Source organism: Homo sapiens, chromosome 12, assembly GCF_000001405.40.
Source record: "Homo sapiens chromosome 12, GRCh38.p14 Primary Assembly".
Classification (NCBI taxonomy): Eukaryota; Metazoa; Chordata; class Mammalia; order Primates; family Hominidae; genus Homo; species Homo sapiens.
In genome coordinates, this window is record NC_000012.12 from 54214131 (window position 1) to 54774487 (window position 560357).

General features: G+C 45.0%; 13 protein-coding genes, 2 long non-coding RNA genes, 2 other non-coding genes and 4 pseudogenes across 70 annotated transcripts, besides 52 other annotated features; 8 read left to right on the plus strand and 13 right to left on the minus strand.

Moving 5' to 3' along the window:
- Nucleotides 1870-2055: a silencer, noted in NCBI's record as "fragment chr12:54609784-54609969 (GRCh37/hg19 assembly coordinates)". NCBI's record gives its function as "represses an EF-1alpha promoter that drives an FKBP-Casp9 reporter gene in an ReSE screen in K562 erythroleukemia cells {active_cell/tissue: K562}" and the evidence as "EXISTENCE:reporter gene assay evidence [ECO:0000049][PMID:32094911]".
- Nucleotides 3857-3906: a silencer, noted in NCBI's record as "silent region_4524". NCBI's record gives its function as "represses an Ori minimal core promoter by ATAC-STARR-seq in GM12878 lymphoblastoid cells {active_cell/tissue: GM12878}" and the evidence as "EXISTENCE:reporter gene assay evidence [ECO:0000049][PMID:35858748]".
- On the minus strand, nucleotides 16812-65992 carry CBX5 (chromobox 5). Of its 3 annotated transcripts, none has more exons than NM_012117.3 (5): nucleotides 65878-65992; nucleotides 43384-43562; nucleotides 37911-38097; nucleotides 31985-32085; nucleotides 16812-27775 (listed from the first exon to the last, which is right to left on the minus strand). In NM_012117.3, exons 2-5 carry the CDS (start codon nucleotides 43518-43520, stop codon nucleotides 27625-27627), a joined length of 576 nt encoding a protein of 191 aa, NP_036249.1. In that variant the 5' UTR covers nucleotides 43521-43562; nucleotides 65878-65992; the 3' UTR covers nucleotides 16812-27624. The 3 variants fall into 3 exon arrangements, with proteins under 3 accessions (NP_036249.1, NP_001120793.1, NP_001120794.1); NM_001127321.1 differs by lacking the exon at nucleotides 65878-65992 and adding an exon at nucleotides 45379-45456 and having other exon boundaries at nucleotides 16816-27775; NM_001127322.1 differs by lacking the exon at nucleotides 65878-65992 and adding an exon at nucleotides 45140-45415 and having other exon boundaries at nucleotides 16816-27775.
- MIR3198-2 (microRNA 3198-2) lies at nucleotides 17267-17346 on the minus strand. Its single transcript, NR_039851.1, has one exon. It is a non-coding gene; the product is annotated as a microRNA 3198-2 (primary transcript).
- Nucleotides 34876-35075: a silencer, noted in NCBI's record as "fragment chr12:54642790-54642989 (GRCh37/hg19 assembly coordinates)". NCBI's record gives its function as "represses an EF-1alpha promoter that drives an FKBP-Casp9 reporter gene in an ReSE screen in K562 erythroleukemia cells {active_cell/tissue: K562}" and the evidence as "EXISTENCE:reporter gene assay evidence [ECO:0000049][PMID:32094911]".
- On the minus strand, nucleotides 41497-41780 carry RN7SL390P (RNA, 7SL, cytoplasmic 390, pseudogene; annotated as a pseudogene).
- Nucleotides 42333-42994: an enhancer, noted in NCBI's record as "H3K27ac hESC enhancer chr12:54650247-54650908 (GRCh37/hg19 assembly coordinates)". NCBI's record gives its function as "activates a minimal SCP1, AML or CMV promoter by ChIP-STARR-seq in primed H9 embryonic stem cells {active_cell/tissue: H9 hESC(primed)}" and the evidence as "EXISTENCE:reporter gene assay evidence [ECO:0000049][PMID:30033119]".
- Nucleotides 45188-45357: an enhancer, noted in NCBI's record as "active region_6436". NCBI's record gives its function as "activates an Ori minimal core promoter by ATAC-STARR-seq in GM12878 lymphoblastoid cells {active_cell/tissue: GM12878}" and the evidence as "EXISTENCE:reporter gene assay evidence [ECO:0000049][PMID:35858748]".
- Nucleotides 48485-64933, plus strand: SCAT2 (S-phase cancer associated transcript 2). The gene is made up of 2 exons (NR_157844.1): nucleotides 48485-48807; nucleotides 64522-64933. It is a non-coding gene; the product is annotated as an S-phase cancer associated transcript 2 (long non-coding RNA).
- Nucleotides 65355-65444: an enhancer, noted in NCBI's record as "active region_6437". NCBI's record gives its function as "activates an Ori minimal core promoter by ATAC-STARR-seq in GM12878 lymphoblastoid cells {active_cell/tissue: GM12878}" and the evidence as "EXISTENCE:reporter gene assay evidence [ECO:0000049][PMID:35858748]".
- Nucleotides 65355-67875: a biological region, named in NCBI's record as "CRISPRi-FlowFISH-validated NFE2 regulatory element 2". NCBI's record gives its function as "regulatory_interactions: NFE2".
- Nucleotides 65391-67691: a transcriptional cis regulatory region, noted in NCBI's record as "promoter|chr12:54673305-54675605 region (GRCh37/hg19 assembly coordinates) targeted for CRISPR interference". NCBI's record gives its function as "negatively regulates NFE2 gene expression in K562 cells {active_cell/tissue: K562}" and the evidence as "EXISTENCE:mutant phenotype evidence [ECO:0000015][PMID:31784727]".
- Nucleotides 65597-66356: an enhancer, noted in NCBI's record as "H3K27ac hESC enhancer chr12:54673511-54674270 (GRCh37/hg19 assembly coordinates)". NCBI's record gives its function as "activates a minimal SCP1, AML or CMV promoter by ChIP-STARR-seq in primed H9 embryonic stem cells {active_cell/tissue: H9 hESC(primed)}" and the evidence as "EXISTENCE:reporter gene assay evidence [ECO:0000049][PMID:30033119]".
- Nucleotides 65875-65924: an enhancer, noted in NCBI's record as "active region_6438". NCBI's record gives its function as "activates an Ori minimal core promoter by ATAC-STARR-seq in GM12878 lymphoblastoid cells {active_cell/tissue: GM12878}" and the evidence as "EXISTENCE:reporter gene assay evidence [ECO:0000049][PMID:35858748]".
- Nucleotides 66215-66304: an enhancer, noted in NCBI's record as "active region_6439". NCBI's record gives its function as "activates an Ori minimal core promoter by ATAC-STARR-seq in GM12878 lymphoblastoid cells {active_cell/tissue: GM12878}" and the evidence as "EXISTENCE:reporter gene assay evidence [ECO:0000049][PMID:35858748]".
- Nucleotides 66315-66374: an enhancer, noted in NCBI's record as "active region_6440". NCBI's record gives its function as "activates an Ori minimal core promoter by ATAC-STARR-seq in GM12878 lymphoblastoid cells {active_cell/tissue: GM12878}" and the evidence as "EXISTENCE:reporter gene assay evidence [ECO:0000049][PMID:35858748]".
- Nucleotides 66596-72957, plus strand: HNRNPA1 (heterogeneous nuclear ribonucleoprotein A1). Of its 3 annotated transcripts, none has more exons than NR_135167.2 (11): nucleotides 66596-66692; nucleotides 67256-67372; nucleotides 67665-67811; nucleotides 67960-68170; nucleotides 68264-68356; nucleotides 68443-68535; nucleotides 68670-68744; nucleotides 69682-69837; nucleotides 70128-70187; nucleotides 72532-72602; nucleotides 72823-72957. NR_135167.2 is itself a non-coding variant. In NM_031157.4 (11 exons), the coding sequence occupies exons 1-10, from the start codon at nucleotides 66678-66680 to the stop codon at nucleotides 70181-70183; spliced, it is 1119 nt and encodes a 372-aa protein (NP_112420.1). In that variant the 5' UTR covers nucleotides 66596-66677; the 3' UTR covers nucleotides 70184-70187; nucleotides 70419-72957. The 3 variants fall into 3 exon arrangements, 2 of the variants coding, with proteins under 2 accessions (NP_112420.1, NP_002127.1); NM_031157.4 differs by adding an exon at nucleotides 68949-69104 and having other exon boundaries at nucleotides 70419-72957; NM_002136.4 differs by having other exon boundaries at nucleotides 70419-72957.
- Nucleotides 67117-67875: an enhancer, noted in NCBI's record as "NANOG-H3K27ac-H3K4me1 hESC enhancer chr12:54675031-54675789 (GRCh37/hg19 assembly coordinates)". NCBI's record gives its function as "activates a minimal SCP1, AML or CMV promoter by ChIP-STARR-seq in primed H9 embryonic stem cells {active_cell/tissue: H9 hESC(primed)}" and the evidence as "EXISTENCE:reporter gene assay evidence [ECO:0000049][PMID:30033119]".
- Nucleotides 77981-86885, minus strand: NFE2 (nuclear factor, erythroid 2). Of its 6 annotated transcripts, NM_001261461.2 has the most exons (4): nucleotides 86671-86885; nucleotides 86017-86146; nucleotides 81005-81174; nucleotides 77981-79251 (listed from the first exon to the last, which is right to left on the minus strand). In NM_001261461.2, the coding sequence occupies exons 3-4, from the start codon at nucleotides 81116-81118 to the stop codon at nucleotides 78244-78246; spliced, it is 1122 nt and encodes a 373-aa protein (NP_001248390.1). In that variant the 5' UTR covers nucleotides 81119-81174; nucleotides 86017-86146; nucleotides 86671-86885; the 3' UTR covers nucleotides 77981-78243. The 6 variants fall into 6 exon arrangements, with proteins under 6 accessions (NP_001248390.1, NP_001129495.1, NP_001387294.1 ...); NM_001136023.3 differs by lacking the exon at nucleotides 86017-86146; NM_001400365.1 differs by lacking the exons at nucleotides 86017-86146; nucleotides 86671-86885 and adding an exon at nucleotides 83634-83818.
- Nucleotides 81511-82051: a transcriptional cis regulatory region, noted in NCBI's record as "promoter|chr12:54689425-54689965 region (GRCh37/hg19 assembly coordinates) targeted for CRISPR interference". NCBI's record gives its function as "positively regulates HNRNPA1 gene expression in K562 cells {active_cell/tissue: K562}" and the evidence as "EXISTENCE:mutant phenotype evidence [ECO:0000015][PMID:31784727]".
- Nucleotides 86657-87631: a transcriptional cis regulatory region, noted in NCBI's record as "promoter|chr12:54694571-54695545 region (GRCh37/hg19 assembly coordinates) targeted for CRISPR interference". NCBI's record gives its function as "negatively regulates COPZ1 and HNRNPA1 gene expression in K562 cells {active_cell/tissue: K562}" and the evidence as "EXISTENCE:mutant phenotype evidence [ECO:0000015][PMID:31784727]".
- Nucleotides 86657-87772: a biological region, named in NCBI's record as "CRISPRi-FlowFISH-validated COPZ1 and HNRNPA1 regulatory element". NCBI's record gives its function as "regulatory_interactions: COPZ1 | HNRNPA1".
- Nucleotides 87032-87772: an enhancer, noted in NCBI's record as "NANOG-H3K27ac-H3K4me1 hESC enhancer chr12:54694946-54695686 (GRCh37/hg19 assembly coordinates)". NCBI's record gives its function as "activates a minimal SCP1, AML or CMV promoter by ChIP-STARR-seq in naive H9 embryonic stem cells {active_cell/tissue: H9 hESC(naive)}" and the evidence as "EXISTENCE:reporter gene assay evidence [ECO:0000049][PMID:30033119]".
- Nucleotides 89431-89931: a transcriptional cis regulatory region, noted in NCBI's record as "intergenic|chr12:54697345-54697845 region (GRCh37/hg19 assembly coordinates) targeted for CRISPR interference". NCBI's record gives its function as "positively regulates HNRNPA1 and NFE2 gene expression in K562 cells {active_cell/tissue: K562}" and the evidence as "EXISTENCE:mutant phenotype evidence [ECO:0000015][PMID:31784727]".
- Nucleotides 90111-90631: a transcriptional cis regulatory region, noted in NCBI's record as "intergenic|chr12:54698025-54698545 region (GRCh37/hg19 assembly coordinates) targeted for CRISPR interference". NCBI's record gives its function as "positively regulates expression of HNRNPA1 and NFE2 and negatively regulates expression of COPZ1 in K562 cells {active_cell/tissue: K562}" and the evidence as "EXISTENCE:mutant phenotype evidence [ECO:0000015][PMID:31784727]".
- Nucleotides 92851-93371: a transcriptional cis regulatory region, noted in NCBI's record as "intergenic|chr12:54700765-54701285 region (GRCh37/hg19 assembly coordinates) targeted for CRISPR interference". NCBI's record gives its function as "positively regulates HNRNPA1 and NFE2 gene expression in K562 cells {active_cell/tissue: K562}" and the evidence as "EXISTENCE:mutant phenotype evidence [ECO:0000015][PMID:31784727]".
- Nucleotides 103651-103757, minus strand: RNU6-950P (RNA, U6 small nuclear 950, pseudogene; annotated as a pseudogene).
- On the plus strand, nucleotides 111001-137716 carry COPZ1 (coat protein complex I subunit zeta 1). Of its 5 annotated transcripts, none has more exons than NM_001271736.2 (9): nucleotides 111001-111051; nucleotides 126333-126485; nucleotides 128076-128157; nucleotides 129095-129186; nucleotides 131330-131385; nucleotides 133637-133714; nucleotides 133870-133921; nucleotides 135490-135528; nucleotides 136346-137716. In NM_001271736.2, the coding sequence occupies exons 2-9, from the start codon at nucleotides 126375-126377 to the stop codon at nucleotides 136391-136393; spliced, it is 558 nt and encodes a 185-aa protein (NP_001258665.1). In that variant the 5' UTR covers nucleotides 111001-111051; nucleotides 126333-126374; the 3' UTR covers nucleotides 136394-137716. The 5 variants fall into 5 exon arrangements, 4 of the variants coding, with proteins under 4 accessions (NP_001258665.1, NP_057141.1, NP_001258664.1 ...); NM_016057.3 differs by having other exon boundaries at nucleotides 126417-126485; NR_073424.2 differs by lacking the exon at nucleotides 129095-129186 and having other exon boundaries at nucleotides 126417-126485.
- Nucleotides 115061-115751: an enhancer, noted in NCBI's record as "NANOG-H3K27ac-H3K4me1 hESC enhancer chr12:54722975-54723665 (GRCh37/hg19 assembly coordinates)". NCBI's record gives its function as "activates a minimal SCP1, AML or CMV promoter by ChIP-STARR-seq in primed H9 embryonic stem cells {active_cell/tissue: H9 hESC(primed)}" and the evidence as "EXISTENCE:reporter gene assay evidence [ECO:0000049][PMID:30033119]".
- Nucleotides 115752-116441: an enhancer, noted in NCBI's record as "NANOG-H3K4me1 hESC enhancer chr12:54723666-54724355 (GRCh37/hg19 assembly coordinates)". NCBI's record gives its function as "activates a minimal SCP1, AML or CMV promoter by ChIP-STARR-seq in primed H9 embryonic stem cells {active_cell/tissue: H9 hESC(primed)}" and the evidence as "EXISTENCE:reporter gene assay evidence [ECO:0000049][PMID:30033119]".
- MIR148B (microRNA 148b) lies at nucleotides 123086-123184 on the plus strand. Its single transcript, NR_029894.1, has one exon. It is a non-coding gene; the product is annotated as a microRNA 148b (primary transcript).
- On the plus strand, nucleotides 130480-130746 carry RN7SL744P (RNA, 7SL, cytoplasmic 744, pseudogene; annotated as a pseudogene).
- GPR84 (G protein-coupled receptor 84) lies at nucleotides 136568-150356 on the minus strand. 3 transcript variants are annotated; one of them, XM_047429017.1, is made up of 3 exons: nucleotides 150263-150356; nucleotides 148774-149729; nucleotides 136568-138465 (listed from the first exon to the last, which is right to left on the minus strand). In XM_047429017.1, exons 2-3 carry the CDS (start codon nucleotides 149719-149721, stop codon nucleotides 138436-138438), a joined length of 978 nt encoding a protein of 325 aa, XP_047284973.1. In that variant the 5' UTR covers nucleotides 149722-149729; nucleotides 150263-150356; the 3' UTR covers nucleotides 136568-138435. The 3 variants fall into 3 exon arrangements, with proteins under 3 accessions (XP_047284973.1, XP_011536797.1, NP_065103.1); XM_011538495.3 differs by lacking the exon at nucleotides 136568-138465 and having other exon boundaries at nucleotides 148315-149729; nucleotides 150314-150356; NM_020370.3 differs by lacking the exon at nucleotides 136568-138465 and having other exon boundaries at nucleotides 148315-149729.
- Nucleotides 139561-252900, plus strand: GPR84-AS1 (GPR84, ZNF385A, ITGA5 and GTSF1 antisense RNA 1). 3 transcript variants are annotated; one of them, NR_120486.1, is made up of 4 exons: nucleotides 139561-139766; nucleotides 193267-193376; nucleotides 195420-195605; nucleotides 252711-252900. It is a non-coding gene; the product is annotated as a GPR84, ZNF385A, ITGA5 and GTSF1 antisense RNA 1 (long non-coding RNA). The 3 variants fall into 3 exon arrangements; NR_120487.1 differs by lacking the exon at nucleotides 195420-195605 and adding an exon at nucleotides 213727-213795; NR_120488.1 differs by lacking the exons at nucleotides 139561-139766; nucleotides 193267-193376; nucleotides 195420-195605; nucleotides 252711-252900 and adding exons at nucleotides 205655-205823; nucleotides 213727-213795; nucleotides 222702-222977.
- Nucleotides 142814-143639: an enhancer, noted in NCBI's record as "H3K27ac-H3K4me1 hESC enhancer chr12:54750728-54751553 (GRCh37/hg19 assembly coordinates)". NCBI's record gives its function as "activates a minimal SCP1, AML or CMV promoter by ChIP-STARR-seq in naive H9 embryonic stem cells {active_cell/tissue: H9 hESC(naive)}" and the evidence as "EXISTENCE:reporter gene assay evidence [ECO:0000049][PMID:30033119]".
- Nucleotides 143640-144464: an enhancer, noted in NCBI's record as "H3K27ac-H3K4me1 hESC enhancer chr12:54751554-54752378 (GRCh37/hg19 assembly coordinates)". NCBI's record gives its function as "activates a minimal SCP1, AML or CMV promoter by ChIP-STARR-seq in naive H9 embryonic stem cells {active_cell/tissue: H9 hESC(naive)}" and the evidence as "EXISTENCE:reporter gene assay evidence [ECO:0000049][PMID:30033119]".
- Nucleotides 144465-145289: an enhancer, noted in NCBI's record as "OCT4-NANOG-H3K27ac hESC enhancer chr12:54752379-54753203 (GRCh37/hg19 assembly coordinates)". NCBI's record gives its function as "activates a minimal SCP1, AML or CMV promoter by ChIP-STARR-seq in naive and primed H9 embryonic stem cells {active_cell/tissue: H9 hESC(naive and primed)}" and the evidence as "EXISTENCE:reporter gene assay evidence [ECO:0000049][PMID:30033119]".
- Nucleotides 144847-145086: a silencer, noted in NCBI's record as "silent region_4525". NCBI's record gives its function as "represses an Ori minimal core promoter by ATAC-STARR-seq in GM12878 lymphoblastoid cells {active_cell/tissue: GM12878}" and the evidence as "EXISTENCE:reporter gene assay evidence [ECO:0000049][PMID:35858748]".
- Nucleotides 145097-145166: a silencer, noted in NCBI's record as "silent region_4526". NCBI's record gives its function as "represses an Ori minimal core promoter by ATAC-STARR-seq in GM12878 lymphoblastoid cells {active_cell/tissue: GM12878}" and the evidence as "EXISTENCE:reporter gene assay evidence [ECO:0000049][PMID:35858748]".
- Nucleotides 145317-145496: a silencer, noted in NCBI's record as "silent region_4527". NCBI's record gives its function as "represses an Ori minimal core promoter by ATAC-STARR-seq in GM12878 lymphoblastoid cells {active_cell/tissue: GM12878}" and the evidence as "EXISTENCE:reporter gene assay evidence [ECO:0000049][PMID:35858748]".
- Nucleotides 150285-150374: an enhancer, noted in NCBI's record as "active region_6441". NCBI's record gives its function as "activates an Ori minimal core promoter by ATAC-STARR-seq in GM12878 lymphoblastoid cells {active_cell/tissue: GM12878}" and the evidence as "EXISTENCE:reporter gene assay evidence [ECO:0000049][PMID:35858748]".
- On the minus strand, nucleotides 155006-177168 carry ZNF385A (zinc finger protein 385A). Of its 18 annotated transcripts, none has more exons than NM_001437416.1 (9): nucleotides 177105-177168; nucleotides 170729-170827; nucleotides 170298-170434; nucleotides 161714-161824; nucleotides 159843-160005; nucleotides 157343-157585; nucleotides 156797-156966; nucleotides 156496-156591; nucleotides 155006-156356 (listed from the first exon to the last, which is right to left on the minus strand). In NM_001437416.1, the coding sequence occupies exons 1-9, from the start codon at nucleotides 177112-177114 to the stop codon at nucleotides 156126-156128; spliced, it is 1260 nt and encodes a 419-aa protein (NP_001424345.1). In that variant the 5' UTR covers nucleotides 177115-177168; the 3' UTR covers nucleotides 155006-156125. The 18 variants fall into 18 exon arrangements, with proteins under 18 accessions (NP_001424345.1, XP_047284650.1, NP_001276933.1 ...); XM_047428694.1 differs by having other exon boundaries at nucleotides 170729-170875; NM_001290004.2 differs by lacking the exon at nucleotides 177105-177168 and adding an exon at nucleotides 171543-171649.
- Nucleotides 173160-173794: an enhancer, noted in NCBI's record as "NANOG-H3K27ac hESC enhancer chr12:54781074-54781708 (GRCh37/hg19 assembly coordinates)". NCBI's record gives its function as "activates a minimal SCP1, AML or CMV promoter by ChIP-STARR-seq in primed H9 embryonic stem cells {active_cell/tissue: H9 hESC(primed)}" and the evidence as "EXISTENCE:reporter gene assay evidence [ECO:0000049][PMID:30033119]".
- Nucleotides 173795-174428: an enhancer, noted in NCBI's record as "H3K27ac hESC enhancer chr12:54781709-54782342 (GRCh37/hg19 assembly coordinates)". NCBI's record gives its function as "activates a minimal SCP1, AML or CMV promoter by ChIP-STARR-seq in primed H9 embryonic stem cells {active_cell/tissue: H9 hESC(primed)}" and the evidence as "EXISTENCE:reporter gene assay evidence [ECO:0000049][PMID:30033119]".
- Nucleotides 177068-177127: a silencer, noted in NCBI's record as "silent region_4528". NCBI's record gives its function as "represses an Ori minimal core promoter by ATAC-STARR-seq in GM12878 lymphoblastoid cells {active_cell/tissue: GM12878}" and the evidence as "EXISTENCE:reporter gene assay evidence [ECO:0000049][PMID:35858748]".
- Nucleotides 177168-177377: a silencer, noted in NCBI's record as "silent region_4529". NCBI's record gives its function as "represses an Ori minimal core promoter by ATAC-STARR-seq in GM12878 lymphoblastoid cells {active_cell/tissue: GM12878}" and the evidence as "EXISTENCE:reporter gene assay evidence [ECO:0000049][PMID:35858748]".
- ITGA5 (integrin subunit alpha 5) lies at nucleotides 181131-205136 on the minus strand. Of its 2 annotated transcripts, NM_002205.5 has the most exons (30): nucleotides 204851-205136; nucleotides 197704-197834; nucleotides 195355-195467; nucleotides 195102-195222; nucleotides 194763-194824; nucleotides 194626-194671; nucleotides 193980-194105; nucleotides 193702-193746; nucleotides 193519-193562; nucleotides 191740-191796; nucleotides 191534-191586; nucleotides 191036-191244; nucleotides 190573-190764; nucleotides 190300-190345; nucleotides 190015-190116; nucleotides 189781-189836; nucleotides 189495-189649; nucleotides 189057-189194; nucleotides 188853-188920; nucleotides 188050-188200; nucleotides 187871-187963; nucleotides 187646-187725; nucleotides 187455-187535; nucleotides 187243-187348; nucleotides 186716-186865; nucleotides 185734-185817; nucleotides 185515-185628; nucleotides 184467-184568; nucleotides 183235-183357; nucleotides 181131-182246 (listed from the first exon to the last, which is right to left on the minus strand). In NM_002205.5, exons 1-30 carry the CDS (start codon nucleotides 205066-205068, stop codon nucleotides 182163-182165), a joined length of 3150 nt encoding a protein of 1049 aa, NP_002196.4. In that variant the 5' UTR covers nucleotides 205069-205136; the 3' UTR covers nucleotides 181131-182162. The 2 variants fall into 2 exon arrangements, with proteins under 2 accessions (NP_002196.4, XP_024304738.1); XM_024448970.2 differs by lacking the exons at nucleotides 190300-190345; nucleotides 190573-190764; nucleotides 191036-191244; ... (9 more) ...; nucleotides 197704-197834; nucleotides 204851-205136 and adding an exon at nucleotides 190368-190443.
- Nucleotides 197321-198103: an enhancer, noted in NCBI's record as "H3K4me1 hESC enhancer chr12:54805235-54806017 (GRCh37/hg19 assembly coordinates)". NCBI's record gives its function as "activates a minimal SCP1, AML or CMV promoter by ChIP-STARR-seq in primed H9 embryonic stem cells {active_cell/tissue: H9 hESC(primed)}" and the evidence as "EXISTENCE:reporter gene assay evidence [ECO:0000049][PMID:30033119]".
- Nucleotides 197529-197668: a silencer, noted in NCBI's record as "silent region_4530". NCBI's record gives its function as "represses an Ori minimal core promoter by ATAC-STARR-seq in GM12878 lymphoblastoid cells {active_cell/tissue: GM12878}" and the evidence as "EXISTENCE:reporter gene assay evidence [ECO:0000049][PMID:35858748]".
- Nucleotides 198104-198885: an enhancer, noted in NCBI's record as "H3K4me1 hESC enhancer chr12:54806018-54806799 (GRCh37/hg19 assembly coordinates)". NCBI's record gives its function as "activates a minimal SCP1, AML or CMV promoter by ChIP-STARR-seq in primed H9 embryonic stem cells {active_cell/tissue: H9 hESC(primed)}" and the evidence as "EXISTENCE:reporter gene assay evidence [ECO:0000049][PMID:30033119]".
- Nucleotides 234311-234511: a silencer, noted in NCBI's record as "peak1738 fragment used in MPRA reporter construct". NCBI's record gives its function as "represses an SCP1 promoter by STARR-seq MPRAs in K562 erythroleukemia cells {active_cell/tissue: K562}" and the evidence as "EXISTENCE:reporter gene assay evidence [ECO:0000049][PMID:32103011]".
- Nucleotides 241827-259472, minus strand: GTSF1 (gametocyte specific factor 1). Of its 6 annotated transcripts, none has more exons than XM_017018800.3 (9): nucleotides 259432-259472; nucleotides 257103-257147; nucleotides 250937-251037; nucleotides 249041-249167; nucleotides 248512-248595; nucleotides 247979-248042; nucleotides 246247-246341; nucleotides 244959-244995; nucleotides 241827-242023 (listed from the first exon to the last, which is right to left on the minus strand). In XM_017018800.3, exons 2-8 carry the CDS (start codon nucleotides 257116-257118, stop codon nucleotides 244979-244981), a joined length of 504 nt encoding a protein of 167 aa, XP_016874289.1. In that variant the 5' UTR covers nucleotides 257119-257147; nucleotides 259432-259472; the 3' UTR covers nucleotides 241827-242023; nucleotides 244959-244978. The 6 variants fall into 6 exon arrangements, 3 of the variants coding, with proteins under 3 accessions (XP_016874289.1, NP_653195.2, XP_024304602.1); NM_144594.3 differs by having other exon boundaries at nucleotides 259416-259472; XM_024448834.2 differs by lacking the exon at nucleotides 259432-259472 and adding an exon at nucleotides 258014-258566.
- Nucleotides 259549-260075: an enhancer, noted in NCBI's record as "H3K27ac-H3K4me1 hESC enhancer chr12:54867463-54867989 (GRCh37/hg19 assembly coordinates)". NCBI's record gives its function as "activates a minimal SCP1, AML or CMV promoter by ChIP-STARR-seq in naive H9 embryonic stem cells {active_cell/tissue: H9 hESC(naive)}" and the evidence as "EXISTENCE:reporter gene assay evidence [ECO:0000049][PMID:30033119]".
- Nucleotides 259741-259800: an enhancer, noted in NCBI's record as "active region_6442". NCBI's record gives its function as "activates an Ori minimal core promoter by ATAC-STARR-seq in GM12878 lymphoblastoid cells {active_cell/tissue: GM12878}" and the evidence as "EXISTENCE:reporter gene assay evidence [ECO:0000049][PMID:35858748]".
- Nucleotides 270601-270801: a silencer, noted in NCBI's record as "peak1739 fragment used in MPRA reporter construct". NCBI's record gives its function as "represses an SCP1 promoter by STARR-seq MPRAs in K562 erythroleukemia cells {active_cell/tissue: K562}" and the evidence as "EXISTENCE:reporter gene assay evidence [ECO:0000049][PMID:32103011]".
- Nucleotides 272294-272343: an enhancer, noted in NCBI's record as "active region_6443". NCBI's record gives its function as "activates an Ori minimal core promoter by ATAC-STARR-seq in GM12878 lymphoblastoid cells {active_cell/tissue: GM12878}" and the evidence as "EXISTENCE:reporter gene assay evidence [ECO:0000049][PMID:35858748]".
- Nucleotides 283584-283643: an enhancer, noted in NCBI's record as "active region_6444". NCBI's record gives its function as "activates an Ori minimal core promoter by ATAC-STARR-seq in GM12878 lymphoblastoid cells {active_cell/tissue: GM12878}" and the evidence as "EXISTENCE:reporter gene assay evidence [ECO:0000049][PMID:35858748]".
- NCKAP1L (NCK associated protein 1 like) lies at nucleotides 283622-334113 on the plus strand. Of its 2 annotated transcripts, none has more exons than NM_005337.5 (31): nucleotides 283622-283761; nucleotides 285225-285335; nucleotides 286403-286495; nucleotides 293723-293779; nucleotides 294259-294401; nucleotides 295539-295629; nucleotides 295718-295855; nucleotides 297673-297721; nucleotides 297819-297975; nucleotides 302109-302165; nucleotides 302766-302862; nucleotides 303403-303512; nucleotides 303676-303808; nucleotides 304521-304602; nucleotides 304784-304842; nucleotides 305057-305202; nucleotides 306564-306696; nucleotides 306989-307108; nucleotides 309264-309409; nucleotides 309695-309826; nucleotides 312398-312616; nucleotides 314117-314247; nucleotides 317130-317227; nucleotides 317361-317454; nucleotides 317613-317695; nucleotides 318040-318120; nucleotides 320974-321067; nucleotides 321999-322115; nucleotides 322814-322923; nucleotides 324754-324843; nucleotides 328445-334113. In NM_005337.5, the coding sequence occupies exons 1-31, from the start codon at nucleotides 283660-283662 to the stop codon at nucleotides 328553-328555; spliced, it is 3384 nt and encodes a 1127-aa protein (NP_005328.2). In that variant the 5' UTR covers nucleotides 283622-283659; the 3' UTR covers nucleotides 328556-334113. The 2 variants fall into 2 exon arrangements, with proteins under 2 accessions (NP_005328.2, NP_001171905.1); NM_001184976.2 differs by lacking the exon at nucleotides 283622-283761 and adding an exon at nucleotides 284648-284705.
- Nucleotides 283754-283813: an enhancer, noted in NCBI's record as "active region_6445". NCBI's record gives its function as "activates an Ori minimal core promoter by ATAC-STARR-seq in GM12878 lymphoblastoid cells {active_cell/tissue: GM12878}" and the evidence as "EXISTENCE:reporter gene assay evidence [ECO:0000049][PMID:35858748]".
- Nucleotides 332329-332873: an enhancer, noted in NCBI's record as "NANOG hESC enhancer chr12:54940243-54940787 (GRCh37/hg19 assembly coordinates)". NCBI's record gives its function as "activates a minimal SCP1, AML or CMV promoter by ChIP-STARR-seq in naive H9 embryonic stem cells {active_cell/tissue: H9 hESC(naive)}" and the evidence as "EXISTENCE:reporter gene assay evidence [ECO:0000049][PMID:30033119]".
- Nucleotides 335396-335455: a silencer, noted in NCBI's record as "silent region_4531". NCBI's record gives its function as "represses an Ori minimal core promoter by ATAC-STARR-seq in GM12878 lymphoblastoid cells {active_cell/tissue: GM12878}" and the evidence as "EXISTENCE:reporter gene assay evidence [ECO:0000049][PMID:35858748]".
- PDE1B (phosphodiesterase 1B) lies at nucleotides 335471-365109 on the plus strand. Of its 9 annotated transcripts, none has more exons than NM_001288768.2 (16): nucleotides 335471-335642; nucleotides 335730-335855; nucleotides 352844-352957; nucleotides 354992-355236; nucleotides 355416-355482; nucleotides 356111-356227; nucleotides 358471-358611; nucleotides 359018-359118; nucleotides 359225-359350; nucleotides 359478-359579; nucleotides 360968-361088; nucleotides 361421-361502; nucleotides 361862-361970; nucleotides 362441-362571; nucleotides 363095-363215; nucleotides 363730-365109. In NM_001288768.2, exons 5-15 carry the CDS (start codon nucleotides 355417-355419, stop codon nucleotides 363196-363198), a joined length of 1200 nt encoding a protein of 399 aa, NP_001275697.1. In that variant the 5' UTR covers nucleotides 335471-335642; nucleotides 335730-335855; nucleotides 352844-352957; nucleotides 354992-355236; nucleotide 355416; the 3' UTR covers nucleotides 363199-363215; nucleotides 363730-365109. The 9 variants fall into 9 exon arrangements, with proteins under 9 accessions (NP_001275697.1, NP_000915.1, XP_047284926.1 ...); NM_000924.4 differs by having other exon boundaries at nucleotides 355054-355236; XM_047428970.1 differs by lacking the exon at nucleotides 335471-335642 and adding an exon at nucleotides 340087-340247 and having other exon boundaries at nucleotides 335788-335855; nucleotides 355054-355236.
- Nucleotides 336021-336649: an enhancer, noted in NCBI's record as "H3K4me1 hESC enhancer chr12:54943935-54944563 (GRCh37/hg19 assembly coordinates)". NCBI's record gives its function as "activates a minimal SCP1, AML or CMV promoter by ChIP-STARR-seq in naive H9 embryonic stem cells {active_cell/tissue: H9 hESC(naive)}" and the evidence as "EXISTENCE:reporter gene assay evidence [ECO:0000049][PMID:30033119]".
- Nucleotides 349945-350636: an enhancer, noted in NCBI's record as "OCT4-NANOG-H3K27ac hESC enhancer chr12:54957859-54958550 (GRCh37/hg19 assembly coordinates)". NCBI's record gives its function as "activates a minimal SCP1, AML or CMV promoter by ChIP-STARR-seq in naive and primed H9 embryonic stem cells {active_cell/tissue: H9 hESC(naive and primed)}" and the evidence as "EXISTENCE:reporter gene assay evidence [ECO:0000049][PMID:30033119]".
- Nucleotides 350637-351326: an enhancer, noted in NCBI's record as "OCT4-NANOG-H3K27ac hESC enhancer chr12:54958551-54959240 (GRCh37/hg19 assembly coordinates)". NCBI's record gives its function as "activates a minimal SCP1, AML or CMV promoter by ChIP-STARR-seq in naive and primed H9 embryonic stem cells {active_cell/tissue: H9 hESC(naive and primed)}" and the evidence as "EXISTENCE:reporter gene assay evidence [ECO:0000049][PMID:30033119]".
- Nucleotides 357435-357729: a silencer, noted in NCBI's record as "tiled region #444; HepG2 Repressive non-DNase unmatched - State 22:ReprW". NCBI's record gives its function as "represses a minimal TATA promoter and a strong SV40 promoter by Sharpr-MPRA in HepG2 cells {active_cell/tissue: HepG2}" and the evidence as "EXISTENCE:reporter gene assay evidence [ECO:0000049][PMID:27701403]".
- PPP1R1A (protein phosphatase 1 regulatory inhibitor subunit 1A) lies at nucleotides 365116-374529 on the minus strand. 3 transcript variants are annotated; one of them, NM_006741.4, is made up of 7 exons: nucleotides 374275-374529; nucleotides 370130-370190; nucleotides 369081-369118; nucleotides 368602-368665; nucleotides 367846-368001; nucleotides 366814-366920; nucleotides 365116-366262 (listed from the first exon to the last, which is right to left on the minus strand). In NM_006741.4, exons 1-7 carry the CDS (start codon nucleotides 374356-374358, stop codon nucleotides 366257-366259), a joined length of 516 nt encoding a protein of 171 aa, NP_006732.3. In that variant the 5' UTR covers nucleotides 374359-374529; the 3' UTR covers nucleotides 365116-366256. The 3 variants fall into 3 exon arrangements, with proteins under 3 accessions (NP_006732.3, XP_005269052.1, XP_006719534.1); XM_005268995.5 differs by lacking the exon at nucleotides 367846-368001; XM_006719471.5 differs by lacking the exons at nucleotides 367846-368001; nucleotides 368602-368665.
- A 19527-nt stretch (nucleotides 374530-394056) lies between these two features.
- GLYCAM1 (glycosylation dependent cell adhesion molecule 1 (pseudogene)) lies at nucleotides 394057-396332 on the minus strand (annotated as a pseudogene). The gene is made up of 4 exons (NR_003039.3): nucleotides 396050-396332; nucleotides 395503-395547; nucleotides 394489-394716; nucleotides 394057-394281 (listed from the first exon to the last, which is right to left on the minus strand). The product of NR_003039.3 is annotated as a glycosylation dependent cell adhesion molecule 1 (pseudogene) (transcript).
- Nucleotides 396333-416680: 20348 nt separating this feature from the next.
- LACRT (lacritin) lies at nucleotides 416681-420765 on the minus strand. Its single transcript, NM_033277.2, has 5 exons — nucleotides 420654-420765; nucleotides 419050-419103; nucleotides 418111-418251; nucleotides 417608-417709; nucleotides 416681-416823 (listed from the first exon to the last, which is right to left on the minus strand). Exons 1-5 carry the CDS (start codon nucleotides 420709-420711, stop codon nucleotides 416762-416764), a joined length of 417 nt encoding a protein of 138 aa, NP_150593.1. The 5' UTR covers nucleotides 420712-420765; the 3' UTR covers nucleotides 416681-416761.
- A 9693-nt stretch (nucleotides 420766-430458) lies between these two features.
- DCD (dermcidin) lies at nucleotides 430459-434235 on the minus strand. Of its 2 annotated transcripts, NM_001300854.2 has the most exons (6): nucleotides 434116-434235; nucleotides 432991-433029; nucleotides 431476-431577; nucleotides 431043-431132; nucleotides 430754-430817; nucleotides 430459-430626 (listed from the first exon to the last, which is right to left on the minus strand). In NM_001300854.2, exons 1-6 carry the CDS (start codon nucleotides 434171-434173, stop codon nucleotides 430614-430616), a joined length of 366 nt encoding a protein of 121 aa, NP_001287783.1. In that variant the 5' UTR covers nucleotides 434174-434235; the 3' UTR covers nucleotides 430459-430613. The 2 variants fall into 2 exon arrangements, with proteins under 2 accessions (NP_001287783.1, NP_444513.1); NM_053283.4 differs by lacking the exon at nucleotides 430754-430817.
- Nucleotides 444752-444801: a silencer, noted in NCBI's record as "silent region_4532". NCBI's record gives its function as "represses an Ori minimal core promoter by ATAC-STARR-seq in GM12878 lymphoblastoid cells {active_cell/tissue: GM12878}" and the evidence as "EXISTENCE:reporter gene assay evidence [ECO:0000049][PMID:35858748]".
- Nucleotides 468772-469441: an enhancer, noted in NCBI's record as "OCT4-NANOG-H3K27ac hESC enhancer chr12:55076686-55077355 (GRCh37/hg19 assembly coordinates)". NCBI's record gives its function as "activates a minimal SCP1, AML or CMV promoter by ChIP-STARR-seq in primed H9 embryonic stem cells {active_cell/tissue: H9 hESC(primed)}" and the evidence as "EXISTENCE:reporter gene assay evidence [ECO:0000049][PMID:30033119]".
- Nucleotides 469442-470112: an enhancer, noted in NCBI's record as "OCT4-NANOG-H3K27ac-H3K4me1 hESC enhancer chr12:55077356-55078026 (GRCh37/hg19 assembly coordinates)". NCBI's record gives its function as "activates a minimal SCP1, AML or CMV promoter by ChIP-STARR-seq in naive and primed H9 embryonic stem cells {active_cell/tissue: H9 hESC(naive and primed)}" and the evidence as "EXISTENCE:reporter gene assay evidence [ECO:0000049][PMID:30033119]".

Below are 560357 nucleotides of genomic sequence, written 5' to 3' on the forward strand. Positions count from 1 at the left end.
CCAGGCTGGAGTGCAATGGTGCCATCTCGGCTCACTGCAACCTCTGCCTCTCGGGTTCAAGCGATTCTCCTGCCTCAGCCTCCCGAGTAGCTGGGATTACAGGGGCACGCCACCACACCAGGCTAATTTTTGTATTTTTAATAGAGACGGGGTTTTGCCATGTTGACAGGCTGGTCTCGTACTCCTGACCTCAAGTGATCCACCCACTTCGGCCTCCCAGAGTGCTGGGATTACAGGCGTGAACCACCGCGCCCGGCCAATTTGTGTTTTAGAAAGATAATTTTGGTAAGTGGAGAGGAGAGACAGTAGGCAGGGGGTCCAATGAGAAGGCTGGAACATGCCCAAGCTAAGACATCCTGAAGGACTGACAGGCTGGGACCAGGCAGTGGCCAGGCAGCTGGGAGCAGGCAGGTTGAATTTTAAACCTCCATAATCTGGATATAAAGATACCCTAAGCGTGACGCTGCTGGGGATTCTTCTCATCACCCTCCCCGGTCGAGCGTGAGTGTGGAGCTGGGCAGGCAACCTGGTACTTGGATTCACCTTTTGAAGGATGGAGAGGAGCTCCCTTCTCCACAAGGAGTTGAAGGGTGGAGGAGTTAGAGCCAGGCCTGGCTGGGAGTTCTGGCGTCCAGGATGCAGGAGGCTTCAGCAGAAGAGGCGTGGCCAACAGCCCCTGAATTAGCAGAACCCCGCCCATTTTGTGGGCACTGAAGACAGGCAGCGCGATAGTGTCCTTGTTGGCCAGCAGAGGGCGCAATAGGAGGCGGGCCGCACCCGAAGATGGCTATAGCGCTGTGCCCGAGCCAGCCTGGGCGCCCTCTGCCGGGCAGCCCCGACTCGGGGCTCCCACAGCGGGGTCTTCGGTCCCGTGTTTCTGCGCCAGGGTCCAGGCCCACTGGCCTGTACCCAGAATCCTCCAGGGAACTGGGATCCCGCCCTGGAGAATCGGATCCTGGGTCTAGGATAGCCAGTTCTGGGGACCACCCCTCGCATTCTTGGGTTCCCTCTCTGGCATCTGACAGCTAGCTCTCCCTAGCTGGCCCCCCCGCCTACCATCTCCAGCTTTTGCTTGATTGCCTCCAAAGACGCGGACCTAGCCCCTCCAAGAGATTCAACCTGTGTGAATGTGGGTGTACCCACCCCTGTGCACACGGGTGTCTGCATGGCTTGGACTCCCACAGCCTGCATTTGCATAAAACAAAATGCTTTCCCTTTGGTTATTTCAGGCACATAGTCCTTTAAATAGCGTAAGAAGGCCAGGCACGGTGGCTCACGCCTGTAATCCCACCATTTTGGGAGCCCGGTGCGGGTAGATTACCTGAGGTCAGGAGTTTGAGACCAGCCTGGCCAACATGGTGAAACCCCTGTCTCTACTAAAAATAAAAAAATTGGCTGCGCGTGGTGGCACGCACCTGTAATCCCAGTTACTTGGGAGGCTGAGGCAGGAGGATCGCTTGAACCTGGGAGGCAGAGGTTGCAGTGAGCCGAGACCGTGCCATTGCACTCCAGCCTGGACGACAAGAGCAAAACTCTGTCTCAAAAAAAAAAAAAAAAAAAAAAAGCCTAAGAAGTGAGCAAGACAGAAGTACCCATTTCACGGATCAGGACATGGGGCTTCAAACCGAGGTCACACAGCTAGGACAGTGCATGATTTAAAGCCAGGCCTCCACCCAAAACTTTATTTGGTGTCCCTACTATGTGCTAATCAAGGTGTGGTTCCTGCTCACCCAGGTCACCCAGAGAAACAAAGTAGAAGAGCCATAGGATTTCTGACCAGGCTGGCGAGAACAGGGCAAGCTTCCCAGAGGAGCCTTTTCTAGGGTTGCAGGGAGGACATTTCAGGAGCGGCCCTGAATGCGCCAAAGCTAGGGGATGGGACTGGCGAGTTGCCACGGGAGCCCACGTGAGGGTCTTCGAGGAGGTCTGCGCCACCCGGGTGCAACCCGAGGCTACGGTTCATCCAAACACACCTCGCCCCATCCGGCTGGGGAAGGACTTCCTGCAAGCCCTGAGTGGGGGTGTGTGGCGGGACCACCCAGGTGTCCATCCAGGTGGGCAGTGAGCGTGAGAGCACCTGGTCAGGAACCTCCCACCTCTCGGGCCCTGCAGCCGCTTCCGTGGGGGAAGGGCAGCCGACTTCACCTAAGCTTCCACCTACTGCATCTAACCCTTAACTGTATCTCCCGCCCCCACCACCCCTGACGGGTTCCCATTATAAGAGGGTTTCAGATAACTCACCTCCCACCCCGGGAACGACGTCATCACCCCTTCACCCTCTGCCACCACGTCTGACTCCAACGGGGAAGTCCTTCCTGGTGTCTGACCACCCTTCCTCCTGCTGCAGCTTCAGCTAAACCTAACAACTTCTGACCTCACAGGAGAAAGGGGCTGCCTTAACTTTCCTTCTCTGAGCTAAACAATCCAAATCTCCAGCCCCTTTTCCACGCTCACATCCCATTTTCCCGTTCTAACAAAGCTTTCCTTTAGGGGCCTGGATCTTCCGTTTTTCCCGCCTTCCGACGTCAGATCAATCCATGACAGCTTTCTGATTGGCTAACCCCTCCCTTCTAATTGCCCCTGTCACTTCAGAACCTCCCCTGCTGTATCAATATGTAAGTCCCACAGATGGCCTCAGTTTCCCTGGTAGGGAGTTGAGCCGCCTCTTGGCACCCTCTTGCTTTGGGAGGAGGGGTGTCCTGCTCAACTCACCCGAGTCATCTCTTCCCTGCCCAAGCTTCTGAACAGGACACTGCCACATTGTCATTCATCTGAAAAGCATTTATTGAGCGCCTACTATATGTCTGGCCCGAATTCTTGTCTCAGCTCACAGCCCTCCGGTTGCTCCATAGGCTTAGGGGAAGGAGCAGGAGATCTTGAAATGCCAATCTCCAGTCTGGAGCGTGGGGTAAGAGAACTGAAGTCGTCTGCGACTGAGTGAAGCCACCGAGGAGGGGCGGGGAGGTGGGACGCCTGCAGGTCTCGGCGCTCGGAAACCGCGGAGAGGAAGCATCGCTAGGCGCCCCACCCTCACAGCGCTCAAACCTGACGCCGGATTTCCCATTCTTAGCGCAAGGAAGACCCCTTGTGGCCATTGTGGGAAGAGTCAGCAAGGGAAAAAAAAAAAAGCGGGAAAAAAAACAAGCCAGAGCCGGGAGATGACAGCCTCAGCCCAGACTCCCTTCCAGTTCTTGCCTAGCGTGGGGACTTATTCTTTGGTCGTTGGGTGGGGGAGAGGGGGCGGGAGTTGATGCCCAGGCCCCACTCCCACACCCTCAGAACCCAACATTTGGGACTTTGGGAATAATCTTCTCACTAAACCACCCGGAAAAATAAAACAGAAACAATAGCAAATGTGACTATGGTTAGACTTCTGTAGGGACTTCTCAAGAAGCGGATGGGAGGCAGAAGGACGGGTCACAATAAAGGGATGAAAGAAATCAGGTCTTCCGGACGACCCCCTCCCTGGCTATGGGGAGGGGTAATTCTGGGAGACCCGGGCGGGTGTGGGATCATCTACCCACCCTGCGGCTCCTTCCCGCTCGCAGTGAAGGAAGGACGCTCAGACCAACAGGGGCTCAGGTATTCTGGGTGTCAGGACCCTTCCTCCTGCACGCATCTTACGCAGGGTGGGGCTGAGGGCGTGAGGGCACAAGTCATTGAGGACATGGAGGGAACCCACGCTCGTCCCGATAGATTGTCACGGTCCTGAGGCGGGACGGTCAGGACAGGGAAGATGTATTTCTTCCCCCTGCATCCCCTCCCGCACCGCGTCTGAACTCCTCTGGGAGCGCAAGAACAGTAACAATGCTGCGCCCCTTCCCCCACCCTTTGACTCCGCTCGCAACCTAGCCCGGGCCGGGCAGCGCGAATTTGCATACATTTGCATACCCAGCTGCGCACAGCTGCATTCGGCTTTGGGCCATAAATTCGTGGCTGGCGGCTCTGGGCGAGCAGGCCCCACGCGGGGCAGGCGTTCTCCCTGCGCGCCTCCGCCGCGGCTGTTCACGTCCCGGGTACTGGCGCGTTCTCACGCCTCCCTGAGTAACCGCTGGATCAGTCCTGCCCGGACCCGGCTCCCCTGGCTCGAGCCACCTTCTGGGCATGTCTGTCTCGCACTGGCGCAGGCCAAGCCTGCAATCTCAGATTCTGGTTCCTCCATTTCTCTTGGACTCGACTTGGTCAATGTCTCCTGAATGCGCTCATCTTTACCTGACGCCTTGGACCAGGGGCTTCTGGTGGGATTTTCCTGCTAGGACTGGTGCATAGCCTCTTAGGTGGTAGTCCTGCCTCTGGGGTTACCTTGCTAAAAAATTGGTCTAATGGAGGTCAACAGCTAAAAACTCTGGACTCCCAGGCTTGCAGAATAAAGCTTATATTGTTCACCCTTGCCAAAGAAAGCCCCTGACGTTCTGTCAGCATCCCCCTTCTCTAGCCTTATCTTCTGCATCATGGCCAGACTCAGGCACACAACAGCCAGCGCTTCGGTTACACAAAACTGCTCTGAGGGTCCCTAAGCTCCTCATGAGCTCTCTCACTCTGCCTGGACTTACCTGCACCTTGCTTCCACCTGGACTGCTCTTCTGCCCTCTTGTCTGTTTGACAGACACATTCTTTGAAAATCATTGCACAGACGTTCTTTCCTTTGGAAAGACCTCTGAGATTCCTCTCACCCCTGGCAATTGATAATGACATCTATTAGCACTTACTGCAAAAACATTTGGTCAGTTGCACTTACCAAATTGTGAGCTCTCACTTAAGACAGAGAATATGTCTGTTCTTTGCTGTATCCCACTTCTGGGCACAAAGTCTGAAGACCAGGAGATACTCAAATACTGAATAAATGAGTGAGGCCTTGACTATTTCAGGCACACATAGATACCCAGGGCTCTGGTGGTCCCAAGCAGCCTTTACATGACATCCCATGGAAGAGCCCCTCCTCTTGGTACTTTTTGGGTCCTTACGCATCTTGGCCCAAGATTGTGAGGGGTGAGAAACCAGGGGGATTATGAGTGGAGAGCTGATGCCGTGAAAAAGCACTGGACTCCGAGCCAAGAAGCTGAGGTTCAAACTCTGGCACCGCATGATCTTGGAGAAGTAACTGCCTCCTTCGAAGGCTGTTTCCTCACCTTAAAATGGGAATAATAGTGACTACTTAATAGGGACTTTGTAATGATGGAGCGAGAATAGTACATAAAATGCTTACTACATGTCTTAAGAGTCCAGACAGGTGACATGAGGTTCCATCTCACTCCCTTGCCCCCGAGAAGGAGAGCACCTCCACTAACAATCCAGGCCAAGAGGCTTAAGGAATTTTACCAGTATGCATTCTGCAAGAAAGTATGAGACAGCGGCCGGGTGCGGTGGCTCACGCCTGTAATCCCAGCACTTTGAGAGGCCGAGGCGGCGGATCATGTGGTCAGGAGATCGAGACCATCCTGGCTAACATGGTGAAACCCCGTCTCTACTAAAAATACAAAAAAAAAAAAAAAAAAAAAATTAGCCGGGCATGGTGGTGGGCGCCTGTAGTCCCAGCTACTCGGGAGGCTGAGGCAGGAGAATGGCGTGAACCCGGGAGGCGGAGCTTGCAGTGAGCCAAGATCGTGCCACTGCACTCCAGCCTGGGTGACAGAGCGAGACAAAGAAACGAAACGAAACGAAAAGAAAAGAAAAGAAAAGAGAAGACCGGGCGCGGTGGCTCAAGCCTGGAATCCTAGCACTTTGGGAGGCCGAGGCGGGCGGATCACAAGGTCAGGAGATCGAGACCATCCTGGCCAACATGGTGAAACCCCGTCTTTACTAAAAATACAAATATTAGCCGGGCGCGGTGGCAGGCGCCTGTAGTCTCAGCTACTCGGGAGGCTGAGGCAGGAGAATGGCATGAACCTGGGAGGCGGAGCTTGCAGTGAGCCGAGATCACGCCACTGCACTCCAGCCTGGGTGACAGAGCGAGACTCCGTCTCAAAAAAAAAAAAAAAAAAAAAAAAAAAGAGAGAGAGAGAGAAAGAAAAAGTATGAGACAGCAAGAATTCATCTTGTAGGATGGGGTTCATACCGGTTCTTCTGCTGAGCATAGTTCTCAGTGCTATTCCCACAGTGGCTACCAGGGGGCAGCACAAACCCCCAAATCACCTCAGGCTGCCTAAAGGGGCTAGAAGAAAGGACCCTTCTGGACTTCCCTCTGAGTATTGAGCCCTAGTCTGAACATGCCTCCCCTGTCTCCACCGTCTTCTCCCAGACAGCTCTTGGTGTGCAAACCACGCCTCCCCCAGTGCTTCCTGTCTTCTCTGGTTTTGTGTTCCCTTGGTCAATTTATAACAAATGTCCAGCAGGGCTCGTTGGCTCACGCCTGTAATCCCAGCACTTTGGGAGACCGAGGCGGATGGATCGCTTGAGGTCAGGAGTTTGAGACCAGTCTGGCCAACATGGTGAAACCCCGTCTCTACTAGAAATACAAAAATTAACCCGGCGTGGTTGCCCACGTCTGTAATCCCAGCTATTCAGGAAGCTGAGGCAGGAGACTCTGTTGAACCCGGGAGGTGGAGGTTGCAGTGAGCCAAGACAGCGCCACTCCATCTCAAAAGGAAAGGGAAAAAAATGTCCAGGCCTCCTAACTGTCCAGACTGCCCTTAATTATGGTCAATTATGCCCTAAGTGTGCATCCCAGGATTGGGAGGGGCACAGTCAAAGCTTCTGAGAACAGAACACAGTCGGGGGTGCTCAGGAAGACAGACCTGAGTTCCAGGCCTAGGGACAAATGTGACATTTTGGGCTACTCAGAGCCTTCTCCTGGGCTCAATTTCTCTCAGAATTGTTAGATATACATGCATTCATTGCATGGAAAGCTCCACTTTTCTCTCTGTTTGATCCATTATTGTTCCCTCTCACTCCACCCAGGCTTCATCCTATCCCTGTACAGGCCAGAGCCTCCCTCATACTAGCCCTATTTCTGGTCTTCTTAACTCCTCGAACTAATGACAAAGATCTATCACCCTTAACCCTAACCTCCCCCTTGGCTACATGTACCAAGTCCTACCGCACCAAGAGATACAGTCGGGACCCAGCGTCACATCACTCATGGGTGTGCCCAACACTGAGGGAACTGATATTAATATAAGGTTCCCACTCCCACCATGCCTCTTTTCTGAGTGAAACAACAGAAAACTCAATGACCTTATAGGAGGCTGGTGTGTGTGTGACATCCAAGATGCTGGGCACTTTTGGAATCCCCAGCCTTCTCACTTCCCATCCTACAAACAGGAGGGCTTGGTGAATTTACCTGCTGAGACTCTTATCTCACCTTTCGTTCACGCTGTGGTGCCCAGGAGATGCCTGGACACACTCAGGTGGCTCTCCCTCACATAGCGCCTTTTCTCTCACTGCCTACCATACCTCACATCATTCCTGCCTTTTTACTGCCTTTTATTTTCCTCTCCTTTTATGCACCCACCCTTTCTACTTACATTTCCTCTCCCCTTTTCCCTCTGGGGCTTGGTTTCTTCCCATCCTTCTCACTCTCTAAAATCCTGTCCTCTTTCCATCCCAAATGCTTTCCTCTATAACTACCACCACCAGCAACAGCTCTCCATCACCCGTCTCTGTGCTTCCCCTCCCAGGCCTGAGGCACCACAAGGGCGTAAGTGATTTATGAGCCACCTTTTAAACTCAGAAACCAAAAACTTCTGGTGCTTCAAGGGGGCATACTGTGCAATCTTACTGCTGTGATCAGACTCAGTGATAAGGATATCTAGACCAAGACAGTCTCATGGAGAAAGCAAGAAGGCAGAAGGGAAGACTATGGAGCTGGGGCGGGGACTGGCCAGAAAGTCTGGGCAGTGAAGTCTTACTAACCATTATTAGTGTTTTTGGTGAGTTTCACACTGTGGGTGACGATGGAGACAAGTCCAAGTAGGAGGTGAGAGGGCTGGGGATTCCACCGTGCCTCTCTAAATGTCACATCATGTCTTTTTTGGTGGGGTAGGGGACAGACATTTAGGCTGGAGTGCAGTGGTATGATCTGGGCTCACTGCAGCCTCAACCTCTTCAGCTCAAGTGACCCTCTCACCTCAGCCTCCCAAGTAGCTAGGACTATAGGTGCGCTCCACAACGACCAGCAAATTTTTTAATTTTTTGTAAAGATGTCTTGCTAGTTGCCCAGGCTGGTCTCAAACTCCTGGCCTCAGCAATCTTCCCCAGCCTCGCAAAGTGCTGATACTATAGGGATGAGCCACCATACCTGGCCTCATGTCATTCTTTAAATAATTTTCACTTTCTTGTTCACTGTTCATCCTTCAGAAAGTCTATAATGACCATGTCCCAGCACAAACTATGTTTTAGACTATGAGCTCTGGAAGGCAGGGATGACATGTAACTCCATTAAAAGCTCTTTGCATACTATCCTCTGGGAACAGATGTTTAATGAAGGTTTTTTTTTGTTGCTGTAAATGATGAGATGATGTGGTCAATGGAGTTAATAATAGTGACCATGAAGGAAGTGTGATCATGATCAAGTTAATGATGATAACAGTAAGGGCACTGATCAGTGGTGACAATGACAGCATTGGTGAAAAATGAAGCAAGTGGGAACCATGACTTGACCACTGATTCATCCCACAATTATTTAATAAGCATCTGCTATATGCTACACACTCAGCCAGGAATTGAAGATCCACAGATGAAGTAGAAATGGACTCTGTCCACAGGAATTCGCAGTTTATTTTATAATACAGATGAGGCATAAGAGGTTGTGAAAGCACCAAAGAGAGAATGAGTAATTTTACTTGGAGGAACCCATGAAGGCATCAGGGAGGAAGAGACCAAAATATGCAGAGTGGATTGTGGGAGCAGAGGCATTGAAATCCAAGAGACCAGCTTGTTGGGGCTTGGAGCATAGTTCTGTGAAATTCTGGGAGGGATAAGGAGAATAGAAGTGGAGGAAAATGCAGTAAAGGCAGGTCTGGGGCAGACTTTGAAGGGTCTGCATTTGAGGAGTTTCCAGGATTCTCAGGAGGAGGTAGCAAAGGGCAAGTGGATACAGAGAGAACAGTGATACAGTCAAGGCCCAGAGATATCGGTGTGGGGGGTCATAAGTCCATAAGTAATGGTTGAAATAATGAAAGTATAGAAGCTATTTTAGAAGATGGGAACAAACTGGGGTAAGAACAACAGCTGAGGCCGGGCATGGTGGCTCACACCTGTAATCCCAGCACTTTGGGAGGCCGAGGCGGGGGGGATCACGAGATCATGAGATCGAGACCATCCTGGCTAACACGGTGAAACCCTGTCTCTACTAAAAATACAAAAAATTAGCCAGGCGTGGTGGCGGGTGCCTGTAGTCTCAGCTACTCAGGAGGCTGAGGCAGGAGAATGGCTTGAACCCGGGAGGCGGAGCTTGCAGTGAGCCAAGATCGCGCCACTGCACTCCAGCCTGGGCGACAGAGCGAGACTCCATCTCAAAAAAAAAAAAAAAACAACTGAGAATGGAACACTGGAACCACTACTGTTTCAAAGGTATGAGACTAACACGAAGTGGCCAGGGGGCCCTCCAGACCACGGATACTGGTAGAATCCATACACAGTACATTGATACTTCTTTTTTTTTTTTTTAAGAGACAAGATCTTACTCTGTTGCCCAAGCTGGAGTGCACTGGTATAAACAACGCTTACTGCAGCCCCAACCTCCCCGGTTCAAGCGATCCTCCCACCTCAGCTCTCTGAGTAGCTGGGACTATAGGCATGCACCACTACAATCAGCTAATTTTTGTGTTATTTGTAGAGATGGGGGTACGTACCACCTTGATGCCCAAGGTGGTCTCGAACTCCTGGGCTCAAATGATCCTCATGCCTCGGCCTCCCAAAGTGTTGGGATTATTATAGGCGTGAGCCACCACCCCCAGCCCAGAACTGTTTTTTATGTTAAGTGAAAAAAAGTGCAAAATAGGGACGGGCACAGTGGCTCATGTCTGTAATCCCAACACTGGTCCAGGCAGGAGGATCTCTTGAGCACAGGAGTTCCAGGCCAGCCTGGGCAACATAGGGAGGCCCCATCTCTTTTTTTTTTTTTTTTTTTTTTTTTTTGAGACGGAGTCTCGCTCTGTCCCCCAGGCTGGAGTGCAGTGGCGCGATCTTGGCTCACTGCAAGCTCTGCCTTCCAGGTTCATGCCATTCTCCTGCCTCAGCCTCCCAAGTAGCTGGGACTATAGGCGCCCACCACCACGCCCAACTAGTTTTTTATATTTTTAGTAGAGTGGGGTTTCACCGTGTTAGCCAGGATGGTCTCGATCTCCTGACCTTGTGATCTGCCCGCCTTGGCCTCCCAAAGTGCTGGGATTACAGGCGTCCCAGCCAGGGAGGCCCCATCTCTTAGGAAAAAAAAAAAAAAAAAGCAGGGCATGGTGGCACGCATCTGTAGTCCCAGCTACTTGGGAGGGAGGCTTAGCCCAGGATGTGGAAAGATCGCTTGAGTCTGGGAGGTCGAGGCGGCAGTGAGCTGTGATCATGCCACTGCACTCCAGCCTGAGAGACAGAGTGAGACCCTATCTCAGAAAATAATAATACAAAATGGTACACACACTATGTAAAAACGGGATTTTGTTTCATATGGACAAAAATCTGGTCAAGCACACAAATGTAAAAATATGTCATATTAACATCATAGGATTATAGTTTTCCCAATGTCTACTTTTGTCAATTTTTTGCTATGATTACAATAAAAAGATAAAATACTTTGTGAAAAATGAAATAATTATCCCATATTTGAGCTGAGTCCCCTTAGGAAACTGATACCCAGAGAGGGGAATTAATTTAGCCAATATTACTCAACCTTGTGAATAACAAAGCCAGACTTAAATTCTTACCTAAGGATTTTGCCCAGTGCCTGGGCTGTTCCGAGGTGGTATATTGGTTAATTCGGGAGTGATGCCAGTTGTGAGCTTATTGTTTCCTAGCTTCTCTCAATCCATACATAACTGCGACTCTCTTTGTGCCCTCAGAATTCCAACCTGCTTGTTGCTCTTCCAATAGCATGGGGTCTGTACAGCTATTCTGGTACAGGTCTAAGAGTAGCTTTTCATTTACCTCCATTAATGATTTCTTCCTTTTGGCCCAGAGAAGTCCACAAAGCACCTTCCAAAGCCCCTTCCAAGTGCCTTTCAATCACATTCATAAATGATTTGGGGATTATCTACCGCCTTGAATTATTTAGGCCATTGCTTCCCCTCCATTAAAGTGACTCAACTTGGACTCAGTGAAATTTAATATATTCAAATGAAGACAAAAATGTATTCAGAGAGTTATATTCAAATGAATATAGCCTTCCAACTTATATACACACAGACCTGCCATTTCCTTGTGGAGTAAAGGGGGCTGTCTGTCCCATCTCTTCTTTGAAGATAGCAACAGTTATTCAATTGAGATCTCTAATGAGGATTGGGGAATCCTTACCTGCGGCTACCTGCACTGCCATCCCCTCAACTTCCCTCTTTTATACACACCCCCTTCTCATTCCCTTCCTGGGACCACCTAAAACAGGCTTGGGAATTAAGAAAGCATTGGGATTCCAGGCCCTCCAACTCCCCATACTAGGGTAAAAATTGAAGTCATTCAGGATGCAGAAATAATCCAAGTATTTCTCAGATTTTCAGGAAGGTGATACAGTCCAGAGCAAAGATTATTCTAACTCAGAACACATGAGAGTGGATGCTAAGTTGATTCATTGCCCAGAGCTCTGCAGAAGTGAAGTTCCAGCCATCTGTTTGAGTGAAGAAGATACTGCCTGGAGGCAGAGGATACACAGCCTTAGAGGGCCTCAATTGCCCCTTTCGTGAGCTTCTACATTCCTAGCATCTGTGTTGTGGTGCATACATGTCCCTGCACAACATCTATTTTTCCAACTCCTTCATCTCCACTTTTTTTTTTTTTTTTTTTTTTTTTGGAGACAGGATCTTGCTTTTGTCGCCCAGGCCAAGGGCAGTGGCGCCATCATAGATAAGTGTAACCTCAAACTCCTGGACTCAAGCGATCCTTCTGCCTCAGCTTCCCAAAGTGCTGGGATTACAGGCTTGAGCCCCCATCCCTGGCTGTCCTTCTTCATTTTATTCCACAGTCTCCTAGTTTTTCACAGGGACAACCTTGTGCCTCTCTCTTTTCTACCCCCTCTATCCAAGCTTATAAGTTGGGTCTCCAACCACCCCTCTTCTCTGTTTTGAGTGTAAGAAGTATGGGGAGAAGCAAAGGGTGAGGATGAGAGATCCAATCTCTGAGCCCAGGAACTGTTCCTCACCTCCCTCTACAGGCAGGCTGGGCCTGTCTTTTGCGGGGTTGGGCAGAGGCTGGTGGGGTTGGTGGGGAGAGGAATCAGGGAAATGGTTTCTACCTGCCCCATGATCCTTTAGGCTGATGAATGAGACAAAAGGAGATCCCCAAAGAAAGTTTTCATTCCCATGCTAAATAAGGCAGCAAAAATTTCGGACAGAAATAAGGACCCAACTGGTTTAGTGGGACACTGGAGACCAGTAATTTCCAGTCTTGTTGCAACAACCAGATGGCTCCAATCATGTTAAGGAGGGTTATAAAATTCTCAAAAGTGATCATCTTTAAATTTTTAACAGAAATATACCACACAGATAACTGACTGTGTTCTCTCTCACAAATATGTAATCACACACACACACACACACACAATAAGAATTGGAACTATTTTTCAAGATAATGAATCCGTTTTAGACATCACTGCTGAGAGAATCAGGAGTGCTGGGGATGGAGAGATGCTCCAGTTCCCAGGAAGAGAAAGATGGTAGTCTCCCCGCTTCCCCACATTTCCAAAGGAAATGAGGAAAAACCATCTACACTTTTCTTTCCAACTTAAACCTTTCCCTCACTCCCCCTTATTAGCTCTGTACTCTCTGACACATGAAAATAAAAAACAGGGGCCGGGTGCGGTGGCTCACACCTGTAATCCCAGCACTTTGGGAGTCCGAGGTGGGCGGATCACCGGAGATCAGGAGTTCGAGACCAGTCTGCCCAACATGGCGAAACCCTGTCTCTACTAAAAATACAAAAACTAGTTGGGCATAGTGGTGGGCACCTGTAATCCCAGCTACTCGGGAGGCTGAGGTAGGAAAATCACTTGAACCCAGGAGGCAGAAGGTGTAGTGAGCCGATATCGCACCATTGCACTCCAGCCTGGGCAACAAGAGCAAGACTCCATATCAAAAAAAACAAAAAATGGGAGAGGAAAATGGGAAGAACTGAGAAGACGATAAAAAGGAAAATACAGTAACTAGAAAGGACAATGAACAGTGAAAAGGTTAGGGAGAGGGAAATTAAAAGGGCAGAAAAAAACACGGAGGAAGCATCCTGTGACCTGCTCCAGAAGCAAGACATGTGGCTGCACCACACCCTTGAGCAGCAGGGAGCCCCAGCCCTGCTCTCTCCTGGGAGCATTGTGGCAGCCCCATCCTCTCTATCTCCCAGCTCCATGCGCAGACAGGACTAGAAGGGTAAGGCAGGAACTAGAGCAAGGGGGTATGTGACAGAGGACAGGCCCAGGCGTCTAGGAGCTGGGCTGTCCTGGCTCCTACCAAGAATAGCTGAAATGTACAGAAGCAGAGGATTATAGTGTGGAGTGGAGTGGGGAGAAGCAAAGGGGAAACAGGCTGCATAAGTAAGTGCTGCATGGAAACAGTCTGAAGGAATGGACTCTCCCATTCCTTCCTACACAGCAAAGGCAAGGACCCTAGTTTACCTGCCCTCCTACCTCAACCCCATCTCCACCCCCTATCCCTACCCCTACCCTTGCTGCAGATGTAGAAGCAGAATTTCTTTTTGTTCTTTTTTTTTTGAGACAGAGTTTTGCTCTTGTTGCCCAGGCTGGAGTGCAGTGGCATGATCTCGGCTCACCGCAATCTCTGCCTCCCGGGTTCAAGCAATTCTCCTGCCTCAGCCTCCCTAATAGCTAATTTTGTAAGAATTTCATAAGCTGCAGCAGCTGTGGTCAATACCTCAGCTTCCTACCAGCTTCCTTCTCCAGAAGATAGCAGCAGCAGAAAGAGGAATTAAAAGGAAAGGCTACAATAATAACCCTAAACCTTTTCATCTCAGCAGCCCCCAAATATATCAGCAAGCTCGATTCTCAGCATCTCTTCCTCCCTCCTTGGCTCATAACCAAATGATCAAACAACGCTTTGCTGAGACGAGGCATGAGGCTATTGAGCCAGCATCACCTCTCCCAGTGTGGGAGGGGGCATCACATTATACACATAAACAGAAGCACCTGTTTCCAGAAGCAGCATGGGGGAGAAAGAGCTCATAAAGAGTCCCAGATTGTTATAAGAAATAATTTGATGGGGTTAAAATTAAATGTCCAAATTGAGGTTGCTTATGGAATTTAAAGGGGATGTTGAGAACATGGGGTGGAGAGACTAGAAAAGGAAGAAAAGAAGACAAAGAGAAAAATACACACAATATAGTAGACAAAGGGGAGAAACCATAAAAAATACAGCCTCACAAATAAATGCAGAAGCTAAGAGAGAGGAGGGAGCCAGCAACTGGAAAGCAAGATGTTACAGCTGCGGAGTGGGAGGGGAAAGCAGGAGAGCAACAGGGAAGAGGAAAAAAGGCCAAGTAGCCAAAGAGCTGAGAATCAGACCCTTCCCTTCATCTGTCTTCATCTTCTCTGTGACTTTAAGCAGGTGAATTCTTGGGGTATTCTCACAGTGGCTGCTGCCTCATCTTGGCCTGAACAACAGAATCCCCGCAATGCCTGTGTGGCATGCCCACACACACCAGTTGGCCCCCAGCTTTCACCTTGTCTTCCTGTTCCCCAACACAGATGCACAAGTCACTCTCAAGGCTTGGGGAGCACTTTGGTGTGTCCACAGGATATAATGGGCTCTCCTCTGCACACACTCACATTCAGCAGCCCTCAGTACTGGGGCTTTCACCCCCAGCTCACACTTACTTCCAAAGAGCAGAGGCTGAGGGCTGCTGACTCTTAACAGAGCGATTTAGAACTGTGTGCTCAGGCCAGGCGCTGTGGCTCACACCTGTAATCTCAACACTTTGGGAGGCCGAGGCGGGCAGATCACTTGAGGTCAGGAGTTCGAGACCAGCCTTGTCAACATGGGGAAACCCTGTCTCTACTAAAAAAAAAAAAAAAAAAAAAAAAAAATTAGGCTGGGCACAGTGGCTCACGCCTGTAATCCTAGCTACTCAGGAGGCTGAGAGAGGAGAATCGCTTGCACCCGGGAGGCGGAGGTTGCAGTGAGTTGAGATCATGCCATTGCACTCCAGCCTACGCAACAAGAGCAAGACTCTGTCTCAAACAAAACAAAACAAAAATTAGCCAGGTGTGGTGGTGGGCGCCTGTAGTCCCAGCTACTCGGGAGGTTGAGGCAGGAGAATCGCTTGAACCTGGGAGGCAGAGGTTGCAGTAAGCCAAGATTACGCCACTGCACTCCAGCCTTGGCAAAAGAGCGAGACTCCATTTCAAAAAAAAAAAAAAAGAAAAACATAGAACTGTGTGCTCAGTGATCCAATGAAGGGGATTCCCACACAGTGATCCTCCATTTTCCCCAGGCTGCCAGTGCTGCACTGATTTCACAAGCTCTGAAGCTCTTTAATGAAGACAAAAGGAGAGGCAAAATTGCCCAGTTCCTGACTTCTCCAGCACACTGAGGCAAGATTCCTGGGAGGAGAGCTATGAGCAATGATGAGGTCATCTGAATGAACGCCATGCAGGCACAGCCCCTCACTGAGGGAAACAAAAACCAAGACATAGTTTAGGAATACAAGCGTGGGTGTCAAAACCCTGGAGTTGTGCTTTCCAGTGGGCCTGAGACAGAGACAAAGTGACATGATGTTTAGAGAGCAAGAAAGAGATCGAAAGGGAAGAGGGCAAGCAGTCTCAGGCTTCCATGGTAGGAAATAAATAATGTCCAGAAGGGTCTGGCTCTGAAGTGGACCAAATGGCTCTCCTGTCCCATGTTTATGAGGTCATGGACCATTAAGCCAGCCAACCTACAGATGTCTTCATAAGACTTTACGAGATTAGACTGGGGAGACCCTATAACTCAGCAAGAAAGGAAAACAAGAGGGGAGAATTGCAGGTAAGAGATGGTAGAAACAAGTGCTCCGCTCCAGAGGCCTCACATATCAGTGGGAGGATATCTGGGTTTGGTGACCCCTTCATCTTCCTCACTTCTCTCTTCTGTGAGTTTCTGCCTATCTCCATTAGATTCAGGGCTACATCAGGCTTATATTATTCGATAATTTCTTGATTATCCACATACTTTCCTCCTCCTAACTTCCAACTGACCTCACACCATGTTCCTGACCTGCAAGCCTTCCATCCTCAGAGAAGTTTCTTTGGTATTTGTGAAGCAAATCAGAAAGATAAAATACAAAGTTTACAAATTCACATATTTTCAAACCTGATTTAGACTGCATTTGCTTGATGTGGTATTCCATAAGTTCTAATAGCCATGAGATGACTCTTCCAGGGATCCCTAGGTTGCTGAAGCCTAATATTTATTCTCTGAACCATTAGGAGCAGAGAAGAGCATGGAAACCAGGAAAGGTACACACTGAACCAGTTAAGGAAATAAGAGTAGGAAACAGGATACGCATTATCTTATTTCCTCAGGCTTGCGCCAACCTGTGGTTATTTGCAGAAAGTCAGAGACCAATAATCCTTAGAAAAGAAGCCCATGTTCTCCAAGTCTTGTTGCTCTTTCAGAAATTGAGCTGACACTCCAGGGCCCAAATTAAAGAAGGGGCATAAGACCCAGATCTTTAAACCACCACTCAGAATCCATATTTGAAAAGCAACCATTTATTAGAACCAATACAAGAGTATGAAAAGGGGGAAAAGAGGAGGGTAGAAGAGGGGGAGAGAATGAGGTCTGCATCAGATGTCAGTTATGGAAACACATAAATGCTTACTTTTTAAACATTTACATTTAAAAGGTGAACATATATATAGACCACTTATACTTTAAAAAAAAAATCAAAAGCAGACATGTTTGGCTGAAATAAAACCAAGAAACACAGCTAAAACTCCCCCATAAACCTAAAAGTCCATGGAGAATTCAATTTCTCATTTCCATTCAGAAATCTGGCTACAAAGTGATTTGTTTGCTATTTGGGACAGTACAGAGTGCTGAAAGAAACCCAGCTCTTGAGTCTCTTAGATCCCATCCTGTAGGAAGTGGTGGGAAAGCCAGCGGACCATGGGCAAGTCAACTCCTGGCTACTTGGCAGGGAGTCAGACTGTGCTCTCTCCATTCCCCAGGACTCCACAGAACCATCTGGTACTGCTAGTGCTGGGTGAACAGTGAGAGCAGAGTCCACAAAACACAGAGAACCAGAATGTGACCGCAAGGAGCCAGGACCTTGTGCTTTTTCATGGATTACAAATCTAGGGCCAAGGAGAGGGAAAGCAGAAAGAGCCCTATTGGGAAGAGGAGCTGGCTGCGCCCCTAAACTGAGATGGAAAGAGTAAGGCTCTTGAGCCCACACCTGGCCAAGTAGAAATAGTGTCCAAAGTTTTCTCAAACCAGAGGGAAAAAAGGTCAAGGTTAGGTTCAGACTGCAGACACTAAGAGATGACAGATGTTGAATACGGTGAATGGGATGAAGCTTTAAGGATCAATGCCCAATTCTGAGTGTTATACACATTTCTAGGAAAAATAATTCCAATGTAGCTTTTGGGGGTGGGGGGTGGAAATAAGGTGGTCACATTTATTCAATCAGCTGGTCCCTATGAGGAAGGAGAGGCCCAGGTACAGATACCACAAAGGGGTACAGTGACCCAGCTGTCCTGGGATTGGTTGGGGAGTGGTAAGCAATGACATAAATCAAAACCATTGAGGGTTGCTTTGATCCTGAGACAGTCTGAGTCTGCTTCAAACCCATGGGGAAAGGAACTTTAATCCCCAACCTGCAGAGAGAAATACGCAGTAGCATCCCTGCCTCACGATTCCCTAATCCAATGCTCTTGAATCTGAAATGGCCTCCCTCTGTGAATGCAAGACACAGAAAATCCCAAGTGCCTTCCCCAACAACATCCTAAGTAAGTCTGGACTAGTAAGATTCCAACATTCATGAAAACACTGTCAACATCTGAACTAGCAGCTTTGATGAGGGGTGGGGGGCAGAAAATTTGCCGAGTCACTAAGTAGTTCCAGTCTTGGAGACAGCTCAGTGAGGACCAAAGCCTGTGTGTCAGGCTTAAACTCTGGCTCAAGACATCCTCCACAGAGGACCCTGAAGTATTCTATTAACTTTGATTTACAATGCCTCACAACAACACCCCTGTGAGGTAGGTCAGTATTATTAACCCCATTTGACAGATGGGGAACTGAGGCATTGAAAGAAGTGACTTGCCCAAGGTCAACCATTATCAATCAGTTGAGGAGGTGGGCACACAGAGTCAGCATCCACTCGATTCTTGTTCCATTTCCCAGAGCATTTTACCTCTCAGAGTGTACTTGGGAGCAGAGGGAAGTTGGCAGGATACACCTCATTCCACAAACTAGATTAATTCAATAACTGAAGGGTATTAACTGAGGGCCTATTATTTATCTAGTATAATGTGAGGAATCTTGGAAAAATGAACTGCTTCTGAAAGTCATGTTATAGATGTTTTGAAAATAAAATTACATCTTTAACATTAAGGACATGAATTATTTTGTAAAGAAATATTCACTTTATCTTAGGAGGTGAAGGACTAAGTCACACTGATTTCTCAGAGTTTTATACTGAGTAACCTGAATTCCTAAAATCCAGAAAGCAAGATCACATTCCAACAGAAACAATGAATAAGAACCTTTTCCCCAGTGGTGGTTCTTGGTAGCGCTCTTATAAAGCTGCAAGTTGGTGGCGTGGGAATCCTAGCACCACAAAACACCCTCTTACTACATCACATCCCTCCCCACAATACCCAGAGGGCTGCATTTTTCCAACCTTTCTGCCTCAGCTCAACTTCAAGAGTTACAGCATCTTCAAAAACACCTCAAGGGTAAGGATACAAATGGTGACCCCTGCTTTTCTATTCAGGGAGAGGGGATGAAAATATTCTCTGTAACTAATCATATAGACTCTTGAATTCTTTCCTCCTGTGAGAGATGTAACTCTTTAACAAAAAAAAGGTAGAAGAAAAAACAGTTATGTCTTTTCTCCCCCTTTGGATTTACTTTGGATTCTGGTAGAAATCATTATGTCTCTTATCCTAAACTGAGGAGGTGAGGGGTGAGGGTGACACGAGACAAACACCAAACTCACCACCAGCCCTCGTTTAGAATCCAATCCTAAAGCTACCGGAAACCAGAACACTGACTTGAGCCTTAAGAGTGTTGTGACATGATTAAACTGTCTTTTCAGGTGTTCTCAAAGAATTTCTAGGCAGAAAGCCTCTCCTTTCTTCCATACCTCTTCACAGCAGCCAGTGTAGGAAGTCCCCACATACAACAGAAACTCAAAAGATGATTTATCAACACATACAGTAAAATGTTCACTAGGGGCCGGGTGCGGTGGCTTATGCTTGTAATCCCAGCACTTTGGGAGGCTGAGGCACGTGGATCACTTGAGCTCACGAGTTGGAGACCAGCCTGGGCAACACAGGGAGACTGTCTCTACAAAACATTTTTTAAATAATAAAATTAGCCAGACACCGTGGTGTGCGCCTGTAGTCCCAGCTGCTTGGGAGGCTGAGGCAGGAGGATCATTTGAGCCCAGGAGATTGAGGCTGCAGTGAGCTGTAATAAAGATACTGTGGCCGGGTGCTGGCTCACGCCTGCAATCCCAGCACTTTGAGTGGCCGAGGCAGGCGGATCACAAGGTCAGGAGTTCAAGACCAGCACGGCCAAGATGGTGAACCCTGTCTCTACTAAAAATACAAAAATTAGCCGGGCATGGTGGCAGGCGCCTATAATCCCAGCTGCTCAGGAGGCTGAGGCAGAGAACTGCTTGAACCCGGGAGGCGGAGGTTGCAGTGAGCCAAGATCACGCCACTGCACTCCAGCCTGGGCAAAAGAGCAAGTTTCCATCTCAAAAAAAAAAAAAAAAAAAAAAAAAAAAGGTTCAATATGGATACTCTAGGTACAGGAACCATTCCAAGACCTAAATAGATTTTTTTTTTTTTCCTCACTGATAGCTGATCACATTAAACAGGTACAGGTGCTAAGAAAGTTTAAGACTGATCTTTTGGCAATGACAGTTTAGGTTAACTCTGTTTGGAATTCCTAAAAATAAAAAGAAATCCCTTAAAAAAGGCTGACAAACTGACCACTTGGCCTTGAATCGACTGTTAGGGTCACACCTGCCAATGCCAGGGGACATCACAAAAAAATAGAGAATGCCAAGATAAAAAGTTCACTGCATTCAATTTGGCCTAATTTCTTGATAATAGTTTCCTATTAGATTTTCCGATTAATACTGATGGCTCTTACCTAGGCTGTGATAATTAGGTTTTGATCTATTGTGACATTAATGATCACAATCAGTTGACTTTGAAATTGTCTTAATTAATGGCTCTTTCCTTGTCAGCTTTTGCCTCCAGTGCAGGATTCATTCCCTTCCCCACTGCCTTGTTTTAACTCCTTCTCTTACTGACCTCAGAAACAAATAGCATTGGAGGATCACTTTCTTCCCATAAAACAAGACTTTAAACTATTTTAAAACATTTCTCTTGACAGAGGAGCAATATGAGATGATGTTAGATGAAATGAGGATCAGAATGAAAAGGCAAGAGAACAAGCTGTCAATGAACAGGAAAAATTCCATCTTAGAAAACAACCAAAGTCAAGCACAATGTTAAAGTGACAAGTTGAAGTAACTCTAAAAAGACAAGATGAGGTAGATTAAAATCCAAGAAAGTCAGCACAAGCAAAAAGAAACCAGAATTGTTTTTATGAAACTATCTAAAAAACTTCACACTTTAACTTTCCAGAGCAGTTACTCTAATTCCTGGGAATTCTGACTTCCAAAGTTAGTCAACTCTCAATTATCCAGGCAGAAATAAATATCTTTTTCTTGTGGTCATCCATGGGTCAGAATCGACAACATCCTTACGATCAGACTGTTTCTTAACCCAGCTACGCTTCGATGATTAAATCTGAGACTCAGATTTAATATACAAGGTATATGTATTTCTGGCAAAGGTTTCCACATAACTGATACAATTCTCTGCTTAGAAATCACCCTCTCGGCCCGGCGGTGGCTCACGCCTGTAATCCCAGCACTCTGGGAGGCCGAGGTGGGTGGATCATGAGGTCAGGAGATTGAGACCATCCTGGCTAACAAGGTGAAACCCCGTCTCTACTAAAAATACAAAAAATTAGCCGGGCGTGGTGGCCGGCGCCTGTAGTCCCAGCTCCTCGGGAGGCTGAGGCAGGAGAATGGCGTGAACCCGGGAGGTGGAGCTTGCAGTGAGCCGAGATTGCGCCACTGCACTCCAGCCTGGGAGACAGAGCAAGACTCCGTCTCAAAAAAAAAGAAATCACCCTCTCTCCAGTATTGAATAAAACTGCACTGCTCAGAGTAGATGCTCAGGTATTAACAGATGTGCTCCAAGACTTCTCTTTAGAAAATCTCTTGTCATTGGAAAGCATGTCCGTTTTAGGCTTAAAGGCAGTTAAGTCTCATGTTCATTCCTCCAAAAGGGATGAGAAATTGAAAAAGGTGTGAGCAACTCTGGTAAAGTGTCCATGAGGAATATGTTGTTATAGAACCCACAATAATGTAACACAACTGAATCTGCAACATAGTTAATGCTTTCCACAAGCAAAGATTAACTCTACCACTACTTTGGCCAAGAATCTAAACCAGGGATGAAAATCAGGAGTTCTCAATCCCAACTCACCTGTTTTCTCTCTCAGTAATAACAGCATTTCCAACCCTCCAGCTATATTTATTTCCTGGAATATGTTCTTGTGTTCTATGGCCAGCTGGCTCAGTTCACCCAATGTTATAGGTCTTTTCCACATATAGGCCGAAATTAATGTCAACTTCTTACTCCAGGGCTACAAACTATACAACATCAGCCAGTCTGTCTCTGCCCCCAAGTCAGAAATGTGTATTGGTTTATAGCATTTATTATACCAAACTATTTTTTTTTTGAACAGAAACATAGCTTGTAAGCACTTAAACTATTAATGGTCAGTTCATCATACACCAGTATGAAAGTTATTTGAGGGCAGGGATGGCCTCTTTCTGAACCTTGTATCTTCAGGCCAAAAAAATGTCTGTTGAATGAAACCAATGTTGATGTACAGCAATGTGGCTGGAATTTAGAAAGCTTAATAAAAATTGGGTGAGGGGGCATCTAATTCAGAACATGTTTTTGGGTGTAAGGCTAGTATCATCTACTTTTGAAAACATAATTTTTATGATTAGCAGGTAAAGGTAGCATGAAACTGCAATACACTGGCTCCAGACCTTTCCTCTCTGCCTTGCCACAGGCATGCTTGGTGGTCTGATTACAAAAGTACGGATCTCAACACTATATTTTTTATTCTAAAATCTCAACCAAAATGATGGGATCATGGGTGCAAAGTGGGTTTTTCCTTTAAATTGTGAGAAACCATTTCCACATTTCAGATCTAACGGTGTTCTCATGACATTGCAAAGTAGTATTTTATGCCCTCAAAACTGAACCTTAAGGTAGAGACAATTGCTCCCCGGGCCAAACACAGATCCCTCCAACCCCTCACTGTACCTTAGGAAAGCTGGGGTAAACTACAGATTCAACAAAATCTCAATAAGAAAATCCCAAAAACCTTCCCCAATGCCCTGTGGTTTGGCCTGAACATAGGGAAAATGGACTGCTGGGTGGCTACAGAACAGGAATGAAGAGTTAAGAATAATAAATGCCTAAGTTACAGGGACAGAACCAATCTTTCATTAATGACACAAAGTAGAATGCACAAAGTAGTATGCAGTATGGCTGGGGGACAGTCAAGGACCATCTAGACTTTTAATTGTTAGAAGCACCACAGGTCCAAATGCTCCCCAGAGTGGACCAAAACTGGATTTTGTCCATGGCAACACTGTTCTCCACTATTCTGTCTATAATGAGAATATATCAATAGCAGGAAATCTACTTTCACACATGGCAAACCGCGAAGAAAAACAAGGATAACCTCAGACCACTTTTACTTGCTGTAAGTGGGAAAAACAAACAAACAAACAAAAAACCCCAGCAAATAAAGGATTTTCCATGAACAGAAAAGCAAATATAAATGCAGTTGATAAACTAGAAAGCAATCATCAACTAATTGCAGACTATAAAGATACCCAAAAATCCTTCTCAAAATAGCACCCCAGTGGATGGTAGTCAAGCTTTCCAGCAACCAGTTATTGATGATTCATGGCCTACATCAAATGAATAAGACTTCGATTTTTGATACCAACAATGTCCCCAAACCAAACTTAACAAAGCTAATGACTGCTTCTCAGTAATTCAGGAAAAATTTAGAAATATAGCATTGTGAGCAAAAAACAGAAGCTTGTTTTGGGGACAGGAATTCCAAGAGTCTGAGTGAAGATGTGGTTGGAAGCCTTCTCAAACATGCAAGTCCAGGGCTTTTCTCATCCTGCCTTCCCATCACCTGACCCTCCTCTGAAACCACCCCTCAAGTCTTTAGCAAAGTCAGGTATTACAGAGGACAGAGCAACAAAGAGGGCAACTGGAATTTAAAAAAAATTGTATTACTGAAAGTGCTCCATGAGAGCAAACAAATAATGACAATTTTATTTTTGTCCACAAAAATTTAATAGAGGTGGCCAGGCACGGTGGCTCATGCCTGTAATTCCAGCACTTTGGGAGGCCAAGGTGGGCAGATCACAAGGTCAGGAAATCGAGACCATCCTGGCAAACATGGTAAAACCCCATCTCTACCAAAAATACAAAAATTAGCTGGGCATGGTGGCACACACCTGTAGTCCCAGCTACTCGAGAGGCTGAGGCAGGAGAATCGCTTGAACCCAGGAGGTGGAGGGTACAGTAAGCCAAGATTGTGCCACTGCACTCCAGCCTGGTGACAGAGCGAGACTCTGTCTAAAAAAAATAAATAAATAATAGAGGTGAATGTCTGCATTAGGATCAAGACAAGAAGAAGACAGACAATCACTTTGGAATTCTGAGACTACCTCCAAGAATCATCCACGGAAGGATGTCAGCCATTTAACCAGGGCTACGGATCAAAAAGGAAAAAATACAGTCAGTGGACAAGTAGAAGAGTCTCCTGAAAAATATCCGTATTTGAAAAGGCAGCAGGAGTTGATAGAAAACATAACTAAAAAAGTAGAAGACACTGTTAAATTTGAATCTGGATCCTATATAGCTTCTTCTCTGGGATCTACTGAGGAGTGAAATCTAAATGAAGATTTAGCTTAGAAAGCATGAAGATAGTATGTTCCAATTTTAAATAAAAATTATATTGTCTGAAAGACAATACAATTTTAGTACTGGGGGAAAAAAAACTAGATTGTTATTTGAAGAAGAAAACATCATGGTTCTCTCCAGGTTTAAAATGGGTGCTCCCATGTAGGCTGATTTTCCCGGCATTTGATCTTAACTTGAAGGCCATCTGCCCAGCCCAGCAATCAAAGGGCTGCTAAGCTGTCCTTGGTAGCCTCTACTGGGCAAAGCTGTGCTATAACTCTGAAGAAAGGGAGATCTTTTAATGTTGATTACTGAAAGGCTTAGAAAGATGTCTTGAAAGAGGACTAAACACAAGAAAAATAAATTTTTAGCATTTGAGACTTAGGTGTTTAAGAGTGCTTAGCTCTTAACTATTAACTCTTCTGAGGGGAGAAAGCTCCATGAAACAGGTTTCTGTTTGAGGCTGTAATTCTTCTAGGGCAAGAACATCTACTCAACACTAACAAATGCTGGAAGCAGGCATCTGATTTCCTTTGTGCTAAGGGCTGAAATCAATACTGGCCTCTGGCTCCCTACATTCCTATAGAACCAGCTGCAGGTAGGCAGGAAGAGAACAAAAGTTGTTTTGGCGGCACTCAGTACAATAAACCGAAGACAAAAAAGACAGAGTAAAGTCTATTAACAGATGGTAAGTAGTAGATGATACTGGGGTTATTTCGGTAAAAGAATATCAGATTTTTATGAATGTCTTAAATATTACCTATAACCACAGCAGCCACATGCCCCAGGTTTCTCAGAACCAATCTCAGTACCAAATATTGTCATGTTCTTTGTCCACATACTAGGTTTTTGGTTTTAAAAATAAGGTCGCTGCAGTTTACATGCCCACTGCTACTGGGAGGCATACACTGGGCCACTTGGATAGGCTGTCATTTTCTGCAAATCAAGAGACCCATATCACCTCCTCAGGAGCTCTGGCCTATTTTTGTCCTATTCTTGTCTACCCTAATTGATATCCTTGGCTACATTTATGATAAATGTTTCCTGACCATCCTTTCCTTCTTTTAGATACCGATCAGATTAAGTACAAGCAATTGTCAATTATCCAGCACTTGATCTAGGCCTTTAATTCCTTCAGAGAGAGAAGGAATATAGAGATAAAACTCCCACCCACTTGAGGTATGGTTTATGAGCTCTTGCCCAATCACATTACCATTCAGAAGGATTTTCCTGGCTGACTTAAACCAAAAGCTTCATTGTTCCAGTCTGTCATGTCACTGCAGCAACAGCTGTCACCTCAATTATGCAGTATAATTTTTGACATAATTTATATAAGCACACAGAATTCAATCAGCAGCTGAGCAGGGAAGCAATGTTAACAAATGCTATGAATGGGTATATGATTTGCATATTATGTGGCTCATCTGTGGACTGGAGCAATCCATCCATTCCCCTCATTACTCTGAATAATCTAGAAATGGTAGATGCTCCTGGCCAGACAGCTGTATGTTTTAAAAATCAAAAACAACAAGAAAAGCAGCCTCATGGCTGGTGCGCTCTAGAATTAAGGCTATATTAAGCATTTATTCTTATTTCCTCAGCTTTGGGGCTGGGACAAGGATCCTCAAAACCCTGCTATTTCCTTACTTTTAATTGTGATTCTCTAGCCCTCCTCAACTACAAAAAGAAAAGGATAAAGTAGGGCATTTCTTGGGGGACAAAGGCAGAAGGATATGATCAGACAAATTTCTCAATAGCAACACAAGAAGAAACCAAAACGAAGTATTTTGCTGAGTAAGAAGAAAAGGGTGTGTCAACATGCTAATGCCAGGGCCTGTCACTTTCCAAGGTGACAGTCTTTCAGGAACATGCCTTTATTTTTATTTATATTTTTTAGAGACAGGGGGTCTCACTACATTGCCCAGGCTGGTCTCAAACTTCTGGCTTCAAGCAATTCTCCTGCCTCAGCCTCCCAAAGTGCTGGGATTACAGGCGGTAGCCACTGTGCCTGGCCATGAAAATTCATTTTAAAAAATAAGATACAACTATAAGTTTGAGGGTAGAAAAAGGGAAGAGCATTAATATTTTGGGGACTCTTGGTGGTAAATCCAGGAGCCAAGAATGCAGGAGACATAACTGCTATGAACACTTAAAATTGATATTGTGGCCAACAGCTCACCTCTAAAACTTCCCCACTGAAAATAATGGCATGGAAGGGAAACTCGGGTCCACTGAGAAGTGAGGGTCAGGTTTGAAGCCTCTTTGGTAACAGGAATGCTTTGGGAGGCCACAAAAGTTGGCAGGGTTGGAGGGTGCCTAGCACCTTGGCACAAGCAAGCACCAGGCAATCACTCACACCTACATAAATATACAGTCTAAATATGAGGAATGGAAAGAAATCATACATACATACCATATATGATAATAAAGACAATTGTACCCTACCCCATCATCCTCATGTACTATAGCTACAAATCTGCACAGTTAATAATCTTGTCATTTTATCACAAATTGATATCACTTTACAGAAGCAGAAGTGGGGAGTGCTAAAAGCAATACCGAAAGTCCTGGGGCTAAAAAGAGTGTCTTGACAGATTTCAGTGTAAAATTTCAAATCTTCCAAAGGATGGAGTAATTCTGGGAGGATGAGTGAGGATGAACAACAGAGGGTGGCCCAGAAGACCACACCAGAAACCCTGTATTCTCCTGGGTAGAGCTGAACAAGGTTGGGAAAGCCCCAACAGGTAGGCAGTTGCTATTGGCTTTTTAACAGATGGGCAACATCCTTTCCATCTCAACATGTCAGAACAAAGGCCAGCTAGTCAGCAACATGTTCTAAGAACCAAAGCAAGAAACCAAAATTCAACATCATTGTAACAAAATCCCCCAACCTAAAAAGCGACCAACCCTGAAAAGATCAAGACTCTAAGGTGATTAAAAAGTTGAAACTCATCTTGAGGTCACAGGGAAGCAGAAGGAAGAGATCAGGGCAAAGGAAAAAAAAATTGTGGGTATTACACTCAGTATGTAAATGCCTGGTCTTCACAGAGAGACACTTATCATTAATCAGACCATCAGTTATGTTACAAGAGAACCAATACCAACATTTCTCCTGTGGAGCACAGTGATAAGCACATTTTTTATGGATGTGTTTAGGATAGAAAGGGGTGGGTAGAAAGGAGAGGAGGCAGGGAGGTGAATGTATTATGTACAAAGAGAAATGACAGAGACCATCCCCTCCTTTAGCTCTTTGCTGTTTCTTTCTCTTTGTTTTCCGCATCCTCAGGATATGCATGCCATGTCAGTCTCTCTTCATAAAATGCTATCACAATTTGTGGACATTTCACATTAGCTTCTTTTGCAAGAACCAGGTCAGCTTCATCTGTGTCTTTCCTGGAGAGAAAGAATATGAGACTTAAAAGGAGAGGAAGAGTGAAAGAATCTGTCCAGACATACGTTTATGTCATTATATGGATTTAGTTGACTTGATTTCCTCCTCACCTTGGTTTCAAGGTGAAAAGGACCCTTTCAATATTTTCAAGAAGAAATGTAAGTAAATGGATTAATAGCTAATATATTATACAGAAACAGATGTCTGTAGCTAGAATTTAGATGTAAACCATGGTGGGCTTAGGTTAAAAAGATGAATAATAAATAATATTAATCTGCTTCCAAAATTTTTATTTGTGAATATGAGCATGTGAGTGAACCCAATCAAACCTACATTCAGGGGCCGGGCACGGTGGCTCACACCTGTAATCCCAGCACTTTGGGAGGCCGAGGCGGGTGGATCACGAGGTCAGGAGATCGAGACCATCCTGGCTCACACGGTGAAACCCCGACTCTACTAAAAGTACAAAAAATTAGCCGGGCGTGGTGGCGGGCGCCTGTAGTCCCAGCTACTCGGGAGGCTGAGGCAGGAGAATGGCGTGAACCCGGGAGGCGGAGCTTGCAGTGAGCTGAGATCGCGCCACTGCACTCTAGCCTGAGCAACAGTGCAAGACTCCGTCTCAAAAAAAAAAAAAAAAAAAACCTACATTCAGCTCTATTGATTATGCACAAGTCAATTATACACAGGTTGGTCAATCCAGTTTCCAGATCATCTAAGTGAAGGGGTCTTAACCCTCCTCACCTTGTGTCCGTTTAAATACTCATTACCCCTCTGGCCAGAACTGTGGATTGGAACAACGAGCAAATAAAAATTTAGCTACAAATTTCAATTATCTCAGTAGGGCCTCTAATACCAAGTATAACAAAAAAAAATCTAGCTACATGGTTCCTTAAGCATGATTCCAAATCAATTAAAAAAAAATTAAAATTATCCTGAGAAGCTCAGGTGCAGCAGCTCATGCCTGTAATCCCAGCACTTTGGGAGGCTGAGGCAGGTGGATCGCTTGAGCCTAGGAGTTTGAGACCAGCCTGGGCAACATGGCAAAACCCATCTCTACAAAAAATACAAAAATCAGCTAGGCATGGTGGTGCATGCTTGTGGTCCCAGCTACTTGGGAGGCTGAGGTGGGAGGATCACTTGGGCTTGGGAGGTGGAGGTTGCAGTGAGCTGAGATTGAACCACTGCACTCCAGCCTGGGCAACAGAGTGAGACCCTGTCTCAAAATAAATAAATAATAAAAAACAAAATAGAATTATCCTGAGATGTGGACAAGAAAAATTACCACCTTATTGGAGCAGATACTCAAATTTGGACTATGGTGGAAAAAGCCAATTAATGTTAATGTAAATTGTAAGTAACCACATATGGCTGAGTAGGAAAAAGCAGTCCAGCCCAGGCACAGCGCCTCATACCTATAATCCCAGCACTTTGGGAGGCCGAGGTGAGAAAAGCACTTGAGCCCGGGGCAACATAGGAAGACCTGGTCTCTTCAAAAAACTTTTTAAAAATTAGCAGGCCATGGTGGCATGCACCTGTAGTCCCAGCTACTCAGGAGACTGAGGTAGGAGGATAACTTGAGCTCAGGAGGGCAAGGCTGCAGTGAGCTGTGATTACGCCACTGCACTCCAGCCTGGGTGACAGGGCGAGACACTGTCTAAAATAAAATTTTTAAAAAGCAGTCCAGCCTCAGCGTGGTGGCTCATACCTGTAATCCCAGCACTTTGGGAAGCCAAGGCAGGTGGATTGCTTGAGATCAGGAGTTCGAGACCAGCCTGGCCAACATGATGAAACCCTGTCTCTACTAAAAATATAAAAATTGCCCAGGTGTGGTGGCACATGCCTATAATCCCAGCTACTTAGGTGGCTGAGGGATGAGAACTGCTTGAACCTGGGAGGCGAAGGTTGCAGTGAGCCGAGATGGTACCACTGCACTCCAGCCTGGGTGATAAAGCAAGACGCTGTCTCAAAAAAACAAAACAAAACAAGCAGTCCATATAGCTCCTTACTTCTGACAGAATATGGCAATTCTTCAAATACAGGTTTCTGGGTAATTTACCAGCAGTACTCTCATCAGATAAAATGTTAAGCCTTTTGATTATACAACTTTTTTTTTTTTGAGACAGAGTCTCGCTCTGTTGCCCAGGCTGGAGTGCAGTGACAGGATCTCGGCTCACTGCAAGCTCCGCCTCCCGGGTTCACACCATTCTCCTGCCTCAGCCTCCCAAGTAGCTGGGACTACAGGCGCCTGCCACCAAGCCTGGCTATTTTTTTTTTTTATTTTTAGTAGACACGGGGTTTCACCGTGTTAGCCAGGATGGTCTTGATCTCCTGACCTTGTGATCCGCCCGTCTCGGCGTCTCGGCCTCCCAAAGTGCTGGGATTACAGACGTGAGCCACCACGCCCGGCCTTGATTATACAACTTTTAAGGTAACATGTTTCTTTAGTGGCACTGCAACACAAACCCTCTATGTATCACAAATTCAGAATACTTGGAAACAGAGGTAGTGAGGACCACAACATAAATCACTCTGTCTTTAAGAAATCAAATTAGGGCTGGGCGCAGTGGCTCACACCTGTAATCCCAGCACGTTGGGAGGCCAAGGCAGGCAGATTGCTTGAGGTCAGGAGTTCGAGACCAGCCTGACCAACATGGCAAAACCCCATCTCTACTAAAAACACAAAAATTAGCCAGGCATGGTGGTAGGCGCCTGTAATCCCAGCTACTTGGGAGGCTGAGGCAGGAGAATCACTTGAACCCGGGAGGCAGAGATTGCAGTGAGCCAAGATCGCGCCACTGCACTCTAGGCGAAAGAGACTCTGTCTCAAAAAAAAAGAAATCAAATTGAGAAGAACTACTTCCTTTTCATCTAAGAGCCATCCTCTCTCTACTGGATGAAATAACTTGTGCTTTGGCCAGTATTAGCTTTAATGCTTTTTGTTGAGATTATTTTTCTCTTTTAGACATTATTCAGCAGGTTTGGCCCTCAGTGATGGCAGAAAGCCTCATTTGATTCCTAGCCCAGGATCACAGGCCCATGGTCTTACAGTAAGTAATTCAGAACTGTGTAAACAAGTGGTTAAGTCATGTTTTATATATATATATTTATTATTATTTTTTTTTTTTAGAGACGGAGTCTTGCTCTGTCGTTCAGGCAGGAGTGCAGAGGCTCGATCTCAGCTCATTGCAACCTCTGCCTCCCAGGTTCAAGCAATTATCCTTCCTCAGCCTCTCAAGTAGCTGGACTACAGGCATGCGTCACCACGCCCAGCTAATTTTTGTATTTTTAGTAGAGATAGGAGTTCACCATGTTAACCAGGCTAGCCTCGAACTCCTGACCCCAAGAGATCCGCCTGCCTTGGCCACCCAAAGTGTTGGGATTACAGGTGTGAGCCACTGCATCCGACCTTTATATATTTTCTACCTCAAATTTACCTTTTTTTCTGATATGTAGTACTATAATTTACTTAATAGCAATCCATTCTGAAGCATAATTCCCATTTAACACCAATAATTGGTATCAGTTAAGGATCTCTGACATTCCAGGAGTTCAAGACCAGCCTGGCCAACACAGCAAAACCCCGACTCTACTAAAAATACAAAAATGGGCCAGGCGCAGTGGCTCACGCCTGTAATCCCAGCACTTTGGGAGGCCGAGGCAGGCGGATTACTTGAGGTCGGGAGTTTGAGACCAGCCTGACCAACATAGAGGAACCCTGTCTCTACTAAAAATATAAAAGTAGCCAGGTATGGTGGCACATGCCTGTAATCCCAGCTACTCGGGAGGCTGAGGCAGGAGTATCGCTTGAACCCGGAGGCGGAGGTTGCGGTAAGCCGAGATCGCACCATTGCACTCCAGCCTGGGCAACAAGAGACTTTGTCTCAAAAATAAATAAATAAATAAATAAATAATAAAAATACAAAAATTAGCCAGGCATGGTGGCGGGCACCTGTCATCCCAGGTACTCGGGAGGCTGAGACAGGAGAATCACTTGAACCCAGGAGGCGGAGGCTGCAGTGAGCTGAGTGAGATCGCACCACTGTACTCCAGCATGGGCAACAAAGGGCGAAACACTGTCTCAAAAAAAGAAAGATCTCTGACATTCAAAATTCATGGTTTGGGAATATGCAGTCTTGCCACCCTATCTTCCACACAAATTCAAGTCACTGGCAAAGAAACACAATTGTAAAGCGAAGCCAAATCTCTCTCACCATTTCATTAGGAACATTAAATCACCACAGGAATCTGTTGCCCCAATGATCTTTTCTGGTTCCAGTCCTCTCTCAAAGCCCCGAGCGATATCATTGCTCTGCTATAAATAGAAGATAAAGAAAGGTTACAGCTTGTGGAAAGAGTAAAGAAACTCCCTGCTTCTAGGCTCAACAAAACATAACCTAAGTTAATATCTCCTGATATCATTTCTTTCACCAATTCAGAAAAATTTTTAGAACTTAATACTAAGTACTGACAGTGACAATGAAGTGACAGTGATGTCAAGAGATATTTTTGTAAGATGTGATTATCTTTCCTGGAATTCCTCCAGAAGACTGGTGGTGAACCCTAAAAGTCTCTAATGTCCTATAAGATACTCCGGAGTCAGAGGCATGGTGGCTCACGCCTGTAATCTCAGCACTTTGGGAGGCCAAGGCAGGCGAATCACAAGCTCAGGAGTTCAAGACCAGCCTGGCCAACATGGTGAAACCCCATCTCTACTAAAAATACAAAAAATTAGCCAGGCATGGTGGCAGGTGCCTGTAACCCCAGCTACTCGGGAGGCTGAGGCAGTAGAATTGCTTGAACCCGGGATGCGGAGGTTGCAGTGAGCTGAGACCGCACCACTGCATTCCAGCCTGGGCAACATAGCAAGACTCCGTCTCAAAAAAAAAAAAAAAAAAAAGAAAAGGGGCGAAAAGAAAGATACTCTGGAGTCAACATCTAGGAACTCCTCTAATCCCACTCACTTGGAATCTCCTTAATATTGTAAATAAGCTTCTGAAATGGTAAAGAATACCATGTTTACCCTAACTGTATCTTTTCATTTTACAAACTTCAAATATACTACCTCTCTCTCAATCTTTATTTTTTTAGACTTTTAGTTTACCTTAACACTAAACAATAATTTTGACACATTTCACAGTCACCTGTGTTTATGGAAGAATAGAGGTAAGAATTATGTAAGGCCAATACTATTAAATAGCAAAATTTCAGAGATCATAAACACCAATACCTATATGCTTGGTTAGAGAGAAGGCCCTGGTCAGTGCCTATCCCCTCTGGATGTAGATGACTGTTAGCATTAGAAGGTAGAACCGGACTGTGACTGAAAACAAAAACAAACAAAAAAGAAAACAAAAACAAAAAACTGGCCTGGTGCAGTGACTCATGCCTGTAATCCCAGCACTTTGGGAGGCTGACATAGGAGGATTGCTTGAGACTAGGAATTGGAGACCAACATGGGCAACTGTCTCTGCAAATTAGCTGGGCACAGTGATGCACACTTGAAGTGTGCTACTCCGACTCAGGAGGCTGAGGTGGGAGGATCCCTTGGGCCCAGGAGTTCAAGCCTGCAGTGAGCTATGATCACGCCACTGTGCTCCATGGTGGGCAACATAGTGAGAACCTGTCTCTTAAGAGAGAGAAAAAATTTGATAATTCATGAGATGAGTATTGAAACTTGGTCTAAATGTAGTAATACAATCTAGACAAGGAGCACAGGTTCAAATCCATGTGTAGTAACACTGATGAGAGCCAAAAAGCAAAATTTTATACAAGCCAGGTAATTTTTTTTTTTAGACAGTCTCCCTCTGTTGCCTAGGTTAAAGTGCAGTGGCGCAATCTCAGCTCACTGCAACCTCCACCTTCCAGGTTCAAGTGATTCTCCTGCCTCAGTTTCCTGAGTAGCTGGGATTATAGGTGCCTGCTACCACCCCTGGCTAATTTTTTTTTTTTTTTTTTGAGACAGAGTCTTGCTCTGTTGCCCAGGCTGGAGTGCAGTGCCACAATCTCAGCTCACTGCAACCTCTGCCTCCTAGATTCAAGCGATTCTCCTGCCTTAGCCTCCTGAGTAGTTGGGATTACAGGTGCGTGCCACCGCACCTGGCTAATTTTTCCATTTTTAGTAGAGACAGGGGTCTCACCATTTTGGCCAGGCTGGTCTCAAACTCCTAGCCTCAGGTGATCCACCCTGCCTCGGCCTCCCAAAGTGCTGAGATTACAGATGTGAGCCATCACACCCGGCTACGCCTGGCTAATTTTTTGTATTTTTAGTCGAGACAGGGTTTCACCATGTTGACCACACTGGTCTTGAACTCCTGGCCTCAAGTGATCCACACGCCTCAGCCTCCCAAAGTGCTGGGATTACAGGCGTGAGCCACCGCACCCGGCCCAAACTAGGTAATTTGAAAAAACTTTATTATGGAAGATAATGCTAGCCTCTCTAGTGGCAACACACACACAAAAAAAAGATTTAGAGATGCCCAAATGAACTAAATCTCTACTGCCCGATTTTCATAATAAAATCTCTTTGATCTTATGTTCACCTGCTTTCCTCTGAGACATACAAAGCATTTGGGGTCCGGGTGGTCCCCAAAGATACCAAAATTCACAATTGGAAGGACATTCCACGCGTGGATCAATGAGAGATACTGACTTTTAAAAACATAGCCTCTTTTGGGGGTGCTTAAGGGGAAGAAGTTCCCAGATGTGCACACAGCTGCTCACAGCTGGAATGCTGGTGCATGGACTAAGTTGTAAATCATAACTGGCAACTGAAAACAGTTTGCTACATAGGGAGGGAAGAGGAGGCGAATGGAAGAAAAACGTTCAAGCTGCTGAAAAGGAGCCAGGGCGAAGAAAATGCTAAAATCATCATACAGGCAGTAATCTTAAATCAGGCATAATGCAAACTAACAAATTTCTTCTCCAGTGGTCTTAAGAAATAAACACAATCCCCTCCTATACCTTTAAAACATACAATCACCTATCTTTCCAGCTGTCTACCTGACAGCAGCCAGTACTGCTAAGAATGCTATCAGGGGTCCCAGATGAACATTATGATGTAAGGGACATGTGGGGGTTGTTTTCAAGGTCGGCAGCTTCAGAACCTGGCCTAGGAACAAAACTCTGTGCACTGGCCAGTGGCTCCAAGCCAGATTATTCAGACTGCTCCTTTTTAAAAATGACAGAGGCCAGGTGTGGTGGCTCATGCCTGTAATCACAGCACTTTGAGAGGCCAAGATGGGCGGATAACGAGGTCAGGAGATTGAGACCATTCTGGCTAACACGGTGAAACCCCATCTCTACTAAAAATACAAAAAATTAGCCAGGCATGGTGGCATGTGCCTGTAGTCCCAGCTACTAGGGAGGGTGAAGCAGGAGAATCGCTTGAACCCAGGAGGCAGAGGTTGCAGTGAGATTGTGCCACTGCACTCCAGCCTGGGCAACAGAGTGAGACTATGTCTCAAAAAAAAAAGAAAAAAAAAAAATTCTAATTTTACTGGTCTGGGGTGCATCTTAGGCACTGGAGATTTTTTTTTTTTTTTAACGTACCCCCCAGGTGATTATAATGTGTAGCATTGAGAACTAATGCTCTAGAAAGGTATAAATCTAATTAGAATGAAGATACATAGGGATGATTGTGGCAGCTACTCTGGAAGGCTGGAAGATTCCGAAGTAGACTTACGCTTTTATGAAATGTAAAGTGTATGATACATCCTTCACCACAAAAGGCTTCATAACCTTGAAATAAATAAAAGGAATGGAAGCTGGGGGCGGGAGGAGGTGGTAGAGTGTGTGTATTTATGCGCCCACACACAGATGAAAAGAGAGAGAGGCAATAACAGTGCTTATGCTACTTACTTGAGAGCTAAAGATCAGAAGGATTAAAGCAACTAAATCAAACCAAAATTTCATAAATACACTTCCCAAACTGAAGAAGATTCAAAAGACAAAAATTAATTTTGTACGCCAAGTATGTAGAAATAATAGATCAAGAGAATATAAATGCCACTGAACTGTACATTTTAAAATTGTTAATTGAGCCAGGCATGGTGGCTCACACCTGTAATCCCAACACTTTGGGAGGCCAAGGCAGGTGGATCACCTGAGTTAGGGAGTTCAAGACCACCCTGACCAACATGGAGAAACACCCTCTCTACTAAAAATACAAAATTAGCTGGGCATGGTGGTGCATGTCTGTAATCCCAACTACTCTGGAAGGCTGAGGCAGAAGAATCACTTGAACCCAGGAGATGGAGGGTGCAGTGAGCCAAGATCATGCCATTGAACTCCAGCCTGGGCAACAAGAGTGAAACTCCGTCTCAAAAAAATAAATAAAAAATAAAAATAAAAATACAAAAATTATCTGGCTATGGTGGCACATGCCTGTAATCCCAACTACTCAGAAGGCTGAAACAGGAGAATCACTTGAACCCAGGAGGTGAGGGTGCAGTAAGCCGAGATCACGCCCATGCACTCCAGCCTGAGTGACAGAACAAGACTCTGTCTCAAAATAAATAAATAAATAAAATATTTAATTGTATATTATATGATTTTCACTGCAAAAAAAAGATTATCAAGGATTGAAAACAAATGCTATCACTGGAACAAAAGAAAGGGCCGGGGCCGGGCGCGGTGGCTCACGCCTGTAATCCCAGCACTTTGGGAGGCCGAGGCGGGTGGATCATGAGGTCAGGAGATCGAGACCATCCTGGCTAACAAGGTGAAACCCCGTCTCTACTAAAAATACAAAAAATTAGCCGGGCGCGGTGGCGGGCGCCTGTAGTCCCAGCTACTCGGGAGGCTGAGGCAGGAGAATGGCGTGAACCCGGGAGGCAGAGCTTGCAGTGAGCCGAGATTGCGCCACTGCAGTCCGCAGTCCGGCCTGTGCGACAGAGCGAGACTCCGTCTCAAAAAAAAAAAAAAAAAAAAAAAAAAAAAAAAAGAAAGGGCCGGGCGCGGTGGCTCACGCCTGTAATCCCAACACTTTGGGAGGCCAAGGTGGATGGATCACAAGGTAAGGGGTTTGAGACCAGCCCGGCCAACATGGTGAAACCCCGTCTCTACTAAAGATACAAAAAATTAGCTGGGCATGGTGGCGTGTGCCTGTAATCCCAGCTACTTGGGAGGCTGAGGCAGGAGAACTGCTTGAACACAGGAGGTGGAAGTTCCAGTGAGCCAAGATCGCACTATTGCACTCAAGCCTGGGTGACAGAGCGATATTCTGTCTCCAAAAAAAAAGAAAAAAGGAAGTGAAATGGTAAACATTTCAAAGCCCCGGCTGGGCATGGTGGCTCACGTCTATAATCTCAACACTTTGGGAGGCCAAGGCAGGCGGATCACGAGGTCAGGAGTTCAAGACCAGCCTGACCAACATGGCGAAACCCCGTCTCTATTAAAAATACAAAAATTATCAAGACCATCCTGGCTAACATGGTAAAACCCCGTCTCTACTAAAAATACAAAAAAATTAGCTGGGCGTGGTGGCAGGCGCCTGTAGTCCCAGCTACTCGGGAGGCTGAGGGAGGAGAATGGCGTGAACCCGGGAGGCAGAGCTTGCAGTGAGCCAAGATAGTGCCACTGCACTCCAGCCTGGGTGACAGCAAGACTCTGTCTCAAAAAAAAAAAAAAAAAAAAAAAAATCAGCCAGGTGTGGTGGCATGTGCCTATAATCCCAGCTACTACTGAGGCATGAGAATCGCTTAAAGCCGGGAGTTGGAGATTGCAGTGAGCTGAGATCCAGCCACTGCACTCCAGCCTGGGCAACAGAGCAAGACTCTGTCTCAAAACAAAACAAAACATTTCAAAGCCCCTTTCTATTCTTAAAAAATTCACCAATGATCCTCCTTCTCTAAGATAACTAAGTCTTCTACTTATGGAGAAGGCAGAGGAGTGGTTTAACATTTTACAAAGATTTAATTTTGCCCCCTTAATACAATCCAGTGGCCACAAATTACATTTCTCACTTAGCCAGGAGAGGGAGCTGTAATCAACATACCTCCCTGGAAGCTCTTTTGTTCAACAATTTACCTTATAGGTCCATCCTTACAATAGAAATAACCAAAATATGATACTTTTATTTATTATTATTATTTTGGTGGCAAAAGAATAGTTTTTGGGGAAAAGGGAAAGGAAGCTTACCTCTCTCTTTTTTTTAGATTTGATGTCATCGGCACTGTTTGAGAAATTGGATTTCCTCTTGTTACTTTCTGACTTCTCCCTGGGTTTATTATTTTCACCCTCCTTCATCTTCTTATACTTTTTCATAAATTCAGAAATTAGCTCAGGGCAATCCAAGTTTTTCTCAGGTTCCCAAGTATTGTGCTCCCTGGGTAAGAAAAATGGGAAAATTAAAAAAAAAAGGGGGGGGTAAAGAATGAGGAAAAAAATCCAATGCCTTATTTCAAAGAGGACATTCGGACAAAAAGGACAGAGAAACCCTATGCTTTAAAGAAGATAACAAATTTGATCCTAGATTTCTACCCAGGAAAAATGAAAAAAAAAAAAAAGCCCACACAAAGACTTATTTACAATTGTTTACAGCAGCATTTTAATAGCCAAAAACAGAAAACAAATTCAAATGTTCATCAATGGATGGTGACATGGAAAAACAAAATGTGGTATATCCATACAAAGGAATATTATCCAACAACAATAAGCAAAATATTAAAACATGCTACAACTTGGAAGAACCCCAAAAACATTATACTAAGTGAAAGAAATAAGACACAAGATACTACATACTAATTCCATTTACATGAAATGTCTGGGAAAGACAAATTTATAGAGACAGAAAGCAGATCAGCCGGGCACGGTGGCTCACACCTGTAATCCCAGCACTCTGGGAGGCCGAGGCAGGCAGATCACTTGAGGTCAGGAGTTTGAGACCAGCCTGGCCAACACAGTGAAACCGTGTCTCTACTAAAATTACAAAAATTAGCTTGGTGTGGTGGTACACATCTGTAGTCCCAGCTACTCGGGAGGCTGAGGCAGGAGAATTGCTTGAGCCCGGGAAGGGGAGGTTGCAGTGAGCTGAGATTGTGCCACTCCTGCCTGGGCGAAAAAGCCAGACTCTGTCTCAAAAAAAAAAAAAAAAAAAAAAGCAGATCAGTGAATGCCTGGGGCTGAGGGAGGGAGTTGTAATTAACTACAAATGGGAATCAAGAGAATTTTGGGGGACACAAAAATGTTCTGAAACTGGATCATAGTGGTGGTTGCATAGCTCTATAAATTTATTCCAAATCATTTAATTGGAGCCAGGCACAGTGGCTAACGCCTGTAATCCCAGCACTTTGAGAGGCACTCAGGAGTTCGAGACCAGCCTGGTCAATATTGCAAAACCCTGTCTCCACTAAAAATACAAAAATTAGCTGGGCTTGGTGGTGCACACCTGCAGTCCCAGCTACGCAGGAGGCTAGGGCATGAGAACTGCTTGAATCTGGGAGGCTGCGGTTGTAGTGAGCCAAGACTGCACCACTGCATTCCAGTCTGGGCAACAGACTGAGACTCTATCTCAAAAAAAAACAATAATAATAATTTAATTGGGCTGGGCGCAGTGACTCACGCCTGTAATCTCAGCACTTTGGGAGGCTAAGGTGAGCAGATCACTTGAGCCCAACAGTTCAAAGACCAGCCTAAGCAACATAGCAAGACTCCTGTCTCCACAGAAGATTTAAAAATTACTCAGGCATGGTGGCTTGCACCTGTAGTCCTAGCTACTTGGGAGGCTGAAATGAGAGGATCCCTTGAGCCCAGAAGGTTGAGGCTGCAGTGAACCGTGATTGCACCACTGCACTCCCACCTGGGTAACAGAGTGAGATACCATCTCAAAAAAAAAAAAAAAAAAAAAAATCACTGAATTGTACAATTTTTTTTTTTTTTGAGATGGAGTCTCACTCTGTCTTGCAGGCTGGAGTGCAGTGGTGTGATATCGGCTCGCTGCAACCTGTCTCCTGGGTTCAAGCCATTCTTCGGCCTCAGCCTCCCCGGTAACTAGGATTACAGGCATGCGCCACCAATTTTTGTATTTTTAGTAGAGACGGGGTTTCACCATGTTGGCCAGGCTGGTCTCGAACTCCTGACCTCAAGTGATCCGCCTGCTTCGGCCACTCAAAGTGCTGGAATTATGGATGTGAGCCACCGCATCTAGCCTGAATTGTACAATTTCAATGGGTGAATGTTATGGTGTTTAAATAATACCTCGATAAAGCTATTTAAAAACCCAAAATTCAGCCAGGCACGGTGGCTCATGCGTGTAATCCCAGTACTTTGGGAGGCTGAAGCAGTCGGGCATGGTGGCACCTGCCTGTAATCCTAGCTACTCAGGAGGCTGAGGAGGGAGGATCACTTGAACCCGGGAGGCAGGAGGTTGTGGTGAGCTGAGTTCGAGCTATTGCACTCCAGCCTGGGCAACAAGAGTGAAACTCCATCTCAAAAAAAAAAAAAAAAAAAAAAGGTTTATTTAGATGGGAATGATTTGAACACATGCCATAATAACCTGACTCAAGTAGAAAGCAGAAAGACGGAAAAATCTGAGCTATTTACTCTTGACCTAAACAACTTTCTACAAAAGGAACATAATATTGAGACAAAATTTATTTCTAAATCATTTGAGCTAATATGGGAAAGTTTCTCCTTTATATCCCTTCTCTCAGCAGAAAAAAAATTCCTCGGCCGGGCACGGTGGCTCAAGTCTCTAATCCCAGCACTTTGGGAAGCAGAAGCAGGTGGATCACCTGAGGTCAGGAGGTCGAGACCATCCTGGCCAACACAGTGAAACCCCATCTCTAATAAAAATACAAAATTTAGAAGGGCGTGGTGGCGGGCGCCTGTAATCCCATCTACTCAGGAGGCTGAGGCAGGAGAATCGTTTGAACCCGGGAGAAGGAGGTTGCAGTGAGCCAAGATCACGCCATTGCACACCAGCCTGGGCAATAAGAGCAAAACTCTTGTCTCAAAAAAAGAAAAGAAGTCAAGAAAAAAAATTCCTCACACAGTAACTTTCCCCAAAACCCACAGACCATATAGTTTACCATCCCAGAGGAAATTAACATACCAATATCAAAAGGTGTACCAAGACTATTACACAAGCCGAATACACTTGGGGGTTGGGAAGAATCTGTTGATAGCTAGAAAAGCCAGTCCTATAATGCGATTATCCCTTTTCCTAACACTTTGGTACTGCTGCTTCTACTTCAGTTTCCACCCAAAAGACAACATAGTATGATTTAAAAAGAGCCTGGGTTGGCCAGGAATAGTGATTCACACCTATAATCCCAGCACTTCAAGAGGCCAAGGCAGGCAGATCGCTTGAACCCAAGAGAGCGAGACCAGCCTGGGTAACACAGTGAGACCCTGTCTCTATTTTGAAGATAAAAAAGCAGGGCGTGGTGGCTCACGCCTGTAATCCCAACACTTTGGGAGGCTGAGGTGGGCGAATCACAAGGTCAGGAGTTCGAGACCAGCCTGGCCAACATGGTGAAATGCTGTCTCTACTAAAAATACAAAAAGTTAGCTGGGCGTGGTGGCAGGCACCTGTAATCCCAGCTACTCGGGAGGCTGAGGCAGGAGAATCGCTTGAACCCGGGAGGCGGAGGTTGCAGTGAGCTGAGATCGCGCCACTGAGCTCCAGCGTGGGCGATAGTGAGAGACTCTGTCTCAAAAAAAAAAAAAAAAAAAGATAAAAATATGTAAAAATTTAAATTAAAAAAAGAATTAAAGTTTTGAAAGAGGCAAGGGTCTTGCTATGTTAACCAGACAGGAGTGCAGTGGCTATTCACAGGTACGATCCTACTAATGCTCAAAATGGGAGTTCTGACCTGCTCTGGTTCACTCCTACTTAGGCAACCTGGTGGTCCCTCACTCCTGGGAGGTCACTATATTGATGCCAAACTTAATGCAGACACCTGATCGGTTTAGTGCACTACAGCCCAAAACTCCTGGACTCAAGCAATCCTCCCACTTCAACCTCCCTAGTAGCTGGGACCACGGGTACATACCACCATGCCTGGACTCTAAATGCTTTTGTGAGAATCGAAGAGAGCACAAGAGGTAGAATTTGATCACTGTCTAGCACAAAGTAGGCATTTAGTTATAGACAATGCTGATTTGTTCCAGTCTTTTATGAAATCCAGGGCATTTCTGAAAAAGGACCAATGTTTACTTTGTCTACCCCAAACCTTACCTTTTCCCCTTTCATCTATGGTAAGGTACCAGTAGCTCAATGACAGAGAAAGAGTTTCAAGTATCTTTCAAACACCCAAATATTTCCAGTGGAAATGGGCCCAATAAACATCTTCAAAATCTTCTGGTGTTACTTTAGTTCCTATCTGTTAGTGCTCTAGAGGTCTCTCAAACTTTAACAGTTCTCATCTCTAGTGGAAGCTGTGATACCACTCCTCTCTACAAACAGAGGGCATCTTCTGATTGTTGTGCTACCCATACTTGCACTCTGGGTGCTAGAGATGCTAAGCATCCTGCAATGCATGAATGATCCCACCTACAACGCCAATAATTCTCCAGATGAGAAACCTTGAGTCATGTAATGAAATAACCTCCAGTATGTTTCAAAGGTTCTTGACACATAGCCTTTATCCAAAAGTATTGGTAAACCACTGTATCTTTTAGTGTATTTAGGTCCTAGACTGCAGGAGCTGTGCCATCCAATATGGTAACCACTAGCCACATGTGCCTATTTGAAATGCAGCTAGTTTGAATGGAGATGCACTATAAAGTATAAAATACATCCCAGATTTTCAAGTCTTAGCACACACACACACACAAATTTCATTAATAACTTTTGTACTGATTAACGCTGAAATAGTATTTTTCACGTATTAGGTTAAATAAAATATTATTAAAATTAATTTCACAGCCAGGCACGGTGGCTCACGGCTGTAATCCCAGCACTTTGGGAGGCCAAGGCAGGTGGCTCACTTGAGCCTGGAAGTTCGAGACCAGCCTGAGTAACATGACAAAACCCTGCCTCTACTAAAAACACAGTCACCCAGGCTGGAGTGCAGTGGCGCAATCTTGGCTCACTGCAACCTCCGCCTCCTAGGTTCAAGTGATTCTCCTACCTCAGCCTCTGGAGTAGCTGGGATTACAGGGACCTGCCACCACACTTAATTTTTTTATTTTTAGTAGATGGAGTTTCACCATGTTGGCCAGGCTGGTCTCAAACTCCTGACCTCAGGTGATCCACCCGCCTCAGCCTCCCAAAGTGCTGAGATTAGAGTGCAAGCCACCACGCCTGGCCTTATAAGCACTACTGCTTATCCTTATTTCACTGAGGAGATAAAATGATTAAGGAAATTAGCCAAGGCCATCCAGTTTGTATCATAAGTGGTGGAGTTAGAATCTAGACCCAAGCAATCTGACTCTCGAGTCTGTGCTCCTAACCAATTCATTATACTGCCTTTCAAAAGCAGTATCATTAGAACGTAAGCTCCACAAGCGGAGAGATTTTGTTTTCTTTACTGCTGTGTCTTCTAACTCTTAGGAAGAGTGCAGGAGGGGGAAGAAAAAGACAAAAATGCTTGTGATTCCTAAGGAAGTAAACCAAAGGTATCTATCTCTACAGAGTCCCAACGCCTGGGGGAAAAAAGGAACTTACTCAGAAAAGCCTTTCCACTTCAGTAGATATTCCACTTGTCCCTTAACCACGCGCCTGTCTAGCACCTTCTCCACAACATACTCCTCCTCATCCTCTGAAGAAGAACTGTCAGCTGTCCGCTTGGTTTTCTTTCCCATGTCGCACACCGTTCCACCTGAAAGACTAAGGCCACCAGGTCCCTGCAAAGGCAAAGGACAAAATGGTTAGAATCCATGTGAGGAGTTAAAAACTTTGTCTTTTCTTGATGGGATGAAAAGGGGATAACACTGAGTTGCCATGTGCCCTGCTCTTGAGTCTCAAATCATTCTACAGATGAGTCCTAAGAGTTTAATTTAAAAATGAATCAGTCTTCACTTCCTCAACTACAACCTCCTCTTCGGCTAAAGAGACCAAAATTATTAGAAGGCACAACTGTTTAACTCTTCTATTTCAGATTCCAAAAGACAAGTAGTGTGGTATGTTATTCCTGGCTATGTTTGTAACTGTTTACAAGCCAGGAACTCAAACAGAAATGTGCAAAATCTTTAGTTAAATGAACCAAGATAAAATTAAAACCTTTTTCTCCAAGGTGAATAAGCGTCTTTATAAAAATGAAAAAAGAAAAGCCACTAAAATATGAGTTTTCTGTGCTCTGAGCATCTTGCCCAGTCTCTTAGCAGCACACAAAAAAGGCTTGCTTAGGCACCTTTCACCACATTTTCAGTGACTTGGTACATTTCCCTTAAACAAATTGAGCTTGTCCCTTCAGAGCATCCATCAGCTCACAAAAGCAAGGCTGACATCTCAAACACACTAATCTTCCTTTTTAGAAAGCTAATTTGGGGATGGGAGGGAGGCAGAAAGGAGAAAAAATTTTTCAGTCCTAAAATTCAAAATTAGTCACTAGATTATTCAGTAATTCCCAAGATGCAACTAACCCAAATAGTTAAGAAGGTACCTCTCCCTCTTAACTGAAGTTGACTCAGGGCCAAAGGAAGAGGAGGAGGAAAAAGAAGTCTGGCCCCAGACTCAGCATCAACATGAAGCCTCCTCAAAATACAGAGGAACCATTCATAGGCCCAAGGAAAGCTGAAGCAAGGAAACACAAATGGAAATTGAGTTAAGCTCAGAAATATGCACACCAGGGGGTACTCAACAGAGAATCTAGTTTTAAAAATTCCCATGTTGTTGTTCCATAATCATTTTTAAGAATTCTTCCTTAACCATGCTAAATGGTGCCTACAGTCTGGATTACAGAGTAGCAGAAATTGTTTTCTTAGCTGAACTCCATTATTATTTTCCTGTAATCTTTAAAGATGTTTATCAGCACCCTCTAAATATTTCCACCCTGACCAGAAAACCACTGGGTCAGGGAGGGCCCACTACTAACCTCAGAATGATGTTCAAGTCACATAAAAAGTGGCAATTATCAATTCACTTCAAATTAGCAAAATTTTAAAAATTATTACAAGAATATATAGTTGGAGACCATATCTCCAGAACTTATTAGCTATAGGTCTGCCCACCTAAAAAACTGCCTATACCCATTACTGCCCTATAAGACTAAGTTTTTATTAAAATACTCTATTTGGAAGAGGAAGTAGTAGCAAAATGTAGGTGCGGGGGGGTTAAAATAATTTTTCCATGAATTTAGAAGAGTCCTAAGCTTCAAGAAAATATCTTATGTGCTTTATTTAAAATAAAACAGCCTCCAACCTCACCAGAGACAGGAAATGTCATATTCCAGGGAGAGTACCCCACCCCCACCACCACTCACCTTGGAATTTCCGGGAGCTGAGCAGTTTAGGTCAGAGCGCTGGGGTTAAAACCAGCCCCATGTTAGATGCATGCAGTTAAGCATTGTGGCTATGGCCTCCCCTGCCTCACCAGGAAAAACAAGGATTTACATGTGTTCTTCATTTTGAGGGAGAGACAAGGAAAATCTCCCTTTATACCTTCATGCAGAAGAGGAGCCCCAAAGGTAGAAAATGAATGGGGGTTCCCTCCTTTACCTACCGGATCGCCCCAGTTCTTTCTTTCCCTCTGGGCTAACAGGAGGGGCCTCCCCTCCCAGGTCTGGGTCTTGGCGGGCTGGCAGCTCCCCTGCCCCCACCCAGCTGCCTGGGCGCCACTGCGCAGCTGTCCCAGTCCGTTGCCATAGCAACTGGCAGCAGTACTACACTAAGGGGGAGAAGCAAATGGAAAAGTTAAAAGGCTTAACTTTCCTTTTCAGTGAAGACTGGGTGGAGAAATTGGAAGGTACCTCTCTTGGCCTCAAGGCTAAGGCATTCAGAGCTTAAGGGAATTACTTCTTAGGTTTTAAATCCAGTATTTATGCTTATTCCTCTAACAGCACTGTGAATTAATCAATAACATTTTAAGATCATCTAACAAGATTACAGCTCAACTGAAGGGGGAGGGGAAAGGCTCGATCCTTCTACAACACGATCAGTACAAACCACCCATCACTTAATCCAGCCCACCAGAGCACTTTGGGCAATCCCATTTTACCGTCTGTCACAGAACAGTTAATTAAAATTGCTTGAGGGGAAAAATAACAGGAAACAGGGGAGGGGAAGTATTTTAAAGACACTATATAACTTTCCTTCTTTGGGGGGATTACTAGAGACAAAATCCAAAGACATGAAGCACTACCAAAACAACAACCAAAAAAAAAAAAAAAAAAAACCCCTTTTAACTAAAATTAGAGGTGGAGGGCCAGGTGCAGTGGCTCATGCCTGTAATCCCAGAACTTTGGGAGGCCGGGACGGGGCAATCATTTGAGGTCACGTGCTCAAGACTAGCCTGACCAACGTGGTGAAACCCCGTCTCTACTAAAAATACAAAAAAATTAGCCAGGTGTGGTGGCAGGCGCATATAGTCCCAGCTCCTCAGGGGGCTGAGGGAGGAGAAATCGCTTGAACCCAGGAGGCAGAGGTTGCAGTGAGCCTAGATCGCACCACTGCACTCCAGCCTGGGCGACAAGAGTGAGACTGTCTCGAAAAAATAAAACAAAATGAATTTAGGTGGAAAAAAATTCCTAAGAAGCTTAAAAAAAAAAAAGAGGAGAGCAGTTCTGCCACAACCTAATGGTTGATAAATTTAAACCACTTATAGGTTGCTCTATAATGTTATAAAACAGATTTTTAAATAATTATTCATCACCTGATACATTATTAATATACAACTCTCTGTATCAGTATGTCTCAATACTTGAGAAAAGGAGTACTAGGATAAATAAAAAAGATATATAGAGACTTGAAATACTGTAAGTTTTCCATTCTTCTGGCTCTAAAGAACATTTTAGAGAGCTCCAAAACTCTACTCTGCTTTATAGATGTGGGAACTTTAAAGCCAGAAGTGGCTGCCATAGGAGAGTAAGAAAAAGGGACAATCAAAAGCAAAGAACTCAGTTGAGCCAGGAACAGTGGCTCACACCTGTAATCCCAGCACTTTGGGAAGCCGAGGCAGGTGGATTACCTGAGGTCAGGAGTTCGAGACCAGCCTGACCAACATGGTGACGCCCCATCTCTACTAAAAATGCAAAAATTAGCCAGACATAGTAGCACTTGCCTGTAATCCCAGCTACTTGGGAGGCTAAGGCAGGAGAATCGCTTGAACCTGGGAGGCAGAGGTTGCAGTGAGCCGAGACTGCGCCACTGCACTCCAGCCTGAGCAACAAGAGCGAAACCGTCTCAAAAAAAAAAAAAAAAGAACTCAGTTGAGAAGAAGCACAATGGTGACTATTACGACTGTCAAACAGAAGAAACCATAGGGTGTAAGACCAAAGTAGAAATTTTTTTCTTTTTTCTTTTTTTTTTTTGAGACGGAGTCTCGCTCTGTCACCAGGCTAGAGTGCTGTGGCGCCATCTCGGCTTACTGCAACCTCCAACTCCCTGGTTCAAGGGATTCTCCTGCCTCAGCCTCCCAAGTAGCTGGGATTACAGGCATGTGCCACCACGCCCAGCTAATTTTTGTATTTTTAGCAGAGATGGGGTTTCATCATGTTGGCCAGGATGGTCTCGATTTCCTCATCTTGTGATCCGCCCACCTGGGCCTCCCAAAGTGCTGGGATTACAGGCATGAGACACTGCACCCGGCCAGAAATTTTTTAATTACAAAAGATTTCCTCAGATTTGAATGGACCATCAGCAAACCTCCAATTAAAAACGGCATTTTTCAACTCTTACCTTTTAACTTTTCATAATTAAGGGATATAAAAACAATAACAAACATTTAAATAGGATCCTGACTCTGATTAACTTGCCATGTGTTATCCTGAGTAAATAAATTTTCCATCTAACCCCGGCATCATTTAAACGGGCTAAATAAATCTGTACTACCTGCCCTACGTACCTCCGAGGGAAAAAGTGAGTTTATGTTGAAACCAAAGATCTATTAAGTCCCCCAAAAAGAACCTTCTGTAAAAATATGTCAGGGCTGAATACAACAGCAGAAGAAAATATGTGACCTTCCAAATTCCTAAGCTAGTAAACCATATCACATGCAGTAACTCCTGCAGCTCAACACATTAGTAGATAGCAAGAAAAAGAGGAACAGTGTCTTTGTTAACTAGGCACTGGAAAACGAATAAACCTTCAGAGAACAGGGTAGGTACGTTCTCTCTCAAGGGCAAAATACTTATTCCTTAAAACTCAGACAAACTTTAAAGATGGCAGAATGAAAAGACTAATAGTAACTCTGTGAAGGAATAAGGAACAGGAGAGAATGACAGCAATACTAACATTTTGGTGAAACCTTTCAGAGAAAGAAAAGTGAATTTAATGAGGAAAGAGACAAAAATATTCTGGTGTCCACCCCTCCCCACAAAACATCAGAAAATAAAGATTGAGTTCAATTCCCTCCTTTCCACCCTTAAGAACTGCCTAAAGGGCACATGGGCCGAGGTCCTTTTCTTTTTGGGAAATGGGTTTTGTAACCACTGACAAATCGAATTGGGCCTGATGCCAGGAGTCAGAGTACAACCATAATATTCTTTAAAGGATGGCATGCAATTGTCTTGTAAATCTCCTAGACAGTCACAGATCAGAAGCTGGCAAGGATGACGACATAGTTCTGATGGAATGTGTCTTATCTTAACCTTGAAGTTACAGATCTGCTCAGGAGCAGCAGTAAGAAATGAGAAATGCACTCAGACATCGGAGGGGACATAATTCTCTTTTAGACAGTGTGACCCGGAGTATTAGGGTCAAATGAAACACAAAGCCAGTCAAACAATTTAAGGGCTAGAGCCTAGACCAGATAAAGCATCAAGACTGGTGGTTCACACTGAGCTTAGGAGGAGGGAGCTTTCCAGCATGAGAAATGAGACATGGCTGGCAGGATGATGGAGTGATTAAGATAGAATCCCAATACCATGACAGAGGAAAAGAAGATGAGCCTCTGAACACAACCTTATCCTTGTGGAAATCTCCAAGGGAAAGGGTGAGTAGCTTCTCAAATTTCTGGAGTCTTTCAGGCATAACAGCTCTCAGCCTTCTCTCTTAAATATACATAGGAACTATCTGGTAAAGCTACCAATAACTATAGATTACAGCACCTAAGGCCCATTGAGATGAGAAAAGAGGCTGGGCGCGGTGGCTCACGCCTGTAATCCCAGCACTTTGGTAGGCCGAGGCGGGCAGATCTCCTGAGGTCAGGAGTTCCAGACCAACCTGGCCAACATGGTGAAACCCTGTCTCTACTAAAAATACAAAAATTAGCCAGGTGTGGTGGCAGGCACCTGTTATCTCAGCTACTTGGGAGGCTGAGGCAGGAGAATCACTTGAACCCAGAAGATGGAGGTTGCAGTGAGCCGAGATCAAGCCATTGCACTCCAGCCTGGACAACAAGGGCAAAACTCCGTCTCAAAAAAAAACCAAACAAAAAACTTATCAGTCCTCAGCAATTACAGAGAGGGCATCACAAGCAAGCTAGGGCAACCCAGAAAAACAAGAGGTAGGCCGGCACAGCGGCTCTCGCCTGTAATCCCAGCACTTTGGGAAGCCAAGGCAGGTGGATCATGAGGTCAGGAGTTTGAGACCAGCCTGGCCAACATGGTGAAACCCCGTCTCTACTAAAGACACAAAAAAATTAGTCAGGCGTGGTGTAATCCCAGCTACTCGGGAGGCTGAGGCAGTTACGCACCTGTAATCCCAGCTACTCAGGAGGGTGAGGCAGGAGAATCGCTTAAACGGGAGGCGGAGGTTGCAGTGAGCTGAGATCGCGCCACTGCACTCCAGCCTGGGCAACAGGGTAAGACTCTATCTCAAAAAAAAAAAAAAAAAAAAAGAAAAGAAAAAAGAAAAAAAAAGGCCAGGCGCAGTGGCTCACGAGGTCAGGAGATTGAGACCATCCTGGCTAACATGGTGAAACCCTGTCTCTACTAAAAATACAAAAAATTAGCCAGATGTGGTGGCGGGAGCCTGTAGTCCCAGCTACTGGGGAGGCTGAGGCAAAAGAATGGTGTGAACCCAGGAGGCGGGGCTTGCAGTGAGCCGAGATCGCACCACTGCACTCCAGCCTGGGAGACAGCGTGAGACTCCGTCTCAAATAAAAAAGAGGTAATGGTTAGCCCTCAGCATTGACCGTTTAATGCTGGAAGAACCCACATAGGGTCCCTGGTATCTGTCTGCTTTGTCCAGTTCAGGTTCTACTCTCATCCCTCCAGTCATTTCTTTTTTGAGACAGGGCCTCGTTCTGTTGTTCAGGCTGCAGTGCAGTGGTGCGGACAGTTTATTGCAGTCTCAAACTCCTGGGCTCAAGCAATCCTCTCACCTTGGCCTTCTGAGCAGCTGGGACCACAGGGGCACGCCACCATGCCTGGCTACATTTTTTTATTTTTTGGTGAGATGCAGTCTCACTGTGTTGCCCAAGCTGGTCTCAAACTTCTGGGCTGAAGCAATCCTCCTGCCTTACCCCCACAAAGCAGTCACTACTTCTCAATACCAATTCTGGTGGCTTTTCTTATCTTGTTATAGTCATTTCATTTTCATCACCACTTATGAGCAAAAGTACACATAATTCTAGATCTTTCACTAAGCTTTCTTCTTATTAAGAATGAAAGCCAGCCGGGCGCAGTGGCTCATGCCTGTAATCCCAGCACTTTGGGAGGCCAAGGTGGGTGGATCACCTGAGGTCGGGAGTTTGAGACCAGGCTGGCCAACATGGCGAAACCCCATCTCTACTAAAAATACAAAAATTAGCCAGGTGTGGTGGCAGGTGCCTGTAATCCCAGCTACTGGGGAGGCTGAGGTAGGAGAATCGCTTGAATCTGGGAGGTAGAGGTTGCAGTGAGCCAAGATTGCGCCACTGCACTCTAGCCTGGGAGACAAGAGTGAAACTCCATCTCAAAGAAAAAAAAAAAGAAAAAGAAAGCCAATTGGTAAGCTGCCTCACTGAACTACCCACTGAATTAAAGATGGTAATCAAACCAAATGTCAAGATGCATAATCAATGAGCTCTCCATTGTAGAGTTTCAACATAAATTCTATAAGCCCCCTAACTAAGCAAAATCCTTTAGGAAGTAAGCCAGGGTTAAAGAGCAGAGGAGAGCGCATATGCAAAGCTCCCTATCACATGGATTAATTAGATATGCCATTGATGAGTGGTTGCAGTTGGCCCAGACTTGCACGATTCCCACTTCTCCTTAAGGCCCTTAGGGAGAGAGTGGCTTAGGTGAAGATTAAATTGTCAGCTACAGCACTGTCTTCAAAGCATCCTCTATATAGCCTTATTGCAGCAAATAAAACAGATGAAAATAAACCAAACTTACAGAAACATTTTAATCTGCTCTATGTTCCTTGCTCTTTATGGAGCTTGAAGTACTGATGGTTTTAGGTGTGTAACACAAACAGCATAAAACTAAAATATCCCCTATAAAGATGTTTTCTTGCAGTGGATTTATGATTTCCAAAGTATTAGCCATGTGGCATTTTAACAAAAACACAGCATAGAGATGCACATTACAGCTGTCCTGGCTGTCTCAGGTTTTGTTAAATGGGCTGATAACTATCACTCCACCTCCACCAAAAGCCCATGAGCACACAATTCAAGAGGAGTTAAAAGCTTTTTAAATGTCTGTTTAAGAGACTAGATTAGGAAAGAGTTGAAGAGAAAGATTAACTATGGTCGTTAACACCCCTATCATTAACGAGCCACATATAGACAACACAAACTTTATTAAAAGAAGAGAGCATGGAGGCAAGAAATGTTCTCCCATTGGCTAGCACAGCTCTAGTTCATGATCCTTTAAAAATCAGGCCAAGAGGCTGGGCACAACGGCTCACGGCTGTAATCCCAGCACTTTGGGAGGCTGAGGCAGGCAGATCGATCACTTGACGTCAGGAGTTCAAGACCAGCGTGGCCAACATGGTGAAACCCCATCTTTACTAAAAATACAAAAATTAGCCAGGTAAGGCGGTGCACGTCTATAATCCCAGCTACTCAGGAGGCTTAGGCAGGAGAAGCGCTTGAACCTGGGAGGTGGAGGTTGCAGTGAGCGGAGATGGTGCCACTGCACTCCAGCCTGGGCAACAGAGGCAGACTCTGTCTTAAAAAAAAAAAAAACCAGGCGAAACCTCCTACTACAGTGAGCAAGGGAGTAAAGGGCCTTTTGTTCTTTTAGATAAAAACGGCTGCGTGCGGTGGCTCACCCTGTAATCCCAGCACTTTGAGAGGCAGATCACCTGAGGTTAGGAGTTCAAGACCAGCCTGGCCAACATGGCGAAACCACGTCTCTACTAAAAATACAAAAATTAGCCAGGCATGGTGGTGGGCATCTGAAATCCCAGCTACTCAGGAGGCTGAGGCAGGAGAATTGCTGGAACCTGGGAAGTAGAGGTTGCAGTGAGCTGAGATGGCACCACTGCACTCCAGCCTGGGCGACAGAGCGAGACTTCATCTCAAAAAAAATAAAAAATAAAAAAATAAATATAAAAACATATACTTGGCTGGGTGCCATGGCTTACACCTATAATCCCAACAATTTGGGAGGTTGAGGCAGGAGGACAGCTTAGGCCCAGAGTTCAAGACCAGCATGAACAAACATAGTGAGACCTCCGCAATATTTAAAATAATAATTGTATATATACACATTCTAAATGACGATAAAGGCTGCCCTATAAATTCCATTTGGTTGTATGTCCCCCAGGCTCTGATTACCAATATATTACAAATGAATGTGGGCTACAAGACTCAATTTTCAGAACTGCTTGAAGGTATCAGTCTGGTAAACTGGTGTATTTAGCAATAACACAAAAATTCTTGCTTGATATCTCATCATTTTATATTGGATTTTTTTTCACCCTCTTATTAAAATCCACTCAATTTCTTCTCTCAACTATCAGTTTTCAGAAACACGCATTCTATTTTATAGAATAAGATGTTGCCCTATTAAAAAAAAGTATCAGTTTTCTTTAAATTTAGTTAGGGTACACCTAAACCCACCACTGGGCAAGAGGTTAAATATCCAATTGTTTCAAGATTTATGAGAAAGCAGAATTTGGCACCACCATGGGAAAATGCCTTCCAGATGGTGTTTTCCAACAACTTTATCCTTGGAAATGTACTGAACTCATCTTAAGGCACCACATTCTCAGGTGGGTGTTAATCTCACATCCACTCCTCTTAAGTGTAATGAAACATGAATTTGGAGACCTCGTCACCTTTCACAAAGAACCTGGCAATTTCATCATAAGTAAATCTTGAGAAAAATGGGTAACAGCAACATTTGAGTAGATTGTCATGAATCTTAGATTTATACATACCACTTTGGCAGATCATGTTCACAAAATATGGAAGGATTAAAAGAATACTGAAAACACTTGTCCCCAAATAAAATTATGGTCATAAAGCATTTTCCAAACGTCAGCCATAAAATTAAGACTCAGTCTTTACCATGGCATCATCTAGCTTGCACATTTTAGACATCAGTAGCTTAAGGGTTACAAAGGCTCCTTCAGGTCATTTCAACAAATCATCCATTTTAACGAAGAGCCTGTGTTAAGTCAGGCAATTTTTCTCTTTTTTTTTTTTTTGAGACGGAGTCTAGCTCTGTCGCCCAGGCTGGAGTGCAGTGGCACAATCTCGGCTCACTGCAAGCTCCATGTTCCGGGTTCATGCCATTCTCCTGCCTCAGCCTCCCGAGTAGCTGGAACTACAGGCGCCCGCCACCACGCCCGGCTAATTTTTTTTGTGTATTTTTAGTAGAGACGGGGTTTCACCGTGTTAGCCAGGATGGTCTTGATCTCCTGACCTCGTGTTGTGATCCACTCACCCCGGCCTCCCAAAGTGCTGGGATTACAGGCGTGAGCCACAGCACACAGCTGACAATTTATGTTTTCTTAGCATCAGTTTAAAGAAGACATCTGGCTGGGCATGGTGGTTCACGCCTATAATCCCAGCATTTTGGGAGGTGGAGGCAGGCGGATCACTTGAAGCCAGGAATTCGAGACCAGCCTGGCCAACATGGCGAAACCCCATCTCTACCAAAAATACAAACATTAGTCAGGCGTGGTGGTGGGCGCCTGTAATCCCAGTTACTCAGGAGGCTGAGGCAGGAGAATCGCTTGAACCCGGGAGACGGAGGTTACAGTGAACCAAGATTGCGCCATTGCACTCCAGCCTGGGCGACAGAGCGAGACTTCATCTCAAACAAACAACAACAAAAATACAAGGGTATCCTTGGCAGCTCCTGGGCCATGTATTATGATCCTGACCAATTTCTCTCTGTGGGAATTTAAAAGCTGTAAAAAAAATACATAATGGGTGATGACAGGAGAAACAAACCCACACCAGAAGTTATCGAACCTTGCAGGTCTTTTCAAGTGTCTCTATTGACATTTAAGTTGAGTTACTATGCCACAATATCATAAAAGTGTGCTCTAAACTTCAGCTATATTGACAGTTAAATGCAAAGAAAGGCATCAGATAAATGCTAAAGGGATGGGCAATCTCAGACCACCCAGCTCTTCAAGTGAGTGTTTTGATGTGTTACATGAGATTTTTCTGACTCCCTTTTTGTCCAATTTCCAACTACATTCCCAATTCAAATCCTATGCCAAAGATATGATTAATATAGTAATTCTGATCCTTGCTCTAAAATTGGTTGATTATGAGATATTTATTGAGGGCCTAAAAAGTGTCAAGCATTGCATGAGCACAGTCTATTCCAGTTTCCAATTTTAAGGCGAGGATTTTTGAAGTTTCTCCTTGGTCAAGTTAGCAACTTCTCCAAAGGTTGTTATAGAAAAGGTAAAAGGTAACTTGTCAATAGTGGAAAGATCAGGACAGGAATAAGTACATGTGGGTCCTAACCCAACTAGATCATTAAAAGGTCAAATTGGACAACTTCATTGACTCTCATGGGTGTTAGTTATTAGCCCTACTTAAACATCTGTTGTGGGAAAAACAAGAAAATACTTGAAAAATATAAAGCAAATAGAAGTTAAATGTCTGATAGTAGATGAAGTTAAAAATAACTGTTTTGGGCCAGGCACGGTGGCTCACGCCTATAATCCCAGCACTTTGGGAGGCTGAGGTGGGCGCATCACGAGGTCAGGAGAGAGACCATCCCAGCTAACACGGTGAAAGCCTGTCTCTACTAAAACTACAAAACAGCAGCCAGGCGTGGTGGCACGTGCCTGTAGTCCCAGCTACTCAGGAGGCTGAGGCAGGAGAATCGCTTGAACCCCCCAGGAGGCGGAGGTTGCAGTGAGTCGAGATTGCACAACTACACTCCAGCCAGGGTGACAGAGCGAGGATCCTTCTCAAAATAAATAAATAAATAACTGTTTTAAGCGTTCCTGCTTCTGTTTTCTGGAAGAGTTTGTTGTATAAAATTGGTATTTCTTCCTAAAAGGTTTGGTAAAATTCTTCAGTGAAGCCATCTGGGCTCAGAGTTTTCTTTTTCTTTTGAGACAGAGATTGCTCTGTTGCCCAGGCTGGAGTGCGGTGGTGCAATCTCAGCTCACTGCACCCTCCGCCTCTGAGGTTCAAGCGATTCTCCTGCCTCAGCCTCCCGAGTAGCTGGGACTACAGGAGCACACCACCATGCCTGGCTCATTTTTGTATTTTTAGTAGAGACGGGGCTTCACCATGCTAGCCAGGCTGGTCTTGAACTCCTGACCTCGTGATCCACCCACCTCAGCCTCCCAAAGTGCTGGGATTACAGGCATGAGCCATCATGCTTGGCCTGGGCCTGGCGTTTTCTTTGTGGGATTATTTCTATCTAAAAATCCCTTTTCCTTAATAGAGATAGGGCTAGTAAGGTTCTGACGTTTTCTTCTTTTTGCCTGTAGAGAGGTCTCATTATGTTTCCTGGGCTGGTCTTGAACTCTTGGCCTCCCAAAATGTTGAGATTACATGTGTAAGCCTCCATGCCCACCCAAGGTTCTGTATTTAAGTGAGTTTTGGTAGTTTGTCTTCAAGGAAGTTACTAACTTCAACTAAGACATTGAATGTATTCGTATCGTTTTTCAAAATATTCCCTTATTATCTGTAGGATCAATAGTGATATTCCTTAGTTCCTAATATTGTTAATTAGTATCTTTTTTCCTGATTTATCAATTTTATTGATCTTTTCAAAGAACTTTCCGTTTTTTTCTATTCTCTATTGTTCTATATCCCATTAATTGCTGCTTTTATCATTACTATTTTCTTGTTTATTTTGGATTTAATTTGTTCTTTTTCTAGGTTCACAGGGCCAAACCTGTCAGTGACCTGCTTTTGTTGTTAAAGTACTTAATGCTATAAATTTCCCTTTAAGCACTTCCTTAACTGCATCCCACAATTTTGTTTTGTTTTTGAGATAGGGTCTCTGCCACCCAGGCTCAAGTGCAGTGGCAGGATCATAGCTCACTGCAGCCTTGATCTCCCAGGCTCCAGTAAGCATCCCACCTCAGCCTCCCAACTAGCTGGGACTACTGGCAAACCACCACTCCTGGATACTTTTTAATTTTTTCTAGAGACTAGGTCTCACTATGTTGCCCAGGCTGGTCTTGAACTCCTGAGCTCAAGTGATCCTCTCGCCTCAGCTTCTCAAAGCGTTGAGTTTACAGGAATCAGTCACAGCACCTAGCCTCATTCTAAAAGTTTTGATATATCATCTTTTCATTTTCATTCAGTTCCAAGTATTAGTTTTCTTTGTAATTTCCTCTTTGTAGGTGGGTTACTTAGAAGTGTGTTGTGTAATTTCAAAATATTTAGGGATTTTTCTTGATGTCTTTGTTACTGATTTTTTATTTAATTGCACTATGATCAGGAAATAAACATACCTTGGCCAAGCACAGTGGCTCATGCCTGTAATCCCAGCACTTTGGGAAGCTGAGATGAGAGGATCACTTGAGCCCAGGGGTCTGACACCAATCCGGGCAACATAACGAGACCCTGTCTCTACAAAAAAAGAAAAAAGGGTGGGTGGCTGAGCATGGTGGCACATGCCAGTGGTCCCAGCTTTTCAGAAGGCTGAGGCAGGAGGATCACTTGAGCCCAGGAGTTTCAGGCTGCAGTGAGTTGATTGTGTCACTGCACTCCAGCTTGGGTGACAGAACAAGACCCCGTTTAAATTTTTTTAAAAAACCTTTATGATTGAATCCTTTTGAATTTGAGACTTATTGACCCAGAAGGTAAACTGTCTGTGTAAAAGTTCCATGTGCACCTGAAAAGCACATGTATTCTGCTGTTGCTTGTACTATTCTATAAATGTCAATTATATCAGGTTGTTGGTAGTGTTGTTCAAGTCTTCCGTTTCCTTACTGATTTCATCTACCTGTTTTATCAATTACTGAGAGGCACTGAAATTTCCAAATATAATTGCAGATGTCTGTTATTTCCTTTTTCTTTTCTTTTTTTGAGACGGAGTCTTGCTCTGTCACCCAGGCTGGAGTGCAGTGGCGCGATCTCCGCTCACTGCAACCTCCACCTCCCAGGTTCAAGCGATTCTCCTGCCTCAGCCTCCCAAGTAGCTGGGATTACAGGCGCACGCCACCATGCCCAGATAATTTTTGTATTTTTAGTAGACAGGGTTTCACCATGTTGGCCAGGCTGATCTGGAACTCCTGACCTCAGGTAATCCACCCACCTCAGCCTCCCAAAGTGCTGGGATTACAGGCGTGAGCCACTGCACCTGGCTTGTTACTTCATTTCTGTTTTCCTTTGTGTATGTTGAAGCTTTATTATTAGCTTTTAGGACATTTAGGATTGTTATGTCCGCTTGATGAATTTATTCATTTATTATATAACCTGGTGTTTGTTATTTGCCCTATCTCATAAGTCTATTATGGAAAAACAATAGGAAAATACTTTGGAAAATATATAGGAAACAGAAGGAAAAATGTTTAATAATCAAGGAAGTTAAAAAAATTTTAATGAATTTTCTTTATTATCTGTAAGTCTTATCCATGCTTGTCTCTACTTACATAAATGAGGTTTGCTATGTTTTATCAGATCTTAGGCATAATTTATTGTTGTGAAACACTGAACAAATTAGCAGTATATTACCCTCCACAACTCCCTGTGAGGTGAGTTGCACAGATTTAGGGATGAGAAACGAGGCACAGAGAGTTCAAGGATTTGTCTTAAAAACAAAACTTAAGATTTCCCAGCCTGTTAGTTGACCTCTTTAGTACAGGGCATTTTATTCCGACATAATTATATTTTATTCTGACATAATTATGCCCTCTGGCTCAGATATGAACTTGCTTTATTCTAAGAAACATAGATTACTATCAGAAAAATACTTGAATCCAATTTGGTTTCTCCTCTCCACAGAAGAAATAAATAATGAGTGTGTTATAAAACCTGATCTTGAAACGGTCCTTTCAAGTACACCATCTCAAGCTCATGGCTTTATCTAGTGTCCTTCCTAGCAATGAAACAGGATGGAACAGGCATTCAGTGAGTCTGAAGAGTAAGACTGCAAGTGAAAATTTTTACTCTATGACCTAGTTTCAGGTAGAAAAAAATCTGTCAGTGTTTAATTTTGATGAACTACTACTACTGGAAAGAAAATTCAGGCTACACAGTCTATAGTCTCACTAAAAATGTAGTGAAAATGTTCCAGCTAGTCTATTACATCCCTTGTAGAAAATCTTTTCTTCAGAAAGGTTTAAGCACACAGCTAACAAATACAGGTTAGTTATCCTGTGTTAATACCCCAAGGAGTTGACAGTCAGCCAACAGCTCAGTCTTCCATCCTTCAAGTCCTAGGCAAGAACAGGACTACCCTCACCCAAAATGTTGTAATTTGTAATGTTTTGATTCACATTTTAAATTATTGACTTAAAAAACAAACTCCAAGATGACTTAGGAATCACTTCATAAAGTCTTAGGTCTAGAAGGCTTGTTAACGATCACTTATCCAACTCCTTCCCTATAAGATAAAGAAACTAAGGACTAAAGAGGGCAAATGGCTCACCCATGGTTACACCATTAGATAATGGCAGAGGCAGGACAAGAACCCAGGTTTCTGAGCCTTTTTTCACTTGCCTCTGTTTCTTTAAAAATAACATTTTCTTTTCTGAATTAGCTCAAATCTATTTGGGTAGAGGTTAGGGAACCAATGTGTAGTGGTCTGAATGATGGCCCTCCCCCAAAGAGATTCTTATCTTAATCCCTTGAACCTGTAAATGTTATTTTATATAGCAAAAGATGTGATTAAAAGATGAATCCGGCCGGGCGCGGTGACTTATGCCTGTAATCCCAGCACTTTGGGAGGCTGAGGCAGGCGGATCACCTGATGTCAAGGGTTCTAGACCAGCCTGGCAAACTGGTGAAATCCTGTCTCTATCAAAAATACATAAATTAGCCGGGCACGGTGGCAGGCACCTGTAATCCCAGCTACTCAGGAGGCTGAGGCAGGAGAATAGCTTGAACCTGGGAGGCGGAGGTTGCAGTGAGCCAAAATCACACCAATGCACTCCAGACTGGGTGACAAAGCGAGACTCTGTCTCAAAATAAACATGAATCTACATTTTTTTTTCAGGGACCTGCCACTTTAGGAATAAAATATATTTTAAATCTGCTCTCTCAGGTTGAATTAAAAGATAGGATTGGAGAAATTTATCCTGGTTCATCCAAGTGGTTTCTTAATTGCAATCATATGTATCCTTATAATACACAGGTAGAGGGAGAGTTCTGATGCAAGTACTCAAAAGAGAAGACAATGTGAAAACAGAACAGAGAGATATGCCAAGGAATGCTGACCATAATCAGAAGCTAAAAGAGGCAAAGAACAGTCTCTCTCCTAGAGCCTCCAGAGGGGCCTCAATATCTTGATTGCAGACTTCTGGGCTCCAAAATTTTGAGAAGAATAAATTCCTCTTGTTTTAAACCACCAAGTCTGTGGTAATTTGTTATAGCAGCCACAGGAAACTAATACATAGGGGGAATAAAATTTTAAACATCATAAAGTGGACATATATAAAACATTACTGATCCAAAAAGAATTGTGTTTCAGATAACCCAAAGAATGTCTAAAACCTTTAATCCCTCATTTCAAAGGGTAAATTGAGGCTACTGCAGGATACAATTTGCCCCAAAGAAATTGGCAGATCTGAGAAGAGAAACTCAGAAAGATCTAATATTTACATAGCTGCTAACAAGAACAGTGTAGGTTTTTCTGCAAACATGCTAGTTGGTAGAGCTCCTGGACAGACTAAACATAGGCAGCAGTTGTCACAGTGGGTGTTCTTCCAGCACAAGTGTAAAGCTGTCATCAGAAATGAATATGTGGCTTCGAGTGGCTTACAGAAATCCAACAAATCTGCATCTTGGACTCTGGACAAGCGAACTCTTCTCAGGATGACCTGGACTCCTTCCTATTAGTACAATGATCAGTTAAAATCATTCTCTATAAGCAAGGAAGAAAAATAAAAGTTTATATCAGGAGAAAAAGATGATTGCCCAGAGTCCGAGTTCACGAATAGCAGATATGTAAACAGCCATACTAAGTCAAGTGGTATCTCATGTTGTAATTTATTACTTTTAAAATCAATATCCATAACACAGCTTTAGGCCCAGTTTCATGTAAGATGAATGGAAATAAAAATAATCTAAGTAAAAGGACAAAATAAAGACTAGAAATGCTTTACCAGGACAGTTATTAATTAAATGGGCTATACCAATAAGATATGGAAATCATGCTATGTGGTTAAAGACCTCAATAGAGCCGGGCACAGTGGCTCATGCCTGTAATTCTAACACTTTGGGAGGCCGAGGCGGTTGGATCATGAGGTCAGTAGATTGAGACCATCCTGGCTAACACGGTGAAATCCTGTCTCTACTAAAAATACAAAAAAATTAGCCAGGCATGGTGGCACGTGCCTGTAGTCCCAGCTACTCGGGAGGCTGAGGCAGGAGGATCGCTTGAATCCGGGAGGCAGAGGTTGCAGTGAGCCGAGATCACGCCACTGCACTCTAGCCTGGGTGACAGAGCGCGACTCTGTCTCAAAAACAAACAAATCTCAATAGAAACAAAAAGCGACTTAGTCTTCCTCAAAAATCTTTGTACCCTGATACCAAACCTTTCTCTTTTCTAGAGTATTGTTAAGGGCTCTGAGAATCTCCAGAATTTCCCTAGCCATATACAAATCCAGCCGCTTCAAATGTAGGCTCACTCTTTCTTTCCCCAACTATCATCCTGCTCACCTACTACCCAAATTGAAGCTTTCCACTTACTAGTTTTCAGACAGAATATATTCCCCTTTAGTAAACACCCCTTTTAGATTTGGTTGCAATAGTAGGTATGTCTCTAAGTTTTTTTTTCTTTTTTGAGACAGTCTCGCTCTGTCACCCAGGCTGGAGTACAGTGGTGCAATCTCGGCTCACTGTAACCTCCGCCTCCCAGGCTCAGCAATTCTCCTGCCTCAGCCTCCAGAGTAGCTGGGGCTACAGGCGTGTGCCACCACGCCCGGCTAATTTTTTGTATTTTTAGCGGAGATGGGGTTTCACCGTGTTAGCCAGGATGGTCTCAATCTCCTGAACTCATGATCTGCCCGCCTCGGCCTCCCAAAGTGCTGGGATTACAGGCATAAGCCACTGCGCCCAGGCAGTATGTCTCTAAGTTCTAAGCACAAGCGTTATAACTTCTGTAATTAGAGGCCCAACACGTATCACATTGGAAGTTAGGATTTCTAACTCTGTGATAGTACCAGAATTTCAATGAAAAATTACCCACTAAAATTTCACCACCAGAGAGAAAAGTTCATCATATCTATTAACTACCACATTGGAGGCTGGGCACAGTGGCTCACACCTGTAATCCCAGCACTTTGGGAGGCCAAGGCAGGCAGATCACCTAAGGTCAGGAGTTTGAGGCCAGCCTAACCAACATGGAGAAACCCCGTCTCTACTAAAAATTAGCCGGACGTATGCCTGTAATCCCAGCTACTCAGGAGGCTGGAGCAGGAGAATTGCTTGAACCTGGGAGGCGGAGGTTGAGGTGAGTCAAGATCGTGCCACCGCACTCCAGACTGGGCAACAAGAGCGAGACTCCATTCCAAAAAAAAAAAAAAAAAAAACCTATCACATTGGGAGACATTTTGCAATATTTTTATTGTTTTCCCTCTTTAAGCATTGTGAGACTTCACAATAAAACAAGCAGTTTTCACTTGCACACGACAGTAAACTAGAAAGTCTCGGTTTGGCTCCTATAATCTTTCAAAGTAAAACACATGAGTAAAAACACCAAATAATGGGTCACTGCTTAATCTGTTTACATAGATACTCCTTGATGGGGTTATGTCCTGATAAACCCATCATAGGTTGAAAATATGAAAAATTGAAAATTCATTTCCTACACCTAATCTACTGAACATCATAGCTTAGCCTAGCCTACCTTAAATGTGTTCAGAATACTTACATTAGCCTACTGTTGGACAAAATCACCTAACACAAAGCCTGTTTTATAATAAAGTGTTGAATATCTCATGTAATTGGTTGATTACTGTACCGAAAGTGAAAAACAGAATGGTTATGTGGATACTTGAAATATGGTTTCTACTGAATGCAAATTGCTTTCCACACCGTTGTAAAGGTGAAAAATCTTAAGTCGAAATATCACAAGCAAGGGACCATCTGTACAAGTGGCTGGGGCTGGAGATGGAAGGAACTGACTCAGAAAGCAATCAAAGTTGGCATGATTTGGTGACCTATTCTTCAGATCAGCAGTCTTTTTCCCCCAAAACCCTGGGTCTATAAACAGCTGTGAAATCAGTTCAATGGAAATTGACTGCTTTCTTAAGACAATGAAATAGTATACTGCAGACAAAAGAATATCAGAGTACTCTGCACGTTTAGTGAAATGTTTCAATGTGTGTACAGGATTAGTGTAAAATATATTTCTTATTGCGGTCAAAAAAGTTTTGAGACGTGGATCCAAAAGAATCCCAGGAAAAGAAAGAGGCTAGCTAGAATCAAGTGAAAAAGAAGGATGTGAGGCAAAGTCTACCTTCTTCAAAAACATATTTGCCATTATTTTAGGAAGCCAAACAAGGACAAGATGCAATCAATCGTATGTGTAAGTTTAAGCAGCAAAAAGTGGTAAAAACTTTTTTTTTCTGAGACAAGGTCTCACTCTGTCGCCCAGACTGGGGTGCAGTGGCATCATCTCGGCTCACTGCAAACTCTGCCTCCCAGGTTCAAGCGATTATCCCGTCTCAGCCTCCTGAGTAGCTGGGATTACAGGCGCCCACCACCATGACTGGCTAATTATTGTGGGTTTTTTTGTTTTGAGACGGACTCTTGCTTTGTCGCCCAGGCTGGAGTGCAGTGGCGCAATCTCGGCTCACTGCAACCTCTGCTTCCTGGGTTCAAGCAATTCTCCTGACTCCGCCTCCCGAGTAGCTGGAATTACAGGCACCCGCCACCACACCTGGCTAATTTTTTGTGTTTTTAGTAGAGACGGGGTTTCACGATGTTGGCCAGGCCGGTCTCAAACTCCTGACCTGAAGTGATCCACCCGCCTCGGCCTCCCAAAGTGCTGGGATTACAGACATGAGCCACCACGCTCAGCCCAATTTTTGTTTTTAGTAGAGACGGGTTTCACCTTGTTGGCCAGGCTGGTCTGAAACTCCTGGCCTCAAGTGATCCGCCCACCTTGGCCTCCCAAAGTGCTGGGATTACAGACATGAGCCACCGGCGCCAGACCAAGTGGTAAAAATTTTAATAAAAATTTCCTTTTATTAAATGGAACAATGATCAATTCTGTATCTAAGGAGATAACATCAGGATTTAGTGATCCATTTACCAAAGGCCACTCCCTAAACATTTCAACCATCTTCTCACCTTTACCTATTTTCCAATTGGTAAAATAATGGATTTTGAAAAAATAATAAACTCTAGTGTTCTATTTTTATTTTTTTAGCAATGGGATCTTGTTGTGCTGCCCAGACTGGAGTGCAGTGGCTATGCACAGGCATAATCATCTCACACTGCACCCTTGACCTCCTGAACTCAAGCCTCCTACCTCAGCCTCAGCTTCCAGAGTAGCTGGGACTACAGGAACACGAAACTGTGCCCTGCATACTCCAGTATTTTAAATGAATGGTTTTCAACCAAGGGAGATTTTATCCCCCATCCCTACCTCCCCGGACATTTGGCAATGTCTGGAAACAATCTGTCACAAATGGGGATGTGGCGAGTGATGCGATGTTACTGGCATACAGTGGGTAGAGGCCAGGAATGTTGCTAAATATTTTACTATGCACAGGACACTCCGAGCACCCTCAACAAAGAATTATCTGCCTCAAAATACCAACAGTGCTAATGCTGAGAAACCTTGCTGTAGGTCAAGACTGTATTCCTTCCAAACCTAAATAAATCCAGGACAGATACCCTTAACCAGTATCACTTTAGTTCTCAGAAGCTCAGCAACTCCATTACTAGCATACCTACAAATAGGTTTACAGCCAGGTATAAATTATAGGTTTGTCCTTTTGCTAGTGCCAGAGAACATGGAAATCTCTCCTCTGTTCATAAACTGCTATTAAAATCGTCTGTCTTTGGTATAAAGTCGGAAAGGTCTCTAATTATAAGTGTATTTCATAGGTAGTTGATTTTCAGTATTTAAATATTTTCCCTTGATCCTGAATAAATTATTGAATAAAGCAGTAAGACTCTGATACAGCCAATGTTATCAAAATTTATTTATTTCTCCAAAAGATCCTGGAATAAGCAGAGTGGGCATTACCAAAAGGAGATAGACTGCATGTAAAACACACTTCGAAGGAAATCTAATTAAAAGGCAAGGAATAATCCAGGTGATGGATGAATCTTCTGTCCCCAGAACCCTAAATATTACCCTCTTTGTTTCTTTTTTATTCCAAAGTCAGATATCCTCAAAGGAACAGCAAAAAGAGGGACTTTAGGATATCTTCAATGGTGTAAAGAAAAGAAATATATGAAAGTTCCCGGGAGAAAGAGACTAAAATAAAAGCACTGGGCACATGGATTACATAAAACAGAAAAGGGGTTGTAAGTATGTGATTATGACTAGAAACACAAAACAATCGACTTCATTTTTTATTTAATTTTAATCACAAATTATTAACCTTGCAAAGTTTTAAACATTAAAGATCTAATCTGCCTCGATCCTACTGTGTCCCTAGGATTGACACTTTGGTGTGTAGCTTTCCAAAACTTTTCTGTGGACCTACAAACATATTTGTCAGTAGAAATATGCACTATCAGGAAGGAGATATTTCTTGAACGCCTTTCCATGACAGTACATAGAGATTTCTCCCATTCGTTCTAACATTTTAACAGTCTTCCTAAAGAAGCGACTTCTGAAAGTATTATTTAAAAACAAACAAACAAAAAAAAACAACTCCTGTTCCCCAAACCTCAAGTGGTGAGGGGGCGGGGGAAAAATGCTCAAGTCGAGGAATACAGGAGCAAACTTACGCTTTCAAGGAGGTGTATGGGACTGAGGCCTAAAGGCTTCGTTAGAGAAGTCATCGTGGATAAAACATCCACCCTCACACGCCATTACAGGCACCGACTCCCCTTCCTCACAACCCCAAATCGAAGACCTCCCTCTTTTGGAGAGCCGATTGGACGACTGGTCCCAGCGCTTTCCTTAGGCTGTCCGTCTACTGGTTCCAGATTCGTTCCATCCGTTTAACCGCCCGATCCCGCATTCCCCATTGGAGTCAAACCGCTGCCTCCTGGAGAAGCCCAACCTACCGCGCGCTTCCTGCTCACTGGCTCAGTGAGACGCTGCTCAGAAGGGGAAAACCCGTCTCCCACATTCCGATGGCCCAAGGGCCGATCAGTCGGCAGCTCAAGGCAGACCCAATTGGCCTATACACAAGCCAGTCAAAGTCTTCGGCTGCACAGCTCCAAAGAACCTACGGGGATTAAAACATCCCGCCCCCTGTTCTTCTATTGGTTGGCCCGACCCACCGCTGCCCCTTCACTATCCCCCCACCCCGCCGTCCATTCATTTCACACAATAACGGGCCCAAATGGAGTCAGTTCAAGACCTACTATGGGTAGATAAGACTGTCTGCCACTTACCCGGGATTGAGAGTGATCACTCACGCTAACGTCTGCCCTGTTCCTGTATGGTGAGGCCGCACCACAAGCCACCACCGCCGCCGCCTTCTGCGCAACGCCAACCGCCCGCCAAAACGGATCCTTCCCTGCGCCTGCGCAACCAATCCTGGGACCGGACCTTTTTTCTCCGCCCACTACGCATGCGCAAAGCTAGGACAAACTCCCGCCAACACGCAGGCGCCGTAGGTTCACTGCCTACTCCTGCCCGCCATTTCACGTGTTCTCAGAGGCAGGTGGAACTTCTTAATGCGCCTGCGCAAAACTCGCCATTTTACTACACGTGCGGTCAACAAGAGTTCATTGCAAAAAAATTGTTACCTCCTGGCTGCTTGTCTAATACATAGTGTTAATCATGCTTTGCCAAGCGACTTGACTGTAATATTTGCGCGTGGAAGATTAAAAAGATGTTAAACACCCAAGGTAGATTCAAATGTGAATGATTGGTCGGTTGGCCAATCAGACTGGTTAACAATAACATTACTCGGGAACCAATGGACTCCAAGGGGTGGAGACGGCGTAGAACGACCGAAGGAATGACGTTACACAGCAATGTGGCACCACAGGCCAATAGCAGGGGGAAGCGATTTCAAGTATCCAATCAGAGCTGTTCCAGGGCGGAGTCTACCAATGCCGAAAGCGAGGAGGCGGGGTAAAAAAGAGAGGGCGAAGGTAGGCTGGCAGATACGTTCGTCAGCTTGCTCCTTTCTGCCCGTGGACGCCGCCGAAGAAGCATCGTTAAAGTCTCTCTTCACCCTGCCGTCATGTCTAAGTCAGAGGTGAGTTAGGCGCGCTTTCCCACTTGAATTTTTTCCTCTCCCTTTCCTGAATCGGTAAGATGCTGCTGGGTTTCGTTCCTTGCACCAGCCCATTCTACAGTTCCTTCGGTCGCTGCCACGGCCTACCCCTCCCAAAGTTCAAGTCGCCATTTTGTCCTCTTGATCGCCATGAGGCCGCTCTCCGCCAACCATGAGTTATCATGCGGGACTCGTTACTCGTAGCAAAATTCTTAGGCACACAGGATCTTTGTCTTTTTTTAAACCTTGCCTTGGTGAGCGAGTTTTCTAAAGAGCGATTAGTCCCATTGTGGAGATGCACCCCTACCGCCCAAGCCTTTGTTGCGCGTGCGTCGGAAGGCGACTAGGGACGCATGCGCTTGCGATTTCCTAGCACTCCCAACTCCAGCATACGGCCTCCCTTGATAGGCAGAAGCACGTGTCTTGTTGCGACCTGAACGAACAATAAGTGCTAGGTACACAGTTGGTGTCTAGTTTTTCTTTTCCTCGATGGAAATTGTTTCGTGTTGTAGCCCATTTAACACTTCCCCCTCCCCCCACTCTAGTCTCCTAAAGAGCCCGAACAGCTGAGGAAGCTCTTCATTGGAGGGTTGAGCTTTGAAACAACTGATGAGAGCCTGAGGAGCCATTTTGAGCAATGGGGAACGCTCACGGACTGTGTGGTAAGATTTGGAAGGGACAAAGCAGTAAAACAGCCGATTTCCTTGGCTTATCTTGGTGCAGTCTTCTCCGAATGCTTATGAAAGTAGTTAATAGCATTATAGTTAGAGCTTTGTTGGCAAAGGAACGTCCTGCTTTGATTTTAAAAGCTACCTCTTAAATCTAGGGTAGTGGGAAACTGGACGACTTTTTATAAAAGGCTGGTGTAAAGTTTCCTATTGCCCTATTCAAAGTTAAAATGACAAAAGCTTTTGCGGTCAGACTTTGTGTTACATAAATTAACACTGTTCTCAGGTAATGAGAGATCCAAACACCAAGCGCTCCAGGGGCTTTGGGTTTGTCACATATGCCACTGTGGAGGAGGTGGATGCAGCTATGAATGCAAGGCCACACAAGGTGGATGGAAGAGTTGTGGAACCAAAGAGAGCTGTCTCCAGAGAAGTGAGTGGGTTTTTTTTCTTCTTCTTCTTAAACTTACTTGGATATGTGCTGCTATGGACTTAAGATTCGGGAGTTTTCTAAACTTACCAAAATTTTTTATTCGAGTATAGGCTTTGCTAATCTAAACCTATGGTTTTTCTCCTATTAGGATTCTCAAAGACCAGGTGCCCACTTAACTGTGAAAAAGATATTTGTTGGTGGCATTAAAGAAGACACTGAAGAACATCACCTAAGAGATTATTTTGAACAGTATGGAAAAATTGAAGTGATTGAAATCATGACTGACCGAGGCAGTGGCAAGAAAAGGGGCTTTGCCTTTGTAACCTTTGACGACCATGACTCCGTGGATAAGATTGTCAGTAAGTATCAGATAGTGGCATTTAGTAAGGGTTCCACAATCTGTATGGCATTCTAAACCCTGATACCATGTTGTATCTATGTTTTTTTTTTAGTTCAGAAATACCATACTGTGAATGGCCACAACTGTGAAGTTAGAAAAGCCCTGTCAAAGCAAGAGATGGCTAGTGCTTCATCCAGCCAAAGAGGTATGCTTGTTGCTTAATTAAACCTTAAAGGTAACTTTGAGTTACTCCAGTATGAATGATTTAATGCTTAAACTTCATGTCTTAAGGTCGAAGTGGTTCTGGAAACTTTGGTGGTGGTCGTGGAGGTGGTTTCGGTGGGAATGACAACTTCGGTCGTGGAGGAAACTTCAGTGGTCGTGGTATGTATGGTTTATCTACATGTAGTTCTGACTTCTCACCATCTTTGCTATGAAGATTTTACAGTACGGGAACTGCATTCAGAATGTCACTTTAAGTCCAAGTCATACTTAAAACTTGAAACTTTTTCTTACAGGTGGCTTTGGTGGCAGCCGTGGTGGTGGTGGATATGGTGGCAGTGGGGATGGCTATAATGGATTTGGTAATGATGGTAAGTTTTTTAGGAATAAGTAGAGAAAAATTCCTGGCAACCTGGATCTTTAGAATAGGTTAGTAGAGACTAAAATTCTGGTGCATGTCAAACTCAACTTTGCCCATAACACGCATGCTGTGAGCAGGCCTTCAGCCGTTACACTTGCACAAGTTTTCATTGTCAAATACTTTTGTCTTATTGAGAAGAATTGTATTCTTGTAGGTGGTTATGGAGGAGGCGGCCCTGGTTACTCTGGAGGAAGCAGAGGCTATGGAAGTGGTGGACAGGGTTATGGAAACCAGGGCAGTGGCTATGGCGGGAGTGGCAGCTATGACAGCTATAACAACGGAGGCGGAGGCGGCTTTGGCGGTGGTAGTGGTAGGTATCCAGTGATCCAAGTACTTGGTGTGACAGCTAGATTAGCCTTTTAGAGCTTGGGTTCTGGTGCTGTTGAAGCATTGTGTGGTACACTGCATGGTATATTAAAAACAAATGGGCTTGCTATGCTACCTCCTCCTAGCTTTAAGCTGGGGCCGCCTCACTCCCAAATAGTAGAGATAAGTGGATAGTGTTGTCTTTGAGTTAGATTAGTATCATAGAAGGATTTAGTATTTTAACTCCTTTGGGACCTTAGGCGCTTAGTTGATGTATCCAAGATACTTCTGCTTGCTGTGGCCCTGGATCCGTGAAGGCCTTCAAGGCTGAAGGGTATGCTTGTGCCACTCTGAAAATCTCTTTATTTTATGTCATGGTGAGTTAGGCCAGTTTTCTTTGTATTACTGGATTATTCAACTGAATGCCTTTCCCAGAGAATGAAATGCAAAGATTGGAGTCACCATAGTTTGGGAGAAAGGAAGGCTGATAACTCAACCTTATTTTATTCTGACTGCTAAACAGAATTGGAAACTAACATCATCCTCAGGTAACAGATAAAGGCCCTCTTTCCCATTCATAGGAAGCAATTTTGGAGGTGGTGGAAGCTACAATGATTTTGGGAATTACAACAATCAGTCTTCAAATTTTGGACCCATGAAGGGAGGAAATTTTGGAGGCAGAAGCTCTGGCCCCTATGGCGGTGGAGGCCAATACTTTGCAAAACCACGAAACCAAGGTATGGTATCTATGTAATTTTGGATAATGTCAAAAGAGTGTCTGTAGCTACTGCTGGGAAGAAAGCCCTTTAACTGCTATGTCTGGGCAGCAAAACGTTTATAGTTTAGAACCTTCAGAAAGTGATAATTTGATCACAAATTAGAAAAATCATGGGACCTCTTTACCACCTCCCTTGTAGTAGGGCCATTTTTAAATGGCCAGACACTTGAATTTAACTTTTATTATCCCAAATATGAAAACATTACTGTTGGCACTTTGAAACTTTAAAAGAAAAATTGTACTTTTCAGGTGGCTATGGCGGTTCCAGCAGCAGCAGTAGCTATGGCAGTGGCAGAAGATTTTAATTAGGTAAGTAAGCACCTTTTTGTGTGTTGACATAATTTTTTAAATTGCTGATGAACCCAATAACCCTAATGTAGCTGAGCAGTGCAACATAGTTAACATTATAATTGCAGTAATTGTGGATATAAAGTTAATATTCAGATCAGCAAAATTTGTGGGAAACAAACTTGATATTGGATTGTAGCCTTGAGTCTTAATATGTTTAGATTAACAACTTTATTCCATATTGTTCAACAGGAAACAAAGCTTAGCAGGAGAGGAGAGCCAGAGAAGTGACAGGGAAGCTACAGGTTACAACAGATTTGTGAACTCAGCCAAGCACAGTGGTGGCAGGGCCTAGCTGCTACAAAGAAGACATGTTTTAGACAAATACTCATGTGTATGGGCAAAAAACTCGAGGACTGTATTTGTGACTAATTGTATAACAGGTTATTTTAGTTTCTGTTCTGTGGAAAGTGTAAAGCATTCCAACAAAGGGTTTTAATGTAGATTTTTTTTTTTGCACCCCATGCTGTTGATTGCTAAATGTAACAGTCTGATCGTGACGCTGAATAAATGTCTTTTTTTTAATGTGCTGTGTAAAGTTAGTCTACTCTTAAGCCATCTTGGTAAATTTCCCCAACAGTGTGAAGTTAGAATTCCTTCAGGGTGATGCCAGGTTCTATTTGGAATTTATATACAACCTGCTTGGGTGGAGAAGCCATTGTCTTCGGAAACCTTGGTGTAGTTGAACTGATAGTTACTGTTGTGACCTGAAGTTCACCATTAAAAGGGATTACCCAAGCAAAATCATGGAATGGTTATAAAAGTGATTGTTGGCACATCCTATGCAATATATCTAAATTGAATAATGGTACCAGATAAAATTATAGATGGGAATGAAGCTTGTGTATCCATTATCATGTGTAATCAATAAACGATTTAATTCTCTTGAATGAAATGACAACTGTATGGATTTGGGACTGGCAGAGATTTGGACTTTCCCTACCCACTCCCCCTGATAATAATGTTGAATGCTTCTATCACAATTCAAGTTCAAAGCTCTGCCAGGGAATAGAAACTAGCTGCTGGCTAATGCCGCTCCATAAATCCGCAGATTTGAAGTGTCTGGGAGGCCTTTTAAAAATAACTAATATCAGAAAGCATTTTAATGAACGTAAAGATAGGCTTACATTAAAGGAAAACTGCAGTTTGACTGGGTTCTGGTTGGGTGGGCCTTCAGAGGTTCTATCAGTTAACTATACTAATTAATTTGGAGATTCAAACCATACCAATAGAAACTAAATTTTTCTACATAATTTCATGTTAACTGCAGTTTCCCTTTATGGCACAAGGGGTCACACAACCTACCTAAAATGTTAATTGTATAGAAAATGATTTCTAAACCTTTAACAGTTAATATCCAATAATGTGTTATTTGTACATAGATTCTTTTGAGCCTTACCTTTGGTGCTCTCTCAATTTCAGTGCTATTGTACCTAGTAGCATAGAGATTTGTCTATCAATAGGACTGTATATTCCATCCCATGGGTGTGTTGGAAGTTTGGGGAGGAGGAGGGTGGTGGGAGGTGGGTGGGAGGTGGTGGTGGGTGGGAAAGCATGGGTGATAGTTCCATGATACTGGCTGAGTTTGCAATAGCAGGTGGAACCCTAACTATTGAGGGAGTTTGCAGATACCTCAGGATTCGTGACAATGCCTTTAAAGATCCAGGAGAGATGTTCAGCTACTAGGAACTGCTAGCAAGTATAGCGCGAATGGCTCCGAGCTCAGACACTCTACAGCTGAGAGTAGACACTTGTGGTATGTGGAGTACAGATAAGCCAGGGGCAGGCCACGGCACGCTCCATGAAAGCTAGGAGGGAGTGAAATATCAGTGATCATCGCAAGGAAGGAGGCAGACAAGAGTAAGGCACACCTGACTCTTAGGACTAGCAGTCAGAACCAGGAGGAAAGGTTTTATTGCTATGCGGGTAGGTAAGAACAGATTTTACTTACATCCATATAGTTACTTAAAGTCCAGTTTTCTGTTAAACATTTTTCTTAATATATTGAGCCAAAACTAGTCCAGTTAAGCTGAACTTGGTTTTTCTGGAGATGAATTGTTTTAAATTGACACCCTATTGATGGCTCCCAGTTGAAGGAAGTGAGCACATTATTTGTACTGTGAATATAAATTTTTGCCCTTTTATTTATCTTCCTTTGACCCATTTCCTTAAAATAATGGCTCAAAGTAATAGACTTCCCCAAATGGTGGGGGGATGGGTGGGTTATTAATGGGAGGTATGGGGGGTTTAGCTTGAGATGGGACTTGGTCTTAGAGCTAGTTCTAAAGGTTGTTTACTTTTCTAGGGAGGAGTCTGCTACTAGTCTTATCAGCTCTTAAAAACAGAAACTCATCTGTCCAAGTTCGTGGCAGAAAGGTAAGTTTTTACAAATTAGTGCTCAGCAAAAGAATGCCCTGCGTTCCCAAAGTAAAAGAATGACAAGCTGTACCTTAAACCAAAACACTTCGTAATCTCATCCAATTGCAAAAAGAGTTATTAGCCAACCAGGTATTCCCAGTAGTGACAGTGGATATAACTGTGTAGTCATTCACCTCTGCTTATATGAATACTTTACAACCTCTTTTGCCTTTTGCAGGAACGTCCTTGTGAAGACCTTTATCTGAGCCACTGTACTTCGTTATCACTGCCATGCAGTTTACATGAGCTGTTCTGCAGCTCAAATTCCATTTTGTGAATGGGTTTTTTTTTTTAATAAACTGTATTTAACTTAGTTCTGCTTGTTTTGTCCTCCTTTGTGATATCTATGGTTAATAACATGTTGAAATTCAGGTTAGAGAGGATATGGTTGATTCTAATGTGAATTTCTATATTTAGATTCATCCCATTCAGCTTCATGGTTTAATGAAAATAGAAATGGGTTCTCACTACAGGAGTAATTCTTGGCTCACTATAAGTAAACTTTACTATTGATCCAATTGAGCATGTCCTTTTTCTAGCTCCCCTGGCAAGGGAAAATCAAGTTGTAGCACTGCCATTGAGCTCAGTATGTCTCTATTGGGACTTACGCTCACCATCTGTTGCAGAAGGACATAATGGATTTCATCTTTGGCAAACAAGTTGGGCTTATTGGCCAGCTGTCTCATACTTCAGTAGAATTCTCAAGCCAGGAGTAAGAAAGTGAACTGAATGAGAGGCAAGACTTAGCCTCTCAAAGATAGCCTAAAAATGTAAGGACTATTTTGGAAGCAATAATTGTACCCTCTAGCAAATGCTTAGGTTCTTGCGTGTGTGTGTGTGTGTGACGAAGTGTCCCTCTGTCACCCAGACTGGAGTGCAGTGACACTCTGCTCACTGCAACCTCTGCCTCCCAGGTTCAAGCAATTCTGCCTCAACCTCCCGTGTAGGTGGGACTAGAGGTGCCTGGCTAATTGTATTTTTAGTAGAGACACAGCGTTTCACCGTATTGCCCAGGCTGGTCTTGAACTCCTGGCCTTAGGTAATAAACGCCCACCTTGGCCTTCCAAAGTGCTGGGATTAGAGGTGTGAGCCACCGTGCCTGGCCACTAAACTGTTTCTGTTATTTTCAAGGAAAGTTTATCCAGCCTCAGTTTTGAGCCTAACAAAAGTGGAGGTAGGATTCTTGGGAAATTTTTGCCTTTTAACACCCATGCTGTTTTGAAACAACTGTATATGGGACTAAGTTCCATTAGCCTTTTGATACTTGGGGGAAGTAATGTCAGGGGTCTCAGTTTGTGACTTGGCATTTGCTAGAGGTTTTTATTGTAGACAATCAAATTTCCTTGAAGGGAAAGGAAAACTCCTAAGGATAGTTTCCTAAAAGCATTCCTATTGAAGAGAAACATTGTTTCAGTCCATGTACTTTGCTATATACTTTATTATAATACTGTGAAAAGTAAATTCCATTATTTTCTAAATGAGGAAATAGGCTGAAGATAAAATCCTGTCCCAAGTTCCTGCAACCACTGGATCATATAACTCAGATTGCTCTATTTTCAAACTATGTTCCACCTTGTTTAGGTCAGCACGCTGAACAAGTATGTGTGTGTATAAGACCTCACTAGTGATTTTCATGAGAGCAGGGGGATCTGACGTCTCTTAGGTAAACTAATTAAATTTCTGAACAGCTAGCCCAAGCCCCTGCCTTTGCAGCTTGAAATGTGGAAACAAGATGGCCGGGCGCGATGGCTCATGCTTGTAATCCCAACACTTTGGGAGGGCGAGGCGGGTGGATCACGATGTCAGGAGTGCCAGACCAGCCTGGCCAACATAGTGAAACCCCATCTCTACTAAAAATACAAAAATTGGCCAGGCGCGGTGGCTCATGCCTGTAATCCTACCTGGGAGGCCAAGGTGGGCGGGTTGCCAGCCTGGGCAACACGGTGAAACCCCGTCTCTGCTAAAAAAGTACAAAAAAATAGCCGGGCGTGGCAGCGGGCGCCTGTAGTCCCAGCTACTCAGGAGGGTGGGGCAGAAGAATTGCTTGAACCGGGGAGTCGGAGGTTGCAGTCAGCCGAGATCGCGCTACTGCTCTCCAGCCTGGGTGACAGAGCGAGACTCTGTCCCCCCTGCCCAAAAAAAATACAAACATTAGCGGGACATGGTGGCGCACGCCTATAATCGCAGCTACTCTGGAGGCTGAGTCAGGAGAATTACTTGAACCCAGGAGGCAAAGGTTGCAGTGAGCCGAGATCGTGCCACTACACTCTAGCCTGGGCGACAGAGCAAGACTCCGTCTCAAAAAAAAAAAAGAAAGAAATGTGGAAACATTGCCAGGTACAGTAGCTCAACACCTGTAATCCCAGCACTCTGGGAGGCCTAGGCGGGAGGGTCACTTGAGGTCAGGAGTTTGAAACCAGCCTGGCCAACATGGTGAAAAGCCCGTCTCTACTAAAAATGCCAAAATTAGCTGGGCATGGTGGCAGGTGCCTGTAATCCCAGCTACTTGGGAGGCTGAGGCAGGAGAATTGCTTGAACCTGGGAAGCGGAGGTTGCAGTGAGCCAAGACCCTACTGCTGCACTCCAGCCTGGGCGACAGAGCGAGAGACGCTGTCTCAAAAAAAAACAAAACAAAACAAAAAAAAACAATGTGGAAACATTGGATGCCTCATGCCTGTAATCCTAGCACTTTGGAAGGCCGAGGTGTGCAGATTGCTTGAGCCCAGGAGTTGGAGACCAGCCTGACCAACATGGTGAAACCCATCCCTACTAACAAATATTAGCCAGGCATGGTGGCATGCGCCTTTAGTCCTAGCTACTCAGGAGGCTAAGGTGGGCTGAGATCAGCCCACTGCACTCAAGCCTGGGCGACAGAGACTCCATCTCAAAAAAAAAAGGAAGTGCTTCAAGTTGTTTTTGTTCCCTAAACTTAGGCTAGAGACCACACTCCATATCTCCCTAATCACTGTGCTGCTTTTAGGTCTCAGTATCTGTGGTGTCCATTTTTGTTTGAGACAGTCTCGCTCTGTCGCCCAGGCTGGAGTACAGTAGCATGATCTTGGCTCACTGTAGCCTCGAACTCCCAGGCTCAAGCAATTCTCTCACCTCAGCTTCCAACATAGCTGGGACCACAGGCATATGCCACTGTACCCACCCACTAATTTTTTTTTTGTAGAAACAGGGTCTCCCTATATTGTCCAGGCTCGTCTCAAGCTCCTGGGCTCAAGCAGTCCTCCCACCTCAGCCTGCGGTGTCCAGATCAGAACTTGGATGTAAGGTTTTAATGTTGGAATGGAGCTAGTAAAATTGAATAAAAAGTAAATGTAAAATCTTCTGAAAAGGTAAGCTGTGTAATTCAGTGACTGGGAATACTGGAGACTATACAACTCCAAGCAAGGAGATTGTGTCCTGTCAGGGAGGTTTGACTGGACTTTAACTGATATGGGTAAGGAATCTGAAACTTAGTGAATTATATTCTGTTTCAAGAAGAAGCAAAATAGACTAATAAAAAATATCTAGGCTGCGCACAGTGGCTCACGCCTGTAATCCCAACACTTTGGGAGGCCGAGGCAGGCAGATCATTTGAGGTCAGGAGTTCGAAACTAGCCTGGCCAACATGGTGAAACCCATCTCTACTAAAAATACAAAACAATAGCCAGGCATGGTGGCGGGCGCCTGTAATCCCAGTTACTCAGGAGGCTGAGGCAGAGAAGGTGGAGGTTGAGGTTGCAATGAGCTGAGATCGCGCCACTGCACTCTAGCCTAGGCGACAGAGCGAGACTCTGTCTCAAAAAAAAAAAAAAAGCCAGGCGTGGTGGCTCAAGCCTGTAATCCCAGCACTTTGGGAGGCTGAGGCAGGCAGATCACCTGAGGTCGGGAGTTCAAAACCAGCTTGGCCAACATGGAGAAACCCCATCTCTACTAAAAATGCAAAATTAGCTGGGCATAGTGGTGGATGCCTGTAATCCCAGCTACTTGGGAGACTGAGGCAGGAGAATCACTTGAACCCGGGAGAAAGAGGTTGTGATGAGCTGAGATCACGCCATTGTACTCCAGCATGGGCAACAAGAGCGAAACTCCGTCTCAAAGAAAACAAACAAAAAAATCTTTAAGGATCTAGAAAAGGAGGGCCCCAAAACAAGAATTGGGTAGTGTTGGCCGGGCACGGTGGCTCACTCCTGTAATCCCGGCACTTTAGGAGGCTGAGGCGGATGGATCACCTGAGGTCAGGAGTTCAAGACCAGCCTGACCAACATGGAGAAACCCCTGTCTCTACTAAAAATACAAAATTAGATGGGCATGGTGGTGCATGTCTGTAATCCCAGCTTCTCCGAAGGCTGAGGCAGGAGAATCACTTGAACCCAGGAGGTGGAGGTCGCGGTGAGCCAAGATCGTGTCATTGCACTCCAGCCTGGGCAACAAGAGCAAAACTCTCTTTCAAAAAAAAGAAAAAAGAAAAAAAAAAGATCTGGGTAGTGTTTGTCTAACATAATCAGAGAAAACGTTTCACAGGAATAAATAGTTTACTCCACTGTGGAGCAGGTTTTACCAAAGCTTCGGTGTGAAATCTTCTGAAATTTTGATGTATAAATTCCAGCCAAGAACAGCCCATTCAGTCTTCTGAGAGAACTCTGGCACATTAGGAGGACCCAGGCTGAGAGGTAAGCAGGAGGGGAAGAAAAAAAGAAAGGCCTATGGGCATCCTGGGCTTTTTTGTGCTGGGAGAATTGAGAGAAAAGAGACGTAAACATCAGGAACCTTTGCACAGGGTGTCTAGTCAGTTTGGACAGCTCTCCAAGCTCTACAAATAGGGCACCACCAGGGAGTGTGGGGTTCTTCAGATCATCCATGGCCTCTGACTCTGAAAAGGAGGTGAAGGTGGTAGATCCCCATACTGCTCAAGCCCAGATTTTTTTTTTTTTTTTTGTAGATGGAGTCTCGCTCTGTCACCCAGGCTAGAGTGCAGTGGCGCAATCTCAGCTCACTGCAACCTCTACCTCCCGGATTCCAGTGATTCTCCTGCCTCAGCCTCCTGAGGAACTGGGATTACAGGCGTGCACCACCACACCCAGCTAATTTTTGTACTTTTAGTAGAAATGGGGTTTCACCATTTTGGCCAGGTTGGTCTCGAACTCCTGACCTTGTGATCTGCCCATCTCGGCCTCCCGAAGTGCTGGGATTACAGGTGTGAGCCACCATGCTCAGCCTCAAGCCCAAATTTTATGGTACCTCTCATACAGAGCTCTGGGGAGAATGAAGTGAACTTGGTAAGATTCAAACAGATAATTATCTCAGCTTCCACCCTCCCTCAAGAAGGAAGACACAGTGAAAAGCCATTTCTGTAGCGCACTTTATAGACCAAAGCTTAGACAAGGTGGAGGCTAAAGACCTGAGGAGCCGAGTCAGGGAAGACAGATTCCAGCCCTCCCTCAAGGCAAGCCTCTTTGAACACACCTTGGAACTTCCAAACACTTGTTGCCATTGTCATCCTCTTCTGGTCTAGAGAACTCAGCTCCTTCTGGGACTCAGGGTTGGGGAGTACCTTTATCAGAAGGGAATGAAGGAAATCCCATCAGCAGTTCCACCCCTCTGGGCCAGCTCAGTCTGTGGCCTCCATCTTGGTCCCCCGGGGCACAAGGAAGATGGTCCCATCGGCAGCCTGTTGCAGCGCGTACTCTTCAGGAGAGTAGCTGTTGCCTGATTCATCCCGAAGGTGCTGGAAAATGTCACGGTACAGCTCTGTCAGCTGTTGGCGCATGACCTCCAGGGTCCGGTCTGCCTCCCCGCGGGCCCTGAGAAGCCGCTCCCGTTCATTGGTCAGCCGCTCCAGCTCCCGCTCCAGCTGCACAATGGTTTCCAGCTTCCTCTTGCGGCAGTTCTGGGCTGCCACCTTGTTTTTGCCCCGTCGTCGGATGTCCCGGACTAGCGCTAGCTGGCTCTCTGTCAGCGGGTACCTTGCCAATAGCTCATTAAAGTCATCTACCGGCAAGTTGACAATCTTGTCCGTAGGAAAAGGAATCTTCATGGCCAAGGCCCGACGTTCATCCCGACTCCCTGCCTCCCCCCGTGCAGTGGGCTTAGCCCGCACAGGGCCTGAGGAGGGCTCTAAGGCCAAGGGGGTCTCAGCAGCTGGCAAGGTATAGTTGGAGTGGGCCAAGGAGTTGGGCATGAGTGAGTAGGGGTACTCCACTGGGTACATCTCTACATATTCGCTGCGCCGCCGACCAGCCTCTGTCCCCTCCAGCTCAAGAGATTCAGCATCGCTATAGTTGAGGGATAATCCTGAGTCGGATTCTGGGTCTTCTTGGGGCTTAGGTGGCCCTGCTGGCAGCCCAATGTCCAGGAGGGCTAAGGGGTCTTGGAGCGGCTCACTGAGCAGGCCTGAGAGGCTCAGTGGCTTGGAGACTGGTATGGCCATGTTGCCATAGGAGTATGGGGGATCTGGGACATGGGATGTGGATGCTGGGAGCTCATAAGGTGGTGGAGGAAGTGGGAAGCCAGAATCTGGGTGGATTGAGCAGGGGCAGTAAGTTGTGGGTGGTGGAGGTCCAAGGTATGGAGCTGGGGCTTGGGGCTCAAATGATGGCTCACTTGGAGCATTCAGACCCTGCAAGGAAAGACACAAAGAGATTTGGAGACAGACTAAGGAAGAGAAACCAACACTCTCTCAGGAACAAGCTGGATTCTTCTGAAAGTCGCAGTGAGGTAGTAACAAGGAAACAAAGTTGCCACAAATCACGGGAAGCTTCCTGCAAAGTTATGATACAGTTGTTGCAAGAAAAATGCAGCTTAAAGCCAGGAATGGTGGCTCACACCTATAATCCCAACACTATGGGAGGCCAAGGCGGCAGATCACCTGAGGTCAGGAGTTCGAGACCAGCCTGGACAACATGGTGAAACCCCATCTCTGCTAAAAATACAAAAATTAGCTGGGCATGGTGGTGAATGCCTGTAATCCCAGCTACTTGGGAGGCTGAGGCAGGAGAACTGCTTGAACCCCGGAGGTGGAGGTTGAAGTGAGCCAAGATAGTGCCACTATCCAGCCTGGGCGACAGAGCAAGACTCCCTCTCAAAAAAAGAAAAAATGAAAAATGCAGCTTTAGCAAGAATGGAAGTCACTGAGGTTGGACTGCAGAAAAGACTACCTAACATTGGAACAATTATGAACTCTCCTTGGAGAAGCTCTTACTGGGTTGAAATGGCTCATGTTCGGCCAGGCATGGTGGCTCAGGCCTGTAATCCCAGCACTTTGGGAGGCCAAGGCGGGCGGATCACAGGATCAGATCAAGAACGTCCTGGCTAACACGGTGAAACCCCCTGTCTACTAAAAATACAAAAAATTAGCTGGGGTGGTGGCAGGCGCCTGTAGTCCCAGCTACTTGGGAGGCTGAGGCAGGAGAATGATGTGAACCAAGATTGCACCACTGCACTCCAGCCTGGGCGCCAGAGCGAGACACCGTCTCAAAAAAAAAAAAAAAAGAAATGGCTCATGTTCCTTTATTTCCTTCAGGAAGTCAAAGCCTTTTTATCCAAGATGACCCCTCAGAACCCTTTCCTGCTGCAGTTATCTAGGGTCAAAGGGTCAAGTTCAGATCCTGGCCATGCCCCAGATGCCCAGCAGAGGGAGCCGCTGTGTGGGAAGAGGGCCTAGGGCAGATCCTGAGGGTGCTAAGCATGGTAGCAGGGTAGTAAAAGGGGGGTGGCTGGGGGCTAAGAAGCACCTTGGGGAGCCAGCACAAGCTCTGCCTTCTCCTCTTCAGTCCCTCTGTCCCTGCCCAGGTGCAGCGAGAAGTAGAGAACATGCTAGAAACAAGGCCCCCAACCTACATCAGGGAGCCACCCTGCTCCAGCCCAGCTGGGGACAAAGGCATCATTGTCAAGCCAACAGACACCCCTTTGTCCAAGTAGCAGGAGGAGAGGACCCTGGCATAGTCCGACTCCCCTTCCTGAGGCCCCTGAACTACTGCTCTGTTACCTGGGGTAAACGGGCCCAGTTGCCAAGGGCAGGCGGAGGTAATGAGGGAAGAAGATGGCAGGATCAGAGAGGCAGGTCAGAAGAGAAGAAGGTGAGCACGGGAGGGAGAGCAGGAGGTGGGGTAGAGAGAGATGTGAGTCAAGTGGCTGCTGAGAGAGCCTACACTCCCAATCAGATCATTCCCTCCCCACCACTGCTCCTCCACTCCTCCTCCTCAACGTTCCTCAGTGTCTTCCATCCGGATCTTTCCCTTCCTTTCCCAGTGCCTGGAGCATTACCAGCCCTGAGCCCTGCTTGCTCCTGCCCTCTGCCTCAGTCCTGGCCAACTCCCTGCTTCTCTCTTCTCCGACACACGGCCTCCCCTGCCCTATCCCCCCTTACTCACCTGCAGCTCGGTGATGGACATGATCTCCTGCCAAGTCAGTTCCATCTCTCCTAGCTCTGAAGTGGACAGCTGTATCACCCTGTTCCTGCTCTGCTGGGGAGGACACGGGGACATCCTACTGGGCCAGAGTCTGGTCCAGGTTCCCGGAAAGCCCAGATGGCTCTAGAAACCTGTGTCAAAGGAAAAGAGGTGTTAGAGCTACACCTGCTAGGGTCAGCAAGTTTGCACTACCTCCTTGGAGGGGCTCCCTCCAGCTTCCCCTGAGGGAAGGAGAGACCGCCTCCTCCCCATCCTCACTCATGCTGGATTCATCAATCCCTTAAGATGGAAAGTCTTTTCCTGTGTTGTGATCTCCACCTCGCCAACTATGGCCACAGTCAGTTCCTTTGGTAGCACAGGAGGTCTTTACCTTTTTTCCAGGCAAAATGCCCACTCTTTTCCCTAATACTTTTTACTCCCCCAAACTGTTTTCCTGGCTAAAGGCAGAGTCAGATCTTCTGTTTTTCTGTTTTGCTGTGTTTTGTTTTCCATTTTCTAGGGCAACATCAGGGGTCACCCTGCTTTCCTCCTCTGTCCTCAGTTTTACGTTCTCAGCCTTTTCTTTCCAAGATGATGACAGTATATGCTTGAGGATCCCCAAGAACAAGTTGTGGAAAGAGGCAAGCAGACAGCCCCTCCTCCTCTCCAAGATATGGCCCAGGCCTGGTGGTTGATAGCAGCTCTGCCCTCTCCTCCTATCCTGGCCCTGGGCTCCCCTGCCTGGGCCAGATAAGAGGTTTATCAGTTGCAGGCAGCAGAGGCACAGAAGGAATGGGCTCTGGAGACACTGGACCTCTGTCCTGTGTCCTCACAGGGTCATTTGGGCCATACCTTAACCCATACAATCAGAAGTCTTTCCTCTTCTGAGGTAATATAACCTTAGTAAAGACTTAGTAAGCACTTGTTAAGAACTGTGCTGGTATTGCAAGCTTAGTTTATAAGATTGGTTTTCATCGGGCGCGGTGGCTCAGGCCTGTAATCCCAGCACTTTGGGAGGCCAAGGCAGGTGGATCACCTGAGGTCAGGAGTTCGAGACCAGCCTGGCCAACATGGAAACCCCGTCTCTACTAAAAATACAAAAATTAGCTGGGCGTGGTGGGGTGGCACATGTCTGTAGTCCCAGCTACTCGGGAAGCTGAGGCAGGAGAATCACTTGAACCCAGGAGGTGGAGGCTGCAGAGAGCCGAGATCGCGCCACTGCACTCCAGCCTGGCTGACAGAGTTAGACTATGTCTCAAAAAAAAAAAAAAAAAAAAGACTGGTTTTCACAAAGATTCTAAAGGTACATCAGAAACTGAGACTGAAGCTGATAAATAATAGCAGGATGAGGTCCAGAACCTGACTCTACCTGACTATAATGTCTTCTAGGCACCTTCCCCTCCTGCCCCTGTATCTTCATACTCCAAACCTCTACTGGAAGTCTACATTCATCAGTTCTTTCTGTGGAGTGTCAGTCTCTCTTTCTCCTTCTGGGCAATGTCTCTTTAGAGCCTTGAATATACACTGCCCTCCAGTCCCTTTTCTTTTGACCTGGGTTCTAGTTGCAGCTCTGCCACAAAGCAGCAGTGTGATGTTGGGCAAGCCATCTCACTTCTCTGGGCCTCTGTTTCCTCATTTGTAAAACCAGGGAGTTGGACAAATTGACCTTGGAGGTCCCTTTCTGCTTGGATAGCTTAGAATTCTCAGCAAACCCTCACCCGTGTCTTTATCTTCTTCTGTCAGTCCCTCTCCTCATGCTACCTCCCTATTCCCTGACACCCACCTTCCTTGCATCTGTTTTCCCTGCCGTCAGCAAGAGATTCCAAGTAGATTTGGCAAGGTCTTCCTGATCTCTACGGTCAGACATTGTGTCTATGTGCACGCACACAGACATACCGTGCCATATCAGTATAGGGAAGCAGGCTAGGATGAAGGAAACATGGGAGAGGGGAAGCACTTTGGGAGGCCAAGGTGGAAGGATTGCTTGAGCCCAGGAGTTTGAGATCAGCCTGAGAAACACGGTGAAAACCCATCTCCACTAAAAATGCAGAAATTAGCTAGGCATAATGGCACACATCTGTGGTCCCAGCTACTCAGGAGGCTGAGGTGGGAGGATCACTTGAACCTGAAAGGTCACGGCTGCAGTGAGCCATGATTGTGCCACCGCACTCGAGAGCCTGGGTGACAGAGCAAGACCCTGTCTCAAAAAAAAAAAAAAAAAAAAAAAACGGCCAGGTGCAGTGGCTCACACCTGTAATCCTAGGACTTTGGGAGGCTGAGGCAGGTGGATCACCTGAGGTCAGGAGTTCGAAACCAGCCTGGCCAACATGGTGAAACCCCCATCTCTACTAAAAATACAAGTAATAGCCAGGCTTGGTGGTGGGCGCCTGTAATCCCAGCTACTCAGGAGGCTGAGGCAGGGAGAATTGCTTGAACCCGGGAGGCGGAGGTTGCAGTGAGCTAAGATCGCACCACTGCACTCCAGCCTGGGCGACAGAGTGAGACTCTGTTTCGGAAAAAAAAAAAAAAAAAAAAAAAAAGAAAAGAAAGAAAAAGAAGGACAGAGGATAGGATTGTATGACCTCAAATTGCATGACCTTAGACCACTCACCACAAGGATGGCCCATCACAGCAATTTAATATGGAATCTTCTCTTCGACTTACCACAAAATTAGTAGGAACTACAAATGATCCTTTTGAAAGAGTATCTCCCCTAGCCCTTGCCTCCATCCCCTTGTTTTACTGCCATCCCCAGAGATGGGAGTTGGTGTAGGCAACTCTGCCAGTGGGCAGAGTGGGTGGGGTGTTTATGTCTGTCCAGGATGCCATTTCAACACCGGAACCCCACCCTCCTCCACCCAGGTTCTGGCGGAAATTGCCCAAAGGCAAAGTGAATGGAGAAGGGGTTTAGGAGGCAGAGACAATGACTCTTGCTTCACAGTTCTTTACTCACCCCAATCCCCCCATTTGTCTCTCCTTTTATCTTCTTGGATCTGACTCTAAGGTGCAGTACAAAGATCCTGCCCTAGGAGGCCAGAGACCTAGGTTCTCTGGCACTTAAGATACAAGACCTTGCTACGCACGGTGGCTCACGCCTGTAATCCCAGCACTTTGGGAGGCCAAGATGGGAGGATTACCTGAGGTCGGGAGTTCAAGACCAGCCTGACCAACATGGAGAAACCTTGTCTCTACTATAAATACAAAATTAGCCGGGCATGGTGGCGCATGCCTGTAATCCCAGCTACTTGGGGGGATGAGGTGGGAGAATCGCTTGAACCCAGGAGGCGGAGGTTGTGGTGAGCCAAGATCATGCCATTGCACTCCAGCCTGGGCAACAAGAGTGAAACTCCACATCAAAAAAAAAAAAAAAAAAAAAAAGATACATGACCGTGGGCAAATTGCTTCTCATTCAGTCCCTTCCATTAAATGGAGACAGGACTAGGAACCTAATTGCTATTAAAGGCCATAGGTTGCATCTAGCTCAGGGAGTCACAAACTTCATTGTGTGCCACATTCACCTGGGCTACATGTAAAGACACAGATTCCTAAAAGCCACTTCAAATCTACTGAATTGAATCCATAAACCCAGGAATCAGCATTTTAAAAGTGCCTCAGTGGCCAGGTGTGGTGGCTCACACCTGTAATCCCAGCACTTTGGGAGGCTGAGGTGGGTGGATCACCTGAGGTCAGGAATTTGAGACCAGCCTGGCCAACATGGCAAAACCCCATCTCTACTAAAAATACAAAAATTAGCCAGGTCTGGTGGCGCACACCTGTAATCCCAGCTACTCAGGCGGTTGAGGCATGAGAATTGCTTGAACCTGGGCGGTAGAGGTTACGGTGAGCTGAGATCATGCCACTACACTCCAGCCTGGGCAACAGAGTAAGACTCTGTCTCAAAAAAAAAAAAAAAGAAGGGGAGCAAGGGGAGGCAGGAGTTTGGGGGAGAGAGAGTTGAGGAGAACCTCTGGATCCATTCCAACCAGCTCTTGGGTGCAGTAGCAAGTTTGTACCAGGTGGCAGGTGGAGCAGGATGCTTTTCCCTAGACGCTCAAGGATGGATGGTGTTCTATACACCAGGCATAGGGTCCCTCTGGGTTTCCAGAGCCTACCTTTCAGAGGACAGCAGAGCTGGCAGGCAGTGGGATAGATCAGGGAGATAGATAGAATTGGATCAAATAGAACACCATAGAGGGTATAGAAACTGGGGAGATACTGGGAAAGTGAAGTGGGCTTCCCTGTGTTCCCTTTCTTTTACAATAAGAAGCTCCCACTTTACAGTTTAGCTTTTGCATTTTGGGGTCACACCACCATCTTACTCCCACTGGGTTGTCTGTTCCTTCTCTTACTCCCCAACATTATGGATTAGGTAGAAATGGGGTTGTCACCAGGGACTAAAGTCCATCCTCCTTACTCTTAGCCTGGTGGTCCTACCCAGAAAGATTTTTATCATAATCCCTAAGTACTCACAGAATGATACGGAGCTTCATGATTAGGAATACAGAGTGAGGACTATTCGGAGAGGGATGATGGAGAGAGGAATACATTTGGCCTTAGCTGCTGCCCCAGGGCTCTTAACTTCCTTAACGAGGGGGAACGATGAGAGGGGGCTTGCCTCAGGATCCCTTTTCTGAGGCTTATTTGACCACCTCACCTCTCCAGGTGTCAATAGGTGCAGTGAAAGGATGAGGAGGGATTAGTAAAACTTGGGGTATTGGTTAACCGGTAAGCAACCTATTTAGAAAGATTAGGGAGAACTCCCGAAGAGAGAGAGACACACAGAGATGAGACAGAATGAAGGGGAAAAAAAGGAGGGAGAGAGATTTAAGCATAGTGAGCTCAGTGCCCTAGGGACATGCATGACTCAAACAAATGTGTGAGAACAAAGAAGAGGGGGACGAGTTTCTGCTATTGTGTCACTTCATCCCTGGACCCCAAACTCCAGTCCTTTGGTACCGATGTCTAGGGGATCCCAGCCCCAGCAGTTCTGATACCTCCTCTCTTCTCTTCCACTGCTTCCCAAGCCCCTATTTCCCAAGCAGCCAAGAGTTCCAGTTAGAAGCAACTATGCTGGGGTTGGGATGTCTTCCTTCTCCCTCCAGGTCCAGCTGATCTCTACTGCCCCTGGGCACAGAGAAGAGAAAGGGCAAAGGAGCCAACAACCCAGAGGCAATCTCCCATCCAACCCCCGCACCTTGCAACACTTCTCAGAGGTTCAGATATCCAGTGTTTCCAATTCCTCAGCTTTCCCTAAACCTTCTCAGCTGCCTAGACAGGGCAGAGTAATGGAATGGAGTTGGGGAAAGGGTAGTCTATTGGTTCCCTCAGGGTAGCCCACCAGTTGAAGGATTCCTCCTGGCTACTCCCCAGCCCCTCAGCGGTGCCTTGCCTCTGGAGACCCCTCTCTGATCCCCATTCACAGCCTCCACCCCAAGGATCCCAGAGCACCCAAGAAACCACTTAGGTCTTCTCCTAGAGGAGTTCCCAAATATGTCAGATTCCTAAACCAGGGGCAATCTAGAAAGTCTGAGGTCTCCTAGGATACCGAAAGTTGGTTATTTTCCCCCCTCACCTCCTTCACCCCCCAGCCTGCCCCTCGGATCTCACTGGAATCCGCCCCCCCCACACACACCCTGCCTTTCAGGCACCTGTGGTGGAGTCACAGCAGGGTGAGGAGAGAGATGAGGCTCCCGGTGTTGTCTCTGGGGAGGCTGAGCCTGAGCTGACACTGCTGGACGAGGATCCCGGCTACCTTTGAGAATCTGCGAGGACCGCGCCCCGCCCCCGGGCCATTGCTGAGCGCTGAGTGTGGAAGCTCAGGCTGAGCTGAGCACAGGAGCCCCAAGCAGGCGCACCAGCGTCTGAAGCCCTCGGCCTGAGTTCTCAGTCCTTCCTCCAACCCTCCCCTTTCCCCGTGGCTCTCCTCTCCTCCTGCCCCTTTCGGCCAAGAGAGGAAACTTGAGCCCGATGTGGTTTCTGCCCACACCCCGCCCCCACCTTGCTCCTGGCCAGCGGGGGCACACATGGCTCCAAGCCTCTCCCAGCCCTCCTTTTCAGCCCAGGAGTCCAGCCAGGTCTGCGTTTCTCCCATGCATTTGACGAATTCCAACCTGATGGTCCACTCGAATGTGACCTTTAAACTTTATACAGGTTGTCGTCGCCTTGTGTCCCCACGGCTCTCCTAGGGACAGGGAAACTGAGTCATATCAAGGTGGAAGGCAGCTGAAGGTAAGGACCAGGTGTCTAGCTTCCCAGCTGTCTAGGCAGTTGGACGTTTAGGGTATAGCCTTCATTTACAGAAAACCTGGGCTCTGGGAACAAGGGCAGGGGAACTATTTGGAGGAGGAGGGGCAACTGACTGCTTTGATGTGTCCTTTCACCTGTAGCCTTCTCCCCTCCCCCCTCAGCCTCAGAAGTCCCAGGACAAAGGATTCTTTCTTGGCCAGGTTTTTGTCAGTGTGTGAAGGGAGTTAGGTGGGGGGCCACCCAGCAGGGAGATTATTCACCTCCCGTAAAGGGGACCCCAGGTGTCCTTTGTCCTCCTTTCTCCCAGGCAAAGCACCCCAGCCACATGGCACCCAACTCTGTTAGGCCAGTAAGTACCCTTATTCATCTTTTTTTTTTTTTTTTTCCAGAGAGGGGCTCACTCTGTCTCCCAGGCTGGAGTGCAGTGGTGTGAACATGTTTCACTACAGTCTCAAACTCCCAGGCTTAAGCAATCCTCCCACCTCAGCCTCCCAAGTAGCTGGTTCTATGGGTCAGTGCAACCATGCCCAGCTAATTTTTTTTTTTTTTTTTTTTTTTGGTAGAAGTGGTGTCTCACTATATTGCCTTGGCTGGTATTGAATTCTTGGGCTCAAGCAATCCTCCCCTCTTGGCCTCCCAAAGTGCTGGGATTACAGGCATGAGCCACCTCACCCAGCCCACTTATTCATCTTTTTGCCTGCAAGCTACACCACCAAAGCCCCAGGTCAAACATCTTTCTCCACAGACTGTGAGAAAAGAGCCTTTCTTCCTCCTAATTTGTAATGGCTTTCAGCTCTATATGTCTAGCTTCAATCCTGACATCTGCAGCTTACATTTTTTCTTCTTACAATGTTCAAGTTAAATTAGAAACATCTGAAGACTGGGGAAGCAGATAGGTGCCACTCTGGAGTAGGACTGGCATTCAACCAGCATGCTCTGATGGGATTGTATTTGCTGTTAAAATAATGAAAATGTTCAGTCCTAGTTGATAAAAGGCAGCTGCTGTGAGCCCTCTAAGTGTCCCCCACGACTCCACCAATAGCCTAGTTCTCCTCTAAGATCCCCAACAACCCAGCAACACAACCATGGAAGTAAAGAGGCAATGCTGGTACCATAAGGAGCCTCCTGTGCTGCCTGCTTCTGCTGGAATTGGCCAATGCCCATGCCAAACCTATGGTTAAATGCTTTGAATTCCATCCCTTTTCCAGTAGATCATGACTGCACATGCATGATCAAGGTAAGACAGGAGGCAATCCAATGCCTTCATTACATGTTACATGTGGGTTCAGAATCTCTTCAGACTTGGGCATGAATCTGGGTCACATATGTAGGCTCTCAGATATAATTCTCTCATTTGCATATTTATTTGGGCCACTCAGAGGGGATGAAGAATGGTAACAGTCACACTTGTGGCTGACTATATAATGATATCAGGTTATAGATAGTCAACAAACATTTATTGAATAAGAATTATCAGTTCAGGATACTGGTGTTGCATAGACAATTATGGGTAACACAAGGCTCATCATTCATTCATTCAACAAATATTTATTGAGTGTCTACTATGTTTTACATCCCAGGAACACAAAGATGAGCAAGACAGTCTGTATCTTCAGTCAAGTCTAGTCAGGGAATTACATTAATAAGGTGTATATAATAAAATAAAATAAAATAGGCCAGGCACGGTGGCTCATGCCTGTAATCCCAACACTTTGGGAGGCTGAGGCTGGCAGATCACCTGAGGTCGGGCGTTCGAGACCAGTCTGACCAACATGGTGAAACCCCTTCTCTACTAAAAATACAAAAATTAGCCAGGCGTGGTGGCATGTGCCTGTAATTCCAGCTACTCAGGAGGCTGAGGCAGGAGAATCACTTGAACCCAGGAGGTGGAGGTTGCAGTGAGCTGAGATCGTGCCACTGCACTCCAGCCTGGGCGACAGAGCAAGACTCTATCTAGAAAAAAAAAAAAAATTTGAATTAAAAAAATAAAGGTGTATATACAGTGCTATGGAGAAGAAGAGGAAATAAATTCTGCCCAGTGAAATTCAAGGAAGGCTTTACAGAGGAGGTGACAATTAAGTTAGGCTGTGGAGAAAAACTAGGAATTTCCCAGGCAGAGAAGTGGAAAAGAGTATTCCAAGCAAAGATGTGAAGGCATGGAGGCATAAAATACAGAGCAATACTTTGGGTTTGCTAGGTTGGGGTATGGGATGGGAAGTAGGAGAAGATAAGCCTGGAAAATTTGACAGGGGCTAAATTATACAATGTCTTGAGAGTCAATCTAGGGAGAGTGTACTTTATCCTATAAATAGTAGGGATTCATAGAAGTGTTTGAGGTCATCTACTACTTATTTGAAGGGACAGACATAGTCAAGTAGGGTGTTCTAAGTGAAGAGACAGCCTTCCTTCAATAAGGTGACTGGCTAGGTGGAGATGTCTCTCCCATCTCACCCTCACTCCTCTCCTACAGAAAAAGAGGACTTCACTGTGGTTCTCAGGCTGTGTTCTGGAGGCAGAACACCCTTTACAGCCCTCAAAGGAGGGGATGGTTCCTTTAGCCCCTTCCTCTCAGATTCCTGAAATCCAGACCAAACACCTTTCTACCTTAAGTCTCCTTTGTTTGATTTACAAATTGCAAAACATTAGGAGCCAGCCTGAATGGGTTGGATAGTGCCTAAGACTTGGTAAAGCAGGGATGTCTAAGGTTTTCCTATCCTCAAGATTCTCCCACTTCATCAAAGGTAGCAGAGACAGAATACGATACGGAGAAAACCACGGCCACATATCTTTACTATTTTATCATTCTCCACGTATGCTGCTAACCCACTCCCTAAAAGATTCACTTCTTGTCACACCTGGTCAACCCACCCCTACCCTCACCCTCATAACGTGTGTGTACACCACCAGCAGCAGCAGGTCAAGCCACAAGCAATGTTGCCAAACACCCCACTGAGTTATGCAACCAGCTTCCCGAGAAGGGCGGGGTGGGTAGAGGTGGAACCAGGGGAGGGCCATGGGTCCCAGAGGGAGCTGGCTGCCTTGCCTGCTTGCCTGCTGGTCTGACCGCAGTGGCCCCAGAGGGTGGGGGCAGGGCTGGCCCTTTATCAGTGCCCTGCAGGGTTGCACCCAACACCCCCTGGCTTCCTCTCTCAACAGACGGAAAGGGGAGGCAGCCACAGGGGGCAAGGGGAGGGCTGGGCGTTATCCTAGGCAGCAGAGCCGGGCGGTTACCCCGATGCTTGGGGGAGGTGGTAGAGGGGTCTGGGACCAAGGAATAGCGAGGCCCCTCTTAGCGGGGGGCCCTGGTATACACAGAGGCTCAGATGGTGGACTAGATTTTCTGAAGCATATAACTCATTGTTCCTTGTGTTCCAGTTTGGGTAAGGATAGGATTTAAAAAAGTCTTTGAGGAGGTTTCTTTCCTCAGATAACAATTTTTAGACGATTGACTCAGGAGTTAAGGGGAGACTGAACCCCATTCTCAGGACAAAAGGGTTTGGGGCTTTCAAGGGAGTTAGATACGACTGAGGTTCCCAGACCCTGGCATCTAAGAGTTAATGCCCTTTAGCAGAGCCTAGTACTAACACCAAAATGGATGAAGGCTGATAGATAAACCTAGTATAGTCCCAGAAGAAATAATCCCTGGGGCTTAATTCTACTGTATTTTATTATTATTGTTATTATTATTATTATTATTATTTTGAGATGGAGTCTTGCTCTGTCACCCAGGCCGAAATGCACTGGTGTGATCTCGGCTCACTGCAGCCTCCGCCTCCCGGTTTCAAGCGATTCTCCTGCCTCAGCTTCCCAAGTAGCTGGGATTACAGGCGCCTGCCACCACGCCCAGCTAATTTTTGTATTTTTAGTAGAGATGGGGTTTCACCATGTTGGCCTGGGGCTTAATTCTAAATCTAGAAAGAGAAGTAGTTTCACGGTGCATCATAGATCTTGAGTCTTATTAGTGGGCTTGAGGCTGGGCACAGTGGCTCACACCTCTAATCCCAGCACTTTGGGAGGCTGAGGAAGGAGAATCATTTCAGCCTAGGAGTTTGAGACCAGCCTGGGCAACATAGTGGGACCCTGGTTCTACAAAAAATTAAAAAAAAAATAGCCGGGCATGATGGCATGCACCTGTACTCCTAGCTACTCAGAAGGCTGAGGTGAAAGGATGGCTTGAGCCCAGGAGGTTGAGGCTGCAGTGAGCTGTGATTGTGCCAGTGCACTCCAGCCTGGGTGACAGAGCAAAACCCTGTCTCACAAAAACAAAATAGGCCGGGCGCGGTGGCTCACGCCTGTAACCCCAGCACTTTGGGAGGCTGATGCAAGCGGATCACCTGAGGTCATGAGTTTGAGACCAGCCTGGCCAACGTGGTGAAACCCCGTCTCTACTAAAAATACAAAAATAAGCCGGGTGTAGTGGCACATGCCTGTAATCCCAGCTACTCAGGAGGCTGAGGCAGGAGAATCACTTGAACCTGGGAGACAGAGGTTGCAGTGAGCCGAGATCATGCCACTGCAATCCAGCCTGGGTGACAGAGCGATATTCCATTTCAAAAATAAATAAATAAATAACATATAAAATGAAATAAAAAGACTTGGGGGCTGGGCATGGTGGCTCATGCCTGTAATCTCAGCACTTTGGGAGGCCGAGGCAGGTGGATAACTTGAGGTCAGGAGTTCGAGACCAGCCTGGCCAACATGGCGAAAGCCTGTCTCTACTAAAAATATAAAAATTAGCTGGGTGTGGTGGCGGGCGCCTGTGGTCCCGGCTACTTGGGAGGCTGAGGCAGGAGAATTGCTTGAACCCAAAAGGCGGAGGTTGCAGTGAGCCGAGATCGCACCATTGCACTCTAGCCTGGGCAACAGAGTGAGACTCTGTCTCAAAAAAAAGAAGACTTGGGCTTGGTGTCGAGTGTGGTGGCTTGAACCTGTAGTGCCAGGTACTCAGGAGGCTGAGCTGGGAAGATCACTTGAGCCCAAGAGTTTGAGGTTACAATGAGCTATACTCCAACCACTGTACTCTAGCCTAGGTGACAGAGCAAGACCCTATCTCTAAAAAAACAAACGAAGAAACTTGGGCTTGGGTCCTGGCATTTATTGGCTATGTAGCCTTGGGTAACCCAACTTTTCTGTTTTTTTTGTTTTTTTTTTTTTTGAGAGGGAGTTTTGCTCTTGTTGCCAGGCTGGAGTGCAATGGCATGATCTCAGCTCACTGCAACCTCCACCTCCCAGGTTCAAGCAATTCTCCTGCCTCAGCCTCCTGAGTAGCTGGGATTACAGGCGCATGCCAAGATGCCCAGCTAATTTTCTGTTTTTTTTTCAGTAGAGATGCGGTTTTATCATATTGACCAGGCTGGTCTCTAACGCCCGACCTCAGGTGATCCACCCACCTCAGCCTCCAAAGTGCAGGGATTACAGGTGTGAGCCACCAACCAAGCCCGGCCAACCTAACCTTTCTGAGCTTTATTTCCTTTCTGAGCTTTATTGAAAAATGGAGACAATAATGAGAATGCCCACTTAGCGAAGTTGTTAGGAAGATAAAATGGGATCAATACAAAAATTAGTCTGTTACTTATTAGATGAAAGCTTAGATACCTGGAGGCCAGAGTGACCCAAGGGCTTGAGGAACTTCGAATGCCCTATCTGGAGGTCAGACTCTGGTAGAGAGATGCTTGGGATAAACTGAAGCCAGTAAAGAGCCTGATTCTGGGGGAGAGCAAGAGCTAGGCTGCACTAGTGTTGGCGGGGAGGGGTGGTGGCTAGACTTCCAGGAACTAGCCTGCAGGCCGTGGCTCTCCCATCCCAGCACTACTGGGCGGGGCTAGTTCCAGCCACGCCATGGGCACAGTGCCAGGCTTATGGGCTTCAGTCACCTTCCAGGAACCCCAGAACCTCCGCCCCACCTCACACTGTTGCAACCCTCTAAAGTGGGTGGAGCTGCCTAGGAAGTCCCACCCTCTGCTCCTCCTTAGAGGATGGAAGGCCAGATCCCTGGCCATTTACCAACTTCTTTTCACAGGCATCCTTCTCATTCCAGACCTCCATCTTTGCCCCTGCTGCTCCCCTCTACCTGGAATGCCTTCCTTGGCCCTTTCTACCAATCTGAGGCAGTGTGGAGTAGACGAGAGATCTGGGTTTGAGTCTCAGCTCAGCACCTAGCAGCGTGGACTTGGGCAAATTATCTAACCTCCTTGAACCTCAGTTTCCCCTTGGTAATGAGTGAGAACAGAGGTTCCATCACAGGTTGTGTAAGGGATCAGATGAAGCAATGCACATACAGTGCTTATACAGGAAACACATTAATGTTGGTTCCCTTCTTATAATCTACTCTCCAAGGAGAGTTCATTTCAAGCTCTAGGTCTGCAACACCCTTTCTGGCTACTTTCACACATACACATAGTCCTCTTTTCTTTCTTTCTTTCTCTCTCTCTCTTTTTTTTTTTTTCTTTTTGAGACAGAGTATCACTCTTGTCAGCCAGGCTGGAGTGCAGTGGCGCAATCTCGGCTCACTGCAACCTCCGCCTTCCGGGTTCAAGCAATTCTCTGCCTCAGCCACCTGAGTAGCTGGGATTACAGGCACCTACCACCACACCTGGCTAATTTTTTGTATTTTTAGTAGAGACAGGGTTTCACATCTTGGCCAGGATGGTCTTGAACCCCTGACCTTGTGATCCACCTGCCTCAGCCTCCCAAACTGCTGGGATTACAGGAGTAAGCCACCGTGCCCGGCCAATTTTTGTAGAGACAGGGTTTCACCATGTTGGCCAGGCTGGTCTCAAACTCCTGACCTCAGGTGATCCGCCTGCCTCAGCCTCCCAAAGTGCTGGGATTACAGGTGTGAGCCACCACACCTGGCCATATTCCTCTTTTCTAACTTATTTTGCAATAATATGTACCAGAGAATTAATAACGTCGTTTAAATATTTTTCTATTTGGACCACATGATTTTGTATTTTATTATATCATCCTATAATAGTGATGGTAAAAACGGTATTGAACAAAATTTGTCTAAGGCACCACAGTACAATGGCTAAGAGCATGAGTTTCAGAGTCAGAAATGCCTGCACTCAAATCTTGGGTCTGAAGATGGGAACAATAGACACTGGGGACTACTGATGGCAGGGAAGGCTGAAAAACTACCTATTGGGTACTATGCTCATTACCTGGGTGACAGGATCATTCATACCCCAAACCAGTGTCATGCAATATACCCATATAACAAACCTGCACGTGTACCCTCTGAATTTAAAATAAAAGTTGAGGCCAGGTAGGGTGGCTCATGCCTGTAATCACAGCACTTTGAGAGGTTGAGGCAGGAGGATCTCTTGAGCTCAGGAGTTGAGACCAGCCTGTGAAACATAGTGGGACCCTTCTACAAAAAAAAGAAAAAAATTCTTTTTAATTAGTAGGTGTGCCTGCATGCAACTGTATTCCCAGCTACTCAGAAGGCTGCAGTGGGAGGATTGTTTGAGCCTAGGAGGTCAAGGCTGTAGTAAGCTGTGATCATGCCACTGCACTCCAGACCGGGTAACAGAGAGAGACCCTGTCTAAAAAATAAAATAAAATAAATTGTTATTACTATTATTATTTTCTTTTCTTTTTTTCTTTTTTTTTCTTTTTTTTTTTTTGGGACGGAGTCTCTCTCTGTCCCCTAGGCTGGAGTGCAGCGGTGCGATCTCAGCTCACTGCAAGCTCCATCTCCCGGGTTCACGCCATTCTCCTGCCTCAGCCTCCCGAGTAGCTGGAACTACAGGCATCTGCCACCATGCCCGGCTACACTTTTGTATTTTTAGTTTATTTTTAGTTTATTTTTAGTTTAGACAGGGTTTCACCTTGTTAGCCAGGATGTTCTCGATCTCCTGACCTCATGATCTGCCCGCCTCGGCTTCACAAAGTGCTGGGATTACAGGTGTGAGCCACCACTCCCGGCTTATTATTATTATTTTTTGAGATGGAGTTTTGCTCTTGTTGCCCAGGCTGGAGTGCAATGGCATGATGACGGCTCACCGCAACTTCTGCCTCCTGCGTTCAAGCAATTCTCCTGCCTCAGCCTCCCAAGTAGCTGGGATTACAGGCATGCGCCACCATGCCCAGCTATTTTTATATTTTTAATAGAGACGGGGTTTCTACATGTTAGTCAGGCTGGTCTCGAACTCCTGACCTCAGGTGATCCTCCCGCCTCAGCCTCCCAAAGTGCTGGGATTACAGGTGTGAGCCACCGCGCCCAGCCCTAGTTTTTTTATTTTTTTTAGAGTCAAGGTTTGACTCCTAGGCTGGCATGTAGCAGTGCTATCATAGCTCACTGCAGCCTCAAACTCTTGGGCTCAAGTGATCTTCCCACCCCAGCCTCCCAAAGTAGCTGAGACTACAAGTGTGTGCCACCACACCAGGCTAATTTTTTGTAGAGACAAGTCTTCACTATGATGCCCAGGCTGGCCTCAGACTCCCAGACTCAAGCAATCCCCCAACCCTTGCCTTCCAAAATGTTAGGATTACAGGTGTGAATCACTGTGCCTGGTCTTTTATTTTTTAAATAATCCACTCACTCCCCTTCACATCCAGAACCATAAACTTGCAGACATTGTTAACTTCCTTGTCCCTCTTGCCCTCCATAGAACTTTCCTGGAAAAAAATCAAATTCCAGTTAAATCCAACAATTCAGCTTCTCCATATATATACCTAGGTAGCTGAATATTGAAGGAGAAAATCTCAGAATCTGGCTAACTAGCATCACTTTAAATTTATGCCCCTAAGATGGGTGCGGTGGCTCGTGCCTGTAATCCTAGCACTTTGGGAGGCCGAGGCGGGCAGATCACTTGAGATCAGGAGTTCGAGACCAGCCTGGCCAACATGGTGAAACCCCGTCTCTACTAAAAATACAAAAATTAGCTGGGCGTGGTGGCGCATGCCCGTAATCCCAGCTATTTGGGAGGCTGAGGCAGGAGAATAGCTTGAACCCGGAAGCAGGGGATGCAGTGAGCTGAGACGCGCCACTGCACTCTAGCCTGGGTGACAGCAAGACTCTGTCTCAAAAAAAAAAAAATGCCCCTAAAACGCAACACTCCCAAATAATTCTGTATTTCCCTGGTAAATTCTCTTTTCTACCCTGCATAATGATTGTTTCACACCTTCTCTCTTCTAACATCTCCAATACCACCTCCAGTTCACTCTCAGCAGATGATCTTGCTTCATGTTTCATTGATAAAATAGATGCATTTAGATGAGACTGCCTCATTTTTTCCAATACCAAAATCCACCAGTTTACTTGTATCTATTCCCACATGCTTGGCCTTCTACCTTATCAAGGTGAAAGAAGGCAGCCGGGCACAGTGGCTTACGTCTGTAATCCCAGCACTTTGAGAGGCCTAGGCGGGTGGATCACCTGAGGTCAGGAGTTTGAGACCAGCCTGGCCAACATGGTGAAACCCCATCTCTACTAAAAATACAAAACTTAGCTGGGCGTGGTGGCGTGCGCCTGTAATCCCAGCTACTCAGGAGTCTGAGGCAGGAGAATCACTTGAACTCAGGAGGCAGAGATTGCAGTGAGCTGAGATCTTGCCACTGCACTCCAGCCTAGGCGACAGAATGAGATCTTCTCTCAAAAAAAAAAAAAAAAAGATGAGAAAAATATCCCTCTTCCTAAGGAAAGTCATCCCCTCACAGCTCTGTGAAGGGATGAAAAAAATTGGATTCCTCTGAGTGCATAGCTAACATTCAATTCTGCCCCCTAGCAACGTTGTTCTTTATACAGGTTACTATGTGTGATGTAGTCCTGAGGAAGGTTGATGAAGTAATTAAGAGGTAGGGGTGGATCTTTAGGTGGCAGTCAAAAGAGTTCATCCACGTAGCACCTCAAACTACTGGATGAAAGTTGCAACTACATAACCCCAGGAATCTTCTTTTTTGTGGTCTTAATTTTCATCATAGTCATATGTTAGGGAGACACCTCCTACACCTCAGAGACAAAGCCAGACTGTTGTTAGGTTAGATGCCATCTCTGGGTGTGGTGGCTTATGCCTGTAATCCTAGCACTTTGGGAGGCCAAGGCAAAAGGATTGCTTGAGGCCAAGAGTTTGAGACCAACCTGGGAAACATAGTGAGACCCTGTCTCAACAAAAAATTTAAAAACTAGCCAGCTGTGGTGGCACACACCTGTAGTCCAGCTACTTGGAGGCTGAGGTGCAAGGGTCACTTGAGCCCAGGAGGTTGAGGCTGCACTCCAGCCTGGACAACAGAGGTTTTTTTGTCTTATAAAAAAAAAAAAAAAAAAAAAAGATGCCGGGGCTGTGGCTTATGCCTGTAATCGTAACACTTTGGGAGGCCAAGGCGGGCAATCACCTGAGATTGGGAGTTTGAGACCAGCCTGACTAACATGGAGAAACCCCGTCTCTACTAAAAATACAAAATTAGCCTGGCGTGGTGGCCCATGCCTGTAATCCCAGCTACTCGGGAGGCTGAGGCAGGAGAATCGCTTGAACCCAGGAGGCGGTGGTTGCAGTGAGCCGAGATTGCGCCATTGCACTCGAGCCTGGGCAACAAGAGCAAAACTCAGTCTCAAAAAAAAGATGTCACCCTTCTATTGTCTCCCCAAGGCCTGATTTTGTGGAGGGGATTCGCCCACATCTCCAGATCAACAGCTGTAGTTGCCCCAACTCTGCTGTGATGACCACTGTGCTGTTTCCTATTATGCAGTGGCTGGAGTAGAAGCAATCTATGATTGCCAAAGCAAGAGCCAAAGCAAGCCCTGGGTTGGGAGTTAGTGTCTAGAGCCTTATCTAATTGAATTGTGTGGCCCTAGGCAATTTGAATTGCTTTTCTGAGTCTGCTTCCACTGTAGAATGGAAAAACCAAACAAAAAAATTCCTCTCACTGTCTCTCCTAAGCATATAAAATAAGGCTCCTTCCACACCTGGGTTGATTAGACTATCAAGGATAGAAACATTGCTAACTTTTTTTTCCTAAGAACATTGAGGCTGGGCACGCTGGCTTATGCCTGTAATCCCAGCACTTTGAGAGGCTGAGGCGGGCGGATCACCTGAGATCAGGACTTTGAGACCAGCCTGGCCAACATGGTGAAACCCCATCTCTACCAAACAGTACAAAAATTGGCCAGATGGGGTGGTGTGTGCCTGTAGTCCTAGCTACTAGGGAGGCTGAGGTGGGAGAATCCCTGGAACCAAGGCGGTTGAGGTTGCAGTGAGCCGAGATCGCATCACTGCACTCCAGCCTGGGCGATAAAGACCCTGTCTCAAAAAAGAAAAGAAAAGAAAACATTCAAGCTTTGGCTTGAATGCCCATGTCAATTTTGGTCAATTAATTCATCTTGGAAGAACTCACTTATGCTGACCAAACTTAGAAGAATATAACATATAAACCACATGGTTAATTTACATATTTCTACATAAAACTTCCAGTGGCGTGGCCGGGCACGGTGGCTCAGGCCTGTAATCCCAGCACTTTGGGAGGACGAGGCAGGCGGATCACTTGAGGCCAGGAGTTTGAGACTAGTCCAGGCAACATGGTGAAACTCCGTCTCTACTAAAAATACAAAAATTAGCTGTGCGTAGTGGTGCACACCTGTAGTCCTAGCTACTTAGGAAATATTTATCTATTTTCAAGCAGAAAATCACTTGAACCTGGGAGGCTGAGGTTGCAGTGAGCCGTGATTGCACCACTGAACTTCAGTCTGGGTGACAGACAGCGAGAGACTCTGTCTCAAAAAGAGAGAGAGAGAGAGAAAGAGAGAGAGAAAGAGAGAGAGGAAGGAAGGAAAGAAAGAAAAAGGAAGGGAGGGAGGAAGGAAGGAAGGAAAGAAAGAAAGAAAGAAAAGAAAGAAAGAAAAAAAAGAGAGAGAGAGAAAGAAAGAACGAACAAACAACCTCTCTGTACCACTTTTTTTTTTTTTTTTTTTGAGATAGAGTCTCGCTCTGTTGCCCAGGCTGGAGTGCAGTGGCGCGATCCAGCTCACTGTAACCTCCGTCTCTCAGGTTCAAGCGATTCTCCTGCCTCAGCCTCCCGAGTAGCTGGGACAACAAGCACATGCCACCACACCCGGCTAATTTTTTGTATTTTTAGTAGAGATGGTGTTTCACTGTGTTACCCATGATGGTCTCGATCTCCTGACCTCATGATCTGCACGCCTTGGCCTCCCAAAGTGCTGGGATTACAGGCATGAGCCACCATACCCGACCGTCTGTACCACTTTTAAATTTTGTTATTAAAAAATAGAGAAAAAAAACTTCCAGTGGCCTAGACAATCTTATTGGATAATCAAAATGGTTGACTATTTTGGAAGACAAGTTTGATCATTAGAAGGTTGCTTAGTGAACAAGTGGAATTAGTTGGATAATTTTATTTTATTTTTTTGAGACGGAGTTTCGCTGTCACCCAGGCTGGAGTGCAGTGGTGTGATCTTGGTTCACCGCAACCTCTGCCTCTCAGGTTCAAGCGATTCTCCTGCCTCAGCCTTCAGAGTAGCTGGGATTATAGGCGCCCGCCACCAATCTCGGTTAATTTTTGTATTTTTAGTAGAGACAGGGTTTTGCCATGTTGGCCAGGCTGGTCTCGAACTCCTGACCTCAGGTAATACACCCGCCTCGGCCTCCCAAAGTGCTAGGATTACAGGCGTGAGCCACTGCGCCCACCCTAGTTGGAAAATTTTAGTGACTAATAGAACAGCATACATCTTCTTTATACAGATATAAGATATTCATTTATGTTGGACAAATGGGTAATCTTCTTTCCTAAATGTCGCTGGAGAAATATTGACAATTTTGGGGGTGGGGATTCTTTGCAGACTACTTCCTTACTCCCCCTTCTCTGAAGACAAGGTACAATTCAATTGATTGGGTTTCAGCTCTAGCCAAGTTAATATAATTGATTCTGTTTATATTCCCTTCAGCCATCTTATTCTAATTGATTGGGTTAGAATTTGATTGTGTTAGGCCTCCGGCCATTTTACTTTGAGTGATTAGGTTGCTAGAACTTTAGATATGTTGATAGAATTATGCTTTCCTGAAACTACACCAGGTTATTTGCTACTTCTACAAATGGCTGATCTCATCTATTATACTTTGATTTTTTTGTTTGTTTGTTTTTGTTTTTGAGACAGCGCCTCATTCTCTTGCCCAGGCTGTAGTGCACTGTCGTTATCATGGCTCACTGAAGCCTCTAACTCCCGGGCTCAAGTGATCCTCCTGCTTCAGCCTCCCAAGAAGCTGGGACTGCAGGCACATACCACCACGCTCAGCTGACTTTTCCTAATTTCACCTGTGGTACACAATCGTTTGGGGGACATTTTCTTACTGTTACTGTTTTGTGTCCATTGTAACCTGAAGAACTGCAATGAATTCCTAGTTGGTCTTTCTGCTGTCTCTTCAAATCCTTTATGCACACACAACTGTCAAATTAATCATTTAAAAATTGCTTCCATAAGCCTACAGAATAGAAGAAAATAATTGCAATTTTTGTACCTGATAAGGATCCAGTATCCAGAATATATAAAGAACTTTTACGACTACAACAACAACAACAAAAAACAATAATCCAACTCAAAAATGAATAAATGACTTGAATAGACATTTCTCAAATAAAGATATACAAGGCCGGGCGTGGTGGCTCACGCCTGTAATCCCTGCACTTTGGGAGGCCGAGGCGGGCAAATCACGAGGTCAAGAGATCGAGACCATACTGGCCAACAAGGTAAAACCCCGTCTCTACTAAAATACAAAAATTACCTGGGCGTGGTGGCACATGCCTGTAATCCCAGCTACAGGAGAGTCTGAGGCAGGAGAATTGCTTGAACCAGGGAGTCAGAGGTTGCAGTGAGCTGAGATCGTGCCACTACACTCCAGCCTGGTGACGGGGCGAGACTATGTCTCAAAGAAAAAAAAAAAAAAAGGCCAGGCGCAGTGGCTTATGCCTGTAATCCCAGCACTTTGGGAGACTGAGGCGGGCGGATCACCTGAGGTCGGGTGTTCCAGACCAGCCTGACCAACATGGTGAAACCCCACCTCTACTAAAAATACAAAATTAGCCAGGCATGGTGGTGCATGCCTGTAATCCTAGCTACTCTGGAGGCTGAGGCAGGATAATTGCTTGAACCTGGGAGGCGGAAGTTGCGGTGAGCCGAGATTGCACCATTGCACTCCAGCCTGGGCAACAAGAGCAAAACTCGGTCTCAAAAAAAAAGATATGCAAATAGACAAACATATGAAAAGATGCGCAAATCATTAGTCATTAAGGGGCCGGGCGCGGTGGCTCACACCTGTAATCCCATCACTTTGGGAGGCCGAGGCGGGTGGATCACGAGGTCAGGAGATCGAGACCATCCTGGCTAACACGGTGAAACCCCATCTCTACTAAAAATACAAAAAAATTAGCCGGGCATGGTGGCGGGCGCCTGTAGTCCCAGCTACTTGGGAGGCTGAGGCAGGAGAATGGCGTGAATCCGGGAGGCAGAGCTTGTAGTGGGCTGAGATCACACCACTGCACTCCAGCCTGGGGGACACAGCGAGACTCCGTCTCAAAAAAAAAAAAAATCATTAGTCATTAGGGAAATGCAAATCAAAACCATGAGACACCATGGTTTACAACCACCACTAGGATGGCTGTAAAGAAAATACAAAACCAAAAAACTCTGAAAATACCATGTGTTGGTGAGGATGTGGAGAGGAGAAATCAGAACCCTCAAACGTTGTTGGTAATGTAAAATGGTGCAGCCACTGCGGAAAATAATTTGGTAGTTCCTCAAGAAGTTAAACACAGGGCCTGGTGCAGTGGCTCACGCCTGTGATCCCAGTGCTTAGAAGCCCAAGGCAGGAAGATTGCTTGAGACCAGGATTTCAAGGTCATCCTGGGCAACAAAGCAAGAGTCCATCTCTATAAAGAATTTTTTTTTTTTTTTTGAGACAGAGTCTCACTCTGTTGCCCAGGCTAGAGTGCAATGGCGCAATCTTGGCTCACTGCAATCTCTGCCTCCCAGGTTCAAGTGATTCTCCTACCTCAGCCTCCCAAGTAGCTGGGATTACAGGCACCTGACATCATGACCCGCTAATTTTTGTATTTTTGTGGATACGGAGTTTCTCCATGTTGGCCATGCTGGTCTTGAACCTCAGGTGGTCCGCCTGCTTGGCCTCCAAAAAGTGCTGGGATTACAGGCATGAGCCACTGCGCCAGCCTACAGAAAATACATTTTTAAAAAATTAGCCAATTGTGGGCCGGGCACGGTGGCTCACACCTGTAATCCCAGCACTTTGGGAGGCTGAGGTGGGTGGATCACAAGGTCAGGAGTTCGAGACCAGCCTGACCAACATGGTGAAACCCCGTCTCTACTAAATACAAAAATTAGCCGGGTGTGGTGGCGCACACCTGTAATCCCAGCTACTCAGGAGGCTGAGGCAGGAGAATTGCTTGAACCCGGGAGGCAGAGGTTGCAGTGAGCCAAGATTGTGCCATTGCACTCCAGCCTGGTCGACAGAGTGAGACTCCATCCCAAAAAAAAAAAAAAAAAAATTAGCCAAGTGTGCTAGTGCATGCCTGTGGTCCCAGGTACATGGGAGGCTGAGGCTGAAGGATTACTTGAGACCAGGAGGTTGAGGCTGCAGTAAGCCGTCTCCTCGCCACTGCACTCCAGCCTGGAAAACAAAAACAAAAAAGCAAAAAACAAAACAAAGCAAAAACAAAAAACAAAGTCCCAAAAAGAAGTAAAATAGGTTGGGAGTGGTGGTTCACACCTATAATCCCAGAACTTTGGGAGGGTGAGGTGGGCGGATCACCTGAGGTCAGGAGTTCCAGACCAGCCTGGCCAACATGGTGAAACCCTGTCTCTATTAAAAACACAAAAATTAGCCAGGAGTGGTGGCATGTGCCTATAATCCCAGCTACTCAGGAGGCTAAGGCAGGAGAATCACTTGAACCCTGGAGGAAGAGGTTGCAAAGAACCAAGATCCCACCACTGGACTCCAACCTGGGAGACAGAGTGAGACTCCGTCTCAAAAAACAAAAAGTAAAACATAGTTACCATATGACCCAGCAATTCCTCTCCTAAATACATACCCATAATAATTGAAAATACTTGTGGCTGGGAGGAGTGGCTCATGCCTGTAATCCCAGAATTTTGGGAGGTTGAGGTGGGTGGATCACTTGAGGTCAGGAGTTCCAGACCAGTCTGACCAACATGGTGAAACCCTGTCTCTACTAAAAATTAAAAAAATTAAAAAAAAAAAAGCCTGGTGTGTGGCGCACACCTGTAATCCCAGCTACTGCAGAGGCTGAGGCAGGAGAATCACTTGAACCCAGGAGGCAGAGGTTGCAGCGAGCTGAGATCTCGCCACTGCACTCCAGCCTGGGTGATAGAGCGAGACTCCATCTCAAAAAAAAAAAAAAAAAAGAAAGGATTCGTGAATTTGCATGTCATCCTTGCGCAGGGACCATGCTAATCTTCTCTGCATCATTCCAATTTTAGTGTATGTGCTGCTGAAGCCAGCACTATATATATATATTTTTTGAGGCTCAGTCTTGCTCTGTCACCCAGGCTGGAGTGCAGTGGCATGATCTCGGCTCACTGCAACTTCTGCCTCCTGGGTTCAAGCCATTCTCCTGCCTCAACCTCCTTATAGGCGCGCACCACCACGCCCAGCTAATTTTTGTATTTTTAGTAGAGATGGGGTTTCACCATGTTGGCCAGGCTGATCTCGAACTCCTGACCTTGTGATCTGCTCATCTTGGCCTCCCAAAGTGCTGGGATTACAGGCGTGAGCCATCGCGCCCAGCCTCTTTCTGTTACTTCTTTGGGGTCTCTTAATGAAATGTCCCCTTCTGAATAAGGTCTTCCATGACCACCCTATTTAACTCTTCTTCCTTGTTCCTCTTTTCTCCCTAACATAAATGTACCATTCCAAATTGTGCAACATATAGCCCAGCACCCATGGCATGAGCCTGTAGTCCCAACAACTCAGGAGGCTGAGGTGGGAGGATCCCTTGAGCCCAGTAATTGAAGTCCAGCCTAGACAACAGAGTGAAACTTCATCTCTAAAAAAGAATATATATATATATAATAAATTGTTCAACAAAGTGGAATTGTCCACTACCCTCTTTTTCCATTTTGTTATTCTCCACAACACTTGTCATCTAACTTACTATATAGTTTACTTTTTTTTTTTGAAATGGGGTCTCACTCTGTCACCCAGGCTGGAGTGCAGTGGCAAGATCACGAAGCTCACTGCAGCCTTGATCTCCTGGGCTCAATCGATCCTTCAGCCTCAGCCCCTGGAGTAGCTGGGAATACAGGTGCATGCCACCACGCCCAGCTAATTTTTTATCTTTTTTAGAGATGAAGTCTTGCTATGTTGCCCAGGCTGGTCTCGAACTCCTGGCTTCAAGCAATCCTCCTGCGTCTGCTTTCCAAAATGTTGGGATTACTGGTGTAAGCCACCCCCCACTGGCCCTAGCTTACTTATTTTTTTGGTTTATTGTCTGCTCCTACACATTACCCCACCCCTCCAGCTAGAATGCAAGTTACATGAGGGTAAACATACTTGTCTGTTCTGTTCACTGCTTTATCCCCAGTGCCTGGCCCACAATTGACATTTAATAAATATTAATAGAATAGAATATAAACATTTACAAACATAGTTATTCATAATTATAGTCTTTTTTGTTTGTTTTTGAGACAGAGTTTTTGTTCTTGTCACCCAGGCTGGAGTGCAATGGCGCAATCTTGGCTCATTGCAACCTCCTTCTCCCAGGTTCAAGTGATTCTCCTGCCTCAGCCTCCTGAGTAGCTATGATTACAGGCGTGCACCACCACGCCTGGCTAATTTTTGTATTTTTAGTAAAGATGGGGTTTCACCATGTTGACCAGGCTGGTCTGGAACTCCTCACCTCAGGTGATCCACCTGCCTCAGCCTCCCAAAGTGCTGGAATTACAGGGGTGAGCCACCGCGCCTCATCTATAGTCTTATTTTTTTTAATAAAAAAATAAAATCATGACATATAAATTACTCTGCAACTTACTTTTATCATTTAACATGCCATTGTTATTTCTCCAGGTTAATGTATATAGATCTAACATTCCTTTTTTTTTGAGACGGAGTTTTGGTCTTGTCACCCAGGCTGGAGTACAATGGTGCGATCTTGGCTCATGGCAACCTCCTTCTCCCAGGTTCAAGTGATTGTCCTGCCTCTGCCTCCCAAGTAGCTGGGATTACAGGCGCTCACCACCATGCCCAGCTAATTTTTGTATTTTTAGTAGAGACGGCATTTCACCATGTTGGCCAGGCTGGTCTCGAACTCCTGACCTCAGGTGATCTGCCCACCTCGGCCTCCCAAAGTACTGGGATTACAAGTGTGAGCCACTGTGCCCGGCCTAGTTGCATATTATTCCACAGTCTAGATGTACGATAATTTATTAACTCATTCCCCTGTTGACAGATGTTATTTCTGGCCATTGTAAACAATTCTATAATAAGCATTCTTAAATATGTATCATTAGGTATTGGGCTGTGTTTTTATTTCTCTAGGAGAGGGTATATCCATGTTTAGTTTTACAGGATATTGCCAGAATACTTTCCAAAAGACTGTAACAATTCCAACTTCCACAACATCTGGTCCCTCTATGGCAGCTACCTAGGTTTGTTTTCAAGGTGTTTCACAACCTGGACACAAAGTACCTTTCCAGTTTTATCTCTGTTCTCTTTTCTTTCTTTGAATTCTGTTCCATGAAATCGATCCTTCAAAGATTTCTTATGCAACCTTTAAGACATTCTGCTAAGTGAAATAAGCTAGATGCAAATAGAAAAATATTGTATGATTCCATTTTATGAGGTACTAGAATAGTCAATTCATAGAGACAGAAAGTAGAGTAGTGGTTACCGGCTGCTGGGCAGAGGAAAGAATGAAGGTTACTGGTTTTTTAATTTATTTTAATTTAATTAATTAATTAATTAATTTTTGAGGCAGAGTCTCGCTCTGTCACCCAGGCTGGAGTGCAGTGGCGTGATCTCGGCTCACTGCAACCTCCGCCTCCTGGGATCAAGCAATTCTCTGCCTCAGCCTCCCATAGCTGGGATTACAGGCACCCGCCACAAAGCCCGGCTAATTTTTTGTATTTTTAGTAGAGACAGGGTTTCACCATCTTTGCCAAGCTGTTCTTGAACTCCTGACCTCGTGATCCACCCACCTCGGCCTCCCAAAGTGAGCCACCGTGCCTGGTCTATTTTTATTTTTTTGTAGAGATGGGGGTCTCACTATTTTGTCCAGGCTGGTCTCGAACTTCTGGCCTCAAGCCATCCACCGTCTTGGCCTCCCAAGTCCTGTGATTACAGTCATGAGCCATGGCGCCTGGCCAATCATAGAATTTTAAAGTTAGGGCCTGGCCGGGTGTGGTGGCTCACGCCTGTAATCCCAGCACTTTGGGAGGCCGAGGCAGCCAGATAACCTGAGGTTGGGAGTTCGAGACCAGCCTGACCAACATGGAGAAACCCCGTCTCTACTAAAAAAATACAAAATTAGCTGGGCCTGGTGGCACAAGCCTGTAATCCCAGCTACTCGGGAGGCTGAGGCAGGAGAATCACTTGAACCCTGGGAAGCAGAGGTTGCGGTGAGCCGACAGTGTGCCATTGCACTCCAGCCTGGGCAACAAGAGCGAGACTCCATCTCCAAAAAAAAAAAAGTTAGCTAGGGCCCTAGAAAGCTCTGGTCTGAACCTCTCCCCTTTCCAGAAGTGACAGCTATAGTCCATCCAGAGAGGGTACAGAGACTTGCAGAGTTCTCTCACTGATTAAAGCAAAGTCACAACAATAACTAATGTCTCTAATTCAGTCAATTGTCTTCCTCCCACAGCACAATTACCCCAACAGGCTGGAGAGCTAAGAATCAAGCGATCTTCTGCAACAATATCTGACTTAAAATTTGTCAGTTACTACACAGAAAAAGGAGCCAACCATCCCCATGAACCAACCATACCACACTTTTTCCTCCTTATGGTCCTTGTAGAATATCTGGCACTGAGGTAGAGTCCTTGAGGTAGGACTGGGATGCAAGAGAGGCAGTACAACAAACTAGAGGAGTGGACTGTGGGTAAGAACATGGTTTAGAGTCTCCTGTGCTCAAACGTATGGCTGCTAAAACAGTTCTGTAGCCTTAAGTAAATTATTTAACTGCTCTAAACTCCATGTTGCTCATCTGTAAAATGGGTTTAATAATCATCTACTTCGTAAGGATTTTTTATTTTATTTGTTTTTTTTGAGACGGAGTCTCACTCTGTCACCCAGGCTGGAGTGTAGCATGCAATGTCGGCTACTGCAACCTCTGCCCTCTGAGTTCAAGCGATTCTCCTGCCTCAGCCTACCAAGTAGCTGGGATTTCAGGTGCCTGCCACCGCGCCCGGCTAATTTTTTGTATTTTTAGTAGAGACGGGGTTTCACCATCTTGGCCAGGCTGGTCTTAAACTCCTGACCTCGTGATCCACCCGCCTCGGTCTCCCAAAGTGCTGAGATTGCAGGTGTGAGCCACCGCACCCGGCCAGGAATTTTTTTTTTTTTTTTTTTTGAGACAGAGTTTTGCTCTTGTTGCCCATGCTGGAGTGCAATGGCAGGATCTCGCTCATTGCAACCTCCACCTCCCGGGTTCAAGAGATTCTCCTGCCTTAGCCTCCGGAGTAGTTGGGATTACAGGCACCTGCCACCACACCTAGCTAATCTTTGTATTTTTAGTAGAGACGGGGTTTCACCATGTTGGCTAGTCTGGTCTCGAACTCCCGGCCTCAGGTGATCTGCCTGCCTCAGCCTCCCAAAGTTTTGGGATTACAGGCATGAGCCACCATGCCCAGCTACTTCATAAGGATTTTAAAAAATGTATTCAATAATGTATTTAAAGATTTAGCACCGTGCCTGGCACATAATAAGTGGGCAGTAAATGTTAGTATTACCTTTAAGCTGCAAAGCCAATGACAACCCACTGACTGTGATGCCAGGCACAGTAAATGTGTGAACAACTCTCCTTGAGGAATAAAAGGACAAGCCTTCACTTCTTCCAGATATAAGGCTTAACACCTGGTATTCCACCAGAAATTCACCTTCTGTCAGAGTACACTGTAGGTCTATAATTTGCATTGTATTGTTCAATTTTTTATTTTATCTTATTTTTATATACAGACTGGGTCTCCCTGTGTTGTCGAGGCTGGAATGCAGTGGCTATTCCCAGGCACAATCACTGCGCACTACGGCCTCGAACTCTTGGGCTCAAGCATCCTCCTGCCTCAGCCCCTGGGGTAATTGGTACTACAGGCACATGCCACAGCGCCCTTGTATTGTATTGTTTTATGTTTCCTTGATTCTACTCCGACTATTAGAAAAATTCCTGGGTGGCTGGGCCCGGTGGCTCACGCCTGTAATCCCAGCACTTTGGGAGGCCAAGGCGGGTGGATCATCTGAGGTCCGGAGTTCGAGACCAGCCTGGCCAGTATGGCGAAACCCCGTCTCTACTAAAAGTACAAAAATTAGCCAGGGGTGGCAGGCGCCTGTAATCCCAGCTACAAGGGAGGCTGAGGTGGCAGGGAGAATCGCTTGCAACCGGGAGGCGGAGGTTACAGTGAGCCAAAATCACACCACTGCACTCCAGCCTGGCGACAGAGAGAGACTCCGTCTTAAAAAAAAAAAAAAAAAAAAAAAGGCCGGGTGCAGCAGTGGCTCACGCCTGTAATCCCAGCACTCTGGGAGGCCGAGGCGGGCGGATCACGAGGTCAGGAGATGGAGACCATCCTGGCTAACACGGTGAAACCCCGTCTCTACTAAAAATACAAAAAATCAGCCAGGCGTGGTGGTGGGCGCCTGTGGTCCCAGCTACTCTGGAGGCTGAGGCAGGAGAATGGCGTGAACCCGGGAGGCGGAGCTTGCAGTGAGCCGAGATTGAGCCACTGCACTCCAGCCTGGGGGACAGAGCGAGACTCCGTCTCAAAAAAGAAAAATTCCTGGGTAAGTTTGGAATCTCTTCTTGGAGGGCTCCTAAGGATATAATTTTCAGAGATGAGGGAAAAAATCCCTTTAGGATAATTAAGGTAATAGGTGTCCCTGCCCTAAGAGGAGTCAGGGATCAGGAAACCAAGGGATAGGGGAAAGCCAAGCTTCATCAAAATCATTCCCTATTGTGAAATTCTTGCATTCAGTAAACTTCTCTTTTCTCATTTTGCAACGCCTCATTTCTTTCCTCTCCTTTCTTTCCTTCTCTTTCTTTCTTTCTTTCTTTCTTTCTTTCTTTCTTTCTTTCTTTCCTTCCTTCCTTCCTTCCTTCCTTTCTTTCTTTCTTTTCTTTCTTTCTCCTTTTCTTTTCTCTTCTCTTCTCCTTTTCTTTTCTTTTCTTTTTTTTTTGAGATGGAATTTCGCTCTTGTTGCCCAGGCTGGAGTGCAATGACGAGATCTCGCCTCACCTCAACCTCCGCCTCCCAGGTTCAAGTGAGTCTCCTGGTTCAGCCTCCCGAGTAGCTGGGATTACAGGCATGTTCCACCACGCCCGGCTAATTTTGTATATATGTATATTTTTTGAGACGGAGTCTCGCTCTGTCACCCAGGTTGGAGTGCAGTGGCGCGATCTCAGCTCACTGCAAACTCCGCCTCCTGGGTTCACGCCATTGTCCTGCCTCAGCCTCCAGAGTAGCAGGGACTACAGGCGCCCGCCACCCACGCCCGGCTAATTTTTTGTATTTTTAGTAGAGACGGGGTTTCACTATGTTAGTCAGGATGGTCTTGATCTCCTGATCTCGTGATCCGCCCGCCTCGGCCTCCCAAAGTACTGGGATTACAGGTGTGAGCCATCACGCTCGGCCTGTATTTTTTTTTTTTAGTAGAGACGGGGTTTCTCCATGTTGGTCAGGTTGGTTTCAAACTCCCGACCTCAGATGATCCGCTCGCCTCGGCCTCCCAAAGTGCTGGGATTACAGGCTTGAGCCACCGCGCCCAGGCACAACGGCTTGTTTCTATTGGAAAACCCCAGAATTTACTCCCTATAACCCCTCTCTTATTCTAATCCCATCCCTTTCCCCGTTTGTCCCGCAAACCCCATCTCCAAAGCCGATTTCACGTTGAGCTCAAGTTGGCCTTTACAAACTGACTTCTCATGTTCCTCAGGCCCAGCAAAGCCTGGAACTCCACCTTAGGGAGATTGTTATTGCGACTATCAACTCCTGGCAGCCTTGGTTTATGTAGTTAACATGTTGGGCCTTTCTTGGCTCTACTCTATGGTTGTGCAGACTTTCTGTGAGGATGCTGAAGTGACCTGAGCGAGCATGAGGGAAGGGCTAGCCACAGAGATCATGGACCTAATGCGGGCGCTGAAAATAGGGATTAGGGCAGGATTCCGGTTAGAAAGCGCCAGTGTTAAAGGCTAAGGAGACACAGCGCCCCCTAAAGAGGGTGCGGTTTAAAAATCGCTAAATCAGTCCGACAATATCACGTGTCCTCGGCCCTACCAATTGAAAATTAACAATCGCTTCTTCTGTTCCCCATGGAAACAACCCCGCCCCACTAACCCTCCCGCCCCAATGAGTCGTGAGGTTTTGGCGTTTTATTGAGTATTCAAGCTGACAATCAAACACCTGAGCCTTCTGGTTGGACACTTTGCTTCCGGTAAGCAAGCTAGTACAATAATTGGCCAATAAAGCAAGCCTTACCCAATGATCCTTATCCTAGGCGGGGCCTAATGGGAACGTATGGCCAATCAGCGGCGGCGTTTCTTTTGCGGCTCCACGTCGGCACCAGCTGCGGGGCAAGATGGAGGCGCTGATTTTGGTAGGAGCTGGAGGGGCAGCAGAGATGCTGTGGTGTCCACAGGGGCCGGGAGTCAGGGTTCAGCCCGAGTGGGAGACGGGGAAAGAGAGTTCCGGGTAATTCTTGGGGACTGAGCGTTCTGCTGACCTTTGGAATAAGTGTGTGGCCTAGTGTAGGAGCTAAAGCCTTGGTTTAGAGTAGGAAGCCCTGCCGGGGAGAGGGCATAGAGTCGGTGGAAAGTTGAAGGCAGCACATGGACTCCTTAGGATACACAGACCTGTAGGCGTACTGGATTAGGACCCTTCAGGTTGCCCCTTATTTTTAGCATTGTGGATGATACCCTGATTTTAATTTACCAAACCACCAAACTCGCCCCATATTGTAAGAAAAGAATACAGATGTTTTGTCGTTACAGACTCCTCCTGATGGTTTCCCAAGTTTGACTCTCCATTGCCGATTCCCTGCCACATTCCTTCAGGAAACTGTTTTGTCTTCGGTTTCCTGTTAATCCCTATTATATAGGTTTGTCAAATAATCAGTATTCCATCAAAGTTCTGGGATACCTGATAAAGTTAGCATGGATTGTGGAATATTTTTTCTAGACTCCTTATTCTGTTCTCCTTTTCTCTACCCATTTAGACCTTAGGAATTCTTTTTTTTTTTTTTTTTTTTTGAGACCGAGCCTTGCTCTGTCACCCAGGCTGGAGTGCGCACGTGGCGCGATCTTGGCTCACTGCAATCTCCACCTCCCGGGTTCAAGCTATTCTCTTGCCTCAGCCTCCCGCGTAGTTGGGACTATAGGCGCGTGCCACCACGCCCGGCTATTTTTTTTGTATTTTTAGTAGAGACGTGGTTTCACCATGTTGGCCAGGCTGGTTTCGAACTCCTGACCTCAAGTGATCCGCCCGCCTCGGCCTCCCAAAGTGCTAGGATTACAGGCTTGAACCACCGCGCCTGGCCAGGAATTATTATTATTATTATTATTATTATTATTTTTGAGACGGAGTCTCACTCTGTCGCCCAGGCTGGAGTGCAGTGGTACGATCTCGGCTCACTGCAAGCTCCGCCTCCCGGGTTCACGCCATTCTTCTGCCTCAGCCTCCGGAGTGGCTGGGACTACAGGCGCTCGCCACCACTCCCGGCTAATTTTTTGTATTTTTTAGTAGAGACGGAGTTTCACCGTGTTAGCCAGGATGGTCTCGATCTCCTGACCTCGTAATCCACCCGCCTCGGCCTCCCAAAGTGCTGGGATTACAGGCGTGAGCCACTGCGCCGGGCCAGGAATTCTTATTGTATGATCTAGGATGCTAATTTCTCCCTCTCTGGTTACATGAGAATTGTGGTCGCTAAAGGGCTGTATTAGCCCTCTTGTCCATATGATGCTTTATGCTTGTTCTAACAAATAAAATACCTGTTACCCCTTTTTAGAACTGGACCAGAGAATTTCTCTCAAAAGTGCCCTATTTTGCGATTTGGAGGGGTGTGTGTGTGTGTGTGTGTGTGTGTGTGTGTGTGTGTGTAGGTAGGTAGGTAGTATAGTGTAGGAATTTAACTCCCAGCCTTCTTCCTTAATTGGCTTGAACTCTAGGCCTCTTTCCAAAGAAGCTTGTCTTTTATTTTCCTTCAGATCTCCTAAGCATACACATTCAGATCCTCATCAGATAAAAGAATAACAGGTTTTAATTCCTCTCTTTCAGTTAAAGACAGTTAATTCCTTATGTCGGTTGGTCAAATATAGGTAAAAAGCTTAAAATCTGAGTAGTTTTAAATATTTTCTGTACCAAGCAGTTAACAAGTATTCTTTTTTTTTTTTTTTTTTTTTTTTTTTTTTTTTTTTTGAGATAGAGTCTGGCTGTGTTGCCCAGGCTGGGGTGCAGTGGTGCAATCTTGGCTCACTGCAACCTCCGCCTCCCAGAATCAAGCAATTCTCATGCCTCAGCTTCCTGAGTAGCTGGGGTTACAGGCACGCGCCACCATGCCCAGCTAATTTTTGTATTTTTAGTAGAAACAGGGTTTCTCCATGTTTGCCAGGCTGGTCTAGTCTTGAACTCCTGACCTCAAGTGATCTGCCTGCCTTGGCCTCCCAAAGTGCTGGGATTACAGGTGTGAGTCACTGCACCCCGGCCAGTTAGCAAGTTTTTTTTTTTTTTTTTGGAAACAGAGTCTCGCTGTGTCACCCAGGCTGGAGTGCAGTGGTGTGATCTCACCTCACTGCAACCTCTGCCTCCTGGGTTGAAGCAATTTCTCCTGCCTCAGCCTCACGAGTAGCTGGGACTACAGGCACGTGCTGCCACACCTGGCTAACTTTTTTGTATTTTAGTAGAGACGGTTTCACTGTGTTGCCCAGGCTGGTCTTGAACTCTTGAGCTCAGGCAATCCACCTGCCTCAGCCTCCCAAAGTGCTAGGATTATAGGAGTGAGCCACCGTGCCCGGCAGCAAGTATTCTTAATCAAGAGGTTGAGTGCAGTGGCTCATGCCTGTAATCCCAGCACTGTAAGAGGCTGAGGCAGGAGGATCGCTTGAGCCTGGGAGTTTGAGGCTGCAGTGAGCTATGATTGTGCCACTGCACTCCAGCATGGGTGACAAAGCCAGACCCTGTCTCTAAAAAAATAAGAATAAAAAACCTCCCCCTAAACCCAATTAGCAGACTAGGATAGATTCTAGGGAATTGGTTTTTTTGGAAGTTTTTAGACTTACCTATATATGTTTAGAAGGGAGCCTGCTTAAAGGTAAAGGAATGAGGAAGATAATAATTGGGGAGCCCTTTTAACAATGGGCCTGTGTGTAGTGGGTAAGCTGGGGGAGTTATATGTGAAAGTATCTCTGTCGGGCGCAGTGCAGTGGCTCATGCCTGTAATCCTAGCACTTTGGGAGGCTGAGGTGGGCGGATCACTTGAGGTCAGGAGTTCGAAACCAGCCTGGCCAACATGGTGAAACCATGTCTCTACTAAAAATACAAAAAAAAATAGCTGGGCGTGGTGGCACGAGCCTATAGTCCCAACTACTCAGGAGGCTGAGGCAGGAGAATCACTTGAGCCAGGGAGGCAGAGGTTGCAGTGAGCCGAGATCGCGCCACTGCACTCCAGCCCAGGCGACAGTGTTAGACTCCATCTCAAAAAAAAAAAAAAGGCCGGGCACGGTGGCTCACGCCTGTAAATCCAGCACTTTGGGAGGCCGAGGTGGGCGGATCACGAGGTCAGGAGTTGGAGACCAGCCTGACCAACATGGTGAAACCCGGTCTCTGCTAAAAATACAAAACTTAGCTGGGCGTGGCCACGCCTGTAATCCCAGCTACTCAGGAAGCTGAGGCAAGAGAATCACTTGAACCTGGGAGGCAGAGGTCGCGGTGAGCCGAGATGCGCCACTGCACTCCAGCCTGGGTGACAGAGCAAGGCTCTGTCTCAGAAAAGTTAAAGAAAAAGAAAGTCTCTCTGTCACATTTCTCTTCCCTTAGTTCTCTGTCTCTGCTTCTTCAGTGAAGTCTGTTTCAGCCTGCTTCTTCCTTATTCTTTTGCTTTAATCTATGCCTAATAGGCTGCATTCACAGATCCCTGCTAACTTGATCAGGTAACCCTGGACTTTGCTTTTAAAACCACACTGGTTCTTTGTTATGGGAAACCTATGTAATGCGGTTAGGGACAATCTGATCAAAGCATATTCTTCTGTCCTTAACTCTACAAGGTACATACATAGCTGCAGGATGTCGAGAAAAAGGGACAGGTAAGCTACAGGGGGTCAAGAAGAACTGTTGATCAAAGTTTGCATTGATTGTGGAATTTCTAAATAACAGTAAGTTCCCTTCTTTTAGGTACTTTACAGTGGGTCACATGGTCACATTTCTTTCTTGAATTAAGTAATCCAGCTCTAGCTTTCAAGCAGATTTGTCTAATCTCTCTCAGGTCTCCTTAGGCTCTAAGGAAAGAGACCCTTTCATCTCTTTTAGTTCCCAATGCTTAATAATAGTGATCTCAGCCTGCATCTTTGGACTTGGCTTCTTCTCTCTTGCTGTATCTGCTGGTTCTCGCTTTTTGAGTTGTGAATGAAGAGGATCTCTGCAGATCACCATTCTCCATTAATAACCTGTGGAATCTTAAAGATAAGGATTTCCCCTTCCTCCTTCCTGCTTTACTTTTTTTCTTTAAAGCTGAATTACTCGGGCCGGGCTCGGTGGCTCACACCTGTAATCCTGAGGTGAGTGGATCACCTGAGGTCAGGAGTTCAAGACCAGCCTGACCAACATGGTGAAACCCGTCTCTGCTAAAAATACAAAAATTAGCTGGGCGTGGTGGCATGCGCTTGTAATCCCCAGCTACACGGGAGACTGAGGCAGGAGAATCGCTTGAACCTGGGAGGCGGAGGTTGCAGTGAGCCGAGGGCCATTGCACTCCAGCCTGGGCAAAAAGTGAAACTCTGTCTTAAAAAACAAACAAAACTGAATTCTGTATCGGTTTAGATCTTTAAATCTTTGTTCATAGGTTTTATTTTTCCTAATCCTCTCTGGATTCACTTTCAGAGTGCTTCTCCAGTGCTTTACAGACTAGACTTCTAATTCTGTACTTTGTCTTACCTTAATATTTTAAAACCATAACCAAATCCTAAATTCTAAGCCTCATTAAAAAATCAGGCCATCCAAAGTGCACAAGGATATGAGTATGTATGGAGGAGGAAACTATGCAGAATATGTCAATGACTTTAAAGGTTGATGTTGCTCCTTGGCCTTTGCTTCCTGAATCATCTTAATGGGGCTTTTGTTAAATTCCTTTGGCCCTAACAGTAGAGGTACTTGGCCTAAATGCCCCCCTCCCCCTGCTCTGGGCAAAGGTATCAATTACATTAAGCCCCTAAAGCACTCCCATCTCGTTCCTGGCAGTCCCCTGTGCCCCTCTCCCAGCTGCGTCCTTGCTGGTGCCTGGCCCCCTCCATTTTGTTAGGAGAAGCAATCTCCTCATTCCTGCGCTGTGGAGATATATTTCTCAGCTAGGGCGCGAGCAGTGCCAGCACTGCCCCCGGTGAGGTCCCTGGCAGCAATAAAAATTTTTATTGTGATTATGTTGGTGTCGGGGTGTCCATCTGGGTTATTGCACACCTAGTTTAATTGATTGAAGTTTAATTTATTGACACTTCAAATTAAATGATCAGAATAAACTGTGCTGTTACTCTGGCCAGCTTGTTTTAATGGTTGATTGCTGGAAGCAGACCTCGGCTTGAACTAAAACCCCCAAAGAGCAATTGACGCTGCTTCTAACTCTCCCCATGTCTTGCCCTCCAAGAAGACCTTGTTATAGATTTCCGACGTATTTATATATATTTTTTCCCTCTTCTTCACAGTGGTGGGAAAGAGTTGGTCCCTGGCAAGGTATAAATTATATCAAAGATCTAGGGGAGCTGTCACATGGTCAGAAGAGGAGGAGGGGGCCTCCATGTGAGGAAAACCAGACCCTTGAGAAGCCAGGTCTGCCTTGGGAGGCAGAGGATGAGTGCAATTATCCAGGTATTTGACGGAGCCTAGTGGCAGGTTTAGGGTCTTTTTTATCTAGATACTTGCTGCTGTTTCTTACTTTACTCCATTGACATGGCTTGATTAGAGTCTGGATGTTGACAAGAAAACAGGTTGTGGAAAGGGAAACTAGAGGAGCAAATCAGATGGAGCAGGGATAAAGAATCAGTACCTATGTACCCACTTGTGCTGGAGTAATTAGGAAGAGGAAAGGCAGAGTGCCCAGGGGACAGCTGATGAAGATGGATTCAGAGAATGAGTCCATGCACTTGTAAGATGCTTGTGCTGGCAAGGGCCCTCTCACATTCTGTCCCTCCTGTTTTTGGGCAGAATAGGTTTCCTTACATCAGATTATTAGGGGGATCTCTCCTGGCCTTACATTCCCTAGCCTGTGTCACCTCTTCTGGTGTTTGACCACACCCATCTCTTCAGGAAGTCCTTCCTGTTGTGTAATCTAAGTTATATATGCTGCAGATGAAGCCTGCTTTTTTATTTGGCTTTTTATTTTCACACTCTTTTTTTTTTTTTTTTTTTTTTTTGAGACAGAGTCTTGCTCTTGTTGCCCAGGCTAGAGTGCAATGGCATGATCTTGGCTCACCGCAACCTTTGCCTTCCAGGTTCAAGCGATTCTCCTTCCTCCGCCTCCCGAGTAGTTGGGATTACAGGCCCCCACCACCATGCCTGGCTAATTTTTGTATTTTTAGTAGAGACGGGGTTTCGCCATGTTGGCCAAGCTGGCCTCGAACTCCTGACCTTGTGATCCACATGCCTTGGCCTCCCAAAGTGCTGGGATTACAGGTGTGAGCCACTGCGCCCGGCCTATTTTCTCACTCTCAATGCAGATATCCCATCCATAGCCAATTGCCCTGGATAGCTCGGTCAACTAATTTTCTGCAACTCCTTTTCTGTTGTGTGGTTTTAGAGGGAGACTAAAACCAGAGGAGAATAGAGCAATTCTGCCTCGGGGTTGATTTGGGGGCATAAATAGACTGAAAGATAACACAGAGTCTGTCAATTCAGTCTCTCAGAGACTAGCTTTTTGTTTTCAGGAGCAAAAGCAGGGAGATGTGGGGGGGAGTAAAGGGATAAATCATGATACAAATCGTGACCCAGGACTCATCAGGAATGGATCTAGCCCCTTTTGATTTTTTTCCTTTGCTGAGTGTTATTTAAGTGAGGGCTCCTGGATTACCAAACTGAGAAGGCAGAATGTTCTAATGGTGCTCTCAGGCCTCAGGTCTGGAGTATAGTCTGATTTCTCCTTATTCAGTTCATCTCTCTTCCCAGCAGTACTGCTTTGTCCCTCATTTCTGTGATTCTTTCACTTCCATGATAGTTGAAGAATTAGGGACTATGTGACCCCTGGGTAAAAAATCCTCCAGCAAGGCCGGGCGCGGTGGCTCACGCCTGTAATCCAGCACTTTGGGAGGCCGAGGCGGGCGGATCACGAGGTCAGGAGTTTGAGACCAGCCTGACCAACATGGTGAAACCCGTCTCTACCAAAAATACAAAAATTAGCCGGTCATGGTGTCACGCGCCTGTAATCCCAGCTACTCAGGAGGCTGAGGCAGGAGAATGGCGTGAACCCGGGAGGCGGAGGTTGCAGTGAGCCACTGCACTCCAGCTTGGGCGACAGAGTGAGACTCCGTCTCAAAAAAAAAAAATTTTCCAACAGACAGGCTTTCTGAGTTTTGAGAAAGGTCCTGAGACTTTGCATTCCTAAAAAGCTTAGGGTTTGGTTGTCTTTGTCCTGCCCATTTCACAGTCATCAAATTCAGCCATTGAAAGCTGGAGGTGGCTGGGCATGGTAGCTCACGCGTGTAATCCCAGCACTTTGGGAGGCTGAGGCAGGCGGATCACCTGAGGTCAGGAGTTCGAGACCAGCCTTACCAACATGGCAAAGCCCTGTCTACTAAAAACACAAAATTAGCCAGGTGTGGTGGTGGGTGCCTGTAATGCCAGCTATTTGAGAGGCTGAGGCAGGAGAATCGCTTGAACCTGGGAGGTGGAGGTTGCAGTGAGCTGAGATTGCACCATTGCACTCCAGCCTGGGCAACAAGAATGAAACTCAGTCTTAAAAAAAAAAAGGGAAAAAAAAAAAGAAAGCTGGAGGGAGCGTGGTTGCTGACCTTTATTCCCCCTGCTGGCTGTTAGTTTTCTCAATCATATTTATTAATTTATGAAGGCCACACACACATTTATTGAATTTATCCAGCATTACTGGATGCCAGGTAGAGTAGAGGGGGTGGTTTACAAAAGTATCACTCATTTCCCCTCTTTTTCCTGCCCCCTCCACACCATCTTATTATCTCCAGAGAGAATCTCATTTAATTCTAAACTCGGCTCTGTGAACTCTTTGAAATCATAAAAAAATTATTTTTATTTATATATATATTTTTTGAGACAGAGTCTTGCTCTGTCATCCAGGCTGGAGTGCAGTGGTGCGATGATCTTGGCTCACTGCAATCTCCATCTCCGGGGTTTAAGCAATTCTCATGCCTCAGCCTCCTGAATAGCTGGGATTACAGGCATGCACCACCATGCCCAGCTAATTTTTTTGTATTTTTAGTAGAGACAGGGTTTCGCCATGTTGCCCAGGCTGGCCTCAAACTCCTGAGCTCAAGCTATTTGTCCCCACATTGGCCTCCCAAAGTGCTGGTATTACAGGTAGGAACCAGCATGCCTAGCCATGAAATCATAAAAAAATTTGTGAATGTATTTTGCTGGGAATAAGGTCCATAGATGTAATTGGTTTATCAAAGGGGTCTGCTGTAACTCAAAAAAGGCATTAACCTTAACTGATCTAGGTCAAGCCTCTCATTTCTCTGATGAAGAAGCTGAATCTCAGAGAAAGGGAAAATTTGAGTTAATGGCTGATCCCCATTATAGTACAAGTATTGTAGCCAGGCATGGTGGTGCATGCCTGTAGTCCTAGCTATTTGGAAGGCTGAGGCAGGACTCCTTGAGCCCAGGAGTTCAGGTCCAGCCTGGGCAACATAGCAAGACCCTGTCTCTATTTAAGAGATGGATTGTAGGAGTTTAGAGACATTTTCTCCTGTAATATCAAAACTCTTGTTGACTGTGCTTTACATGTTTTGGGTCTGTGTCAGATAGGAAGATTGTAGGTGTCTCTTCCTGCCGTCAGTTCTTCCCGAGTCATGTGTTGAGTTTTTTCTTTATAACCAATATTTGGTCTCATGTCAGCTGGGTAGTGTTCTGTGGTACCAGTGGCTCCCACTCTTTCCTGAGCTGTGCTTTTTGAATCTAATCTTGTGTGTATACAGAAATAATTAGCAGGGTGTGGTGGCATGTACCTGTAGTCAGCTACTTGGGAGGCTGAACGGGGAGGATCGCTTGAGCCTGGGAGGTTGAGGCTGCAGTGAGCTGTGATGGCACCACTGCACTCCAGCCTGGGTGACAAGAAATAATAATAATATTAATAAATCTGATATAGGCTGGGCGTGGTGGCTCATGCCTGTAATCCTAGCACTTTGGGAGGTCAAGGTGGGCAGATCACCTGAGGTCAGGAGTTCGAGACCAGCTTGGCCAACATGGCGAAACCCCGTCTCTACAAAAAACACAAAAATAAGCCAGGCTACAAAAAACACAAAAATAAGCCGGGCGTGGTGGGAAGCGCCTGTAATCCCAGCTGCCTGAGAGGCTGAGGCAGGAGAATTGCTGGAACCCGAGAGGCAGAGGCTGCAGTGAGCCAAGATCACGCCACTGCACTTCAGCCTGGGCAACAGAGCAACACTGTCTCAAAAAAAAAAATCTGATATGTAAAAACTGCTCTTCCCTGTCAAAGACTTTAGCTAATTCTTCTTTTCTTTTCATCTGAAGTCTATCGGATTGTGGCTGGCAAATTGGAGCCCTTAACCCCAGAGGAGCTTTTAATTTTAAAAAAGTTGGCACAGGCTGGGCACGGTGGCTCATGCCTGTAATCCCAGCACTTTGGGAGGATGAGGCGGGTGGATCATGAGGTCAGGATATCTAGACCATCCTGGCTAACACGGTGAAACCCCGTCTCTACTAAAAAAAATACAAAAGAATTAGCTGGTCGTAGTGGTGGGTGCCTGTAGTCCCAGCCACTCGGGAGGCTGAGGCAGGAGAATGGCGTGAACCCGGGAGGCAGAGCTTGCAGCGAGCCGAGATCAGACCACTGCACTTCAGCCTGGGCGACAGGGTGAGACTCCGTCTCAAAAAAATAAAAAAATAAATAAAAGTTGGCACAGAGGCCAGGTGCAGTGGCTCACACCTGTAATATTAGCATGTTGGGAGGCCGAGACAGGCAGATTGCCTGAGTTCAGGAGTTCAGGACCAGCCTGGGCAAGATGGTGAAACTCCATCTCTACTAAAATAAAAAAAATCAGCTGGGCATGGTGGCAGTCACCTGTAATCCCAGCTACTGAGGAGGCTGAGACACGAGAATTGCTGGAACCCAGGAGGCGGAGGTTGCAGTGAGCCAAGATTGTGCCACTGCACCCCAGCCTGGACAACAAAGTGAAACAAAGTGAAACTCTGTCAAAAAAAAAAAAAAAAAAGTGTTGGCACAGAGTCAGGAAGTATACCTACTTAGCCATTTGGAGCTGGGAGTGGTATCTAGGAATTTCTCCTTCTAGTTTTTACCTTCTTAGTTTTACTTTATAAACAGGATTGAGACAAGAGAATCTTGTTACAGTTTTTAATTCACCAAGACCCATTGCCACATCAGGGTAATGCCACATCAGGCCCTTTTGGTATGGCCTTAGGGAATGTTTTTTTTTTTTTTGATCTGAAGTCTTGCTCTGTCGCCCAGGCTGGAGTGCAGTGGTGCGATCTCAGCTCACCGCAACCTCTGCCTCCCAGGTATAAGCGATTCTCCTGCCTCAGCCTCCTGAGTAGCTGGGATTACAGGCGTCTGCTACCATGCCTGGCTAAGTTTTGTAATTTTGGTAGAGACAGGGTTTCACCATGTTGGCCAGGCTGGAAGGATTTATTTTTAAGTAGACAATGAAGAACTTTTTAGTGATCTCAGTCAGCTTCTTTTTTTTTTTGAGGCGGTCTCACTCTTTTGTGTAGGCTGGAGTGCAGTAGCGCAATTGTAGCTCACTACAGCCTTGAACTCCCAAGCTCAAGCGATCCTCCTGCCTCAGCTTCCTGAGTAGCTGAGACTACAGGTGCATGCCACCATGCCTGGCTAATTTTTGTTTTTTTTAAGTTCTTGCAGAGACAGGGTCTCACTGTGTTGCCCAGGTTGGTCTTGAACTCCTGGCTCTAGTGATCTCCTGCCTCAGCTTCCAAAAGTGCTAGGATTACAGGCATGAGCCACTGCGCCTGGCCTCCATATTCTTATTTGTGCTCTTTCAGCTCTGTAGATGGCATCCTGTAATTCCCTCCATAGAGGCTTCTTGGTTTTTTCCCCTAAATGAATCAAATAATTCATTATAGTTTCCAAGTATCCTCTCTACCTTCCCCAAACATATTCTCCCAGTCTTCTGGTGGCTTACTAAGATCTTACCCCAAAGAGTTCTCTTACTATATACATTGTGAACAGACTTAATTCACTTATTTTTCAGGGCCCATCTCTACTAGTTTGTCCTACAAGACACACAAATAGAGAGCTTTTGCCGGGTGCGGTGGCTCACGCCTGTAATCCCAGCACTTTGGGAGGCCGAGGCGGGCGGATCACGAGGTCAGGAGATTGAGACCATCCTGGCTACAGTGAAACCCCATCCCTACTAAAAATACAAAAAATTAGCCGGGCATGGTGGCAGGTGCGTGTAGTCCCAGCTACTCGGGAGGCTGAAGCAGGAGAGCTTGAACCAGGAGGCGGAGCTTGCAGTGAGCTGAGATCGTGCCACTGCACTCCAGCCTGGGCGACAGAGCGAGACTCCGTCTCAAAAAAAAAAAAGCTCTTATCCAGAGCTGCCTTTGAAAAATATTTTTGCTTATGACTGTAATCCTGTGGAAGCTGCAGGTCACCGAGAAGGCCCACAGGGGGCAGCACTAGGAATGACTCTTTCCCTCTAGTCCTCTATGCGCTAGGGGAGAGAGTTCTTGGAGATGTTGATGCTTTTCACCAGGCTTTAGAAGCCCCTGATTGAGGCCGGGCACGGTGGCTCACGCCTGTAATCCCAGCACTTTGGGAGGCCGAGGCAGGCAGATCATGAGGTCAGGAGTTCGAGACCAGCCTGGCCAATTTGGTGAAACCCCGTCTCTACTAAAAATACAAAAATTAGCTGGGCATGGGGGTGTGTGCCTGTAGTCCCAGCTACCCGGGAGGCTGAGGCACAAGAATCACTTGAATCCGGGAGGTGGAGGTTGTAGTGAGCGGAGTTTGCTCCACTGCACTCCAGCCTGGGTGACAGAGAGAGACTGTCGCAAAAAAAAAAAAAAAAAAAAAAAAAGAAGCCCCTGAGATCAAAGATTCATTTGCAGCAGCCTAGTTGCTTGTTCTGTGGTGTTTCACCTGTCTTGAGGACAGCATTCTTGTTTTCTTGATAATAAAAACATAAATACATGAAAATCTGTCTAAGTCACCCAATCTCCCACAAAACAATCTGCCTATACATCATTTCCAAGCACGATTAGCATTTGAGGTGAAGTTCTGTTATACACTCAGGCTGTGGCTCTCTGAAAGTCAGTGCATCACAGAACTTTGTCTCGAAAGCTTTCTAGCAGCTACCCATTTTGGGAGTGGGAGGGAAGAATAGACCTTTTAAATTCTTTCAGTGTGGCCCTAAGCTGATAAGGTCTTTCTCAACAGTCAGCATTTAATGTGTTACAAGGTCAAGCCTAGTCCATTGTCCTGGAAGCCCATTTCTCAGTAGCTGGGAGTTATTTATAAACTTGCCCTTTGCAAAAACTTAAAATGAAATTACATTATCAGTAATGACTTCTGGGGCCTTTAAACTGGCTAGTTTTATGGCATAGCCCTCCCCACTCCTGAGAGGTAAAAGCCCCAGGCTGAAGTGGAACCAGCTGCAGTCAGGAGGTGGCAGGAGAAGTAAAGAAGCTGCTGGCTCCAGCTGTAGCAGAATGGAGAATTGAAGCGGCATTTAAGCGCCTGCCTAAATTCTCAGCTTTATTTAGTATGCTTCCTCCTTTGGAAGTTTGAAATGACCAGCCTTTTCTGTAATGCCTTCTTTCCCTTTTGAGAGCTCCAGTAAGCTCTATGTCAAATCTAGTCTTTATCCTTGTCCTCCTTAGCCTGTCTTTTATTCTTCCCAGGAAGATCCAATGTTTCTATTTTTGGGGTTTCTTTGATAATGTCTTCTAGGAAGCCAGTGAAAAGAACCAAGAGCAGAACCCAGGGATATGTTCTCTCTTTGCCGGTGTGGCTGTTGTAGGCACTCACACCCTGTTGGCCACAAAGGACATTGTCTGACTCTCCCAGTTGGCTGGGGGCCATTAGGGCTTTGCTTTTCTTTGGGTTCTAGGGATGCCAAACTCTATGGCTGCAAGAACCAGTTTCCTATGCCAGGTTAATGCCCAGCTTAAACTAATGGGCAGCTCTCTAAAGTTGCTGTGAATGTGGATAGAGGAACAGAGCCAAAGATTTCCAGGAAAAGGTTGTGGGAAAAAATGATTTCGTCTAAATTTTGTTCCTTTTGGACTTCTTTTCTTCCATTAAGAAAACTCATTCCCATTGTTGTCTCCCTTTTGGAATTGAGGACCCAAGTTGTTATAGAACTGAGCCTGCTTTACAGGAAGATCTTTCTGTGAGGAATTAGGAGTTAGGAGAGCTGCTTCTACTTGTGACCTTTTAAGACTAGACTCTAGAGGACTTCCCTCCACTAGGCAACAAAGTTCTTTAGTTTGAGAGAGGAGTTACTCATGCCTTGTTTATTCCAGAGTGTTATATATACAGGATGGACATCTCTAAGGAGTGTTTATCAGAGGAGGGATAAAGTTGGTAGTAATATCACCCAAAGTGGCCACATCAGAAAATCCACTTATATGTGGAGGTCTAATTATAAGTAGTCCCTTAGATGCATACTGCGTCAAGGTATTTTAACTTTATTCTCAAACTTCCTTTATTCTCTGAATTATTCACCAAATATTGAGAGTTTAGTATGTGTCAGGCATTGTTCTGGACAAATGGGACAAACCAGCGAACAAAACAAAAATTGCAGTCCTCAAGAATTCAAGTAGGGAAAGCTTATGTTCCTCATCACCTTGTTGTCAAAAGACTGGGTTCCTTTTACTTCCATTCTGAACTGCCCTCCTCTGCCCCCGCAAACAGGGTTGATTCTTTGCATGGAACCATAAACCTCCTGAAGCCTCATGAGGCAATTTATGTTTGTAGAGGCTGCAGTTTCTGGGTTCTTGGCAATGATTTTTTCCTCCTCACTCTTGGATATCTGTCAAACACATACTTTTGTGTTTGGCTCCTGTGAGGACTGTGGGTTTCTTAAATAAGGCCAGGAAAGAGGTAGCAAAGCAACAGCCTTGTCTCAGCACAAGGGATATCAATGGTAAGTAATGTTGATTAGAAAGTCAAGGAATGTAGGTCGGGCGCAGTGGCTCACACTTGCACTTTGGGAGGCCTAGGTGGGAGGATTGTTTGAGCCTAGGAGTTCAAGACCAGCCTGAACAATACAGTGACACCTTTTCTCTTAAAAAAAAAAAAAAAAAAAAGAAAGTCAAGGAATGTGAGGCTGCAAATACCTTTCATGCACACATCACTATCTCTCCACACTTTTGGTTTTTTCTATTCAATCAATTAGAGATGGGGTTTCACTCTGTCACCCAGCCTGGAGTGCAGTGGCGCAGTCCTAGCTCAGCGTGGTCTTAAACTCCTGGGCTCAAGAGATCCTATCACCTCAGCCTCCTGAGTAGCTAGGACTATAGATGCACGCCACCACACCTGGCTAATTTTTTTTATTTTTGTAGAGATGGGGGGTCTCCCTGTGTTTCCCAGGCTGGTCTTGAACTGGCCTTAAGCAATCCTCCTGCCTCAGCCTCCTGCGATTTTCCTTCTCCTAGTTAGCTGGCTCCCTTGAAGTTGCAGTGGTAGAGGAGAGCAACAGACCACCACAGGTTTTGCAAGTGATATACTTACAGTTGAAGAAGAACCATTAAGACTGAGGCCGTGATTCCTTATTTGATTCTTGGTAGTGGAAAAAAAATTACCCTCTTGCTCACTCACTCTAGGCCCCAGAGTGTTTCTCAGATAGATCATCTTCTCACTGCTTCTTAACTCCCCCAAAATTCAGGTTGGCTTTTGTCCTTGGAAGTTAAGTGGTAGTGGTTAAGGTATAGTGGAAGAATTGGAGAACATAGGAGAGTTTTTGAAGATGGCTGTTTTACTAGGCTGCATTGAGAACTGGTGTGCCTGTGCGTGTGTGTGTGTGTGTGTGTGTGTGTGTGTGTGTGTGTGTAAACGCTCTTTTCCCTCTGCTTAGTGTGTGGGTGGTTTAGGGAAGGCTTGCTTTATGCTTCTGCATTGCTACTGCATTCGGACTGCAGAAACTTCCAAGTATACTAGGACATTCAACCCTATTTTCAAATGGCTTTGTTCAGTGCCTTTTAATTAATCTGGTCACATTCTATAGCCACCTGTACATGGGAGAGCAGGAAGGGAGAGGGTAATTTGGAAAATAACTGTACCATAATATTTGGAAATAACAGCATGACCTCTCTTGATTAAGCCCCCTGTGAGTCAGAGAAACTGTTTCTCTGATGGTACTTTGGAATCCTTTGTTTAAATGCTTTCTCTGTCAATTCAGTTTACTTACCCTGGGTCTTTCTCAATGGGAAATATCAAAATCTGACCAAGTTGAGGTAAGGGACTTACAGAGGTACCTCTGTATCCCCTTGCAGCCCCAGTGGGACTAGGGGAAGGTATCTGGTTTACCAGTGGTGATGGGAGGCTTCAGGACTGAAGGTATGTTCGTATCTCTTCAGGAACCTTCCCTGTATACTGTCAAAGCCATCCTGATTCTGGACAATGATGGAGATCGACTTTTTGCCAAGGTGAGATTCCCTTTCGAATTAGTTTAGGAACAGCACAAAGGTTTATTCTGAGATTTGAATCTTGGGACTGATACCTTATTAACTTATGTTCCTCAGTAGTATAATTTTGAGAATACTTCCATCTTTTTTTTTTGAGATGGAGTTTCGCTCTTATCACCCAGGCTGGAGTGCAATGGCGTGACCTTGGCTCACTGCAGCCTCAGCCTCCCAAGTAGCTGGGATTACAGGCACGCGCTACCACCCCCGGCTAATTTTTTGTATCTTTAGTAGAGACAGGGTTTCAGCAGGTTGGCCAGACTGGTCTCAAACTCCTGACCTCATGATTCGCCCGCCTTGGCCTCCCAAAGTGTTGGGATTACAGGTGTGAGCCACCACACCCGGCCTGAATTCTTCCATCTTATCTTGCCTACTCCAGATAAAACCTGTTTTCTTTTGTCCCTTAGTTGTACTGCTGCCCTGCTTGCTGTCCTCAGACTTTGACCTCCTTTGTTGTCAGCATCAGATCAGGGAAAAGCTTTGAAACTTTGGTTCCTAACAAAGCAGTATGTAGATGCTAAGAGGCAGTCCGCCCATGTCCATCATTCCTGTCCCCTTCCCTCATACCATGTCACCCTGCCTGGGTTTTTCCAGAGAATTGTCTTGCAGTTCCAGGTTTCCATTCCTAGGTTTATAGTCACCATCAAGCTTGTTACCTCCTGACTTTCCCAGAGTGATGTTTCCAACTTTAGATCTGTTGGAAGAAAGAAGAAAGGACACCCTCTCTCCCTCCATATTCTCCCCCTCCTGTAGAAATTTCTTCTGTCCCTGGTGTATTAACTCCGGGCGAGCGTAGCATAAATCAATCAGCAGGTAGAGATTAGTTTAGAATTCACCAGCTGTTCCTCCCTGTAATTGGATGTAACTATGCAGGACACCTTTTGAAACAGTTATCCAGTTACTAAATGCCAGACCTGTCATGGGTCTTCAGCTGACTGCGACGGATTAGCCCCTAAAGAGCTAGCGATTTAGCAGCCTGCATCTCCGCCCCCTTTGCCAGGGAGAGCCTGGGAATGGGCTCAGTGGTATGCTGGATGCTTCTTTCAGCTTGCAGAAAAGAAAGCTAAGATAGATCATAGGGCAGGGTTTGCCTTTCTTTGGAGGAGGTTTTTGTAGCCTTTCCCCATTCCTCAGCTTCATACAGTGAGTGAGGGTCTATGGAAGTGTTCTGTGCTTCTAGTGTTTTTTGTGTTCTCTGGCACTGCTTCCTGACATGGGGTAGCTCCTAGGAAACACTTGATGAGAATGGTTTTAGGAGAGGTCTAGATTGCAGACAGCTGCAGAGCCTCACTGTAGGGCTGGTAGGCTTCTGCCTTCAGACAGTCTTGGAAATGTGAGGTGGGGTTGCTTATGGCAGGGTCTTTTATTTATTTTTCTTGGATTACTCACTGCCCATTCTCTGCCTCTACAATCCTTCCTTTTCCATGTCAGTATTTCTCCCTTGCCCCATGCCTTGAAGGAGAGAAATCCAAGATCCCAGGGCAAAACATAGTCACTAATCATTCTGGCTTCCAGCTCTAGTGACCCAACCCTGTCTTCTTTCCCTCTGACCAGTACTATGACGACACCTACCCCAGTGTCAAGGAGCAAAAGGCCTTTGAGAAGAACATTTTCAACAAGACCCATCGGACTGACAGTAGGTCATTTTCCTTTCACTACTACCCGTGCTGGGGGGAACCATGGTGGAAAGGGGGTGGTAACAGGGCTGCAGAGAAAGGATGAAATGACTCTGCCTTTTTCTTTTTTTTTCCTTCTTCCCCTTGTATAATAAACTCTTCAGAATGTAATGGGGAGGTGAGTGTACCTCACGCGGGAATACCATGCTGGAAGGTTGGCTGTTAGCTACCTGTCTAGTCCCTGGATTTATGAGCCTCACTTGACAAATTTAATTGCAGCTCTGCTTATTGTACCGCATCCATTAGGGCAGGTAAATGGAAGTCTGTAAAGGTGACCGCTCTGCATTTTCACCTCCGAAGGATCGACTAGTATCCTGTCTCATATACAAGTAGGGAAATAGGTATAGTGGGCAGGAACAGAGGATGGTGGTTACAGAAGATACATTTAGACTCCCCCAAGTTCATACTTCTCTTCTCCTGCCACCACCCAAAAAGTGCAGATCATCTTCTGGCTTTGGAAGTCATTACAGGCGGCCTCACCTTAGCCCAAAAGAGCTGGATACTAGGAATTCATGGTAACGCCTTCTTTTTTTTTTTTTTTTTTTTTGAGACAGAGTCTCTCTCTGTCACCCAGGCTGGAGTACAGTGGCGAGATCTCGGCTCCCTGCAACCTCCGCCTCCCAGGTTCAAGTGGTTCTCCCATCTCACCCTCCTGAGTAGCAGGGATTACAGGTGCACACCACCACGCCCGGCTAATTTTTGTATTTTTAGTAGAGACGGGGTTTCACTGTGTTGGCCAGGCTGGTCTTGAACTCCTGACCTTAGGTGATCCGCCAGGCTCGGCTTCCCAAGGTGCTGGGATTACAGGCATGAGCCACTGCGCCTGGCTGGTAACTCCTTCTTTCCTACTTCCTTATCTCAAGCCACCCACTATTTTTACTTTTTTTCCCCCACCAGGTGAAATTGCCCTCTTGGAAGGCCTGACAGTGGTATACAAAAGCAGTATAGATCTCTATTTCTATGTGATTGGCAGCTCCTATGAAAATGAGGTGAGAATCCCCACCCCTCTTTGCTATTTCTGATCCTACTTTCTAAACCACAGGCAGTACATAGCCACTGGTTTGGGGCCCTAATAGAGCCGTGTTCCTCTGGCTTCTGACCAAGCTAATGAAGTTGTCAGAGATCCCACCAGCCTCACAAACATGGCCCGGCAAATGAATCGCCTAGAAAGGAAGTTTTCCTAGATTAATCTTTTGCATCCATTAGGAAACATCATATATGTTTTAATACCTTTCCCTGAGTAGTGTTTTTTAAGATGGATTTCTGAGGTATGGTCAAGACTGCAGGGGGATACTTGCTTCTTCTATGAAGGGTCCATACCTGACTGAGTTTGAGCCAATTAGCTAACAACCTGGGTCATGTTGAAACCATACATTCTGAATGGATCACTGGAGAAGACCTTGGGTATAGTCCTAACCTGCTTCCTATATGCAGGAAAAGCTGTTTGCCTCAGATAGCAACTTCTAGGAGAATAGATAAATAAAAATAAGCCCCCAGATAATTTGAGGCAAAAGTGAAAGTTTGAGAAAGTCAACTCTTACTGAGCTCTTATTATTGGTATAAGTGCTTTGTAAAGTATATTGTTATTTAAACCTCATAGCACTTCTATGAGTTGTAGGCATTGGTGCCTTTGTTTTACAAATGAGGAAACCAAACCATGAAGAACTATATGAAATTACTTGTATGTGACCATTGAGAAAAGTACAAAAGTGGCAGTTATCTGATGTGGTTCAACCTAGTAACTTTCTCAGGGTCACACATGTAGAAAATGGCTCAGCTTGGATTCCAACCCATATCTGTCTGACTTAAAGTCCATGCTTTTTAAAAAATTTTGAGACATAGGCCGAACGTGGTGGCTCACACCTGTAATCCCAGCACTTTGGGAGGCCAAGGTGGGCGGATCACTTGAGGTCAGGAGTTCGCGACCAGGCTGGCCAACATGGCGAAATCCCATCTCTACTAAAAATACAGGCCAGGCATGGTGGCTCACACCTGTAATCCCAGCACTTTGGGAGGCCGAGGCAGGCGGATCACGAAGTCAGGAGATTGAGACCATCCTGGCTAACACAGTGAAACCCCATGTCTACTAAAAATGCAAAAAATTAGCTGGGCGTGGTGCGGGCACCTGTAGTCCCAGCTACTCGGGAGGTTGAGGCAGGAGAATGGCATGAACCTGGGAGGCGGAGGTTGCAGTGAGCCGAGATCATACCACTGCATTCCAGCCTGGGCAACAGAGCGAGACTCCGTCTCAAACAAACAAACAACAACAACAACAAAAATTAGCTGGGCGTGGTGGTGGGCGCCTGTAATCCCAGCTACTTGGGAGGCTGAGGCAAGAGAATTGCTTGAACCTGGGAGGTGGAGGTTGCAGTGAGCTGAGATTGCGCCATTGCACTCCAGCCTGGGTGACAGAGCCAGACTCTCAAAAAAAAAAAAAAAATTTGAGACAGGGTCTTGTTCTGTCTCCCAGGCTGGACTGCAGTGGTGCGATCTTGGCTCACTGCAACCTCTGGCTCCCAGGCTCAAGTGATTCTACCACCTTAGCCTCCCAAGTAGCTGGGACTGCAGGTGCCCACCACCATGCCTGGCTAATTTTTTTTTGTATTGTTTGTAGACAGGGTTTTGCCATGTTGCCCAGGCTGGTCTCAACTCCTGAGCTCAAGCAATCGGCCTGCTGCAGCCTCCGAAAGTGCTGGGATAGAGTCAGAGTCTAGACAGGGTCTAGACGTTACAGGTGTGACCCACTGTGCCCAGCCAATTAAAGTCCATGCTTTTTACACTAACTCTGAAGCCTTCCTCTGACCTCAGCTATTGCTTGGTTAGTAATTTCTCTACCTAAGACATCAGGTAACACATATACAGTTGGTGAAGACATTGTAGAGGACTGTGACAGGGAAGTTCTGTTTAAACTTTTGGCTAAAAGATGTTGAATTGTGGAATCATGTAGCAGAATTTATTTCTGTGAGAAATCACAGATCCTTTTCCTGTTGTGCTCTCACTTCCACTTTATGTTTTTGGTCCTTTGTGAAAGCCTGTGTCTTTTGATGTTTAATGAATTAGGAGGTTTTGTTTTTAGGTAGCAGCTTTCAGGGCCTTGAACCTTATCCTTCTGCCTCCTCTGTTTCCCAACAGCTGATGCTTATGGCTGTTCTGAACTGTCTCTTCGACTCATTGAGCCAGATGCTGAGGTGAGCAGGACATTCTTTTTTTTCCCCTCAAGTTATGATGGAAAGAGCAGGGCATTGTTGATTTCTTTTTGGGAGATAAAGTAACCATTCTTCAGGCCCAGGGATTGTAGGGGATTGGCAAAGGCTCCAGGGAGTTGATTTAGTTTTAGAAGTTGGGTTTTGCCGGGCTCAGTGGCTCACGTTCGTAATCCCAGTACTTTGGGAGGCCAAGGCGGGCGGATCATGAGGTCAGGAGATTGAGACCATCCTGGTTAACATGGGGAAACCCTGTCTCCACTAAAAATACAAAAAATTAGCCGGGCATGGTAGCGGGCGCCTGTAGTCCCAGGTGCTTGGGAGGCTGAGGCAGGCGAATGGCATGAACCTGGGAGGCGGAGCTTGCAGTGAGCCGAGATCGCGCCACTGCACTCCAGCCTTGGCGACAGAGTGAGACTCTGTCTCAAAAAAAAAAAAAAAAGTTGGGTTTATTAATTCACAGTAATTCATGCTACTGGGGAGGACTGGATGGAGAGTATGTCCCTCCCATAGAATAATTCTCTTACTAAGTAAGGGGACTGGGAGGGAGCCGAATCTTTACCTCTGTGTTTACTCTTGTAATCCCCTGTGGTCCTGTCAGATCTGAGCATCCTCAAGGTGCTTTCCTGGGCTTCATTCTTGACATTAGAAGTAGGGAAAGGCCAAGCATAAGGAAGTGTCCCAGATGAAATGTCATTCAGTACTTCAGGAATGGAAGCAACACTCCCAATTTTTTTTTCTTTTTTTTTTTTTTTGAGATGGAGTCTCACTCTGTCACCCAGGCTGGAGTGCAGTGGCGTGATCTCGGCTCACTGCAACCTCTGCCTCCCAGGTTCAAGCGATTCTCCTGCCTCAGCCTCCCGAGTAGAGTAGCTGCAATTATAGGCACGTGCCACCACGCCTGGCTAATTTTTGTATTTTTAGTGGAGACAGGGTTTTACCATGTTGGCCAGGCTGGTCTTGAACTCCTGACCTCAAATGATCCACCTACCTTGGCCTCCCAAAGTGCTGGGATTATAGGCATGAGCCACTTAGACCAGTTTTTTTTTGACTTCTAGTCCTTGTTTTTTCCCTTCTGTAGAACAGGAAGCACCCAGGCAGGAGGACTGCATGAGTCGAGTTCAAGACAAGCTTGGGCAACACAGTGAGACCCTGTCTCTGCAAAAAATAAAAAAATTAGCCAGGTGTGGTGGTGCATACCTGTAGTCTCAGCTACTTGGGAGGCTGAGGTAGGAAGATTGCTTGAGCCCAGGAGGTTGAGGCTGCAGTGAGCTGTGATCATGCTACTGCACTCCAGCCTAGGTGACATAGCAAGACCCTGTCTCAAAAAACAAAACAAAACAAAAAACAGGAAGCTTCTGCCATTTACCCTCTCCTCCCTTTCCACCTTCCCACTAGCCCTCTGTTCTCTGTTACCCGTGTAGATGGGTAATAGAAGAGATATAAGTTACTTTTCCTGAAAACATCCAGGGCTCTGAACTTCATTCCCCCAGCAGCTCCCAAGTGAACCCAGTACAGACAGCCATCCAGACCAGAACAGCAGGCACTCTCAGCCCTGCAAAATCAGCAGGGTGAATGGCTCAGATTTCCTCAGGAAGGGGATGATTTATTTCTTATCCAGGTGAATGAATAGTAATTCATTCGGGTAATCTAGTGAAAGACTCAAACTGACAGATGTGACAGGCCACATGCACCAACCAACGGATCTGAGGCTGGTGTATGCAGACCCTGCCCCCTCTTTGGGCTTCTTTTCAGGGCCTGAGCAGAGCTGGTAAGGGATAGGGAGAAGAGGGAACAGAGAATGTCTCAGGAGGTTTGTCAGAGCTTGAGTACAAATAAGGTTTGCATTGAACCCCTCTCACCTCCGGCCACCTCCAGACTGAGTCTTAGCTCTGTTTATATTGTTTTTTTCCACCCACTGATGTCAGTGTTTATGAGCAATGTTATGAGCAGCATCATGGCAGGTAGGAAAGAAATAATAGCGTGGATAATCAACCCCTGAATAGTCAGAAATTGACTGTGTTATTTGAATCTCTTTCCATACATTCCTTATTCAGCAAACGAGTAGAAAGGGGTTTTGAGTGAACTAGCTAAAAAGTTCTTCACCTTATTTACTTCTTTGTGTGGTTGGTGGAGATGTTTATTGGTCTAGTTTAGGTTCCTCAATTGAGACAAGGTCCTAGGATTTCTTTCACATACAAGTTGGTTATTCTCTTCTCTTCTCTTGGGGACTCAGGAAAAATGTAGAAAAGCGAGCACTGCTGGAGAACATGGAGGGGCTGTTCTTGGCTGTGGATGAAATTGTAGATGGAGGGTAAGTTCTCTGACCTGCCTTGATCTTGGGTGAGGTGGCGGGATAACTGCCCCTGTCCTAAGTCAAGCAGGCTCAGTGGCCAGAGGTCCTGTTCCCCGACAGTGAGTTGGGCCTTCGGGACAGAGTGAACAATGATCTCTTCTTTGTTTTTGCAGGGTGATCCTAGAGAGTGATCCCCAGCAGGTGGTACACCGGGTGGCATTAAGGGTAAGCAAGAATGTGTTTCTTTGCATCCCCGCATCTATTCACAAACACCCTCCAGAGCCAGACCTGCTGGATGTGTCCAGTAGTTGGGGCTCATAGGATACATACAACCTTCTCTTTTTCTTTCAAATACATTCAGCCTTTCTCTTCCCTTCTCTTCTTATTGTCCCAAAGAAAGAAGCAGAAATAACTTATTTCTACCCCTAATATGGTGCCTAACATCTCATACAGTCTTTGCACAAAGTGGACATTTAATACATACTTATTTAATAAATGATAAAATAAACTTTAATATTTATGGTTTTGAAATTATAAAGCAACTTGAAGTTGGCTTATTCCCTTCTTGGAGATGGATCCAGTCATCTGAGGCAGAGGAGTGTCTGTTTTGTCTTTTAAAGTGTTACATAGGACTGAGCGTGGTGGCTCACACCTGTAATCCCAGCACTTTGGGAAGCCGAGGCTGGCGGATCACAAGGTCAGGAGTTCGAGACCAGCCTGACCAACATGGTGAAACCCTGTCTCTACTAAAGACACAAAAATTAGCTGGGCATGGTGGTGCGTGCCTGTGATCCCAGCTACTCAGGAGGCTAAGGCAGGAGAATTGCTTGAGCCCGGGAGGTGGAGGTTGCAGTGAGCCGAGATTGCACCACTGCACTCCAGCCTGGGCGACAGAGTGAGACTCTGTCTCAAAAAAAATAAATAAATAAAATAATAATAATAAAGTGTTACATAACTGAGGATGGTACCTCTCCATTAGGAAGTACTTATTTGCCAGAACCTCAGTCCTCTTTGGTGCTGGTGATATCAGAAAGGGGCCTCTGAGTTAACCATAGAAGGCCCCAGGTCAGCTGAGGAGATAATGGTGGATGCAGAGAGAGCCCACCAACAAATTATACGGGTGCAAAGATGTCTGAGCAAAGCAAATCTCCCCATTCACAGAATGTCCTGGCTCTGACCTCCACAGAGTGAAGGCTGACAGTGCTTGGTAATGGGAAATCTCTCTTAACTGCTGTGGGCTCCATTTGCATAGTTTAATCTTCTCCTCTAACATATGTCTCTGTGTGGCAAGAGAGAGGGTCCCCCCCATCAACTCCCCGCTTTGTCTTCTTAGGCTGCTGTTGCAGCAGTTTATTTCTTCAAATTAACATGCTGTCGTTACCCATCAGGCTTTGCGGGATCCATTAAACCACTCCTGGCTCCCCCTCATCCTTTCCCTAGTGATACTGATATTCAGAAAAGGCCTTTTCTGACTAGGGAATCAGGTCCTCCACCCCCACGTTAAGGGAGTTGAGGATCAGATAACCTGCTGGTTACTCTGAATGGAGTTAAATCTTTTAAGAAGTCCTCCTGCCTTAAAATGGAAGCTGGATGAAATGACCCTTTTTTGTTCATAGTCCCTCTGGCCAAGTAAAATTGTAGCTGTACTAGTCCCTAGAAGGGACTGAGAAGTTCAGTGCATCTGCCCTTTGTTTCAGTTTAAAGGATCACTTTTTTCTTCTCTAATACCAGACTCCAATCAGGTCTTACTCCAGCTTTCTCCCACACTAAATGCTTGTATCTCTGTGCCATAGGGTGAAGATGTCCCCCTTACGGAGCAGACCGTGTCTCAGGTATGACTCTCCCTTCTTCCTTTCCAGATGGACTGGGTCACTAAAGAGGCTAGAACAGCATTCCACCCATACCTCTCAAATCTGAGTGAAACTAGAGACTCAAGACACATCTTCCTTGGCTCCCTCTTATTCCAGAGAACTGGGACTCATACAGCCAGCCACTCCCTACCCCTACTTCCAACTCCTTTCTCAGTTACCTGTGAGCAGTGGCTGTCAGCCTTGCTCTGTACCCTTCAAACCCTCCCTGCCTGCCTGATGCCTCATTCAGTGATTTATTCCCCAGCAGAGGCTTGCCTTAAGCAGATGGTCTGTGTGCATTTGTGCACACACACTCTCTTTCTCTTATTATTCAATTGAGGGCTAAGCTGGAAATGCATATTCTAGAATATGCAGGTTTTGCAGATCCATCTTGCTACCTTGACTGCAGATAGATTGTCTACCTGATGTAGGGGGAAGGGAGGGGTTCCGTTTTCTACCCACTTGGAATTCTCACCAAGAAGTCCATCTGGATTTGTTACCCGCCCCCTGCCCGCCGCCCCTTTTAACATATGTCCAGTAACTCCCTTTTTTTTTTTCTTTTATACCAGGTATACCTCTTCTCTCTTCATCCCCTCAGTGGGTTTGAATTTTTTTGGAATTTTCCAAACAATCTGCTAGGGCCTTAGAGAGCTTCTTCCCATCTCTTTACCCTTGGGGATTTTCTATTCTCCATTCTTCTAAGGACAGGGAAGACAAGTGAGGGGAAGGAGATCCCCAGCCCTCATCCTTACCCTGCCCTGTCAGCAAGCTTTCCTCAATGCTGCTCTTATCTCTGCAGGTGCTGCAGTCAGCCAAAGAACAGATCAAGTGGTCACTCCTTCGGTGAAGACCTCACTGTTCCTGGCTCTTCATCCTCTTCAAAAAATTTGCATGTCTGCTGTGAATTTTCATCTAGTTCCCCAATCGATGCTCTCAGGGTCATCTCGGGGATCACAGGGATCCTTAAATCTCCATTCTGTTTGTGGTTGCCCCCTCAACCTCCCCTACACCCTTCCTATTCTTTTTCATTCTTCTTGCAGTTCTGGGAGTAAAGCTCCCAGCATATTTAGATAATAGGGCAGGGGAAGCACCCTCTTTCTTTCTAGACTGGATTATGCTCACATGCTCCCTTGCCCTGACATTTTTGTAAATTCTGTGCCCTTTGCTGTAGCTACACTTCAGATTAAAGTAGGAGAAAGAATGTGCTGAGTGTTTTCCTCCCTTTGCCTCTACCTGGCCCTCATCCCAACAGCCCAGCAAGGGGAGAGAGAAAGAGAATTCTTTTCTATAGAACGAGTGGGGGCGGGGATGGGTAGGGATTTATCCAATCTAAGCCCTAACCCCACTTAGTGACCTCAGTGTTTTCTTCCATTCCTTCTTACTGCCCTGTCCTCTGCCTTGGAAGAGGCTTTGGGAATAGTTCATAGGGAAGGGACAACATGGAAGAAACAGCGATTTAAATTGTATTGAACAGGGCATATAAAATGCATTCTGTACCCTGATCTGGCATATAGCTTCAAAACTGCAGTGGCGAGTGTCCATCTCTTAGTTAGCTACCTTAACTGTCCACCCTTACTACCTGTGGGATCGTTGCCTGGTTTGTCTTCTCTGTGTCCTGGAGCAAAGCCAGTTCCTAAAACTAAAACTCCATTCTAGTCTTGGGAAGAAAAGTTTCTACTCAGAACTGGGGAAGGAGTGGAACTTATGACTTGGGCCTCTAGGCTGTCTCTGTCCCCTCAGCTCCCCGACATGCATTTACTCTCTGCCGTGGGTCTGCAGTCGCTGCAACCTACCCTCTCTCTGCCTCAGCCTTACACCCAAGCAGTAGGTCTGTGCTCTCCCTGTCTCTAGGTCGCTGAGAGAGGTGCTTTTCTTCATAAAACCTTTGGGGTTTGGATTTCCCCAGGAAGATGGAGAATGGAATACTCACTCTTGGGTCTAATCTTTCCCCTTGACCCAGAACTTCCTCCCCACAAAAATGCCTTTAAAAACCTTCCTGAGACTTAAGCATTCTGCCCCACTTACTAACTGCCAGTTCTCCAGCACTGAGGTGGGGCAGATAACGGGGCATATTTAAGGGGGCATCTTTGTGTAAAAGATGCATGGAGTCAGGAGAAAACCACCTTCATAAACTGCTCTGTGCAAAGAGGAATAAAACATTTTTTCCAAACTGCCTTTGTGTGATGTTTCTGTTTCTCTTCCTCTCTTTTTGGCAGCTACTCCTGTTCCTCCAGCCCCCCGTCATTCCCCATCTTATAATATTTCTTCCCTCCTACCTCAGAGACTCCTAGCAGTGCCCCCCCATCCCTAATTTACGGGGCTGTTTGCCTCCTTGGCATCTCTCCGTCCCCTCGCCTGGAAATTGGCGCCAGGGGTGGGGTGGGGATGGTATTTTCTCAGTGGGAGTCCCAGGGAACTGAGTTCTTCCCCCATCACCCCCAAAGCCAGCTGCCTGCTCCCGCCTCAGCCATTAGTAACCCAGAGACGCGCACCTGCGTGGGGGCTCTTCTCCAGCCCTTGCTCACTTCCTGCACCTCCCACTCCTGCTCTGAAACGGCGCTGAGCGGGTTATTTATCGGAGCCAGCGCTGCTCCAGAAGGTCAGGACGGTGGTGTAAATAACCTCTTCTCGCCATTTCCCCGTCCCTCCAGAGCCTGCTCCCCTCCCCCTCCTCCACCTTTATTCGCACAAATGAATGTGGCTGGGCTGGCGCAGCGCCTGGCCCTGCATCTTAATGGGGCGGTGAGCTCACAAGATGGATTTAGCTGGGGGTTTTATGGTTGCCGCGGCGACAGAATGCTTTGGTTTTCTTTCCCCCTTCCTCTGCAGGATTTTTAAGGAGGGGGGAGTGTGGGGAGCCTCTTCTCCACTGCAGTTTGAAGGGTCTCCTCAGTCACCTCTGCCGCTCATAAAATGGACCTGCAATTCCAGGATTAAGCAAGGGAGACCAAATTAGTATCTCAGATGGGAAAGGATGGGGGAAGGAAGGTAGCAGGAATGGGGAGAGTCTCTCCAGCATCAGAACATGAAACCCAGAGTTTTCCAGTCTTGCCTGCTCTTCTGTGAAAACCTGACAATTAAGCTCAACAACTATGGGGCACCTGTGCATGGGATACTCCTCAGCAGGTAGAAAAGAAAAATACCTGGGTGTACCACGTCTGCCAACAGTCCTGCATTGAAAGTTGGAGTGCAAGAGTTTGGATAAAGACTAGGTACTTCTTTTGTCTTTGCCTGTCTGAGCTGGGGAAAAGCAATACTCAGCCTTAACATCCTAATCTTCCTACTCACCACACAGCATTGACCTGGGGGAGGGGCAGTGTCAGTGCCAGAGCTGGGTGGTGGTGATCTGTGATGGTGTGGAGTTCTATCCAGTTCTCAAACTTGGAATTCTCTGAGCTTCAGTTTCCCCAGCCTGGTCTGGGTTAAACTCCTGCCTTCTGTTTTCCAGCATGAATGGAACTTTGGTGCCCTGGCCTACCCAGTCTTTTGGCCAGCAATTTTTTTTCAGGGCTATGAGTAAACACATCCCCAAGCACTGACTGAAGCAGAGCCTGGGAGCAGGGTCTGATTATTTCTTTTCCTTGGTTTCTTTCTGTCTGTAAGCCTCTGTCTTTCTGTTTGTGAGCCTTTCCCTCTTTCCCAGGGAATGCTGGGAGGCCCCTCCTCCCCTCTCCCCCTTCCTCCCCTTTGGCTGGGAAAGTGGCTACAGCCTGAACAGTGCCAGACACCTGCCTGCCAGATGTGGCGATTCCCCATTCTTCCCCCCACCCCCCTATGTCTATTCTTTCCCTACCCCACTGAGCTCAGGCAGAGGGAGCCCCCCAACAGGGTGATTTACTGCTGCTGCCTCTGTTCCTCAAGTGCCCTCCTCCACTCCTCTCCCTCTCCCTCCCCCTGATGCCCATGCCCCCTCTTTTCCCACAATGTTCTGCAGCTACCTTCTTGGTACAGCCTCCTCCCACTCCTACTCCAGAGTGCTAGGCTATGTAAACTCCAGCTCCTGGACTAGAGAGTGAATGCATGGGGCAAAGGTGATTAGCCTTCTGTTTCACCCATGGGAGAGTACATCAGCAACAGGGCTGAGGACAGGGGCAGCCAGAGCTGATGTCATTCTCACTGGGGGAGGAAGAGAGGTGACAGAGTGGAGGAGGTGAATGGGGAAGGAACCAACACTCCAAGACTGTCTGGAGAGGAGAAAAAGGTCTCTGAGAACTTCCTAGGTAGGTGACAGAGAGTCCAGAATTGTGGATGCCTGGTGGACATCACATCTTTCTGGCTGAGCCTCCAGACCTTGTCTTTGAACCTGTATCTCAATATGACTTAAGAGATGCCCCTCAGCTCCTCCCCTTCACACTGACCCAAAACACACAGAGAGAACTTTAAGTCCGCACCCTTCTCTCTTTAGTGTTTGTCATTCTGTGTCTTTTCTTTTCTCTTTTCTTTTTTTTTTTTTTTTGAGACAGGGTCTCACTCTGTCACCCAGGCTGGAGTGCAGTGGCATGATCGTAGGTCACTGCAGTCTCGACCTCCCTGGGCTCAGGTGATCCCGCCACCTCAGCCTCTTGAGTAGCTGGGACTACAGGTGTGTGCCACCATGCCTGACTAACTTTTTGTATTTTTTATAGAGACGATGTTTTGCCATATTGCCCAGGCTGGTCTTGAACTCCTGGGCTCAAGTGATCCACCTGCCTTGGCCTCCCAAAGTGGTGGGATTACAGGCATGAGCCACTGCACCCGGCCTGGTGTCCTTTTTTGTTTGTTTGTTTGTTTGTTTGAGATGGAGTCTTGCTCTGTTGCCCAGGCTGGAGTGCAGTGGTGCAATCTTGTCTCACTGCAACCTCCGCCTCCCGGGTTCAAGCGATTCTCTTGCCTCAGCCTCCCGAGTAGCTGGGATCACAGGCATGTGCCACTATGCCTAGCTTTTTTTTTTTTTTTTTTTGTATTTTTTAGTAGAGACAGGATTTCACCACGTTGGCCAGGCTGGTCTCCAACTTCTGACCTCTGGTGATCCGCCCGCCTCGGCCTCCCAGAGTGCTGGGATTATAGGTGTGAGCCACCATGCCCGGCCTATGCCTTTTCTTTTTCAATCTCTTCCCTCTCATTTCACCCTACCTCCCTTAGTTGTGCTTCTCTTTCTGGTCACCTTCTGCCCACCCTGCCCTTCCGTGCCATATCATAACCCAGTATGATTCCCAGACCTCCCACTAAAGCAGGGACTCATTCAGAGCCTCTTTTCTCCTTTCCATCTATTCTTGGAATCTTAACTCCCAAAGGTATCCTCTGGGTCAGAACAGGGTTCTGAGGTGGGACTGAGGTAGGAGGGATGGCTGGGCTGAAGAGTGGCAGAAACAGGACAGATGGAGCAGCGTCCAAAGAATTTGGGGAGGGGCGAGAGGGAGACAAGAAGATGGAAAGAAACAAAATGAGAGAGAAAAAGTGATTGAGAGACCGAGGCAGAGGCTGAGAGACGGTGAGAATAACAAACTGGGAGAATGAGAGACACAAAGAAGGAAGGCAAGACTGGGAGCAGAGAAAAAGAATAGAGTTGGAAACAGGAAAGTCATAGCAAGAGAAGGCCACTAGGGAGGGGCCAGGCAAAGGGCAGCCTGGCTCTCCGGGGCTCCCTCATGCCATAAGTCCTGTGTGTGTGAGTGTGTGTGTGTGTGTGTGTGTGTGTGCGCATGGCACATTTGCACAGGGGTCTGCGGTATGGATAGGATGATTTCCACAATATTTTTCCACTTCTTTCAGCAGTCTCTTTCCTTGAGGCACCCCATACTAGCCCCCCATCTCCCAGTATTCCAGATGCTCAAGGGACCATTCCAAAGGTATTTCCACAACTCGGCAATCCTGGCTTTCTCACTTGGAATGCAGGCCTGCTGGAATGTCCAGGATCTGTAGAATGAAGAGCCCCATCCCCTCACTGCCCACCCCCCATGCCTGCCCACCAGCTGCTCCTGTCTATCTTCTCCCCATTCTCCTTGTATCTCCCCTTCCTCCACACTGACCCCTCCCCCAGCTCTGACCCCCAGCCTGCCTGGGGCCTGGGTCAGAGGGGAGACAAAGACAGGATTTATCACCAGTATTGAGAAGTAGCCAGAGACCAGGGCTGAGGGCAATGGCTGACCTCCTTCAGATAGGAGGGAGCACTAGGCCGGATGCCGGGAGGCTGGAAGGCTGGGTTCCAGTGGCTGCTGCTCACAACCCCATTTTCCCACTCCAGCTTTCCTCTCTCCCTTGTCTCTGAAGACTTGGAAAACAGAGAAGAGTATGACCCTGAGGTGATTTTAGGCCTCTGAAGGAAAACCTGGGAGAAAGGAAGAGATGAGATTGATATCTTAGGGTTATTCTTTTATGGATATGGAAGAGGATTTGGAAACTAGAGGCAATCAGGCACCAACTGTTTCCAGGGCTGGGAAAGAGTTCAGGCCTAATACTGCAACAGATGAGAGGGACTGTCCTCTAATATAGAGAGGGACTTCTCAAGAACAGGCCCTGGTTGCCAGTAGGAAAGGAAATAGGGGTGATTATGGGTCCTGAAAGGTGGGAGAAACAGTCTCACCTGAAGAAAGAAGAAAGAAATGAAATTTACCAAGGGCTAATTCTAGCTCTAGCCCCTCTGAAAAAGTCTTCTTCCCTAAGATCCCCAACTCCCTCCTGAGAGGTACAAGGAGCAGCTGGTCCTTTACAGTAAATACACTATTGGCCCGAAATTGTCTCTACTCAGCAGACAGGGTGTGTGCTTGAGGAGAGGGAACAGTATGATCCAGGAGTTTCCGAGAAACCAGACTGTATATCTTTCAGTGGACAGCTCCCGCAGCTTCTCTAGCTGCCCTTGGAAGCCCACCACCAGCCCCTCTAGAATCTCAGTGTGTCAGAAGCCTCCACAAACCCAGCTCAGAATCTTTCATGCCCCTTCCAGCCCCTGGCACCCAACTTCCTGCTTCTTGCCTTTACCCTATTGTCCTGGAAGACGGCTGCTAGAGTTACCTCCGAGTGAGAAGACAGTGGAAGGATGAGAAACTGAGGGATCTGGGAGTTACCAATCTACCAGTTTCTCACCACAATCCCACCAAGCATTCCCACCCGGGTCTGGTGAGGGAAAACTTGTGGTCTCTCTTAAACTCCTCTGCAAGCTGAAACCATTCTGTCAATTTCTGATGCAAAGCCCAAAATTGGAAATTTTAGTGGGAAGGGGTTGTGGATTGCAAGAGAATGGGAGAGGACAAAAGAATTGGGTGGAGGGGGGTGGTGTGGGCACACCAAGTAAGGAAGAAACAGGAAAGGGGAGAAGAGAGCATGTCTTTTTTCCTCAGTCCCCCTTCCCCCAGTTGAAGAGGCAGATTTACAGCCTTGGTTTGGAGAGGGGGTGAGCATAAGGAAGACAGATCTGCAGTTCTGCCCTCTGAGTGTCTGGGTACTTAGCTTTAACTCCCCCATTAGCATCAATCCCCATCTTGCTGCCCATCCGTCTTCTGACATCAGCTCCTTCCCCTCTCTGTAGCCCAAGCTTTCTGACCCTAAGTGGCTCTTAAAGGGCCAGTCTAGACCCTTCCCTCCCTCCTGCCACTCCAGGCAGCAGTCTAGTGTATGTACGCATGTGCATTGTGGCCAGCCTTGCTAAGGCCATAGCGGTTGGAGGGCATGGGGGATGGGGGCGATGTGTGACTCTTCCCCAGCTCTGTTTTCCTTAGGTCTCCCTTATATTATGGACCTCCATCTTTGTTCACTACCCACCCAAACCCAGAACAAGCCCTTTCACTGGGTTGGGGGGTCACAGACACATGGCTTCTAGAGCTGAGGGCTGCAGAAGGTATGTGGATCCATAGGCAGATCCACCACCCCTTCTCAATTTCCTGGAGGCCCAGAGCAAGGGATGTCAAGAAGTATTGGCTGTTTTTAATTCTCAGCAGCAGTGAGGGTGGGCAGGTTGGAGGCCAAGACTCCTAGGAGATGCCCTGAGCCCCACATTCCTAGCCTCCTTTCCCAGGGATCCAGGCTGTGGTCTGTGGAGGTGGGGGATTTCAAATCTTCCTTTCCTGTGAGGATGGTGACAGGCCAGAGAAATCTGCCTCTGAATTTTCTGGCTTATCTCCCCTATTCCTCAGCAACTGAGCTTAAGGGGACAGGGGGGAAATGGGCTTCTCCCCACCTTCTGCAAAAATGTTGTAACTGCACACTAGGGGCTATACGAATGCCAGGATGCTTGGAAAGTTCCTCCCCTATCTGCCTTCAATCCTTTCTGCTGCAAAGCTCTGCAGTCCTCTGAGGGGCTCTACAGGATAGTCAACCCCTCTTCCTGATACCTGAAACCCATTCCTCACCTCCGTCTGTGCTTCCTTCTCTGGCTCAGGAGGAGAGGGAATGTGTGGGTGGGGCCTTGGGAAAATGGCCATGTTAAAAATAGGAGCCCCCAGCTGCACCCCCCAGTGGACCCTTATTTATCACCTTCTAAATCTCACTCTCAAAGAAGCATAAATATTCCTAATTCCTGAAGGCCACCCTGGACTCATAAATTTAACTGGGGAGGTGGGCAAGGGGAGGAGTGAGGTGCATGGGATGGGGAGCTTACTGCAGCCTTGAGGAAGCAGAATATCTCCTGGGGGAGGCGCCTGACTCGTCTGTCCCCTTGCAGACGCCAATGGGTCTTCATAGGGGAGGAGGAGGAGCCTTTCTGTCAATATTTCCGTTGGGGAGTAGTCTTCTCTCACGGCACCTTTCCTCCCTCCCCTAAAAACAAACAAAAAACCAAAAACCTACCTTCCTCCTGGTCTTTCCCATTAGTTCTCTGTCGCTCTCCCTCTCTCTTTTCTTTGCTATTACCTTCCAGTTGTCCTTTCCTGCTTCTCCCTCTCTCTCACCTCCCTATTGCGCCTTTCTCTGTCTTTGCTTCTCTAATGCTTTTCCTTTTCAGAGCCATTGTGTGAAAAGGAAATTTCCGTCTCTTATTCAGTCTGGATAGTGAGATTTGAAAAGTCCCTCTCTCGATGCCCGATTTCCCTGCTTCAGCCCGTGTGGCCCCTCAAATGTGTCCTTTCTCTTCATCTCTCCTTCTTTCTTCTCGGATCTTGGACAAATTACCCAACCCCCCATTTAGCTCCTTAACCCTCTCTCTCTTCCCCTGCCTTCCTTCTCTCCTCAACCTTCCTTTCTTTCTGTCATCCTTTTGCCCTCTCAGTTTCCCCTTCGTTCCTCAGCTCGGAATCCTCTCTCCCTGTTCAGTCTCCTCTGCTCTCCCTGTCGGCCCCCATCCACACCCCTCAAACTCGACTCCTCGGCCCATGTGTACCCTCAGACCCCATCATCCCTTCAGTTCCCGTTACCACCACACCCCAGTTTCCCCTCCCAGTGGACGAAAGAGAAGGGAGGAGGGGGCCTGAGGAACAGGTAGAGGGAGCGCCATTCCTTGAGGGGAGGGAAAGAGGGGAAAAAAGCGGGGGAGAGGAGGAGGGACGCGGCGGGAAGGGGAGGGGAGGGGCATCCTCACTCCTCACTCCCTAGCAGCTGCACCCCCCTCCCCGCGGCTGCTGAGCCATAAATCAGGGCCAAGGTGGTTTGGCCAATGGTAGAGTGACTCGTAAATCGGCCTGTCAAGCTCAGCCAATGAGAGGCGGCGTTAAATCAAGTTCTGTCAGCGCTTGGCCAATGAAAGGCCCTGGGCTGACCATAAATCTGCCTGTAAGAGACAGCGAAAGAGAGAGAGCGTGCGAACGAGCAAGAACAGCCCGGGCGGGCGACTGGGGAGGGGGCGGGGGGAGCGCGGCAGCGGGGATTGGAGAGACGAGCTTAGGAGAAAAAAAAAGGCGATAACAGAGGTACAGGAGATGAAGACAGCCTACAGGAGAGACGGACAGATGGAAAGAGACAAAGAGAGGCAGTGAGAGATAGCGTCAGAAAGTCAGGGATAGAGCTCGGACTCGGGCGAGAGACTGACAGAGATAAAGAGACAAAGAGAGACAGACAGTGACTCACACTCGTGAGCATAAAGGGCCTCCAAACACACACACATCCCGAGACACGCATGAGCAACGCACCACGAGGGACCCAGTGCATGGCCTCACTCGCCAAGCACAACCGCAAGAGAGAGAAGGCCTCAAGAAAGCCTGGCTTTTCTTCAGTTTCATTCCCCTCATTCAGCCCTTATTGAAATTAGGGGCTGGGGTGGATGTGTGGGCCGTGGCGGGTGGCTGCTTTTTTGCTAAGATCTGTCCTCTATGGTCTTAGACCCCAGGATTTCCTTCTGTGTCTCCTGAGTTTTTTTTTTTTCCCCCCAGCGACTGATAATTGGGAAGTCCTTTCTGAGGTCTAACCTCAATCCCTATTGCTTCACCTTTCTACTTGACACCGTTGTGATTTGCCTTCTAAGGACATGTAAAGTGAATCCTTTTACAACTCTTCAGAGTTGTCAACTTTCAGAATCTTAGAAGGTCTGAATAGGAAGGACAGTTAGGGATCATCTGGACACTTGATCCTAGTTTTAGAAAGGCGGATTTGAGACTCTGCCCTCAAATCACGGTCTTACAACGTACTAGGCATTCGGCCTTGGACAAATTACTTAACCTATTTGTGCTTCAGTTTTCACATTTGTAAGAAAGAAATTATAATAGATACTTCATGGTAATTTTGTGAGGATTACATGAAATAATATATGTACAGGGAACTGCACTGGGCACGTGTTAAGAGTGTACCCCGCACCCCGCTTTGTACAGATGATAAAATCTGAGCCCCAGAGTGGTCCAGAGATCTGCTCAAGTTCCGAGAGCTAACTATGAGAGAGCCTTGACTGAAACCTTTGTCTCTACACCCATAAACTGTTGTTCTTCATTGGTCCAACAGTTTACCTGGACCCCTGCCTTAGTAGCCCCAGCTTGATTTGGTTTAGGCTCCTGTGACTTTCGTGGAAGGAGGACAACCAAAAGTGCATGTTCCATATTAGGAGTCAGGATTCCTGGACCCTAGAAGTGTGTTGCATGTGAGGGTATCAATCTGTCCACCCCAACTGTGGTTCTTTCTGCCCTTAATATCTTCAGATTTTACTTTGTTCTCTCAAACCATGGACTTGGGGGAGGGAGGGGACAACATGCAGCCAGAGCATTAAGGTCAGCATGACTCACATTCCATCCCCAGTGCCACCCCAGTGCCCACACCGCTACTTCCCCCAGCCCCACCTCAAGTAGACAGGAATATCTCATGAATAATAAATGTCTCATTCTTCACTTTTCTTCCTAAGCTTTGGGGGAAAGGGAGGGTGAAGATCCCTGGGTCTCTACTCCCTGGTCAGGGGTCTCTGGATTCCCAGTCCTGCCTTGTGTCCTCAACTGGGAAGCCAGAAAGGAAACGCAGAGAACCAGCGTCACCTGGTGGCCACAGGTGCTTTAAGGATGTGTGTAAGCACGCACATTGTGACAGGATTTGGTCATTCTGGAGGGAAGGAATGGTATGGTTTCCTAGCCTGGCCCCTGAGCCCTTTTAACTAGAGTCTTTGTTTTCCTGCTTTCTTTTTCTTTTCTTTTTTTTTTGTTTGAGACAGAGTCTCGCTCAGCCACCCAGGCCGGAGTGCAGTGGCGCGATCTCGGTTCACTGCAACCACTGTCTCCTGGGTTCAAGCGATTCTCCCGTCTCAGCCTCCCGAGTAGCTGGGATTACAGGCACCCGCCATCATGCCCGGTTAATTTTTGTATTTTATTTTATTTATTTATTATTATTATTTTGAGACAGAGTTTCACTCTTGTTGCCCAGGCTGGAGTGCAATGGCGTGATCTCGGCTCACTGTACCCTCCACCTCCCGGGTTCAAGCGATTCTCCTGCCTCAGCCTTCTGAGTAGCTGGGATCACAGGCATGCGCCACCATGCCGGGCTAATTTTTCTATTTTTAGTAGAGATGGGGTTTCTCTGTGTTGGTCAGGCTGGTCTCGAACTCCTGACCTCAGGTGATCCACCTGCCTCTGCCTCCCACAGTGCTGGGATTACAGGCATGAGCCACCGTGCCTGGCCCATAATTTTTGTATTTTAGTAGAGACGGGGTTTCACCACGTTGGCCAGGCTGGTCTTGAACTCCTGACCTTAGGTGATCTGCCCACCTCCGCCTCCCAAAGTGCTAGGATTACAAGTGTGAGACACCCCACCAGGCCTGTTCTCTTGCTTTCATAAGTCCAGATGACAAATGCAAGGCAACTGAGGGCCTGGGACTCAGGTGAATTAGCCCCATGGGCAGGACCCTGCCAGGGCAGCTGGAACCTTTTTCTGCCTTTGCCTTAACTAAGCTCAGTTCCATTTCTACAGACCAAGGAGTCCTCCTCCATGACCATTCCCTTCGCACAGAGTGAGGGCTGGGGGACTGGTCCCACTGGAGTAGATATCAAAGCTGGATTATAAAACTTTTTTGAGCTGAATAAACTTGTTTGTAGGGATGGCGGATCCTGGCAGCAGTGGTTAGGGGCAGAGGCCATTTCTGGGAAATTAAACAAAAAGGCAGGCTAATCCTCTTAAATCACCTCACATGTTTTATTACCTAGAAACCCCTCTTCTAAAGGCTATGTCCCAGGCCAGCTGCTTCCTGCTCCTGCTTTGACCTAGGTACCCCTGAATCCTTAGGTATTAGGTTCCAGCTCCTGGTGGCCACAGGTGCTTTAGGGATATGTGTGAGCATGCACATGGTGACAGGATTTCGTCATGCAGGAGGGATGGAATAGTATGGTCTCCTCCTAGCCTGGCCCCTGAGCCTAACCGTGACCTGTTTCCTTCTTCCCCAGAGACCACACCTGAGCATTAAAAGCACAGAATTCATTTATTAATAATTAATAATACTCCTTGGGCAGTCTAGGGCTGAAACATTGATCAAGTGATGGAGAGACTTGATTTGGGAGGCTGGGGAGAGATTGTTGTGAAAATGCCCACATGTGTTATTTCACCTATTCTCCTATTACCTGGCCACTTTGGTCCTGGAGGAGACAGTCCTGAATTCTGGTGACTAGGGTCACAGTTCTAATGGAGCCTATGGAAACTCCGGGGCCCTCTTTTTAAAATGGAGCCATATGCTTGGCGGAATTGGCGGTTCATGGCTGCATAGAGCACAGGGTTGATGCAACCATTGAGCCAGGTGAGGTTGGCAGCAAGCATGTGGACCACCCGGGGAGCCTGGACTCTGGCATCCAGAATGTTGAGCAGCAAGAAGGGGATGTAGCTCAGGGCAAAGCAGAGGAACACAGCAAAACACATTCGAGTCACCTTCCCAAATTCCGATGAAGAATCCGGAGCTCTTCTGGCTCCTTTAATTGGCTGGGCTTTGGCAGATGCTTCTGGAGGGCTTTTCTCTGCCATCTGCTTAGCTCTCTTGCTGTTGATCTGGTCTCCCACTTCTGATGAGTCCCCTTCCAGGGTCTGGGTGGTGGCAGCACTGACTGGCTCAGATGAAATCCCCTCACTGGGTCCTCCTGATGCTAACCTGCTGTCCAGCTCCTGGAAACGACCAGGCATGGCCTCATCAGTCCTGGCCACATGGTTGGAGTGGATGCTTGCCTGTCGCAACTTGTATTGGTCCAGTGCCTGTGCTGCTCGTTTGACCTGGCGGTGGATGAGGCAATAGAAGATGCCAACACTGCTGAGCCCAAGCACAAAGTAGATGCCCATGAGGATGGTGGTGTAAGGCCGGCCTCGGATGCGGTCAAAGCTGCAGGTGCAGACTACAGGTACCAGGATATAAATAGGCCAGAGGGGAGCAAAGCTGGCCACGCCCACAACCCAGGTGCTCACCAGTGCCAGCACTATCCCCTTGGCACTGAAAACTTGGGGAAAAAGCTTAGGGTGGGCAATGAGGAGGTAGCGTCCCAGTGCGATGAGGCAGAGGGTCAGGATGGAGACAGAATTGGAGGCAAAAAGGAGGAGCCCAAATACCCTGCAGAAGGTGGCACCGGTGCGCCAGTGCAGGTGGAGGTAGGTGTCCACAGAGAAGGGCTGAAGGAGCGTGCAGTAGAGGAGATCAGCCAGTGTGAGGTTGGCTATGAGCAGGTTGAATCGGGTACGGAGCTTGGGCTGGATGGCCAAGGCCAGTAGGGTGAGCACATTGCCCACGGTGCCTGTCACAGCCACCACCACCCCCCAGCTAACTGCAACATAACGATAGCCCAGCACAGACTCATGGTAGCAGGAGAAGTTGGCGTCAGAGCTGTTCCACATGATAGAGGCTAAAGAGGCAGAGGGTGGAAGAGGAAGAGGGAATCAGAACCTAGCATTCAACTTAGATCTCTTGAACAGTTCTGGGACCCTGGACATCTAAACTGTTCCTGGACCTCACCTTAATTCAGTATCCTCCTGAACCATTCCCAGGCCTCTTCATCTCAAGATCCCTAACTCTCTCCTTAGGTTCTCTTAGTCCTTTCCCATTCTCAAATATTTCCCCAAGTTTTTATCTAAATATCTCTTGCCTAAATATCTTAGTCTTATTCTGCTCCAAACCTCAGTCCTCTTCTATATCCATCCCGCTGCTCTCAGTAAACCCAGTGCCCTCCAACTTTTTTAATTCCTTCCCCATCCCCAAAGACCCCCAGGAGTCCCCTCTCTCTATTCAGCATCGTGTATTCAGGATCCTCTCTGTATTCAGTTCCCTCTGCTCCTTTCCACTACACACACATATAGGCTTTAGTCATTTCTGTTTGTTACCACCTGGGAGATGAGGAGACCAAGAAGGTAAAAGTATACCCACAACAAAAGTGCTTACCTGAGTTTCTCAGCCTTCAATTCTTTCTATAATGGAAGAAGTTCAACTCACCCAAAGAGCAGTCCTTTCTGGTGGACAGTTAGGCTTCAAGCAGGAGACATCCTGCTCTTATGTATCCTATTATAGTCCACTGAAAGAATAAGAAACTCCCCCATTACCCAATCCCAGCCACTTCCTTCACCACCTCCGGTCCTACTCATTTTGCTTCGGCTAGTGAAATCTAGGCTTCTCTGTTGAAAGTCCCCCGCTACTTACCTCAGAGTGGTTTCACTCTTCCTTTCTCCTTCCTGAAACCCAAACTCTGTTTTCTTCCCCTCTTTGCATGGCAGAACTCATCTGTAAGATCATTGCCAAGAATTGCTAGGGCACGGAGTCAGAGCATCAGAACATTTGGGCCACTCCTCAAAGGGCCAAAAGATAAGACCAAGTTCCAGGAGCAACTTTAGGTACCCCCAGAAGCCTTGGGTTTGTTTCAGAGGAGCACTACCTTTCTTGTCTCCACGGCTTAGACATGGTTCAAGTCAGAGGGACCCATGTGACACCCTAGCACATTTGAGAAACCAAGTCAGATGAAGAAAAGTGGGGAATGAGGCATCCAGAATTCTGGTTTCATTCTCCTCAAGGGATCAGGGTCCTGTTCAATCATTCATTTATCCATTTACCCAACAACTTAGTACTGAGTGCCTACTATACACCAGACTCTGATCTAGACACTGGGGATACAAGAACGTCTGATATATGGCCTTGTGCATAGTCTACTAGGGGAGACAGATACATAAATATGCAAATGCTTAATCGATTCTCCAGAGCAAGGGTGAGTAAACTTCACCCTATGGGCCAAATCTAGTCTGCTGTTTTTGTATAGCCTGTGACCCAATCATGTTTTTTTTCCATTTAAAAATGGTTATATTTTAGGCCAGGTGCAGTGGCTCACGCCCATTATCCCAACATTTTGGGAGGCCAAGGAGGGCAGATCACTTGAGGTCAGGAGTTCGAGACCAGCCTGGCCAACATGGTAAAACCCCGTCTCTACTAAAAATACAAAAATTAGCCAGGCGTGATGGGTGCGCCTGTAATCCCAGCTACTAGGGAGGCTGAGGCAAGAGAATCGCTTGAACCCGGGAGGCGGAGGTTGCTTGCAGTTAGCCAAGATCACATTGCACCACTGCACTCCAGCCTGGATGACAGAGCAAGACTCCGTCTCAAAAAATAAAATAATAAATAAATAAGTAAGTAAAATAAAAATGGTTATATTTTAAATTGTTATATAAGTGCCTATGTAATATCCTCAGTTTTATCTCTTGATTAACACAGTTTAAAATATTTATAATCAGGCCCTTTGAGAAAAAGTTTGCTGAGGCTTGCTTTAAAATACTATATAGGCCTGGCTTGGAGGCTCATGCCTGTAATCCCAATGCTTTGGGAGGCTGAGCTGGGAGGATGACTTCAGGTCAGGAGTTTAAGACCAGCCTGGGCAACATAGTGAGACCCTGTCTTTACAATAAAAAAAAAAATAGCCAGCTGTGGTGATGTGCACCTGTAGTCCCAGCTACTGGGGAGGCTGAGGTGGGAGGATCATTTGAGTCTGGGAGGTCAAGACTACAGTGAGAAAGATTGTGCCACTATACTCCAGCCTGGGTGACACAGCAGGACGTTGTCTCTGAAAAATTAGAAAAACAAACTAACAGGCTGGGCGCAGTGGCTCATGCCTCTAATGCCAGCACTTTGGGAGGCCGAGGCAGGTGGATCATGAGGTCAGGTGTTCGAGACTAGCCTGGCCAACATAGTGAAACCCCGTCTCTACTAAAAATACAAAAAATTAGCTGGGCGTGGTGGCAGGCGCCTGTAATCCCAGGTACTTGGGAGGCTGAGGCAGGAGAATCGCTTGAACCTAGGAGGTAGAGGTTGCAATGAGTCGAGATGGTGCCACTGCACCTCAGCCCGGGCGACAGTGTGAGACTCCGTCTCAAAAACAAACAAACAAAAAACAAACAAAAAATACATCGCTGGGTGCAGTGGCTCACACCTGTAATCCCAGCACTTTGGCAGGCCAAGGCGGGCAGATCACTTGAGGTCAGGAGTTCAAGACCAGCCTGGCCAATATGATGAAACCCCGTCTCTACTAAAAATACAAAAAATTAGCTGGGTGTGGTGGCAGGCACCTGTAATGCCAGCTACTTGGGAGACTGAGGCAGGAGAATCTCTTGAACCTAGGAGGTGGAGGTTGCAGTGAGCCGAGATCGCGCCACTGCACTTCAGCCCAGGTGACAGTGCGAGACTCCGTCTCAAAAACAAACAAAAAACAAACAAAAAATACATGGCTGGGTGCAGTGGCTCACACCTGTAATCCCAGCACTTTGGGAGACCAAGGCGGGCAGATCACTTGAGGTCAAGAGTTCGAGACCAGCCTGGCCAATATGATGAAACCCCGTCTCTACTAAAAATACAAAAATTAGCCAGGCGTGGTGGTGCGCACCTGTAATCCTGGCTACTTGGGAGGCTGAGACAGGAGAATCGCTTGAACCCAGGAGGCGGAGGTTGCAGTGAGCCGAGGTTGCACCACTGCACCCCAGCCTGGGCAACAGAGCAAAAACTCTTTCTCAAAAAACAAAACAAAACAAAACAAAACAACCCAGAATGATATATCAGAGGCTTAGAGAAAAGGAGCATACTATTAAGTAGGAGGTGAGGAAAGGGTTCACAGAGAGGTTACTGAGCTGCATTCTGAATGATGAACAGGAGAGTTTTTTGGGAGATAAGTAGAGGGACATTCTAGACAAAGAGAACAGTATGTGTAGAGGCGCAGAGGTTCAGGTAGAAGCCAACAAAGGGCATGAGGTAGAGAACAACAGAGAAGAGCTTGGAGAGTTGAGCAGGCAGGGTCAAGGGGGACCTTGTGTATCGTGCTAAGGAGCTGGTTTCATGCTGAAGGAGTTGGTGAGATTTGCACTTAGATTGCTGTGAGTAAAGAATGAAGGCGTGCAGCCTGGGAGTGAGCGAAATGGGTAAAGAGGCACTAGTTCAGACGAGAGATAGAATGGCCCTAAGTTAGGGCCAGACCACCTGTACAACTGCATAGGGCCTTGCAGTTTGAAGGGCCTGGTGCTTGGTTAAATGCTCGTCAATCACTGTTTTTAAATTCTTAATACTATACTTTTTGAATAAGGGGCTCTGCTTTTTCATTTTGCACTGGGTCCCACAAATTATGGAGCCAGTCCTGGTTAGGGCAGTGGTTGTGGGAATGGAGGAATGATAAGGATCCATAGGTTGTTAGGAGGTCAAATAGGACTTATTTAGTGATTCATTGGATGAAGAGTTAGGAAGAAGGAGGAACTAGGATAACTTTCTGTTTTCCAGACAGATGGTGGTGCTCTTAATAAGATAGGAAATGTGGGAGGAGGAGCAGGCTTAGGGAAAGGGGTAAATAATGAATTCAGTTTTAAACTAGCAGACTTGAAGTACTTGTGGGGTCTGCTAGGATCCCAGACTCTCTAACCCCAATTTCTTCCAGTCCCTATCTCCTTCCCCACATGTGACCCAGCCCCTGCTTTTCTCTACCCACTCTTCTATAGGGCCTCTCTTGTCCCGCATCCTTCTGAATCCTCCCACCCCTTTTAAAGCTAGATTTACCTGGAAACAAACATGCAAACAAACACCAAAACACTCCTTATTGGGTTCCAATTCTGAACCCACAGTGAACACCCTCCTTTCAGCCTCACAGTTGACAAACCCAGGAGTCCCCCATTCCCCTCTCTTTCCTGTTTAACAGACATCATCCCAACTTCCCTCCTCCTTTCTTCTGCAAGACTGGGAAGTGGGTAGAGTGGGGGAAGTGAGCAGAGATGAAAGTCGGGAGGAACTCACATAGATTCTGGGTTTTGGTTTGGGCTTTTTTGTTTGAACTTCCTGCCTCTCAGTAGGGATAGAGGGGGTCAGGATTACTGGCTGCTCTTGGGAGTGTATGGTTGAACCACATTTTGGAGATAACGGAGAAACCATTTTCCTCACATACCATGTGAGAGACAGCTGAACAGTGTTTCCCTGTTCCACAGACCATTTAGGGGCCAGTTGAGAAGGTATTCCAGTATATCTGTAAATGGCACAGTCTCAGTTCTTCAGTCTTGGATACATGAGATCTTAATGAACCTTTGAAAGACTCAAGTCTCCTTATTTTGAAGACTGTGACACTGAGGTCCAGAGAGGGCAAGGACTGACTCAAGGTCACTATTTATGTGGGGCCAGAGCCTAGAGCTCAGATCCCCAGTCTCTGCCCCCCGTTTCTTCCTGTGCCTTGAGTCTCGCTGGCGTGGGTTTCCCACCAGACACACAAAAGCCTGGATTCTTTTCTTTGTCTGAGACTGAGTCTAGACCCATCTGCGTGGAATCTCGAAACACATTACAGGAGCGGCTTAGCCTCGGGCTTAGACTCCTTTTCCGGGTCGTTGGCGCCGCCTTGTGGAGTTGTGGCAAATTCTCAACAGCTGCAGCTGCAGTCCCAGACTTGGACTAGAAATGATCCCCCAGGCCAAGTTTACACGAGCTGGACGAGAGTGGGCGTGGGTGGGATGGGGAGCCTCTGCTCACTCTGCACAAGCCTCATATTTTGCCTCCCCCACCCCCGATTTCCGTTTCCCTCCTCCTTCTCGCTCCCTTTCCTCTTTCTGTGCCGGTCCCATACAGATACATTTAACGACAGAATTGCTCCCAAAACAGCGGGCAAAGACAGAGTCTGAGTCTAGGGGCGGAGGGCAGAACAAATTCAGACTTTATTGTCAGGGAGAGGAAAAAGGGGAGGACCGTGGGTGGGGGGCCTGGGTTGCTACATTGTCAAGCAGAAAGAGTTGATGGGAAGGGGAAGACCAGTGTAGGCCAGACCCCTCCCGGGTCGGCGGCTGAAGGGTTGACGATACGGAAACCACGGAGTCGGGGGTGGGGGAGAGGTGTCACACCCCCGCCCGAGTTGTGCAGTGGAGGTGACTGGTGGGAGGGGACAGCCATGAGGTCTAGGAACTTGGATCGGGGAGGCTACAGACTCGGCGAATCCTGCGAAGGGGAAGGGCGGGGGCGAGGCTTCTATTGCTTTTTGCTCACAGTTTTGCGGAAGGCGAGGCGGGGGTGGGCTTGGACTGGACACCCCTTGCCCCCCTCGGTACCCCTTGGGCGATGGGTGCTGGTGAAAAGAATGGAACCCGGACTAGGGAGGAAGAAGGCGAGGGAAAGGTCTATGGTGGCATCTCCTTGGTCCCACCCAAGTGCCGGAGATGCCCCCAAGTGCTGCCCCCTGCAATGGGCCCGGCTAGACCTGGGGCTAGGGCATGGTGCGGGGCGGGCACAGTGAGGTTGCAGGCGGTAAAACCAAAGTGCTTATGAGGGACCCAGGATCCCGCCTGCTCCCCTCCCCCTACGGAGGACGGGGGTGTTCACGGAAGCGCTTCAGTTTGGGGTAGGGAGCCGGAGTCCCAGAGTCCGCTTATTGCCAAGAAAATCCATTTCTGTCCCCCCCGGACCCCGACCATGGCTTGTGAACCCCGTTTTGTGCTAGGTTTGGGGGGAAGGGCTGGATGGACATGGCTTTTGGGAGGGGGGGTGTCTCCAAGGGGGCTCGGGGGTGAGACGGCCCCCCCTTTTCTAGGGGAGAGGGAAAGGCAGGGGGCGGGGTTCCCTGAGATCTGGGGTGTTCCCCCCCTTCTGAAGCCCCCCTCCCCCGCTACCCCTCCCCTTTCCTGGAACCCCGTATCTCGGGGTGGGGGGGGGGAAGGAGAGATCATTTAGGGAGTGCCGGGAGGAGGGGCGGGCTGGGAGCCCGGACGCCTGGGTCCCGGCTGGAGGTGGGGAGTTGAATGGGAGGGGTTCAGGGTTGAGGTCAGTACGGGGAGAAGAGGATGGGTCCGTGCGCAGTTCGGATGGGTCCGGGGGCCGGGTGAAGCAGAGGGTGAGTGATCGGCGGTCCCTGGAGAAGAGGTGCGGCTGGAGCCGGGCGCAGGGACAGCGGCGAGCCTGCTGCCGCTGCCATCACTGCAGCCACCGCCAGGGGGCTGGGGAGCAGGCCGCCCGCCAGGGACTTGGGCAGCTCCTTGGAGAAAGTCAGCGTGCCCTGAAGCGGGCGAAAGGCGGAGGAAGAGAAGTCACCCGGCGGTCCTGCAAACCCCACCTCTCCCTGGGCAAAGCCCGCGTCCCTCTCTCCTCCCCGCCCGCGCCCTCCCACTGCTGAATTCCCAGCATCCAGGCCTCACCGCCAGCTCCCCGGCGCCCCTAGACTTCTTGTGACGGCTCAGTAGTGGGTTGGGCTTCCCGGCCACGCCGTCTCGGTGCCGCCGGCTGGAGATGTGCTGCGGGGGCCAGTGGATAGGGGGCTGTGAGCTCCCGGAAAGGGGCAACAGCGAGGGAGTATAATCAAGCTCCAAGCACCGGCCCCCTCCCATCTGGCCCCCTGGGGAAAACTCTGAAGAAGGGCCTTTACTCAAGCTCCTTGCTCCCCTTCCCCACTTAGCGGGTGGAGCGTCCCAGAATTCCTGGGAAGGGCCTTAGACCCACCTGTTTCAGTTGGACCTCCGAGTTGACCTTGACATTGCAGATCTCACAGTGGAAAGTTCGGTCCTGGGCAGGAGCCTCTGGTTCCCCCGGGGTGGGAGGCCCCAGCCGAGGGTAAGCTTTGATGGGCCCGAGCCCACTTCGGGCCTCCAGAATTGTCTTGTGCTTAGTACCTGGAGCCCAGAGAGGGCAGGAGGTAAGGGGTGGAAGAAAAATTATCCAGGCCTACTGGGCCTCAGAATGCACATTCCCAGGTACAATATGAGGGGGAAGAGGGTGGGCACAGTGTGGGTTCTTTCTAACTAAGCTCCTTGGGACCCTCCCAAAGAGGTGGATCAGGAGAGAGTCATAGGTAAAGGAGTAAGATGGAGGGAGGAGCTGAGGAAGTAAAGGGCTAAGGAACAGGGGAGATGGCTGGAGAAGGAGACAGGCAGATAGGCTGATAGGTCTTAGATGGTCTAGGGATGTTGGAAGCCAGGGGCATTAGGATGTAGAGGCAGGGGTGGCCTGAGGACAGGAGAGTCTGGGTGGGGGCAGGGGAGTCCATACCTTTGTTATGTGCCTCAAGCTGGGACAGGGAGTTCACAGCCACCTTGCACAGAGCACAGTAGAGCAGCCGCTTGGCTTTCTCCTCCTCTTCCTTGCTACCCCCAGGCAAGGAAGCCGGGGCTGGAGTCCCCCCTTCACCCTTGGTTACACCCTGACCAGTCTCCGGAATGCTGGGAGGGGATGGGGAGCCAGGCTGTTTCTCTGGGGATCCTGGGGCTGGCCCCAGTCCATTCTCCATGGAAACTGTTGTTGGGGGAGAAACATGGGGATCACCCTAGATGGCTCTTGGAGAAGACTCTTCATGTGGAAGAGACCCCCCCCATTTCCTGGAGGGCAAGGGACCAGGAGTCCCCACCCTGTTACAACATGCATGCTCTCATGCCCTGGTCCAGAGCCAGATGTGGTCCAGCTGCCGCAGGCTGGGTGTGAAACTCCAATGCTTGGCTCATTCTCCATTAGCTGGGAATGGCCAAGGGGTCCAGCCTCACCAGCCTACCTTCAGGGTGAAGCTGGCAGCCAGCCCAGCCAGGGGGAGAGGCATGCAACAAGGATATACCCCTCAGTGGCCTGCCAGCCAGTCTGGGCTTCCTGCCAGGACAGCCCCTTCCTGGAGTCTTGCCCAGCCCCCAGGAAGTACACGAAAGAGCCCTAGGAAGGGGCAGAGGCAGGGTGAGGAAAGGTCTGGAGAGATAAACACAGGCATGGCAAAAGGGAAATAGAAACATCAGAACCGGAGAGGGAAGAAACAGGGATGTAGGCTGCTCTATAATTCATGGCTTGATTAAAGATGCACAGGCCCTAGGCCTCAGTGCTGGGTTCTGGCCTCTGTACAGGGGAAACTCTAGCGCTCCCATTCTTGCTCCAGCAGCTGATCCAGTTTCCGGGTCATGGCGAGGCTGGCAGTGGGGGTGGGGAGCTTGTGGGAGGGGAACTCCTCACCCCTCCAGGTACCCATTTGCTTGTTCATCCTATGTCCTTCCCCTTATTTCTCTTACTTTTTTCTGACATTCTTCACCTCCATCCCAATCCAGACAGCACATCCACATCTCAGTCTGGACAGGACTTCATGGTTTATAAAGCACGGCAGGTATAGTTATCCTGCCTATATCCTCAGAGATACTGTAGGAATTAAATGAGGTAATATGTGTAAAGTGCTATTCAAGAAATGTTAGCTATCACCATCATCATCATCATCCTCTTCCTCTCCATCTTACAGAGATGTTAACAAACTAAGATGATCAGGCTAAGAAGCAGCCAAAGTACAATTAGAACTCAGCTTCCCGTGGCCGGGGACGGTGGCTCATGCCTGTGATCCCAGCATTTTGGGAGGCTGAGGTGGGCAGATCACTTGAGGTCAGGAGTTTGAGACCAGCTTGGGCAACATGGTGAAACCCTTTCTATACTAAAAATACAAAAATTACCCGGGTGTGGTGGCAGGTGCCTGTAATCCCAGCTACTCAGGAGGCTGAGGCAGGAGAATCGCTTGAACCTGGGAGGTGGAGGTTGCAGTGAGCTGAGATTGTGCCACTGCACTCTAGCCTGGGCGACAGAGTGAGACTCTGTCTCAAAAAACAAACAAACAAAAAACAGAACTCAGTTCCCCCACCTGCCCGCCTGCCCACTCACTCTGACTGTGCATCCCTGAGGGGGTTCTGTGTGTGTGTGTGTGTGTGTGTGTGTGTGTGTGTGTGTGTGTATTGAGAATGGGGTCCTGGTTTCCAAGCTGGTAGTACAGATGTTTGTTTCTCATTCTTCTTAGGGTGGGGCAGGAAGGACAGGCAAGTATAAGGATGGAGATGTTAGGTCTCTCTGGAATTGGCCATGATTGACATCCGATGTGGTAATCCCAGGATGGGGGTGGCTCATCATATCTTCCTGTCTCAATATTCCTGCTTTCCAATTTCTTGGCTGCAAGTATGACTGAGGATGGTCACCAGCCATGAGGGAAAAGGAATCTTGTAAACTTGGAAAAGACCTCAAAGATCTTAGTCTCACTCCTCTATTTCCCAGAAAAAAAAAAAAAAAACTCTGACTAGGGAGGTCAAAAGGTCTACTACTACCCAAGATCATCCAGGGAGTTTCCTGGGTTTCTTGCACTCTCTGTCTTCCCCGAGGGGAGCCCCAGTAGGGCAGGAACTCAGATATTCTGATTCCCTTCCCTGCCCCTCTCCCTAAGATGAAAAGGCATCTCTCTGGATTTGGTGGTTCTCTTTTTCTTGGGGATGTTTGCCAGGTGGCCTCACCCTAGCCCCTCTCTGAGTCACTGGGCTGTGGGGAGGACAGACAGTGGGGACTCTGTTGAGAGGAGCTGTGGTGGGGGTAAGGGTGACAGGATGGAAATTTTACATCACTGTGCCTGGCTCCAGGACTCACCTTGGGTGGGGGTGGGGGTATAGGGACTGAGGAAGAGAGAGATGGAAGCAGAGGACAGTTCTGGAAAAGGGGGAGAGAATAGAGAAGACAGAGATCAGTTGAAGAATATGCGGGGATTCAGACACACCTGGACGGGGTGCTACACCATCCCCATTTGTTGGGGTGCTGCCTGGGGGAGCTGGGTCTCCAGGTTCTCGGACGCCAGGCTCCCTGCCTCTGGTCTTGGCAGCCTCAATGCCTTTGACTCGTCGGGCGTGGCGATTACCTTTGTAGTGCGCCTCAGCCTGGCTCTTTAGGGATGGAGGAAGAAAATGGAATCTGAGATCACCTTTCATCTGACCGATCTCCCCACAGAGCTCCCTCAAGTCCTGGGGTGATCTCAGCAGGCTGCAGTGAATTTTTCTGTACACCAGTGAGATGTAAAGCCCCATACCAATAAGTCCTGGTTATTCCTGGGGCTCAGACTAGCTTCTCAAGCTTGAGTCCCTGGGAACCTAGGTCCCCACCTAGTTCAGACTCCACCCTACCACCACACCCAGGGCCTGGCTGCTGACTCAGACCCCCACCTAGTCCTGGTAGAGACAGGGGGACCACAAACCTATGGAAGAGTTCTAAATGGGGAGAGGCCTAGCAATCCAGTCAGTCAGCATCCTCTTAGACCCCAAGGCTATGTGCCCAAGTCCTCTGCCCCTAGGATCCAGCCTTTGCTGCTTTCACCCTGAGGCTGGAAGTCCCAGGATCCCTGATGCCTGGGCTCTGTCCTGACTACTTCCCCTTGGGTCTCATTTTCCCTGAAGCCTCTGTGGACACCCTGGAGGACCCTGGCCCCGAGCCCAGCTCTGGGGACAGAAAACAGCAGTGGAGACAGCTGTCAAAACAGAACCATTTGATGGGGGAGGGGAGGGTAGGGCAAAAAGTGGGAAGGGCTATCTGCTGTTGGCTCCCTGCCCCTCTAGTCTTCCACCATCCACCAGTGAGTGGAGCCAGGGTTGATAGACAGGATGCCTGGGGTCCAAGCTAAAGCAGAGGCCTGATGCTGGGTTAGTCCTGTCTTCCCTTCCCCACCCTGCTCCACTCCCATGTATACCCCTGCTAAGAATGTACCATCCTGGAGGCACAGGGTCACCCAGACAAGGGCAGAAATAAAAGGTGTGGATAGGCAGGAAAAGAAGATTGACAGCCCAGGGGTAAAGTAGCAGTGTGCAGAGCCCAGTAGTATGGAGTGTGTGTGTGTGTGTGTGTCTCTGTACTGGGTAGAGAAACAGAACATGCTTTTATTTTCCCCTACTCAGCAGAACGAGGCTCTGCTGTTTTTCTCCAAAAGCTCTCAGGGCCTGCACCCCACAAAGTCCCCTCTAGAGCCACACACACTCCACAGAGTCCCAGTGGAGCCTCAGAGGGAGGAAATCTGGGAGGCTGAACATCTGGGTTTTGGGTTTGGGGTAGCTTCTCCCCAGGGGAAAGCCCCATGGGATAAGAGTAGGGGCCAGGCCTTGTGTGTGATTTGGAGGGAGGAGAGTAGAAATGGGGTGGAGAGAGAAGGAAGCCAGAAAGTTAGAGCGAAGTGGGTGGGCCAAGGAGGAGTTTAGCAGAGGCCAAAGAGGACAGAGGCTCTGTGGGGGAGCCAATGACCTAACTCTGCCCCATACCCAAGAACCAGTGGGCCAGAGGCCACACTCCTGCTCAGACACTGATGGCCACCTATGTTCCAAGAAGCTCTGAACCACGGATGCCCAAGTCTCAAGGGAGGGAGAGGTCAACTTTAGAGGACTGATCTACTTCATGTCAAAATACACAGCAACTTCTTGTGTCTCTCCAGTGCCTTCCACAAGACCCTGCCCCTCCTGCGGTATCCCCATTCCCTGCTCTTTGCCTAATATCCCCTTAATCCCTGCCCCTCAACCAGAGTAAGTGTTCTCACCCAGCCTCTGCCCTCCCTCAAGTTCCCCTGCTGCCCCTGCCCCACCCACTGGGTAGATGAGCAGCTTGGCTTCTTACCTGAGAATTGAAGCGGATTTGACAGATATTACAGGAAATGACGGGCCGCTTGGTCTTGAGCAAGGGTCCCCCAAAAGTGTGGGAGAGCACAGCCTTCTGCACAGGGTCCATCTGTGGAGGCAGGCTGGGGTGAGCCGGGAACCCTAGCGCAACTCATGTCCAGCATTCCCCCAACACAGATATCTGTGTTGAACCAAGGTCCCCAGACCCCTTCTATCCCTTAATATGCCTGAGGGATCTGAGCCTCAGTCTTCTGATTCTCTCTTAGCCCAATCTTCATAGCACTGAAAGGGACCTGATCGATAACTGGCCCAATGCTCCCATTTTACAGGACATAGAAGTGGTTTGCCCAACGTCACACCATGAGTTAATAGCAGATCTGGTATCTGAACCTGGATTCCTGCCTTGGTCCATCATACCATGAACATACAACTGTGTCACCTTGACTTATCTCCTACAGTGAAGCCAATCCACCAGAGGCCTCTGACATGAAGTCCCAAAGCACCCTAGATCCTAGGGCCTTCAGCTGAAGCCTCTGAGCCCTTTGGGCCTCCACTCTGGGGTAAGACTATCACCAAGCCCAGCCTCTAGTCCCAGGAGACAGATGTTCCCAGCCTCCCAACTCTGGATCCCTGGTCGCCCTAACACACACACTCTCTGGACCTCTTAAGGGCAGCAACTTCTAGAGGGAGTAAAAGAACTCAGGAGAGAGTAGGAGCTCTAGTGAATCATGGGGACTAAATGGGGGGACCTAAGCAGCTGGGCTGGCCCGAGGCAGCCCAGGGATCTTCTGAACCTTTTCTCCCTGATCATCAGGGTTTCTAGGGCAGAGCTGTGGGGCTGGGCGGGATTAGGAACCATCCCTGTCCCCACCCTGGGTCAGCAGACGTCTTTGCAGTCTCCTGCCAAGAGTTCACATGAGTAAGGGAGAGGACGGGAGTTTCTCTGAGGCTTTCTGCTATCAGGGGATGAAAACCAGGGGCTCAGAGGTGTGAAAACTGCCTCCCTCAACAGTTCTCCTCCCTTTTGGCCTCTAGGCAGCTAGGGAGAGGAAAGCCTGGAATGCAGCTGAGACTGAAGATTGGGGGATGGCTGGGCTCTCTCATAAGAATGGGACTGAATTAGGACAAAACCTTATCTTCTGGGTGGAGGGATCAAGTGAAAAATAGTTGCTGGGGACTTGGGGTCCTTATCTCCTCAGCCGAGCCCATCTCTGTGACAGGTCTTTAGGGTTTCCAATGAGACACTGGTGAGAGAACAAGAAGTGGGGGAAAGTAGTAAGAGTCTGGAAAGCCCTGTCCTCTGGACTCTCCTTTCCTCTCACCAGTAGTTTCACTGGCTGGGTGGGGTTAATGTCAGGAAATGGGCTTTCGTATCCCTGTGAAATAGATGGTGGCCTCATCCACTCTCCATTTGGGTAGTGCTGAAGGCAGGGACCAGGACTGGGTTCAGACAACTGGTCTGACTGACAAGTGTCAATCTCTTGGCCTACTCTTGGTTGGAAAGAAGCCTCTCTAAGGGCTCACTTTTTTTTACCTCAGCTTCCCAGAAGCCCCAGTCACATCCAGGGAAAAGCCAAACAGGAGAACGGGTGTGTCTGTGTGTGTTAGGCAGGCTGTGATCAATCTGTGCATGGGTGGAGTGTGAATAAGTGTCATGTACTGTGCGTACATCATTTATATATCAACATTTCTGCGTCGGGGGCTTTGATGGCACCATGAATGGTCAGGTGGTGTAATCTTCAGCTGTGTGTTTATCTGTGTAAATGTATGATGTGTTTGGCAGAAAGAAAGACAGACCAAGTTGGAGACAGTCTTTAATCAGAAAGGGGAGACAGACTGCTGCTCTCAGTTCCCAGTCTCCAGGCCTTAATCCTTCCTATTTAGAGACCCCCAACTCTGTTCCAGAGTTCTCCTCAGCCCTGGGCTTCCTCACATGCTGGGTGGGGAATGGGAATTCAAACAGAAACTCAAGTTGGGCCAGGAAACCCAAGTTGGATGAAAACAGTAGGGAGAGAGGAGTGGGATGGAAGGGGGAAGCAGAGTCTCCTAGTTCTGCCTATGCTCTGCCCCATCATGCCAGCCTGCTCTCCAGAGGGGCTGAGGACACAGTACCCCGAGGATGACTTGTGGACTGGCCACCCCAACATCCATACCATGAGAATGGTTCCTGCCCTACCTGGGTCCTTCCTCCAGGGTGAGAACCTTAGCTTTTGCACAACCCCCTCCCCTGGTTTAAGTCCATAAACACCAACTAGGAGTGGGAGTGGGGAGTGGGGAAGAGGGCAGCAGTGGAGTCAGGTGGGTGCTTCCCACCCTCCTCCAGGAACTAAGGAGACACCAGGATGAAAGTGAGGACTCCTGGGCCCAATCCCTGTGCAGGTGGAATGTGAGCCACTGAAGTGCTGCTCCAGGCCAAGGTCAGGAGGCCCCGGTGACCTAGATGAGGGCTCCCTGGGGAGGGGTGAAAGCCAGCACCTCCCAGAGCCCATCTCACTCCAGAGCTTCTTCCCTGGGATGCTGGCTTGGACACGGCCTCGAAAGGTCCATAAAACAGTCCCCTCCCACCTGCCCTCCAACAGTAGACATGAAGGGGAACCGCTCCCTGACGCTGGGGCAAAATGAATCAGGAAGGGCAAGGGAGAGGGAAGGTGGAAACCAGATCAGGAACAGGAGGGGTGCTATGATTATATTTCCTTCCATTGCCCTTTATCTGATGGAACTGCTGCCCCTTGTGTGAGCATCCCACTTCCCCACCCACCAAAATTAAGACGAAAAGGGAAAGGTGGTGGAATCTCAGGGATGGGAAGACCTGAGGAAGGACTGAGATAGGAAAGAGAGGGAGCTAGGGGGTATCTAGAGAGCAGGTGCAAGCTGGTGGGGGAGGGATGCTGGGAAGGGGCTGGGGCTGGAGAGGAGGGATCTGATCAGTGTGGTCATTGGAGGGCAGGTGTAGGACCTGACAGGAAGTCTGAAGATTTGGGGGACTCCAAGAATGTGGGAAGCAGAGGTCAGGGTATCCAGTGTGGTGGCAGTAGTCTGGGGGCATGAGCTGGGATCCCGAGATTGGTTAGGGCCGCGCCGATGTGGGGGATGGGCCGGACAGCCCGAGGACTAGGCAGAGGGAGCGGTAGCCAGCCCCGCAGGGGCGGGCGGGGACGGGGTGGGGGTGCGCTGCGGCAGCCGCGGGAGTCAGGGAGAGAGGAGGGGCCGGGTGGCTTACCCTGCGAGACCCTGGGGGCCGCGGCTCCATGGCCCGGGGTGGCGGACCCGGGCTGGGGGGCCGCGCCTGGCCGGGCCGGGCAGGCCAGGGACGCGGCGCTCGTTGCCCGGGCGGCTCGGGGCTGTGCGGCCCGGCCGGCGGGGAGAAGGGGAGGCGGCGCTGGCCCGGGCCGGAGCCCGCCCCGGAGGCGGGGCCGAGGACGGGGGCGGGGACAGGGACAGGGACAGGGACAGGGAGCTGAAGAGGAATGAAAGGGGGCTAGGGCGGAAAGAGGGAGATGTCCATTATCCAGACACTCCTAGGAAAGAGCTTGTTCTGAAGAGAAGGAGCCGCTTGGCCCCGCGGCAGGGGCATTGACCAGATGACCTCGTTGCCTCCACTGGGGCTCCTTCTTGGGTCCAGGGTCCCCACCAACTCAGACATTTCTCCTTTCTTTCACCCCTTTTGCCCCACCTTCCCTAGATCCCCTGCTGACAGTCTGTCTTCAGAGTCCCCAGACGACCCTTCCCCAGCTTCCTCTGCAAACGGCGGCCCCTATGCTGCTACCTTTTTACAAGTCACTTCCCTCCCTAGGGATGGGAAACTGAACCCGGGTACCCAGGTGTCAGGCACTGCTCTCTCAGAGACTCCTCCAAATCATGGAGCTGAGGGCACCCAGGGCAAAAGCGACCTCAGACTGGGGATGTCGTTCCTAACTTCTTCCCACCTCCTACCCGCGCCCGCCACCTGCCGGAGAACCAGGCTCCCTGAAAGCCCACGCTTCGTGCACCTGCTGCCCTCTGGCGGTTCAGTGGGGGCAGCACTGGGGGACCAGAGGCTGTAGGGCCTAGCAGCCCACTCCCCCAGACACCTCGTTCTGTCTAGACAGGTCCTGGGATTCCCAGTATTTCATCTCTAGGTCTCATCTTCTCCCATCCCACCTAAGGCAGAGACATTAGTGAAGCAGGGGACTGGATCTAGAGAGAGGGTGGCTTTGGGAAACAGTGAGGGACGTCCAAGGGCAGAGGGAAGCAGTGGAGTGAGTGGGAGGAGAACGAGGGGAGACAGTAATTCTAGAAGAGGTCTAAGGAGTAGGAACTGCCCAAGTAGGAGAGAGCACTGGAGGTGCCAGTCCACTGGGAAAGAGAGACTCTGTCATGAATAATAATATCACCACCACCATCTAATGTTGATTGAGCCCTTGCAATGTGCCAGCTTCTGTACTGAGCTCTTTGCATGGATTATCTAATTTAATCTTCACAACCACTATTTGAAGTAAGTACTATTATTATCTTCATTTTATAGAGGAGGGAACTGAGGTTTAGAGAGGTTAAATAATTTGCCCAAGGTCATAAGCTAGTAAGTGACTGAACTGGGATTTGAATTTAAACCTGGGCAGTCTGACTCCAAAGCCACGTACTTAACTGCTGCACAGTACTTCCAAAGGCCTGTCTGCAGCTTTTCTGCAGTCCTCATTCCCCTGCAGAATTTGACAGTATTGATGCAGCCCGCCACACTCTCTCCCTTGGCTTCTCCAACTCTACAGGAACATATTTCCCTCCCCACCCGCTCCAGTGGCTTTTCCATTCCTTTTGCTGAAGCCTCTTCCTGTTCCCACTGCCTAATTCTGCACGTTCCCGAAGGCTAAGGCCTTGACCATCCTAAGTTTCTCTCTTTACTCCTCTTTTAAATAAAAACAATAGCAATAGCATAATAATCATAGCAGCTAACACTGATTGAGCACTTAGTTTGTGCTAGGCATTATGATTATGTAATATGATCTCACAACCTTGTGAGCTGGTGTTAATACTATCCCATTCTCAGCCTGGGCAACATGGCGAAACTCCATCTCTACTAAAAATACAAAAATTGGCCGGGCGCAGTGGCTCATGCTTGTAATCCCAGCACTTTGGGAGGCTGAGTCGGGCGGATCACAAGGTCAAGAGATTGAGACCATCCTGGCCAACATGGTGAAGCCCTGTCTCTACTAAAAATACAAAAATTAGCTGGGCGTGGTGGTGTGCACCTGTAGCCACAGCTACTCTGGAGGCTGAGGAAGGAGAATTACTTGAACCCAAGAGGCTGAGGTTGCAGTGAGCGGAGATTGGGCCACTGCACTCCAGCCTGGGGGACAGAGTAAGACTCTGTCTCAAAAAAAAAAAAAAGAAAAAGAAAAAAAGAAAAAAAGAAAAAAAAAAACTATCCCATTCTACAGTCAGTAAAACTGAGGTTCAGAATGGTTAAATAACTTGCCTAAGATCACACAGCCAGTACTTTGGAACATCAGTTTAAATCCTGCCAATCAGATGCAGGATGCAGTTCAACACCCTGCTGAACTCTTCAAGCTTATCCATGCTCATCGCTTTAAATACCTCTGCTAGAGGCAGTGGAGCCATGAACTCTGCAGGAGTCGAAACCCTGGATTATCCAATCAACTAAGTAGCTTTGTGACCTTGGACAATTCACTTAACCTCTCTGCGTCTGTGTTTCCTCATCTATACAATGGGGACAATGATGGGGTTGCTAAGATCTGAGGTCAAGTGTAAGTCAGGTGTTTAGATGGGGGGAGGTTTTCTCCCCATCTTATGACCTAGTCACATCCAATCTTGCACTTTCTCAAATGCTCCTTTCTAGCCCTTGTTCATGCTACTTACTTCAGTCTGGAATGTTCTCTAAGACTACTTTAAAAATCTTGCCAATAATTCTTCAAAGCCCAAATTATATGTCACCTGCTCCAGGTTAAATCCCTTTTTCCTCTGCTCTCTGTTTTTCTGCCTAACTCTGGTTGGTCCCTTAGGCCCCATCACATCCAGGAAGGTCTTTCTTGATACTTGGGCTTCCATGCAAGCAAAATGCCTCTGACACAGCTCTTCTCACACTGTATAGGGTAACTGTTAACTTGTTATCCTTCCTACCAAACTATGAGCTCCCCAAGTGTGGTAACTGAGTCCCGTGTCCCTGACACCAGGCACAGTACCCAGCACATAGTAGGTGCTCAAAAAAAATTTTTTTTTTGTTAAATTGAATTTTTTTTTTTTTTTGAGATGGAGTTTCACTCTGTTGCCCAGGCTGGAGTGCAGTGGCGCAATCTCGGCTCACTGCAACCTCTGCCTCCCAGGTTCATGCCATTCTTCTGCCTCAGCCTCCGGAGTAGCTGGGAGTACAGGCGCCCGCCACCACGCCCGGCTAGTTTTTTGTTGTTTTTTTTTTTAGTAGAGACGGGGTTTCACCATGTTAGCCAGGATGGTCTCAATCTCCTGACCTTGTGATCCGCCTGCCTCGGCCTCCCAAAGTGCTGGGATTACAAGCGTGAGCCACCACGCCTGGCCCAGTCTGAAAACTTAAAAGTGCAATGCAAATGTGTGTCTGGGTCCCTCATTTGGGGGGAGCAGCTGTGGTATAACGATAAGTCTGTTTAGAGTCAGATGCAATGGGTTCAAATCATACCTTAGGCACATACTGTGTCAACTTATATAAATTACTAAACCCTTCTGAGGCTTAGTTTTTGCTTTCTTATTTGTTAAATGGAATAATAATGTCTACCTTGTTGGGTTGTTGTGAAGGTGAAATGAGATTGCAGATAGAAACATCTGCTACAGTGCCTGGTGTGTAGTCAATGCTCAATACATGTTTATGGCTAAATATGGTTTGATGTGGGTTATTTAAGTTGAATAAGGCTGACTTTCCCCAAACTTTTAGCTCTAGCCCACCTTCCAGGCTTCAGATTCTAACTATCTGTAGAACATTTTGGGCTCAATGTCCTACTGGTATGCCAAATCACCATATCCTTTTTTTTTTAAAAAAAATATTTATTATTATTTTTTAAAACAAAACAAATAGGCCAGGCACGGTGGCTCAAGCCTGTAATCCCAGCACTTGGGAGGCTGAGGCAGGTGGATCACAAGGTCAGGGTTCCAGACCAGCCTGGCCAAGATGGTGAAACCCCATCTCTACTAAAAATACAAAAATTAGCTGGGCATGGTGGTACGTGCCTGTAATCCCAGCTACTGAGGAGGGTGAGGCAGGAGAATGGCTTGAACCCAGGAGGCGGAGGTTGCAATGAGTCAAGATCATCATGCCACTGCACTCCAGCCTGAGAGATTGAGCAAGACTACATCTCAAAAACAAAACAAAACAAAACAAAACAAATAAAGCTTTAGCTTTAGCACCACATGCTAAAGCATCATCCTCACTGGAGACCAGCTTCCTCTTCCAACCCTCTGCCTCTGTCAGTGGTGACTTCCATCCAATCACAAAGGCCTGAATGCTGGAGTCATCCTTGACTCATGCCTTCTCTTCTCCCCCACCCCCAAACACCAGTTGGTCACCATGGCCTGTCAATATTTCCTTGAAATTACCTCCCCCATTCTCCCTTTCTCTCCACTCATACTGCCACTGCCACCAGCCCCGTCTGGCTTTTGAGGCTTCCCTCGGGCCTGCATTGCTAGGACAGCCTCCTAACTGTCACCTTCCTCCTGCCTCTGTTCCCTTTCATCCAGTTGCCCCACTCACCTTCCTCAAACACTGCTCTTACCAAGTCACTCTCCTGCTCAAGAATAGACAGTGGCGGCTGGGTGTGGTGGCTCATGCCTGTAATCCCAGCACTTTGGGAGGCTGAGGCAGGCGGATCACCTGAGGTCAGGAGTTTGAGACCAGCCTGGCCAACATGGTGAAACCCCATCTCTACTAAAAATACAAAAATTAGCCCGGTGTGGTGGCACACGCCTGTAATCCCAGCTACTTGGGAGGCCGAGGCAGGAGAATCGGTGAACTGGGGAGGTGGAGGCTGCAGTGACCCAAGATCGTGCCACTGCACACCAGACTGGGCAACAGAGTGAGACTCCGTCTCATAAAAACAAACAAACAAACACACGAATAGACAGCACCTCCTTATTTCATATTGTATTAAATCTAGACCACCTTGCCAGTCCTCCAAGCCCTATCCCACTGATGCTACCCACCCAGCCGTGGACTGCAGAGAGGTGAAACTTACAAACAGGCATGCTTATTTTCCTGCTCATTCCCTCTTTCTGGATTCAGCACCTACACCCCTCCTACCTCCCTACTGTTACTACCACCAATTTAAGTCTCATTACTTCTCTAGATGGTAGGGCGATTCACTGTAGGACTAAATGAGATAATTCATATAAAACACTTAGCACAGTGTCTGGCCCGTAGCAAGACCTCAGCAAATATTAGCTATTATTATTGTTGTTAACACTGTACCAGATGGCCCACAATACTCAAAATTAACTAGAATTAAGGAAGATGGGGTCATAAGAGGAGATAAGGAATTAGAAACAGAAGAAGAGGGCAGAGGTGGGTCTGAGAGAGAAAGGTCGGGTCACAAGAGGATGGAGAAGGCAGGCAGGCTGCTACTTACGGTGCTGTAGTTGCTGAAGAGGCCAAGGGTAGGGGCTGGCTCGAGTGGGAAGGGCAGGATCTGCTTGAGGTCCAGTGGGGGCTGCATGATCGGGGGCTGCCGTAGCAGAGGCAGGGGCCCTGCCCGGCTCAGGCTGCCTGAAGGGCAGAGAAAACATTCTGTGGGGTAGGAAGATTAAAGCTTGGGAACCCCACCCAAGCCTGCCAGTCCCACTCCCTAGCCAGGGCCCCCACACTCAGAAGTGTCACCCTCAGTGCACATAGTGTACACACTTCCCCTGCTGGCTCCAGAGCAATGGAGCACAGTGCCCTGTGGGCCTGGGGGAGGGTGTAGACCAGTCCTTCCCTTCTGGGTGGTTTTCACTTCCCCCTTTTCCAGCCTCCCTCCCCCAAACTCCTTAGGCACATTACAGACCCAGTAAGAGCTCATACCTTTTCTGCAGGCTGCCTGCTGAACCAGCAGGACTCCCAGCCTCAAGCCCCTGGCCACCCTCTTCTTCTGGTTTTGCTTTCCCCCAGGGGATCCTAAAGCTTGGTATCGCCCCAGGAAGAAGAGAGTCAAGTGGGTGATTCATCCTACTGACCAGAGGGGGATATTGAGACTTAGATTTGGAGGGGGGCTGCTGAATCTCTCAGATGCCCTAGAATTAGATTTTGCTCTAACTATAATTCTTTATTAACTATTGACATCTGTGGGGGTAGGTAGTGGGTTGGGTGGCTTTTGCTCTGGGAGGTGAACTACCTAGGCCATTCTCAGAGCCCCTTCTCCCAACCTTCCTCAGTCTTCCCCCATGCCCTTTTGTCTCACCAGGAATGCTCAGCTACAGGTCCAGTTCTGCAGGAGGAACCTCGACCTGGCCTATGGGCGGGGAATGCCTGGGTCTGACCCCAAGGGGAAATGAAAGTCCAGGCCAGCCATTCAACTACCCTTCTCTGAAACCTTCTCCTCCTCCTCTCAGAGTCACGGGAGGAACTCCACCAGACTCCAAAGGGGCAGCCCAAAGGTCCTCAGAGCCCTTCTGGGCTTCCACTGGCCCAGCTCCCTTCTGCGACCCTGCTGTGCACCAGCTGGGGAGTTCTGGCCGCCCTTCACTGCTCCAGTAACCCCCTGACAGCAACAGGGGTTCCCAGGAACAAAGGCAAACCGAGGAGGCTGCGTGCTTGGCCCGTCCTCCCTTGACTTTACTAGAGCAGAAGGTCTCCAGGATCCCTTCCTGTTCCCTCCAGACACCACCCCCTTTCATACCTTTAGTTTCTGATGCCTGCTGCCCCCAGGCAGTGGCCTGGCCCTGGCCCCCCAGGGGCCTGGGCCTGACAGCGTCCCCTTCCCTTGGTTCTGCCCTCTGCCCCCTCCCTTGCCAGCCCCCTCCCCCTCAGCCCAGTCAGTAGAATCAGCCAATCAGAATCCTGGAAAAGTGGGGCAGAGGGGAGGGCAGGGGAGCAGGGATTAGGGGAATCTGAGGCGACAGGGAGGGGGTGGGGAGGGCTCAGGCACAGCTGGGGGCTGGGAGCTGGTCCAGAAAGGTCTGGAGGGGTCTGTCTCTTTCACCCCATGCCAGGATGGGTGGTCAGGGTGACTGAGACAGAGCAGGGGGTCAAGGCTACTGGGAGTTTGGGCTTCAGAATTCTCAGGGCTAAAGGAGAGGGTAAGATCCTTGGCTTTGACCCTTAAGTAGCTGGGGGTCTGTATGCTTTGTGTCTATTCCCTCCTCTGTCACCTTCAAGGTTGGGATGGGGTGGAGAGAGGACACACACACACACACACACACACACACACACACACAGAGAGACGGACAGATGAAAGTGAGTGAGAGGATGGGAGAGTGGTAGCAGCAGGAATAGGTGACTGAGGAATCGGACAGTGACACTGAGAGAGAAAAGGATAGAGAACAATGGAGAGATGTCAGAGAGCGAAATCAGACATACAAACAGAGAGACACTGCCGAAAAGCTGGACACAGAACTAGAGACTAGGGCAGACAGACCGAGAGACAGAGAACAGAGACAGCGAGAAAGATAAAAGAGAAGAGAGAGGGACAGATAGATGGATGGGGCAGCTTGACCACCTCCCCTTCCTGGTCTGTCCCCTTATGGCATCTGCCCTCTGTGCCCCACCCTCCCTTACTGCCTGTTACCCAAGGCCAGGGCAGCCTTAATGAGCCCCAGGCGGCATCAGGAATGGTGAGAGAAACCTGAGTGCTCCCAGAGTCCCCTGCACCCAGCATCCACCCCCAGCAGCTGGTTTTGGGCTGGCACTTGCCCTGCCCCAGAGCACCAGAGGCTGAAGCTTGGCTTGACCCTTTCCCTGGTTCTAGATTTCTCTAGGCTCCCACTCCTCAAAGCCATCTTAAGAGGAGACAGCAGAGTTCCAGAAAAAGCCACAGAAAAAAATTTGAGGCTACTATGTGCCAGGTAATGAATTCCAAGTATTATCATATTTAACCTCTGAAGTAGCTCAATGAAGTAGCCATGATTCAATGAAGTAGCTGATAATATTTTTCTACTTGACTTATGAGGAAATGGAGACTCAGAGTAGTTAACAAACTTGGCTGATGTCACACAGCCTGTAAATATCAGAGCTGAGATATAGATCAAGATCTGCTGGACTCTACAGCAAATTCTTTCTCTGCTACCTTACTCCCAAAGGGCTTGAATTTAACTGAAGCAGAGATCTGAGCACAGGCTTCCATCTTGTTCAAGGAGAGGAAGGGGAGAGCAGGTTCCATGCACTTCCTCAGGTTGGAGTCCTCATTTTTCCTCCAGAGGAGGGATAGAGGAAAACAGGTAGCAGCCACTCAGTTATCTATGGCTAACAACTCATCTTTTCCACAGACATGAGCCCTGGGTGAGCGGGGGAGGGGAGGGGAGTGGAGTGGGAGAGAGGGGTCAAATGAGGGTACAGTGAGGGAAGGAAGCAGGCAGGCAACTGGAGACAAACTATCTACTTCCCAGATTCCTGGGTCCACTCCATTCTGAGGTGGCGAGAGAGGCAGATGGCAGCTTTTGGGCCGGGTGGGCAGAAACAGGACTCTTGGTTTCAGGTAGCCCAGGCCTTAGGCCTCTCCCTCTCTTTTTCTGAGGCTAACAATAGTTGCCGCTTTTTGAGGCTTTACTATAGGCCAGGCACTTTACATACACAATCTCCCAGTAGGTGGTCCCACCACTCACTAGCTGGGTGAGCAGCTAGGTTCTCTGACTCTCAGTCTCATTTCTCATCTGTCAAATGAAAACAACACTACTTGCCTCACCAAGTTGTTGACAGGATTGAACAAATCCATGTAAGATGCTGGCATGTCACAGTGAGAACTCAATAAATATTTGCTGAATAAATGAATCTCATCTTATAGATGATGACAATTGGCTCAGAAGGAGAGTTATTTGGCCAAGGTCACACAGTTAGTGAGTGACGTGAACCTGTCTGTCTGGTTCCAGAGACAGGGCTTTCAAGCACTACACTTTTCTGGGTAGATCTGGAAGGGGAGGAGGGGAAAAGGCAGGAATATAGGAATGGCTGGGGAGGCAGGAACTGAGTAGGAAGTGTGGGGCTTTTGACTTCTAGCTAGGTAAAATCTCCAGGCAGGTTTGGCAGAAGAGGTGGAGAGCAAATTGAAGTGTGTGTAAGTGTGTGTGTGTGTGTGTGTGTGTGTGTGTGTGTGTGGCACCCATGTCAGGCAAGGCAGGGAGGAGCTGAGGCCTGGCTGGGGCAGGCCACTCTTGAGGGAAGCTCATTAGAGTAATTACCTCCAGCAGATAGAGCCCCACCCAGCTTCATCGAGAATTGCTAAATGCTTTATTAAAGAAAGCTCCCAACATGATTTAGAGGGGGTGAATTCCAGACCCTTGGATGGATGTCCATCTGTCCATTTTCACATCCTACTTAGCCCTGGGCACTTTGATCCTGCTCAAGTTGTGCTGTCAGCACTAACCCTCAACCAGGCCACATCTGGCTTCCTCTAATGGTCTTTTCCTTTCCCTCTTCCCTAGAAATTCGGGCCTGGTCTGGAGCCCCAGCCCTTTGGCTATTTTAGGTGGGGCCTCATGCCTCAAGCCCTGTTGTTAAAGAATGCTTAGGGAGTGGCTGCATCTGAGTAGGAATAGGAGCCAGGAAAGGTGTTAGTATAGGGCTGTGGGTTAGTGTTGGTTGGAAGACTGGGCCAGAATGGGATTAAGATCAGAGAGAGATATTGGGGTTAAGGTTGCAAGTAGTTAGGGCCCAAGGTGGTAAAAAGCACAGGGCCAGTACTGGGTTAAAATGGGAATTAGACTTGGGCCACAGGAGAAATTCAGATCTCTTCTCTAATTAATCTCTTTTTCCCTTCAGGCCTTTTGGCCTTTCCTCCCTCCCCAGAAGTGCCTAAAATTGAGGGCGGGGGTGGGAGGAAAACTTTGAACCCCTGGGTCTTTTTTACCAAGTTCCATGTATATGTCCCCTTCAGCCTCAATTCCCCCATCTTGGCAGGAGGCAGGCTGAGGACTGGAAAGGCTTTGAAGTCAAAGATGAAAGAGACGAGGGGGATGATTATGAACAACTACTCAAAACACCATGCCTAATAACCCCAGGGTGGATGTGGGCGGGGACTGGGCCTAGAGGGAGTAGTTGACTGGGAAGGGGAGAGCAGGGAGGCCCCTGGGAAATCTTTCCCCACTTGATTGGAAAGGGCCTCCTTCAATGTGCCACTACCCTTACTGCACCAGGGACTCAGTTGGAAAGGATGGTATAGAAAGGCTTAGAACAGGGAACCTGAGCCCAGAACTGCCATCTTAAACCTGGGGCCCAGACTCTAGATCTTGAGCAGGCTGGCTGGGTGTCACATGCTAGGCAGGGAGGGTTTAGGGTCCCTCCACGGCTACCATGCACATGGATTCAGAGGACCTAAGTGTTCAGAACTGAAACCTTTGTAGGGTCCCTGGGGGTCCCTGGGGGTGGGGCCGGAGCCCTGGCTGGCAGCTTCCTCCCTCTCTCCTTCCTTCCTCATAGAGGGCTAAGGTATGTGGGCTTTGCCAGACTTCCCGCACTCTGTGGGCTTGGCATAAGGAGGGAATTAATTACAGTGTCCTCCAGGGGGATGTGAGGGTACCACTTGTGGCTGTGGTCCAGTTTCAGAAAATGTGGACCCAGGAATTATTCCTGTGGCTGGGGTCTTGGTCAGGCTCCAGCAAGCAGGTCCTTGATGTCCTTTTCAGGGCCTGCTGACCAGGGAAAGCACGGCTTATGCCAGCCTATTCTGGGCAAGCATGATGCTGCCTCTCGAGCTGTGCCCAGGGTGGAGCCAGGGTGCAGAGATCACACAGGTTGGAGGAATGTGGGTCCTGTGCTCTGGGGGACTGAGTGCAATGTGTGCTGGTGGGGGTCACTCTAGCATCAGGGTGGTATTCATAGAAGGGTGGGTAATACCTTCCCCTGCTGGAGAGGCTCTTGAGAAGGAGGCAGGCAACCAGCCATTCATGCCTTCGTTCAGTCATCCATTCAATAGATAGGTGGAGTGCCAGGTGGAGGGGGTGAGACATACAGCAGAGAGAGACTGAGGACACACAGGAGGAGGAGAGAAAAAGAGATGGAGGAAGGGCAGAAGGACAATAGGTAGTCAACAGGGATAGGCGGTGAAATGAAAGAAGGTAAGAAAGGAAGACAAATAGCAGAGGGACTCAGGAGAGGGATGAGTGCAGGAGCCAGTCAAGCCCTCCAGGTACCAGCATGGAGCCAGGTGTCCTCGGTTGGGGGCAGGGAGACCACAGGTGTCTAGGCCTGGTTGGGGGGCTCCCATCATAAACAGATCCCAGAAACCAGCCTAGCCAGGGTGGAGGGCAGAGGTCAGAGCAGGCCTGTGGACTATTGTGGAGGCAGGGTGGAGGGCAGGGGCATGCAGCCGGCGCTGATGCAGAGTCCAGAGCACAGCTAGGCCCTTTCCTCCCCCACCCCTGGGGCTCCCTTCCTGATGTAGGTCATGAGGATGGGGTGGCTGTGGCTGACGGGCTGTCAGAGCCCAGCAGGAGTTCCCATCCCCCATACTTACCCTCTCCATTGCCCCTCCCTCTCCTGGTGCCCCCGGCCCAAGGCAGGGGTGGAGGGAGAAGAAGGAAGTGAGGAAAGAGGGACTTAGGCAGCTACAGCAGGGAGAGAGAGGGGCAGGTCTCGGCGTGTTGGGGCAGGATGGCTGTGGAGACAGGCTCTGAGCCGCAGGAGCCCTGGATGGACAGTTTCCCACCCCCTATTTTCCCCACCCCCTCTTCTCCCAAGCCCCTCTTCTCCCCAGCCCCTCTGCTCCCCAGCCCTCTTATCTCCGGCCCTCAGGTTCCCACCTCCCACCACACTCACCTCGAAGCTACACCCACCATCTTCTCCTTCCACCCCCCACTTCCTCCTTTCCCCCTTATCCTGGGCCCAGAAGGATGTCGGAGTATCTAAGCTAAGGGTGGGGGAAGACGCTGGGGCGGGAGACGGGTCAGAACCTTTCCCCCAACTCCACCAGGCCAGGACCAGCCCCCTCCCCCAGCCTCTCGTAGACTGGTATATAATATTCATGAGCCTCATGAATACGCAATGTTCTAATTATGGGGCGGGGGTCTCACTCCGCTCTGCCTCCCGCTTTACCACTCCCTAAATTACCCGGAGCAGCGGCAGCCTGGGAAAGAGGGGAAGAGGGGAAGAGGGGACCCCAGATGTGGAGCCAGATGAAGGGGGAGGGGGAACCGGTCGCTGACGGGCGGCCGCAGTCACCGCGGTGCCGGGAGATGGTGGAGGGGGGCGGTGGGTGACCCACAGAGAGGAACCCAGGAGCCGGGAGCCTGGAGTCGCAGAGACCACTCACCGAGGATCATGCTGGGGACCCAGGCGCCCGGGGTTCCGCGTCGCTCTGTCCCGGGGGCCGTTCTGGCCGGGCTGGGGGTACGGGGGGAGGAGCCGGGGAGGAGCAGAGGCCGGCCGAGGCGGAGCGGGGGCGGGGCCCTCAGCAGGTGAAGACGGGAGGAGGGGACCCGGGCACTCAGGGCTCCGCGAGGGGGCGTCCTGGCCCCTCCCGCTTCCTCCCGCCCTTCTTCTTGCTGCCTGCTGGCCTCCTGGGTTTACGGTGTCACTGCGGCCAGGGCTGGGGGAACAGGACGTCTAGAAGACGGTGTGAGGTGATGGACGAAGCTGGAAACTAGGATGCCTGGGTTCCCGGGAAGGGCTGAGTCTGAGGGCGGGAAGTCTGGTGCTGGGCTGATATGGGGTGGGCAGGGGAGTGGGGGGGGGAGGGGGGCGGGGGTGCCTAAGTACTCTGGGAGGCGATGGGCCTTGGGTTGGGTAGGATACCTAGGTTCCCTCCAGAGTAATGGACTGAGCAGGGGGCAGGGGAAGTGCAGCAGAAATTGTATGGGTCCTAGTTTGTTGTTCTGGCTTTGGAGCAGGATGCCTGGGGGCTGGGCCTCTGAGGTGAAATGGGATGTTGAAGATGGATCCCAGGTTGAGTTCTGGCTGGGGTCTGAATGCCTGGGTCCTTAGGGAAGGTCTCAGCGAGGAGATTGCAATCAATGGACCTGAGGAGATGGAAATAGAAGCTTGTAACCGAGATCATTAGGGCAACTGGAAGATGACAGAAAATTCAGAACTGAGGCACCTTGTAGAGATGACCTGGATTAGGGTGGGGTGGCATCAGGGAGCATCTATCCAGGGCTAAATCAGCGGCATTCCCCACTAAGGCGAGCTTCGGTCGAGGAGGACTGGTGGGGGGGCATTTCGTGAGGTGGAGGGGAAGATGGAGGGTAGGACAAAATGTATGAGCAGGGGAGAATGTCAGGAGGGAGAGGAAGTACAGGCCACTTGGAGGTATTCTTTTCTTCTTTTTTCTTTTTTCTTCTTTTTTGAGACCCAAGTCTTGCTCTGTCGCCAGGCTGGAGTGCAGTGGCACGATCTCAGCTCACTGCAACCTCTGCCTCCCGGGTTCAAGCATTCTCCTGCCTCAGCCTCCCGAGTAGCTGGGATTACAGGTGCCCGCCACCACGCCTGGCTAATTTTTGTAGTTTTAGTAGAGACAGGATTTCACTATGTTGGCCAGGCTGGTCTCGAACGCCTGACCTCAGGTGATCCGCCTGCCTCGCTCTCTCAAAGTGCTGGGATTACTGGCGTAAGCCACCGCACGCAGCCCACTCAGAGGTATTCTTAAGGGACCCCAGTACAAGGTAGGAGTCTTGGAGAATGCAGATGTCTGGGGGAGATGGAGGCTGGATCTGTCTGTACTTGTCTCAAGAGGGAGGGTGGCAGCCAGATTTCCCAGAATGCCACACAGCCAGCTTCAGGCCAACCCCAATCAGAGGAAAAGTGGGTGGGAACTGGAACGTTTGAGGTTTAGGGAGGTAGAAGCTGAGGGGAAGAAGTTGGTGAAAGGGTGGTGGGACTGAAGTTTCGGAATGGTTTAGGAAGGGGAAAGAGACTGACATTCCTGGGTTCTGGAGGGAAATTGGGACTGGATGGTCAATTAAGGTGCAGGAAGTTTGAGTTTCTGTTTCTGGGTCCCAGCAATCTCTTGCCCTCACGCCAGTAATCTGGTTTGAAGAAAAGACCTGTTTCTGTACCTGCCAAGACACTCCAGCTCAAGGGAGAGAATGCTGGGAGTGCCAATGCCTTAGTCTCATTCTGATTCAGTGGGGCAGAGATCTCAGGGGATTGGCCTTGGGAGAGGATATGGGGTTTCTGGGTCCATCAGAGGAGGTCCTCCTGCTCTGGGTCTGACCTACCACCATGCTGGTCAACTCCAGTATGAAAAACCCTTGCTTCTCCTTAGACCCTGCACCTCCTTTCCTCTTCCCATTCTTTCTCCTCCTGGGTGGACTCAGAGACTAAACAAGAGCCATCATCAGGCATGGTCGATTGGTTTTAGAGACCCCTTTGCGCTCAGCTGTTGTCCACCCTGCCACACTGCCCCAGGGACTCTGGGTTAGGAAGATCTCAGAAGAGGGGTTGCTTAAGCTTACCAAGGGGAAGCAGCTGGCTAGAGGACGGGGTGACCTTGCAGGCAGCTGGGGTGGGGGGAAGGTGTGTGGGGTGAATTCATTATTGATGAGCCCTGCACCCCGGGCTACTAATGAGCCCAGGCCGGCTGCTCTAATTGATGTCAAGAAACTTGAGACCCCCAGATCAGCTTCCCGCCTGCCAGCTGCCTCTCCTGAGCCCCCTCCCCCTCCCTGCACCCCCAGCTGCTCTGTTCACTTCCTAAGGCCTCCTTTCCTTCTCCTTTTCATCTCCACCAACACAGACAAGGATAGGGCTCAGGCCTTCTAGCCCCCCTACACTTAAATTCGTCTGGATTATTCAAGTCTCAAGGTGGGAGCCACACTTCCTTCGGAGGGTTGGGAGATTTGGGAGAAGAAACTTAGACCAGGAGTCTGAGAATTAGAGCTCAGGGAAAGAGAGGCTCATACTAGATTACATCTGTGGCATTTCTGAGCTCAAGGAATTTCTTCCTTATATTGTGCATCCACGGGTAAGAACTTGTCACTCTCTCAAAAGTACAGGCCCTACACAGTGACACACCCATGACACCAGCCCAATTTTCACAGCCCACTTCCCTTCCTTATTTCCTCCTCACAACAGTGGAAGACATTTTAGGTCTGGCCCCTGGAGTTTGGCTGCTTCTACCCCCACCTCTCTCCCAAGAAGGGGACTCCTCTTAATGTATCAGGTATGGGATTTCCTCCCTCTAGAATTTCTGGTGCCTTGTTATGCCACGGCTGCCATTCTTAGAAATGCTAGGGGGTTCTTTGTCTCATCCTGTCTCTTCTACCCCATCAGCCCCTTTTCATTTGTGGGTTCTGTGAAGACATTCCTGACTCAGAGCATTCTAAGAAGTCACAGACTGGAGTGTGGTCCAGGGTTGGTCTCCCAGGAGGGATATTTTTAGGTGATGCAGGCCCTGCTAGGCAGAAGCCTGAGTTAATGAGAATAGTCCTGGTGATGGGGGAAGAGGGTGAGGTGGACCTCATACCCTACCTTCCCAAATTTCCCATAAATTTGTGGCTATGCTGCCCTCTGGTGGCTGAATTTTAGTCTATCCTGACAGGGACATCTTTGTCTCCAACAACCGCAATTGCTCTCCCTCTTGCTGCCCGTTAGGACAGGCCTTGAGGAGAAAAGAGAACCCTGAGGGTCCCTCACTTTGCGAGATTTATCTTCAAAGATCTGAACCCTGTGGCATGTTGGTTAAGAATTCGGGCTTTCCCAGCCAGATAAGGCTGAGTTTCACTCTGTTCTGCCACTCACTGTGTGACTTTGCACAAGTTATGTAACCTCTCTGGGCCTCAGTTTCTCTTTGTGTAAATGGGATAAATAGTACCAACCTCACAGAACTCTGTGAGAAATTAAATGTGATAATGTATGCAAACTAACACCCCCTACCAGCACACAGTAGCAATGAAAACAAAGCAATACAAAAACCTAACTGGGCTTTCTTCTAATTTAGTTCCGTGGCTTTTTCCTCTCAACTCATTTCATTATTCTGATTTAGGGAAGCCTGGTAAATTTTCTGAACCATCCTCCCCCACCTCCACCTTGGACCTCCCCCTTTGCATTCTGCTCTAATCCTCAAACCCAAAGAGAAGAGGTTCCTTTCCCTTCTCCCTTGGGAGTGTTGGGGACCAGGTCTGATGGGGGATGAGGGAGGGGCAGAGGAGTCAAGCCCTGCTTTCTCTCCTTCCATCACCTCTTTCACCTAAGAAGGGAGCCTAGAACTAGTTTCACAGTTTCTGGGGGGTCATACTTCTGGCTCCTAGTGGAAAGAAGCCATGAGAGAAATAGGCATCTGCTTTCCACCAAGTCGCTTGGTTCCAGGATGGGTTTGGAAAGAGTAACATGAGATCACAGATTCTAGTTCTGGTCAGTGGGGGCACTGGGTCAGATTTATTGCACTTGCAACAGAGTTTAAATAAGTCCTGGGTGTCTGGTGCCAAGGTGAGGGAAGGGTTGGGCAGAGAGATGAGGGGCAGCATCAGTGCAGCTGGCAGGCAGAACCCAAATTCTGCAGGCCCAGGACAGTGGGCTCCCCTTTCTCTGGGGAACAGGGAGGGCCTGTGTCTGGCCAGGCTGAGGTTCCAGATCTGTTGCCATCATGGCCCCTTCAGGGTCCTGGGAAATTCCTGGCTTCTCCTAAATCAGGGTGAACTGGGCCTCCAGGATCAGGTCTGGAGCAGGCCCAAATATAGTCCTGGATCTGCCTGGATTAGGTGCCAATGTCTGAGTCTGGGTTCCAGATCAACTCCAGACCCCAGGCTGGATCTGGCCCCATTTGAGTTCTGATTCCCCTTGGAGCTGGGCTCTGGGCCCTGGGCCAGCATCTATCCTTGTGTGGCATCTGTCCTGAGCTGGTCCTGGGGCACCATGCATAGTTAGTGTTCTTTGTTGGCCCACCAGGGTGGGGCTGTCCAGAGCTGCCAGGTCTTAACTCCCCAAGTTCCAGGTTCTTAGCTGGGGGCTTCTTTTGGATCTCTGGCAAGGCTGAGGACAGATCTTTGCAGGTTGGAGCTGGACAGGAAGTCCTTGTGGCATGTCTGGCCCAAAGAACTGTGAATGGATTTCCTAGTTATCTTTCCAAGTTGTTTCAGGAAACTCTCCAAAATGCAAAGGCTTCAGGGAGGCTGGGGCCTCTGTCCCTGGATCTGAGTTCCCCCATCCATGAAGAGGGTATGTGTAAACAAGGGTCCTTCACAGTGCATGGGGGGGAGGGATCCCCAGCTCCTCACCCCCCTGGCTCTGGCCCTTCAAGTATGTCTCTGGGCTGGGGAGAGGAGCTTCTCCCTGGCCGTCAGCACCTTCAAGAAGTACCCAGACCCCTCCTTTTCAGTAGAATGAGGGTGGGGGGACTGGTTCTTCAGGAATGGGAGTCTGAAATTGGGAGGACTCAGGCATCAGAGGTGGCTGGAGGCTTGAGCTGAGCTTTTTCCATGGCGGTGCCATATGGGAGGGAGCGTTTGAAGAATCCAAGCTGATAAAGGGGAAAAGAGGGAGAGTTTAGGTACTATGGCTGCCATTTCTCCACAGCTCTTATTCCAAGAAGTAATAAGGAGGACTCTAGTGCCTCCAACCTCTACATCCTGCAAAAGTGGCCTCTGAATTCAGGCTAGGACTACCCCTCTAAGTTGTGCAATGGACCCAGGAGGACCAAACTTGGGGGTGATTTTGTATGGGGGGTATCTTTTACCAGTGCCTTTAAAATTCCCCAGTTAAGCCAGAAATGGCAGATAGGTTTGAACTCAAATGCCAAGTCTGATTGCTTAGTAGTGGCTGCTTCTGTTTGTTTGTTTGTTTTTGAGACAGGGTCTCACTCTGTTGACCAGCCTGGAGTGCAGTGGCATGATCATGGCTCACTGTAGCCTCAAACTCCTGGGCTCAAGCGATCCTCCCACCTCAGCCTCCAGAGTAGCTGGGACTATAGGCACGCACCACCAAACCTGGCTAATCTTTGTGTTTTTTTTGTAGAGACAAGGTCCTAGTGTGTTACCCAGGCTGGTCTTGAATTCCTGGGCTCAAGCTGTCTTCCCACCCTGGCCTCCCAAAATGTTGGGATTACAGGTGTGAGCCACCACACCTGGCCATGGCTGCCTCTTGAGAGAGATTCTGAAGCCACTTCTAGGAGATGATCAGTAGCCATTTCTAGGTTAGTGATGGCTGCCATGGATTTTTGGAGAAATTGACAGCACAAATGCCACGTATTTGTCATCTTTGGGTTCCAATGATTTTGCAAGTATAGGCAAACTTATCATCTTGAGTCAAGAGGACCCTTTCTAAGCTAGGGGCTATAGAATGAAGGGGGGGATCTTATAGGAAGGGTTAGGATGGGATGCATGTAGCCAGGACAGAGGTGGGGGCACATGGCTGGTGAACTGGTCTAGAGGTAGATACTTGGGACTGTGCCAGGTCAAGGGCAGAGCCTGATGAGAGGGTGGCCAAGTCACAAGCAGGATGTGGCTGACCTTGTAGAGGATGTAGATGAGTAGACCTAGGAGCAGGAGGCCAAACAGGATGGCTAGGATGATGATCCACAGTGGGACGCCATAGCTGCCTTCTGCCTTGGTCCATTGCACAGCTGTGGCCACCTGGGGAGCAAGTTGGGTGAAGTCAATGAAAGCTCAGAAGTTCTTTCTACCCTATACTTGGCCCCCACTTGTCATTGGATCTGCAGAGCCCAGTGGGCTCCCCTTTCTCTGGGGAACAGGGAGGGCCTGTGTCTGGCCAGGCTGAGGTTCCAGATCTGTTGCCATCATGGCCCCTTCAGGGTCCTGGGAAATTCCTGGCTTCTCCTAAATCAGGGTGAACTGGGCCTCCAGGATCAGGTCTGGAGCAGGCCCAAATATAGTCCTGGATCTGCCTGGATTAGGTGCCAATGTCTGAGTCTGGGTTCCAGATCAACTCCACCTCTTATTTTGAACTAACAGCATTCTGAACTTAAAAATTGAAGTTCCTAAAATGTACAATATTGTCTCTTACTTTCGGGCTTTCATATCATATCCATTTTTTTTTTTTTTTGACAGAGTCTCACTCTGTCACTCAGGCTGGAGTGCAGTGGTGTGATCTCAGCTTACTACAACCTCTGCATCCTGGTCTCAAGCGATCCTCCTGCCTCAGCCTCCCGAGTAGCTGGGACCACAGATATGCGCCACCACATCTGGCTAATTTTTGTATTTTTTGTAGAGACAGGATCTCACTATGTTGCCCAGGTTGATCTTGAACTTCTGAGCTCAAGCAATCCACTTGCCTTGGCCTTCCAAAGTGCTGGGATTACAGGTGTGAGCCACTGCGCTCAGCCTCATATCTGTTATTCACCTCTCCCCAGGATATCCCTTTCCTGAATGGCTAGCCTGGTTAGTTCCTATTTATTCTTCAGGTCTCAGCTTGAACATCACTTCTTCCAGGAAGCCTTCCCTGACCCAGTTAGACTGGGTTCAGGTGTTCCTATTATGTGTTTTCATAAATATCACCACACTTGGAACACTGTGTTGTTCCACGAGACTGTGAACACCAGGAGCAAAGATACCATGTTGATCTTGCTTACCACTCTGTCTCTGGCATCTGCACAGTGCTTGGCACATAGTACATTCTCAACAGTTGTTAACAATACCAAGGCCAGCCCTCACCCAAGTCCCAGCCCTGTTCCAGCACTCTGAGCCCTGTATTCCCTCATCCAGTCCTCTGGCCCTAGACTCACCTGACGCTCTTTTTGGGGCAGCTGCCGAGGCAGGATTCGGTAGGGCATCTTCAGGGCTTTGTACACAGCCTCACACTGCAGGCTAAATGGCTGGTGCTCCCGCTGTGGGTAGGGGAAAGTTGGTTAGCACATCCTCTCTTGGGATCCAGAGGACATAGGGTTCCCCATCGTCTGGCTGGGGTTGTGATCTTTCCCTATTTTGGGCTCATTCTTCCTGAGTCTCTCTCTCTCTCTCTCTCTTTTTTTTTTTTTTTTTTTTTTGAGACTAGGTCTCACTCTGTCCCCCAGGCTGGAGTGCAGTGGTGTGGGCTTAGGTCACTGCAACCTCCACCTCCTGGGCTCAAGCAATCCTCCTGCCTCAGCCTCCCAAGTAGCTGAGACTACAGGCATGTGCCATCATGCCCAGCTAATTTTTGTTTTGTTTTGTTTTTGTAGAAGTGGAGTTTTGCCATGTTGCCCAGGCTGGTCTCAAACTTCTGGGCTCAAGGGATCCGCCAACCTTGGCCTCCCAAAGTGCTGGGATTACTGGTGTGAGCCACTGTGCCTGGCCCGTGAGCTTCTCTTGATGTTCCTTATATGAGATAATAAATGTGTAACTGAATAATTGTAACTTGATAATATATAATTAGATGACTACGTGTTCAATAAAAATTTTTTTAAAATTATTAATGTGCTTTGACACCAGGACAGTGCCTAGCCTGCAGTGTGTGCTCAAGAAGTGACTGCTCTTTACTATTCCTACATGTGTTTACCTCTCCACTATGGATTCATCTTCCATCTTACTGTTTTTCTATCATTCTTTGCACACTGGTCTCCCTCCAGCCCTCCCTCCTCTGAATGGGCCAGGAAAGGGAAGCTGCTGCTCCCACTGTGGCCACTAGATGGCGCCAAGGACATACAGCCTGGTCTAGACAAGGGCAAGGAAGGGGAGCTGGAGTGCTGGGTCCCATTCACCAAAGGAGAGGTGGCTACTGCAGTGGAGAAAGGGGTGGGTCAGTCTAAGCAGGCCCAAAGGTCAGGGGTCAGGGCTGAGGTAAGGCTCCCTCACCTGCAAGAAAGTCTTGGCCCAGACTCGGAAATGCAACTGCAGACTTTGGCTCTCTTGTTGGTGCAGGGGCCCGAGCTCACAGCGCAGCCTGAAACACTCAGCCTCCGGGCATTTCTAGGAAGAAAGAAGCTTGAACCTGGTGTTCTGCCCTTGTGATGGCCCTGAGAACCCCAGAGTACTCAACACTTTGGTCCACACCTCATTCCCTGCCTGACTTACCAGGATCTGAGGTCCCGAGGAAGCAGAGCTGCGGCTTGGAGCTTCCCGTTTTTGCTGGTGGTGCAGGGAACCCTCGGGATCCAACTATAAAAGAAAGTGTTGGGCCCCTTTCCCATCTCATTACAGCTTCTAAGTCAGCTTGCACCTGGGTTCCAGAGCAGCTTCAACCTATTCTTTCATCTATCTCTTTATTGATTCATCCAACTGTCCACCTCCTATGCGCAAGGCACTGAGCTCAGGGTTAAAATATGGAAATGAGGAAAACTTGGTTCTTGGAGATCACACTGGAGGAGATGCTTAAGTAAATAATTAGGTCTGTGTTCCTGTTTTTGCACTGGATGTTCCCTTGGTTTGGAATGCTCATCCCTGAGTCTTATAGACAGGTTCAACCTTATCTTTCAGGCCTCAGTTCAGCTGTGACGTCTTCAAGAGGTTTTTCTATGATCCAATTTAAATAGTGTCCCTACAGCTTATTAACTCTTCACTTCATCACCTTTCAATCCCTGTTAATTTTTCTCCTTCTCTTTTTCTTTTCTATGTCTATCACCCTTCACTAGAATGTAAGTTCCATGAACGTGGAGACCTTGTCAGTTCTGTTTGGTGCAATATTTCCTGGGCCTAACAGTGTTCAGTACAGTCACTTATTTAATTAGATGTTAATGAGTAAATGAACTATAAAACAGGCATTCGGGCCCAGAGGAAAAGGTTTGAAGAAGGCTTCCTAGAGGAGGTGGCACATAACTGGGCCCTAGGGGTATGCCGGGAAACAAAGAAGGGATAGTTCAGGCAGAAAGAAACACAGTGGATGAAAGTCCTTTTTCCTCCAGAGGATTTTGAGGTAACTTTGGGCCTTGTGACCCTCAACCCTAGCTATAGGCACATCCTCATTGCCTCTTGCAGGCCCCCAGCAACCTTCCCCAACCCCTCAGCCTTGGTCCTCTGAATCTGCTCCTCTTCCCCATGCCAGTGTTCAGGATCTCACCTCCAGGCCCTTTGGGTTAATGGGGTGATTGGTGGTGCAGTTGAGTCCCGTAACTCTGGTCACATATAGGAGCTGCTGACCTTCCAGAGCCTGGGGACAGCTGAGTTCCAGCACACCCTGGCTAATGGAGCTGGGGCCTTGGTTGATGAGCTGAGGAGGGAAGAGCACAATCATCATGAGAAGGAAGGGAATGCTTCTGCCCCATTGAGACCCTGGATCACCATGGCTCCACTATACCCTGCTGTCAGGCTCCTATCTCAGAGATGAAGCAGGGAAGCAATGGGCAGAGGTGAAATCCTCTCTAGCCAACACTTTTGGAGGGGGCTCCATCTTTCTTTCCAAGCCACTCAATTGGCCTGTCTCTCCTCTGGCTGTTTCTCACAGGACTCTGCCTCATGCCTTTGCATATCACTTACTCCTCCCTCCTCTCTTTCTCTCAGTCCCTCACATGGGTTCCAGCCATCTGTCACTCATATTAGCTCCTCCTTTCCCATCATTCATTCTGGCCCTGCCCCTTCCCCCCTTACCTCATAGACATGGTGGACAGCAGGTCCCAGGTCCTCCTCCTTCTGAGGCTGGTCTCGGGGATGCCAGTCGCTTACTGGGAATAGCACTGCCTCAGGCTTGGAGACACTAAGGAGGAGGGTGGTTTAGAGGAGGGTGGAAGGAACCCCATATGCATCCTTCCCTAGAAGTCTGTGTCCCCTCTCAGAAAGACCCCATTTTGCCTGGCACTGACCCGTTCAGGGTGACCTGGGCCTGAGCCTCCACGGAGAGCCGAAAGGAAACCACGTCGCTTTGCGAGTTGTTGAGATTCTTGCTGTGGGATGGAGGCAAGACTGAGGTGCTGGAGTGCAGCCAGTGAGAATGGCGCCCAGCCCTCCCTTCCGTCCCCAGCTCAGCCCCAGCCTAGACACACTCACTCCCTACCTGAGGATCTGGAAGTCAAACTGGATGGTTTTCTTAGTGTCCCGGAGATGAGGGACTGTAAACCGAAGGCCACCCCACAGCTGGGGACAGAAAAAGAGGAAAAGAGGGCAGTTAGACTGTGTATTTCACCCTCCCTCCGCACCTCACAGCTGTGCTCTCGGCTGGCTGGTTACCGCCCTCAGGTCTGCTCTCCCTCTGTCCCATCCTCTTTCATCCCAAACTTACACTGGCTCCTGCCTTCATGGGGTTGCCCAGGTCACACACCAGCAGGCGGCTCTGGTTCACGGCAAAGTAGTCACAGCTCAGGCTGGAGAAGTTCTGGAGATGGGGTGGGCACTGGTCAGGTTTTGGTGTCCCCTCTAGAGGGGTATCCTCCCAAATCCCACTCGAGAGTCTCATCTCACCCCTGGGTGTCTGACGAGTCCTGAGTACTCAGCCTCTGGAGGGGCGGTGACCCGAAGCTCAGCCTCATAGGCGCCACCCTCACCCACATTCTGGGCATGGAAAGTGAGGTTCAGGGCATTCTTGTCACCCAGGTACACATGGTTCTGCTCCCTGGAAGGGACACAGAGGGTAAGGGACATTGGTGAATTAATCCTCAAACCAGGACAAAGGACCATTATAAGAGTAGTAATACGAGGCCGGGTGTGGTGGCTCACACCTGTAATCCCAGCACTTTGGGAGGCTGAGGCGGGTGGATCACGAGGTCAGGAGTTCAAGACAAGCCTGGCCAAGATGATGAAACCCTGTCTCTACTAAAAATAATAATAAAAAAATTAGCCCGGCATGGTGGCAGGCACCTGTAATCCCAGCTACTTGGGACGCTGAGGCAGAGAATCGCTTGAACCTGGGAGGCGGAGGTTGCAGTGAGCCGAGATTGCGCCACTGCACTCCAGCCTGGGTGACAAGGGCATGACTCCGTCTCAAAAAAAAAAAAAGAGTAATAATAAAGTAACAATAGACACTGCTTACTGAGTTCTAACTCTATGGCAGGCACTAGGCTAGATTTTTTATGTAGATTATTTCATTTAATCTTTCCAAAAAGTCTGAGAAATAAATGCTACTATTCCCACTATACAGACAAAGGAGTTAAAGCTCAGAGCAGCTCAGCAACTTCCCAAGGCGACACAGCTAGTATGTCCCTAGCTGATTTTTTCAGGTGCCAGGTGCACCTGGAGCTCCCTAGCTTACCGTCAGCCCTACTTACCCAAACACTTCCAGCTGCAGGTCAGGCACACAGATGTTGTCTTCTCCACAGTCCAGCAAGATCTGAGCCTGGGGAGCAGGGCAGCCTTGAGAGGGGAAGTTTAGACCCATTCCTGGGCTGTAGGCTCTTCTCTTTCCATGGCCCTGCCCCCCCAATACCCAGGCCTCTGTCTTCCCAGGTCCCTTCTCCCTGCCCTGTCCTCACCTTGTCCTCTATCCGGCTCTTGCTCTGATAATGTAGGGCTGGCCTGAGGCCGTGGCTGTCCACTGGGGCTTGGGGGTCCAAGGAGAAGTTGAGAGCGATGTGAATCGGCGAGAGTTTGTCTCGAAATTCTGACTCGTTCTGGGGCCAGAGGAGAGAGTTCACGGAGTCAGGGGACTCTGGAGACTTAGTGGCCCTGCTCCTCAGCCTCTCTCATCTCCCTTTGTCTGCTTAGGGCCCAATTCCGACCATCCTCATTGTTTCAGAGGCCCTGGCAGCCTGCTTCCCAGCTCCTCTGACAGAAGGTCTCCCTTTCTCAGCCCCTACAAGAGTCCCAAGCCCTTCACTGGAGTCCCCCAGTCTTTTTCCCTTCAGGAGGTGCCCTCAGTTCTGTGTGGCCACCCTCCCTGGCCAGTCCACACCCCGCCCTCTGGGCCATACCCTGAGGTAGATCTTCATCTCTCTGCAATCCTCTCGAGCCCCATTCTGGATGAGCAGGGTCTGGGTCAGGGTTGCCTGCCTGGAGGCCAGGAACAGTGCCCGCCGTACCCCTCCCTTCTGCTTCTGCCAGTCCAGCTGAAGTTCCACTGTGAAACCTGAAGCCAGGGACATATAAAGGGAAACTGCCTGTCTTTCCTCATCTTTTCAGAGAGAAGAAATGTCCCCAGGTCCCCAGTCCCTTCATTCTCTGTCCTAGGGCCTGAGAGATCCAGGCAGTCTCCCTCACCAATGGAGTCAGCAACGTGTTTTCCAGAAGCATTGAGGCAGAAGCTAAGGTTGATGCTGGAGAGAGACCAAGAAGAAAGCTGGTGAATCCAACTGGAACAGACATCCTATCCTCTACCTATCTCCCAGCCAGACCCAGACTAGGACACCACCATTTTCCCCTTTTTAAGGCAGACTTGGTGCCCCTGCCCACTCCCAGGCTCAGGTCTCTGCAATTTCCTGGGCACCAGCTCACCAGGCCACAGGGTTCCCCTCTAAGCTGCAGCTCCGCTCCTCTGGGTTGAACATGGCGGGGAAGATGGTGAGGGAGGCACTAGCGGACACGATGGGGCGGCCCCTGCCAAGAGTGAATGTGGGGTCAATAGAATTAGGACTCCTCTGTAACCTGGACACAGGAAACTGATGCCCAAGCGCCAGAATGTGTGTCCTCTGCATTGATTTTCCCAACCTCAGCTCTGTTGAGAAATTTCCAGTTCCAGTCCACCCAGGTTGTCCCCTCATCTCCCTTTGGAGCTCATACCTGTATACCACAGCCTTGTCCACACCAAAGGACCCCACAATCAGATCTGTAAGAAGTCAAGAAATCACCTCTTACAGCAAGCCCCAGATCAGGATCCTTTCTTCCTAACCCCTCCTGGTTTCAACGCTCAGGGAGGTTGAAGTGAGAAGACAGCGCCCTCTGTTGGAATTAGCCAGAACTGCACCCAGGAACTTAAGGAAAGGTGCAGAAGAGAGAGTAGGGGTCAGTGACCAGGGAATTTTAAGGTGAAAAGGGGCCTCAGGCACAACTCACCAGGATATCCATTGCCATCCAGGTCTCGGCCTCCTCGAAGGGCAGAGCCAAAGAAGTCTGGGGTGTGGCTGGCTGCCCACAGGGGCTGCAGAACCTGGGAAGGCTTAGAGCCCAGCCCTCCTGGGCCCCCAGGAAATACAAACACTACTCCCTGCTGGGTCTCCCCACCAAAGGGAGCCCCGATGGCCACATCTGGAAGACACAGAACACACACTAGTCAGCAGGCCAGGAATCCATGGGCTCTAATCTCTACTACCAGACCCCAGGACCTAGGATCCTATTTTTTCCCATCTGTCAGTCCCTATATTCTAATCTTCAAATCCCAAGACCCAGACAGTGGGATTTTAACCCCTCGGGAAGTCGTGGAGGTCTGGGTATCTTAGCTGACAGATGCCCTCTCCCCAAATCCCTTCTGACTTGGGCCCCTGCCTCCTCTTTCACTCTCTGAGCCCATGGTACTCACCATTGTAGCCATCCTGGTCCAGGTCCCCCAGGGGGGTCAAGGAGCTGCCAAATCGGCCAAACTCATCATGGCCAGTGAGGGTAAGGGTGGGCGTGGGCTCTATGCCGGCTGGGTGCTGCAGGTAGACGTAGACCCTGCCCACCTCCTGAGGCCGCCCGTCAGGGGTCCGATCCATGAGCAGGGGTGCCCCCACCAGCAAGTCATCCAGCCTGAGGGGAAGGGCAAACCCAGGCATCTCGATACCCTGTCTTGCCACCCCACCCCAATCCTAGTGCTAGAAATCCCGGACACTCTGAATTCCATCACGTCAGAAGACCTGAGGTCTCTGATCATCAGCTCTCAGCTCTTTCCTTGTCCCTGAGCAAGGGGAATGCAGGTATGAGCGAGAGTCTAGAGAAAAAGCCCTGGAGAAACTCTCCTTGCATTTTCTGTCCCATTCCCACTCTTCCCTCTTGGTTCTGGGAGGGTATCACAGTGCGCTCATTTCCCACCACTCACCCGTCCCCATTGACGTCTGTGGCGGCCACTGCATAGCCAAAGTAGGAGGCCATCTGGGGAGGACAAAGGGGCAGCGCTGGGTCAGAACTAGAAGGTTCAATCCACAGGATCAAGAGGGGCTGGGAAGTTGGGCTGACATTATTAGGTCAGGGCTGGGGCTTCGTTGACAGAGGCCAAGCTGGGGTGGGGTTGAGGGGTATCCTTACCTGTTCCCCTGAGAAGTTGTAGAGGGATCGAATGTCTGAGCCATTAAGGATGGTGACCTGGGAGATGAAGAGATAGGCCCATTGGTCCTGGACTCCCAGAATATCCCATGGTTAAAGAACAGATGTGTACAGGACACCCAGGGGCAGGCATTCCTTAGAGACGCAGACCACTGTCCCTAGCTCCCTCTTCAGCTTTGCCCTCATATTCCCACCTCTATGCCAGGTAGTTCCACCCTATGTCTGCTTCACTATTTTTCTCCCTATCAATCACCAACCACTGACAGATTTTGTATTTATCTGTTCGTTGTCCCTCTCTACCCACTAGAATGTAAGATCAATAGGGGCAGGAACTTGATTTTGTTCTTTGCTTTCTCCTCAGAACCTAAAGTCATGCTTGGTGAGTAGTAGGCACTCAATAATAATTATGACTGAATGTGTGCTGGTGCCTCAAACCCATCACGTTCAAAACCTAAGTCATCCTCATCCTCCAGTCCCCCGAACCACAAACACCATTTCTCCCCTATATTCCCTTAGTGACTGGCCCCACCAGGCCTCTTGAATCCTGGTGTGAGCCCTTTCCCAGGACTGCTGGACAGATGTCTTGACAATGTCCCTGCCTCCAGCTCTCCCAGCAGATCTAGGAGGCTACCTCTGGCTTGGAAATCCAGTGGCCCCCTGCAGTCACTGCCCAAAGTCTCAACTTCTTGGCTGGTCCTCCAAAGCTCTGGAGAATCTGGCCCTAACCTATCTGTTTTTGCTCAACCTTTCCATATTCTACTCATCCTCAATCAGCTCATGAGTCTGCTAAGTTGGGCTGAAATTGTTTCCTTTTCTTCCACCTCATTCATGCTCCTGCACAGGATGCCCTCCTGCCTCATCTCTGCTGAACCTTCATAGAACCTTCTCTCATCTGTCCTCTTCCTTTTTAAAAATTTAAAATTTTTATTTCCTGACTCCCCAAACTTGTTACCATCCTTTTCCTAGAAAGGAGATTATTCTTTCCCCTAAACTGCTATGCCACTGTATCCACTTTGCTGAAGTTTACCAAAATGCAGAAAGAATGCTGATTTTGGATTAAGAGAGACCTGATTTTAAACCTACTTACTAACTGGGTGATCTTAAGCAACTTACTTGGTCTCTTAGAACCTCAGTGTTCTCATATGCAAAATACAGATGATAATATCTACCCCATAGGCTTGTTGTGAAGAATAGAAATCATGAATAGATAGTGCCTGATGCACTGAGTAGAGAATGAATAGTTGCTCCACTTTAGATCATAATTGTATGTGTGTCTTATCTAACATACTTGATTAGAAGCATCTTATAAGATGGGGTATGATACCTTATTCATCTTATCTCTTACCTTGCCTTAATAAATGTTGTTAATTGAATGAAATCCGATGGCACTCTTATCTGTATCTTTTAAAAAGCACTTGTCCTGGTCTAATAATAACATCTGCCAGTTGTACATTGCCTAACAATTCACTGAGTACTTTCACATGCATTTTCTCATTTCATCCTTGCCAGAGCCTCGTGAGGTCAGAACGATTGTTATCCCAGTATACAGAGAAGAAGAAGGCTCAGAGAGGTTCAGCAGGAAGCAGAGTATGAATAAAGAGCAGAATGATTCTGCCAGAGTAAGTGCCAGAACTTGAATGCCAGTCTGCCTCCAGAGCCCATGTTCTGATCCACCTTTTTGAGCCCTTGCAAACTGCCATGCACGGTTCTTTGTGATTAGGCAGGGGAGGAGAGGAAGTGAGGGGTCAGGCTGGGTCTTACATAGCCGTAAGTGAGGTTCCCTTTGGGCACACCAGCAACAAAGTCTGCAAAGAGAAGAGAAAGTTGTGACCTAAGGGTGGGGAAAGGGAAGCAGATAATGGTAAGTGGCCAAGTTCATGGGCTCTCTGGCCCTGTGCCTCTAACCATCCCCCTCCCTTGGCCCCAGCCTGGGGACACACTCACCTTCTGTGTCATCACCACTGAATTCACCAACAGCCACAGAGTATCCTGGGGGACAGGGTGGGTGGATGTTAGGATTCCTGCTTTGAGGACCCCTCTGCTCTGGCCTATCCACCAATCCCTTCCCCACCCCTACTGGGCCTTCATAGTCAGCAGGCACATGACAAGTATGGCAGGGGTGCTGGGGATGCCTGAGTAGGAGAGGGGAGGCGAGGGGGTGAGTGGGGACAGGAGCACTTGAGGTTCTCCCTCTGCCATCCCTTCCCCACTTGCTTGCTCACCTAGGTAGCTGTCATCATAGATGGAACTGGCCTGGCGAGTCTGCAGCTGCCCCTGAACCAGGTTGATCAGGTACTCGGGGTAATAAGATTCTGCAATCTGCTCCTGAGTGGCAGACAGGATCTGGCCTGGAGAGAGTATGAAGAGGGAGTAGATGGAGAGGAAGTGGCAGAGGGGGCTTGGGACTCTGGGGGCTGACTGGGTAGTATTTCAGAAGTCTGGTTCAAGAAAGGGAAGCATGGGGAGGGTGGTGGCATGTAAGCTTCAGGAAAGGAAGAGGAGAATTGGGAGTAGGGTGGGAGGCTATGTGCCAGGGGACTTAAAGAATGGCAGAAACAGGCAGGGCGCGGCGGCTCATGCCTATAATCCCAGCACTTTGAGAGGCCAAGAGGGGTGGATCACGAGGTCAGGAGTCCAAGACCAGCCTGGCCAAGATGGTGAAACCCCTTCTCTACTAAAATTACAAAAATTAGCCAGGCGCGGTGGCAGGCGCCTGTAATCCCAGCTACTTGGGAGGCTGAGGCAGGAGAATCGCTTGAACCTGGGCAGCAGAGGTTGTGCCACTGCACTCCAGCCTGGGTGACAGAGTGAGACTTCGTCTCAAAAAAAAAAAAAAAAAAAAAAAAGAATGGCAGAGACAGGACTTACCTTGCCAGAAATAGCTTCCTGGTCCACCTAAAACCACACGGCCAGTCTGTGGGTGAAAGGAGGGGAGTCCAACATCTGGTCCCAATCCCCCCATGTCCACCACCCACGGCCCCTTCTCTCCCAGACCACTCTCTCACCTTGGTGAACTCGGCACTGAAGCCTCCTTGGCAGTAACCCTGTCCTGCTGCCCAGCTGAAATCTGTGAGGGGAGAAGGTGGTGAAAATGAGCCCTGCATAGATGGGTCATCCAGGAAAGAAGAGAGGGCATAGGGAAGGAGGTGGGAGAGAGAACCAGAGAAAGGGCCTTCCTGGACCAGACAGTAAGCATAAAGGCTAACGAACTGGGTTAGCCTTTATCTTAAGCAACCTAGAACCTCATGGGGGCACATGGTAGGTGCGAGTCAACCCTAAGTATGTGAGACACTTCAAGTATATGAGAAGGCAGACATGGGGCACAGGCCCCCTCTTGCCCCTACCTGAGCGGCAGGGTGCATACTCCAGAATTCGGGTGAAGTTATCTGTGGAGAGGTAGCAGGTGCCCACGGGGTCGCTCAGTGGCTCCTTCTCTGTGCGCCAGCTGTACAGTGGAGCGCATGCCTGGGAGGGCCCAGGAGGAGGGGCCTTCAGATTCAGTCCAATAAGGCCCTTCCTCCCTCCCTCCAGGCCCGGCCTTACCCAACCACTGCCCATCCCCTGGCCACCACACCACTGAGCTTGCTGGCCCCTCACCAAGATGGAGGAGCCATGGGCTCGAACTGTTGCCCCGAACCACTGCAAGGACTTGTACTCCACAGGCTCCTCTCCCTCTGAGCTGGACAGTGAGGACTCCAGGAGCCGAGAGCCTTGTGGAAGTGAGAAGGGGGAGTCTTACTGAGCCATGGACATTTGAGCTCTAGGGCAGCCCCTACCCTCAGCCTGGGGATACCCAACAAACGCTTCCAAGCCCTGAGACTCCATGACTCGCTGGGAGTGTGGAATTGGTAAGGAGCTTAATTCTGCTTTGTGTAGTCTGTTTGTGTAGCCTGACTTATCTCTCCACTACACACATACACATACACACACACACATACATACACACGCACGCACACGCACACAGAACCTGGGCTTTCTTTTTTTTTTGAGATGGAGTCTCACTCTGTCACCCAGGCTGGAGTGCAGTAGCATGATCTCGGCTCAGTGCAACCTCCGCCTCCCTGGTTCAAGGGATTCTCCTGCCTCAGCCTCCTCAGTAGCTGGGATTACAGGTGCGCGTCACCACACCTGGCTAATTTTTGTATTTTTAGTAGAGACGGGGTTTCATCATGTTGGTCAGGCTGATCTCGAACTCCTGACCTCATGACCTGCCCGCCTCAGCCTCCCAAAGTGCTGGGATTACAAGCGTGAGCCACTGCGCCCGCGTAGAACCTGGGCTTTCTAGAGTTGCCTCCCCAAGGTTCCTGCTTTCTCACCCAACTGAGACAAGGATGCCTGCTGTGGAGCAGGGGCAGGAGGATGGTGGGGAACAGTGGCTATTTCCCAAGAGAGTAACCCTTTGGCTGCACTTCTTTGTCTATACTTGGACTGTGTCTCTAACACCATCTTGTTCCACCTCCTTTTTTTTTTTTTTTTGAGATAGGGTCTCACTCTGTTGCCCAGGCTGGAGTGCAGTGGCGTGATTATGGCTCACTGCAACCTTGACCTCCTGGGTGCAAGTGATCCTCCCACATCAGCCCCCCAAGTGGGTGGAAACTATACCCAACTAATTTTTGTGTTTTTTGTACAGATGGGGTTTTGCCATGTTGACCAGGTTTATTTTAATTTTTTTTTTTTTTTAAACAGGGTCTTGCTCTGTCACTCAGGCTACAGGGCAGTGGGGCAAGTAGCACTCATTGCAGCCTTGGCTGCAGTGACGGAGAATCACTCAAGTGATTCTCCCACCTCAACCTCCCGAGTAGCTGGGACTACAAGTGCTCACCACTATGCCTGGCTAATTTTTTTTTTTTTTTTCTTGAGACAGAGTCTTTCTCTGTAGCCCACGCTGGAGTGCAGTGACATGATTTCAGCTCACTGCAATCTCTGCCTCCTGAGTTCAAGCAATTCTTGTGCCTCAGCTTCCCAAGTAGCTGGGATTACAGGCAAGTGCCACCATGCCCGGCTAATTTTTGTATTTTCAGTAGAGACGGGGTTTTGCCATGATGGCCAGTCTGGTCTCAAACTCCTGGCCTCAGGTGATCCACCTGCCTTGGCCTCCCAAAGTGCTGGGATTACAAGCATGAGCCACCACACCCAGCTCTGTCTAATGTTTTTGGTAGAGACAGGGTCTCACTATGTTGGCCAGGATGGTCTTGAACTCCTGGGACCAAGTGATCCTCCTGCCTCGGCCTCCCAAAGTGCTGGGATTACAGGCACATGCCACCGTGCCCAGCCTGTCCAGTTTTTATTTCTGGAGACAGATGGCCCTAGTTCATATCCTCTCTCCAATGTTTGCTAGCTGTATAACCTTGGATAAGCTACTTACCCTCTGTCTCCTCACTTAGAAAATGGGGATAATAATACCTTATACAGTTGTTGAAAAGATTAAGTGAACTAATATATGTAAAGTGTTCACAACTGGGCCTGGCACAGAGCAACTGATAGCTGTTAGTCTCCATCTTCCTCCCATCCATCTGTGTCTACTCAGACCTTGAGCTCCTTGAGGGCAGTGGCTTAGTCATCTTTCAGTCCCTGCAGCACCAGCACAGTGCCTGTCATGCACTGTCACTTAGTCAGTACTTAGTTAAAGGAACTGAATAGTTTGTGCAACATTCCCTGTCTTTGTCTGTGTTACGGCCCTGGCCTCCCAGAATTGTGGGTGATTCAGGGGAAATGAGAGCCACATGTTTCTGAATCATGCCCGTCCTCCTTGGGCTGGGCTGGATGGGAGAGTGGAGTGAGTGCCATGGGGATCCACTGTAAGCAGTTGGAGCACCAGAGCTGGTGCTGAGAGGTCACGTGGCCGGGGTTCCAGCAGGCTCCACCCCTCGCCCCAGGCCCCACCCAGGCCTTGCCCCCAGGCTGCAGTCCCACCCCCCAGTCCCTCCCTGAATTTCACTGGCCTACCTTTGCTGTCAAATTCAATGGGGGTGCACTGTGTGGGGCTGGCACCCCAAGGACAGAGGTAGACAGCACCACCCTGCAGCACTCCTGGCTGGCTGGTATTAGCCTTGGGTGCTCCCACCAGCACACTGACCCTGTGGGGGGGAAAAGCGAGGCAGTTGAGGATGGCTCCTAGCTTTTCATTGGTGTCTGGAGGCAGGAAGGACCCAGGCCTCTAGGCTGGGGCTGGCTGGGGGTGGAGTAGATGCCCCCTGCGTTGTATTTATATCTCAGAAGATGCCACAGATGCCAGAGGCACAGGCTGGAGTCAGGCGGTCCCCATGTGCCGCTGTCACTAACACAACCCTCCCCTCCTCCCGCCATTCTCTGTCCTCTCCTACCTTATCCTGTTCATAAAGAGAGGAGGAACCACAGTCAATTTCTAGAAGGGGAAGAGGGGCCAGAGCCTGTACCCCTGGCTTCTCCCTCTCCTCTACGTACCTGCTGAGATTAGATGTATAGCTTCTGGAGCGCCAAGGTCCTGTGGAGCCTCAGGGTCTCTCATCTAGCCTATATACTCTCCTCCCAAGCCAAATCCCCTCCCTGGGCCAAGACCCAGGCATCCGGCTGCCCAGCCACCCAGCCTTGGGGCGTGTAGGAGGAAAATGTGAGTCTTGGAAATCAGGCAGCAGGAGTGGAGAGAGGAGCTGGAGGACAGTGAAAACAGATTGTTCCACTGGGCCTGGGCCTGCCCTCACCCCGGCCCTGGTGTGGGCCTCCCCTTCCTGGCTGGGTCTGTGTTTCAGCCCTTGAACCCCTTTCCCATAGACCACCCCCAGCTGACTGAATTCAGAGTCTGCTCTACCGGGGTCCCAGTTCTGGACACAGTGCTTCTGTTCCCCCTGATATGAGGGGAAGTTTGCCCTGTGTAATGGGGTGGTCATAGCTAAGGGCCTGGGCAGTCCTCCTGCCGTCAGCTCTGCCTCATTCATCCCTAGGTCTCTTGCCTCCAAGACCTCCACACCGCTCTTGGCTCTCTTGGTTTCCCCTAAGGGTCTCCTGCCAGGACTTGTATCTGGCAGCCTGGGCAACTCGACCCAGCCTCTGGACCAGTGCTCCTGCCAGCCTTGGCCTCTGCTCTGCTCTGTGTCTGCCTCTGGCACTGCTTCTCAATCCCTCTGTCCCTCTGCCCCTATGACTGCTTGCTCTCTTGGTTTTGGTTTTTGAATCCTATCTCTCTATCTCAGATTTTACATTTCTCCATCTCTATTGGTTTCTGTTCACTTTCAGCTTTCAACCCGTCCAATACCTACCCTTTCCCTGATATTTGAATACCTTCCTCAGCTTTCTCACTAGGCAAGAAGGCCCAAAGTGAAGGATTATGGTAGAGGTCACAAGAGCTGGGGGTATTTTCCAAGAAGACCAGGTATACTGAGGCGGGGAGGAGTGGCCCAGGAGGTATAGGGGATGGAAGCAGCAGAGAGGACAGGTCCGAGGGGACGGAAGAGGAGAGTGAGGAGGGGTCTGTGAGGGCCAGTGGTGAGAATGGAGGGGAGAGAAGGCAGGGTCCAGAGGAATAGGAGATGGGTAGGCTGAAGAGGGAGAGCTCCTGAAGTTAGGAGGGGTGGGGAGGGGAGGTGCCAGTCTCCGTTACTCTGGGGACAGGAAATGTTTACTGCCTGTGGCTTCCTGTCTGTTTCCAACCTCTCACTTCTCCGTTTGTCTCCCACACCCCCACCTCCGTGCCAGGCCCCACCCTTCTCACTTAGGCATGACATCCACTTGTGGGGTCTGGCTGCACCGCCCTAGGGCTGGGTGATGTGAGAGAAGGAGACCCCTCTCTCAGCAGGGGCAGCCCCCAGAGAACTTGGTTGCTGCCTTCAGGCTCTAGAAAGCAGAAAGGGCCACCAACCTGAACTAGACCAGAACAGCAGAGGTACAGGAAGCAGTGAAAGGAGCACTGGACCAGGAGCCAAGAGTTCTGGTTCAGGCACTAACTGTGGACTTGGGCAATACCCTCTCCCTCTTCCTCTGGGTGAAGAAGAGGTTCTCTCAAAGTTTCCTGGAGCACAGGGCTAAGGCCAAGGGACCCTATTCCTGCTGCCAATTTCTCCAACACCCACTGCTCTTGGAGAGGAGCTGAGCCTGACACTCCTGGGGTGGCCTGAGGAAGTAGCCTGGAGTTTAGCAGGGTTGCAAGACAGAGAGTTTACAAAGCTTGTAAAGCCCACAAGCCAGGGGCATATCCATTCCGGCTGTGCGATGGTTCAGGATACCTGGCATGCAGGCAAGGGACACAGACCTAGGCCTCCTTTCCTCCCGGCACACTACCCATGGCTTATTCCTGGACAGGCAGTGGCCCTTCCATCCCAGCAACCTAAAGTCAATCCAATAAATAGTGCCTCCCCTGCCAACACGCCAAGTGAGGTGACTGGTGCCATGGATGGCATGCAAGCTAGTTTGTCCTTATTTTCCCACATCTTTTTCCTGCTTCCTAAATCCTGCAGCAGTTGGGCACTTTTAGGGGTCTAAGAAGGTAACAATGGAGGGTCCGTGTGCTATTTTCAATATTTCAGAAAGCCTAACGGAAATCATGCATTTACCAGATAAGGTGGCCTAGGCTAATTAAAACCTCAAGTGTATTTGCTTTTGGCTGGAATTATATCAACTTATGTGGGAACCTGGTTATCTCATGCTGGTCAGAAACTCTGATTGGCAGCTATAGATGTTTTTGGTTAATAAAAAATGAGAAAAGCGCCAGGTGCGGTGGCTCACGCCTGTAATCCCAGCACTTTGGGAGGCCGAGACGGGCAGATCACGAGGTCAGGAGATCGAGACCATCCTGGCTAACATGGTGAAACTCCGTCTCTACTAAAAATACAAAAAAATTATCCGGGCGTGGTGGCGGGCGCTTGTAGTCCCACCTACTAGGGAGGCTGAGGCAGGAGAATGGCATGAACCTGGGAGGCGGAGCTTGCAGGGAGCCGAGATCACGCCACTACACTCCAGTCCAGAGACAGAGCGAGACTCCTTCTCAACAACAACAACAACAACAACGGCCAGGCGTGGTGGCTCACGCTTGTAATCCCAGCACTTTGGGAGGCTGAGACAGGCAGATCACCTGAGGTCGGGAGTTTGAGACCAGCTTGACCAACATGGCGAAACCCCGTCTCTACTAAAAATACAAAATTAGCTGGGCGTGGTGGCACATGCCTGTAATTCCAGCTACTCAGGAGGCTGAGGCAGGAGAATCGCTTGAACCAGGGAGGTGGGGGTTGCGGTGAGCCGAGATTGCGCCATTGCATCCCAGACTGGGCAACAAGAGCGAAACTCCGTCTCAAAAAAATAAAAAATAAAAATAAAAAGAATGAGAAAAGGAATTCATTATTTCTTACTAAATGCAGGTTGGCAGGTACACTTTTCTGAAATAGAGTCTGAGAGAAGAAATAACTGCCAGAATTTATTCTGAAGCCTCAGAAATGGAAGGGTTGGTCCTTGGAGACACAGACTACCACAGCTAGAAGGCACTGTAGAGAGCATCCACTGGTTTTAAGACTTCACTGTAGGTGCCTGAGGCCACATGGCATAAAGGCAGACTGGCCTCGTTCTGACACTCCCTAAGAAAAAGTTCAAAGCTGCTCACCTCGTCCCATGTTCTCATTCTGCAGATGGGAAAACTATCTCAGAGGAGTTAAGTAATGGGCTTAGGTCACTCATAATCCCTCCCAGAATATGAAGCAGAAATCAGGAATCCTGATTTCTACGACAGCATTCTAGTCTACCCCATTGCCAACTTATTCCCTCCTCTCATATCTGCTATCTCCCCAGCTTTTGATTAACCAAGTCCCAGTTCAATACTGGGTTACTGTTTGACTCTGTTGGCCTGACAAGGTCAGGGGTGGAGAGCAGCAAGTGGACCAGCGCCCAGCTCCTACAGGTCCTACAGCAGCATGGGCCAGGCCAGAGGAGGACACCTGGTTTGGGGTCCCCTAGTGCATTCACAAGGGATATGTATGATTGGCTGGGGAAGAACAGCTGTCTCCACTTGTGGCAGTTGCAGAAGGGAACAAGGAGCTGAGCTGAGACTGGCCTGCCTCTCAAGCTTTCAAGTGTCCTGGGCCAAGTCACTGCCTCTCTTCAAGCTTTGGATTCTCTGGCATAAAATGATGGATTTCCCTTGAATGTTTCCTAAACTAACTTCTGGTTCAAAATTTCTATGACTCCTGAAGCCTCAGTTGTTTTTATTTTTTGTTTGTTTGTTGTTGTTTTTTTGAGATGGAGTCTCACTCTGTCGCCCAGTCTGGGGTCGCTCAGTACAGATGTGATCTCAGCTCACTGCAATCTCTGCCTCCCAGGTTCAAGGGATTCTCCTGCCTCAGTTTCCCGAGTAGCTGGGATTACAGGTGCGTGCCAGCACGCTCGGCTAATTTTTTTATTTTTAGTAGAGATGGGGTTTCACCATGTTGGCCAGGCTGGTCTCGAACTCCTGACCTCAGGTGATCCACCCACCTCCGCCTCCCAAAGTGCTGGCATTACAGGCGTGAGCCACTGCACCTGGCCAGCCTCAGTTTTTGTATATCTAAAAATGGGGCAATAATGCTTCCTTTGCTTTAACACAAGGATTTTTGTTACAATCCAATGGAAAAATCGATATGAAAGTGCTAAAGGAATATGACAGACTATTGTTACTATCACTAGTATAAGCAAATACTCAAAGCAAGTAAGAAATGAGGGAACTAGGCGGTAGCCAGGAAGGAGAGAACCAGAAACAGAAACAGCTACCCCATAAAAACCATGCCGCCCATGTATTGATCACTCTCTGTGGACCAGGTTCCTTTTGTATATGTTTTCTCATTTAGTCCTCAGAACTCCGTTAGTCAGGTGTCTGATTTTCACGGGAAGACCAGGCTCCAAGAGCTTAAATACCTCTCCCTAGGTACTAGGGTACCACGCAAAAAACTAGTAAGTAGTGGGGACTCACACCTACCTCTGTCTGACTGAAAGCTTTGCCCTTTCCTACCATCTAACTGCTTTGGTGCTCGCCCTGTCCTTTAATACTATTTTGGTGTTCACCACAAGAGGTGATGCAGGAAGAACAAGAACACTGAGGCTCTCCCTCTTTGGCAATGGCTGTAGGTGAGGGGCTGTGTTTGTCTTGTGTTGTGGGAAAGGGGGTGAAGGCCTAGCTGTGGTGGGAGGAGGTCACTGGGGAGGTAGAATGTTCCACTGTAAGAGGGTATTGTAAATAGGAAATGAGAGGGAAGGAGTGCAAGCTGGACACCTGGGTTCTCTTGGGAGGGGAGATGAGCAGAAGGGGAGGGGGAAGGGATGAGAGAGCTAGGTCCTGTTTTAGAAGAGGACTTTAGGGACTACAGGATCAGGCCAGGGGCCAGACAGACACCTAGGGGACCAGGAATGTGTGAAGTCCAGATGTTTTAGAGGAGTGTTTTAAAGGGAAATTTAGGGGAGGGGGGAGTAAAGAGAAGGTTAAATGCCAGACAACTAGATACTCTGATCTGCGGGAGGAGACCTCATCCCCTTCCTCCTTCCCTCTTTTCTACTCCATTAGGGCTGTGATAAGAAGTTTGAGGGAACCTGGGGGAGACCAGGCCTGGCAGAGGCTCCAGGCCAGGGTGATGATGCAATGGGGTTTGGGCAAAAGGCCAGGGGGGTGGGGTGGGGGTTGGGTGGGGACCTTGAATAGCCCAGAACAACAGTCGGGGCCTAATCATTTTTCTTTTCTCCCATCCCCAAGTCCTCCAGACAAAGGAGAATTTGCCTTTCTCCCCAGTTGTATTAGCTAGATTAACCCCTTTTCTCCAAAAACTATAGGGACTGAGTAGAGATCAGTTAACTGTCTCATGTGTAAAAACAGGTCGCTTCTGACAGAATTCCCCTCAAACCCTGAGATCCTGGGGTTGGGGTGGGGGTGAGCAGTAGGAAGCTCCCAGCTCAGAGATGTAGAAGAAAAAGGATTACACCAGTCATTGTGGAGGACCAGGAATCTGGCATCTATGGCCTAGCCCAGGAGCAACCACCTACCTCTCTTGCTTCCCAATCTCCCCGCCATCCCACATTTAAACAGACACCCTTGGTTCTAATGTTGCTTCCACTCTAACTCCTGTTTCCCAAGCCTGTCAGTACCCCATTTTCTAGGCACTCGGGGTCCGGGTCTGCTTATCACTGTGCTGAGTTGGGAATAAGGATCCTCCTTTGAGATTTCCAGGGTCCTGAGTCCTTCATTCTGACGTTCTTGGCCCCACGGAGCCCCCGTCTCCCCAGCTTCCGACCCCAGCCCCAGAAGTCCCGGTCTCAGCACAGCTCCAGCCGACCAGCTACAGGAAACCAGCTTTTCTCTTCCTCCCAAGAGCCAGAGGAAGAGGGAAACCGCCCACCCCCCTTCACGCGCGCACACACCCCTCCCGACACATCCCAGCACCCGCCCTTGGCTGAGTTCGCCCCCAGCCCCAGGGCCCCAGTGCCAGGGTCCCCGCACTCGCCCCCAGTTCTCGGATCCCCTCGCCTGAACAGAGATTGGGGGCGGAGGGAGGAGTAGGAGACAGAGGAGAAAGGAGAGGGAGCCGCCGTCCTCTCTCGGGTCTTTCCCCGGTCTGAGTTGAGGGGGGAGGGGAGGATGAGGCTGGCCCCCATTTAACCTTCCGACCCCCTCAGTCTTTGACTTTCCTCCTACTACACGTAGCTCATTCGGCTTCTACCCGTTCTCTCGCCGCACAATGGCCCCTACGGATCCCGAGGTCTCCTGGAGCCCCCAAAAGCCCTTCCCGGCCTCTGCGCCCCCTCTGCGCCCCCACCCGCCCCAGGTCCCAGCAGCCCACAGACTTCAGCCAGAGACCCTCAGCTCTCCATTCACGCGCTCTCCTCTCCCTTGGCCCGGAGACCCCTGCCCAGACTTCTCCAGCTCCGTGTCCTCTCCCCACCGGACACATGTCTCCCCACTGATCTCAAACGCCAGGGCCCCTCCTCACCCGCCACGGTGCCCTCCCTACTCCAGCGCGGGCCCCCAACTCTAGCCAGGGCCCCCAACTGCAGCTCTATTCCTTACAAACTCCACCCTCAAACTTAAGCCCTGGTCCCCTCCAGACCCCAGCCGCGCCCCCAGTCTCCAGGCGGCTCCCCCACCCCCATCCCGTCTCCAGCCCTCCTCACTCACCCGTCTGTTCCCGGCCGGTAAAACTCCACTGAGAATCCGAAGAAGGAGCCCGGGGGCCCCGAGAGTACTGCTGGGGCCTCCGCGTCTAAGTTGAAGCCCCCGACCCTGGGTGGCGGCGGCAGCAGCAGCAACAGCAGCGGCAGCAGCGGGGGTCGGCGCCGGGGGCCCCAGCGCAGCTGCACGGCGTGGAGAGGGGACTCTGGCGTCCGGCTCCCCATAGCGCCCGCTCTTCCCTGTCCTGGGGCCACCGACCCGGAGCCGCTTCCTAAACCTCCCAGAGGCGAATGACTCAACGCGGGGAGGAGTTTGCCAAACTCCCGGCTGAGCCCTCCCCCCGCCTGCCGAGGGGGCTGGCGGGGGGGCATTCCTGGGTCCCTGGAACTCTGAGCCCGCGTCCCCCACCCCTAAGGGGCGTGGGGGGGGGGCGCACCCCTCCAACCCCCTTTCCCCAGCCCCAGCTGGAAGCCGGTTGTCTGGACTGGGTTAGACTGGGCGGGTTTGGGTTCTTCCCCCTCCTCTCTGCTTCCCCCTCCTTCCTCCCCATTCCTTTCCAGATGTACAACGTAAACGCTCGGAAAACGAGTCGGAAAAGGGAGCGGAGAATTTCCTAATGAGGAAAGGAATCACCTCTGGTGGGCGGAGGAAGCCTGTATATGTGTGTGGGGTCTCCCTCAGTGCTTTAGGGAGGAGACTTTGGGGTCTAAAGAGACAGGAGACTCCTCTGGCGTCCGGCCAACTGGGATTCCCCCTTGCCTTCCGGGGCCGCCGGGTGCCTGGGTTCTGGCCAGCTGGATTTGGGACACAACAGTTGAGGTACAGAGACAGCGTTCGCAGTCAGCTTGCTAGAGGACCTACACGGGCTCCTCAAGTTCCGCTGCTTCCTCCTCCAAGCTTGCTAGTATTGAAAACCCAGGAGTTTGGGGTCATTCATCAGGAGGATTCTGCTCCAGTTTGCCCCCTTCTTGGTCCTAGGGTATGTAAACCTCTGCTGAGCCCCTTCCTTGGATCTGACAGTTGACCAAAAGCCTGCGAGTGGCTGGCCCCTCAGTACCTGCTTGATTAAACTGGCCGGGTTCCTACAAACCTGGAGAATTGTGAGAGGTGGTGGTGGTGGTGGAAAGTCTTGCAAAGGGACCCAACCTTCAGCTCCTAATGGCTGTAAACGCTGGGAGCTCTGGCCAGGCACGGTGGCTCACACCTGTAATCCCAGCACTTTGGGATGCCGAGGTGAGCAGATCACCTGAGGCCAGGAGTTCAAGACCAGCCTGGCCAACATGGCAAAACCCATCTCCACTAAAAATACAAAAATTATCCAGATGTGGTGGTCCGCACCTGTAATCCCAGCTACTCGGGAAGCTGAGGCAGGATAATTACTTGAACCCAGGAGGCAGAGACTGCAATGAGCCGCGATTGCACCACTGCACTCTAGCCTGGGTGACAGAGCAAGACTGTATCCAAAAAAAAAAAAAAAAAAAAAATCCAAAAACCAAAAACCAAAAAAACAATGGGAGCGGAAAGCCAGGACCCCATTCTTCCCAGATTCCCCTGTGGAAGTAGAGGAAGGGACTCTAGAAAGGGAAGGCAGTGACCCCCTGCCCACCTCTTCCCCAAGCTCAGGCTCTGTGTGATGAGATCACTTTTCAGGATTCTAGCCTTTATCTTAGTCTGGGGGAGGGGACTACAAGTCCTTTCAGTCTCTTTCCTCCAGGACTCCTCACTTTCCAGAATAATACCCTGTCAATAATATCCTGTCAACCCTGTCCCTTCTGTTCTCCAGTCCCCTGCCCCACTTCGGGCTGAAAGGCTCAGAATAAGAGTGCCCAGAGTCAATGTTTTTTTCCTGCCATGACTCTCCCCCTCACTCTGCTACTCCACTTCCTGTCCCAAATCACCCATCTGCTTTTTTAAAAGCCCCCCTCCAGAGCCAGCTGCAGCCCAAGGGAGAGGCTGGCTGGCCAGACTGTGGGGCAATGCTGGCCCGTATCCCATTCTCACATCTGCAAGTCCTGACCCTTTCTTAGGTGAGGAACCCAGGGAATCTCTGGGTCAGGATCTTTAAGCCCAGCATTGCCAAAAAGGCAACCTTTAGGTGAGAGCTACTCAAGCCATGGGCTGGGAACCCCCTTTGGGAGGAGAAGGGCTGAGGCCTGATTGCTTTTTAGCCCAGCAAAACACGTGTGTGAACCAAACACTCTCCTTTCTCAGTCTAGGCAAACTCTTTAGATTTTCCCAGGATTTGGGAGATTAGGGGTGGGGGTGGGGAGGGGTGCAGGGAAGGAGGTGTGTGACTCAGCTCCTCCCAGGAGCCTTGGTGGGGGACAGGGGACATAGCGTCCTGCCCCAGTCCTCCTCCCCACTCCACCCCTAGCCTTGGCCAACTCAAACAGGCCCCCTCCCTGTCCATTCCCTGCTCCTGTTTACACCGGGAGCCCCTTAGTCATTCTTTGGCTGGCCTTTCTACTCTCCCCAATATCCCTCCTCTCTTGGCTCTTTCTGCCCTTATAAGTCCTCTCCCAGTGGCCCCAACACCTCCTGCCTTTCCTCTCACCATGCCTGCCTTTGCCTGATCCTCTCTTCCTCTGCTCTGGGTTCGTCCTTAACTTGGGGTCCCCTCCTAATTAGAGCTACTTCAGCACAGACCTCCAGGCCTGGAAGCTGACCTAGAAAGGCCAGTGAGGAGGGGATAGAAGCCATCAGTCCAATCTTCTCCTTCAGAAGAGGAAATGGGTGTAGAGAGATGAAGTGATTTGTCCAGGGTCATATGGCTAGCCAGTTAGCGGTGAGCCTAGAACCTAAGTGTTTAGACTCCAGACCCAGTGCCTTCTCCTCTAAGCCCACTGCCCCTCTAAATGATCTATCTCCTCTCAGCTTTTTCTTTCTATCTTGTATATCTCTCAGCCTTTCTCTGGCCAAGTTTGTGTGTCTCCAAGTGCCTCTGCTTTTTCTCTTAAACCTGACCTCTTTGGTACCCTCTGTCCCTTCATTGCTCAGTAGGAATGATTTGCTGTGATGACTGACCATTATTAATCATGGTCTGCTTGATGGAGAGGAAGAAGGGTGAAGGGCAAGGCCAGGACACTCAGCAGGCTCCTGTTGTCGCCAGCCTGCTTGCCCTGAAGGCTGGAGTTTTAGAACCACAAGAGTGAATTTCCACAGAGGAGTTCAGGATACAGGTGCAAGTTCTAACGCCAGGGGTCATGCTGAATTTTAGTAGTGTGGAAGAGGGGTGGGGAGTACTGATAATGGTTTATTTAGCACATGCTGTATTCCTGGCCCTGGGCTTGACCTTTAATCTGCCTCTATCCCATTTATCCCAACTTATCCAGCACTGAAGGTATCATGATCCTCATTTTACTGTTAGGAAATCGAAGCCTAAAGGAGAGAAGTGACTAAGCGAAGGCCAACAGAAAGGGGCAGAGGTAAATCCAAACCCAATCCCAGTAGATTTCAGAGCCGTTGCTTTTCCCACTGCAATGTCAGCCCTGTAAACCGGCTGGGTTTCTACAGAGGTATGGGGGAAGATTCTAGAGTAGGAATTATAACCTAGATCCATTGTCCTTGGGGTGGGGTGGGGGAAGATTGGGTATACAATCCATTAATCCTCTGAAACTGGATGGAAGTTTTTGTTTATATGCATGTGATTTCTCTGGGGTGAGACTCAGTGGCTTCTTTAAGATTCTCAAATGCCTGGAAATTCTGAGAACACTAAGGCTGGATGCCTTGGTTTTAAGAAACAGACTCAGGTCTTGTTGGGCTGTAAAAAGTCTGATTGGGTAGAGGTGGTAGAGGCTGAGGTGTCCATGAAATAAAACTTCCTAGGCTGGGTGCAGTGGCTCATGCCTGTAATCCCAGCACTTTGGGAGGCCATGGTGGGTAGATCACGAGGTCAGAAGTTTGAGACTAGCTTGGCCAACATGGTGAAACCCCGTCTCTAGTAAAAATACAAAAATTAGCCACGCGTGGTGGTGGGTGCCTGTAATCCCAGCTACTTGGGAGGCTGAGGCAGGAGAATTGCTTGAACCTTGGGAGGCAGAGGTTGCAGTGACCTGAGATTGCACCATTGCACTCCAGCCTGGGTGACAGAACGAGACTCCATCTCAAAAACAAAACAAGACAAAAACAAACAAGCAAACAAAGAAGTTGGATCTCACAGAGGGAAGGAAGGTGGGATATTTAGGAAAATTATGAAGCTGAAGGCGGGGGTGGGGGGATTTCCAGAAGTAGAATAGGAGCCCAGTTATACCAGGATCCAGAGACTGCTGAAGCTGGGGAGTTGTTCTGTGTGTGTGTGCGTGTATGTCTAAGAAAGGGAAATTGGAAAGTACAGGAGTAGACCATTTGCACCCTCAGGCTCTGTTGCTTCTCTGACTCAGGTCTCTGCCTAGAGGAACTGAGGGCTCTATCATCTGTGAGTCACCTCCACCATCCCTACCCGCTGTCTGACCCAGGAGAAACCCCTCCCCTGTGTCCTATGCCTAAAATAAACCCAGGCTCCTCTCCTTTTTCTATCCCCAGTTTGCACAGAGCACAGGAGGGGTGGATGGAAGATGTTTACTAGGGTGACAAAAGCAGACCTTAGCAATAAGATTCGTGGGTTCTATTGTTGCTCCAGGACTCCGAACCCAGTGATTAAGACTGTGACTAGAGCCAGATGTCGTGGCTCACGCCTGTAATCTCAGCACTTTGGGAGGCTGAGGCGGGTGGATCACCTGAGGTCAGGAGTTTGAGACCAGCCTGGTTAACATGGTGAAACCCCGTCTCTACTAAAAATACAAAAAATTAGCTGGGCATGGTGGCGGGAGCCTGTAATCCCAGCTACTCAGGAGTTTGAGGCAGGAGAATCGTTTGAACCCGGGAGGTGGAGGTGGCAGTGAGCCGAGATAGCATCATTGCACTCCAGCCTGGGCGACAGAGAGAGACTCAGACTCAAAACAAACAAACAAACAAAAAAAACCTGTGACTAGATACCTCTGTGGAGACCAAACTGGGAGTTTTTCCAGGCGAGACTAGGTTGGAGAGGCACATGGAGACAGGGACTAGGGGATGGGCACTGACAGGAAAGGAGCAGAGCTAAGAGGACACTGGGATACAAGATATAAGACCCAGGAATCCAGATTAAGCAGATCAATGGGAAGGAATTTCCCCCACTCTTGCTAATGTCTTCTCTTCCAAAAGTTCTTCAGTTTTTCTTATTTATTTATTTATTTATTTATTTATGGCATATTTAGAGGCACCAGAATGCTATGGCAAAATGTAACAACCCCAGATAGGAAGTTAAAAGGAAAATAAGATCCTCTGGGGTGTCCTAAGCATTGACCTCATTTTATTTGCTTACTCATGCCACCCCCATGACTTTCCTTTCTCTCCCCTTTGCTGCCTTGTACCTACCTCTGGAGAGGAAAGGGGTGCCTGAATCTTCTCAGCTCAAAGGCCTGGCAGTCAGAGGAGAGAACCATCCGGGGTGGGAGCTGTGGGTGGGAGTGTCAGCTTCTTGGGATGGCCTTCCCAGATGTAAGCACATCTGGAGCCCATCAGGAAGGGACCTGGAGCACCAGGATTCCCAGTGCACATCCGATTGGGGCTATGAGGGGTTGAGGATGAGCCAGGCGTTCCCTCCCACCTCCACAAGTCTGCCTGCCATTTCCAGCCCTCTCTTGGGAAGGATTATCAATCCCAGACAGAAAGGGCATTGGAAAGAGGTTGGGGAGGAAGGCAGGAGGGCCACCGATTGCACTCCAAACCCAGACATGCTATGTTACTAGCTTCAGCTCTTTCTGGCTTTATAGAGATAACAGCATCTCTGATCAGGTAGGAATCAGGGTGTGTGTGTGTATGTGTAGAGCATAGTGTGCCATTAGTCCTTAACACAATGGCACAAAGTTGGGGATGGGGCACAGCATGTCCCTCTCCTTGCTTTTCATAAGTCTTCCTCATGAGCTCTCTGGACCTCTGGCGCTCCTCATCTCTCTACCTCCAAACACATACACTCCTTCCTTGGCTGCAAATTCCTCCCTGTCCATCATCACCTCACAATGAGCACATTTGTTTTCCAGAGATCATGTACAGGGCTAAGAATAGGTCCATCCCCTTGCCTTTCTCTTCAGGGAGAGCTAACCTGTTGGGGTGCTGAACTAGGGGATAAGTGGGGTTTACAGAAATTCCTGCAAAGGTTCCAAGTGTCCCCAGCAGCCAGTGCATAAAAGTAAAATGGAGAGTCTCTGGGGCTGAGATTTATGAGCCCAGTAATATGGAGCACTCCTGGGAAGCAGAGCCCCCTCCTTTTCTTCCAGAGCTATAACTTGAGGAGGAACAAAGCCTTAGAAGATTCTTAACCCCTGGACTCCAAGGTTGAGGCTTACTAAATTGAGATAATAGTATAAAAGAAAGTAATGTTGTATACAGTTTATACATTCACAATTCACAAGTGATTACTTCTGGGTCTAATGTACAAAAATATATTGGACTTCCTACCTTACCTGCAGTAAAGGTTGAATTGCATTCTGTCCTTTGAATACCCACACCCCCGACCTCTGGCCTCAGTCCTTGATTGGACTTCAAAGCCCTAAGGGAGAAGCCAAGAGGAGGAGCTTTCTGACCCTTCAGTTTATATTCCTTTCAACAGATGTCCAGCAGTTGGGAGGTTGGGTACCCTCTTCCAGTCTCTAATCTACATGTGGCTAGAGGGTTCCAGATGACAGAATTGTGGAACTGGGAGGTAGGGCTAGGGCTTCCAGGTCTCTGAGATAGAAAAGGGGTGTGTGATGAGATTGACCTGGGAAGAAGAGAAGTTTGGGGTTTGATTAAAGGGCTGGGTGCCTAGGAACAGGAACGGTGGGATGGCACTCCAAGCTTTCACCTCTAGGGAGAGTGGCCCTCCCTTCAGGCCACACTCTTCCATCCAGTCGGCCAGGGCTGGCCACACCCCCACAGCTGGCTGGGAAATCTCAACCCTACCCCTCTCTACAAGCCAATTGCTTACAGATGTTCTAGGAAGGGGGGTTGTTGAGAGGAGGAAGGGCAGGATAGGGGTAAAGGGAAGGAAAACTCAAGGAAAGAGGGAAGACTCATGGAAGGGAGAGAAGAAGTTATGGCCAGGTGGGGAAGCCTGTCAGATGGTGAAGAAGTCAGAGAGAAAGAAACAGTTGAAGAAAGAAAGAGAGAAAATGAAAAAAGGGTCTCATTTTCCCCTGAAATCCACCCTACTCTTTGCAGGCAAATTAATCTTCCTAAACCAAGGCTCTGATGATGTTACTTCTCAGATCAAAACCTTTCATGGCTCCAACATTTTAACTACTAAAGATCTGTCTGCTCTAAGATTCCTAGAATTGTGCAAGGGACATTAACTAATAAGTGCCATTGATCTAAGTAGTATATATTTTTGAGTGCTTACTATGTATAAAGCTCTGTGGGCTATGCTGGGGAGAAAAAGGAGGGAGAAGGAGGGGGAAATGGGTGAGGTTGGAGACATAAATAAGAGCAAAGAGGTAGACAGAGAGGGTTCCGCGAGAGGAAAAGACAGAGGGGCAAGGGATTGGTGAAGGAGAAGGGGGTGGAGGAACCAGGAAGGAGGATCCTAGAAAGATGGTAGGAGAGAGGAAAGGAGAAAGGAAAGGGGAAGCGCATAATAGAGATGGGGGACAGAGGGAAAGGAACGTGAGGAGAGGGAGGGCAGGGGTGCAGAGTCATGGAGAGTGGGAAATATACTTTGGAAGACTGGATGGAGAGACTAATCCTTTCCTCCTGCCAGGTCAGGAACTCTTCATTGGCCAATGAGAGGCAGTGTAACACTGGTCTGCTCCTTCCTCTGCCACCCCCAGCTTCCCATTTAGGACCCAGCTTTCTATGTCCTTTGTCATTTTGGGGTCATTGAGTTGAATCTATTCTTGAGTTCCCTGCCCTCCCACTCCCACCCCGGGGGACCAATTTCTGAAGTCATCTTCCCCCCACTTATTACACTGCAACCTAGTCTCCCTTGTCTTTTTTGGTCCATCTTTGGATTTATTTCCCTGAAGTGGGTGGGCAGGAATGAAGCAGACTAGAGGTGCTTCCAGATCTGTTCCGCCCTTCATCAGTGTCCACCCTTCCCCTCTGAACCAGTCCAAGACTGCGACATTTGTGTCAGAAGTCCCTTTGGCCCCTTTCCTGCTCCTGAATCCCTGGAGTGGTATTTGGAGGTGGGAGGAGGGGTAAGGTCCGAAGTGGAAAGTCTGACGCTGAGTCCAGGCCCCCAGCCCCACTCAGACTGGCTGAGCTCATCTCTCCAAGCAACCGCAGCTGGACATTTTCCATGTGATCACCTCAGGGAGGGGGGCTGGGTTCCAGAAACCCAGACAGAGTTGACTGAGTATCACAGCTTAGGAACAGAGCACCCTCAGGTGCCTCCTCTCCGCCTTCTCCTGTGTTTTGCATGGGAAAGCCCTGGGGGAGTAGCAAGGAATGGAGAAACAGACCTGGAGAAGGGCCAAAGCTGGAATATATTTTGGGCCCAAGTTGACCCAGGTTTCTACATCTTTCCCATGTTCACCATTTGTGCTGGCCAGGCTGGGAAAAGATCCTGTGTGATGTGAATGTGCCTGTGAGGTGAAAATCTCCCTCTCTGTGTGTGTATGGTCTGAAAACCTGAACATGCTTGTGTTGGTGTATTTGCATGGGTGGGGTATCTGTATCCTGATCTGTCAATAGGCTAAAGTTGGGGGTGTGTGTGTGTGTGTGTGTGTGTGTGTGTGTGTGAGGTGTGATTGCCCCTGCTCTCTTGCCAGTGCAGTGGGAGGTGAGATAGCAGTTTGGGGAAGAGGGCTGCCTGTTCTTACAACTCTCCCAACCCTCCCCACTACCACATCCCTTCCCAAACTCATGGTGTTCTCTTTCAACTGCAGATACTGGAGGGCCAGAGAAAGCAAGCTTGAAACAGAGAGGAACGGGTCACTTTGGTGGAGGAAATTGGGGTAAGGGAGCTTCTGGAACTGGCTAACATGGGAGTGATCATCTAGCTATTGATGCAGGGGCTGCTGTGAGAATAGCCCCGGCCTCTGCCATGAAGGCTGCTGAGCTGGAAGCTTTAGAGGGCGTTTCGTGTGGGTCTCTGCACTCCTTTCCCTACTCTGCCCTGGGCCTGAGATGTCTGGACAGGCTGGAGGAGGTTGGTGGAGAGGCAGGGAAGGGTATGGGCAGGAAGCACTTGGCTGTTTGTTCCCTCTCTTTCCTGACTCCTTTGTGGCAGCAGACTGGCTTCCTTCCTTCTCTCAGCATCTTGGCTCCCAGCTCATTTCCGCTTTTATGCCTTTAGTCTGGCTCTCAGCCTTGCACAGCGGAGTTTTTCCAAGCCGGGTCTTCTGGGCATAGGGACTCCTAGATGAGTGGGGCAGGGGCTGAGGAATGCAAATGAGATGTCAGTGTGCCCTTCCCTCAGCCCATTCAAAGTCTGTAGCCCTGGATTGAATGAACTGGAGGAGAAGCTTATTTGCCAGGGGATGGGAAGCAGAAACCCAGGTGTTTGGTTACCTGGGGCCTGCCTCTCCTTCAGCCTGAGATATGGAGAGAGCAGGGCTGGAAGGACTCCCTACCCCCACCTCAGCCTCGCTTCCCGCTCTGCGTCCCTACTTGGCTGTCCTTGCTTCAGTCTGCCCCTGCCCCACCTCCCACCTCCAGCTACTGCCCTACAAGTCAAGGAATGTAAGTTTTATTTCTCACCCTCTCATTGATTAGTCATGGGCACCCCGATCCCCACGGGAACCGTTACTCACCCTTGGGCCCCCCCTCACCAGCAGTCTCCCCAGAACTGGCTGGGTTCCTGTAGGAGGAGTTCACAGCCAGCCGTTGGACTTGGGGGGAGGTAGTGGGGGTTGTGGGTGGTGGGCAGTGTCCTGGAGACAGCCACTTTTGGAACAGTGGTTTGACCTTATTATGGCCCGGAAGCATGAGTCTCTCCCTCCTCCCAACACACACATATATACACAGAGACGTTGTACTCCTGGTTCTAGCTACTTTAATCACCATGGGTATTTTGTCAGAATAGGTGAGGTTGGGGTAGGGGAAGTGTCCTGTGACTGTCTGGAGAAGAGCCCAAAGCAACTGAACATTTAGTCTCTTCACTGGTGCTGGCTTTGGGGGCCAGGACTAGGGCCTGGGGCCTGCTCTTTGGACTTGGCTGAGTGCCCAGGCCTGGCCTCTGTCTCCCAGAATCAGACAGGGGCCTTTCCCAATAAGGAGCTTCCCAACTCTGGGTCCACTTCCCTGTTGCCCCCACCCCTTCTCCCCTCTAACAGTTCTTCTGCCCTAAAATGGCCACGTTTTGCCTTTCTTCCCTCCCCTACACCCAGGTTTGGGCCCCAGGGGTAGAGCTGGGGGTTGGATAAGGGTAAGACTGCACAGGGGCCAGATGGGCTGGTTTGGAGAAGGGTAATGAGATCCCAGGAAGAGAGAGGAACCGTGCCACATGACTCAGGTATGTATGGGGGGTGGAGGTGGAGGCACGGCTTCCTGGAGTTATTGTCTCTCCTATAATAATAATAGCTTATGCTTTATGCTATATAGTATGTGTTCTAAGAGCTTTATATGAATTAACTTATTTAATTGGCACTGCCCCTTTATCAGGGAGGTACTATTGACCTATTTTATAAGATGAGGAAACTGAGGCACAGACTTGCCCAAGGTAAGCAGAAGAGCTGGGATTCAAACCCAAGCAATCTAGCTTTACTTTAGGAAAGACCAGCCCACTACGTTTATCTTTGGAATGCTTGAGCCTCACTGGCAAAGGCAAAAGGAATGCCTTTATATGGGGTGGTCATGCTCACAGAAGCTGCTGGTCAAGTGTACCCCACTTTGGACCTAGGTGTTGGATTCAGACTAAACACTTTCAAAGAAAGCCATTGACCCATTCTTCTTTTTCTTTTTAAACTAATTGTTTGTAGGAACGGGGTCTCACTATGTTTGCCCAGGCTGGTCTCGAACTCCTCGGCTCAAGTGATCCTCCTGCCTTGGCCTCCTAAAGTGTTGGGATTACAGGAATGAGCCACTGCACTCAGCAACAAATTCATTTTTTAAAAACAAATCTAGGCAGGGCGTGGTGGCTCACGCCTGTAATCCCAGCACTTTTGGAGGCCAAGGCGGGCGGATTGCCTGATATCAGGAGTTTGAGACCAGCCTGGGCGACATGGTGAAACCTCGTCTCTACTAAAATACAAAAAATTAGCTGGGCATGGTGGCACATGCCTGTAATCCCAGCCGCTTAAGGAGGCTGAGGCACAAGAATTGCTTGAACCTGGGAGGGAGAGGTTGCCGTGAGCCAAGATCATGCCACTGCACTCTAGCCTGGGCGAAAGAGTAAGACTCTGTCTCAAAAAAACAAAACAAAAAACAAAAAAACCCCAAATCTATTGATCTATTGTTGAATGATATGCAAGTGACATACAGGTTAGCATAGAAGCCATCTAAGTGTGACTGGAGGTGGAGGAAGGGAGGAATGCAAGAAGGGGCAGAAATAAGAATTAGAGAAGACCCAGGAAAATATGGAAGAAGCCAGTAAGCCTGTATGTAGAAGGACTTCCTTGAGCGTTTCTCCAGCTTTTGCTCATGTTTTAGGCAGTTAAAAATAGTGATTTATTCTACTCACTGAGAGAGAGAAAGGAAGAAGGGGATGAGAATTCTTTTACCCTTGAAAGCACACAGGGACTCCCTGGGCTGGATCCAGGTACTTGACTTGGAAGTTCCAACTAGAGCAAGTCTGCCCTTCTTTGGCTCCCAATTTTGTCTTTCCTAAATCAAAGGAATTGGGCTAGGTGATCCTTGAGGTTCCATCTTACCCCAACACATTCAGATTCTCATACAGGAACTCAGGGGAAAACCAGGGTTGCGGCTGGAGTCCTTGTGTGGGGGCCAGGAATAAACAAATAATTGGTAACCAGGATGAGCTCAGTGATCTAGGGGAAAGGCTCTGTAGGGGGTGATGGGAAGGAAGCCAGGAAAGGAGAGACCAGACCCCAGAAAACTGAATGGAGCATGGACTCATTCATTCATGCAACCATGTACCTTCAGAAACTAAAACCTAGGGGCCGGGCGCGGTGGTTCACACCTGTAATCCCAGCACTTTGGGAGGCTGAGGCGGGTGGATCACGAGGTCAGGAGTACAAGACCAGCCTGGCCAACATGGTGAAACCCCGTCTCTACTAAAAATACAAAAATCAGCTGGGTGTGGTGGCGCGCGCCTGTAATCCCAGCTACTCGGGAGCCTGAGGCAGAGAATCACTTGAACCCAGGAGGCACAGGTTGCAGTGAGCCGAGATTGCACCACTGCATTCCAGCCTGGGTGACAGAGCGAGACTCCGTCTCAAAAAAAAAAAAGAAGAAGAAGAAAAAAAAAGAAACTAAAACCTAGGAATCTGAGCTTCCCATTCAACAAGGTTATAATGAGCCCATGGGCTCTGGATGTCTAGGAAGGGCAAACTCCCAGGTCCCTCCCCAATTTTTGAGGTATTACAGGAAAAAACAGCTAATAGTTATCAAGTACCAGGTATAGATCTAAGCATTTTACATATGCGACCTCATTTAACCTCAAAATAATACTATGAAGCAGCATTTTATATCTTTCAAATTGATTTCTTCATTTAATCCTCCTCAACTGCCCTCTAAAGTTAACAAGGGCATTTGACTGATGAGGAATCTTTGAAAGTGGGAAAAGATGAAACTAGATTTCTAGTAGAATTTTCTAAGTGGTAATGGTGGGAGCCCCTGCAAGGAGTTAGAGGATTCTCACTTCCTAGCAAGATCTTTTCTGACTCTAGGCTTCCAGATTGTGGGGGGTGGAGTGTGCTTTCCAGATCTTGATGAATGGCAGATAAAGATATGCATCAAGTTACTGATCAGGAGCAAGAAAATGGCACTCTGGTGTCTTTGAGAATGTTTCTAAGAAGTCTCTAGAGATAGAAACAATCACAGGATTGAGGATTACCTTAAATCTGCAAAGAGACCTTGACAGGCCAGAGGCAGAATTCTGAGTGAGTTAGCTCCCCTTTGTTTCTACCAACTGCTGGTCAGCAGCAGGAGAGAAGGAAATTAGATATATGGAGGGATTTATCTATTGTTTGGGGCTGATAGGAGAATCCTGCCTCCTGTGGGTAATAGTGAAGTTAATTCTTCTATCACTGTAATCAGCAGGAGTTAGAGGTGTGAGTGGTAGTGTTAGTGGAGAGGGGGGATGGTAGTGAGGATGGGCTTGCCTGGAAGACCTCTGACCAGCTAGAAGAGCCTGAGATTTTGAGGGGGAGGAGATAATTTGCCAGACGGGTACTTGCGGAGAGGGTCCAAGTGTTTGGGCTCCAGCCTGGGGTGAAGTCAGAGACATAAATCACACCTTCCAACTGCCTGTTTCCGCTTTGAGCTCAGTTCCCAGCCAAAAGCCCAGCTAGCCTGCCAGAGGAGTAAGCGTGTGGATGGGGGAGGGGCCAAAGAGCTGGAAGCTGGTGATTGGGAATGGGCGTCATCAGCTGGGAATCTGGTCTCATCAGGGTCATGAAATGGACTCAATGCCAGGGCTGGTAGAGCAGGGAGCCCAAGGATCTCAACAGAACTGCTCTGTAGATACCTCATCCCACGTGAGACACACCCACAACCACACCCTGTTTGCTGAATTCTCCTCTCCCACACATAAAAACCACTGGGACGTGCCTGGAGGCACAGACACCTACATAGACACACCCCCCACCCCCATCCAGCTGTTGCTCACTTGTGCCAGAAAACTCTACGTCTCCTGGATGAGTAGACCTAGGAGAAATGAGTGCGGGTTGAGAGATAAGGAGGATCCTGGATCTTCATTAAGATCTGGAAACACTTTTCTCTAGTAATCTTAAAGCCCTGTTCTGTGTCATCTTTTTGCCTTTCCCCACTGGGGATGGGTCTGGGTGATTTCCCTTCTCACTTTAGGAGAACCTCAGTGGTCTGTTGTCCTCTTGGTGGGCAGTGCCTGCTAATCACAGTGATGGCAGAGCAGGAGGCAAGAGATTGAGTGTGCATGTTGGGCGGGGTAGGTGTTTGAGGGCAGGAAATCCAGAAAGCCACTCAGACAATGGCCTTTTCCGCACGCTTGGGTCCAGGCTGCAGGCTGCTGGATCCTGTCTGACCCTAACAGCAGCTCCTATTTTTCCCTCTGGTTAGCTTCCCACTCAATGCTCATTTCGGGGCATATAGGAGAGGCAGGATTCCTTTGGAGGAAAGGTATCCTGTTCATCAGCCCTTTTCCAGGTGACTGTTCGGGTTGACCACAAGGATTTGGGGGCTTAAGTAACCTTATCAAGCCTGGGACCACCCCACCCATGCCTAGTGTCCTCTTAAATGTAGCATTTGTTATGGCCTCCTACATGGTACAGCTGTAAGCACTTTGACATCTTAAGGGAATCATGATGCTCTTATTTTGGGCTAAGTTTGCCCCATTTTGTTCTCTGAATTGTCTGTTTGTATCCTATTAGACTGGAAACTTGAATGAAGCAAAGATTGTGTCTGTCAATTGGTACAGCCCCGGACTAGCATTAGGAAAATAATATGTCTTTTGATATTCAAGGTGACAAAATGATTACAATGAAGATAGAAGATCTTGGGAATGCTGGAATATATTTTTTCCTAGAAAAGTGGGGGTAGGTCACAGCTACCATGGCCACTTAAATGGGGGTAAAATGACCCTGAGGTCTCCAATCTCTCCCTTCTCCTGTACCTGGGAGAACCAGAAAGCTTCTTTCTAATACACCTTCTGCTTTAGTCATTTGGGTCTCAGTGTCTCAGTATTGTCTCACTAATGTGCCCATTTTGTCTTCAGCTTTGCTCCTGTGATTCCAGTGTCTGGAATGCACTGTCCTCTGTACTGGTCATCAAGGCCCATCCAAGCCCTGCATAAGCTTCCCCATCTCATTCTTTATTTTATTTTATTTTATTTATTCATTTTTTTTTTGAGACAGAGTCTCGCTCTGCTGCCCAGGCCCGAGTGCAGTGGCGCCATCTCGGCTCACTGCAAGCTCCGCTTCCCGGGTTCACGCCATTCTCCTGCCTCAGCCTCCCGAGTAGCTGGGATTACAGGCGCCCACCACCACGCCCGGCTAATTTTTTTGTATTTTTAATAGAGACGGGGTTTCACCGTGTTAGCCAGGCTGGTCTCGATCTCCTGACCTCATGATCCGCCTGCCTCGGCCTCCCAAAGTACTGGGATCACAGGTGTGAGCTACTGCGCCTGGCCTCTTTATTTTATTTTAAAATATTTATTTATTCATTTATTTATTTATTTGAGATGAAGTCTTGCTCTGTTACCCAGGCTGGAGTGCAGTGGCGTGATCTCGGCTCACTGCAACCTCTGCCTCCTAGGTTAAAGTGAATCTCTTGCCTCAGCCCCCTGAATAGCTGGGATTACAGGTGCCAACCACCATGCCTGGCTAATTTTTATATTTTTAGTAGAGACGGGGTTTTACCATGTTGGCCAGGCTGGTCTTGAACTCCTGACCTCAAGTGATCTGCCTGCCTCGGCTGCCGAAAGTGCTGGGATTACAGGTGTGAGCCACTGAGCCTGGACTTCCCCAGCTCATTCTAAATCTCAGCAATGTGCCACTATTCTGAAGTCCTAGGCTTATAGTCTGGAGTACATGGTCTAGCACTTAATTATCCAGTGTATTAATAAAGTCCTTGTATAATTTAGAAATTGAATACATTTGAATGCACCTATGATAGAAGCAACTCTAAATATTTTATGAAAGCATGTTCCATAGAATTTTTTTTTTTTTTTTTTAGACTGAGTCTCGCTCTGTTGTCCAGGCTGGAGTGCAATGACACGATCTTGGCTCACTGCAATGTCCGCCACCTGGGTTCAATGATTCTCCTGCCTCAGCCTCTTGAGTAGCTGGGATTATAGGCACGCGCCACCACCCCCAGCTAATTTTTGTATTTTTAGTAGAGACGGGGTTTCACCATGTTGGTCAGGCTGGTCTCGAACTCCTGACCTTGTGATCTGCCTGGCTCAGCCTCGCAAAGTGCTGGGATTACAGGCGTGAGCCACTGCGCCTGGCCAGAATTTTTAATGATAATGTTTGCTTTTTGTTAATGTGCTTTTATTTTATACAGGGAAGTCATCTGAAAAGACTTGAGTTTGAAAGTTGCCTCCCTTACTTAACAGATATGTAACCTTGGCAAGTTACTTAACCTCCTTGGGTCTCAATATCTTCACCTGTAAAATGGCAGTAATATCTTTCTCATAGATTTGTTGGGATAATTAAACTAATATACTATATGTATGGTTACAGTACTTGGTTATAAATATTAAAGCCTCATTCTGTCTGTTGATAAATCTGAAATCTATTTAAACTCTGATGTGCTCTCTGTAATGTTGTTTTTTGTTTTGTTTTTTTGAGATGGAGTCTCACTCTGTCGCCCAGGCTGGAGTGCAGTGGCGTGATCTTGGCTCACTGCAACCTCTGCCTCCTGGGTTTCAAGTGTTTCTCGTGCCTTAGCCTCCCGGGTAGCTGGGATTGAATGGAATGTATTTTATAGATCAAGTCTCAGCACAAACACTGATTCCTCCAAGAAGCATTCATTAATTCCCCACCCAGTACTCCTGATTTCACTAGTCACAGCATCTACCCCACTATATTGTATTTTCCTGTTTGTCTCTCCTTTTAGACTAAGTTCTGTGAGGTAAGGATCTTGTTTACTTCTGTTTTTCCACTGCCAAGTACGTTGCCTGGCTAAACAAATATTTGAATAAACTGAACCTGTTTTTAAAGCAATGGTAAACATAACACAGCAACATTACAAAACTAATTTCTGAATTGTGTGACATTGTTTTTTACAACGTAGTCTTCTAGCAAGATAGCGTTTCTTACTATCATGTTTTTAATTTGCATCTAATTATTGAATTGGATCCAGAGATGTGGTCCAATTACTTGTTAACTTTTGTCACCTGACCTGTCCCCACAAATTATATTTTATAAGTGTGGCAGAGACCACTCATTCTCATCATCCTGTCTCTTCTTCCTTTTAATAATATGACTCTGCTACCCTGCTATCCACACACTAAATCTTAGCAGGGTGCATGGCTGCCAGCTAGATACTACACTGTCCAGTCTGTCTTGCAATTACAGGTGGTCCCATAACTACGTTCTGGTCAATGGAATGTGAGTGAAGCAATGTGTGTAACTTCTGGGTCATGTCTTTAAAGAGGAAAAGTAGTTGCTCTCTCACTCTTTCATCCTTCTGCTTGCTATGACATGGTGACACATTAAGCAGCCACCATGGACCCAGAGATGCAAGCCTTTTCTACCAAAGACCATCTGCTCCATATATCTCTGTACTATTACTTTATTTGAAGTAAGAGGGTCACTATATTTGTGGGTTTCTTTGTTATAGCAGCATGGCTAACATCCTTTGAATGAAAATTAAGATAACCATATAATTCATTAAATCCCTTAGCCTACTCTGAAGAATGTTTTCAAGGAGTGCAAAAAAAAAAACCAAGTTTCAATGAAAATAGCGTTTACTGAAGTCACTTATTCAATGGCATTTTGTGAAAAACTATGAAATTTATTCTATCATGAGCATATTCAAAGTTCTTGTAGGTTTATAAACATACTAGCTCTTCTATTTAGCGTTACTTTTTATCATAACTTTGAAATCCCAGATAGATTATGTGGTAGCCTCCAAGATGGCCTCATTGACCCTCCTCTCTTGGTATTCATGCCCTTTGTGTTTTCTCTTCCTACACTGAATGATGGCTGGCCCATGTAACCAACACAATACTGTAGAAGTGACATGTGTAACTTCTAACATGAAATCATAAGAGACATTGCAGTTTCCACCATGGTCTCTCTCTTGGATCTCTTGCCAGCCACCAAGCAGCCCTATGGAGAGGCCAATGTGGAGAGAAACTGAGGCCTTCCACCAAAAGCCAGCACCAACTTGCTATCCATGTGAGTGAACCAGCTTGCAGTACAGAGTGGTCAACCCCAGTCAAGCTTTCAGATAACTACAAGCCTAGTTGACATCTTGACTACAACTTCAAGAGAGACATCAAGGCAGAACTGCTTCGCTAAACTGCTCTTGAATTCTTGACCCACAGAAACTGAGAGAGAGAATAAATATTTATTGTTGTTTCAAGTAACTACATCCTGGGGGTAACTTCTTATGTATAGATAATATATACCATAAATTTCTTGAAAGTAAGATTCATGTCTTACTTATTTTACCTCAAGTTATTATATCAACTACTCTCCCACCCCTAACCTAGGTGATTAGAGCATACTACAACATCTGATACATAAGAAGTGAAATGATATTCTCTTTGAAATTCAGCATAAGGCAACTCAATGAGAGAAAACAAGATATTAATTAGTCTGACTAGCTTTTCTTCCCTGAGGGCATTTAAGATTTCTCAGGGTGGAGGTGAGGACAAGTGGTAGAACTCAGTTCTCAGATGACTATTGTTACTTGTCATACTGGAATCTCCCCAAATTCTCTGTTCTCAATAGTTGAATATTTTCTTCAGCCTGGTTGTATATGAAAGCTCTGGTAAATGGAATGTTTCCAATATCCTATGGAAACTCACCTGGGCAAAGGAAGTGAATCAATGTCTGGAGGGAAAGTAAAGGCATTCCTCTCTTCACAGGATAAATTCAGGCACAGGTCCTTTACCAGGGACCAGGTGAACACTCAACAGGCAGGAAGAATTAACAGAGTCAGCCCATTGCAAATATAAAGGGGCAGGAAGAGACTCTAGTGAGAAAGGGCAGCTGCTGGTGGTGGCGGTGGTGGGGTTGGGTGGGCAGTGGAGCAGAGATCAGAGACATATCGGCCTTAGACCCAAAATTTATCTCTATATATTTAAAGATGGGATCTTACTCTGTTACTCAGGCTGAAGTGCAGTGGCCTGATCATAGCTCACTGCAACCTCAAACTCCTGGGCTCATACCATCCTCTCACTTAGGCCTCCTGAGTAGGTGGGACTACAGGCATGTGACACCATACCTGGCTAATTTTACTTTTTTTTTTTCTTTTTTTGAGATGGAGTTTCACTCTTGTCTTCCAGGCTGGAGTGCAATGACACGATCTTGGCTCACTGTAACCTCCACCTTTTGGGTTTAAGCCATTCTCCTGCCTCAGCCTCCAGAGTAGCTGAGATTACAGGCACCTGCCACCACGCCTGGCTAACTTGTGGATTTTTTTTTTTTTAAGTAGAGACGGGGTTTCACCATGTTGGTTGGGCTGGTCTTGAACTCCTGACCTCAGGTGATCCACCCACCTCAGCCTCCCAAAGTGCTGGGATTACAGGTGTGAGCTACCGCGCCCGGCCTAATTTTACTTTTTGTAGAGACAGGGCTCTTGCTATGTTGGCCAGGCTGGTCTTAAACTCCCAGCCTCAAGCAATCCTCCTGTCTTGGCCTTCCAAAGTGCTGGGATTACAGTTGTGAACCACTGCGCCTGGCTTTGATACATATTAATATAATGAATATTACCCAGATGAGCATCACTTTCTTTTTAAAATAGTAGTTTTAGATTCTTTTGGTTACAAGGCTGACTGGAGCCTCCAGCCTTCTCACTCTACAAAAGATTAGGAGATCTGGATCTCTGATATTCAAATCCCTGTAGTGGGTCCCCAGTGGTGGGAAACAGATAGTGGGAAAGGGACATTGGGAGCTCAGAACTTTCATTTTCCCACTCCTTTAGTACTCGGTTCCCTTAGCTCAGACATAGCTTATGTCTGGGGTCACATGGGGTTCTGTGGGTGCTAGACTGGTCAACTTCAACAAGGCAAAGTCATTACTTCTCAGAACTGAACAGCAGATGTTGGAGGAGGACAATATTCTAGATATCATCTAGCCCAATGTCCTCATTTTAAGCAAGGCCCAGAGAAAGGGAATGACTTGCCCAAGGTCATACAGCTGATGTGGGATAGAATTCAGGTGTCTTTATTCCAAGTCAGCTCTTTCCATCATGCCACATTTGCTTTCATTCAGTAGGATAAAATAACATACCATTTTATCCTACTGACTCCCAACTTCCAGTTCTGGGTTGGGAAGGGTCAATTTCCAGACTTTTCTTTTCCAAGGATAGGACGAAGAGACTTTGCTACTATTTTCAGGCAAAATAGAGCATTGCCCCCTTTCCCTGCCTCTCTTTCCTCTGTTGTTTTCAATGAGGAACTGAGTCTATTTCTCTACAGGCAGGAGGTCTCTCAAGTTCTGAGCTCCATTCAGTTTGTGGCAGGGAAGCTGATAGGTGCAATGCTGTGGGATGCCCTTCACCTTGGCAGGCTGATTGTACCCAACTGGTGGTCATGGCCTAGTGCCCATTGGCAGGCAGGGTGTCCACTCATGCATTAACTTGATGCCAGATGGCTGGCTGAATACCTATAGTGCATCTTGTCTGGTCTGCTGTTCCCGGTTTGTGTCACTTTTAGATTTGTGTATGTGTGAGAATTTTAGGAGGGTGGTCCCTCCATGGATTTAAGATACTGGCATTTCCAGATTGGCAGAAGGGAGGACACCTTACTGCCAACCTAGAATCTGTGCTGAATAGCACAGGACCTGGACTTCAGGAAAGTTCTTCAAATGTCTCTGTGATCTCTCTCTTCCCAACTTTCCCCCACTGTAGAGTTCTTGATGTCACTCCTCCCTACGTGGTATGTACCTCCGTCTCAGCCAAAGTGTCTAAGAATGGGAAGGCAGAGAAGTGAGGTATGTGTGGGTTAGGATGAGTGGACTGGGAAGCAGAAAAGGCACGCTGCTTACTCTTTCCCACAGACTTCAGAAGACTCTGGAAGCTATCTAGTGCCCTAAAATTTCCACTGCAGTCCCAGACAACCTTAGACTATATCTCCACCTACTGGACACCAAGGAGGTTGACAACACTGTCTCAGTTTTTTTCTTTAGAACTAGCATAGAGTCTAAAAAAACCTCATCAATACTCTACATTTATCCCAAGGTTAAATCATTCCCTCTCAGAATTTGTTGAAGCTATGGGGGCAGATTGACTGCCTTTTCAGGGAGACTGGGTACTAGGGAGACTTGGGTACAATTTCCCCCATACACTGCTTTCTCAAAAAAATCTGTTGGCCAGGTGCAGTGGCTCACAAGTGTAATCCCAGCACTTTAGGAGGCTGAGGTGGGTGGGTCTCCTGAGATCAGGAGTTCGAGACCAGCCTGGCCAACGTGGTGAAACCCGCTTCTCTACTAAAAATACAAAAACTAGCCAGGCGTGATAGCGCGTGCCTGTAATCCCAGCTACTCTGTTGGCTGAGGCAGGAGAAGTGCTCGAACCCGGGAGGCGGAGGTTGCAGTGAGCCGAGATTATGCCATTGCACTCCAGCCTGGGCGACAGAGCAAGACGCTGTCTCAAAAAAACAAAACAAAACAAAACAAAACAAAACAAAACAAAACAAAACAAAACAAAACACATCTCAGGGGTTAGATCAAGAGCCTCACTTCCTTGCTTCAGTTGCTCTGGATATAGGTTGGTTAAACTCTATTCACCTCCTATGCTCATAGACAGAAAACAGCAGGTAGGTGGGGTTAGATCAGAGGGTCCTTGTTAGCCTTAGGGCAAGGGGAAAGCAATCTTAAAGAATTGCCTTTTCCTCGTCTCTCTGTCTGCCACCTGACTCAGATATGGGAGACACTGGGGGTGTCCTCTACTGTTCTTTTCACATCCACCAGCAGTTCTCTTCCTATGCTCATTAGCAAAGACAATTCCATTAGAACCCATTAACAATCATTTTGTCCATGCTGAAACCATGGGCTAGCTATTCACCAAAGTCCCTGGGCTATATCTTCAGAAGTGAAGGTTGTATATAAGTAGTGACAGCTCTCAAATGAATCCTTTATTGGTGAAATGGGGACGATGTCAATACATATCCTCAAAATTGATCAGGGTGCACAATAATATCAATTTATGGAGGTTACAGCACTAGGAAAACAATTTACATCAGATCCAGAAATTTACTCTCCTTCTCCAGCTGAACATCTAACATGGTTAAGTAAGAAGCAGTCATTTCTTTTTTATTTTTTGGATGTCTGGTTTTCACTTAAAACATGCCCTTTAAATATCTTTCAAATTTTTGTTTTAAAGGGAAGGAGTCAAGAAGAAATTAAGACAATGTTGGGGATCATCTTATGCTACATACAGTTCATGTCATTTCTGTATTACGTATCTTCAGTTTATTCATTATAGTTAAGATATATTGAGTGTTTACCGTTAAAACTCTTAAAAACTGAGGCTGGGCGCGGTGGCTCACGCCTGTAATCCCAGCACTTTGGGAGGCTGAGGCGGGTGGATCATGAGGTCAGGAGATCAAGACCATCCTGGCTAACACGGTGAAATCCCATCTCTACTAAAAAAGTACAAAAAATTAGCCGGGCGTGGTGGCGGGCGCCTGTAGTCCCAGCTATTCGGGAGGCTGAGGCAGGAGAATGGCGTGAACCTGGGAGGCGGAGCTTGCAGTGAGCCGTGATTGTGCCCCTGCACTCCAGCCTGGGCAACAGTACAAGACTCCGTCTCAAAAAAATAAAAGCAAAAAAACAAAACTCTTAAAAACTTTAATGCATTTTTCCCACTTATACCTTTAAATGATCTTATGAGATAAATACTATACTTTTATTATCTTCATGTTCTTAATCACTACTATGCTTTTATTTTTATTTTGATACAGAGTCTTGCTTTGATGCCCAGGCTAGAGTGCAGTGGCATGATTTCAGCTCACTGCAATTTCTGCTTCCTGTGCTTAAGCGATTCTCCTGCTTCATCCTCCTGAGTAGATGGGATTACAGGCATCCGCCACCACGCCCGGCTAATTTTTGTATTTTTAGTAGAGACAGGGTTTCACCATGTTGGCTAGGCTGGTCTTGAACTCCTGACCTCAAGTGATCCACCCGCCTTGGCCTTCCAAAGTGCTGGGATTACAGGAATGAGCCACTTCGCCCAGCCCCTATACTCTTTACTTTGTGATTTGTGTGTAGATTTTTAAAGAACTTGGGTCCTTAAAAATTCAAATAGTATAATTATCTTCCTTCCTAATTTTAGTATTTTAGTATATTCCTAAAAGCCTTCATTCAATAATATGTGGTTTCAGAAACTATTGTGCATACGAATTAATATAAGGGGTACTGCTAAAAATAGATGCCTGTGTGCTGCTTCCAAATATTCTGATTCAGGAAACCTGGATCAAAGCCTAGGAATCTGCATTTTTAAAGCAAGCCCCTAAAATAATTGTGATGTAGGTGACAGTTGAACTATGCTTTGGGAAACACTGCCTTTGATTATGAATGGTATTATGGTAGGGCTGTAACTAAAACAAATCTTCGTGTGTCCATCTCATTTAATTGGCTCCACATAGCAACAGATACAACACTGGGGTTTCTATCGTTCTTGGCTAAGAACTAAACCCTGCTCATTCACTTATTTATTTATATATTCTGCAGCAAGGAGAGGTAGCCCTGGGGCCTGTCTGTTAAAAGCCCTTAGAAAAGAGGCTATTACATTAAAAAAAATTTTTTTTCCTTTCTCCTAACCTGAAACATCTCTGTGCAAAGGTTTGGTTAAGGCTGTACAATTTGACATGTTAGCCCTGGTGATTCTGCAGTTCTTCAAAGGAGAGGGCTGAGAAGCAGCTGTTATTTTTTTCTACCTTTTGACATGCACAATGCATGGGGCAGGGTAAGGGAGGAGAGTCAAGGGACTAAGCTGGAGTTAGTAAACAAGCTTTGAAGCACAATAAAAAAGCATATTGGCAGGGGAGAAATCAAGGGCTATGTAATACCACAGCATCCTCTGAAGACAGCAGCAGTCGCTCCTGGATCGTCTCTATTTTTGGGGAAATAACAACAACAAAACAGTACTGGCAAACTGTCCCTCCGCTAACATCTGAAGGTTTGTCTGAAAATGTTCTGAAAAGCAGTTCACACCGGAGAAGCAAGAGAATGAAGGGCAAGTCTTGAAGGAAAAAAAGAAATTAGGGCAAAAACTCAGCAAGTACCTCAAATAGCCCAGAGGAAGTTGCAGGGACTTAGCGGAAAGCTCCATTTAATCTCTGGCCCAGCTAACATAGCCTAGAGGACACTTTCAATGTACTTTTTTTTTTTTTTTGGTAACAAGCCTAGCTTTTGAGGTTGTGATGAGCCCTTCCAGCTCCTAGAATCAGTGATGGTTCTTTGAAGAATTTTTTCCCTGCTTAACTTCTGGGGACAGATTAACTAAAACCCCCAATTGGGAAATTAGGGAACTCCAAAGCTGCTCTGTGTGTTTAAAAAAACTACATTTGACTCAATATGGTCAGGGCAAAAACCCTTCCTTTTCTAGGTTACTTTCTCCTCCCACTGCTTCTCTCACCTCATCTGGATGGCCTCAGAGAATATTTTAAGGTTGACAGGAAAATTTTACAGAATGATCAAAAGTAAAGCAAGCCCTAGAAATGGTTGCATAATTTTCCTTTTCATTATAAAAATACTTTTTTTCAATTGAATAACTAAAAAACATGAAATTTTATTGTTGGACTGAACCTTACAGGTCATCTAGTTCAATTTGTTCATTTTATAGAAGACAGGATTAAGGCACAGAATGTTTAACTGACATTTCCAAGGTCACAGGGCTCATCTTAGACTCAATATGTTTGTCTGACTGCTAGTTCAATGTTACCTCTCAACTGCTTTCATAATCACTTTTTTTGAGACAGGGTTTCATTCTGTTGGCCAGGCTGGAGTGCAATAGTGCAATTATAGCTCACTGCAGCCTGAAACTCCTGGGCTCAAGGGATCCTCTCGCCTCAGTCTGTAGCTGGAACTATAGGCAAATGCCACCATGCCTGGCTAATTTTTAAATTTTTTTTTTTCTCGTGGAGACGGTCTCGCTATGTTGCTGAGGCTGGTCTTGAACTCCTGGCCTCAAGTGATTCTCCCACGCTGGCCACCTAAAGGGTTGTGATTACAGGCTTGAGCCACTGTGCCTGGGTATAACCACTTTTGTCAAGTAGGTTTGCCTGTCCATTTAGTACTCAACTACTATAGTAACAGTTTTTTTTTTTGTGGGGGTGGTTTGGGGGGTGGTTTGGCATATGGTACATATTTCTCTGAGCTTTGAAAATAACTAATTTCCTTCCAAAAAAAAAAAGAGAGACTTACCTCAATCTTTTTTTCTTCTTTTTTTTTTCTTTTATTATTATTATACTTTAAGTTTTAGGGTACATGTGCACAATGTGCAGGTTAGTTGCATATGTATACATGTGCCATGCTGGTGTGCTGCACCCATTAACTCATCATTTACTTCAATCTTATTATGAAAGTAAACATTCAAAAACCCCAACACACCCTAGAGCAAACTCTCAATGCTCCAGGTACTGATTATCCAGTTTCCTTTATTCTCTCTTCTGTGGACCATGTACTTGGATGTTTACATTAGTCAGTAGCTCTATAAAAAGTCTGATATTACATATGTTGTTGGACTGTGTGGCAGTTTCCTGATCTCTAGATTGTAGCTATGGTGCTATCTTCTTAAACTTAGTATTCCAGTGGTCATCAGAGGCTGTAGCTCCTTTGGTGAGTTAGTTCAGTAGTGTTCTGAGAGTCATTCCTAGAGGTCTCACATATAGCCTGCTCCTTCAGCTATTCAAATGATTTTGTAAGTACCTAATTTTCTATATTAAATTCCCTTTCTGCTTAAAATATCAAGAGTGGTTTCTGTTTCCTTCTAAACCCTGAAAGATACAAGCATTAAGAAGCTAATTACAACACAACTCAGTAAGTATTATTAAAAAAAGAGTGAACGGGCCAGGCGCGGTGGCTCATGCCTGTAATCCCAGCACTTACATGCCTGTAATCCCAGCACTCATGCCTGTAATCCCAGCGGAGGCCAAGGCAGGCGGACACAAGGTCAGGAGATCGAGACCATCCTGGCTAACATAGTGAAACCCCGTCTCTACTAAAAGTACAAAAAATTAGCCGGGTTTGGTGGCAGGTGCCTGTAGTCCCAGCTACTCGGGAGGCTGAGGCAGGAGAATGGCGTGAACTCGGGAGGTGGAGCTTGCAGTGAGCCGAGATCACACCACTGCACTCCAGCCTGGGCCACAGAGCGAGACTCCGTCTCAAAAAAAAAGAAAAAAAAAGTATGAATGGGGAAAAGTAGGAGCATAGAACAGGGAACTTGGAAAAATTACTCCAGAGGTAACATTTAAGTTGGAATTGAAGGTGGAATAGGAATATGCTAAGCAGAAAGGCATTGGGAAGGGGAGGGAACAAGTGCATTTCAGGAAACAAGATGTGCTGAGGTATGGTTATTAAAGACCACCATATATTAGAAAGACGGTGAGTTCGCCATGGCTAGACTATGAATAGGATGGGGAGAGATGAGGCTGTAGCAATCATAAAATACAGTGGGGTTAAGAGTGCTGCCTTTAGGGGTAGCAGACATGACTCCAGTTCTGGTTTCTCCATATAGTAACTAAACAACTCTGGTCAAATCTTGTAAGTTTGAGGACTTTCAGCTTCCTTATTTATCAAGGAAGGACTTGTATCTTTACTTGTAGGCACAGTATCCACTTTATTATGTGGAATTAAATGTGACATGCATATGAAGTACATTGTATAGTACTTGGTGCATACCAAGTGCTCATAAGCCTTTGCTATTACTCTTTTATTTATTTATTTATTTTAGCCAGGGCCTCACTCTGTTACCCATGCTGGAGTGCAATGGTGTGAACACAGGTCACTGTAGCTTCTAACTCCTGGGGTCAAGCCATCCTCCCGCCTCAGCCTTCCAAGTAGCTGAGACTACAGGTATTTGCCACTATGCTTGGCTAAATTTTTTTATTTTTAGTAGAGACAAGGTCTCTTTATGTTGCACAGGTTGGTTGTGAACTCCTGGGCTCAAGTGATCCTCCTGCCTCAGCCTCCCAAAGTGTTGGGATTACCAACATGAGCCACCATGCCCGGCCTGCTATTTACTATTACTGGGTAAATTAAGAACAATTAAATATCATGAAAGTTGTGCTATGGCAGGTGGAAGATAAACTGAATGAGGAAAACCTAGTGGCTAAAAGACTAGCTGCTGCAATAGTTCGGGCAAAGGTAATGATCTGAAATAGAGTAGTGGTGATGGAGATGCAACGAACTGGTTGGCTTCGGAAGTCATCTTTGGTATTTAAATGCCAGGATTTGGTGGCTAATTGAATGTGAGGGAATTCTGAAAAGACTGAGAGAACAGTAACATCATTAATCTGGATTAGTCATGTACAAGGAAGGGCGAGTCTAGGTGACAGCTGAAGCTCTAATTCCCTTCAAGTCCAAGGCCCCTTTGAGGAAGATGGCTCCAAGTAATTCATTTTTTTTGAGACTGATCTCCTTGCTCTGTCGCCCAGGCTGGAGTGCAGTCGCATGATCTGAGCTCACCGCAACTTCTGCCTCCTGGGTTCAAGTGATTTTCCTGTCTCAGCCTCTCGAGTAGCTGGGATTACAGGCGGGCACCATCATGCCTGGCTAATTTTTGCACTTTTTAGTAGAGATGGGGTTTCACCATGTTGGCCAGGCTGGTCTTGAACTCCTGACCTCAAGTGGTCCACCTGCCTCGGCCTCCCAAAGTGTTGGGATTACAGGCGTGAGCCACTGCGCCCAGTGCCCCAGCTAATTCTTTCATGAACAACATTGATATGACCACTATCACAAGCATCACAAGAAACAATCTGCTACTGTTGAATGCTTCAGGGAGCAGGACTAAAACGGACCACTGGTCCTGCAAATAGGGGATTGGGTGGTGATGATGGTAATAGAGTGGCCAGATTGCAATGGATTAAGGAGTAAGTGGGAATTTAAGACCAGGTATAGACAACTCTTTCAAAAAACTTGGCACCGAAGTCGTAATTGCTTCAGTGGGAGTGTGAAGGATTTTATGTATTTGTTTGGTCAGAATGCACACTCTTCTAGTGTGCAGAAGCTGGAAAGCTAAAGACTAAATTTCCCACATTCTCTTCTAGCTAGCTATCTTAAATCACTTCTGAATTAAGTTCTGCTAATCAGATGCACTAGTGTTTCACTTGGATTCTGAAGCCAGCAGGGGTTAAGACGGGGTGCAGGGCATCCATTTAGGGATGCTGACAGTGGCAGAGGTGGTTACTTCTTGGACTAGCAGCTGCAATGGCAGCTTCCTAACTATTGTAGAAGCTTCTTGAATGTAGTAGAAGCTTCCTAAATATAGTAGAAGCGGTAGCAGCTCCTTTAGCAGTCTTTTTTTTTTTTTTGAGACGGAGTTTCACTCTGTTGTCCAGGCTGGAGTGCAGCTCACTGCAACCTCTACCTCCTGGGTTCAAGCAATTCTCATGTCTCAGCCTCCTGAGTAGCTGGGATTACAGGCACCCACCACCACGCCTGGATAATTTTTGTGTATTTTTCGTAGAGACGGGGCTTCACCGTGTTGGTCAGGCTGGTCTTGAACTCCTGACCTCAGGTGATCCACTTGCCTCGGCCTCCCAAAGTGCTGGGATTACAGGTGTGAGCCACCGTGCCCGGCCTGATTAGCAGTTTCTTTTTTGAGGCAGGATCTCACTCTCTCACCCAGGCTGGAGTGCAGTAGTAAGATCTCGGTTTACTGAAACCTCCGTTTCCTGAGCTCAGGCAATCCTTCCATTTCAGCCTCTTGAGTAGCTGGGACTGCAGGCGCATGCCACCATACCCCAGCTAATTTTTGTATTTTTAGTGGAGACAGGGTTTCACTATGTTGCCCAGGTTGGTCTCCAACTCCTGGGCTCAAGCAATTTGCCCACCTTGGCCTCCCAAAGTGCTGGTATTACAGGTGTGAGCCACCACGACTGGCCTCCCTTAGCAGTCTTTAGGAATCATTTCTGGAAGTCCAGTCTAGAGTTTGTTTCTTCAGCCTTCCCCAGAATTCTGTGATCCATCCATTTGATGCCCTAGTAATAAGTCCTTTACTGCTTAATCTAGCTAGAATCGATTCTGTTCTCTGCAACCAAACCCTGATTAATATGGAGAACAGGGTATATATTTTAAAAAATAAACATAAACATTTTCATAGCTGAAAGAGTTAAGGAAAGAGTAGAGTTAATTTAAAGAGAAGAGGGTTGGGTATGGTGGCTCACACCTGTAATCCCAACACTCTGGGAGGCTGAGATGGGAGGATCACGTGAGGCCAGGAGTTTGAGACCAGCCTGGGCAACATAGTGAGATCCCATCTCTACCAAAAAAAAAAAAGAAAAAAAAAAAAGAAAGAAAGACCAGTCATGGAAGGTGGGAAGATTGCTTGAGCCCAGGAGTTTGAGGTTGCAATGAAGTATGATAGCACCCCTACACTCCAGCCTGGGTGACAGAGTGTGGCCCTATCTCAAAGAAAAAAAAGCTAAAGAGGAGAGAGGAATTGACTTATGGAAGATATTGGAGGATAGGAGAAGCTCAGTGTAGTAGACTGCCTTCAAGACAGCCCCCCATTGATTCTTGCCTCCTGGCATTCATGTTCCTGTAAAGTCCCCTCCCACAATGAAAAGGGCTCACCAGTGTAACCAAAAGCATATTGTGAAATGATGTAGCGTGACTTCTGAAGTTAGGTCATAAAATAATTTACAGCTTCCACCTTGCTCTTAAATTGCCCACCATGGGGGAAGTCAGTTGACATGTTGTAAGGATACTCGCAGGCTTTGTAGAGTCCCGCATGGGGAGCAACTGAGGCCTTGAATTGCCAGGCATGTAAGTGAGCCACTTAAGAAGCAAATCGTCCCACCTCAGTCAAGTCTTCAGAAATGGCAGCCCTGGCTGACTCTTTCTGTTTTTTTTTAGACAGAGTCTCGCTCTGTCGCCCAGGCTGGAGTGCAGTGGTACGATCTCAGCTCACTGCAACCTCCACCTCCTGGGTTCAAGCAATTCTTCTGCCTCAGCCTCCCAAGTGGCTGGGATTACAGGTGCATGCCACTATCCCTGGCCAGTTTTTGTATTTTTAGTAGAGACAGGGTCTCACCATGTTGGCCAGGCTAGTCTCAAACTCCTGACCTCAAGTGATCTGCCCACTTTGGCCTCCCAAAGTGCTGGGATGCGCGATTACAGGTGTGAGCCACTGTGCCCAGCCCTGGCTGACTCTTGACTGCATCTACATGAAAGACCCCAAACCAGGATTACTCAGCTAAGTAACTCCCAAATTCCTTATCCACAGACATTATGAGAGTAATGTTTATTATTGTTTTAATACACTATGTTTTGGGGAAATTGGTTATGTAGCAATAGATAATACAATGTGATGCAGTACAAAGTTCACAGACAAAGTTAGCCTTGTAGAGGAAGTATACTTTTTTTTTTTTTTGAGACAGTCTTGCTCTGTTGCCCAGGCTGCAGTGCAGTGGCACCATCTTGGCTCACTGCAACCTCTGCCTTCCAGGTTCAAGCGATTCTCCTGCCTCAACCTCCCAAATAGCTGGGATTACAGGCATGCACCACCACGCCTAGCTAATTTTTTGTATTTTTAGTAGAGATGGGGGTCTCACTATGTTGGCCAGGCTGGTCTCGAACTCCTGACCTCAAGTGATCCGCCTGCCTTGGCCTCCCAAAGTGCTAGGATTACAGTCGTGAGCAACCGTGCCCAGCCAGAAGTATACTGAGATAAAGGAAAAAGAGGTGCTATAAGAGTTAAAGAGTAAGTTAAGGTCAATGACCAGTACCTTCTCAAGGAAATCAAGACCAGGTGTGGTGGCTCATGCCTGTAATCCCAGTACTTTGGGAGGCTGAGGTTGAGGATCATTTGAGGTCAGGAGTTTGAGACTAGCCTGGGCAATATACTAAGACCACATCTCTAAAAATTCTTTTTAAAAAGTAGCTGAGTATGGTGGCACACACCTGTAGCTCTAGCTACTTGGGAGGATGGCTTGAGCCCAGGAGTTCAAAAAAGTTGGAGGTAAAGTCAATGTCATCTCCTGATAGTGGAGGATGGAAAGTAGGGACTACGAAGTTGAGAATAGTAAAAGGGCTGCAACGGCCACCAGGTAAATCTGAAAGTCAAACAGGAATGAGTGCCCGAGTTTAGAAATCTGTATCTGCAGTGGAGTTAGGTGGCATAGTTATATGATTTTCTGTAACTATGCTTGATAACCTAGCAGGAATAGAGTAAAAGATGGTGGGCTTCTCTCAACTTGGGAATTGGTAAAGCAGAGACAGAACAATAGCGGGGGTTAAGGATGCTGGTTTAGGCTACTGAAGTACTGGATCATGGAGTCTAAACTGGCAGATGTGGAAATGAGTTCAGGAGGAAACTCATAGCCTGAGAGAATGAGAAGTTGAGTGTAGAATCAATATTTAGGGAAGAATCGTATAAAAGCAGTAAATTAGAAATCTGAAGTCCCAGGTTATGGTCATAGCTCACTACTAACAAGCTGTGCAAGGATCAAATTTTCAGGGCCTGTTTTTTTTTCCCTCCTGGGTTAAAATACATAAAATGCTAAGTAAGAACAGTAACTTGCCTATAGTAAGAACTTTGCAACTCTTTTAACAATTATTCTTAAGTGTTTTAAAATTATATAGTATTTAATACACACTTGTGAAGCATAATAAACACCAACAAACTCACCATCCAACTTACCAACAGACTACTACTAATATCCTGTGTTTCTTCCTGGTCCCCTCATCCTGGCCTCTTCCCTAGGGATTACCACTATATTGAACTTTGTGTTTATCGTTCTATTTCCTTTTAAAAAACTGTCATGTTTCACACTTGTATAGGGCCTGTTTCTTCATGTGTAAGATGAAGCTTTGGATCAGGTACTCTCTAAGCTCCCTTTCAGTTTTTTTTTTTTTTTTTTTTTGAGATGGAGTCTGGCTCTGTCGCCCAGGCTGGAGTGCAGTGGTGTGATCTCAGCTCACTGCAAGCTCTGCCTCCCGGGTTCACGCCATTCCCTGCCTCAGCCTCCTGAGTAGCTGGGACTACAGGCACCCACCACCACGCCCGGCTAATTTTTTGTATTTTTAGTAGAGACGGGGTTTCACCGTGTTAGCCAGGATGGTCTCGATCTCCTGACCTCGTGATCCGCCCGCCTTGGCCTCCCAAAGTGCTAGGATTACAGGTGTGAGCCATTGCACCCAGCATTTTTTTTTTTTTTTTAAGACAGAGTCTTGCTCTGTTGCCCAGGATGGAGTGCAGGGGTGTGATCTCAGCTCACTGTAATCTTCAGCTCCTGGGTTTCAGCAATTCTCCTGCCTCAGCCTTCCGAGTAGCTGGAATTACAGGAGTTTGCCACCATGGCTAATTTTTGTATTTTTAATAGAGACAGGGTTTCGCCTTGTTGGCCAAGCTGGTCTCGAACTCCTAACCTCAAGTGATCCACCTGCCTCAGCCTCCCAAAGTGCTGGGATTACAGGCATGAGCCACCACGCCCAGCCCCTTTCAGCTCTATATGGGATACAATAGGTGGATATCAAATTTACATACCTAGTGGGAACCATGTGAATGCTTATTTTTGCAGGGTTTTATAAAGCTAAAACAGACTCCTTTGTCGAAATCTGCAGTTCAACAAAAGGATATCTCAGTGGAGCTTCTAATTTCAAGAACAAGACTTTCAATTCCTTTCAATTTGCATCTCTACTATAAAGATCTACTCTAGAGAAAACTAACACAAGGAGCTAAATCTAAGCCCCAGACCCTGTCCAATGAAAACATATGATTTTCTGTAACTATGCTTGATAACCTAGAAGGAACAGAGTAAAACATGGTGGGCTTCACTTAACTTGGGAATTGGTAAAGCAGAGACAGTAGAACAATAGGGGCGGGGGTCAAGGGGATTCAGGATGCTGGTCTGAGGCAACAACTGAAACAGACAAACTTGAAAAAACTTACTTTATTTCAGTGACAAGTATTTTAATAAAAATTAAGAGGCATGGTTGGGTTCATAAGCAGTGGTTTTCAATAAACCTGATTTCCTCCTTACATATATAAAACAACTAAACTTGTCTTCTATAGGTTTCCTCAAAGTCTCTTACACTATTTTAGTTTCATATAAACCAGTCTTTAAGGTAAATACCAATGCAAATCTGTTGACCAAATAGCTGTTCTTTGGGTTACTGTTTAGGATGCTGTTCTTCCTAGCTACAAACAATCCTATATTTCATTTTTGTCTGACCTGTTAACAAGTTTATGAGTTAAATGAGTTGGATCAGGCAGTGAATTGCTGTGTAAAAGGCAAATGCCCTGTTCATACACAGGTTTGCATTTATCAGACCTTAGTGTGGCTGGAATGGAAAGTCAGCTGAGGGGTAGTATGAGGTAACAGGTTAGTGTGTTTTCAGTGATCTCTGAAGAGGCCAACACTGTAAAGTAGGATGTAAATATGTTCTGAACCTTAACAGTATCAGGAAGACAGTGGTCAAAGGAATGAGCAGTTGTTATAGTATTTTTGCATGAAATTTAGGTAGTTTTTCCTTATTCTACCATTGAACTGGCACATGAAAATGCGTATTTTCCTAGATGTCTAAGGCCAGTCCAGTTTTAATCATTTAAAATACAGTATATAAATTGCTTTAATTTTTACAACTTGCTTCTTTAAAAATGGTAAAAATAAGTATAATATTATCTCCTCAGTTTTTGCCTATTTTGGAGTTTAATATGAATTGTGAAAAGTACAACTAAAGGAATACAAGAATGCCAGTACAGTATATACTGTACATTTTGTCTGAGAGACAAACACAAGCAGCTACTGTTCTGCCTTACCAATGAAAGGGCATTATTTGAAATTAAGTCCAAATACTCTCCTTGTTTAGCTCAGGTACAACTACCAGGAGAGCTAAGCATCACTTATCACCTACATTTGTTTTTTCCTGGTGAGAGCATTTGCAAATCACAATGGCACTTGTAGAACCCCTATGGAGAAAGGCAATCTTCCAAAAAGCAAATCCTCTCCTTGGGTAGAGTGTGGAAACCCTGGAGGAGACTAAAATGCAGGACTCAAAGCTTAGATCTCTCTGGGCTAAGCTTTTGAAATACCTCTGCATTTAACCTTTAACCATAACACTTGACTTTAGCTGAAACTGAGGCAGAATATTCAACTGTTTACCTTCCACTGTTCACATTCCAAAGGAAGGGTATCCTTTGAAAAGGAAGGTCCCAAAGATAAGCAAGCTTTCCCTCCCAAGAACCATTTCTTTTTTTCTTTTTTCCTTTTTCTTTTAGATGGGAGTCTCACTCTGTCACCCAGGCTGGAGTGTAGTGGCATGATCTAGGCTCATTGCAATCTCTGCCTCCCGGGTTCAAGTGATTCTACTTCCTCAGACTCCCAAGTAGCTGGGATTACAGGTGCCCGCCACCACACTTGGCTAATTTTTTTTGTATTTTTAGTATAGACGGGGTTTTGCCATGTTGGCCAGGCTGGTCTCGAACTCCTGACCTCAAGTGATCTACCCGCCTTGGCCTCCCAAAGTGCTGGGATTACAGGTATGAGCCACTGCGTCTGGCCTAAGAACTGTTTCTTTTTACTAGTTTTTGGGGATCTCCAAAAATTTCCTGCCAATTAAATCTAGGTTAGTGAATCCTAGGCCTTAAAAGCTTGTGACCAGACAATTTGGTGGCTTTAATCATTAGTTTACTAAAGAAACAGAACTGGCTGGGCACGGTGGCTCAAGCCTGTAATCCCAGCACTTTGGGAGGCCGAGGTGGGTGGATCATGAGGTCGGGAGATCGAGACCATCCTGGCCAACATGGTGAAACCCTGTCTCTACTAAAAACACAAAAATTAGCCAGGTGTGGTGGCGGGTGCCTGTAGTCCCAGCTATTCGGGAGCCTGAGGCAGAAGAATTGCTTGAACCAGGGAGTTGAAGGTTGCGGTGAGCCAAGATCGCGCCACTGCACTCCAGCCTGGAGACAGAGCAAGACTCCATCTCAAAAAGAAAAAAAAAAAAAAGAAACAGAACTATTTTGTGAGCTAACAAAATCAACACAGGCAGGCATTCTCCTGTAGTGAGTGCTACTCACACTCCAAAAGGTCAGATGTTTTGTGATTATGTCCTAGTAGTCATGAGCAAAGAGATGTCCTCCTAAAATAACAAAATATTTTTCATGAATGATAGATGTTAGCTTACCTTGACCCTTTAAATAGTTAAGAAGCACAAAGTAACTATTTTCTTTTTTTTCCTTTTTTGAGACAGAATCTCGCCCTGTTGCCCAGGCTGGAGTGCAGTGATGCGATCTTGGCTCACTGCAACCTCCAGCTCCTGGGTTCAAGCGATGCTCATGCCTCAGCCTCCTGAGTAGCTGGGACCACAGGCACGCACCCTCATGCTGGCTAACTTTTTGCCATTTTTAGTAGAGATCAGGTTTCATTATGTTGCCAGGCTGGTCTCAAACTCCTGGCCTCAAGTGATCCACCCACCTTGGCCTCCCAAAGTGCTGGGATTACAGGCATAAGACACTGAGCCCCATGAATAAATTAATTTCTATTTAATTCCTTTGTTGAGTTGTATTTGAGTAGCTCTTTGCAATGAAACTCATATTACTTGTTTTTCCTAAACTAGGTAGGAGTTCTAGGTTCTAAGTGCAGTATAGACAGTTTTGTTTTGTCATCACCAAAATAAAATAAAAAAGTGTTTTGTATTTATCAGTAATATGACTTCTTTAAAATAAAGTTGTTGTGAGGTACTGATATACAAACATAAATGACTACCGGAATTAGGGGACATATAGGTGTATTTTTTCCTCCTTAATATACTACCTTTTCCAGGAGAAATAGCCTACTTATTAAGATCACATAGCTGGAAGCAGAAATACTATTGTGCTGGGTCTTATTTTGAACCTGTTTTTAAAGATTGGAGCTAAATGAACAGCTCTGCTTCATTAGGGGGAGAATCCTGTTTTGTGTAAAACTCTTGGAAGGAGGTATTCCACAGGAGTCCACTCCCTCTTTTTAATCTGTCATCTTCAAACCATGCTAGAGAATCTTTTTTGGAAATGTTTCAGTATTCTTCATCCAAGTCCCTATCTATACCAGATCCCAAATGCCTCCCCACCATGCTAGACACTTTTAAAACCAAACCTAACCTGATAAAAACCAAACAAGCTGGGTGCAGTGGCTCATGCCTGTAATCCCAGCACTTTGGGAGGCCAAGGCAGGCGGATCACCTGAGGTCGGGAGTTCGAGACCAGCCTGACCAACATGCAGAAACCCCACCTCTATTAAAAATACAAAATTAGCCGGACATGGTGTCACATGCCTGTAATCCCAGCTACTCAGGAGGCTGAGGCAGGAGAACCACTTGAACCTGGGAGGCAGAGGTTGCAGTGGGCCAAGGTCGCACCATTGCACTCCAGCCTTAGGACCAAGAGTGAAACTCCATCTCAAAAACAAAAAAACAAAAACAAAACTCAAAAATAATCCAAACAAACAAAAAACTGGTCTGGGGAGATTATAAAGTCTCCTTATAAGAATCCACAAGATGCTAGGATAGCCAGAGCTTTGGGTGTTTCAGAAATCTAAGTCGTTACACGCATATCCCAGGGCAGTCAGCAGGGCCTTTACACATTTAAACTCCGAAGCTTAATCAAATTTCACACACAGGTGGAAAGCCCATCTCTTCTCCACAGGTATACTTCCTCCCCTCCATTCCAATCTTAATTCCTACATAATCCACACTTAGATTGACTGCTAGTACAATTTCTAGCTGGAATGTGGGGAGATGAATAAAACTACCCTAGGTTGGATAGGCAGTAAGATGTCCTAAAGACTATAAATAAGAATGGAGTATTTTGCTTTATAAATGTTATCAGTATCTTAGAGAATGGATAAACAGATGCACTGATCAGAAAAAGTCCATTGCTACAAACACTAAAAGGAATTTGGTCCATGTGTGTCAGAGAACACAAATACACAGTTACCTTTTCTAACCCAAGTTTCCTGTCTATTTCAGTTAGATCCTTTAAGAAAACTTTAAATCATTATGGTTCATTAATGTGGAATTGGACATGATCTCTGATCTTGGGGCTGCAGGTACTTGACCAAACTATTAAGCAATCTGTATCAAAGGTTTATTTGGAAGCTTCTGAGTATGAGGGTTCTTGCATTAAATGAGGATTCAAGGGGGGAGGAAAAAAGTGTGCTTGTCAGTTTGGAAAGTCACAGGGAGTTTACCATTCTATAATTAGATTAGGAGGAAAATGAGAACCCACTGGTAGAAGAAGAAGCAACAGTCTTCTAGGGTCTGGCATCTGCAAGTAAATGGAGAAAAAAAAGTTCTTAGTTTTTTTCAATGAAAAAAGCACCAACTACATCTGACAATGGGCCACACAACTATAACCCAATTAAATTATCTTGTTCTGCTGGAGGAATCTGCTGTTGTTGATGGCAGAACACCAAGTACCTTCTGATCTTTAACTCTTTACTACCATTGAGCACAGAGAAACTTGTTAATTGAATTAAAAACATTCTATACAGAAATCAATGTGCACTTCTGTGTCAAGAGTTTTACAAGTGAGGAGAATATCAGGAAATTGATTCATTCATGCAATTCTGGATTAACTCCAATTATCTTGATCTTTTTCTCACATACTGTATTTACTCATTAGTTCAAAAATAGTTTTTAAGCTTTTACAATGTAAATTAGGGGACAAGAATTGGTATGATACTACCTGCTTCTGAGGTACTTATCTAGTAAAAAGTGGAGTTGTTGATAAAAACATAAATAGGATAAAACACATTAAATGCTAAGTGAACAAACCCTTGTCATGTATGTATATTCAAAAACATTTCACTCACACTTAAGTTCCTTAAGGGCATAGTCATATCTTTTATTTCTTTTGTATCCTTCCAAAGAAACTAGAGAATTCTACAACAACAGGCATTGAAAATAATACTTAATGGCCGGGTGTGGTGGCTCCTGCCTGTAATCCTAGCTATTTGGAGGCCAAGGCGGGTGGAACACCTGAGGTCAGGAGTTCGAGACTGGCCTGGCCAACATGGTGAAACACCATCTCTACTAAAAATACAAAAATTAGCCGGGCGTGGTGGCACACACCTGTAATCCCAGCTATTTGGGAGGCTGAGGTAGGAGAATCGCTTGAACCCGGGAGGTGGAGGTTGCAGTGAGCCGAGATTGCGCCACTGCACTCCAGCCTGTGTGACAGGAGCCAGACTCCATCTCAAAAACAAAAAACAAACAAACAAACAAAAACCCAAAACTTCATTTTTATTAAGAGGATAATGTCTGTGGCTGCTTAAGGATTCTTATCTAATCTAATTATTTTTCTGATCCCTCAGGAGTTACACAGAAAAATAAATTTTTAGTGTGTAAGGAGTTTAACCATAAAGAGTTAAGTCCCAAAGGAGAGAAGGGTCTGGTCTTAAGTTATAGACACAGAAATTTCTCCTAGATTTTCATCTTAGAGTAGCCATTTTTACTAGACAGCTATTCATATTGTTTGATCGCCAGACACCTTGTATAGCATATCAGAGAGGAATTCAAAATTCACCATTTATCCAGGTCTGTTCAATGTATGCTTCTCTTCCAACCCCTTTTTTTAGAGACAGGTCTCACTATGTTGCCTAGGCTGGTCTTAAACTCCTGGGCTCAAGCAATCCCCCTGTCTTGGTCTCCCAAAGTGTTGGGATTACAGGTGTGAGCCACTGTGCCCAGCCCTCCCTGCTTTTGTTTAAGACACGAGGTCTCACTATGTTGCTAAGGCTAGAGTACAGTGGCTATTCACAGGCACAGTCATGGTACACTTTATCCTTGATCTCCTGGGCTCAAGTGATCCTCCTGTCTCAGCCTCTCAAGTAGCTGGGATGATAGGTGCATACCACCATACTCAATGTATGCTTTCCTGATGTACCCCAGTGCTGGTGTATCTCTTTTCCTTCTGGGACCAAATCCCATTTTCTGGCTTTCAAATGTATTTAACAATTTGACGTCAGAATCTACTAGGAAAAATGGCTGGTACCTAGAAGCAACTGATAAGTATTATTGTCTATAGCTAAGGGATGTTAACTTTTAGCATCTCTTTTCTGCTTCTTACCAGAAGAAACATCAGTTTTACTACAAAATGAAACTAACTCACAGATTTATCTGTTTCACTGTTCAGAGAGAGTGAACAGACTGGAATGCAAGAGGCCAATTATTCATTAATTCAATGAATATTCACTGAGGGCCTACTAACTGCAAAACAGTTGGGATATAATCCCATTCTCAGCCTTTATAACATTCCCTTTGCCAGAAGCAATGTGTCTGGGCAACCTCAGCCAAGACGACATTTGAAGGATCAAACTTGGCTCTGCCACAGGCACATAGGGTAACCTAAAGGAAAGGCTTCATCTGTGAAAAGTGAGAGAGATTTTGGTCTCTTCACATAGATTTTGTGAGGTTCTGCTAAATCAAATACTCAGATAAGATCGACAGTGTAAAACTCTTAGAAACCCAAAGCTTTTATTTTTTAAATTTTATTTTATTTTTGAGACATAATCTTACTCTGTGGCCCAGACTGGAGTGCAGTGGCATGATCTCGGCTCACTGCAACCTCTGCCTCCCAGTTCAGGCGATTCTCCTGCCTCAGCCTCCCGAGTTGCTGGGATTACAGGCGTGCACCACCACGCCCGGCTAATTTTTGAATTTTTAGTAGAGACAGGGTTTCACCATGTTGGCCAGGCTGGTCTCAAACTCCTGACCTCAAATGGTCTGCCCGCCTTGGTCTCCCCGTGCTGGGATTACAGGCGTGAGCCACTGCACCCGGCCAGAAACCCAAAACTTTTAAGTGCTCATTAAAAAAAGTATGAATTTTTTGATGAGTATTAAACTGTACTGCACAGGGAATGAATTGCAGAGCAGTGAAGCACAGCTCAATGATTAATCTCAGTCCATTAAAAGAGGCATGATAGATCTAGAATGCAACTTTGATAAAAAAAAAAAAGGCAATGTGTACTAATGTTAGAGAAAACAAATTGGCATGTTAACAGAATTCTAATTTAACCAGTAAATGCCTATTCATTAGAGTGTAAAGCCATAACAGAGGCTATATACTTAAAAAACACATGCACACACAAAGCTTTAATTTGGTACCATAATCTGAAAGAAAATTGGACCCAAATTGCTTTATGTCCAGTTAAATCTTGCTACCATCTGAAGAGACAGTGAAATAAAACTGAAACACTTACTTGATGAGATAGGTATTCAGTTACTGTGCATTTCCATCTACAAGTAGAAATATTTCAAAATAAATACACCATGTCAATTGAAATTCACTCCATCCCCTATTCTTACTAAACACAAATGACTTATTCCTGTGTATACTGAATTATAATATAAAAGTAGAAGAATTTAATATTAGTAATCAGATTTCATTCAAGAGCATGGGAAAAGAAAATAGACCTTTACCTACCAAGCCTTTTGACATATAATTTGGTGACTTCATTTTTTGGGAAATGCAAGTATCCAGGGAGAAACGTTTTAAAGTGAATCCTCTAGCCACCTAAAAATTAGCTCAAACAGTAGCACAGACTGAAATCAAGAGAATCTGAATCTAGGGGCAACATTGGAAAAGAAAGTTTGTATTAAGTAAAAATGACAGTATCTTGGGTGTTCTCTATGTGGAAATTTCATTATGACGGTAATATGATACAAATTTAGTACTTGTTTACCCAGCATGACCTCTAAAGTCTGGGGAGGACATCTGAATACCATTCTTTATGCTGGTTCTTATGACTTATGACTTTCATTTTCTCTCTACTCATTTCCTTTTAGGCCCTCACAATCCAATTTCTGATCCCAATTCCCTACTGATATTATGCCTTTTTTTTTTTTTTTTTTTTTTGAGACGGAGTCTCGCTCTGTCGCCCAGGCTGGAGTGCAGTGGCGGGATCTCGGCTCACTGCAAGCTCCGCCTCCCGGGTTCACGCCATTCTCCTGCCTCAGCCTCCCAAGTAGCTGGGACTACAGGCGCCCGCCACTACGCCCGGCTAATTTTTTGTATTTTTAGTAGAGACGGGGTTTCACCGTTTTAGCCGGGATGGTCTCGATCTCCTGACCTCGTGATCCGCCCGCCTCGGCCTCCCAAAGTGCTGGGATTACAGGCGTGAGCCACCGCGCCCGGCCTGATATTATGCCTTGAAAGAAATCAGGGATCACTTCCTCCTAGCCCAAATCATTAACCTTTTTATTGGCTCCCAAATTTTCTCATGGTATTTGACGTCAGTGGTCACCCCATTTTGAAAATATTCTTTTGGCTTCTGTGATCTTATACTTTCCTGTTCATAATTTCTTGCTCCTAACCACGGTCAGTAGGGTGAACTGAGTAAGGTGCTTAGGGCATAACATTTAAGGAGGCACTCACTTTAAGGGTCATGGAAATGCAAGGTGTTCAGACTGAACACATCTGAATAATCAAGATCAACTGTATTTAGCACAATGAAAAGAGTAAAACTATTTTGTCTCTATTTCACTTACTGTTTTTCCATGGCAGAACATACGGCAGAGATTTGGGAACTCGCATGCCTGAAGCCAGGTTATTCTTATGTTCTGTAACTATGTTGCTCGCAGGGCTGCAAAAAGATGAATTTGGCTATGTCGGCAGATCAGTATCATTCAAGCAGGCACACGTAAGATAATCAAAATGTGTTTTTTGTAATTTGGGGAAAAACAACAACCTACATTCATCTGAAATGTAAACACATTTCCATCAAAACGTTCCGGCAATTAGAATGATTACCACTTACTTCTCTGGAAAGCTCCCTGTTCTGTATAGACATTAAGATGGGTCTAACCATTTTCATTTTCTAGAAATTGAGATAAACAGCAATGCCATCTACTGTTCAGCTGTATGACAGGCTCATCAACTCACTCAATAAACGTAAGAGATAAAATAAAGTGCTAAGGCAACCAAACCAAAAGCAGCAAATCTTCAACTGAGGTAAAATTAAAAGTTGTAGCCAACGGAATTCATTTTAAGTTTTTCTATCTTAGTGCACATAAAATAGTATACACTTAAAATTATTTACTGTTCTCAGTAGTTAAAAAGTAAAAATTTGACAAGCATTCTGTTTGGGGAAAAAAGTGAAGTCTAGCATCTTATTCCTTCATTTCCTAAACCAGAAATATTCTCATTTGGGTTTGAAACTTGATCTTCCAAGGTTTGAGTATTGGTGTTAATGAGAAATAGCTTCATTCATTTTTATTTTATTTTGGACAAGGACTCTTTCTGTCACCCAGGCTGGAGTGCAGTGGCATGATCATGGCTCACTGCAGCCTCGACCTCCTGGGCTTAAATGATCCTCTGGTCTCAACTTCCCAAGTAGCTGAGACTATAGGCATCCACCACCATGCCCAGCTTATTTTTTTTTTTTAATTTTTTTGTAGAGACAGGATCTTACTGTGTTACTCATGTTGATCTTGAACTCCTGGCCTCAGCGATCCTCCCACCTTGGCCTCCAGGTATGAGCTACTCTGTGCCTGGCCAGAAATCATCTAGTTTTCAATTAGAGCTGGGCATGAGCAACACTTTGGGAGGCAGAGGGGGGAGGATCACTTGAGGCCAGAAGTTTGAGACCAGCCTGGGCAAAAATAAAGAATTAGCTAGGTGTGGTGGTGGATCCCTATAGTTCTTGCTATTTGAGAGGCCCAGGGGGATCGCTTGAGCCCAGGAGGCAGAGCCTGCAGTGAGCCATGATCATGCCATTACACTCCAGCCTGGTTGACAGAGTCCCTGTCTCTAAAAAAATAAATCAGATACAAAATCAGTGGGAAGAAGAGATGCATATTCTTTCCTAATAGGTACTCTGGATTTTCCAATCTCAAATAAAGAATTTTTAAGACTGCTTTTTCCTATACACTAGTTACCTAAAGTAAAAATGATCCAAGTGGTATAGTGGGAGAATTTTTTCAAAGCATTAAAATAATGTAAACCTAGCAAAAAACATAACTAAGACACATGAAAGTCTGGGGCTACTGTTTCCCTTGCTAAACGATAATGTATTTTTGTATCCCTTATGATTGGCACAAAGCACATGACCTTTTTGAATCAAGGAATAAATATGAAAAAATGCCAAAACAATATCTAGACTAAACTACCATCAAGGAACATCGTTAAAGAAAGTGGTCAATTCATGCTCCGGTGGCTTCTCTTGGTAACAGAACACGCTGATTTTGGGAGACAATGCTGGGATAAGACTATTTCATTTACCTGTTGTTGTCAGAGTAGTGAGTTGTGCCCCAGACAAATGGGGTGCTGGTCTGCTCCCACAAATCTGTTAAAGGAAGCAAAACATAGTTTGTGGTACTACTAGATAAGACACCAGCAGTTCATGTTGGTTGAATTTATAAGATGGGAAATAATACACCTAAGTTTTGCAGAAGCAAGTAAAAATTGATCAAGTGTCCTGCCTAAGTGACACAGTAGCAAGAATTTAATTGAAGAATATAAACACAAGCAACATAAATAATAATAAACGTGCCTACTAACAATCAAACACAGATGGTACAACACAATTTATGGAAAAAAACAGATGTAAAGAAGTGCTTTTTCCAATCAAGAGGGATTGGCTGTTCCACGTGTCTGCACAGCGATACAAATGTGCTCGTTTTGGGGCCCAATAAAAATAATAAGGCATTCTGAACAACATGGTATGTTCATAAAAAAGGAAAATCTTCCTTCTGTCTTAAGCAAATGACTTGAGATTTAGACATTGTGAAGAAAAAGATGTAGAGGCAGCTCACCTTTATCCCAGTCTTCATCGCAAGGAGGGCACTGCCAAGTGCTCTCAGCCAGAGTCTCTTGTCTAAGGCTCCTGGTTTGGTTGACTGCAAGACAATAAAGATTGGATATAAGAGGGGGATATTGCCAAGTTATTGTGTTCAAAGGGGCTAGTAGCTTAAAAGGTTGCAAGGGTAGCCTGTTGGGTCTTTATTTCTGAAAAATGGATAGTATAAAAGCTAAAAGAGGGATCTTATCTCTTTGCTGACAGAAGAAAGAAAAGCAGAAACAAAAATGTTTACCATATTTATGGCAATAAAAGATTTATTTTTAGATGAATTATTAGTAAAATGAACCAGGCTGTTCAGGAGAGAAAACAGTATGACATGTACAATCTGACAACCTATTGCTGCCATGATACAAATCTCAAAGGTGGAAAAGTATTGTTCTTCTAAAACACTGAAAGCCAAAAATCAAGCTGACAATCTAGCATAATACAAATCTGAAGGAGCTACCCTCCAGTACTGAAATATTTTAGATACTAAGTCTTACCAACATCTTGCTCAATACAACTTCTGTCATCACAGCTTGAGATATGATGACTAATTTCAGCTCGAGGAACCTGGTGGCGAGCATTGAAGGGACAAGTAGCCAATTTGCTTGCAACATCAGGATGATTCTGTGGAACCAAAATTAAGGGATCTGTCAGTTCTCTGGATCTACTAAAGTCAACAGGGAGTAGCTAAGCCTTATTCTACAAATGCCTCCCCTAAAATTCCTCAATAAACTTCTGGCTTAACTATAACAAGTAAACTCAGAGTAAAAAACTAAGAGGGAATTATTTATTGTTTTTATAGACAATTACTTCAAAATCATCAAAACATAAGTCTTTTTGTTATGATTGTAGAGACTGACAACACAGATATTGTTAGCTAAACAATGAATTTAGGATTGGGTATTGGAACGACATCTTTCCCCCATTTATTTCTCAGAGTCACATGATTCAGGCAGCACAGCCCGTAATGAGAGAGCTCTCTGGATGTCTTTGAAAGCTGATATTCAAGATGAATAGCAACACTAAAATACACTCTTAGTCTGCATTGCAGTAGTGTCCCTGCTATTGCAATACAATAGTGCTGGAAAATAGCTGTTGGAAGGGAGCCACAGAAGAGGCAAACCAATAATTTTTCAGATTAACACAGTGATGCTTACTTAACGTAATGATGCCTGAAATGAATCTCTGAACAATTTGACCTTCATTTCAGCTATTTCACTAAGGAAAAACCCAAATGATAGAGTCTACTTTGCTGACCAAGTTCCTTATTTTAAAACAAAACAAAGGGTTTAGTATCACCTATATCCTATGGCAAATATACCAGCAATTAAGAAATTTATTAGGAAAAAAAAGATATGTCATAAATGAAACTCGGAAAAGTAAAAATAATATGAAGTAGGGAGAAGTCTGGAAAAATATATAGGTGTGAGAAACTTGCAGGCATCGCCGTCATTTTCATAAGTGGTATCAGGCATTCAATACAAAGGTTTTGTGGCCAAAGATTAAGAACATTAGAAGAAGGGAATTATGATAGTGTCTTTTTTACCACTTGACTCCATTTGGGAAATGTTTGAGAGCCTAGAGGGGACAATGTTGTAGTGGTATCTGCTGATCCATACTGTCCAGGTTTAATGTTAAGGGATCCTTGCTCTCGAGATTAAAAGGAGCTGGAGAAATAACAAAGATACATGATGTTTCCAGGATTACAAGCACTTTTTAAAGGATGTTAAAGCTGAATTGTATGCAGTTTGGATTAAATACCTCAATTGTTTCCCAAGCATAAATTCTAGCAGAATTTTGGCTTCTGTATCAGAATTCTAACAACATTGTCAAAATGTCTCATTTAAGGTAGCATGAAAGTAGTTTATATCAGCTAAGTCTATACAAGAGTGACCAGAAAAAAAATCGTTATTTATTATTTTTTTAAAGATGTTTACTGTTGAAACTTGGAGATACAGTTATTTTTAGGAATAATTTTTCTTGGGCTAACTTCTAGCTGTTCAAGCTCTAAAATTTCTAAACAAAATAATCAGAAAAAGTGAGTTATAGCACTCAATCATTGTTAGGCTCATGAATACATCAAATTTAGAAGATAGGCAGGATTTCTCATTGTTAGCCAAAATTAGTCTGTTTTACAAAGGGTGAGAAGACTCTAGAGATGCTGTTTATAAAGGGTTCTTTGTCACTAGTTAATGGGAAGAAAACCAAAACAAGAAAAAATTTATCCTAAGGAATGAACAAATGCCTTTCTATAAATGTTGGTATTTAAGAGAGGTAGATTCCCAAAACAATTCTGGCAATCAATTAAAACATGATAAAATTATTTGATATTTATAAAATATGGCCTTTTAAAAGAACTCAGGAGGGTGTTAGAGGGCAAATTATGACCCTACCTTTCTGCACTTGATAAGATGATAAGGAAACCTGCAAGCCCTGATTTGATGGTTTTTGTCATAGGGGCATTGCAATAGCTTCTCAGGGTCCAGGGAGTCGGCTGAAAGACAGAAGTGTTTCAGTAGGTAAAACGATAATAGGCCCTTGTAAAACTACAGCATTCCAGGCACACTGGATTTTTTCAAGAGACTCTGTAATAATAGAACAATATAGTCTAAAGAAAACTTGGATTAAAAAAAAAGGGTGACTACACTTTTAAAATATTTCTGAATCTTAGTAAGTTCAGCAGAACCAGAAATCTCAGGGTGAAGTCTCAGTTTCATATTGAACTGAACATATTGTTTTTGTTGCTGGTTACTCTTATTATAAAACAAAAAGTTAAATAAAATGTCATCCTCTTTTCCTTTTCTAAAAGTGCTAATTCAGGGTTATTCCTATTCTCTAGCTAGTCTATCCAGAGCCTCCCAACCAGTATGCTGCAGTTGAAATGGATTTCTAGTGTGCTAATACACTGATTTGGGGGCCCACAACTAGTTCAAGTCATCCCCTACCCCCCATTTCCACAGGCAAGTTGGGGGTAGTAATAGCAAGTAATAGTAATACTTGCTATTACTAGTATCTAGATGAAGATACTAGTAATAGCATCTTCATCTATTACTAGTATCCTGTGACATGAAAAAAGTTGGTAAGCACTGCCCTATATCAGTTATATGTTTTATGGAAGCTTGAAAAATATTAGTGGATAGATTTCTTTTTCATCTGTCTACTTTAACTTACTCCTATAAGTAGTTCCTAATCTTGGTTACTCTAATTACCTCTCAAATGAAACCAATACTGTTATCAGACAGGTAGTTTTTACTTTTCATATTTTGGAACACATGTGAGAACAAAACAGAGAATTCTTTAATCTAGTGACTACTACATTAGCCAGCTAAAAAAATAGGAACAATGTGCAAAAACAGAACCTTCTGAGGTTAAGACAACTGCAGACATATGGAACTGCTGTGTGAAAGAAAGCCCCTAACCTATAAAATGCTATTTAAAACAACCCTTAGGCTATACAAGATGACCAGGCTGTGCCCCAAATTTTAACAAGCCTGGTTAAGGAAGGGAAATTAAATGGTTAAGCACATTCTGGTATATTATGAAGACAAGAGGCAACCTAATAAATTGCTCTTGCCACCCCTGAAGGCAATGATAAAAGTGAAATAAGATAAACAATTCACATTTGATAAGAAGCTTATAAACCAGGAGACTGCTAGGAAAATCAGAAGCCAGTGGGGAATTGAAACAGACAGTTTCACTGGAAGAGTGGTAAACATGGAATAAATTGCCAACCATGATCGTGATGCAAATGAGCCAGAAAGGTGACTTGAAGGACAGAATGAATAGGAAGGAAAAGTCTTAAAGGACAGGCAGGCTTATTATGCTAACCAGGCTCTTCTTGACCAGCAATGTTTCATATTTCCGAAGCTTCAGGACAACCAGGGAGAATTTACAGATGAAATTCTTGTTAGTTTCCCCTGATTTAATCCATTCCCATCACTAGCAAATGTTAGGCCATGTCAGCAGCTGATAGACTGGATGGTACCTTATGATTCATATATATTATACTGCCCATATAGTAGCATATGTCAGAGTTGATAATGAGAGCTTCTCATTGTAATGCTTTACTTCCTGGTCTCCAGCACTTTAGGTCAACTTTAACCTGGCTTTCTAGATTAAAAAAATTTTTTTGATTTAAAAATCTTTTTTTTTTTTTTTTTTTGACAGAGTCTTATTCTGTTGCCCAGGCTGGAGTGAAGTGGCGCGATCTCGGCCCACTGCAACCTTCACCTCCCGAGTTCGAGCGATTCTTGTGCCTCAGCCCCCGGAGTAGCTGGGACAAAAATCTTTAACTGTGATTAAAAACACATATAAAATTTACCATGTTAATGAATTTTAAGTATACAGTTCAGTAGTGTTAAGCATTAATATATTCCTTATTGTTGTGCAACTAGTCTCCAAAAGTTTTTTGTTTTACTAAACTGAAACTCTATACCCATTAACCATCAGCTCTCCATTCCCCACTGCCCCCAGCTCCTGGCAACCACCATTACTTTTTGTTTTGGTGAGTCTGACTAGATACATCATATATGTGAAATCACAGTCTTTTGCTTTTTGTGACTAGCCTATTTCACTTAGCCTAAGGTCCTCAAGGTTTATCCGTGTTATAACATGTGACAGAATTTCCTGTGTGTTTTTTTTGTTTTTTGTTTTTTTTTTTTGAGACGGAGTCTCACTGTTATCCAGGCTGGAGTGCAGTTGCACGATCTTGGCTCACTGCAACCTCCACCGCCTGGGTTCATGTGGTTCTCCTGCCTCAGACTCTTGAGTAGCTGGGATTACAGGCATCCACCACCAAGCTCAGCTAATTTTTGTATTTTTAGTAGAGACGGGGTTTCATCATGTTGGTCAGGTTGGTCTTGAACTCCTGACCTCAGGTGATCCACCTGCCTCGGCCTCCCCAAGTGCTGGGATTACAGGTGTGAGCCACCACATTCGGCCATTTCCTTTATCTTCTGTCTTGCAATTTGCTTTTTTTTCTTTTCACTTAATGTATCTTGGAGTTCCTTCCAAGTCACTACATATAAGAAATATTTCACTGCTGCATATGGATGTATCAAATTTTTGATTTTCTTATTAATGGACATTTACATTGTTTCCAGATTTGTTTTTTTTTTTGAGATGGAGTTTCGTTCTTGTTGCTCAGGCTGGAGTGCAATGGCGAATCTCGGCTCACTGCAACCTCTGCCTCCCGGGTTCAAGTGATTCTCCTGCCTCAGCCTCCCAAATAGCTGGGATTACAGGCACCCGCCACCATGCCTGGCTAATTTTTTTGTATTTTTAGTAGAGACTGGCCAGGCTGGTCTCAAACTCCCGACCTCAGGTGATCCACCTGCCTCAGCCTCCCAAAGTGCTAGGATTACAGGTGTGAGCCACCGCGCCTGGCCCAGTTTTTACTATTATATACAATGCTGTGACTAACAATCTAGTTTATTCTTCTTTTTGCATGTATGAGTATTTCTTTTCTTTTTTGAGACAGGGTCTTGCTCTGTTGCCCAGGCTGGACAGTGCAGTGGTGCGATCTTGGCTCATTGCAACCTCTGCTTCCTGGGTACAAGTGATTCTTGTGCCTCCACCCCGCAAGTAGCTGGGATTACAGGCACACCTGTTTAATTTTTTGTATTTTTAGTAGAGGCAGGGTTTTGCCATGTTGGTCAGGCTGGTCTCAAACTCCTAGCCTCCTGTGATCTGCCCACCTCAGCCTCCCAAAGTGGTGGGATTACAGGCATAAGCCACCGTGCCCGGCCAATGTATGAGTATTTCTCTTGGATAAACACCTAAGAGTATTGCATTGAAGTGTCTGTGCATTAAAAGTTGTAATAAATACTATCAAACTGCTCTACAAATTTTTGTCTGGCTTCCTGGGAATATAATTTACTTTCGAAAACGAAGTAGGTCTATTTGACAAGCTTCCTCTAAAAGCACAGACTCAGCTGTTACTCAGATTTGGGTAGGGACCAGAACCCATGGTGAGAAATGGAGAAAACTTCATGGAAATAAGGAACTAGGCCTGACAAAAGTATCATCAGCTAAGAGGTACAGTCCAAAGAGAGAAGACAGAGATGTTCAGGAATCTGTAAGATTAAGCTGGAAATCCAGGTCAATTTGGGAAACTATAGTCTAAGGCAGTGTTTCTCAAACTTTAACTTACTCTCCAGGTGTTACATCACTTAGGGACTGTGTTAAAGTGCTGATTCTGATTCAGTAGGTCTGGGATGAGCGCTGAGATTGTCCATTTCCAACACACTCCCAGGTGATATTTAAGAAAAAAAAAATGTGGCTGAAAAAAGTAACGAAGAAGTAAGAGACAGAAAGGGGAGATGTTGTTTTCTAATTTAATAGACAGTAGTATGCTTCCAAGAATAAGTGTATATATACCATACAGGGACTTCACATTCTTCTTCTTTTTTCTTTTAATTTTTTTGAGACGGAGTCTCGGTCTGTCGCCAGGCTGGAGTGCAGTGGCGTGATCTTGGTTTACTGCAACCTCCACCTCCTGGGTCCAAGCAATTCTCCTGCCTCAGCCTCCCGAGTAGCTGGGACTACAGGTGAGTGCCACCAGGCCCAGCTAATTTTTGTATTTTTAGTAGAGACGGGGTTTCACTATGTTGGGCAGGATGGTCTTGATCTTTTCACCTTGTGATCCACCTGCCTTGGCCTCCCAAAGTGTTGGGATTACGGGCCTGAACCACCGCACCCAGCCTTCTTTTTTCTTTTTAAGAGACAGGGTCGGCCAGGCGTAGTGGCTTATGCTTGTAATCCCAGCACTTTTGAGAGGCCAAGGTTGGTGGATCACTTGAGGCCAGGAGTTCGAGACCAGCCTGGCCAACATGGCGAAACCCCATCTCTACTAAAAATATAAAAATTAGCCAGGCGTTGTGGCATGCACCTGTAGTACCAGCTACTCAGGAAGCTGAGGCAGGAGAATCGCTTGAACCCAGGAGGCAGAGGTTGCAGTGAGCTGAGATCATACCACTGCACTCCATCCTGGGTGACAGAGCGAGACTCCTTCTCAAAAAAAAAAAAAAAAAAAAAGACAGGGTCTTGCTCTGTCACCCAGCCTGGGGTGCAGTGGTGTGATCATAGCTCACTGTAACCTCTAACTCCTAGGCTCAAGTGATCCTCCTGCCTCAGCTGCCTGAGTAGCTGGGATTACACGCATGAGCCACCACGCCTGGCTCAGGAATTTCACATCTTAAGTAAAAACACTTTAAGAAGGCTAGGTGTGGTGGCTCACACCTGTAATCCCAGCACTTTGGGAGGCCAAGGCAGGTGGATCACAAGGTCAGGAGTTCAAGACCAGCCTGGCCAACACGGTGAAACCCGGCCGGTCTCTACTAAAAATACAAAAATTAGCTGGGCATGGTGGCACACGCCTATAACCCCAGCTACTCAGGAGGCTGAGGCAGAAGAATTGCTTGAACCCGGGAGGGTGGAAGTTGCAATGAGCCGAGATTGTGCCACTGCACTCCAGCCTGGGTGACAGAGCAAGACTCTGTCTCAAAAGAAAGAAAACAAAAACTTTAAGAAAAATTAAGGGGCAGGGGATCCCTTTTCTCAAGTGTGGTCCTCAGATCAGCATCACCCTGGTAACTTGTTAGAAATGCAAATTCTCAGATACCAGACCTTTTGAATCAGAAAATCTGCAGGTGGGACCCAGCAATCTGGTTCAACAAGCTTTCCAGGTGATTCTGCTGCATGTTAACAAGTTTGAGAACTACTGTGTTCTAGATATTTAATAAAGATTATTTCTATGTAGTTTCTGTATTTTGGAGATATAGCTCTCCACTGGACTCTTCCTAGAGGGTAGAATGGGACTGAAATATCCTTTAGTTGGAACTTTTAATTATAATGAGATTCTGAACAAGACAGCAAAGTAGGAAGAAAAAGTAGGTACTGTTGACAAGTTTTATCCACGGGCATAAACTCAGATATTCCTCAAATTTAGTCAGAGCCTAGAACAGAGCCTGTGGTGTCATGTAGGGTACTAGGTATAAACAATATAGAAGACTCTGGTTCTGACTCTGTCCCTAACTATGTAAACTTGGGCAAAATAATTAATCTAGGTTCTGTTGTCTCTGTTGTAATAGATGATTTTTCAAGTCCCTTTTGGTTCTACACTTGTATGATTCTAGGTGCTGGCTCTGCTTTGATTTCTTGGGCCATCTAAGGTTCCTGGATCACTTGAGAAATAAGAATCCTTCCCAGATTTCTTATCCTAAAAACTAATGTACATCAACATTATTATATATTACTCCTCAAAATAGAAAGTAGAAGTTACTATCCCCGTGTCATACATACAAGAAGGTGAAGTCCTGCCTCATTTAATAGTTTAACAAAGGTGTCCTAACTGTGGCCTTTTCAAAGCTTTATGACTTCTCATACCTCTTTTCTTAATTTTCAAGTATCTTATTTCAAATTTGGGCAATACCATAAAGACTTTTCCTCCTTAGCAGTTGAGAAGTCCGACTTCTTCCCAGCACACTAAAAGTCTTGTCAGATATAAAACTATACGTAAATGATTTAACTTATTTTCTAAAAGCAACAAGGAGTACATACTGTAAGTTTCTTCCATGTTGGAAATGAAGAAGCTGAATCCAAGTGCTGGAAAAAACAAAAGTGTGATTCAGGAAATCAGAAATAAAATGTACCAAAAGGTAACCCTAAGAAGTGGAGTCACTTCTGGATTTGAAACTACCCAAGTTCAATATAAGAAACCTTTACTCTCCCCACTCCCCCCAATATTTTCTTCTCTTTAAAGCATTCTTCTTGGAATCATTTTAACATCATGGCCTAATTCACATTCTTGGAATAAATTCTAGGGCCTACCAAATAGTTAAGAAAAACCAAATATGACTCCTATAGTTCAAATTTAAGCTGTATTTGGGTGATAAGATGTCTACCTTAAGTGCTATTACTTAAGTGCCTGTCACTGTTTAGCATCTATTAGGGTTTGACACTATTAATATAATAGTGATTATAATATAAATATCCATATAATATTTAACATTAGAGGGGGCAAGTCAAGACCACAAGAATACTGTCATTTAAACTTATGCATGAGGGCTGGGCGTGGTCGCTCACACCTGTAATCCTAGCACTCTGGGAGGCTGAGGCAGGAGGATCACTTGAAGCCAGGAGTTTGAGACTAGCCTGGCAACAAAGCAAGACTACGTCTCTACAAAAAACAAAACAACCCCCCCCCAAAAACAAACAAACAAACAAACAAAAAAACAAACTTAGCCAGGCATGGGGGCTCATGCCTGTAGTCCCAGCTACTCAGGAGGCAAAGGCAGGCAGATCACTTAAGTCCAGGAGCTATGAGGTTCGTGCCATTGCACTTGGCCTGGACAATGGAGTGAGATCCTGTCTTTAAAAAAACAAAAAACCCCTTATACATAAACACAGAAATAATGTTCTATTATAAAGCTTTCCTCCTGGGTTCTTAAAAATACAGATAGGCAGGTTACCAGTCTTGTTCCTCTCTAGGACCTGGAAATGCTGGAAGTCTTTGACAGACAGTATACACTCAACCCTTCCAATATGCTTGGAAACACTAGTTCACCATTTTCATGACTTTTCTTAAACATGATCAGGAAGGGCCACACTAACATTGTCCCTTTTTCTAGTGAGGTTTCACCTCCTCTCATCCCAATCTTCAGTGCTAAAGTGGCAATACTTTAAGCTTCTCCAATTAATACTCATTCCCTCTATGCACTAAGGGAAAACCTCTCAATGTTAGGACTCAAGAACTGTCCATATTATGGATAACAGAGTCACAAGAGAACAAATCTGTAACAGGAATGTGAAACATTAAAAGAGAAATGGTTTCACAGTTTGAATCCTTTTCTATTAGAAATCTCTTCTATTGAGCACTGAGACTAAATACATTTATTATTGTGGGAAAAACCTGAATTTATATAAAACCATCCCCATACGAAACTTCTGAAAATTGTCTGTCTCTAGAGCATGCTCTCCTTTGGCCCCTCACACAATTCTACACTCCTCACCACCCCTCCCCCCATTCTGTGACATAAGCAGCGTTAGAACCTATGATAGGAAATACAAGTGATCAGCTAGAACTCTAGTTTTTTTGCTACTGAGCCCATTTGTTAATGACAATCATTAGTGAATTTGTCTTAAAAATATTTTTCATATTTATGTTTGGATCAAGAAATCCCCACCGTCTTTTTGTATATATTTCACTTATACATAGTTACTTCATACTTTTTCATTAAAAATAAGAGTTTTGGAAGGAAGAACCAAGTATGTTTCTTGATTTTAAGTGATGAGCACCAGATTCAGCAGCTTGTAGGAAGCCAACCTATTCTTCCCGGACAAAAGGACGAATTACAGTACACTAGGGGCACTGGAATTCACAGTACCATCACTTAGCCGTGTCTGTTTTAAGTATCTTCCGCATCAAACTGTTAACGGGATTCTTTACCTTTTCCCTACTACTAGATCACGGTGAAATAGACAAGCTACGCCGGAAGCAATCAAGTTTAGGGTATGGATGTAGTCGGCGGCTACTGGTTAAACGCTTAACAGAATTCCGGCCTTAGTAAAAGAATCATTTTTCTTCCTTTAAACAACAACAACAACAACAAAATCACAGTAGACTTAATCAATGAGACTAAATAAGAGAAAGTGGGGGAGGTGGTTAACTTAAAAAAAACATAGAAAAGGCGCCAAGGAGGCCCTCGAGTGGGCAATGCAGCGAAACAGGTTGGTAGCCAAAATAGCTGCATTGAGAGCCCACAAGGCTGAAGGCTACCAGCAGAAAAGCGAAATGAGGATATTAGAAGGTGAAGGTATCCCGGTACGCAAAATAGGAATTGCTTAGAGGCGCCCCGGGGTGCCTTTCCTTACCTCGGTGGACACACACCTTCCTCACAGTCACCTTCCTCCCACGCAAGCCCCAGCAACGGCCACTTCCGGCGCCTAACGTTGGGAGGTGGGGCGAGGGGCCGGCACTTCCTGTGACTGGGAGTCTCGGTTCTGGCTGAGTGTGGGGCAGGGTGGATCAGCTGTGGAGTTCACCTGTGAGCCCCTAGGGTCAGCTCCCTGATGACCCTTTCCCACGAGGATCTCCTCCTTGGGCACCCCATCTTTGGGGCCATCCTCCCCTGGCCCCCAGAACAACAGTGGCCTTGAGAGGGTAGAACTCGCATTTCTTTCCCTGGGTTTTGTGGCGGCCATCTTAGAAAAGGCAGATGAGCACTTAGAAATGGGCACCTGCGATTACCTCAGGAGTTCAAGACCAGCCTGGCCAACATGGTGAAACCTCGTCTCTACTAAAAATACAAAAATTAGCTGGGTGTGGTGGCGGGCGCCTGTAATCCCAGCTACTTGGGAGGCTGAGGCAGGAGAATTGCTTGAACCCGGGAGGCGGAGGCTGCAGTGAGCCGAGATTGCACCACTGCACTCCAGCCTGGGCGGCAGAGTGAGACTCCGTCTCAGGAAAAAAAAAAAAAAAAAAAAAAAAATGGCGCCTGAGGGAATGGGACTGATGGAACTGGTTAGAGGTGGGGAGCTGCCTAGAAAGAAGCCTTGTTTGTGGAAGTTGTCTAGATAGAAAGGTAATTTAGATTTTGAGGGAAGAGAAGAGGAATTATAAAGGAGATACGCAGTGCAGCCACAAAACAATCACCAAGGACAGGAATTTTGTGTCTGGCTGTTCTTGTTTAGAATGTGTTGTAAAATCCCAAAATTCAAAAGGCACTAACTATCTGAGAATGCTTGGTAGGATGATGGTTGTTGCTGCCTGATGAAAGCGAGTTTTAGAGTTGGGGAGAGAGCTCAATGAAGAGTTGGAGAGGACAAGAAGGCCGGAAGGTTACAACTTGTTAAGGGAAAACCAAACGTAGTGTGAGGCTTTGTTCTGGGGAAAAAAAGTGTAAGCTGCAGTTCTTGTCCCCAGAGTGCTTAGAAAAACGACTCCCAAAGTGGATGAAAGGTTTAATAGCAGTACAAAAAATGCCAAAAAAAGTGGTAGAGACTGTAAATTCCTGTAAGGAAAAAAATTAATGGGGCCTGAAATGACCTGGGAAGGCATTATAGAGAAAAGGGACTTGTAGCCTTTGAAGGTTAGACAAAAAAAGGAAGGTGTTGACACTACAAGTAGATCTGGTGGTAATATTTTTCAAAACCAAGAAGTAAAAGATATGACAAAACATTCTGTGCTGTTCAAGATGTAGGAGGCAGTCTGGGTGATTAGTCTGGGCAGTGAAATATTGGGATTTCTACAGCATTTCAGTGGTGTAGAGCCCAAATAGGACTTGAGAGGACTACCCTGACAAAAACTGAATGTAGCTTTAGTAAAAAGGATCAGTGGGGCATTTTCTTTTTCTTCTTTTTTTTTTTTGAGATGGAGTCTCGCTCTGTCGCCCATGCAGGAGAGCAGTGGCATGATCTCGGCTCACTGCAACCTCCGCCTCCTGGGTTCAAGTGATTCTCCTGCCTCAGCCTCCTGAGAAGCTGGAACTACAGGCAGGCACTACCACACCCAGCTTTTTTTTTTTTTTTTTTAAGTAGAGACGGGGGTTTCACCATGTTGGCCAGGCTGGTCTCAAACTCCTGACCTCAGGTGATCTGCCTGCCTCGGCCTCCCAAAGTGCTGAGATTACAGGTGTGATCCACTGCGCCGGGCAAGGGATGTTTTCGTTTTACATGATTAATTTGTGAGCGTTTATTGTTGTTACTCCCTCCGCACCCCCTCCCCCCGACCTTTTTTTCCTACTAGAAGAGAGTTTGCTCCACAGCCATCAGTTCAGATTAAGACACTAAAAAGAACCAAGTGTTGATGGAAGCCAGGCTCAAGCCATTGTAGGCTAGTGGTTCTTAATCTTGTCTACACCTTAGAATCATCAGGGGAGCTTTTAAGACATACCATGCCAACTTCCCATCCCACACCAATTAATGTGAAAGAGCCAGGCATAGTTATTTTTAAAAATCTACCCAGATGAATTTAATGTGTAGCCAGGGCTGAGAACAACTGACCTAGGCATTGTTTTGAAATCAAAAAAGCCATTCTTTCACCCATGGCCTGGATGATTCATTTGAAGGAGGAGCAAACTGTTAAAGTGGTTTGCGAAAGATAATTGCTAAGAAGGAAAGCTTCATTGCAAGCTTAGCACTAATCATTTTGGAAAAAGTTGTTTTGGCAAATCAGTTTTAGATTGTTAGGAAATATTTTAAAACAATTTTCATGAAATCCTAAACCTCTGATTTTATCACAGTATCATTAATGCAGATTGTTGGGGCCAGTGTGATTTGAAATGAAATATTTTTTCAGGCTTTACATTGCAGTAATCTGGTGAAATTGTTGACAGTGCTACTGTGACCCATAAATACATTTTATTCAGATACCTGCAGATTGAAATTTCTGAGGAAGAAAGAGCTAAGGGCTTGGGAGGATAGGGGAATGGGTACCAAACCAGAATCCAAAGTCAGGCTTCACTGCATTCAGTAGTAATGCCTTGTCAGAATGACAGGATCCTCAACTGATAATGCTGTTTCATTTAGCACCTGTGAATAAGCCAACCAACTTTCAAACAAGCAAAAATCAAACCTGTTTTTCAATGGTGATTTTGAAATAAAAATGCACCACACATCTGTTCTTTCTATTCTTAAGTATTTTGTTCATTCCTTTCTAACTATAAATTTTCTGCTTTGTCTGAGGTCCCTGCTTAGCTTTCTTTTAGACTGGTTTTCCAGCCAGGTTGATCATATTTGAAAAGGAAAAAAAAAATGAGACAAGGCATTTTATACAAGGGTCATTCTAGGAGCTATTGGGAATTAATACCCTAAACTGAATCTGATCCGTGCTGGTTCTATCTGTGTATATACTAGCATTTACCTCTAAATGTTGTGTGTGTGTGTGTGTGTGTGTGTGTGTGTGTGTGTGTGTGTGTGTATACATTTTTTGTAGAGATTGGGGGTGGGGATCTCGCTATATTGTCCAGGCTGGTATCGAACTGCTGGCCTCAAGTGATTCTCCCACCTCAGCCTCCAGAGTTGCTGAGATTACAGGTGTGAGCCACCACCCCCAGCCTCCTATAGATTATATTCTTAGAATTAATAATAGTTGGCTGGGTGCGGTGGCACATGCCTGTAATCTCAGCACTTTGGGAGGCTGAGGCGGGTGGATTGATTGAGCTCAGTAGTTTGAGACCAGCCTTGGCAAGATGATGAGACTCTGTTTCTCTAAATACAAAAATTAGCTAGGCCTGATGGTGGGTGCCTGTAGTCACAGCTACTCGGGAAGCTGAGGTGGGAGGATTCCTTGAGCCCAGGAGGTCAAGACTGCAGTGAGCTGAGTTTGCAGTTCATTGTACTCCAGACTGGGCGACAGAGTAAGACTGTCTCAAAGAAGAAAAATTTAAAACGAAAGAATTAATAATAGTAAAAATAAAATATCTGAACTAATGAATAAATAGATCTATTCTCTTAGTTATTGGAAAAAACCCTTTGTTAGGAAGATAGTTTTCTCAGATTTTAGGATTGAAGGCATTCCAGTAGTCCTTGAGGTTCTTTAGAAACTTTCTGTTTTCAGACAACCCTAATAAAACTTAAAACTTTTGCCCGTCAAAAGACCAAAATATATTTTTTTGTTTCTGGCTTAGGTTTTATTAATCAAGTCCTGGTTCTCTCATCTAATTATTAATTTTTCTCTCATCTAATTATGATTTCTGTTTGGCAGTTGGGTGTATAATTAAAAATGGAAAAATTATTCAATAAATTCAGTTGCAAATTCTTTCAAAATGAGGGTTCGGCTGGGCGTGGTGGCTCACGCCTGTAATCCTAGCACTTTAGGAGGCCGAGATGGGCAGATCACCTGAGGTCGGGAGTTTGAGACCAGTCTGGTCAACATAGTGAAACCCCATCTCTACTAAAAATACAAAAAAAAGAAAAAAAAATTAGCCGGGTATGGCGGTGTCTGTCTGTAGTCCCAGCTTCTCAGGAGGCTGAAACAGGAGAATCGCTTGAACCCGGGAGGCAGAGCTGCACTCCAGCCTGGGTGACAGAGCAAGACTCCGTGTCAAAAAAAAAAAAAAAAAAAAAAGAAGAGGGGCTCTATGGGGTAACAGATATTCTTCTTGGTGAGAATAAGTGAGAATAGATTAGGAAATATTGCTTTAGGGGAGGGTGAAAATATGGGGTTGGTTACAATTGTTCAGGAAAAGTAGCAGGGAGAGGTAGTGAGAGCCAATGAAAATAAATTTATGTTTAAAAAAGAGTTGCTAATGAGGACTTGCCAAGAAGAGCCAACATTCAGTTCTAGAAGCTAAAGCAAAATACAGGATGAGTGAAGAAAAACTGGTAGTGATATTTTGTTTGTCCTAGAGCCATTCTATGTTCTAACATGTAAATGTTACGTATTTCTGTAATCCACATTGCCTGTAATAGTTACCTGTATACCTGACAAATCTATTCTTTATGTTTTTCCTTTACATATATAGTTCTTTCCCCAGGACTCAGCAACAAATATCTCTTACTCTCTTTCTAGTGCTGGCACCTAAGATGTAAATTGTAAGCCAAAGTTCATAAGCATCACTTTGGTAACTTCTTAAAAGACTGTTGAAAAGATGGTAGGAGGTGTGAACCTATGGATTATGTTGAAAAAGAAAAAGATGGTAGAAGGGCAGAATTATACTAAAAAAACCTTACTAAAAGTTCTGTAAAGGACTGGTCTTCCGTAGAACAATTCTAAAATTCCAACACTGCTGTTTTGTGGATCTATTATTTTAAGGCATATAAAATGTTTAAATCCAAGGTTAATTTTCTCTGTGAAGCCTTCTTTTAACCTTTACTTGGGATTAGTCCTTACATTTTTCCTTCCTTCCTTCCTTCTTTTCTTCTCTTTTTTCTTCCTTTTCCCTCCCTCCCTCCCTCCCTCCCTCCCTTCCTCCCTTCCTTCCTCCCCTTTCCCTTTCTTTTTTTCTTCTCTCCACAGGGTTTTGCCCTGTTGCCCAGGCTGGTCCCGAACTCCTGAGCTCAAGGCATTCCCCTGCCTTGGCCCCCCTGAAGTGCTGACATTAAAGGCAGAAGCCACCGTGCAGCCCCAAATCCTTATATTTTCTTGTAATCTTCCTCCACCCTCCTATCCTCCCAGCACTGAAACTGTCCGTGACACCAGTGGCTCTTAAAGTGTGGTGCATAGACCAGCAGCATCGGCATCACCTGGGATTTGAGGAAATGCACATTTTGGGCCCCATTACAGACCAACTGAATCAGAAACTCTGGGGGCTGAGGTGCCCTACAGTCTGTGTTTTAATAAGCCCTCCAAATAATTTTAATATCCAATAAAGTTTGAGAACCATTGCCCTATACTATAGTTGCCAACATTGTTCCCCAATAATGGACCATGGCCACTACAGTTTTTTTTTTAATTGAGGCGATTGGCAAATAAATTGTATATATTTAAGGTGTACAACATGGTGTTTTGATCCAAGTATACCTTGTGTAATGATTTCCACAATTGAACTAATTAACAAATCTATTATCTGACACAGTTATCTTTTTTTGTGTGTGTGGTGAGAATACTTAAGATCTATTCCCTTAGCAAATTTCAAGTATGTAATACATTATTATTAACTATAGTTACCATGCAGTACATTAGGTCTCTAGAACTTATTCATCTTAAACTGAATATTTATACCTTTTCACCAACATCTATCTCCCTATTTCCCCCAATACACTACAGTTCTTAATTAAGTAGTAACATAGTAGATACTTGATTATTTGACTTGAGAACAGGTGTATTTTTTCAGGTGCTGCAGCAACTATATGATATCATCTATCTTGTGAAGAGCATGGGGGAAAAAGAGACTAAAATATTTAGGTTTTTTTGAGCCTGTTTTATACTGCAGCTACTTGGAAAGGCAGAGCAAAAAGGCCTGTAAAGTATGGACCAACCACAGGATAGATAAAGATGTGGAACTAATGGGATATGTTTTGGTGCATATTTTGGTGCATATCTAGGACATGAGTAACAGGCCTTAGCAATTTTTTCCCTCGTAGTTCATACTATGAGTGTAAGGGTTTAAACCTTAAAACCTGATTTTAGGGGATAAACTTTAAAGCTGGAAATTCTTTACTATTCCAGAAATATAACTGAAATTGCCATTTTTTTTTTTTGAGACAGGGTCGCACTGTGTTGCCCAGCAGTGGCACAATCTCGGCTCACTGCAGCCTCAACCTTCTGAGCTCCATCAATCCTCCCACCTCAGTCTCTTGTGTAGCTGGGACCACAGGCACTTGCCACCATACCTGGCTAATTTAACATTTTTTTTTTAGAGATGGGGTCTTGCCATGTTGCCCAGGCTGGTCTTGAACTCCTGGGCTCAAGGAATACTCATGCCTTGGCCTCCCAAAGTGCTGCGATTATGGGCATGAGCCACTGTGCCTGGCCTTGAATTACCTTAATAGAACTCATTATTTTATTTTATTTTGAGACAGGGTCTTGCTCTGTCCTTGAGGCTGCTGGAGTGCAGTGGCGTTAACACAGTTCACTGCAGCCTTGACCTCCTGGGTTCAAGTGATCCTCCTTCCTCAGCCTCCTGAGTAGGTGGGGCCATAGGTACCTGCTACCATGCTTAGCTAATAGAACTTTTTAGAGAAGAGAACCTGGTTACCAAAGTTTTTGAAAGGTTGATTTATTCTGATAGAAATATTTAGCCCAGGTTTGGTGGCAGTGGCTCACGCCTGTAATTCCAACACTTAGGGAAGCAGAGGTGGGAGGATAACTTGTGCCCAGGAGTTTGAAACCTGCCTGGATAACATAGTGAGACCTTGTGGTATTCTCCACAAGAAGTAAAGAAAAAAAGACAAAAAAGAGAGAAATATTTAGCCCAGACTACTGAGTCTTTTTTTATCCCATTGATAAGATATAGATTCTCCACATTCAGCAATCTTGCTTTTAGGTACAGGATGACTACATAGTCAAGATCATACCTATCTTCAAGTGTCCTATAGCTTAACAATAATAAAGTGGAATGAAAGGTTATTCGGAGACATGAGACTCCTGTTATGGGAACATGGGGGAATAGTTTAGGCTTTGGGAAATCTAGGAAGGCTTTGAGGCAATTACTTTTAAACTCTACTGAAAAAAAAATGCATGTGCTTTTATTTTTTTTCCCATAAGTTTATTTGGTGTTTCTCAAAGCTTTGACCAAATGTTATGTTAGAAGCCACAAAGTGATGTTTTAACTTCTATTATGCTTTCTTTCGAAGGCCTCAGAATTTCTTAAAGATTTGAGTAGCTCTGGCACCCATATTTTGAATGACACAGTTGCCTAATAAATGATGTTTTTTTCTCTTAAGACTAGGGTGGCCAACCTGATTAGTCTGGTTGTCCCAGTATCATTATTTTTATTTTTACTTTTTTAAAGATGGAGTCTTGCTCTGTCACCCAGGCTGGAGTGCAGTAGTGTGATCTTGGCTCACTGCAACCTCTGCCTCCCGGGTTCAAGCAGTTCTCCTGCCTCAGCCTCCCGAGTAGCTGGGATTACAGGCACATACCACCACACCTGGCCAATTTCTTAATTTTTTGTAGAGACAGGGTTTTGCCGTGTTGGCCAGGCTGGTCTCTAACTCCTGATCTCAGGTGATCCACCCTCCTTGGCCTCCCAAAGTACTGGGATTACAGCCAGGATAATTATTGATAGTGAGCCCTTTCATACTCAAAAATATCCTTGTTTGGAAAAACAAAATCATTGTGGTCACGTCAAATAAGACTGTATGGCCTTTTAAGGGAAGATTCTCTATATGTAAAATATGATAAAGAAAGACATTTGATGGGCTGGGCACGGTGGCTCACGCCTGTAATCCCAGCCCTTTGGGAGGCTGAGGTGGGTGGATCACAAGGTCAGGAGTTCGAGCCCAGCCTGACTAACATGGTGAAACCCCGTCTCTACTAAAAATACAAAAATTAGCCAGGCGTGGTGACGCACGCTTGTGATCCCAGCTACTTGGGAGGCTGAGGCACAAGAATCGCTTCAACCCGGGAGGTGGAGGTTGCAGTGAGCCGAGATTGCACCATTGCACTCCAGCCTGGGCGACAGAGTGACACTCCATCTCAAAAAAAAAAAAAAAAAAAGAAAGACATTTGATGATATTGGGTCATTATTCTTAGGGAACTTTTTTTTTGTTTTTATAATGTGGTGTCGATATACCAAAGGATAATTTTAAAAATTGAAAATATGTGTAAGGCCTTAGTCAGGAGATGAAAGTAGGCCAGGTACAGTGGCTTGCGCCTGTAATCCCAGCACTTTTGGAGACCAAAGAGGGTAGATTGCTTGACCCCACCAGCCTGTGCAACATAGTGAAACCCTGTCTCTACAAAAAATTAGCCAGGTGTGGTGGGGTGTGCCTGTAGTTCCAGCTACTCTGGAGGCTGAAGTGGAAGAATTACTTGAGCCCAGGAGTTGGAGGTTGAAGTGAGCCGAGATTGCCCCATTGCACTCTAGCCTAGGTGACAGGTAAAGACTTGTCTCAAAAAAAAAAAAAAAAAAAAAAAAGATAAAGTAAGAAGATTATTCTAGAAAATAAGTAAGGATTAGCCTCCTAAGGGCATAAAATATTCAGTTGTCTATAACTTCCTTTAATTGTAAATCTAAATACACCTGAAATAATCACTAAACTAAGCAAAAAAAACCATATCGTTATTTTGAAAGGCTTAGCTAGCTGCAATAAAAAAAACAATTATGACTTCAGAGATTTTGGCCTGTCATAAATTGGGTCTTTTAAACATTAAGTTTAAGCATCAAGTATTTCAATATCTACTAGATGCACAGCAGCAGACTAGTGGTGTAACAAGTACAAAGCAACACATGATTCGGACTTCTCTCGTGAGGGTTTGTGGTATGGTTGAGGTTGGAGAAAATTGTCTATATTTAACTGCCATGATAGAAATCACTAAAGAAGATAGGGAAGGTTTAAATGAGGTGAGGAATAAGAGTTGGATTAAAAAAAAAAGCTAGAACAGGAATTTAAACGATTGAAGGGCAAGGGGTGACATTTAAAAATGAGCAGAGTGGGCCGGGCGCGGTGGCTCACGCCTGTAATCCCAGCACTTTGGGAGGCCGAGGCGGGCGGATCACGCGGTCAGGAGATCGAGACCATCCTGGCTAACACGGTGAAACCCCGTCTCTACTAAAAATACAAAAAATTAGCCGGGCGTGGTAGCGGGCGCCTGTAGTCCCAGCTACTCGGGAGGCTGAGGCAGGAGAATGGCGTGAACCCGGGAGGCGGAGCTTGCAGTGAGCCGAGATCGCGCCACTGCACTCCAGCCTGGGCGACAGAGCGAGACTCCGTCTCAAAAAAAAAAAAAAAAAAAAAAAAAAAATGAGCAGAGTGAAAAAGAATAAGGCATATTTAAGATGAGTGTAAGTTGCCTGTTACAGAGTTAGGAAGGTACATTTGGAGCCATGTTCCAGTCTCAGCTTTCCATAAAACGCTATCCTTTAAGCATGGAAAGTTTTGTGTAGAGAACTGATTGAAGAATAATCTGACGGTCATATAGTAAGTGACTTGAAGAAAAAGCAATTGAAAGATGAAGAACCTCATTATGGAATAGCATTATAGCCCACATGACAAGATTTCCCCTACTAATAACAGAAATAGGCAAGTAAGCCCTCCAGACTTTTGGTTGGCAAATGAAAATATAAAAACAAGGAAGAAATTAAAAAATCAAATGAAGCTTGTCATAGAAATTAAAATTTTTAAAAAATTTTAAGTATTTTTTAGAGGCAGGGTCTCTGTCTATTGCCCAGATTGGAGTACAGTGTTATTGCAGCCTTCAACTCCTAGACTAAAGTGACTCTCCCACCTCAGCCTCTGGAGTAGCTGGGACTACAGGTGTGTGCCACCTTGCCTGGCTAATTTTTAAATTATTTTTATTTTTGTAGAGACAGGGTCTTGCTATGTTGGCCAGGCTGGTCTTGAACTCCTGCCCTCAAGTGATCCTCCCACTCTGGCCTCCCAAAGTATTGGGATTACAGGCATGAGCCATGGCACCTGGCCAGGAAAAATATTCTTTATTTAAAAAAATAAAATCGTGTTAAGATGCCAACAGTACCAAGAGTTGTTACCTAAAACATGCTAGTTAAGATTTCTCTGAAGTTTAAAAAAAGACTTAAAAATAAATATTTTGTCTGCTGGCTATTTAATCTACAACTTCTACATCACTTTTTCTGATTTGTGGGGGGAAAAAGAAGACTGAGGTAGTGTCATTTTGATGGCAAGGGTTTTTTTGTGTGTGTATTTTTCTGAAATGAGGTTTCACTCTTGTCACCCAGGCTGGAGTACAGTGGCATGAACACAGTTCACTGCAGCCTCAACCTCCTGGGCTCAAGCGATCCTCCTGCCTCAGCCTCTTGTGGGACCACAGGCCTGGCTATTACCCTGTCTGGCTAATTTTTTGATTTTTTTGTGGAGACAGAGGTCTCACGTTGTTGCCCAGGCTGATTTTGAAGTCTTGGGCTCAAGCAGCCCTCTTGCCTCGGCCTCCCAAAGTGCTGGGATTACAGGCGTGAGCCACTGTGCCCAGTTGCAAGTGTTTTTGTGGAAGATCTAAGCTTGATGTGTATTAGTAGCATTTCAAATAGATCCCTAGACAGCCCTTTCTCCTAAGACTAATTTAAAGCCATCAGGACTTTCCCTGCATTCTGTTGTGGGTGAAATAGGAAACTGAAATAGAAAATATGGTTTAATTTTTTTAAGAAGAAAAGTTTGTCTAAGAATCTTTAAAGGCTTAGGACACATTAGTGATATTAGTTAAAACTATGACATCAGTTTTTTAAAAACAATTATTTTATCTTTTCTCCAGGACTTGTTTTTAGGATGTATATCATCCATAGCCTCTTTTTTTCCTTAGGTCTCTTGAGTCACTGTAGGTGATGACTATAAGAGGAAAGTTAGTTGGAATCCAGTACTGGAGAATTAATCTAGATAATCAATTATAGGAGATTAAAGTTACTCTATCAAATGTAATTGATATTACTAAATGTCAGAGTAGAAACCATTGGTTTTTTTTTTTGCTTACTTCTGTTTTGTATAATTATTTTGCCCTTTCCCATCTTCCTGTGATTGTGGCAGGTAACTCCATGAATGACTCCTATAACTCTTGGATGTGCCCTTCAAGTTGTTTAGCTGGCAGTCCTTACCTCCTTCATGTACAATATGCTTATTCTTTTCCCTTCACAGTTTTGGAAATTGGTCTTTTATTCTTTGAAAATCTTACACAGAATCAAGAATGTTGTGTATGCAAGTCCTTGATGGGATACAGTCTGAAGCAGAGCCCTTGAGAAGGAATGGAAGTACTCAGGGCCCACCAATACAGATCTTTTACATTCATAATTGAAGCTTAGGCATCTGCCATGCCTAGGACCTGATGGCTGTCTCACTTTAAGAACCCAGGTTTCGGCCAGGCACAGTAGCTCATGCCTGTAATCCAAGCACTTTGGGAGGCTGAAGTGGGCGGATAACCTAAGGTCAGGAGTTCAAGACCAGCCTGGCCACCATGGTGAAACCCCTTCTCTACTAAAAATACAAAAATTAACTGGGCTGAGGCAGCAGAATCGCTTGAACCCAGGAGGCGGAGGTTGCAGTGAGCCGACATCGCGCCATTGCACTCTGTCTCAAAAAAAAAAAAGAATCCAGGTTTAAAGGTATTCTGCTCTCTCTTCCAACAGTGAAAAGATGGTTTATCTTAACTTTCACAAACCAGCATTTTTGGGGCAAAAGTCTTAAGAAAAAAATGGAGTATGATGCATATTACCTAGAAAGAAGGAAGAAGTAACACAAGTACTTAGCATTTTTATATGTTTGTAGAGAAGGTTAGATGGTAGCAGAGATTTGAGTCTTCCTTCCATAGTTGTTGCTGAGGAGTGGGTGATTTGCCACCTCCCTTACATTTAGGTATGGTCATATGACTAGTTTTGCCAATGGAATATGAATGAAAGTATTCTTTTCCAGGCTGAGGTGGTTGAAAGGCAGTTGCACCTTCTCCATTCTCTTTGTGGCAGCTTTGGAAACCAAGTGTGGAAGGTGACACTCACAAGATGGAAAGAGCCTGTGTCTTCAAGTCACTACCACCCACTGAATACTTGTGTTGGGATTTATACAAGAAAACTTCTCTTGTTTTAAGCCATGATATTAACACAATTTGGAATTCATATATAGAAGCTAGCATTGCTCTAACACACACATGCATCTGTATTTAATATTAGTCACCCTTGTGAGGGTGATTGTGAGGCAGCCTTGTACAGATGAAGAAGATGTGTTTAAGAAGTAACTTCCCTACTATGCAGCCATAAAAAGAATGAAATTATGTCCTTTGCAGCAACATGTATGCAGCTGGAGGCCATCATTCAAAGAGAATTAACACAGGAACAGAAAACCAAATACCACATATTCTCATGTTTAAGTGGGAGCTAAACATTGAGTACACACGGGCACAAAGATGAGAACAATAGACACTGGGAACTAATATAGGCGGTAGGTTGGAAGGGAGGCGAGGGTAAGAAAACTGTTGGGTACTGTGCTCATTTCCTGAGTGAGGGGATCATTCGTACACGAAACACCAGTGACACAAAATTCACCCATGTAACAAACCTGTACACTGAACCTAAACCTAAACATTGAACCTAAAATAAAAGTCAAAAGAAAAAAAAAAAAGGGAAGTAACTTCCGTTAAGGTCAGAGCAGATAGTCAAACCTAGATCTGACTGAAGGCTAATGAGGTCTCCATTATAACATGCTGCATCTTAGAGAAAGAGATCACTGGAGATAAGACAAATCCCACCCTTTCGGATTACAAGTTTCAGTTTATACCAGTAATGATTTTTTATGGATAGGAAAGTGACCAGATATTGGTAGGATAAGAAAAATCTTTTAAGTGTTTTAAATGATTTTAGATTTTAGATTCCTTTTTACTGGGTTGCCTCTCCAGAGACAGGTGATATTCTTAGATTGACTATGTTGATTGTTCTTGTGAAGGATTTTGTGGTTAGATTATTAAGACTTAAGTCTTCAGGGCTTTAGTACTTATTACTATGAAGGGCTTAGGGTCCAGGCCTTAATTCATGAGTATATTCACTGTTTCACCTTTGTTCACCTATATTCCAGACATCAGGGTCAGGAATCTGTCAGCATTAGAAAGTTTTTAATTTAGTCCTAAACTTGGAGAAATAACCTTTGGAAGATTAAATGGCTCTGAAATAAAGCAGACCACAAGTTATAGAATTAGAGTAGGAACTTATTTTTGTTTTTTCTTCCTCTTGTTTGTAAGGCTTCCATAGCTATGCGATATTGGAGTGGGAAAGGAAGCGACAGAATTTTATGCCACTTATCTGCTCCCAAAATGAAAAACTTACCATCATCTAGAGCAGTTCTGTTGACACAGCCTCATGTTCCTTGAGCCTTTTTTTTTCTTTTTTCTTTCGACATGGAGTCTTGCTCTGTCGCCCAGGCTGGAGTGCAGTGGTGCAATGTCGGCTCACTGCAAGCTCTGCCTCCCGGGTTCATGCCATTCTCCTGGCTCAGCCTCCCAAGTAGCTGGGACTACAGGCATCCACCACCATGCCCGGCTAATTTTTTGTATTTTTTAGTAGAGACAGGGTTTCACTGTGTTATCCAGGATGGTCTCGATCTCCTGACCTCGTGATCCACCCGTCTCGGCCTCCCAAAGTGCTGGGATTACAGGCGTGAGCCACCGCGCCCGGCCTCCTTGAGCCTTTTTATTGGGACCACATGACTAGCATTATTTTTTCAGTTAGCCATCATTTTAACTATCTTTGGATTTTTCTTTTTTTTTTTTTTTTATTGATCATTCTTGGGTGTTTCTCACAGAGGGGGATTTGGCAGGGTCATAGGACAATAGTGGAGGGAAGGTCAGCAGATAAACAAGTGAACAAAGGTCTCTGGTTTTCCTAGGCAGAGGACCCTGCGGCCTTCCGCAGTGTTTGTGTCCCTGGGTACTTGAGATTAGGGAGTGGTGATGACTCTTAACGAGCATGCTGCCTTCAAGCATCTGTTTAACAAAGCACATCTTGCACTGCCCTTAATCCATTTAACCCTGAGTGGACACAGCACATGTTTCAGAGAGCACGGTGTTGGGGGTAAGGTCACAGATCAACAGGATGCCAAGGCAGAAGAATTTTTCTTAGTACAGAACAAAATGAAAAGTCTCCCATGTCTACTTCTTTCTATACAGACATGGCAACCATCCGATTTCTCAATCTTTTCCCCACCTTTCCCCCCTTTCTATTCCACAAAACGGCCATTGTCATCCTGGCCCGTTCTCAATGAGCTGTTGGGTACACCTCCCAGATGGGGTGGTGGCCGGGCAGAGGGGCTCCTCACTTGCCAGTAGGGGCGGCCGGGCAGAGGCGCCCCTCACCTCCCGGACGGGGCGGCTGGCCGGGCGGGGGGCTGACCCCCCCCACCTCCCTCTCGGACAGGGCGGCTGGCCGGGCGGGGCGCTGACCCCCCCACCTCCCTCCCGGATGGGGCGGCTGGCCGGGCAGGGGGCTGAGCCCCCCACCTCCCTCCCGGACGGGGCGGCTGGCCGCGCAGACGGGCTCCTCACTTCCCAGTAGGGGCGGCCGGGCAGAGGCGCCCCTCACCTCCCGGACGGGGCGGCTGGCCGGGCCGGGGGCTGACCCCCCCACCTCCCTCCCGGACGGGGCGGCTGGCCTGGCGGGGGTTGACCCCCACCTCCCTCCCGGACGGGTGGCTGCCGGGCGGAGACGCTCCTCACTTCCCAACGGGGTGGCTGCGGGGCGGAGGGACTCCTCACTTCTCAGACGGGGCGGCTGCCGGGCAGAGGGGCCCCTCACTTCTCAGACGGGGCGGTTGCCAGGCAGAAGGTCTCCTCACTTCTCAGATGGGGCGGCCGGGCAGAGACGCTCCTCACCTCCCTGACGGGGTCGCGGCCGGGCAGAGGCGCTCCTCACATCCCAGACGGGGCGGTGGGGCAGAGGCGCTGCCCACATCTCAGACGATGGGCGGCCGGGCAGAGACGCTCCTCACTTCCTAGATGGGATGGCGGCCGGGCAGAGAGGCTCCTCACTTTCCAGACTGGGCAGCCAGGCAGAGGGGCTCCTCACATCCCAGACGATGGGCGGCCAGGCAGAGACGCTCCTCACTTCCCAGACGGGGTGGCGGCCCGGCAGAGGCTGCAATCTCAGCACTTTGGGAGGCCAAGGCAGGCGGCTGGGAGGTGGAGGTTGTAGCTAGCCGAGATCACGCCACTGCACTCCAGCCTGGGCACCATTGAGCACTGAGTGAACGAGACTCGGTCTGCAATCCCGGCACCTCGAGAGGCCGAGGCTGGCGGATCACTCGCGGTTAGGAGCTGGAGACCAGCCCGGCCAACACAGCGAAACCCCGTCTCCACCAAAAAAATACGAAAACCAGTCAGGCGTGGCGGCGCGCGCCCGCAATTGCAGGCACTCGGCAGGCTGAGGCAGGAGAATCAGGCAGGGAGGTTGCAGTGAGCCGAGATGGCAGCAGTACAGTCCAGCTTCTGCTCGGCATCAGAGGGAGACCGTGGAAAGAGAGGGAGAGGGAGACCGTGGGGAGAGGGAGAGGGAGAGGGAGACCGTGGGGAGAGGGAGAGGGAGAGGGAGAGGGAGAGGGAGAGAATCTTTGATTTTTCTAGAAGGAAAAAGTTCTAGGTTTTCCCTGTATTCCATCCTCCACCCCTTTCTGGAAATGCTGAAGACAGATACCATGTTCCAACATTAAGAACTGCCAGGTGCTACATATGGTCAGAAGCTTGTTTATTTTCATTTTTATTTATTTATTTATTTATTTATTTATTTATTTATTTATTTATTTATTTATTTGAGATGGAGTCTCGCTCTGTCACCCAGGCTGGAGAGCAGTGGCGCAATCTCGGCTCACTGCAAGCTCTGCCTCCCGGGTTCACGCCATTCTCCTGCCTCAGCCTCCCCAGCAGCTGGGACTACAGGCGTCCGCCACCACGCCCGGGTAATTTTTTGTATTTTTTTTTTTTTTAGTAGAGACAAGGTTTCACCATGTTAGCCAGGATGGTCTCGATCTCCTGACCTCGTGATCCGCCCACCTCGGCCTCCCAAAGTGCTGGAATTACAGGCATGAGCCACAGCACCTGGCCTATTTTTATTTTTTATTTTTAGAGATGAGGTCTTGCCATGTTGTCCAGGCTGGTCTTAAACTCCTGGTCTCAAGCAATCCTCCCACCTTGGCCTTCCAAGGTGCTTGGATTACAGTGTGACCCACTGCACACAGCCTAATTTTTTTTTTTAAAAACGTTAACTTTTTATTTCTGAGGTTATTTTCTCCCTCTAGTGGCTTACAGTTCTTATCAGGAAAACTTACTCTTCTGCATGACAGGTGGTACTGTAATCTGCTGGCTGGCCTCCTGTGGTTTGGGTCATAAGGACACATTTCTAAGGCTTCTGGCTCCATGAGGACTAAATGGTAGGAACCACAGGTTGTCAAATAAAAAGAATGACATTTAAGATCAGGTAGTCTTGGCATAGACCTATTTTATATTGTCAAAACAAAAGTAATATGAAAGATAGGAGTATCTCAAGTCTTACCTATGAAAGTTTCGAGTAACCAAAGCAATAGCCTAGCCAGTTAGACAGTAGGGGAAATTCACTGCTTCCATGCAAAAAATTAACGTTTGTATATATTTTTAGTCTTATAAGTTGTGTTAGATAGAGTGCTTGTCTCTCAAATAAAGTATTAAACAGGCAAAGGTCCTTGGAAAACTCAGTCTGGAGTAAGATGAATTTTTTTTTTTAAGACAGTTTCACTCTTGTTGGCCAGGCTGGAGTGCAATGGCGTGATCTCGGCTCACCACAACCTCTGCCTCCCGGGTTGAAGCTATTCTCCTACCTCAGCCTCCCGAGTAGCTGGGATTACAGGCATGTGCCAAGCCTGGCTAATTTTAAATTTTTATTAGAGACGGAGTTTCTCCATATTAGTCACGCTGGTCTTGAACTCCCGACCTCAGGTGATCTGCCTGCCTTGGCCTCCCAAAGTGTTGGGATTACAGGCATGAGCCACAGCGCCCAGCCAGTGAAATTTCATACTGTAAGCTTGAGTGCTGGAGAAAGAAAGGCTGGGACAGCTGGTTCCTTTACTATTCAGCATTGGTCCCTCCATCCCTTTTCCAACTTACCTAAATTAAGCTCTTTGCCAGGGAAAGATGCTAATTGTCAGATAGGTCAGCATAGCCACTGTTGGAGAAAAGGAATCTGAAGTATGAACAGTACAATGCTTAAGTTCAGGCTACTTTATAATTATAATAATTATTTTTTAGAGATGGGGCCTTGATGTTGCCGAGGCTGGAGTGCAGTGGCTCTTCACAGGTGTGATCATAGCACATGACAGCCTCAAACTTCTGGGCTCAAGCAATCCTTCTACCTCAGCCTCCTGAGTGGCTGGGACTACAGGTACATGCCAACATGCCAATCTTGGGCTACTTTATAGTTACCTGAGAATGTCAGTCTCAAATTTCTAAAGTTGTAGGTATTAACATATGAAGACTCCTAGAAGTGATTCAAGAATATACCATCTCAGATCTGCTACATTTTACTGCCAATATAAGGCCTACTTTCTTCCATGGCTAGCTGTCTTTAGCTATCCTAGCAGACGTTCATATTAAGGACTCTCAAGTTTCCAGGCAACAGCTACACCGAGATTTCTGCAAAGCATGGACAGTATAGTTTGATGGAGGAAAAATAAGATCAAGGCAGACTGGAATAAGCAGTAGGGATAGAAAAGTGCCTTAGAATAGTCCATTTCAATTCTGCTTTGCATCATGCCTAGGGCATAGATAAAGGGCACAGAGCTAGACTATTAAATGTCAGATTTTCCTGAGGGCATTTTGGTGACTAAATCCAGGGATTTAGACTCAGGTACCTTTCAGGAATACAAGTCAGGGTAGTTGTTTAAAGCTTTCACTGCATATTAATGATTATATTAGAGCCATGAACCCTTATTATAAAGTGAATTGGCTCTCTGGAAAATAAAGGCTGCAGCATAATTCAATGTTGTATACTGTTATCTTTAGATTTTTAAAGATAATGGAAAAAGATCTTCAATAACCCAAATGTAGTCTTCAGACAACCCCAAACCCTCATTTTGGCCAGCAGCCTAGAAAAGTATGAAGTTTGACCAGACTGATAAGCCTGGTCTTAATAAATGAAGACTGCTTTAGAATAGGTGGCGAGAATTGGTGACGCTGGGTTATTCACCTGATTATGGATAGCTGAATGGAGGCTAAGACCATTTCCTTTGATATATGTTAGACATGGCCAAAGCATTCCCAACCTTGATGCCACCTTGACACTTAAACCTAGCCTAAAGGATCTTGAGACCTACCTTATTCTTGAAGGAGTGTCTGTCAAGAATCTGAAGGCAAGTGTGACTTGAAGGCGAAGACGATCCTTTGGTAAGACAAAAATAAGACAAATAGCTGAAGTTTGAGGAGAGGGAAAGCACAGTACCTTTTAGTCTGGTGATGTGAATCAACTTTCCATTCAAGCTACTCAATTCCTCTTTTCCCACCATATGTTCTATGATTTCTCAGAGGTTCGGAAATTTTTGATGTCATAGTTAAGTCTTAGAGAACTGGCTCTCAATCCTGATTGTTCATGAGAATCACTGAGTAGTTTTAAAGTGACAGGTCCTTTGGTCCCACTCCAAAACTACTGGATCAGAATCTTCAAGAATGGGCTCTGGCTAATTGTGGCTTTAAAAGAGTTCCACAGGTCTGGCACAGTGGCTCACACCTATAATTCTAGCACTTTGGGAGGCTGAGGCAGACAGATTGCTTGAGGCCAGAATTTTAAGACCAGCCTGGGTAACATAGTAAGACCCCCATCTCTATAAAAAAATTTAAAAAATTATCCTGGTGTGGTGGCGTGTGCCTGTAGTCCAAGCTACATGGGAGGCTGAGGCAGGAGGATCACTTGAGCCCAGGAGTTCAAAGCTGCAGTGAGCTATCATGACACACAGTTGTACTCCATCCTGAGCATCAGAGCAAGACCCTGTCTCTATTAAAAAAAAAAAAAAAGAAAGACTTCTACAGGGGATTCTAGGTCTACCAGGCCATACTTTGGGAGTAATTAAATACCTTTAGAAGGGTTCCTCCAGTTTATGGGAGAAACTGCTGAATGATCTTTCCAATAAGTTTCTCTAAAAACTACCAGTTGGCATAGTTAGTTACATTAATTTTTTTGAGATGGAGTTTTGCTCTTGTTGCCCAAGCTGGGGTGCAATGGCATGATTTCGGCTCACTGCAACCTCTGCCTCCCGGGTTCAAGCGATTCTCCTGCCTCAGCCTCCCGAGTAGCTGGGATTACAGGCGTGCACCACCAAGCCTGGCTATTTTTTTGTATTTTTAGTAGAAATGGGGTTTCTCCATGTTAGCCAGCTGGTCTTGAACTCCTGACCTCAGGTAATCCGCCCACCTTGGCCTCCCAAAGTGCTGGGATTATAGGCGTGAGCCACCGTGCCTGGCAAAATTTTTTTTTTTTTTTGAGACGGAGTCTTGCCCTTGTCACCCAGCCTGGAGTGGCAATGGCTTGATCTCGGCTCACTGCAACCTCCATCTCCTGGGTTCAAGTGATTCTCCTGCCTCAGCCTCCTGAGTAGCTGGGATTACAGGTGCCCGACACCACGCCCGGCTAATTTTGTATTTTTAGTAGAGATGGGGTTTCTCCATTTTGGCCAGGCTGGTCTCAAACTCCTGACCTCAGGTGATCTGCCTGCCTTGGCCTCCCAAAGTGCTGGGATTACAGGTGTGAGCCACCACACTCAGCCCAGAAAATTTTTTTTGAGACAGGGTTTTGCTTTGTCTCTCAGGCTGGAGTGCAATGGTGCAATCACAGCTCACTGTAGCCTCAACCTTCTGGGCTCAAACAATCCTCCTGCCACAGCCTCCTGAATAGCTGGGACTACAGGTGTGTGCCACCACTCCCGGCTAATTTTTGTATTTTTTGTAGGGATGGAGATTCACCATGTTTCCCAGGTTGGTCTTGAACTCCTGGGCTCAAGCCATCTGCCTGCCTCAGCCTCCCAAAGTGCTGGGGTTATAGATGTGAGCCACTGCGTCTGGCCTAGTTCCATTTTTAAACCTAGAGTTTTTCTTTATGAGTGTCAAATAGAATCCACAGAAAGTGACATAACAAGCTCACTACACACTCAAAGATCAAAATTTTACTTTACTGTTGACATTCCTAATCCAATGTAGCAGGTCTTGAACCAAATGTTTACATATGCCATATTATTTCATCAGTTCCACAGTCGTATGAGGGATTACCACCATTTTATAGATTAGGAAACAACTCAATGGTGATAGATAGCTAAAGTTACAAAGCTAGTAAGTGTTTAGCATTATTAATATTAATTGAGGTAATACATGTAAGCTTGAGTGCTTATAGTACTTCAAATGCTTTACATGTACAGAGTAAGTAACTAGGCTATAACTTTTAAAATATGCACAATAGCTCCGTGAAATAGGAAGTATTATCAATATCATCTTTATTTTACAGACAGGATAAATAGGATGTGAACTCAAGATATCTGGTTCCAGAACCTGGGCTCTCGGTCACTAAATCATAAGGCTCAGCCCACTGTACTCAACTACACTTGAGCCAAATTCTGTCTGATAACAGCAGGTAGGCTTTTCGCATATACCAAGTACAGGGGAATAAGTGTTTCCAGGTTTCAACAATCTTTTGGTTCAGCTGGCTAGGCAGTATTATATGAAATGGGCAGTTAAGGACAGAACCTGATTTAGATGTAAAGTATGTGGTATAGACCAAGTGTTGTGGGAGTTCGGCAAAACCTAGACTTGGGACTATTGAGCTAGATCCTGAAGATTGACTAGGATTTGGGTAAGCAAGAAGGAAAGCATGCGTAAGTGAAGTCAGAGAGGCAGACATGAACATAGCACATTCACAGCAGGCTGAGAAGATGGTCCCCACCAAGTTGGGGAGTATCCATTAAGGAGCAGGAAACAAGATTAGCTTGGGATGCAGAGTCTTCAACCACACTTTCAGGATAAAGACAAGAAATTCAAGTGAGGTGGCTCACAAAAAATACAAAAATTAGCCAGACGTGGTGGCCTGCACCTGAAGTCCCAGCTACTCAGGAGGCTGAAGTGAGAGGATCTCTTGAGCCTGGGAGGTCAAGGTTGCAGTGAGCCATGATAGCACTACTGCACTCAAGCCTGGGCAACAGAGCGAGAGCTTGTCTCAGGAAAAAAAAAAAAAAAAAAAAAAGGAATGCAAGAAAGAGCCGCTAGAATTACACTAACCCCACGAAGACCGGTGCTATGCTGCTGCTAAGCTTCCTGGATGTTGGCCTCTTACTGTCTGCTCCATATTCTCCTTGGTAAAGGTAAAAGACCAGTAGAAATCCTACAAATTGCTTTAGTAAAACCTGGGTTTCTTTGATAACAGCAGGTAATTCAAATCTTCATGACCAATATCACATTACCTCGAGCCCATAGCTTTCTAGGGACCCAGTCTAGTAAATAAAATGGAAGGCAGATTCTATATTCCTAAAATGCAAATTCTACCTTAGAGATATTTGAAATTTCATGCGTTAAGTGTTGCCATCTTGCTGCTTCTTTTAAAAATACATTCTCTTTGGAGCATGGATGTTAAGTTTCTTTTTAAAATTAAAAAACATTTAGATTCAGGGGATACACATGCAGGTTTGTTACATGGGTATATTGTGTGATGCTGAGATTTGGGCTTCTAATGAACCCATCACCCATGCCCAAATAGTGAACACAGTACTCAAGTTTTTTTTTCTTTCTTGCCTTTATTTATTTATTTATTTATTTATTTATTTATTTAGAGACATAGTCTTGCTCTATCGACCAGGCTGGAGTGCGGTGTTGAACTCCTGGGCTCAAGCGACCATCCCACCTCAGCCTCCTGAGGAGCTGGGCCTACAGCCATGTACCACCACACCAGGCTAATTTATTTTATTTTATCTGTAGAGGGGTGGGGGAAGGTCTCACAATGTTGCCTAGGCTGGTCTTGAACTCCTGGCTTCAAGCAATCCTTCTACCTTTGCCTCCCAAAGTGCTGGGATTATAAGCATGAGCCACTTCACCTGGCCCCAACTTCTTAAGTAATAATGCTGATCAGCCTTGTCTCTCTTCTCCCACTCCCTAGAATTTATTGGGACAATGGGAACTCTGGATACGGAAAATGGGAATGATTAAAAACCTGAGAAAAGGAATTGGCAAGGTGGTGGAAATGAAGAGAACTCTTTTTGATTTATAATTTTTCCTAGGACCTTTTGCTTTGTGTCTTGAAAGAAAGTTGAAATAGAGTTGAAAATTTTCTTGAGTTACGGAGTTAAGGCCTCATTGGAATGGCAAGAATATTTTAATGCTAAAATTCATTCAAGTCTCTAAGATTTAAGGGTGATTACTAATTTCCTCTTTTTAATCTTGATTAATTTGGTTCTTCTTCATGGGGCCTATTTCCTAATTTAGTCTTAATAATTCAACAAATAAACCAGCATATTTATTGAGTGACTACTGTGTCCAAGAGGTATTGTTCTAGATCAGTGTTTTTCAGAATGGAATATTTGTACCAAAACCTCCTACAACAGTGCTTATATAAGTACAGACTTCTAGGCCCCACAACAGACTCGCCTACCTACCAATGCTAATCTCAGAGGACAGGGATTGATCTGTTTCTCAAGCATCCATAAATACCATGGTACTAGAGCACTGGTTCTCAAACTTGAGTGTGCATTGGAATCACCTGGAGGGTTTGTTAAAACACAGAGTGCCTGGACCCACCCCAGAATTTTGGATTCAGTGGTCTGGGGCGGGTCCTAAGAATTTGCATCTCTAACAAGTTTCCAGGTGATGCTGATGCTGCTGGATCACATTTTGAGAATTACTATGTACTTCTTGAGAACTACTTTGAGAATTATTATGTACTGTAGAAGTACAATGCACTGTAGTAGAGCATTGTGAGAAATATAAAAAAGTATTAGAGGCCGGGTGTGGTGGCTCATGCCTGTAATTCCAGTACTTTGGGAGGCTGTGGCGGGTAAATCACCTGAGGTCAGGAGTTCGAGAGCAGCCTGGCCAACACGGTGAAACCCCATGTCTACTAAAAATACAAAAATTAGCAAGGCGTGGTGGTGGGCACCTGTAACCACAGCTACTCCAGAGGCTGAGGCTGGAGAATTGCTTGAGCCCAGGAGGTGGAGGTTGTAGTGAGCAGAGATCATGCCATTGCACTCCAGCCTGGGCAACAAGAGTGGAACTCTGTTTCAAAAAAAAAAAAAAAAAGAAAAAAAAGTATTAGGTACAATTCCTGTCATTAAGGAGCTTATGCTGTAGTTGGGGGAGATACAACGTACACTATAAACATATAACAAGGAATATATGTATTTGACAATATAAAATATAATACAATATAATATTTGACATTGATGGGGTCTTTAGGAGAAGATGGGATTTGATCTGGGTACTAAAACATGATGAGGCCAAAGGTTCATAGGCATTCTTGGATATAAAAGAAGGAAAATATAGAGGTGTACAGGGGTGGGGTGGTAGATACTTGTTTATCTAGCTTACAGCTTTTAATTTTTATTTTTTATAGAGATGGGGTCTTGCTATGTTGCCCAGGCTGGTCTGGAACTCCTGAGCTCAATGGATCTTCCCACCTTTTCCTCCCAAAGTGCTGGGATTACAGGTGTGAGCCACCACGCCCAGCTTTGTCTAGGACACTTATGGGGGCATAAGACCAAAAAGGTTGGTGCAGTCTGTGAAGAGCCTTGAAAGCCTGTCCTTCTCCTCAGCTCCACCCACTTCATAGCCTTACCAAAAGTGCTGCACAGCCAGAAAGAGGAAGTCTCCCCTGCTGAGTGTGCAAGAGGAAGCACAAGAAGGCTCTGAGGGCCTGTGAGCCATAATGACTGATTTCACCCATGAGCCAATTGCAGAGGCAACAGAAGACCAGTGCACCAACCAGGCTGGGTCCCTCCGCCAGAGGGTGTCACCATCTAAGCTGAAAGTGTTTGGGGAGATCAGACATTGCTGTCTGGTGCTCCTCTCTCAGTGGCCATCATGTCTTTGACATCTGCTTACCAGCATAAATTAGCAGAGAAGCTCACTATCCTGAATGATCGCGGTCAGGGGGTTCTCATCCGTATGTATAACATCAAGAAGGTAAGCATGAACAATGGGACTAGTACTGATTATTCCAACAATAATAGGGCAGGGAACCCTGAGGCGGCAGGTGCAGCAGTTAGACTCCCACCTTTTTTTCCACTGCTTTTCCACTGACTATAATCTACATAATCACTCAGATTATACAGGCCAGCCAGTTCAGGAAGGCAGAAGTGGAGGCTTCTTTTCAAGGCTTCCCCTTTCTAGATATGATTCTTGCCCCAACGATGGCATCTGCTTTCCTCTGGGGATGGGGGTGAGGGTGGGGATGGGGAAACAACAGTGGTATTCCAAGTGACTTGGATAAAGGTCTGGGGTCCAACCTTCTGGGTTTTATTATTTATTGTTGATCCTCTACACTCTGAAGAGATCTGAAGCTGGGTCTCTGGCAAAAACTTTTCTGTGGAAGTGCTTCCCTAAAAGGAAAAAAAATAGATAATTAGGTATTTAGATTAAAAAGGGTAGGTGTCTTCTGAGCTGCTCCTGGGGTAGTTCATGCTGTGGTGGTTGTGTGTGTGTGTGTGTGTGTGTGTGTGTGTGTGTTTAGAATAGGAACTGAGGAATTGAAAGAAGCTAGTGACAAGAGGTGGGCTAGGGGCTGGGCAAACCATAGGAAGTAAAGAGATAAAGACAGGGGTGTTTATGGGGAGTTCCTGGCATAGAAAATAGGGGACTTTGGGGGAGGGAGCTTTTGTGTTTTTTGTAATAAAACAAATCACCAGGAACACGGTTTCTCTGTCACCATGAATCCTGTAAATGCCCTTTGGGATAAGATACTTACATAGTGAACAAAATTGTGACACTGAATCTTGTACAAAGTCTAACTCCTGAGCAGCTGCTTTTCTTGTTCCTTCCGGCTTCAGTTGAGGGGCGGGGAAACAGCTTCCTCTTTGTGCTGGGGCCAAGCAGGCATTAAACTCTACCCATCAAGACAAAATGCCTAGGTTGTTATTTCGCTCTTAGATACTTGGCTTAATGTCTTGGAATTTTTTCTTGACCTACTCTTATGCTTTTTATTTTTATATTTATTTATTTATTTATTTATTTATTTATTTTCGGAGTCTCGCTCTGTCGCCCAGGCTGGAGTGCAGTGGCACGATCTTGGCTCACTGCAACCTCCGCCTCCCGGGTTCAAGCGATTCTCCTGCCTCAGCCTCCCAAGTACCTGGGACTACAGTTGTGCACCACCATGCCCAGCTAATTTTTGTATTTTTAGTAGAGACGGGGTTTCACCATGTTGGCCAGGCTGGTCTCGAACTTCTGACCTTGTGATCTGCCTGCCTCGGCCTCCCGAAGTGCTGGGATTACAGGTGTGAGCCGCTGCGCCCAGCCTCTCATGCTTTTTAAATTAGTTCCCAGGTTGCCTTTTCCTAAGACAGATTATGAGAATGAATGTTGCAAGAAGAGGTATGTTTCTGAGGAGGAGGAGAAAGGGTTGAAATATATATGGTTTCTCTCTGCAGACTTGTTCAGACCCCAAATCTAAGCCACCTTTCTTACTGGAAAAGTCCATGGAACCATCTCTCAAGTATATCAACAAGAAATTTCCCAACATAGATGTCCGAAACAGCACGGTGAGAACTTGGTCCTTCTCTCCTTTCTCTGAATAATTCTCTGCTTGAATGGCTGAAATTCTCCTCTTTTGATGCCTCTCTTCAAACTTGGCAGGGGATGGAGTAGTCTTTTTTTATTAATAGTTTTCCAAGGCTCAACCACAGGGCTTCAGGTTGTTGTAGAGCTTTAAGTCTTGAGCATTTTGAGATAAGATGGGATTCTTCCAGCATAAGCTGGAGCGAATCATCACCCCTTTTCCATTGCAAGATTCATGGGAAAACATTGTTTTTGTACAAGACAGCTCTATCAACCCAGCAGGGTACATGTATTTTATTGTTTCTGTTTCCCACTCACTGTTTCCTTGCTGTTTGTCTTAGATTTCTGCATCTAATGGGATATCTCTACTTTTCCCTTATTAAATGTTAACCCTAGATTTTTCACCCATCTTTGTAGCATCTTTGAATTCTGTTTCTTTTGACTTTGATATAAATAGTATATCTGTTCATCTGAAAGGGTGCTTAAAATTTCCTCTCATTTAGCCCTCTGTATCTAGTCAGGATCACATGCAACCATTCTACCTAGATAGACAATCTCCTTTGTTTAAAGACCTTCAGAGCACTGAAGCGTTTCTAACTTCCTCTGTCAGTATATTTCAACTCTCTTTCTTTTTCTTTTCTTTTCTTTTTTTTTTTTTTTGAGATGGAGTCTTGCTCTGTCACCCAGGCTGGAGTGCAGTAGCACAATCTTGGCTCACTGCAACCTCTGCTTCCCAGGTTCAAGTGATTCTTCTGACTCAGCCTCTCGAGTAGCTGGCATTACAGGCGCCCGCCACCACGCCCAGCTAATTTTTGTATTTTTAATAGAGACGGGGTTTCACCAGGTTGGCCAGGCTGGTCTTGAACCCCTGACCTCAGGTGATCCGCCTGCCTCGGCCTCCCAAAGTGCTGGGATTACAGGTGTGAGCCACTGCGCCCGGCCTCAACCCTCTTTAAGAATGTTTTAGGTATAACCACTGTTCTTCTTGAGTTATTTGGATCAATTGTCTTATTTTGCACTTTTTTATTGTTTTGTTTTGTGTTTCTCTCAGCAACATTTAGGACCAGTACATCGTGAAAAAGCCGAGATAATTAGATTCCTCACCAACTACTACCAGTCATTTGTGGATGTCATGGAATTTCGGGTGAGCTCTCTTGAGCCGTTTCCAATGTAGGCAAGGTCTTTCAGAGGCTATTCTTTCTTTAGATGTTCATGTATTTGCTTAAAACAAGTTCTTGAAAAAATGAGAGAGATGTACTAATATGGAAGGATATCTAAGTTGTATTGTTAAATGAAAGCAAATTTCAAAATAGTATATGATACATCACATTTCTATTTTAAAAGAGTATGTATGTATATGTATTTAGTAAATATCTAGGAAAGATCTGGACTATTTTACATTAAACTGTTAAAAATAACTACCTTTGGGGACTGATTATGACTGGCTTCAATTTAGTAGGCTATGCATGTTTTTTCTATTTTAAAAATTATGGTAAAATACACATAACATAAAATTTACTGTCTTAACCATTTTTAAGTATACAGTTCAGTGGTACTAAGTATATTAATAATGCAACCATCTTTTCACCTTGTAAACCTGAAACTCTCTACCCTTTATGCAATAATTCCCCATTTCCCTTTCTTTCCAGCCCCTTGCCATCACAATTCTACTTTGTTTTTGTGATTTTGACTATTCTAAGTACCTTATATAAGTAGAATCATAAAGCATTTGTCTTTTTGTGGCTGGCTTATTTCATCAGCCTAATGTCCTTAAGGTTCATCCCTGTTGTAGCATATTGTAGAATTTCCTTTTTAAGCTAAATAATATTCCATTGTATGATTATACTACATTTTGCTTATCCGATCGTATGTTGATGGACACTTAGGTTGCTTCCAAGTTTTAGCTATTGTAAATGATGCTGCTATGAACGTGGGTGTACAAATATATCTTCAAAACCCTACTTTCAATTCTTTTGATTATAAACATGAAAGTGGAAATGCTGGATCATATGATAATTCTATTATTAACTTTTTTTTTTTTGAGTTAGGGTCTCACTCTGTTGCCCAGGCTGGAGTGTAGTGGTGCAATCACAGCTCACTGCTGCCTCGACCTCCTAGGCTCAGGTGATCCTCCCACCTCAGCCTCTTGAATAGCTGGGGCTAAAGGCACATGCCACCACACCTGGCTAAGTTTTTATATTTTTTGTAGAGATGGGGTATCCCCATGTTGGCCAGGGTGGTCTCAAACTCCTGGGCTCAAGCTATCCACCCACCTCGGCCTCCCAAAGGCTGGACTGTGCCGGCCTATTTTTAACTTTTTGAGGAACTGCTATACTGTTTTCCACAGTGGCTGTACTCTTTTACATTCTCACCAACGGTGCATAAGGGCTATAATTCCTCCACATCCTCGCCAACAATTGTTATTTCGTTTTTTTGACAGTAGCCATCCCAGTGGGTGTGAGGTATTATCTCATCTAAGTTTTTATTTGAATTTTTGCTAATGATTAGTGATAATGAGCATTTTTCATAGGCTTATTGGCCATTTATATATCTTCTTTGAAGAAATGTCTGTTTCATTCTTTGACCATTTTTGAATTGGATTTTTTGTGTGTGTTGAGACTTAGGAGTTCTCTATACAGGTTGAGTATTCCTTATGGAAAATTCTTGAGACCAGAGTGTTTTGAATTTCATATGTTTGCAGATTTCAGAATATTTGCATTAGGCAGTTGAGCATCCCTAATATGAAAGTCTGAAATTTGAAATGTTTCAATGAGCATTTCCTTTGAGTGTCTTGTTGGTGCTCAACAGGTTTCAGATTTTGGAGCATTTTGGATTTTCGGGTTAGGGAAGCTCAACCTGTATAAACTATATATCTTTGCATTATTTGAGCTTTAAAAATTTCAAGTATTTTTCCACAATATTTTATACAAACCTACTGTAAAATTTCTAGTATAGTACAATGAATATTGTTATACTCTTCTCCTGGATCTCCTAATTGTTAGTATTTTGCCACATTTTCTTATCCTTCTCTATTTTTTAATGAACTATTTGAGTTAGCCTCATACATCATGACATTTCCTTTCCCAAATACTTAAGCATACATTTGCTAAGAGCAAGAATATTTTCTTACCCAACCCTAATATAATTATCATACTCAGGAAATCATACACAGGAAATATAACATACACAGGAAATATATCATACACAGGAAATATAACATTATGGCTGGGTGCTGTGGCTCACGCCTGTAATCCCAACACTTTGGGAGGCTGACGGGGATGAATCGCTTGAGCCCAGGAGTTTGAGACCAGCCTGGGCAACATGGTGAAACCCCATCTACACAAAAAAAAAAAAAAAAAAAAAAAAATTAGCTGGGCATGGTAGTGAGTGCCTGTAGTCCCAGCTGCTTAGGAGGCTGAGGCAGGAGGATCACTTGAACCTGGGAAGTCAAGGCTGTAGTTAGCCATGATTATGCCACTGGCCACTGTACTCCAGCCTGGGTGACACAGTGAGACTTTGTCTCAAAAAAAAAAAAAAAGAAACAAAACCCCACCCAAACTAATATACAGCCCATATTCACATTTCTCCAGTTGTCTCAAGGATAATACATTGGATTTAGTTATGTCTCCTTCATCTTTAATCTAGAATGATTTCCAGCCTTTGTCTTGTATGACACTGACATTTTTGAAGAGTCTGGGCTAGTTATTTTTGAGAAATCCTTCAATTTGAAATTGTCTTATTGTTGATAGTTTTTGGGAGCAATACTACATGGATGATATTTTATTTGAATTTTAAATAATGAGCATGTATTATTTTTATAAACATAAAAAATAAAAATTAATATGATGTTTTTGAAAGAAAAATTGATAAGGTATTATTAAAATTTTAAAAATTAATGTCGTAATTTTACATTTAGAAATTTGTCATAAGGAAACAGAATTGTTTCATGGGGAAATAAAAAAAGGAAACAAATGCAAAGACATATGTATAAGAATATACTCCATTGCATTATTTATGATAGTTACAATGTGATAATTGATATATCCAATAAATAAAGGTTTGGTTAAAAGTTCAGAGTATGTGCCCACAAATGAATATTCTGTAGCTGTTAAAGTATACACACATATATATATATACACACACATATATATTTTTTCTTTTCTTTTTTTTTTTTTTGAGGCGGAGTCTTACTGTGTTGCCCAGGCTGGAATACAGTGGCGTGATCTCGGCTCACTGCTGCCTCCGCCTTTGGGTTAAAGCGAGTCTCCTGCCTCAGCCTCCTGAGTAGCTGGGATTACAGGCACGTGCCACCACGCCTCGTTAATTTTTGTATTTTTAGTAGAGATGGGGGATCTCACCATGTTGGCCAAGCTGGCCTCGAACTCCTGACCTCAAATGATCCACCTGCCTCGGCCTCCCAAAGTGCTGGGATTACAGGCATGAGTCACTGCACCCAGCCAATAATATATTTTTTATATTAATTGGTATAGAAAATGTTCATCATATGTTGTTTAATGTAAAAGCAAATTGCAGTAAGACAGTTTAAGACAGATGTAAGATGTAAGATGTCCCTAAAATGTATATTTACATAGGTAAATATGCATATAAAGAAGATTGGAATTTCTGATCGGTGGGATTATAGTTTAAAAAAGCTAGTTAAAATTAAACTTGTCGGTATTTTCTAGTTTTTTCTACAATAAACATGTATTATTTATGTATTCAAGAAATAATGCAAATTTTAGCCCTCTGAGCAACCCAAGCTTGTGGTGGTGTTATAGTATTTTTTCAGATGATACAAGAATAATGTGTTCTGTGCCTACCCTAGGAAGCAAATCCAGGATATTCAGTAGATCACATAGTGAAGAGAGAAGTGAGGACAAGAAGGACTGTAATGTATGAACGAGGGTCAGGTCAGAGAGTATTCATTGTGGAATTGAGAGTAGTGGTTAGCAAGAGGGTAGGTGCTGGTGGAGGCAGTGGGAAGAATGCTGGAAGCACATAAAAAAAGTCTCTTACTGAGAAAAGTTGAAGGGCAAAGGAGATTTTAGAACACCTTCTGGTTGCTGCAGTGGTAAATAAAGTTCTGAGCCCAAGGTGTTTGGTACGGCTTGTTTAGGAAAGGAGGGGAAATAGGGACATTGAAGTATGATGCACTGTTAAGTAGGCCCTGAATTAGACAGACTTGGTTTCAAATCTCAGCTTTACCACTTACAAACTGTATGACTTTAGATAAGAAACTCTTTAAATTCCAGTTTCCTTATCTATAAAATGAGGAAATAAGATTTACTGTGTGAGGCGTCTGTGAGAATTAAATGAGATAATGCATGGACAACATCTAGCTTGGTGTTTAGCATATAGTAAGGCAATAGACCAACACATGTTATTTCCGTTCCCTTCTGATTCTTGTCTGTAGAGAATAAGACCTGCGTAGTGACATTGGTTGTGTGAGTGGCTGAAAGTGAATTTCAGCTATATTCCACTGGAATTTGGGTGTAGGCTGGAGTTGTAGAAAGGCATTCCTAGCAAATGAGGAAGTATAGACCTAGACAGAGGTCATGTAGCATACAGGGAAAATCAAAAGCTCTGGATTCAAGTTCTAGTACCATTCCTTACTAGCTCTATGATCTTAGGCCAGTTTCTTTATTTTTCTGCATTCATTCAGCAAGTATTTATGATGTCACCCGGCTCCCCGCCACATTGCGGAAACAAGCATGGAGACGGGGCACTGCCTGCACAGGGCACATTTTGGGGGACAGCTACCCTGTCTGGTGTGTTAGGCAAGTTTCTTAATGGCTCTTGGCCTTGGTTTCCTTATCTGTTAATTTAGACACAGCCTTTTTTTGGAAGATAAGTAAGAAGCACTTTTCCTACACATTTTAATAAATTTTGACAAGTGTATATGCCTGTGTAACCACCACTACAAAGTATTGAATATTTCCATCACCCCAAGGGTTCCTTGTGCCTTTTTTTTTTTTTTTTAGCTTCAGCCAATCCCTACCCTTCACTTCTGGCCCCAGGCAACCACTGATCTACTTTCTAGAATAGATTTTTCTTTTCTAGCAGTTCAAATAAAGGGAAACTATACAGCATGTATTCTTTTGTGTCTGGCTCCTCTCACTCAGCATCATGTTTCTGAGATTGATCTATGTTGTTGCATGTATCAGTGATTCAGTACCCCGTCCTCCCTTTTTTTTTTTTGAGATGGAGTTTCACTCTTGTTGCCCAGGCTGGAGTGCAATGGTGTGATCTTGGCTCACTGCAACATCTGCCTCCTGGGTTGAAGGGAGTCCCCTGCCTCAGCCTCCCAAGTAGCTGGGATTACAGGAATGCGCCACCACACCTGGCTAATTTTGTATTTTTAGTAGAGACGGGGTTTCTCCATGTTGGTCAGGCTGGTCTCGAACTCCCGACCTCAGGTGATCTGCCCACCTTGGCCTCCCAAAGTGCTGGGATTACAGGCGGGAGCCACGGCACCCGGCCTCAGTCCCCCTTTTTGCTGAGAACTATTCCATTGCATGGGTACAATTTATTTATCCATTTACCTGTTGATAGACATTTGAGTTGTTTCTAGTTTTAGGCCATTATGCGTAAGTTGCTACAAACTTTCAAGTACAAATCTTTGTGGGGACATATTTTTCATTTCACTTGGGTAAATCTAGAAGTTGAATTGCTGAATCATATGGTAAGAGTATATTTAATTTTATAAGAAACCGCCAAACCTTTTTTCAGAGTTGTTCCATTTTATCTTCCCACCAGTAATGTATGAGAGCTTCAGTTTCTCTATATTCTCATCAGCACTTGCTATTATTAGACTTACATTTTAGTTATTCCAGTGGGTGTGTCATGGTATCTTATTGTGGTTTAAATTTGCATTTCCCTGATGGCTAATATCATTGAACATCTTTTCATGTGCTTATTATAAATATATATATATATTTTGAGACAGAGTCTTGCTCTGTCACCCAGGCTGGAGTGCAGTGGCATGATCTCAGCTCACTGCAACCTCCGCCTCTCAGCTTACTGCAACCTCTGCCTCCCAGGCTCAAACAATTCTCGTGCCTCAGCCTCTTGAGTGGCTGTGATTACAGGCATGTGCCACCACACCCAGCTAATTTTTTTTATTTTTATTTTTAGTAGAGATGGGGTTTTGTCATGTTGGCCAGGCTCTCTTGAACTCCTGGCCTCAAGTGAACCTCCCACCTCAGCCTTCCAAAATGCTGGGATTACAGGTGTGAACCGCCATGCTTGGCATCATATTTTTTTTATGGTATTAAGTGCCTGTTCAAATCTTTTGGCAACATATTAAAAAAAAAAAATATATATATATATATATATATATATATTCCTTAATCTATCAATTTTACTTTTTTAGAAATGAAAGTACCAATATTCAGTGGAGAAGGCTAGGAACTAGGAACAAAACGAATCAGTGGAAGAAAGGCTGAATGAATTGTGGTATACCATGGGCTATTATGCAGCTATGAAAAAGGATGCATTCATGCTCTAGGAGATAACTCTGAGAACTTTTGGCAAGTAGGAGTGAATGAGCAAAGCAAAATTACAAGCAGGGAATATTACCTCAATTTTGTAACACAAATAATGACCAAAAAACCTGTTTCTCTCTCTCTCTTTTCCTTTTATAATCTAATAGTATTATATAAATAGGGAGAAAAATAAGAAAATATTATAAGAAAAATAATATCAGGTTGCTAAAGTGGTTTACCTGGGCGTTCTGCAGGATGGAGTGTGGGTGCTGATGTTGGGGGAAAGAAGTGTCTGCAATAAAAGTGCATATTAATTTAGGTAAAATTATGTGTGAAAAGGAGAAGAATCCCTATCATACTAGAATGAGAGTTAAATGAAGTATATGCAAATTACTTGGTAAGTACCTCACACATAGTGAATTGTCAGTAAATAGAAACTCATGGAAAATTAGACAGTATTCCCGTTTGTTAATAATTAACTCCTGAGAACAGGAGATAGAATCCAGGAACAGACTTACTTCGTGGTTTGTCAATACGAATCGTTTGATTTTTGGCATTTTTGAAGCTACCTATTAGATAATCTACATTTTACAACCTTTTTTAATTTGGAGGAATGGGGCATAGGGATGATAAGCTCAGGAAAAGTGTGTGTAATGTAATAGAGACTTGTGCCTGTGGAAATGTAGGCATTTGGCAGTGTAGGTCATAGGGGCCCACTGGTGGCTTACTGAGGAGGAACTTCCTCCCTCTTTTTCACAGTGACTTTTCTCTGTTACTTGGTGGCTTTCTAGGACCTCTAAGGGAGAGGTCCCTTTCCCTCAAGTTCTGGTAGTACGTCACCTTCTCTTTGATTTTTTATTAATTCTTGTCTTCACTTCCACCCCCAGGATCATGTATATGAACTTCTCAACACCATTGATGCCTGCCAGTGCCATTTTGATATCGTAAGAACCTTTGCAATTCTCTTCTATCGTAGAGTCAAAGAAAAGGCCAGGTCTAGGTTGGGAGGTCTAGGTCTACTCACAGGATGGGGTGGGAAGGGACTGGAAGGATGGCTATTTTGTTTATTCCTTCTCAGGACTACTATAATTGTTTTGTAAAAAGTGCTGAAGTGAAAATATATTTACATGTTAAGCAGATCAGCAATGTGATTTAATTAATTAAAAAATTACATAAAAATCTTCTTCACCTTTTCCATCTCCTAAAAGCTACCTTATTTCCTGGCCTCCTTGTATATTGAGCTCACTTTTAGCCCCTGACTTTTGTTCCAATTTTCTTATTCTTCTTTTCAATCCTGTCAGTTCCTACTTCTAAATAGATTCACTCGGAATATATTGAGCACTGTCCAGAGTGGTTGGGGAAAGAAGGAGATCCAGGTTAATTGGCCATGCTGTCCTTGGGTTCCTATGTATTTTCCTTGTAGAATCTCAACTTTGATTTCACTCGGAGTTACCTGGACTTGATTGTAACTTACACCTCAGTCATTTTACTTCTGTCACGGATTGAAGATCGGCGGATACTCATTGGCATGTACAATTGTGCCCATGAGATGCTGCATGGGCATGGGTGAGTTAAGGCGAGAGTATTATATGAAGAGTCTCATACATGGTGCTATGATGTAGAGAGTCCCTCATGCAAAGGAAATTGATGCCATGATTTCTTATATGAGAACCTATAATCTACATTGACCCAGGCAAAATAAGGTACACTTTTACATATTCAGTTGACTCTGAAACAACACGGGTTTGAACTACGCAGGTCCACTTTATACATGGATTTTTTTCAACCAAACATGGATTGAAAATGTAGTGTTCATGGGATGTGAAATCCACCCTTAACAGAGGGCTGACTTTTTAAATGGTGTGGGTTCCGCAGCACTGACTGTGGGACTTCAGTATGCACGGGATATTGGCATACGTGGGAGTCTTGGAACCAATCTCCCTGCTATAATGAGAGACAACTGTGGCTAACTCTTGAATATCTGCTAGTGGATTATTCAATTTGCATCATCTCTGAACAATTTTTAATCCTGGACTGGCTTCTACTCTGATTTTCAGGTTATTACAAAAGGCAAAGAAAATTCTTTTTAGTGTTGGTAGGAATAATATTAGTAAGGTAAATCCATTAGAGGTAACTAATGCGTGATAATACATTTGAAGCCAAATATAAATGGATTTTGAATTGTCTGCAGTTCTGTCCCCCTCCATTAGTGCAAATGTAAGTATTTAAGGGCTGAAAAAATGAAGACTAGAGGGATCAGAGTGGGTTGTGGCACATCATTCTATGATGATGTGTATTCCCACATGCCTACGTGGATACCTAGACACATGCCTTACCTGTTAGCTTTGAATATTTATATATCCTTTTGGGTTGTATAACGATTTGAATCTAGGCATATTACTGGATTTTGAACTAATTAACAGATTTATAGAGTACCTATCATGTGTCCAACCCTATTTTTGTGCTTATAAGGAAGAAAATTTCATGGACCTGCCCAAAATGAAATGGTTCTATTTAGCCATAGCTTAGTAACCTGATCCTGGAGTGGGGTATCTTTATATGTAATTTACAGTGTAGTATGTATATCTTTGGAGGTGGTGGGGAGTGCCAGCCTATGCACATATCTTTATCCTATATGCAAACATAAGAGTTCAAGTCATGGGTAAGGGAGGGCTGTAACCCCTCTCCTCTGCTTTCTTCTAGTGACCCCAGTTTTGCCCGTCTGGGTCAGATGGTCTTGGAGTATGACCACCCTCTGAAGAAGCTGACAGAAGAGTTTGGGCCTCACACAAAGGCAAGTTCCCTGACAATGGAGAATTCCTCAGGCAAAAGTATATTGTCCTCATGATTGCCGCTAAGGTTTCATTTGCTTTTCCCCACAGGCTGTGAGTGGAGCCCTCCTCTCTTTGCATTTCCTCTTTGTCCGAAGAAACCAGGGGGCTGAGCAGTGGCGCAGTGCCCAACTTCTAAGCCTCATCAGCAACCCCCCAGCCATGATTAACCCTGCTAATTCAGATACAGTGAGTGCCCTTTTCCTTTTGTTAGTGGAAGCATTCTCTTTGCCAAGGCCATCATCTCTGTAGAGGGTGCTTCTTTCAGGAAATATCAGTACTAAAGAATGCTTTAGTCTTCTTCTAGGGTATGTCTCTAAGTTGAGCACTTCTTGTAGCTAAAAAATCATGGTTGGTTTGGGGCTTTTGTTTGGATCAGGGTTAGTGGTTTAACAAAAGTGATCTATAAGCAGTTAGCCTGTCCATAGAAGGAATTTAGTAAATATTCATAGAATGAATGAATGGATGAAACAGAGTCATTAGGCACCTATTAAGCCTAGCAGCAACTTGATTTTAGGAATCAATTAACTTATTTTTATTTTTTTGAGACAGTGTCTTACTCTGTCACCCAGGCTGGAGTACACTGGCATGATCACTGCTTACTGCAGCCTCCACCTCCTGGGCTCAAGTGATCCTCCCACTTCAGCCTCCCGAGTAGCTGGGACTACAGGTGTGTGTGCCACCATGGTTGACTAATTTTGTTTATTTTATTTAATTTTAATTTTTATTTTTGAGACAGAGTCTCACTCTGTCGCCCAGGCTGGAGGGCAGTGGCGTGATCTTGGCTCACTGCAACCTCCCCATCTTGGTTCAAGCAATTCTTCTGCCTCAGCCTCCCAGGTAGCTGCGACTACAGGCATGTGCCGCCACACCTGGGTAATTTTTTTTTTTTTTTTTGTATCTTTAGTAGAGACAGGGTTTCACCATGTTGGCCAGGCTGGTCTTGAACTCCTGACCTCAAGTGATCTGTGTGCCTTGGCCTCCCAAAGTGCTGGGATTACAGGCGTGAGCCACCGCGCCCAGCCTGTTTATTTTTTTGTAGAGACGAGGTATCACTATGTTGCCCAGGCTGGTCTTGAACTCCTGGGCTCAAGTGATCCTCCTGTCTTGGCCTCCCAAAGTGCTGGGATTACATGTGTGAGCCACTGTGCCTGGCCAGGAATCAATTAATTAATAAATGTTTTTGTTTGATGACTGTGGGCTCAAAGTCCTTCCCTCAAAGAACTTATAGTCTGGTAGGGAACATATGCCATGTAGTCACAAAAATACAACTGATGGTACATGATTAGTGATAAGTGCCAAATGAGTGATTTACATTTTAAGCAGTAAAATAATCCAAAGGATTAACCATCACAGGGAGAAATCATGAGAAGATTTCTGAGTCTTGCTCTCTTCATTTTATTGTTATTAAAAATATCTGAACTGTTGAAGAGAAGTTATGTGAAACCTTTTGCTTGTTCTGACTTCTAGTCCAAGTTCCTCTTTATTTTCTCAACTGTATTGTTTTTCCCTTACTCCACTTCCAGTGCCTCATCACCTCCATTATTGGCAGGCTTCCCTGCTGTTGGTTTATCAATGTGCCCTAAACTAGTCTGGTAAAATAAAAGTTAGTTTTTTAAAAAAATTTAGAGACAGGGTTTTGCTCTGTTGCCTAGGCTGGAGTGCAGTGGTACAATCACAGCTCACTGCAGCCTTGACCTCTTGGGTTCAAAAGATCCTCCTATCTCCTCCTCCTGAGTACCTAGGACTACAGGTGCACACCGCCATGTCTGGCTAATTTTTAAATTTTTTGTAGAGACAAGGTCACACTGTGTTGCCCAGGCTGGTCTTGAACTCCTGGCCTCAAGCTATCCTCCTGCCCCTGCCTCCTAAAGTGTTGGGATTAAAGGCGTTAGCCACCACCCCTTGCCAAAAGTTAGTTTTGATACTCAGATCCTAGTTTGTCCTTTCTCCTTTAGAGGAAGGCCAAGTTAAATAACTGATCATCTTTGCTTCTCTTCTCACAGATGGCCTGTGAGTATCTGTCTGTGGAAGTAATGGAGCGCTGGATTATCAGTAAGTTTAGTGGGATTAGATGGGAGTGGATGAAGCAGTATGTTATATGAAGAACAAGTTCTAAAAGTCTTCCTCTGCACTGTTTTCCCACCTACAGTTGGGTTTCTTCTTTGTCATGGGTGCCTCAACTCCAATAGCCAGTGCCAGAAGCTGTGGAAGCTGTGTCTGCAGGGCTCCCTCTACATCACCCTTATCCGTGAGGATGTGCTGCAGGTGCACAAAGTCACCGAGGACCTGTTTAGCAGTTTGAAAGGGTGAGAGACACGAGAGCCAAACTGATCTTCCTTGAATAGTTTTTAGCCCCTCCAATATCCTTTTTCAGTCTCCACAAGTGTTCCCAGATATAGGTGGTAACGATTAATTCTAACTATTGAAGAAATATACATTAAATACCTACTATTAGCTAAGTGCTTCACTGGGTTTTAGGGACACAATAATGAATAAGACAACATGGAGGTTAAGAGCACAGACTCTGAAACTAGATTGCTTGGGTTTGAATTCAGGCTCTACCACTAGTTGTGTGGCCTTGGGCAAGTTGCTCAAATTTCCCATGCCATTACCTCAATTTCCTCATCTATAAAATGTGGATAATAGTAGTACCTCCCTATGGCCTACCTCATAGGGTTGTTGTGAAGAATAAAAGTGTTATTATTTGTAAAGCAGGTAGAAAAGTTCCTGGTACATTGTAAGTGCTATGTGCTTGTTAAAGAAAAAAAAAAGACAGTTACTGCTCTCGAGGAATCTATGAACTGGTAGAAAATAAACAAATTGTTTGATAGAGTAAGAGATTATAATGTGTAAACACAAAGTACTGTGGAAGCATTTAGAAGGACACTTAAACTGGCCTCTCAGGATCTAGAAAAACCTGGAGACAGGTAGATCTGAAAGGCTAAACAGTTGAAGAGTGTGTGTATGTGTGTGTGTGTGTGTGTGTGTGTGTATGTGTGAGTAATTGTGTGTGTGTGTGTGTGCCTGTGCATTGGGTAGAAAGGTAGGGGAGTTGCTTGAGGCAAAGAAAGATATTCTAGGCAGAGAAACTATCAAGATTTTTGAGGCAACAAAGAGCATGGCAAGTTCTGAGAAGTTCATGTAGTTCAGTGCATGGGCATCTGGGTTATAAAAATGAAGATGTTGAGGATGAATTTGGAGAGGTAAATTAGGATGTTGTATGCTTTGCTATGGAGTTTGAATCCATCCCAAAGAGGATGGGGAACTATTGAGTGATTTCAGACAGGGGAGTGACATGATCATATTTGCATTTTAGAAAAGATCATTCTGGCTGCATGGAAGAAAAGAAATTAGATGGGCAAAACTAGAGGCAGAGATTAATTAAGTAAATTAGAAGGAATTGAGGATGATGTCGAGGTTTCTGGCGTGGATATCTGGTATTCCTTAAGATAAGAGAGCATGTGATAAAAGTAAGTTTGTGGGAGAAAGATTGCGTGGTTAGTTTTAAACAGGTTGACTTTGAAATGTCTGTGGGACACTGAAGACAGATGTGTTAGGCCTTCTATTTTATGGTTCTGGAACTTGGGAGTGAGGTCTGGATTCAGATAAAGATTGCTGAGTTGGTAGTTAAAGCCAGAAGAGTAGTTGAGATTACTCAGGAGCACATGTGGAGTGAGAACAGAATGGGAAAATCCTCTGTGTATGTTGATATTTAAGGGCCAGAGAAATCAGTGGGAGATACTGAAAAGAAGAGGGAAAAGAGAAGCCAACAAAGAAAGCATTCCTAGAAGGAAGGACCAGTGATCTGTTAGACGATGTTGGGAGATCAAATAAAATAAGAATTGAAAAAATGTTCATTGGATTTGGCTCTAAAGATGGTTTTAGTGCCCTTCTTGTGAACAATTTGAGTGGTGAAGTTGAAACCTGGGCTGCAGTGAGTTTAGGAGCAAGTGAGAGATATGGAATTTAATAAACAGCTCTTTCAAAGTTTGACTGTAAAGGGAAGAATAGAGAGAGGTAAAATGAGAAGGAGGAGTGGGTTTAAGGAAAGGGTCAAAATACCAATTTTTTTTCTGGTTGCAAATAAAACATCCAGAAATGTAAAAAGTGCAAAGTGGAAGTTGACTACACTATCACCTCCCAGAATAGTTTGATGTGCATCCTTCAGATGTGTGTGTGTGTGTGTGTGTGTGTGTGTGTGTATAAACACATAAAGATGGCATGTATTTTCAACCTTATGAAAGTAATTTTTAAAAAGCAATGGAGCCACACTCTATATTATGTTCTATGGTTTGCTTAAAAAAACTTACTATGTTTTGGATATCTTTGAATATCAGTCTATAGAGACTTATTATTTTTAACAGTTGAATAATATTACATTATGTGGTTGTAACATAGTTTATTTACAAAATCCTCTATTGATGGATATTTAAGCTGTTTCCATTTTAAAAAATCATTGTAAACAATGCTGTAATGAACATTCTTAGGCATATATCTTTGTGAATCTGTGAATATTTTTTTATTTTCTTTTTTTTTTTGAGACTTGAGTTTTGCCCTTGTTGCCCAGGCTGGAGTGCAATGGTGCCATCTTGGTTCACTGTAACCTCCACCTGCCGGGTTCAAGCGCTTCTCCTGTTTCAGCCTCCCAAGTAGCTGGGATTACAGGCATGTACAACCACCCCCAGCTAATTTTTTGTATTTTTAGTAGAGACGGGGTTTTACCATGTTGGCCAGGCTGGTCGCAAACTCCTGATCTCAGGTGATCCACCCACCTCGGCCTCCCAAAGTGCTGGGATTACAGGCGTGAGCCACCGCGCCTGGCCTTGAATCTGTGAATATTTCTATAGGCTAAATTCTTAGAAGTGGAATTGCTGAAGTAAAGGGTATGTACATTTCAAATTTTAATAGCTCTTACCAAATTGTGCTCTAACCAGTTATTATCAAGAGCCTATAAGAATACTGATTTCTCACACTCTCAACAACTAAGTATTGTCATTAAAAACCATTGCCAGAGTTAGAAAGAGTAAATCTGAGATTAATAATTAGAAGTTACAGGAGGTGGATTTGGGCATATGCATGAAAAAACTTTCTGATGATTACTGCTTCTAAGGAATGGAAGAGATGTTCGAAGGGTGTTCAGTTCTCCATCACTAAGAGCAGCAACTAACTTGTGTGATTTATAGTTTAGGGAGTTCTTTGACATAAATGATCTAATTTATCTTCATGAAAATTCAAGAATAAGTATTAATATCTTTTTTTATAAATGAGAAAATGGAGGCTCAGTCTCAGTGTCACTCAATAAGAGGTGAAATTAGGACACAATTCCAGGTTTCTGGACTCTGAATCTTTTCTCTTTCCATTGTGCTATGCAGAGATTAAAATAATTATCCAATAGATTGCTGTGAAGTTGAATGTTGATTTAATTAAGATACTTTCCAACACCAAACTTCTTTGATTTTGTGCTAGTTCAATAAAGTAGTGGTTTGGAGAAGGGAAAGGAGAGGTGATGAAGTCCCAATAATGTGGTGGCAATAGTGATACAGGACAAGAGAAAACAAATGTAAGGAACATAGAGAGCAAAGAGTCTAAGATAATGCTGGGATTCTGAGCATGGGTCACTAGTAGAAAAAAAGAGATGTGGTTAGGAGAATCAAATATTGCAGAAAATTAAAAACAATGAAAAGGCCTTCTAATTTGGTGATTCAAAAGTTCACATTGACTTTAGAGAGAGCAGTTGCTTAGTGCTGAAGGCTTTGTGGGATTCAAGGGTCAGTGAGAGGTGAGGAAGTAGAGAGAGTATAGGTGTCTCTTTAGAGAAGTTTGGTGGTGTGGGAAAATAAGCAGAATTCGGTGGATTGTCAGGGTCAAGCAAGGATCTTCTTAGAATACGGGAGGCTTTGAACTTATTTGTTGGGAGAAGAGAATAAGCCAGTGGAGAAGGAGAGATTAAAGTATTAAATAGATAACTGATACAGTGAAATTCTAAAAGGAAGTTGGTGGGAATGGGACCCAAGGTAGAGATTGAGTAACTACTTTTACTTGAGAGCAGGGCCTGTGTTGTATTTATACACTGCTCCCTTTAACCCCCTCAAACCTGGAAGAGTACCTTGATTTGAAGGAGTCAAGGCAGGAGCACAGGAAGAGAAGTCTAGCCCCACCTTTGCCATTAAAGCCCTATGTGACCTTGACAAGTCATTTCCCTTCCCTAGGTATTATTTTCTGTATCTGTAAAATTATGAGGTAGAGTTGAATGATCTCTAAGCTGTGAGTCTTTTATTAATAGGCTAGGGTGAGAAGTAGGGTTTGGAAAGATCCTGCCTGTGAGGGCTGCCCATGCTCCCACCAGGGTATAGGCTGGACTCTCTGAGGACTGGGAAGGTGAGGCAAGGGCCCTAATGGGTAGCATGGTCAACCCCATTGTGCTTGTGTCAATCCTCAGGTATGGCAAGAGAGTGGCAGACATAAAGGAGAGCAAGGAACATGTAATTGCAAACAGGTAAAGGGTGGTGAATGCACTCTCTGAGAGGGGATGGAATAGGAATCTCTTCTCACTTTTGTTCTCACCTAAGCCATCCTTAGTTTCTGTACAGCTTTATTGCCTCAACCCAAGAACTTGCTGCTACCCCATAAATTCTTTTTTCTTTTCTTTTCTTTTTTTTTTTTTTGAGACAGAGTCTCGCTCTGTTGCCCACGCTGGGTGCAATGGCATGATCTCGGCTCACTGCAACCTCCATCTCCTGGGTTCAAGTGATTCTCCTGCCTCAGCCTTCTGAGTAGCTGGGATTACAGGCACCCACCACCACGCCCAGCTAATTTTTGTATTTTTAGTAGAGACAGGGTTTTGCCATGTTGGCCATGCTGGTCTTGAACTCCTGACCTCAGGTGATCTGCCCACCTCGGCCTCCCAACGTGCTGGAATTACAGGCAAGAGCCACCACTCCTGGCCCTTTTTTCTTTTTTAAACCAAGTCTAACTTGAGCATTGAACCTTCCTTCTGCCTGATATCCCTTCCTAAATATAGCTTTCTTCTGTGCTGCCTGTGGAGGGTTTTTAAGGGTGGGAGAGGTGATAGTCATGTTCCCCTTTTCTTCCTTAGTGGCCAGTTTCATTGTCAACGGCGGCAATTTCTGCGGATGGCAGTGAAGGAGCTGGAGACTGTGTTGGCTGATGAACCGGGACTACTGGGTCCTAAGGCAAGAGGAAGAAATGTTGGGAGGGGAATGATGGCCAGTGATAAGAGACTGTGTAGCTACGTGGCACTCACGAGATTTTGCCTTTCTGAGTCTTTTGTCATTCATTTGTATGTATATATGCGATTCCCTTGAACATTCTTGGAGTATCCCAAAACCTTTTGTATCTCTTTTTTTGGCACTATACGTAGTATGTGGTGTATTAAGATTACTTTTATACATGTCTTATCCTCTATTTGAGTGTGAATGAATTGGAGACAGAGCTTGTTTTTTTGTTTCAAACCACATAAATGCCCAGTAAATATTTCTAAAACTTTATTTGATAGGGAGAGAAGGGTACTAATTGTGAGCCAGTGTCAACATGTGTACCTGCCTGATTGTGTGTTCTGTAGTTGAGGTTTTTTGGTGAGTCTGAATGTTTATTATTCACACTGTTGTGGCTACACAATTACATCCATACCTATATTATCATGGTAGTTTACTCTGTGCTTTGAAATCCATTTTTAAAGTTGAAAATTCTAATAGTCTCTACCCCCTCCATAGGCTCTTTTTGCTTTCATGGCCCTGTCCTTCATTCGTGATGAGGTCACCTGGCTGGTTCGCCACACAGAGAATGTCACCAAGACAAAGACACCTGAGGACTATGCTGACTCGTTAGTACTTGACATGGCTAAGAACCTTGTCCTTAGATGGACTGGGGACAGGGAGGCATCAGATGACCTTAGGAGGTCTCAATTTCTGCCCTGATATCACTGTGTTTGTCTCAGTTCATATTTCTAGTCTTATTCATCTCTGTTCTCATCCTAAACTTTATAGGAGCATTGCAGAGCTACTTTTCTTGTTGGAGGGGATTAGGTCTCTGGTCCGAAGACACATCAAAGTGATACAGCAATACCACCTTCAGTACTTGGCAAGATTTGATGCTCTTGTGCTCAGTGACATCATTCAGGTATGATATTTAATTGATTATACTTTGGAAATTTCAGGATGATCCCTAGTGATTTTCCTATTGAAACCACTCTGGCTGAATCTCATGCTCTGTAAGTTGGGTGTCAAAAGGTCCAATCTAGGCTGGGCGCGGTGGCTCACGTCTGTAATCCAAGCACTTTGGGAGGCCTAGGCGGGCAGATCACGAGGTCAGGAGATCGAGACCATCCTGGCTAACATGGTGAAACCCCGTCTCTACTAAAAATGCAAAAAAAATTAGCCGGGCATGGTGGTGGGCACCTGTAGTCCCAGCTACTCAGGAGGCTGAGGCAGGAGAACGGCGTGAACCCGAGAGGCAGAGCTTGCAGTGAGCCGAGATCGCGCCACTGCACTCCAGCTTGGGCGACAGAGCGAGACTCTGTCTCAAAAAAAAAAAGGTCCAATCTGCCCCTTCATATTTGTTAAAAGAAAAAGAAAGGACTAATAATCTCAGCCGTCTTTTTTTCCCCACTAAGTGAAATTACATAGAAATAGGAGAGAAAAATAAAGAGAAACTGGATGTTAGAATGGCAGGGAACCCGGAAAGTTTCCTTCATCTCTTGCTTGGCTTTTTCTCTCTGTTTTTAACACTTAGCAATTCTTTCTACCTTCATACGCTGACTGAGCCTCATGGTCCTAGTTTCTGTCCTAGGGAACCTGTGCCCACTTGACAGTAACTGCAGCTCCTTTTTTAGAACTTGTCTGTGTGTCCAGAGGAGGAGTCCATCATCATGTCCTCATTCGTCAGTATCCTCTCCTCTCTGAATCTCAAACAAGGTAACTGGAGGGAGGTGGGGGAGGCAGGACATATGTGAGGATGAACATCTTTTATCCGGAAATATTGATCTTTGAGCCAGGAAGTAGGACAAGATGTTTTTGAAGAGGATCTACCATTCTATGTAGTTGGATATTGGTGTGCTGTTTATTGTTTCCTTTTATACTTCCGTTTTTCTTGCAGTTGATAATGGAGAAAAATTTGAATTCTCAGGATTGAGGCTGGACTGGTTCCGCCTACAGGTAATGATCTGTTCCTGTTAAAGATTCTCATCCTCAGATTCTTCCTCCCCCACAATCCCTTCTCTTTTTATCTCCTAAATTTGCTTTATGGAGTGAGTCAACTTTGAAAACTGCTAATTGGACAAGACATACTCAGGCCAAACTGTAATTCCAAGGCTGGGGGCCTTTTTCATTCATCTTATTTTTCTCCACACTTTCCCAACTCCAACCGCAGGCATACACTAGCGTGGCTAAGGCCCCTCTGCACCTGCATGAGAACCCTGACTTAGCCAAGGTGATGAACCTCATTGTCTTCCACTCCCGAATGCTGGACTCCGTAGAAAAATTGCTGGTGGAAACTTCTGATCTGTCTACTTTCTGGTATGTCTTGGTTCAGAGCTCTCTTTAAAAAGTTTTATTGTTTCCTTTTTTCATTTTTTTCTCCATTATGCCACTTACTTCAAAGAATTTTGTTTAATTTTTTTTTTTTTTTTTTTTTAAAGAGACAGATCTCACTATGTTGCCCAGGCTGGTCTTGAACTCCTGGCCTCAAGCAATCCCCCTACCTCAGCCTCCTAAGTAGCTGGGATTACAGGCGAGAGCCACCAAGCTCTGAACCAGAGCTCTTCATCAATTCATTTGCTCTCTTGCCTGGCCTCTGCGGAGGACTGTCATTCCCCTAGACAATTGGAAAGTGTTGCTGTTTTTGAGATCTCCTTAAGGTGCTCAAACTCCGCAGCTCACTTGTGTCAGCTTTTTACCAATAATCTTAAGTGATAGGAATTTGAAGTTGATTCCTTTTGTTCTGTATTCTCTTTTGTTCTTTTGTGGAAAGCCATTTGGATTTTACATAGTCTTCGCTTCTCTGGGGTAGTTAGCCCATATGTCTAGTTTCAATCTCCTCTCTTTGGAAACGTCTTCAGATTTTTTTTTTTTTTTTTTACTCTAGGAACATTGTGATTTAAAAGAAACAGGAAAAACTTTGAGTTTTAGTGGACAGGAGTGAAAATAAGTGAGAGGCCTAGAGAATAGGGACTTTGGAGAATGAGCTGAATGAGTTTGTCTTTCTTAGATAGCACTTGACGTTTTTAGGTGACCACTGTTGTACATAATTCCACCCTTTGAAGGATCAAACAAGGAGTATGTAGCTTACTCATTCATTCAACAAAACACAATGTGTTGTCTCTGCCTTCTGTAAGCAATGTAGTTGGGGAGATATAATACCTATATGTGAAAAGGACATCAACATAGTACTTGCAAATGTAAGAAAGTGTAAAAGAGTACATGAAGTTGAGAGGACATGGGTTGAGGAAAGATCAGTCTCATGGGATTAATTTGAGAAGATTTTCTGGAGCCTGAGTGTTAAATTTTGAGAAGAATGTGAATTAACACTACTGAAGGACTTCTAAATTAGGGGGAATGGCCCAAATCATGCCAAGGTTCTAAGGGAAGAATAGCAAATTTTGTGCAAGGAAAGGGAAGAAGATTATCATTAAACTTGCCTGGGGTCCTTTATAAAAGTCTGGAAGGATTAAGTTTCTTGGGTTCCGTTCTATCTTAAGGGTTACAGAAATTAAGGAGAGAGTGGTAAATATCGGTAAATGTTTTTTGAAAGAATGAATATCCTCTCCGCCTCAAAGGGACTAGCTCTTAAACTCTATTTTTCTTTTCCTTTATTTTTCACTCACCACTTTACTAATAAGGACTAAATCTTGATTTAAAGTCTTCCCGTTTCTCTGCAGCTTTCATCTTCGTATCTTTGAGAAGATGTTTGCCATGACCTTGGAGGAATCTGCCATGTTGCGTTATGCCATTGCTTTCCCCCTGATTTGTGCTCACTTTGTCCACTGCACTCATGAGATGTGCCCAGAGGAGGTAGGTATCCTGATCTCCAGACCCTGTCATCTTTCTAGTCATCATCCTTATCACCCAAAACACAATTCCAAGGGTTGATTTTGGTCCCAGAAAGGGTATAAACATAGATGTATGATATGAGTCCCTAAATATCTCAGCTTGATGTATCCTGTCTCTGGGCCTCAGTTTCTTCTTCTGTAGGAATGGGTAGGAATCTTCTGTAAGATTCAGGCAAGGGATGAGAGCAGTATTGTGAGGAAGAAGTGGCCGTGCTGGTGATGACAGTCTCTTCTTTGGTCCCTCTTTCCCATAGTACCCCCACCTCAAGAACCATGGTCTTCACCACTGCAACTCCTTCCTGGAAGAGTTGGCCAAGCAGACCAGCAATTGCGTCCTGGAGATCTGTGCTGAGCAGCGAAACCTGAGCGAGCAGGTAGACTCAGCCCTCTCTGTTTCACTCTCCCCTCTGCCAGCGCTCAGTGCCTTCCCCTCTATCTAACTTTGTTTCCCTCTCAGATGCCAAGCTCAGTAACTCTTTCTCTGAAGTAGGGCTAGGGCCTTTCTGTACTTGAGTTTATGGCAGAATTCTTTTCTTAGTGTAGTCCCTTCAGTCTTTCCTCCCTTAGGACTGGATAGAAGTGTCTAAAAATACTCTTATTTGAACAGCTGCACTCCAACAAAATCTGTGCTCTCACTTGAAGAGTTCTGAGAGATGAGTTAACTTTCTAATTTACCCCTCCTCTCTTTGCCCTGCGTACACATACTAAGGACAGTGGCCCCCAGGTCACCTGTCTTATCTCATCTTTCTGTCTATCTGCATCTTAATCTGTGGCTCTCTGGACATTTTGAAGCACCTCTTCTGTGTTTATCCTCAAGGCTGCTTTCTTGCCTTTTTCTTCTTATTTTTCCCCTCTCCTCCCTTGACTGACTCTTAGCACCTCGTCATAATTAGTTCAACCTAAATTTCAGAAAATTTGAAAATGAGAAACTTGTTTTGCTGTTGCCCTGGAGTCTTCTGGGTTTTCCAGACTACCCACCTTTCCTGGGTTTGAGTCAGGCTTGGTAAAGGGGAGTGTGTGTATGTGTGTGTGTGTGTGTGTGTGTGTGTGTATACAGATGCACAGTTACATTATTACTTAACCTTTTTATTTTTCATATGCAAATTACATACAATGGGGATAAAAATAGTTTCTTTACAGAAGTGTCTTAAGGATTAAATAGGGTATATTTAATATTTGACATAAAGCACTCAATAAATGTTACCTGCTATATTAGTTGGTACTTACCGGGCACAAAGCCCTGTGCTGGGTTTTTGGGGACCCAGAAGGAAGGTACACAATTCCTGCCCTTGGGGAATGTCCCAGTTTAAGAGAAAAGGGAGTATAAATACATGTTTGAAAGAAATTTAAATAATTAATGCAAGAAGATATGCAAATGAGTACAATTGCAGGTATATTCATTACTCAATATGCTTAATCTCAGCCAAAAGGCTGAGAAAGCCAAGAAGAGATCATCAGTCAATATGAATAACTACTACTTGCAAGAACACTGGTAAAGAGATTTGCTCTGTGCTGTCGTCTCAGGGATGACTAAAACATGATGCGAATAATTTTCACACATACAGAACTTTCGCAACCAAATGAGTATAGGCTTTCTAAAGTTAACATTCTGAGTAAATAATTACTGGCATTGCCATTACTAGTGGAATTACATATTTTGGAACTGCTTTCAGAATCTGCTACAGACACATAATCTTTTGCACAATCTCAGGGTTGACACATCTTTTTCCATCAAGGTGGACTTGATTTTTTTGAAACAGCCAAGAGTTTGGATTTAAAAAAAGAAGGCACGACTAAAAGTAACAAAACTGGTTTCCTTGTGTGGGTCTTATGCTGCTCTCAGAGTGATTTCAACTGAGGAGCTTCCAGACATGCCCTGCTCATGCTCAGCAGCTCTGGAGTAAATGGAGAGAATTCCAGTCACCCTGAAGGAGATGTCTGACTAGGATGTCTGAGTGAAGACAAGAGATGCCAGGTTGATGTTTAAGCTAATTAGCAAGAAATATGCTACTTAAAAAAAAAGTGGAAAGACAATGCTGGCCACATTGTGAACTCCAAATCTTTGGAGGGCTGTGGTGATGTGGGTAACTGTCTCATGAGATAGAATAGGAAGGGATGTAGTATGTGAGATGATTGTCCCATCTAGCAAAAAATAACTGTTTTCCTACATTGGAAGACCCTGCAAAGCACAACTGAGTGGGACTTTTAGATCTTGTTCTTTATACTTGAGTTTTTCCATTAAGAAAGGTTCTCTCAGGATGTGGGTGTGGGAGTGAGGCTCTGATCCCAGAAAGACACTGCCATCTTGAGACTTAGAGCCTGTACACACAGAGATATTTATGAAAACTGAAAGAGGTGAGCACATTCTGAATAGGCCCCCATTAAAGAAAGAGGTGTGTGGAAGGAAAGAGAGAGGAAGGCAGAAAGATAAAATAACAGACAACAATGGACAACAACCTTTTTATAACTGTCAGGTGCCGTTTTAGCAACAAATCCCCTTTCTCCATTTACCTGTGTTTGTTTCTGAAGCTTCTACCTAAGCACTGTGCCACTACAATCAGCAAAGCCAAGAACAAGAAAACCAGGAAGCAGAGGCAGACTCCCAGAAAAGGAGAGCCCGAGAGGGACAAGCCAGGAGCTGAGAGTCACCGGAAGAACCGCAGCATTGTCACCAAGTGAGGACCTGGGCCCTAGATGGCCAGCTGGGTACTGCATCAAAGAAGGCAGGAAAGGAAAGAGGGAAGGTGACACAGAAAGAAAAGAGCGCAAGTCATGGTGGGGAATGAGGGGCATGGAAAAGCACTTAAATGCGAATTTCCTACTTTGCCTTTGAAGTCTACATCAATGTGTACTCTTCTAGGCTGAGTATCCCTAGAAACTGGGTCATGGGCCCAACACGTCCTTCCTAGACATTAGCAGGCAGTGCCAGACCTGTAATCCAGGCTCATTTTCCTTTCTAGCATGGACAAGCTACACCTAAACTTGACAGAACTGGCACTGACAATGAATCATGTATACAGTTTCTCCGTGTTTGAACATACTATCTTCCCTTCTGAGTACCTCAGCAGCCACCTGGAGGCCAGACTCAACAGGTATCACTCTTTCCTTGTCCTCTGTTTGGACAGTAGTCTTCATACCCTACCATATACCTCTATGTGTAGTATGGTGGTCCTCAAAGTTGGGTCCCATTACATTCATCCTGGTGGTCATGCCACACGGTGGAGATTCTGTTGCAGTCAGTCTAGCATAGGTCCCAAGCATCTCTATTAAAAGCAAACAAAAGGAACCCCAAACCTCTATAGGTGGTTTTGATGAACACCCTAAATTGAAACCACTGGTTTAGTAGAATGAGCAAGGCCTTTGCAGTGAGCAGACCTGTGTTGACAACCTGGTCATTAGCTAAGACATTGGAGCAGATCGTCCAACTTATTTGAACCAGTTTCTTTCCTTGTAAAGTAAGGATAATGGTATTTACCTTATTTATGGATAATTGAGAATTACCCATAATTGAGAGTTGGTAGAGAATTAAAGTTAGTAATGAGTGCAAAGCTCCTGACATATGTTAGGCTTTAATAAAATACATCCCTAGCTTCCACTTTGCGCTTCACTCCATTGCCCCATAAAGTAAGATGCACATTGGAATTGGGCACTACAGTCTGCAAGTGGGTGAATGGGAGGAAGAATTATTATGAATAAGTCTCAGCACTTCTGTGTTTTCTTTTGGAGTATGTAGCTTATTCATTCATTCAACAAATGTTTATTGAACACCTGCTGTGTGTCAGGAGTATTCTAAAAGCTGTTTATACAGCAATATACGAAACAAATAAAAACCTCTGCCTCCATGCTTACTTCTAGTGGGGAAGATAGATAAACAAAATAAGAAAGCAGAATACGTAGTAGATTAGATAGTGATAAGGACCAAGCAGAAAAATAAAGTGGGAAAGGGAGATAGGAGGATGTGCGGTGCTGGTGGTGCTGGTGGTGGCAGAAGTAGGTGTTGCAGTTTTAGATGGAGTGTCCAGGAAAGGCCTCTTTGAGAAAGTAACAATTGAGTAAACCTGTGAGGACACTGAGAAAGCCACGCATGTAACTACTGGGGAAAGAGCATTCTAGGTAGAGGAAACAGCAAGTGCAAAGGCTCTGAGGTTCGAACATGCCTTCTAGGTTCAAGGGACATGGAGAAAGACAGTGTGTCTGCAGCACTATGAGCCTGGGAGAGACTGGTAGGATGTAAGGTGAGGGAGGTCAGAAAAGTGGCAGATTGTGTATGCGCTTATATGTCATTGTAAGGACTTCGGCTTTTATTCTGAGTGAGATGGGAGATGGGGAGCCTTGGCAGGTTTTGTGCAAAGCTGCAATGATTAGACTTGACTCAATATTTTACTCTGGCTACATTAGCGGGGGCAAGGACAGAAGCAGGGAAACCAGTTATGAATCTATGTTTTGATTGTCAGAGAAGCAAATTTATTTTTCAATTGAGGTTTTTGCTTGGGTGAAGTTAAATTAGTTTGTTTTCATTACATACACGTTAACTATAAGGAAGAAAGTGTCTCAGTTGCATACACAATGTCAGGAAGATGACAGTTTGATAATGGCCCATGTGCAAGCCTTCAGATGCTGGTGGTGGTTTCCAGGCCCTGGAGCAGCATGAGTGTGACATTCAAGTTTTACCCGAATAATCTCTGATACTTGCTTCACTGACATCATTGTTCCCAAAGCCCTAAGGTTGGCCTAGAGGTTTGGCCTCAGTGTTAACTCTAAATTAGATCAGTCTTGCCCTTAGTCTGTCCCTTCTGTATTATCTTCCCTTAAGTGGTACTTGAGAACCTTTTCCCTTTCATTTGTGGAGCAGACCAGCCCCACCTTTCCCATCCCCTCCCCTGCCATAAGCATTTTGCCAAAAAACACAAAACAAACAAAAAACTACCTCTTTCCTCTGTGGTTTACATTTTAACAAGGAAAAAAGTCCTTAGTCAGAGGACTGACTCTAATTGTGAAATCTCAGATACTTGGGGGAGGTATTTTGAAAGGAGTTGGGGGTCCAGTGGTGAGGGGTCTTGCTGGTGTGCCCCTACAATAATATAGTGTGGATAGTTATTCTCCCCTCTCTAATGTTGCCTATAGCTGCATGCCAGCCACGCATGATCTCTATTCAGCCCTGGCGTGCCATGGCTACTCAGGATTATAATATACTTCCAAGGATTTCTAAGCATGGTTTTCCATTTCTGGCAGTGATCGGAACTAATTCTTTTCAAGGGGAAAAGATAAATACTTTCACTGGGAATGCAGAGGGTGTGAACTGTCAGGTAGAGTTAGATGGAATTAGAGAGCCCAGGTCTTCTACTACCTGAGCTATTTCTCCAGAGGAGGAAGAAAAGCACAGTAATTAGGGATCAAATGTTACTGGAATCAAGTCCCAGCTCTGCCACTGCCAGCTGTGTGGTCGTCAGCAATGATTTATTATCTCTGTGTCTCAGTTTCCTCATCTATAAAAATGAGGATAATAACTGTCTCTAGCTTATTAGGTTACTATGAGGTTTACATGAGATAATATGTGTAGTAAAATCCTAGCACAGCACCTGGAACACAATATACACTCAACAATTGTTACTGTATTTGCCATTATGATTGTAATTCTAATTTTTTTTTTTTAAATCACCTAGAGCCATTGTGTGGCTGGCTGGCTACAATGCCACGACCCAGGAGATCGTACGGCCTTCTGAGCTGTTGGCAGGAGTCAAAGCATACATTGGTTTCATACAGTCACTGGCCCAGTTTTTGGGTGCAGATGCTTCCAGAGTCATCCGCAACGCCCTCCTGCAGCAGACACAACCACTGGATTCCTGTGGGGAACAGACAATCACCACACTCTACACAAACTGGTCAGTGTTGCTTAGGCTTTTCCACTGCCTTACTTTGTGTTGGCACTTTTTCCTTTACACGGTAGGACCTCAGGGCCCGAGCATTTTAGCTCCCAGGGTCATAGACTCCAAAATGGAGGGTTGCTTCTCCTTGAGGAATGGAGCAATAACCTGAGACAAGCCCAGATCCCCTTCTGTCCACCACGAAGTTTCCTTCTCACCCTCACTGGAACATCCTTCAGCCTACCCTGCAGTTATTTGACCTTTTCTCTCTAATATCTAGTTCTTAACCTTTCTTTTTTGGATTCTTACTGTTTCAATTTCAAATGATCTCTCTTCCTCTTTCCAAAGTTCTCTTATTTCTCTTTTTGCCCTTACTTCTCCTTCTGAAAACCATCTGCCTACTACCATCTCTCTGGAACGTCTCCTTGTCCCCAGATGTGACTATTGTTCTTAATAGAGAAGGGAGCCTCCTCCCTGCAACTGGAGAAGGTGGGAATCAGCACTGTTTCCTTTGACATGTTAAGGAATGGAAAGGAGCTGGATTTCTACCTCCCCAAGCCACTGGGTGGCGCTCTTAACCCAAAATCAGCTCAGTAGGCGACAGGCTGCAAAGAAGAACCCCCCAGAACAAGGGGAAACAAAGTTTGCAAATGCAAATGCCAGTTGGGGCCAGGCAGGAAAGGTAAATGGATGTGCCACATGGGCCAGGCAGAGACTTTGAGGAGGTGGTGAGAGAATACCCCTCTAAAGGGAACAGCCACCGCTTAGCTCCACCTGATTGCTGCCCTACTAAATCCTTATATTTTATGTAAAAATCTGTTTCAAAATTTTGACAAAGAATTTTCCATAGGTGCCAGAGAAGGTGATTCAGCCCCTCTTCCCCTGTCAGCCGTTTCAGCGTAAATTCAAAGGAAAAAAAAAGTTTGACTGGGTTTGGCCCACTGACAGTTAGCTTGTGATGTCTATTAGATACAGACCCAGAGCAAGTGCCTGGGAGAGGCGGGTTGGTCAAGCCCTCCTCTACCCACATTGGCTGTAGCCCAGCTCCTTTAAGTTTGCCCAGAGGTCAGGAGGAAATATTTGGAGACTGATGACCTGTGCTCACAGGTACCTCTTTGCCCAGGAGGTTTGAGAGTATATTTCAAAGGAGTCTAATTAAGTAGTGACTTTTTTCTTGCCAGGTTGAGCCTGTCTTACCTGACAGAGGGTAAGGGTGAGGGGAATACAGCTGTTGGAAAAGAGCAGTGGTTGAGGGAGGGGAGTGCATGCTATTGCATTTGACGGTATAGCAAAATACCCTCCAGGTTAGAGGCAAAGTGGAATTCCAGTACTGCCAGTTGTTTTTGATCCATCAGCTTGGGGTGTTAATTAGAACATTGTGCCATCTTCTTTGAGTTTCTTCTCCCTACCCCAGTCTTTTGCAGAGTTTTTCTTTCTGAGCTCAGTGGTAGTAGTAGGGAATGCTGGTAGGGAGAAGGGATTGGATCCTAATCTATGTTTTCTTGGCCAACCCTGTAGGTACCTGGAAAGTCTGCTTAGACAGGCAAGCAGTGGGACCATCATCCTCTCCCCAGCCATGCAGGCCTTCGTCAGCCTGCCCAGAGAAGGGGAGCAGAACTTCAGTGCAGAGGAGTTCTCTGACATCTCTGGTGAGCTCAGGGCCTGGTCTTCTTGTCAAGGAGCTGAGCCCTTCCTTCAATGCACAGAGAATAAAAGACTAGGACATGTATTTAGGTTGGTGCAAAAGTAATTTTTGCAATTACTTTTCATTGCAAAAACCACAGTTACTTTTGCACCAACCTAATAGTGAAGGGTAAGGGATAAAGTATAAGGAGGACATTCTCCTGTTTGGAATTATTAAATAGTGGTCTGCTGTCATGGCATCTTCTTCTTCTTCTTCTTCTTTTTTTTTTTTGAGATGGAGTCTCGCTCTGTTGCCCAGGGTGGAGTGCAGCGGCACTATCTTGGCTCACCGCAACCTGCGCCTCCCGGGTTCAAGCAATTCTCCTGCCTCAGCCTCCCGAATAGCTGGGACTACAGGCAAATGCCACCATGCTGGACTAATTTTTTATATATATATATATTTTTAGTAGAGATGGGGTTTCACCATGTTAGCCAGGATGGTCTCGATCTCCTGACCTTGTGATCTGCCCGCCTCAGCCTTCCAAAGCGCTGGGATTACAGGCATGAGCCACCACCCCCAGCCAGCGTCTTATGCTTTAGGGATACATTTTAGAGTCTTAGCCAGTGTTTGGATTGCTGATGTTTAATAATAACGATGATGAGATGATACATGACATTTATTGTGGGCTAAGTTCTAAGTGTTTATACATATTAACTCACTTAATCCTCATAACAGCCTTGGGGTATAATAGATACACTTATTCCCGTTTTTCAGATGAGGACACTGGGACACAGAGAGTTTAAGGAACTTGCCTAAGTCCACACATTCATAAATAGTAGGACTTGGAGTTCGACTCCAGGCAGTCAAACTCCAGGAACTGGGGGCTTAAGCACTGTACAGCGCTGCCTTCCAGTGTCTAGAAGTGCTTTTGTGTCTCAGGGGGAGACAGGTAAGGAGTGTGTAGTGAATGAGATGGGAAGCCTTTCCCTTTCTCAAGAGGGTTTGAAACTACAAGATCCTTTTTAATAGGTTTGTTTTTACCAACTAATTCATGAACTATCCTACTTCTTTCTCCTTCCTCTCACCTCCATATAAATCAGGGACGCTGCATAGTATCTGGGACAGGGTGAAGATGTTCCAGTGACGCTGTCCTCTCCAGTCTTCTTCTTTGGGGGGTGCTAAGAAAGCCAAAGTACACAGTTCTGTTTTCCAGTTCTGCCTCCTTCCCATCATCCCGCCTCCATCAGTAAGCTGACCCTACGCTTTACCTGCTGCAGGTTTCAGATGTCCCCTTCTCATCAACTCTACCCACAAACTGTAGGCAGCCTCTAAAATCAGCTTTAGGTCTTGCTGACAAATGACAAGCAGCAGGAGGTAATGCTGATTCCCCCTTCTACCACCCCCACCCCAATTTCCCTTGGTTGCCATAGTGATGGGGCAATGCTACTGCAAAAATAGATAGATGGAAAGAGAAGGATGCCCTAGGGTTGCTAGCTGGGGGTAGAGAAGACTGGAGTAAGGAGCTTTGGCAGATCCAAACTGGTAGATCAGTGTGTCTCCTTTCTGTCAGCTACAGAGGGCGATTCAGCTCTTCTTCCTCTCTGTCAGCCATTGCGGCATTATCCAAGTTGATCGGTCAGGAAATCCTTTCATAGTTCTGAGCTCAGTTCTTCCTATTAAAACAGGTTGACTCTAAAAATGTCTAACATCTACTGTGGACAAGACTCTGTGTCAGTGGCTGTGACCAGTTCCATTTCCTCTGTCACTGATGAAGGTGGAGATCACTGGTCCTGCTTTGAAAGACTTGAGTGTGGAGCCTTGACTTCCATTTCTCTCTGAACTCTTATTAGCGATATTAAACTTGCCTTTCTTCTACTGGTCTCTTGTTGTTGTTACTTCTGGTCTTTCATGGTTTTCCCTGCTGGGATGGCCCACAGCCAGAGATCATAGCTAGAGCTCCTTCCTATCTGGATTTGTCACTAGTGTTTCTGACATGGGATTTCCCCAGGCAGGCTTTATTTAATTCACAAAGGGCCAGAGCAGGCTGGGTGGCAAGGGATAAAGCACTGGGACTACTAGAGAAAAGAAGGATTTAGAGGAATAAAGAACTGAGACTCTGCGGGATGTGTGTTGATTATGAAAAAAGAAAAGGTAGCTCAAGGAGAGGAAAATTTGGACAGTGGGACACTAAGTAAGGGAAGTAAAGGGAAAAACATACAATAAACATCAGATCTTAGATGAGGAAATAGTTGTATCTGCTGGGATGCAGTAAGGGGCAGTAAGACATTGCACTAGGCTTCCAGTACCAGCCCCTGCTGTGGTTAAGTGGCTCCGGACAAGCACTTAACCCCCTTGCCTGTAAAACCACGATGATCCTTCCTATGCCACATAATTCAGAGGACTCATAACATCATCATAATACTCCTTTATCCATATATTTTCCAAAGTTTTTATAATGTATCTTATTTACTCTCACATCAATTCTGTGGGTTGTTCATGGCAGATATTCATATCCTCATTTTACAGAGAAGTAAACCAGGCTCAGAGAGGTTCAATGACTTAAGGTCTTACGTCTAATAAAACTAGTATAGCTAGTACAGCAAGAGTCAAACCCAAGTGTCATATAAAGGAACACGGGAAAGTATAGATTCTTATAGGAAAGTAAAGTAATTAGTTATCATTTGTGGTAAGTCTTGGTGTGAGTACCAGTGGAGAGAGGGTAAATGTCCCATGGACTTGCCAGACTTGTCACTTGAATGTAGGATTTTAGGCTATTTTTGCTCCTTGACTTCTCATTTTCTTTTCTTGCTGGAAAACATTTTAAATATTCAAATTACCCTATAGCTGTTGTACAAATACTCCAGTGCCTTCTGAGTCCCATCTGGGGCCTCTGTAACTCTGTTCCAGAGATGCGGGCCTTGGCAGAACTCCTGGGCCCCTATGGCATGAAGTTCCTGAGTGAAAACCTGATGTGGCATGTGACCTCTCAGATTGTGGAGCTGAAGGTACTATGGAAACAATCCCTTGGGGAAAAGATCCTACCTTGAGGAAAGAGGGTGGGTATAGGAGACTGGGGGGGAAGATGTAACATTGGTCTCTTCTTTTCCTGCTTAATGTCTCTGTGTTCCTGGACTACAGAAGCTGGTGGTGGAAAACATGGACATACTTGTTCAGATCAGATCCAACTTTAGCAAGCCGGACTTGATGGCTTCCCTGCTGCCCCAGCTGACAGGTAAGCATCCTCTTCCCCTATAGTGAGAAGGAGCTGTGGAATCACATTGCAGATGACAGGGTTTTCAGGAATCTGGAGGCTAGGCGGGGTCTGTAGAATCAAAATCATCACCAATCCCTCTCTAAATTATCTTTTCTAACACGCTTCTTTCTCCTCAGGGGCTGAAAATGTGCTAAAGCGCATGACCATCATTGGGGTTATCCTCAGTTTCAGGGCCATGGCCCAAGAGGGACTTCGGGAGGTGAGTTGGTGGGGAGGGGTCTGTCACAGAGTCACAGATACCTCTGTGGGTAGGGTTTGTATGATAATTTGTGGAAGTATTGCGGGAATCAGTTTTAACTTCTGCTTCAGAAGGGGTTGGTGAGCATTGAGAAGAGGGAGAGTAATTTGGCAGAGATCCTAGAAGATCCCTAGGAATAAATGAGCTTAGGAAACCTAGAGGCATAAGGAGAGGGATGGCTTGGAAAGCTGGCTAGGTTCTTATCTAAATTGAGTGCCCCTCCTTTTTTTTTTTTTTTATTTCTACCTATTTTTGAAGGCATTGGTCATGGTCTTGTGGACTCATTTATCTTCTCTTTCCTCCAGGTTTTCTCCTCCCACTGCCCATTTCTTATGGGTCCCATTGAGTGCTTGAAGGAGTTTGTCACTCCAGACACAGACATCAAGGTATGGAGGAGTGCAAAGTAGAATCTAATTAGGAGACTTTTGTTGTTGAAAAGGAGGTAGCTAGGATCTTGTAAGGGAGAGCGGGTTCTGAAGAACACCATAGGGATAAGGGCGAGGGTTTGAATAGGAAAACTGGTCAGATGAATATTCTTGGAGAGAAAGAGCAGAGCTGGCAAGATGTAGGGGGATGGAGAGAAGTGGGAGGCTGGGAGACACTATGAGGGTTGGGGAGACATTACTGGAGGGGGAGGGGTAAGACCTAGGATAGTATCTGTAGGTTTTCACCTGATATGAGCACTGTGCAAATTAGATAAACTATGTGCAAACAAGTCCGCTCTTTAGTCTTGAGGTTAGGTACTGTTTATAGGAAGATTTGTTCCTTTCATTCCCACCCACCCTGCCTGCCCTCAGTCTTTTCTTTTCCTGGCCTTTTCTTCCTCCCATCCTTAAGCTTTCTGGTTCCTCTATGTCTGTTTCACCTGCCTCAGACCCCCATTTACTACAGGAGATGGTGAGAGGAAGAAGGGCTTCCACAGACAATATAAGTTAAGCATCCATTTCCCACCCATCTCCCACCTTTGAGTCATCTTGTCTTTTGAATCATCTGGAACTAAGAAGTATGCTATGGCAGGAAATACAGCTAGAGCCTAGGAATAGAATCCTTCAAATGCATAGGGCAGGCTCCTTCTCTTATAATTGATTCCTTTAATGGAGAGTGGTCTGTGTTAAGAGGAAACTAGTTAGCAGGAAGAATTAAAGTTATGTGTTAAGAAAATCTTCATTACTTTGAGATCAAAAGAGTTGTGAAATTTCCACCTCTATCTGCCTAAAATCATGAGGGGCAAGTGACTGTGGGGGCAGTGAGGGGGCAGTGTTTCACTAGGATAGCTGCCCCTCTTGAAAGATCTTTGATTTTAAGCTGAGCCTGGGTTTCTGGCACCTGCTGATGTTGGTCCAAATGCTCTAGGCTGTCAGGAGCTTGTCTAGCTGATATCTCCTGGGTAGCTCCAATCTTTAGGCTCTGCCTGCCTGTGAAAATAAGCAGGTAGGGGCAGAGAGGGAGGATGGCCTGTCCATCAGAGATGCTGTTACTGCCTCAGAGGAGCAAGAAGATTAGAAGAAGAAAAGATAAAATCCCTTCAACCATCCCTTTCTTCCTCCAGAAAACCTCATGAACCAGGTTCCTTATCTCTGAGGCCGTGGTTCCACAAACGGTCATTTAGGTAGTAGGGGATTTAAATAAGGGCAGAACAGAAGGTGGCAAAGATTTGGCTTCTGTATCAGTACCACAGCAAAGTGTGTGTATGTTGGTATGTCTGTGGGATTCTTTTTTTTTTTCTTGAGACAGAGTCTCGCTGTGTTGCCCAGTGCTGGAGTGCGATCTCAGCTCACTGCAACCTCTACCTCCTGGATTCAGGCAATTCTCATGCATCAGCCCCCCGAGTTCCTCCTGGAACTTCAGGTTCATGCCACCACACCTGGCTAATTTTTGTATTTTTAGTAAAGACAGGGTTTCACCAGGTTGGCCAGGCTTGTCTCCAACTCCTGGACTCAAGTGATCCGCCCACCTTGGCCTCCCAAAGTGCTGGGATTACAGGCATGAGCCATTGCTCTGGCCAGTCTGTGGGATTACTTGCATAAGATACTTAGTTGTCCAGTATTAAAACAATTATCCTTGTTCTTTCAAAAAACATTTTTTTAAATCTAAAAAGGGGTCTAGGTACTTAGTATGGGAGTAGGGGCTTGGGGCTGTGTCCTGGGAACCTGATTGTAAGTACAATGAGACATTCAGGTATCAATCAATCAATATTTATTGAATGCCTTCTATGTGCTCAGCATTATGTTAAACACTAGAGAAGGTAAAGAGAAATGCAAAACTCCTGACTTTAAGATAAAGGAAGAGGATGTAAAGGCATCACATTTTCTCTGTTAGTCACTAGGGTCGATGTGTGGTCTAATTTAATCTTCACAACAACTATGTGAGGTAAATGTTATTATGCCAGTTTTATAGGTGGGAAAATGAGGGATCAAAGAGGTTAAGTAACTTTTAGTCAAGGTCACACACTTAATAAGTGGTGTTGCTAGGACTTGAACCCAGATCTGTCTCACTCCAAAGCTTTTTGCTCCCTTCACTATGCCATGAGGTTTTAAAAAGCTATCTATTTGGCAAGATAAGGAGATGAGTCTTGCATTCCATCTAAAAAGATAACTAACACCAGATGCTGTGTGTGATCAATGCTAAGTCAGTGGTACCAACGTAAGGAGGGAAGAGCTGGCTTTGGGCTGAAGTAATCAGGTAGCGCTTTACAGAGAAGATGAGATCTAAGGGATGGACGTAACAGATATAAATAGAGGAGAGAAAAGGACCCTCAAAAGAGGGAAGCACCTGAACCAGAGTATGAGAGAGGAAGTTGTAGTTTGGGGACAGTGAATAAATTATCCTGGCAGCACCGAATAAAGGAAGTATTTAGGAAAATGAAGTTGAAAAAGTAAATTTGTACGATGGAGTGTCCCAAAGGGTTATTTTCCCTGTAGGATAGGGAGAGCTATGAAGGGAATATATAGAGAAGATGACAATAAACCAGAAGTTTAAAATCTACGATTAGCTGGACACTGTGGCTCATGCCTGTAATCCCAGCACTTTGGGAGGCTGAGGTAGGAGGATTTCTTGAGCCCAGGAGTTTGAAACCAGCCTGGACAAAATAGCGAGACTCTCTCTTTCTCTACATATATATAAAAGCATCTTTAAAAAAAAAATTAAACCTGTGATCCAAAAGTCCTGGCTATGCATTCCTTCTGTCAAGCCATTGTGTCCTGCGAATCCTCTCTAGAATGTTATTTTCTTCTCTCCAGGTGACCTTGAGTATCTTTGAGCTGGCATCTGCTGCAGGTGTGGGCTGTGACATTGACCCAGCCTTGGTGGCTGCCATTGCTAATCTGAAAGCTGGTAAGATTGGGGAAAGGGGGCGAGATTTGGGAAAGGAGGGCTTGGGCCTTATTTTGGGTGAAAAAATGTCAATGTCAAAGAAGCCTTTATTTGAGATTATATATTCAGAGGATATAAGCTGGGAGTGAAGGAAGGACCCTAACCTTCAGAAAATACTTACATAGGCGATTTAGATTTATCCTCAGGTTTCAACTAGTTGATCTACATCCTCAGGTTCCAACTAGTTGATCTACCGGTCAGCTAAAAAGTACTAAGTGAGAGTCTGTTTGGTGCTCTGCAAGTGCTCAAAGCCATTTACAATCTGGTTGGGAAAATAAATTAATGCAAATGAAACAATGAGAGAACAATACAAAATAGTGGGTTGTGTGGTATAGCACCCAAACTCCCCATAGTGATTTTGTGCTTTCTCCCTCCACATAATCACCTTGACACTGTTTATTTCTTCCCATCTCACACTTAACACTTTTATTTTCCATTACACATTTCCTCTGATTTCAGTCATACCTATACACACTCAGAACAGGATGAACCAAGGGGCTAGGATTAAGGCCTTTCAAAATGGCCAGACTTACCCTTCTTCTTCTCTCATGGTGGGTGAGAACCTTTTGTCTTCTTTCTGCCTCTCCATCCTATCAGGCAGTGGACAGGCATCCTAGGGTTGCATTGTACATCAGCAGAGCCCTTGGCTGAAAGTTCTGCCCTGTTGCCAGGGAGGCCTCCAGGACTCAGGCCCTTCACTATAGGTGGATGCTAGTCCTGTTTCTTCAGGAAAATTAAGTAATAACTTGCCCATAGGCTTTATAAAGTGTTTTCATGGATATTTTCTCCTGCGATCCTCACAGCAATTCTGTGAAGTAGGACCCCTGTAACAGATAACTTCTGTTTGCTGACTTTATTCACTTTTCCTCTTTTCCTTTTTCCCTCTCACCAGATACTTCATCTCCTGAGGAGGAATATAAGGTGGCCTGCCTGCTCTTGATCTTTCTGGCAGTTTCCCTCCCACTCCTTGCCACTGACCCTTCTTCCTTTTATAGCATTGAGAAGGATGGTAAGTAAGGGGTAGGTTTGAGACACCAGTGCTATTCAAGTTAGTGTCCTGGGGTAGAGAGAGGAGACAGAGATACTGGAAAATATAGACTTCTGACTTGGGTGTAAAGTTCTGTTTCAAAAAGCACTTGAAGGCTGGACACCGTGGCTCATGCCTGTAATCCTAGCACTTTGGGAGGCCAAGGTGAGGTGGGTAGATCACTTGAGCCCATGAGTTCCAGACCAGCCTAGGCAACGTGGTGAAACCCTGTTTCTACAAAAATAAATAAACTAGCTGGGCAGGGTGGCCTGTAGTCCCAGCTACCTGGGAGGCTGAGGTAGGAGGATGGCTTGAGCCCAAGGGGTCAAGGTTGTAGTGAGCCATGATTGCGCCACTGCACTCCAGCATAGTGACAGAGCAAGACCCTGTCTTTAAAAAAAGAAAAAAAAAAGAAAAGAAAAGGAACAAAACACCAAAACACCCCCTACCCTGAAAAAAAAAAAAACCAGAATGAGAGAATGAACTATGCATAATTCGATTTCAATAAGATTTCATAGGAATATCCTGCCTCTAATCTCAAAATGCCTTCTCATCCTTTTGGTGTCAAATACTGGTGGCTCAGCCTGAAAACATGAGAAATTACTAGTTTGGGTCATCCTGGAGTGGCTTACTTTGTCATTTCCTCTTTTTTCTCTCCATCTATATCAATAATAACCTAGGTTACAACAACAATATTCATTGCTTGACCAAAGCCATCATCCAGGTGTCTGCTGCCCTCTTCACGCTCTACAACAAGAACATTGAAACTCACCTCAAGGAATTTCTGGTGGTGAGTGGGTCTAGGTTATAAAGAATGGAAGATTGCAAAGGGCTGGAATTGGTTTGACTTAAATCTGTAGACAATTATCGTTGAACAGGCTTTTGAGTCTAACTTCCCACCTAATTCATTCAGTAAAGAGTGAGAAGCTACTATGTGAAAGGCAAGAGTTTCTTCTAAATTTCCTAACAGCTGGTGTTTCAGCCTCTGCTTGAATATTTGGAAAGATCATTGGACAAAGAGTCAGAAAATCTGAGTTCTGATTTTTGATCTGCCATTAAGTAGTTGTGTGACCTCTGAAGTGCCAAGATTTTGGGGCCACGGTATTTTCATATATAAAACAGTGAGATTAAACTGAACCCATGAATTCAGATTAAACCGAATCCATGAACCTTGGTATGCATCAGAATATCTTGGGGAGCTTGTTAAAATACAGATTCCTGATCTTTACACCAGACCTACTGAGTTAGAATATTGTAGGGTAAATCTAGGCCTCTGTGTTTTTAATAAGGCCTCTGGGAGATCAGATGCACATTCAAGTTGTAGAGACACTGAGTTTTATCATCTCTAAGGCCCTTTCTAACTCTGTATGGACAAATGATCAATGACTACTTCTCAAACTTTAATGTAAATCAGAATCACCTGGAGAGTTTCTACCTTAGTAGATTAGGGTGGGGCTGAATAATGTGCATTTCTGTTCCCAGGTAATCTTGATGCTGCTTGTCTGGGAATCTCACTAGAACCAATGGTCTAGATTTCTAGGGACTGGAACTTAAAACTAGGCAGCGGATTCCACTGTAGGTCATATCCAATTTCTTAAAAAAAATGTTAAAAATTTTAGCCAAAATTTGACTTCCTGTAACTCTCACCATGGATCTTAATTTTGCCTCTGGGAAAACTCAGAACAAATACAATAGGCCCTAGAATTTTCCATTCTAAATCCTCCATGGAGGAATTTTGTTCATATACTTCTGATACATGGTCCATTCCCCTCTGCCTGCTTGAGCATTCTCAGTAACAAAGAGCTTATTTCTTTGCAAAGTATGGTCCCGATATAAGAACCAGGGCCTCATCTGTCTCCTTCCAGGAGGAAACACAGCGGATCATATTGTTCTCTCAGGAATTATACCCTCATTCTGAGAAGTACATGTCAGGGATCATAAGATTGGTTGGTGTGTCTCTATTTAAGCTGAGGCACCCAACCAGATAGACCTGGCTCTCAGCATCTTAAATGCAAAGAGGATTCACACCAGATCTCTGAGAAGGGGTGAGAAGGGAATCCCCCACCCTTGCCTTCCCTTTTATCCTCTGTTTGCTAAATGCAGGTCACCTGGGCCTGGGATACAATGAATCATGTTTCTTCTTTGATCCTTTGGGGGTTTGGGGATGATGGAGATGACAGCCATTTGGGAATTGACTGGAGAATACCACGAGCAAGAGCTGTGTCTGAATCAGAGGCTCACTGCCTCTAGTCAGATAGGGAGTCAGCCATAAACAGCCTGATGACAGTGGTGTCTGGAGGCTGCCTAGGAAAAGAGAGGTTAATCTCCTGGCATACATCACCTGCCTTTGCTCTAGGTCGTTTCCCTGCCCCTTGCAATCTCTCCCCTAGCACTCCTGGCAACCTGTTGTCTGCACTGGGAGGTCAGTGAGATCCAGGCTGGCTTATAGGCAACATGTATCTCTGAAACCTAGGAGATTTGCCACTTTCCCACCCTGAGTCTTCAGGAACATTCTAGCACTTCTTAACTCTCTCCTTGATCTTTTCTTAACTTCCTGCAGCCTGAGGCCATTTGATACTGACCTGTATAAAAATCTGCTTTACAAATTCTTCCCTTACAGGTGGCCTCTGTCAGCCTCTTGCAGCTGGGCCAGGAGACTGACAAGCTTAAAACCAGAAATCGAGAATCCATTTCTCTGCTCATGCGCTTGGTAAGTACCTTATTTAAATTGGTGTGAGAATAGGGAATGGAAGGGCCAGAGGGAGACTTCTGTTTAGGGTCTTTGCATCCTTGCCATTCTTGTCACCCAAAAGCATTAACTAAGGACTTAACTCTGCATAACCCTCTGAATGTAGTCCTCACATTCTGATTAACATTCTAAACTTGTCCTATAATCCCAGAGTAGAGTCTTCAAGGACTTCTGCAAGACAGGGCCTTCCTGGCCCCTAAGCTGGCTGGGCCCATGTCCTGCAATGTTCCCGAGTCTGATCTGATAGGGCAGCTGTGCCCGTTATTGGTAATTACCTGTCCAGTACATGTTTGGTTTCACTTGACAATTTTCTACCACTGCATTTCTTGTTTTTAAGAGTACTATGAAAAGAGTGCTGGATAACACAGAGCTGAACTCAGAGGTTGAGGGGTGGGGGCTCAGAGGAGGGAAAGGATTTTAGCTAAAAAGCTCTAAGGCAGGGAGCCTGGTGGGCCATGAATCAGGCAGCTCCTGCTGTCTCTTCTCCTTGCTTCCCAAGCTGTGGGCTTCTCTCTACTCTGGCAGAAAGTTTTGGGAACTCTGACTCAGTTAACTTTAAAAGTTTTTTTCCTCATGGCCCTGTTTCCCTCTTCAACACTCTTACTCACTCTTTTGCTCTGATTCTCCATGTTAGTAATGCACTTAGGTATGGACAGGAAGGGCTTTTGCCCTGGGCCCAGTGTTTAAAAGGCCCTCCTTGAGCCTTCCTCTAGTAGAGTGTTCTGGGGCCCTCCTCTGGCCAATGGGAAGAGGTAGAGCCTGTACCCCACCTTGAGGCCCATACGAGAGATATCTGGGGCCCCAGAATATTTTGCTAAGTAGCTTCAGCCCACTTGTAGGGCCTGTGTTAAACTTCTTCCTACTGAGGCGGACCGTCCTACTGGTGGATATACCTCTAGTGCCCAAGGGACGTGTGGCTGGAGTTTAGATATGCAGATAAGGAAGTCTACAAGTGCACACAAAATCCCTCTAACTGAGGGTGGGAGGAGAAGGGGGACTGGGCTGGAAGCTTGTTTCTTCCCTTCACCCTGTTCTGGTGCAGAACTTGGAGGAGCCCAAAAATTCTTAATTCAAACCTGGGCTTCCATAAGACTACAAATGTACATTGTGAAGGTTGAAAGCTAGAATATACTAGTTTGTTAGCTTGATTTAATTAGTCATGTGGTATGTGGACCTCCATCTGTATTCTTGTCCGAGGCCCAGAAATGCTAGGGGCCAGGGATTCCTGGGATTCCCTCCAGGTCTCCTTCTTGAAATACACAGGCACTGAGTGATATTTATGCCTTAGTTTCTCCAACTAGAAAAAGGCCTAGGCTGGGCTGGTTAAGGATTATGAGAGAGAGGAGAATGGACTTGGGGGTGGATGTATTTGTGTGGGATGTGTTTGGTGAGGCAAGAGGGCAGAGGAGGTAGATGAGGGGAGAGTGAGGGCAGTGCCCATGGTGGTGGGCTATGTGGGGGCACAATACATAGAGCAGCAGCATGGCCTTGGCAAGGCAATGAACTCTTCTGAGACTTCGGCTCTCTATCCATAAAAGTGGGTAATAATCCTTATGATAGAGTGGTTAGAATCCGTAAGGTATTATGCGTGAAAGTGCCTAGTACATAGTAGATGCTCAGCAAATGTTAGTTCCTGCTGTCTGCAGCTCATTTTAGGTTCTGGATTACTTTGGCATGACTCTTCACTTCCTCAGGTAGTTTTCACCCCTGTCAGGTTGGAGGTGATTCTGTATTACCCACCTGTATTCTTACCTCCTTCTGCTTAGACCCCTTCCAACACCCCAAAATGTGGAAAGTGTTTGCCCCTGTGGCCTTCCAATGAAGCCAACAGAGTGACGGGAACAGAGCTAGGATCAGGTACTTTTTGTTGGAGGGAGAAACTAGAGGGACTAGTTGCTGTGAAGCAATTTAAATGCAAATGTTTCCACAGAGAAATTGGAAATGACCGAAGGTGAAGGAGCTGTATTCTGAGTTAAGAGGCTACTCATGTAGCCTCAAATTCTGACCAGCACTTCTGTCCCCAGAGTCTTTCTGTTTTGGCTGTCAAGCCTGGGCCATGCCTGCACCTCAGTGTTGCCAGTCTGTTCCTGGCACAGGTTTCCTGGGGAAAGACATGGCTCTTATAGAATCATGGAATCCTAGATGCCAGAACCAGACCAGATCCTGGCAATTAGTCCAGTACTTACAAGTCATAAAGATGAGGAAACTGAAGAATAGGGAGGGAAAGATGACAATCAAGGTCTCCCCTAAAATATATGGCAGATTTGGGACTAGAACCCAAGTTTCTTGGCCATCACTCTAGGGCTGTTTCCACTCCCGTAAACTTCTGCCACTTGGGAGCCCTGTTATTTTCTTGTGCTTTATGGAGAATAGAAAGTCTTGGGCCAGTGGATTTGCTTGAAGTCATTATTCATTTCCCTGTACCTGAGGATAGCACCTTGGAGAAGACAGCTCATCTCTTTCCCAGCTGAGGGCTTGAAAGTCTTGCCTAGCAAGAAATTCTTTGATATTTAACCTATCATCAGGGCTGCAGTTTTACCAGCAGATTTCCCTTCCTTCAGCCTGCAGTTTCTGCTCTTTTGCAGCTGTTGTGTGTGCATGTGTTTGAGAATAGGAAAATCTTACACATTTTAAAACTTGAAAGGACTTCAGAGAGAGAAACACGTTAGAGTAGATATGGTAGATTCTCTTTCCTTAGTGAATTTTCAGGACTTGGAGTACCAGATATATTGTGGAGAACCCATCTGTGTGAATTGCCAGAGGATATGGGACACCTCTCCAGAGTGTGTTTTTTAGTCTCATTACCTCTTGGATAAGGAAGGCACTGAAGGAAATACACCCTGCTCCTTCCTCAGGGATGGGGACCCTCCAGTCCACCGCTAGGCTATGCTGCTCTTCATGAACATGCCCTGTCCACCCACCTCCCCCTCTTCACCCTCACCCCCACTCTCATTCTTCTCCGGGCATCTTGATCTATCTTCCTGCTTGGCTGTGGGGGCTGCTGGGATTACCGCAGCACACAGGCTTCTAATTAAACTAATTAATCATGCCTGCTCCTTTATGCGGCATCCTTACTGTTCCCCAAGCACTGTACTGAGAGAGGGAGGAGACTGAGGCCCAACACAAGAGGACCCATGTGGATTCCAGGCCCCCTTCCGTGGCCTGCAGTGGTGTTTGTTTCTCTTGCTGCAAAGCTTTGTAATTAGCACTTTTATACATCTTTACCTGCATCTGTGTGCTGCCCACCCACATGTGATTTAGCATCCAGAATGGGAGAGAATGGGTTTTGCTGCACTGGGAAAGTGGTTCTCTCCTGCTGTCTGCTTCTGTGCCCTTCACATAGTCCTGATGAGGGGGTCAGGGTCAATGATAATGGAGCTGAAGATGCCACATTGCCTTCCTGCAGCCAAACCAAGTGAGGGAAGAGGGGGGTGTGATTTGGAACCCTGTTCACTTGTAACTCTCAGGGCCTCAGAGGGCCTGGGAACTATGCAAAAGGAACAGGGTATCACAGACAAATGCCCTACCTGAGGTTCTCATCTCTTGGCCCCATCTCTTTCAGGTGGTGGAGGAGTCATCCTTCCTGACCCTGGACATGCTGGAGTCCTGTTTCCCTTATGTCCTGCTTCGAAATGCCTATCGGGAGGTGTCTCGGGCCTTCCACCTAAACTGAATGCCTGCCAGTACCCACTGAAGAGCCCTTTGGACCTTCCTAAACCCTTGCCATAGTGGAAGCTGTGGTCACTTTCGCAGGGGGTGGGAATGGGGTGGGGTCACTAAGGAGAGAGGGTCAGGAGCCAGAGTTGATGAGCAGATCTGTGGAAGAACAATCCAGGGCTGAGAAATCGTAGAGCAGTGAGGCAGGCTGGGAGCATGGAGGACAGCTTATGGAAAAAGTTAGGGCGTGGGGCCACATGTGTGAATTTTACAATGAAAAAAGGAGTAACGTACAAGTATATTTTCTATCTTCTGGTGACTTGAGCTTGAGCTCTGACAGGCATGGGCCTCTCCGACCTTCATCACTATTCTTAGGATAATGCTGGCGGGCAGAGATGATCAATCATCATATTAAATCATAATGAGCTTATAATCCTCCCACTGGAGCTGCTATTGTCTCCTGCACATTCATTAGGACCATTATCTTCTCTCTTCCTTTTTCAAATGTGTTCAGCAAACATTCAACCTGCTCCTACTGCAGAGTAGCAGCAAAGGAGCCCCTCTTTTCCTTTGTGGGGCTCTTCGAGGGGTCATTGGGTCTCTTCCTTTGCCCCCAGCTTGACTGCGTTTCCTACTGGGGCAAGGAGGAAGTGCCCTTCAGAGATGTTCACTGCCCACCTACTCTACTACATTGTTTGTTACAAGTTCTCTCTTGCTTTAACCCCTCCTGCTTTGATATCTCCACAACCCAGAGCAGAGGGTCAGTTAGTCTCCGTCAATTCTAGGTTACATGACAACTGATTGGCCCAGACTTAGGTGGGTTTTCCCTCCTGTACCATTTGGGGGTACTCTGCCTTTTATTGGGAGGGACTAATTTAACCCCAAATCCTTTTGTCAGCCTGGGTATAGCTGTTGCTCCAGGAAGGGATTTCTCTTCTGGATCTTAAATTTCACAGACCTCATTAGGTTGTATGGCCCTGAGAGTGGGTATCCTTGAGGGAGTACAAGCTGTTTCAACTTAGCCCTTTTCTGCGCTAATTAGAATTTCAAGCGTCACAGAGCCTGGGGGCTTTCAAGATAGCACTAAACTAGGTTTACTTAACTCCTTGGCAGGAAATAGTGGCCCCCATGCATCACTTCTGTGAATCCACTGCCAGGGAGAAGTGGAGAAACAGATCATATATGTCACAGGTCTAGAGTGGTTGGAATTGACAAATATAATTAGCTAGTTGGTTAATTAGGGTCATGTCCATACTTTCATGATGAAAGGGAAGCAGTTGTCGGTTTTCAGCAAAAACGATTCAGCCTTCCTGAAGCCTATTTGATAGCTGTTTTGGGGTTTTGTACATGTGTTTGCTTTTTATTTCTTGAGACCCAGGCTTAGTCAATACTTTCTTAACTTGGCACCCATAATCAACATACAGATTTTTCTTAGCAACAGTTGTCTGCTCTTTAGGGTGGAAGCGATAGAGAATCCTGCTTCGTGCATCAGCAAATCCTCCTTCCTTGCTATGGGAAGGGCTTATGTTCTAAAGGGTGATTCAGTGTCAGGCTTATGAGACTGAGAGTAAAGTTGATGAGGAAGAGGAGGCTCAGAAGTATCTGAACAACTACTCTATATGTTTATATTTTTCTGCTTGAGGGGATAGAGATCCCTCCTCCATCTGCATCTGCATATAGAACTGCTTAAGAGGACAGCAAGACAAGTTGCTGCAGGGGGATGGAGGGTAGACAGAATGCCTTTTTTTAAAACTGAAAATTTTATTGAGATACTTAATCCACCTGCACTTGTAAGAAATCATACAGAGAAATTCTATTTTCCTTTACACAGTTTCCCTGAATGCTAACATCTAGCAAAACTGTAGTACACTGCCACAACCAGGATAACTGACATTGATATAATCTACTGATCTTGTTCAGATTTCCTTCCCCAGTTTTGCTTATGTTCATTTCTCTCTGTGTGTGCACGTGTGTGTGTTATCTATTTCTATACAGCTTTATCATGTGTAGGTTTGTGTATCTGCCACTGCAGTCAACATACAGAACAGGCCGGGCGCAGTGGCTCACGCCTGTAATCCCAGCACTTTGGGAGGCCAAGGCAGGTGGATCACCTGAGGTCAGGGGTTTGAGAGCAGCCTGGCCAATATAGTGAAACACCGTCTCTACTAAAAATACCAAAACTAGCCGGGCGTGGTGGTGCATGCCTGTAGTCCCACTACTCAGGAGGCTGAGGCAGCAGAATAACTTGATCCCGGGAGGCGGAGGTTGCAGTAAGCTAAGATCCTGCCACAGCATTCCAGGCTGAGTGACAGAGCGAGACTCTGTCTCAAAAAATAAATAATAATTTAAAAAAAGATACAGAACAGTTCCATCACCACAAGGATCCCTCGCATTGCTCTTTTATAGCAATTTTATAGCAATTTTCTCCTCCCACAACCCCCTTCCCCATCTCTAGCTCCTGGTAACACAGATATATTCTCTATTTCTAAAATTTTGTCATTTGATATATCTTTTTGTAAACATATAATTATACACACATATTTCTCTACCACTTATACTTTTTCAAAGTGCTTTCACATCCTTATAGCAATTCTGCAAGGTAGCCAGGGAAGGCTTTCCTATTTCAGGTCAGAAAACAGATTTAGAAATATTAAATGACTTAATGAAGGTCACATGTTTAGCAGTAGAACTAGAACTGGGACCCAAGTCTGATGTTCAGTCCTAGACCTTTTCTACTTGCCCGGTCTGCCTCTTCACAAGGGAAGACTTGGGTTTTAGAATCCAGAGACCTTAGAAGGAGCAAATTGGAGAAGGTGAGGACATGATGGCCTTTACTACCGGAAGCAAAAAGTGAATGTCCAGAGGTGAAGGGACAGAGAAGTAACAGGACCCATCAGCATTTCAGGCAATTTGCTTCCTTTACCAGGAGGGTCTCTGTCCTCTTACAACCTGGGAAAAAATAAGTTGTGTCCCAGGTTGTAAGTTTGCTTTACTTAGGCCCAAAGGAACTAAAGAATGGATATCAGAAATCTCACCCCAATTGTTTTGTCTTACAGGCACAGAATAGGTTCTAGCCTCAGCATTTTCATTAATGTAGTGTTTTTATTAACATCTCCATTAACTTGCTTGCAGCAATGAGATGGAATTATGCCTCCCACAAGGCCTGGGGCAAGATACTTGCATAGGTGCCCCCTTTTGTTTGGACAGTAGAAACACTGCCTCCCCTGCCATGGTGTTCAATCCAGTTGGCAGGTGGGCCAGCTTCAAAGTGCAGAAGGAACTGGGTGTGGTGGCTCACCCCTGTAATCCCAGCACTTTGGGAGGCAGGCGGATCGCTTGAACTCAGGAGTTTGAGACCACTCTGGGCAACACAGTGAAACCCTGTCTCTCCAAAAATACAAAAAATTAGCTGGGCATGGTGGCTGTTGTCTGTAATCCCAACACTTTGGGAGGCTGAGGCCAGTGGATCTCTTGAGCTAAGGAGGTTAAGACCAGCCTGGTCAACATGGCGAACTCCGTCTCTACAAAAAAATACGAAAATTAGCTGGGCGTAGTAGTTCCTGCCTGTAGTCCTAGCTACTTGGAAGGCTGAGGTGGGGAGGATCGCTTGAGTCCGGGAGGCAGAGGTTGCAGTGAGCGAAGATGATGCCATTGCACTCCAGTCTGGGTGACAGAGCAAGATCCTGTCTCACAAAAAAAAAAAAAAAAAAAAATGCAGAAGGTCCAGGGCCTGGCCAAGGGGATGATGCCCTGTAGCACTTTGCTTTGCAGGAAGGGAACAACTGTGCTGTGAATACCAGGATCCAGGAGGGAGGGAGGGTATATCTGTGTCCCCCAGCTAGGGACAAGGCTTCCTTAACCTTAGGTCCTCATGCTTATATTAGTTCTTCTCCAACAAAGTTTGACTTTGAGAAGAAGCTGGCACATGGCTGAAATGCACTCACGCGGTTGGGGGAAGAGTGTTCTTCCAGTCCTCCTCCCCACAGGGCCTCCTGCTTCTCCTAAGTACCTGTCATCAAAGGAGATGAAGATGAATCCCCCTTCAGCCCCCACACCTCAATGAGTTGTCAAGTACTCTCCCTCCCACTTGAATAGGAAGCAGGAGCAGCAGGCCAGGTTGCAGGTTGAGGAAGTCAGAAGTTAACTTGAGCTGAGTTTGCAGCTCTGGAGAGATTGAGGAGCAGACTTTTCTCTTGTCACTTTGGAAGGAGAGGATTGTGAGGCTGCCCCTTTAAATAGCATTCCCGTAGGAGGCAGATCACATCCATCCGTCACCTACTGCCAAAGCATCATTTTTGGTTTCTATCAAACTCAAAGCTTGTTGGAAAGGATTGTGGGGTTAGGGGAGTGAGGAGGCAGAGCCTCCTAGGGGTAGGGGGCAGTTTAGAAGCTGAAAAGGAGAGGAATGAGAAGGAGCCTGGGAAAGGTGGGGGATGAGGACAAGAGGAAAAGACAGGGAGAGAATAGTTGTCTTTTGAGCCTCAGAGTGGAACAAGTATACCCAATTCTTATCTGTTTAGAGACGCAGCAAGGTAGAAATGGGATTGTATTGCAACAAGAGGAATGAGGTTGAGACTAAACACCAGGACTGGTGACTAAAGAAAGTGAAAGGAGCCACAGAGTGAAAAAGGCTGATAGACTTGGCTCTGGTTTTATCACTTACTCTCTGTGAGACCCTATAATTTTTCTGGGTTAGTTTAGTTCTCATTTATTTTTATTTTTACTTTTTCCATCAAACTGTGTTGTCTATGAAGTTTTCCCATTTATTAAATGAAGGGAATTAGAGTGGATGAACTCTAATGTCTCTTTCACGAATAACTTTGTGTGTGTGTGCGTGTGTGTGTGTGTGTGTGTGTGTGTGTGTGAATTAGCCTTAAAATGAATCAGGAGCAGGGGGTCTTGGGAGAGCAGGATGTGACACTGTGTTAACAAGAAATGTTGAGAGAGCCCTCTGGATGTATGTCTTGCCTCTTTCCCACCTATTCTAGTTTAAAGACCTGCCTAAATTTGGAAACTCCTTAGCTCTAATCCTAATTTACTAATTAGAGCTCTTTAGCACCATCCTAATTTGCAATTCTTTTGTAGTTTCCAGCCCATTTCATTTTCAGTTGATAAGGAGGAGATTGCTCCCAAATTTTCAGAAATGGACTGTGTAGGAGTGTGACTAGGGTCTCAGATGCAGCCATTTCTTGGCTGGGTCTGGGGAAAAGCCAAGGGATGTGTGCTAAAGGTAGATGGACAGAGGGTGGGAAGTCCCTTATTATTTCCACTTTTTTCTCCATCTCTGACTCTGCCATCTCTTTCTGCCTCTGTACTTTCTGGGAGCTGGTTCTGCTGATACTTCTGCTGAATCTAAATGCTGACCTAACTTGGCAATTCTTTTATGTTAGGAGTCTTAGCTGTGACAGTTCATCCGCTTCTTCGCCCTTCCATTTCACTTCTTTTCTCCTTCTCTGACTGGGAGAGGAGGAGCCTCCACTCAGTATTTAGAACAGAGTAAATACCTTCTCCTGATCACTCCTCCTTCCAACCTCCAGAATTTTTTGAAATTAAAATTCACATTCTGGGATCCTGGATTAGTGGCCTGTTTTGGATTCAGTAGTTAGTGAATATATCTCCACTTTCTGTTGACATAGGAGTTTCCCCAATGCCAAAGCAGGTGGTCATTAAGGGAGAGAACAATATGGAGCAAGAGAGGTGGTTCCTGCAAGAGTCCTAGGTAGGACTCGGTTGGATGGAGGAGGCTTTGCCCTTTTACAAGGTCTTGAGTTCAAATTCCAGTTCACTCCTTCCACAAATGTTTATTAACCAGCTAGGCTGTTTTGTGCTGGGCCTTTAGCTCCTAGATTTCTTTCTCTGAAGACAGAACAGAAAAAATGAGCTGGAAGTGCTTCAGGAGGGGTTTTGATATCAGGAATGCTTTCCTGGCTGTGTAGAGTTATTACCTAGTCAAAGAAGAAGATGTTAAGCTGGGTGCGGTGGCTCACACCTGTAATCCCACCACTTTGGGAGGCCGACGTGGGCGGATCACGAGGTCAGGAGTTGGAGACCAGCCTGGCCAATATAGTGAAACCCCATCTCTACTAAAAAATACAAAAATTAGCCGGCGTGGTGGCCCGCGCCTGTAGTCCCAGCTACTCCAGGAGGCTGAGGCAGGAGAATCGCTGGAACTGGGGAGGCAGAGGTTGCAGTGAGCCGAGATCGCGCCACTGCACTGCAGCCTGGGCGACACAGACTCCTTCTCAAAAAAAAAAAAAAAAAAAAAAAAAAAAAAAAAGATGCCTGCTCTGGAGAGCTTTGAACTTGGAAGAAATTCCTATCTGCTAGGCGGGCAGGCAGAAGTACCATGGAGAAGGCCACAGTCTTGGAGACAGGTGGGGAAGATCAAGCTGAGGGACCCGAGGCCAAGTGTGGGATGCCATCACAGCTCAGGGCACACCCTGAACTTTTCCAAGACAGGAGCACAGGTGGGGTCTGGTCCGACTGGGTTCCGAGTCCAGATCTAGCAGGGAAAGATGTGTGCTCATCCCCTACCCCGCACTCAGACATGGGACACGCAGGCAGCTAGGCACACGTGGATACATGGAACCACAACCACATACACAGAAACTCAAAACACACGGAGAGAACCCACACAACCACCCACACCGAAGTCCAGCCCGCCGCCTCCGCTGCACTCTGTAAACACGCACTCACATCCGCCAGTACAGGGCACACGCAGCCACTCGTCCCCGGCGCCTGTGTGCGTGCGCTCGCCCTTGGGCGCTTCTGTCTGTGTGTGCCCCCGGCTTCCAATCGTTCCTTTGGGAGGGGGAGGAGTGGCTGTGAGGAGTGAGAGACTGGCGGGCAGGCTGAGGAGAAGGGAGGGAGAGCAGAGGGAGGGGGGAACCCGGCCGGGGGAGGAGGAGAGAGGCGAGGAGGCGGCTCTGGCAGCGCGCGGCGGCGGCGGCGGTAGCGGCAGCAGCAGCGGCGGTGCGGAGAGCTTGGACTGGGAGCCCAAAGCTCGGCTGGGCAGCGGGAGAGGAGGAGCCGCAGGAGCTGCAGCTCTGCCAGCTTGGGCCGAGCCTAGAGACACCGGCCTGGCTGGTCCACGCCAGCCGCAGGTGGGAAGGGCCTGGGATGGGGGGTGAGGGTCTCTCGGCTGGGGCTGAAGCTGAGCCGAGGTGCTGTCTCCTCCTTCTGTTCCGTAGACCGTGGCTGAGCATGGAGCTGTCCCCCCGCAGTCCTCCGGAGATGCTGGAGGAGTCGGATTGCCCGTCACCCCTGGAGCTGAAGTCAGCCCCCAGCAAGAAGATGTGGATTAAGCTTCGGTCTCTGTAAGTCCCCGGCCCGGGAATGGGGGGAAGGGACCTTAGGGAGCCTGAGCGGGAGGAGGAGGGGGGATAACTGGAGCAGGGCTGTGGGCTGGTAGATTCTCTTTGGCACAGATGTTGGCAGGTGCGAGGAAGCACGGCCCTGACACGCGTGGCCAGGCCACATGTGCAAGGCATGTGCGGAGCAAGCTGGCCAGTTGGAGCGGGCTTAGGAGTTGCAAAGGTAACGATGTGCCTGTGCCTGTGGACCCCAGGCTGACACACGCAGCGCCTAGAGGCAGCACAGTATATGCAGTGTGGCAGGGCTGCAGGAGGGCAGTAGAGGTGCCAGGCTGACTCACACATATCCATGTGCAGAGTTGTGCAGATGTGAGCCACATGACATGTGTGTGCATGAGTGAGCGTGGGTCACAGAGGTATGTGGAGTGATTGCACACAGCTGTAGATCTACTGCATGGGAATACTTGTGCCAACCTGTGGGTCATATGTATCTCAGTTGGGATTGGTAGTTTCTGCCTCATGCACAGGAAGTGGGGTGGGGGTTACCCCATGCCTGAGCTGCTCATCTCTTGGGGCCTGGAAACTCACTCTATGTATTAATGATGAGGGGACCCACGTGGAATCTGGAGGGGGGGTTGGAGCCCCCACCTGGAAGCTGAAGGAGGTGATGATGGTGAAGAAATATTGATTGACAAAGGCAAGGTAACTGGCTTAATCAGAGGCTTTTTGTTTATATAGGGTCTTCCAGGATCTCCAAGCACATTTGGGCATCTTTTCCTATTGTTGCAGTACCAGGGCATGTGGGGAGGAATAAATGGGGGAAGGAAGAACTCAGGTATCTGATACTCCAGTCCCAGGGGAGGAAAGGAACTTTTCCCCTGCTCCTTAGAAAAAAAAGAGGATTGGGTCAAAGACAAGCCATGCACCATGTTTATCTCCCAGTCAGCTGCTGCCATTGGGAAATCTCCGCAGTCTGTTGATTCTTAATCAGGGAACAAGAGAAGATGTCCCTCTCTCCGAGATGAATCCATGGCCCCAGGAAAGAGGAAACAGATAGGAGACTATGGATGTTTAGAGAGGAAACACAGTAAACATAGCCCTGAACCCAGTTCCTCCTCAATGTTCTCCATAGTGAGCACCGAAGCTTTCTATTTCTGGGTTCTGGGAGAGGGAGAGATGGGGGTAGGGGATGGATAGATGCTTATGTTGTATTGTTCTTTAAATACTTCACCTATGGTGATAAGATGACACCTTTTTATGGCAGATGGGTCTGATTTATACACTAGCTACTTGGAGAGGCGTTAGGGAGAACTGAGGCATAGTGGGCAACAAGGCTTGGAATCCAAATGTACTTCTCAGTCCTCCTCCTTGGCTGCCTCTGGCCAATCCAATTTGCTGGGCTCTATGAAGCACAGCCTTGGAATGAGTTCTGGGATGAAGAAATGGAAAACCAGATTGAACTGATTTTTGTTGGGAGGAGCACTGTGTGATTCTTGATAGAAAATGACGCTGCGTTAATGGTAAATGAGCTGGGGAAAGGGGCAGATAAGGAAGTAGTTGAAAGGTAAAGAAGGGCCCCAGGTCCATAAATGGGAGAATTCAGGATGGCTCCCCTAACACTAGTGGCTCATCATACTTACCTTGCCTGTATTCCAGGTAACAGGGCCCTGCGAAAGAGTGGGTATTACTAGTTTCACTATCTCCCACACATTTCTAACCAAAAGCCTTTCCTGAAAATGAATTGTTGTTTCTTCCTTTAGTGTGAGAAGTGCTCAGTGGTGAGAGAAGAGGATTCCCAGAAGGAGGCATGAAACCTGGGAAGAGAAGGGAGTAGAGGCATCTGTCTCTCCAGAGTGCCTTAGCTGAGATGTCCTTACATGAGATTAGGGTGGACAAGGATCCCTATTCTTATTGATTAGATCATTCTGGTCTTCACTCACTTCAGCAGTCTGGTCCTTAAGAATGCTAGCTTTGTACAATAAATTTACAAGTAAAAAATAAAGCTAGCTACATGTAATATAACTTACCCAAAAAAGTACAATCTCCGGATTATTAATTGGCAGGAATAGATTCCCAGTCTTACGTCCTTAAAGCAGAGAAAGACCTTGAAATCAAGGTAGATCCCAACTTGATCTATGTTGATGGCCTACTGGATTTTGCCTTTTTGAATATTGGGGAGGCTTTGACTATCAGATGAAGGGAAATAAAAGGATTTAGGGCTTTGCTGGGTAAGAGGTGGGAGTTTCCCAACCCTCTCAATGGGATGGTTTCTGAATAGGTGAGAAAGGAGATGTTCCCCCTTTTAAGTGGAAATAAAGATCCCCCTGCCCCTTTGGTCAAGGTGGGAAGGGGTTGCTAAGTCTGGAAATAGGAAATAGACATGATTATCTTAGGACTGGGTACTGCTTGGAAATGGAAACATGGCATATATACTTGTATGTATTTATCTAACTATCTATCTAGATTCTTCTACTCAACACATCCTATTCCCCCCCTTCTACCCTTTTAATTTCTAATCAGGACATCCAGACTTTCTTCAGGGAGACTAGGCCTGGTGTTTTTGACTCTGGATAAAAAGCCCACACTAATATAATAGTGCAGGGCAATTTTTTGTTGGGAAGAGCATCCAAGAATTCTGTTTCCCACACTAAGACCCTGTCAAAAATAAATTCAGAATCTAATCTGTATCATATGAGCTGAAGAGAATCTCTTAACTGTGTGATTTTACCCCTATTTTCAGAACAATTTCTCTAATTAAGCAAACTCATAAACTGAGGCATGAGAGAGGGTGAAAGAGGCCATCTGGAGATGATGAGTTGGCCAGGATGATTTTCAGCATCTGTAACCCTAAGAGGAAGTATTTGACTTGGCTGTCCACCCTTCTCTGAGATCAGAGGGCTTTAGGGAATGGGAAGAAGACCAGAAGAGATAGAAATGATTTTCTGTGTCTTTTGTGATTCAAGAAAAACGATGAGCAGACATTGGTTTGCCATCCTCAGCTCATTTATTTATCCAACAACTATTTCTTGAGTGCCTTCTATGGACCAGGTGGCATGCTGGATGCTGAGAATACAGTCGGTGGTGGACAAAACAGACATAGTCCCTCTTCCTACAGAGCTTGTAACCTGCTTCAACTCCATCAAGTGGTGTAGAGAGGCAGGGGGCTCTGTATTCCCTGTTTTGCTACACCCACCCAAGTGATGAAATTCTACCACTCTGGGTTTCTGCCTCATTTTTTCTTTAGGGGGGTTATATACATAGGAAAAGCATAAATATGAGTTCTCTTTTTCCCAGGATGGTACAAACACCACTCTCTTTTCTCTGCTCCAGTTTCTCTTGGAATTTTACATTTTACAGATGGAACTTCCCCCTTCCTTTGGGACAGTATAGACATAGTCCCTTTCTCTTTTTCTTTCCCCACATGGTACGCACTCGGGACCCTCAAAGTCTAGGCTCAATGTTCTATGCTGTGGTTCAAGGTCATTATAGATGAGCTGGAGCAGGGACCCCACTGGGGATTATTTTTGCTTATCTTTGTTTCATCAGAGTCTAGTGTGATACCTTGAACATAACAGGCACTCAATAAATGCTGTTAAATAAAGGAATGAACAAATGAAATAGTGAATATATGTACATATGTTACGAGGTCCAGTTCTGTCTCTGGTTCTGTGGTGCGTGTATACCTCCGTGTTTGTTGAGTGGCGGGGGGAGGAGTAGGAAATGGAGGTGGAGGAAAGGGAGATGATGATGATGCTGTTTTTTTGAGAGGGTGATGCTTAAAAGATATGGGGTTTAGGGACCTCAGGACAGAGCCTGGAACTGAAGGAGTTACAGAGAGGATCCAGAAACTGTGGCGTTTGGATTGTGTGAATGAGATATGTTAGGATGAAATTGTGAATGCCTGCCTGACACGTATACATGTGTTTGGGTAAAGGTTGATATGTATGCTGGGGACAGAGCTCCATGAAGATGTGTCTGTTTTTATAAGTGGCATGTGTAATAATAAATATATTGGGAAGGTGTGCACTTACCTGAATACCTGAAATTGTCCTAGTTATGAGATGATGTATGTGTGTATGTAGGTAATGGGATAATACCTATGTGTGATCTTGTGTATGTATTTGTGACACTGAGATTTTTTGACATTCCTGGGGAGATCCAGTGGATGGGAGGAAGAAGCTGAGACTGGGTGCCTCATTGGTTTAACCCTGGCTTTTGCCCTCTTTTTGTATAGGCCCCATGGAGTGATCTTCTATGGTTCTTACCAGTTTTGAAAATCATGCTGCCATTCTCCTTTTTCTGTCTATGGATGTGGAGCTGCTGTGAAGATTGCAGCATAAACTATGGTTCCCTGGACCTCTGGAGAAAAAGGAGTGTCATTTTTCTCATGCCTTGGTGGGGACAGTTTTTTAGTGCTATCCTCAGCAGATTAGTCCTTCTTCCTCTGCTTCCAGCCATAGCAAAGGGAATCTCTTCTCCCTCGGTTTCATACCCCACTTTTCCATCAAATGTCTCCTGTCTCTATTTCCTCCATCAGCTTTGTCTTGAATGAGGACTGTGTGGTATCTCTGGGAAGGTAGAGGGTAGAAAATTCCTGCCTTAAGTTGAAGGGAAGGTGCAGAGGTAGGGGATCAAATTCAGCCCCAAGGAAGAACTTCACAAACCTCTGGTCAGGATAGGTGGCTGGAGGGAGGGAAGCAGGGAGGCAGAGTGGTGGTAGTGGAAGGGCATGGGGAATTTTGGGAGACTTGAGTTCGAGTTCACATTCTGCCCTAACAATTACAACGGTGTAATCTTTAAGTCACATAGTCTCTCTGAGTCTCAGTTCTTCATTTAATATCATCATGTAAAAGTAACTTTGAAATGATAAAGCCTGAAGGTCTTTTTCATCATGGGAGAGCTTGCTTTGTGAAGAGGCAGGGGAATGGGAATGGATGGGCAACTATTGGCTGGGATGAGGGAGACAAAGATTCAAGAGGTAGGAATATGAATTACCTAATAGGTTTGAGCCGTGATTGAAGGAGTCTTGTTGATGGTTATCTGGAAGGAGTGAAGGCATGTGTCTGAACTTAGAGACCAGAAGGATAGGTGGGACTAGAGGAGGGCAATATTATGAAGGATGTGGGCCACTGAGGTCAAAAGAAAGGAGAGGAACTTCCTCCTTATCATTTTTTCCCAATGGTCAAACTGGAAGTGGATGGAGCAATTGCAGTTCTGAGACATGGTGAGTGTGGGAAGCCCAGGGGCTGCCATAGGTGGGTTCTATGAACATTGGGGAATTCCCTTCGGACATTTATCCCAAGTCCCTAGGCCTGAGGGTATCATCAGTTATACCACATCCTATTTTAGAAAATCACTGAAGTCTCTTAGAATCCAAATATCACTCTGCTTGTCCAGGAGCCTCAGGAGGTGGTTTGAAAAAAGACAGAGGATTCCACATTTGAGGTTGCATTTGCCACCTTTGCCCAGAGGAAGGCGAAAGAGGTTGGGGATGCATGGGACTAGAAGGCCAGGTGAGATGCTCAGTAGGAAAGAAGCCTGCACATCTATATAACTACACCCTGCCAGGGAGTTCCTGAAATCAAAGGAATGGTAGCTTCCCTATCTCCCAGATTCCCCCAACCTTTAAATCTTTCTGCCACCTTCAGACTGGGATGGAGGAGCAGAAAACCTTGAAAACAGGTCTTCCCTCTCTTTTTGAGTCTTTAAAGGAATCCTTGAGAATTTGTGTCCAACTCCTCTGCTCTCTCTCATTTTCTCTTCTTTGATTCTTCCATCTTCTCCTTTGCCTCATCTTTCTCTGGGTTCTCTTTCGCTATGAGGCTCCCTTTTGCTCTTCTCCCTTGTCCCACTTCCTCTCTCTGTCCCATTCCTTTTGACTTACCCTTTCGCTCTTGCCATCAGTACTTCTCCTCCCTCATCTTGGCTAGGAGTCAGAAAATCCCCGTGGCTCCCTCCCCTCACTGAGGGGTTGCTGTGGTGATGGTACAGGATAAGCTTGCTATAGGTGCCCTCTGGGGCCTTAGGAGTCCAGCCCCGACTCCTGTCTTCTGCAAGGCGTGTCTTTTGCCTTCTCAGTGACCTCATCCTCCTAGTCCCTCTGGGGAGGAAGCCAAGTAATTGCCTTTGAATCTCAAGGGGCTGATTTTTCTCAGGTACGGAAGTTGAGTAGCTATTTTCCAACTCTCTTCAGGATAGCAGCAGAGAAAGAGGGACAAAACCAGGACAGCAGGTGGGGTGGAAGTGAGACAACTGGGGAGACTGGAAGTTGTTAGATAATGAAATTGTCCCCTAAGGCAGCAAGACTACATGGTCTGAGAGAACTGTGGGACCATTCCTCCGTTCCTTTGGGAAGGGGCATAGATGGGAATTGAGCAGGGAAAAAAGAGTGACTGAGAAGGGAAAAGGATAAAATCAACTTATTATCCATACAATGCAGGGAGGTCCTTAGTGCCCCTGCCCTTGCCCCTGTGCCCTAGTATCCCCCAGTCCTGCAACTGCTCCTTTTCCCTCAGCTGGGGTTGCATCTATGGAGCTTATCGCTGTCTGAGAAGAAAACACCAGGTCCAGATTCCACTTCAGCACTCAGACCTGGCAAAGGTGCACTGAGGGAGATGTGTTGGGGTTTTGGTAGAGAGGAAGGCTTGGTGGGAAAAGGGTCAGGTTGTTTTTGGGGTAAGGCCTGGGGGCATAGGGCATGGAGAAGAGCTAGAAAGGGGGTGCTTCAGGTGGTGCTGTTGGAAAGAGCCAGACTTCCAGGTCAGTTGATTCCACAGCTGCAGTGAGAAGTCAGATTTGCAAATAATTATGGTGGCTACAGTGGGGTGATTAGGCTGCCAGCTGGTGTTGGCACCATTTAGGTTGGGAAGGGAACTTGGCTGGTGGGGGGTTGAGGGCTGGGGGCTGGGGGCTGGGGGCTGGTTGTAGGGAGAGGCTGAGTGATTCTCTGGCAGGCAGGACCTGGGGAAAGTTTTTCCTTTTATTCCTATTTGTTGGCTTCCCTGCTCCCCTGTTTATCAACTCCTGCATATCTGCTTGGCACCATGTCCCTAGTTCTCTTCTCTGTGCCCACCTTGTTTGGAAACTTCTTGTGGCCTGGACTGAGTGAACACACAGGCCAACGGAATTGCCAAACTTCCTAAACCATGAGCATCTCTCTTCCAAGCAATTGCTTTAGAAATTCCAATCTGGAAGATGTATAATAAATCAAATTGCACTAGACACCTCAAAGACTTCTTGGTCCCTCCTATTCTCTCCCCTTCTGCTCTTCTTTGAAATGCCAAGAAAATTTGCTGTTGTTTTTTAAATTGCAGTGAAATAAATTGAAGACAGATATGCAGGAGAACTTCCTGGAAAGTTCCTGGAGGTTAGACTGTGGCCTTTCTCTGATAAAGAAAAAATCTACCCTTCTCCTCTAAGCACTGGGTTAGAGCTGATTTGGGGAAGCAGTGAGCCAGTCAGAAAGGATGAACTCTGGAACTGGGAAATTGAGGCCCAAGCATCCTACTTCCCCAGTGTCTCCAACCCAGTCCCTGAATCTGAGAACCATAAAGGCTACAGAGGAGGAACAGATCCCCAGAGATAGTTAGTAAAATCGGGGCAGTGCTGGGACCAGACCCAAATCCTGCTGATCCATAATCTGATGCTGCCCTCATCACACTTGCAGTCAGACTCTTGCTAAGCTTTTAATTTACTTTCCCATCCCAGACTACCTTCAACATCTGTTAGGCCCCATGGAAGCAGGGCATCTGCTGGGAACAGCTGTTAGGATGTAGTTTGGAGGGCTGGTGGGGTGGTCCATGTGGAGGTGGTTAATGAGCAAAATCAAATGGTGTAGGGAGGGAGAAGAGGGGTGGAGAAATGAACCAGAGAAAGAGTTCTTCTGGACTGGGTACTGGGAGCCTCCTCTTTAGTTTGCCTTCCTCTGACCTTCTCACCCACCCCTCCCAATTCCTCTCTCTCTCAAGGGCTGAAGTCTGATGGAAAGGTGACTCATTTGTGTTCTTGGCTGGGAGCTGGGACACCTGGGTTCTTATTGGTCTGGGCTGAGGCTCAAGCTGCTTAGATTATTCCCTTTCTCGTGTGATCTGAGTTGTGCTGGGCTGTTGCTAGGAACACCTGTTAGAAACGGCTTCTGGTCAGAAGGCACAGGCACAGGAGGAGTCTGAAAGCAGTCTCTCCCACTTCTTCAGTGTGTTCCCAGCTTCTCGAATGCAGCACCTTTCAAATCTCCTTTCCTTTCCTCCCTGCCCCCTTAATACCTCCTACCCCTTTTCCTCATCTCCCTTCACCCTCCTGGTTTCTGTCCTTCCCCCACTATCTTCCAATCTTCCCTAGGGCCTGCCCCATTCCCTTTCCTCATCCCACCCCCACCCGTAGCTCCTCTGTCCAGTGCTGAGGGCTCTCTCACCACTGCTGCCATGTCAACAGTGCCTCCCAGGATGGCAACCCAGCTTTGCCACTGGGGGGCTATTTTTATCTGTGGAGCCACCCCCGCCACAATGCCCAGCCAGCTGCCAGAACTGGGGCTTTCTGTATAGCAATGGAAGCCAGAAGCCAGGGGAGTGGGGGAGTGGGAATGCTCGGGTGAGGTGGAGAGCTGGTTGTTCTTGGTTTCTGGAGCTACATGCTCTACATACTCTGCAGCCTCTGCCTCCACTGCCTCCCCAGGGCCTCTGGAATAAGAAGCCAGAGAGAAGCCCTAAACGTCCAGAGTGGTGGCGTCAGGGAGACTAGAGCTTTCCCACCAATATCCAGGTGCCATCTGAGGCCTGGATGGAAAGTCAGGGGTCCTGGCTGTAAGAGTGGGCATATGGGACTTTGTTTATGAATGACTCAATGAATATTTGCTGAACTAACTAAAGATTTGGACTAAATAATTATCCTTCATATTCATGTATCACTTTAGGGTTCCCAAGGTGTTCTCATACCATATCTCATTAGGTCCTTGTGAAAATTCTGTGAAGCATGTATTATTTACCCATTTTACAGACCAGGAAACTGAAGCTCAGAGTGACTTTCCCAAGGTCACACATAGTAATAAAATCTAGGCAAAAGTTTGTGATTTCTTTTTAAATTTAGTTTTTTCTTTTCAACTGAGCTAGCCAGAAAAGTCTCCTGATTTTATAAACTTACGCCCTCTTTCTATTGGAATTAGATGATTTCCTTGGTTCTTTCAATTTCTGAGATTTTGGAGATTTGAAGTCAGCCAGTGAATCCCTTCCCGAGCACCCACCCCTTTACCCCCACCCACCCCCACCCCTTTACCCCCACCCACCCCCACCCCTTTTCTCTTACCAGAGGCAGAGTCTCCCATCCTTTGTTTCCTACCTCGACCTTATTCTTCACTGCAGGCTGGGCAGGCATTAGAGTTGGGTTCCTTTCTATTTTTAAACTACATTTAAGGGCTAAAGGAAAATCCATACTGGACCCTTTGTTGAGGTCATCACATTTATGTCCTGCCTGCCAGCCAGGTGACAGTCTCCTTAGAGGTAGAGTGTGGGGTGTGTGTATATGTGTGTGTAAGTGTCTATGTGTGAAATTTTTCCTCAGGAAGGGATGATGGTTGATCATTATCCCTCCTTATTAGGAAGAGTAAATAATAATAACAGGCTAGGGCAAAGTATGCAGCATGCATACCTGGGCTGAAGTGGTGAGCAGCCATTCGTCCAACCAGCTTTGGTTCTAATGGGTAAGAGAGGAGAGGAATGGACAAGATATCCTCTTCGAGGCTTTTCTAGTCTAAGAAATCTTTACTTTTCATTAGGAGAGTTGAGGTTAGCACTTACTTGGCTAGAGTGGCAGGGTCTGGAGTGAGGGTACAAGACGAGGCAGGGAAGTTGGCCTGGGTTGGAGGTTATTAGTGTTTCAGGCTGTGTGCTGCCATCTGCCCCCACTCTCAGCCCCATCCTGCAACGCAAGCATGTCCACAGAACATGCCAAATGACCTGTCCTCATCTCCTGGGTGGCATTCAGGGTCTCTGACACTGGGTCTAGTCCTTTCTCTCTAAAAACACTCATCAGCTTGTGGTCATTGTGGGGAGGGTGGTGGTGGGACACAGAAAGAGATGGATACAGAGAGAGTGGGTTTCTTCCCTCCCAAGATCTGCAGCAGCCCTGCTTCACGGCTACCAGGTGTTCACTAGAGAACAGCCTTAAGATATTTGACTTCCACTCCTCTTGTTGAGATCGAAGCCCACTTCCACTTGTCCCAGTACTCAGTGGAACTGAGAAACAGCAGGTTCCCAAACTTCATTTATTTCTGATTCTTCAAGGCTTTGGCATAATGACAAGGTATTTTCATTTCTTCCTGCTTTTGACGGGTTGGGGTAAAGGGAAAACTTCCTGTTATAAAATCCTAGCTCTTGGCCTGTGTCTTCTCTTTTCCCTTTCTGCTGACATACTCAACCCCATTAGTTCCTTTTCCTCTTTACCACATCACCCGCAGCCATAGACCTACATCTAAGAGATTGCAGATCCCTGAACTCTTTTCCCCAATGCGTTGGGCTTCACCCGCCAGCTCTTCTCCTTAGCCCCGCCCAACTCCTCAGCTGGCCAATCACGGCCCCAGCGTACATGTATTGGTGGCGACATCTCCCAGCCAATCAGGAGGCGGGCTGGGACTGTGTGCGCACGTCCACTTGGAGCTGCAGAGGCTGGGTTCTTCCCTCCCCAACCTTGGCGAAAGCAAAGTCTGAAGGCGGGAGAGGGGTTCCTGGTCCTCAGACCCCTTCTGGGTGCCTCTTTTGGCCCCTCCTGGGCCATCTCATCGCTTCTCCTTACCTCTGAGCCGATTGACCTCTCTCTGGTTAATTCATGGTTATTCCCCAATTTCCATTTTACAAATGAGAAAACTGGGGCTGGGGGTGTTAATTTGCCCAATCCCTTGGTTTCTATGAGCGAGTTCTCTTGACTTTCCTTCTCTGCTTGCGGGTGGAGGGCCCTTCCCTCCCTGTTGAGCCCGGTCTCTGGATAAGGATCCCCTGACACCTAGCTTCAGGAAGCCCCTCCCTACAGTTTTTTATCCTCTGTGGGAAGTTCATCCCCCTGTCTTGCTTCCATTCTGTGAGGTGGGTTAAAGCTCGTTTTGAAGAATGGCCCCAGAAAAAGACCCTGAAAGGGAGCTGAATCTGCTTAGCTCCTTTTGGGGGTTCTTGCAGGGCCCCTTCCCCTCCCGCTACAGACCTCCTCTCTGTGACAGATTCAGGATGGTTCCCTGTCCCTGCACTCTTAAGCCTCTTGCTAACCCCCTTTTTCCCAAAAGAGGAGCCCCACCTCCTCAGAGCAAGGGGCTGGCCTGTGCTATTTCTGTCCTTTCTGGGCTTCTTCTGAGAACAGATTCTTGTTTTCCGTCTGATTCAGATGTGAAACTTTTCCCGCAGCCTCCCCTCTCACCCAGTTCCGGTAGGCTGGGTCTCTGCCTCCCCACTCTCTTCTTCCTGCAGCCAGGCCCCTCCCCAAAGTTCTCTCTGGTCAGTTGCTCAGTTCTACTGGGACCTGGAGGAGGAAGGCAGGGGCCAAAGAGGAAGTTGTCCCCTCTTGGGGGCCCTGGGGCTCCTGGGGTCAGGATTTTGATACTCTGAAGCAGGAAACTTTGATTCCCATGGCAAACCCTGTTCCTGTTCAGAGGAGCCACCTCCAGGGCCCCATTCTCAGGTAGGTGCCAGGGATGAGAAGAGGAAGGGGGAGGAGGGAAAGGACAGGTTGCTCATGGATCCACCAGTTGTAGTTTAGTGAAGTGGAGAGATCAAGACCTGGCAGTCCCCCATATGTTTTGTGCGTGTGTGTGTGTGTGTGTGTGCGCGTGCCAACTTCACCTTTTACTCTGTCCATCTTGCCCTTTACCTTATTCTCCTCCCATTTCCATCCCCCCCCACCTTTGTAAAAATTGCTTCTTCTTGACTATGGTAGGTGACTTATCATTGTTTCTTCCTTTTCTCTCCTTCCTGACTGCCAACATCCTTAGGACCTCACATTCCTTCGAAATTTCATCTTGTCTTAAGAACCCAAACTGGAAATAGAATTCTTCTCTTGACTCCCATCCCCTATCTTATTCTAAAGTCCTTCAGAGTTAGAATCTCCCCAGACGCACTCAAAATCTTCACATCACTGTTCTTCTGCAGGAAGTCCTTCTCTGGCTTCCCTGTCCTAAGCCCCCTACTTATGGTGATCTTTTTGGGAATGTGGGTGCTGGAAGCGGAGGCAGGGGACTTTGGAAATCCCCAGAACACCAGCCATGGTGAGCCAAAGAAATGAACTGTAGAAGCTGGAGAAGCTGAGCTCTTCTGAGGTGTTGGGGTTATAACTGCCAGAGTCTTTTCCTCCCAATGGCTGCCTAGAGCTAGGAGAGACTGTGGACTTCCAGAAGTTGGGATCTGAGGCTTTTCCAATCGTGCAGGGACTGAAGGTAAAGCAGAAAGAAGTGGTGGTGGTGAAACGGGCAGGGATGGAGTTCGAAGGAAAGTTGGGGGAAGCTGCCAGTTTTCCTTGGGGCCAGATGTGGACTGGACGGGGTTGAGCATCCTGTTCTACAGGGAAAGGTACCTTTACTGTGCCAGATTCCTTGATGGCTGAAACAGAGGGTTTGGATTAAAACTGATGTTGGTGGGATAGAAGGACTTCCTGCAGAAGAACAGTGAGGTGAGGACTTTGAGTGGTCTGGGGAGATCCTAACTCTAAAGGACTTTAGAATAAGAGAGGGCCCTGGCAGGCCAGAAAGTATGGGGTGTGTGTGTGGAGTGGGTTATTTGACTTCAGGAGGTTGCAGTTCAGCACCTTCAAGAGGGTGCTTTCAGCTGCTTGAGTCCAGGTCCTCTTCTTAGACTTCCCATTTGTCAAATTTATTCTTTAATCTTTTTTCCCCTCCCTCCCTGCCTCCTTCTGGTGTCTGGATTGTGTTTGGTTCAGATTTCAACAGAAGCTATACAAGAGCTCCTGGACAAGATCTGTAAGTGACAGAAGGAGAAACTCGGAGGGAAACCTGTGCTTGAAGTCAACCTACAACCTTACTCTTCTCAGGCTCACTGTTATTTTTAGAAACCCTGGCTCAGAAATCTCCATTGTGAGCTCTGGGAGATAGCCTCACACCTGATTAATTTTCCCCTTTCCGTTTTATTTATTTAATGAACTTTTACTGAGCATGTTCTGTGTGCTCTGAGGATGGAGGCCAAGATAAACAAGCCACTGTCAGCGTCATCAAGACACTCACAGTCTCCTATGGGCCAACCGACAGAATTAATTAAGGTTGGACCGGCTGAGACTGCAGAAGCTATGGTGGAATGGGTTCCAGCCTCTCTCTAAGCTAACTGCATGATTAGGTTTGTTCTGCCTTAACAGCTTCATTGTTTGGGGACACGGTTAGGTTCCATTAGCTTGAGTTGTAGGCCTTGACAACCTGACTGAGATGGATGAGTTGTGTGACCTTAGACAAGTCACTTAACCTCCCTGATAAGGAGTTTGTGAAGATTAAATGAAGTTTGTAATTGTAAAGGAAAGATCATGGCTATTATCTTTCTCCCATTTCCTCTGTTAGGGAGCTTCCTAATTACCAGCCTCAATCCAAACCAACTCAGTCTTCTCCATCTGGACTTGGGAGAGAGAAGGTACTTGTATTTGAAGGGAGTGTGGTGTGAGCTGGGTTAGGACCACCATGATTTGATGTTGATCAGTCAATTCCTATTCAAATTACATTTTTGGAGACCTTTTGTATGTGCCAGGCCTTTTAATGTATTATATCACTTAATCCTCTTATTAATAGCCCTGTGAAATGTTTATTATCATCCTTACCACTTTATAGATGAACAAGTTGAGGCTCTAAGATAAACATTCTCAAAGTTTAGTGTATATTAGAATAATCTGGGGTGTTTTTTAAAAATGCAGATTGGGTTGCGAACTGTGGCTCACACCTGTAATGCTAACACTTTGGGAGGCCTCAAGCTGAGGATTGCTTAAGCCCAGGAGCTTGAGGTTACAGTGAGCTATGATCATGCCACTTCTAGATCTTGTCCAGGAGCTCTTGTATAGCTTCTGTTGAAATCTGTTGAACCAAACATGATCCAGACACCAGAAGGAGGTGGGGAGGGAGGGAAAGGAAGATTAAAGAATAAATATGACAAATGAGAAGTCTAAGAAGAGGATCTGGACTAAAGTGGCTGAAAGGATCCAGGTGCTGAACTGTACCCTCCTGAAGTCAAATAACACCCCCCACACCCATACTTTCTGGCCTGGCAGGACCTTCTCTTATTGTAAAGTCTTTTGGAGTTAAGACCTCCCCAGACCCACTCAAAGTCCTCACCTCACTGTTCTTCTGCAGGAAGTCCAGAGCTATGATCTGGGTGACCTTGTCTCTTAAAAAAAAAAAAAAAAGCAGGCCGGGTGCAGTGGCTCGTGTCTGTAATCCCAGCACTTTGGGAGGATGAGGTGGGAGGATCACTTGAGGCCAGAAGTTTGAGAACAACCTGGGCAACATAGCAGGACCTCATCTCTACAAAAAATAAAAAAAAATTAGCCGGGCATGGTAGCACATGCCTGTAGTCCTAGCTACTCAGGAGGCTGAGGCAGGAGGACTGATTAAGCCCAGCAGGTGGAGGCAGTTGTGCCAATGCACTCCAGCCTGGGTGACAAAGTGAGATCCTGTCTCAAAGTAAAAACAAAACAAACAAACAAAAAAAAACAAAAAAGCAGATCCCTGTCCAGCAGATCCCTGGACAGAAATACTGATTCAGCAGCTGTGGAATGAGACCTAGAATCTATATTTTTTACATGGATCCAAGGTGATTCTGATGCTGGTGGGCTACAGACCACATTTTAAAAAGCACCGATTAAGAGTTAGTGACTTGCTCAAAGGCTCACAGCAGGAAGTACTAGCTTTGAATCCAGGATTCCTGCCTCCCAGACTGGTGCTGCTGCTGGATACATCTCACCAAAGCTGCCTCCTGAGCCTTGGTTTCTGCATTGTAAATGGAAATGGCAATTCCTTCCCCGCCTCCCTTCTTCATAGGCCCATTGTGAGGATAAAATGAGATAATGTAGGAGAAAGCACTTTTAAAAATGTAGAACTGGCAGCATTGTTAGCGATTATGCAAATACATGCAAATGAGTGCCGTGGGTGTGGCTGCTCACTTTGGGAGCCAGTGCTGGGATGTGGGTTTCAAAAGGTGGGTCGAGAAGGGAACTGGAAGAACTTTGATGATGGGCATTGATCCCTGGGGAAAGTTTTGTAAAAAGGGCCGAATGAAGCAGAAGGCTGGGGTGGGAATCTGGGGGAGAGAGAGAACTATAGGCAGAAGAAGAGGCCTTCTTTCCTTTTTGGGTTTTATGTCACCAGATTTGAGGGTCCCTGGCTATGGGGACTGATCGGCAGAGGGAAGCCCCAGCTTGTGCCTGGGCACCAAAGGCAAAGCGTACCTCTTTGTTCTGTGATCTCTGGGCGGGGTACTCTGGGAGACACTGGCTCATAGCCCCTTTCCAGCTCATTTAGCTGGGAAAGCCTTTTATGATATATCTCGCCTCTATTCCTCCTCCCTAATGAAGCTGGAGCTGGGGCTGAGCTTTACTAAAATCATCCTCTTACTTGTTAAACAACCTGCTGTTTCCACATGGAGATGGTGCAGCAGGAAGGCTGAAAGTGAGATTTGAGGATAGCCAACCAAGGAGGCTGCAGTGCCGTCCTCCAACTTCTTTGCCACTTTCCCTTCTGTCCCATTTGCTCTCAGACGTGTCATCCAGGATTGCTAGGCCCTGAGGTGAGAACTGGCCTGTGATGCTTCCTGGGGCTGGCTATTTTGGGCACCCCATTCCAAAGCTGCCGAGACCCCGGGATTCTAGAGCTACTTCTGTTCAGGAACGCCATTGTTCTCCCTCCCCCGGCATCCCTGGGAATTGATGCTAATTTCAGCCTCTGATCCCTGACTCATTCTCTTCTCCTCCCTGACTCATAGGGTGACCTTGGGTTTTTGAAGCCCCTCTCAGTGGGGAATTATGATGGCCACCATTTCAGCCCCAGATTGGTTTTAGGTGGGTGGGGCAGGGTGAGGGAAAGGAGAGAAAGGAATATTTAACTGCTTTCATTAAAATCACCATCTGAAGAGCTTTGTTTGCTTTGTGACTGCCTGGGCTGAACTCACCAGGCTTCTAAGAAGTCTCCCAGTTAATCAACAAACCCCAGAATTCATAAGTGTAAAACATGAGGTGATTGTTCCTTCAGGCAAAACATCCAGTGAATGAGATCCCTGGGCCCACCCCACCACTTTTATCCTGGAAGAAGCTTCAGTGGGGACAGAGGCAGGGGATGGGTACAGTAACTCTGTCAGAGGTTCTCTCTGGTGTAAGACTGGAAAGGCAGGGGTTAACCCGGCTTTGTCCTGGTTGATGGATTCTGGAATCATAATCCATTAGCTTTGCCTGCATGGAGAGAGGCCAGGCGAAAGCATTCAGATTTGTCTTTGTTCTGTGCTTTTGCCATGCCTGCCAGGCACAGAGGGGCTGTGGACACGTAACCCCCACCCCCCACACCATGACCAAGAGACAATGAAATACTCTTGGGGGCTATCTTGATTGCTATTGATCCCAAAGCCCTCTCCCATGGGGGAAATAAGCAGTTTCAGCTCTTGGTTATTCAGGCTATGAAACAGATCATCCTAAAAACATCACTCCAGGGGCTTGTACCTGCCTAATTCTGCTGGGCCCTGGCATTTTAAACAAGACTAAGCACTGACTAAAGAGCGGGTTTCGAGAAGTCAGATGGTGGTGGGGATGGTGGAGTCAGGAAAACCTGGCATTAAACTTTGGGTGTAGATAAACTTAATACAGGCAGTGGCAATAGCCTGAGATTAAAAAAGAAACATTAGCTGCTATTATTATTAATGTTAGAATGATTAACTATTTACAAAAGACTGAGGATGTTTCTGTAAAATGTACCTTATTAGGGAGTATGCTGTTCTCATGATAAGGTAGCTGTGCCTAAGCAGCCTCTCTGTATCTGCTCCCTGCAGGCTGCGCTACATGGTGAAGCAGTTGGAGAATGGGGAGATAAACATTGAGGAGCTGAAGAAAAATCTGGAGTACACAGCTTCTCTGCTGGAAGCCGTCTACATAGATGAGACACGGTGAGAGAGACCGACAGACAGAGAAGGAGAAAGATGTCAGACATAGTGTTCCAGAGAGAGGGGTTAAGACAAAGATAGACACATGTGGCATGGACAGAGACCGGAAGAAAGAGAGAGGGTGGACCAGATATAAAGAGCTCTAGGTAGTGGCTCACACCTGTAATCCTAGCACTTTGGAGGCCAAGATGGGTGGATTCTTTGAACCCAGGAGTTTGAGACCAGCCTGGGCAACATGGCAAGACCCTGTCTCTACAAAAAAAAAAAAATTAGCCAGGCATGGTGGCATGCTCCTGTAGTTCTAGCTACTCGGGAGGCTGAGGTGGAAGGATGGCTTGAGCCCAGGAGGCAGAGGTTGCAGTGAGCTGAGATTGCGCTGCTGCACTCCAGCCTGGTGTGACAGAGCAAGACCCTGTCTCAAAATAAATAAATAAATAAATAAATAAAAAAAATAAAAAAAGAGCTCCAGGTATCCAGGGAGAAATAGTGGTAAGAGATAAAGAAGCAGAGGCAGACATAGAGATGCAGAGATAGAGACAAACACAGATATCAAGAAGGACAGAAGACTGCTTCAGAGTTGGAAGGGACCTTAAAGCTCATCTATTCCACTGTGGAATACCTCTAGATGTGTGCTGCCCAACATGGGAGCCACCATTCTGGGTGGCTATTGAGCACCTCAAATGTGGCAAGTATGAACTGAGATGTGTACATAAAATACATGATGGATTTCAAAGACTTAGAAAAAAGAATGTAAGATATTCATATATATATATATATATTTTTTTGTTTTGAGACAGAGTTTACTCTTGTTGCCCAGGCTGAAGGGCAATGGTGTGATCTTGGCTCACTGCAACCTCTGCCTCTGGGGTTCAAGCAATTCTTCTGCCTCAGCCTCCTGAGTAGCTGGATTACAGGCATGTGCCACTACGCCCAGCTAATTTTTGTATTTTTAGTAGAGATGGGGTTTCTCCATGTTGGTCAGGCTGGTCTCGAACTCCTGACCTCAGGTGATCTGCCTGCCTTGGCCTCCCAAAGTCCTGGGGATTACAGGCGTGAGCTACCGCGCCCAGCCGATATCTCATTAATATATTTTATAAGGCTGGGCGTGATGGTTCATGCCTGTAATCCCAGCACTTTGGGAAGTTGAGGCAGCCTGATTGCTTGAGCCCAGGAATTCGAGACCAGCCTGGGCAACATGATGAAACCCTGTCTCTACAAAAAATAAGAATTAGCTGGGCATGGTGATGTGCATCTGTAGTCCCAGCTACTTGGGAGGCTGAGGGGGGAGGATCACCTGAATCTGGGGAGGTTGAGGTTGCAGTGAGCTGTGATCACACCACTGCACTCCAGTCTGGGCGATAAAGTGAGACCCTGTCTAAAAATACACACACACACACACACACACACACACACACACACACACACACGGTTTCATGTTGAAATGATATTTTGGAGGTATTAGGTAAAATAAAATTTATTGCCGGGCACGGTGGCTCACGCCTATAATCCCAGCACTTTGGGAGGCTGAGGCGGATGGATCAACTGAGGTCAGGAATTCAAGACCAGCCTGGCGTGGTGGTAGGCACCTGTAATCCCAGCTACTCAGGAGGCTGAGGCAGGAGAATCGCTCGAACCCGGGAGGCGGAGGTTGCAGTGAGCCAAGATCGCGCCATTGCACTCCAGCCTGGGCAACGGAGTGAGACTCCATCTCAAAAAAAAAATTATCATTAAAGTCAATTTCACCTATTTCTCTTTTCCTTTTTAACGTGGCCTACTAGACAATTTAAAATTTCATATATGCGGCTTGCATTTTATTTCTATTGGATGGTGCTGCTCTATAGCATCCCTGAAAGATGCGTTCCATTTCCTGCTTAAACACTTCCATAGTTGGGATGCTCACTACCTCACATGGAGACCTGTTTCATTATTGGAGATGTTAGATAAAGAAATAAAAAGATATAGAGAAAGAAAGGAAACAGGGTTGAAGACAGAGAGCTGGCATGAGAGTTACTAAATGTGGGGTATGGCTGGGTACAGGGTCTCTAGGCTGTGGAAGCACCTGCTGTCTTTCCTCTGTGACTCCCCTTCTGGGGTCTCAGGCAAATCTTGGACACGGAGGACGAGCTGCAGGAGCTGCGGTCAGATGCCGTGCCTTCGGAGGTGCGGGACTGGCTGGCCTCCACCTTCACCCAGCAGGCCCGGGCCAAAGGCCGCCGAGCAGAGGAGAAGCCCAAGTTCCGAAGCATTGTGCACGCTGTGCAGGCTGGGATCTTCGTGGAACGGTGAGGCTCGCCCACACTCAGCCTCCCTCTGCCTTTAGCTGTGCCCCTCTTTCCCAGCCACCCTGGTCTTCCATGACCACCAGCCATATGATCCCATGGCTCATCCCCACATCCCCAGCTGGCCACACCTCCACTCCCAGACCTTCATATGTGGGCTTCTTCTCATTGTTCTCTCTCAGGATGTTCCGGAGAACATACACCTCTGTGGGCCCCACTTACTCTACTGCGGTTCTCAACTGTCTCAAGGTAATCTCTGGGTTTTTGGGAAAGAGGAGAAAGTTAGGGGATGGAATAGCCACTGGGACTTCTAGACCCTGTTTATGGCATTATTTTTGCCTTCCTTTTTTTTTTTTGAAATGGAGTCTCGCTCTTGTCACTCAGGCTGGAGTGCAGTGGCGTGATCTCGTCTCACTGCAACCTCTGCCTCCCTGCAAGCGATTCTCCTGCCTCAGCCTCCTGAGTAGCTGGGATTACAGGTGCCCACCACCATGCCCAGCTAATTTTTGTAGTTTTAGTAGAGATGGGGTTTCACCATGTTGGCCAGGCTGGTCTCGAACTCTTGACCTCAAGTGTTCTGCCCACCTCGGTCTCCCAAAGTATTGGGATTACAGACGTGAGCCACTGCGCCCGGCCTGCCTTCCCTTTTAACTGTTGTTCCCACATTTATCAAAACTGCTTTTGCCCAGTATAGGAGCAAACTCCTGCCTTCCTGTCTCTCCCATACTGAGAGATATATGGGAAGAAAGAGGCACACTTTACCATTTCTTTGCTTTCCTATTTACCAAGACTTTGTACTCATGGGAAGTCCTTCTTGAAGTCTAACTTCAACCCTTGCTGCTGCTGGAAAGCCACATAATCTATTGTTTCTCCATAGAACCTGGATCTCTGGTGCTTTGATGTCTTTTCCTTGAACCAGGCAGCAGATGACCATGCCCTGAGGACCATTGTTTTTGAGTTGCTGACTCGGCATAACCTCATCAGCCGCTTCAAGGTTGGGCAGCATCCTACCTCTACCTCCAGGCAGGATTCTCCACTCCTCTCATGCCTGTTCTAAAAGCCTCCCAACAAACAGATTCCATAGATCCCCTCACTCAGTCTCAACATCAGGGAAGTCTCCCCATGCCCACGCCCAGCCTAGCCTTTCTTTCACTTGCTGCAGTCTTAGTTCCAGACTTCATTAATTGATTTCTAGGGGGAGATTCTCGGTCTGCAACCATCTAGCCTGGGATTCTGCTCTCTCCCGCTTTGCTTTTTTCCCCCAACTTGTCCTCTCTAGGCTGACTTGCAGTGTGGACACTGGAGGCCTGGAGTTCAGATGCTGTCAGCCAGTGCCCTTTGGGACTAGAAACCATGTTTCCTGGATAAAATTGGCCACTCCCTCCCCCGTCCCCCAGTTCTGGTCTCTGTGCAAGGAATTATATAGAGAAGGTCAGCTCTTGACAGGGCTCGGGGCGGGGGCTTGTATGACAGGGGGACGGTGTGTGAACTTCATTTGCTCTTCAGCTTGTCTGGATGGGAAGAATTATATGAGATTAAGTCCTTCCTAGATCCTGTACCAGGAGGGAGCATCTTTTGGGAGGGAAAAAGTGCCAGGAAAAAAACAAAACACTTTCACATGGACAAATCACATTTGGAAGTAGAGGGTGAGGGAGGTTGAAGAGCCGTAATGGGGATATTGGGTCAGCACTTTGGGGAGCAGTAGATGTTAAAGGTGAAGGGAAACGTGGATGATCTGAAGGGCCATAGAGAGGGGCGGTCAAAGGAGTCCAGGTGGAGGGTCCCCTCCCAGGCCGGCTTCGGGAGGTCATTCCATCCATCCTCTGCCTCCACTTCACTAGAACAAATTATCTGTGCATGTAAGCCCTTCCTTCACCCTTGACTCCTCCTTTTACAACAACTCCCTAGGGAGTTTCCAAAACTTTCCTGAGATGCTCAGCTGAAATTTTCTTAAGTGCCTTCCGGAAGCCTGTTCTGCAATTTTACTTTCTTCTTTCCAATCCTGCCCTCTCCAGGACAGAGAATAGTAGGGCTCTCTTTTTCCTAAGACTTTTCCCAGCTCATGTTTCCCCAAACTGGCTCTCAGACTTCAGTCACTAGATTCTCCTAAACTCTGCCTCCTTACCTGGAAGGACTGGGTCTGGGGGACCTCAAGAGTAGCTGTTTTGGGTTAGGTTTGGCCCAGTCCCAGTCTGCTTTGCTCCAAGGCAGTTAGAGGAAGGAGGGGGTGCTTCTTGTTTTAGTTTTCTCTGATGATAGGGCCAGCAGCAGCTGCCCTTCTCAAACTCCACATTCTTTTCCTGGGCACCTAGCCCCTCCCCTACTCCTCCCTTTTTCTTCCCTTCCCTCCAGGGACGCCATGGCAACGCAAAAGCAAGGGCAGTTGTCATGGAAACAGTCCTTTAAAATTTCCTGAATTTGGGGCACAGCCCTCCAGGGGTGCGGGTGGGGGATGTTAGGGTCTGACTGACTAGTGGTGCTTCTTCTGTGTCTCTGTCACTATATTGCTCATCTCTACAGAAACCTCCCGAGTCCTGAACCTTCGTCCCCTCCTAGCCTCAAGAGATTCAGGGACAGATCACCAGTCCTGTCCTCTGGGAGCCTTGAGCCTTTTGAAGGAGGCAGACATACCCTAAGGGCGTACACAGAGACAGGGCCCGGATTCAGAGTAGCTGGACAGAGCTCTGGCTGCTGGTGCTTTTGTGTGTGTTCTGTGGGACTGAGGGCGCGGGTACTGGTGCATGTAGAGGGTAAGTGGTCAGGGAGGGCAACCCACATCTGGCTGGAAGAGTCCTCTCTAGGTCATCTTCTTCATTCCCTTACTTCCGAGCCCTTCTTCATGGTTTTGGATGTGGGGATGGAGTGGGATGTTTGGAAGGTAGGAGGGAAGCTTTCTTTCATTTTCTTTGAAATCTCCAGGGAAATAATAATAATTATAGCTATTCTTTAGAGAGCATTTACTAAATGCCTTGTACTTATCTCATTAATTTCCAGGTAGGTGGTATTATCTTTCATTCTGCAATTAAGTATCTGAGGCACAGAGAGGCATGTGACTTACCCAAGGTTGCACAGCCAGCAGGTGGTAGAGGCAGGATATGAGCCAGGTTCACCTAACTAGGTTCTGTGCTCTCTCCCTATGCCACACTGCCTTCTAAAGAAAGTTGTTGATCTCGGTCCGTAATCACCACCATTCCTGTGGATCCTTGATATATCTCCATTTCCCCTAACTCCCCGCAGATTCCCACTGTGTTTTTGATGAGTTTCCTGGATGCCTTGGAGACAGGCTATGGGAAGTACAAGAATCCTTACCACAACCAGATCCACGCAGCCGATGTTACCCAGACAGTCCATTGCTTCTTGCTCCGCACAGGGATGGTGGTAGGTGCCCTGGAGATGATTCTTCTGTGATTCAGGGCCTATGGCTACAGAACTGGGAGGTCTAGACTGTACTCCCATTTCCATTTCTCCTCGTTGGTTCTTCTTGGGCACTCCAAAGCCTTGACAGAGCCAAACTGGATTAACTCACTCTAGAGAATTCCCAGGTAGACTAAAACTCGTTGGACAGTGCTAGGGACATGTGCTGGGATGCAGTGGGAGTGTTGCAGGTTCGGATGGAGGAAGGTCCTTGGCCATTTCAGGAGCTGAGAAACCTGGCTGCATTAACCAAGAGCTGGCCTGGAAGCATGGAAGGGATGGGATGAGTGATCTAGCCTGTGTGTGGAGGTTCCTGGGAAGTGACCAGCAGGCGTCACCCCTCTCTCATTCTTTCTCTTTCCTCCTGTAGCACTGCCTGTCGGAGATTGAGCTCCTGGCCATCATCTTTGCTGCAGCTATCCATGATTATGAGCACACGGGCACTACCAACAGCTTCCACATCCAGACCAAGTGAGGGGTGGGGATGTGGCAGGGGCAGGAGGGGCCAAGAGGAGGTGGGGAGGTTGCCGGAGTCCCTCCTTACAGGGGGTGGTCATGATGACCTTTGGCTTTGTAGGTCAGAATGTGCCATCGTGTACAATGATCGTTCAGTGCTGGAGAATCACCACATCAGCTCTGTTTTCCGATTGATGCAGGATGATGAGATGAACATTTTCATCAACCTCACCAAGGATGAGTTTGTGTGAGCAGAAGCCAGTACTTGGCATCCCTAAGAGACTCCCTTACCACAAACTCCATTTTCCACTTCCTGGACCTCCTGCCCAGCAGCGCTGAGGGGACTGATTGCTTCTCTTTTTATGTCCGCTCAGAGAACTCCGAGCCCTGGTCATTGAGATGGTGTTGGCCACAGACATGTCCTGCCATTTCCAGCAAGTGAAGACCATGAAGACAGCCTTGCAACAGCTGGAGAGGTGGCATCTGGTGGGGTGTGGCTGGGGCCAGGCCAGAGGGAGGGGTGTGTGAACTGGGGGGGTATACACAAGGGTAGTTGGTGTGCCAGGTCTTTACCTCGCTGTAGAGACTCCACTGGCTTCAGGTATCAGACTGCATCTCTATGTGAGAGAGAGAGAGAGTGTGTGTGTGTGTGTGTGTGTGTGTGTGTGTGTGTGTGTGTCCTTACGTTTACTCACAGCCTTGGCAGCTGATCCACTGGAGAGTGCTTTGGGCTGGGAATCTAAGATGGGGGTTCTCATCGTAGCTCTGGGACAGGCTTACTCTGGAATGTTGGAAAATTCATTCAACCCTTCTGCCCCAGTTTTATTACCTCTGAAATGGTGAAAATGATACGCCTCCCCCCACAACAGCTTGCCCCTAGTTCCTAGTCTCATAGGGCTATTGGGAGAGTCATACGAGGTTTAAAAAAATGCATAGAACAAATGCCATAATTACATCTAATGTTGCTTAGAAGTGAGTGGGAATGTATAAATGTGTGTGAGAGTGGACTGTGTGTGTGTGTGTCCTGAAGGTGTGTGTTAATCTCTGTGTAAGGTGTTTATGTGTGGGATGCAGTGTCACAGCGGGTCATTGTTGAGGGTATAATAATAATTATTACTATTCTAGATAATATCTACTGAGCACTTATTATGTGCTAGACACTCTCCTGAATACTTATTTGTTGTTTGTCACTTAATTCTCAGAACCACTCGATATGTGGTAGGGTTGTTATTTCCATTTTAGAGTTGAAGAAAATGAAATATGGAAATTTTAAGTAACTTGCTCAGTGTCACGCGGCTAACATGTGGTAGGTATAGACGTGAACCCAGGCCCTTTGATTCTAAGAGCCTGGGCTCTCAGCTACTAACCCGTGCTGCTACCTAAACATATATAAGTGTGTGTGTGTCTGTGTGTGGGGTGTGTGTGTAGCTTTGGAGGGTGTTTGAAGTTATGTGAGGCCGGGCGTGGTGGCTCATGCCTATAATTCCAGCACTTTGGGAGGCCGAGGCAGGTGGATAGCTTGAGGTCAGGAATTTGAGACCAGCCTGGCCAACACGGTGAAACACTGTCTCTACCAAAAAAATACAAAAATTAGCTGGGTGTGGTGGCATGCACGCCTGTAGTCCCAGCTATTCGGGAGGCTGAGGTGGGAGAATCACTTGAACCCAGGTGACAGAGGTTGCAGTGAGCTGAGATTGTGCCACTGCACTCCAGCCCGGGCAACAGAGTGAGACCCTGTCTCAAAAAAAAAAAAAAAAAAAGGAAGAAGTTATGTGATAGGGTGTGCGTGGGAAGTTAGGGAATGGTCCTAACTTCCTTTTCCTAAAAGATCAGTCTCCCTTCCCTTGCCATCTGCCCCAACCAGGATTGACAAGCCCAAGGCCCTGTCTCTACTGCTCCATGCTGCTGACATCAGCCACCCAACCAAGCAGTGGTTGGTCCACAGCCGTTGGACCAAGGCCCTCATGGAGGAATTCTTCCGTCAGGTAGCGTGGCATCTTTGCCTTCCCTGTGCCTATGGGGGCCTTCTCTCCCCTTTTGCCCTCCAAGTTCCCCAATCCTGTTCCACATCCTCCTTTTGCTACCTGTAGTCTCTGACCTGATCCCAAATCCTTGGGGTAAAACCCCATTATCCTAAAAGCCTAACAATAGTTGCATTTCATTTGCATATATTTCATTTGCATATTACTAATTTCCAGGTCAACAGTGCAGAAATTTCACACAACAACCCCCCACCCCCACCACTTGCCACCTGTACCCCAGATCTGGTAGGTCTGAGGTATCCTCTCCAGCTTTCCTACCCTGTTCCCTCCTCTAGGGTGACAAGGAGGCAGAGTTGGGCCTGCCCTTTTCTCCACTCTGTGACCGCACTTCCACTCTAGTGGCACAGTCTCAGATAGGTGAGTGTCCTCTCCTGCAGGAAGGGGAGGACTGGGAGGGGGAAAAGATGCTGCCTGGGTCAGGATTGCTCCAAGTCCTCAATCCCCCCAAACCATTCTTCCTGTAGAGGAAAGCCTACTGTGCTAGAGCATGGGGTCCTGGGTTAGGAGGCCAGGGGGCTGCAATGGCAGGAAGGAGCTCTCTGGGGCACCAAGACATCATCCCAAAGCCTGCCCTGCATTGGGAAGTTTTCAGCCCCAGGTTACCTCTCCATCCTCTTTCATAAGCAGCCAGGGGTCCTGGCCATGCCAGCTGCATGCTCTGCCTAGCCCTCCAGATAATAGTAAGACATCTCTACGGCATTGCTCCTCCACTGCAGGGTTCATCGACTTCATTGTGGAGCCCACATTCTCTGTGCTGACTGACGTGGCAGAGAAGAGTGTTCAGCCCCTGGCGGATGAGGACTCCAAGTCTAAAAACCAGCCCAGGTGAGGGTGGCTGGGGTAGCCAGATATCTTGGTTCAGGAAGGCAGTGGTAGGGAGGGATTTGGACTCACAGAGAGGACCGACTCACAGCCATGGTGGGGTGGTGGGGAGGCAGACTGCTTCAAGCTTGGGAGTCCCTCTGCCGTCAGGGACAGAAGGATGGGATCAGAAGGGTGTGACCTGTACCTATGCTCCCCTTCACCATATTTTTGTTTCTTCCATTAGCTGTCTTTCTGCCTTCTGGCTAATCTTGTTTTAATTTTCCTTCTACCAGGAGGGAAGATGTGGAGAGGGAGGGGTGAAATGAGGGGGAGAGGGACAGGGACTTGGGGAATATCTAGTAGAGGAAAAGAGGAAGATGAAGTTCCCTGAACCTTCTCCTGGTCTTCCATGTCCTGCACTCCCAGGGCTAAGGTGGTTCTGGAGTGGGCTGGGGCTTACCTCTTGCGGCTTTTGGGGGTTCTGCTTCTAGCTTTCAGTGGCGCCAGCCCTCTCTGGATGTGGAAGTGGGAGACCCCAACCCTGATGTGGTCAGCTTTCGTTCCACCTGGGTCAAGCGCATTCAGGAGAATAAGCAGAAATGGAAGGAACGGGCAGCAAGTGGTGGGTACCATGGCAGAGGGCAGGGGTGAGAACTTGTGTGGGTGGATCATGGAGCACTAGGAGGTCCATTTTTCTTAAGCCCCTGGGGAAACCCTTTGCCGGACTCCTTGATTTGGGAGTGGAGCTGATCAGACCAGTTAGATCACAGGAAAGACTGGCTGAGTGGCCTGGAATGTTCTAAGAATGGGGGCCGTAGAGATGATAGAGACAGTCAGATATTCCACAACCCAAGGGTCCCTGTGCACACTGTGGTCCCTGTAAATGGTGCCCCTGTAGATTTGGCTAATTTGGTGGCCCTGGCTGGGAAATCTCTTCCTGTGTGAGGGGGTGGTAGGGTGGTGTTGAGGGTTCTGAGTTTTAGCAAGGCTGGAGAGGCTCTTCCCAAGTGGGGATGGGTTGAATGTAGTTCAGCTTGAAGGCAGGTTGATGGATGAGAATCCCTTACATGTCTCCACATACTCCTTGGGTTCTGGGGAAGAATACTTCTTGGCCTAAGCTCAGCCTCCTTTATGCTCCTCTACAGGCATCACCAACCAGATGTCCATTGACGAGCTGTCCCCCTGTGAAGAAGAGGCCCCCCCATCCCCTGCCGAAGATGAACACAACCAGAATGGGAATCTGGATTAGCCCTGGGGCTGGCCCAGGTGAGCCTGTTGTGGTGGAGGGTGTAGGAGAGCTGGTGTCTATCATGGCATCTTTGTTGGGTCGTCTCTGGGCTCCAGTGGATGCGACATTCTCTCTCCCCTTTTGAGCAGTAAAATGGAGCGAGTGAAGACATAGAATGGAGCCAAAGTGTGGGTGGAGCAGGGAAATCCTCCCACGCTCTTCTGTCCCCCAGTCCCTGCAGGAACAAAGGAGGTACCTTCTCAGAACAGCAGCAGAACAGGGTGGGCCCATGCCAGGTGACAGCTAACCTGCACCGCACCTTAGGGAGGGTTAGGGAAAAGGAGCCCAGCCAGGGCACACAGCTCAGTGAGGGCAGCTGAACGTGACTTCGACTTCAGCCCCTATTCACCCCCTTGGCTGGGCACCCTTCTGAAGGGCATTTTTTGCACAGCTCTACTCGGGACTGAGTGGGGATCAGGACTTGGAGAAGGAAGGTCAGGTTGGAGGTGAAGGCAAAGCTCAGGGCACTGAAGTTTCTCCCTCTTTCCCCAGGTCTTCATTGAGTCCAAAGTGTTTGATGTCATCAGCACCATCCATCAGGACTGGCTCCCCCATCTGCTCCAAGGGAGCGTGGTCGTGGAAGAAACAACCCACCTGAAGGCCAAATGCCAGAGATTTGGGGTTGGGGAAAGGGCCCCTCCCCACCTGACACCCACTGGGGTGCACTTTAATGTTCCGGCAGCAAGACTGGGGAACTTCAGGCTCCCAGTGGTCACTGTGCCCATCCCTCAGCCTCTGGATTCTCTTCATGGCCAGGTGGCTGCCAGGGAGCGGGGAGCTTCCTGGAGGCTTCCCAGGGCCTTGGGGAAGGGTCAGAGATGCCAGCCCCCTGGGACCTCCCCCATCCTTTTTGCCTCCAAGTTTCTAAGCAATACATTTTGGGGGTTCCCTCAGCCCCCCACCCCAGATCTTAGCTGGCAGGTCTGGGTGCCCCTTTTCCTCCCCTGGGAAGGGCTGGAATAGGATAGAAAGCTGGGGGTTTTCAGAGCCCTATGTGTGGGGAGGGGAGTGGATTCCTTCAGGGCATGGTACCTTTCTAGGACCTGGGAATGGGGTGGAGAGGACATCCTCTTCACCCCAGAATTGCGCTGCTTCAGCCCCATCTCCAGCCTGATCCTCTGAATCTTCCTTCCCTCCCTTTCTGATACAGTGACTGGGGCAAAAGGAGCCATTGTGACCAGGGGCTGCGGGAGGCCTTTCCTGGGACCTTCCTTGGGACTGGTCTGGGCCCCTGGGGCTTGTCGCCTGCCCTGAGTCCGGAGCCCTTTGCCTCCTTCCTCTCCCCTGGGGCTGGGAGGCTCCATCCGACCAATGTCTGTAAAGTGCTTTGAGGATCTCCCCAGCAAAGCACCTTCAGAATGTATCGACACCAGCTGGGTTAGGGTCAAGGGTGCCTGGGGAGGGTGAGTAATCCTGCATTGCTAAAAGAGAGGGTCTGTCCCCTCCTCTCCACGTCCCAGAACTGGCCCAGCTGCAGGCACTAAGAAGCTCCTCCCCTGAGACAAGTGAGGGGTAGTCGGTGAAAGGCAGATGGACAAGGGGCTCAGGGCTGCTGCCTTCCTGTCCTCTGGAGAGAACCCAGCCAGGCGCGGTGCCCCTTCCTCTCCTCAGGCTCCTCCTTGCCCCCACCTTGCCCCAGGAAAGGCCAAAGTCCAGGTGACTGCCCTCCTTCTTTCTTGTAAATACCAACCATGCATTTGTACAGTGGGCCCTGTTCATGCGAAATCCACATCCATGGTCTCCTAGACCTGCTACCCTGGTACTTCCACCCTACCCCACCCCGAGAAGGGCAGAGACGCATGTGACTCACCCCTGCCCTTGGTTTCCCAGACCCCTGCTATAGCCAGAGAACAATAAAGAAGGGAGACCAGGCCTGACTGTGTGTGTTCACTGGGTACAAGTTGACCAAGCATCTTCACATACATACACTCTTTCCAGCATGATAAAATCTGGGTGAGGCGTTCTCCCTCATATATATATATATATATATTTAGGTATGTATCTGGGCAAGCTGAGGCCCAGGAGGAGGCCCCGAGGGCTCATAGTAGCTGCATGGCAGAAGTGGGACCTGACGCTTCTCAGGCTCTGCTCTTGCCTCTGTACCACATGCTTCAGCAGGGAGGGGGAAAGAATCTTGCCTTCCCTCCTTTCCTCTCTCCCACTACCTGGGAAAATCAAAAACAGCAGCAGGAGAGAGGCCTGGCCGTGAGATCTGAGACAGTTTCTTCTCTTATGCTTGGTTTTGGTCTTATCTGGGCCCCTCAATGTCTAGGACAAGGGAACCCTTCCAGTCTCCAGCATGGGCCTCTTCATTAATAGCCACTGTGTTCTCTATCCATTGTTGCTAACGGGTTGAAATAAGGGACAGCGGTCCCACAGCTGGAAGAGGGAACACATCCTGAAGCTTGGGAATCCAAAAGGAAGGCAGCTGGGGCTTGGAGGGCAGGCGAGGAGGTATCGGCACACCACCATACCCTCTTTCCCATGGGCCAAGTGCCATGGTGCAGTTCCCCTTTTGTCCAGCAGATGGAGCCCACCGCACAGTCACAGCTGGACACGGCACAGGCCTTAGAGCGCCGAGTCTTCCAGCTGCAGGGCAGGCCTGTGAGGTGGTCGGATCGTTCCTCAATAAGAAAAGAGAACCTGGGGCTTTTCTTCCTTCTTGGCACCCTGGAAGTTAGTCCTCCCACCTATCTGACCCTCATCTCTCTTCCCACAGCAAGTAAAGTCAGGGCTAAGGGAAGAACTCTTCCCTGCTCAAGGCTTCTGCCTAGCTCCTGTTTCTTCCTTCCCAGAGGCAGCTTGGCAGGAGGGTGGGGGCTACAGAGAGGGCAGGGCAAGAAGGCAGGGAGAAAGGATTCTCCCAGTTGGAAAAGAAGGAAAGTGCCAAGGACCTAACACCAAATTTATCACTTTTTAAAAACAAGAGATTTTCCCCAAAAGTGAAGGAATAAGAAACAAATCCGGTGTCCATGCATTCCCAAACTGCAGTCTTGATCCCAAGATACCTCCTCCTCTCTCAGACCTGTTATGGGGGAAAGGGGACAGAAAGAGAAGGTGAGAGGCCAGAGGGTCATTTTGTCCCTTCCCCTTCTGGCCATCCCATTTGTCAACATCTAATGTCTCAGAAAGCTTGTTCTGATGTCTGAGAGCAGTCCTTCCTGTGTCCAGTCTATGCAGGGGGCTGCGGATTATGAAATCAAAGCTCAGGAAGTTATCTCATCAATGCATCCTCCAGGCAGGGAGAGCCACTGCCCACTTCAGCTGGGCAGGTGAGGATCTCCCTTCGGGTTCCAAATCCCCTTTATCAAAAAATCCATGGCCTACTGCTCTCACCCATTCCAGGAGCCAGAAGTCCTACACAAAGTCTAATCTCAATCCTTCTTGCTGCAGCTATCCATTTCTTTTTGTCTGTCAGAGGAGATACAAGTCCTTTTACCATAAAGAATAACTTTTTAGGGACTGAAGCTGGTTCTTTGTTTTCCTTTTCCTAGACTCCAAATATTAGCCCCTTGCTTTTGTCCACAATATTAGCCTCCTCTCCTATGACCTGGCAGCCCAGCCCTGGGGTCTTACCGAGTTGGCTCCCTTGGAATCCAGTGGTGGTATATGGGTTGAGGGTTCTTTTGTGCTGGGTTCCTTACTGCCTCTCTCGTGAGTTTTAGGGATGCATTCTGCAGTTTCTGGGGAGGGAACATAGGGGTGGGAGGAAGAGGTGGCATTCATAAAGGTGTTGGGGAGGGAACTGCTTCTCCTCACTGCACCCATACCCCAGTGGCCCCTGAGAGGGCCCCAGGACCAAGTTGGGTGCAATCAGGCAAGACCAACAGGGTTTTCTTTGATCACAATTACTACTATATGTTCACTTTTAAAAAATCTTCAATCAAATTGGAAAGAATAAACCCTCTACAGTTTAAAAAACAAAACTCAATATGTGTCTAAACCTGACATGAACTCATAGGAGGCTGTTTTTAGTCTTTATTCTGCTTAGTGAGACCATTCACTGGATTGCAGAAATATTATGTGTTTGATTGTAGGGTTCTCTGCCGGGAATACTATGCGATACACAGTTTATGTACTATATCTTCATAAAATTGGAAGCATTCTGAATTCTGGAATATATCTAGGATAAGGGACATAGCGCACTGCTACCAGCTTCCACTTATTGCATGCTCTGTGTGTGTCGGGTGCTGTGTCAACAGCCAGTCTCATTTAATAGTCACACACAACCCACTGCAACAGGCACCCTCATTATCATTTTATACCCTGAGGTTAAGTCGTTCAAGGCCTCTCAGCTGGTAAGGTAGCAAGTGGCCGAGCCAGGATTCTAGCCTGTGATTGCTGTTCCCATGAAGGTGGGTTTCCCCCATGTAGCCACAGTGGGGCTCTGAGGTTCAAGTTGGGAGGGCTTGGTGTCACTCAGTAAGGAAAAGTGAAGATTCAAATATATGCCGAACATGCCAACAGATCCATATCCTTGAGACAGTTTTTGCCTACTACTAGGCCTCTCCCAGGCTCCAACTCTTTCCCCTCCCCGCAGTGGGTAAGGCTTGCCTCCTGCTGGGCTGGGAAATAGGATGCCTGGGGCCCTCCCCAGCCTGAACATACTTTTTGCTGTCCCAGAGGTGCCCAGCCTTGACTCCACTTCTGTGTCTGGGATCCCAGGTGGGCGGGACTCCTGGGTTCCTGTGCTCTCAGCGGCCCCCTCAGGTTCCTCTCCTTGCTGCTGTTGCCCCAGGTGATGTTCAACCATCATCTGGAGCTCTGGGGACACAGAGAAAGGGAGGGAACACTGGATATGACTGCCTAGCGTCTCCCCTGTGGGCCTCCGGATTCAACAGCCCCACTAAAGGCTCAGCACACATTGCTGGGTGTTTGACTTTCCCATCCACTGAGATCTGAACAAGGAGGGGACATTAGCTGGCAATAAGGAGGAATGAAAACTAGACCATAAAAAGTACTCTTCTTCACAGATAAGGGAGGCATAGGAGAAGAGGCTTTAAGAACAAGGGATACTCCTCACTTGCTGGGATACATGGTCTTCCCTGGGGGAAGGTGGAAAGGCTCAATTTAGATTCAAGAAAAATTTGAGTATCTTGTACATGTTGTGCACTGTGCCGGTGAGTTCACATATATTATTTTATCTGCCATAATGAGGTAGTATTCAAGGCTCAGTAAGTTAAGCAGTTTCTCCCAGATCACCCAGCTAGTCAGTGGCAAAACTGGGATTTCAGCCTCAGTTCGTCTAGCAACAGTTCTACCATAATAAAGGCAGATTTAACGACCTCCCTTCCAAAGGGCATTCGGTCTCCTCTTCAGCTTCAGGCACAGAGGAGAAAAAGGGATGGGAGGGGTCTTGCAAACCTTTCATTGTGGGTGTGATCCTTGTCATCTTCTTCCGTTGCCGTGGAGACATTGCCAAAGTGGACTGTGAAGGGCACAGAGCACAGATGGGCGCCAGCCCCCCCTTGCTCTCCAGACCCCTCCCTTGCCCTCTAGCCCCCCATGCCCTCCAGCCCCCCTTGCCTTCCTCCTCTGCCTTGCCAGGCTTTTGGATTGGAGCCTGGGGTAGGTGTGAGCTTCAAAAAGTGGGGTAAGAAAACGCCTGCTTCCCCAACCACCTCGACAATGGTGAGCAAGGAGACTGTGAGTGTGTGTGTGTATGTGAGTGTGTGTGTGTGGGGTGCATGTGTATATGTTCACTCATGCACATTTGGGGGGTAGAGGTACAGGGAAGCGGGAGTCAAAAAGATCCTAGAGATGGGCGGCAGGGTTTTAAGGAATAATCCCCTAATGAATGTGGGGGTTTTTTGGGCTGGGCTTAGTGGGATGGGCCAGCTCACCTTGAGATGTGGGTTGGGGATCCGGTCTTCATCTATCTCTGAAGGGAACAGGGAAAGGAGAGGGTGATAAGGACAGGAAACCAGGGATCCCCATAGAGCTGACTTCTCAGGGGAGGGGATTCTGCAGCCATGCTCCTCCTGATCTGTCCCTCACATCTGCCCCCAGGCTCTTGGCCCTCATGGCTGCCCCAGACCTCCTCCCCGAAGCTCCTCTCCTGTGCTTCCGCTGCCTCCATCCCTCTGCATCTAGTCCCGTCCTTGGCTCTGTGGTCAATTTGCGTCTGCATCTTTGCCTCAGACCTGGAGATCCCCAAAGGCAGGATCTGTAGTCTTTTTGCTTTTTTTCCTCCTCTGAAGTATCCATGTCTCTTTCTCTTTCCAATCATTCCCCCACCCCAGGGTCAGCCAGAACTAAGCCCTGCATAGGAGGGAACAGTGATAGAGGACAGTCAATTTATTCTGTGCAGGGTCTGGAAGGTATAGCTGGAGGCAAGCTGGAGACCCCGGCATCCTGAACCCCAGCCTAGCTTCTTAGCCTGTCCCCCTCGCTTCCATACTCCTGTCAAGCTCTCTACCATTCTCTGAGAACTTGTTTTCTCCCCAGACCTCGATGGGGATGCTGGTGACCAGAATCTCAGCTGCTCCCTGAGCTGCTTCTAACCTTCCCCTCCCCCTCTGGGGGCTGTGAAGAGCTGGTGGAGGCGGTCCCTCCCCCTCACAGCTGACACTGCCTCTGGGGGTGGGGGTGGCAGCATCTCAGTTGCTGGAGAAATCTGGAAGGCTGTTGTCGCAGCAACCAGCACTCAGTTGACCACCCCAATTCCTGGGGGGCTTAGGAGCCAGGTGGTCTCCCTCCCTTTCCTAGAACTGCTCCATCTTTCCAAAAGCAAAGAATATTCTGCAATCTAGCCACCACCTTCCTGCCTTCAGTACTGAGGACATCCCCGCCTTCTCAGAGCTGTTCTTCTTCCATCTAGCGCCCATCTTCTCATTGGGACCTGCTGCCATAGTGGCCCCCACGCCCTTCAGCAACCTATCCCTTGGCTTACCTGGGGATGACTGGTCACTGGTCAGCACGAGGGTGGCAGGGGTGGGGCGGCGCCTCCGAATCTGAGGGAAGGTGGGAAATGGGGAAGAGGTCAAGTACACGTGGAAGCATCAAAGCCCCACCCAAAACCACTCAGTAACATAATCCAGGCTAGCCTACTTAACACACCTCAAAAAATGCCATGTTAATGCAGCTGGAGGCCATTATCCTAAGCAAACTTATGCAGAAACAGAAAACCAAATACTGCGTGTTCTCACTTATAAGTGGGAGCTAAACATTGAGTACTCATGGACATAAAGATAGGAACAATAGACACTGGGGAATAAAAGAGAGGGAGGGAGGAGGGCAAGGGCTGAAAAACTACCTATTGGGTACTATGTTCACTCTCTGGGTCAATCATATCCCAGACTTCAGCACCATGTAATAAACCTTTGTAACAAACCTGCACATGTACCCCCCTGAATCTAAAATAAAAGTTGAAAAAAAAATGCCATGTTACATTGGTGAACCAGGGTGAACATCCCTGGGCTCCTCCCCCTCCCCTGGGGAGAGCTAATCCTAAGGATCCAGAAGACCACCTCGCCTCCCTGCATGCCCCCATTCCCCTGTTCTGTCTCTCCACCTCCCCCTGGTCCTGGCCCCAGCTCTCCATCTAAGCATATCTGCTCTAATGCATTGATCTCTGGCTTGCTGTCCTTCCGTCCATCCTGGATCAATGGTCAGAAATAACTTAAGAGGGCACAGGGCTTTCTCTCAGTGTTCTAACCCACTCCCCAAGCAAGATGTTAACATTTTGTGTGACAGCGCCTGGAGAGAGCATCCTTTTCAAGCGCCCCCCAGCCTGGGAGGACAGCACAGAGGAGGATCTGAACGTGCATCTCCTCTGGCCTGTGCCCCTCACTCCCTAATGTCCTCTCTGTCCTTGGATACATTGCCTTTCTGATTTGTCAAGAAATGGGGTTGGGGGAATCCTTGTCATGGTAGATATAATATCAATACAAGGAGGAGCCCTAGGCAGGACCCTGGTCAGGGCCCAAAGCGTAGCTGAAAAATCTTATCCTAGGCTCCAGGTCCTAGTCTAAGAAATTAACATATAAAGCTGACTGACTGCCCTGCCTCTGAGCCCCCTTTCCCCCCACTGTTGTTCTTTTGTCACGCTGCCAATAAAGTTGATTGTTGTTGAAGTCAGTTCAAGGACTCCTGGGAGGTGTAGTTTTCCCCCTTTCTCTGGAGGCTTTAGAGGCTTGGAAGCAAGTGGAAGGATGGGGGTTAGAGGATGACCCTCTAGGTTAGCAGTGGGGAGGGAAGGCAAATGGGGCTGGGAAAAGGGCTAGAATTATCCTGGGCTGAGAGGAGTAGGATGAGGACACTGAATGATCAAACCCTTATCTTTGCATGTCCATTATTTAGAATCATCACCACTGGCCGTGGGGGGATGACAGAGGTGAACACTGCCCCTCTCTATGCCCAGAAAAGTGGGGGGTACTGGCTATGGTAAGATGGGCTGTTTAAGCCTGAGGGGGGAACTCTTTCCAAAGAAGAAACAGGATGCAAAGAATGGGGGTATGTGGGGGTAGGGCATCATTTTCCCAGGAGAATTCAGTGGCATCTGTTTTTGGTGACATTGCAAGGTCCCCGCAGTACCAGTCCTTTGTGTATGTGTGTAAGTGTGCACATGGATGAGCCGCACAGACATTAACTGTGAGTCGTCTCTGGTCATTCCTGATACACATGGGCTGGGGACCATCTGCTTCATGTATATGGGGTGGGGGCCATCCTTCAACTAGAAGACTCCTCTACTTCTTTCCATCCTGGAGGGGCAGGGTGTGGTGGTGGTAGTAGGAAAGAGACAAGGAGGGTGGAGTGGCGATCAGTGGGTTGAGATAACATCAGAGTGGGGAGCCCAAGAAAGAGACTGCAAGTATGACAGAGGGCAGCAGGGCTGTCTGGTCTTGGACACATCACTTCCTTGACCTATTCCTTTGCTTTGGACAAGGTTTCTAAGCATTCAGAGTCCTTGGGAATCGTGATACCCTTACAGCAGGAAGGAGGAAAGTCAGACTTCCTGAGGTACCTCCCAGGCACCTGAACTAGTGGGAAATAAGTAGATGGTCTCTTTTCCTTTTCTCATACCTATCCCAAATCCTAGCTCTCAGGAGCATGTGATAACTTCGCCTCGGATTTCTTTCCAAAGCAGTCATGCCAAGGATCTGGAAGCTGTGGGCACCCCTCCACCGCCTGCCACTCTGTGCTCTATAACTCAGAGCTTCCAACTCCTTTTGCCCTCCCATGTTGGTCTGGGTTAGGAGCACCTGCCAAGCCTGGAGCTTTTTGCCTAACACAGCAGGAGGGGCTGAGGTTAGGCCACAGGAAGAATTTCAGGCCTAAGAGACACAAATTCTGAAGATTAGTGAAAGTAGGCCCAAGTCCCGGCTCTCTTTTTTCCCTCTGACTCCTCAGGATTGCCTTGTGCCCCTCCCTTGTCTCCTAGATCCCTGAACCAGCTGGCCTTCCTCCTCCTCCTCCCTACCCACCTACTACACCTGCCTCCTCCAACACCCAACAGATACAGGTGTCGGGCCCTGTCTGTGCCAGTGGGAGGCAGTTCTCCTTGGAACTGCATCCCCAACCTCCACAGTCCAGACTCTTGAGCCCTTTTTCCTGGGTCTGAGGTTATCCTGGCTGATGCCCTGCCTCCAGGCATAGCAGCCTTTCCCCTGACTCCCAGGGAACACAACCCATGCTGATGGCTCTCCATCCTCCTCATCCTCTACAGATTTGTGAGGCTTCACCAAGAGCCTTCCCGTAGTCACACCTTAGAGCTCTGAGGTGGTGGCTCACCCCAGGCCAGAGAGAGGACGGAGACGCAGGTACCTAACCCTATCTCCACATTGGGAAGCTGAAGTGGTAGGGAGAGTGTGTACCCCTGCCCGCTTCCCTTCACATCAGACCTTATTCTACCAAACAGCTGGAGCAACAAAAATGACAAAAAACACTCTCTCCACCTCATCCCAAGAGGTCACAAAGTTTTTTTCAGGTTGGGGGTGGCCAGCCAGAGCCTGGCAGCTTGTTGAGAGAAACAGAGAACTGACCTTGTGGGAAATTGATATTCTTTAGGAATGGGAATGTCTAGGCAAATGGACAGAGATTACAAAGAGATGGAGCAATAGGCAAATAAGCAAATATTTGGCAAACAAGGAGTAGTAAGGACCACGGGTGGCCACCCTCTCCACACATACGCTCACTCTCACCGAGGCATACACTTGCTCACACACTCTCATACACTGCCCCCTCTGCCAGGCTGCTCTGAGCTAAAAATAGACCAGGCTAGGAGGCTGGGCCAGGGCCCTGGACTCCCACCCCTTGAGCCAAGGCTGTCACAGTGCTTCTCCCTTGCATATTGTTCAGCTTGGACCCCAGCCCCTGGAAAGACTCCACCTCTGGCCTCCCAGTGCTGCTGGCTCAGTCCCACCTGGACTCCCCACTCCAAAGGGCAGGAGTTGGGAATAAGGGCCATGTGCGGAGACTTGAAGAAGGGAGCCTCAGCCTACAACTCGACCACCCCTCTCCCCTCTCCCTGGAGCCCCAGCCCTCTCAGTGGTCCTCAGTCCCTTCCTGTTATCACTTTCGGAGCCCAGCAAGGTGGCCCCCAGTTAGGAGGGGACAGGGAGAGCTGTTTCTCCTCTTCCAACTCCCACCCTTCCAGGCTCCCTCTCCATTACCGACCCCTCCCCAGGCCCCTCCCGCACTGCTGCTGATTCCCTTCAGCGCCACCACCAAGCTCAGAAACTCTAGTGGGGGTTGACTGGGTGGGGGATGCAGGGTTGTTTAAGGAGGGAGGGGTCGTGTCCTCAAGCAGGCCCCCTCCCCCAGGACTGGGGAGGAAGAGAGCGACTCTCGCGGGGCCAGGCATCGAGTGGAGGCGCTCTTCCTTCGGTCAGTCTCAAAGAAGCACAGATTCGAGATGTGGCTCCGACGGTGGGGGAGGGGACAGAAGACCCCCCCCCGCCCCCCGCAAACTGAGCGTTCGTCCTCAAAAGGGCGCACTGCTAAGGGAGGACTAGGCAGGGATCCTGGGTCCCACCAGTCCAGGGGTCCCTCGTCCTTGGCTGGGCGAGTGCCCTGCCGCCCCGCCCTGCTCCGCACCTGCTCCGCCGCCTCGGGGTCAAGGTGCGGCTCCAGCAGCGGGACCGTGAACTGGATCTTTCGGGGGCTGTTGTCTTGCTCCATGGCTGGGGCGGCGGCCGGTGGGCCCGCGCTGCGGCGGGAGGGAAGGCGGCGGGACTCGGGGCTGGGGCGGGCGCGCTCCCTCTCCGCTCCGCTCCGGCCCCGGCCCCAGCCCGGCGCGCTCGGCTCCCGGCTCCCGGCACAGCGCTCCCAGCTCGCGGCTCCGGGGACTCTGCCGCCGCCGATTGGCTCCGCACCCGCCCCTCCCGGCCCCCTCCCCCTCCCCCAGCCCGGAACCTTAACCCCGTCGTGGCTGCACCGGCGGCTGCGGGGGTCACCGCCCCGCGGGCCGCCGAGTCCGGGCGTGGCCCGGGAGCCGTCGTAGTGGACAGCTCAGGCAGATACCTCAGTGTCCTCGGAGTTTTGGGCAGGGCGTTGGGGTGGGGAGTGGCTAGGAAGAACTTCTCCTAGCCGGAGCAGGTTGTTGGGGCTAGGAAAGTAGAGGGGCGCTGCAGGAGAGGAGACTAAACGCGAGAGGAAGATTGCATTTATGATTTTAAAGGGGGTTGTATTATAGAGAAAAGATGGAAAGGGGATTTAGGCATGCAGCAGGAGGGATTAAGGTTAGACTTCGAGAGGGACTTTCCTTTGCAAGGAAAACACTAGGCGGAGGTAAAAACTTGGAGGGAAATACGAAGTCTGCACACCCGTCCTGTGTTCCCTCAGTGCCAGGGAGAGGAAACTGAAGACTTCAGAGGGTCTCCGGAGGGCGCGTTTCTCTCGAAGTGCCTGTGGGAGTGGGTGGAGGGCTTGGGGAGAGAGGACCATCTGGGACTCGACAAAAGGAATAACGATGGTGGGGAGCCAATCCTGCTTGTGAAATCGAGTTCTCTTTCTGCTTGCTAAATTAGGGGATGGTAAAGTAGGTGAAAGGCCTGCAAGGGGAAAATGCCTGGGGAGGGAGAGAGAAACTCCTTTGGTGGGGTGGCTTGTTTACAGATAGGGTTGGTTTCTAATTTCACTATTGGCAGGATACTGAAAACGAGCTGCTGTAACTGAAGGAATGGAGGTTAGACTATGGGAAGAACTGACTAGTTTGGTGGAAGACTAAGATGCCAGTCAATACGAGCCAGTGAGGGAGACAGGATATTCACAGGAGCTGGTGTGCTCGGTCTAAGGACTGGGGATCACTAGATGGGGGAGGGGATGTGCTGGGCACTGGGGAGGGGTAGGGCTGGATGCATCTTTTCGGGAGGAGAAGGTGGAGAGAAGAACTGGGGATGGGGAGGAGGGCACAGGGAGTCCTGGAAGAGGGGAAGGGGTCTGTCTCTTTAGCCTTAAACCAAGCAACTGGCAAGTGCCATACAGATTCATGCCTGGTTCTTGGAGAACCATATGGTCATCTTCTCCTCTAAGGTGTCAGCCTCAACTCTCAGTTGCCTCCTCTCCTGGGCAGCCCTTTCCAGACCTTGATTTCACAAGGCCCCTTCCCCTCTAACCTCACAAAATAACTTGTCCTGCCTTCCCCCCAGCCATATCTTTTTACACATGTCGGGCTCAGTTTTCTCAGGGTAAGGCTGGGGTTATGGGGACCCAGTGGGCCAGCTGGACCTCTGTCTGCAGGTTAACTGGCCCCTGTTTTGCTGTCACCTGGACTCCAGGATTGACTCCTGACACCCAGCCTGCACTTGCAGGGCCCCTTTGCTCTCTGGTGTGGCAGGGCCAGGTGGAAAACAGCTGGTTGGGCTTCCCCGTCTCCATTCCCAACCTTTGCGCAGATCCCCCCACAAGAAGTGACAGTGGAGAAAGAGATCGTGAAGGCCCTGAAGCAGAGAGGATAACGGTTGGGGGCTAGGGAGATACCTGGCTCATTAGGGCCCAGTTGCTTGCTCTGGCCTCCTTCCTACTCACCCCACCTCCTAACCACACATCCACAGAGCAGGATCCCAAATATCCTCTAAATAGGTGACTTGTCTATTCCCCATCCCATTCTACCAGGACCATGGGATGTGAAGCCAGGATTCCCACATCCCTATGTCTGGGGACTCAGGCTTCTCTCATGAGCCTCCATCTCATTTGTAAAACAGACAGAGGATCCCACCTCCTAGGGTTGAGTATCATCTTGGGTAGAGTACCTGGTGCATAGAAGGTCACGGTTAATTGTAGCTGCTGGTTTTATTGTTATTTCCTGGCAGGACGGCAGAGTTGAGGGGTGGTCACCTCTCAGAGTGGTTACCTCTCCACCCCCACCCCAGACATCCAGGCTGCCTAGTCCTCTTTCGTATTCCGTGCTCTCCCTCAAACTTTGGTCTGGTCATGGAAATTCCTCCCCAAGTCTCTCACCCACCCTATGTTGCCTTCTCAAGTCCCGGATTCTCAGAGTCCTTTGTCCTGAAAGCCACGGGTAAGGAGAGAGACCAAGAGAGCTTGAGCTCTGGAGAGATGGCTGATGAGGGGCTGCGTGGGAAGAGGGGTCCCGGCAGCAGCTGGTGCTGGGGTAGAGGCAGCGGAGGAGAGAGGAGGGAGAGGGAAGAGGGATGGCTCCCAGTACTGGCTTTGGGAGGAGGAGACTGGGGAAAGTGGGCGAAGCGTTTATGGTTAGCAGGGAGGTGGAGTGTGGCTGGGTGCAGCCTTTGGTGCCGGGTAAGCTGGAATGGGTCTGTCTGTGAAGGTGTGTGTTTATTGTCATTTTGACTTTTATTTATGTCCATAGCTATGTGAGTGCCTGTTGGGCCGGTGGGTGTATGAAGGTATGGGTTGCTCACACACAGGCCTGGGGCACTGCAAAGGGCCTGATGCCTGCTCTTGGAACCTTTCCTAGAGTGAGTAAGAGTTAGAGCCTGCCTCATCCCAACTCCTTCCCTCAGCTTGCATGTTTCTATGTTAGGCGCCTGTGTTCACAGCCCTGCTGCAGTCACAGCCTGGGCTGGAGGAGCAGCAGCTGTATGTGGTGCACTGCTGGCTCCATGAAATATTTAAAGTTACAGGGATGTGACTGGGTGATGCAGTCACTTAATGACTCTCACCCTCCCCTATTTTCGGCACTGGACTCTGGGTTAATGGGGCTGCTCTTTGTCGCTGTCAGCACTTTCTGTTTTTATCTATCCACCCTTCTCACCCCTACTAACCCTCACAACCACCCAGGAGGGAGGACAGGTATTAGGGTGTTTATTTTGCTTCTCGAGGGGAGGGTAGTGTAGAGAGGTGTTGCTAAGATGGGCCACCTGGGCCAGGATATGAAAGGTCAGGGTTCAATTCCTCCATCTGCTATCAACTCTCTGGGTGACTCTGGGGTTGCTCCCCCAACCCCCAACCGGACTCAGTTTCCTAATCTTCAAAATGAAGGGGACCGGGTGACTTTGCAGGTTTCTTCTGCTCTAATATTCTGTTATTCTGAGTTGAGGGTGCTCCTGTCACACAGCCAGCATGTCTCAGAAACAGGGTTAGAACCCAGGAGCCCCAGGACCTTATCTGTATCTTTGCCTTTCTCCCTGCCTGGGCAGTGTGGCAGAGGCACACTCCGGCTTGTTGACAACATGATGCACACACACTTTTTATACACACAGCTCTGAGGAGATAAGGGCAGAGACTGCTGTTATGCACCCAAAGGAGCAGCGACCCCATCCAAGTGGTCCCCCAGGAAGCCATATGCTCATGCCAACGTGCTGCAGTTTCTCAAACATTTCTGGAAACTCTTGGAATCATCTCAGAGCTTGAGGCATATGCTCTGAAAATCCCCATGGGGGGTGAATCATTGTCTTTTAGGGTGGCTTTGCTCCTTTGGAAATGACCAATAGCCTTTAGGAGCCAACCCTTGTGAAGACAGAGGGAGGCCAGGTGGGGAGTAAGCCTTCATCTGGAAAAGAGATGTAGGTGCCCGGCAGTGAGACTGTTTGTCCTGCGGGGTTTTGAGCCCATCTAGAAGACTTCCCTGCAAGAAGTTTCCAGAGCTTCTCGTGAGCCCCAGAAGCAGCATTGGAGGAGATGGGTGGCCTCCTAGGGGATGACTTGGAAGTCCAGCCTCCTCTGACTGTGCAAGTCCTGGTTTGCCTGTGAGAAAAGCCCAGAGTTGCAGTTCTGTCAGGCTTGAGTGCACACCCTCCCTGCAGCTGGCAGTCTTGGGAATGGGGCCAGAGCTGGTGATTCAAACAGAGGGGATGCTCATTTTCAAAGTGCTTTGCCTCTTCATGAATCCCCAAATCCACTGGTAGGGTGAAAGAGACTTCAAGAACAGCCAGTTGAACCCTTCAGGCTAGAGAGGAGAAATCAAGGCAATGGGGAGGAACAGCTCTTCCAAGGTCCAGAAGCCAGGCCAGCACTTTCCCCAGTAAACCAGATTTGGTGGCCATGGCAGGGTAATGGCTGAACCTAAAGCAGGGTCATGGACTAGATGACCTCTTGAGATGCATTTTTTTTTTTTTTGAGACAGAGTCTCGCTCTGTCACCAGGCTGGAGTGCAGTGGCACGATCTCAGCTCACTGCAACCTCCGACTCTCTGGTTCAAGCGATTCTCCTGCTTCAGCCTCCCGAGTAGCTGGGATTGCAGGCACATGCCACCACGTCCAGCTAATTTTTGTATTTTTAGTAGAGACGGGGTTTTCCCATATTGGCCAGGAAGGTCTCGGAGATGCATTTTAACACTATGATCATCAGCAGTCCAGAAGACCCCATTCCTAGCTAATAGCTAGCCTCTAGCTAGCCCCTTCTATCCCAAACCCTCTAAAAGGTTAAATTTATTCTTTTAACAAATATTTATTGAATATTCCTATGTGTCAGATATTATGCTAAGTGCTGGGGAAACAGTGGAGCATAAAAGAGATACAGTCTGTCCATTGACACACAGCTTATGGCCTAGCAGGAGCCAGGGCAGTGGTGGGTGAGTCATGATCAACCATGAGTTACAAAAGTGGAAGCACAATATGCTACAGAATCAGGGGCATCAGGAAGGAGGTCAGCGTGACCTCTGACCGCAGAGACCCTCTTCTGCCCCTCCACACTAGCTCCTGTCAGCGTTGTGGTTAAACACCCAGCCTCTGGAGAAGTCTGCCTAAGGCCAAATCCTAGCTCTGCCACTTAGCAGATTTGTAACTTTGGGCAAGGCGCTTAACCTCTCTGGGCCTCAATGTTCTCACCCTTAAAACTGGATTAGCAATAGGTATCCCTATTATAATAATATATAGTGAGAGGTAGGAAGAGATAATGTCCATAATGTGCTTAGCGCCCCTTAAACACTTGCGACTATTTTCTCCTTTGATTCTTGAAAAAAAAAAAGGGCTGAAGAATGGGGATTTCAGTGCTTTCAGAATTTAGGGGGAAGTTGTCTACAGAAGCACAGTTCCTGCGTCTTTTCAGCCAGGTCCTGCTTCTCCCCAGCCTTGTTGGATCAGCTATTCTTGATGTCCAGCTGTGTCCTCATCAGCATGGACAATCATCCTGTTTTGCTAATTAACACCCGCCCTGTTAATGATTAAATCTAATGACTTTGACTTGCGTGTGGGAGGATGGAAAATTCCCCAGCCACAGGACGGGATGAGGGTAGGTTTCCAGGAATGGGAGGGCAAGGGCCCCTTGGGCTCTGGACATGTTCCTCTAGGTGACTGGGGAGCAGATGCCTGCTTTTCTCTTGGGGCTGCTCAGCAGGGGAGTGTGTATAGGGGAGTCATTTGAAAGTTATAGCCCAGTCCTCCTTCCCCCGTCCTCCCAGGCTTGGCAGAGGGTACTGGGCCCCAGCCCCAGCCCAAACCTTGCATCCCTCTTGCCAAGGGTTAGCCATTGCTTGTTGCTGTGGCTGGAGAAGGGGTGAGAAGTGAGAAGTCCCTAGGACTGCTGTAACAAAGTGCCACTAACTGGGTGGCTTAAACAACAGAAATTAATTCTCTCACAATTCCGGAGGCTAGGAGTCTGAATTCAAGGTGTCAGCAGTGCCATAGACCTTTAGGGAAGAATTCTGTGTGCCTCTTTCAGCTTTTAGTGGCTCTGGTGTTCCTTGGCTTATGGCAGCATAACTCTGATTTCTGCCTCTATCTTCACACAGCCTTCTTCCCTCTTTTTTTTTTTTTTTTTTTTTTTTTTTTTTGAGACAAGTTCTTGCTCTGTGGCCCAGGCTGGAGTGAGTGCAGTGGTGTGATCTCACCTCGCGGCAATCTCTGCCTCCCGAGGAGCTGAGACCACAGGCGTGCTCCACCACGCCTGGCTATATTTTGTATTTTTAGTAGAGACAGGTTTTCACCATGTTTGTCAGGCTGGTCTCGAACTCCTGACCTCAGGTGATCCACCCACCTTGGCCTCCTAAAGTGTTGGGATTACAGGTGTGAGCCACTGTGCCTGGTCCTTCTTCCCTCTTGTGTGTCTGTGTTCTCTCCTCTTCTAACAAGGACACCAGTCATTGAATTTAGGGCCCACCCCAAATCCAGTATTATTTCATCTTGAAATTGTAATTAATTACATTAGCAAAGACCTTATTTCTGTATTCTGAGATTTTGGGTGGACATGAACTTTTGGGAGACACTAATCAACCTACTACAGATGGTGAGAGTGCCTGACAGGGCAGGGAGATGGTGAGTGCTCTAAGATTAGGATAGGGGGTCCTGCCAGAGCAGGCATAGGAGGCCAGTAGCCTTCTGTCTCTCTCCCCTCCCCAAGAAGACGAGGATGTGTTCAGAATCCCTGGTTGGGGTTGGGCTGGTCTCAAGAGGCCTTAAAGAGGAGGCTACTGGTGGTGAAGACGGGGAAGAGATGGGAGGACCGGTGGTCTAGACTGGAAAAAAGAAGGCTGAGAGGAGGACTTGGAAGGGAAAACTTTGGGTCCCTGTAACTTAGTCCCAGTGGAAGGGGAGACTGTAACGTGTGTGATGAACAATCACAACTTGTCGTATGATGAAAAAATGAAGTTGCATTTTGCTTACATAGTCCAAGATGCATTTTAGTTTCATGATACTTGTTGTTTCCCAGCATTCCTTTATACTTTATTGCGGGGTGGATAGGGGTAAAGTTTTCCTTGCTTCTGGGCGAAAACCCAGGAAAGCCTCTGAACCTTGCTGCTCACTCTCAGGTGAGGGATAGTCTCTATTCAGAAATTAGAACAACCAGGCTAATATATGAATCAAAACCTGAAACCATTTAGTGTCACTTCTCCAGGCTGCTGGGCCCTGCTTCAGTCAGAAGCTTGTGTGGGAAAGCAGGGAGTGAGTGGCTGGCTCTGCTCCACTTCTCTGTCCTGCTCTCCCTCCTGCTCTGCCCCTAGCCCGGCCTTTCCCCCGCCCTCACTAGAAGCTGTTTCAGAGTGAGGTGTGTTGGTGAGGGGTGGGGTGGTGCAGAGCCGACTGGCAGGGGTAGATCAGTTTTGAGATCAGTTGGTACTCAGCCTCCTCCATCAGTTGGTACTCAGCCTCCTCCATCAGCTGATACCACCCTCAGGCTCTTTCTCTGTGTTCTCTGGTGATTATTCTCTGACAGGCGTTTTCCTGGGTCTTCAGGGTTCACCTCACCTGTGTCCCAGGAGTTGAGACTCCTTCCTCAGCTGCTGGGGTCCTTTTGTTCATTGAGGTAGCCCTATTGCACAGGATCCAAGATGGACCCAGGGGAATGCACCTGTCTCCTTCTCAGGGGCCCGTAGCTGGTTCTGCCCTGATTAGGCAAACCCTGTGGTGCAGGGTGTCTCAGTAGCAGCTCTGCTGGAATGCTCACATGTCCCCAGTCCTCTCTCTCCTTCTAAACTTCTGGGAAGTACCCAGACTCCAGAACACTCTGTTCCCAATGCTGGGGGCCACATTCTCAGCTCTTCGGGTAACCCGTGCAGGCATCTCACTGGGTTTGCTGTAAGGGAGTAGGCGCCTCTCTCCTTCCTTGGGAGGGAGGGGATGGGGCTAACAGCAGTTTTCTCCATACATTTCTTCCTCGCAGAATCCTCCCTCTCCTCCATACTATGACCCTCTTTTATATTCTTGATCTGGCTGAGGGGGTCAGAAACTAGTTTTTAAAATTTTTCACATGATGATTTGGTGCCTCGGTTTGAAATTTCCTTTGTTGTATCTTGGTGCCTGGAAATTATACTTTTATATCCTTTTACAAAAGGAACTGGGTTTAAGACTGTGCCAGGAGGGAGGGGTGTCAGGCTCTAAGTCTATACTAGCAACTTCGCTTCTCTTTGTCAGGGAAAGCTGGACACAAAACAAACATTCCATCCCAGAGGTGGAATGGCCAGCAGAGGGCAGCAGATCCTGCTTAAAACCCTGCTTCCCTCCTTGGACTCATTGGTGCTAGATTATTTCATTCAATCTCCAGACGCCACATGTCCCCCAGGTGCTGGGGCTCAGCTCTCATGGCATCTCAATCAGTTCCCTGGCATTAGCCCCACTTCCTGGCTCTCTGCAGTCTAACCACCATTCTTCCTTTTTGAAGTATCAAAAATGAATCAGTCTGCATTGGATGCTAACAGCCGTGTACTAAGCACCTGTGTTGCAATGAGTGCAGAGATCAAAGCCATACTCTCTGCCCTGGAGAAGCCAAGCTGGTGAGGGAGACTTGTGAACAGACACTGAGAGCTGCAAAATAGTAACTGCTGTTGTAGAGGCAGAAATAAGGACTTTGGGAGCATTGAGGAAGGGGCAGCCTGAAGGAACCAGAGAAGGCTTGCAGAGGAGGGCGAATTGGAGTTAGGCTTTTTTTTTTTTTAATTTAAAGTTGAGTAGGACTTACAGGAAGAATAATGTGAGAATAAGGGGGAAGCAGATTGACAGAATTCTGGTGGACAAGGGAGGTGAAATTAGCAAGGGAGGCGGAGAGAGGGTAGCAAAGAGTGGTGGCTACGGCAGTGTTTGGAGACTAAGGGGAGACTGGGGTCTTGGGGGACCCTTGGGGAGACACCTTAGCAGAAGAAGAGCTTCCTTTTCCTCTCCCAGTTTCCAGAAAGAGGGTCTGAGGCTCTGGGGCTGCAAGGATTCTATTGAACTTAGAGGTTATTGGAAGAAATGGAGGGGGATGGGAGTCTTGAACTCTTCAGAGAAGCAACACTTGAAGGATTCGATGTTGTTTAGCTGGGAGAAAAGAAGATTCGATGTTGTGTAGCCGGGTGGGTGAGCTTGGCATAATAGAGGGAGTGAGAGCATGGGCTTTGGATGGAGTCAGTCCGGCCTTGGAACAAATCCTGATTCTTCCAATACTCCAGTGACCTTGGGCTGGTTGCTTTACTTCTCTGATCTTATTTCCTTATCGAAGAAATAGGAATAATAATAATTCCTACATCTTAGAGATGTTTCAAGTATTGAATGGGATAATATACACAAAACTCTTAGCACACTTCCTTGTTAGTTCTCATTAAATGGTATTATTTATTATTAAAATGATTGTCTTTAGATGTTTTAAGGGTTGTCATGTGGAAATAAGAACCCACGTACCTGTGCTGCTCCACCAGGCTGAACAAGTTAGAGGGAGACAAGTTTGACTGGCAGGGAGGCAGAAGGCCCCATCTAAGCCACCAGGGCCTGGAGGAAGCTACCTTATGCAGAAGGAGTTCTCTGCTGATGGAGGGATCCAGGCAAAAACTGTCTGGGGGCTCTTTCCAAATCAATGCTTCAGAATCCTGGGTTGTTCTGAAATTATGCATCAGTCTATAAGTGAAAGATTCTGTGATTCCACTTGAAGGAAAAGGGCCCCTGGGACAGGAGAGAAGGAGCTAACAGGAGAAAGAATAAGTGCTTTGCTAATCTAGAGCCTTATAATCTGAGGCCTCAACTGTTCTGTCTCCTTGGGTAAGGGAGGACTTGCGGAGGGCTCTATGGAGGCTGTCCTGACCCTCTTCCTACCCCCCTGTGAAGGAACTCCATATTCTGTGTAGGAAGTTTGGGAGTGAAGGGGGACATTGTTTTTTTGATAAGACCCTTTCCCACCCCCTATAAAAGAAAGTCCCCATTTTGGAGTCCCCCTACCTGAACATGTGTTGAGAAGGCCTTTCTGCGCTATAGCTTCAGGCTTCTTTACTTCAGGCTTCTTCACTTCAGGCTTCCTCACTTCAGGCTTCCTCTGATGCTGGGTTAGGTTCTGTGGGCAGGTGATCTTCTCCTCACTTCTTCAGGAATCCTGTAGAGGTGAGCGGGGAGAGCACTGGGCTTTTGAGCAAGAAGGCTTCTCAGCCCCTCCCAGCATCCTTTTCTTCTAACCACTCTGGGAAAAGGTGACCCTTATCGGCTGCCCCATCCCTGTGCCCATTTCCATTAGAGGGGAGGACTTTGCTCCCTACCTCACACGGGGGTGGGTGTCAGAGTGAACCCTTCTAGCCTCTCGCTGTTCCTTACTTGCTCTTTTCTAGGAAAAAAAAAGTAGCTAATTTTACTGATCATTCATTCATTTGTTTATTCAATTCACTCATGAATTCAATTCAAATTCATTCATCGAACTTCAACTCTTTGCCCAGTAATTACTGTTCAAGGTACTGGAGAGAAAATAGTGAATAATAATGATTGATACGTTCCCAGGTTTCATGGAGCTTACATTTTTGTGAGGTAAAAAAGTATATAAACAAGTGAATAAATGTAAAAGTAGGAACATTTCAGAGCATAGGAAATGCAATGAGGGGAATAAACAAGGCGAGGTGACAGAAGTAACTGGGGGGAGGATGGGTGGGAGTGGCCAGGGAAGCTCTCTGATAAGATGACATTTGAACCAAGACCTGAAGGGTGAGAGGGAGTCAGCTATGCAGACAGCAAGAGGAAGAGGATTCTAAGCAGAGTGAACAAGGATGAAACTGGGAAAGAGGCTGGTGTGTCCAAGGACCGTGAAGGGCGCCAGCATGGTCACGCTGTATTGGGCAGGAGAGCGGAATGAGATGAGGTTGGGGGGATATTTGGAAGCCAGACCACACAGGGCCTTGTAGACCCTGCTAGAGAGTTTGGATTTTATTTGAAGTGTAATGGGAACCACCTGATAATTTTAAGGAGCAGACCTGATCTGATATATACTTTGAAAAGACCACTTGTCTAGTTACTGACGGAGCCTGGATTGTATGGGCTTAGAGTGGAGGCAGAGAGCTTACTCAGAAAGCCATTGCAGAGGTTCAGGTGGTCAACAGTGGAAGTGGAAACAGGGTGGTGGCAGAGAGATGGGGAGAGAGGGGTGAAGTCAGGATATATTTCAGAGATAGAATCTGTAGGCTTGTTGGTGAATTAATTGTGGGGATTGAGGGAAAGGCAGAAATCAAGATTGACTCTTAGGTTTTTGGTTTGACTAATTGAGTATATGGGGGTGATACTTAACGAGACAGGAAGATGAGATGAAGAGGTCTATTAAGGCATTAGTCCAGGGGTAGTAACAAGATTGTAATGGCATGGCTTCAACAGAACAGAAGTTAAACAGAGATAATATGGTGGCTCCACAATATTCTGGACATTCTATCTCGTTACCCTTTCTTTTCAATATGTAGCTTCCATTTAGTGGCCTAAGAGGGCTGCTCTAGCTCCCATGCCTTTATCTCATTCCAGTCAGCGTGAAGGATTTAGAAAGGAGAAAGGGAGGACACACTCTTTCTGTCAAGGGCACCACCTGTCATTTGCCCTTATTGTATTTGTTCATATCCTCCTGTCCAAAACCTAGTCACTTGGCCACATCTGTCTGTAAGGAAGCTTGGGAAATGAAGTTATTAGCTACATGGAAAAAATGGCAGGGTCAGTGAATCGGAGGTCTGGATCAGGTCAAAGAATTGTTACAACTGGACTTCTACTGTAATGGAGATGGAAGGGCAGGAAATTGTGGCCAGACGTGGGATTCTTGAATTTAGGATTTTGGAAGTGGCTGTGGTGGCGCGTAGGCTGAGGTACAAAGGTTAAGAACTGAGAAGTCAGAGTGTTGGGGGGTCATCGGCATGAACACTGACAGTCCTCAAAAAAGGACAGGAGCAAGTGGGAAGAGGAAGACCAGGTGCTGAGGTTAGGGGCTCCCTGTAAGGGAGAGGGGTTGGTAGGAGGGCGCAGCATGTATTCTGAGCTTCAAAGAAGGGGAGATTTTGGAGTAGAACGGAAGAGGAATGGTTTAGAAGTGGCAGTGGAGAACAAGGAGGAAAATCCTTCTTCCCACCTTCGGATTCTGAGGCGGTTGGTGGCTAAAGGAGAAAGCAGTTTCCACTTGAGAGTGAAATAGAGGTTGTCAGAGTCTCAGAAAATCTGAAATTATTATTATTATTATTTTTTAAAGGACAGGTTCTTACTCTCTCACCCAGGCTGGAGTACAGTGGCATGATTGTAGCTCACTGCAGCCTTGAACTCCTGGGCTTAAGTGATCCTCCCACCTCAGCCTCTGAAGTAGCTGGGGCTACAGGCACGTGCCACCATGCCCAGCTAATTGTTTTTATTTTAGAGACAGGGTCTTGCTATGTTGCCTAGTCTGGTCTTGAAAACCTAGCCTCAAGCGTTCCTCCCACCTTGGCCTCCCAAAGCTCTAGAATTACAGGCATGAGCCACCACACCTGGCCTTAAAATGTTATTTTAGATTAGGCAATATCAGTTGAAAGATGGGAGAAGAAAGAAGAAAAAACGGGTATCAGTTGAAAGTTGGGAGAAGAAAGAAAAAAAAGGGAGATTAAGCAATAGAGAGAAAATTCAAAACAAGACATTGGGAATACCAAGGAATTTACTGACCACTGATCAGGAGTTCTAGAGGGCATAGTAAAAGGGTTTGGCAGAGAGAGACTGGGCAGAGAGAATTGGGCTAGATTTGGGGCTGACAGAGCCAAACAGGGTAGGGGTTCTGGATGACAAATATATCTGAAAGCTTTGGCTTGGTCCTGGAAGTGACTGTGGTCAACAGAGAGACAGAACCCAAGGATCTTGGTTGCCCACCTTTCTACAAGAGGAATCAGGACAAGGAATAGACCTTGGTGCCTACCTGAATGGTTTCAAGGCCTTTGGTGACTGATTCCTATGGCTTAAGGGGGGATGTGAGTGGTGGCTAATCCCATGGGAGATGTGTGGGAGCAGAATAACTAATGGCCCCACAAAGAGGTCCACGTCGGAAATCACAGAACCTGTAAGTGTGTTGGGTTACACTGGCAACAGAGAATTAAGGTTGCAGATTGAACTGAGGTTGCTAATCAGCTGGTCTTAAAATAGGGAAATTCTCCTAGATTATCTGGGTGGGCCTGGTATAATCTCAAGCATCCCTAAATGTGGACAAAGGATTCCAAAGAGATAACTAGACTGATGGCAGGGTGAGAAGCCTTGGCCGGATGGGGCTGGCTTTGAAAATGGAGGAATGGGGCCATGGGCCAAAGACTGTGGACAGCCTTTAGAAGCTGGAAAGGGCAAGGAAATGAATTCTCCCCTAGAGACTCCAGAAAGGAACGCAGCCCTGCCTGCTGACATGCCTTGATTTTAGCCCAGTGAGACCCATCTGGAACTCCTGAACTACAGAACTGTAAAATAATTAATTTGTGTTGTTTTAAGCTGGTAAATTTGTGGTAATTTGTAATTAGAAAACTAATACAAGATGAAAGGCTCTCTTCTGGGTGACTGCTCCTTCCCACAGGGTGAGATGCTATGACAGCTGGTGAGACAGAACATTTATTACACCACGTTTCACCAGGGGGCGGAGTTAATGCATCAACAGGAATGTTCCTCAACAGCTTTGCCTCTTTCCCTCCTGCCCTCTCTCATGAGGGTGCACACTTGGACAGGACTTCACCTTCCCACCTCTTCCCTGGGGGATGCATGCTGTTTCTCTCACCGTTTAGTGGCTCAGGCAGGACAGAGAGAAGGCCCCTTTTGGGCTTGTGTCTCGATAGCATTCTCCAGCTCAGCCTTGCCAGAGAGGTCAGAGTGCTGTGGGTTCCCCGGCACTTGTCTGGCTGTTAATACAATCGATGTTTTGGTTTCCTTTTTGCTCCTTGTTCTCTGGACACCTTCTCCATTGGCCAGACTCAGAGGGGCAGAGGGATGACGTGCTGGTGGCCCTCCCTGGAGCTGTGATGGTGAAGTCAAAGACTGGCCTTGGGGGACCCAAATACAGTGGATTTTAACAGCAAACACTCTAAAGGTAACTCTGACCTGCAGCTGCGTGGGTGCAGCTGAGGCTGGAATGAAATTATCCCAATTCCACTTGGGTACAGAGCATAAGGCTGTGAAATTTTGGCTTCAGATGATGTGTGTTAATATTTAGTAGGTGATGCTAGGTTGGCTGTCCAACTGATTGTCTAGTTTGGTTTCTTTTATGTTGTTGTTCACTTTTTTCCTAGTTTTCATTTAACACGTTTCTCTTGTTCTTTTTTCTCACCCACAGATGCAGGTCCCAATGTGTGCTTTGTTTTGAACTGCATTTAGGGTGGCAGGAAGACTCAGGAGGGATTTTGTTTATGGCCTGATCACAGGCTCCTGGGATTATTTCCTACCACGTAGTCTCAAAGTGGCTTGGGGTTGTACATTTATGAAGCTCCAGCCAGGGTTTCAGATTTCAGAGTCCCACTGTGGGATTAACCACAGAGGTGTGGTCGACTTCATACAGATAAAAATAATGGGATCCTTTATGTGGAGGAAATGTCACTGGGTGAAAGTGAAGAAAAACTCCATGGAATTACTATAAACTTGAAGAGTATGGGAGAAATGAACAAGTCCTGTACCTGGAAAACTCTTTAGAAATCATATTTTCCTAAGAATCAGGGAAACGTGGGGTTCATATAAGGTACAAGTCTTGGTCTTATAGTGAGACAAGTCAGACAGAAAGGGAAAAGAAAAAAGAGGGCAGTTCTGTTGATTGAGTTGGGAGAAAAGATGAGATTTTCTCAGGAGAAAGTTTGAGTTCATAGAGCCCATGCTTGAGATACATTAAAAGAGAAGGGAAATGGCTCTATGCCTAGATAGTTTTAAGGATGGAACTAGAAGAGAGCAGAATATTTATTTATTTCTAGATCACGGAGGGTGAATGGGGCCTGGAGAGATTTAACAACGATGCAAAACAGTTTGAGGCCGCTAGAGGGAGCGTTGACCCAGTCACTTGCACAGAGTGAGGGAAGACGAACAGGAAGTTTAGTGGTGAAACATTATTAGGTAAGTTTCAAAGGAATGCAGGTTTTTTTTTTTTTTAATGGGGGTTTGGGGGCTGTTATTGCCCATGTCCTGAGGAAGCATGCCACAGAATTACTGAGAAGATGAAATACACTCTAAAGGGAATTCATGCGTGAAATAAATAGATCTAGTCACGTCTGAGATTCTATGTTTTCTAAAAATTTTTAATTTTTTAATTGACAAATCATAGTTGTATACATTTAAGGGGTACAATGTGATGTTTCGATATATGTATACATTGTGGTATGATTGAATCAAGCTTAAACTTCTAAATATCATAAGATGATAGAAATATCCTAAGCCCCCACTTTGAAAGAAGAGGCTGTATACATGACCCCACCCTCTGAAGGCAAACTTAATGCCAACATTAGTCACTCCACGAGAGATTTCTCCCACTTGTGAAGTCAAGGCTTTCTCTCTTCTTGCAGATACCACTTAGTTTCTGCCACAGTATGATGCTGGCATTAGCCATGGGATTCCTGCACAGCTCAAGTGCCCCATGTGTCTTTTGAGCCTTGAGGAGGAGACTGACATGGAGATGCCTTGCCATCCCCTCTTCCAACGCAACTGAACCTTCCCTGGTTAAGCAAGACAAATTCCTCCCGCTATGCTGCCGTGAGCTGCTCACTGATAATGACATGTAGGAGGAACACAGATGAGATGAGGCCCACAAGCAGCAGCAGAAGTGTGGCTGGAGAACCTGCATGGAGCCAGGTATACCTGAGGCACTGCGGCTGAGCGCTGGCCCTCCATGACATCTCTCTCTGCACCTTGAACCTGTGTAGAAGGTTTTTTTCTTCCACCTTCTACCCCTGCAAAACAAACAAACAAACAAACAAACAAACAAAACAACCCTTAAAAGCCCCACAAAAAACCATGCACTAGGGCCTGGGCACATAATTGCTCTGGGGCCTGAGAATGTGCTTGTGTTTCTGAGTTTGGTTGGTGCAGAGCTGGTGCATGGTATTTCGTGTATCCTAGTTACTCTAACTTTGAAAAGGAGGGACCCATGAGCTCCTTGGGGTTGGATTAAGTCAACCTTGTAGATGCCAGAGGAACTACTCACATTTCAGGGGGAAAAAGACCAGGAGGGAGCCAGTCCCCTGCCTCCAGGCATAGCAGCCTTTCCCCTGACTCCCAGGGAACATGCCCCATGCTGGTGGCTCTGTGTCCTCCTCATCCTCTACAGATTTGTGAGGCTTCACCATGATCCTTCTTGTAGTCACACCTTAGAGACCTAGGCGGTGGCTCACCCCGGGCCAGAGAGAGGATGGAGACGCAGGTACCTAACCCTATCTCCACATTGGGAAGCTAAAGTGATAGGGAGAGTGTGTGTACCCCCCCCTTTCTCTTCCAGATCTTATTCTACCAAACAGCTGGAGCAACAAAAATGACAAAAACCACTCCCAGGCTGGGTGTGGTGGCTCACGCCTGTAATCCCGGCACTTTGGGAGGCCCAGGCGTGCGGATCACAAGGTCAAGAGATTGAGACCATCCTGGCCAACATGGTAAAACCCCATCTCTACTAAAAATACAAAAATTAGCTAGGCATGGTGGCCCGTGCCTGTAGTCCTAACTACTTGGGAGGCTGAGGCAGGAGAATTGCTTGAACCCAGGAGGTGGAGGTTGCAGTGAGCTGAGATCGCACCATTGCACTCCAGCCTGCTGACAGAGCGAGACTCCGTCTAAAAAAAAGAGAAGGAAAAAAAAAAAAAAGAAAAAAAAACCACTCTCTCCACCTCATCCCAACAGGTCACAAAGTTTTTCATGTTTGAAGGCCCAGCCAGAGCCTGGCAGCTGGTTGGGGGAGACAGAGAATGAGTTTTTGGGAATGGATTTTCTATTTATTTATTCAGAGACATAGCCTTGCTCTGTCACCCTGGGCTGGAGGGTAGTGGCGCAATCATAGCTCACTGCAGCGTTGAACTCCTGGGCTCAGGCGACCCTTTTGTGTCAGCCACCCAAGTAGCTGGGACTATATGTGTGCACCACCATGCCCAGCTAATTTTATATATATATATATATATATATTTTTTTTTTTTTAAATAAGGATGGGGGTCTTGCTATGTTGCTCAGGCTGCTCTCAAACTCCTGACCTCAAGTGATCCTGCCACTTTGGCCTCCTAAAGTGTTGGTATTACAGGCGAGAGCCACCATGCCTGGCTGGGAAATGAATTTTCTTTAAGAATGGAGATGTCTAGACAAATGGACATACCTAGATGCCTTTTGAATGAGACTCTGGGCTAAGGATGAGGAAAACATTGGGAGGGGAGGAATTTTGGACTTTACTTTTCTTGCACTGAAAGAGTGTATTTCAATTTTGTTCTTTGTGCCTTTTGAAATTAGGAGGATTGCTTGAGCCCATGAGGCAGAGGTTGCAGTGAGCAGAGATTGTGCCACTGCATTCCAGCTTGGGTGACAGAATGACAGAATGAGACCCTGCCTTAAAAAAAAAAAAAAAAAAAAAGAAAGAAAGAAAGAAAAATTAGAAGAGGTTTTATGTTCAAATTTAGGACTTTTTTTTTTTTTTTTTTTTTTTTGCTGGTGTTGAATTATTTGATCTTTTATGCTGCTACATAGTACTTATTTGTAACCCTCAAGTGAGCTCTACTGAGCAACATGACTGAGCAGATTGGAGAGAGGAAATAGAGTCTAGGGAACAGTACAGTCTTGGAGTTAATTTGTGTTCTATTTGAACTCAAATCAGAGGCTTGGGTATCAACAGTAAACTTGTCAAGCCACCAATTTCAGGAGGAAAGAACTGTGGTGAGGAGCTGTACTTTAATTTTTTTCATCTTAAAATGGAGATAACAAACTTTTTAAGTCTTTTGCAAGGGCTAAATTGGTAAATATGTATAAAGCATTTGCAACTAGGGCCTACCACATAGTGGGAGCTACTGTATATTAAATCAGTGGGCATATGGTAAGGCCACTTTTTAAGGCCACAAATGGCCAAATAGCTGCAGGGTAGAAGACCACTCTGATGTGCTGCTGATCTTCTCTCCCTCACCCCTCCAATCACAGCTGTGGCTGATCGCAGATCTCAGGCTCACCTGTTAAGCCCAAAGGCTTCAGAAGAGAGAAGGCTGTCTCTCTTATGTGACTCTGTGTTGGGGGCGTTCTTTCCTATCCCCTCCCAACAAGAAGAGCAGGTTGGAGGGAATATTTCCCAGTCTACCTTTCCATTCCTTCCCTCCTCCTCCCGGGGGAAGAGTAGTTGATCTTACAGATAAGAGCCTGATAGTGGCTTCTCCAGCCCTGTTTCTGTTCATTCAGTGAGTCAGTCGGGGTTGGGAATGTGGGCAGGGGCCCTTTAGCCTGAGGTCTCCCATCCAGTTTCCACAGACAGCCCTGCGCTCTGGGCTGTGGCACAGCTGTCCAGCCATTAATAAGATGGATGCTTTGATCCTCACTGGGTAACAACTCTCATATCCTTTTCTGTATTGGCCTGAACTGGAGGACCAAAAGGATGAATCTGGGGCTTCTTAATCTGCAAGACACTTCCATGTTCCTAATATCACCCACTCAGGAAACTTCCCTCTAGTTTTTTTTCCTGAATTCCACAGGCTCCTACCTTCCTTCCTCTGTCATTTTGAAAATAATTTTTCCTTATCTTAAGCTATATCTTGAGAAAGACCCATAATAGAACTTTCGATCTAGCTTGGGAGATGTTTTTGGTGGAGTTGTGTGTTCTTCCACTGGGAGGAAGGTGGGTAAACGAGGGAAAGTGGACATGTGGCAACTTTCTATACTAGGAGAAAGCAAAGGGAGGAAGTAGACTATTTTATCTGCCTCCAGGTCTGAATGTATTTCCAGATTCTCCTGGGCCAGGACAGACCAGCTCTGCATTGCAATAGGTCAGTTGCTATGTTGATCTTCTAAGCACATCTTTTCATGTGTCCTGGAGGTAGGACACTAGAGATCAGAGATATTTCCCTTCCTGCCATCCTACCTGCCCTTGAGTGACAGCTTCCCTTCATCTGTAAGACAGAAACCTTCATTTTCCCATGCTCTTCTTTACCCATTGAATCTCATATGCTGTTACAGTGAGAACTGGCCAGGGTTGGGAGGAGATTGGCACATATTAGGTAGATGCGCCTGGCACATAGTAAGCATGTGGGGGGTGTTTGTCGAGTGTGGGAATGGGAGTCATCCACTCTGTGGTGAAGCAGAAGTCTTGGCAGATGAGGGTGTAGAGGAAGAGGGTGGAGAGAAGACAAGAGGTTACAGGATGAGATGCTGGGAGCACAGAGTGTAGTCCAAAAATGTGCTGGGAAAGGAACAGGGAGCTTGGAGAGCTAGGAGAGGGCAGTGTCCTGGAAAGTTAGTGAGGAGAAATTTCTAGAAGGGGTAATTGTGTCCAGTTCTACAGATGCTGTCACAGGATTTGTTGATGCTTGTGACTCTTTGGAGAGCAGTTGTGGAGGCTGGATGGATGCAGATGGTAGACTGTAGGGGCATAAGGCGTGCACAGGAGCTGAGGGCCATGGGGCAGTGCATTGGTGAGGTGGGGGCAGTGGCGAGGAGGGTCAGGACTTTGCAGAAGATGTTTTGGGATGTGGAGACATGAGCAGGTTTGTAAGCTTAGAGGGATGAGAGGTTTAAATTCAAAGGGATAGGGTAACTAAGAAAGAAACCCAGTAGAGTGGGGGCATCCTGCCTCTCTTCCTGAGCCCAGCAAAGCCACCACAGAGTCAGACTTGGGACACAATGCTTTAATACATGAATTTGAGGAGCCGAAAGATGGCTTTTGGATGTGGCGTCTCCCACAGCCTAGCCTGGAATTCAGGCACCCTCATCATTAGGGCCTCATGACATCATTGGCGCTAGGGATTAGGTTTTTCAGATAGTTTATGATTCCTTTCAATGCTTTGTCCAGATTCTTCCCGATTTTATGGGCCAGTTTGGCAAGTTTTCCCTCTGAGGCGGTTGCTGAGGAGTACTGAGAGGGAAATGCCAAGTTAAGGCTGGTTCCCTTCCCCCCTCTCCCCTCCACCCCAGCAACAGCCTTTCACAGGGCTGGCAATCGATGCTTCATTTGACTCACACTCACATTTAGTTCTTGTTCCTCCACAGCCTCCTTTCTTTTTCTAACCCCACCTATTTCCACCCAAGTAGCTCCCAGCCCCTTCCTTTTCCTGCTCAATACCTGCCCGGGGGCTTGCCCCTTCCCTGGCTCATACCAGCCCTGGGAGCCAGTTCTGTAGTCTCTTCTAATTGGAGCTTAACATTTTTGAAATTGTCCTCTTGGGGTGTGTGCTCTTTTGACAGCATTCTTTTTGGAAACCAGCTCTTCTTTGGAGATGAAGCGCTCCTAGAGAGGCTTCATTGGAAACATGGTCCTTCTTGGGGTGGCTGCTAGGGGTGACCTGGGCAGCTGGAACCAGGAAGATAAAGGGAATGGGGGGCAGAGTGAGAGCACATGGTGAGAAGCAGTCAGCCATCCCATGTCATGTCCCTTAACATGTGGAGTCTATCAGGGTTGAGTCATTGCCTAATTAACATACAAGTAGGACTGAGGTCCCGTATCAGAATCCAAATCTATGAGCACCTGAAAGGCACATCTCTGATTTTGAATGCCATTGATTAGGAATTCCACTTTCCCCAGCAAATTTACCTTCCCAATGAGAAGGGATTAACTTTGCAAACATAGGTCCCATTGTCTGGCCCATTGGAGGAGTTCAGTAAATATTGTTTTTCTTTTTTTTTCTTCTGAATTCTGGGTATTGCTTGAATCTGCCTTCTCTGGCTTCTCCAAGGTAGATTGGGGGAAGCTAGCCTGAGATTAAACCATGTCTATGGATAATACACAAAGCAGAATCCTGAAATGTTCATGGTTTCTGGGCTGTGGCAGTGGGGAGCCTGGAACGGATGAGCCACTCCAACATCCTCACCTCCATGAGCTGAAACCTTTTACCTGCTAGCACTTGGGTGTGAGGTGTAGTCCCCATTCCTATCTCCAATGACTAGCCAGCAGAAAGGGCTATTCAAATGATTCCTGGCCCTCACATCTTGGTCAATAAGTGCAGCAGGAAGGATTAAGGTTCAATACTAGGAGGGCTTATCTTTGCTCCACTTCTTTCCCAAAGGGAGAATTCATCATTTACTGGACAATCTTTTACCACCAGTGACTTACTCTAAAGGATGCCAGCATGAGACTTACAGGCATCTGCAGGCTGAGTCTCCGAGTGAATTTCACCTTCTGGCTCTGAAAAAGAAGAGGTTAAAGTCTTCAGAGGTCTCAAGACAGTTAATATATGAGTTTTTCCCTCTGTAACCCCTCCTGCCCCAGCATTTTCAATCTTCCTTACCTTGCTTTACATCCTCCTTAGCATTTCAAACATACTTTGTAATTTACTTAATATGTTCATTGTTTGTTACTTTATCTTAGAATGTAATTTCAATGATGACTGAGTTTCTATTCTATTAGTGTATCCAAGTGCTTAGAACTACGTGTCTGGCACAGAGTTAGTGCTCAGTAAGTAGCTATGGAATGAATATGTGTGTACATATTGTACAGAGGGAGGCACGGAAGTCCAGAGAAAGGTAGTGACTCTGCCTGGATTATCCAGCATCACCAGAGGCTGGAATCTGATCTGAACCTCCATTGACCCAGAGTGCATCCTGATTTGGCCCCTCTGGCTCCTGCTCCAGGCTTTCTAGGTTGCAGAATTCCCGGGATCATATGCCCTAGTCCCTCACCTCCATACCTAGGTCATCCCAGGTGTGAACTTTTGGTTCTGCAGCTTTCCACCTCTCCACACAGCATATTACAAGGATTAAGGAAGGCCCTTTCTAGTGCTGAGGTCTCTCCAGCTGACAGCTCAATAACCCTTAGGGGACTGAGAGTTGTGGAAGGAGGCCAGATTCAACATCAAGGATGGCGAGAGAGGTGGCGGCTAGGCTGGCTGGCAGCAGGACCATGAAGAACTTCATGGTGGAGCTGTAGCAGGATCAGTTTTTCCTGGGGGAGGCTGCTTAGAGTTGCTGAAGAGGCAGCCTGGCAGGGGCTTTATTTATTTTGGGGTAGGGATGGACTCTGGGGAAACTGGACCTGGGAACATACTAGGTTTCCCCTCCTGAGTTTCCCATTCTGAATAGGTTTGTTTTTGGGAACTGGAGTTTCTGGGAAACCGGTTAACTGGAAAGTAAGGCCCCCAGCCTTCCCCCTGGCTCGGACCATGCTGAAGGTGTGTCGGCTCCAGCTTTTACCCCCAGAAGTCCATGGAATAAGGACATGGGTGTGAGTTTCCCTCTTTCATGGTACTCATTACTGTGTAATTTTACTTTCATTAGTATGATCATTTAATTAACATCTATCTCCTCCAGAAGAATGAAACTTCCAAAATGGCTGGGATTATATCTGTTTTGCTTGCCATTGTTTTTCCAGTACCTAGCAGGTATGTGGCACATAGTAGAGTTCTAGGAAATATTAGTGGAGTGAATGAATCAAGGAACGGTCAGGCTGTCCTCTAGGGCAGCGGTCCCCATCCTTTTTAGCACCAGGGACCAGTTTCATGGAAGACAATTTTTCCACAGCCAGGGGGAGGATGGGGATAGTTTCAGGATGAAACTGTTTCACCTCAGATCATCAGGCACTAGTTAGATTAGCGTGCAACCTAGATCCCTTGCATGTGCAGTTCACAATAGGGTTCGCACTCCTGTGAGAATCTAATGCTGCTACTGAGCTGACAGGAGGCACATCATGGTGGTAATGCTCACTTGGCTGTTGCTCACCTCCTGCTGTGTGGCCCGGTTCCTAAGAGGCCACAGACTAGTACCAGTCCGTGACCTGGGGGTTGGGAACCCCTGCTCTAGGGTGCAGATAAAACTCCCCATCAGTTCAGGAATGAAGGAGTGAGGCAGTTACAGAAATTCTGACTATATGCCAGGTAGTGTCCTGAGTTTGTTCCTATGGGATATCTCATTTAATTCGTGATGGTTTGGGAGGTATGTGTTATTTACCAAGGAAAAAAAAACTGATGTTCATAGAGGTGAGATTACTTGCATAAGGCCACATATATGGGTGGATTTGAACCCAGGTCAGTCTAACTCTACATCTGGGGTCTAGTGGCTCTAAAATTGGACAAGATGGAGCAGCGGGATGCCCAGAGAGGCATCTGGAGAGCAGATGAGGGTTGTGCGTAGGGCCTGGGTCTTGGTCGTGGGCCTAGGAACTGATCTAGTTGATCTTGTTTCCTCCTCCAGCTGGAAGTTTGATATTCTCTCTGAAACCTCTCCAAGAAGGAGAAGGCTGCTGTACCCTAACACTGAGTCTCTTATCCTCAGCAGGGGGCATGGCTTGCTGGGCATGTGAGTAGGTAAGGTAACGCCTAGAGACCACAGTTGGCTGTGCTAGCCAGTGTGAGGCCTTTGCCCGGGAGAGCCCTAAGGGGCTGGCAGTTGTCCTCCAATTGTTCCAGCAAAGCTCTCTCCTTAGGCAAGGTGGTGCAGTGAAGGAAGTTTGTCTTGGGCTGCCTCCAAGCACCCCTTCCTCCCTGACTCCCCCTCTCACCAGCAACCTCTCCTCCCATAGCCCAGGGCACTTGGGAACAGGACGGGGGCAGATGAGGGCATTCACAGCAAGTCTATGAGGGTAGGGTTTCAGCACTGCAAGCTTATTTCCTAATATACATAATTCACATGTTGAGGCTCTCATCATCTCCAGACTAGGCTATTTTAGTTTTTCACTGCTCTTCTGGCTTCCAGTCTGTCTCCACTACAGTCCATTCTTCATGCTAATGCTGGAGGGATCCCACAAAGTTCATGCCACTTCTGTACTCAAAAGTCTTTAACCACTATCCATCACCATGTGATCAAAGTCCAAACTCCTTGGTCTTCCACCTTCACAGCCTCATTTCCTACCCCTGTGAATTATTCCCTACTCCTGGAGTGTTATACTTGGGTTCATGCCGTTGCTCTGTCAGGAATCTCTTTCCTCTCCATCTGTCTGCTATGTTCCCACAGCATGATCCAGATCAGATGTCATCTCCTCCCTGGAGTGAACACAACCTTCTCACCATCCCTCCTCCCTTGGTTAGTCACTCACCTCTGTGGTTCCATGATGCATTGTTGATATCTTTATCTTTTCATTATTACATTCCACTATTATTTATTAAGTGCCTGCCATGCAGCAAGATTTGGAGATATAATGGTGAACAAAATCACCTGGACCCTGGCCTTAGGCCTTTATTGTCTAGCACTTACCACACTCTATTGTAATGATCTGTTTTGAAATCTGTTGCTGTTACTGGTCAGTTACCATGTTGAGGACAGAAGCCATAGCTTACTTGTCTCTGAATCCCAATTTATTTAGCGCAGATCTTAACTCTTGCTAAGTTTCCAGTCTGGTTTTGTCAAATGAGTCAATGTGCCTTTTCAAAGATGGCTCCTGGGGGATATGTTTGTTCAACAAAGTATCTCTTTAGTGTGTGTGGCAGGGGACTTCTGAGAGACCTTCTCCCGCACAGAGTTCAACAAGAATGTCTGCCCTACACCAGGTATGGTGTGGGCGCTTAAGCTCCAATGCTGAGCAAAACAGACCAGGTCCCTCCTCTCCCAGGTAAGGGTGCCAGATAAAATGTAAGTCACCCAGATAAATGTGAATTTCACAGAAACAATGAAAATGTTGTCAATATGCCTCAAATATTGTGCAGTACCTAAGTATGTCTCAGATATATCTGAAATTGCATTTAACTGGGTGTTCTGTGTTTATTTGCTAAATTTGGCTCCGAAGGTTCCAGACCAGCCTCAGACTTGGATTAGAAGCAGGCAAGACTTTCCGTGTCCATCCTTCCTGATCTGTCCTCCTCAGAGCCCAGTCTCATCCTGGGTACTCAGTTACGGGAAAGATGTCCTGGAGGGGTGACCACGTGTCTGCCACACCTATAACTCCCTTCTGAGAAACGAGGTCACTTGGTTCTTAGCACACAAGATGCCAGACTTTGGGTCAGATATCTCTGTTACCCTAACCACTCCTATTTGTGAGGAAGCCTGGGCTTATTCAGAGGTAACAATCAACAGGCTGGACACAAGGGAGGCCATGGCCTCTCAGGAGACCTGTCCATTTCCGGGGCTTTCTACTGGATAGTTCCTAACCAAGTGGATGGGGTCACTCTCAGTGAAGTATGAGTCAGAGAGACAGAGAGAAAGAAAACTCAGAGATGTAAAAACAATAGAAGAAGAGACAGGCCAGGATGGAGGGTGAGGTGAAGACTCTTGTCTAGGGGAGCCTCTGGGCCTCAAGCTATGACAAAGTGACTGTCCACAGAGTGGCTGGAGGGGCTCACAGCCCAGCTGGTCTCTGCTTGGTACTCTGTGAAGCCTGCTGAGATGGCTTCCTGATCTTCCTTCCTTCCTTCTGTCACTTAATGGAATCTGAGTGAGTCTTGTAAACTTGAAAAAGCCTATTTTTAAAGCTCCACCCACCCCACCTCAAGCATCATTAGTTTTTAGTGAGGACACCTGGGTCCAAGATTCAGCTCTGCCACGGACTCACTCTGCAGTCCTCGACCAGCAGCTGCACCCCCCAACCCCCGCCCCACCGCCACCTCTCTGGACCTCATCCTTTTCCTCAGCAAGGAGAGGGAGAGTCCAGATGGATCTCCAAGGATCTCTAGGACTCCCGTTCCAAGACCTGACACCCTCTTGGAACAGGGGTGGAAAACTTCTTGGGAGATTTTTATTTCAAGAACAGCATCAGGCTGGTTGTTCTCAAACTTCACAACCAGCTGGGGAGTGCATTTGAATCCCCTTTCCTCTCCATTTGGTAGGCCTGGGATGCAGCCCAGGAACCCACATTTAAAGAGCAGCATCCAGGGCAGTTCTGATGCTGAGAACAGGACTACCCTAGGCAGACACAATGGCTTCTACACAAAAGCTCAAACTTCTTTTCTGGTAAGGATTTTGGGAGGTAGAGAGTCTGTTGTTTTTGTTGTGTGAGTGTGTGAGTGTGAGAGTATGAGTGTGTATGTGTGTGTGTGAGTGTCAGAGAGAGAGAGAGAGGTAAGGGGGGACATCACCATGGGGGTTGCTGCCCTGGGGCAGTGGGGCTGGAGAAGAGAAGGGGGAAAAGGAGACCAACATTCTGTGATGTCTGACCTTGAGCCAGGTGCAGGATTATTTAATTCTCATAATAATCTACAGGGTAGTATTGATAGTCTCTGACAGATTGGGAAAACTGAGGCTCAGAGAGGTTAAGTAAATTTACCAAAGTGACATGACGGCAACTGGCATGGCTGGGATTTGAACCTGGAACTGCTTGGCTCTGATTCCCGTGCTCTTCCCATAATGTCCCACCCACACCAAGCATCACTAGAGTCAATGTCACAGCAGCCATAAATCCTTGGCTTCCCGGTGGAACTCCATTTCACACATTCTGTGCTGTTTCCCACATATCCATTGACTATTCTAGGAAATCAATGTTTCTGCCTCCAAACACTTCCCAAACTTCACCTTATCCCCTATTACTAGAATAGGGAGGAAAAAAAGCCTTCGACAGAGGAGCTTAGTAGGTAACACAGCCAGAGGGAGCAGGTCCACATTAGAGATGGGAGAGTCGTTAGAGAAAGGAGTCAGGAGAGAACCAGCACAGGGGAGATAACTGCAGAGAGGTTCCACTGCTGTGGGACCCTGGTGTAGGTGGGAAGGCGAGCAGCTTCTGTCTTGTTCCCAGTCTGGATCTAGCAGTTCTTTCTGAGTGAGACTCTATTCTCTTCTTCAGGGTCCATTGCTGTCATGTCCATTCCAGCTATATCCAGTTTCTCCACAAGAAGCTCTGAGCCAGACTTGGCTCAGCCTGGGCAGTCTGTGAAAACACACTCTCTCTCCATCTGGAAGATGGGGCCTTGGGAATGTTACCCACATGGGCTAGTGGCTCAGTGTCCCACATACAGCCCCATGAGCTGGGTTGGGAGTGGGTGAGTGGCTGTGGGTGTGGAGCTGGATGGGCCAGCTACACAGAAAGCTGCAGTTCCTGGCATGCCTCGTGATCACTCACCCATCCATGGGTAGGCTTTTTCCTTTCCTCTTCAAGTCCTTAGGAGCCATCCATCAAACTACATAAGCAATTCCCAAATTGGATGCTTCGTGTCAATAGCTCTGGTAAGCGGGGTTATATTCCAGTGTGAGGACTGCAAGCTGTGAGAAGGGGCCATAGCAAATCAGGATGGTTGGAGGGTAGACACCCTGAAGGCCAGGGCACCTGTCCTTCCCACTTGCACATCAGGAGAGGAAATGCAAATGGCAGAGTCCACAGTCAGAGGATGGAAGTTGTTCTTGGGGAAGACTGAAGATCAAAAAATTTTGGAATTCTGAATCTGGAAGGAATCGTGTGACTTGTGAATCCACAGAGAGGACTCTAAGTAAGGGAAAACCAGAACACGTTGTGGCTGTGACCCATCACGGTCACATCTATGTGTTAGGGAGACTTGAATTCCCACTAATTCCCTCCCGGGTGTGGGGAGGAGGGTTTAACACTGGGGCCCTTGTTTAGGGATGTACAGGCTTCATAACATAGACTTCAGTTGCAACCCAGAGCACCCAATTTCCTACATAGTCTGAGGTAGGATGCTCTTAGTGGGGAATAATGGGCAGTCCAAATCAGTTGGCTCAGACAATGAAAAAGGCATATCTCGTGATGCAAGAACACTAGAGGTAGGTTTGGTAAATTCAGCAGCTTAATGAATTCACGAAGGACTTAGATTCTTTCCATTTCTCTATCCTATTCTTCTCTGTCCAAGAGCCTGGTCTTCTGGTTACCTCTCTTCAGGTAGCTGGCTGCTGCCATACCAGGTAGCTTCAGCTGGCTGCTGCCATACCAGGTATCACATCCTCACAATGTCCAGAGGCAGAAAAATGACCTTCTCTTCCTGTGTTACCTTTTATGCTCAAGAGAATCCTTTCTTGGGAGTCTTGATAGCGTACTCTCTCTCATGTCTCGCTAGCCAGAATGGCATCACGACATGTCAACCAGGCTTTGGCAAAGGCAATGGGACCACTTTGATCGGCTCTGGCTGACTGATTCATCTCCTGATGGGGCCTGCCTCCCCAGAAACACACGGCCATGAGAAAGGGGCATAGGGAATAAAATCAATCTGTCCACAAGGAGAAAGGGAGGTGCAGCTGTTAAAAAGGCAACCAATAGCATTTAATGGGCATATTCAACAGTCTGAACCCAGGGTTCAAATATGTAATTGTTTTATTTTCCTTTAATTGCTGCCTTAAAAATGCTCCGGGGAACCTCCATTTCTAATCCTTTAATAATATCTCTGGTATATTCTATAGGTAGGTCCAATTTAATGTTTCAGTTTCACATCCAATTCAACACTCACTTTCTCCACCTCCTTTTTCTTCCATCTAGTTTGTTCTCTGCTCCTCCCAGCATGTTTAAGCAAGGAGAGAATCAATGAAAAGAAATAAACATCCCTTATCTGATTGCTGTCAGACTCTCTCTTCTCTTGGCTAGTGCTGCTTCTCGGGCCAAGACTGGCTGATCATGTCCTGTTTGTGGCAAGAGACCAAATGATGGCTATCTTAAGGAAGGGGTGCACATGTGAGTCTTTGGGGCACCTGCGGGCTCCCTACTGTACAGTTTTCTCTTTCAACCACCCTAAGAAGCCATTCGGCAGTCCACCCTATATATTCTCACATCGGAGGTCTGCTTGTCAAGCGACTTCCCCTTTTGAGTGGGATGCCAACAAGATGGCTCAAGCCACAAGATCTGTTTAATCCACAGGAAACTCTTGCCCTCTTTCCGTACCAATCAGTATAAAAGACTGGTCATCTCACTCCTCACTTCCTTCTAGTCTTCTATTTTTTCCTCTGTTTGAGCAGGCACAGAGGGCAGATCAGCAAGTCCACTGTGCAAGCAGGTGTTGAATTTGGAATGAGATTTCATTCTTCCTTTTGGCAGGCACCAAGCCCTTGCTGCTTGGCTTGAGGGTGGAGGGAAGGGATGACAACTCATGACCCTGAAAAATCTCCAGTTTTCCTTCTCACCCTGTTCTTAACACATACTGGGGAGTAGGGTGATGGTGACAGGACAAATTCTGACTTCTGAATCATCAGTCCTGAGGGTTGTGTCTGGTACCTCCTTGTTGGCTCTCTTTAGGTTGTAGAGTACTCAGCACTTTATTGTTTTCAACTTGTAGCTATAGTTACAATAGAGATTTTATTTGGCATCTTTCCAAATCATCCCCCCACCCTAGCCTTTCAAATAGCTGGGACTAAAGGTGCATACCACCATGCCTGACTAATTTAAAAAATTCTGGTTGGGGGGATAGAGACAGGTTTCTCTATGTTTCCCAGACTGGTCTTGAACTCCTGGCCTCCAGCGATCCTCCCACCTTGGCCTCCCAAAACATTGGGATTAGAAGTGTGACACGTGTGCCTGGCTTTATTCAGCATCTTATTTTAGGTGTCTGCTACAGTTCCACTTTTGGCTGTCCATCGTTTATAAACACCGTTCATCACATATACACACTTAAAATTTTTTGTGCTAGATGAAACACAATGCCTGCATCTCTAAAAGAAGATACTCGAAAGCTTCTCATCTGTTTGCTGTACCTAATTGCAGATCCAGATCTCAAGCCTAGCTGCAATTCCTTGATGTCCTATGACCTATGTTTAAAAGATGTTATATATCATCGAAACATCCAGTATACAATAGTGGAGAAGGAAGACTGTAACATAATGAAAAGTTCCATCAAAAAAGGAGTGATGGGAAATTTCTCCAGTAACCAGTGATTCACAGTAAATATTCTGCTGGGCAGAAATAGCAAGGGTGCCCTTCCTAGCGCTGAATTAGTAACCTTTGTTGGCCAATTTGGCAGCCCTCAGGTCTGTTTTCTGGGAGAATCTACTGTCTATTGTCCTTGAAGGCCATTATCTCTAGGGTGGACATTGAACAGAATGCCTTTGAGGGGATTTACTTCACTTTACAACCAAGCCTATTTAAAGGATTGGTTGTATTTGTTTTGGCCAATTCCTACCACACTCATTCTAAATCAGGCTTTCACCCAAACCATCCCACTGAAATTGTTCTTGTCAAGATAGCAATATTGCTAATTCTAATAGTCAGTCCTTAGATCTCTTACTTTACCTATCAGGAGCGTTTGACACAGTTGATCACCTCGTCTTCTTGGAAATATATTTTTTCTTTTGGCTTCAAGGACACCACGTTTTTCTGGCTTTCTTCCTACCTCACTGGCTGCTGCTTCTTTGCTGTTTCTTTTTTGCTAACTTTCCCCAACCTCTAAGTATTGGAGGAGACATTTTTCTCTATTTATAGTTCTTTGGCCATTTCATTCAATTTCATAACTTTAAATCCTATCTATATCTGATCTATGTATTAATTGGTCCTAAATGTGTATCTTCCAGCCTAGACCTCTCCCTTCAACCCCAGCAAAGAAATAAAGTGGAAAAAATTGCTGAAATATTGGTGGGAAGGAATAGGATACCCCATATCTATATTTCTTCTCTAAAAAGTACTTCATGTTGCTATGTCCCTTTGGTCTTCTTCCCCCACATCCTGTCATGTTAATATTTTCTAGAATTTTAGTTTTGTGATGTTATAGATTTAGTTCTATGACGTTCTCTTCTTCCTTTCTTTCATTTCTTTAGATAATAATTATTATCATTTCCCATATCTCTTGGGGCATGTTCCTAGACTGATTTATCTGAATGCTTCTATGATTGTTTTCTAAGTAGAACTTTTTGTGGCAAACCTTTTGAGTATGGTTTTATTACCACTACCACTTAAATGATAATATCACCTTTAAAAAATATGAATGTTAAATTGTTGTCAAAGTCCTTTGGAGCATCGTGAGGATATAAACATATGCTTTTTATTTGTTAACAATTTATATATATATATATGCACACACATATGTATTATATATTTATTAACCATATATATAATATATAATTATATTCATACATTTCCTAATATCAAACCATTCTTTCACTCCTGGCATGGACCCTACTTGCTGCTAGATTTTATTGATAGTATCTCATTTAGAACTTTGCCCTAATGTTTGCAAGTAAGAAAGATGGATCTATATTTTCTTTTTTGGTGGGCAGTCTTTTGGGTTTTTAAATAAATAATCTGCTGACTTTGATATGTATTTGGAAGCGTTCCTCCTCCCTGTGTTCTGGAACAGTTTAGTGAAATTTGGTTCCTTAAAGGGATAGAGAATTCACTTGTAAAATTCTCTGGGTGTGGTGCTTTTTGGTGTGATAGCTCTGATATTTTCTATGTCCTGTATCGTAACTTATCTGTTTGTAGTTCACCTCATCCAGGGTCAGTTTTCTTGGATATTTTTTCTTTTTTCTTTTCTTTTCTTTTTTTGTTTTTTTGAGATGGAGTTTTGCTCTTGTTGCCCAGGCTGGAGTGCAATGGCGCGATCTCGGCTCACTGCAACCTCTGCCTCCTGGGTTCAAGCGATTCTCCTGCCTCAGCCTGCCTGGTAGCTGGGATTACAGGCATGCACCACCACACCCTGCTAATTTTGTATTTTTAGTGGAGTTGGGGTTTCACCATGTTGGTCAGGCTGGTCTTGAACTCCTGACCTCAGGTGATCCACCCTCCTTGGTCTCCCAAAGTGCTGGGATTACAGGCGTGAGCCACCGCACCCAGCGGTCTTAGATATTTTTTCTAGAAAATAATTCATTACACACATGTAAAAATCGATTTACTCAGGTTTAAGCAAAATAATCTTTTCATTATTTGAATTTCCTTTTTACCTTTGTAATGTCCCCATTCTCATTTCTTATTCTGGTTTCTCTCATGCCTGCCCTCTTTACCTCTCCCTTTTTTAAAGTTAGATAATAGTTTATATTTTCCATTAATAATTAGCTCTGGATATTTTAAATTTAGATTCTATAATTTTCTGTTGTCTATTCAATTAACTTCTGCTTTTACTAATTTATTCTTTATGTTTTCATTAAATTTAGTTCATTCTTTTGAGGTGGGTGTTTAATTAATTTTTAAACATTTTTTTGATTAATATTAATATTTAAGACTTTGAAATTTCCTATGCACACAGTTTTAGCTGTATCTCATAGATTTTAATATATAGTATATATACTATAATATATAATATATAGTATTTTCATTATTGTTTTATTTTAGATAGCAATTTTGGTTTTGTTTTCTTCTTTGAATCAAGAGTTGTTTAAGAGGGTGATAAATCTCATATGGATAAGATTTTAAAGATTACTTAGTTCTGTTCTTAATTTCTAGTTTTATTGTGTTATTATTGGGGAATGTTCATTTGCATCATTTCTGCACTTTAGAGTTTATTCAAGTATTGGTTAGGAGTGTAGACTCTGGATCCACACTGCGTGGGTTCAAGTCCTGGTTTTCCCATGTATCAGCTGCATGACCTCAGGCGTGTTGTTTAACCTCTCTGTGTCTCAAGTTTTATCATGGGGTTGTTATGGGGATTAAAATAATTAAGATCTACAAAGTACTTATGAATAGTACCTGGTACATTTTAAAGTTTCATAGATATGTTAACCATTAGTATTCATATAGTTGTTTATCATATACTTTTTGATGCGTTTTTCAAAAGTTTCTGAAATGAAAGGATATTCTGGTTTTTCAGGAGTATTACATTAACTCTATTTTCCTGTTTAGGTTACTTAGATACTCTGTAGTCAAACTTTTCTTGTTTATTTGACCTTTATGGCTTGAGACAGGTGAATTTGAGCCTGTCCAACTATGAATCTCTTTGCATTTCCTGAAGTTTTGGTGCTCCTTAGAAGGTGCAGAAATCTTTGTGTCTGTTTTTATTGTGGAGTGTGGAGTGCAACCTTTATTCTTTTTTTTTTTTTTTTCTGAGACGGAGTTTCGCTCTTGTTGCCCAGGCTGGAGTGCAATGGCACGATCTCGGCTCACTGCAACTTCTGCTTCCTGGGTTCAAGCGATTCTCCTATCTCAGCCTCCTTGTAGCTGGGATTACAGGTGCCCACCACTATGCCCGGCTAATTTTTGGTATTTTTAGTAGAAGCGGGGTTTCACCATGTTGGCCAGGCTGGTCTCGAACTCCTGACCTCAGGTGATCTGCCCACCTCGGCCTCCCAAGTGCTGGGATTATGGGTGTGAGCCACCGCGCCCAGCCGCAGCCTTTATCCTTATAAATACTTCTCCTTCTCTCATTTAATATGTTTACTCTGAAATAAATATTGACTTGATATTAAGATCAAGATTCTGTTTTTTTTCATTTGCTTGGTGGGTTTTTGCTCATCTTTTGACTTTTACACTTTCTGAGTTACTTAAATATTCTTTTTCTATTGAATTTTTTGGTAATTCTTACAAACCAGGACATTTCATCATAACCTCAATGCAACCATTAAACTTAGGAAATTAATATTTGATACACTACTGATACATTATAACCATATCAACCACACACCCCATTTAGATATTTCCCATTGTTTCAATAATGATCCTATGACAGAAGGATCCAGTCCAAGATTATGCATAGCATTTAGTTGTCACAGTTCTTCGATCTTTCCATGACTTTCATGACATTGCCACTTTTGAAGATTATAGACCAGTTATTGTGCAGAGTGTCCCCAGTTTGGGTTCATCTTATGTTCTTCATGATTAAATTTCAGGCTTTTCACTTTTGGCAGGAATATCAGTCAGTCATACTGAATTCTCTGCATTGCATTCTATCAGCCGGCACATGATTTTGATTTATCCGATTTCTGTGATGGTACTGATTAAGGTGATGTCTGCCAGCTGTCTCCACTGTGAAGTGACTCTTTTTCTTCTAGTGAAATTAATAAATATTTTGTGGAAAGGTACTTTGAAACTATGTAAGTATCCTTTTCCTTATCAAACTTTTACCAATTAGTTTTAGTGCTCATTGATGTTTCCTGGTTGAATTATCACCCTGATGGTTGCTGAATAGTGATTTTCTACTTCAATCATTCCTTCTGAATTTATTAGCTACCATTCTACTGTAAGAAAAACCTTTCTCATATCCCCATTTACTTATCCATTCATTTATTTAATCAATATGGACTCATGGCTTCCTATTTATTCAATGATTTATAATCTTCATTTCTTTTCCTTTCTTCCTTTTTTCTCTTCTTTTCTTTTCCTTTCCTTTCTATTTATTCAATGATTTATAGTCTTCCTTTCTTTTCCTTCCTTCATTTTTTCTCTTCTTTTTCCTTCCTTCCTTCTTTCTTTTCTTTTTTCTTTCTCTCTCTCTTTCTTTCTTTCATTCATTTTCTTTCTTTCTCCTTCCTTCCTTTCTTTCTTTCTATTATAATCTTTTATAATACTTTTCCTTTCTGCTGAATTTTGTTAGTCTGAGATAATTCAATATTATTGGGATTAAGCTAACCTTCTCATTAGATTTTGTATTCTTTTGATATGTCTCCATCATTTTTTGAGCATTTTCTTACTTTCTGGTACAACAAGTCATTCCAGCCTTATCATGTACTTTCTCTGTCCTACCCCTGGTATTAGCCATTTCTCCAAGGATCCCTGTTCTCTTAATTGTATTTGGAAAAGAAGATATAGGCTCTATATATGCTCACTGTTCTTAGGATGTTACTGCTTCTAGGTCTCCTAGTGGTCAAGCTAGGAAATGTATCTATGTATTTATATATGTATGTGCATTCCTATGAATAAATTATATATGTGCATTCCTATGAATAAATTATATATGCATATTTACACCTACATGTATTTCTACATCGAATTATATATCAAAGACCATAAGTTCTCACCATTACCTCCAATTCCAGTCTAACACCACATTGTTCAGGCTCAGTCACCCTGCACCACCTAGACCCCCTCACTCTGTTTGAGCTGCAACCCCCCACATCAGGCCGGATGGGTGCCCTTCTCATCCTACTCGGGCCCTGATGCCCCATGCCAGGTCACTGCTCCCCTTCACCCACTGTGCTCCTGGTAGATGCCCTCCTCATCTTCTGTTCCAACACCTTTCTCTGGCTTTCTCGTAATCCCCCACTCCCTGTTCATGCAGATGCCTGCCTTGCTCTGCTCTACCCACTGGCTTTTGTACTGAAATTCAGAAAGTAAGGCAGGAATATAGGCAGACAGGAAGGGAGGCAAAGTAAAGCAGTTCCATTGTTCTTGATGTATAATATTTATGAATCCATTGTTTATAGTTTGGTTTTGCTTTATGTCCTGATCTGAGACTCTTGCTTTTTATGACATGAATTTGTTTTATTTTTGTTTGTTCACATGAAAGGCATGTTTGTACTAGTTATATCTTCTTAATGCCATCCTTTTATTTTAACAATTTAAAATGTATATTTTGCTATATGATCTGTTTTTTCCTTTTTATGTATAGTTCTGCTAATATAAAAGATTTATAGTTTGTTTATAGTCCTATTGCTTATCTTTTTAATCAACTTCAAATGATGTACTCAAATCTTTATTCAGAGTTTACTCCCTCTACTATCAACTATTAAAACAGTATACTTCTACTTTCTCCTTTTCCCTTCCTTTTTATCATCTGGTTTTCATGGATTATATTATTATGAATTCTTCTAGTGATTTACTTTAAACCTTGATTATTTGATTTAGCATGTTAAAAATATTTTTTGATCCTTCAACTATAAAAGTTGTAAAGTCCACCTACTTATATGAATTCCCTCTTTCTCTTCCATCCGTATGCTGATTTTTTGTTACATTCTCAAAGTTTATAACATTTACCCCCTACTCTGTAACCATAATTTCCACAGCACTTTTAGCTTTGTCCTGCATTAAAATGGATTTAGCACTCATAGCTACTCCTTTTACCTCATATTCTCCATTTATCTCTTGGCTGGCTGAAGTTTATCTTCTAATGGTTTTTTAAAAGAGTTAATAGAATGGAATTCCTTCAATTGTTGCATATTGAAAGTATTTGCCTATTGCCTTAGCCTGGTAAAATAGCTTGACTAAAGACAGAATGCTTGGATATCACCTTTCTTCTCCCAGAGGACTGTGTAGGAATTTCTCCATGGTCTTTTGATGTTGAAATCAGGAGCTAGCCCGATCTATTTCTTTTCCCTTCAGTCCGTGTGTTGATAGTTTTGGCTGGATGCCCAGATGATTCTTTCTTTATCTTTGAAGATAAGAAACTCTATTAGGCCAGTTCTTAAAATTGGTCTTTTTGAATCAGTTTTTTTCTTTCAATCTGTAGATTCAAGTTTTTTTAAAATTAAAATTTTTAATTGTGGTAAAATACACAAAACATAAAATCTACCAGCTTAGCCATTAAGTGTACAGTTCAATGGTGTTAAGTATATTCACATTGTTATATAACCAATCTCCAGAACTTTTGCATCTTGAAAAACTGAAACTATATTTATTAAACAACTCCTTATTTCCCCCTGCCCTCTGCTAGATTCAAGTTGTCTTCCCTCCCTTCCCTCCTTCCCTTCCTCTTCCCCTTCTCCTTCTGTCCTTCCTTCCTTCCTTCCTTCCTTCCTTCCTTCCTTCCTTCCCTCCCTCCCTCCGTCCTTCTTTCCTTCCTTCCTTCCTTCCTTCCTTCCTTCCTTCCTTCCTTCCTTCCTTCCTTCCTCTCTTTCTCTTTCTGTCTATTGAGAGACAGTCACACTATGTGCAGGCTGGTATTGAACTCCTGGGCTGAAGCAATCCTCCTGCCTCAGTCTTCAGAGTCACTGGGATTACAGGCGTGCACCACTGCTTCTGGCTAGAATTTTATTTTTAAGAAATCTTTTTTCACTTATGTTTCCTATTCCACGTGTTCAGTTCTCTTTTTCAGGAGCACTCATTATACATATGGTTGCTCTGGTTACAAACAAGGTGACCTTGCTTTTGCTCTTCTGGGTTTGTCATGTACTTAGAGAAGTCTGCGTATTGCCAGCTCTGCCCATGATCTGTTATTATGGGACACTGTGTCAGCATCCTCCCTCCATTTGGTTCCAGTTTCACTGGAATTGGCAGAATTTCTTCAAAGAAAGTGTTATTTGGGGTTGTAAGGGCTTTCTATTTTCATCTAAGATGGAATTTACATATCTGCATTTATTTTCCTTGTTGTAAAATTCAGTTGGTTTCAGAGGTAAGAAATTAGTAGATATATCTTTATTTCTTTTCCTTACATTTAGAATTATGTTATTGAATGTTTTCCCCATTAATTTGTATATAATTTATTTAGAATGTCATCCATATCTGAATGTTAAAACTTCCATAACCTCAGAAAGCAGGAAAATGACTGTCAACCCAGAAGTAGGCTGTTTTTCATTAAATCAGCATTTTCAGTCATTTCATGAAATATTCAGTGGAAAGGGAGGTAGAAGGCTATGCTCAGCCTTCCATCTGGTACAGATGTGTTTGTGTATGCCTTGAGTAGTTTGAACATGGGTCCACCCTGTCCTCACAATAAAGTCACATAGTCCACAGGCCTGTGCCACAAGGGGGAACTATCTGCTCCTTGTTTCTCATAGACCCTTTGGATTGCTGCCATTGTCTCTGGGGTTGGTAGGGATTTCATCAGGATTGGGGTTTTCTCTGAAACAGTATCTGGGGTTAGCTCTTGCTCCTTCATCAAGCTTTGTCATAATCACTGTGTGTCCAAAGTCACCAATTTGTGAATGTGAAATGGTTGAAGTTGTCTCTCCTTTGAGGAGGATGAACCTGGGGAATTTTGGGGGTGCTGTAGGCAGGTAATCCTAGAGCTTGCTTCTCCTTCGTTCAGTACACAGACAACTGGTTAACCACCTGTTTCCTGCCGAGTGTTAGGCATTCTGAGATGAATTCCGCCTGGACCTGCTTCTGAAGTGTTGCCTCTCTGGTGAAGAGGTATTATAGCAGACATGCAAATGCATATTCTAAGAACAGAGAGGATGGAGACATTCATCTCACAGGATATAAATGAGGAGGTGGGTGGAAGTGGGTGAATTCATTCAACATTGAACCAATGTTTCTTGGGTGCTTTCTGTGTTCCAGGCACTATTCTAGGCACTGGGGATATAGAAGTAAAAGAGCAGACAGAAATCCCTGCTGATATGGCTTCGCTGTGTCCCCATCTAAATTTCATCTTGAATTCCCATGTGTTGTGGGAGGGACCTGGTGGGAGGTAATTGAATCATGGGGGCAGGCCTTTCCTGTGCTGCTCTGGTGATAGTGAATAAGTCTCATGAGATCTGATGGTTTTATAAAGGGGATTTTCCCTGCACAAGCTCTCTTCTCTTGTCTGCTGCCATGTGAGATGTGCCTTTCACCTTCCACCATGATTGTGAGGCCTCCACAGCCACGTGGAACTCTAAGTCCAATAAACCTCTTTCTTTCGTAAATTGCCCAGTCTCCACTATGTCTTTATCAGCAGCATGAAAACTGACTAATACACTAAACTGGTACTGTATTAGCACTGATTAATACAGTAGAGTGGGATGTTGCTGAAAAGATACCTGAAAATGTGAAAGCAACTTTGGAACTGGGTAGCAGGCAGAGGCTGGAACAGTTTGGAGGGCTCAGAAGAAGACAGGGAAATGTGGGAAATTCTGGAACTTCCTAGAGACTTGTTGAATGGCTTTGCCCAAAATGCTGATAGCAACATGGACAATAAAGTCCAGGCTGAGGTGGTCTCTGATGGAAATGAGGAACTTGTTTTGGGAACTGGAGCAAAGGTGACTCTTGTTATGTGTTAGCAAAGAGACTGGCAGCATTTTGCTTCTGCCCTAGAGATTTGTGGAACTTTGAACTTGAGAGAGATGATTTAGGGTTTTTGGTGGAAGAGGTTTCTAGGCAGCAAAGCATTCAAGATGTGACTTGGGTGCTGTTAAAGGCATTCCGTTTTATAAGGGAAGCAGAGCATAAATGTTCAGAAAATTTGCAGCCTGACAATGTGATAGAAGATAAAATCCCATTTTCTGAAGAGAAATTCAAGCCGGCTGCAGAAATTTGCACAAGTAATGAGGAGCCGAATGTTAATCCACAAGATGATGGGGAAAATGTCTCTAGGACATGTCAGAGGTTTTCACAGCAGCCCCTCCCATCACAGGCCTGGAGGCCTAGGAGGAAAAAGTGGTTATATGGGCCAGGCCCAGGGTACCTGTGCTCTGTGCAGCCTAGAGACTTGGTGTCTTGTGTTTGAGCTACTCTAGCCATGGCTGAAAGGGGCCAACATAGAGCTTGGGCTGTGGCTCCAGAGGGTGCAAGCCCCAAGCCTTGGCAGCTTTTATGTGGTGCTGAGCCTGTGAGTGCGCAGAATTCAAGAATTGGGGTTTGGGAACCTCCACCTAGATTTCAGAGGATGTATGAAAACACCTAGATGTCCAGGCAGAAGTTTGCTGCAGGGGTGGAGAACTCATGGAGCACCTCAGTTCTTTGGAAAGTTTGGAACTTCTTAGAGATTTGTTAAGTGATTGTGACCAGAATGCTAGTTGAAATATGAACAGTAAGGCCATTCTGATGAGATTTCAGATGGAACTGAGGAATAAGGTATTGGAAACTGGAGTAAAGACCATCCTTGTTATAAATTGACAGAGAACTTGACTGAACTGTGTCTACATTTAAGGGCTTTGTGGAAGGCCAAACTTGAGAGTGACGAACTAGAGTATCTGCAGAAGAAATTTCTAAGCAAAATATAGAAGGAGGTGCATGGTTACTTTTGGCCACTTATGCTGAGATTTGGGAGCAAAGGAATAATTCAAAGACAATTATAAAGATAAAGAAAATTTACATTAAACTGGAAGCAGAGTGGAAAGAGTTGGAAAACTGTCAGCCTGGCCACATGAAGAGTGAAAAAGCACATTCAGAAGAGGAGATCAAGGGTGCAGCTAAAAAGATTAGCACAGATAGAAGGGAGCCGGATGCTATTTCTCAAGACGATGAAGAAAGACCTGAAATGCATTTCAGAGATCTTTGAGGGTGCCCCTCCTGTTATAGGCCCAGAGGTCTAGAAGGGCAGAATGGTGCCTTGGGACTCTGCCCTGAAACCCCAGTGCAGAGCTTCATGGCTGCCCTAGCCAAGGCTCAAGTGACCCCAATTGTAGCTTGTGCTGCAGTTTTGGAAGGTAGAAGCCATAAACCTTGGCAGTGTCCAGGTGGTGCTGACTCTGCAGGCTTGCAGACAGCAAAAGCTGTGGCAGCTTGGCAGCCTCCACCAAGATTTCAAAGGATATCATCAAAAGCCTAGGAGCCCAGGCAAAGATTTGTCACAGGGGCAGAGCCACTGCAAAGAGTCCCCATCTAGCAGAGCCATGGAAGTGGTGCCACCGTAGAGAGTCTCCATTAGGGTAATGCCTAGTAGAGCTGTGGGAGTGGGACCACTACTGGGAACCCAGAAGTGTGCAGTCACTGGCAGTATGCAACACCCACCTGGGAAAGCTTCAGGCACCAGACTCCAATACCTAGGAGCAGTCACATGGGCTGCACTGAGCAAAGCCATAAGGGTGAGGCTGCCTGAAGTCTTGGGGGCCTAACCCATACCCCGTTGTGGATGGGAGGCCACACACAGAGTCAAAAGAAATTATTCTTCAGCTTTAAGATTTAATGTCTGCCCTGCTGGGTTTCAGATTTGCTTGAGACCTGTTACTCGTTTCTTTTTGTCTATTCCTCCATTTTGGAATGGGAATGTCTGTTTTATGCTTTTACCACAACTGTATCTTAAAAGTAGATAACTCGTTTGTATTTCACAGGCTCACAGATGATACTCTGGACTTTGGACTTTTGAGTTGGTGCTGGAATGAGCTAAGATTTTGGGGCTATGGAGTTGGAATGAATATATTTATATTTGAGAAGGACATGAGTTTCAGAGGGCCAGGAGTAGAATGGTATAGTTTGAGTGTTTGTCCCCTCCAAAACTTACATTGAAACTTAATCCCTAAAGTAACAATATTGAAAGGCAGGGTTATTAAGAAATGATTGGTTCATGCTGGGCGCAGTGGCTCATGTCTGTAATCTCAGCACTTTGGGAGGCCTAGGCAGGTGGATCATATGAGGTCAGGAGTTTGAGACCATCCTGGCCAACATGGTGAAACCCCGTCTCTACTAAAAATACAACAAATTAGCCAGGTGTGGCGGTGGGCACCTGTAATCCTAGCTGCTTGGGAGGCTGAGGCAGGAGAATTGCTTGAACCCGGGAGGCAGAGGTTGCAGTGAGCCGAGATTGAGCCGTTGAACTCCAGTGTGGGCGACAGAACAGGACTCTGTCTTAAAAAACAAAAAGAAAAAGAAATGATTGGGTCATGAGGTCTTTGCCCTTGTGAATAGATTAATCCATCTATGGATTAATGAATTAATGGGTTAATGGATTAATGGTTTGCCACAGGAGTGAGACTGGAGGCTTTCTAAGAAGAGGAAGAGAGCTGAGCTAGCGTGGACAGCCACCTCACTATGTGATTCTCTATTCCAGCTTGGGATCCTGCAGAGATTCCCTGCCAGCAAGAAAGCTCTTGCCAGACATGCCCCCTTGACCTTGGACTTCCTAGCTCTAGAACTGTAAGAAGTACATTTTGCGTCTTATAAATTATCCAGTTTTAGATATTCTGTTATGAGCAACAGAAAATAAACTAAGATGGGGTGGGAAGAACAGTCTAGAATCAATGGCTCCGGGCATGTTAAAGAGCAGAAGACCCTGTGCCTGGCCTGGGGAGGGGTCTGGCAGAAGATCTGACTGCTTTCTTTGCCCCCTGAAGTCATGAGTGATCTTCCCTGGTTCATGTGTGTGCAAGACACAGCCATGAGCTGTAGGGGAGGAAAACAAAGTTGCAGGAGGAGAAAGAGGTGACCAAGACCCCTTTGAGAGACTTTAGTCCTTTGGGGAAGATAATTTGCACATCTAGAGCACAGTCAAAAGTGGTTTCTCTGCACCACATCACAAGAATAACCTTAATGGATTCAATTGGTCTTCTTAGCCAAGTGCCAGTTGTCACTGTAGTAGCTCATTACTTTACTGTCTGACCTAATTAGCCATTGCCAGCCACTTTGGCCCAGTGTAGAATGTACGAATAGAGGGCAGGAGAGATGAATTTCTGATAAAGGTACCAGAAAGTGGCTTTAGTATAAATGGCTCAGGCTTTGATTATTTTCAGGATGATAAATCCTGGTTCTTTGGAATTTGATTTAATTTTTGGAAATGCTCAAATGTCACTAGGAGTAATGTGTGAAGAGTAAGAGGGGGACGAAAACTGGAGTGGCATTTGGACTCAAAGGAGGCTCAGCAATGTGGATGTGGCTCCAAGTGAATAAAAGGGCTTGTTAGAGGCTCTGCCTTCCAGGCAGCCTGTGACTGGCCAAGGGCCTGGGTCAGGACATCCTATGCCTTGTGTTGGTCCAGGGAGGGCTTTTCTCCCTGCACTTCCTCCAGGGCCCATCCCATAGAGCACAGGCACACAGCAAGTTGGATGCTTTCGTTTTAATAGCTCTGGGCTACAAGGGTATTTAAGGCTTTAAGTCCAATGATCCCATTCTTTTCAGCTTCTCATGCCCATGGTTTTAATAGACTGAATTTCTTCAGTAATTTTTGTGCAAATTCACTTCCATCTAGAAGGAAAGATGAGACAAATGAGGCTTTTAGGACCCCAGGCACCAGCTCCACCCCTTCCATTTCTCCTCAATTCCATCTCTGCTTTCCAGACTTACTGAGACTCTGGAGAGGCTTACACAGAAGTTGGAGGGATTGAGATTAGATTCACCAGAGCCTGAAGGACCTACCCTCTTCCCCACCTTGGCAGGGGCAGGGGACAAGAATAGAAACAAGCAGGCTCTGCTGCGGGAAGGTAGGGGGTTAGACCCCAGGTGAATCAATATCAGACAACATGGCACATTGAATCTGTTCTTTTTTTTTGAGACAGGGTCTTTCTCTGTCACCCAGGATGGAGTGCAGTGGCACAATCTCGGCCCACTGCAATCTCTGCCTCACGGGCTCAGGTGATCCTCCCACCTTAGCCTCCCAAGTAGCTGGGACTACAGGCATGTGCCACCACGCCTGGCTAATTTTTGTATTTTTTTGTAGAGATGGGGTATCGCCATGTTGCCCAGGCTAGTCTTGAACTCCTGGGCTCAAGCGATCCACCTGCCTTGGCCTCCCAAAGTGCTGGGATTACAGGCGTGAACCACCGTGCCCAGCTGGCAATTTGAATCTGGATGAGAAATTGGAAACATATGAAAGCACAAAGTGAGGGGTCTTCAACAGCAGGGGCTGTGGCAATTCCAAGTCTCATATGTGAGGTGGAAATGGGGGCAAGTTCTGTCCCATATCCCACCCCCGGATGGTGGGTGGTGAGTATTCTCATTCCCACAAAGCCTTGCCTTGGGATGCACTCACTTTCGATGAATTGTTTTCCACCTGGCACGCCTCCGTGCATTCCTTTTCCTGCTTTTGCAAGGGCTTGTTCTGTTAGTAAGATACTTTTCTCCACTATGGATTCTAATTTTGGAGCAGAACAATCACATCAGCAGAAAAATCACCTCATTTAAAGAGAACTCTGCATTGCCCCACCTGCACCCGCCCCCCACCCCCACTCCACCCAGGACATCATCCCTACAGAAAGTCCTAAAGTGCAGAAGTTTTGCTGAGGGCTCCAGCACTTCTCTCATAGGAAGTTGTGTGAGCCAGGACAGAAACCATGTATTGTGCAGGCTGCAACATCTACTATTGTGAAAACGTTGTGTGTGGGTGCAATGCACAATCCCATTTGTGCCTTTGTGTTCAGCTGTTTGAGTCTACCTGCTTCTCACCAGGCTTATCTCTGTGCGTGGAGGTGTGATGTGGGCCTGCAGCCAGAGACTTTTCTAGGTTGTTGATCTGGCATAGAGACAGAGACTTACTCAGGGGGTTTAGTTCCTGCCTGCTTGAGGTGACCTTGGCTGTCCCCTGAACTGCTGCCGCCGAAGTCTCCTGGGCTGTTGTGGTTGTCTCTGGGGGTGAAGCTGGTTCTGCTGGACCTGAGATCTCTTCATTAGGCTTAGCTGTGAATGCACAAATTGATGGATTTTAGCAAAGTGAAAGTGTTTGTTTCTTTTGGAATGGGTTGCAGGGCCCCAGGATACCTAATGTGTGCTGGGTGCCAGGATACAGAAGTGATATGGCTTAAACGCTGCCCCCTTAAGGGAGATAGCATTTCTGCATGCTGTGTGTCTCTTGGAATGCAGCGGGCAGGGTTGGGGAAGGATTTGGACTAGGGGATGGTGAGAATCGGGGAGCACTTCATAGAGAAGCTGGATCTTGAAGGCAGGATGTTAGCAGGAGAGGATGTACCAAAGGGGCTTCCCTGGGGGCAGGCAGTGAGTAAGAGGTCAGGCGAAGGCATGTGTGGGGAATGGAAACAAGTTCAATTTAGCTGATGTGGGTGCGACATAAAAGAGAGTCATGGAAAATGGGGTTGGAAAATGAGGTTAGAGGCCAGATAATGGTTATCTTGCTAAGGAATTGGGAGTAATGGGAGGTGTTTGCAGGTGAAGGTATTAATGCCATGTGAGACATTGCCCTTACCACTTAACCTCATGTTTCTCTCCCTTTTATTCACAATAACCTTTTCCCCATGCTCCCTATTGTCCTTGCCTCTCTGGGTCATCCTCTTTTGTCCTTAGCCTTGTACCATTTCAACCCATGCCACCTTCTTTATTATATTACCTGCCCCTCCCCATTACCACCAAGCACAGAATCCAGATCTCCTCCCACTGGCTTCTTCTCCCAGCCACCACTCACATCCCTAACTGTTAAACCTTCCCAACGAGGGCTAGGGCAGCAGGGAGAGGAGGACTCACAGGTCCCAGCTTCCTGGGCAGGATCAGCACCCGTCGAGTCAGAGGAGGCATCTTCTGCAATGGGGGAAACATGCCAGATGAGAGCAAGGACCGAACCGGACCTACTCGAGCCACCCTCCCCTCCCATTCCCAAAGCTTATCTCCTGGGAATGCTCATGGATAGAAGGGGATCAATTTCCCTTTGGGTTGGACATGCCCTTCCACCATATCAGCGGGTCTACTGGGGCACTCTCTGATGTTTAACTCCTGTGGCTTTTGAAATAACTTCCCCTCTGAGAAGTGTAATGTCTCTTGGAACAGTGCCTTCCTCCTGACTGGCCCCTGGCTTGGTAGGCTTCCCTGAGGTGTCTGTCATGGAGCTGGCCATGGTCAGAGGGGCTCAACCTCCTCTGTGGTGGAGGAGGACAGTATGTGGGGGTTATGGGGCCATATTTGAGCGATTTGCAGGATTGAGACCCCAGCCTTGATTCCCTTTATTCTTTCAACACAACATTTATGCAAAGCTCTGTGCCAAGAGATGGAGGTGCAGTGCTGAAGAGGGCAGACAAGACCCCTGCCCTGACAGAGCTTACATCTGTCCTTTTACGAAATTATTTAATGGCTGGTGTGACAGTGCTGGAAGGGAACGTGCAGCCTGGTGCGAGAAGGGCACATGGATCTGATTTGTTCCGCATGTGCATGGAAGGCCTTTTTGGGGAATTATATGTAAACTGAGATTTTCTAGATGAAAAATCATTGGCCAGGTGACATTAGAGTTGGTTGGGGGAAGGGGCCAGGGAGAGGGAAAGCATTCTAGACGAGGAAAGGACAAGAAGGAAGATCCTGATGTTCAAGGAACAGCAGGATCATCATGGCCCAAATAGTGCTTCTGTGGATCAAAAAAGGCATCCCAGCAGGGCACGGTGGCTCACGCCTGTAATTCCAACACTTTGGGAGGCCAAGGCAGTCGGATCACCTGAGGTCAGGAGTTCGAGACCAACCTGGCCAACATGGTGAAACACCGTCTCTACTAAAAATACAAAATTAGCTGGGCAAGGTGGCATGAGCCTGTAGTCCCAGCTACCCAGGAGGCTGAGGCAAGATAATCGCTGGAACCCAGGAGGTGGATGTTGCAGTGAGCAGAGATCGTGCCACTGCACTCCAGCCTGGGCAACAGAGGGAGACTCGGTCTCAAAAAAAAAAAAAAAAAAAAGGCATCCCTTCCTCCTAAGAGACACAGCCAGGGGCCAGGCTCACTGCTTGGCAAGTAGAGTGTCGGCCAGATTTTAGCTTCTACCACTCCTTGCCTGGGCACCCTCGTGTAGGGGACACCCTGCTCAACTACATGCAGGGGACACCAGAGAAGCCAGTGTAGCTGAGGCATAGTGGGTAAACAATGGTGTGTGAGGAGATGAGCTGGGAGGGCAGGCAGAGGCCAGAGAGTTCTGGGTTCCTCTGGCCAGTGGGGTGCAGAGGCCACGTGTGGAGAACTGGGAGAGGAGTCACTTGCAGAGGCAGGGAAACCAGAATAGCACTGAGAGAGGAGGAGAGGGGTGAAGGCAGGAGTGAGGGGCTCCTTGGACTGGGAGGACTCTTGTGGGGCGCAGAGGAAAGGCCATACTCACCAGCATAGACCAGGGCCCCTGCTACAGCTGCCAAGAAGAGGAGAGTGGTAAATTTCATTCTTTGGGATGAGGAGTGAGTATAACCACAGAATCTGCAGAAGGTCTGGGGAATAAGGATGCTGAAATTGCTGGGCCCTTTTAAGGATATCAAGGGCCAATGGGAACCAAGCCTGGAGAGGTGTGACTTCCGCATCCTCCTCCCCTTCTTCCCCAAACTGTCACCTGCTAAGTCAACAAGGGCTAGGTTGGGCTGGCTGATACCTGGGATCCTTGCAGGCAGGTCCTGGATAGGAGCCTTTCTCTAACTCCCAGCCATCCCTTTTCTTTCTCCCTCCTCCCTTCCCCACCACACCTGCCCTCTGGGTTCACACCCCTGGGCTCTCAGGGACGGTAGGTAGAGCACATTTCACTTGGGGAGATTCTGGGATGTGTCTGTTGAGGGTTCTGGTAGAGAAATCTTAATCTTGTCATCTCTCCAGGAGGAGGTTGAGGGCTCAGGGGATTACATTGTCCACCTTCTGTCCCAGTCTACATAGGACTCAGTGCAGGGTTTGAAGGTTTCCCCAAACTAAGTGAGCCCGTTTCCTTGGGAGACCACACCTAGAACACTTGAGGCCTGAGTTCCTGGCTGCTTTCTCCCCATGAGGGGATGGGTTTGAAGGCGTGTGTGCCTTCTCTGGAGTTGTTCTCTGTTCTTGACATTATCCAGCCCCTAAAAAGAACTCCTCCAGGCTCACATAGGCCTGTCAATCTCTGTCTTCAGGCCTACTCAATGGGACCCCACATTTCTGAGAGAATCTCCTGGTCAAAGCATGATGGTGGTTCACTGAAATTGGAGCTTGGTTCTGACTTCAAGTGGGGAGCTGACCCATGGTGTGAATAATCCAGAAAAGCAGATTATTCTAAAGAAGCTTCTCTTTGACTTGGCGTTTCTTCCTTTCCTGATCTGGGACTCTAGAGGTCTGGATTTTGAGTTCTGGCTTTGTCATATGAAAATGTTAGGATTTGAAAAGTGATAGGATTTTTATTTGTTGTCTAGGAGTTGTGGCTCCTATGTACAGCATAGTGGTGGAGATTAAGTGGGATAATATACGGCAAAGCATTTTTTTAGACAGCGAAGTTCTATGGAGTTGTGTGGGGTTCTTGTACCATCTTTCCAAGTAGGTTTTTGTCCAGGCTGGTGCTAAATGCTAGATATTAATAGAACGGGCCGTGGAGCAGGAGTCAGTTGAGGGGCTGAAGGGTGGAGAATAAGGTGCTGGATGTCAATTTGTGACTTTCCCCTTGCTTGGTGTTGGCATTCACCCAGCCCCATGTGGGCTGATTCCGGAGGCTTCTCTGCCTCATGGTAGCTCTGAAGATGAGTGTGAGAAGGGGGTATTGAAGAGTTTTCAACATGAGGGTGTTTTGGGTGCCAGGGTTTAGAACATTAATCTTTTCAGGAGATAAAGGAAGATAAAATTAATGGGGTGGGACATTAAAGCCTTGGCAATTGCTACCTGCCTGAGGGTCTGGGCCTGGGAGCCTTGAAGGTGGTGGTGGCCTTACCTGGAATGGGGAAGGCTGAAGAACAAGAGAAAGTTTTGATGGCACCAGTGCCCTGGGTATGTGCACATACGTGTGTGCACGTGTGTGTACACTGCAGAAGGAGAAGTCCTGCAGATCCCAAACAGATCTAGATCCCGAGCAGTCTCCATGAGCACATTAAAAAAGTCAACAGGAGCAAATTATGCTATTTGCACAAGACTTTTCTAAGAGGAAATGAGAACTTTGGCGTCAACACTAGAACTGTCACAGAGCAGGGTCTTTCCAAATGTCACCGCATAGCCCTTTCCTCTCCCAAATCTTCCTCCTGGCCTCAGTAATTAAAGAGGCAAGCATTTACATAAATAGGGATGAGGTGAAAGTAAGGACATTTGTTTTATAGAAAATTTTCATTATTCTATAACAGGGCCCAGAGAAATGTTACCCCAAATTATAGAGCCTGGGAAAGAATTGGGTGCATAGATTAAAGAGGCAGACCTCATGGATATGGGTGAGAGGCTGCTCTGTGCAATGTCTTGACGGACCTCATGGATATGGGTGAGGGGCTGCTCTGTGTGATGTCTTGTTTTCTAGGTTATCTGACCTCCATGATGACTGTCAGTTCGCTGATCTGTGTCTTGTCTCATGGGCTGCTCGTTGTACCTCTCTCCCCTCTGCCTCAGGTTTATTCTCTCTCATCTCTGCACTGGTCTGGAAGGATGCCTCTATGGGCTGTATCACCTGGGCTCCCATGCCCTCTAGCTTCGAGTTGAGTTTGGCCAATGGGAGACACAGGTGGGAGATGGGAGGGTGGGAAAAGGGAGAGATTAAGGCATTTGTTCCTCCTGCTCCCTCTCTTGCTTTGGCATGTGTGGTAGGACGACTTCAGAGATAGCTCCTGGTGATGCCTACGTCTTGGCATTGGTGCCCTGCTGTAATTTCCTCTGCTTAACTGGGCTGGGTCTCGAGATTCACTCCTAACAAATAGAAGATGGCAAAGTGATGAGGTAGTCAGTTCTGAGACTATGACTTTAGTCTTGTTTACACACACTCTGTCTCTGGATCTTCTCAGCTTGCTCTGATGAAGTGAGTGGCCATGTGTGAGGCTGTCCTGTGGAGAGACCTACGTGGCAAGAAACCGAGGACAGCCTCCAGCCTGTAGCCAGTAAGGAGCCGAGGCCCTTAGTCCAGCTATCTGTGAGGAACTCAACCCTGCCAGCTACCACGTGACTGAGCTTGGAAGTGGGTCTTTCCTCAGCTGAGTTTTGAGGTGACCGCAGCCTCGATGATACCTTGACTGCAGCCTCATTAGAGACTCTGTGTCTGAGGGCGCATCTGTACCTGGACTGCTGATCCATAACAACTGTGGATAAGAAATCATGTGTGAAGCCACCAAATGTTTGAATAATTTTTACAGCCACGGATACTTAATGCAGCATGGTGTGGCAATGGCTGTTTCTCTCTGACTGCAGCTTCTGTCTGGTCCCTGTTTCAGAGCGCCATCTCTTGTTGTCAGGTGACATTATTCACCCCCACCCCCCAACACGCTGCTTCAGACTTCCTGCTGTTGCTAGTCCATACTTGAATCTCTGTAAATAATAGATACATTTTTCCTTAAAGAACCTTTTTTAAAAAAAGCCCTCCTGAGAACCACAAACCACTGCTCAATGAAATAAGAGGACACAAACAAATGGAAGAACATTCCATGCTCTTGGATAGGAAGAATCAATATCGTGAAAATGGCCATACTGCCCAAGGTAATTTAGAGATTCAATGCCATCCCCATCAAGCTACCAATGACTTTCTTCACAGAAGTGGAAAAAACTACTTTAAAGTTCATATGGAACCAAAAAAGGGCCTGCATTGCCAAGACAATCCTAAGCAAAAAGAACAAAGCTGGAGGCATCACATTACCTGACTTCAAACTATACTACAAGCTTACAGTAACCAAAACAGCATGGTACTGGTGCCAAAACAGATATAGACCAATGGAACAGAACAGAGGCCTCAGAAATAACACCACACATCTACAACCATCTGATCTTTGACAAACCTGACAAAAACAAGAAATGGGGAAAGGATTCCTTATTTAATAAATGGTGCTGGGAAAACTGGCTAGCCATATGTAGAAAGCTGAAACTGGATCCCTTCCTTACACCTTATACAAAAATTAATTCAAGATAGATTAAAGACTTAAATGTTAGACCTAAAACCATAAAAACCCTAGAAGAAAACCTGGGCAATACCATTCAGGACATAGGCATGGGCAAGTACTTCATGACTAAAACACCAAAAGCAATGGCAACAAAAGCCAAAATAGACAAATGGGATCTAATTAAACTAAAGAGCTTCTGCACAGCAAAAGAAACTACCATCAGAGTGAACAGGCAGCCTACAGAATGGGAGAAAATTTTTGCAATCTACCCATCTGACAAAGGGCTAATATCCAGAATCTACAAAGAACTTAAACAAATTTACAAGAAAAAATCAAACAACCCCATCAAAAAGTGGGCAAAGGATATGGACAGACACTTTTGAAAAGAAGAGATTTATGCAGCCAGCAGACACATGAAAAAATGCTCATCATCACTGGCCATCAGAGAAATGCAAATCAAAACCACAATGAGATATCATCTCACAGTAGTTAGAATGGCAATAATTAAAAAGTCAGGAAACAACAGGTGCTGGAGAGGATGTGGAGAAATAGGAATGCTTTTACACCATCGGTGGGAGTGTAAACTAGCTCAACCATTGTGGAAGACAGTGTGGCGATTCCTCAAGGATCTAGAACTAGAAATACCATTTAACCCAAAGATCCCATTACTAGGTATATACCCAAAGGATTATAAATCATGCTACTATAAAGATGCATGCACATGTATGTTTATTGTGGCACTATTCACAATAGTAAAGACTTGGAACCAACCCAAATGTCCATCAATGATAGACTGGGTTAAGAAAATGTGGCACATATACACCATGGAATACTATGCAGCCATAAACAAGGTTGAGTTCATGTCCTTTGTAGGGACATGGATAAAGCTGGAAACCATCATTCTGAGCAAACTATCGCAAGGACAGAAAACCAAACACCACATGTTCTCACTCATAGGTGGGAATTGAACAATGACAACACTTGGACACAGGGTGGGGAACATCACACACCGAGGCCTGTTGTGGGGTGGGGGGATGGGGGAGGGATAGCATTAGGAGAAATACCTAAGGTAAATGATGAGTTAATGGGTGCAGCAAACCAACACGGCACATGTATACATATGTAACAAACCTGCACATTGTGCACATGTACACTAGAACTTAAAGTATTTATATATATATATAAGCCCTCCTGAGTGTGCCATTTGTTTTCTACTTGGACCTCTCCACTGATACACCACTTCCTGTCTGAACTGTGATGAATGTCTTTTCCTCATTCCCCTCCCTGTGTGTTAGGCCATGTTCTGGGGGCTGGTGGGGAAGCAGAGACTCCAAAGGGAGGAATTGACATGGACTATTTAGGGTAGACTGCTCCTGCATTGGAGACACAGGCACACGTTGATCTCCGAGGGCCATTCTACCCTGGCTGCTGTGCTCGACATGGCTTGTCTTCTCTGCCAAGCCCTGTGGCCTGCACAAGCTCTGCCACACTCCTGTGATGCCTCCGATCTTCCACCTTGGCCATCGGGGAGGTGTAAAGACAAAGCAATGAGTGAAAAAATTTTAAAAATGTGAATTCTGTTTCTTTAACATACATACAGCATGTAGTATGTGCCAAGCACTATTCTCAGAGCTTTATCCATTTTAATCTCACTTAATCCTCCTAACAACCCAATGAGATAAAGTACTATTAATACTCTTACTTTCTAGATAAGCAGACTAAGGCAAAGGCAGTTTAAGATGCTGGCCCATGATAACACAGCTAGTGAGTGGCAGAGCTGGATTTCAATGTGGGCTTCCTAGTTTCAGAGTCTGTGCTGTCAACCACAACTCCTTGCTGGAATGTTAAATTCCATTTTAAAATAAATATGAGGACTCTGTAACATTACATTTCTCTAGTTTAACTAATTGGTACCTGTATTCATTAGGGTTCTCCAGGGAAATAGTACTAATTGGATATGTGTGTATTTGTATGTATATGTATTTATATATAGTATGAATATTTATAGACAGACACACACACACACACACACACACACATATATATATATATATCGAGAGAGAGATTGAGACAGAGAGAGAGAGAAACAGAGAGAGGTTGATTTATGTTAAAAAATTGGTTCATGTGATTATGGAGGCTAGCATGTCCAAAAGCTGTAGTTCAGGTCTGAAGGGTGTTAGGCTGAAGACCCAGGAAATAGCTGATGTTGTGGTTCAAGTCTGAAGGTCACCTTCTGGCAGAAGTTTTTCTTGCTCAGGGGAGGTCTGTCTTTTGTTCTATTTGGGCCTCAACTGACTGGATGAGGCCCACCTTCAATCTGCCTTACTCAAGGGCAATCTGCCTTACTCAAGGTCTACCAATTTAAATGTTAATCTCATCCAAGAAAACCCTCACAAAAACATCAGAATAATGTTTCACCACATATTTGGGCATTGTTGCCCAGCAAAGTTGACATATAAAATTAACTAGGACAGTACCCTTCAGCATTTTGATTTTGGAAGGTTTAGTGGACACCAACTGGGCCCAGAGGAAAAAAAGGGCATGTTATGGGCATCTTCGGAAAGCTTTTTCCAGACCTTAAGGGGAAGGATTTTTTTTTTTCTATCTCTAGTTTCACAAGTGAAGGGGTAAGCTCCAGGAAGCTGTGAAACAGTCCACAAAGAAGACCAATAAGCGGGCCCTCTTCCTGCCTGTGGTCTAAGCAAAAAGGATTCTCATGGCTCCCATGGGGTCTAGCTACCTCATCTGGCAATGTCCAGAAAGGGACTTGGGGTCAAAGGTCAGGGCTAAGGGTTGCAAATTTCAATGCCTACAGGAGTCAAGCAGGTACCATTAATGAGCCAGGCAGTCCAGGTACAAGGCAAACGGCAGCATAGGTGCGATGATAAGTAGTAATTGTCCTTCCCTTTCAGGTGCAGGAAATCAGGAGGAAGTGGTAGAGTTGGAGCAAATTGGAGTGTGCCTGCCCTTTGTAAAGTGGTCAGCTGTCTCTGCCTTGAGCGGATGGCTGCCAGACATTCTAATTCTTCAAGGAAAATTGGAAATCTGGATTTTCTTGTAAAACTCCTAATTTTCTTATTATTTCAGAACACTTCATTTAATATTTTTACTTTGTATTATTTTAAAGCTAATTAATTTAAAAATTGACAAATGAAAATTGTATATATTTATCACATACAATGTGATGTTTCTAAATATGGTTGCATGTGGAACAGCTAAATCAAGCTAATTAACATATGCATTACCTACTTTTTGTTTTGAAATAACTTCAGACTTACAGAGGATTTGTAAAAATAGTACAAAGAATTTTCACATCCTCTTTCTAGATCCAATGGGGACTTGAGCTCCCAAATGTCAACATTTAATTGTGCTTGCTTTATCATGCTCTTCCTTTGTTTCCATCTCTTTGCTTTTTCCTTAACATTTTGAGAATTAGATTTGAATTTTTAATATACATAACCGAAGACCCCTTTAGAAATGGCTGTCCTTGATTCTTTTTTTTCTTTTTTTTTTGAGATGGAGTCTTGCTCTGTCACCCAGGCTGGAGTGCAAAGGAGCAACCTCGGCTCACTGCTGCAACCTCTGCCTCCCAGGTTCAAGTGATTCTCCTGCCTCAGCCTCCTGAGTAGCTGGAATTACAGGCACACGCCACCACGCCCAGCTAATTTTTTTGGATTTTTAGTAGAGATGGGGTTTCATCATGTTGACTGGGCTGGTCTCGAACTCCTGAGCTCAGGCAATCAACCTGCCTCGGCCTCCTAGAGTGCTGGGATTACAGGCGTGAGCCACTGTGCCCAGCCCCTTGATCATCATTATGATGACAAATCCTGATGCTTGTGGGTTTATTTTTAGAAACAATATTTTCTTGAATAGGCAGGACTTGGTGGAGTTTGTTTTTCTTCAAACAGTGCTCCCAAATACGGATAGTCCCCGACTTACAATGTTTTGACTTTACGTCGGTGAGAAAACAATACACATTCAGTAGAATCCATACTTCTAGTACCCATAAAAGCACACTGTTTTCTACTGTCATTATGGTTTTCAATAAATTACATGAGCTATTCAACACTATTAGAAAATAGGCTTTGTGTTAGATGATTTTGCCCAGTTTTGGGTGAATGTAAGTGTTCTGAGCACGTGTAAGGTAGGCAAGACTAAGCTATGATGTTCAGTAGGTTAGGTATGTTACATGTACTTTTAACTTATATTTTCAACTTATGATGGGTTTATCAGGCTGTAACCTCATCCTAAATTGAGAGGCATCTTGTATGTGTTGTTAAATCTCCCTTTCCCATTTATTGATGACAAATTTAGAGGATTCCATTTATTCTAGTTCTTTGTGGTTGTTGAGAGTCCATCCAGTATAAAATCTTACCTCCCTTTCCTTTCCCCAGCATATACTTTACTGGAGAGACATGAAAAGGGGTGGGGTCTGGTTCTGGATCTCAGGCAAGGTGGGATGGGGCGGACAGAGATCTTCTAAGGTCACTGATCACAGTCAATGAGGGAGAAATCCTGATCTCCTCCTGGCTTGGTCTCCATTCTTCTGCTCCTCTGGATGCCTCCACTGATGCAGGGTGTGGTGGTCACCAGATAGTTGGTGATTAGCTTCACCTCAGCCCTGCCATTGCTGTGGAAACCCTCAAAGAGTGGCAGTTCCTTTGGGCCAGTGGCCCACAGTCTCAACCCTCTCACCAGGTTCTGCCTCCTCCCATCCAGCTTGGAAGCCCCCAGTGCAGCTTCTTGGCTTTCGATCCCTCTTCTAAATGCACTCATGAGAGCAATGGGAATCCTAAGTTCTCTTCCTTGCTCTTTAGTGGCCTCAGGAGCTTGGATGAGAGTGTCTTCTTGCATCTCTTCCACAGGCTACCATGAAAAACTTCTTGCTTCTAGAAATGTCAGACGATAAACAGGTACCCACCTTTTTGTTCACTTTGCCCTGTGGCAGAAGTTGCTACAGGGAGACAAACATTCATTTTGACCATCCTACTGCTAGGCATTTCCAGTCCTTGCAGTTAGGTGTGGTCACTGGGAGTGGGTTCTTATATAACTTGTTAGTATAGCTCATACAAACCTCCAAGCAATCTGTTCCATGCTCCTTCCCCCTTTCTGTAGTTGGAATGGTGATAAGATGACAGAATGATCTTGAAGCTAGATATTGAAGGTGGCAGGGCTGTTGGCATCCTGGAATCCTTAAACGACTCTGTGGAGAAGACAGACTATTGCCTCTTTCCCCCAAATCTGGAGCAAACCATCTTGACTTGTACATGTTTGTGCAATTATATCTTGGATTATTGTTTATAGTAGATTAGCCTTCCCTAATTAATATAATCTTGATGCCTAGGGACACGGCTTTCTCAAGAGCTGTCCTACTGTGCTCCAGTCTGGGCAGCTTCAGGTCAGTCTAGAGGGTGCATTCAGCTGGGGATGGGAGGTTGGTGGGGGAGATGCCTGTCTCCTCCTGGACTGGAACCTTCAATCTAGGAGTGATTTCCACAGCCCTTCACTTGACTTGAAGGGTAGAAGAAGCATCTCCCTCCCTTCTTCCATGGAGATCTTCAAGAAAAATCTCTTTGCTATGTGCACTGCTTTCCCCAGTGCTCATCAGAGCCAGTGACCCTGATGATTCCACTTTTCTCCTTCTCCACGGGGTAGCGAATGATAGTTCTGTGATTGATTGGGATTGGGCTGGCTTTTCTAGCTCTAAGGAAGTCCCAGGGTGGTGGGCAGGCTCCAGATGTCAGAAGTTCTCCATGGAATGTGGGGTATTTGGGGGGTCTATGATTCTAGCTGTGGGTCCTAGAGCCAAATCCAGGGCAATGAGAAAAGTCCCACTCAACACTGATGCATAGTAAAATGGCATTGGGCAGGCAGAATGAGGGATAAGGAGGCAACCAGTTTGGGACTTGAGGCTTAGACCCTGCAGATATGGGTGAGGGGCTGGGCATGAATCAAAGAACTTGCTGGAGCTGTGCTCTCTGGGAAGGCTGGGTCTGGAAGCTGTGTTTCGGGAGGAAGGGCCAGGGTGCCAATTGAAGCCTCATGGAGTGCTCTTCCAACCTTTTGGGCTCCTGGCCAGGTTTCATACCCCATCTCTTCTTAAGGAAAACACACACATACTCCAAGTATTACAGATGCTTTCAGTTTAATAGCTGTTTTAAATTTTTTTTTTTTTTTTTTTTTTTAGGTTTTAGGCTGAAGACGTAAAGCCTGCTGCTCCTGGGTATCATTTCTCAGCTTCTCCTTACAGCTATAGTACTGAGTCAAGGACGTCTTTAACGTCATGGACGGCTCCTAGGACAGCCACAGAAAAAAATGGGGTAAAGGGGTAGGAAGAAAAAAGGAAGGGAAAGAGAGCCAGGGAATTGGGGAAGGAGAGGTAGGGGAAGGGGAAGGGGAAGGGAGGCCTGGAGGTGCTTACACAGAAGTCAGAGGGATGGAGGTTAGATTCACAGGAGCCCCAAAGACCAACCTCTCTTCCCCACCTTGGCAGGGGCAGGGGGCAAGAGCAATAAAAAAAAAAGCAAGTTAGACCCCAGGAAGTATCAATATCAGACAAGAATGGCAATTTAAATCTGGATGAGGAATTGGAGACATTTGAAAGCACAAAGTGAGGGGTCTTCAATGGGGGGGCTGTGGCAGTTTCAGATCTCATGCAAGGGGTGGAGACTGAGGCTGGTCCTGAGGGAGGAGTGGGGACATATACTCACCTTTACCCACGCTTTCTAGATCTTCGACTGCATCTTTTCCTAGTTTTCCGAGTCCCCCCACAGCTTTTTTTGCTCCGTCTAGGCCTTTTTCTAGGGTGGATTCAGAAAAGAAGAGGTCATAGAAGCAGAAAAACTACTTCCTTTGTAGGAGAGCTCCCCCGCTTCCTAGGCACCATGGGCACCCCTAAGGTGAAGTGGTTTTGCTGAAGGAACCAACTTCTCTGTCATGGGAAGGTTGGTAGGCCAGTATTAGCTGCAAAACCTATGGCCCAGAAACCCTGTATGTAGAAGCAGGTGTGCACCCCAAGCCCTCCCTAGGAATATGGGTGTAGCTGTGTCCCTGTGCTTGTGCCTGTGAGGGCAGACTGGCCCCCAGATATCTTGCTGTTTCATGCATCAGAATTCTATACCAGGCATTGGGAAAGAGGCTTACCCAGAAGGCTGGATCTCTGCTTCCTTGGCTTTGGTGCCTGTCTGGCTAACCCTGGGTCTTCACCTGCATTTTCCTTTTGAGCTGCTGATGCTTCATGGCAAGCTGCAAGGGTAAGGGAGTGAGAGGAATAATAGCTATTTCACTCTTTCCACCCTGGTCGGGGAGCAGGTGGTGCTTTTACCCCCTCAAGGTCTGGCTTGAGGATAGCTCCCTCTCTCCCAATTCCTCTAGAGCTTGACTTTCATGATGTGTTAGGTTCTTTAGCATCCCTCAAGCTTTTTCCTGCTGCCTCCAAGACTTTTCCTGCTCCTCCAGGGCCCTTTTCTAGAGTAGATTATGGTTCAGGGAAAAGTAAAGTCATTTTGGCAGAAAGATCACCTTAAAGAGACTCCCCCTAGTTTTCATCCCTTATACCAGCCCCCTAGTGTGGGGAGGTTTTGCAGAGGGCACTAGCTTCTCTCTTCTAGGCAGGTTGGTGGATGAGGACAGAAATTTGGCAGTCTCTGAAGGGGGCTTCTGTAGCTGTAAACAATCCATTTGTTTATCTGGAAAATCAAAACTTCTGTTATTGCATTGGTGTGAAACGCTCCAGGGGCATCTGAGAAGACACCAAGGTGCCCGGTGTTCCCTCTGGGCTTTATGTGAGAAGGCAGGGAGGGTGCAGGTGTGTGCTGTGGTTGGGGCTCGCAGTGCAGTGAAGATGTGCAGAAATACAGTTTATCTTTCTGCCGTTAATTATCCAGAGTGTGTACATGGCTGGGGAAGTAGAAATGAATGAGAATTAGATCTCTCTCTCAGGGGCTTACAGTCTAGGAAAAGAGACAAAACTGCTATATATGGGAAGCCCAGAAGAGGGAGGGATGAAAGGAGAGACTGGGACAGAGGCACCATACACACCAGGCAGGGAGGGCTTCAGAGAGCAGCTGGGACTTGAAGCTTGTTAGAGCACGGACAGGTAGGGGTTGAAAAGGTACCCAGGAAGAGGAACGTTGGGTAGTAGAAAGTTACTCATGCTGTCTGATGAAACAAATGTATAACGTTTGATGTGGAGAATGCAAGCAGTGGAGTCTAGGGAAATTATATTTGAAAAGTACCCTGGATCTAGATCATGGATACCCTGAATGTCAGGCTAGGAGGTGAGAGTTTCGTGATGAGAAATGGGAAACCACGTGAAAGGTTTTTGAATTGAAATTGTTGGTGAAGGTGGGGCAGATGAAAACCTCTGAACCCATCTAATGTGAAGTTCCTCCTCTTGCTCAAGAAAAGTATTCTTTTCTTTCCCATTTTTCTTACTCCACTTCTACTTCCAGACAGGGCCACCCTTTCCCCCATGCTCTGTCCTTCTCCAGTGCATGAGTCTCTCAGGAAGTCTCCCTTCTCCATGTCTCCTAAAAGTCGGCCTCCCAACTCTCCTTCCCCGGACCCCCCTTCTGCTTCTCTGACTTCCTCCACTCATATCCCAAGTCATTAACCCTCCCACCCAGGACTGGGGCAGGAGGAAGAGAAAGGACTCACGGTTCCCCGATCCTGGGGCAGAGGCGGCCTCTGGATCATCTGCAAAGGAGGGAACAGTGACCATGTCAAGTAGGGCACAGTTGCATGAGCTGTATCCAGCCAGGGCTGCCTAGAATTCCCAGGCCTCTAATCTCAGGAGTGTGGCAGTGGACAGACAGGAGAGAAATCTCTGCTTCACAAGGGGCCCACTAGAAATGCTTTTTGGTATCTCAACCAAATCCCTCTCTCTGTTATCCTCCCTAGACCTAGGCTACTCAGAACATCCCTATGGAAATGGAATCATTCTCTGACTCTCTTCTATGTCTTAGATGTCCAAGTTTCATAATGAAAGTTGAAGGGGCATGACCACGAGGGCATGACCACAGCACCTGCTCTAGTGACAGGGCAGGAGTTGTTCTGATTGTCACCTGATAGAATGACCTCAGAAGGACCTTCCCTCCATTTCTTTATTCTTCCAAAAGCATGAATGAAGCACGCATTATGCACCAGACATGGTGTTAGAGGCTAGAGATACAGCTGTGAGGAAGACAGACAGTGTAATTGCTCGGGGAAGCTGACAGTCAATGGGGGATTTGGAGGAATTAACATAATTACATAAACAATTATTTAATTACATTTGTGATAGTGCTAGGAAGGAAAAATACAGGAGGCAAGAAAATGCAAAATAGGGGCCAAAATGATTCTGGGGCTTCAGCAAGCCTGCTGTGAGGAAATACATGGACACAGAGAGCTAGCAGGGCGGACACTTGGAAATTGAGTAGGAAGGAGGTTGACGTGGGTGGGTGAAATAATGGGCAGGGGAAAAGACAAGAGGATGTGCAAAAGTCTTGGCAGTGGGAAATGGCTTGGTTCATTGAGGGGAAAAAGAATGCCAGAGTGGTTGGAGCAGAGTGGGCCAATCACAGACTGAGAGGAGAGGCAATGGAGAGCCAGGCTGGGGCCACAGGGCTCCTGGCTTCCTCTGACCATAGAGTCCCTGTGTGGAGAACCTAGTGGGAGGCAGGAGTGGGCTACAGAGACAGACTTGGGTGAACTGCCTCTGGCGAGGAGGGGAAGGGGAAATGAAGGCAGGGCCCAGTCTTCAGGGGACTATATGGTTGGGTGTCGGGGAAGAGCCATACTCACAGGCACAGACCAGGGCTCCTGCCAGAGCTGTCAGGAAGAGGAGAGTCATGAACCTCATGCTTCTGTGTGCTGGAGTGGGTATGCCACCAAATCCTTGGAGATCTTGGGATCTAGGGTGTCAAGACTGCCTCTCTGGGCCTTTTTTTAAGCATGACAGGGACCAATGGGAACCAGTCTTCCAGTGGTGTGTTCTCCTCCTCCTCTTCTCCCACCTCAGAGCCACCTGTTAAGTCAACAAAGGCTGGCTGGGGCTGGCTGGTGCCCGCCTTCCCTGCAGGTAGGTCCTGGACAGCAGCTCTGGAGTTGGCACTGTCCTGACTGGCATCCTTTTCCTGCCTCTCCCCTTCCCATCTCGCTTGTCCCTGGGCTCCCATCTCTGATTGCATCTGGGGTCCTGGGGAAGACTGTGAGAGGTTTCTGGAGAGGGCCCTGGCAGGAGGGCTGTGCCCAGAAGGCTCTCCTTCCACCTGGAAACAGAAGGGGGGCCCAAGATGTCAGATCCAGCCTCCTTAGGAGAGAGTGGGGGTGGCTGAGGCTTCCCTTGAGTGGGTTAAGCCCACCCTAGGGGGCTGCCCTCACAGCATTTGGGGATCCCACCTGACTAAGGTCCAGAGAGGCTGATGTCCTCTCTAGGGGTCTCCATGTGGTAACCAGAGCTTCCCAGCCTCAGTAGGCCCTGACCAGGGTGTCTTCAGTCCCAGCTAATGATCCTCTACCCCAGAAAATTCTCCTGGTAAGTTAACCAGAATATGAAGTCAGTTCCCAGTTTGCCCTTCATATAGGGGAGGGAGGCCAGTGGTGTGGATAATCCAGAGAAGTGGAGAATCCAAAGGTGCTTCTCTCTGCCTCAGAATCCCTTCCTGCGGACTTGTGTTTTCTTCGAAATGGCAGAAAGTCCTGGAGATGTGGGTTTATGACTCGATTTTGTTGTTTACTAGCTGTGTGGCCTTCAGAGAGGCAATTTACCTGCCCCACTTCAATTGTTTTTCTTTCTTCTTTTATTTTATGGTAATATTTAAGGTGTAACATGAAGTTTTGATATACATGTATTTAGTGAAATGGTTACTATAATCAAGCAAATGAACACATCCATGATTTTACATAATTAGCCTTTTGTGTGTGTGTCTCTCTGTATGTGTGTGTGTGTGTGTGTGTGTATGTGTAAGAGCACCCAAAATCTGCTCTTCCAGCAAAAATCCCAAATTCAATACAGTATTATTGACTCCAGCTCTTGTGTTCCACTTCAGCTGTTTTGCATTTGATGGTGAGAAATGATCATTTTAATCCTACAGGTTTCGTGTGAGGAATACATGTGTCAAAACTGGTCAGCTCCCTCCTCCATCTATTCCAGACCCAAGCTGGGGAGCTGAGGATAACTTGGAACCTTAGTTTCTGCTCCTCACAAAGCCAGTTACTTCCTTGAGATGTCTTCTCTCCACGGAGTGGAGCCTGCCCTTGCCCTGTTCCTGGGACCTTGGTGAAAATGGACTGAGATTTGTTTCCTGAGGTGCTCTGTCTGTGCCAGACACCGTGTTGGACCCAGACAGATAAAGATGAGTAGACTGTGGTCTTGCCTTGAGGGGATACACAGTAGGCAAGGATCTCAGACAGATGAAGGGACAATTGATGGTAGCAGGGGACTCTGTCCTGGTAGACAAAGCATGCTCTTCCTAGCCTATGGGATTGAAGCAAAGTTGTGCTCCACCACTTAGAGGCTGAATGATTTTGGCATGTCACATAATCTCTCTGACTCTCATCTCCACAGTGTGACCCAGGGTACTTGTGAAATTCGAACAGGAATAGCTCAGATCCACTTTCTGGGTCAACTTTCTGGGGCTCTTCCCTGTTCTCTGGATGTCTACCTCTCACCTCCATGGGAACTCAGTCCATCTGAGCTCTCACCATCTCTCCTGTTGTGTGGTTCATTGTGAGACTTTCTTGGCTTTTTTCCTTCAACATACAGACATCTTAAAAATAAGCAAAATGTTCCCTTTATACTCTCCCTATCTAGCTTCTTTCCAATCCTTCTGCAACCAAGCTTTTTGAAAACAACTCCATTTTTTTTTTGGCCTCAACATCCGTGTTTTGCTTTATGTTCTTATCACCCTGTAATGTTTGCACCACCATCCCTGGAACCGAGATACATCCTTGCCAAGGTACTCGGATACAGTCGCCACTTTTCAGCCTTTATCTTATCTGATCTCGGTGGGCTCTGACACTGTTAGAGCCACTCATCTTTTGAGGTGCTGGGGTTTTCTTTCTTTCTCTCCTTTTTTGGGCCACCCTTCAGTCCCACTTTGACTCACCTTGCCTGCCCCTTTGATATTCTCCAGTGTTCTATTCTTAGCCTTTTTCTTCTCTCCTCTTACAAACTCTCCTGTGTGACTCATTCTTGGAGTCACACTTCCTGGCTCCCACATCTTCATTCCGGCCCAGACCTCTCTCCTGAACACTAATATCCACTAATGGATGGGCAGTAATGCACTGATGAACCCTAGGGGTTGCAACTGGCCTCACCTACGTTCCCCACATCTTCCCCATCACCTGCTCCTCCTCCTGCACCATTTTCCATTCTGATTAACAGTATTGACATTCACCCAGTTATCTAAATAGAGATCTGAGAGTAATTTTACATTTTTCCTCCTCTTGGCCCCCTATGTACAAGGACACCGGGGTCTATGAAGTTCTGCCTCTTTGTCAATCCCAGGGCTCTGGCTCAGAAGCCTCTGCCTGGGGGCCTTGCCATTTTTTATGTTCACTGAAGAAACAGCTTCACAAATGGTTTTCCCTCTGACAGTCTCAAGTTCAAACTCCCAGCTGTCTAAGTGATTTATAGTAGACAAACTATGTGCAGAGCACACACCATCTTTCATGAGCTGGCTTCTGTCCGTCCCTTCAGTTTCAACCCTTCTCATTCCCTCATCAAGACTCTGCCTCAGTCACATTAAATTTCTTTCAGTTTCTTGCATAGATTTAATTTTTTCTTGCTTCTGCCTCTTCACGTATTTTCCTCCGTGTATTGTCTTTAATGCCCTCCTACGATTAGATGACAGAGCTTTTTCCTACTCATCCTTTAAGATTCAGATCAGAAATACCTTCTTCCTGGAAGATTTTCTTTTTTTCTTTTCTTTTTTCTTGAGACGGAGTCACGCTCTGTCACCAGGCTGGAGTGCAGTGGTGCAATCTCAGCTCATTGCAACCTCCGCCTCCCAGGTTCAAGCGATTCTCCTGCCTCAGCCTCTCAAGTAGCTGGGACTACAGGCACCCACCACCACCCCTGGCTAATTTTTGTAGTTTTAGTAGAGATGGGGTTTCACCATGTTGGCCAGGATGGTCTTGATGGTCTCGATGTCTTGACCTCGTGATCCGCTCACCTCGGCTCCCAAAGTGCTGCAGTTACAGGCTTGAGCCAGTGGGCCCAGCCCCTGGAAGATTTTCTGGGCATTCTTCTTGTCTTCCTTCCTCTCCCCACCAAAGTGAAGTCAGAGTTCTGGGCTATGCACTTCCACCAGCCCCTTGCTCTTCTCTTTATCTGTGCATCACCTCGATGGTATTGGGATTGTCTGTTTAGTGCTTGGTTTTCCACACTAGACTTCAGCTGTGCAGTGCAGGACCATGTTTAATTTGTCTGTGCACCCCAGCCCCAGTGAGGATGCCAGACACACAGTTAGAATGCAGTAACTTTTGGTGAAGTGCAGCTAGAAACCTACAAGTGAGTGGGGCTAGAAACCTTCAGAATTTGGGCAAGAGATGTGGACTGGTGGATAAAGCTTAGATTAGACTAATAACATTAATCTGTTGGAAAGAGATATGCCAAGCTGCTTTTTAAGAAACTATTTAATATTTGTTTGTAGTTTTTTTCTTTGAGGTAAAACTTACATACAATGAAACTATACAATGAAACATACATATTAACTGTATTTTTTCGTCTTGTCAAATGCATCTACTGATGTAACCCAGACTCCAATCAAGATATGAAGCATTACCAGTAACCCAGAAAATTTCCTCCTGCCTTTTCCCAGGTGATACCTGCCCCAGCTCCTAGAGGCAAGCTGAACTGCTTTTTAAATACACTCTTTTTTTATTTTAAGAGACAGGATCTTGCTCTGTGATCCAGGCTGGAGTGTAGAGATGCCATCATAGCTCACTGCACCCTCAAACTTCTGGGCTCAAGCGATCCTCTCGCTTCAGTTTCTCAATTTAATGCACTCATTGCTGGAATATCTGTGGGGTTTATTCAACCCTAGCTTGATAGCTTTCTTTCTCTGTCTTGTAATGTGGGCTTATGCCTGTAGAAACCTGACAATTCAGGCCATAGAAGCATCCTTGGGTCAGGAAAGAGAGCTTGCATGTTTTCAAAGGTGTGGAGAGTCTCTTTGGTGTTCCGTGGTGAAAAGAGTCAGCACTGGGCCTTCAATTTTCATGCACTTCATCGAGTGATTCCCCAGGAAGGGCCCAGAAGAAAGATTAAGATATGGGGAATACTTGCCTTTGGACAGAATCCGTTTCTGTTTAACTGATGTCTTCCAGCTGGTTCCTCAGAAAGAAAAGGTCAGGTAGGTTCAGAAGTCCAGTGTGGGAATAATGTGGTTAAGAGTTGGGAGTCAGGAGGTGAATTAAGTCTAATATCAAAGGTGGGCAGTGGAGATCTGTGCAGGGCAAGGAGAATTCAGAGAAAGGTAGGCAGGGGCTTCATTCATTTTGCAGGTACTGGGTACTGGCATCTGAGGGATAAGTATGAGTTGGTATCCACCCTCATGGAGCTCATAGTCTCGGCTTGGAAATAAAGTTATGCTAAATAATTCGATATTAATATGACCCATAAAGGAGTACCTAGAAGGGAAAAATGAAGGTCTGAAGCAGTTCAGGGATGTTGAGAAGAGGGGAAACGTTAGAGGAAGCACTCAGGGGCATTATGGTCAGGAAAGTGAGGGAGAGGAAGTGCTCCATTCCTGAAGATCTGAAATCAAGTGAGTGATAGGGCCGGAGATGGAGAGGCTTGAGTATGGGGAGGGCACATGTGTGTGCATGTGTGTGCGTGTGTGTGTGTGTGTGCGCACGCACATTTGAGTGGGAGGTACATGAAGGCAGAGGGCGATGCTCCCTTCTCAGTAGGAACGTCATCTCGGACAGATCATTACACAGCCCTCAGGAACAGTTCTTGCTATTTGCACAAGTATTTTCCAGGAGGAGATTCCAGGAGGAGGAACCTCAGGGTTCTGCAATCAGCACTGCCAAGGAGCAGTTTCTCGGTACTCCTCCTTGCCTCCCTTCCCTACCTGGGCCTCAGGAAAGAAAGGAGGAGGTACTCCCAGGAATTGTGGGGAGGGAGCAGAGGCCTGTAAGGTAAATACCTTTTTTCCCCCAACACTTAAAAAAGATGCTTTTCATGAATTTAAAACAAGTCTGTAATATTCATTACCAAGCTTAGCCTGTTACTCATTATGGAGAGGGAGGCATGGGATGGGAATGGGGGCAGGGATGGTACCCAGAAGACTGCAATTCCTTTTCTCCTGGATGTGGTTAAAGAAAAACACTCCAGTTCTCTGGCTTCCTTGAGGGGGCAATTGTCCGTGGACACCTGGTTGTAGACCCTGGTGCTTGCTGGGGTGCTAATCTGCCCCTTCTCCTGTTCTGCATGTTCTTCCCCTGTTCTTCATTCTTCCCTATCTGGGTACAGTGTCCTATCCTAGACAGTGGGGTGGGGAATGTGGAACACAGAGGGAGGAGGTGACCCTGCATTTACGAGGATGGAAGGTTGATTCCTGTATCTGGGCGGACATAAGGGCCTTTACCTGGCCATCTCACGCTGATCCTAACTGACTTCACTGCTGTTTCTGTTACGCACCCATTGGCACTACAGTAATGCCTTGTTTCTCTGAGCTGGTGGAAGCTAACCAGTCATCTTGGTCAAATGTCAAAAGGTTAACTGCCTGAATTTTATAGGCAATTGCCAGAAAAAGCATCCTCAGAATCAATGTCCCTGGCTTTGAATAATTTCCAGGTGACACATCATGTACCTCTAAAAATCAAATTAATATTTGGAAATGGTCATTAAGAACCAAGATTGAGGAATAAAGTGGAGAGGCATTTGGGTTGAAAACTCTACTCGGTTATTTCATCATAAGGTTCCCATTCTCGTCTGGCTTCTAAACAGGTTCTGAAAATCGATTCAAAAGGGCAGATAATTTTGGAGCAATGAAAGCCCATTTGGGGTGAGTATGGCTTCCCAAGGTGACTAGTTTGAAGAATGTGGTGCTCATTTAGATGTAGAAGTTCTGGCTTATTTGTGACAAATCAATTCTCTTCTCCTTATTATCAAGTTTGAAATTGGCCTTAGCAAGGTCTTTGGTACACTTAGGACATTCTAAATTTCTCTATCCCAAGGGTCTGGAGAATTGAGGAGTCATCAGACCTTAGGAAGTTACTGGGAATTAATCTGGAGAGGCTTCCTGGACCAAGAAGACTGTGGAGAGAGATGGAAGTGACAGCCTTCAATACTGGGGGTTGGTTAGCATAAGGACAACAGCGCTATCCTTGGATGCAGAATTTGGGCATATGAACTGAGCAGAATTGACTTGGGGAACCCTTAAAATAAGCGCACAACAGAGCTGAGGGCAGCAGCTGGTAGAAGGCTAAGATAAATTGTTAGAATGGAGTTTTAAACAGGAGGAGAGGAAAATCATCTTGGTTGTCTGCCATTCCTGCCTCTGAATAACTGGAGCCAATTCTAAAGTACTAATAGGGCCTGAGTAGGGTCTGGTACTCCCCAGTTTTGTGATGCACTCCCTTAATCCCTAGAGGTGGCAGGGGGTCAGGCCCAGCTGCATGGAGAGCCAATTGCCTCAGGGAGATGACTTAGACAAATAGGACTTTTATGTTCTTGTTAATTCGTGTGTGAGCCTGGGGCATTGTGGGAATGGAGCTGAGGAAAAAGGTTGCCAGTGAGGTTTGCAGGAAGCAACCGGCTTTGTTCTCTGCTGAGATTCAAGGAACTCCAGGAGGTTGCTTTCCTGAAATGCCCCTAACTGGCCACAAGCCCTGGCTCCCTTTGCCCCTCTGGCTCTCTTCTGGGTAGAATTCTGACCACTTCCCTTCTTCCTGTTCTGAGCTAATGACCAGGAAAGAAGCTGCTGGGTAGGTGGGAACATATAACCTCTTGAGAGACTTAGAGACTCTTCAAGGGGGAGGATTGAGCGAGAAGTCATTCCATCCCTTTCAGACTGGCAGAGAGAAGGGAAGCAACTGGTCTAGATTGAAGGTATAAAAGAGACTGTGAGAGACAAATTCCTTGTCTTTGGCTCTGCCATTTACTCTGTATAATTCTTGCTATATCATGTTTTCCCTGTTTTATGCATTCATAGTCCAGCTTTCTCAATGTGGGGTCAGTGGAGAAAGCCTCTAGATCTATCTGCTTTATCTAATACTTTTATTTTTTATATATTTATTTATTTTTAGAGACAGAGTCTTGCTCTGTCACCCAGGAGTGCAGTGGTGTGGTCATAGCTCACTAACCTCAAACTCAAACTCCTGGGCTGAAAACAATCAATTAGCTCAGAGGATAAGCCTAATTCTCTGACTAGCCTCTGAGTAGCTGGGACTGCCAGCGTATGCCACCATGCCCAGCTAATTGAAAAAAATGTTTTTTGTAGAGATGGGGGTCTCACTATGTTGCCTAGGCTGGTCTTGAACTCCTGGCCTCCAACAATCCTTCCTCTTTGGCCTCTCAAAGTGTTGGGATTATAGGCATGAGCTACTAAGCCAGGCCCTCTAATACTTATTTTTAATACATGTTGAATAGACTTAACCCTCCTTCCCACTGGGAGATATTCAACTCCCTTGTCAACATCTGTGTAGATTCTCAGGAGCTTCAACTCTTAAAATCACTGTGCCCTGTGATTTTCTCTAATGAATTATCATTTGTGTCTTGATTCCTTCAGTTATTCCCTGTTCCCTGAATCCCTCCAAATATGGACACAGCTCCTTTCTCTGCATTTCTCTGGGCACCACCAATATAAGACTTTTGTCTTTGCTGAAAATTCCAACACAAAAACACTTTAACGATGCACATGAATCATCCATGCCCAAATTTAATTGGCCCTAGGGAACCTGAGCCATTGAAGTTCCCTGCTATGGGGAGCCTCACACCATCTCTCCTTAGACCTTAAGTCTCTCCTGGTTGTTCTCTTTTTCCTAGCACTCCATACCCATTTACTTAACTTCATTCTTCATTTGTTCACTCAATACATGTTTATTGATTGCCTACCATATGCCAAATACTGCGTTAGTCACTGATACATTTAAGTAGTTTAGTTGTCTTTGTCTCCTACCGTCCAGGGGAAATTCATCTTTCTTCACTGAGAATGCAAAATGGACACTGGGTATGCCCCCATTTTGACTAATTGTGTATATCACATACTTCACATGCCTCAGAGACAAAACTTTTCATCCTGTGGTAAACTAAAACAAACTCTGTCAAGCATTAGTCCTCCAAACAAATAAAGCCTTGGACCTTTATTCCATGAGTTGCTGACTCCCTAGTGAGGTGAAACTTATCTCTGACTTTTACAATATTGATGTCTGCAGATGACATAATAGCTCTTGCAGATATGGTAATCATGTGAGGAACTGCCGTTTTTATAACAGTGAAATAAGAAAGTGACCAACTGCTACTTCGCTGTTTTCCTTTACCTTCTGGTTATCTTACTCAGGGAGCCCAGCTCTAAAGGAATTCTTTGCAAACACTGAAAATAAAAATATTTTAAATGTTCAAATTTGCCTCTTTCTGGCTTTCTTTTAGTATCACCCAAAGGTCGTTTCTTTTGATGTTACCCGAAGCTCACTGAAACATTTTCTTATGCACAGAACCACGTACATCTGGACAGATTATGCCATCATTTTTGGAGGGCAGGAGATCTGCAGCCAGTTATTTTTTAAAATAAATTTTTCTGTAATAAGAATGATGCAATTTGGTTTGTATGTATGAGGAGGGCCTGGGAACAATGAGGAGTGTCTCACCAGGAGGTCCACAGTTATTTTTGTTATAAATTATTCAATAACAAGAATGATGCAATTGGTTTGTAGACATGAGGAGGGCCTGGGCAGAAAAGGAGAGTCCCACCTGAAGGATGAGGTAATTCCCTGGGCTATGGTTGACCTCAGGCCCTTGCTGGTTCTGACACACTGAGCCTTAGTTTCTGGCATACTGTCTACCTTTCCTCTGTACACCGAAACTCCTATCCTCCAGCTTTGCATACACTCCTCAGCCTTGTGGCTGACTGCCATAAAGAAAACAGAACTGGCTGGCTGATACTAGGGAGACGGGACTGCCCGTGAGCCCTACAGGGAGCGCTCCCGGGTAGGGTTAGAATTCTGTTAGCCAGGCTGTGTGAATCTGGTTTTTGTTTTTTAAATTCCATCTTTATTCTCCTTAAATAAAGTCATGCTAAACATTCCAGACCACTTCTGCTGGGTTAAGTGTGTTAATCTAAAGGTATTTTTCCATACACGGAGCTGGGGAGGATTTCAGGGGCTAGAATGTGGTAGCACGGCAGTGACATTCTCCAGAACGATTCACGGGGACGATTCTGGCTCCCTGGCCTGGCGGTCTCCCCTGTTTCTTCCAGCACAAAACTCTTAGCATCTCTGTTTCCAGGTCCCATTTATGAGTTTTCCAAGAGGATCAGGGGCATGGGGAATGGTGTGAAAACGAGCCTCGTCTGAGGAGAGCATCTAAGTGAGAGGAGTGATGAAGGGCCCCCACGGCAAGATGGTTTCCGTCACAACTCTGGACCTATTCTGGGTCCGGGTTGGAGCTGCTGTAGGGATAACACAGCCACCCTGGGTTTCCTTATACTTAAGCAGAGGCACCTGGAACTACCTTCCCTCCTTGATCGTAGAACGGTTTTCAGTTTTGCTGTAGATAATGCTTAGAAGCTGTGCATCTCTGGCCACGGCTGACATCCCATCCACAGGAAGCGTCCTACCACGCATCTGGTTCACCTTCGGTCTGTGAATGCCATTTCCAGGGAACAACGCTGAGTGGCTGAGAGAACCTGGATTCTTTTCACGGCTCTGCCACTAGCTCGCTAGGTGTTCCTGGAAAGCTACTACCCCTCCCTTGTCCCGTTTCCTCCTGTGAAAAACAAGTGGGCTTCCCTAGATCTCTCTCAGTCCCCCGCCAGTTCTGACAGTCCCTGTGTGTGGGCTGGGCCCTCCCAGGTCTCCCAGTGCCCTTGGGCTGACACGGGACTGCCTGAGACTCAGGGGCTGGAGCCCTGCGTGGGCGGGCAGTTCACCTTTCCAGAGAGCGTTCTGAGTACATGCCCTGGACTGACGGTCTTCACCCTCCTCTCTCCTCACCCTTTTCCCCCCAACCCCAACACTCTTCTGCTTTGGAAAAACACTGGCTTAACAATTTTTCCAGCCTTGTAGGTTTTCTGCTTCTCCCCAGTCCCAAGATCCGTTCTCAATATGTGGAGGCTGCCGCTGCGTGAATGAGGTTTAAAGTGCTTGAGGGGAGCCGCCTCCCAGGCTCTTCCCCTAGGTCTCCAGCATCAGGAGCTCTGTCCTAACAGCTATAGCAAATCTGGGCCAGCAGAGGGCACTACGGAAACAGCCTGAAGCTCTGAGGGCCTCCATGCCTCCAGAAAGCATCTTCTGCAACCCTCGCCTTAAGCCACTCTCCTTTACACAGCCCAGGCCAGCCCTTATCTTTTACAGTGTTGTAATTCCCAGGGCGCAATGTACACACACAGAAGATACACTGCGTAGAAACATACTTGGCGCATATTTCTCACAGGAAGGACTAGCTGAAAGAAACAAGTCTCTTCTCAGTTTCTACCTTCTAAGACAAAGGAGAGATGCCCTTATCTCAGCCGCTCCCCTGCACCTCCCTAGCCTTGCTGGCTCACTGAGGCCTTACTCTAAGGGTGTTGCTTCCAAGTGGCTAGAGACTACAGAAGCAGGCAGTGTTGAGTCCTGAGCAGCAGTCTTGGGTCTTTGGTTATGTGTAGGCTCTGTTCATTATTTGACTAAATCTCAGGGAGCTCCATCCAACTTCAAAAATATTCCTGAGAGAGAGAGACAGAGAGTCAAAGAGCATCGGTCTATGTCCATTCCCTGGAAGGAAGGTGGGGACTGCCCCCCTGCAGCCTCCTGCCTGATGGGAGTCTCATGGTGGGAATAATCAAGAAACCAAGGCCCTGAAAGACATGGACGTGGGCAGCATGCCACCTCTTCCTCCTGTAGAGGTGGTTCTGGTGCTCAGCATTGTGGTGAGGCCTGAGGCGAAGGTGCGTGGGGTTCTGGCTTGATTGCGGCAGGCTGGTTTCTCAGGGAAGAACACAGGCTGCTGGGGCCTTGGGTTGTTATTTTCTTTGAGCACCTGCACTGTGCCAGGCAACACGCCATGGACTGTTGTTGTAGGCTTTCAGGGAGCTTAGAGTTTAGCAGGTGGAGAGAGGAAATGGAAGACGCCTCAGAAGTGATTGAGATCTATTGAGTATAGACTCCACGGGCGAGAAAGGAAGGAGATCAGCAGGAGTGAAGAGGCTTCTTGGAGGATATAGCTAACTCAAGGAGGAGAAGGCAGGGAATTCCTGAGATTGGGAGCTGAGAGTGGGGATTAGTGGGACTGGTGGTGGTGGTGGTGGTGAGTTGTTGTCCCAGTCTACAGAAGGGATGTTCTTGAGAACCGTTGGAGAAGAGTCTGGAGGGTTCCATCCTGACTGTAATGAGTCCTTGTTCTATTAGTTCCTAGGAGAGCTGGTTGTTAAAAGAAGACTGGCACCTTCCCACCTTTTTGCTTCCTATCTTACCATGTGATCTCCACACACTCTCCCCTTTGCCTTCTGCGGTGAGTGGAAGCAGCCTGAGGGCCTCGGCAGATGCAGATGTTGGTGCCATGCTTCTTGTACATCCTGCAGAACCATGAGCCAAAGAAGCCTCTTTTCTTTATGAATTACCTGGAATACTACCCAGAATACTCAGGTATTCTTTTTTTTTTTTTTTTTTTTTTTTTTAGACACGTTTTCGCTCTTGTTGCCCAGGCTGGAGTGCAATGGCGTGATCTCGGCTCACTGCAACCTCCACCTCCTGGGTTCAAGTGATTCTCCTGCCTCAGCCTCCCGAGTAGCTGCACCTCTTTGATTTCCACTCTGAGCACTAATGGCTCCTCACATAGTTATTTTTGTGAAAGACAGGCCAGCGCTCTGTCCTCAACCCCATGTCTATGCACGGTTGCTCCTTTTGCCTGGCATAACCCTCCCAAGGTTGGCACTGTAGCCCTGGCTGGCTGTACTCCTAGTCTTGGCTCTTGCCAGGTTTTGTTTCCCTGGTTTCAGTTACCTGTGGTCAGCCACGGTCTGAAAATATTAAATGGAAAATTCCAGAAATAAACAATTTGTGTGTGAGTAGTGTGAAATTTCATGCTTTCCTGCTCCATCCCACCCGGGATGTGAATCGTCCCTTCGTCCAGCATATCCATGGTGTCTATGCCCCCTGCCTGTTGTCCCTTGGTAGCCTCCTTGGTTATCAGATGACTGTTGCACTACTGCAGTGCTTCTGTTCACGTAACCCTTATTTTACTTAATAATGGTCCCAAGCACGAGAGTAGTGATGCTGGTAATTCGAATATGTCAAAGAGAGCTATAAAGTGCTTCCTTTAAGTGAAAAGATTAAAGTTCTTGACTTAATAAGAAAAGAAAAATCATATGCTGAGGTTGCTAAGGTCTATGATAGGAATGAATCTTCTATCTAGAAAATAGTGAACAAGATATTGTTACATTGTTCTATTTTATTATGAGTTATTGTTGTTAACTTCTTACTGTGTTTTATTTATAAATTAACTTTGTCATATGTATGTATGTATAGGAAAAAAACATAGTGTGTAGAGGGTACTATCTGCAGTTTCAGGCATCCACTGGGGGCCTTGGAACATATCCCTGCATAGGGATAGTACTATACTATAACTGTATAGTACCCAGTTCCTCTTTCATAATTCAAACCAATTTGGAAATCTGCCATCATCTAGCTGTTACCATCTCTCAGGTGTAAGTCACCCAGGCTTGCTACATGCTGAGGGAGACCAGAGGGCCTCTCATTGCCTGCTTAGTTCTTGGAGACCCCCGTCTTCTTTCAGGGCCTGTGGCGTTGGAACTTAAGGCTGTTCCCTGTACTAATTTCCCTGTGAGTTTATAGTCTTTGGCACTACTCACGTTCCTCTTTAATCTGCTTAGTCTTAACTTCAGCAAGGACACATCGTATGTATTTTGGCCTCTGTTTTAGTCGTTAGGCCACACATTTAGCAGTTGGGAAGGCTGATGAATCCAAGAGGAGGTGAGTGTGTGGCTGTAAGTTCTTGCATCAGAAAGGCAGCCAATGTGGTGACGAGGAAGAGCCAGCACTGGGTAGTGCCAAGGATCAACGTCATGGCTCTTTTCTTTTTCCTTTTTAACAAATTAACAGTTAAAATAGTGTGCATTTATCAAGTACAAAATGATGATTTGAAGTAAATTTACATGGTGGAATGACTAAATCTAGCTAAGTAACATGTGCATTGCCTCACATAGTTATTTTTGTGGTGAACACACTTGACATGCACTCTCTTAGCATTTTTCAAAAATATGGTCAAGGTTCTTTCATTGATCTCATGCCCTGTCTTTGTTCCCAAAACCCAATACCAGGCTGGGGTTGCTGGCTTTTTGATCAGAGCCACACGTTGGGTTGGAATCAGCTCCCCCAACATCCTAACCTGGGCCCTGTGTAGGGAAATCCTTTTTGGAGACCTCTGGTACCCTTTTCTATCAAAGACCCCATTGGAATACCCTCAGTCAAGGAGAAGGGTGTGCACTACTATTGAATTCCAGGAGAGAAGGGGTCAGTGTCTTGATTCCTTTCCTCACAGATGCCTTGTTGGCTTCTGTGCATATTTGCCCACTTTCTCCAGGGATCTGTTGCAGTTAGTGAGGGTCATAAATCAACTCGCCTGTCCAGCCACATATAAACGGTCTGATGACACAATTTCCTCAGCAGAGTGAGTACTTACCCACCTTGAAACTGCATAATTAAAAGAATTATTCAGTGATTCCTACCATAACAATGATAATAAAAATCTGCTCGGAGGTGACTCTCTTCTCTATAGACATAATAGAGGCTGATGAAATCTTAAGTTCTATATTACAAAGCATCCCATTTTATAAATAATAATACATTTTATATTTGTATTAGTTAAGACACATAACTTGTTTAGCATGAGCTAATTAAGGTTGGCACATTGATTTCATGTAATTTAAAATAAAAGGAGAGATATTTTGTTTTCTGTGCATCCTTATTAGTTACATGTGTACTATTAGAATTGTTGAAAGATGGCAAATAGAAGACCCACACTATCATCTTCATGGACCAGTAGAGATCTGGTAGTTTTGTTTAATATGACAGGAAAACTTTGTTTCATATTATACAGACATAGAATATATTCCAGCTCAGGACTTCCTAAAAGGATGCTCCGCTGGGCCTGAAAACATGCATGCCCTGCTCTGCTTGTTTGCTCGTGTCTGTCATAGGCTCTGCTGAGGCTTTCTTACTGGATACACTAGCCAGAGAGAGAGCGAGTGTGTGTATGTGTGTGTGTGTGTGTGTAGTATACAATTCAGCATGAACATATATGTTTGTGTTGCAGGAAGTTCATGGGGAAAATAATAACTAATATTTCCAAAGTAATTTAGAATTTCAAAGTCAACATGCTTTCACATACATTAGATTATTTAAAGTATCTCTGAGAACAAAACAACATTCTGTACATGTATGAATATTTTTGAAGATAGACTCTTAGAGGTTAAATTGCTGGTTTAATTTTCTATGTATCCTTCCAAACTTTTCCCACCAATTTACAAACATGTGTATGATTAAAGGTGAGGTCCTTAAGCACTCTCAAAAAACAGAGAATGGACATTGAGTTCATCCTCATTATACTGGTTTCACCTTAGGCTATTCTTAATATCGTGAGTCTGAAAGTAGATGCATAATTATAAATATTGGTGAGGAAAATAATGGCACTGTATGATCCCAGAACAAAAGACTGACCATAAAGTCTGGACTTCAATCAGACTTCAATCCCAAGGCCTGAGATTTTCCAGGATTCAGGTTAGGCTTCTAGAACAGGGAGAAATGTCCTAATTGTGCATGTCCACACATACCAGAGGGCTTATTGAGAAGGAAATTATCCACATGGTCAAGGTAGTAGGGATTATAAAAGGTCCACTTGAGACCAAGAGGCAGATAGTTGGAGATTCCTTCCTTCCTTTTGAATTGTTGAGCTTCTACCAAGAAGTGTCTTGACCCTAGGGATTCACTTCTTGACTTCAAGAGTCATAGTGTAGTGGTGGAGATAAGAAAACCCACGATTATAATACTGTTTGAGAGACTGGCGGTAAGGCGATGGAGTCTGGCTATCACAAAGATTTGAATACTGGCTCTTCTCTATAAGCAGCACCTTTAATTTTCTATGTACTCTTCCAAATATTTTCCCACCAATTTATAAACATATATACATATGTTTATTTAAAATTGATTTAAAAATTCAAAACAGGATTATAATTATGTAATTATAATGCTAATATATTTAGCATTATAAAAATGCTGATATATTATAATTTAATTATAATTTTATAATTAAAAACAGGATTCTATTTTTATCTAAAGCTCTATGTCTTAATAGTTTGACTTTCTCTCTTGTATATCTTTCTTATTTTATTAGTACCTATAGCTGTATCTCATTCTTTTAAAACTATAGCCTAATATTTCAAACGATGAATATACTCATTTTATTTAGACACTTCCCTGTTGACGGATTTGTTAGGTTGTCTCCAATGTTCCCCTATTATAAATAATGCTGAAATGGAATAATGCTATTTTTGTACATGTATGAATAATTTTGAAGGATGGACTCTTAGGGGTTGAGTTGCTGGCTCAAAGAATATGTTTATTTAAAATATTGATAGATATTTGACACTGTCTTCTTTTTTTTTAAATTTTATTATTATTATACTTTAAGTTTTAGGGTACATGTGCACAACGTGCAGGTTTGTTACATATGTATACATGTGCCATGTTGGTGTGCTGCACCCATTAACTCGTCATTTAGCATTAGGTATACCTCCTAATGCTATCCCTCCCGCCTCACCCTACCCCACAACAGTCCCCGGTGTGTGTTGTTCCCCTTCCTGTGTCCATATGTTCTCATTGTTCAATTCCCACCTATGAGTGAGAACATGTTTGGTTTTTTGTCCTTGCGATAGTTTGCTGAGAATGATGGTTTCCAGTTTCATCCATGTCCCTACAAAGGACATGAACTCATCATTTTTTATGGCTGCGTAGTATTCCATGGTGTATATGTGCCACATTTTCTTAATCCAGTCTATTGTTGTTGGACATTTAGGTTGGTTCCAAGTCTTTGCTGTCGTGAATAGTGCCGCTATAAACATACGTGTGCATGTGTCTTTATAGCAGCATGATTTATAATCCTTTGGGTATATACCCAGTAATGGGATGGCTGGGTCAAATGGTATTTCTAGTTCTAGATCCCCAAAGCAATGGCAACAAAAGCCAAAATTGACAAATGGGATCTAATTAAACTAAAGAGCTTCTGCACAGCAAAAGAAACTACCATCAGAGTGAACAGGCAACCTACAGAATGGGAGAAAATTTTTGCAACCTACTCATCTGACAAAGGGGTAATATCCAGGATCTACAATGAACTCAAACAAATTTACAAGAAAAAAACAAACAACCCCATCAAAAAGTGGTCGAAGGATATGAACAGACACTTCTCAAAAGAAGACATTTATGCAGCCAAAAAACACATGAAAAAATGCTCATCATCACTGGCCATCAGAGAAATGCAAATCAAAACCACAATGAGATACCATCTCACACCAGTTAGAATGGCAGTCATTAAAAAGTCAGGCAACAACAGACACTGTCTTCCTTGAAGTTGTTCCAGTTATATCTTAACCAATAGTGTGTGAAAGTGCCTGTTTCCCATATGCTGATCACCACTAGATACTGTCAATATTTTAAATTTTGGACAACTTGTTGGGCAAAAGATAATATTTTGTGGTTAATACTTTAATTTGCATTTCTCTGCTTACCGGTGATTTTGACAGGATTAGTAGTCTTTTGTATTTTCTCTCCTGTGAATCATTTATGTCCTTTGGCTTTTTTTGCTATTTAGAAAAAACTTTCTCTCTCTGACGTAGCTCCTTAAGTACTTTGATTGCTAACCTTTTGTTTGTTGCATATTGTTAGAAGAGGGAACAGCTTTCCTTCATTCCAAATGTTCCCATGTTGAGGAAACTTGAGGCACAACAGTTGAGGTCTCTCTTTACCTCTAGTTAAGAGTGACTTAAAATAATTGTGGAGTTTGGAAGAAAAGACGAGGCAGATGTGGCCAGCAGAGAGCCTTATTCTCTTCCTTCCTTTGGGACCCAGGCTGTCTGGGGGAGCACGTGTTCTGCTGTTTGCCTCCATGCTAGGAGCCTCCCGTGGGAGGAGGCCTATGGTGGCCCAGAACTATCTTTTGGTAACTGTGTTTAAAAGAAAGTTTCACTTCTATAGATATGACCCTCAATAAATATTTGGTGAATAAATGAACAGTGATCATTTTTCTAATTAAAAAGCTAAAAGAGAAACAAAGCTTCTGGAATCAGATGATGGAGAAACTTAAGCAAAAGAAAAGCAGGAGAGAACTACTGCAGAGATGAGACCTGCTCTTCCCCAAGGAACCCTGGAGAAAGTTGAAGCCAGGGATCAATAAGGCCAAGGTGAAACTGGCCCAGGGGATAATAATCATAAAGGTAAATAAGCAAATGACTTTTCCTGGAACAGCCATTTCTGTTCCATTCCATTCTGTCATTTGCTTATTTGCCAGTCTCCAGTCATTTGCCAGTCTCCCTCCCTCCCCTTTTTGTGTTTACAGAGTGACTGGTTGAAGGATGTGCCCTGGAGTGAGCAAATGGAGGAAGGAGTCGAGCAGGACCTGAGGTAACTCTGGGCCTTCAGATGGTCACAGAGGAAGAAAGGAAAAGAAAGGAGGAATGTTCTTTACAACGGGACACCGGATTGCCTATTGGCTCCACTTCCATACATTCACCATCCACCATCCAACCTTATTGGGAAACCTTTCTGTCAGCATCCTCATCGTATTCACCCCTTGCACCTTCCATGAGAGAAGATGAGAGAAAAAGGGAGAGAAAGAGAGAAAGAGAGAGACTCATCATGGAAACAGACATATAGAAACCTATGCCAGATGCCTATAGCATTGCAAAGTGCCAAGAGAGGAAGAACCAAAGGTACTGCATTTAAAACAAAGAATTACTAAATATTGAAGGAAAATGAATGATATTGAAAAAGAAGAACCTCCCTTGTAGCCTAGTGGTTAGGAAAAATAAAAATAAAAAAAGAAAAAGAAAAGAAGAACCAAGATGAATAAACACAATAACTGATCAACAATGAAACAAAACTTTTCATTTCAGATAAAATGCTAATTGCTTAAAAAAATTAAGTGGATATTAAATCAATAAAGCTAAGGTAGAGTTCCATGAAGAAAAGCCAATCACTAAAGAAGAAAGACTTATGATTTTAAAAGATGATTATAAGAAGAAAGCAATTAATAGAAGGGCTGAGTAACTGAAAGTATGTGGTCGCAGAATAAATTAGTGATTTAGAAATTAAGGTGTTTTTTTTTTTGTAATGTGAAGGCAGAAAGACAATAGAAATTATGGGACTGACATTAAAAGATATGGAGGATATGCCCAGGGGACCAAATACTCACTTAAGAGAAGTAAAAGAGAATAAAACAGATGGGAGAGACAGGGTCGAAGAAATAATAGAAGAAGTTTCCCTGATAGCAAGATATCCTCCAGACTTTAGATCTAAAGCATACACTAAGTGCTAGGTAGGACTACTGAAAGGCACCCACACCTAAATTCATGCGGGTGAAATTTCTGGATTTCAGAGGTTTAAAAAGGCTTACTAATTTTCAGAGAAAAAAGGTAACTTGCAAAGGAACGCAAATAAGATTAGCACCAGGCTTCTGGTCTGCTCCAGAAAATTAATGGACAATGGATCAGGGCCTGCCAAGTTAGAGCTAGAGTTACATAGCCAGTCAAATATGAGGCCAAAATAAAGAACTATGAAAATATATCACTCATGCTCCTTTTTGGAAAATCTAGTCTACAGACAATACAATTTCAAGGAAGGCGAATAGGATATACAAGAAAGAGTGGTAAACAGAGAAACTAACAGAATATATAGTTAAGTCTAACAAATTCTTGTTATTATCATTGTGTTTAATACCATTGCTAAGAAATCCTAAAATAGAAATACATCTATTATATAATAAAATAATTATATTATTTGTATAATTATATATATGATTATAAATAAAATAATATATAAAATAATACAGTTATATGTTATATTAATAACAAAAATTAACCATATCTGAAATAAAATTATAGATACTGTTAAAGTCTTACAAGATAGGGAAAGAGGGATAAATTATACATGATACAGGTCTCATTTTCTGAGGAAGGTAAAGTCTGGTTATTAGTTGCTGATACTGATACAAGCATTGATTTAAATAGGTTTGTTAGAAACTTAAAAATAATATAGAATGGGTATGGTATGTAGATGGTGGTGGTGATGATACTGGCCTACTCAGTATCCATACTTGCTTTCTTTCTAAGTAATAGAATTCTAATTTTAGTTATCGGGGTAATGTGTCTAGTTAAAAGATAACATTCCTAGCCACATTTGCGGTTAGTAGTGGCCACTTGATTGAATGTAAATGGAAATACTGTGTGAAATATGAGCAAAGATTTCTTAAAAGGAGCTGACTCAGCAGACACGTGTTTTTGTGCCCATTTCCCTTCTTTCTTCCCGCTGTTTGGAAATTGGACAGGTTGGCTGGAGCCACCACAACTGCCATATGGCCTTGAGACTAGAAGTTGTGTCCTTAGGTCCTTGAGAATGATAGGGCAGAAAGAAAAGAGGTGGCTGGATTCCTGAGGACAGCGGGGCCTCCTACCAGGAGTCCTAGGCTGCCTTTCTCTAGTCTTCTTTTACTTAGGGGCTGGGGAGAAGCTTATGTCTTTACGCTGCTTATTTTGGAGTTTCTATTCCATGCAGCTGAACTGAATTCTAACTGATTTATAAATCTTTTAACGTGGCAGAGTAGAAAAGAGCAACAACAACAAAGAACTTGATCAATCCAGCAAAGATTCAGAAGGAAAGAAAGAACAAGAAAAGAATAAATAAATGGCAGGGTTAGAAGGTGAACTGCAGTCATAGATTTCTTTTATAATAGACACACCAGAAATAAAGTGACACACAAATGTTGAATATAAAGAGATGGAGAGAGAAATGTTAGGTAAATGGAATAGCAACATTATCTGGCAAAATAGAACGCAAGGCCAAAATAATTAAAGAGAACATGAAGTGCTGTTTTAAATCGCATAGGTTTAAAAAAGGTAAAATTCACTGAGAAGATGTAATAGTTACAAACTTTTATGCATCACACTTGCATTGAAACAAAGCAAAAACTGTGATGACTATGAGGACTACCTGACAGAGCCACACTCTCTGTAGGAGACATCGATCTGTTAAGTCTCGGAAGGTGACAGTTTATGTGGACAGAATATAATTTTGTATACAGAACATTTGAATAACACAATTGACAAACTTGCTTGAATGTTATAGCCAATGAAAAGAATAAACATTTTTTCAATACCTGTGTGGTTTTACAAAATCGATTAAATACTAGGTATCAAAGAATACCTCAATCCATTCTCCAAAGAAGAAATTGTAAAGGCCACTTTTTCTTACCACCATATAATACAAGTTAGAAATTAAAAATGAAAGGCAAATCATAATAATTAAAAAAAGAGTCCCTGGGGAAAAACAACAATCTTTCTTAGGTTAAAAGGAAAACAGTTGTGGGGTGGGGGGAGGGGAAAGGGATAGCATTAGGAGATATACCTAATGCTAAATGACGAGTTAATGGGTGCAGCACACCAGCATGGCACATGTATACATACGTAACTAACCTGCACATTGTGCACATGTACCCTGAAACTTAAAGTATAATAATAATAATAAAAAAAAGAAAACAGAGCCTTAAGTGATGATTGTTTTGGAAATGGATATGTGAACGCTGCGCACCTTTACTTTGCAGCCAACTGTTCTTAGAGGATCCCTGGTGTTTAGTATTTTATGAGAAATGAACATGTAGCAAAAGTAAATTCAAGTTTAGAAACTAGAAAATGTCTAATCAAACAATGTGAAAAATAGAAGAGGGCATTAATAGATGTAAAAGCAGAAATTAACTAAATTAAATTATGCAATCCCAATAGGAAAACATGGTTCTCCCTGAGTCTCTTCTGAAGTGCAGTCCACTCATTCCCACAGCCATGCTTCTTAGGTTGGGCAGTGGAATTCACAGACATGTGGATCATCCTAGACTCCACTGCAGAGTCCATTGAGTCATATCACTAATACCTCCTCCTCGGAGGAGTCTTGGGTCATCTGTCTACCCCTCCTCATTGTTTCACCTGCTGGGCTCCCAGCGACTCCTTTCCTTCATGGAAGACTTACTCCTGAGTGGTGGTCTTCTTTTTTGTTTTAAGCTGCTGGACAACTTCATGGATCATGACCATGACTTACCCAGAAGTCTGGGTTCTAGGGAACCATGGAAGTTCGGGTGAAAGTAGAAATTGACCTTATCATAACTTTCACCCCAACTCCCATGGTCAATCTGTGGCCGTGGTCATTTCTTAGAGTTACTCCAATTCTGAAAACACCCACATCCTCACCACATATCACCTATCCTTCCAACTCTTTCATTCTGATACTTCTTCTATATTTATTTTTCAAACTTCAGTTCCCTGACCATTTTATTTTCTCTTTTTCTGTATGCCTACTCCAGTCTTCACGTTCTTTCCTTTCCAGGTTAAATTACATGGTCTTCCACTTAGAGAAGTTTTTTGCCAATCTGTGTCACTTCCTGACCTCATTTTTACAAAGTTTGGCAAATTCTGAGTCTTGATAAATCTAGCTCTCTACTCTCTCTGTCCTATTCCAGGGCTATTGAGCACTTGTAGGAAAAAAAGGATATAAAACCATAAAGATTATACATTATAAACTTCTGGTTTGTAACCTCAACTAGGATCCCACTACATCCTTCACACACACCTAGTGACTTCATCAGCTTCACAGAGAAAATACAAGTGTTTTGGTACAAATTCCCTTTATTTCCTACCAATATATTTGTAACCTTACATGTACTTGTGTCCACCTTTTCTTTCTTTTTTACAGTAACTATGTGAGAGTTTTTCTTTCTCTTGCCTAAAACTTAACCCTTCATCTAAGATCTGACTCCTGTCTCCTCCTGCCTTCTCAGGAATATTGCTCTGTTGATTATCGCTACTCTTCCTTGCACTTTAATTTCTCCTGGACCTTTAAAAAATATCAGTTAAACAAGGCTTTTGAGGTCTTTCATGATCTGGCCTCTTCCTACCATCTCTTCCACATTTCACCTCTTAGTTTATGTCCTAGCTATGCATTTTTCTTTGAGTTCCTTGAGCACACGTTGTTTGCACTTATCTCTGGGATTTTGCACCTGCTGATCCTTCTTTCTGAAACATTATCTTCCCTTTCTCCTCCAATACTCATATTTGAGTAATTTTTCATTTTATATCACTTTCTCTGGGAATCTTCTATCCTGAAAGTTTTGATTAGGCTTAGTTCTAATAGCTTCATTGCACCCTCTAATAGACTATTGTAGAACTTATTATTCTAAGATGTACTAAGAAATTTATTTTTCTGACCTTTCTCACTCTTGTTTCCTCCAACAAGACCAAGATTGTCTTGTTCAGTGTTGATTTCCTAGCATCTGGAACATGTCCGGCATAAGAAGCATTAAATATGTTTTTTTGTTGGATTGATTAAAATCTTTGTCTGAATCTTTGGTCCTAAAGCATAGTATAGAACTTTAGGAAGCTTAATTGGACTGCATGGGAAATACATTTTGTGTGGTTTAGAGTCCTAAATTGTGCCATTTGTTAAGATTAAATCTTGGAACTTGCCACTCAAGAAAGATGAAATTCACACCATCGGTGTCAAAGGAAAATGAGTCATAGAGAGGTTTTCATGTACACAGGCACATTTATTCTGCCCTGGTCCTCAACTAGAAAACATGGCCTAATGATGGTCTAGAATCTGACCAATCAACCAAGCATTTCCCCTCCTTCAAAATGAGTGAAGAGGGAGCTTCTTCCCCTAGAGACCAGTATAATAGTATAACTCAGTGGAGAAGGTTAATCAGTGAAACGGAGGACTAATATTTGAGCTCTGCTAATGCAATCCTGCTTGGGCAGCTTACTCACTTTGGATATATTCTTAACAAATACTCCCTACTTGAATAGTATGTTTATGAGTTGGGGAACTTGTAAAATTTTATATTTCACGTGGTGAAAGCAGGCAGTATAAAATACTTAACATGGATATTGAGTAGGGTAGGGTGGCCATATGTCCTGTTTTGTCTGGGACAGTCCCAGTTTAGGGCTGTTCCCCCTGCTCCCCAAGTGTCTGGTCTGGGTAAGCATGTGACCTGGATTTTTATATTTTAATGAAGTATTATTATTATTAATGGCTACATAAAAATAAACTGACACATTTTGGTAGACTTTCCCTTTGAATTTCTGCCATAGTCTGGTCTTGTAGTGAGAACTACTTTCACACATTTGGAATACAACTAGACTTAACTTTTCTTTCTTCTTCTTGTCTTTTCTAGGTGCAACTTGACTAACACCCCCCTTTCAAGAACAGCATGCAGGGCACTCCCTGATAAAAATAGTATATATATTGGGACAGTAAGAGACAGTGTTCACTTTCAGGTCTTGGAGGTGGTGGGAGAAGTATTTGATATTGCTCCCCTGTCAGCCACTTGGTGTGCCTTCCAGTTGTTCAATAGCCTGTTGAAATGAGCGGGGAAATGTTCAGTATATCAGGGCATAGGTTGATAGAGCCAGCGGGAAACTTGGGAAATTGTGCGAGATACGTGTAAAAAACAGGCTGATCAGTTACACGATAGACCTACAGAAAATAGCCTGCTTGTCCTTGCTACAGTAGTTTTGTCATCTATGATATGGTACAAATTTCACTTACTTATTTATTTTATTGTTTGGTATTGCTTTTTAAATTGTGAACACTTTTGGCAGCAATGAACTAAAACAAAAAAACAAAAATTAAGTACCAGTATTCATTTTTTAGAGAAAGCTGTTGATGCATATAAAACTTCTACAAAATGTTGATATTTACCATCCACTTTGGAGATCATAGTGCTATCACTGACCACATGAAAGCCAGAAAGCACAAGTTTGCTAAGGAAGTATTTAGTATCAACTCGCAGTTAGTAGTTATTTGAGAAGACAACGATTTAATACCTGCAGCTGCTGAAGCCACATTTTTGTATTACTCCACAGAAGCACAACTTTTTGCTTAGATCAGATGGATATTCTAAATAATTTTTACAATTTTGAATTTCTGAGTTTTCTTGAGCATGTATGAAATGTGAACTTATAGCTGTTAATTTATTAGCTCCATTAATAAATGAACTTTGCAAATAGTTAAAAAATGACGATTTTATATCAGTGTCCTCAAGTGTTTTAAGTAGAAAATCAGTTAATTCTAGTAATGATTCTATTTTTTTTTTTTTTTTGCAGCCAAGTCCTGGAATCAAAGTAAAGCTTTTGGAAGTTTATTTGACATTGTTGTTAATGCTATTTTAAAGTTAGTTAAAAGGTTTAATTTTGAAGACAAAATTATTTGTTTTTGTGGTGATAATATGAACAAGGTTTTTGGTATAACATAATGTGTGGTAAATATTTTAAAATAAAAAAATCAATGGAGTAGAAAGTACCTGTGCTGTGTACTTGTGGTACACACGCAATTTAGAATTGAGGCCACGTAAATGACAATATTCTACCGATCCAAATGTAGAGGGATAATTATCAAAATTTATAAATATATATGTGTATAATATGTATGCATGTATTATATATACATATATGTAAAGTGTGTCTATTTTATATGTTTTGTATATGTGTATGTGTGTATATATATGTAATTTGTGAGGAAGCTATCAGTCAACCTAAGTGTTTTACAATGATACTAGAGTTAAAAAAAATTAGCAGAATAATTATTGTTATATATTCATGGACGTTAATCTGTGAATTGTTGAGTGTATTTTGTTTAAGAATCATTGTAAATCTTTCATCAAAATATTCCAGTGCAGTGCTGAAAACTTCACCACTGGAATCTTTCAGTAAATTTCAATGATTGAAAACAAAGCTTGCAAACAAAAGGACGGTGAAATTTGTCTGCACAAAAGCAAGTGAACAACTGAACAAATTAAATGATGAGTACTCAAATAGTTTACAAGGTTTAATCTTGAGATTTTAGACTATCTCAACCTTGTGGGAAGAATCTTTTGATAGAGCTTCTATATTTAAATTAATATATTGATACTGTATTCTGGAACTGGGTGAAATTGAGGCCTGTGATTTTTCAGCATCTAAATCTGGTGAAACATTCAAAGAACCATAATCAAAGATAACTTACCAATTCATCTTGTCTTTTAAAAATATTTGTTAAGCAATGCTACTCTGAACAGGATAGAAAGACAGTATCTGTGAAAATATCTGGGCTAAAATCTTTACACATTTCAATGAGAAAAACTTAGACTAGAATATTCTTCCTGGCAGAATTTTTTGTTTACCATGTACTTCAGCAACTGTGTACAGAGTATTTTATCACCTAAAATATTCTGATCTGGAGAAAAGAGTTAATTGATGATGTCGACACGTTTAAATTTTTAAATCATAAAACACAACTTTGGCAAAGTTTATTGGCAATTTTAATAAAATATAAGACCAGGTGCAGTGGCTCACGCCTGTAATCCCAGCATTTTGGGAAGCCGAGGCAGAAGGATCATTGAGGCCAGAAGTTCGAGACCAGCCTTGGCAAGATGGCAAGATCCCTGTCTCTACAAAAAATTAAAAAAATTTCCTGGTGTGGGGGTGTGTTACCTGTAGTCCTAGCTACTTGGCGGGAAGATCCCTTGAGATCAGGAATTTGAGGTGGGACTGTGAGCTAAGATTGTGCCACTGCACTGCAGCCTGGGTGACAGAGCAAGACTCTGTTTCTTTTTTTTTTTCTTCTTTTTTCTTTTTTTTGAGATGGAGTCTTGTCCTGTTACCTGGGCTGGAGTGCAATGGCACGATATCAGCTCACTGCAACCTCCGCCTCCCAGGTTCAAGTGATTCTTCTGCCTCAGCCTCCTGTGTAGCTGGGATTACAGGCACCCACCACCATGCCCAGCTAATTTTTTGTATTTTTAGTAGAGACGGGGTTTCATCATGTTGGTCAGGCTGGTCTCTAATTCCTGACCTTGTGATCCCCCCGCCTTGGCCTCCCAAAGTGCTGGGATTACAGGTGTGAGCCACCGCGCCCGGTGGTTTCTTAAAAAAAAAAAAAGAAGAAAGAAAACCCAAGATCATATTGAAAAGAATGTTCTTCAGAATAAAACTGGTGACTTGGTGTTAGAGACAGACATGACTGAGAAACGGATTAAAATCTGTGAGTATATACCCAGAGTAATTATTCTACCGATGTTATTTTCTAATGTATGGTTTTGAAGCATGCTGTGTCTATTACATTACATTCTAGAAATTTCAACAATTGTACTTGAATTGTACTAAAATTTACACAAATATATTAAGTGATAATTATTCTGTTATTTTCTGTGTTCTCTCTCTAAAAGTGTTTGGAATTAATGGTCTTCTAGAAATAGTCCACCTAGGACTCTTTAGGTGAGAGATGTTTAGTCACATTGCCTGACAATTTCTGGGATCTCTAAGATATTATCCAGTCATCAGAATCAATACATCAGAATGTTTAATCCCTTGAAATGATTCTTTGTCAGAGATAGTCCACTCAGGTCCCTAAAACTACAGCACTTGGTGCTGGCCTTGTGGCTCCAGGGTGTATTGTCTGAATCTTACTGTTTAGAAAAGGAGGAAAACATCAGTGAAACTTCCAGTGACAAAAATATCCCTTTGTAGTCAGGTCTTACCCCTCTAAAGAGGGAGAAGCAGGATTTTTGGAACTTCTGTTGCCAGAATCTATGCTTTATAGAAATCAAAAGGGATGGAGAATTCAGAAACAAAGCTTCATTGCTCTATTTCACAAAGCATCAAGCAATAATCCCAACCTTTCCTGACTTTCTGAGTTTTTGGATCATAGTTTGAAGCATACACTAATCTTTCAGTGGACTCAAATATTTAAAACATTTGACTTATTTTTTAAGAATGATTTGGCTGTCATACACATTGTTAAAGTACCTGTAATCCCAGCACTTTGGGAGGCAGAGGCGGGTGGATCACCTGAGGTCAGGGGTTTGAGACCACCCTGGCCAACATGGTGAAACCTCGTCTCTACTAAAAATACAAAAAATTAGCCAGGTATGGCCAGGCACCGTGGCTCACACCTGTAATCCCAGCACTTTGGGAGGCTGAGGCAGGCAGATCACAAGGTCAGGAGATCGAGACCATCCTGGCTAAACAGGGTGAAACCCCTACTAAAAATACAAAAAAATTAGCCAGGAGTGGTGGCTGGCACCTGTAGACCTAGCTACTTGGGAGGCTGAGGCAGGAGAATGGTGGGAACCCGGGAGGTGGAGCTTGCAGTGAGCAGAGATTGTGCCACTGCACACCAGCCTGGGCGACAGAGCGAGACTCTGTTTCAAAAAAAAAAAAAAAAAAAATTAGCCAGGTGTGGTGGTGGGTGCCTGTAGTCCCAGCTACTTGGGAGGCTAAGGCATGCGAACTGCTTGAACCGGGAGGTGGAGGTTGCTGTGAACCAAGATCATGCCACTGCACTCCTGCCTTGGCAACAGTGCAAGACTCCATCTTGAAAAACAACAACAACAAAACAAAACCAATCAACCAAACAAACAAAACCCAAATTGTTAAAGTATCATATGAAGACCTTCGGCAAGGCTGAGACCTCCCTAGAGAGTGGGTCTGCAATAATCTGGGAAGCATACAAAGGATGGTTCATGGACACTCAGGGTATGGGAGATGGTCCAGTGTTGTTGTCATGGATATTTTTTAAAAATGCAGTTTGTGTAAAATTGGTCATATATTAGTTTAAATGAAAAGAAGTCTGTCACAGAGTCCTTAAGCACATACATAACTGTCCCACTCCTGCCTTCTTGGTGTCTGTACTTCTTCAACTGGCCATTGTTGGAGAAAATAATATGCTAGTTGGTCTTAGTTTAAATTGATTACTACAAATCTACACTGGGCACTTATCATTGCCTATCAGTTCTACAACACTTCTCTAGTCAACATGTCTCTCTACTCGGCGGATGGATGAGAAACCTGAAAGGTCCACCAAAAAAAAACAAAAACAAAAACAAAAACCTGTTAGAGGCTGGGCATGGTGGCTTATGCCTGTAATCTCAGCACGCTGGGATGCCGAGGCAATTGGATCATGAGGTCAGGAGATTGAGACCATCCTGGCCAGCGTGGTGAAACTCCGTGTCTACTAAGAATGCAAAAATCAGCTGGGCATGGTGGTGCCTGCTTATAATCCTGGCTACTCAGAAGGCTGAGGCAGGAGAATCTCTTGAATCAGGGAGTCAGAGGTTGCAGTGAGCTGAGATCACGCCACTGTACTCCACGCTGGTGACAGAGCAAGACTCCATCTAAAAAAAAAAAAACCTGTTAGAACTAATAAACAAATTTAGTAAAGTTGCAGGATACAAAAATGACCACACCAAAATCAGTTTCCTTTCTATACACTAACAATGAACTATCAAAAAAGGAAATTAAGAAATCAATCTCATTTATGATATTGCCTAAAACAATAAAATAATATAAAGGAAAGTCTCTCCAACAAACGGTGTGAAAAACTGGATAAATAAGTGCAAAAGAATGATATTGGATCCTTATTTTACATCATTCACAAAAATCTCCTAGACTGGATTAAAGATTTAAATGTAAGACCCCAAAACTATAAGGCTCCTAGAAGACAACACAGGGAAAAAGCTTCTTGGTATTAGTCTTGGCAATGGTTTATTGGATTTGACACCAAAAGTGCAGTCAGCAAAAGTAAAAAATAGACAAGTGGGGCTATATCAAACTAAAAAGCTGCTGCACAGCAAAGTAAACAACCAACAGAGTAAAACAGCAACCTATGGTATGGAAGAGAATATTTGCAAACCATATACCTAGTAAGAGGTTAACATCCAAAATATATAAGGAACTCCTACACCTCAATAGCAGGAAAACAAAGCCCTATTAAAAAATGGGCAAAAGACTTGAATAGACATATCTTCAAAGAAGACATACAAACGGTCAAGAGTTGTATGAAAAGGTGCTCTAATTATCAGGGAAATGAAAGTCAGAACCACAATGAGCTATCACCTCACACCTGTTAGGATGCCTGCCAGAATGGTTTTTAAAATGCAAATATGATCCTGTCACTCCTTGCTTAAAACCTTCCAAAGCCTCCTAATTGCTCTTAGGGATAAAACTCTGATATTTAGCAGAGCAAACATGACCTTTCCTGATTTAGCCCCACCTAGGTTTTAGTTTTTTTTCCTCTCCTCAATCCCTCATTTGGACTTCATGCCTTTGATACAAGAATTTTTTTGAAAATTTCTCAGTGGATCAAGTTTTTCATTAGTTAATAACTTTTCCCGTGTTGCTGCTCTGAGAACCTTTGTCTTATTTTCGCAGTGTGTCTAAATCTACTCATCGTTTATGCCTCAAATTGGGAATCTCTTTCTACCTACAGCTTTTTCTGAAGTTCTCTGAATTCCCCCAATCCTTTCCAGCGTGGGCAAACAGTATTGGCTGTGGGCTTCCCTGGCACGCTGTGGAGGTGCTGTGTGAGGTTCTCTAGGACAGGCCTCATGGGAAGTGTCAGAAGCAGGGTTAAGACACCTTGCCTGGCTTGTTGGTGAGCAGGCCTGCCCTATCTCAAAGGCTGCTTCTTGTAGGGGTTGGGAGATAGGGAGGAAGTTCCAGTAGGTTTGCAGGAGACACTGAACTCAACACGAAGTGGAAATAAAGTGATCGGGAATTGCAGGGCCTAGGAGTCAGCCGGTCCTCTAATTAAGAATGTTCAGGAGGAGATTCCTGGCAGTGTTGGGGTAGAATGGGGTGGAGGAGATAGCAGGAGATGGGACAGGATTTCTAGACTTGGGCCCCATTTATCCATTAGGTAATTTTTGTTTTCAGGCACTGATTATGGAGGGGGAAATGTGTAGATTCCTATTCTTAAAGGATTCATAGTCAGCATTAAAATTGATATAAAGAATTTGTGATTGCTCTGGATTCTTAATGGGGGATCTCCCAAAAGAGAGAGAATGAGGGTCTGATGTACTTTAGGGTCAGTGTGTAAAGGGCATGTGCTGGATAAATATTCAGAGGTGCCGTGGACTTTGGAGTTACTTACATGAGAGAAGTAGGGGAAATGGGTAGGTCCTGCATGTCTGAGGGCTTGAGTCTGGGAAACACTGGTGTGTGTGAGTGTGTGTGTGTTCGTATGTGTGAATGTGTGTGTCTGTGTGTGTATGTGTATGGATGGGTGGGCAAAGAGAAAAGCTCTGAACCCAGGACCCCAATAATCTCCAGCAGCAGAGCCTTAGAACAAACCATTGCAAACTTTGGAACTGCGTGTCTTTTCTAAGAGGAAATCAGATATCTGACAGTAACACCAAAACTGCCACAAAGCAGGGTCTTTCTAAACATCATTACTTATCATTTGCCCAGTCCTCTTGTTGCCTCATTCCTGACTTCAAGAGTTAATGGTAAACCATTTACAGAAATGGAGATTTGAGACATAGGGGCATGTATTCTGTGGCATTTTCCCCCATTATATACATTAGGTCTCAGATGCAATGTCATTTTAAAATGTAAGGGAAAGGAAGAAATTGAATGTGCCTGTTAGGTGGATACTCTTTGGAGCCTGTCAGAAAGAAGACTCCTCCCCTCTCGTGTGGCCTGTTGAAAGCCTCTTCTCCACTAAGCCATCTTAGAGCTGATAAATAGCCATCTATTTGCAAAGTTGGATATCCTCAACCCGTTAGACTTTCCTGAACAACTTTACCCATTCTTCTGCCTTCTCCCATGCAGACCTTGCCTGGGAGTGGGAGGAGTAAGAGACTCCAAAAAGGAGAAAATGACTCCGACTCATTGAGGTCCAGATGTAGACAGGTTGTGTCTATGAGGGCCATCTTAGCATGACTGCTGTGATTGATGTGACTGGTCTCTGCCAAGCTGCTTCACTCCCCTGACACCCTTGGCTCCTCAACTTGGCCTCGTAGGGGATAGGTAACTGGAAGGCAATGGAGCTGAATTTTTACTAGATGCCTCAGAAGATCCTTCAAGAGTCAACATGGGCAAATCTTGGTCTTTTGTGGGTTGACTTGATTTTTGTAAACAGCTGTAACTAGTTTGTGGAGCAGTTTGAACTTGGTGTGGTAAATATATCATTGTTTTATTTTTCCTGCAATCATTGCCTCCAGGTATGCTCTGTCAAATCTTCCTTTCCTGTTTTTTAATGGCACACTGGGAAGATCCCATGACTTTCTAGTCATTTGGTTATTAAGGTCTATTCTTGAAACTTTACTATCAAGCTCATTATAAACCTCATCTTCTTTCCTCCTCCCAACACAGGCTAGACAAGTGGCAGGTGTGTGGTCTGGTTCTCGGATACCTAGTATCTGCTAGACAAATGAAGTCCCAGCTACATTTTCTGTTCAACTCTACCTAACGCTGTTTCCTGTAGCTCCCCCTCCAGCTGTTGGGCACTGGAGTCAGAGAAATTAGTTTAGTAAGATTCCCTGCCTCAAAAACTTTACAGCCTAGGAATGAAACTGAACTTAATGTAAGAATTTGAGATCAATGTAACCTGTGCTAAGAAGCCCCTAGAAGAGAGGGACAGTAGTTTAGGAATGTGGGGCTAGAGAAAAGGGTATGTGTTGAATAAACACAGCAGTTTATTCAACTGTAAGGACAAGATCAGCTATTCAACTGTAAGGACAAGATCTGGCTCCTGGCTGAACGTGGGGATTATGGGTGAGGGAGAGGGTGGCATGCCCACGGGATTCAGTGTGAGTGGCTAGCAGGGTAGCATGATCTTGGCAGGAATGGAGGAATCCGAGGTGTAGTGGAGGTGGGGTGTGTGCATGCACTGGTGAGTGCACCACTACAGGCAGAGGTGGGTACTGCATTCTCAGTCTCCAAAGTCAGTCTTGTTAGATCCCTGAAAACACAATAGGGCAAGTCCTACTGAGCATGAGCCTTTTCTCAGATGGAAATTAGCCCTCAGAGTTCCCAACTCAGAACTTGCAGCAAGAAATTACCTCTCCAGCTCCAGCCCTGCTTGCCTTTCTCTCCTCCTAAAGCCGAGGAATTGAAGGGGAATGAGCTTAACAGGAATGAAGGGGAAGGGGCAGGGGGCTGTTTGGTCAAGACTTTTTCATTAATTTAAAAAAGGTGGCCCAAGTTCAATATCAGTCCCAAATGGGGTAAGAGGTACAGGCATAGGATGAAATGGTTAAAAACATACCCTTTTGTTGGCCAGGCTGGTCTTGAACTCCTGATCTCAGGTGATCCGCCCGCCTCAGCCTCTCAAAGTGCTGGAACCCTGTCTCTACCAAAAATACAAAAATTTAGCCAGGCATGGTGGCATGTGCCTATAATCCCAGCTATTTGGGAGGCTGAGGCAGGAGAATTGCTTGATTCTGGGAGGCGGAGGTTGCAGTGAGCTGAGACCACACCACTGCACTCCAGTCTGGGTGACAGAATGAGACTCCTTCTCAAAAACAAAACAAAACAAAACCAAAAACCAAAAACCAACCAACCAAACAAAAAACCAAACACACACACACACACACACACACACACACACACACACAAAAGAACAACAACAAAAACATGCCCCTTTGTGAGTAACGGGGCTGGGAGGCTGCCCTCAGAGGAGGACTGGTGGAAGATCCGATGGTTACATGCCTCACTGCCCCTGTGTCCTGCATATCCTTTCTCTAGTCCTTTTACTGCATGCAAGGACTTGTCCTGGACAGCAGAGGGTAGAGAATGTGGAATCCTGTAGGAGAGAATGACCTAGATCCTTCTAGAAGCTCCTCATCTGATGGAGGAGACACTTTGCATATCCAAGACACAGATATTAATTGTTATTACACGAGCCATCTCATACCCAGCACTTTGACTTCACGGTCTTTCTATCAAGCACCTGTAGGCACTGCAGTGGAGGCTGTTTCCCTGATTGGATGCAAGCCAACCAGTCACCTTGGTCAAGGTCACTGGGTATGACCAGAAGGCAAAGAGGCTGAATTTTATATGCACTTACCAGAAAAACACCTTAGATAAATGTCTTAGGCTTTCAATTGTCTTGGAGTAACACATTATGGACCTATAAAGTCTGAGTTGATGTTTGGAAACAGTCAAATGGCATTGCCATTTAATGGTAAGGAATAAGAGGAGAGAGATTTAAATTGAAAACAGGGCTTGGCTACACCATGCAAGCCTTTCTGGTTTGCATGGCCTGCTAAAAAGGTTCTAAAAGTTATTATAAAAGGGAGGTCCTACAAATATTTTTGGAGCAATGGCTGCTTTTTTGGAACAAGTGCTTTACCTCTTAGAGTGACTAGTTTGAGGAGGATAATGGCCACTTAGGAGTTCTGGTTTATTTGTGACAAAGCTGTGCTTCTCACCTTGCCATCTCATGTCTTGGACTTGGCTTTAGCAAAGCCACTGACATATTTAGTGAAAGCTAAACTTCCTTGTCCCAGAGGGATGGGGAGCTGAGGCATCATTAGATCCTGGGAAATTCTGAGGGAGGCAATGAATTTTAGGGGGCTTCCTGAAAGAAGAAACCTGTGTGGCAGCAATGGATATGAGGGCAGGTAGAAGTGCGGGCCTCTGGAAAACACTGCTCATTGTGAGTCTTGGATGTAGAAGGGGAAGGGCAAAGCCAGGATAAATAGGCTTAGTGGTATTGATTTTAAGTGAAGAACAACATAGATGTGAGGTGGAAGGAGTCGTCTAAAGAGTGGGATGGTTTATTTTATGGGAGGCTGTTATAAGACAGAGTCCTAAACAGGAGAAAAGAGTCACCTGTTTGCTCTGTCTTTATCTACTTTTGGCAATTGGAGACAGTTCCAAAGAACTGATGGGCCTGAGTTAGGTCTGGGTCCTTGCCAACCTCCCGTCCTCCTGACCCACCCCTTAATACCTGGGGGCACCAGGGATTCAAGCCCAGATACAGGAGTTGCCAATTCCGTTATGGAAATGACTTGGACAGGTACAATTTTTATGTTCCTGTTAGTTCACTTGTGAGCTGGGGTTGGGGAAAAAAGAATTGCCCAGTGGGGTATGAAGGACACAAGAGTTCCTATTCCCTGCTGAGATTCCAGGAACTCAGGAGGTCATTGTGTCCTGAAATGTCCTAAATGGCCACAATCCCTGCTGGGTTCCCTCTGGTTTTCTCTTGAGTTGGATTCCATTCCCTCCCACTCTTCCTCTCCTGAGGGAGTCACAAGGAATGGGCCAGCTGGATGTATGGAGGGATTCAGCTTCATTCATGATTCAGAGATAGAGGGGTGGGGGCTTAGGTGGATATCATTCCATCCACACCTATTAGACAGCCCAGAGGAGGGAAGGAATGTGCCTGTCTGCTGTGTAGCAGAGTGTGTTGTGCACAGTGGAGCTGGGTGAGTTCTTTACTCTGGCTTTACGTCTTGCTGTAAGTGCGTAGCTTTTCTGTAAAGGTGTATGCTATGGCTGTATATTTATAATGTATCTATCTCAAGTCTGGGAGTCTCCTTGTCCTCTAATCTTCTTTAATCTCTCTTTTTAATACATGAAAAATCACATACAGGAGAAGACCAGCCCACTCTTCCCAAATATCTGCAGATCCCTGGGGGGCTTTTGAATGATCATCTCTCCCTATGATTTCCTCTTCCTGCACCACTGCTATTCTCATTGGTACCTTGTTCTCTGCAGCTATTCTGTCAGCTTTGAATCCCCACTGCCCCCATACCAGACTTAGTCTCCTTTCTCTGAGTCCCCCCTGTTGTGGGAGACAAGTTCTTGCTGAAGGCTTGGGTTGACATCACAGCATGACAAACAGTTTTGTATTGACTATTAATCACTCACAGCCTAAGTTTATTGGCCATGGCTGACAGAATTTCTCACTATCCAACCTCCTCTCAGGCCTCGTCCTCCCACGAGGCTTCTCTCCCTGGACTGTCTCCTGGCTATTGTCTCTCACCTCTGGCCCCTTTTGTAATTTCTTTCACTTTTTGAGGACACTCATTCATTTACAAAACAAGTATTTATTGAGTGCTTACCACCTGCCAGGCACTGGTCTGCACACCAGTTAGTTTAGTTTTCCTGTCTCCTGTTGCCTAGGAGAACCTTAGTCCTCTCCAGCAAAGACCATTCAGAGGTGCTCAGGATGTATTTGTAAGAAAAAAAAAAGACAGAAAGAAAGAAAAACAAAGACAAAGCCCCCCAAAAAACAAAATAATGAAAAACATCTGTCCCTGGATGAAAGCTGTCAATCTCCTACATGACAGGAGGTCTGTAGTCAGTTATTTTTGTCATGGTTTTTTAAAGTCTCTAGAGTCTATAATTAAGATGGAGGTACTAGGGGTAGTGAGAGAGAGAGAGAGAGTGTGTGTGTGTGTGTGTGTGTGTGTAAGGACTGGGAGAATAGGCAGGGTCCCACTGAAGGGTGAGGTGATTCCCTGGTAGTGGTCGATAGCATTTGTTCATAGCAAGATCTGAAACTGACCGTAGGCTCCCGTCCTCATCTCTCCCCAGCCCCTGGTGTGCTCTTAGCCCTCTGGCTGACTGCCTGCCCAGGACCGGTGCTGTGGGTCCAGTGCTGCACAGCTGATCTTATGGGGGGTGGTAAGGTGGTCTATTAACTGTCACAGGGGAGTAGACTGTGCATTGACAAGCTCCTGGGTGGTGAACGGGAGCTCCCAGGTAGGGAGCAAAGCGAAGTCAGGGAGGTTTCTGCCCATCCTTTCAGGGGAGCTTGGGAACAGCGATTTTGGGAGGCAGGAAGTAGAATGGAGCTGTGGCTGTGAGCTCAGCATGGTTAGGCTAGGACCCTATGGGAGAGGCAACATAACAGGCTCTAGGGTTAGGGTCCCCAGGTTTGAATTCCAGCCCTGCCCCTAATTTCCCAAGTGACCTTTAGGATTTCCTGGGCGCTTGTGTCTGAGAGATGGGCGTGGCAGGGTTCCTACCGTCTAGTTCCGATTAAAGTTAAGTAAAAGAATTGGAGGTTAATTAGCTTGTATCATAAGGGGGAAGAATAGAAGGAGGAGATTGAGAGAGATTAAGGGTCTGATATTGTTCAGGGACAATGGGTATGGAGAGGAGGGGAGGCATTAGATGTAAACACTGCAGTGTCAGCCAGGACAGGATGTGGCATCTGCCTGGGAGGCAGGGAGAGGGAGAGGGGCTGGCAGCCTGAGGGTTTCAGTGTAAGAGTGTATGAGGGGTGTGAGGTGTGTGCATGTGCTGTGTCCGAGGATGTGTACACATGTGTGTATGTGTTGGGTCTGTGTGTTTGGTATATGTATGTTGTGTATCTATTTTGCCTGTGTGTGCACATGTTGTATGTATGATTCACTTTAATTTTAATTTTCCAGGGCTAGCTTTGGGAGAAGTGTCCCAAGCAGCAGGAATGTGAACAGGTGAGGCTTCCAGCCCACAGGAGCCTGCAGAGAGTGTGCGAGACTGAATTGGAAGGATGCCCACAGTGTGGTTTTCTGTGCCTCTGTTGCCTTCTCAAGTCTCCTGAGTGACATTCTGGGCTTAGGGCTTGGAGCCATGTGGGTCATCTATCCAGGAGAGGTAGGCACTCGGGTGACTTGAAAAAGAATCTTCCCTTGCAAGGTCCATGTCCCTGCAACCACTGCCCCCTCACCTTCCCCAGCCCACTTTTTCTATGACCTTGGGAGAGTGTACTTCCGGGCGACAGTGATGCCAAAATAAATACCACGCCGGTGCTGGCACTGAACCCTGGAAAAACACTTGCCAAAGAGCAAAGTATAATAATGCCCCCAGGCAGGGAAAGGTGGATCAATGGATTTGGGGACAGATGAAGGATAGAGGGAGAATGGGAGCTGAAGGACGATTCTTTTGGCAAGGTAGCCTGAGCCTTGTGTGGGCTACTGAGGATGGTTCCCTCTGGGGTTTAAGGATGAGCGTACAACTCTCAGATTTCTGGGGGAACATTTGGAAACTTCCACTACATGTTCCTGCTGTGGCCCTATTTCTCTATCTGCAGGAGGGAATGGCTTGGTTTCTTGGAGACACCTCCCTCCTTAGATGAGAAGGGACCCAGTGAGTGAGGGAGGTCATGAAATCATTCTCCCTGGCTGGGGTGGAGGGTTGAAATGGAGTCCCGGGTAGTGTCCTCTTCTCTTAGGGTTGACAAGGGACATCTAGCAATGACCAGTGAACACCTATGCCTGTAAGATGTCTCTGTGTCTGTGCACACCTGTGCCTGTCTCTGTGATCCACAACTGTAACTTTGAGTGTGGTACATTCAGCAAGCCTCACCCAGCTTTGGGAGAGACAGACACTTGGAAGAATATAAACAACTCCACTACATTCTACTGGGAAACCTGAGGGAGGTTAGCTCCTGCAAGTGTTTTCTGTCTAGTTCCTCATACCTGTCTCTCCCTGTGAGCCACAGCTTAGCTCAAGGGGCAGACTTGCTCACACTCACCTGTCTTTTCACCTTTTTCTTTCCCTTTCATTGTGCCACATGTAGTTTCTCAGTCTTTTTCTCCCCTGTGCAACTATTGCCTGCTTTAAATTCATTCTGTTTTAAATAGTGAGTTTGATTTCTGTTTTCCAAGTTGGGCCCTGGCTGGGATAGAGTAGTGATCAGAACGGACTAGGTGCCCGTAGTCATGGAACTTATATCTTTGCTTGGGGTTGTGGGGAGGACACAGAAAATAACTATAATATGCCAGGAGGTGATGACGGAGATAGGTGATGGAGAATCCCATGCTGGGGATGGGGGGAAGGGAAGACCCTTTTGATGAAGTGGCATCTGGGCTGCAGAAGGTGAGGAAGTGAGTGCGGCTGGTATCTGAGAGAAGAGTCTGCCTGGCAAAAGTCCCAAGGGGCAGCATCCTGGCACGCTGGAAGCAGTGAGAATACTGCATGGCAGAGTGGAGTGAGTGGGAGGGGTGGTGGTAGGAAATGCAGTGGAAGAAGCAGTGGGGGGCAGACCATTCAGGATACTGCAGACCACTGTGAGCACTTTGGCTTTTACCCTGAGTGAGAAGCAAAACCACTGGAGGATTCTGGGTAGAGAAGGGATGTGATCTGACTTATATTTAAGAAGGACCACTTAAAATTAGCCAGATGTAGTGGTGTGCACCTGTAGTCCCAGCTACTTGGGAGGCTGAGGTGGGAGGACGGCTTGAACCTAGGAGGCAGAGGTTGCAGTGAGCTAAGATCATGCCACTGCACTCCAGCCTGGGCGACAAAGCAAGGCTGTCTCAAAAAAAAAAAAAAATTAGATCATTTTAGCTGCTGAGTGGAGAATAGACTGAAGAAGCAGAGAGACCAGTTTATCTACCCAGCTTGCTACATGTAACAGAAAATCTAAGATTTTTTTTTTTTCATCTTAAAAAAATCCAGAGGTCACGGTTGAGAGCTGGAAAGGTAGCTTCCCAAAGTCATCAAGGATGCAGGCTTCTGTATTGCTGTTTCACCATCCTGAGTTTTGGCTTTCACCCTCCTGGATACTTCATGGTCTCTAGTGAGTGCTGAAACTATGGACCCTGGACCCACTCTGAAGGGAGCAGAAGGAGCTGGTCTGCCCCCCTTTAACAAGTCTTCTCATCAGTCTCATTCAGCATTTCTGATTCCATCCCAACCACCACATGGGAGACACATGGCCACACCTAGCTGCAAGAGAAGCCAGGAAATATAGCTTATCTGTTACACATATTGTCCAGGTTTTTGTCCCTGAGGAAGAAGGGGAGGATGGATTTTGGATGGCAGTTAGCATCCTCTACCACCCAGTTGGAAGGCTCTTGTAATAATCCCAGGGAGAGGTAATGTTGGCTTTTACCAGTTGGTAGTGGAACAGATGGTGCAGGTGGTCAGAATCTATAATATTTTGAAGGTAAATCTGACAGCATTTGCTGAAAAATTGTGTGTGTGTGAGAGAGAGACAGAGAGAGAGAGAGAGGAATTTCTGCTATGGAATAAATGTTTGTGCCCCCCTAAAATTCATATTTTGAAGTTCTAATCCCCAATGTGATGGTATTTGGAGGTGGGGCCTTTGGGAACTGATTAGGTCATGAGAGTGGAGCCCCCATGCATGGGATTAGTGCCCATTATGAGAAGAGACCTCAAAGAGATGACTGTTTCTCTGCCATGTGAAGATACAACAAAAAAGGAGGCTGTTGTCTGCAAACCAGGAAGCAGTCCCTCACCAGACACTGAATCTGCTGGCACTTTGATCTTGGATTTTCCTGCTTCTACAATGGCGAGAAATAAACGTTTGTTGTTTAAGCCACTCAGTCTACCGTAATTTGTTATATCAGCCCAAGCTGATAAGCTTTGACTAAGATCAAAGGGAGGATGATGCCAGGTTTTTGGCCCGAGCAGCTACAAGAATGGGGTTGCTATGGACTGAACTGAGAAAGGCTCTTGAAGGAGCCCCGTTGGTGAGGGAGTGTTGTCTTGGCTGTGTGAAGTTTGAGAGGCTTAATAGACATCTTGGTGGAGCTTTAAAGCAGGCAGTTTGATACATAAGGCTAAAGTTCTGGGGGTGTTTCTGGGCTGGATGATGTTTACAGCCAAAAGATTGCATGGGACTACCTTGGGCATGGTACAGATGGAGAAGAGGATGAGGTCAGGAAGATGGGAGGGGCCAGCAAAGGAGACTGGGCAGCAGTGTCCAGTGAGGGAGCAAGGGAACAGAGTGGGGCATGTCTTGGAAGCCTGTAGGATATAGTGGGTCAAGGAGGCCAAGATTAACTATGTCATATGCTGCTGAAGGTCAAGGAAGACAAAGTGGGGTTTAATCAATCAAAAGGTGATTGATAATCTTGAGACTCTACTCATGGGGAACTGAAACCTGCTTGGAGTGAGTTCAAGAAAGACTGGGGTCAATATGATGAACTAGATATTCTGAAATTTTTCTTCCACTACAAAGCAACTGGAACCTGCATAGAACATATCTTTCCTTGCATTATCGGGCTGGCAAGAAGTCAGGGAACTTCCCAGGAAGCACAAATCCTCAAACCGTGAGCTGAGAGAGGGTGAATTCCAATTTGCTGCTAAGGAGTGAATTCACAGCAGTAAGCTGCTTCTGCTGGGCACAGAGATTCAGGGGCATCAGGGTTCAAAGTTCTTAGCCTCAACCACATTTGATCAAACACCCTCCTTCCAAGGTCACTCTCCTTTCCCACCGGTGCGCAAACTTTGGCATAAGAGACCTGGAGCAGCTGAACCTTTAACTGGTGTTGCAACTCTGAAACTCTTCCAATCAGACCAGCCATGGTCCTCAGCCCTATGTTCCCTGTGACTACAGGAAATGGGAGAATCCTCCAAAGCTGCTACGAAGGCCTCCTGTTCTCTACATGTTCCTGATTGTATATTAATAGTTCTTTCTCTCTCTCACTCGTTCTCCTAATTATACACTCTAGCCCTGTAAGAAGAAGCCAGGTGACTACGATTTTTACAGCGCACCATTGTTGTCATAGCAACTAAGTGCTGAAGCCAGTCCATCTCCTGGTGCCTTTCTTTCTCTCGACCTGCACTTCTTCCGGTGTTACCACTAGAGACAACGGGAGTAATACGATGCAGCAAGCTCAAAACATGGATTACTAGTGTCTCAGTTCCCCATGGCAAGGAAGGCTATTATGCCAACTGTTGAGAAAATCATCAGATGCGAATGACCTTGGCCAGACTTGTTGCACGAAACCTCAGGAGAGTGATGAATATTAACAGAATGTGGAAGATGTATCAGGAACACCACACAATTTTCCTGACATGGTGATAGTGTGGATGATGGCATGCTGACAGGATAGTCTCCCCTTCTTTCTACCTCTTCCTCTGCCCACTGAGTCTATAACAGCCAAAAGACTGGAGTAGTACAGGGTGCTGCTGACCTGGTAGCGGTTTTTCTAGTAGCATATAAATTATCAAAATTAATTCAAGAATATTTTGAAAAATGGACAGTCGAATCACAGCAGAATTTTAAAAGATGACTAAAACCTACATAGTACTAAAAAGGCACAGGGATCAGCTGACTTTAGAGCTGAATTATATCTAAGTTTTAAGGTAGCGTTCCTCAAAATTTCCCAGGTGAAGAATCAACTTTAAAAATTTTCAGAACATTGTAGACTGATATCTGCTAATAAAAATAAAACAAAAAGACATGCAAAACACAAACCCCAATTTTCTATTAGTAGATTCAGCAGACATAAAATTACTCTGTGGAACTGCAATAGAAGTTTCTAAACACTCGCAATTCTTGTGTGTGGTAGGCAGAATAATGCCCCCAAAAGATGTCCACATCCTAATCTCTGGAACCTATGAATATGGTACCTTACAGGGCAAAAGGACGTTGCAGAGGGGACTAAGTTAAGGACTTTGAGACGGAAAGATTATCCTGTATTATCCAGGTGAGCCCAATGTCATCATGAAGGTCCTTATAAGGGAAGGAGACTTGAGGAGTGAAGCAAAGGTGGGAGTGAGATGAGCTGAGGAATGTGAGCAGCCTCTAGAAGACTTGAACAGGCAGAGAAGAGCTTCTCCCCTAGAGCCTCCAGAGGGAGCACAGCCCTGCTGATGCCTTGACTTTTAGCTCCTTGAGAATTCTGACCTCCAGAACTGTACCATTCATGCCAGTAAGTTTGTGGCAATTTGTTACTGCATCAAAAGGAAATTAAAACACTGTGCTTACCTTGTTGTGGATTGGGAATGTACATTTGGCAGACTGGCACTGGTTTGAGGGCCACACTTGAAGTAGGGATGCTTTAAAGACCATATAATTTGATGTTATTTGAATTATTGCAGTCCATAGAAAAAGATGACGAGCTTCCCAATTCATTTTATGAGGCCTGAATATGCTAATATCAAAATCTAATAAAAAGGAATATAAAAATAAAACTATAAAGAATTTTACCGGTTAACATAGAGGCAAAAATTCTAAAACATATTAGCAAATGAAGTTGGCATTATATTAAAAGAATAGTGTACTATAATCAAGAAGAGTATATAAATAAGCGTAAGGATGATTCATTATAGAAAATCTTATTAAGAAATATTTTAATATATTTTATCACATCAACACATAAAAAGAGAAAAATTATTAATAGATTATTTCCAACTTAGTAGATTCTCTAAAGGTCATTATTATACTCATCAGCCATTCTGAATTAAACTCTAGATAAAAAAAGAAGCCAGGAAACTATAGAGACTATATATTAAAAATCAGTAACAAACATTTTACAAATGACAAAATATGAAAGCAATTGCCACTTATATGAGGAAAATATGGGGTGCTCACTATCTCCATTATTACTCAATATTATTTTGAAGGTTTTATCTCATATATTTAATAAAAAAGGAAATAATCAGAATTAATATGGTAAAAAAGAGAAACTGTATTTTCATTTACAGATGATTAGCTGATTAAATGATACATTTCTAGAAAATCTCAGGTAGTCTGCTAACAAAAACCTATAAAAGAACTTGGGAATATGTTTGGATGTAAGACAAATGCAAGAAAAGCCAGTAGCTTTTTTCTAACCCAGAAAAAACCCCAGTTAGAATTAGAAATGTAAAAATATATTCCTTCTTCAATGTTGAGGAAATGAGTGGGAACTGCTAGTACATTTGGAAAGAAGAACAATGAGAGCACTGGCACTCCAGATATTAAAACTCATTCTTAAACTACTATAATTCATTCATTGGTTCATTGACTTTTTGAGCACCTACAATGGGGAAGGCACTTTTCTAGGCATTGAGGCATCTTTGGGGCACTGGAGAGATAGCAAAGAGAATATAAAAAACAAAGTCCTTGTCCTATGGAAGTTGTAGTGTGGCTTTGACACAAGAATAGAACAGAGTTTAAGTCAGAATAGAAGTTATAGTATGGCTTTGACAGAAGAATAGAGAGAGACATACTCAGTAAGACTGAGTGGAGAATCTACATGACTTAAGTCTAATTGGAATTCAGTGGCTGATTTGTCACTTAATAAAAGATGTAAGAATAATCAGCTTTCAACTAGAAGAAAACAGTTCCTTACTTTACCTAATGTATAAAACATATTCCAGATGGCCTAAACAATTTTTAACCCCTCCATCTCTAAACTTAGATGAACATTCAGGAGAATATGTAAATCCATGTAAATCAAAAAGATCTTTTTAAGCAAGGGAGAAGAGAAACTGAAAAAGAAAATAAACATTTATGAGAACCTACAAATTTAAATGTTGTCCATGTCAAAAGATACTATAAATGTTAAAAGATAAAATAGAGTAGGATATATATTTTTAGCTATACATATGATATTCAGAGGGCTACTATTTTTCTTATGGAGGGAATGTCTATAAAATGACAAGAAGAGAAAAATAACAATCACCAAACTAGCCATAATTATAAAGAGGAAATCTATTGAAAGAAAATACATATTGCCAATAAAAATATGGAAATCTTTCTGATCATTAGGGAAGTGAAAATTAAAACACCAATTAAGGAATTTTTTTCAGCTATCATATGAGGAAAAATTGGAAAATTGATAAGATTGAGCAGTACCAAGTATATGGGGAAATTCATGGGCTGTCAGTGAGAACATGGCTTGCCACAATCTTTCTGGAAAATAATCTGACAATATCTATTAAAATAAAAATATATAAATCATTTGTCCTAACGTTCCCAATTATGGGACTGTATACTATAGAGTATACAGAAGCACACATACATAGGGATGTATGGACAAAGATGTTTATCACAGACTTGTAGCAGCAAAAACCAAACAGATAAATACATACATACATTCAGCTAAAAAAATGAGAACCAAAACTAAAACCACATAGAAAAAAATACATGTGTGTCTGTCTATAAGGGGTTACTTGCGTAGATTGTGGTACAATCTCAATACTGTCCAGCTGTTAAGAGAGTGAATTGGATCTGTATAGTGGAACCGGAAGAATGTTTCTACCAAATCATTAAGTTAAAAAAATGAGTTGTAAGAGCACACAGTGAGATTCCTTATGTGAAACAAAACAAAACAGCACAGATATTGTTTATAGGATCTTAGAGAGAGGTGTGGAAGACTATATACAAAACTATTCACATATTACCTCAGGAACTGGGATTGGAGAATGTGGGACAGGAAGGGGTCATGACCTTTCTCTATCTCTGTGCTATTTAGTGTAAGAAAAGAGCTTTGTAAGGACAGGGATTTGTATCTTGTTCATTGCTGCCTCTTTGGTATCTAAAACATAACAGGCAGCTTGGATCCATTCAGTAAGATTTATTGGCCAGACATGGTGGCTCACACCTGCAAGCCCAGAACTCTGGGAGGCCAAGGCAGGCGGCTCACTTGAGGTCAAGAGTTGACCAGCCTGGCCAACATGGTGAAACCATGTCTCTACTAAAAAATACAAAAATTAGATGGTTTTGGTGGTGCACGCCTGTAATACCAGCTACAAGGGAGGCTGAGGCAGGAGAATCACTTGGACCCAGGCGACAGAGGTTGCAGTGAGCCGAAACTGTGCCATTGCACTCCAGCCTGGGCGACAGAGCAAGACTCTGTCTCAAAGAAGAAAAAAAAAGTATGGAATAAATAATCATTTGTTATTTCTTTAATTTAAAAAAAAAATGGGATAAGACAATGGAGAATTTAGAGTAGAGTAACCAAGAAGAGATGTGGAGAGGGCTACTGCAGAAATGAAAGCTCTCTTCCTAGAGTAACCTGGGAACTTTTAAGTCAGGAGTCAAAAAGTATATGGAGGAGGAGCTAGCCACAGGGTGAATGTAAAGGGGATTAAGCAAGCAACTCTCCCAGGAAAAACGAGGGTCCTCTTCTCCACTTGTTTTCAGGAGTGGCTGGTTTCAGTGTTTGCTTCCAGGTGAATGTGAAGGGCTCAGCTGGTATGAGAGGTCAGAAAGAGACAGGGCAGGATCTGATGTAATTCTGGGTTTTCAAAGTAGTCTCAGAAAAAACAAAAAACAACGGGCTGTTACAGAGAACCATACTAAAGCCAGTCATTTATAGCAAATTCATTCCCAGATTGCCTGCTAGCTCCCCATTCACACACCACAAGGGAATTGGTTGGCAACCTCCTCATCCCATTTATCATGAGCCTGCAGTTGGCCAGCTCCAGGGAGAGACAGTCCCCCTATACAAATGCTGAAGGAGCCAATGCCTGGTGTTGATGATATTCAACTTAGTACTTCATTTAAAGCAAAGAATTAGCAAATATTTGAGGAAAATTAGCATCATGAAAAAGAAGTGTGAAGAAGATTAAACAGGATGACTAGCTAAGGAAGAAACAGAGAAAGATACCCTAGAAGAAAACCTAGGCAATACCATTCAGGACATAGAATTGGTCAAAGACTTCATGACTAAAACACCAAAAGCAATTGCAACAAAAGCCAAAATTGACAAATGCGATCTAATTAAACTAAAGAGCTTCTGCACAGCAAAAGAAACTATCATCACAGTGAACAGGCAACCTACAGAATGAGAGAAAATCTATCCATCTGACAAAGCTCTAATATCCAGAATCTACAAGGAACTTAAACAAATTTACAAGAAAAAACAAACAGCCTCATCAAAGAGTGGGCAAAGAATATGAACAGACACTTCTCAAAAGAAGACATTTATTCAGCCACAAACACATGAAAAAAAGCTCATCATTACTGGTCATTAGAGAAATGCAAATCAAAACCACAACGAGATACTATCTCATGCCAGTTAGAACGGCAATTATTAAAAAGTCAGGAAACAACAGGTGCTGGAGAGGATGTGGAGAAATAGGAACGCTTTTACACCATTGGTGGGAGTGTAAATTAGTTCAACCATTGTGGAAGACAGTGTGGCCATTCCTCAAGGATCTAGAACCAGAAATACCCATTACTGGGTATATACCCAAAGGATTATAAATCATTCTACTATAAAGACACATGCACACATATGTTTATTGCAGCACTATTTACAATAGCAAAGGCTTGGAACCCACCTAAATGCCCACCAATGATAGACTGGATAAAGAAAATGTTGCATATATACACCATGGAATATGATGTAGCCATAAAAAAGAATGAGTTCATGTCTTTTGCAGGGACATGGATGAACCTGGAAACCATCATTCTCAGCAAACTAACACAGGAACAGAAAACCAAACACCGCATGTTCTCACTCATAGGTGGGAGTTGAACAATGAGAACACTTGCACACAGGGAGGGGAACATCACACACTGGGGACTGTTGGGGGGTAGGGGACAAGGGGAGGGATAGCATTAGGACTAATACTTAATGCATACAGGGCTTAAAACCTAGATGATGGGTTGTTGGGTGCAGCAAACTAGCATGGCAGATGTATACCTATCTAACAAACCTGCACGTTCTGCACATGCATCCCAGAACTTAATATGTATAAAAAAAGAAACAGAGAAAGATGAAAAAAACCTTCAGAAATGATATTTAGTATCTTCAGAACATGTTGAGAGGATGTGATATTCATAATTCAAGGGCTAATCATACACAAAAAAATTCTTACAAATTAAAATATTGCTTATCAAAAGAAAGTTCCAAATAATTAGAAGACATGATTTTAAAATTAATCGCTGAGTTGGAAATCAAGGTATGATCCCATAACATAGACCAAAAAGACAAGGAAATGGAAATTATGAGGATAAAGATAAGAGATCAAATATATATACACATATATATGTATATATACACCCACATATATACATATATATGTATATATACACCCACATATATACATATATATGTATATATACACCCATATATACATATATGTATATATACACCCATATATATATACACCCATATATATATACGCATATATGTATATATATACCCATATATATATGCATATATATGGGTATATATATATACACACACATATATATGTTAGAAGAATAACAGGAATTAGGAAGGAGCAGGAGGAGGAGGAGAAAAATTTAAAAAGTGAAGATATATTTCATACTTCTGATCAAAAGTACATCCTGAGGGTAGAAGGGAATAGCTAGGTGAAATTTCCAGATTCTGAATTTTAGGGCTAAGGATAATAACTTACGAGTTTTCAGAAAATAAATTACACGCAAGGAAAAGCCAGTTGGAAGGGCTAAAGACTAGTTTAAGATTAAATGTCAGTGGACAAGGGAGCAGAGGCTACTTGGTTCTGAGGAAAAAGAATTGAGAAATTGAAATTCTGTAATTAGAAAATGTCATATAAAATTTGGCAAAAATAGGGTTTTGCAAATGTGCCATACCATTTCTGGAGAAATTACTATTAGATGAAAAATTCAAGAAATAAATGATGGAGATTACAATCATAGTTGGTGAGCAAGAAAACTTTTATGCCTCACAGTTACATTTAATAACAATTATTATTAATAATATATTTCATACAATTACTAATAGTGATTCCTATGATAAAATAGTGTATAGTACAAAACTGATAACTTGGAAGTAAAATCATACTAACATTTGGGAGGCATGATTGGGAAAGACAGAAATTAAAAATGATACATATCTTATTTTGAGGGGCAATCACAATGATTAATGGTTGATACTTACAGGGAAATGTCTCTTTAAATAGCGTTATTAAAAAATTAAATGTAATAGCTGGTAGAATGGCTATAGTATGTATATTTTGGCAGAGATTTCAGTTGCCTATCTAGTATCCTTTCTCCTCTTCTTCCTTACAAAGAGAAGGAAGTGGTGCTATGCTCAACTAAAATACCATGTTTTCTTATTTTCCAGCCACACTTGCAGATTGGTATATACTACATATCTATAGCCACATCCATGTGATTATGTTCTGGCTAATTCTATGTAAGTAGAAGTGCTGTGTGAGACTTCAGAGAGGGCTCCTGCAGTGGAGCTGATGCAGTTGAACATGCCCTTTTGCGCCCTTCCCTCTTTCTTCTCCTTGTTGCGTGGAACTTGGGCATGAAGGTGGGAGCCCTAGCAGCCACCTTGTGACTTTGAAAAAAAAATTACTCTCCAAGAATGGTGAAGCAGAAAGAGAGTGGAGCCTGGGTTCCTGAGGGCAGTGGTGCCTCCGTCTCAGCCCTGGACTGTCTTCTTCTAGACTTGTTTTACATGTAAGAATGTATGTCTTCAGCGACTCTTCTTTTGGGTTTCTTTACTCAGTGGAATCAAGTACTGACTGATATATAGATCCTTGAAACCACTAGAAGAGAAATAGAAGCAACAACCTAAAACCCAATGGATCTTGCAAAGGTCTGTAAGGGAAGAATAAAAAATACAAAAATGAAGGAAAAAAGCTATGAAAATAATAGACGGTAGAGTCAAAAAGTAAAATCCAGAAGTATGTTTTTTACAAGAGATGCACCAAAAATAAATGAACACAGCAAGGTTGAAAAATAAATGGATGGACAAATATATATGTGAGGTAAATGCTAACCAAAAGAAAACAAGGTTTGATACCATGGAAGGATCAAAGCAGAATCAAGTCCAAGATCTTTAAGTGGTACAAATAATACTGTTTTATTTAGAAAAAAAGGTGTGATTTGCCAAGAAGCTAGAACAGTCACGAACTTTTTTGTACCCAAACTACTTTGCACTGACACATACAAAACAAAATCTGTTAAAAATATAAGAAAAAAACCCAATAATCATAACAGGGGACATTTAAAATATCTCTATTTAAAAAACCAAAAGAAAACAAACAAACACAAAAGAGAAGATTTGAGTACTATGATGAAGAAGCTTTATTATGACTTTGTGCACAATGAACAAAGAATTTTAATTCCCATGGGGCATTAAAAATGGGACATGGATCAATACTAGGCACTAAAGAAAATCTCGATAAACAACTAAGTTTGAAAATGTACAGGTCACATTTTCTAATACAATGCCACAGAAGTAGAATTAAAGACAAAATTCGAAGTAAAACATTTCAAACCACTTGGAAACACTAAAATAAATAAATAAATAAAAGAACAAAAAAGAGCAGTTTTCTGAATATCTTCCTGTCAAAGGGAAAAGTGAACATTCAGTTACTGGCTATTTGGGAATTGACAACATGGACACTTCACATCTTAACATGTGGTTGCAATCAATGTGGTTCTCGGAGAATTCTTCACTTTTAGTGATTTCTTTATTGCAAAATGAGATGTATCAAAAGCAAATAAACCAAATATTTAGTTTAAGGAACTAGAATATAAAGCCAAATAAACTAAAAGAAACTAGGAAGGAATGAATAGACATAAAAGCAGAAATCATTTAAATAGAACACTGCAAACAGAGTGAAACACGGTTCTCAGGAACACCTGTTTCCCTCAGAGGCTCCTGAAGTGCAGCCTCATGTGCTCTGCAGCCTGTGCTCCTCAGGCTGGGAGGGGGAGTTCACAGTCACATTGAGCACCTTGGTCTGTATTGCAGTTTCCAGACCACACAGCTTACTCTGCTCCCCTGAGGCTCCTGTCCTCTGGATACCCCTTCTTATTACATCTTCCTTTCATCTCCCAGTTACTCCCCTTCCTTCATTTAGACTGACTCTTGGATCACCCATCCCACATCCTGCCAACATTCCAGATAATTTTGTTTTCTACAGCTTTCCAGTTCTTTTACCTCCTCTTTTCCAGTAAGTTTCATCTCAACTGCATTGGCAACACACAGGCCTAATTCGCTACCTAAATTTGCTCCATTAATGAAATTCTTCATTTCAATATCACCCTGCCCCTGACTCTTCCTGCCACCTATTCCTGACTCTCTGCCATAGATAATTCATTGATGCCTTTTCTCTCACCTTCGGTGCCTTGGCTTCTCCATCCCTGTCTTGACCACCTTCCCTTTCTGGGTTAGATTTCCTGATTCAATACACTCAATGCACGAAATGTAGAAGTTCTGGTTTATGTGTGGAAAGTGACTAATCAGTTTTCCTCACCTGCCATCAAGATCACTAGCTGATTTATTGCAAATTAAATTATTAATTCCTAATGAATCATCAGGAGCCCTGAGGAGTCATCAGCTTTGAGGAGTGTGAGGATAATCTGGGAAAGCTTCATGGAGGGAGAGGCCTGAGGGGTGGCTGATCCGGGGCTTGTCAGCAGGGAAAGGGGACGTAGAGTGGGGTGGGAACGCCTCTGGGAGCCCTGAGGATTCAAAGGGTGATATAATTTGTGAAGGGGCCAAAATATCATGGAGGTCCCATCAGAATGGATGGAAGAAGTTAGTGCTGGGAATACAGTATGGGTGAGGCTTCCCCTCCCCCTCCCCCTTCCCCACCCCCGCTCCTCCTCCTCCACGGAGTCTCGCTCTGTTGCCCAGGCTGGAGTGCAGTGGTGTGATCTCGGCTTACTGCAATCTCCACCTGCCGGGTTCAAGTGATTCTCCTGCCTCAGCCTCCCGAGTAGCTGGGATTACAGGCGCATGCCACCACACACGGCTGATTTTTTGTATTTTTAGTAGAGATGGGGTTTCATTATGTTAGCCAGGATGGTCTCGATCTGACCTCATGATCTGCCTGCCTCGGCCGTCTAAAGTGTGCTGGGATTACCATGTGAGCCACTGCGCCTGGCCGAGTCCACCTCTTCTGATCTTATTTATGATTCCAGGAACTCCAGGTGGTGAATGAATCCAGAAATCCTCCAGCCTTGCCACATACCTTGGATCCCTCCTGTCTTCTGGCCTTTTCCAGTCAGTTACGCCTCCCTCGAATTCTGAAAGAGTAACTCACAGAGAAAGGGACAAGCTCTGCAGTGGGATAATTTAGGAATCAGAGAGACTGAGGGGTTGAGGAGGATTTATTATTATTTAGGTGCACCCATCCAGTCGGATTACCATACAAAGGACTGAGCCCTGAACAAAGAGTCAGGTTACCTTTTAAGCATTTTGTGGGGTCGGGGGAGATCTGTGCAGGGGGAAGCATATTGCAGAATCAAGAAACAAAGGCAGTTATTTAATTGAGACATGCGTTACATTATTTCTTATTTTTCAAGGAAAAACATGTTTTATGACTTGGGTTTATCTGTCTAGTGACCTTGCAGCTGCACAGCTAGAGAAACAGGGTCTTCACAATGCCTGGGAAAGGGAGAGATAAGGCTCAATAGCCACAGGCAGAAAAACAGGGAGTTAATTTTTAAAGGACTCCACCTCTTTCTCTTTCTCAGGGGGAATTGGGTTTTCTTACATACAACTGAGTTTTTGCTTACACATTCATTAATTTCTTTTAATTCCTGTTCCAGGTCCACAAAAGATACAGGTACAATTAGAGGGAAAAGGGCTCAGAGAAGTTATCCCACCCTTTTCCTTCTTAGGTAGGAAGAGACCAAGGATGTCACTGCTGTCCTTGAGTTTTCTGGGAATCCTGGGGGCTGGGGCCCTGTCTACAAAGGACAGAGGAAGAAGCCCTCCCTGAAACTCTGGTCAGTCAACTGGTCAGTCAATCCTCTGCCTGTCTTGGTAACTCTCTGTGCCAGGCTCCATGGTGGGAGAGAGCAGTGAGGAAACACGGAAACGCTAGAATCAGGACACCCACTCAGAGTGACATTGAGGCCTTTTCTCACCTGATTAAAACTTCTTTTAGCCTCATTTCCCAACCCTATTCCCTCCATCCACTGCTTTCATTCAAGGCACATCCAACTGTTCCTGAACATTCCAAGATGTTCCCATCTCCTTGCCTTTATTTATCCTACTCCCTGTGTCTGGAATGCTCTTCCCACCCTTCTCTCTTGTCAAAAGGCTCTCTGTTCTTAAGGCCTTGCATAGAAGACATCTCCTGTGTGGATTCTCCACGCCTCCCAGGCCTGAGTTAATTATTTCCTTTCCTTTCTCTTGTCAAAATGCTATCTGTTCTTAAGGCCTTGCATAAAAGACATCTCCTGTGTGGATTCTCCACGCCTCCTAGGCTTGAGTTAATTATTTCCTTTTGACACTCATGCACTCTTCAGTGCAGCACTGAGCTCTGCAATTGGCTTGTGTGTGTGTATGTGTGTGTGTTTGCATGTGTGTTGACCTGTGTTGTAGACACTGTGCTCCTTGAGGGCAAGAATATTTGTGTACAATTCTGGCATGTAGTAGGTGTTGAACAAATATGTCTTGAAATGAAAATAATTTTTGCTCAACGATGTCCTGAGGGGATATAGAAATATGCAGGAAGTAGAGGGGCTTGGAGCTGTAGAGGAATCTCAGAAGGGCCGGTTGATGTTGGAGGAATAGAAGAGCTCATTGGTGGTAATGCAGAGAGGGAGGGACATCTTGTATATGTGAAATTATTGAAAGTTAAATGATACAATTCTTGTTCTTGAGGTTATTTGCGCACTTTTAGGCTGGTAATTGAGATAAGGCCTGTGTGTGTGTGTGTGTGTGTGTATGTGCATATGTATGTCTGCAAATGAGAGAGAGAGAGAGAAACACACACACACACAGAGAGAAGACTATCAGGAAAGGATAGGGGAAGACCATGAGTTGAAGTATGTAGCCTTTCTTCAAGCCAATACTGGCTATGACTAATGTGGTAGGCAGAAAAATGCTCCCCCCACTCCAAGATGTCCACATCCTAATCCCGAGAACCTGTGATTATGTTATGTTACATAGCAAGGGGGAATTAAAGTTGCACATGGGATTCAGTTTGCTAATCTAACTGACATTGAGATAGGGGATTATCCAGGATTATGTGGGTAATCACAAAGGTCCTTCTGAGTAAGAGAGGGAGGCAGAGGGTCAGAGTCAGAGAAGGAGATGGGAAGCATAGTCTAGAGTGATGTGATGTGATTGCCAGCTTTGAAGAAGGAAGCGGGGCCATGAGCTAAGGAAAAGGCAAGGAAATGGATTCTCCTCCAGAGCCTGGAGAAGGAATACAGCTCTGCTGATGCCTTGATTTTAGCTCTGTGAGACCCATTTCAGACATCTGATCTTTAGAATGGGGAGGTCTGTGTTGTTTTATTAAGCTGCTAAGTTAGCGGTAATTTGCTAAGCAGCAATAGGAAATGTACAGGGAGGCAGATCTTTTTGGCAGGCTATTTTGTCCAGCAGCATCTCCCTCAGTGAGATTCTCCTCCCAGGGCAAAGCCCTAAGCAGCTCTAAGTTTTGAGCTAATATGGGAGGGCAATTCTGTGACAGCCCCTCATGTGCCCGGCTGGCTCATGGTAAAGACGGTGGGAAAGGAGAGCATATTAACAGGAATAGAGTGCAGCATCTACGTAAGTGCTTAGGACTTGATGAAGACTCATACATGAGGACAGAGTGCTACCATGTATCTAATTCCCTTTCCCTGGGTGCATTTCTTGGTGTGACTTGGAGTCACTGGGTGATCCAGGAAGAGATCTTTTTGAACCTCAAAGTCCTCATTTGTAAATAAAGGGGCTGAATCAGATTTTTCTCAGGCCACTGGCAGCTCAGACCCTAGCTTTGCCCTTCACTCACTCAGTGTCGCCTTTACCCCACCCACCCTTTTATTATCTTGCCTATGACATACTGATGCCATGGGGCCCAGAGACTTCTCTCTGGGGTGTGTGCCCTGCACAGACACCTTTCCTCAAACCCCTGGCTCCTCATTATCCTGGGAGAAAATCTTTGTACAGAATAATTGTCACAAACTATGTGTTTTTACCATATTCCCCAGATTCCAAAAGATGGTACTTCTGATGCAGAGGCTGCTTGCTGCTGGGGTGGAAGAGGGGAAGTACTATATGGAGAGACCTCTCCAGCTTTTTCAGTGTTGATTTTTGCTGTAAATAATTGGTCCTAGCTTATACAGAACAGCAGAGGGTGCTGTTGGACAACTAAATTTTGAGATGTTAGCTGAATGCCTGTGTGAATTTCATTTTTGATGATTCTGTGACAGGTATTTAAAACTGATTACAATTAATCTAGTTTGTGAAATAATTCAAATAAATACACAAGAATATAATAATATATTGAATACCCATGTGACGAACCTACTACTAGATCAAATTTTAATTGTGTATTTAACATTTTTAAAAAAGAAACAGCACAGTATTAATTTACCCTAGAATCCTCTCTTTCCACTCAGAACTACCCACTTTCATTAGTGTTTAATCTCGCCTTTCATGCTTTTAGTTTTTGTTACGTAACCATGTATCCATTAGTTATAATGGATACATTATAGTATCCATTATAACTATATATATAATAGTTATATATATATACTATATATATATAATATATAATCCCATATATATTATACGGGATTGCTTTGCAGATTTAAAATTTTATATAAATGGTCTCACACTTTCATTTTCTTCTGAAACTTGTTTCCCTCCCCGCTACTCTACAGTATACTTCTGAGCTTTATTTTTGGTGCTAAGTGTATCTCTAGTTCATTTATTTAAACTTCTGTGCAATATTCTGTTGTATGAACATAGCTGACTTATCTATTCCTCAGTTGACAAATTTTTGGTTTTCTATTTCTTTCTCTTATTAAAAATACAGGCTGGGCACAGTGCCTCACGTTTGTAATCCCAGCACTTTGGGAGGGTATCGCTTGAGGCCTGGAGTTCTAGTCCAGCCTGGACAACATAGTGAGACCCCCATCTTTACTAAAAATAATAATAAAAAAAAATAGCTGGGAGTGGTGGTGCATGCCTGTGGTCCCAGCTACTTGGGAGACTGAGGTGGGAGGTTCGCTTAAGCCCAGGAAGTCAAGGTTACAGTGAACTGTGTTTGTGCCACTGCACTCCAGCCTGGGCAACAGAGAGAGACCCTGTCTCAAAAAAAAAAAAAAACCAAAAAAACCAGCAAGAATGTTTTTGTTCTTACCTGTTGTGTACATAAGATAGAGTTGTGGGACTGTGTGATATGAACATCTTCAACTTTAGTACACATTGCCAAGTTGTTCTCCAAATGATTGGGCCAAATGCTCAGCAGCGGTGGTGTACAAAATGTATTTGATTTTTCCCATTTGCTCCAACACTTGCTATAATCAGACAAAAATTTTGCAAATACAATAAATATGAAAATGGTTTCTCCATGTTTTAACTTGCATTCCTCTAATTTTCAGTGAGATTGAGCTTCTTTTCATAGGCCTATTGTCATTAGCATTTATTCTTTGAATTTCATTTTACTCTTTTTTGCTCATTTTTCTATTCTCACTTGACTTTGCTTTAATTTATTAGGTTATTAAAGTTTTCTATAATATTCTGACTACTATTCCTTAGGTATATGAGTTGAAAGTATCTTCTATGTCTGTTTCTTGTCTCTTAGATTTATTTATGGTGACAGTTTTGGTTAGTTTTAAGTTTTAACGCAGTCATATTCATCAGAATGTATCTGTATAATTTGGGCTTTTTGAGCCTTGTTTAGGGCTTCTCTACCCCTATATGTTATAGAAATATTATTGTATATATTTCTAAAGGTTTAAACATTTTATTTTTCACATTTAAGGCTTTAATCTACCTGGATTAAAGTAGGCATATAGTTTTATTTTATTTTATTTTTTAAAATTTTACTTTAAGTTCTGGGGTACATGTGCAGAACGTACAGGTTTGTAACATAGGTATACATGTGCCATGGTGGTTTGCTGCACCTATCAACCCTTCATCTGGGTTTTAAGCCCCGCATGCATTAGGTATTTGTCCTAATGCTGTCCCTCCCCTTGACCCCCCATCCCCAACAGGCCCTGGTGTGTGATGTTCCCCTCCCTGTGTCCATGTGTTCTCATTGTTCACCTCCCGCTTATGAGTGAGAACGTGAGTGGTTTATTTACACGTGGACAATCAGTTGCTCTGAAGCCACTTATGAAATAGTTCCTCTTTCCTCAGTAATCTGCGATGTCATCTTCGGCGTATCTCAAGTTTCCTTATATGCAAAAATATGTTTCTGGGATCTCTATTCTATTCTATTAGACCAGAGTTTTTCAACCTTGGTAATATTGACATCTGGGACTGGATGATTCTTTCTTATGGGACACTGTCCTCAGTACTGCAGAATGTTTAGCAGCGTCCCTGGCTTCTCCTCACTAGATGCCAGCAGTATCTCAGTTGTGACTATCAAAAATGTCTCCAGACATTTCCCTTAGCTGAAAATTGCATTAGGCTAATTATCAATCCCTACACCAGTACTAGAGTCTATCTTTTCCCGTCCATTTATTTTTCAGAAATATGTTCAGTCCCATAGAAGGAAGGAAAGGACAACAAGAAAGCAAAGAGAAAACATTACAAATAAAAGGCAAACTTAGATGGAAGAAATAAATCCAAATATGGTAGTCACGAACATGCAAAAATTAAACTGAACAGTTAAAATGCTAGGGAGTCTCATATTGGTTATAAAACCAAAATTTTTCATATCATTAAAAAGAAACACAACTGAAAGCATAGTGACACAGAATGCTGAAAGTAAAGAGAAGGAATTAATATCCCAAGGAAATCTGTAGCTATGTTAATATCAGGCAAATGGAATATTAGATACAAGGGACTATTAAGATAATGTGGGGTGTTCCTTACGAGGAAAAAATACCTTACCCAAAAGACGCTAAATCTGTTTGTGCCAAATCATGTTTCGTCCACTGGATCTGTCCTTCATGACTTTTTCTTTGTATTTCTTTTTATCTTTTATACTGCATTTCAGAAGAACTTCTCACCTTGCTATTTCAGTTCACTAGTTTTGATTTTAATTTTATCCATTTTGCCATTCAGACCATCTTCTTTTCTTTTCTTTTTTTTTTAACTTTTATTTTAGGTTTAAGGGTACAGGTGCAGGTTTGATATACAGGTAAACTGTGTGTAATGTGGGTTTGGTGTACAGATCATTTATTACCCAGGTAATAAGCATAGTACCTGGTAGGTATTTCTGAACCTCTTCTTCCTCCCACCCTTCACTCTCAAGTAGGCCGCAGTGTCTGATGTTCCTCTTCTAAGAGCCAGATGTTCTGGTTGTTTAGCTCCCACTTATGAGTGAAAACATGTGGTATTTGATTTTCTGTTCCTGTGTTTGTTTGCTTAGGATAATGGCCTCCAGCTGTATCCATTTTGCTGCAAATGGTAAGATCTTCTTCTTTTCTATGACTGTGTAATATTCCATGATGTGTATGTACCACGTTTTCTTTATCCAATCTACCATTGATGGGCATTTAGGTTGATTCCATGTCTTTTTTTATTGTGAATAGTGTTACTTTGAACGTACGCATGCATGTGTCTTTATGGTAGAACAATTCATTATTGGGTATATACCCAATAATGGGATTGTTGGGTCAAGTGGTAATTCTGTTTTAAGTTTTTGTGGAATTGCCACACTGCTTTCCACAATGGCTGAATTAATTTACACTCCCACCAGGAATGCATAAGTGTTCCCTTTCCTCCACAACCTTGCCAGCATCTGTTATTTTTTGACTTTAATATAATAGCCATTGTGACTGGCGTCTTTTCAATGAGCCTAATAAACTCTTGAATATTGCTGAGGCTTGAATATTGCTCTGTTTATTTTGTGTTCTCAGTGGTTAGTTTTCTTTTTTAATGCTTAGTATCTCTCCTAATGTTGGTTTCTCCCAAATGTTTGGTTAGTTTTCAGTTGTTGCATATCTGAATTTGAAAATCTGAGCTTGCTTATTCTGTTACTGTCGTCTACCTCTAGTGATGGTGGATAATTTCTCACTGTGGGAGCTCCTCATCCTTCCTGTGAAAGGCAATGCCCCTAAGCCCATTGTCCACACACATCACTGCCCAGTGCACTGGAGAAATAGAAGGGAGATCAGCTGTTTAAATGACCTGAATGTAGTTTCTCACTGATCATGCTAATGAATGCTCTTGAAGCTCACATTCCATATATCCATTGACTTTGGACTTAGTCTCCTCAAACTGCTCCTTCCTCATCGCTATCTTTGCTCCTTCCTCATTGCTTCTCCTTGCCCTGCTTCAGGCATAGTTTTGTCTCATTTTGTTCCTCGATTTTCCCGATCCTCTCTGCTTTCTATTTTTTAAGATTCCTTAAAAATACTGGCAGTGCTTATTCTGGTCCCCAAATTATTATGAAGATATTCTGGTTTCTTTTGTCCTTTATGTTATTTCTCCGAGGCTGGGGTGGGAAGGAGAGTGATGCTTGTGCTTAATTTGCCATCTTTGTTTACTCATTTATTGCCTTATATTTACATATACTGTGTAATTACCATCCAGACTTTTTATTTAGCAGAGTATAAATTTCCAAGTGTATTATTTGAATCTCACATAATGAGAATATATTTATGTCACCTGTATATTAAAAGAGAAGAAATGAATGGCAGTGAGAACATTATCTGTCAAAACTTATGGCTGAAGTGGTGTCTGACCAGAGAAGGCTTTGAAATGCATTAGCTATTAAATAAAAAACAATAAAAAGAAAAGATCTAGTTTAGAGAAAGAATAACAAAATAAACTTAAGGAATGTAGAATAGAAGAAGATAAATGATAGATTAATAGATCAGAATACAGATAAAGAGGAGAAATAATAAATAAATTCAAATATTTTAAAAAGACCAATAAAATTAATCGATAGAAATGGCAAAAGACCAAACACCTATTAATGAAAATTAGATACAAATATAACCATAGATACAGAACTTGAAATAAGATTACTCTTGGCTAATATATCTTAAAATCTCAAAATAATAAATACTACTTTCTATGAAAATATGAATACTTAACATTTGCTCTGAATAATTAAGAATACAAATAGACAAATAATTATAGAAAATGTTTTAAAATTTGTCATCATCGGCTGGGCGCGGTGGCTCACGCCTGTAATCCCAGCACTTTGGGAGGCTGAGGCGGGCGCATCATGAGGTCAGGAGATCGAGACCCTCGTGGCTAACACGGTGAAACCCCGTCTCTACTAAAAAATACAAAAAAAAAAAAAAAATAGAATTAGCCGGGTGTGGTGGCGGGTGCCTGTAGTCCCAGCTACTCGGGAGGCTGAGGCAGGAGAATGGCGTGAACCCGGGAGGCGGAGCTTGCAGTGAGCTGAGATTGCGCCACTGCACTCCATCCAGCCTGGGAGACAGAGCAAGACTCCGTCTCAAAAAAAAAAAAAAAAAAATTGTCATCATCATTCCCAAACTCCTTCATCATCCAAAGCATCAGATCTGCATGGTTTTACTGTCTAGTTCAATTAACCGTCTAAGAATGAGAGTATACTTCTGGTATTTAAATGATTTCAGAACATTGAAAAGATGAAAAATTCCAAATTTCTTTTTTGTGAAGCTAATGTAACTATTGTACTGAAACTTAAGTAAAAATACAAACATTAAGATCAATCCTACTTATGAAGAACAATACAAAATTCTAATTACCATACACGGTAATGTCAAATCTAATTTAGAAACAAATTATGAGGACAACACATGATTTATGACCACCAAGGATGCTTCCCCCATCCAGCTTCACTGAGGTATAATTGACAAATAAAAATGTATATATTTAAGGTATACAACATGATGATTTGATATATGTATGCATTGTAAAGTGATTACTGCAATAAATTGACACATTCATCACCTCACACAGTTACCATTTTTTTTTTTATGGTGAGAACACTTCAGATCTACTCTCTTAGCAAATTTCAAGTATACAATACAGTATAATTAACCATAGTCACCATGCTGTACATTAGAGTCCCTAGAATTATTCATTTTATAACTCAAAGTTTGTGCCCTTTGACCAACATCTCCCCATTTCTCCCACCCCTAGCCCTTGGCAACCACCGTTCTATTGTCTGCTTCTATGAATTTGACTTTTTAAGATTACGCATATAAGTGAGATCATATAGTATTTGTCTTTCTCTGTCTGGCTTATTTCACTTAGCGTAATGTCCTCCAAGTTCGTTCAAAGATGCTTTTTAAAAGAAGTATAGCAACGGGTTAAGATTATAATTTTTAACATTAAATTTAACACATCACAAAGCAAATGGAGAAATGTCATATGATCATTGTGATAGATCTATAATTGACATTTGTAAAATAAAATAAAAATTTAAATTAAAAATTCATTTCTGTTAAAAACTTTTTGTATGCTTGAAACAGAATCAAACTGTCATATTCAATAACGTAAATTAAAATGTGTTAACTTTTTTTTTTTTGAAATTGAGTCTTGCTTTGTCACCCAGGTTGGAATGCAGTGGCACGATCTTGGCTCACTGCAGCCTCAACCACTCAGGCTCAAGTGATCCACCTGCCCCAGCCTCCTGAGTGGCTGAAACTATGGGCACCTATTTTTAAACGATAAAGTGCTCATAAATTGTACCAGTTAATATACATTTTTCTTCAAGTTATGTAATACCCAAACTAATAGTAGCTTAAGCAAAATGATGTATATTATTTCTATAAACATTACAGAGATAGGATAGTTTCACTTCCAGGATTAATTTAGTTGCTCAATGGTGTTGTCAGGGATCCAGTTTCCTTTTGGCTCTGTGGTTCTGCATCCTCAACATATAGGCAACGTTGTTCCTCATGGTGGCAAGAAGGCTCCAGTACTTCCTACATGTCCCACGTAGACATGACAATGGTGAAGAATATGAGCGTCTTCCCCTAATCATTTATTTTCATTAAGGGGTGGGAGATATCTTTTCCAAAAGCCCCATCCAAGCCTTTTTTTCAGCTCCCATTGGCCACCTTCCCCTAATTGAAAGGGAGGTAAGAGGCCGGGCGCGGCAGCTCACGCCTGTTATCCCAGCACTTTGGGAGGATCACCTGAGGTCGGGAGTTTGAGACCAGGCTGACCGACATGGAGGAACCCCATCTCTACTAAAGATGCAAAATTAGCTGGGCGTGGTGGTGCATGCTTGTAATTCCAGCTGCTCCAGAGACTGAGGCAGGAGAATCGCTTGAACCCAGGAGGCAGAGGTTGCGGTGAGCCGAGATCATGCCATTGCACTCCAGCCTGGGAAACAAGAGTGAAACTTCATCTCAAAATAAAAAAAAAAAAAAAAACAGAAAGAAAGAAAGAAGGAAAGGGAGGTAAGAAAGTGGCCATCATCTGCCTTTGGATCCTTGATAGGGCAAGTGAGCTTCTGGGAGGAAGAGGAGCATGGTGGGTGAAGAAGACATGGGCTAGCAGTTGGATATCCCGCTGAGCATCCACCACATAAGTCAGTGAGAAGAAGTTGATGAATCTAACAGAAAATTGTGCTAAGGATATGATCAAATAATTCATAAGAGAATCCAAATGGCCAAATAACTGAAAAAGTTCAGCTTTGCTAGGGAGTAAAGAAATGCAAATTTAAAAAATGGAATATTACCATTACCTATTATTACCTTTGCCTAAATACTACCTTTGTCTATTATTTTTGCCTGTTGGTGAAGGTGGAAAAAAATAAAATTTGGTGGGATTCTGGAGAAATTGGGAACACACACACCATGTTAAATGATTGTAAATGTGTTGGTGTACCTTAAAATTGTTAAAAAGACATATATATGCATGTATAGTATATTGTATTAGTCAGGGTTCTCTAGAGGGACAGAACTAATAGGCTAGATGTATATATAAAGGGGAGTTTATTAAGGAGTATTGACGTGCACAATCACGAGGTGAGGCCCTACAGTAAGCCATCTGCCAGCCAAGGAGCAAGGAAGTCAGTCTGAGTCCCAAAGCTGAAGAACTTGGAGTCCAACGTTTGGGAGCAGAAAGCACCCAGCATGAGAGAAAGATGTAGGCCAGAGGACTAAACCAGTCTAGTCTTCTCATGTCCTTCCTCCTGCTTTTATTCTGGCCATGCTGGCAGCTGATTAGATTGTGCCCAGTCAAATTGAGGGTGGATCTGCCTTTCCCAGTCCACTGACTGAAATGTTAATCTCCTTTGGTAACACCCACACAGACACACCCAGAAACAATACTTTGCCATTCTTCAATCCAATAAAGTTGACACTCAATATTAACATTATACATCTATCTATCTATCTATCTATCTATCTATCTATCTATCTATCTATCTATCATCTATCTATCTATCATCTATCTATCTATATCTATCTATATCTATATCTATCTATCTATCTAATCTGTCTATCTATCTATCTATCTATCTATCTATCTATCTATCTATCTATCTATCTATGTAGTTGGGCAAGATACAATTTTGTTGCTTCTATCCATTGTGGAATTTTCCATAATGGGATAATTTATTTATCCATTTCTCAAGTGATGGTTACCAGGTTTGATTCCAACTTTTTGGATTGGGATTAGTCAGTTTTAGGATGTATGCATATTTAATATCACCTCAGATTGCCAGACTTCTTCCAAAATAGTAGAACCAGTTTATGCCCCCTAGCAACAGCTGATGAGAATTCTCTTTCTCCACATATCCTCATCAATACAGAATATACAAACATTTGGTTTTATCTACTTTTCTATTTTTTTTTTGCGAAATTAATGATGGTAAGATGGTATCTCATTGCATTTCTGTTACTAAAAAGTTTAGAATATCTATTTATACTTATTAGTCATTTGTGTTCCTCTTTCTGTGAATTACATATCCTTTGCCCATATCATTTATGGAATTTCATATCCTTTATTATATCTTGTTTTGTTGATATAATAAAAATCAGCTAAGATTTATTGAATATTTTCTATGTGCTAGAGCAACACTCCTCTAAGTAATTTTGTACTCACAATAACCTTATGAGATAGGTATTATTATTGCTATCTTCATATTATTGGTGAAGAAAATGTGACCAGAAAGGTAAAACAAGGTGTTCTAAATTAAACGGCTAGTAAGTTTTGGAACTGGGGTTATACAAGTGCTCTTTTATATATTACATATTAATCTCTCATTTTTATATATTGTAGATGTATTTTTGAGTCAGTCATTTGTCTGACATCCTTTTCTGAATACAAACCCTTAATTTCTATAAACCAAACTCATTCTTTTTTGCCTTAACTTTTGTACTTATTGGGTCGTTTATAAGATGTTCTTTCCGACTTCTAGTAAAAAAGATATTCTCACCTATGATTCTCTTTTATTGGCTTTATTTTTTGTTTAGTTCTTCCAAAAATTTTAATTGACAAATAATAATTCTGTAGATTTATTGGGTACAATGTGATGTTTTGATGTATGTACACAATGCAGAATGGTTAAATCAAGCTAGTTAACATCCACCATATCTCTTACTTATCTTTTTTTTTGTGCTGAAACATTTGAAATCTACTTTCTTAGAAAATTTGAAATATGCAATACATTATTGTTAACTATAGTCACCATAGTTGTACAATATCAAAAACATTCCTCCTGTCTGACTGAAATTTTGTACAATGTTGGTCAATATCTCCCCTTTCCCCATCCTCTCCTCCCTCCCCCCGTAACCACCATTCTACTCTATACTTCCATGAATTTGACCTTTTCAATCCCACATATAAATGATTCTATTGGCTTTGTAGTTTTGGCTTTCACATTTAGAACTTAATTTTTCTGGAGTCCACTTGCATCATGTATATACAGAGTAATTTATCAGTTATCTCCACACAGTGAGACAGTTTTTGTTATACTCTCTACAAATCTATGCTTTCTCCTTTTATTTGTAGAATATTAAATTTGGATCTATTTCTTAACTTTTTAGTCGCTTGCATTGGTTTATTATTTTCTATGCTGATACCATGCTGTTTAGTTTATGTGGCTCTGTGGCATGTCTTAATCTCTGAAAAACTGAACGTCCACTCCTATGTTTTGTTTTCCAAAATGTTGTTAGCTGTCTATAAACCTTTATTCTTCCATATAAATTTTAGAGTAACTGTATCAAGTTCCTAAACTTATCCAGCTAGATTCTATCAAGAAAATATCATATTTATAGATTAATTTAGAGAAAACTGCTATCTTTACTATGTTGAATCATTATATCATAACCATGGTACACTTCCATTTTAAACTTTCTTTTATACCTTTTAATATCTTTTTTTGAACCAAAATGGTCTTGTCTTTCTTTAATAGGTCAATTCTTCAATATTTTATAAATTTTGTTGCTATTGTGAATGATGTCCTTTTTTTCCTGGTTGGTTATCGACATTATAGAGAAACACACTTGAGCCTTGTAAATTTTTTATTTGTGAACTTTTCTAAATTCCTTTGTGATTTCTTATAGTTTATCTGTTTTTTATGTTTTCTTGTGTTGCTGATAATATTATCTGAAAAATATATTTCTTTATTTTGCTTGTTATTTGCATTTAATTTCTTCTTTATTACTTGCCTGCCCTCTTAGTATATTATCTGCATGAGACCAAAGACTTTGTTCTGCTGCATCCCCAGTGCCTAGGATACTCTGTTAATATAGTATATGCTTAGTACATTTTGTGGAATGAGGAAGTAATGGCAGTTGTTAGCTATATTGCATTATGTTCATTACACATTACTGTTTTAAAAAACTTACACTACAGTGTTGCCCAGGAATTGTAGAACTATATTAGATCATAAAGGTGATTCTGGGAATCATTTTCTCGCTCCCAATCTTATGTAAAATGCTTTTAACAGTTCTCCATTATTGTGATGATTTTGGTTGATTTTTTGTTATATAGCTTTTTCATTCCCATTTTTACTCTCTGAGAGTTGATTTGTTTGTTTATTTCTTAAATTTATGGAATCATACTTTAACAACACAGGGTCAGCTCCTTCTCGGACAACCTAAGGACACTTCCACCTTCTAATATCACCTCATCCTAAGAGTCTAAAGGTGAATCCCTAATTGCCAAGTGAAAGTGTCAGACAATGAGGGTAACTGGCAGTGGTTCTTTGGTATTTTACGTTTTCTACCCTGAGGATTAATTTTTTCCACTCTGCATAAATGAACCTGAGGGGACACAGACACCCAAGGTTTTTGATGTAAGCAACTGAAAGGATGGACACAAGCAACTGAGATGAGAAAAGCTGTGGGTTTGCAGAAGATCAAAAAATTAGTTTTGGATAATTAATTAGAAATGTCTATTAGAAGTTTAATATTTAATAGTTTAATTAAAGATCTTTATTAGGTGTCAAGTAGGCAGCTCAATATGCATAATGGAACTTGGCTTTTTGCTTAACCTGTGTCGAGGGCAAATAACTCTTTTAATGAGTTTTTCGCTAAAGAAGAAGGAAGAAATGGTGTAGACATATTTTTTCTTCCTTTAGTCCTAATTTATTGTTATTATTTCTTTAAAAAAATTTATTTATTATACTTTAAGTTCTGGGATACCTGTGCAGAACGTGCAGGTTTGTTACATAAGTATACACATGTCATGGTGGTTTGCTGTACCCATCAACCCGTCATCTACATTAGGTATTTCTCCTAATGCTCTGCCTTCCCTAGCCCCGCATCCCCTGACGGGCCCTGGTGGGTGTTGTTCCCCTCCCTGTGTCCATGTGTTCTCATTGTTCAACTCCTACTTATGAGTGAGAACATGCGGTGTTTGGTTTTTTGTTCCTGTGCTAATTTGCTGAGAATGATGGTTTTCAGTTTCAACCATGATCCTGCAAAGGACATGAACTCATTCTTTTTTATGCCTGCATAGTATTCCATGGTGTATATGTGCTACATTTTCTTTATCCAGTCTATCATTAATGGGCATTTGGGTTAGTTCCAAGTCTTTGCTATTGTGAACAGTGCTGCAATAAACATATGTGTGCATGTGTCTTTACAGTAGAATGATTTATAATCCTCTGGGTATATTCTCAGTAATGGGGTTGCTAGGTCAGATGGCATTTCTGGTTCTAGATTCTTGAGGAATGGCCACAGTGTATTCCACAATGGTTGAATTAATTTATACTTCCACCTAAAATGTAAAAGCTTTCCTATTTCTCCACAGCCTCACCAGCATCTGTTGTTTCCTAACTTTTTAATGAACTCCATTTTAACTGGCATGAGATGCTATCTCATTGTGGTTTTGATTTGCATTTCTCTGATGATCAGTGATGATGAGCTTTTTTTCATATGTTTGTTGGCTGCATAAATATCTTCTTGAGAAGTGTCTGTTCATATCCTTGACCCACTTTTTGATGGGATTGTTTGTTTTTTTCTTGTAAATTTGTTTAAGTTCTTTGTAGATTCTGGATATTAGCCCTTTGTCAGATGGATAGATTGCAAAAATTTTCTCCCATCCTGTAGGTTGCCTGTTCACTGTGATGATAGTTTCTTTTGCTGTGCAGAAGCTCTTTAGTTCAATAAATAATGATAAAGGGGATATCAGTACTGATCCCACAGAAATACAAACTACCATCAGAGAATACTGTAAACACCTCTATGCAAATAAACTAGAGAATCTAGAAGAAATGGATAAATACTTGGACATAAACACCCTCCCAAGACTAAACCAAGAAGAAGTTGAATCCCTAAATAGACAAATAACAAGTTCTGAAATTGAGGGAGTAATTAATAGCCTACTGGCTGGGCGCGGTGGCTCATGCCTGTAATCCCAGCACTCTGGGAGGTTGAGGTGGGGGGATTATGAGGTCAGGAGTTCGCGACCAGCCTGACCAACATGGTGAAGCCCTGTTTCTACTAAAAATACAAAAATTATCTGGACGTGGTGGTGGGCACCTGCAATCCCAGCTACTCAGGAGGCTAAGGCAGGAGAATCGCTTGAACCCGGGAAGTGGAAGTTGCAGTGAGCCGAGATTGCACCACTGCACTTCAGCCTGGGTGACACAGCGAGCCTCTGTCTCAAAACAAACAAACAAAAAACAAAGAAACAAACCAACCTGGGAGTAGATGGATTCACAGCCGAATTCTACAAGAGGTACAAAGAGGAGCTGGTACCACTCCTTCTGAAACTATTCCAAACAATAGAAAAAGCAGGACTCCTCTCTAACTCATTTTATGAGGCCAGCATCATCCTGATACCAAAACCTGGCAGAGACACAACTCTTGCCTTTAAAAACCCTTACCTGTGTGCCATCAGGGAGTTTGGGTTTTAAGCAGCATGAGCTGTTCTGATTCTCCTTGCTTGGTGTCTTGCAAATAAATGGCTCCCTTTCTACTGCTGCAATAACCTTTTTGTGGATATCTGGACTTAACTGCACTGGGCAAATGGAACCTAGTTTGGTTCTATAACAATATCTAGTAGGCAGCAAAGACTCAGATTTTGGAGGCTGAAAGTCTGGTGACTCTCGTTATGCAGGGGCAACACATTTGGATAAAAGAAACTGCAACAGTTGGAAAACTTAACTGTCTGCCACCTGGTGTGGTGTCAGTGAAAAGGATGGCAAAAAGGCAGAGTATTGGGGTTGGTTGGCTGCTTCTTACTGCTTTCATCCAAGTTCTAGAAAAGAGATAAATTCAGGCTAGAGCTCACCAGTCTGTTAACAGAGATACAGACTGTTGGAGGTATAGCTCTCTTGCAGGTGCTCCGTGCCTGAGGCCTCTAATTTAAATTGACTGAAGGTCTGGAATTGGAGCCTTGCAGTTTGGTAAAGAAAATCAGGAGCATACCTCAAAGGGAAGCAGTTATATGCTGTGGCTGTGAAAAGACAGCCTAAGCAGGAGATAAAACTGTGGTCCTAAACCTTTTTCAGTACCTTTTATTAAGAGTTTTCTGCCAGACAATGAGAGCTCAGTGCAACAGCAAAGATCAGATTAAGAATCTTGTTTTTATGCTAAAACAAGGGTTTTTTTTTTTTTTTCTTTCTGAGGGCTTCTAGACTGCTGCCATTAACTTTATGGCTTAAGAGGCATGGATAGAGGAGAGAAGCCAGTAAGCACAGACCAGAGTCTTCAGATTTAAAAACGATGTGCAGATGCATTTGGTTGTGGAATATTTGCATGTGGGATGTCTGGAACTAACCACAGGCAAACAGATCATAACTCTACTAAGGTTTTGAAGGAATTATACTGACAGAGGAATCACAAGCCTGGCTGTAAAAGCCTGTGACTGTTCCACCCCTAAAGCCCAGGCCTCCAAAACAGAGAGTGGGAAGTTGTGCAACACCCAAGTAGGTAATACTTTCCAATGTTGTATTAGTCAGTTCTCACACGGCTATAAAGAAATATCTGAGACTGGGTAATTTTTAAAGAAAAGAGGTTTAATTGGCTCATGGTTCTGTAAGCTGTGCAGGAAGCATGATGCTGGCATTGTCTTGGCTTCTGGGGAGGTCTCAGGAAACGTACAATCTGCACGTGGCTGGAGCAGAAGGCGAGGGGAGGTGCCACACACTTTTAAATGACCAGATCTTATGAGAACTCTATCATGAGAACAGCACTGGGGGCCGGTGCTGAACCATTAGAAACTGCCCTCATGATCCAAATCACCCCCCGCCAGCCCCCCTCTCCAGCACTGGGGATTACATTTCAACATGAAATTTGGGTGAGGATACAGAGTCAAACCATATAAAATGTCTATTTCAATTTGTTCATGGAAGATAATGGACAAGAGAGAACAGATTAGACAGGACAGTGGACAAGGGAATTACTCTCCAAGACCAGAATCCAGGATGTCAGATGGTCAAAATAAGCACTCTACTACCAAAGAACAATGGAATTTATTAATTATAATGGACTAGTGACTGCTGTGTATTTTCTCTGCTCCCCATTACCAAATCGTAGATTTAATTGCATGCAGTTAATCTGCTTCTTGCTCCTCCATTGCATCTTTGGTGTTTTTGAGGCAGATGAGGTCACCAGATCACAAAGATCCATATCTAGACTTGACTGAGAGTTATCTCCCAGAGGTCCTGGACTTTGATCTGGAAGCTGTGCCTGGTTGGGGCTTTGCTGTTGTGTCTTTTGAGGAGGGTATGAACAGGTCCTTTATGGAGAGGAAGGTTGTGCACAGGTGGTTGGGTGACCAAAGGGACTGACTGTATTGGAGACTGCAATAAGAGTTCCAAATATTCATTCGTCCCTTCTTCCTTAGTAAGAATCCTCAAATGTTAGATGGAAGCTTGGCTGCTGGACCTAAAGATTATTTTTCAGCTGTCATTGCTAGTCCTATGGACACAAGACTAAGTTTTGGCCAAGAGTGTACAAATGACTGTGCTTGGTGCATCCGCTGAGAGGTGTCATTAGAGGGAAGAATGGGAGAATCCTTTAAAACAACAACAAAAAATCTTTCCTGCTGGCCAGAATGAGTTTGCTGGAAGTGGAAGGGATATTGTCAACCAGGAGGTAATGTGGAGTCCACATGATGAAGATGGTGGTATAAGATAGAAGAAAGCTGGATTGTTGACAATGGAGCTCCCCAGAATAGTTGTAGGTTGCCTGTACTTATGTGAAATAAAAATGTATTTTTGGATCAAATTCTAATGAATACACATTTTACCTTAGATTTATATAATTAGGTAAAAAAACCAGAGCAGCTTTTTTTTTTTTTTTTTTTGAGATGGAGCCTCACACTGTCACCCAGGCTGGAGTGCAGTGGTGTGATCTTGGCTCACTTCAACCTCTGCCTCCTGAGTTCAAGTGATTCTCCTGCCTCCGCCTCATGAGTAGCTGGGATTACAGGTGTGCGCCACCTCGCCCGGCTAATTTTTGTATTTTTAATAGAGATGGGGTTTCATCATGTTGGCCAGGCTGGTCTTGAACTTCTGTTCTCAAGCAATCCACCAGCCTTGGCCTCCCAAAGTGCTGGGATTATAGGCATGAGCCACCACACCCAGCCCATTGCAGCATTTTTAATGATCAAAAAAACAAACAACAAAAAACAACCAAACTTAAGAGAACCCACTGGAAGTGGAGGCAATATGGTGAAGATATGGATTTGAATAATGTTTTATATTCAATTTGACTCTAAAAAGACATAACAAACAAGTTGTATTTTCTTTTCTCTCAGAGACCACTTCATTGAGTAAAAGCACCTGATGTGTTGCTTGGGATTTAGGGGTGGAGCTGCTTTGCAACTTGATGGCAATTTTGAAGCAGGCCCGTGTCCCTGAGATTGGCTTGATCCTTCCCAGTGAGGTACAGTCCTTGAACAGTTTCTCTAGTGATATTTTTCATAAGCAAATTTTTCTTTTCTTCAACATCAGGCATAAATTAAATTTATAAAGGGGCAAAATAGCTTGGTTCAATGTTAAGAGGACTACATACAAATAATGTAAATGCTACCTAAATGCCACATAAAGGCAAAGTATTTTAAACAAGTTGCAGTTATCAGCCCAGTTATGATACCATATAACAATAGAGTATGTGATACTGGCTACTTTAACAATAAATGTGTCTATATTCTATGTATGTTAGAAATACTCTTTATATAATACATTAGTCAAATGGAATTATTATACCACAGTGAAAAATTTAATGCTAAAAAGTATATTTGAAGCATTTAAAGGTCATAAACATTTCAAAATATATGAAATAAAGAAACCATAATATCCTTTGTTTCTAATAAAATCTTACTCTGAAGTGTGGTACTTAACGAAGTTGAGAGTTGAGTTCCTCTGATACAATCTCTGATGGATACATGGTACAGAGCCCTGTTCACATAGCCCTCTCCCTAATCCTGGCTTGGGCTGCTCAGAGGTCTCAGGGAAATGCCCAGGGCCTGTGGGGGTAAAATTAGGTAAAAATCTCTCTAGTTCTATGCTGTCATTTAACATAGGAGGCAAAGTTACGCTTTTGGGGTCATATCATTGAAACTGCTTTTGCAAAATTATATCAGTGAGAAAATTATGGCAGTGGGAGAGATCTGATCTAGCCAAGCACCCTTTTGCCTTTAGCCTCCAAGCTGCCTTTAATTATTCTTGGTATAGCTTTGAGAGACATTTAGTTTATAGTTTAATTGATAACAGGCCTTCCCCAAAACTCAATAATCTTTGTAAAGCTAACAAAAGGCCATCAGGTTTGGAGGAGGAGAGAAGCCTGAATTCTCCTGAGGTGTAGACATAAACAATTGCCAGCCATTATTCTGGAGGTCACAATACATGCAACTTCCCTGATTACTCCTGGAAATAACATCACTATTCTAGAATCTCCTTTTGTGATATCTTTTCAGGTTTTTTGCGTGTCTGACACCTGGCTCCATCTGGACCCTCCAACTACTCCTGTGACCCTACCCAGAAGCAACTCAGTGAAAGAGATAGCTTCAACTCCTTATAATTTCATCTCCTACCCAACCAATCAGTAGCAAGCACCTATTGCCTAGCTACTCCCACCCCTTCCCCCAAAACACTTTTGAAAAATCCCTAACCTCTGAGCCTTCGATGAGACTGATTTGAGGAATAACTCCATCTCCCGTGTGACATGGCCAGCCTTGTGTCAACTAAACTCTTTATTGCAACACTGTGAATTGGCTTTGTTTGTGCAGTGGGCAGGAAGAACCCATTGGGTGGTTATGTCATGCGCACTCAGAATCCTCACTGTGATTGGTCTGTCTCAGGAGCTCTGTAGTGTTATGGCCCAGGGTAGGACTTCTGTCAGGAAGTGCCTTCTGTATGACTCTGATTTGTTTGCTGGGTATGCTAGAGAGAGCCTGCAGGTGCGAGAGGGACAGAGAAGGGAAACGAGAGGTGATGAAGGGGAAGGGAAGTGTCAGTTTTACTCCTTATTTAGAGTAATCTGATAAGAGTTTCTTTCTTCCTTCTTTCCTTTCTAACTTCCATCAAACTATACTTTTCAAGAAATTAAAAAAAGACTCACGATATAATATGAGACTATGTAAAAGACTTACTTAAGTCATTAAGGAGGAAACCAGCAGTATAGGAGGGATTGATATACTTGTTAAATTAAAGAAAAATGCTGGAATAAGGTTGCAAAATTAGATACAAAATTGGTTAATATCCTACAGGATATTAACTTTGGAGTAATTTTTTCTGCTGGACAGAAACTCATTTGTGACTTACCAGTCTCCCCCAAATTAACATCTAACTTTACAGAATAATAAATAGTAAGCCAAACAATACCATATTCCCTAGAATCAGATGACCATTGATTGAGCTTGTTAGACAATGTCCTAGTGTTACCAGCAGCAAATTTATGTTAGTCCGCAGCCTACTCAATTCTTGCCTCCCTGGAGGAAAGAATTTGGCCAAGGAGCAGAAGTAGTTTTAAGGCAAAAGGAGAAACGGAGGCAAGTTTTAGAGCAGGAGTCAGAGTTTATTTATCAAACATTTTAGAGCAGGAATGAAAGGAAGTAAAGTACACTTGGAAGAGGGCCACGCAGGCAACTTGAGAGATCCAAGTGCCCAGTCTGGCCCTTGACTTGGGGTTTTATACATTGGCATGGTTCTGGGGTTTGCGTTTCTTCTCCCTTGATTCTTCCCTTGGAGCGGGCTGTTCGCATGCATGGTGGCCTGCCAGCACTTGGGAGAGGCCACATGCCCAGTGTGTCTACTGAAGTTATGCACATGCTCACTTGAAGCATTTTTTCCTTAACAAGCGTTCCTCAAGGAAGGTCAGATACCAGTTAAACGCTGCCATTTTGCTTCTCAGTGAGCATACTTGAGCCCACAGCTGCTGATCACTAGCTTCAGGTGTTTTCTATCTATTGGGAGGCTGTCTTTTCCTGGTGCCAGCTGTGACCAACAATTATTTTAGAGAGACAGTTTAACAACTACCTGACCATCACCTGATGGTCGCCTGACATTTCTTGGTAGGGGGGCTCTCCACTCTGCTAATTACTGTCTAGCTACCTACTCTAACACTAGTACGACTTTGAAAGGGTGCACAGTAGTCTTCCTGTCTTATTTCCAAGTTTTAAATAATTTTTCTTAATTCTTTCTTTTTATTTTAAAATTTCTTCTTCTTCTCCTCCTCTCCCCCTCCTTCTCCTCTCTTCTTTTTCTTCTCCTCCCTCTTCTTCTTCTTCTCTCCTCCCCTTCCTCCCCTCCCCCTCCTTCTGCCACTCCTCCTCCCCTCCTCCTCCTCAGCTGCTGCCTCCTTCTTCTTCTTCTCTCCTCCCCCTCTTCCCCTCCCCCTCCTTCTCACACTCCTCCTCCCCTCCTCCTCCTCAGTCGCTGCCTTCTTCTTCTCTTCCTCCTCCTCCGCCGCCTCCTCCTTCTTCTTCTCTCCTTCCCCTCCCTCTCCTTCTCCCACTCCTCCTTTCCTCCTCCTCTTCTTCCTCTTCTTCTTCTCCTCCTCCTCCTCCTCCTTCTCCTTCATCTTATAATCCTTTCTGAAACTGACAGAGCCCTGTTCTGTGCTCTGAGATACAATGGTGAGAAGGCATCTCCAGAGCTCTAACACCTCTTGCTCTATCCAGCTGTCTTCATTGGGATGACAGCTCTACCATCCAACCCAATCTGGTGTGAGAGGTGAGGACAGTCAGACCTGCCTGATTCTGGAGTCCTGCCTCAGGATTTAGTGTAGTCCATTCATCTGATAGGGGTGCTCTGACAGCTTGGTAAGGCTAGTTTCTGCTGTTAGTTGACAGACTGCCCTGTGGAAGGGTGAGCAGGCATGCCATTTGTTGCTCATAAAACAGCCACAACCAGTAAGTGGAGTTCTTGAGGTTCACATAAATTTATCTAGGTCTTTACCATGTTTTTGGCCCTACATTTGTAAGGCATTTCATAATACACATATCCAATATTCTGCTCGTCATTCACTCTTCCTCTGCCTTTTACCATTTCCATCTCCCTCCTCAGAGTCAGTCCTTGCTCTTTTAAAAAATAATAGCTGTGATTCCATTTTGTTTGAACATTATTACATGACAGAGAGCTTCCAAAATAATTCTTGTGACAGACAGAAAATGTGGTGACAGTGGCTCATTATTTTTCTGTTTCCAGACAGTAATTTTGTTAATTACACTATGCTTTACTACTTTCTGAATAAACAACTGAAGAGCATGAACCAAACATGATGTTACAATTGTGTGAGTTTGCTTAATACCTTTACAGTTTATAAATATTTCTATAGCCAACTTTGCTATAGCTGTGTGAAACCCTGAAATCGCTCTGAAATCAAATGAAGGAGCACCCCAGTATAATGCATATTTTGAATTAAAAACCTTTAGGAATCAATGGGCCCTAGAAGAGACTTTTCTCCTATCTCCATAAAGATCAGATGGATCCATCAAGAACAATTGCTTTTCCTTTCCTTCATTGTTATCTCATTATCTATTAATATTTCAGGAAAGGAAAGAATGTAACCAGACCTGGCCCAACCATTTTGCAAAATAATTCCTGTCTCTCAGTTCGTTCAACTTCCAAAGAGAACCATTTGAAAGTCCATCTCTGTTCCCCCTTTCATTCATTCTCCCAAGTACCCATTCTTTTTCCTTTGGTAATCATTTACTGTCTCTCCACAGTTACTATATTCCCTATCTTCCCCCTCCCCTCTGAAAGAAGATTATATAAGTGTTTGGGCCCCACTGGGAAATTGGGTAATCTCTGTGATTCTCCCCATGCACACGGTTAAATAAATTTGTACGCCTTTTCTCTTATTAGTCAGCCTTATTGTGAGGCAATAATGGTTCGCTAATTTTTTCATTGAAAAGAATTTGCTGATTTTTTTTTTTTCAGTGAACCTTTCTAGGGCAAGGGGGAAGCTTCTCCATGGCCTCTACAGTTTTGGCATAGTCAATAATGGTTCACTGATTTTTTCACTGAAAAGGGTTTGCTGATTTTTTTTTCTGTGAACATTTCTAGGGCAAGGGGGAAGCTTCCCCATGGCCCCTACGGTTTTGGCATAGTTGGCAGAATCATCAAAGCCATTGTGCACTTCTGGAGACCATAGTGAAGGGAATCCAGGACCCAACAAAGTTGGCAAAGAAATGGTAAGAATTCCTTACTGGTCAGCCTCCCAGTTTCTTTCTTTCCATGAACTCTCTGGTCGAGTGAATGGTAAAAAAAAAAAAAAAAAAATCACTCTCTCTCTTTTCCTTTCCAAATTTAAGATTAGTGAGAGAAAACGTTTTATATGGGACTAGTTGGGTTTTAGCAACTCTGGTGTATTTAATTTGGGGTGTGAATATTTATATTGTTTTATTACTGGAAAGGGGTCCCAATCCAGACCCCAAAAGAGGGTTCTTGGATCTTGTGCAAGAAAGAATCTGGGGCAAGTCCATAGCGTAAACGAAAGCAAGTTTACTAAGAAAGTAAAGGAATAAGAGAATGGCTACTCTATATGCAGAGCAGCCCATTTTTATGGTTATTTCTTGATTATATGCTAAAGAAGGTATGGATTATTCATGAGTTTTCCGGGAGAGGGGTGGGCAATTCCTAGAACTGAGGGTTCCTCCCTTTTTTTTTTTTTTTTTTTTTTAGAACATTTAGGGTAACTTCCTGACATTGCCATGACATTTGTAAACTGTCACAGTGCTGTTGGGAGTGTGCCTTAGCATGCTAATGCATTATAATTAGTGTGTAATGAGCAATGAGGACCAGCAGAGGTCACTGTCATTGCCATCTTGGTTTTGGGAGGTTTTGGCTGGCTTCTTTACTGCAACCTGTTGTATCAGCAAGGTCTTTATGACCTGTATCATGTGCCGACCTCCCATCTCATCCTGTGACTAAGAATGCCTTAACCTCCTGGCAATGCAGCCCAGTATGTCTCAGCCTTATTTTACCCCGTCCCTATTCAAGATGGAGGCACTGTGGTTCAAATGCCTTTGACAGTTTGCACTCTTTTTCTCTCAGAAATAGCCTTTTGTTGTTGTTGTTCCATTTTCCTTTGTCTTTCTGTGTTATTCTTTTATAAAGAGGGGTACCACAGGGTAGAACATGAGCCTAGATCCCCTATAAGCCCACTGTTCAGGCTGGCCCTGCAGACTGGTTAGTTTTTTGCTGAGCTGACTAGATGAGCATCTGTAAAGATAAACTGCTTTTAGTCCCTGAAACAAAAACTGGATTTTTTTTTTTTTGGTTTATAACCTTGGGAGCTTGTCTTTGTGACTAAGTGTGGGTACTCTCTTAGTCTCTGCCATCAGGAGGGTATGAATTTTTGGGTTCATGTTAGGTGACCAATCTGAAAAGACTGGGAGTCTGAGACATGTACGATTTTAAGCAGCACATTATTTATACCAAATGTGCCAAGCTTTTAGGGGAGATTTGCCATAAAAGGTCCCATTTTTATGGGACTTTTGTTGTCTTTTGTTACTTTCAGCCTATTTCTGAGAGTGAATTTTTGGGCATTATGGGGACTGCCTCTTCTGTGCCCTCTCCAGAAACACATCTTGCTTATACAGTGACAACCTATTCTCAACCTGGGAAATTACCACCTTGGCTTACTATGAAGAGGCTTATTGGATTAAGTCATTATTGGAATAAATAAACCATTGAAAATTCTAATTATAAGTGGCCAGCAGAGGATCTTTTGAATGAGAAAGGCTTAAATTTAAGGAAAATTTTAAAGAGCTCTCATTCTAAGCATTTGCCTTATTTGTATTTATGAGAAGATCAAATTGAAAGAAAGACATGCACTAGTGTTGTGGCTTGCTTTAAGAACTCTCCTGACAAGATTAAAAAACAGAAATCTAATCTAGAACAAAAGTTAAAATCTGCCCCCAATTTAAATTTCCCTACAACTTATACTCTTCTTTATCCTCAACTACATGTCCCAGACCCCCCGAGAAGATTCTTTGATCATCTGGGCCCCTGGTCAAAATCCCCCTCCTCAAAATCCAGTCTTAACCCCACAGCAAACTTCTGTAATAACCCCTAAAACAATTACACCCCTAATGTCTCCAGAAAATCCTTTAGCTAACCAACTGCCTAATCTGACTTCTGTGTCTCTGCAGGATTTGCAGAAAACACTTGGACCTAATTTAAAGTCCGGATGCATACAGGTCAATTGTATAAGAGCTGACAAGCAAGAGAAACCCGTTAGATAAACCAGGCAGTGCTTGACTTCCTGTGCCATATGATGCTTCTTCCTTTCCAGGCTATATAAGTAACTCCAACAGCTCCAGGCTTTCCTAGGCAGTGCCCCCTGAGAATATATCCACGGCCTCCATGACAAAGAATTTATGTCCCCTAGATGGCAGCAAATCTTCTGAATTACGAAACCCATTTGCTCCTACTTTCAGAAGATCCTACGGAATCAGAGAGGCTAGTAGCCATTTACAGTCTCACTCACAGGGACCTTGACCGGCTACTAAGGGGTGTACTTCCCACCCATCCCACCCATGATTATCCTGTAGTCCATAGACAGGCCAGAAGGCCTGCAGGGGAAAACCCTAAACACAGGGGGAACAGGTGGCCAGATCCTCTCCCTGGCCTCCCTGTGGATGACCAGGAAATGGCTCAGCTAGAGGCTAATATTCAGGGTCTGAGGTGGTGATATTAGAGGCTTTCCCTCCTAAGGTTAATTGGTCTAAGTTCCAATTATGTAACCAGAAAGAGGGAGAACACCCTAAGGCTTTTATTGAGGGGTTTATGCAAACTTTTCAGGGGAATACTGGATTAAAACCCGATGCACCAGAACACAGAAATCTTTAAATTTCTGCCCTTGTTGAAAATCTACTTCCATAATCACACACACACACACACACACACACACACACACACACACATCTAGAACAGTATAGTTGGTTGGGCTAGTCAGCCTCTCTATTAGTCTGTTCTCACACTGCTATAAAGAACTACCTGAGACTGGGTAATTTATGAAGAAAAGAGGTTTAATTCATGCACAGTTGCATAGGCGTAATAGGAAGCATGACTGGGAGGCTTTAAGAAACCTACAATCATGGCAGAAGGTGAAGGGGAGGCAAGCACTTTCTTCACATTGCGGCAGGAGAGAGAGACAGAAAAGGAGGGGGTGCCATACACTTTTAAACCATCAGATCTCATGATAATTCACTCACTATTATGAGAACAACCAGGAGGAAATCCACCCCATGATCCAATCACCTCCCACCAAGTCCCTTCCCCAACATTGGGAATTACAAATCAACATGAAATTTGGGTGGCGACATAGAGCCAAATCATATAATTGCAATCCAGAGCCCTCTCAAATCTCATGTCCTTCTCACATTTCAAAACATAATCATGCTTTCCCAACATTCCCCCAAAGTCTTAACTCATTCTAGCATTAACTCAAAAGTCCAAGTCCAAAGTCTCATCTGAGACAAGGCAAGTCCTTTCCACCTATGGGCTTGTAAAATCTAAAACAAGTTAGTTACTTCCAAGATACAATGCAGGGACAGGCATTGGGTAAATGCTCCCATTCCAAAAGGGAGAAATCGGCCAAATGAAAGGGGCTACGGGCCCCACGCAAGTCTAAAACTCAGCAGGGCAGTATTAAATCTTAAGGCTCCAAAATAATCTCCTTTGACTCCATGTCTCACATTCACGGCCCACTGATGCAAAGCATGGGCTCCCAAGGCCTTGGGCAGCTACACCCCTGTAGTTTTGCAGGGTACAGCCCCCTTGGCTGCTTTCATGGGCTAGCATTGAGTGCCTGCAGCTTTTCCAGGTACGTGGTGCAAGTTGTTGGTAGATCTACCATTCTGGGGTCTGGAAGACGGTAGCCCTTTTTTCACAGCTCCACTAGGCAGTGCCCCAGTGGGGAATTTGTGTGGGGCTCCAACTCCACATTTCCCCTCCACTAGTAGAGATTCTCCATGAGAGGTCTGCCCCTGCAGTAGACTTCTACTTGGACATCCAGGCATTTCCATACATCCTCTGAAATCTAGGTGGGGATTCCCAAACCTCAACTCCTGCCTTCTGTGTATCCATAGGCCCAACACCATATGGAAACTGCCAAGGTTTGTGACTTGCACCCTCTGAAGCAATGACCCAAGCTGTACCTTGGCCTGTTTTAGCCATAGCTGGAGCTAGAGCAGCTGGGACACAGGGTGCCATGTCTTGAGGCTGCAGAGAGCAGCAAGGCCCTGGGCCTGGCCAACAAAACCATTTTTTTCTTCTAGGCCTTCTGGCCTGTGATGGGAGGGGCTGCTGTGAAGGTCTCTGACATGCCCTGAGGACATTTTCCCTGTTGCCTTAGCTATTAACATTAGGATCCTCTTTACTATTGCAAATTTCTGCAGCAGGCTTGAATTTCTCCCCAGAAAATGGGTGTTATTTTCTACTATGTGGCTGGGCTACAAATTTTTCAAACTTTTATGCTCTGCTTCTTCTTAAAATATAAATCCCAATTTCAGATTATCTCTTTGTTCATGTATTTGAGCATATACTTTTAGAAACAGTCAGGTCAATTTTGAATGCTTTGCTGCTTAGACATTTCTTCTGCCAGAAACCCTAAATCATCTTTCTCAAATTCAAAGTTCCACAGATCTCTAGGGGGTGCAAAATGCCACCAGTCTCTTTGCTAAAACATAGTAAGAGTGATCTTTACTCAAGTTCCCAATAAGTGCCTTATTTCCATCTGAGATCACCTCAGCCTGGACTTCATTGTCCATATCACTATCAGCATCTTGGTCACAAGCAGTTGACAAGTCTCTAGGAACTTCCAAACCTTCCCTCATCTTACTGTCTCTTTTGAGCACTCCAAGTGGTTCCAACCTCCTCCTGTTACCCAGTTCCAAAGTTACTTCTACATTTTCAGGTATCTTAATAGCAATGCCCCACTCTTCAGGTACCAATTTTCTGTATTTCTCTGCTCTGACACCACTATAAAGACCTACCTGAGACCAGGTAATTTACGAAGAAAAGAGGTTTAATTGACTCACAGTTCCACAGGCTGTACAGGAAGCATGACCTGGAGGTATCAGGAAACTTACAATCATGGCAGAAGGTGAAGGGAAAGTGAGCACCTTCACGAGGCGGCAGGAGAGAGAGAAAAGAGGGAAGTGTCACACAATTTTAAACCATTCGATCTTGTGAGAATTCACTGACTGTCATGAGAGCAAGGAGGAAATTAGCCCCCATGATCCGATCACCTCCCACCAGGTCCTGGCCCTAACATTAGGAATTAAATTCAACATGAGATTTGGGTGGGGACACAGAGCCAAACCATCTCAGCCTCTAAGCATTATTATGGAAGCAGCTACACAGTTCTTTGAAAACAACTCACAGAACAACAACAAAAGAGAAAGATTTGAAATATGCAGCCCTTGGTTTGCAGGTTGAGTCACTGCAAAAGTAAAATCAGACCCCTGAGAGCAGATCAAAATTCTCTCATCAGTCACAGAACATTCCTCCAGATGTCTGCAGATGCTGTAGGAATTCTGGACATTTGAAAAACAATTGTCTAGCCCTTAAAGTAAAAGAAAACTTAAAAAATTCCTCCATCTGACTCAATAAGTTTATTTCTCTCCTTCTGTGGGACAATATCTTGTTGGCAGGGTCAGCCAATCTTCAGCTGCACTCCAGAACTTACCATTAAAGTTAAGATAGAGCATCAGGCTGGGCATGGTGGCTCATGCCTGTAATCCCAGCACTTTGGGAGGCTGAGGCAGGTGGATCACCTGAAGTCAGGAGTGAGTTCGAGATCAGCCTGGCTAACGTGGTGAAACCCCGCTTCTACTAAAAATACAAAAATTAGCCAGGCGTGGTGGTAGGCACCTGTAATCCCAGCTACATGAGAGGCTGAGGCAAGAGAATCGCTTGAAACCAAGAGACAGAGGTTGCAATGAGCCAAGATTACACCACTGCATTTCAACCTGGATGACTGAAACTCCATCTTAGAAAAAAAAAAAAATAAAAAAAGATAGAGGATCAAGAACTGGATTTTAAAATTGATACTGGGGGTGATGTTCTCTACCATTTGACCAGAAGAATTACCTCTACCTCTCACCTCTAATTCTATTCAAGTCTCTGGGCAACCTATTTCATTTCATTATTTATCTCTCAGATCATCCCGATATTCCTAGGCCCTCTGAACACACACCATGACTTTTCTCTGCCCTCAGACAAAACTCCAAACTTTCTACTCTCCCTAATGGAGACCCACTCTGATTTAAATTCCTCTGAAGATAAAATCTTAAAGAATGCTCCATCTAGTTTCCAGTACTCGCATGCAAATGAAGTCAAATTGCTGTTGAGTGTAGAGTCTATGTACACTTCCTGAAAAAGGAACAAATCAGCCAGGTGCAGTGGGTCTATAATCCTAGAACCTGGGAGGGGAGGCAGACAGATTGCTTGAGCTCAGGAGTTTAAGACCAAACTGGGCAACATAGTGAAACTCCATCTTTACAAAAAAACCAAAAAATTAACCTGGCTTGGTGGTGTGCCTGTAGTCCCAGCTATGTGGAGGGCTGAGGCAGGAGGATTGCTTGAGCCCAGGAGTTGAGGCTACAGTGAGCCCAGATCACATCACTGCACTCTAGCCTGGGTGACAAAGTGACATCTTGTCTCAAAAAAAAAAAAAAAAAAAAAAAAAAAGAACAAATCTTTCCAACACTCTTTCACTTGTTTTTACTACTTCATCCTGTAACACCCCAATTTTACCAGTAAAAAAGGAAGGAAAGTTTGATTCAGATGGAAATCAAATCTATCCATTTGTTCAGGATCTAAGAGCTGTAACTTTGTAATTCGTTGCCACCCTATTGTGCCTAATCCTGCTGCTATCCTGACCTCAGTTCCCACTGATGCAGTCTGGTTTATAGAAATTGACCTTTGCCCAGCATTCTTTTCAATTTTGTTGCACCCTGACTCAAAATTTCTCTTTGCCTTTAACTTCAGAGGGAGACAGTTAACACGGACTCGAATACCTCAGGGATATGAGTCTCCTTCAATATTCGCTCAAATCCTCCAAGCTGATGTAGACTCTGCAACCTTTACCTAAGGTTCCATTGTTGTTCAGTATGTTGACAGTCTTTTGCTCTGTAACCTGACCAAGTAGGCTGCCCTTCTAGAGTCCCTCACACTCTTAAAGGCTTTAGCTGAATGAAGCCACAAAGCCTCTAAGTCTAAACTTCAATGGGCGCAGACAACTGTTATTTACTTAGGACATGAGATATTTCAAGGCACTCAAAAAGCTCACTCCGAAGATGCCATGAGTCTATTTTGTCTATTTCTGTTCCCCAAACTATGAAACACCTATTAATTTCTAGCAGCAGCTGGCTATTGCCGCCAGTGAATTCCCAATTTTGGTGCTCTTGCAAAATTTTTATATGCCCTCCTCCCGGATTCCATTCCAGAAATCAGCATTATTCATATCCCCTGCTCTCAGCTGACCTCTTATCTCACCTAATTTTGATAAACCCTTCCACTTACATTGCCATGAAAATAATGGGACTGCTGCTGGTATTTTAGGACAGCCCTCTTCCTCCCAGATCCATCCTATAGCATATTTTTCTTTCCTCCCCTTCCCCTTTCCCTTTCTCTTCCCCTTCCCCTTCCCTTCCCTTCTCTTTTTTCTTTTCTTTCTTTTTTTTTCTGTTGAGACAGTTTCGCTTTGTTGCCAGGCTGGAGTGCAGTGGCATGATCTCAGCTCACTGCAACCACTGCCTCACAGGTTCAAGTAATTCTCCTGCCTCAGCCTCCCAAGTAGCTGAGTGCACGCCACCACGCCCAGCTAATTTTTGTATTTTTAGTAGAGACGGGGTTTCACCATGTTGGCCAGGATGGTCTCGATCTCTTGACCTCGTGATCCACCCACCTTGGCCTCCCAAAGTGCTGGGATTACAGGCATAAGCCACTGCACCCGGTCCCTTATAGCATATTTTTCACGCCAGCAGGACCCTGTGGCAGCAGGTGTGCCGCCAGGCCTATGTGCAGTAGCAGGAGCTGCCACTTTAATTGATAAAGTCAGCACTGTCACATTAGGTTTCCCTATTCACTCTTATGTTCCTCATACTGTGTCTGCTGTCTTACAAGTTCATAAAACACAGCACCTCTCTACCTGATGACAGGCCACCTATGAGCAACCCCCATTGACCAATCCCTCCATTATTTTATATCATTGCAACCCTATAAATCCAGCTACCCTCCTGCCTCTCCCTGAGGATGGAGACCCTCACTCCATTTCACATGATTACCTTGCAGCTGTTGGTATGGTTTGAAAGTCACAAGAGGGTCCCTCAGACATTTCTTTAGACAACCAAGATTTACTTATTTTTTTGTGATGGCTCTTGTAAATGAGATTTCAAAGGGAATATAACTGGCTACGCTATAGTTTCCTCACATGAAACCCTCTCTGGTAGGCAGACCATCTGCCTACCATAAAGTCAGCTGAAGTTGCTGAACTTGTCGCCCTTACTAGAGCTTGCACATTGGCAAGAAACAAACAAACAAACAAAAACCAAAACCAAAAAACTGCCACTATTTATGCAGACTCCAAATATGCCTTTGGAAACTGTCGTACACTTGGTACAATTTGGAAATCCTGTAGTTTCTTAACCTCTGCTGGCACTTCTATTGCCAATGGGCCTATAACTGCTGGCCTATTATAGGCTATCCACCTTCCCACTAAGATTGCTGTTGTTCATTACCCAGCTTATACCAAGGATATGGATACTGTACCCCAAGGAAATGATTGAACAGACAGGGCTGCTAAATCTGTGGCCAAATGGCCCTCCCTATCCTTTTTATACTCAATTTATTAATCTGCCCTTATCCCTGTCTAACATTATTGATTATCAGGCTAGTGCCTCACAATGTGAAAAAGGATAAATGGATATTAAAGGGTGCCAAACAATTATCAGATGGGTTGTATACTGGGCCAAATAGACCCCCATAGCCCCTTTCCTTTTAACTCTTTGCCTTGCACTTATCTCCCATCAGATGGGATGTATATGCAAATGGGGAATAATTAATAAATTAAAAGATAGTTGGTACTGCCCTGGGAACTATAAAATTTATGGCCAAATTATTTCCCAGTGCACTATTTATAAATATCACCAAATCTCTAGAGGAAACCAATATTCCTCAGGAAGCCCCCAAAGGCCCATGTTGCCCCTTGCCGCGCTCCAAATAGACTTTATGGATTTACCTCCAGCTTTGTGCTTTTCTCACTGCTCCATTATTTTTCTGCATGTTCAGTGGGTGGACTGATGTTATCCAACTAGGTGTGCTGATGTTACAGCTGTGGTAAATAAATAAGTAGCAGATTATTCCTCATTTTGCTATTCCCTTATGGATTGGGTCAGACCCATGGACTTATTTCACAGCAGAAATAAACCACTTGCTTGCAGAGGCTCTGGGGTACTCATTAAAATTTTATACCCCACATCATCCCCAATCCTCAGGGCAAGTGGAACCTAAAAATTTAGACAGAAAAAGAATTTTGGGAAAATTTTGTCAAGATAGTGGACTTAAATGGCCAGAAGCATTATCTCTGGCCCTTATAAAAATCTCTAACACTTCAAATAGGAGACAGGGATTAGCCCCTTTTAAAATAGTGTTCAGTCACTCCTTACCTACTGACACCTCTAAACCTTCTCTTCTTGGGCTGAATGAACACCATGGGGATTTTTATTAAAAATTTTACTTTACGTTCTGGGATACATGTGCAGAACGTGCAGGTTTGTTACATAGGTATACATGTGCCATGGTGGTTTGCTGCGCCTATCAACCCATCATCTAGGTTTTAAACCCTGCATGCATTAGGTATTTGTCCTAATGCTCTCCCTCCCCTTGTCCCCCACCCCCCGACAGGACCCGGCATGTGTTTTTCCCCTCCCTGTGTCCATGTGATCTCATCTTTCAACTCCCATTTATGAGTGAGAACATGTGGTATTTGATTTTCTGTTCCTGTATTAGTTTGCTGAGGATGATGGCTTCCAGCTCCACCCATGTCCCTGCAAAGGACATGATCTCATTCCTTTTTATGGATGCATAGTATTCCGTGATGTATATGTGCCACATTTTCTTTATCCAGTCTATCATCAATCGGCATTTGGGTGGGTTCTGTGTCTTTACTATTATAAATAGTGCCACAATAAACATACGTGTGCATGTCTCTTTATAGTAGAATGATTTATATTTCTTTGGGTGTATACCCAATAATAGGATTGCTGGGTCAAATGATATTTCTCGTTCTAGATCCTTGAGGAATGGCCACACCGTCTTCCACAATGGTTGAACTAATTTACACTCCCACCAACAGTGTAAAAGCGTTCCTATTTCTCCACAGCCTCACCAGCATCTATTGTTTCTTGACTTTTTAATTGAAAGGTGATTAAAGATTGCCTGAACTTATCTCTCTCATACTCCCTTTGATCTTTCGCTGTGACTCTTCTTTTGAACTGTGCTTTGCTTTTACTAATTCTTGCTATTTTTCTAGACGGTCGGGCACAAACCCTTTGCACCAGTCTTTTAAATCCTGACAACATTAGTCAGTCTAATTTTGGTTATGCCAATATCTAGATGATGCAAAAGAACCTGAAATTATTTTTGTTTCTGCCAGTATGAGCACCTGGTGGATTCAGTCTAGAAGATGGATGTATGACAAGATATGGCATCCAGAACCAGAGAAACAAAGTCACATTGCCTCTCTTATGGTAAGTCAACTGGACACAGAAAAGCCACCATGGAAGCTCAAAACTGTCTTTTGCTTAGATAAAATTACTAGAAAGAAAATTTTCCTTCTGCATTGAAAACAGGAATGATGCTGGACCCTTGCTAGGTGACATACTAGGCAATATTGCAATCAGACCTTATAGTTTGATTCCACAGATGGCATTCTTGCACTTCTTACACAGACCATAGGTGGTCCTGATGCTGACTCATGAAATCAATATTTATCAAATCACCAGATGTTATGGATGGCTCACAAGCCAGCCCTGGTGTGCAACTTGGGGTAGCTTACCTGTCAGATACTAAAGATTACATATGGATAGACCCAAAGTCTGGACTGATTTGGCTAGGTGACAAAACCAAGCCCTATAACAGCCAAAACTAAAGGTCTTTTATATAAAATATTTCACAACCTGTTTTGCTCCCACAGATTGACAGGGAGACATGATAGCTGCAGATGTGGAAATGCCAATAACAAAGAAGACAAGGCACAGCAAACTTCAGGCTGAGGCGCCACAGGCTTCACCCTGACCCTATCTGTAAATAACAGCGGCCTTTTAATATTGCGTGGTAACAAGATATACAAGTGGTTCCCACCTAGATACTCAGGGTGCTGTGGACTCAGTTATCTGACATCCTCTGTTACTAGGTACTCCACTTTAAATGGCAGCCAAATTACAAATGGGCCTTTTTGTTCATAAAGTGGTGCCACACAGAGGTAATGAATGTGACTTTGTAAAAAACCCACCTATATATCACAAATCTATGTTCTTTTCAGTCCTCAGAACTTTTCCCCTGGCATTTGGAACTTAAGAAAATGAAAGGGCAGTTTAAAATCTTTCCATGGCAATAGAACAAGACTTCAGTATCACTACCCAAGCCTTGGGAGCACTCCAGTCAGAAGTCAACAGTCCAGCTTCTGCTGTACTTTAGAACTGCTGCAGCCTGAATGTGCTGACAGCCCAACAGGGAGGAGCTTGTGCAGCTATTGGTGACAAATGCTGTTTCTACATAAACCGCTCAGGGCAAGTAGAGACTGATCTGCACCTCTTGAAGGTCAAGGTAAAATATTATCCATCAGGTAAACAAGGCTAAACTGTTCTATTGGTCTGACCTATTCCTGGGAATGGGAGACTGGTTTAATGGGGTGTGGGGAAGTGTGCTTAGATATGTTCTTTTCTCATTTTAATCTATGTTCTTTTCTTCCTTTTCAGATCTCTTACTACCCAGCTACTAAACCAACTTCTCTCTCCAGAGCCACTAACTTAGGATTTTTTTTTTTTTTTTGAGACAGAGTCTCACTCTGTCACCCAGGCTGGAGTGCAGTGGTGTGATCTTGGCTCACTGCAACTTCCGCCTCCCAGGTTCAAGCAATTCTCTGCCTCAGCCTTCCAAGTAGCTGGAATTACAGGTGCCCGCCTATAATCCATACCCAGCTAATTTTTGTATTTTTAGTAGAGACGGGGTTTCACCATCTTGGCCAGGCTGGTCTTGAACTCCTGACCTCATGATCCACCTACCTTGGCCTCCCAAAGTGCTGGGATTATAGGCATGAGCCACCGCGCCCGGCCTAACTCAGCTTTTTATGTGTGAAACTTCTAGGGGAGTTCCAGACAGGGAGAATGAATAAGCTCCTTGGTATAATGTATATTTTGAATTAAAAGACTTTATAAATCAACAGGCCTCAGAAGAAACTTATCCCCTAACTTCAAAAAGATCAGATAGGCCCATCAAGAACAATTGCCTTTTCTTCCCTTCCCTGTTATCTCACTATTTCAGGAAAGAAGAGGAAGAATATAACCATACCAGAACCAACCATTTTACAAAATAATACCTGTCTCTCAGGTTCTTTTAACTTCCAAAGAAAACCATTTACAAGTCAATTTCTGTTCTCACCTTCCATTCATTCTCCTAAGTACCTATTCATTTTTCCTTAGTAATTATTTAATGCCCCTCAACCAGAATTACCTCTATATTCCCCATCTTCCCCCTCCCCTCTGAAAGAGGTTATAGAAGTGTCTGGGCCCTGTTGGGAAATTGGGTAATCACTCTATGATTCTTCTCGAGCACATGGTTAAATAAATTTGTATGCTTTTTGTCCTATTAATCTGCCTTACTGTAAATTGATTTTTTTCAGCAAACCCTCTGAGGGCAAGGGGAAAGCTCCTCCAATGCCCATACACAAGTGAAGAAGATCAAGAAGAATTTATCACAAACCTGCCTTGCTATACAAGTGTCTGATGTACAAAAGACTGAAGTGAAATACTTGTTAGCACCAATAAAATATAACTCAGTGACAAATTTTCTAAAAAGAACTTTGTATCTAGGATTGATAGGCTTGGAAAAATCTTACAAACTTTTCTTCAACATCTGAAAGTGTTTTTCAGTCTATAGTAATTGTCAGGCCTCTGAGCCTAAGCTAAGCCATCATAACCCCTGTGACCTGCACGGATACATCCAGATGACCTGAAGCAACTGAAGAACCACAAAAGAAGTGAAATAGTCAATTCCTGCCTTAACTGATGACATTCTACCACTGTGATTTGTTCCTGTCCCACCCTAACTGATCAATTGAGCTTGTGACATTCCTTCTCCTGGACAATGAGTCTCAGGAGCTCCCCACCGAGCACCTTGTGACCCCCACCCCTACCCTCAAGAGAAAACCCCTTTAACTGTAATTTTCCACTACCTACCCAAATCCTATAAAACTGGCCCACCCCATCTCCCTTTGCTGACTCCTTTTTCAGACTCAGTCTGCCTGCACCCAGGGAATCAAAAAGCTTTATTGCTCACACAAAGCCTGTTTGGCCGTCTCTTCACACAGACGTGTGTAACAGTAATAATATTATTTTATTTTTTTGAGACAGGGTTTCACTCTGTTGTGCTGGCTGGAGTACAGGGGTGTGATCATGGTTCACTGCAGCCTCAACCTCCCTGGGCTCTAGTGATCCTCCCACCTCAGCTTCCTGAGTAGCTGGGACCACAGATGTGCACCACCACACCCAGCTATTTCTTGGTAGAGATGTTTTTTTGCCATGTTGCCCAGGCTGGTCTTGAACTTCTAGGCTCCAGTGATCCACTTGCTTTGATCTCCCAGTGTTGGGATTACAGGCATGAGCCACCATGCCCAGCCCTTAGTAATAATTTTAAAAAGTCTTTTAGTTTGAAGTTTTTGATAGCCTGAGAACTGAGGCAGCATCTTCTTAAATTATTCTTGTAAAATCTGTGGGTTTGAAGTTTGATTAATGAGAACACAATGTGTTTTTCCAATGCTTCATATAGTGTCCCTTGTTCACATTCCTGTTTTATTCTTACTGCTTGTGTTCTTTATTATGGCTGGATTGGTACTAGAAAAAACAAACCTTGTTTGTGTATGAGTGTGGATGTGTCTGACAAGTACTTGAAATGTGACTTACATGATTTTGCTGTTTTTCTTTTTCATGAAATATTAAGGTGGGAAAGTTGACATTTTGCTTTTAATTCAACATAATATGATGTGAAGAATTTCCAAATAAGATTGTTTTCATGTAAGACTCATGGCCTAGATGCAATTAAAATAATAAAATAAAAATAAAATATGATTATTAAAAACTATTTTGCTTAATGTCAAACATGCTGGTATACTAAACAATTCTACAAATATTAATTTTGATTAGTCTTCCTCTTAATTTTATTATTTAAAATATATTATCTTTTTGCTCAAAAGGATATAATATTCTTTCTAAATTCAAGTAGCCAATGTACTCTTTTCATATTTGTATTAACCAACAATCAATTTATTGAATGATTTAAAAGTTCTTAAGAACTATTTTTATACATAAATGAGTGGATTTTGTAATCATCATTAATCCTTGCTGTGTCAGGGGTCCCGAAGACTACCATTAGATTTGATGATTCTCTGGAAGGACCCACGGAATTCAGAAAGGCTGTTATAGTTACACAGTTATAGTTTATTACAGGAAAAGAAAACAGATTAAAACCAGCAAACGAAAAGGTGCGTAGGCAGAATCCAGGATAAACCAAGAATGAGCTTTCAGTTGTCTTCTGCTGGTGGAGTTGAATGGATAGTGCTTAATTCTCCCAGCAGTAATGTGTGATATCATTTTTTTCTTTTTCTTTTTTTAAAAATTTTATTTTTCCATAGGTTATTGGGGTACAGGTGGTGTTTGGTGATATGAGTAATTTCTTTAGTGGTGATTTGTGAGATTTTGATGCATCCATCACCCAAGCAGTGAATGGCACCCTATTTGTAGTCTTTTATCCCTCACTCTCCTCCTACTCTTCCCCCCAAGTCCCCAAAGTCCAGTGTATCATTCTTATGCCTTTGCATCCTCATAGCTTATCTGCCACATAACAGTGAGAACATACAATGTTTGGTTTTCCATTCCCGAGTTACTTCACTTAGAATAATACTCTCCAATCTCATCCAGGTCACTGTGAATGCAATTAATTCATTCCTTTTATGGCTGAGTAGTATTCTATCTATCTATCTATCTATCTATCTATCTATCTATCTATCTATCTATCTATCTATCTATCTATCTATCATCTATCACAGTTTCTTTATCCACTCATTGACTGGTGGGAATTTAGGCTGGTTCCATATTTCCTCAACTGTGAATTGTGCTACTATAAACAAGCAAGTGCAAGTATCTTTTCCGTATAATGGCTTCTTTTCCTCTAGCTAGATACCCAGTAGTGGGATTGCTGGATCAAATGGTAGTTCTACTTTTAGTTCTTTAAGGAATCTCCACACTGTTTTCCATAGTGGTTGTGCTATTTTACATTCCCACCAGCAGTGTAGAAGTGTTCCCTGATCACCTCATCCACTCCAACATCTACTGTTTTTTGATTTTTTGATTATGGCCAGTCTTGCAGGAGTAAGGTGGTATCACATTGTGGTTTTGATTTGCATTTCCCTGATCATTAGTGATGTTGAGCTTTTTTTAATATGTTTGTTGGCCACTTGTATATCTTTTTTTGAGAACTGTCTATTCATGTCGTTAGCCCACTTTTTGATGGGATTGTTTGTTTTTTTCTTTCTGATTTGTTTGAGTTCATTGTAGATTCTGGTTATTAGTCCTTTGTCAGATGTATAGATTGTAAAGATTTTCTCCCACTCTGTGGGTTGTCTGTTTACTCTGCTGACTGTTCCTTTTGCCATGCAAAATCTCTTTGGTTTAATTAAGTCCCAGCTATTTATCTTTGTTTTTATTGCATTTGCTTTTGGGTTCTTGGTCATGAAATCCTTGCCTAAGCCAATGTCTAGAAGGGTTTTACCAAGGTTATCTTCTAGAATTTTTATAGTTTTGGGTCTTAGATTTAAGTCCTTAATCCATCTTGAGGTGATTATTGTATAAGGAGAGAGATGAGGATCCAGTTTCATTCTCTTACATGTGGCTAGCCAATTTTCCCATCACCATTTGTTGAAAAGGGTGTCCTTTCCCCACGTTATGTTTTTGTTTGCTTTGTTGAAGATCAGTTAGCTGTATTTGGGTTTATTTCTGAATTCTCTATTCTGTTCCATTTTTCTATGTGCCTATTTTTATACCAATACCATGCTGTTTTTGTGACTATGGCCTTATAATATAATTTGCAATCAGGCAGTGTGATGCCTCCAGATTTGTTCTTTTTGCTTAGTCTTGCTTTGGCTATGTGGGCTCTTTTTTGGTTTCATATGAATTTTAGAATTTTTTTTTCTAATTCTGTGAAGAATGATGGTGGCATTTTGATGGGGATTGCATTGAATTTGTAGATTGCTTTTGGTAGTATGGTCATTTTCACAATACTGATTCTACCCATCCATGAGCATGGTTTGTGTTTCCATTTGTTTGTGTCATCTATGATTTCTTTCGGCAGTGTTTTGTAGTTTTCCTCGTAGAGGTCTTTCAACTCCTCGGTTAGGTATATTACTAAGTATTTGTTTTAATTTTTTTTGCAGCTATTGTAAAAGGGGTTGAGTTCTTGATTTGATTCTCTGCTTGGTCGTTGTTGGTGTATAGAAGAGCTACTGATTAGTGTACATTAATCTTGTATCCAGAAATTTTGCTGAATTATTGTATCAGTTCTTGGAGCCTTCTGGAGGAGTCTTTAGGGTTTTCGAGGTAAACAATCATATCATCAGCGAACAGTGACAGTTTGAATTCCTCTTTACTAATTGGATGCCCTTTATTTCTTTCTGTTGTCTGATTGCTCTGGCTAGGACTTACAGTACTATGGTGAAGAGGAATAGTGAGAGTGGGCATCCTTGTCTTGTTCCAGTTCTCAGAGGGAATGCTTTCAACTTTTCCCATTCACTATTATGTTGGCTGTGGGTTTGTCATAGATGGCTTTTATTACATTGAGGTATGCCCCTTGTATGCTGATTTTGCTCAGAGTTTTAATTAAAAGGGATGCTGGATTTTGTCAAATGCCTTTTCTGCATCTATTGAGATGATCATGTGATTTTTGTTTTTAATTCTACTTATGTGGTATATCACATTTATTGACTTGCATATGTTAAATCATCCCTGCATCCCTGGTATGAAGCCACTTGATCATGGCGGATTATCTTTTTGATATGTTGTTGGATTCTATTAGCTAATATTTTGTTAAGGATTTTAACATTTATGTTCATCAAGGATATCGGTCTGTAGTTTTCTTTTTTGGTTATGTCATTTCCTGGTTTTGGTATTAGGTTGATGCTAGCTTCATAGAATGAATTAAGGCAGGTTCCCTCTTTTTCTAACTTGTGGAATAGTGTCAAAAGAATTGGTACCAATTGGTCTTTGAATATCTGGTAGAATTCTGTTATGAATCTGTCTGGTCCTGGACTTTTCTCTGTTGGTGATTTTAAATTACCATTTCAATCTTGCTGCTTATTCTTGGTCTGTCCAGGGTATCTAATTCTTCCTGATTTAAGCTAGGAGGGTTGTATTTTTTCAGAAATTTATCCATATCTTCTAGGTTTTCTAGTTTATGTGCATAAAGGTGTTCATAGTAGCCTTAAATAACCTTTTGTATTTCTGTGGTGTCAGTTGTAACATCTGCTGTTTTGTTTCTTATTGATGCTATTTGGATTTCTCTCTTCTTTTCTTTATTAATCTTGCTATTGGTCTATCAATTTTATTTGTCTTTTCAAAGAACCAGCTTTTTGTTTTATTTATCTTTTGTATTTTTTTGGTTTCAATTTCATTTAGTTTTGCTCTTATCTTGGTTATTTCCTTTCTTCTGCTGGGTTTGGGTTTGGTTTGTTCTTGTTTCTCTTGTTCCTTGAGGTATAACCTCAGAGTGTCATTTTGCACTTTTTCAGTCTTTTTAATGTAGGTATTTAGGGCTATGTACTTTCTTCTTAGCACTGTCTTTGTTGTATTGCAGAGGATTGATAGGTTATGTCACTATTGTCATTCAGTTCGAATAATTTTTAAATTTACATCTTGATTTTGTTTTTGACCTGATGATCATTCAGGAGCAGGTTATTTAGTTTCCATGTATTTGCATAGTTTCAAAGGTTCCTTTGGGAGGTGATTTCCAGTTTTATTTCACTGTGGTCTAAGAAAGTGCTCGATATAATTTAAATTTTCTTAAATTTATTGAGGCTCATTTCGTGGCCTATCTTATGGTCTATCTTGGAGAAAGTTACATGCACTGTTGAATAGAATGTGTATTCTGCAGTTGTTGGATGGAATGTTCTGTATATATCTATTAAGTTTATTTGTTTCAAGGTATAGTTTAAATCCATTATTTCTTTGTTGACTTTCTGTCTTGATGACCTGTCCAGTGCTGTCAGTGGAGTATTGATGAAGTCCCCCACTATTATTGTGTTGCTGTCTTTTTCATTTCTTAGGTCTATTAGTAATTGTTTTATAAATTTATGAGCTGCAATGTTAGGTGCTTATATGTTTAGGATTGTGATATTTTCCTGTTGGACAAGACCTTTTACCATTACATAATGTCCCCTTTGTTTTTTTTAACTGCTCTTGCTTTAAAGTTTGTTTTGTCTGACATAATAATAGCTACTCCTGCTTGCTTTTGGTGTCCATTCACATGAAATGCCCTTTTCCACCCCTTTAAGTTTATATGAATCCTTGTGTGTTAGATGAGTCTCTTCAAGGCAGCAGATAGTTGGTTGGTGAATTCTTATTCATTCTGCAGTTCTGTATCTTTTAAGTGGGGCATTTAGGCCATTTACATTCAATGTTAGTATTGAGATGTGAGGTACCATTCCATTCATCTTGCTATTTCTTGACTGTGTACCTTGGTTTTTTTTTTTTGCTTTTTAACTTGTGTTTTTGTTTTATAGGTCCTGTGAGATGTATACTTTAAAGATGCTCTGTTTTGGTGTATTTCCAGGATTTGTCTCAAGATTTAGAGCTCCTTTTAGCAGTTCTTGTAGTGGTGGCTTGGTAGTGGCGAATTCGCTCAGCATTTGTTTTTCTGGAAAAGACTGTATCTTCCTTTACATATAATGTTTAGTTTTACTGGATAAAAAATTCTTGGCTGATAATTGTTTTGTTTGAAGAGGCTGAAAACAGGGCCCCAATCCCTTCTAGCATGTAGGGTTTCTGCTGAGGAATCTGCTGTTGATCTGATAGGTTTTCCTTTATAGGTTACCTGGTGCTTTTGTCTCACAGCCCTTAAGATTCTTTCCTTTGTCTTAACTTTGGATAACCTGACGACAATGTGCCTAGGTGAAGATCTTTTTGTGATGAATGTCCTAGGTGTTCTTTGTACTTCTTGTATTTGGATGTCTAGGCCTCTGGCAAGGCTGGGGAAGTTTTCCTTGATTATTACTCCAAGTATGTTTTCCAAACTTTAGATTTCTCTTCTTCCTCAGCGATGCCAATTATTCTTAGGTTCAGTCATTTAACATAATTCCAGACTTCTTGGAGGCTTTGTTTATGTTTTCTTATTCTTTTTTCTTTGTCTTTGTTGGATTGAGTTAATTCAAAGACTTTGCCTTCAGCTCTGAATTTCTTTCTTCTACTTGTTCAATCTATTGCTGAGACTTTCCAGAGCATTTTGCAATTCTATGTGTCCAGCGTTTCCTGCAGTTTTAATTGTTTTTTTATTTATGCTATTTATTTCCTTGAATATTTCTCCCTTCACTTCTTGTATTTTTTTCTTTTTATTTCCTTGCATTGGGTTTTTGCCTTTCTCTGTTGCCTCCCTGATTAGCTTAATAACTAACCTCTTGAATTCTTTTTCAGGTAAATTGGGGATTTCTTCTTGGTTTGGATCCATTACTGGTGAGGTAGTGTGATTTTCTGGGGGTGCAAAAGAGCCTTGTTTTGTCATACTACCAGAATTGGTTTTCTAATTCCTTCTCATTGGGGTAGGCTCTGTCAGAGGGAAGGTCTAGGGCTGAAGGCTGTTGTTCAGATTCTTTTGTCCCATGGGGTGTTCCCTTGATGTAGTACTCTCCCCTTTTCCTATGGATGTGGCTTCCTGAGAGGTGAGCTGTAGTGATTGTTATCTCTCTTCTGGGTCTAGCCACCCAGCAAATCTATCAGGCTCCAGGCTGGTGCTGGGGGTTGTTTGCACAGAGTCCTGTGATGTGACCTGTCTATGGGTCACATCCCATGGATACAAGCACCTTTTCTGGTGGAGGTGGCAGGTAGGTGAAATGGACTCTGTGAGGGTTCTTAGATTTCTTGGTTTAACGCTCTATTTTGGTGCTGGTTGGCCTCCTGCCAGGAGGTGGTGCTTTCCAGAGAGCATCAGCTGTGGTAGTATGAAGAGGAACCAGTGGTGGGCAGGGCCCTAGAACTCCCAAAAGTACATGCCCTTTGTGTTCAGATACCTGGGTGGATAGGGAAGGACCATCAGGTGGGGGCAGGGCTAGGTGTGTCTGAGCTCAGACTCCTTGGGCAGGTCAGTTGTGGCTGCTGTGGGGGATGGGGGCGAGGTTACCAGTTGAATGGAGTTATGTACCTAGGAGGATTATGGCTGCCTCTGCTGAGTCATGCAGGTTGTCAGGGAAGTTGGGGAAAGCTGGCAGTCACAGACCTCACCCAGCTCCCATGCAATCTGTAGGGCTGGTCTCACTCCCACCGTGCCCCACCTAAAAGCACCGCCTCTGTTTCCAGGCAGTGGGCAAGCAGGGCTGAGGACCTACCCCAGACTACCTACCTCCCAGCTACAAAAGAATAGGGCTTTAGTTCTTCCTCTGCCTGTGGAGTCTGCAGGCCAGATTCATGCCTTCCCCTGAGTTCTGGCCAGGAGGCTTCTGGAGTGTTTCAAATTGTTACAAAGTTCAGCTGGAGGTTTCCTTCTCCCTGTGGCATTTTCCCCACACCTCTGGCTTCCCTCCCAAAGGATCCCTGTGATGCCAGGCAGGAATAGCCTGCTTCAGGACCCAGTCAACTTCCAGGGCCTTTCCTGGTGCTTCTTCTACCCTTGTGTTTCGCTCAGCTCTCTAAATTGACTCAGCTACAGGTAAGGTCAGAATCTTCTGCAAACTAGACCTTCAGTTTCCCCAGTAGGGGTGTGTGTTCTGGGATGGAGGATCTCCCTTTCTCACTTCTGCAGTTTGGGCAGTCACAGTATTTGGGATGTCTCCCAGGTCCTGCAGGAACAGTCTGCTTCCTTTGGATGATCTGTAGATCCTCACAGGTTTCCTGATTTATTCCTGCAGTCATTCTGGAGCTAAAATTCACAATGCAAGCTTCCGCATGCAGCAAGCTAGTCCTGCCTCCCATCCACCATGATGATCTTTTAAGTCTAATGTGTGACATCATTTTTGAAGTACTGCCAAACAGCTTGGCTCATTGGAGCCTTGTTGTCCAGAGTTTTTATTGGGGGTCAGTTGCATGGGCATGGAACATCCACTTGACTGACCTAAGCTACTCAGTTGCCAGCTCCCCCAGAGGTCAAACTGATGCATTGTGGCCCAGAAACAGATAAACAGAAACATGAATTCAACATAAATCACATTGTTCGCATAAATTATCTGGTGTGGCTCAAGGTCTTGGGTTTACAAAGACATTCATTAAGAAGGCTATTCCAAAAGGCTCAGAGGTTATCTCCCAGGAGCTGATCAAAGGCCAGTCCTTTGTTTGGAATGTGCAGGGTTTGAACACACCAGGCCTAGCTGAGATAACCTTTTACTGTATTTGCAGAATTTACTGCACTTGCAGAATTTACTCTTCACACAGAATGCTATGAGGGTTAGCAATGCATCTGAATGGCACACGTTTGTATTATTGATGTTGTTAGGTTATTGGCTATCAAGGAATCTTTAAGATAATATGATCATTGGTCATGCAGGTGTTCAGTAATGCCAGAAATGGATGTGGAAGTAGGTATTCAGATAAAGGCAGAAGTTGAAGTCAAAGTTGAAGAGCAGATTCAAAGACAAAAGAGATTTTTTTTATAAAAATGCATTTAAAAATTATTTATTTTTATTGATATATAATACTTTACATATTTATGGCATAAATATGATATTTTGTTGTATGCATAGAATGCATAATGATAAAGTCAGGGTATTTGGGTTATGTATCACCTTCAGTATTATCTCTGCATTGGGAACAATTCAAGTACTCTCTTCTAGCTACTTTGAAGTATATGTTGCAACTATAGTCACCCTACTCTGCTATTGAACATTAGGACTTATATCTTCTATCTGACTGTATTTTTGTAGCCATTAACCAACCTCTCTTCATCACTTCTTCCACCCACATTCTGTTCCCAGCCTCTGGTATCTATCTTCTACTTTCTACCTTCTCAAGATCAAGTATTTAGCACTCACATATGAGTGAGAACATGTGATATTTGAAGCCACTTGGTGAAAGTGGGCATACTTATCTTGTCCCAGTTCTTAGAGGAAAGGCTTTCAGCTTTCTACCATTCAATATGATATTAGCATGGATTTGTCACATATGGCCTTTATTGTTTTGAGGTACGTTCCTTCTATGCCTGGTTTGTTGAGAGTTTTTATCATGAAGGGATGTTGAATTTTATCAAATTATTTTTCTGCGTATTTGAGATGATCATATGGTTTTTGTCCTTCATTTTGTTGATGTGATGTATCATGTTTAATGATTTGCATATGTTGAAGCATTCTTAGATCCCTGGGATGAATCTTACCTGATCATGGTGTATGATCTTTTGATGTTCTGTAGGATTCAGTTTGCTAATATTTTGTTGAGAATTTTTGCATCTATATTCATCGGAAATATTGGCCTGTAGTTTCTTTTTTGTTGTGTCCTTGTCTAGTTTTGGTATCAGGTAATGCTGGCCTCACAGAATGAGCTAGGGAGAATTCTTTCCTCTTGAATTTTTTGAAATAATTTGAGGAGAATTGGTGTTAGTTTCTCTTTAAAGATTTGGTAGAATTTGGCACTAAAACCACCTAGACTCCTAGATTTGATAAATGAATTCAATAAAGTCCCAGGTTACAAAATCAATGTACACAAATCAGTAGCACTGCTACACACCAACAGCAACCTAGCTGGGAATCAAATCAAGAACTCAACCCCTGCCTTTTTTTTTTTTGAAACAGAGTCTCACTCTGTCACCCAGGCTGGAGTGCAGTGGCGTGATCTTGGCTCACTGCAACCTTTGCCTCCCGAGTTCAAGCTATTCTCCTGCCTCAGCCTCCTGAGTAGCTAGACTACAGGCACCCACCACCATGCCCAGCTATTTTTTTTTTGTATTTTTAGTAGAGACGGGGTTTCACCATATTGGCCAGGCTGGTCTTGAACTCCTGACCTTGTGATCTGCCTGCCTCAGCCTCCCAAAGTGCTGGGATTACAAGTGTGAGCCACCATGCCTGGCTGAACTCAATCCCTTTTAAAACAGCTTCAAAAACATAAAGTATCTAGGAATACACCTATCCAAGGAAAGATTTCTGCAAGTAAAACTGCAAAACACTGCTGAAAGAAATCATAGACCACACAAACAAATGGTAACACATCCCATGCTCATGGATGGGTAAAATCAATATCGTGAAAATGGCCATACTGCCAAAAGCAATCTGTAAGTTCAATGCAATTCCCATCAAAATGCCGCTATCATTCTTCACAGAACTAGAAAAGACAATCCTAGAATTCATATGGAACCAAAAAAGAGCCCATGTAGCCAAATCAAGACTAAGCAAAAAGAACAAATCTGGAGGCATCACATTACCTGACTTCAAACTCTACTACAAGGCTATAGTTACCAAAACAGCTTGGTAGGCAGTGTACAGTGGCTCACGCCTATAGTCCCAGCACTTTGGGAAGCTGAGGTGGGCAGATCACTTGAGGTCAGGAGTTCAAGACCAGCCTGGCCAACATAGTGAAACCCAGTCTCTACTAAAAATACAAAAATTAGCTGGGCATGGTGGCACGTGCCTGTAATCCTAGCTACTTGGGAGGTTGAGGTGGAAGAATTGCTTGAACCCAGGGGGCAGAAGTTGCAGTGAGCCAAGATTGTGCCACTGCATCCCAGCCTGGGGGACAGAGTGAGACCTTGACTCAAAACAAACAAACAAACAAACAAACAACAACAACAAAAAACAAAAACAGCATGGTATTGGTAAAAAACAGGCCCATAGGCCATGCGAACAGAATAGAGAACACAGAAATAAAGCCAAATACTTACAGCCAACTGATCTTTGACAAAGCAAACAAAAGCATAAAGTGGGGAAAGGACACTCAATTCAATAAATGGTGCTGGGATAATTAGCAAACCACATGTAGAATGATCCTCATCTCTCACCTTGTACAAAAATCAACTCAAGATGGATCAAAGACTTGAATCTAAGACCTGATACCATAAAAATTCTAGAAGATAATGTAGGAAAAGGTCTTCTAGACATTGGCTTAGGCAAAGAGTTCATGACCAACAACCCAAAAGCAAATGCAACAAAAACAAAGATAAAGAGATGGGACTTAATTAAAACAAAAAACTTCTGCACAGCAAAACAAATAATCAGCAAACAGACAACCCACAGAGTGGGAGAAAATATTCGCAAACTATGCATCCAACAAAGAACTAATATCCAGAATCTGCAAGTAACTCAAAGTCAGAATGAAAAAAACAAATAATCCCATCAAAAAGTAGGCTCAGGACATGAACAGACAATTCTCAAAAGAAGATATGCAAATGGCCAAGAAACATATAAAAAAATGCCCAACATCACTAATGATCAGGGAAATTCAAATTAAAACCACAGTGTGATACTACAGTCTTGTAAGAATGGCCATAACTGAAAAATAAAAAAAATTATAGGCGTGGATGTGGTGAAAAAGGAGTACTTTTTCACTGCTGCTGGGAATGCAAAATAGTACAACCACTGTGGAAAAGAGTATGGAGATTCCTTAAAGAACTAAAAGTAGAACTACCATTTGATCCGGCAATCCCACTGCTGGGTATCTGCCCAGAGGAAATAAGCCATTATATGAAAAAGATACTTGCACATGCATGTTTATAGCAGTACGATTTGCAATTGCAAAAATATGAAACCAGCCTAAATGCCCACCAATGAACGAGTGGATGAAGAAAATGTGATATTTTATATATATATTATATAATATATATAATTCCATGGAATACATATATGAATTCTACTCAGCCATTAAAAGGAATGAAATAATGGCATTCACAGCAACCTGGCTGGAGTTGGAGACCATTATTCTAAGTGAAGTAACTCAGAAATGGAAAACCAAACATTGTGTGTTCTCACTGATATGTGGGAGCTAAGCTATGAGGACGCAAAGGCATAAAAATAATATAATGGACTCTGGGGACTTGGGGGAAGGGTGGGGGGGCGTGAGAGATAAAAGTCTACACATTGGGTGTAGTGTACACTGCTCGGGTGACAGGTGCACCAAAATCTCACCACTAAAGAACTTATCCATGTAACCAAACACCACCTGTTCCCCAAACTGTTGAAATAATAATTAAAAAAAGAAACTAAATTAGTGTTACTCACAAGTAGAGGCCTGTTAATATCCCAATTTTCTATATAGCATCCTGGGATCTGACCAATCATAAACTCGTAGCATATTCCTCTTTTCTGGGCAAGAGTGATGGTGAGGGGGATTGGGACTCTTAACCTTTATTTTTTCTCCTGTTATCCCATGTGTTTAACAAACTTATGGTCAGCTTCTTGGAAGAATAATAGTTAAAATTTATTGATCACTTACAATATGCCAGGCACTATTCTAAACAATTTACATGTACAATTTAGCTTGATTCTCAAACTCATCTTTTGAATTAAGCATTATTATTACCTTTATTTTTTAGATGAGGAAAATGGGGCCAAGAGAAAGTTTCATAACTTGTCCAAGATCTTCTAGTTGTCAAGTTGGGATTCAAACTCAGGCAGCCTGGCTTAGAGCCTGCACTCTACCATTATTCTGATGGCAAAGATGGTAAAGTAGCTGATGCTGTGAAAAAATATTACACATACATTCACTTGAGACCAAACAATTGATTATACATGTTCTTTGATGTTTCCAGAGATGCTTACTTAATATATCCATGTAGAACTGAAATCAGTTAATTCGAACACAGTGCAATGGAGTTTATCTCTGCTGCTTGTTCATTCTTCCTGATTTTACTTTTGGATACAGCGTCTTAAGTTTCGTTACTGCACAGTTTTACAGTGACCTGCAGATGGCAGTATAGCCCAATTTAATGCAATGCCAGTAATAGAAAATGCCCTCTATTGAATGGTTTTGTTTTCCTCCCATTTTCATATCTCCATACAAAAGTTATGTCTCTAAATTGCATATTCTGCACCCTGATCCTACAGAGAAATTAGCTTTTAAGAATATTTCTTTTTTTCCCCAATTACAGCCACATGAATCCTTTCTGGGGAGGGTGGGTGTGGGTGGAATCTGGGTGGCTTCCTCTGCAGCTGCCTCAGACCCTGGGCACTGGTTACATTTTCAGTTTCAGCACCTACGTCAAAAGCTTATTTAGGGAAGGTGATGGATATATTAATCAGCTTGAGTTAATCTTTCTACAATCTATACATATATCAAAACAGCACACTGTACCCCATAGATATATACAATCATTATTTGTCGATTAAAAAAAGCTTATTGGTGAAACACATCCAACTATCGATGGAAATAAAGTGTTTCATTTTTCAAATAATTGCATCAAAAGCACTAATATCGTTACCCCACCCCAGGGATTTACTGAAGCCTCCTTGTTCTCCCTTTGGGTCTATAGATGAAGCTTAAAATTCTGACTTTCTCCCTTCCTGTGGTTCCGGGAATCCTGGCATCTTGATGCTACATTAGTGTTGGTGCTACCTATGGGCACTACCATGGTATCACATTCCTACAGCCTTACTCACCTGTTCTGCTCATTCTGTTTCTCTCTTGAAGGAACTCAAGGATATTTCCAGCATCATGTCATTTACAATTACTGCCATAGCTCCCAAGAAGGTTTTTATGCCAGAAAAATCAAAGAATATTCTGCCTTGGCCAAGCCATTTTTCTTCTAAGCAAGTGCTCCTTAGAAAGATAAATGTGCAAAAGAGTCAAGAAAAGCAAAGCAGCAAGGTTTTTTGGTTTGTGGTTAACAAACTCCTTTTAACAACTGCTTCCTCCCTACTTTCTTCTTCTTCTTCTTTTTTTTTTTTTTTCCGAGATGGAGTTTTGCTCTTGTTGCCTAGGCTAGAGTGCAATGGCACAACCTCCCTACTTTCTTTCCTTGACTGAGGTCTGTCTCTCTCTTGTAGATGCTCATATTTTTAAAACCTCTTAATGGGAGACTGCTCCTGATCCCACATTTCACATTCAAACAAAGGATCTTTTTTTTTCCACCTATACCAGCTTCCACCTTCCTCACTTTCAGACTTTCCTGGCACACGTGGACGCCTCCAGTACTTGCTCCATCATCTGCTGTATTTTAAGCCCTCGCATCCTCATCATCTAGTGTCCCTACTCCTATTTGTCTTTCCAGAGCTTTTCGACTACCTCTTTCTGGGAGGGCCCAAATCATGTTCTTCTTATTCTTTGTTTTACATTTTTACAACCTGTTATTTCACAACCTGTAGCCAGCTATTAAATAGTTATTGGATTAGATTGATTGAACTGCTTATTATCTTGCACGTGGTTCCTAAAGTAGAGATGTCTAGGAAACTGTGATACCAGTAATCCTTATGCACACCTTGGCTATATACTGCTACTGGTAGCTTAAAGGGAATACATTTCCAGATACTCAGTTTCCACATACTCTTTTCTAAAATTTGTTTGCCTGAGAACCAGCCTGTAACCAAGAAATCCTGCTGATGTGTCTTTCCCTTCTCGCTTTTCCAATTATCCTTCTATTTGAAAAAGAAAAGCAAGTTTCTCACCTATGCAGAACGGTGTAGATGCATTACACTGATGCAAAAAAATCTCTAAGACATCAGAGGGATATTTGAAATATGGTGCCAGTGTTAAGAAAGTGAATGACTTTAACGACTGAATAACCAGTCATTTTCCAAATCAAGTGGTGTCTAACTTTTTGTCAACTAATAGACTTTTACTTTTTTGGTAATAGATGTCTATGTGATGTTTCAAACATATAACTTAAAAAGGGTTCAAAGAATTGAGTTACATTGTTGAAAACGTTTATCTATTTTTGTCAACTGATTTATTTGAAATGATATTGTCAGTGCTTACAAATAAAAGTAGGAAATACAAGTAGCTTTGATGCTGAACTCTGTATAATTAAGTAACATTCATTCTTAGCTTCATGAACTAATTGGAGAAAGTCCCATCTATGAGATACATTTCCAATGTTATGTTTGATATTTGTCAGGATTTATAAGTTACATGTACTATTTTGATCAACAGTGAATAAATAAAAATTGTATCAGAAGTAAATTTTTAGCATTTGGAAACTTATGGCAACAGAAAAATTTAAATAATATACATATGTTCATTGCAGAAGAATATGATGAGGTAATCAATAACACTTTCAAGTACAAATATATATTAGGATAAAATTCTGTGGGAGGATAGAATATAAATACAAGTTCAAGAAGAAAAAAGAATCTTCTGAAATTTTTAGCTTTAAAAGTACCTTGTCTTTTAAAAATGTTTGATGGTGGGTGTCAAATTGCTATGGCATTTAGATTCCGCTGGATACATTTAAAAGAGTGAAGTAGCAGTTTTATTTAAAATGTCAGTATTATAATGTGCGAGAAGTTATATCACTTGCAACTATTTAAGCTTAAATAGTTTCTTTAAAAATCTTAAATGCCAATTACAAAATGTACGAGAGGAGATATAGTTTTTCCACATCTTTTTAGGGTGCTTGTGAGTAAATGTTTAGGAATCACTGGGCTGGGCCACAGAGTATCTCCTTTGACTCCAGGCCTAAATGGCCCCCTTCTGCTCTTGCTCAAGATTGAATTTTAGAAGTTACTACATTAGTACAATGACAGTTTAAATCTATAAATGTTAGAGGAGAAAGAGCCAAAGTGAGAATTTCCCCATTGCCTCTACCCACTGAAAACATGTCTTCATACTTGTTCTGAGCTTTGATCATTCAGAGCAGCACTCCTAGAGAATAAGTCAGGTATCAGTTGTCAATAGAAACAGTGAGGAAGGAGTTTGTACAGCAATCAGAGACCAGCAAATGATACTATGAATCTGAGGAATAAAATCAGTGAACCTGTGAATAACAAATTTGGACATGCTTATATAATTTTAGTGAAATACATTCCTTTTTGGGGGGATATCTTATGAAAACTATTTTAATTTGAATGGTAGATATGTTTAGATATGCTTAGTGACTATTATGGGTTATACATGCATTATAATGTGTACATTATACTATGTTATGTATTGAGTTGTGGCATGCCAAATCCAGGTTCACAATTTGAACATTTGCCACGAAACTACTATAAAATTCTACAATTGTTACATTATTATTTTCTTTTTATGTATGTTTCCCTGCCTAAGAATGTGGGAGATTTGTCAAAATTTGTCCTGTTTATTCTTGATTATTTTGGTGATTAATTTGTTAAATTTTCTAATATTTTATATTGGATGCTTTAAAATTGGGTGATTGTCCAAGTGGCTCATAGGCATTACAGTTTGGTTAATAAGGAATAAATGAATACTTAAGGCTGCTTAGGTATCTGTAAAGTCAAAGATTATAGTGTGTTCCCTGGCTCTGGGCTTTCTCTGTTGTGCTGTGGATTTAGGAGAACGAGAAGGAATCAGCAGTGAAATTCCTTCTGACTAAAGATGGACATCGCTTATGAACAGATGAACTATATTAGTAGTGGGAGAAGGGGAGATAATCACAAATGCTGCAGAGACTAAAAATACAATGAAGATGTCATGAATAATTTCATGGTAATGAATTTGAAAACATGAAATGTGCAAAGTTTCATAAAATGTAAATTAATGAAACCAACTCAAAAATAGAAAACCTCAATGGTGTTATGACAAACAAATGGAATCTGTAGTTAAACATCTTTCCATAAAAAGCAAGCAAACAAGCAAACAGATTACAGTAGGAGGTTTTACACATAAGTCATACCAATAATTTCAAGAATAAATAATTCCAAACATATACAACTCTTTTTGACAATATAAGAGGGAATACTATCTACTTATTTTATAAAAATAGCATAACTTTGACACTAAAATCTTTTTTTTGAATTTTTTTTTTACTGGTATGTAATAGTCATACATTTTTTGAAGTACGTGTAATGTTTTGATACATGCATGCAATGTTTAATGATCAAATCAGGGTAATTGAGATATCCATCACCTTAAACATTGATCTCTTCTCTATGTTGGGAACATTCCAATTCTTCTCTCCTAGCTATTTTGAAATGTGCAATATATTATAGTTAACTATAGTCACCATATTGTACTATCAAACAGTGCCTCTTATCCCTTTTAACTGTATTTTTGTACCCATTAGCCAATCTCTCCTCATCCTTCCTTCCTAGCCTCTGGCAACCAGCAGTCAACCCTCTACCTTCATGAGATCACCATGTACAAGTGAGAATATGAAGTATTTGTCTTTCTGTGCCTGGTTTATTTCACTGAATATAATGACCTCCAGTTACAGTCATTTTACTGCAAGTGACAGGGTTTCATTCTTTTTTAAATGGCTGAATAATATTTTATTGTCTATATGTACCACATATTCTTCATGTATTTGTCTGTTGATGAACATTTAGCTTGATTCTATATCTTGGCTATTATGAACAATGCTACAATAAACATGGGAATATAGATCTCTCCTTGATATACTGATTTCCTTTCTTTTGGACATATACCCAATAGTGGGATTGCTAGATCACATGGTAGTTCCATTTTTAGTTTTCTGAGGAATCGTCATACTGTTTTCCATAGTGGCTATACTAATTTCCATTCCCACCAACAGTATATAAGTGTTCCCCTTTCTCTGCATTTTTTTTGTTGTCTTTTTGTTAAAACCCATCTTAACTGGGATCAGATGACATCTTACTGTGGTTTTGATTTGCATTTCCCTGATGATTAGTGATGTTGAACATTCTTTCAAATACCTGTTGGCCATCTGTATGTCTTCTTTTGAGGAATGTTTACTCAGATTTTTGCCCATTTTTAAATTGGATTAGTTGCTTTTTTTGCTATTGAGTTCTTTATATATTTTGGTAATTTATCCCTTGTCAAATTGATAGTTTGCAAATATTTTCTTCTATTCTGTAGGTTGTTTCTTCACTTTGTTGATTGTTTCCTTTGCAGTGAAGACACTTTTTAGCTCGATGTAATCCCATTTGTCTAGTTTTGCTTTTGTTTCCAATGCTTTTGAGCTGTTACCCAGAAAGTCTTTGCCCAGACCAATGTCCTGAAGCATTTCCCCAGTGTTTTCTTGTTTTCTAGTATTTTCAGTTTCAGGTCTTAAACTGAAGTCTGTATTTTGATTTGATTTTTGTATATGGTGAGTGATAGGCATCTAGCTTCATTTTTCTCCATATGGTTACCCAGTTTTCCCAGCACTATTTATTGAAGGGACTGTCCTTTCCCCGAATAATATTATTGGCACTTTTGTTGAAAATAAATTGGATATAAATGCAGATATTAATATGTATTCTGTTCCATTGGCCTATCTGTTTGTTTTTATGCCAGTGCCAGGCTGTTTTGGTTACTATGGCTTTATAAGATATTTTGAAGTCAGGTAGTGTGATACCCTCAGCTTTATTCTTTTTGCTCAGGATTGCTTAGTCTATTTGGGGTCTTTTGTGATTCATATGAATTTTAGAATTGTTTTTCTATTTCTGTGAAGAATGTCATTAGTACTTTGATAGGGATTGCATTAAATTTGTAGATTGCTTTGGGTAATATTGACATTTTAACCATATTAATTCTTCCAACCCATGAGCATTGGAAATCTTTTCATTTTTGTGTTCTTTTCAGTTTCTTTCATCAGTTTTTAAATAGTTTTCATTGTAGAATTTTTTTTACTTCTTTGGTTAAATTTATTCCTAGATATTTTATATTTTGTTTAGCTTTCTAAATGGGATTGTTTTCTTCATTTCTTTTTCAGATTGTTCACTGTTGGCATTTATAAATGCTATTAATTTTTTATGTTGATTTTATATCTTGCAACTTTTCTGAATTTGTTTATTAGTTTTAACAGTTTTTTGGTAGTCTTTAGGTTTTTCTAAATATGCTATGTTATCTGTGAACAAGGCTAATTTGACTTTTTCCTTACCAATTTGGATGCCCTTATTTCTTTCTTCTGCCTAATTGTTCTTGCGAGGACTTCCAGTGCTGTGTTAAATAAAACTTGTGAAAGGGGTCTTCCTTTTCTTGTTCTAGATCTTAGAGGAAAGCCTTTCAATTTTTTTTTCAGTTCGGTATGATGTTAGCTGTAAGTTTGTTAGATGTAACCTTTATTATTTTGAGGTATGTTCCTTCTAACAGTTTATAGAGAGTTTTTATCATAAAAGGATGTTGAATTTTGTTGAATGCTTTTTCAGCATCTTTTGAAATGATCATATGTTTTTTTCCTAGACTCTGTTGATGTGACTTATTACACTTATTGATTCATGTATGTTGAATCATTCTTGTATTGCTGGAATTAATCCCATTTGGTCATAGTGAATGATCTTTTTAATTTGTTGCTGGATTCAGTTTGCTAGTGTTTATTTGAGAATTTTTGTGTCCATGTTCTTCAGGGATATTGTCCTGTAGTTTTCTTTTTTGATGTATCCTTGTCTGGTTTTGATATCAGGGTAATGCTGGACTCATATAATAAGTTTGGAAATATTCCCTCTTCAATTTTTTGGAATAGTTTGAGTAGAATTGGCAATTTAAATGTTTGGTAAAATTCAACAGTAAATTCATCTGGTCCTGGGCTTTTCTTTGATAGGAGACATACTACTGCTTCAATTTGTTATTGGTATGTTCAGGTTTTCTATTTCTTTTCAATGCAATTTAGGCAGATTGTGTGTGTCTGGGAATTTATACATTTCTTCTAGGCTTTCCATTTTGTTGGCATATACTTGTTCATAATAGTCTCTAATGATCCCTTGTATTTCTGTGGTATCAGTTGTTATGTTTCCTTCTTCAAATTTCATTTTGAGCTTTCTCTATTTTTTCTTAATTGTTCTTACTGAAGGTTTGCCAATTTCATCTTTTCAAAAATCAACTTTTTGTTTTGTCTGTACTTGGTATTGTTTTTTAGTCTCTGTTCATTTCATCTGGCTCTCGTCTTTATTATTATTTTCTTTCTATTAGTTTTGGGTTTCATTCGCTCTTGCTTTTGTAGTTTCTTGAGGTGCACCATTAGGTTGTTTATTTGAACTCTTTCTGTTTTTTGGAACATTTATTGCTATAAACATCCCTCTTAGTACTGCTTACACCATAGCCCATAGATTTTATTATTGTGTTTCCATTTCTTTTGTTTCAAAATATTAAAAAATTTCCTTCTTAATTCCTTCATGGGCCCATTGATCATTCAGGAACATGTTTAATTTCCATGTGTTTGTATAATTTCTTCAGATCCTCTTGTTAATAATTTCTAGTTGTATTCTATTGTGGTCAGAAAAGATATTCGATATAATTTTGGCTTTTTTGAATCTGTTGAGACTTGTTTTGTGACTTAAAATATGATCTATCCTAGAAAATGTTCCATGTGCTGATGATAACAATGCATATTCCATATCACTTGGATGAAATGTTCTGTAAATATTAGTTAGGTCCATTGGGTCTAGTGTGAAGTTTAACCTGGATTTTAAAAAATTGATTTCTGTCTGGATAATTTGTTCTTTACTGAGAGAAGGGTTTAAAGTCCCCTAACATTACTGTATTGAAGTCTATCTCTGACTTCATATTTATTAATGTTTGCTTTACATATTTGGGTGCTCTGGTGTTGAGTGCATATATATTTACAATTGTTATAGACTTGCTGAATTGGCCCTTTTATTATCACATAGTGACATTCTTTTCTCTTTTGATAATCTTTGACTTGAAGATTTTGGTGTCCATTTGTATGGAATTTTTTTTGTATCTCTTCATTTCAGACTATGTGTGTCTTTATAGGTAAGGTGAGTTTCTTTAGGCAGCATATATTTGAACCCTGTTTTTTTTTTTTTTTTTTTTTTTTTTTGTATTTTGAGACAGAGTCTTGCTCTGTCGCCAGGCTGGAGTGCAGTGGCACAATCTCGGCTCACGGCAACCTCCACCTCCCGGGTTCAAGTGATTCTCCTGCCTCAGCCTCCCGAGTAGCTGGGACTACAGGCGTGCGACCCCTTGCCCGGCTAATTTTTGTATTTTTAGTAGAGATGAGGTTTCACTATGTTGGCCAGGATGGTCTCAATCTCTTGACCTTGTGATCTGCCTGCCTCGGCCTCCCAAAGTGCTAGGATTATAGGCATGAGCCACCATGCCCAGCCTGAACCCTGTTTTTAAATCGATTCATTCATGTATCTTATTTTTAAAATTAATTAATTAATTAATTAATTGATTTTGCGATGGAGTCTCACTCTGTTGCCCATGCTGGAGTGCAGTGGTGGCTCACTGCAACCTCTGCCTCCTTGGTTGAAGTGATTCTCCTGCCTCAGCCTCCCGAGTAGCTGGGACTAGAGGTGACCGCCACTGGCTAATTTTTGTATTTTTAGTAGAGGCAGGGTTTCTGATCCCCCGTCTCGCCCTCCCAAAGTGCTGGAATTACAGGTGTGAGCCACTATGCCCAGCCCATTCATGTATTTTAATTGGAGTATTTAGTCCATTAACATTCAGTATAATAATTGATAGGTAAGGACTTACTGTCATTTTGTTACTTGTTTTCTGGTTGTTTTTTTAACTCCTCTCTTCCTTTCTTTCTGAGTGTCTTCCTTTGTGGTTAGGTAAAGTTTTCTGGTAATACATTTTAATACACTGAGCTTTATTTTTGGTGTATTTAATATAGGTTTTTGCTTTGCGGTTGCCATGAGGCTTACAAAATTATCTTATAAATATAATAAGTTATTTTAAACAGATGACAACTTAACTTTTATCACAGAACAGAAAGGAAGGAAAAACTAAAAAACTCTATACTTTAATTCCACCCCCCATTCTGACTTCTTGTTTTTTCAATTTACATCTTTTCATATTGCCTATCTCTTAAAAGGCTGCAGTAGCTATTTTTTATAGATTTTTCTTTTGGTCTTCATTCTAGATTTTTGAGTAGATTACACAATGACAATATTAGAATATTGTTAATTTGTCTGTTTGTCTGTGTACTTTCTTTTACCAGTGAGTTTCTTTCTTTCTTTCCTTTTTCTTTTTTTTGAGACGGAGTCTCACTCTGTCACCCAGGCTGGAGTGCAGTGGTATGATCTCGGCTCACTGCAACATCTGCCTCCTGGGTTCAAGTGATTCTCCTGCCTCAGCTTCCCAAGTAGCTGGGATTATAGGCACCCACCACCACACCCAGATAATTTTTGTATTTTTAGTAGAGATGGTGTTTCGCCATGTTGGCCAGGCTTGTCTTGAACTCCTGACCTCAGGTGATCCTCCCCCCTTGGCCTCCCAAGTGCTGGTATTACAGGTGTGAACCACTGCACTCAACCAGTGAGTTTCATATCTTCAAATGTTTTGCTTTTGTATGATAGCATCATTTTCTTTCAGACTGAAGTACTTTTAGCATTTCTTGTAAGATGGGTCTAGTGGTGATGAATTCCTTCTGTCAGCTTTTGTTTGTTTGGGAAAGACTTTATCTCCCCTTCATGTTTGAGGGAAAGCTTTTTCTGGGTACAGTATTCTTGGTTGAAAGTTTTTTTTTTTCCCATTAGCACATTGAATATGTCATTCTACTTCCTTTTGGCCTTTATGTTTTCTCCTGAGAAGTCTATTGCCAGATGAATCAGAGCCCTTTTATATGTTATTTGCCTCTTTTCTCTTGCTGTTTTTATGATCGTTTCTTTGTCCTTGACCTTTGAGGGTAAACTCTCAAAGTCTTATATGCCTTCGGGTGGTATTATTTGGATTGAAGTCATTTGGTGATCTCTAGCCTTCCTGTAGCTAGATTATACCTTTCTCTAGGTTTGGAAACTTTTCTGTTATTATTTGTTTAAATAAGCTTTCTAACACTTTCTCTTTCCCAATTTCGTCTTTAATGGCAATGACACTTAGATTTGCTCTCTTAAAGGTATTCTCTATATTTTGCAAGTGTTCTTCATTTCTTTCCATTCTTTTTTCTTTCTTCTCCTTTGACTGTGTATTTTCCGATAGCCTGTCTTTGAACTAACTGAGTTTTCCCACTGTTGATCCATTGTGCTGTTGAGAGCCTATAATGTATTTTTCAGTTTAGCAAACATATTTCTCAGTTCCAGGATTTCTGTTTAAATTTTTAAATTATTTGAATATCTTTGTTAAATATCTCTAGTAAATTTCTGAATTGCTTTTCTGTGTTATCTTGGAGTTCACTGAGTTTCCTTTGAACTGCTACTTTGGATTCTTTAACAGAGCTTATATATCACTGCCTCATTAGGATCAGTCTTTGGCTCATTGCTTTGCTCATTTGTGGAGGTCAGAGTTCCCTGTTTGCTGTTGTTTCTTATGGATATACATCTATGGCTTTGCATTGGAGGATTATTTACAGTTTTTGCTGTCTGGCTTGTTTTGGTCTTCCTAGGGTATGTTTGCTATGGGGTAATATTTAGCTGCCTGTTGGTCTCCTTATCCTACATTGTTGCCTCCTTTTCAACACTAGATGGTGCCTTAAGCCCAGATTTGGCTTGGGCTTCTTGCAACTGCTCAGAGTGTTGCCCATCCCTGACTGAGGAGAGAGAGGAAGTCCCAAAGAAGTTACCATACCCATGAGGGAAATCTGGCTAGGGATTTGTGCTCAAAAGACTGGTAGAATGTGCCTCATACAATGTCGTACTGCTGAACAGACACTCTGATTTGGCATCTCCTTTGCCTTAAAGACCAGGGTTTCACAGGCTGGGGTTTCTAGTCCCACTTTCCCTCTTTATCTCCAGCTGCCCTTGGGGTTTTCCTTCCTACAGGTATTTCCCATGAGTTGAGGCAGGAATGCTTTTCCTACAAGGGAATCCACGATGGTGGAGAAGCTGGCTATCTACCTCAATCTCACTTTTTCCGATCTAGAAACCATGAGTCTGGGGGAATTTTCCACAAATGGTGCCTGGCAGATTGAGGATCGGTATCAAAGATAGACAGGTTTGTTTCTCTTACCCGAAGCTCGGAGTTTCTCACTTCTCTGTGGCTGTAGGGATTGCCCCAGCCTCAGATTTGAGTTTTAGGATTTTGCTGGTTACTATATATATATATATATTTTTTTTTTTTTTGGAGGCGGGGACCGGGTCTTGCTTTGTCACCCAGGCGGGAGTGGAGTGGAGTGGAGTGGCTCCAATATGGCTCACTGCAGCCTTAACTTCCTGGGCTCAAGTGATCCTCCCACCTCATCCCCCCAAGTAGCTGGGACTACAGGTGTGCACCACCACACCTGGCTAATTTTTTGTGTTTTTGTGGAAGCAGGGTTTTGCCACATTGTCCAGGTTTGTCTCGCACTCCTGGACTCAAGCAATCTGCCCACCTCAGCCTCCAAAAATTCTGGGATTACAGGTATGAACCACTGTACCTGGCCCCTGGTGATAATCTTGATGCTGGATATTTGTTCTTGGTTTTCTGCTGGGGAGAGCAAAGTCAGATTGTTTCTGCTATACCATTTTGATGACATCCTTTGATACTAAAATCTTTTAAGGAAAATATAAGAATAATGTATCACAGGCTAATCTTGTTTATATAAAGATGCAAAAATATGATCAAATTAGCAGCAAAGTGAGCCTAACTATCTTAAAGACAAGACACTACTTCAGGAAAACTGGACTTCTTTCTGAAAAGAATTTTTTAAAAAGAAGTGTGTTATTATTACTCATCATATTTAGATATTAAAATAAAACATATATGATTATCTAATTAAATGTAGAAATAGCATTGGTAGCATTCAACATCCATTCATTGTTAAAAGTCTTAGAAAACAAGGAATAGAGGAAACTTTCTTAACATGAAAAATTAAGGTTATTTACAAATAATTTACAGGAAACATCGTATTCAATTGTAAATTACTGAATGCACTTATCTTACAATCAGAAATAGGCCGGGTGCGGTGGCTCATGCCTGTAATCCGAGCTCTTCTGTGGCTGAGGCAGGCAGATCACCTGAGGTTGGGAGTTCGAGACCAGCCTGACCAACATGCAGAAACCCCATCTTTACTAAAAATACAAAATTAGCCGGGAGTGGTGGTGCGTGCCTGTAATCCCAGCTACTCAGGAGGCTGAAGCAGAAGAATTGCTTGAACCCAGGAGGTGGAGTTTGCAGTGAGCCGAGTTCATGACATTACACTCCAGCCTGGGCAACAAAAGCAAAACACCGTTTCAAAAAAAAAAAAAAATTCACAATAGCAAAGACTTGGAACTAACCCAAATGTCCATCAATGATAGACTGGATTAAGAAAATGTGGCACATATACACCATGGAATACTATGCAGCCATAAAAAAGGATGAGTTCATCTCCTTTGTAGGGACATGGATGAAGCTGGAAACCATCATTCTGAGCAAACTATTGCAAGGACAGAAAAACAAACACCGCATGTTCTCACTCATAGGTGGGAATTGAACAATGAGAACATTTGGACACAGGATGGGGAACATCACACACCAGGGCCTGTCATGGGGTTGGGGGAGAGGGGAGGGGTAGCATTAGAAGATATACCTAATGTAAATGACGAGTTAACGGGTGCAGCACATCAACATGGCACATGTATACCTATGTAACAAACCTGCACGTTGTGCACATGTACCCTAGAACTTAAAGTATAATAAGAATAGTAAAAAAGAAAGCTTTGGAACATGAAAAAAAATCAGAAATAATTCAGAGAGTGCTGCTATTACTACATTTATTCTCATTATACTAGAGTTTCTAGCCTGATTATTAAAATCAGAAAAGGAAATAAAGGGTCAAATAGTTGGAAAGGAAGAAAGAAAAAAATGTCGTTATTTGTGGATGGCCTGATTATCTATATAAAATCAAAAATCAAAATAACCTATAATTTATCAAAATTAATATACTTCAATATCTTCATTTATAAAATATAGATAATAATGTCCATTCTGTTTAAAAGAATTAAATAAAATGCTGTGTATAGTCCTACGACATTGAAATTATACTGCAGTTTCTCAGCTTCTCTTGCAACCAGAATGCAGGCTTGTGAACTAGCTCTTCTAATTTTAGGAACTTTCACAAGACCTTAGCCTGGAGATGAGCAGTGTGTGAAAACAGCCTTCATTTTGCTGGCATATATTGCCTGCCAAAACATACAGGTTGAAAGGACAGCAATGATTGCAGGACTGATTTCTGATAGGGAAATACGTTTTACTGTTGTTTTAATCAAATTCTTGGCATTTAGTACTTGGCAGCACCCATGGCCATGCAGGAGGTTTTCTCATCAAACCAGTCCTGTGGCAAAGTTGTTAGCATTTTTACCAGAAGCTTGGACATCTTTTTCTCCAGCTTTTCTAATAATTTCAGGAACTGATAGTCTTTATTAAATTACTTTTCTGTTTAAGTTAGGCTTGGACTAGGATAGTTTGCAATAACTACCTTGACTAATACACAATTACTTTCACTTTTAAAAATCTTTATCATGCATGCTTATTTTACAAGGTTGAATTAGTTGTGTGTAGACAATATAGAATTTATATTTCTTTTTAATATTTTATTTTATTTTATTATTATTATACTTTAAATTTTAGGGTACATGTGCACAATGTGCAGGTTTGTTACATATGTATACACGTGCCATGTTGGTGTACTGCACCCATTAACTCGTCATTTAGCATTAGGTATATCTCCTAATGCTATCCCTCCCCCCCTCCCAAGACATTTATGCAGCCAAAAAACACATGAAAAAATGCTCATCATCACTGGCCATCAGAGAAATGCAAATCAAAACCACAATGAGATACCATCTCACACCAGTTAGAATGGCAATCATTAAAAAGGCAGGAAACAACAGGTGCTGGAGAGGATGTGGAGAAATAGGAACACTTTTACACTGTTGGTGGGACTGTAAACTAGTTCAACCATTGTGGAAGTCAGAATTTATATTTCTTACCAATTAATTTACCATGAGTATTCGTTCTACATTATTTGCTTTTCACTGTTTTTTATTTTAATGATTATAAGATAATTGAACATTGTGTTAGATCCATTTTGCTGCAGGACACTTAGGTTATTTCCAGGTTATGGCTATTTTAACCAATGTAGCAATAATCACTTTTATGCATTTAACTTTTTCCCCTTCTTTGAATCCATTCTTAGGATGATTCCCGTGGTGTGCATTTTGTACCTACTGCTCCGTTGATTTCCAAATATTGCCTCACGTTTCTCAACATAACTTTTGAAACCCTGGAATGTAACATATTTTCAGAGAATTTTTATACCCATTGCCTTGTGTATCCGAAAAAATTCTGTGTTTGACAGGGCAGGTTTCATTAAATTCTTTCAGTTGATAAACTGAGCTTCAGATTTTTTCATGATGTGCCCAGTTTTTACCCTGTTGGTAGGAGAGCTGACATGAGAACTCCGTGATGCCAGTAGTCTATTTCTGATGCCTTTAATTTCCATCAAGCACCTACTTGATTCTGAACACTGTTCTAAGCTATGGGGCTATAGCTGTGAGCAAGACAAGGTGAAAAAAAGTTCTTACTCTCATGGAATTTACCTTCCATGAGACAAGAAACAAAGGGGATAATTTCAGATAACTGTGTCATGAAAGTCCTGCTAAATAGATGAGTCATTTAGATACAGTTTCCATTTTGATGTTTCTGTGGAGGTATATCTTCAAATGTGTCAAGATAATCCTAGTTAAATTGATAATAATCTTACTTTTTTTTTTTTTTTGATGTAGTCTGGCTCTGTTGCCCAGGCTGGAGTGCAGTGGCACGATCTCGGCTCACTGCAGCCTCCACCTCCCGGGTTCACTCTATTCTCCTGCCTCAGCCTCCTGAGTTGTTGGGACTAGAGGTGCCCGCCACCACACCTGGCTAAATTTTTGTATTTTTAGTAGAGATGGGGTTTCACCGTGTTAGCCAGGATGGTCTCGATCTCCTGACCTCATGATCCTCCCGCCTCGCCCTCCCAAAGTGTTGGGATTATAGGAGTGAGCCACCGCGCCTGGCCAATAATAATCTTACTTTTACATCTTACCTGTTACACACTGTTATACTGTTCATCCCACTCGGCACTTTACAGGCACATCCTTCTATTGTCAGAATGAGTTCTGTGTAACATTAGGCGGGTTTATGTCTGAACTAAATGAGGATTTCACTCACTTACTCACTTGTTTATTCCTTCATTTATCTAATTTGCTTTTTCATTCATCAAATATTTTCAAAACTGTACTACATGTCAGACATTGTGCTAAACGCTGTAGCTATAAAGAGAAATAAGGCATGGTCCCTGCTATCGAAAAGCTAAGAGATGAATAGACTTTTGGATGAAATGTGTCGTTTCAGTCTTGTAACATTATCTGACTGTAGCTTATAGAGTTATAAAATCAATATTGTTTGCCTTATTCATCCTCGCATGATTTTCATTTTGCTTTAATCTTATCCTCTTTTGCTTTACCAAAATGGAGGACCTAATTTTAGTTTTGCTTCTAAGCAAGAACAATGTGTATTCTGTAGGGTGTCCTTTAAAGTTTCATGCCTCTGTTTTTAAGGTTTAGAGGGCTGATGACAGAGATTTCAGATACTTCAACCTAGTTAACAGTGTGAAATCCTACACCTTACCTCTGTAGTTTCTCATAATATCATTTCTCTGAGTGAACTGTCATTTGAAAGATGTGTTAATAGAACCTTGTATTTAAATAGCAGTTCATTTGTTTTTGTTTCTTATTAATGAAAAGTTATATCATAATTTCTGATCTGAAAAAATTGGTATAAATTCTGTCTCTTAGACTTAAAAAGCCTAATTACCTTAATAACATATTCTTTACCTTTCTTATCCTATTTTTTTTGTGTGTGTGGAAGATGTACACATATCTATCCCCATCCTTCCACCACTAAATTTGGCCACTTGTGAACAATCAGAGAAGCAAGGGTGGAATTTGCACTATCTGCTTACATGCATTAGTGTGAGCATCCTTGTGTGTTTCTTTACAAATATGAGCATTTATGTTTGTGTGCAGTTCAAAAACATGGTCAGTTTTGATAGCTAGAAATTTCATAACTATATTTATAGAATATTTGACTATAGAATTCAAAATGGCTATGCAATGAAATAAATCAATTTTAGCAACACTTTTTTTTTTCATATAGATTCAGGGCTTTGTGTTTTTAGGACTGGAAATGGCTGTATTTGAGGGAGAGATTGTAATTCTCTGAAGTGTGTGTGTGTGTGTGTGTGTGTGTGTGTGTGTTGACCTAATGAGATAAGGAATTAATCATATGGCATTTTCTGTAGATATCAGTTGCTTATCTGAAACTGCAGTGTTTGTATGAACTGATAATTCTTTTTGTCTTCTTCCTTCCTACTTGTCTGCCTCTCTCTTTTCTATCTTATTTCAGTTTCAATTTCTCCTTCTTCCTCTCCTATGTTTATTGAGGTATGTATGAAGGACTATGACCTACTTGGGGCATGGGTAAATATTTACAGTTTGAAGAGTGAACAAGATTTATAGAGTTACAAAAATGATTTATTAGGAGTTCCTGATAGAAATAGCACAATAAATTTCAGAAAGGGATTTTTTTTTTTTTTTTAAGAAACAGGGTCTGGAGTTCCTGATAGAAATATAATAAATTTCAAAACGGGATTTTTTTTTGTAAGGGACAGGGTCTTACTCTATCAACCAGGCTAGAATGCAGTGGTTTGATCATAGCTCACTGCAGCCTCAAACACCTGGGCTCAAGCAATCCTCCTGCCTCAGCCTTTCACGTAGCTAGGACTATAGGCGCATGCCACCATGCTTGGCTCATGTTTTAATTTTTAAATTTCTGTAGAGACAAGGTCTTGCTGTGTTACTCAGGCTGGTCTTGCACTTCTGGCCTCAAGTGATCCTCCCTCCTTGGCCTCTCAAAGCACTGGGATTACAGGCATGAGCCACTGCACCAAGCCAAAAAGGAAAATATTTTTAAGAGTATGATTTTGGAAACTTTTATTTCATTTTTTTTACAGTTGGTTTATCATTTTTTTATGATTGGCCCAGTGAAATACCTAGACCAATGGTTCTCAACTGGGTGGAATCTTGCTTTCCCAGGAACATCTGGTAATATCTGGAGACATTTCTTATTGTTGTAACTTGGTGGCGGGGCAGTGCTACTGGCATGTAGTGGGCAGAGGCCAAGGAGGCTGCCATAATGCCCAGGGCTTCCTTGACAACAAGAATTATCCTGCCCAAGAGAGCTGAGACTGGAATCTCACTGCTCCCCATCCCCACAAAAGCTGGGTATCGTGATTAAAGAGAAAGTGCCAGTGGGTCTTGGCATATTCTTTTTTTTTCTGACAAAAACTTTTATTGTGAAATATGACATACATACAGAAGAATACATATACACATACACACATAGCCATGCAATTTAAATAATATATGGATTTTTTATACTCACTACCCAGAATAAAAATAGAATATTACCAGCACCTTTGAGATATTCTGAATCTTTTTTTTATACACATATATTGTTTATTGTTTTCAGTAATAGGTACTGTGGTACTTCCAATACTTAGAATTCTTTTTTTAATTATACTTTAAGTTCTGGGGTACATGTGCACAACGTGCAGGTTTGTTACATGTGTATACATGTGCCATGTTGGTGTGCTGCACCGATTAACTCGTCATTTACATTAGGTATATCTAATGCTATCCCTCCCCTCTCCCCCCACCCCACAACAGTCCCCGGAGTGTGATGTTCCCCTTCCTGTGTCCATGTGTTCTCTTTGTTCAATTCCCACCTATGAGTGAGAACATGCGGTGTTTGGTTTTTTGTCCTTGCGATAGTTAAGAATGATGATTTCCAGTTTCATCCATGTCCATACAAAGGACATGAACTCATCACTTTTTATGGCTGCATAGTATTCCATGGTGTATATGTGCCACATTTTCTTAATCCAGTCTATCGTTTTTGGACATTTGGGTTGGTTCCAAGTCTTTGCTATTGTGAATAGTGCTGCTATAAACATACGTGTGCATATGTCTTTAAAGCAGCATGATTTATAGTTCTTTGGGTATATACCCAGTAATGGGATGGCTGGGTCAAGTGGTATTTCTAGTTCTAGATCCCTGAGGAATTACCACACTGACTTCCACGATGGTTGAACTAGTTTACAGTCCTACCAACAGTGTAAAAGTGTTCCTATTTCTCCACATCCTCTCCAGCACCTGTTGTTTCCTGACTTTTTAATGATCGCCATTCTAACTGGTGTGAGATGGTATCTCATTGTGGTTTTCATTTGTATTTCTCTGATGGCCAGTGATGATGAACATTTTTTCATGTGTTTTTTGGCTGCATAAATGTCTTCTTTTGAGAAGTGTCTGTTCATATCCTTTGCCCACTTTTTGATGGGGTTGTTTGATTTTTTCTTGTAAATTTGTTTGAGTTCTTTGTAGATTCTGGATATTAGCCCTTTGTCAGATGAGTAGGTTGCGAAAATTTTCTCCCATTTTGTAGGTTGCCTGTTCACTCTGATGGTAGTTTCTTTTGCTGGGCAGAAGCTCTTTAGTTTAATTAGATCCCATTTGTCAATTTTGGCTTTTGTTGCCATTGCTTTTGGTGTTTTAGACATGAAGTCCTTGCCCATGCCTATGTCCTGAATGGTAATGCCTAGGTTTTCTTATAGGGTTTTTATGGTTTTAGGCCTGACATGTAAGTCTTTAATCCATCTTGAATTAATTTTTGTATAAGGTGTAAGGAAGGGATCCAGTCTCAGCTTTCTACATATGGCTAGCCAGTTTTCCCAGCACCATTTATTAAATAGGGAATCCTTTCCCCATTGCTTGTTTTTGTCAGGTTTCTCAAAGATCGGATAGTTGTAGATATGCGGCATTATTTCTGAGGGCTCTGTTCTGTTCCATTGTCTATATTTCTGTTTTGGTACCAGTACCATGCTGTTTTGGTTACTGAAGCCTTGTAGTATAGTTTGAAGTCAGGTAGCATGATGCCTCCAGCTTTGTTCTTTTGGCTTAGGATTGACTTGGCAATGTGGGCTCTTTTTTGCTTCCATATGAACTTTAAAGTAGTTTTTTCCAATTCTGTGAAGAAAGTCATTGGTAGCTTGATGGGGATGGCATTAAATCTATAAATTACCTTGGGCAGTATGGCCATTTTCACGATATTGATTCTTCCAACCCATGAGCATGGAATGTTCTTCCATTTGTTTGTATCCTCTTTTATTTCATTGAGCAGTGATTTGTAGTTCTCCTTGAAGAGGTCCTTCACATCCCTTGTAAGTTGGATTCCTAGGTATTTTATTCTCTTTGAAGCAATTGTGAATGGGAGTTCACTCATGATTTGGCTCTCTGTTTGTCTGTTATTGGTATATAAGAATGCTTGTGATTTTTGTACATTGATTTTGTACATTGATTCCTGAGACTTTGCTGAAGTTGCTTATCAGCTTAAGGAGGTTTTGGGCTGAGACAATGGGGTTTTCTAGATATACAATCATGTCATCTGCAAACAGGGAGAATTTGACTTCCTCTTTTCCTAATTGAATACCCTTTATTTCCTTCTCCTGCCTAATTGCCCTGGCCAGAACTTCCAACACTATGTTGAATAGGAGTGGTGAGAGAGGGCATCCCTGTCTTGTGCCAGTTTTCAAAGGGAATGCTTCCAGTTTTTGCCCATTCAGTATGATATTGGCTGTGGGTTTGTCGTAGATAGCCCTTATTATTTTGAGATACATCCCATCAATACCTAATTTATTGAGAGTTTTTAGCACGAAGGGTTGTTGAATTTTGTCAAAGGCCTTTTCTGCATCTATTGAGATAATCATGTGGTTTTTGTCTTTGGTTCTGTTTATATGCTGGATTACATTTATTGATTTGCATATGTTGAACCAGCCTTGCATCCCAGTGGCAAAGCCCACTTGATCATGGTGGATAAGCTTTTTGATGTGCTGCTGGATTCGGTTTGCCAGTATTTTATCGAGGATTTTTGCATCAATGTTCATCAAGGATATTGGTCTAAAATTCTCTTTTTTGGTTGTGTCTCTGCCAGGCTTTGGTATCAGGATGATGCTGGCCTCATAAAATGAGTTAGAGAGGATTCCGTCTTTTTCTATTGATTGGAATAGTTTCAGAAGGTATGGTACCAGCTCCTCTTTGTACCTCTGGTAGAATTCGGCTGTGAATCCATCTGGTCCTGGACTCTTTTTGTTTGGTAAGCTATTGATTATTGCCACAATTTCAGAGTCTGTTATTGGTCTATTCAGAGATTCCACTTCTTCCTGGTTTAGTCTTGGGAGGGTGTATGTGTCCAGGAATTTATCCATTTCTTCTAGATTTTCTAGTTTATTTGCATAGAGGTGTTTATAGTATTCTCTGATGGTAGTTTGTATTTCTGTGGGATTGGTGGTGATATCCCCTTTTATCATTTTTTATTGCATCTATTTGATTCTTCTCTGTTTTATTCTTTATTAGTCTTGCTAGCAGTCTATCAATTTTGTTGATCTTTTCAAAAAACCAGCTCCTGGATTCATTAATTTTTTGAAGGGTTTTTTGTGTCTCTGTTTCCTTCAGTTCTGCGCTGATTTTAGTTATTTCTTGCCTTCTGCTAGCTTTTGAATGTGTTTGCTCTTGCTTTTCTAGTTCTTTTAATTGTGATGTTAGGGTGTCAATTTTGGATCTTTCCTGCTTTCTCTTGTGGGCATTTAGTGCTATAAATTTCCCTCTACACACTGCTTTGAATGTGTCCCAGAGATTCTGGTGTGTTGTGTCTTTGCTTTCGTTGGTTTCAAAGAACATCTTTATTTCTGCCTTCATTTCGTACCACATTTTCTTAATCCAGTCTATCATTTTTGGACATTTGGGTTGGTTCCAAGTCTTTGCTATTGTGAACATTCTTGACAGCTTGTGAGTGAGGTGCACATCAGGCCAAGTGAAATATGGACATGTGGTAACTGATGCACAAGGTCAGGTTGAGGAAGGGAAGGACAAGGAGAGTAATAATTGTCCCTGTTACTCTGTGTGCCCTCAGGGCTCGTTTCAGATTTGACTACATTTGTTTGGCCTTTCTGGGTTTGTGACACAATAGGCGCTCTAACTTCCTGCCTTTCTGGAGGCTCATGCTAGGTTTACCATTCCTGGAATCCAGTGGCGTATCATGTAACTTACATTTTCCTTTAAAAAAATATATTAAAACTTTTTTGAAATTTATATAGACTCACACGAACTTGCAAAGATAGTACAGAGAGATCCCATCTACCCTTCATCCAATTTCTTTTAATGGTTACATCTGAAAGAATTGTAGGACAATATCAAAGCTAGGAAATTAACATCAATGTAACGGGTGTAGTTCTATAAATTTTTTTTTTTTTTTTTTTTTTTTAGATGGAGTCTCACTCTGTCACCCAGGCTGGAGTGTAATGGCCCGATCTCCTCATTCCAGGTTCAAGCGATTCTCCCATCTCAACCTCCCTAGTTGCTGGGACTACAGCGCACCGCCACACCCAGCTAATGTTTCTACTTTCAGTAGAGATGGGATTTCACCATGTTGGCCAGGCTGGTCTCAACCTCCCGATCTCAGGTGATCCGCCTGCTTCAGACTCCCAAAGTGCTGGGACTGTAGGTGTGAGCCACCGTGCCCTGCCAGTTCTGTGATATTTTATGACACATATAGATTCATGTAACCACCATCACAATAAAGATCCAGAATGTTTTCATAATTAGAAAGATATCCCTCTACCCCTCTGTGGCCACATCCATCCCCCTTCTCCTACCATCCCTGACTCCTGGTGACTACTAGTTTTTTCTTCATCTCTATCTTTTTATTATTTTACATCTTCATTCTTTAAAATAACTTTTCTATTATAGGGAAGGTAAAATAACAAATTTAAAGAACGTTATAGGATAGAGTAATAAAGCCTTCAATTTTACACTATTTTCATCTATTTATGTCAGGGAATATCTGTGAAGCCACGTTGTCCATTTCTGGAAGAAATTCATTTGCAAAGTATTTCTTTTTCCTATGGAGTCATCTTTAGGTTTATTTTAAATGTGTTTTGCATGGAGGTCTGGAATTTGATTCTTCCTGCTTCTGCTTCTCTCCTTTGTTTTCTCTCTTGCCTTCTTCACAGGACCCTGGTATTCATACTACATGAGTCTTTCTGGTCAAAACTGGGTGAATTCTTGTTTTTAAGGCTTGGTCCACTCACTTGTGTCATTATTCTGGGAAAGCAATTTTCCTGATTACGAATGAGGTTGAGCACCTTTGCAAATGTTTGTAGGCCATTTGGATGGGGTGTGTGTGTGTGTGTGCGTGTGTGTGTGTGTATGTGTGTGATGTGCCTGTTTAAATGTCTTAAATTTTTTTCTATGTGGTTGTTCATATTATTTTCTTATTGATTTGTAGGAATTATTTGCATATTTTATATGAAAGTCTCGTTTTGTAATGTTAGCCGACAATATTTCCCCCATTATATGGCTTTAAAAATTAGACTTTATTTTTAAGAGTTGTTTTGGATTCACAGCAAAATTGAATGGAAGGTACAAATATTTTTCAAATATCACCTGCCCCCTCACATGCATGCCCCACTAGAGTGGTGCATTTGTTATAATTGATGAACCCACATTGACACATCATTATCACCCACTGTCCGTAGTTTACATTAAGGTTAACTCTTGATGTTGTACATTCTTTGGGTTTTGACAAATTTATAATAACACGCATCTATCATTACAGGGTTATACAGAGTAGTTTCACTGCCTTCAAAATCCTCTGTGCTCTGCCTATTCATTCCTCCATCCCCTGGCATTTCTCTTTTGACTGTCTCCATAGTTTGACCTTTTCCAGAATGTGATATAGTTGGACTCCTATAGCACATAGGCTTTTCAGATTGGCTTCTTTCACTTGGTAATATGCATTTAAGGATCCTCTATATCTATTCATGGCTTGATAACTTCTTTATTTTTAGTGCTATATAATGTTCCATTGTTTGACTGTACTGCAGCTTCATGTTTAGTCTTTATTTGTTTGGTTTTTGTAAGTACCTAGTAAGTGTATATATTTGCGGATTACATGAGATATTTTGATACAAGTGTAATAATCACATCAGGGTAAACAGAGTATCCATCACCTCAAGCATTTGTCCCTTGTGTTTCAAACAATCCAATTATACTCTTTTAGTTATTTTTAAATGTAAAATTAAGTTATTGACTATAGTCATCCTGTTGTGCTATAAAATAGTAGGTCTTATTCATTCTACTTTTTGTACCCATTAACCATCCCCACCTCCCCACCAGCCCCCCACTACCCTTCCCAGCCATAAACATCCTTCTACTCTTTACCTACGTAAGTTCAATTGTCTTTATTTTTAGACCCCACAGATAAGTCAAAACATGCAATGTTTGTCTTTCTGTGCCTGGCTTATTTCACTAACGAAGTGACTCCAGTTCCGTCCATGTTGCTGCAAATGATAGGATCTCATTCTTTTTTGTGGCTGAATAGTACTCCATTGTGTATATGTACCTAGGAGTAAGATTGCTGGATTGTATGTTAGCTCTACTTTTAGTTTTCTGAAGAAACTGCAAACTGTTCACCATAGTGGTTGTACTAATTTACATTCCCACCAACAGTGTATGCAAGTTCCAATTTCTCCATATCCTTGCCAGCATTTCTTATTGCCTGTCTTTTGGATATAAACCGTTTTAACTGGGGTGAGATGATATCTCATTGTAGTTTTGATTTGCATTTCTCTGATGATCAATGATATTAAGCCGTTTTTCATATACCTGTTTGCTATTTGTATGTCTCCTTTTAAGGAATATTTGTTCATATCTTTTTGCAGATTTTCAAATTGGATTATTAGATTTTTTCCTATAGAGTTGTTTAAACTCCTTATAAATTCTGATTATTAATCTCTTGTCAGACAGGTAGTTTGCAAATATTTTCTCACTTTCTGTGTGTTGTCTCTTCACTTTGTTGAATTGTTTCCTTTCTATGCAGAAACTCTTTAACTTAATGTAATCCCATTTGTCTGTTTTTGCTTTGGTTGCCTCAAAAACTATTGGTTGAATGAACAATTAAATACTAAACTGTATAGTCTCAAAATGGTTTATTTATTTATTTCAGAGACAGAGTTTTCTCTGACCCCCAAGTTGGAGTGCAGTGGTGTGATCATAGGTTACTGCAGCCTTGAATTCCTGGGCTCAAGTGATCTTCTTGCCTCAGCCTCCCAAGTAGCGAGAGCTACTGGCATGTGCCACTGCACCTGGCTTCAATGAGTTCTAGTAATACCTAGATCTTTAAGATCTTATGACTCTTGTGCTGAAATGATTTTGGAAGTTTTAGCACTCATTGTCACTCAACTGGAGCCTTTGGCAAATGCCTATTATTGCTACCTAGTGGCAATTACTGGTATTTTTAGACTAGAAACTTTGGACTAGCAGCTTCAAGGTACACTCCATTTGAAAGGTAATTACTAGCCTATTATTGGGCTCTGGTTGAACATGCTTCAATCAAATTTATGTCCAAACTGATGGACATAAAATTATTTTGAGAGTGAAAATGTACATCATGTCATAGGATATCATTCCAATAGGGATGAGGCACAGAGGCACTCCCTCATTAAATGGAAACAACATATTCAAGAACATATGACACTGGGTACCACTGGGGCTACTGATCCATATACATGAACAGGTGGTGTCTCTGTCTTTGCTCCCTACATTAGATCCCCTGATAAGTTACCTAATCCCATAGCTAAATGCATACCCCATTCTCCCTGACCAATTATCAGAGAGTGCCAAACAAGTAGCATGATTTATAGATGATAGCTTGAGGACAGAAGGGTAAAACTCAATTTAGAAAGCACCAGCACTGTGACTACTTGATGGCTTCATTTTAATTGAGGAGGGAAGAGACAAATGTGCTCAATGGATAGAATTAAGAGGAGCATCCTCATGGCATCAGAGGAACTAGATAACAATAGTGATATGGTATGGATTTTTTTGGTTTTTGATTTTTTTGGTAGTAGCCAATGGACTGGCAGTATAGTTTGGAAAATGGGTCTTCTTTTACTGCAAAATAAAAGAAATCCAAG

Bases quoted from the DNA above. Each gene is read 5' to 3' on its own strand.
- CBX5 (NM_012117.3), bottom strand. From the start codon at position 43,520: ATGGGAAAGAAAACCAAGCGGACAGCTGACAGTTCTTCTTCAGAGGAT. The intron at 32,086-37,910 runs GTAAGCTTCCTT...TTCTATTTATAG, and splicing joins AATCTAAAAAAAAGAGAGAG to CAGAGCAATGATATCGCTCG. The intron at 27,776-31,984 runs GTGAGAGAGATT...CTTTCTCTCCAG, and splicing joins TTAATGTTCCTAATGAAATG to GAAAGACACAGATGAAGCTG.
- HNRNPA1 (NM_031157.4), top strand. The intron at 67,812-67,959 runs GTGAGTGGGTTT...TTCTCCTATTAG, and splicing joins AGAGAGCTGTCTCCAGAGAA to GATTCTCAAAGACCAGGTGC. The intron at 68,357-68,442 runs GTATGCTTGTTG...TCATGTCTTAAG, and splicing joins TGCTTCATCCAGCCAAAGAG to GTCGAAGTGGTTCTGGAAAC.
- NFE2 (NM_001136023.3), bottom strand. From the start codon at position 81,118: ATGTCCCCGTGTCCTCCCCAGCAGAGCAGGAACAGGGTGATACAGCTG. The intron at 79,252-81,004 runs GTGAGTAAGGGG...CTTTCCTTGCAG, and splicing joins TGTCCATCACCGAGCTGCAG to GGTCTGAATGCTCCAAGTGA.
- COPZ1 (NM_001271736.2), top strand. From the start codon at position 126,375: ATGGGAGGCTTCAGGACTGAAGGTATGTTCGTATCTCTTCAGGAACCT. The intron at 133,922-135,489 runs GTAAGCAAGAAT...TCTGTGCCATAG, and splicing joins TACACCGGGTGGCATTAAGG to GGTGAAGATGTCCCCCTTAC. The intron at 135,529-136,345 runs GTATGACTCTCC...TTATCTCTGCAG, and splicing joins CGGAGCAGACCGTGTCTCAG to GTGCTGCAGTCAGCCAAAGA.
- GPR84 (XM_011538495.3), bottom strand. From the start codon at position 149,721: ATGTGGAACAGCTCTGACGCCAACTTCTCCTGCTACCATGAGTCTGTG.
- ZNF385A (NM_001437416.1), bottom strand. The intron at 161,825-170,297 runs GTAAGTAGCAGC...CTGCCTCCACAG, and splicing joins TCTTCAGCAACTACAGCACC to ATGGACCCTGTGCAGAAGGC. The intron at 156,357-156,495 runs GTGAGGCCTGGA...CGCCCGCTTCAG, and splicing joins GGGGCGCCGGGGAGCTGGCG to GGCACGCTGACTTTCTCCAA.
- ITGA5 (NM_002205.5), bottom strand. From the start codon at position 205,068: ATGGGGAGCCGGACGCCAGAGTCCCCTCTCCACGCCGTGCAGCTGCGC. The intron at 188,201-188,852 runs GTAAGTAGGGCT...TGTCCCTTCCAG, and splicing joins CTGCAGCTGGAAGTGTTTGG to GGAGCAGAACCATGTGTACC. The intron at 186,866-187,242 runs GTAAGGGGGGAA...TTCCCTCCTCAG, and splicing joins CTGTCCACCATGTCTATGAG to CTCATCAACCAAGGCCCCAG.
- GTSF1 (XM_017018800.3), bottom strand. The intron at 248,596-249,040 runs GTAAGACTTAGT...ATTGTCTTGCAG, and splicing joins TTGTATTGAGCAAGATGTTG to TCAACCAAACCAGGAGCCTT. The intron at 246,342-247,978 runs GTAAATGAAATA...ATCTTTTTGCAG, and splicing joins CACTACTCTGACAACAACAG to CCCTGCGAGCAACATAGTTA.
- NCKAP1L (NM_005337.5), top strand. From the start codon at position 283,660: ATGTCTTTGACATCTGCTTACCAGCATAAATTAGCAGAGAAGCTCACT. The intron at 302,166-302,765 runs GTAAAGGGTGGT...TTTCTTCCTTAG, and splicing joins GAACATGTAATTGCAAACAG to TGGCCAGTTTCATTGTCAAC. The intron at 305,203-306,563 runs GTATGTCTTGGT...GTTTCTCTGCAG, and splicing joins TCTGATCTGTCTACTTTCTG to CTTTCATCTTCGTATCTTTG.
- PDE1B (XM_047428970.1), top strand. From the start codon at position 340,132: ATGCTGCCATTCTCCTTTTTCTGTCTATGGATGTGGAGCTGCTGTGAA. The intron at 352,958-355,053 runs GTGAGAGAGACC...CTGGGGTCTCAG, and splicing joins GTCTACATAGATGAGACACG to GCAAATCTTGGACACGGAGG. The intron at 361,503-361,861 runs GTGAGTGTCCTC...CCTCCACTGCAG, and splicing joins AGTGGCACAGTCTCAGATAG to GGTTCATCGACTTCATTGTG.
- PPP1R1A (NM_006741.4), bottom strand. From the start codon at position 374,358: ATGGAGCAAGACAACAGCCCCCGAAAGATCCAGTTCACGGTCCCGCTG. The intron at 368,666-369,080 runs GTGAGCTGGCCC...TGCCCTTCACAG, and splicing joins TCCCCAACCCACATCTCAAG to TCCACTTTGGCAATGTCTCC. The intron at 366,921-367,845 runs GTATGTTCAGGC...TTCCCTCCCCAG, and splicing joins CACCTCTGGGACAGCAAAAA to AAACTGCAGAATGCATCCCT.
- LACRT (NM_033277.2), bottom strand. From the start codon at position 420,711: ATGAAATTTACCACTCTCCTCTTCTTGGCAGCTGTAGCAGGGGCCCTG. The intron at 417,710-418,110 runs GTAAGTCTCTGT...CTCCAAAATTAG, and splicing joins GCAGGAACTAAACCCCCTGA to AATCCATAGTGGAGAAAAGT. The intron at 416,824-417,607 runs GTGAGTGCATCC...CTTTCCTTCTAG, and splicing joins TGGAAAACAATTCATCGAAA to ATGGAAGTGAATTTGCACAA.
- DCD (NM_001300854.2), bottom strand. From the start codon at position 434,173: ATGAGGTTCATGACTCTCCTCTTCCTGACAGCTCTGGCAGGAGCCCTG. The intron at 431,578-432,990 runs GTGAGTCCTTTC...TTACCCTTGCAG, and splicing joins TGCCCCAGGATCGGGGAACC to CTTGCCATGAAGCATCAGCA. The intron at 431,133-431,475 runs GTAAGCCTCTTT...AATCCACCCTAG, and splicing joins GCAGAGATCCAGCCTTCTGG to AAAAAGGCCTAGACGGAGCA.